At 58.2% G+C, this 419,403-nt stretch overlaps 11 protein-coding genes and 3 long non-coding RNA genes across 52 annotated transcripts; 6 read left to right on the forward strand and 8 right to left on the reverse strand.

Annotated features, from left to right (window-relative positions):
* Positions 1-3,555: 3,555 nt before the first annotated feature.
* Positions 3,556-15,391, forward strand: LOC125120590 (uncharacterized). Its single transcript, XR_007133346.1, has 3 exons — positions 3,556-3,940; positions 12,501-12,692; positions 14,198-15,391. It is a non-coding gene; the product is annotated as an uncharacterized LOC125120590 (long non-coding RNA).
* Positions 15,392-24,683: 9,292 nt separating this feature from the next.
* Positions 24,684-27,282, reverse strand: NRARP (NOTCH regulated ankyrin repeat protein). The gene has a single exon (XM_047769074.1). It carries the CDS (start codon positions 26,836-26,838, stop codon positions 26,494-26,496), a length of 345 nt encoding a protein of 114 aa, XP_047625030.1. The 5' UTR covers positions 26,839-27,282; the 3' UTR covers positions 24,684-26,493.
* A 4,660-nt stretch (positions 27,283-31,942) lies between these two features.
* On the reverse strand, positions 31,943-89,094 carry EXD3 (exonuclease 3'-5' domain containing 3). 8 transcript variants are annotated; one of them, XM_047769068.1, is made up of 23 exons: positions 88,944-89,094; positions 82,888-83,121; positions 79,425-79,489; positions 75,074-75,247; positions 74,713-74,880; positions 69,878-69,931; positions 68,940-69,079; positions 62,922-63,019; positions 59,322-59,395; positions 58,986-59,024; positions 57,430-57,596; positions 57,022-57,145; positions 56,542-56,752; positions 56,311-56,420; positions 55,762-55,924; positions 55,304-55,455; positions 54,672-54,827; positions 46,314-46,367; positions 45,987-46,118; positions 34,160-34,253; positions 33,740-33,819; positions 32,584-32,640; positions 31,943-32,312 (listed from the first exon to the last, which is right to left on the reverse strand). In XM_047769068.1, the coding sequence occupies exons 2-23, from the start codon at positions 83,099-83,101 to the stop codon at positions 31,959-31,961; spliced, it is 2,880 nt and encodes a 959-aa protein (XP_047625024.1). In that variant the 5' UTR covers positions 83,102-83,121; positions 88,944-89,094; the 3' UTR covers positions 31,943-31,958. The 8 variants fall into 8 exon arrangements, with proteins under 8 accessions (XP_047625024.1, XP_047625021.1, XP_047625023.1 ...); XM_047769065.1 differs by having other exon boundaries at positions 45,987-46,142; XM_047769067.1 differs by lacking the exon at positions 88,944-89,094 and adding an exon at positions 88,436-88,878 and having other exon boundaries at positions 45,987-46,142.
* A 137-nt stretch (positions 89,095-89,231) lies between these two features.
* On the forward strand, positions 89,232-98,915 carry NOXA1 (NADPH oxidase activator 1). Of its 6 annotated transcripts, none has more exons than XM_047769080.1 (14): positions 89,233-89,669; positions 92,121-92,203; positions 92,957-93,065; positions 94,112-94,246; positions 94,491-94,598; positions 95,319-95,378; positions 95,611-95,678; positions 96,083-96,182; positions 97,279-97,318; positions 97,517-97,602; positions 97,816-97,970; positions 98,114-98,228; positions 98,324-98,438; positions 98,531-98,680. In XM_047769080.1, exons 1-14 carry the CDS (start codon positions 89,493-89,495, stop codon positions 98,617-98,619), a joined length of 1,440 nt encoding a protein of 479 aa, XP_047625036.1. In that variant the 5' UTR covers positions 89,233-89,492; the 3' UTR covers positions 98,620-98,680. The 6 variants fall into 6 exon arrangements, with proteins under 6 accessions (XP_047625035.1, XP_047625036.1, XP_047625037.1 ...); XM_047769081.1 differs by having other exon boundaries at positions 97,544-97,602; XM_047769075.1 differs by having other exon boundaries at positions 97,816-98,228; positions 98,531-98,915.
* On the reverse strand, positions 98,913-102,207 carry ENTPD8 (ectonucleoside triphosphate diphosphohydrolase 8). The gene is made up of 9 exons (XM_047769083.1): positions 101,959-102,207; positions 101,760-101,877; positions 101,285-101,435; positions 101,008-101,167; positions 100,682-100,912; positions 100,298-100,561; positions 100,037-100,147; positions 99,653-99,787; positions 98,913-99,580 (listed from the first exon to the last, which is right to left on the reverse strand). The coding sequence occupies exons 1-9, from the start codon at positions 102,205-102,207 to the stop codon at positions 99,389-99,391; spliced, it is 1,611 nt and encodes a 536-aa protein (XP_047625039.1). The 3' UTR covers positions 98,913-99,388.
* A 26,471-nt stretch (positions 102,208-128,678) lies between these two features.
* NSMF (NMDA receptor synaptonuclear signaling and neuronal migration factor) lies at positions 128,679-137,352 on the reverse strand. 6 transcript variants are annotated; one of them, XM_047769084.1, is made up of 16 exons: positions 137,107-137,352; positions 136,633-136,694; positions 135,497-135,997; positions 134,279-134,354; positions 133,545-133,550; positions 133,162-133,230; positions 132,271-132,323; positions 131,937-132,026; positions 131,295-131,419; positions 130,916-130,999; positions 130,780-130,813; positions 130,616-130,686; positions 130,397-130,476; positions 130,208-130,310; positions 129,903-129,978; positions 128,679-129,796 (listed from the first exon to the last, which is right to left on the reverse strand). In XM_047769084.1, the coding sequence occupies exons 1-16, from the start codon at positions 137,175-137,177 to the stop codon at positions 129,699-129,701; spliced, it is 1,599 nt and encodes a 532-aa protein (XP_047625040.1). In that variant the 5' UTR covers positions 137,178-137,352; the 3' UTR covers positions 128,679-129,698. The 6 variants fall into 6 exon arrangements, with proteins under 6 accessions (XP_047625040.1, XP_047625045.1, XP_047625043.1 ...); XM_047769089.1 differs by having other exon boundaries at positions 135,851-135,997; positions 137,107-137,351; XM_047769087.1 differs by lacking the exon at positions 131,937-132,026.
* Positions 137,353-137,936: 584 nt separating this feature from the next.
* On the reverse strand, positions 137,937-197,537 carry PNPLA7 (patatin like phospholipase domain containing 7). Of its 9 annotated transcripts, XM_047769095.1 has the most exons (37): positions 197,490-197,537; positions 196,234-196,265; positions 194,776-194,850; positions 194,531-194,618; positions 194,089-194,168; positions 193,122-193,213; positions 192,802-192,942; positions 190,323-190,482; positions 188,981-189,061; positions 176,203-176,331; positions 175,526-175,606; positions 174,522-174,639; positions 173,807-173,950; positions 170,767-170,867; positions 170,537-170,683; positions 163,973-164,050; positions 163,106-163,311; positions 162,045-162,176; positions 161,462-161,585; positions 160,949-161,062; positions 157,846-157,915; positions 154,946-155,095; positions 151,289-151,352; positions 151,007-151,175; positions 149,450-149,632; positions 148,773-148,891; positions 142,957-143,113; positions 141,232-141,348; positions 141,080-141,149; positions 140,440-140,556; positions 140,119-140,301; positions 139,885-140,033; positions 139,445-139,597; positions 139,233-139,343; positions 138,777-138,861; positions 138,487-138,596; positions 137,937-138,372 (listed from the first exon to the last, which is right to left on the reverse strand). In XM_047769095.1, exons 2-37 carry the CDS (start codon positions 196,261-196,263, stop codon positions 138,259-138,261), a joined length of 4,242 nt encoding a protein of 1,413 aa, XP_047625051.1. In that variant the 5' UTR covers positions 196,264-196,265; positions 197,490-197,537; the 3' UTR covers positions 137,937-138,258. The 9 variants fall into 9 exon arrangements, with proteins under 9 accessions (XP_047625051.1, XP_047625054.1, XP_047625049.1 ...); XM_047769098.1 differs by lacking the exon at positions 140,119-140,301 and having other exon boundaries at positions 173,807-173,947; XM_047769093.1 differs by having other exon boundaries at positions 140,119-140,556; positions 173,807-173,947.
* Positions 197,538-197,792: 255 nt separating this feature from the next.
* On the forward strand, positions 197,793-198,486 carry MRPL41 (mitochondrial ribosomal protein L41). The gene has a single exon (XM_047769100.1). It carries the CDS (start codon positions 197,934-197,936, stop codon positions 198,339-198,341), a length of 408 nt encoding a protein of 135 aa, XP_047625056.1. The 5' UTR covers positions 197,793-197,933; the 3' UTR covers positions 198,342-198,486.
* A 1,803-nt stretch (positions 198,487-200,289) lies between these two features.
* DPH7 (diphthamide biosynthesis 7) lies at positions 200,290-218,031 on the reverse strand. 5 transcript variants are annotated; one of them, XR_007133347.1, is made up of 10 exons: positions 218,022-218,031; positions 217,189-217,322; positions 216,470-216,557; positions 215,208-215,299; positions 213,912-214,084; positions 209,702-209,771; positions 209,549-209,614; positions 209,188-209,360; positions 207,885-208,035; positions 200,806-200,848 (listed from the first exon to the last, which is right to left on the reverse strand). XR_007133347.1 is itself a non-coding variant. In XM_047769101.1 (9 exons), the coding sequence occupies exons 2-9, from the start codon at positions 217,194-217,196 to the stop codon at positions 200,394-200,396; spliced, it is 1,107 nt and encodes a 368-aa protein (XP_047625057.1). In that variant the 5' UTR covers positions 217,197-217,322; positions 218,022-218,031; the 3' UTR covers positions 200,290-200,393. The 5 variants fall into 5 exon arrangements, 2 of the variants coding, with proteins under 2 accessions (XP_047625057.1, XP_047625058.1); XR_007133348.1 differs by lacking the exon at positions 200,806-200,848 and adding an exon at positions 202,109-202,467; XR_007133349.1 differs by lacking the exon at positions 200,806-200,848 and adding an exon at positions 206,248-206,642.
* Positions 218,032-221,098: 3,067 nt separating this feature from the next.
* On the reverse strand, positions 221,099-230,368 carry ZMYND19 (zinc finger MYND-type containing 19). Of its 3 annotated transcripts, XM_047769103.1 has the most exons (7): positions 230,084-230,303; positions 229,367-229,489; positions 228,511-228,570; positions 227,192-227,298; positions 226,483-226,623; positions 221,873-222,053; positions 221,099-221,641 (listed from the first exon to the last, which is right to left on the reverse strand). In XM_047769103.1, exons 1-7 carry the CDS (start codon positions 230,132-230,134, stop codon positions 221,498-221,500), a joined length of 807 nt encoding a protein of 268 aa, XP_047625059.1. In that variant the 5' UTR covers positions 230,135-230,303; the 3' UTR covers positions 221,099-221,497. The 3 variants fall into 3 exon arrangements, with proteins under 3 accessions (XP_047625059.1, XP_047625062.1, XP_047625061.1); XM_047769106.1 differs by lacking the exon at positions 229,367-229,489 and having other exon boundaries at positions 230,084-230,368; XM_047769105.1 differs by lacking the exons at positions 229,367-229,489; positions 230,084-230,303 and adding an exon at positions 228,680-228,841.
* A 222-nt stretch (positions 230,369-230,590) lies between these two features.
* LOC125120602 (uncharacterized) lies at positions 230,591-236,463 on the forward strand. 2 transcript variants are annotated; one of them, XR_007133350.1, is made up of 3 exons: positions 230,591-230,795; positions 235,856-236,070; positions 236,198-236,463. It is a non-coding gene; the product is annotated as an uncharacterized LOC125120602 (long non-coding RNA). The 2 variants fall into 2 exon arrangements; XR_007133351.1 differs by lacking the exon at positions 230,591-230,795 and adding an exon at positions 235,602-235,707.
* Positions 236,464-237,643: 1,180 nt separating this feature from the next.
* ARRDC1 (arrestin domain containing 1) lies at positions 237,644-245,480 on the forward strand. Of its 4 annotated transcripts, XM_047769109.1 has the most exons (8): positions 237,644-237,802; positions 243,131-243,241; positions 243,637-243,687; positions 243,828-243,982; positions 244,170-244,352; positions 244,442-244,618; positions 244,691-245,114; positions 245,188-245,480. In XM_047769109.1, the coding sequence occupies exons 1-8, from the start codon at positions 237,685-237,687 to the stop codon at positions 245,250-245,252; spliced, it is 1,284 nt and encodes a 427-aa protein (XP_047625065.1). In that variant the 5' UTR covers positions 237,644-237,684; the 3' UTR covers positions 245,253-245,480. The 4 variants fall into 4 exon arrangements, with proteins under 4 accessions (XP_047625065.1, XP_047625064.1, XP_047625063.1 ...); XM_047769108.1 differs by having other exon boundaries at positions 244,691-245,480; XM_047769107.1 differs by lacking the exon at positions 237,644-237,802 and adding an exon at positions 238,003-239,968 and having other exon boundaries at positions 244,691-245,480.
* Positions 245,481-245,757: 277 nt separating this feature from the next.
* Positions 245,758-248,204, reverse strand: LOC125120604 (uncharacterized). The gene is made up of 2 exons (XR_007133352.1): positions 247,531-248,204; positions 245,758-246,650 (listed from the first exon to the last, which is right to left on the reverse strand). It is a non-coding gene; the product is annotated as an uncharacterized LOC125120604 (long non-coding RNA).
* Positions 248,205-248,740: 536 nt separating this feature from the next.
* On the forward strand, positions 248,741-395,012 carry EHMT1 (euchromatic histone lysine methyltransferase 1). Of its 4 annotated transcripts, none has more exons than XM_047769111.1 (27): positions 248,741-248,792; positions 311,473-311,533; positions 317,292-317,863; positions 321,985-322,165; positions 324,874-325,010; positions 325,177-325,347; positions 334,509-334,583; positions 336,268-336,388; positions 339,846-339,977; positions 341,872-342,017; positions 347,352-347,495; positions 348,538-348,764; positions 357,498-357,671; positions 358,622-358,704; positions 359,845-359,951; positions 368,985-369,107; positions 373,176-373,277; positions 374,848-374,952; positions 379,452-379,606; positions 380,520-380,687; positions 380,861-381,005; positions 381,422-381,499; positions 382,391-382,506; positions 384,135-384,221; positions 384,720-384,798; positions 393,584-393,759; positions 393,839-395,012. In XM_047769111.1, exons 1-27 carry the CDS (start codon positions 248,772-248,774, stop codon positions 394,014-394,016), a joined length of 3,864 nt encoding a protein of 1,287 aa, XP_047625067.1. In that variant the 5' UTR covers positions 248,741-248,771; the 3' UTR covers positions 394,017-395,012. The 4 variants fall into 4 exon arrangements, with proteins under 4 accessions (XP_047625067.1, XP_047625068.1, XP_047625070.1 ...); XM_047769112.1 differs by having other exon boundaries at positions 324,877-325,010; XM_047769113.1 differs by lacking the exon at positions 248,741-248,792 and adding an exon at positions 275,055-275,177.
* The last annotated feature ends 24,391 nt before the right edge of the window (positions 395,013-419,403 follow it).

The raw sequence follows: 419,403 nt of genomic DNA on the forward strand, positions 1-419,403 counted from the left end.
CACCTCCTGCTCCGCAGGCTCAGTTCTCTTGCTGGCCGCTAGAGGCTGGCTGAGTGCCAAGTTTGGGACCACCTCCTGTGCTGGGCTCCAGGTGGGGGGTTGGCAGGTGGCCTTGGTGCTGCTGCTCGGTGGGCATGCGGGTCAGCCTGGAGGAGGGCGCCGCCTGGGGGGTGGGGGGTGGCGCACAGCTACTGGGCAACAAGCCATCCCAAGGAGGAGCCGCCAGAGGTAAAGAGGCTGTGCCAGAGCTCCAGCCCCCGCCTCCCAGGACCTCAGAGATCTCCAGAGCCCCTGGCAGGGCCCTCCCCGAGGGACCCACACTGTCAGGGCCCCTGTCCGCCACCCCTTCTCTCCGTGGTGGTCCTCCGAAGACCTAGATGGGCCTGGATCTCCTGTACCTGGAGTGGCTCCAGGCAGAGAGGGAAGAAGCTGGCCCCCCAAGCCAGCACGAGGCCCCTGGCCTGGGACAGGAAGGGCGGGGAGAGCGCATGTCCTGCCCAGAAAGCGCGAATCCTCGCAGCCCGGGGGCTCCCTGGGGCCGGGTGGGAGGGCCAGTGTGCAAGGTGACTCTAAACCAGGAGCCGGAGGGCCAGTGTGCAAGGTGACTCTAAGCCAGGAGCCGGACACGCGGTGGGTTGTCGGTGAAACGCTGCCGCCTCTGAGCTTGCTCTTTGTTTCTATGTAACTGGGTCTCTACTGCCCCAGAGGCATTGAACCACTTGCAGCTGGAGGAGTTTACTAGGCAGACACCGCCTTGCCCAGCAAGCTCATAATCACCCGCTCCAAGGTTTTCCAAAACCGCCTTGGCCGCCAAGTTAAGTGGCTGTCACTGAGCTACGGAGTCGGCTCGTTCTCCTGGTGTCGGCAAGATTCCTGATCATTTGTTCCTTGGCCCTCACTCCCATCCTGGGAGCAAAGCTCTCCCTGCAGAGGCAAAGTCGGAACCTCTGAGGCCTCCTGGAAGTTCTCGCTTAGGGTGGACAGATGGGTTACTGGGCCTGACCAGTGCGAGGCTTCTGGGCAGGTCTGTAAGGAGGAGAGGAGAGTGCATAAACAGCAGGGTACGCGCTCCTGTGCTCTGCAGCCATCGGGACAACGGGTCACTCCAGCATCAAGGCCCCTCTCCAGGCTCCCACATGTGGAGCTGCGACAGGGGGCACAGGCTAAGCCCTGCATGATGCTACCTCCGGATCCCTTCACTGGCGGAGAGGCGCTGGCATCACTTAGCCAAGGCTCAGAGATCTTGTAGTTACACCGCAGGAAGTTCCCCAGACACAAGGGTATGTCGGCAAGTTTATAGATGGATGACTCAACGTGCATCGGCAGCTCCGAAGAACTTGGCGTTTTCCACCCCAGGGTTGGGTCAAATTGAAGCAAGGAATGCGTTTAGGTGAGCTGAGCTCCCTGACGCTATAAGATGGGCCTCGGAACAGTCCGGACCCCCAGGGACATTACTCACAGGGTGACCCAAAGGGCCGATGTCCCCCTTTCTCCGGGGACTGGGAACTAGGCACGAGGGCGTGGCCCTCCCGCGGAAGGGAGGGAGGAAACAGGGCGAGGTGCACAGGCCTGGTCCAGACGTCTTGGGAAAGCTGTCGGCCTCGGATGTCCTCCGCTTCAGGTCCCCGTGGGGGTTCTCTTCAGGTCACTGGACAGCGGGCAGGTCCACCTGGGGTTCGGGGCCTTCTTCAGGGGCGGCGCTGGACCCAGGAGTCCACCCGCTGGAGTGTTTGGGTGGCCCAGGGGCTAGTCAGCAGGACCTGCCGGGGCCCTTCCAGAGAGGCCGGAGGAGGTCCTTTTGGAGGCGCCTTTTGCGGTGGGTGCACAGACCCTCCGGGCTGCAGGTGATGTCTGGGGTCTCGGCCTTCCGGGAGCGCACTGCAAACGGCGTGCCCACCAGAGCCCGGTTCTGCTCACGAGAAGCAACGAGGCCTTTACAGGCCAGAAGCGTGGCTCCCCCTTTATCAGCTGTGGATCAAAGAGGCAGCAGCCCCGTGCACTGGGTGTCCTGTTCCAGGGAGAACAGCCTCGCGTCAGACCTGGGCGGAGGCATCCACTGCCGTGAGAAGCAAGAACATCTACCGAGAGTTTCAGAACTCTCGAGAGACACTTTCCCAAACCGCTCTGAGTTACACAGCTTCACGGGGAGGGAAAAGGGGGCCCTTCGTGTCTGCGGAACAAAACATTCAGCGATGGGTTTTCCAGTAGAGCTTCAGCAGCTCTCACCAGTTTGGCCTTACGATCTCAGAGGTGTCAAAAAGCTGTGCGCCAGAGTGTTTGTCAGTGTCCTTTCCGTGAATCTCTTTAACCATGAAACCCACGTACAAAAGCATCGGAGTCAGGCAACCCCTGTAACGACAGAAAGACTTGAAAGTGCCCGTTATTAAAAATCTGGTGAGGACTCATGATGTTGGGGTCGGAGAGGGCATCTGCTCGTCTCTGTGACCAGGAAACTGCCGGAGGGAGCTCAAGGGGCTTGAGGCTTCAGAGGCCGTTTTGCTCTTTTCTACGTTTGGAACGTGTTTTGTCCACTTTCGAAGTGGGGTCTCGCAAAGAGGCAATTTTAGACTCTTGTGCATGTTTGGAAGCTTCCAGGTACCCGTGGAAATACACACACCATTCATTTTGTTTAACTGTAGAGCCACGGCCTCCAGTTTACTCTCTAGAGAGCAAGTTTGGGGCGATGGAGAGTTCCTCGCGGTGGCCGTGATAATTCCGGACGACTCTGAGTTTGTTCCTCTCACTTAGTGAAAACACGAGCGTGTCGGGGTCCGTAGGTTTTAAACATGGACCTGCCGGAGTCCCCGAGGGAGGGCGTCCACAGAGCAGCCCTCAGGTCGGGATCTTTTCCCTAAGGCCTCCCGGAACCCCCCAAACTGCTAGAGTCCGAGCGCAGGTTCCAAAAGGGCCAGACCATGCTCCTGGACTCCAGTTAGCTCAGGTCCCCAAAAGAACCTCACCGTTGCGCCCCAGAAAACAACTGAGTGCCCCAAGGACGACGCCTTGAACCGGAAAGGACGAAACCTCTCCCTGAAAGAACAAAGCCTTTCCAGACCCGAGTAAGGTCTGAGAGCTCAAAACACAGGGAGGGCAGACGTCGGGCCCAAGAGGAGACTCACGGAAGGGATGAGCAGGAAGGGCTCCGCGTGGGCACCGAGCTCCGCTCCTGGGTCTCTTGTCACCTCGGGGTCACCGCCTCAGATCCCACTTCTGACACCATCCATGTCCAATTTGCTAAGTGATAGCCAGTTATGGTACCAGCAAAAGTGTTTATTCAGAAACAGCAGAGGAGGAGTTCCCGTCGTGGCGCAGTGGTTGCTGAATCCGACTAGGGACCATGAGGTTGCGGGTTCGATCCCTGGCCTTGCTCAGTGGGTTAAGGATCCAGCGTTGCCGTGAGCTGTGGTGTAGGTCGCAGAGGCGGCTCAGATCCCGCGTTGCTGTGGCTCTGGTGTAGGCCGGTGGCTGCAGCTCTGATTAGACCCCTAGCCTGGGAACCTCCACATGCCACACGCGAGTGGCCCTAGAAAAGGCAAAAAGACAAAAAAAAAAGAGAGAGAGAGAGAAAGCAGAGGAATTGTGGCTCCGCATGTGGGAACTAGGGCAGACAGAAGCCAAATTCAGAGAAGCAGGAGGGGGAACTTGCTTTTATAGGGAAAAGGGGGAGGCGGGCGGGGCTGTGGTAACTGAAGAGCCCATTGGAGGACCTGGGGTGCGAGTCCGAAATATGGAGGCTTCCATTGGCTGAGGCTGCAGTCTCTGATTGGCTGGGCGTCCTGGGGCGGAGGGACGTTTCCTTCCTTCCGCAGAGGTAAGTGGAGGCACCTTCCTGCCCAGGAGGTAGGCAGGGATCTCTTCCTGTTTGGGGTAATTGACTTGTGTGGCCGCTGTGAGAGCTCCCGAGAGGGGCGTCCGCGTTCCAGCTCTAGCTGAGGATTCGGTAACTAATTCCAAAACGTAAACTTCTTTTTGTGACTTTATTTTGTGTCTTTTACCTGTCCTGCTTTTTCCTTCTTTTTCTTTTTGTTGGCGGGGGTGTGGGGGGTGGAATTGGAGGTTCCCAGGCTAGGGGTCGCATGGGAGCTGCAGCTGCCAGCCTGCACCACAGCCACAGCAACACCAGATCCGAGCCGCATCTGCCACCTGCACCACAGCTCAGGGCATCGCTGGATCCTTAACCCACTGAGCAGAGCCAGGGATAAACCCACACCCTTCTGGACACTAGTCCGGTGCCTTACCCCTGAGCGAGCCACTGCGGGAGTTCCGGGGTCCTGCTTTTTCTGTTTCTTTTTTCTTAATTGTTGCTGCTTTTCTGTAGCAGTGCCCTCACCTGCTCGGTGTTCCATTTTTGTCTCCTTGATTGGTTGGCAGTTTTTGCAGGAACCCTCAACTCATCTTAAACCCTCACTTGGGTCGTTAAGGACTTTCCATCACCTTGAGCTCCTTGGGTTTGCCTTCTCCAGCCCAAGAGCTGTTCTTGTCAACGTGCCTTAAGTTCGTCCTTTGCATTCAGCACCGCATATCAGATATTATTAGAGTTCATTCGTATTGCGTTTCATGTTTTATTTTATTGACGTGTTTATGAATATGCGTTCCTTCTTTTTCGGAGACTCTATAATCTCAGGTTTCCAGGTTCCGATGCGCTTGTGGCGCTGTTGAGGACTCTCTGCTGCCTTCTGTGCATCCGTTTTCCCTGCGCCGACAACTTGCAGTCTTTGTAGCTGCAGTTATGTCTTTAGAAGCCACGATGGCCAGCAGGCTGTCATTACTCGTGAAGAGTCACTTGGCTGTTCTTGTGATTTTTTTAACCCGATTTTGTCAGATTCCTTGGAAAGCCTCTTAGGATTTGATCGGGATGGCGTTGACTCTGCACAGCAGGTTGGGGGATGATTCCCTTTTATTACCATGCATTTATTCGGGCCCGATTTCACGTCTTCAGTAGAGCTTTGTGATTCGCCGCAGACAGGTCCTGCTCGTTTCTGTTCGATTTATTCCCAGAAACTACGTTTTGGGTTGATACTGTAAAAAGCTACTATTGTATACTATAACACACACCAAGAAGGATATATAAAACAAAATATATATTTAACTTTTTTCTTTTTACCTTTATAGGCGCACAACGCTCAGCATTTCCAACCCGAACCCCCAGCACATCCCCCCACCCCCCTACCTGTCTCCTTTGGAAACCATCACTTTTTCAAAGTCCGTGAGTCAGAATCTCTTCTGCAGAGACGTCCCTTGTGTCCTTGTTTTAGCTTCCACCTGTGAGCAACAGCAGGTGGCATCGGGGTCTCGCTGTCTGACTGACCCTCACTCAGCGCGAGCATTTCTAGGTCCTTCCGTGTTGCTGCAAATGCCATTATTTCTTTGCTTTTCATGGCTGAATATGTATTTAAAGTTTTATCACAAAGCTGGCACCCATGTGCCCACCATCCAGGCTGGGAAACAGGACAGAGTCAGGGTGTGTGTGTGTGTGTGTGTGTGTGTGCACGTGCCTGTTTGGGGGAGCCCCCAGGGTGTGTGGAAGTTCCAGGACCAGGCATCAAACCTGCACCACAGCAGTGAGCCGGGGCAGCAACACCACTCGGTCCTTAACTGTGCCACAAAGTAACTCTTTAGTTTGTTTTTTATATGGTAGTTTTCCTGTTTATTAAAAAAAACCTGCTTCATTGAAATGTCGTTTTCATAATGGAAAAAAATAAAAATCATTTTGTATATATATAAAAAAAGACATACTGTTTTCATGCCACACAATTTACTCATTTAAGGAGGCAGTTTATTGATTTGCAGTAAATTTGCAGAATTGCACAGATTTCACAACTCAGTCTTAAAATGTTTCCGTCCCTCTAGACAGACCCATCCTGCTTATTTTCCATGAATTCCTGCTTCCAGACAACCCGCTAAGCTCTTTCTGGCTCTGTGAGTTTGTCTTTTTAAAAAAGCATTTCATACAAAGGGAATCTTTTGTAGCTTTGTGGGTCTGACTCCTTTCACTTAGCGCGGTTTGGGGGTTCACCCATGCCCTGGGAACTAGGGGCAGTTGAGTGCCTTTCTTTCTGCTGCTCAATAGCAGCCCATTAAATGGATCAAAGACGTTTTGTTCACTCACATTCACCACTTAATGGACACTCGCATTGGTTCCACTCTCTGGCTCTTAAGCATAAATGGAGCCAGGAATATGGGACCAAAATTTCTCCGTGTGGACACGTGTTTTTATTTATCTTGAATAAACACCGAGGAGTGGAATTGCTGAATCTACAGATTTTTGGTTTTGTTTAGTTTTTAAAGGAATTGCCAAATTGCTTTCCAAAGTGGCTGCACCATCCCCCCCCCCCCTTAAGCAGTCTATAGGGGACAGGTTCTCCATATGCTCGCCAAAACTTTTTACTCAGACTTTTGTATTACAGCTACTCCAGTGTGTGGGTTTTTTTGGTGGCCCTGCGGCATGTGGAAGTTCCCAGGCTAGGGGTCGAATCGGAGCTGCAGTTGCCGGCCTCCACCACAGCCACAGCCCCAACCACGTGGGATCCGACCCTCATCTGCAACCAACACCACAGCTCACGGCAACACCAGATCCTTAATCCACTGAGTGAGGCCAGGGAGCGGACCCGAGTCCTCATGGGTACTAGTTGGGCTCTTTACAACTGAGCCACAGCAGAAACTCCTGTCTTACTATTAGGTTGTACGAGGTCTTTATATAGTTGAGCTATAAGTCTTTCATCAGGCATGTGATGTGCAAATATTTTCGGCCAGCCTGCAGACTTTAATTTTCATAATTGAAACTGTCTTTGGAAATACAAAAGTTTTTTACTTTTATGAGGTCAAATTTATTAATTTTTGATGTTGTAGCTTTGATATTCTATCAAAGAATCCCATCCGAGAATTCTTGGCTTAATCCGGGGTCACAACGACCTTTCTATGTTTTGCTCTAAACGGCTTTGTGGTTTTAGCTCTTGCATTTAGGTCTATGAGCCATTTTTGTAGAATTTTCCCAGACGGTGTGAGATGAGGACCTAAAGGGATCGTCTCGACGTGGAGCCTCGGGTTCCCCGCGCCATCAGCTCGAGGCGCCTGACACCTGCCAGTCAGGCGGGCACCTCTGGAAAACAGAGACTAAGGGGTCCGTCACGAGAAATCAGCGTACAAGACAGTAGGGCTAACTAGACGAATTAAAAACCTTAGGGCAGGTGTTGGACGTGGCCAGCCGCACCCCTGGCGCGAGCAGCCCTAGGCAGAATTTCTCTTGTTCAGGGAAGCCTCAGCTGTGCTCTTAGGCCTTTCCATGGATTTTCCTTTACCTAAAGCCAAATGGGAGTTCCCTGGTGGTCTAGTGGTTAGGATTCAGCACCTTCACCACTGCAGCTCGGGTTCAGTCCCTGGTCTGGGAACTGAGATTGCACATCAAGTGCTGCACACGTGGCCAAAAAAAAAAAAAAAAAAAAGCGTTTCTGTTGTGGCTCAGCAGGTTACAGACCCGACATTGTCTCTGTGACAATTTGGGTTCCATCCTGGCTTCGTTCAGGGGGTTAAGGATCCAGTGTTGCTGGGAGCTGCAGTATAGGTGGCAGATGTGGCTTGGATCTGGCGTTGCCGTGGCTGTGGTGTAGGCCGGCAGCTGTAGCTCAACTAGGTTTTGATTGACTATAACTGGGAAGTTGAATACCAAAACTGCCCATCATAACATTTTTTAAAAAATTAACTGCTCATTGGAGTTCCTGTTGTGGTTCAGCAGTGATGAACCCAACTAGTATCCATGAGGTTGCGGGTTCGATCCCTGGTCTCGTTCAATGGGTTAAGGATCCGGTGCTGCCGTGAGCTGTGGTGTAGGTCGCAGACATGGCTTGGATCCTTTGTTGCTGTGGCTCTGGCGTAGGCCGGCAGCAACAGCTCTGACTCGACCCCTAGCCTGGGAACCTCCATATGCCTGGGGCACAGCCCTAAAAAGACAAAAGACAAAAAAAAAGTTGAATCACAGACTGAGAACTGCTTGTCAGTTGTTGAGGTCTTCAGTTTCTCTCAGCAACGTTTGTAGTTTTCAGGGTGCAAGTCTTGCACGTCTTTTTATCAGTGTGTTCCTGAGTATTTTATTCTTTTTGATGCCCTTGCAAGAGGAATTGCTTCGTTAATGTCATTTTAAGGTAGTTCATTGCTGGTGTGTAGAAATAAAGTTGATTTTGTACATTGAGCTTGGATCCTGTAACCCTGGGAAATTCATCTATTCGTCCTAGTGATTTTTTTTCTTTTCCTTTTGGCCACGCCACGGCGTGGAGAAGTTCCTGGGCTGTGGGTCGAACCCATGTCACAGCAGCAACCTGAGCTTCCACAGGGACAACAGCAGGTCCTTAACCCACTGTGCCACCAGGGAACTCCTAATGATTCTGTATGGATTCCTTAGGATACTTTTTTTGTCTTTTTATGGCCAAACCTGCAGCATATGGAACTTTCCAGGCTAGGGGTCGAATTGGAGCTGCAGCTGCTGGCCTAGGCCACAGCCACAGCAACGTGGGATCCAAGCCACATCTTCAACCTACACCACAGCCCACGGCAACGCCCGGTCCTTAACCTAATGAGTAAGGCCAGGGATCGAACCTGCATCCTCGTGGATACCAGTCGGGTTCGTAACCCACTGGGCCACAACGGGAACTCTTCCTTAGTATTTTCAACGCAGAGGATTGTGTTTCTGTGACTAAAGAAAGTTTCCCTTCTTCCTGTCCTGCCCAACTGTACTGGCTGGAACTTGTCCAGCAGCATGTTCTCGACCTTAGGAGCAGAGCCCTGAGTCTGACCGGTAAGCAAGATGCTGGCTGCGGGTGTTCTTGTAGACAGTCCCACCACGTTGAGAAAGTTTCTTTCTGTCCCTTAAGAGTTCAGAGTGTTTCTCATGAACGAGGGTTGGATTTGGCCGGGCGCTTTTCCCTCATACGTTGAGAAGATGGTATATGGTTTGTGGTCTTTGGTTAGTATGCTGTATTACAGCTGTTGATTTCCAGGTGTTAAACCAGCCTTGCTTTCCAGGGTGCAGTTCCCTTTGGTCATATGAACCACGAGGCTTCTTATGTGTTGCTTCCTTGGTTTGCTGATATTTTGTTGGGGGCTTTTGCATCTATATTTATGAAGGATATTGGTCTGAATTTTTTTTTTTTTTTTTTTTTTGCCCATGCCCACAGCACGTGGAAGTTCCCAGGCCAGGGATTGAACACATGCCGTAGCAAGGACCCAAGCTGCTGCAGTGGCAGTGCTGGCTGTGTAAACTGCGGGGCCACCAGGGGGACTCCCTGGTCTGAAGTTCTGTGCTCTTACAGTGTCTTTGTCTGGCCTTCATATCAGGATACTTGCACTGTTTTCCCATTCACGCCACAGCCACAAGCTTGGTGGCCTGAAACAACACAGTGTGTCATCGTACAGTTCCGTGGGTCAGGAGTCCAAACTGGGTCAAAGCAGCCTTCCCGAGGCTTTGAGGAGCTTTTGTTTCCTTGTCTTTTCCAGCTTCTAGGTGTGGCCTGTCTTCCCCGACTCATGATTCCCTTTCTCCACCTCAAAGCCGGCACCTCTGGATCTTCTGACCCTCCGCTGTCCTCAGAGCTGTCTTTGACCACAGCCAGGACCACGGCTCTTATTTATTTATTTTCTTTGTCTTTTTGCCTTTGCTTGGGCCGCTCCCGTGGCACATGGAGGTTCCCAGGCCAGGGGTCTAATTGGAGCTGTAGCCGCCAGCCTGCAGCACAGCCACAGCGATGTGGGATCCGAGCCGCATCTGCGACCTACACCACAGCTCACGGCAACGCCGGATCCTTAACCCACTCAGCAAGGCCAGGGACCGAACCCGCAACCTCACGGTTACTAGTCGGATTCATTAACCACTGCGCCACGACGGGAACGCTGGAGTGTCTCTTATTTTAAGGACCTGTTGGACTAGATTGGTTCCACCTGGACAATGCAAGCTACCCACCCCCCACGTCAAGGTCCGTACCTTTAATTACATCTGCAAAGTCCTACTGAGTTTGTTTCCGCAATTAGTGTCTTTCTAAGAATTTCTAGGAATTCATCCAGTTCATGTAAGTTGTCTAATTTATTGGCATAAAAGTTTTTTTTTATAGTAAACCCTTGTAATCTTTGTAGAAAAAAACCGCTTCAACTTGTGTCTATGCCTCACCTAGTGTATTCTTCTAGATGTGCTGGTGGACTCTAGCCTTTAAGAGTTGTCGAGCTGTTTTAGGACTCCTTGTAAACTGACACACGTGTAACTTCTGTATGTTTCTGCAGAAAAGGCTGTTGGAAGTTTCAGTCATGTAATTTGATTACACTGAAACTGCTGGGCACTTTTAAGGTTTTTTGACATCTTCTGCTCCATAAGTGTGGAATGTCTTTCCGCTTATGCAGGTCTGCTTTCGTTTCTTTCAGCAAACGAAAGGGTTTTAGGCTTTAATTTGTAATTTTTTTTTTTTCTTTAGGGCCCCACCACGGTATATGGAGGTTCCCAGGCTAGGGGTCAAATCGGAGCTGCAGCTGCTGGCCTACACCACAGCCACAGCTACACAGGTTTGAGCTGCATCTGTGACCAACGCCGGATCCTTAATCCACTGAGCAAGGCCAGGGATCGAACCCGCAACCTCATGGTTCCTAGTCGGAGTCGTTTCCGCTGCGCCAGGACGGGAACTCCCATGGTTTCAGTATATAATTTTAATGATAACTTTGATGACTGTGGAATTCGTGGTCGGTAGTTTTTTTCTTTACACTTAAAAACCCATCATCTCACTGCCCTCAGGTTTCCACGGTTTCTTACAAGGAGTCAGCTGTTAACCTTTTTTGGGTTTTTTTTGTGGCCCTGTACATCAGGGTTTTTTTTGTTTGTTTGTTTGTTTGTTTTGGTCTGTTTAGGGCCGAACCTGAGGTTTACGGAAGTTCCCAGGCGAGGGGTCAGACCGGAGCTGTCGCCACCAACCTACACCACAGCCGCAGCAACTCCGGATCAGAGCCACATCTGTGACCTGCACCACCGCTCACGGCAATGCCGGATCCTTAACCTACCGAGTGTGGCCAGGGATCGAACCTGTGTCTCATGGATGCTCATTGGGTTCGTTACAGCCGAGCCACGATGGGAACGCCCTGCAATCACTCGTTTTGTTCTCATTTTGCTGCAGAGTCTCTGTCTTTGCGTCAGGACTTTGTCTCACATGTGCTCAGATGTGCATCTTGACTTTCCTTCCTGTGTGGATTAAAGCTGTGCATCAGATTTGGGAGTTTTTGGGTGTTGTTTCTTCAAAAATGTTTTCTGCTTCCTTTTTCTCTGCCCTTCCCTTCTGGGGCTCCCACATTATACACAGTTTGATACCTTTGATAATATCCCACAGGTCTCTCAGGCTCTGTGGATTTGTCTTCATTAATTTTTCTTTACTTTCTTTAAAATGGATAGTTTCCATTCCAGGTGTACTGATGGTTTCTTCTGACCTTTACAAAAATAGACTTAAGGAAGAAGAGAAAAAGAAAAAATAAATAAATAAAAATAAATAAAAAATAAAAAAATAGACGTAAAGAGTTCCCGCTGCAGTGCAACAGGGTCAGTGGCATCTTTGCAGCCCTGGGATGCAGGTTTGATCCCCCGCCCAGCGAGGTGGGTTAGGGATCTGGCGTTGCTGCTGCGGCGTAGGTCACAATTGCGGCTCAGATCTGAGCTCTGACCCAGGAACTCCACATGCTGCAGGGCAGCCAAGGAAGAAAAAACAGAGACTTAAAATTGGGGGGCAGCCTTAGGTTCACAGCGAAATGAAGCTGAAGGTACAGAGGTTTCCCACATACTACCTGCCCCTGCACGTACACAGCCTCCGCCACCTGCAATGAGCCCACCAGACGGGGCCTTTGTTACAGCAGATGGACCTTCGCCGACGTGTCTTCCCGCTCAGCGTCCACAGCTTCCCTCAGTGCCCACTCTCGCTGCGGTATGTTCTGTGGGTGGGGTCATTTATGTGCTGCGTGTCTATCGTTACAGTATCACACAGACTATTCTCACTGCCCCCCAAATCCTCTGTGCTCATCTCTCTTTCTCACTCAACTCTCGAACCCCCCTGCCCTTTATTTTTTGGTCTTTTGTCTTTTGTCCTTTTAGGGCCGAACTCTCAGCATATGGAGGTTCCCAGGCTAGGGGTTGAATCAGAGCTGCAGCTGCCAGGCTACACCACAGCCACAGCAACACAGGATCCGAGCCATGTCTGTGACCTACGCCACAGCTCACAGCAACGCCTGATCCTTAACCCACTGAGAGAGGCCAGGGATCGAACCCGCAACCTCATGGTTCCTAGTCGGATTCGTTTCTGCTGCGTCACGATGGGAACTCCACCCCCCCACCCCCTTTTCTTTACTGTTGCCATGGTCTGGCCTACCTCAGAATGTTGCAGTGGGATTTTACACCAGGTCACATTTTCCGACTGGTCTCTCTCACGTCTTCATGTGTGTTTCAGTTTCCCGCATGTCTTTTCATGGCTTGACAGCTCATTTCTTTTCAGTGCTGAATAATATTCCACTGCCTGGCTGGACCACAGCTGTTCATCTGTCCACCTGCCGAAGGCCATCTCCGTTACTGCCGAGCTTTGGAATTTTGAGCAAAGCTGTGACAAACCCTTGCGTGGATGGGCTGTGGATATAAGTTTACAACTCTTTTGGGTAAATACAAAGGCACACGACTGCTGGATTATAAGGTAAGTTTATGTTTAGTTTCGTGAGAAACCACCAAACTGTCCTTCCAAGTGGCAGCACCACGGCATATGTCTGCCAGCAAAGTATGCGGGTTCCTGCTGCTCCACAGCCTCGCCAGCACTGGCTGTTTTCAGAGTTCCGGATTTGGGCCATTCTGTATGGTGTCGTGTTATTTTAGTTTGCATTTTCCTGATGACACATGATGTGGAGAATCTTTTCACATGCCTACTTGCCGTCTGTGCATCTTCCTTGCTGAGGTGTCTGGTGAGGGCTTTGGCTTTTTTTTTTTTAGGGCCACACCTGCAGCATGGGGAAATTCCCAGGCTGGGGGTCGAATTGGAGCTACAGCTGCCAACCTACACCACAGCCACAGTAACTCGGGATCTGAGCTGTGTCTGTGACCTACACCATAGCTCACAGCAAGGCCCCATCCTTAACCCACTGAGCAAGGCCAGGGATGGAACCTGCATCCTCATGGATATTGGTCGGATTCATTTCCACTGAGCCACGATGGGAAATTCAGTCTTTGGCTCATTTAAAAATCAGGTCATTTGTTCTCTTGGTGTTGCGTTTTAACAGATCTTTGTATGTTTTAGGTGACTGTTCTCTATCAGATATGTCTTTTGCCAATATTTTCTCCCAGTCTGTGGTTTTTCTTTTTATTCTCTTGACAGTTGTCTTTTAATTTTAAGGACGTCCAGCTTACCAATTCTTTCATGGGTCATGCCTTTGTTTTTTTATCTCAAAAGTCATTGCCCAACCCAAGGATAACTAGATTTCCTCCTGTGTTACCTTGCAGGAGTTTTATAGTTGTGCATTTTACGTTGAGGTCTGGTCCATCGTCAGTTAATTTTTATGAACAGTGTAAGGTTTTGCTCTAGATTAATTTTTGGCACGTGCATGTCCAGTTGTTCTAGGACCAGAATCTCATGGATTTTTCATTTCAATTTGTGTGCTTTTTAACTCAATTTTCCTTTTTTTTTTTTTTTTCCCCTTGTCTTTTTAGGGCCACACTTGCAGCATTTGGAAATTCCCAAGCCAGGGGTAGAATCAGAGCTGCAGCTGCCAGCCTACACCTCAGCCACAGCCACACAGATTGAGTCTCATCTGAGACCTACACTGTAGCTTATGGCAACGCTGGACCCTTAATCGCCGAGCGAGCCCAGGGATCGAACCCTCATCCTCATGGATACTCATTGGGTTCTCAACCCTCTGAGCCACAATGCGAACTCCCCATTGGATAATTTTTTATTTTATTCTTGTGGCTGCACCCGTGGCATGTGGAAGTTCCTGGGCCAAGGACTGAATCTGAACCGCACCTGCGACCTGTGGCGCAGCTGTGGCAACACCAGATCTTAGCCCACTGCACTGGGCTGGGGCCTGAAACCGCACCTCTGCAGAGACCTGAGCTGCTGCCGTCCGATTCTTGACCCTCCGCGCCCTGACGGGAGCTCCCATTGGGTTGTTTTTGTCTTCCAGTTCTTTATCACAAAACTATTATTTTCAGTCTTGAAAGCCTCAGAGCAGAAGCATCTTCTCGCTCTGAAGAGCTGAAGTCTGCACACAATGGATGGCGCGGACAGGAAGTTTTGAAGGTCTGAAGGGCAGGCATCAGCGCCGCCTCTGGAAGCATCTGTGGCTGAGATGAAGGCCTTCACGCAGCGTCTTCTTTAGAACGCCAGACTTGGGGGTCAGGGCTTTGCACACTGTTGGGGTGGCTGCATCTTCTCATGTGATACAAGCATCAGCCGAAGCTGAAATGACGGAAGTGGGACGCACGCCCTCTCTCCGTCTTTCCCGAGTGGCGCTCCCCCCACGGAGACCCGCCTGAGTACCAAACGCCTTACAGGTCTCTGCGTGCAACCGGGGATGGAGAGAGAAACAGCAGGCAGCTGCCCGTCTCTACGTGCGGTCCTCGGTGCTTGCAGGAGGGTCCGTGCAGCCCCCAGCGAGAAGCCCGCCGCCGCCAGATGCCAGCTGCAGCGGCAAGCCTGCCTACCACGCGTTGCCCTGGGTCTTGTCAGTGACGGGCAGCTTTTCTGCTACAAGGCGCTCCAGAGGAGAGGCAGGGAAGACTTGCCAGCACGAGGTGGCTGCCTGGGCGGCGGAGCTGGTGAGCTCCCCCCTCTTGCCTTTGCAGGTGATCGGGTGGCTAGAGAGCGCCTTAAATGTTTTTTTCTAGAAGGGATGGAATTTATGGACCCAGAAGAGTGTTGTCTGGCCGCTTTTCCCAGGAAGGTGCAAAATGCTTGGAATCTTTTTTGGAATGAACTTCAGAACCAGGGGCCCGTTCTGTGGCATATCCTTCACGGCCAGAAGCCATCATCCTGTGAAGATGTTTCGCAGGTTTTGAAGTGATCCAGCGTCACTCAGGACGAGTCTGATGACACATCTGGGCATCGAGCTGTAAAGAGTCATGGGACTAAAGCGTCTCCAAAGTGGTTTCAGGGACAAGAGTTTTGCATCACGGGGAAGCGTGTGTTGCTCTAGAAGATGTCGCAGCTGCGGAAACACTGCACGCACCTGTCCTGATGCCACTGTGTGCTGTGGCTTTTAGTAGCAAGCGGACATTCTGAATCCCAGGTTCATGGCAGGAAGCCACCGAGGGTCTTTTCTCACTGTTCTCTGCATTTGATGGCAACTGCATTACAGATACTTGTAAAAGCCCATTTTATCTTTCAAAGCTATTTTTTTTTTTCAGTCTTTTTAGGGCCACACCTGTGACATATGGGGGTTCCCAGGCCAGGGGTCCAATCAGAGCTGCAGCTGCCGACCTACACCATAGCCACAGCCACCCGGATACTTAACGTGCTGAGCAAAGCCAGGGATCAGACCCCATCCTCATGGGTACTAGTCGGATTCTTAACCTGCTGAGCCCCAGTGGGGCTCCCTGTGTAAGCCCTGAAGTCCTTGGAATCCTCCAACTTTGTTGTATATTTTCTTTTCTTTCTCTTTTTTTTTCTTTTTTCTTTTGCTTTTTAGGGCCTTATCAGCGGCATATGGAGATTCCCAGGCTAGGGGTCCCGCTGGCCTCCACCACAGCCGCAGCAACATCAGATCCGAGCCACGTCTGTGACCTGCAGCACAGCTCACAGTAACGCCGGGTCCTTAACCCACGGAGTGAGGCCAGGGATCAAACCCACAACCTCAAGGATCCTAGTCAGATTTGTTTCTGCTATGCTGTGCTAGGAACTCTGATTTTCAAGATCAATTTGTCTAGATTAGTTTTTGTTATTTGTTTTTCCAAGTGAATTTTAAAAATTATCTTGTCCATTTACACACACACACCTGCTGGAATTCTGACTGTGATTGTGTGGAATCTACAGGTGAATTTGGGCAGAACTGGCATCTGTAAAAACTTTTTTTTAAAATTGAAGTCTAGTTGATTTACAACGTTGTGCCAATTTCTGCTGTACAGCAAAGTGACTCAGTCATACGTATGGAAATGATTTTTTTTTTTTTTATTTTAGGGCTGCACTTGCAGCACATGGAGGTTCCCAGGCTAGAGGTCAAATCAGAGCTACAGCTGCCAGCCTACCCCACAGCCATGTCTGCGACCTGCACCACAGCTCACGGCAACGCTGGATCCTTAAACCACGGAGTGAGGCCAGCGATCAAACCCGCAACCTCCTGGTTTCTCGTTGGCTTTGTTTCTGCTTTGCCACGATAGGAACTCTTAATTCCATTTTCTTTTTTTATAACCATATTTTTTAAAGATTTAGTCCATTTCATGAACTTATGAGATTTAAAGTCAGTTATTTCCTTTTTTTTTTTTTTTGGCTGAAGTTCCTGGGCCAGAGATGAAACCTGTGCCACAGCCATGACAAAGTTGGATCCTTATCTGCTAGGCCACCAGAGAACTCCGAAGTCCATTATCTCTTAATCTTGGGATACAAACTATTTCTGTCACATACATAAGCCAATTTTTTTCCTGAGTAGTTTTTTTTAAATTGCAGTATAGTTCATTTACAATGTTTCACATATGCAGTGAAGCGATTCGGTTTTATATATATATATATAAAATACATTATATATAACAAACAAAATAATATAAAATAAATAAAATATCTGTTTATATATATAAATAAATAGATATTTTTCAGGTTCTTCCCTCTGTAGGTTATAAGATATTGACTATATTTCCCTTTGCTGTGCACTAGGTCCCCGTTTTTCTCTACTTTATATGTAAGCAGTGGGAATCTATTAAGCCCAAACTCCCAGTTTATCCCTCCCCCTTCCCCCTTTGGTGACCGTAAGTTTATTTTCTATGTCTGTGTGTCTATTTCTATTTTGTAAAGAAGTTCACTTGTATCCATTTTTTGTGTGTGTGTGTGTCTTTTTGCCATTTCTTGGGCTGCTCCTGCGGCATATGGAGGTTCTCAGGCTAGGGGTCTAATCGGAGCTGCGGCCGCCAAGACTACGCCAGAGCCACAGCAACTCAGGAGCCGAGCCGCGTCTGCGACCTACACCACAGCTCACGGCAACGTCGGATCCTTAACCCACTCAGCGAGGCCAGGGATCGAACCTGCAACCTCATGGTTCCTAGTCGGATTCGTTAACCACTGCGCCATGACGGGAACTCCATGTATCCATTTTTTTAAGATTCCATATATAAGTGGCATCATATGATATTTGTCTTTGTCTGACTGCACTTAGGATGCTCATCTCTAGGTCCATCCATGTTGCCACGAATGGCATTCCTTTCCTCCTTTTTTATGGCTGAGTAGTATTCCATCGTGTGTGTGTGTGTGTGTGTGTGTGTGTGTGTGTGTGTCTGTGTCTGTGTCTGTGTATATATGTACCACATCTTCTTTCTCCATTCATCCATTGATAGCATATATAAGTATGTTGCCAGGCTAGGAGTCGAATTAGAGCTGCAGCTCCTGGCCTACACTGCAGCTCACAGCAACGCCAGATCCTTAACCCCCTGAGCAAGGCCCAGGATTGAACCTTCGTCTTCATGGATACGAGTCAGATTCGTTTCTGCTGTGCCACGATGGAATGGACACTGTTGATGGACACTGAGCTGCTTCCGTGTCTTGGCTACTGTGAACAGTGCTGCTTCGAACACTGGGTGCAGGGATCTTTTTGAATTAGACTTTTCATCTTTTCTGCACATACACCCGGGATAAAGTTTCATTTCCTAATATTAATTTGATAAGATGATTTTCTGAGGACACTCTGGGCTCAGAGTCCCAGTCCTTAGGGCTCAGTGCCTAGGCGAAGGGAATGGAACCTTTTGGAAATACAGGGGGTGGCCGTGCTCCACGGGGCGCTCTGAGAGCCCCTGGGCTGCCGTCACCTTTAAGGATAATTCTGTCGACTAAAAATCTACCAAGGAAAACCATCCAAAACGACAGTTTTGTGTGATACAAGCCAGATGCTTCTCATGGGAGAAAAAACAAACACAGAAAAAAGAGAAAAGACCTACCCCCAACCCCCAATTTACTGCAACAACACGTGTGGGTCTGGCGCCAAGGCCAGAAGCCAGGACGTGCCGGCCACAGCGACCCTGCATAGACACTCCGTAGTCTGTGGTGACAGACATCGGGTTGGTGGCGACCTGGGGCCAGAGCAGGAGCGCTGCCTAGGAGGGGCCCAGGAGGACTTTTTGAGCTGATGGAAATGCTCTCTTTTGGTTTCGGAGCAGGTGACGTGAGCAGAAACAGCGTCCATCCTCATCACACTCTAAATGGCTGCATTTTGGAGGTCCCTGGTGGTATGACAGGTTAAGGATCAGGCAGTATCACTGCATTGGCTCTGGTCGCTGCCAAGGCACGGTTCAGCCCCTGGACTGGGCACTTCCACATGCCTCAGGGGCAGCCAAAAAAAAAGAAGCTACATTTTATTGTCAAATCTGCCACTTAGGGAGTTCCTGTCGTGGCTCAGCGTTAACAAGCCCAGCTAGTATCCATGAGGATGAGGGTTCGATCCCTGGCCATGCTCCTCTGTCCCCTGCCCGGCTCGCACCGCCGCGGGGAGCCAGGCGTCCGCAGGCGCCTCCTGGGCCCCCGAGCAAAAGCCCGGCTGTTTCCCCGGCGGCACAGGCGCCGCGCGGTTCGCCCAACCCGCCAGCCGCGTCTTCCGCGCCCAAGGGGCTGGGGCTCCGGCCCGGCTGCCTCGCGCGTCCCGGCTCCGCGCCGCCGGCCGCTGCGCCCCCTCGAGCGTCCCCATGGGCGCTGAGACGTGCCGTCGGGCTGGGAGCTGGGAGCCCCGCACACGCGGCCGCCTCCGCTCTTCATCCCGCCCAGTCCGCTGTCGGACAGTTTTCCTTCTGGGCAGGTGCTTCAGTACCAACCGCCAAAGGCAAGGAGGAGGGTCTTCCCCAGGCGGGCAGTCGAGGCAGGGCACAAATCATCGCCAGCGCGGCCGGGCCTGGGACAGTCTACCCCACCCCACCCCGCGACGGGCAGCTCTCCTTCCTCCGTGGCTCCATTTCAAGCGGTGCACATCCTTGAATAGAGACTACATTTCCCAGCCTCCCTCGCGGTGAGGCTGGTCACGTGGCTGGCGTCTAGCCAGCAGGCCCTGAGCCGATTTGGCCAAAGAGACTCGCAGGGAGAGGGGGCCCAGGCTGTCCTTTACTCCTTCCTCCTCTCTGTTGGCTGGAACGTAGACCTGATGGCTGGACCCGGGCTGCCATTTGAGCCACGTGAATGCAAGTTCCACCCAGCAGAACAGCCTGTGCTCTGATGCCACACACCAGCCCTGGACCACCCATTCTGGCGTCACTGATGAGAAAGGCATTGTCTTGTTTACATGGCTGCTGTTTTGAACACTTTCACATCTCTTTGGAAAGAGCGTGGGACAGTTTGGGCTTGGCTCCCCTAAGGGCTCTTGTCCTTGGGGTACCAACGAGTACGGGGGCCCACAGACTGCAGAGGCAGATTTTATCCACTGGGGCAACATGTACTGGGGTTAAACCTAGTCTCCAGGCTCCACCTCTGAGCCGGGCAAGGAGAGAGTTCTTTCCTTGCTCGTGCCCAGCACAGACGCTTCCTTTGGAATGGGGATGCGGTGGGGAGACGGCCAGAAGACTGCAGTCCCAATGCCAGCCACCTGGCCGTCAGACTCCACTGGCCGTCAGAGCCTTGCCCACCCCGGCCCCCTCTGCTGAGGCGCCAGGCCCCGTGGGGTGAGCTGGTAGCAGCCCACGACTGGTCCTGATGGTTCTGATGGAGGCGGTCTGCGGGTTTTTTGGCCTCATTCGTGGCATGCAGAAATTCCCAGGCCGGGGATCAAAGCCACACCATAGCTGCAACCCAAGCCTCAGGAGTGGCAGCACTGGGTCCTTAACCCCCCGTGCCACCAGGGAACTCCACTTGGTGGTGGTTTTTTTTGGGGGGGGGTCTGTGTCTTGAGGTGATACACATCCTGTGTCCTGCTGACCGCCCATTCTTTGTGGCCCTGGGCCCTGGCATTGTCCTCCCCTCTCCTTCTGACCAAAGGGGAGAACAGCTCACCCCTGCCATTTGCTTCATGAAGGACCGTGATGGGGTCGCTTCCCCAGGCCCCGGTTTGGGTTTCTTTCTGGGGACCGCAGAAGCCAGAAGCCACTATGGGGCTGTAAAACAAAGAATGTTGCCCACCACCCAGTTCTAGCAAGATCAAGTCATTAACCACTGCGGTCACTGACCTTCAGTGCGCCCTGAAAGGAATTCAGGGTGAAGCACAGCATGAGGGCCCTTGTGCTCTGGGAAGACAGGCCAAGCAGGGCCCTCAGAGAGGCAGCTCTCTCTCGGGAGGAATTCGGCCGAGGCCAGGCCCCTGCGTCTTCCCAAACACAGAAAAGCGAGAAAAGCGTGAACGGAGGTGCCCCTGCTCCAGAGGAGCAGGGACCTTCCGCGCACACGTGTGCCCGCCGCGGCACTGCCCGGCCCGGACGGCACGCAGGCCTGCCGCGCCCCGGCTTCCCAGCCAGCCCCAGGGCCACCGCAGGCTGTCTCCCGGCCGGCGTCCTCAGGAAGACCGCGGGTAGAACTCGGCTCTCGGCTCCTGTCGTGCATTTTAAAGTTTCCATCCAAAGGGCCGACAGACACGCTGGCGAAGCGACGGACCGCGGACCTCGATGACAGCGCTGCCCAAAGGGCCCCCAGGCCTGGCCCCAGCCCCTCCCTCAAGCCCCGCAAGCCAGGAGTGTCCCTGCAGCCACGACTGCCCAGGGCCTGGTGGGCGTTTCCTCCCGCCACCACCCCCGGCGAGGCCGGCCGATCCCGACCTACTCTCACCCTGGCCGGCTTTTCCCTCTGCGCCCCGGGCCCCTTCACTCTGTCCTGACGCAGTAAAGCCAGCCGCCCGGCTGCGGCCGAGCTCCTTGCTCAGCGCTGGCCTCGCTGCTCCAACCGAACCGCCGTCGGCTTCCCAGCCGTGGCCCCTGGCGCCCCCGCCCGGCGCACCTCGGCCAGCGCCCCATCCTGGTCTCCGCGGCCACCTCTTAGGAGACGGGGGTGGGCTCCGGGCAGCCGGGTATGGGCTCCAGGCCCGCGAGGGTGGCGCGCGCCCTCGCGACCGCTTCGGCCCGGCTGCCCCCAGCAGGCGAGAGCGCCGCCTGCCCGCAGCCCAGGGGCCGGGGTGGGAGCGGGGCGCCGCCTGGGACCCGGGGCCCCTGGACGCAGTGCCCGATGCGGCCACAGGGCGGCAGCACAGCCCGCGCCGCACGGCCCCGGGCCGGCGCCCCCACCCGGGTCGGAGCGCGGCCCTTCGAAATCTCCCCACCCCCTGCCGACGCTTCTGCTGTCCCCGCTCGAGAGAGTCCCGCTCCAGGCAGGAGCCGGCTCTCGGGGCCCCTTGTGCCTATCTATCCCTCGTCGCCCCCGGACGCCGCCGAGCGGCCCTCAGAGTCCCCGTGTACCGCTCGGGCCGCCTCCGCCCCTCCCGCGTCGCGCCGCGGCCCGAGGTCCCTAGACGCCGCCTCGGGGGGGAAAGGGGCCCGCCCGCACCCTCTCCGGCGTCCAACCACCCAGGCCGGGGCCTGCAGGAATGTCCCACCGCCTGCCTCGGCTCAGACCCCACCCGCGCGGGGCGCGCCGGAGCCCCGCGCGCAGCGGCGTCGGGTGGGCCCGGGGGTCGGGGGCCTCCAGAGCGAGCCGCCCTCCCCAGGCCGCGACCTCAGGACAAGGGGGACAGCTGGTCTGTACCCCTCACACCCGCTGCCCGGCGAGCGGGTGCGCGGGGCGGCGGCGGCGGGGCGGCTCCCGTGCGCCCACGGTGCTTTGCCGCTGCCGGCGAGTGGCCCCCCCCCTGGTTGGCAAGGCAAAACTCGGGCCTCCGTGAGCGCTCGCCTCCCCTGGGCCAGGCGCGCACTGCCCAGCCCCGGCCCCCATGGCCGAGCCCCCAGCCTCCGAGCCGGTTTCCCCCTGCGGGCGCCCCCGCCCGCCGGCCCCCGCCTCCCACCCCGTCCTCATTAGCATAGCAGCTGCTCGCCGAGCGGGGACCCGCGCGCAGGAAAGGGCAGAGGCCTCGTGAATGAATGGGGGCCGCGGCTTTGGAGCGGGCAAGAGAAGAAAGACCGACAGACGGACGCGCGGAGGGACGGCCCGACGTACAGCCAAGCAGAAGAATGCGCCAGGCGGAGGGGAGGGGCGGGCTGGTTGCGAGCCGGAGCCCAAGCCCGCAGAGGAGGGGCTGCGCTGCAGGCCTTGGAGGAGCGCTCCCCGGGGTTCCCAGACCTCCCACGGCCGCAGGCTCACGCTCTGGCCTCAGGCTTTGTTTCTAAATTGCCCCATTGCCAGGCCTCCTTTCCCGTCCTCAAGGCCCAGGGGACCACCGGTCGCCTTTCGGCCGGCTCCACGGCTTCGGGCGGCATCCGCCTCCCTGGGGTCAGGCTGCACCCTGTGCCGCACTGTGCCAAGCTGCAAGGCCTTCGAGGGACAGAGACCAGCGGCCCCTTCCCGCTCCTTCCTCCACCCGTGTCTTTGGCCCTTGGCCCTTAGTTCTGGCCTCCAGATCACCGCCTCCCTGCTCTGGGTAGCCCTGCCCTGGCTCCCACGCCTGCTGGCTTTGGACATGGCAATTTCTGGCAGGCCATTTTCCTGCATTTCCTGGTCTCTCTCTGGCATCCCTTCCAACAGTAGACACTTCCTGAGTCCGGCCGGGGTCAGGTCAGAGAGATGGACCAACTGACAGGAGCCGCCAGCCCTCCCAGCTGGGGAGGGGGCAACCCCGCCCTCGCCCACTTGGTGCGTCCCTTTCTCCGTGGGCTTCTCCATGGCCCAGCCCCTGACTGCAGGGCCACACGGCCCCGGGTCTCCACGGTGCCTCTGGCTGGGACCCCGAGCTGGCCTCTACACGCACAGCGGCAGATCCTGGCCACAGAGAGGCTTGAAGAGCTGGTCCCGTCCCTGAAGGCCTGCCTGAGGATGGGTGACAGAGACCCAGGTGACAGGTGCCAGGGCCACTTCCTGATGGCTGAGCACAGAGGCCCGGGAGCAGGAGCCTGCAGCCCCTGCCCAGGTGTTTACAGCTTTGACCCCCCCCCCCCCCATGGCAGAGCGCCCCCCACCGCCCCGGCCTTAGAGTGTGTGTCTGCGCTCAGGGCTCTGCCCAATGACAGGGAAATCAGTAGCGTGTCCTGCACGGCACCCGGCGTCCTTACCACCAGCCTCGGCCCAGGCTGACGGGGCCCTCTACGCACAGAACCCTGCTGAGGTGCCCCCACCTGCCCCACCGCTGACGCTGACAGGCTGAGGGGGCCTGGCTTCCCTTCTGTCCACGCTGGAGAGAAAACTCCCCGTGAGCAGCACAAAGTCTCAAGAAGTGTGTCCTATGGTGGCAGCCGCGTGTCCGGGAAGCACCCTGGTGTCCATGCCGCAGGCTGGCCGGCCTCTCCACCCTGGGAAACTTGAAGGGGCAGCGCCTGGCTGGGGCCCCCTCGCCCCAGGCTAAGGCCACACACAAGCCACCTGGGATTCTTGAGCTGGCCTCCTCCCTCTCCTCTGGCACAGGGCCCCACGTGGTGCCCAGGTCTGACTTCCTGCTCCAGATGCCCCAACGGACGTCCAAGTTCTTGGAGCAACGCTCCTTCGGGGCCAGGCCCCCCTGGAAGGCTCAGGGCGGACCTTCCCACTCAGCCTGAGCGAAGGGCGGACACAGCCTCCCCGGGGGCTCACTGGCATCAACTATTCCCCTCGCTCCTGTGTTGTCTAAGCACGGAGCCAGCCCCAGTCTAGTGGGCCACCTGGGGGTCAGTACATGCTGTTTAACCAACTGAAAATTCACTCAGAAGACCCTCCGGGCAGAACAGAGCTGGAGATGCAAAGGGTGTCTTCGGGACAAAAGGTAGCTGACACCCTCAGGCCTCTCACAGGGGGTGTGAAAGCTGTACGGGGGGGGGGGGAGTTACCTTGTAACTCTTAACTTCCTTTTGCTGGGCCCTCCCAGTCTATGGGTTGGGGGCAGCTGTCCCCCCACTGCCCCCAGGCCAGCCTCAGGGGTGGACCCAGAGTCCCCACACCACACTGGGGTCTGTGCTCTGGGGGAGGGGCTGCTGCGGGGTGTGCTGGCCTCCTCAGCCCCCCGGTGGAGAAAGGGCCTTTGACTCTTCCGAAGTGACCCACTATGTCCCCCCCAATTTGAAAGATACCCTTTCTGTGCAGCAGGTGGCCCAGCATTAACCCACAGTAGCGGGTGGGGGTGGAGAGACAAGAGGGGCCTGATTCCTCCTAAAACCCCTGGCTTCTCAGGCTGGCTTTGGAGGGGAGGGCGTGGGAAGAGCTTCAAGCAGAACTTTCCACGTGGAGGCCTCAGCTGCTGTGCGCGCGCAGGGGGGGAGGGGGGGGATCCTGGGCTCCCCTGAGCGCCCCACTCCCACGGCTGGGGAAGGCGGATGGGCCCAGGCCCTCCCAAGTCCCGTGGATGGCCAGCCCGGAGCCAGCTTCGCAGGCTCTGTCCTCAGGTGGAGACAACAAGCTCGGAGCAGCTGTCCCCAGCAAGCAGCCCGTCGCAGTCCGACCTCGCCCCAGCGCCATGCCCAAGAAGAACAAACAAACTTTTCGTTATATATAAAAAGATCAATGAAAAATTTATTCATAAATTTTTCACGCTGGGCTACAAGTCTCTATCGTACACTCAGGACGTGCTGCAGCCTTCATCCAGTTAGACGTGATCACACCAGGACCCATGCACGGCTTCCACGTAAGCCTAGGAAGTCTTAACGTTAATTAACATAATTAAAAAGGTATTTGCATCTAGAAAAAATATACAGAAAAACTCCTTTTGGAGTAATCTGTGCCTCAGTTTCAATGTCTGCTTGTTTCACTGACATTATCAATATATTCTTCTCACACAAGGTTTTATAAAAAGCCACAGATGACGGCCCAAATCTGACCAGCCACGCACAAAGGGCCTCCACCCACCTGTGTCCTCAAGTGCTCCCCATTTTTGCACGAAGGGTCAGCAGCACTTCTACCCTGGGGAAGCCTCATTTAAATTTGAATAATTCAGCCTCCCTTTTATTTCTCAGGATCAAAACAACAAGGGGTGTGGGGTTGCATAGAAAATTGGAACCTCGGAGACCAGGAAGGGCGCCTTTCGGGACAGAACGTGACGCAGAAGCCCCGCCTCCGTCCCAGGTCCTCGCGCGGCCCCTCCCGGCGGCCCCTCCCCCGTGGCAGGATTTTTGGATTCGAATCGGGTCCTTGAAGCTCCAGGAGGCTGAAGAGGGGCAAAGCGGCCCAACTCACTCGGCAATTAGCACAAGAGATTCACAGTCTTATAGGTATTTTATAAAAATATAAATATGGGTACAGTTGCCTTCACAACGCTGGATACAACGCCCTTTAAAATTGGGTTTATAACCAAGATTCAAAAAATACACCTAAAACTTGGCTTAAAATATGTTAATATTTTATATCCTGTCATAAATGTTATGACATTTAATCGTGGCAAATTCGTTTACTTTTTTTTAAAAAAAGTGTGCAACCGACTGTTAACTATAATAGGACTCACTAGAAAAGGTTCGATTTCCTCCTCCCCGCCCGTCACCGCCACACCCGAGCACCCGGCTCCCGCGGAAGCTCTGCAAACCGGCAGGCTTGGGGGATGGTGGCCTCTCACCGGAGATGGGGCGGGAGGCCCGGGGCTTCCAAAACTCACGCGGACTTGGGCGTGTGAGTGAGAGGGAGGGAGGGCGAGGGGCGAGGAGAGAGGTGCGGGAGAGAAGCCGGAGGGCGAGGGAAAGCACGGGAAACCGTCGGGCTGGGCGGTATTTTCAGTGCAACCAAGAAATGACAGACTCAAGTTTTTAGCTTTAAGACTAGGAAAAAAAAAAAAATGCATCTCCCCCCATAACCACATTGACCACGCACAGTATCTTCCAAACAAACAAACAAACAAACGAAAAAAACCAGGCGCACAAACTTCACCCACAAATACGCACACACGTGATAAATAGTTTGGAACCCCGGGAACAGCAGAGCGCCTCCTCCGTCGCGCGTCGGCCACGGGTCCTTCCACCTTCAGGAGAAAACGCTGCGAGCGGAGGATCCGGTGTCTCGGGATTCCGAACTTGCTGGTCGCGAGACTCAAATTTCAAAGGGGCTGAAGCCCGCGCCCCGCCCCCACCCGCACGGCGGCGGGCGGGGCCGTGGGAAGCGCTCCGACCGGTCCCGGGCGGCTGCGGGGGGCGCCGGCCCCGAAGCCGCGGGCGGGTGCTTTGCGGCGCCCCGTGGGCACCGAGGTGCGCGCCGGACTCGTGGTGGCCGCGGGCGCCGAGGGCAGGGCGCACACCGAGGTAGTTGGAGGGAAGGTACAGCAGGGAGGACATATGCGCGGGGCCTGAGTGCGGGTCGGGGGTCCAGGCCGGCATCACCGGCCGCTGCCCGAGTACTTGGCCTTGGTGATGAGATAGAGCACGATGTCCTGGTGGCCGCCGAACGCGGCGATGTGCAGCGCGCTCCAGCCGTCGCGGTTGGCCAGGCGGATGTCGGCGCCGAACTTGACCAGCAGCTTCACCAGCTCCAGGTTGCCGTCGATGACCGACTGGTGCAGCGCCGTCTGGCCCTCGGGACCGAACGAGTTCACGTTGAACTCGCAGTTGGTCATGTTCTGCAGCAGCGACTGCAGCTCCTGCGTGTTGCCCTTGCGCACGGCCTCCTGGAAGATACGCTGCGTCTGCGGCGCCGAGCAGGTGGACAGTTCGGCCTGGCTCATGCTGCCTCCGGGCGCGGGCCGCGGGCCGGGCCGGGGCTCAGTGTGGACGGCGGCTGCAGCTGCGGCGTGGGCCCCCGGCTGTCTCGGGGAGCGCCTCGGCGCATGGAGTGTGCGGCGCCCCCGGGCCCCGCACACCGCCCCTGGGCGCTCCAGGCGCTGGGGGCCGGGGGCCGCCGCGGCGGGACCCCCGCCACATCCAGCTGCGCCCGGCGGGCGGGCGACGAGGGCAGGCGCTGCGGTCGCGGGGCCGGTCGGGCCCGGGCGGCGGCGCCGCGCGCTCCCAGTCCCTGCTCCCTTCGGTTGCGGCTCCCACGCGCCTCCCCACGCGCCGCTGCACTCACCCACCCGCCGCGCCGGGGCGCCTTTTACCTCCTTTATATTTGCATAACAATAGAGCGCCCGTGACGCGCGCGCCGGCCGTTCGCCGATTGGGCGGGCCCGCGTGGGGGCGGTGCCGGGGGGGGGGGACGGGCCCGGGGGCGTGTCCAGCGGGGCGCGCCGCGCGGCAGGGGGCGCTGGTCGCCGGCCTCAGGCCGCGAGGAGCCAGGTGGCCCTGGGGGCGGAGGTCTGCGTCTCCGCCGTCATCCCGCCCACTCTCCCTCCGGCCACCTGGGGAAGTCCAAGCTCCCTGCGCGCGGACGGGCCAAGCCCCGCCCCGGGCCGAGCGCGACCCCGAGGAGACCCGATGTTGGCCTCCCCTGGGTGGGTCTTCGCGGGCTTCTCAGATCCGCGTGCCCGGGTAGAGACCTCAGGTCTCCCTCCGCGCTTCCGCAGCGCTGGCTGTGGACTCTCCGCATCCCCAGCACCCCGGGCCCTCTCCTGAGCAGAACCCGCCCAGCTCGGCCTGCAGGACACAGTTCTGCGAGGTCTCAACCCCACGAACTGCTCAGGCGTGCTGATCTCAGCCATGCGGGGCCCTCCCGCTCGAGAGGGCTCCCCTGGCCGCCTGGGTCACCCCGACTAGGGTTGAGTCCCTAAGTTGACCCGCACGAGGAGCCAGACCCCTGGGTTTCAGCCCTGCCCTGTGAAGAGCCTAGGTGAAGAAGCCCAGGGCTGGAGGCGGCTTGGCAGGAAGTTCCTCAGGTGGGGGCAGTGAGCAGGACCGCGGGGCCTGCCTCCCTCCCCTAGGCCACCCCTATCAGCACTCCAGGGGACAAGTAAGGCCTGGCCAGGTGAGCAGCCCCAGGTAAGGCGGCAGTGCTGCTCCAAAAGGGAACTCTGAAATGAGTCATTTCCAAACAGTAAACCCACTTTTTATGGACACTAACCCTGCCTCCAAATTTCCTCCTTCGGACGTTACAGTTTATAGCTCTGCTGCGGTTGCTGCAAATTAAGGAGGAGTGACTCTCCAAAGCAGTCGGCCTGGGGCAGTGGAGCCGCAGCTAGTGCTGGAATTCCTTCAAGGCCGCTGGGAGTTCCCGGGCAGGCCACCCTGTTAGGCCTTGTTGGGGGATGAGCTCCTGTGGGTGTCCGCCCTGTGTCCCCCCGCTTGACACCCACGTGGGTGCGCACCCTCCTTGCTTGGCCACCTGGGGGGCGGGTCACAGCCAAGCAGGGAAAACTGGGCAAGACCTGAGACCTGACCCTGGCTGCCTCCCCTGTCCTTCTGGTGGCCAGGGCTTTGCTTTGGTCATCTGAGGCCAGTGGTCCAGCTGCTCTGCTCAGACCTCCTCCCCCCGGAGGCTCCCCACAATGCGGGTGGGAGGCCCAGGGCAGAGCAGAGACGGAAGGAAGCCCCAGTCCGGCCCCTGTGCTTAGCCTGGCCATGGGCGTCGTGACCCAGGGGGTGCTGCTGCTCGCAGGAGCCCATCCTTTGCCCCGCTCATCCTGAGGGGATGTGTCCCTGGGCCCAGTTAGGGGGCCTAGGATCAGTAGCTGTTGAACTGTGACCCCCTTGAGGGTGGGGCCCTGAGCACCTCGAGCTCCCTGCCTCCCCAGCACCAGCCATGAGGCCTGGGCTGCGAGGGCGGCCGAGCCAAGGCTGTGCTGGGGCTCCGTGCACCCAGGTCACGTTCACCTCCGGACAGGGACCATTGGGGTGGGTAGGCGTGACCCTGCTGCTGGCCACCCACCCGCCACCCCACTGCTCCCGGGAACAGCATGGAGGAGGGGGCGCTCTGAGGACACGTCTGGGGGCAGGAGCACCTTCCCAGGCCATCCCCAGAGGGTAGTGGGTTCACGGACAGGCCCCAGGCCAGGTGGGCTGGGCCCCCTGGCCTGGAGAAGAGCATCTGGAGACCCTGCTGGGCCTGGGAGCAGAGCTTGGGAGAAAAGTCCCATTGACACCCGCGGCGGGCGTCAGGGCTGCAGACAAAGGGGCCCTGTGAGCTCAGTGTGGGAACGCGAGGCCGCCACCTCGGGCCATGAAATTGTCAGCTCGGTGCCCCCGGCAGGGATGGTGTGGCCGGGATGGCCACGGGAGCCTCGCCTGAGGTGGCTGCCTCTGCCCCACCCGGAGTTCGGAGTGTGGCTCAGACAGGTGGAGCTCCGGCCACCCCGGGACCCCCACGGGGGCTGATGGAAGGCCTGTGGCTCATGCTCCTCCACCACAGCCGAGGGTGATTTGCTCAGGGTCATGCTGGTCCACGGCCCATGTGCCAGGAGCGGCCCCATTCAGGGACAGAACAGGGAGGGGGCAGTGGGGCCCGTATGGGGCACCGGCTCCCAGTCAGTGCTTCCTAAGTGTTTGCCAAAGGACACATCCAAGAGGAGGGGGAGGGGGCCCACCAGGTGCCAGGCCCTGTCCTTGGAGAAGCCCCCTCCCATGTTTGTGTCACTCCTTGGTGATGCTGTCACTTCCACAAACAGGCAACGGCTCACTGGCTCCTCAGGAGACTCCCTCGACCTGGGACCTGGGGGGCAGACCGAACCCTGACTGCAAGGCTGGGCCCTGTCCCTCTCCCGGGAGCTGGCCGCCTGGGAAGGCCACGGTGGGATGGGGCCAGAGTTAGCCAGGGCTCCCCCGACCACGGATCCTCCTCCTTCAGAGGCTCAGAGCCATGGGCAGTGGGAACTGGACCCGGGCTGGGAAGGTCCAGGTGGGACAGCAGCAGGGGGAGGACAGCATGGAGGGGGCGCTGGCCAGAACCGGCCGAGGCCGCGGCCACCTTAAAACACTAGGCAGCGGAGGGAGGCTGAGCGGGCAGGCGGGCAGTGGGGGCGGGGCTTCCAGCTAATTCATTAAAATGTGTCGGGGAGCGTGGGAAAGAGGAGAGTGTTTCTTCCCAGCAGCCCAGACACCTGGTAGAAGGGCCGAGCGGATAGAGATCAAATAACAAACACTCAGCCCCGGGCCAGCGGCGGCCGAGCCCCGAGCGGAGGAAGGACAGCCGCCCGGGGCAGGAACTGCAGCAGACAATCGCTGTGGCAGCACAGCCTGGCACCGGCCGCGGCCCACCCCGTGGGCCTGGTGTCTGACCCCAGCCAGAGAGGGGCCTGAGGCCGCCCCCAGGAGAGGAGGGCGCCTTCCTCAGGGCCTGGGCCCCGGCGGCTGGCAGTGAGCACCTGGAACAGGCCCTGATCAGCTGCCCTCTCCTCTCCCGGAGGCCTGCACGGGGCGCGGGGCAGGAGGGCAGGCTGGGGCTGGGGCTGGCCCTGCTGGGCTGGGGGCGCCCAGAAGGCCGCGGTCTCTATCTCCCGCAGCCTGGGGTCCTGGCCTCTCCTTGGCTCCAGCCTCTGTCTGCCAAGGGCCGGCGGCCACGGCAGGGCTAGCCGGGCAGAGCGGTCTTCAGGATGCAGCTGGGCTGGGAAGCCGGTCGGCACCCCCGCTGCTTCCTCTTAACCCAACGGGGGAAGGAGTGTGGTGAGGCTGCCGCCCCAGGACAGGACGTGGGCCAGAGGTTCTGCTCCGGGAAGCAGCCCCCCAGCCACAGAGGGTCCCCTGTTCACCTTGGCACCCCTGCCTGACCCGCAGGCTCAGCAGTGACCTCGGGGCGGAGGGAGGCCAGAGGGGCAGAGCGGTCCTCACACATGGCCCTTGTCCCGGGCTGGCCTCTTTCCTCTGTGGAGCCACGCAGCTGGCCCCGGACTGCTGGGGTGCTGAGTGGGTCAGTGCCTGGCACGCAGTGGGGCTCAGAGGTCATGGCCATCCCTGGCATGGTCAGGAACACATGACGAGGCAGAGACAGGCATGGCACTCCCCATGCCCTCTGGGGCTGCAGACGCGCCCCTGCGGAGAGGCGGCCCCTCCCCAGCCCCCCAACCCCCAGGCTTCCGCCTGGCTTCTCAGCCAAATCTGAGCTGGTTTCCGCTCGGGGCAGGAAGGCCAGGAAAGGGATGTGAGCCAGGGTGGGTGCGCGTTCCTGGGGGCGAGCCAGGAGGAGGCAGGCAAGGGCAGGACGCTGTCTGGGCCCAGGCCCGCCGCTCTCGGGAGCCCTGACGTGGCGGTCCCCCCCCCCCGCCCCCACCACTCCACCTGGCAGCCCCCAGGGGCTCTCTGGGGCAGTGGCCGGGCTGAGCCTTGGCTTCCTGCAGAACAGCGGCTTCCTGCTGTTGTGACGAGAAAGCCTCAGAGCTCGAGTTCAGGTTTCTCTACCAAGGGGAGGCCACCCAGCCCTGACCCCGGGGGAGGGAGAGAGGCCGTGCGGGGTCACGTCCCGGCCGGCGAGGGGGCCAGAGCAGTGGACTCAGGGCTGCTGCCCCCCACCTGGCTAGGTCAGGGCCTGTTCTTCAGGAAGGGTCCCCAGGGCCCCTGGATCACTGGAGTTTGACGTCCCAGGAGGGTTCGGGCTGGGACCCTAGGGCCTGCTGGAGGGGGGGCAGGGACGAGCATGTCCTGCATGGCCTGGAGGCCTGGCCTTTGTCCTGAGAAGGCTGGGGAGCGGGCGGAGGCGGGGGGCCACCCAGCCTTGGGGGCCTGTTCCCCCCAGCCCAGCCCCCTGGCCCCACTGAGCTCTCGCAGATCTGGGGGGCCGCCCTGGGCCAGCCCTTGGCCTTCGCCCAGGCCACATCCCCCCGGCAGGCGTGGCCTTCCTGCCTCCTGTGTGCCTCATTGCTGAGCACCAGGCCTTCCCGGCTGAGGGTCCAGGGACAGAGGCGGGGCCGAGCGTGCGCAGGTGCGCGGGGTGAGCGGTACCCAGGGGAACGAGTCCACCGGCAGCACCTCTGCAGCTTTTCCACTTTTACTCTTGGCTGCCCGGGCCCTCAGCAGGGCTGGGGGCCTCAGGAGGGGCTGCCAGCCGGGCCCAGGGCTTGGCTCGGCTCGGGGATGCCAGGGGCCATTTGCAGGATTTCTCGGAAGTTGGTGGCGACTCGGCGCAGGTGGGAGCCCTCCCAGAAGACTTTGCCGCAGCCCGTGCAGCAGTAGAAATGCCGCAGCCCCGGCCGCCGCAGCACACCTGCTGGGACCCCTGAGAGCTGCAGCTGGGCGCCGCTGCCCAGTGTGGCCGGCACGTGGGTCTGTAGGTCTGCCTCCTCCAGCCAGCGGCAAGGGGGGTCATAGGTGCAGGGCCCTGGGGGCTCTTCTGGGGCTGAGCCTGGACAGGTGGAAGCAGCCACCCTGAGCCCCCAGCCCTCGGGCACGCGCCACCCCCCATTTCCCTAGCAGCCCCCCACCCCCGCCCCGCCCCGGCCTCGTCCTACCCAGGCAGCTCTGGTTCACAGGTCACCGTCCTTCTCTCTTCCTCGCCCTCCCCGGCCTCCCGCCCCAGGCACAGGGACCTCCCAAGAGTGGTCCTCTCTGCCTCCTCTTGGGGTGGGCCCAGGTGCCAGGTCCACGTGTCCGTGGCGGGTGGTCCCAGGACTCACCTGTCTCCAGCTCATCCTCGCTTTGGGCGGCATCCTCGCTTTGGGCAGCCTCCTCGCCTGTCAATCAAGGATGGCAGGGTCTATCGCAAGGACAGGCTGGCGGCCCCAGCACCCACAAGGCACCTCGAATCCGAGTGCCCAGCCTCACCCCCACCCTCAGCAGAGAGAGTAAAGGGCAGGGGGCCAAGGGTTTGGGTGCCAGCCCAGTCACCTCCCACGGGAACGTGCACCTTGGGACTGTTCTTGAGGCTCAAAGGTCCTTGGGAAACATGTTTTGGGCGCAGATCTGCCTGCCGATTAGGGCACTTGGGGGCCTGAGAACTGGCGGGCAGGGTGGGGCGGGGGCGGCCCGTCCGTGGCGATGAGCCGATAAGCCCACAGCCAAGGAGTGGGTTTCGCAACCAGCCTGCACCGGGGGGGAGGGGGGTGGGTGGGCAGGGCCCAAGGGACCCGTGGGAGCTCAGGGTGCCAGGACAGACCCTGGAAGGCAGCTTCCTCCTGACTCCATGAGAGGGCCCCGTCCCCACAGAGGGCACGGGGTGACGGCCAGGCCGGCAGCCGAGGGGGGGGTCAGTGCAGGACAGAAGCACTGGCCAGCAGGCGGGCGGGAGAAGTGTCCCCCAGGTCCCCTGTCCCTCGTGATCGCTCAGCAGACACTTCTTTTGCAGATGGCCCCAGATTAACTGCAGCCGGGACCTGAATGGACAAGGCCCCCAGCCCAGCCCTGCGGCCTCCCTGGAGCCCAGCGAGGGCGCGACCTCCATCTGGCCTCCCTGTCTCATCCCAGGCTGTCTGGCCCCGGTCCTTACCTGGCAGCCCCCAAGACAGCAGACCGCTCACCAGGGTGCTGCTCAGGCCGAGTGTGAGCCTCTGGGTTGGGTGCTGGGGGTTCAGAGAGGCCCTCCCCTCCCAGGCCTCAAGCTTGCCGTGGCCACGCCGTGGCGAGCCGAGGCTGCCCAGCGCCGGACGAAAGCTGGTCCGACAGTTCCCCCGCGGCGCGGCGGCCCCTGCTCTGGCCCCAAACCTCACAGGGAGGTGGGGGCACAGGAGCAGCAGCGAGAGGACGGGTCCTGGAGAAGCACCGGTCCCGCCCTCGCCCGGGGAAACCTGCCTTGGGGGCCGGGGGCTCGTCCTGCTTCCGCTCACCCAGACTCACCTTCCTCCGACGGCGCAGCGAGGGACCGTGATCACGCGCACAAGTGAACGCACGTGTGCTCTGTGTGTGCCTGGGCCCACCTGCGTGTGTGCGTGTGGGAACAAGTGTGTGTGGGAGTGCGTGTGCCTATGAGCATACACATGTGTTCTCGTGTCAGGTGGGTACACGTGTGTGCCTGTGCCCCCCTGTGTGGGGGAGGGGAGCCGGTGGCTAGGCAGAGCCCACTGGGGAGAAAGTGGGGGACGCTACCCCAGAGGGGCCCCGAGTCTCAGCACACACAGAGGAGCAGAGGCCCTGAACACTGCTTCCCCCGCCCCCCGCCGCCCGCGCCTCCCCAGCCACCCCGTGGGTGAGCCCTGGAGGACCCAGCAGCTGGGCCGCGGGCCACAGACACCGCACCTGAGCCGGGCACACTCTCACCTGTCCTGCCGGGGCCTTCGCGGTGCCCACTGAGCCTCACGAGCTGCTTCATCATGTCCTTGGAGACCTTCAGGTACTGGTCACAGTTACAGGCCTGGGGACAGAGGAGGTGCTGAGGCCGGGCGGGCCCTCTGTCCCCCTGCTCCTGGCCCTGTGCTCCTCACAGCTCTGGGTCTGCCCGGGAGGTGTCACAGAGGCCAGCGACACATTCCCTTTCTCTCCTGCAGGACTGCGGGACACACCGTTTCCTGGCAGCGCTCCCTGATTGCATGGGCTCCTGGTGGGCCCTGGGCGGCCTCTTCCAGCTCCTAAGACCGTACAGGACTCTGCCATCACCGAGGCTGTCCTCCCCAACCCCAGAGTCAAGCCTGGGCTCCCCCTGATGCTTGGCCTTGCTGGGGTACACAGGCTCAGCGTCAAAGGGTTAGGTTGGGCAGCCCCACAGCTGCTCTGACCCCTCAGCCCATCTTGGGGCCACATGAGTGTCTGTTTGTCACTGACACCTGGGGCTTGCCCCTGCCTCAGGGGCTGCATGGTCTGGCCCCTGCTGGGCACCAAGTGTGTGTGGGGTCTGGAGCAAAGCCACTCTTGCCTCCAAGAGTGCACCTGCACAGTGCACTGAGCCCTGTGCAGGTGCTCAGCTCAGTTCCACTGGCCTTCCTGTCCTTGGGGGTGGGTGGGGGGGTGGGCGCAGCTCTGGCAGACCATCCTGCCCTTGCAACCTGCGCCCCCAGGGGCCACTCTGACAGTCACTGCCTGGCAGGGTGATGGGTCTGGAAGTAGGATTCCCAAGGGAGGCTGAGCTGAGAGCAGGAGGGCCTCCCCGCCATTGCCATCTTGGCAGGGGAGTGAGCCGGTCCACAGAGGGGCAGGGGCTGCGATCTATGCGCAAGTGATGGCTCCTGACCCTCCTTGCCGGGGCTCTGTGAGCCCTGCCAGTGCCCTGGATGACAGGGCTCCTGGGGTGGGCTGTAGGCAGTGGCCACAGGCCCCTGGACCCACAGGGGGAGCTCTGCCCTGCCCCCACACGCCATGGTCTCACGGGCCTTTCATCAGTGAGCTGTTCTACCTGTGGCCTCGCCTCCAGCATCACAGCCCTAGGGGGTTGGGCAGGGGCTCAGGCAGGACGGCCTCTGCCGGCAGGCTGTGGCCGAGGCCTCCCCCCCCCCCCAGCAGACTCTAGGCTGGCCTCTGGCCCCGAGAGACCTCTGTGGGCTTTGCCCTCCTGGTTGCAGGTCCAGAGCTCCTGGGAAAGGCGTGCAAGCAGAACCCTGGCTGCAGGTCAGTCATCCAGGCCCAGCTGGGGAAGAAGCTGAGAATAGGCAGGCAGTCCAGCCACTGGCCACTGCCCAGGGCTGTCTGACAGAGGCCCCCGCTCTCCCCGTCCGGGTCACTGGAGGGGACACCGGCAGGTGTGGGAGGGACGGTGCAGCAGGAGGAGCCTGTGGCTGGTCGGCCAGCCTTCCTGGGACTGGGCGGGGCCGCCAGCTCATGCTGACTCACCTCGCAGACAAACGCCTGCTTGCTGTCCGCAAGGGCCTGGCCCCACCCTCGGGAACCACCGGTGCTAGTTTTCCCACGGCCGCTGCCCACTGTCGGGCCTTGCCGTCACCCCAATAGGGCCCTGGGAGGCCCTGCCCCCACCCCCACTCCTGGCCGGAAAAGCCGGTTCTGAGCCGTTGGCCCGCCCTCTGCCCTGAGGTCCCCTCTGTGGGAAGGCCCAGCACCCGGGCCTCCCTGCCCATCTCTTGTCCACCCCAGGGTCCAGCGACCCTTGCCTGACCACCTGCTGGGGGTGGTGCACCTGCCCTCGTGGGGCTTTGGCTGAGTGCGTGCCTGTCTTGGGCTTGCACTCAGCCAGAGCCCCTGGAGCTGCAGGGCTGCCTGGGGCTCCCTGGACACGAAGGGATGGGGCTTCCTGCTTCCCGTGTTGAAGAAGGGGCTTCTGAGGGGCTGTGTGGCTCACAGTCACACTTCTGGCTGCTGCGGACCCCACACCAGGGTCACCCAGCCTCCCCTGGCCCATGGGGTGTGTACAGGTGGTGTCTACACCACGCCCACTCCCTGCGTGGCACACAGACCCCAGCCTGGGGCGCCAGCCGATCTTGTGGGTCTTGCCCGGTCTCTGGGCTCCCATCTAGTCCAGGAGCCTGAGGGCGGGCGGGGCCAGCCTCCACCCCCAGAGCCTGGCTGCATGGGATGGGCCAGGTGAGTTGGGGGCAGGAGAGGCTGGGAAGTTTCCTGACTCCCCCGTCCCAGGGGTCCACCTGCACGGCTGGTTCCCACGGCGGCTTGGAGCCTACGCCCCCCCGCCCCTTGCTGCCTGCCAAGCCAGGGCATGACTAGGGACTGCCCCAGGCGGGGGCACGAGCCGAAGGTGTGAGCCAGGCTGCCTCCCTGGGGCTGGGCTGCCAGCAGGCACTGGGAGAATTCGGGTTCCTCCGGGACTGAGACTTGGGGAGGGGACAGCTGGAGGGCTGTGAGGGTCGGTTCCCAGGAGCAGGCCGGCTCTCAGCTCTGAGCGAGCAGTCCCAGCCACACCTGCCCAGGGGAGTGACTGCAGCCTGCAGAGCCATAGCAGCGCCAGAGGTAAGGTCACGGCGCCTGTCCTGAACCATGCATCCCCACGCGTCCTGGGTGCGCGCTGGCTGTGGTCCCTGCTGTCTGCTGGGCACGTGCCAGAGAGTGGAGGGCCGGTACACAGGTGTCAGGAGTGGGGAGAGCCAGGGCCACAGCGGGTGGCAGGAGGGCCGGGAGGTGGAAGGGTCCCTTGCGCGGAGCCCACCGCCCCTCCCAGAGCTGAGCGGCAGAGGGCCAACTGGCTCGGACCTGCCTGTAAACACCCTTGAGCCCCCCTAGCCCTGGGCCTCACAGAGTGGGGGGCCAAGGGAGAGGGGAGGGCGGGAGATGAGCGGCACCCGGGACCGCCAGGGCACAGGGCGTGAGAGAGCACCAGTGCTCCCAAGGGGGAAGGGCGGCAGGAAGTGGCCTTTCCAGGCTGGGAGCCTAGGGAAGGGCTGGCCTCTGAAGAGGACCTGGGCCGGGCTCCCCGGGTAGGCCGGCCACCACGGGACTCCTGAGCCCCCACCCCTGCCCGGCGGGCCCCCCACCCGGCGGGAGCCAGGCCCGATCTGAGGTGTGAGGTGCGGTCCGTCTGGTGGCCAGGCCCCGGGAACTCCAGTCTGGGACCTCCGACCCCACAGCCAGGAGGGCGGGGGCTGGAGCTGAGTGAGGAGCTGTGACAGACCCTGGGGTAACCGGCCATTTCTTGCTCATTTAGGGCAAATTTACAGCAAAGCACAAAAAAGCAGCAGAAAGTGGCCACTGAGCGAGAAGGGCGTTTCTAGCACCTTCCCGCACACCTACACACGGCTAGGCTTGCCCACACCCGTGTCACAAGAGCGGGGGACACGGTGGGTCTCAGCTTCAGGACACCAGTGTCACTGTTCCCAGCGCCCTGCAGCCCGTTTGGTCCCTGCCAAGTGCCACCCCCTGCTGTCCTCACTTGTCCTGAGACTGCTGGGTCCAGAGGCCTGCCTGGGCCGGCTGTGCACCAATGACCCCCAGAGCCACCCCAACAAATGGTGCTGGGTACAGGGCCAAAGGGCTGGTATGAAAGCGCCCCGGCCTGGGGGCGGGCCTGACACCTCGCCAGCGGCCGAAGGGGCGGAAGCAATTAGGCGCCCCCCGCCCCGGGTCTGCTCCACACCCTCTCTCCCACGCAGTCCTGTCCCGCAGCACTTCGAGGCGCCCCAGCCATCAGCCCAAAGACAAGGTGGCCGGGTCCACAAGGCACTGAGGGCCCGGCCCTAGGCTCAGGGGCGGGGGTTGGGGGGGGCCACCCACTGGGGGGGCTGGGGACGCTGTGGCTCCCCCCCCGCCAGCTGAGATCCCAGGCATCTGTGGAGCAGCAGCCCCAGCCAGGCAGCCAGGGGCACACGCAGGCAGAAGGGCCAGGCCCCAGGGATATGCGAGCTTGGGACCGTATCTGCATGGAAAGGATTTCAAACCTCACGGATTTCTTCTGACCCATGAAGGGAGCTTGAGCCCCCCCACCCGTGGCCTCTGCCTCCATGGCACTGTGGAGAGCGGGGCTGGCAGCCCTGCCCCCAGGCCCAGGAAGGTCAGTTCCCCCAGGTCCAGCCCCTCCCCCACCCGGCCGCTGCCTGGCCCCTTTGTGGGGCCGCGGGCAGAGGGGGACGGGCCTCCAGAGCTGCCGCACGCGGGGGTCAGTGGCCAGGGGTGCAGGGCCGGCAGGGCGTGGGGAACCCCGACAAGGCCGGGTCCAGGCGGGTGCGCCTCCTGAGCGCTCAGGCCCTTGGAGGGAAGAGCACCAGCATCAGCTGAGCGTGTCAGGGGCCTGAACACAGGGTGTGTGTGAGTGTGTCAGGTGAAGGCCACTCCCCGCCGCCCTGAGCAGCCTGCACTGGGCAGTCAGGCTGGGGGTGGGGGGGGAGTCCTGATGGAAAGAGCCCGCCTCTCCAAACAGGGGGAGGGGACAGTGGCTTTTGGGACAATGGGAGGAAAGCGGCGTTTCAGAGCCTCAGAGCAAGGAACAGCATGGTGTCCAGGACGCCTCATGGAGATACTGGGCCTGAAGGACGCCCCACCCGGCCAGGGACACGTGCGAGGGTCTGAGCCCCTCCCCCAGGCTCTCAGGGGCCTGCAGAAAGGACAGGAGGGTGGGCCCCCGGCCCAGGGGCCACTCCGCACCCTGGCCATGTTGCTCCCCTCAAGCCTTCACCCTCTCCCTCTTTCCACGTGCTGCAGCCCAGGACCACGCCCGGTGGGACAGTCGGGCTGACAGCCCCGCACCCGCTAAGGCTGTCAAGACAAGACCCCACATCCCGCCCGCCCATCCTCCCACCCTGTTTCCTGGACGCTGACATGGGACAGTCACAGCCCCCCACCCCCAGGGGGCCAGGGAGAACGTGGACCAAGACGTGGATTCTGATAAAGGCGGGATCCTGCTGTGAAGCCCACGTTTAGCAGGGCTCTGGCCTTGCACTGGCCGGGCTGTGAAGAGGAGCAGAGGCAATGAGAGGCCGGGAAGCCACCTCCTTGTCAGGGGGTGCTCTCTGCCCCCAAGCACAGCCGGCATGGCCGGGGCCCCTGGGTCTCTCCGCGAGGTGAGGTGGCTGGGGAGCCACACACTCTGGGTTCAATCAGAGAATCCGGGCTAGATGACATCCTCTGGGCTCACGCCCCAGCTGGTCCCCATCGCCCTCGGCCCCCTCGGCGCCTCCCCTCGGCGGCGGCAGCGGCGGCACAGGCCCCCCCCTTCCCCAACAACCCCCCTGGGGCAGCCAGCACATGGCCCCGTGGTCCGCAGGCACCCACAGGTGGCCACACCTCCACCGTCCCCGTCCCGTCCCGAGCAGCTCTCAGGAGGCGCCCCCTTCCCGGGGCTCCCGGGCACCCCCAGCTCAGCAGGCGCAGGCCGTTCCCAGACGGGGGAGGGGCGCGGGCCGTGAGAACCGCCGGCGGCGGGCGCGTGGGAAAGCGGGAGGAGGGGCGGCGCGGAGGGCGGGGCGCGCCTGGGAACGGCCCCCGCCCCCGCCGGCCTTTGAAAGGGCCACTCAGGGCGCCCGGCCCAGATTCAAAAGCAAACGGCTCCTGCCCGCCCGCCAGTCCCGCGCCGGGCGGGGCCGGGATGCCCAGGGCCGGTGGGCGGGGCGGGGGGGGGGGTTAGGGCGCCAGCCAGCGGGGTGGGGGGGGGAGGCTGGGAGAGTTGGGGAGGGGCTGACGCAGCGCAGGCCCAGGGGCAGCCCTCCCCGCAGACAAGTGGCGCTGGGGCCCTTAGACAGCAGGTGGCAGGCCCTGAACCCAAGCCCTCGTCAGTCAGGCCTGCACTGGAGGCGGGGGACAGTTCCTCCCGCCTCCCCTCGGCCCTCCAGAGGGCGGTGGTATTCCCGGGATTGGACTGGGGGCCTGGAGGACTTCCTAGAGGAAGTGACATCTATACCAGGGCTCGGCAGAGTTCCCGTTGTACCTCAGTGGTAACAAACCCGACTAGTATCCATGAGGACATGGGTTCAATCCCTGGCCTCGCTCAGTGGGTTAAGGATCTGGCGTTGCTGTGAGCTGTGGTGTAGGTCTCAGACACAGCTAGGACCCCGCATTGCTGTGGCTGTGGTGTAGGCCCGCGGCTGCAGCTCTGATTCGACCCCTGGCCTGGGAACCTCCATATGCTGAGGGTGCGGCCCTTAAAAAAAAAAAAAAAAAAGATATACTGGGGCTTGGCATGGGGTTCCTGCTGTGTTGCAATGGGATCCGTGGTATCTCTGCGGCACTAGGATGCAGGTTTGATCCCTGGCCTGGCACAGTGGGTTAAAAAGGATCTGGTGTTGCCACAGCTGCTGCGTGGGGCGCAACTGTGGCTCCAGTCTGATCCCTGGCCTGGGAACCCCATGAGCCTCAGGGTGGCCAAAAAGAAAAAAAGTAAATAAATGCACTGGGGCTTGGGACGCCGGGCCGAGAGAGTGGGCACCTGGGTGCTGCAGGAGCTGGGGTGTGATGCAGGCCCCGTGAAGTTGTGGAGGGCTGGTGGGGACAGCAGGCTGGCACAAGTGGGGGGTGGGTGTCCTGGCTACTTCCCTCCCCCGACACCTGTACCTCCTGGAGTGTGCTTGCCAAGGTGGGGGACGAAGCAGCAGCCCCAGCCTGAGCACAACCCCCCCTTCTCGGAGGGACCCCCACATCGCACCCTCTCCCACACAAGCCCCCACCTCTGGGGAGGAGAGCAGGGCTCCTTCTCCTGAGGCCCCTCCCTGTCCCTGGCTGGCCAGGGCACACCCACGCCCCAACTTGCCCAGGGTAAGGCCCCACCAGCCACCCTGCTCCCCTGTGGATGCCCCGTCTCCCCTGGGAGACGTCTGGGGGCTCTACTTGTCCCAAATGTACAGTGGTGGACTCTCCACCAGTGGCCCTGCCCCTAGGGTGGTGGGTGCACAGAGTAGGGCTGCCTAGAGGGACGGGGGGGAGGGCTGTCCCACACCCCAGCCAGGGACGGGGAGGTGGCGTGACACAGGCCAGCTCCTGCTGCCTGCCCACCCACAGGGCGCCTCACTGCACCTGCCATCGAGCCAAAGGTCACTGCCCTGTTAGGACAGGGATGGAGTAGACACGGCCCGGCAGACCCTGCTCTGTCACCCCGAGGACCCTCCCTGGACCCAATCCCCAGGGGCCCATGGCGTCCTCTACCTGCGGCTTCCTGCTCCTGAGGCTGGCCAAGCCTGTCCCGCCCCCTCCCTCCAGGCCTGACTGGACAGCGGGCCCTGGGCCTAGTCACCTCGCCTCAGACCCCAGCAGGAAGGGGCGCGGGGTGGGGCGGGCGCTTTCCTGGAGGGCTGCTCGGTCCCTGCAAGAGCAGCCGTGGGCAGCGGTCTTTAGGGGCACCAAAGTCTGAATTTCACACGATTCAGTCTGGGGGCTGTGTGTGCTGAACTGGGGTAGGGTGGGCGAGCCCCTCCCTGGCCGTGGGACCTCAGTGTCCTTCAGACCGACGGGGTGCCCGCCCCTGGCCACTGCGCAGGCCTGGTCGGCACCCTGTACCCCTCGCACCATGTTTCCTTAGAGCCCAGTGAGCGGGGTTTCGAGCTGGCCTCTGACGTGTCTGCCCTGTTCCGTGGCCGGGCCTCAGGGAGTGGGACGGTGACAGCAGCCAGCAGAGGCCCAGAGCAGAGGGCTGGAAGGCCTCAGACTTTGTGTTTTGGGCATCGGGCATCTTCTTGCTGCCCGAGGTGGCTGGTCCTGGGGCACCCTCCCCACAGACAGACACAACAGGAGGAAGGAGCCAGGCCCCGGGTGGACGCCTGGCCTGAGCTGGGCACTCACACACCTGAGCTCCCCGGACGCTGACCAGCAGGTCCCCTGGCCCAGGCGGCTCCCAGGGCCTTGTCACACATCTCCGGACATGGGGCCCCCGTGGCACGGTTAGAACCCCCCGTGGGCAGGCAGTGCTGGCTGACCGCCAGCCGGCCCTTGTCCAGGGCAGCCCTGCTTCAATGTGAAGGATGTGGGTGTGGCTGTCACGCCAGCCCAGGACCCTTCCTAGAGAAGCAGGGCTCCCCAGGCCAGTGGGTCTGCTGGGAACCACGGCTGAGCCCTGGACGAGGCCCAGGACTTTTCTAGGTGAGAAGGGGCAGGGAGGGAGCCTGCAGGCTGCGGGGAGGGCCCCATGAGGCGATCAGCTGGGTCCAGCCGGCTCTCGCCTCCGGGGACGAGGCTAAGCTGGCTGATGGGGCTGGCACCCCAGCTGGCACCCTGAGTCCAGGGGCACTCTGGGCCCCAGCCTCTGATGAAACCTGCCTGGTAGCACCGCCCCCCCCCGACCCTGGAGGCCTGTGACAGCACCACGGCCCCCATGCCGGCTGCTCCCTACCCATCCATCTCCGGAGCCCCCATGGCCGGGCCCCCTGCAGCCTCAGGAGTTGGCGGCCCGGGGTCTCTCCCCACAGCTTTTGTGCCTGTGTGACCCCGGGGGCACCGAGTGTGGGAACGGGGCTGGGGGCGGCAGAGCACAAAGGCCGGGGAGGGGCGGGGTCAGCAGCCGCCAAGCCTCTTCCTGTCCGTCCCTACGTCTGCGTTGGCCATCAGGGAAGAGGGGGGTCTCCATGGCAGGGGAAACGCTGGGCATGGGTACCCCAGCTGGTCCCTGGGTCTGAGATCTGTGCCCCCCCAACCGCGGGCCTCTGATGTGTGGGTGTGGACACTGAGGGTCAGCTGCCCCCGAGTCCCCCTCACACTCTCAGGCTCCGAGGACCCTCTGCTCGCACCATTCCCATGCCAGAGGTCGCCTGGGCGGCATCCTTGCCCTCTTCGGGCCTCTGTCTGGCCCTGGGGTCTCCCAGGCACCTGGGAGCTGACCCCCAGCCTCTAGCGCCGCAGGCCCCTCCTGCCCAGCACCTGCTCCTGGGGACCCTCGGCCAGCTCCGCTGAGCTCCCTGGGGCGGGGGGGTGGCTGTGCTCCTGCAGGGGCCTCCCCTCCCACCGCCCGCTTCCGGGGGCCCCCAGGACACCCCCCACGGAGGACCACAGCCCACTGCCCACACTGGCGGAGGAGCACCAGAGAGACAGTAAAATAGATGTTATGCCCGGGCATGTGTGGGTTCCCGCCTGAGCTTTTTTTGAAACCCCAGGGTCTTTGATAACATACTTTCCCATGGTGGCCGGCGATGGGAATGTCCGCTTGGCTGACGCTCCTGGTGGACAATCCAGGCCCAGGCCCGGTCGCCAGCATTGGGGTGGCCATGCCGCCCTCCATGGGAGACTCACCGCCCGCCCCCTGGGCCCCGGAGGCCGGCAGGACGGCACCTCCCTGCCGACAGAGGCCTCCGCCGCGTGGCCAGGCCCCCAGCCCTCCGTCTCAATGCGGCCTCGCACCCTGATGCGCCGTGCGGAAGGCCACCGGGCTGGCTCTGGGAACGCTTCGTGTGTCAAGTGGGTTTTCCCTCTGGGAACGGCACCAAAATAGCAGAAGGAAGGAAAAGAAAATGGAAACTCAGCCTGGCGGCGGGGGCTCTCCAGGGAGGTGACCAGTCCTAGCCCGGCAGGGGCAGCAGAGGCTCGAGCCAGCATCCCGGGCACTGGGGCCCTCTGGGGGCGCAGGACAGGACCCTGCCGGCGGAGCACAGCACGGAGACCCGCTCCGGGTTGGTCCCAAGCGTGCTGCTCTCTACTGGCCAGCGGCCAGCACCCTCTGATGTCCAGAAGGGCTTAGGACTCACCCCGGCCCTGGCTGTGGCCCGAGGAGCAGAGCAGGGGTCTGCAGCTGCAAGGATGGCCTGGCCCTGTGCCTCAGGCCATCACCTTGAGGCATCCATGCAGCTCCCTTTCTTGGCATCCACCTGGGGGAGGACCACTGGTACACCAAGCAGGCTGTGAGAACAGCAGCTGCTTTGGCATCAGACGGGCTGGGGGCGGGCCGTGTGCAGGCTAAGCTCCTGGGGTTGGGCCGGCAACGCCACAGCCGGGCGCCCTGAGAGCAGGTGGCAGGAACGTGGCCTGAGGCCCTCCTGGCCTGGCGTGCAGACGCCCCTGCGGTTCAGAGAGGGAGCCTCCCAACCTCGTGGTCACCAGGACCCAGGATGCCTCTGTGGTGACCGAGGCTGGTTCAAGTTCAGAAATCCTAGCTTCTCAGGGTCCCCCTTCTCTGCTCACCTGGCCCAGGCACGCCGGCCATTTGGGGCCCCTGTGCACATGCCATTGGCCCCCCAGGGAGGGCCCTGCTCTGGGCACACCCGCCCTCCTTCCCCTGGGGCGGAGCCCAGCTGGAGGCTGCTGGACGGCTGTGGCCTCAGAGGCTCCCTGGGCCCTGGGACCCCCTTCCTGACAAAGGCCCACTGGGCTCCCACCTGCCACCCCCACAGCGGCCAGCCCCTCTCGCCTGGGCAGGTGCAGGACGTGCTCCAGGGGGCCCGCCTCCCCACCCTGCAGTCAGAACACTCCACCAGGTCCCATCTGCCTTGGTGGGATGGACCCCAACACCTGCCCCCCGAGGCTGGTGTGCTTGCTGGCCCCCGTCAGGGTGCAGCTCTGACTCCCAGCCTGGCCCTCCCCTGGGCAGAGCACATGCAGGGCTGGGCAGTGAGGCCGTGGAGGCACTTCCCACAACGGGCAGTGGCCGCCCTCTGAGCCTGGCCCTCGTAGATCTGAAGGCTCCGGCTGCTCCCCAGCAAGTGGCTTTCTGGGGCGCCCATGGGGGTTTCCTCCCTGCCACCCAACTTCCTGTTTTCTCAGTAAGGTGCCGAGTAAGCTCATCACAAGGCCCCCTAGGCCCCGGAGGAGGTCCTGGGGTCTTTCCAGCACTTGCAGCCTTCAGCAGAGACACGGCTCCCGTCCTTCAGAGGCCAAGGGCAAGGGCAAGCGCCTCCCACAGCCCACTTGGACACCGTCTGCCCTGGAGGGAGGGCAGGAGGCGGAGGTTCTGCACAGACGCCACCCAGGCTGAGTGGCGGGGGTACGAGGACCTGTAGCAGGCGCTTCCCTCCCACTGGGCGGGGTGCCTCCCTGCCATCTTGGGGAAGGGCCGCGTGCACCCTGCGTGGGGAGTCGAGGCTGAGCTTCCACCGAACAGCTGGGCTTGGGGGGCTGCTCCCAGTGCAACCCGCAGGCCTGGACCCAGAATGGCCTATGCTCTGCACCTGGAGCCACCACAGCATGCCAGGACTGGCCCCTGCCCTCTCGGACCCCACAGCAGAGGGCAGCCAGGCCTCAGCCCTGCCACATCACCTCTCCTCGGCTGGACAGCTCGGGACACGGCACCTGGGCCAGCAGGGGAGGGGCAGGGTGGTGCCCCCGCACTGGCGCCAGGCCCCAGGCCCCTGGCGGATCCTAACCCTGGGCTCGGTGGCCCCAACCAGGGGTCTCCTCACCCAGACCGTTCCAGACAGCAGGGTGCCCAGCAGCCCTCTGCGGCTCTAGGCCTTGCTTTCGGAAGTCCAGCCAGAGGCAGCTTCAGTGGGTTCCCTGCCCTCCATCCAGGAACCCCATGGGAGGCCAGCCCTGGGCCAGGAGGAGACTCCCAAACCTGAACAAACAGCCCCCCTAAGCTGCCCACTTTGGCCATGCGGGCCTGACGCTCTGCCACCTCCTTCCCCAGAATGGACTGCCCCCACGCCCATACCAAGCTGTGACCGGGGACACCTGAGGCCGGGGGGCAGGAGGCAGAGATCAGACGGTGGCCACTGCTCCAATGAGCAGAAGTGCCAAGGCCATCCCGCTACCGCCAGGGCCTCGCTGGGCCTTGCCTGGCACAGAGGTGGCTCCCTGGCAGCCTAGGGCTCACACATTGGCCCGAGGCAGGCCTGGGGCACGCAGGACCCACCTGGCAGCGGCTGAAGATGTCGTCCTGGGTGACACGCACGTTGAAATGCCTGATCACGGCCTTCGCCTGCTGCTGGGCCTTGAGGGAGCAGTCTACTGCGAGGCAGCGCCCAGCCCCCAGCTGGGCCTGGAGCTGCGGACACGTGCAGCTGTTGAGCTGGGGGGCGGGGGGCACTCAGAGCCTGCCCAGCCCCCGCCCCAGCTCAGGGGTCCGGGCCGGGGCAGAAGCCCCCCCCCCCATTAGCCCCCCCCCCCCAGCAAGCAGACCCTGAAGGGGGGCACCTTGGGAAGATGAGGCTCAGATGCAAATGCCCTGTCGGGGGCTCACCTTGTGGTACGGTAACCCCGAGGTCAGGACAATCCGTCCCTCTTGCCTGGCAACCTGTGCCGGGGGGTCGGGGGGGGGAACCTGTAGTGAGGGCAGCGCCAGCTTCTGGGACCAGGGTTGCCGCCCCCTGCACCCCCAGAGCTGCCTCTGCTGAGCACCTGAGCAGCCACCACGTTCCCACAGCCTGAGTCCTGGGCACCGCCTTCTGCTACAGATTTGGTCTCAGAATCACGCAAACAAAATTAGATTCAAAAAGCCATCTCTAAAACCCTAAAGAAGATGGAGCAAATGAACTGCGAAGACAGAAGTGTGCCTATTTTTTTTTTAATTAATTAATTTATTTATTTATTTTTGTCTTTTTGCTACTTCTTTGGGCTGCTCCCGCGGCATATGGAGGTTCCCAGGCTAGGGGTCTAATCGGAGCTGTAGCCACCGGCCTACGCCAGAGCCACAGCAACGCGGGATCCGAGCCGCGTCTGCAACCTACACCACAGCTCACGGCAACGCCGGATCGTTAACCCACTGAGCAAGGGCAGGGACCGAACCCGCAACCCCATGGTTCCTAGTCGGATTCGTTCACCACTGCGCCACGACGGGAACTCCAGAAATGTGCCTATTGACACAAGAGCACAGTGGCTACGGCCCAAGATGACAAGCACCCTGCAGTCACACTACCGCGGGCGCTAAGACCAACACGGCTACCCCGAAACGTTCGTGTGGGAGCTGCGACGTAGCACAGATGGGGAAAGCTGGTGCGGCGAGTGTTAGAGCTCCCGGCGGGGAGAAGAGAGGTTTGGGTTAAAGTCAAGGAGGTCGCCCAGTAACCCTCGGTCTGCGTAGAAAGCTTCAAAGGTGTGTGATGTACACTCGATGTACATGACAGAGACTTAAGAGCATTTTACCACGCTGCCCGCTGCAAAGGCCCGGAGTCAGGACCCAGCCCTGCGGCCCCGGCGCCCTGCACCCAGGCTGGCTTCCAGATGGGTCTCACGCTCAGGGGAACCGGGAGACACCAGGAGAAACAGCGGATTCGAGGTCTGAGGCAGAGGGTGCGCACAGCGGAGACGGGACATCTCATTCGATCAGGAGGCCGGGAAGCCGCCGAGGTGTACGAGCATCCTGCCAAGCGGACTCAGAATCCGATGGGGGCCCCGCGTGCCACAGGGCACAGAGCGCACCTCGGAGCCAAGGGCCGGCTGTGGGACGTGATTAACGGGGTTCCTTCAGAGTCACTCCTGTCTCTTGGGAGCCTGGGAGGGAGGGGCCCCGTCCACACCACCAGCACGGAAGGGCCGAACGCGGGAAAGAAAGCGCGGCGGGGAGGCGCCACAGTGACTGGGCGATGATTTCCTGGATGCGGCGCCGAAAGCAAAGATAGCACCATTTAACAGAGATGCACCGATTTCATGAAGATTCAAAACTTTGGTGCGTCACAGGACACTCTCAAGAAGGTGAAAAGACAACTCACAGCATGTGGGTAAAAATACCTGCCAATCACGTGTCTGGTCAGGAATGAACAACCGGCAGGCATAAAGAACTCCTACAACTCAACAGCAGAAGCAGCAAACGATGCCATCAAGAAGTGGGCAAGGACTGAAAAGACACGTCTCCAAAGAAGACACGCAAGGGCCAGCGTGCTGGTGGGAAGATGCCCACCGTCGCGAGTCATCAGGGAAACAGGAGTCAAAGCACGGTAAGAAGCCCCTTCGCGTCCATGAGGATGGCGGACGTTTTATCTTTAAAAAGGAAAGTAAGAGTTGCTGAGGATGGAGGAAAAGTCGGGAAGCCCTGTGCCTGGTTCCTGGGAACGTCAACTGGCGGCGCAGCTGCTGCGGAAAACGGGACGGCAGTTCCTCAAACACTGAAGCACAGAATTACCATGTGATCCAGCCGGGCCGCTTCTGGCTCCAGACCCCGAAGAACTGAAAGCAGAACCTCGAGCAGAATCTCATCCGTCAAGGGACACAGGTGGAAAGAACCGAGCGTCCATCAGCAGACGATAAGGCCCGCGCACGCGCACACACGCCCACGTGTACGAGGGAATTCATTCAGCTTTAAAAGGAAGTAAATTCTGACACACGCGACAGCATGGATGGACTCCGAACACATTATGCTCGGTGAAATGAGCAGACACAAAAAGACACGTTATTAACTGACTCCCCTAATTTGAGTCCCGAGAGGGGTGGGCCTCAGAGAGACCGAAAGCAGAGGCGAGGCTCCCGGCGGCGGGCGAGGCGGGGGGAGGCCAGTGGAGAAGGGCTGTGGGTGCGCAGAGGTTTTGTGCGAGACGATAAAAAATTTCTGCAAAGAGGCCGCGGAGGCGGCTGCCTACACCGCGAATGGACTCAAAGGCACTCACCCGTACACTTAAATCCAGTTGCAAGACCGCCTGTGCGTGTGTGTATTTTCCCGCAACAAAAGCCGAAAGCAGTGACGCAAGTGGTCAGTCCGCTGCAGCAGCGAAGGCCTGAGTCAGTGTTACAGGAAAGAACAGAACCGAGGTGCTCCCCGGCGGCCTGGGGGCTAGGGATTTGGAGTGCTCAGCGCTGTGGCGGGGGCTCAGTCCCTGGCCTGGGAACTTGCTCCTGCTGCAGGTGCTGCCAAGAACAAACACATACCCAGCTGAAGTAAATATGAGCAGAGAAGCGAAGCAAAGGGCAGTCGGGAACCACACTGGGAGCGGCGAGGTCGGAAGGCCGAGGTCCCGAGAGCAATGGCAGTGGACCCTCGGCAGAGTCCTGCCCCACGGCATTTATTATAAGCCCAGCCACGCCCTTCTTCAGGAGCGAGGGGAACAGGCTGCTCGGGGAACAGTGACCCCCGTCAGCAGTCCCGGCAAAGGGCGTCCTCCAGGCACTCCCGTTGCGGCTTGGCGGCAACGAACCCGACAGGGTCCATGAGGACAAGGGTTCGATCCCTGGCCCCGCTCAGCGGGTGAAGGATCTGGCATCGCCTTGAGCTGCGGTGAAGGCCACAGACACAGCGTGGATCCCGCGTGGCTGTGGCTGTGGTGCAGGCCGGCAGCTGCAGTTCCGATCAGACCCCTGGCCTGGAAACCTGCATGTGCCGTGGGTGTGGCCCTAAAAAGACAAAAAAGGAGAGGTTCTTCTCTCTCTCTCTTTTATTATTATTATTTCTTGGCTGTGCCCAAGGCATGCAAAAGTTCCTGAGCCAGGGACTGCAACCGGAGCCACTGCAGTGACAACGCCAGACCCTTAGCCCACTAGGCACCAGGGAACTCCTCAAAGGAAGTTCTTTTAGTAAAAAAGAGCTTTTCTTGGAGTGCATGTGCATGTCCACACATCACAAACTCTAAAAGCCGCTGAATACATAAAATAATATGATGTCTAATTTTTAGAACTAAGAAAAACCACAATGTGTTAAAATCCTGGAAAATAGGAGTTTCCACTGTGGCACTGTGGGTTGATCTGGCATTGCCACAGCTGTGGCTTGGATTTAATGCCTGGCCCAGGAACTTGCATATGCTATGGGTGTGGCAAACAAACAAACAAAAAACAAACAAACCTGAAAAATAAGAGCAGGAAAGATGGAAAGGGGGTGAGAAAGCTAAACTGAGCTAAGATCCCGGGATTAATCTTAACTTTAAACATTACTAACTGAAACATACATGCTAAAATTTCTAGGTTACCCTCTAAAAGAACAGAATTTATAACCGTCAAACGAATAGAGGGAAAAATAGAAACAGGGGTGAAAAGACAAAAGACTCAAGAAACAGGGAAAAAAGAAAAGAGAAGGTAGGACGAAGAGCACAAATTAGAACAGCGCAACGAAATACACATCATGTCAGTAACGCACCATAAATGTAAATGGCCTAAACTAATACATTGAAAGGCAAAGACTGTCAGACTGGGTTTTTAAAAATCCAGCTAGAAGCAGTTTATAAAGAAATACACCTAATATACAAGAGCAAGGTTTAAAGCAAGAAGGTGAGACGATGATACACAAATACTAAGCAAAGAATGCTGGCGACGTGGCGTTAATATGAGCTCAAACAGACATGAAGGCAAAGAGCGTCCCTGTAGCTAAAGAGCTTCACCCCAAACTTTAAAGAGCTCCACTCAACAAGAAGATGTGAGAATCCTCAAAGTGGTATGCTTGCGCAACTAACGGCAACTTTAGAACATACAAAGCCAATATTCACATGACTACAAGGGGAACTGGATGAACCAACCCACTGTCACAGGAGACTTGAGCAGAGCTCTCTAGGTCTTTGATAAAAGCAGTCAGAAAATAACTAGAGGATCTGCGCGAACCTCAGGTGAGCTTGATCTACTGCGGGTGTGGGAACAAGAGGGAAGGCACGTGCTGCGGCGACCACGGGTTCTGCTGACGTCCCCACGGAGCAGGCATGAAAGGGTCATCCCTCCAGCCACAGAGCAGGTTGCACAGAGATGGAAGTCAGCAGTATACAGACTGTGCTCCTGGACTACAAGTCAGGTGGGTTAGAAACGGATTTTTAAAAGACTACTAAGGGAGTTCCCGTCGCGGCTCAGTAGGTAACAAACCCGACTAGGAACCATGAGGTTTCGGGGTCGATCCCCGGCCTCGCGCAGCGGGTTAAGGATCCAGGGTTGCCGTGAGCTGTGGTGTAGGTTGAAGACAAGGCTCAGATCTGGCGTTGCTGTGGCTGTGGTGGAGGCCGGCAGCTGTAGCTCTGATTGGACCCCTGGCCTGAGAACCTCCATGTGCCGCCGGTGTGGCCCTAAAAGATAAAAGACAAAATAAATACATAAATAAAAGATTACGAAAAGCCTCCTAAACCCCAAGCTTTCTGAAACTGAAGATCAGCCTTCTAAGGAACTCGAGTGAAATTAGTAATTACAGCAGATGCCCAAAAGTTATTAGAACTAAAAAGCAGTGAAAACACTACAGGTCAAAATGGATGGAACGCAGTGAAAACAGTGCTTCGGGAAAAAATTATTGTCTTGAATGTTTACATCATAAAATTTAAAAGGCTGGAAATTAAAGAGCTAAGGACTCCACTTGTAAATAACCCCACGCAAGCAAAAGGAAGGAAACTATAAAGATAAGAACAGAAATTAATGCAACAGAAAAGATCAACAAAGCCAAATCCCAGCTACTTGAAAAGATTTACCAATTGACGAACCTCTGCCAGGTCAAGGAAGGGGCGCGCCTGCGGGGGCCAAGCCTCGCGACGGAGACCTGGCAGCGCCGCGCACTGGAACACGGGGGGGAGCGGGCCCCCTCCAGAAAAAGACAGGAACTGCCGAAAGTGACTCAGGAAGATGCAGACCCCCAAGGAGTCCTGTCGCTATCAAATACAAAGAGTCAGAAACTCCTAGAAATCCCCACCCCCCAAAGGCCAGGCCGAGGAGGCCTTGCACGACGTCAGCCGGTGTTGGAGAAGATAATCCAAAGGTCACCCGCGGCTGCAGAACGGAGACAGGAGGGGGCCCCCGCCTGATTCACCAGGCGGAAGAGATGACGGCGGGAAGAGGAGTCCGACGGCAGATGGGGTCCGGCAGAGACAGCCAGCCGTGTGACACGCTGGCCTGGAGGGCAAGGTTGGCTCCAAATTTAGAGATCCTGGGAGTTCCCGTCGCGGCCCAGCAGTCACGAACCCAACGATCCATGAGGATTCGGGTTCAATCCCTGGCCTCGCTCAGTGGATTAAGGATCTGGCCAGGGATTGACTCCGAGCTGCAGCTGAGACCTAAGCTGGATCCTTTAACCCCCCTGTGCCAGGCTGGGAATCGAACCAGCACTTGCACAGGGACCCAGGCTGCTGCCGTTGGATTCTTAACCCACGGCGCCACAGCAGGAGCTCCTAGTGCCGCCTTTGTTTTTTTCTTTTTGCCATTTCTTGGGCCACTCTCGCAGCATATGGAGGTTCCCAGGCTAGGCGTCGAATCGGAGCTGTAGCCGCCGGCCTACGCCAGAGCCACAGCAACGCCAGATCCGAGCCGCGTCTGCAACCTACACCACAGCTCATGGCAATGCCAGGTCCTTAACCCACTGAGCAAGGCCAAGGATCGAACCCGCCACCTCATGTTCCCAGTCGGAATCGTTAACCACTGCGCCACGATGGGAACTCCGTGCCTTTCTTTTTTTTAAAAAGTTTGTAAGTGGATTAATGGGGCTCATCATGAAAGGTACAGAAAGTGAAACCCAAAGCATAGCCCTTTTAGACAAAACAGCTAGTTCGTCTACTCGGGAGTTTTACCGAGAAAACGTAATTAGGAAAACTCCACAGGAGAGAAAATAAAAGAAGCCAGAGGGACCCGATCACTCTCATTGCTGGAAATGTCTCCCAGAAAGGACCTGAAGGCTGTACCTGCCCTGGACCCATGGCAAGTGTTAAGAGGACACACCTGCCCAGTTGTCCACAACGCTGTCCTGAGCCCACCACCCCTGAAATTACAGAAAACACGCACAGGTGACAGTAGCCCCCCTCCCCAAAGGCAGGAGCTCTGACCAGAGGGCGCCGTGGAATCGGCGTGGGTAAAACCTGCCCGTAACCACGCAGGGGCTCGAGCTGCAGCTCCATCCCCAGGGATAAGCGCCTCAGGTTCCTCTTCCCACGCACCCCCACCCTCTCCGCCGGAGCGCCTGGGCCTGTGCCCTAAGCTCAGTCTGGGTGGGGCCGCCTCCACTTTCGCTGCCTCGACCCTGAGCTTCCCCAGCCTCTCCCGCTGCTGCAACATCTGAGGTGTCTGTTCCAGCAGCACCACCCTCCTGGCACCAAAATCTACTGGTTTCCTAATGTGGCCATAGCCGTTAAGGACAGACCCCAGCACAGCTCTGCAGGGTGGGAGCGTGGCTGCCCGGGCTCACACGGGACCCCAGGGCTGTGGCCGGGCTCGGGGGAGGGCTCCCTGGGTGCCCGCAAGTCCAGGGCCACGGGACAGTGTCCATCTCCTTGACCTGCGGCCTGTGCCTCCTCGCCTTCAAGCCACAATGCATGGGCTTTCGGTCCATGCGTCTGCTGTTTAGGGCTCAGGCGATGACACCGGGCCCACCCACGTCCCCCGAAATCCTCTCTCGCCTTGAGGTCCCATGATGAGTAAATTCCATCTGCAAAGCCCTTTGGCCACATAATGGAACGAGGGAGTGGGGGTGCAGCTTAGGGGGCCAGATGCTGCCCTCCGGGTGCTCTTGGGGCCAGTGGGAAGGTCCCTCCTCCCTGGATCCTGGGTCCCTCAACCACTGATGCCCGGTCCGGGGGCCTTGAGAAGCCCTCTGTTCTCAGCCCCTGTAGGACAGGGACAATGCTGGCAGGGGACAGTGGCCAGAGCCCGCCCTCAGCACAACCATGCCCTCTGTCCCTGGGATGGGACCAGGCCTCCAGAAGCGGTGGCCCTTGAGGGGCCAGGGCCGGGCAGGAGGGTGGGTCCTCCTGCCCCCCCCAACCCCCGCAGCCCCACAGGCCTCCTCCTCCCCCCACCCGCCCCGCCCCTGTCAGCCTCCTCGTTAGTGGGGGAGGGGGCTGCCCGGAGGGGCCGGCGAGTGTACAGGGCAGGGCCACCACCAAGGGACAGACCCCGCGGCTCTGCAGTCCCACGGCCCCAGCAGCTCAGTGACTCGGGGGCGGGGACTCCTTCCGGGAGAATGAGCTCAAATGCCTGACAGAAGCCACGTGGGAAAGTGCGGCGTTGCGATCCCGCCCACCCCCGCTTCACAGCAGGGCGAGTCACCCCAGACGAGAGTGGAAACAGCCCAAGTGTCCATCAGGGCAGGGGGACAGCCACGCCGTGGCCTGTCTGGCAGGGGCTTGTTTGCGCGGAGAGAGAAGCGAGGGACTGACGGACGCGACAGCGCAGGCGGCCTGGGAAACACGGGGCTGCGTGACCGCGGCCACGAGAAGGGGCAGCGCCACGAGGCAGAAGCCAGGCTGCCGGGCTGCGGGGGTGCTTGGGGAGCGACCCTGGCCTCGCGGGCCACGGGGGTCTCCTGAACTGCCCGTGGTGACGGCGGCGCAGCTCCACGAACGCCCAAGACCACTGCGCACACCCTTCAGCGGCAGACTTGGGTGGCGCTGAGTCGTATCTCAGTAAACCAGTTATGCAGCCATGCCTGAGCCCCAAGTCCTGAGAGCCCTGCTGGGGCTCCTTTGTGACCTTGTGGCTGGTGCCCCCGGGGGGGCCTCCCGAGGGCGGAGCAGGAGGCGCCTCCAGGGGCCAGGACCCCCGGTTGGCCTGTGTAAACGGCCTCAAGGGCTCCCGGCCTGCAGCCCACGGGCAGCCACGAGCACCTCCATGCCCCACCAGGCAGCCCTGCCCTCCGCCCCGGAGGGTCCACGCCACCGGGTGCTGTGCCAGCCACAGGCCCTGCCCCTGCTCCCCCCGGACACGCGGCCCCCTGCCCCGGGCTGCTCACCTCAGCAGCCCTGCGGTGGTCCTCGCCCGTGCCCAGCACCAGCACGTCAATGCCCAGACAGCGGAGCCTCCGTGCCAGCCCCTGCAGCATGCTGTCACACACCACGCGGAAGGCCCTGGCCTGGACCTCGGGGGCGGCCTCCTCGGCCTCAAGCATCTGCAACATAGCCCCACTCAGCAGCCCACGGCCCGCCTGCCACCTGGCCCCGTGCTCAGCTTGCCAGGAGCGGCCCACGCTCCACGCGGAAAAGGCAGACAAGCAGTCAACACGGTACAGGATCACCCGCGCTAGACCCTGAGCGGCCTGGACACATCTCCCGGGGCGCGGGTGTATGCTGGAGGGGCGAGGGTCTTGGGTGCACAGGGACATGGCCAGGTGCTGCCGGGGACCTTGGTGGGGGGCATGCCAGGCCTGGGGTCGGAGAGGGCTGGGGACCCTTCCTTCAGGAAGCTAGCCCATGGCTCTGTCTGGCCTCCGTCCCGGAGGGGCCGGCGTGGAGGGGACGAGGCCGCTGGGACTGCTCCCCACCCTCCGCCCAGGTCTCCCACCCTGTGAAGTCTCCGTTTTAAGGACAGGGAGTCCCCCCGCCCGCCGAGCATCCTGATGAAGGGCCCCCCGGGGGCTTCACCCACCTGCTGGGGATAGGCCGAGGCCTGCTGTGGGAGGGGCGGCCTCTCGCTGCGGCCCGGCCTCAGGCTCCGGCCCAGGTCCCCCGACAGGTGGAAGCGGGCAGGCTCTCTGCACAGTGCCCAGTACACCTCCAGCAGGCAGTAGGCGTCAGCAGCTGGGACGAGCAAGGGTTTGGTTGGCTTTTCCGTTTTCTGTTTTGGCCACCCCAGAGGCATCTGGAAGTTCTCGGGCCAGGAATTGAACCTGAGCTGGAGCTGCGACCTACACCACAACTGCAGCAACACCAGATCCTTAACCCACTGCGCTGGGGTGGGGATGGAACCCGTGCCTTCACAAACAAGCTGGATCATTAACCCGCTGCACCACAGCAGGAACTCCTGGGACGGGCAAGACTGGCTTCAGCTTCCAGTGCGGGGGGTGCGGGGGCACCGGGGGCGGGGGTGTGTGTGTGTGTGCTCACCTGCATAGACCAGCTGCTTCTCGCCCAGTGGGCGCCGGTCCCAGTTGGAGAGCTGCTGCGTCTTGTCCAGGGGCTTGCCCAGCACCTGCTGCACCAGGAGGCTGAGGCCCCGAGGCCCCGCGGCACCATCCACGCCTGGGGCTGGCGCGTCCACCACCCGTAGCTGCCAAGACAGCAGCTCCCGGGAGTGAGGGCCGTGCTGGGGACGGTTCTGTGTCCCCCACGATGCGCAGCACCAGGAACACGGGACACAGACGGCCAGGCAGGCCGCGTCAGGTGTCTCGGGGCCACGGTCACCTGCCCAACGGCCAGCTCTGGGGCTGACGTCTCAACCCCCAAGGTTGAGAGAGTGCTGAGAGTGCCTCTGAGGGGAGCCCAGGGCCCTGGGGAAGCCTGGGGATCCTGTGCTCTGGGGCCCTGGTGACCTGTGGCCAGGGAGCAGGGCCAGGGCCAGCTCGGAGAGCACAGAGAGGTCGTGAGCAAGTCCTGGCGCACAGACACCCCGCCAGCTGTGGTGAGATCTCCGCCCGGGCAGCCCCCAACGCTGACCTGCTTGTGCACCTGCAGCAGGTCCAGGCTGCCCCGAAGCTGCTTCTGGGCCTGGGCCAGGGCAGGGCAGGAGGCGCCCAGGCTCCGCAGGTCCCCTGCCATCCCGTAACCTGCAAGCAGGGCTGTCGCTGTGACGGGCACCCAAGGAGGGGGCCCTGGGTTCACCCAGGCACCCTCCCCTGCCGCAGGCAGGCAGGCAGGGCTGGGGCACAGGGCCCGGGCTGCACTCACCCAGCTTGGTAATGGAGGGGTCTGCGAGCAGCCGGGACACCAGCTGGGAGAAGGCCTGGGGCTCCTGCCCTCTGGCTGGACTCAAGAGCTGGGGCAGGTCTAGCAGGAACACGCGGCCCTCCACGGCCACCTGCATGAGCGACGCCTGGGGCCGGCCCCCAACGCCGAACGAGGGCCTCCACTCCAGGTCCACGCCGACCACCTGGCCAGGCTGCAGGCGGGCCGCTGTGAGTGTGCAGCACAGGGCCGGGCGGACAAGGCCACCTGCCTGGCCCCGAGGGCTGAAGTCCAGGGGACTGAGGGGAGGGGGCTTGGCTGGCCCGTGAGCACCCACACAGACGGGGGCCAGGCCACAGGCTGGTGGCTGATGCCCAGGCCTGAGGCCCGATGTCCTTAAGCCGGGGTGCCCCGTGCAGCTGAGCTCTGAGAGGCCTTGGCAAGCAGCCCACGGAGCCAGCCACCCCACGAGCCGGGACCCACCTGCAGGAGTTCTGCTTCATGTCTGGCCAGGTCCTCCCAGGAGGCCAGGAAGCGGATGTCCTCCCTGGCGATGGGCAGCTGGTAGCAGTCGTCCGTCCTGCCCTCTGAAGGCGCCTCGGCCGCGCTGGGGAGGAGCAGGGCTGCAGCACCCCCCCGCCAGCGCCTGACGACCCGCCCAGGACAGACTCCAGGGGGCAAGCGCTCAGGGCCCGAGTGAGGGCCGGGTCTTGGGGGTCTGCCCTCCTGCGGGAGTCTGTTCTGGAAGCAGGGCCTGCACCTCCCGCCCCCGCTGTTCCCTCACTTCTAATTCTGAGACCACAGGCACGTGGGACCCAGGGGTCACTTTCTGAGGGTGGGGCCCAAGGCTGTGTCCGGCTTGTGAGCATCCTGAGCCTGGGGGGCGCTCACCTCCCCTGGAGCCTGAGTCGGCTGAGCTCCGTGACCACCGTAGCTGGAAGCCGCTCCTCAGGCAGGGAGAGGTCCAGGGCACACTGGGCGACCACGGCCGCGTCGTCATGAGAGGCCAGCAGCTGGAGCAGCTGCTCCTGCAGCCACTCGTTCTGCCCCACCAGGCCCTGGGGGTGGGGATGGGGGTGGCTCTGCCGGCTCTGCCTCAAGGAGGTGGGCTCATCCTAGCAGCCCCCCGAGCCCGACCTCCCCTCTCACACTGGCCCCGACCTCCCCCCCAGACTGGCCCTGAGCCCTTCAGAAGGAGGAGGTTGTCCTCTGAAGACCAGCAGCTCCCATGACCGAGGCTCCATGGCGACCGGGCCAGCTGGGACCAAGATGCTGAGGGCCTCAATGTGGTCAGGGAGAAGGGTCGCCACCTGAGCCCCCAGCCTGCCCCAGCCACTGCCTCAGCCTGGGCCCGTCTCCTGGCCTCCTGCATCTCCCCTCCGTACCCCGCCCCCCGACCCCCTGCGCTGGGCAGAAGGGCAGGCGCAGCCCGCGGGGGGGCACCCAGTGCCGGAGCAAGAGGCCCAGCGGCTGCAGGGGACCCCGGAGCGGGTGGGGGCTGTCCGCGGGGTCACCGGTCACTGGAACTCGGATGGGAGGGGACGGACCCCACCCTCTTGAGAGGCTCCTGCTGGCCGGCAGGCGGGGCCACCTCCCCGCACGACTCTGTCCCCCGGCAGCCCAGGCCGTCTGCTTCCCGCAGGCGGCGGGTTCCCACGTGGACGACAATATGTGGAAACCCCTCCACATTCTGCAGGATGTCCGCTGCCCTTCCGGCTGGCTCGGCCTTGGCACCCAGGGGGGACCAGCCTTCCGGGCCCTGGCTGGGGGTCCGCGTTCCTCTCCGGTGACTCACCACCCCCTGCCCCGTCACTCCAGGGGCGGCTCAGCACTGCCCTCCACTGGATGCCACTAGGGACAGCAGACCCTGCACGTCTGCTCAGGAGAAGGCGACGCCAGCTCCACTGTCCACTGCAGAGCTGCTGTCCCGCTGCACCTGGGCCCAGAGAAGCCACCTTCCTCCCGGGCTGCTTCACCTGGGCTGGGGACAGCCCTGTGCCCACGATGCCCCAGGATCAGGGGACAGCTCTGTGCCCATGATGGCCCTGGGGTCAGGGGACAGCCCTGTGCCCGTGATGTCCCCCACCTCCAGCTCAGGCCTGGAACTGAAACTTGCAGCCCAGTGCTCTGTGCTCCTGCATCACCCAATGGGCAGATGCCTCTTTCGAGAGGCCAGTGGGCTGGCCGGGCCTGAGAAGAGTCTAGAATTCCCTCTCAGTGAACATGGGGCACCCCCAGCACCTGGGAGCTCCATCTATGGCGGGGCAGGTGAGGGAGGATCTCGGAGCCCCTGCCTCACGCAGAGGGGTCCTCGCCCACTGCCCTCCTTCCGCTCTGTCCTCCCACCCGCCTCGCCCGGCGTCCCTGCTGCAGGGGCTGACCCAGTGGGTGGTGGGCATCTGTGCCCCGGGGGCCCACCCAGGCCATGCAGGACCCTCTGAACTCACGTGCACATGCTCGACCCAGCTCTCCTGAGACAGGCTTCTCTGCAAAAGCGGACACAATGCAACCTTCCTTCCTTCCCTCCTTCCTTCCTTTTTTTTCTCTCTCTCTCTCTTCCTCTCTCTCTCTCTCTCTTTCTTTCTCCCTTTCTTTCTTAGGGCTGCACCCGTGGCATATGGAGATTCCCAGGCTAGGGGTCAAATTGGAGCTACAGACGCCAGCCTGCACCACAGCCACAGCCACCCAATGCAACCTTTCCTAGAGGTGACCCCAGGGGCATGACCTCGCTCGGAGGCCCCCCGCCGCTGGCCCTGGTTCGGGCTGGGACGGGGCACACGCACCTCTACCAGCCGCTTGTAGCACAGGTACCGCAGAGAGGCCAGGCGCTGCTGGGTGACCACGTGTGGGCACAGGGCTGAAAGAGAGGGCCGGGCTCCGGGGGAGCGGGGTCCAGTGGCTCTGCCTGTCCTCCCCTGGCGGCCCCAATTCCACCCAACCCAGAGCGGCCCTCCCGGCTGCCCCATCCAGCACCCCAGGGCCCTCAGCCCGCCCCCCCCCCACCTGGCCGGCCAGTCCTCCCTGCCTCCCTGCCTGGAGCAGGTGCCTCGTCACAGAGTTCTCGGGGGTGGCAGGAGCACACTAAGGCTCCTGGCAAGTGAGGCAGAGAAGCCAGGTGACGGTGACCAGAGCACTTCAGGTACGGACCGTGAAACAATCGTGAGCAGGACATTCAGAGAGAGACAAAGCCAGAAATATCTCCAGGCCACAGGAAGCCATACAAAGTGAAATAGCAGAAAAAGAGCTCAATTTTAACTTCTAGGGCTGGAAACACAGCAATCGAAATATAAGCGGTGGATGAATGTCATGGCATCTTGGATGCAGATGAAGAGAGAACTCGGAAAGTGAAAGGGGAGCTTGGATGACGCTGAAGAGAAGGGACGAAAAGCCCACAAGAAAGTGGAAGCACGCGGCCCAGGGCGCGGACGCAGCGCGGCTCAGTCTCGGGGGGGCGGGGCACAGTCTGAAAGACATCCTGACTGGACTTTTCTAGAACAGACTGAAGACACCCCACAGGTCCGCAAGCCCCATGCATCCCAAGCAAGATAAATAAGAAGACCTCTCTGACCAGCCGGCTCATGGCGGAGCTGCAAAACAGCAGACTAAGAGCCTAAAAGCAGCGGAGGAGAAAGGAGACGGCTGTCAAAGGTGAGACGTTAGACGCCCTCCCGGCAACACACACGGCAACCCAAGCAGCTCTGGGCTCTCGGTGGGTCACGGGAGCACGTCCGGAGAGCAGCTCTGGGCTCTCGGTGGGAGCTTTCCTCCTTAACTCCGCTGGTCACCCAGCTGGGACGGCGGGGAGCCCGCTCCTAGGTAGCCCCAGGGTAGAGGAGAAATTGCAGTACAGTTAAAAACATCTTGAGCTGAACAATAATAAAACTAAAAGCTGATAAAAACTGCAGAACATACTGAAAAAGAAAAAAGCCTCAAGATTTGCTCTAGTGGGCCGAGCAGGGTATGTGACAGACGGGGCTTTGGAAAAAACCAAAACAGGAGCTCCCGCTGTGGCACAGCATCTTGGGAGCACTGGGACTCAGGTTCGATCCCTGGCCAGGCACAGCGGGTTAGGGATCCTGTGTTGCCGCAGCCGCAGCTTAGTTCACGGCTTTGGCTCGGATCTGTTTCCTGGCCCAGGAGCTCTGCATGCCGCTGGGAGGCCAAAAAAACCCCCAAAGAAAACTAACAAACAAAAAAACCCAGGGAGTTCCCGTTGTGGCTCAGCAGAAATGAATCTGACTAGCATCCATGAGGACGCAGGTTCACTCCCTGGCCTCGCTCCGTGGGTTAAAGGATCTGGCGTGGCCATGAGCTGTGGTGCAGGCAGCCAGCTACAGTTCCTCATTTAACCCCTAGCCTGGGAACCTCCATGCGCCGCGGCTGCGGCCCTAGAAAGAAAAAGACAAAACAGGACAACGGAAGACATGTGCACTACGTCAAACTAGAAACCTCCGCACAGCAAGGGCGCAAGCAACAAAACGGAAGGGCAGCCTATCGAGTGGAGAAAATGTTTGCAAACCACATACTGGTAAGGAGTTAATATCCAAAACTATCTGGAACTCACAACGCGTAATAGCAACCCCCCCCCCAAATCAGCTGATTAAAAAATAGGCAGAGGAACTAAAGAGACATTTGCCCAAAGAAGACACACACGTGGCCAACACACACACGCAAAGATGGCCACCAGGAAACGCTCTTCAAAACCACAGTGACGGGAGGTCCCGCGTGGCCTCGTGATTAAGGACTCTGCATTGTCACTGCTGTGGCTCAGGTCTGATCCCTGGTCCTGGGACGCCCACAAAAGGCACGCTCCCTGCCCCGCCCCCCCCCCCAAAACCAGTGAGGCAACACTTCACGCCGGTCAGAAACAACAGCAAATAAGAAATGCTGCTGAAGATGTGGCGAAGAGGGAACCCGCACTCTGGCGGCGGGAAGGCAAATCGACACGGCCCCTGTGGAGAAGAGCACGGAGGTTCCTCGAAGAACTGAAAGCGGAACTACCACAGGAGCCAGGGAGTCCACGCCTGGGCATTTCCCTCAGAGGACCTGACGTCACTGTCTCAAAGCGACCTCTGCACCTCGGTTCAGCATCGCTCGCAGCAGCCAAGACACAAACCAACCCAAGTGTCCATGGAGACGCGAACGGACGGAGAAGCTGTGGGAGACACACGGGAACATGACTTGGCCACCAAAAGGCTCCTGCCGTGTTCAACAACACGGTGGCCCTTGGTGCTAAGTGACATGGGTCAGAGACACTGTGGTGTCACCGAGGTGTGGAATCTAAAAAGCAAACTTAAATCTCTCTCTCAAGCAGAGACTGGAGGTCGCTGGAGGCGGGTGTCGGAGGCACTGCCTTCTGGTGTTACGATAAACAAGTCTGGCGTCGTAGGAACGCACAACGCGCGGCTGCAGCTAAAATGCCTTCCGCGTGCATCTTAAACGCCCTCATCACAAGGCAAGCCGTGAGCGACACGTGAGCGACAGACACGCGCTAAACTCACTGTGGCGACCCTTTCACAACAGAAACACACAAGTGGCCACCCTGCACGCCCGAGGGGAATGCGACATTCCGCGTCACTTCCACCTCAGCAAGACCGCGGGCAGGGCCCGAGGAGCAGACGCTTGTTCTTTGAAAAGACTTCAACTCCCAGCGGGGGTGATTGAGAGAAACCAAGAGACAGCGGGCAAGGGCTCCGACAACTAACGCCCGGGGTGCTCACACTCGGACGGACGGCGGGGGTACGAGGGACAACTCAGGACAGGGCGTTTGGAACCCTGCGCGAAAAAGCCCACAGTCAGGTTTCCACAAGCACAGGCAAGTCCAAGGTCACAGGCGCCTTCCCACAATGTCTGGGGAAGAAACAGCCTTGCACCAGCACAGCTGTGGGAAGAAAGGGGGCCCTTCTCCGCTGCGTTTTCCTCCACAAAGCCAGAAACGCCTCAGAAAAGCGAGGTCTGAGTCCAACTTCAGCTGCGAACAGACGCAAAAATCCTGAAGTAGAAGGAAGCTGGCAGACCGCACCGGGCAGTGGGTCGGTGCCAACGCAACCTGGCGGAGGCGGGGCCAGAGCAGGGCGCAAGGCTCCTTTAGCAGGTACACTCAGCCCCCACGGCCACCACGTGAGCGGCAACTTTGATAGAGTCCACGTGCTCCTGAGCAGGCGCAGGGGGGCATTGCCATCCTCCAGCGGGGCCAACCCACAAAACCCCATCAGCTGGCTTCCCTCCCAGAGGAGGGAAAGACCCGGGTACCCACGGCCACCGCGGGGGAGGGGCCGGCCACGCCTCGAGGGGCTCGTGGACCCCGGTCCAGGACGAGCCACTCAGGGAAAGCGCGGCTCGGGCGCGGGGGGCCAGCAGGGGGTGGGGGGGGGCACACTCACCAGGGTCCAGGCCGAACCGCTCGCGCAGGCGCAGGACCTGCCGACTCAGCACCCTGGGGCTCAGCCTGTCCGGCCGCCAGGCTGCCTGTGGGTGCCGTCTGCGGAGAGAAAGACGCTTTCCTTTCGGTTGATACATTTCGAGATTTTCAGTTTCCTCAAACTCACCATGCACAGTTTTTTGTTTTTGTCTTTTTATGGCTGCACCTGCGACCTATGGGCGTTCCACCACGGCCACAGCAACACCAGATTCGAGCCGCATCGGGGACCTACGCCTCAGCTCAGCCTCAGCTCACAGCAAGGTCGGATCTTTAACCTGCTGAGTGAGGCCAGGGATCGAACCTGCATCCTCATGGATACTAATCAGCTCTTAACCCACGGAGCCACAACAAAACTCCCCCATGCACAGGTTTTTTTTTGTTTGTTTGTTTGTTTGTTTGTTTTTGTCTTTTTGCCATTTCTTGGGCTGCTCCCGAGGCATATGAAGGTTCCCAGGCTAGGGGTCCAATCGGAGCTGTAGCTGTCAGCCTATGCCAGAGCCACAGCAACGTGGGATCCGAGCCGCGTCTGCAACCTACACCACGGCTCACGGCAACGCCGGATCGTTAACCCACTGAGCAAGCTGAGCAAGGGCAGGGATCAAACCCTCAATCTCAGGGTTCCTAGTCGGATTCTTTAACCACTGCACCACGACGGGAACTCCCCCGATGCACAGTTTAAAAGCTGAGTTTTCCCTGCAAGGCTCCTAGAGGCGGTGCCACGTCTCCGCCACTCCCACCCCCGGCCCCAGTGGGCCCCCCCCCACCCAACGGCGGGTGTGCAGGTGGCTGACATCTGCGCCCCCCACCCCGTTGCCAAGAACTATGTGCTGTGGCCTCTGGATGATTCGGTTTGGGGCGTTCTGTCCCGACGTCTCACCGGAACGTTCCAGTTAAAAACACGCAGCTTTTACAATATCACGACCCCACAAAAGTGACTGGCGGCTTAGCCACGCCCCCTCTCCTCTTCGGGTGGGACCTTGACCTTTGCGGGCTCTACGCGTCCTCGGCCGCCCGTCCCACGCCCGGAGCCCACTTCACCCCCACGCGCAAGGCCAACGGCCCCTCCTCTGGCCCAGGGGGCTCCCGGGTGTGGGGAGTGGACCTGGGCCCCTCTGCCTCCCGAAGGGCTGAGTTCGCTTCCCTTAGCGCCAGCCCGTTCCGGCCCCTCCCGCGGCTCGGGGTCCCCGGCGGCAGCGGGCTCTGGCCCCGGGGTCCCAGGGCCGGGTCTGGAGTCAGTGCCTGCAGGTTTCTCCTCTTTCTCCCTGAATCCCCATCATCTGGATGTCAGACCTTCTTGACAGAATCTCTGATCTTTAAAGCTTTCCAATCCGATTTTCCTTGTTTGTTTTCTATGACTTTTGGGAAGACGTCTTCAAACTTGTCTTCGAAATCGCCTTTCCCGGGAGCCTCGCCCGCCCGCCATGTACTTCATTGACAAGGCTGTTGTGTATTCGGGAGACCAACCTTTGTACAGCTGTGGCATTTATTCCAGATGCAGAATCTCTCTAAAGGTCTCCATCCCAGCTTTGGGGTTTGTTTTAAGTGTTCTTCTGCTTCCTCTGAGCTCCAGACAAGCTGGCCAGGTCTCAGGGCCCTGGCTGTGTGCCCTGTTCAGGGGCTTTTTTTGTGGGGGGTTAGAAACTGGCAAACTGATGCTAACAGTCACATACAAACGCAAAGGGTTCACAATAACGAAACCATCTTGGAAAGGGAAGAACGGAGCTGGAGGTTTACCCCGACTCAGGGTTTATTATAAGGATCTGTAATCAAAACAGGGGCTCCTGGCTTTAGGACAGACCAACGGATCAGAGGAACAGACAAAAGCATGTAGGAACGACAAAAGCAACTTGGGGAGAAAGGACAGTCTTTTACAACAGATGCTGCTGGAACAATTAGACGTCAGATGCTAAAAAAAGAAAAAACAACCTAGTACTGCGTTTGACAGTTATCTAAAAAGGACAATAGGTCGGAGTGTAAAATCTAACATCATAAAACTTCCAGAGAGAAACCACAGGAGACGACGTCCGCGGCCTTGAGCCAGGCGGATTTCTTAGCTATGACACTAAAAGCATGATGTGGGCGCCCCCTCCATGGCTTAGCGGCTAACGGACCGGACTCGGATCCATGAGGACTGGGGGTCGATCCCTGGCCTCTCTCCGGGGGTTAATGATCCCGCACTGCCCCGAGCTGTGCTGTGAGTTGCAGACGCGCCTTGGATTCCCCCTTGCTGTGGCTGTGGTGTAGGTCAGCAGCGGTAGCTCCAATTAGACCCCTAGCCTGGGAACTTCCATAGGTGTGGCCTAAAAAGAAAAAAAAAAAAAAAGCTTGATGCAAAATTATTTTTTGCTTTTTAGGGTCGAACCCATGGTATATGGAGGTTCCCAGGCTAGGGATCTAATCAGAGCTGTAGCTGCCGGCCTACACCACAACCAGAGCAATACCAGACCCAAGCTGCGTCTGCAACCTACACCACAGCTCACGGCAACACTGGATCTTTAACCCACTGAGTGAGGCCAGGGATCGAACCTGCGTCCTCATGGATGCTAGTCAGATTCGTTAATGCTGAGCCACGATGGGAACTCCCCCCCCAAAATTTTAATTGATCAATCGGACTTCAACAATTTAAGGACTTTCGCTATTTGAAAAACAGCATTAAACGAATAAGAAGATGGGCCATCTTTGCCACGCACAGGGCGAAACGTCTGCACATAACACGTCTGATGAGGGACTTGAACACCAACTACATTTCCAGCCTCTCAGAAGTCAGCACTGTGAACACAGTCCCCCTGATGAAGCAACCTAAAAAGACGGAAGAGCCACCTCACCAAAGACACACAGACGGCAGAGGAACACGTGCAAACAGGCTTCACGTCATCAGCTGCTAGGGATCAAACCACAAGCGGACCCCGAGGTGCCCGGCGAGGATGCGGCAGCAGGGACGCCTGTTTGCTGCGGGAGGAAGCGGGACAATGCAGGCACGCTGGCACGCGCCGGGCAGCTCCCCAAAGCATGAAGAGACGTCTACCACGCGGCCGGGCGTCACGCCCCAGGGTATTTACCCAGGAGAAACGACGGCGCAGGTCCACGCGGAGACCAGGGCGAGTGTTCACAGCAGCCGTGAGTGTGACACGCAGAGACCGGAAACAGGAGTGGCCGTGGCCCACCCACCCACGGTGACACTGCTCGGCAGCAGAGAAGGAAACCGGGTGAACCAACCTCAAAGGAATTGTGCTGGGGAAGAAGCCACAGGACAGAGCCCCACTTCTACGATGCTCTAGAAAATGGAAAGAATCTGCAGTGACACAACGCAGGTCAGCGGTCCCTAGAGATGCCGGGGGGGGCGGGGGGGGCCATCAGGACATCGCCTGTGCTGATGGCGTCCTGGACACACATATTTCAAAAGTTACAAAACTTTACACTTCAAACACACTGTTCACTATATAGTAACAGTCTCTCTAATAAAATTTCAAATTGCTTGCTGTAGTTCTATTTAGTTTCAGTAACACTCTTTATCAGATGAAGAAAATTTCCTTTTAGTTACAGTTTGCTGAGAGTTTCTTTTTCTTTCTTTCTTTTTTTTTTTTTGCCTTTTCTAGGGCAACACCCGCGGCATATGGAGGTCCCCAGACTAGGGGTTGAATCGGAGCTGTAGCCGCCGGCCTGCACCACAGCCACAGCAACACCGGATCCGAGCCTCGTCTGCGACCTACACCACAGCTCACAGCAGCGCCGGATCCTTAACCCCCTGAGTGAGGCCCAGGGACTGAACCCACATCCTCACGGTTCCTGGTCAGGTTCATTTCTGCTGCGCGTGACGGGAATGCCTCTATAGTCTGGCCTTTGCTGGAATGTCCCATAGCTGGAATCTTAGCGTATGAGGGCTTTTCAGTTTGGCTTCTCTCACTCTGCAACATGCATCTTCATCCCCCCCGGTCTTTTCGTGGCTTGGTCCCTTTTAATTTTTTATTTATTTATTTTTAGCTTTGAGTAACACTCCAATTCCTGGACGGACTGCCGTGCATTCATTTCACCCACCCGCCCCAGCCGTCGTGACTCCAAGGGCTGGCAGTTATGACAAAGCCGCCATAAACATCCACAAGCAGGTTTTCGTGTGGACAGAGGTTCTCGATGCCTCTGGGGAAGCACCAAGGAGCATGGGGGTCTGATCACACGGTTTAGTTTCGTAAGGAAGCACCAAGCTGTCCTTCGAAGGGCTGCCCTGCCCTGCTTCCCCGCCCGCAGGGAGTGGGTTCCTGAGGCTCCACGTCGTCACCAGCATTTGGTGGCGTCGGGGCTCTGCATTTGGCTGTCCCAGCAGGCGGGCAGCGGGACGGCGTTGTTTCAACGTGCACTTTCCTGACAGCATGTGGCGCGGCGGCTCATGTGCTTGGCCGCCGTCCGGGTCTCTTCGGCTAAGTGTCTGTTCAGATCCTTGGGCTCATTTTATTTTTATTTTTTTATTTTTTGGGTCTTTTTTAGGGCCGTACCTGTGGCACATGGAGGTTCCCAGGCTAGGGGTCAAATCGGAGCTGTGGCCCCCGGCCTGCACCACAGCTCACAGCAACGCCGGATCCTTAACCCACTCAGCGAGGCCAGGGATCGAACCCGCACCCTCATGGTCACTAGGCAGATTTGGTAACCACTGAGCTACGACGAGAGCTGCTGGATTCAACTTATTTCAGAGACAGAGAATTATTCAGATTTCCTGTTTTTTCAGTTTGTAAACTGTGCTTTGCAAAAACTTGGTCTGTTACATCTGTGTTGTCAGACGTACCTGCATCAAACTCTAAACCACACTTATTACCGTTCCAGCGTCTGCGAGGCCTGCAGTCCTGTTCCCACTGGCATTCCCGGCGTGGGTGCCTTGCATTTGACCTCTTCCTTCCTTAGCACCGCCTCGTCACCTGTGCCCGAATCAGTCACGGCGTCGGGGGTCGCGGCCCTCTCCAGCACCAGCAGGCCTCTCCACTCATCGCACAGACCACAAAGGAGGGCGTCTCTGCCTGCCTTCGCGCCACTCCAGACTGGAGGGGTGTGACATCCAAGGCATTCTGCCCTCTCAGCATCAGGGTTTTCATCCCAGGCTGTGCCCCAGGGCGCCTTGCTCCTTTCCGTGGAGGATGGTGTCTGGAAGCCAAGGCCTGGTGCTGGGGTGCTCCCGCTGCAGGCGTCCTGGCTCCGAGCCCGTCAGCGTAGAGCGAGGACACTTGAGGTCACCATTAACTGAGGCCAGTCTCCCCAGCCAGAGCTGACCACAGGCCTCTCCCGCTCTCCACCGTGCGTCTCCCTGCTTCCTCACCGGCAGGCACCGAGCACTGGCGACTCGTGTGCATGGCCTGCCGCCACACACACTGTCTACTTCGTGGGATGTGACGTCACGGCAGCCCTTGGAGACAGAAGGAGCCCGTTTGAGGGATGTGGAAACTAACCCAGTGAGAGTGGCTCGCCTGCAGCTCCAGGGGGGGCCTGCACGCGGAGCCCAAGGCCCGATTCTCAAGCGAGCCGGTCCAGGCTGCTCGGTGCCGGGATACGGTGCCCAGCGCGGCAGCCGCCCGCGGAGAGATGGCCGAGGGAGCTTAGCAGCCTGCTCCCCGAGGGCCACCCTGGGTAGGCGGGAGGGAGCCCTTCTCCCTCCAGATGCCCACATGCGCACATGCACACACACGTGCACAGGCCGGGGCTCCCTGCTCGTGACTGCTGGGACGGACCCCGCACGGCAGGGGCTCCGCAGAGCTGCATTAGGCGAGGGGGGAACGAGGAAGCGGCCGGGGGGCAGGGCTGCGGCCCAGGACCGGGCAGGAAGGCGGCACTGGCACCTGACGTCTGCATCTCAGACGCGGCCACTCTCCCGCCCAGTGGCTGCCAGACCAGCCTCCTGGCCCCAGAAGCAGGCCCCTGCCGACGGGGGTGGGCCGCCCGCCTGGGCCAGAGCATGAGAGTGCCTGCTGCTCTGCCCCCACCCTGGGCCCCTGGGGCTCACCTGGCCACGACGTGGACGTCAAAGCCCGGCCGGCACCAGGAGTCCAGGAGGGACAGCAGCCTCCGCTGGAGGCCCGGGAAGCCGTCCACGTAGCGCTCCACGAGGCCCAGCTTGTCCTGGAGGAGCAGGGGCGTGCTCATCTGCGGGCAAAGGCACCCTCAGGCCGCAGCCCCACTGCAGCCCTCGACCCTGCAGCCAGGACCCCAGACTCACTTCCACCCCAGTGCCGGGAGTGGCCAGGGCGTCGGGGCCAAGGGGGCGAGTGCGAGTGTCTGAGGGCCTCCTGCAGCCCCACGCCCAGCTCATGGCCTGCACCCCTCACAGGCCTTGTCCCCGGGGACGCCGTGGTCACCCCCACCTCCATCGTGAAGGATGGGCGGTCCAGAGGCAGGAGGGTCCTGGAGGAGCCTTGCATGCCCTTGTCTTCACCAGCTGGGGGGCCAGGATGGAGACTAACCACCAGCAGTGGCCTGGCATGAGCTGACCTGAGCCTTCCAGGAGGCCCTGAGGGAGCCCCTGGCCGTGGTGCTGGGCACTGGGCCACACCGGCCATGCCCCTGCAGACCCAGGCCCGGAAAAAGCCCCCTCCCAGTGGCCCCTGCAGAGGATCCCTCCTCGCCCGCCCCCCTCCCCCATGTGGCCACAGAGGTCAGGCTGTCTGGAGCCTGGACTGGACAAGGGCAGGGCTCCAGGTGGGTGGTCCCCACGGGAACCCTTCCCGCCACTGGCGAGCAGGGGAGACAGTTTGGTGGGCTCCTTGGTGGCCACTTTCCCAGCCCGTTTCACCGAGGCCCCTCCCTGCCCCTCCCCACGTGGGAGGTGGTCACATGTGACCCGGCCCCCCAGGACTCTGGGGTGGGAACAGCCCTAAGCCTATTTCTGGAGACCTGGGTGTGGCCCCAGCCTGACCCCACAGCTGATGTGAGAAGGATGCTCACCTCTTCAACATCGAGATGGGGCTGCAGCCGCAGCTTCGTGCTCAGCACGACAGCCTGGAAACAGAGGCAGTAGGTTAGGCTGGGGCTGGGGGACACGCAGTGCCACGGTGGGGGGCCCTGCCCTCAGCATGGCCACCTGGTCACCTCCCAGTGGCTGCAGGCACAGTTTCAGCCCTGTGGGACCTGGAATTAGGAAGGGTCCCAGCCCCTCCATGGCCGGGGCTGAGCCAGGCTCCAGGTGCGCAGGGTGGGTAGAACGACCCCTGTGCCTCCTCCTCTGGGGGTTGTGGCCTCCAGGTGCCCAGGTGGTTGGGGCTGGGCTGCTGCTGAGTGGGTAGAGGATGGAGAGGGCAAGGGTCCTGCCACCTTCCCAGTCGGTGCTCTCGCCTGCCCTGTTCTTCCCTGAAGCATCCGCACCCAGCCAGGCAAGCGCCCAGCAAGACGTTCACCGGGCCCACCGGGCGGGGGGGGGGGGGCCTCTGTGCACCCCAGGTCTCAGGGAGCCTGCCCTGACAGGTGGGGCTCCTGGGGCCTCCGTGCATTTGCCACCGGACGCGCTGTGTGCTGGCAACACCACTAAGTCTGTGCGAGGGGGGCGGGCTGGCCCAGGTCCCACGCGGCCGACCGGGGTGGGCCGGGGGGCCGGGGGCTTGCAGAGAGCTGCCCCAGGATCCGAGGGGCAAGAGGCTCAGCACGCACCCACGCCCGGGCAGCCCGCCTGAGCCGCCTGCCCTGCCTGGGGGCGCGGATCCGCCCGGACTCAGCAGAAAAACGGTGCGGCCCTGAGCTCCCGCACGTAGCGCAGGCCGCGCTGCTATTAATAATTTCCATACATCGCGCTCCCATTACGAGCAAAAATAACTGGCCGCACAGCCTGCGCCCCGCCCCCCGCAGCCACAGAAAGGCCCAAAATAGCGGCCTGGGAACGGCTGCTCCGGCCGGAGGCCGGGATCGCGGGGCGGGGGCGCGGGGCTGGGGGCCTCTCCCTGTGCGGCGCTGACCCGGCGCCTCCGCGGCCTGGCGGGGGTCCAGGAGCTCAGCCTCGGCCAGGCCCCCCCCACCCCCCGGGGGTGGGGGTGGGGCTGGCAATGGAGGAGGTGGGTGGGCCAGGGGAGGGCGGGACCGGGGGAGGAGCCAGGGTTTGAGGAGAGGGTACAGGGCTTGGGGGAGGGGCCCAGGGCTGTGGGCGGGGTGCAGGTGCCACCGCATGGGGGCCTTCCCTGGGGGCTACTCCAGCCTCCCAGGATGGCTCTGACCTCTTCTCAGGAGATCCCTTGAGAGGTCCAGGGAGATGTGGGCCCTCACCCGGGAAGGCCGAGTGCACAAGCTGGTGGCCTCACACTGGGTGCTCAGAACCTGGGGTGGTCTGAACCCCACTACCAGTGTCCTCCACCTGCTGTACCCTCGCCTGCGGCCCAGGCTCTTGCCGGGCCAGTGTCTGTGCCCGGACTTGGCCGGGCCAGGCCAGGGCTGGAAAGGGGCTGCGGGAGGGACAGCTGGACCCTCCCACCCTCCAGACCAGGCCCAGGGCCCGTGACTCAGGAGGGGTGAGGGGGAAGTGGGGCGCAGAGGGGAGCCCCGCCTCTGTGACTCTGCTGGCTTATCAGCCTCCATCATCCTGGGATCCAGCTGCCCAATGGGCCACCCCTCCATCCAGGAATTCTGAATCCCAGAGCGAGGCCTCAGGCTGGAGTGGGTAGCCTGGGACAGTGGCCTATGCCACAGTTAGGGTGAGGCCAAGGGCAGGCTGGGTACTGCACTTGGAGCAGCAGGAGGAGCCCCTGGAGGCAGCCTGGAGGGTCCTCACCCCAGGGCCCCGGGCCTGCCTGGACCGCCTTCCTTCCAGGAGCCAGCAACGTCCGTCCGGGGAGCTACTGTGCCCACCTCAACCAGCTCACCCTCTGCCCTGCGGTCAGGGCCTGGCCAGAGGTGCCCACACAGTGGCGCTGCGTCCACTGCTGTGGAGAGTATGGGGGGCCAGTGTGGAGGGACGGGCAGCGCTTGGAGCTCGGCCCCACCCCTGGGTGAGCGGCTCCCCGAGGCTGCGCTCGCCGCTGGAGGCTGACCACGCTCCAGAGGTTTAGGTGCCCCTTCTGCCTGCCTCCTCCAGGGCAGGCCCGGCCGGAGCTCTCTGTGCACCCAGGGTGCCCTCTCCCGGCAGGCGGCCTTTGTGGATGCTGAGGGGTGTGGCCGGAGTGCCCAGGGCTGGAAGGCCAGGGACATCCTCGGGGACAGTCTGGGAAGTGTCCCCGTCCTGCACCGGCCGCCCAGGGGGTTTCTGTGCCCTGAGGCTGTGGCGGAGGCACAGGACAAGGAGGGGGCTATTTGGCCTCAGCCACAGGAGGGCGCCCAACTCCACTGGCACCTGGCATGGGGGCAGGGCATGGCTGGCAGCAGAGCCACCTCCTGCAGGAAGCCCCCAGGCCTGGCCTCTGTCTTAGTTCTATGGGGTCTGGCTTAGAATTGGTTTCTGGTCATTTCTCAGGCTGAGATTCTGCTGAGGTGACAAGAGGCCAGGCTGCCCACTGGTCACGTGGGGGGCCCAGCAGGTGTCAGAAGATCACCTACAGGTCTGGGACCCAGGCCGGGGGTGGGGAGCAGGGGCGGTGGGAGGAGGAGAGGGCCTGGACCCACAGAAGGTAACTGCCCAGGGCTGGGGCCACCTGGCACCTTGCCGGCCTCCCTGACCTCTGCCCTGGAGGAGGAGAGCCGGCCGTCCTGGGGCTGGTTGGCAGAGGTGGGCAGCGGGAATCTCCAACCAGACAGGCCCCCAGAGCTGCTGCTTTGGGGAACTAAGAAGACCAGAGGGGCTGGGACAAGCACGGCACAGAACCCCAGGGCTGCCCACTTGGCCAGCAAGTGACCAGGCCGCCAGGACAGGCTTGCCTCCCACCTTTGTAACTCAATGCGGGCCTGGAGCCAAGTCTCCCCCCACTTTTTTTTTTAAAGCAAAGCTATCTTTTACCTTGATAAGCTGTTTAAAAAATGTAAATAAAATAACTCAGTAGACAAAAGCAGGCATTCACCCCGCCGGGCCAGCCGCTGCCTCGACATGAAATATCGCAGCACATTAAGTCGTGAGTCCCGGCTAATCCGAGCGGACAGGCCTGAATGCGGCCCCTTCGGGCGGCGCGGCGGTGGGCACTGGAGCATGCACCGCCTGCCGGGCGGCCCCGCTCGGGGACAATGGCTTTTCTTCGCAGAAGGGGCCTGTGCGGGACAAGAGCCCCCTTTGTGTGGGATTCCTGCCTCCGAGCGCGAGGGAGGCGCATTCAGTGGCCCAGACACTCTTTGAAAGGCCGGGGTGTAACAGGAGACGCGGGGACGCTAGCCGGCCCTCTGCCTCCCCGCGCTCCGCGGCCACGGCGCCCATGCGCCCAGCCAGCCGCCCGCGCCACGTGAGCCAGCCCGGGGCCATTGTCCCTGCAACGCCATCTTGGCCCCCAGGCGTCCCCGGGAAGCGGGCCGTGGGGTGGGCCTGGGCGCGGCCGGGGTGCTGGCCACACCCCACGCCCACGAGCACACTGTCCCCGAGGCAGAGAGGGAGATGAACCCCAAGTCTCTGGACGCCTGGCCGCTGGCTCTGGGCCGGGCACAGGGACAGCTCCACCCCCCACGCGGTCAGGGCTGCATCTCAGGCGCCAGAGCCTCGGCTCCCACACCTGCAGCAACGGCCCAAGGAGCGACCCCCCAGGCCCCTGCAGGCCCCACCGCTCCCGACGGCCTTTCGAGGACAAGGCAGCCCTAGTGCTCCTCCTGTGGACACGGAGACCACAGCCTCAGGGCTCCCTCTTGCTCTCAGAACCTTCTGGACTTCAGTAAAAAACCAACCCTGTCACAGGGTAGCCTCAGCAAAGCCACTGAGCTTCCAAAGCCCCAAATTCTCACGCAGATACCTGCAGCCACTAAGCCCCACCTGTGCTGTCCTGGCCCAGCCCTTCCCACCAGGGGTCCAAGCGCCCTCTCCCTGGGCGGCCCCCCATACTGGCCGACCTCGACCCCTGCCAGCACAAGCCCCACGGCCGAGCTTCTGGAAACCGCCACTGTCCTGCTCAGGGCCAGTCGGGGGTGGGGGGCCAGAGCCGGTGGGAGGGGACAGAGGGGAGCCAGCAGGGCCCTCGGGAGTCAGACCTTCCCACTGACCTGACCCTGTCTGAGTGACCCAGAAAACAGGCGGGGTGGACACCACCCAGAGTGAAGCCCCCTGGCGCCGGGCAGGGCCCCAGAACAGGTCCAGGATGCTGTGGCACCCTAGATGCCGAACACGTGCCCCAACCCACCCGGCCTGGGAGCAGAGTGGCTGTAGGCCCTCACGAGGACCTGCAGAGAGGGTCTGTCCTCGAGGAGTAGCTGCTGGGCCATGCCAGCACTGGGCCGAGGGACCGCGAGGGTGAGCCTGGGCAGAAGGAGAGAGAAGCTGGCTTGGTGTCTAGCCTGGGCCCGAGGGGCGGCCCCTGTGGGCACAGAGATGGCTGTGAGCTCCTCCCACACTGGCTCCGCTGTCCCTGAGAGCGTTTCCAGGAAGGGGAGAGGAGGTGAGGCCACAGTGTCCCAGGAAGTGGCTCTGCCGTGGGGACGCCTGGGCCTGTCCATGGGTGACTGAGAGGCCGGTGGGCCCCGGGGAGGAAGGGCCCTGGGTGTGGCGCAGACCAGGTAGGGTGTGGGGGCGGATGCCAGGCACCAACCTGAGCCGCCCGGGTGGCTGGTCCCCGAAGCCTCCCCCGAGGCGGAGGGGGCGGAGGAAGCCCTCACACCCAGCCTGGCTCCTGCCCACCCGCTGACTCACGCGAGGGTCGCGCGTCCCGGGCCCAGAGCCCGGCGAGGGTCTCACTCACTTCTTTGACCCTGCCCTCCTGGCGGAGTCGGTGGACGTGAGCCAGCAGGGGGCTGCGGTCTGCGTCCTGCAGCTGGAAGATGCTGACCAGAGGCTCCACGAGAGCCGGGGGGCTCTCCACGAGGATCTTGACCGCACGCGCCTGCAGCTGCCTCAGCCCTGGGCCGCCCTGGGAGCCCAGACACAGCCTCAGGGGAGGCAGCAGCCTGAGGCCAGGCGGGCAAGCAGGGATTGGGCGGGGGCCCAGAAGGGGAGGCCAAGAGCCCCCCCCCCCCCCCCCCCGCCTCCCGCCTCCGCCGGGGCGCCCTCGGGCAGGCACAGGGCAGGGAGGGACGGGGCTTTGGAACAGGCCAAGGGCTCACCTGGGGCGGCCCCGGGTGCGGCCGTGCCTGCAGCCAGCGCTTCAGCTCGCGGGCCACCCAGGCCTCCAGGGAGGGGCCCCTCCCCCGCCAGCCCTGGCTGCCATCCAGCATGTCCAGGAGTCCAGCGAGCGGGTCAGCCAGCGCAGCGAACCCCCTCCAGGCTTCCTCCTGGAGCTGTGGAGACACAAGACCTCGTTGTCGCAAACACCTCCCTGCAGGCTGTCCCCACCTGCCCGGAGACGCCAAAGCGGAGCGTGTCCAGCACTGCTCTCGCCCAGCCGGTCCCTGGCACGGCGGCCGTCTAGGTCGACGGTCCCTCAAAGGTCCTGAGCCAGACCCCAGCAGTGCCCCTCTGCGCCCTGAGCACCTGTGCGATGCGTCAGCAGGGCCCAGCAAGTGACAGGAAATGGAAAACAGGGACGAAAAAGCCATAGTGAAAAATGCCTTTGGCCTGCTTTTCTACCTCATGTGCAGCAGAGGCTCTGGGAGTCAGAGCTGAGAGATGAAAAGCAAGCACAGGCGTGGTCCCGGCCACCCACGTCCGGGGACCGAAGTGTCTCGTGATGGACTTCAGAACAGCCGGGCGTCCTCTGCGTGACCCGCAGGCCCAGGCCCCGGTGCCACCGCCTGCCCTCCACGCTCCACCTGTTCTGGTTGTTCAGGTCAGTACAACGCCCGCGATCAAGCACCTGCTGGGGTCCAGCGAGGGCCGAGCTGCGGTGTCAGGCTGTGAGCTGGGGGGGCTGCCCCCACACCCAAGGCCCCCCTGGAAGGGGCTGTGCTCGCTGTGGCCTGAGACAGCTCCACCCAGACCCTGAGGACAGCCGTCGCCCTCCAGGATGGGTAGGCGAGGCCACAGCACATCGCAGGGTCTGGGGCCACCGTGGGGCCACGTCCTGCATCGCCACAGGAGGGGCGGTATCTCCCCCAGGACTCCCCCCGCCCCCCCGCCCCCGCTCAGGAAAAGGAAAGCCTTAGAGGACCCTGCCCCGGCCTCCAGCACAGCGGCTCTAGGTGCCGACAAGCCAGCGCCCCTGCTTGGAAGGCGGGCTCCGGGTAGCGCGTGTGTGGTTTCTCCACGGGCAGTGCCCACCCAGCCCTCGCCCCCCAGCCCCTTGCCACCAGCAGAGCAGAGGGTGTGCGGCCAGCCACGGGCTGGGGCAGGCGCTGGAGGAAGAGACCCCTCGGCTCTGGGCCAAGCATCCACTGACCAGTGGCTTCAAAAAGAGAGGCTTCTCCCAAGGAGCGGCCGCCCTTCCTGACCACAGGCAGCAGTGGGCGGCGGGGGCTGCAGGAAGGAGGGCCCAAGAGGAGCCCGAGACCCTTCCCAGCAGGATGGCCCCGGGAGCCCCAGGCCTGGTCCATGAGGAGGGGTGGAGCCGCAGGGCCAGCTCTTTCCTGGGGGGCGTCCAGCCTTCCTCCTCGGAGAGACCCTCCTGAGGTGACCAGCGAAGCCTGGTCAGGGCACAGGGAGGAAGTGGGCCCGTCCTTCTGAGTTCTGACTCGCTGGCTTGGCTGGGCCCAGGGCCCTGCCTCCTCCCTGGAAAAGCTCTGAAGAGCTGCTCAAGGGGCCTGCAGCTTTGGGGGCCCCCGGGAGCGGGCTGTGCACTGCTCTCTAGCCTAGCCTGGAAAGGCAGGGAGCCTTACCCTGGCGCAGCCAGTCCTCCCAGCCACTGATGCTGGACCGTCCCAGCCCTCAGCCCAAGGCGCTCAGGGCAGAGGGGCCGCGGTGGAAAGTGGCCACACCCAGAGCAACGTGGCCCTGCTCCTTCCCCGGGACCACGTGGAGGTGACATTCACTGGGCACTGCAGCCCTGGCTGTCAGCTGTGTCACCACTGAGGGCCCAGGTGGCTCCCTGATCTGCCCTGGCGCCTCCCCCCTGGGGAGCAGGGACCTGGAGCAGCTGCCGGGACCCCCCAGGATCCTGCTGACAAAGCCTGGGTCGCGGCCTCCCACCCACCTGGTGACGGAGACTCAGGGAGGCCACCCGCCCCATGGCCCTTCTCCCCTGGGGCTCTCACCTGGGGAGGCACCTCTCAGGCCTGGGGGCTGGGCGTCACCTGCGTCCTGCCTGTGAGCCCGCCCCCCCACGGGCGCCTCCGCTGTGCTCAGCCCACGGCCCTGAGAACCCACGTGGAGTGGTGGGTGGCAGGGCGGGGACAGGGGCCGTGGCCCCACCCCGGACGATGCCCTCCCCGGGACGAACCCAGAGCAAAATCCACTCGGTTTCCGTGTCATGCGAAAACCATCTGGGGAATTTGGCAAGACAACCGCAACGCAACGCCGACATGCCCTCGAGCACTTGGGCAAACTGGCAGCTCTGTTCCAAAGACCCGAGAAAGGAAACGGGGCAGAGCGGGCAAAAGAGGGGACCCAGGCTGCCTTGGGTGCCCACACCACATGGGCTGGAGCCCTCCAGGGGGGCCCCTGGGGAGGGTCCACGCTCAGCGAGACGGCACAGGATGCACGGGAGCAAGTCCCCATGAGGGCAGCCCAGCGGGGCAGCGTGGGCTCCAGGGGCGAAGGGTCAGCAGCAGAAACAGAAAAGGAAGGAGGCCCCAGCGTGGCCCAGCAGGAACCAATCTGACCAGTATCCACGAGGACGCAGGTTCGATCCCTGGCCTCGCCCAGTGCGTTAAGGATCCGGCGTGGCTGTGAGCTGGCGTGTGGGTGGCAGACGCGGCGCAGATCTGACATTGCTGTGGCTGCGGTGTAGGCTGGCAGCTGCAGTTCCCCTTTAACCCCTGGCCTGGGAACCTCCATATGCTGCAGGTGCGGCTCTAAAAAGACAAAAAAAAAAAAAAGAAAAAAAAGAAAAGAAATATGCCCCAAGTATGCAAGAAAAGCATTGTCACAACTAAGTGAAGATCAAGACACGGTGGCCCTGATGTGGCCATGGGGCCCCTCCTGTGGCTACTGATCCTGTGGCTACTGGGCCTCATGCACCAGCGTCCAGCCCGCCTGCTGCTCGACCCACTCGTGGGGACCCAGGACCAGGCTGAGAGCGAATGTGTGTCGCTCTAGGCAGGAACTTTGAGAGACAAACAAGCAGTGGACCCCGAACCACCCACGGAATTAGCCTGTGCTGAGCAAACACAGCACGCGGCCCGGCTCCTCCACAGCCCGAAGCGGCCAGTAAACAGGTATCAAGACACGTCCCTGCGTCTCTTTGGAAATGAAGACATTGGCCGAAGGCGACACAGTGCAAGTCAGAAAACAGCGCCGTTGGAGCCCACACACCAAAGCGGTGAGCACAGAGCCCAGGGAGGCTCAGCTTTAAACTCAGCGTCAGAAACAACCTGGCTACTTGGTGGTAGTCGGCGGCAACCGGGGCCGAGCCGGGGCCCCAGGAAGAGGGCAGGGCCGCGGCCAGTCTCAGTGTCTCGGGCGTGAAGAGCCTCCAGCCGAAAGTGCGCTGACACGGAGGAAGAAGGAAGGGAGCCTTGGAACCAGCACAACCCTTACGGAGCCCGAGTCACCCAGCGCCCCCCGCCGGCGGCGTCGCGCTGGGCCAAACCTCCAGGGACAGAGGGACGCAGGGACGCTCTCCAGCCCCACGTGGGAGGGCAGAGAACGCACAGCGCCCCCAGCCCACGAGCAGGCAAGCCGCTCCCACAGCCAAGGCCCCAACAAAGTGTCCTTCCTGTTTCTGAGTTTCAACCTCAAAGCCACAGGTACAAAACCAAAAAGTCAAGAAGGTTTGGCTTTTGCAACAACTCTGGATTTCTCCACCTGGTGGCTGGAGATGGCTGCAGAGAGGCGGCCAACCAACCAAGGCCATGAGGCTCGGTACAGGAGCCCGGGTGCATCCGGAGCCAGCTGGCTGCCTGTCCCGCACCCGAAGGCACCTGGAGCTGACCTGCTCGGACACCTGCCCAGCGAGCCTGGCCCCTTGGCGGGCTGCAGGAGGCGAGGCTGGCACCAGAGGACAGGCCTTGTCCCTCCAGCCACTCGTGGGCCCTGTGGCCTGTCCTTCCCAGCAGCCAGCGTGGCCTCAGCCTTCGGCTGCCTCGAGGGAGCAAAGTGCAGGTTGGGGGCTGCCGAGGGTCAGTACCCCTCCCGGGCTGCAAGCTGAAGCTGCCCTCCTGGCCCAGGCCACAGCGGGACATGGTCGGGGTGGGGGCAGCGGCTGCTCCTGCAAGACCCCTGAGTGGCCGTGCCCCCCACCCCCTGCCATCCTGCTGGGCTGTCCTGCCACCCTCTATGGGAGAGGAGGCAGTGGGCACGGCCTGCCAGGTGCCCTGTGCAGCCTGGAAGCTGGGGGACTGTATCTACCAGCATGTCCCTCGGACAGTGGGTGAGGCGGCCCGCTGAGGCTGGCAGCCAGGTGCCCAGAGCTGGCACACTCACCTGCCGCAGCTGCCGAGTGGACCACAGCCTCTGCAGGGCCTGCAGGAACAGGAGCGGGCCACAGCCTGAGGGGACAAGACAGAGGCCAGCAAAGGGCTGAGTGGCAGGCTGGGACCCCGGCCTGGGGCTCCCGTAGATGCCACCCAGTGGCCACAGCCTGGGAAGAGCCTAGGTCCCTGCCCCGGCCAGCATGGGGCCGAGTGAGCGCCCACCTCATGGCCGCACGCCCCGTTCTGCTGCAGGGGCCTCAGCCGTGGGGGCTTCGGTGAGCGGCCAGCCTGCCCCCATGCCTGGGGCTCGCCAGGGGGCAACAGGGTGGAGGGGAGACGGGGAGGCAGAGGCCGTGGCTGGGCTGGGACGTGGCACGAGGGAGAGGTGGCAGGCTCCCTGCGTGAGCCCCACCCGTGTGGCGCCCGGCCAGCACAGCCGGCTTGGCCCTGGTGTCCAGTGCCGCTCCCCTGCTCACACAGCGGCCTCCCCGTGGCCGAAATGTGAGTCTAGGGCCCCTGAGCTGCGGGTGGGAGCCCATCCTGGCGGGCAGTGCAGGGTGGCAGCCACGGGCCCTAGGGAAGGGGCAGTGGGGGCGCTCTGCCCGGGCCGCCCTGATATCCTGGCCTTGCTGGCGGGGTGGAGCGGGCAGTGTGTTTGGAGGTCACGGAGAGAAACTCAAGCTCGAGAGTCAAGCTCCCACGGCTGACCAGGCTCCAGCTCCCTGCCCGGCACCAGCCGTACACCTGCTGGCGGCTCGGGCTCCCACTGCATTGGGGCCGAGGACCAGGGAGCGGCCAGAGGGCCCGAGCAGGAGCACTGGGGTGACCTTGGCCCTCTGCCTGTCTCCTCTGTCCTCGAGCTTCCCCAGTGCCCCCGAGACACCGAGAGCTGTTAGGCGGCCTCCAGGGGCACCCCTCAGTTAGGTGGCCAGCAGGTGGAGGAGGGCCGCAGGGACAGGACGCGCCAGACAGACACACAGCATTTGGCCCCAGGCACCACTTAGCTAACCTAGTCACCCTCACTTTGGGAGAGATGAAGGTTCCAGAGGAAAGTTCAGCTGCCCAGGGAATGTCTAGAAAGACCCTTGCCACTTGCTATGGTGAAGCTAGCGGTGACAAATGGAATAAGTCAAACGGGGACTTTTCCTGGCGGAGTCGGGCGGCAATGAAGTCTCAGAAACTACGGCTGCAGCAGCCGGGCTGGGCAGTGGACAAAGCCACCTAGAGCCCCTTGCCACTCCGCCCTCCCTGTGTGACCCCGTGACCTGGAGGTGTGGGTGCCCAGGGTCTGGACCAGCCAAGGCGCCTAGAGCTGGTCTGTAATTCCACTTGGCACCAGCTGGGGGCAGCACCAGGCATGCTGATCATGGGCTGCCTGAGAGCCCAGGGGCTGGGGGAGCCAGGACCCCTGCAGTGGCCTGGTGTCCACCTGGGCCAGGCTCAGGAAGGGCTGTCCCGCAGCCACCACCCTCAGGCGGCTGCAGGCAGGTATGAGCAGAGCAGAGGGACCCAGCAGGCGTCAGCCTGAGAAAGGGTGGCAGCACAAGCCGCCACCCGGCTGCAGGTGGGAGCCCATCTTGGCGGGCGCCTCCCAAAGTCCACCAGGCTCCCTGCTGCCACCGTCTGACCCCTGGGGCCCTGGTCTTGGTTCCACAAGCGTCTGGTAGGGGCTGGAATGCGACGGCAGGCTCAGCGCCCAGAGGGGACACAGCGAGGACAGAGGTAAGGGTGCAGACCCCTCAGACCCCCCACCCCGGCACCGAAACCCTGTGGGTGGTGTAGGTCTGGCCACACTGGGCTGCCTGAGGGGGCTGCCCCCACTGGGAAGGGGGATGAGAAGGACTTGTTTCATCCAACAAACCACACGCTCCAGAGACAGACCCTCTGCCCCCAGCATAGGTGCCAAAGCATCAGGCCACATGGCCACTCAGGAGGGAAATGGTGGGAGGGCTCTGGCAAGGGAGGGGCTGTGTGCTGGGGGCTGTGTTGCTGGGGGGGCTGTGGCTGATCCTGGGGTCACAACAGGGTCGTGTCGAGGGCTGCAGACCCTGTCCAGTGGGGGGGGGGGGAAGGCAGGGTCTGGGGGCCTGGGGGGTCCTGAGCAGGAAAGGAGTCCATTCTGTGCAGCTGAAGGGAAGCAGGCGCCTGGGCGCTGGGCGTGGAGACTCTACTTGGACCAGGCCGTGTGCACTTGGCATGACCCCAGGATGCCAGGGCCTGGCAAGGAGGGGCACCTCACTCGCCCACTGGGGTTCCAGCCTGGGAGGAGCCCCTCCTTCTCCGGCCTTGGTCTCCTCTTCCTCGTCACTCATTTGTGACTTTGTGCGGCCCGGTGTCTGCCCAGCCCCAACACTGACAGAACACAGGAGACACTCAGGAAGTAAGCCCCCCGCCCACGGACACCACCTGCCAAGGGCTCCACCTTCCCAGAGGGGCAGTTGTGTCAGGAAAAGCCGTGGCACAAAGCCTCGGCCAGGAAGGCAGCCTGGTGAGTCAGGGTGGCCCAGACCCTAGGCCAACCCGCCAGAGGGGGTGCGGCTGGGGAGGGACAAGCCTGGGGCAGCCTGAGCAGAGGGCAGGCGGGGGCGGGGTGGCCGTGTGACAGTGGAGTCTGGCCTGCGGCCGCGCTTGATCTACACCCAGCAGGTGCAGGCCCGTCCTCCCAGGCAGCGCAAGCAGAGCTGCTCAGGGACGGTGCCCCTTTGTCAGCTCCCCGGGGGCCAAGATGACCCTCCAGGGGAGGCCCCGCTGTGCCCAGGCTCAGGCAGGGGCCCAGAGGAGGGGCAGACATGGAGGGTCTGACTCCCACACAGGGTGAGGTCCTGGGAGAGGGTCCTGAAGATGCCCTGTGTGCCCCCAGCCCCCTCGGGCACCACCTGTGACCCCCGGGTCCCCACACTTGCCCCTGATGCCTGGGCTTGGGGGGCTCTGAGATAGCACCTGGAGGCCATGGCTGTCCAGAACGGAAGAGGCTGGGACTCTGCTGACCCCATACCACGCCCACGGCCACCAAATTGAAGCCCCCTCCAGACTCCGGTACCAGGACAGGCCCCTAGTCTCCGGGCAGGACCCAGGCCAGTGCCCTGCACCACCCTCCTTGGGGCCCGAGGGCCACGCGGGCGCCAGGGCTCCCAAGCTCGAAGCGGCATCCGTGGGCCCTGGAGCTTCAGGCGCCTCCCAGTCCCCTCTCTCCTGGCAAGACAGGTAAAATGCCTGGTGTCCAGCCCAGAGCTCCCATCCACACCGAGGCCGCGCCACACGGCCCAGCCCCACACAGCCGCATCGCCCGGCACCTCCCGCCTTGTCCCTGCCCAGTGCACACATGTACTCCATGCAAAGACCCTCCACGCACGTGCCTGCACACACGTGCACATGCGTCCCACATGTGCATCCCTTGCTCAGCCTGCCTAGGGGGCAGCCACGCCAGCCCCAGGGCTTTGACGGGTGCAGATGCCACATGGGGACTAACTCACCACTGGCAGGGTCACCAGCAGGGTCATCAGCAGTGGCGTCTGCAGCAGCGGGGTCACCAGCGGTGGCGTCTGCAGCAGCGGGGTCACCAGCGGTGGCGTCTGCAGCAGCGGGGTCACCAGCGGTGGCGTCTGCAGCAGCGGGGTCACCAGAGGTGGCATCTCCAGCAGTGGTGTCTCCAGCAGCAGGGTCGCCGGCAGGTGCTCGGGGGTCCATCCTCAGGGAAGGGTGGTGGGCTGCTCAGGGACAGTGCAGAGGGACAGTTAGGCTGCAGGGTTCGCACAGATGGGCAGCCACGCAGGGCCCCTTCCGTGGTGGAGGGGGGTGGGGAACTCAGACGGCCTCGGCTTCCCCTGCTGGGCCCGGGGCTGCTGAGCCTGAGGGCAGAGGTGGCCCCACTGTGAGAACCCGGGAAACGCCCCCAGCTCGAAACAATCCAGGCTGGCAGCTAATGTTCCCAGTCCCGCAGGGCCAACAGGTTTCCTGCGAGCGTGTTCCCCACGAGACCCTTGACCTTTACGGAGATGCGCAGCCAGCCCTCCGTCAGTCTGGTTACACCAGGCCCAGGAAGGCCCGCGGCTCCGCGGCCCAAACCCTGAGTCCGAACCCAGGCCCGGAAGGCAGACCCCACGGCTGGCTCCTCCACGGCCCCGCGAGCTTCCAGCCGTTCTTCTGGGCGGTCACGCGCATGTTTCTCAAATCGGCCGGTACAGTTACCTCCCGGGTTCCCGGTCCTGCGGGTGACCAGTCAGCCTCGGGGTGAGTTCACTGGCACCGCAGAGGCGCCCCAGCCCGCAACCCACTGCCACGGTTCGTTCTGTAAATACGATGCCCAGCTGAGCGCTGGGAACGCTGCTTTCTTGCTTTTTATTCTTGCAGTTTGCTCCCGGCTTCGGCTCCAGCCACAGGGGGTGACCAGTGCCGGGCCGGCCCTCCTACTGCAAAGGACATTCACCAGACGACGTGTCTCAGGCCGCCGATTTCTGGACAAGAGGCAGCCAAACCGAGCTTCCTGGCTGGTGACACCTGCAGTGGGGCCCCACCTGTGGCTCCCAGCTAAGACGGCTGGGCTGGAGCCCAGGGAGCAGAACACCCCGCCGAGCAGAGGGGCTCTTCGGGACACGCCGAGTGCTGGTGAGCTTCGCAGGGGCCCAGGGCTCCCCAGGCGGCCGTCCCAGGGCCCAGCTCAACAGAGATGGCAGTGGTCATGCAGTGCTGGACACACAGACTCCAGCCTGGCCAACAGAGCAGCACCGAGCTGAGGCTCCAGAAAGTCTGTGCCTGAGGATCAAGACGAGGGAGGCTGCTGGGACCCCCTCTGCCAGAATCTAAACCCAAGGCCCAGGGAGATCCATGGGCACTGTAGGTTGAGCCCCCCAGAGATAAAGATAATCCCTTTAGCTGCTGAACTCAAGCCGCGCCCCTGGGCACTCAGCTAGAAATTTACTGGAACAAAAACATTCTTCAGAGGAAGGGTCTCCAGAGTGCATCATTCACGCTGCTCAAGGCACAACATAAAACTGGGAGCTCCCTGGGAGCTCAGCGGGTCAAGGATCCAGCATTGTCACTATTGTGCCTGGGAGTTGCAGCTGTGGCTCTGGTTCGATCCCTAGCCCAGGAACTTCTGCGTGTCTCAAGTGCAGCCAAAAGGGGAAAAAAAATCACAAGAGCTGCGAACAAAAGGAAAATATGACCTAAGATCAAAGGAACAAAATACAGAAAAGCAAATAGAAAGCAACTCCCAGGCAGCCGCAGAGGGCGCCCCCCCCCGCCCCGTGCTGTGGGGCAGGGCGCCGTCCTGCCGCCCTCCCCCCGACCCCATCAGGCCCCCATGGGTGCCCCCCTGGCCCGTCAGCCACCCAGGCCCTCATCGTCAGGCTGGGGGCTGGTTGTGTCCAGGACACGCTGCTGTGGCTTGGTGGCTCCTTTCCATGGTGGCCGTCCACGGTGTCGGTCGCCTGGGTCAGGGCGGGTCAGCCTAGGGCGGGGGGTGGGGGGAGGAGCAGGCGGGGAGGCGACCAAATGGCTCTTCTGTGAGAGTCTTTTCCTAACCCCGTCAGGGAGCGCTCACCATGCCAGGGTTCCTGCCTCCTCCCTTTGGGGCCCAGGGGCTGGGGTCTGGCCGCTCCTGGCCACCGAGGCTGTGGGGGCTGTGTGCTCAGCCAGCCCCAGGTCGGGGGGCAGAGCCAGCCCTTCCCTGGAACAGGCCGAGGCCCGGAAACTCAGCCCTGTCTGGTCTCAAGCTGGAATCCCAAACCCACAGCGTGCAGCAGCACCTGACCCAACACGCTTCTGAGAATGAAAACGGCTGGCAAGGCCCAAGTGCAAGTTCACCCACTGCACACTTTGGATTGACCTCATTTTAAAGTGAAAACAAAGCTGCTTGGAGTCCAACCCGTCTTTAGCTGAACTCGGGGTGCTGGTGTGCAGCGCAGGCCAAGGTGAAGCGGCCTCCGGGGGAGCGTCGCCTGGCAAAACTGGCTGCAGGAGGCGCCCAGGCTGGGCCTGGGCTCAGGGAGCAGGAGCGCTTCCATCGGCCACGGCTGCTCCACACGCCTCAGCGTCTACTTGGGAACACGTTTCGGCTCAGATTGAAGGAAGTTTTTCTTTTTTTTTCTTTTTTTCTTTTTTTTGTCTTTTTGCCTTTTCTAGGGCCGCTCCCGCAGCACATGGAGATTCCCAGGCTAGGGGTCGAATCGGAGCTGCAGCCACCAGCCTACACCAGAGCCACAGCAACGCAGGATCCGAGCCGCGTCTGCAACCTACACCACAGCGCACGGCAGCGCCGGATCCTTAACCCACTGAGCAAGGCCAGGGACCGAACCCACAGCCTCATGGTTCCTAGTCGGATTCGTTAACCACTGCGCCACGATGGGAACTCCTCGAAGGAAGTTTTTCTAAACACCCAAAGTATTGAATTTTGGCACTGGAAGAATCTTGGAGGTGACTGAGTCACTCCAACTTTCAGGGTGGCTACAAAACGCATCATCGAAACCTTAAGGATTTTTAATTTTCAAAAAATTTTCAGAATTTTAAAAATTTTTTATTGGGGTACAGTTGATTTACAACATTGTATTAACTTTATTCATTTATTTATTTGACTTTTTAGGGCCGCACCTCCGGCATATGGAGCTTCCCAGACTAGGGGTCGAATCGGAGCTGCAGCTGCTGACCCACACCACAGCCATAGCAACGCCAGATCCTTAAAGCCACTGAGCAAGGCCAGGGATTGAACCTGCATCCTCATGGATACTAGTTGGATTCTTAACTCACTAAGCCGCAGCGGGAATGCCCATTGTATTAGCTTTAGGTTAACAACAACGTGAATCAGTTATATGTAGAAGAACTTTTTAAATTAAACATTTTGTTCTGAGATAATTGCAGGAGTGCGTGTACCGGCAGATAATAAAGGGACATCCTGTACACCTGTTACCCCAACCACGACCAGGACACTGATGTGGACTCAGGCAAGGACCAGAATGTCCGTCCCAAGGAGCTCTCAGGTGCCCTTTCATAGCTGCCCCAAGTCATCAATCCGTCAGGGACCTGGCAGCATCGACTTGGTCTCCGTCCTGTCATTTGTTACCTCAAGACAGTTACACGCTGGAGACACACGGCTGGCCTTCGGGCTCTGCCCCGCGCGGCCCAGCCCCTCCAGGACGTGCAAGTGCTGAGTTCGCTGAGCGGCCCCCAGGCCGGGTCTGTCTGGGGCTGGTGGGAGCAGGGCCGCGTCAGTGATTCGCATCCAGCCCGGGGAAGAGGGGTGGTGCTCTTTCTTTACCGCGGAAGGGAAGAGTGGGTACAGGGACACGCGGTCCCACGACGGGATCTCGGCAGAGGGGGCGCAGAAGGGAGGCCCCAGGACGGGCCTGGCGCGGGGGGGACCGCAGGGAGGCCCCCGGAACACCTGACAGGTGTTTGGCTGCAGCCGCGGCGGGAAGGCCACCTGGAGCAGGATGAGGAGTCCAACGCGATGGGCAAAGAGTCGGAAAGTGCAGCAGGGGGCTGGGCCCAAAGAAATAAGAACAAAGAGATAAAACAAAGAGATAAAACAGCGGGGGCGAGCCCTCCTCGGACATCCGCTGGGCCTGAAGGGAGGGAGGCGCCACTACGCGCTGCGACGCGTGGAGGGAGCAGTAGACACACACCTTCGTGGTTCGTGACCCCCTTATGCGGGTCATCCAGAAGAGGCTGACCCACAGACGGGACCGACGGCTGCCGGGCTGGGAGGGGTGGCGGGGAGTGACTGCAGTGGGGGGTGAGTCAGTGGCCACGGCGGCGGCACAACACCTTACTGTAACAGTGCAAAGGGCACACTTTAGAAATGAACCAACCCTACGACGTATGAATCTCATCCCAGTTTCTAAAGAGCGCCTGGCAGAGGTAACGGAGACGCCGAGTCCTGACAACCTTCTCCAGGAGCCGGCCGCGAAGTAGAGCGAAGCCGTGTGCGCTGAGCTTGGGAGGTTTTAAGATGGGAGCACTCACAGCTCACGTGTCTGCGATGCCTTTACTCCCTAAAAAGGGGAAGTGATACTTGGAGGTTCTGGATAGATGGGGCCACAGCAACGCCAGATCCGAGCCGCGTCCGGGACCTACACCACAGCTCACGGCAACGCTGGATCCTTAACCCACTGAACAAGGGCAGGGACCGAACCCACAACCTCATGGTTCCTAGTCGGATTCGTTAACCACTGCGCCATGACAGGAACTCCGGAATTACTTTTTGAGTTTAACTTTTAAAACAGGAGACAAAGCAACAGTAGCATTACAGAGACCCTCCACAACATGGGTGGGCCTTGTCCAATCAGTTGAAGGCCTTAAAAGAAAAGACTGAGGTCCCCCGAGGAAGAAGGAATTCTGCCTCCCCCTCCAAGCTGCAGCGTCAGCTCTTCCCTGGGTCCAGCCTGTCGGCCCACCCTGCAAATTTTGGACTTGCCAGTCCCCACAACTGCTTGAGCCAATTCCTTAACATCAGTCACTCTCGGAAGAAACGTGACTAACACAGGTGCTAAGAAGGTGGCAGCAAATAAGATATAAGTAGGGGGGTCTGTGGGACAGGTTGAGGCACCTGTAGCCCCCTCCCCCTGCCGACTTCGAGAAGAGGCTCATCATGGTGCTGCCCCAGGGCCCTAGGGGCAGGCACGACCTCCCTCTGTCTGCAGCTCCATCAGGCTCGAGAGATGCTTCTCCTTTCTCTGTGGAGGAGCGGGGGCGGGGGGGGGGGGGGACCTCCTGGTGTTCGCGGTGTGAAACCGAATAAAGGGAACCCCATGCACACAGGAGCTCTCACACACTGCCACTCCTATGTCTGCAGACCAGAACGGGAAGACGCTACCTCTGCACTCCCAAAAGCGAGACGGCACTCCTCGGCTACCCAGGGCAAAGGAAGATCGTTCCCCAGCCCGGCAACAGCCCAGCCAATGAGAGGCGCGCGCACAGCCCCGGCGCCCCCGCCGCCCGGCCTCCATTTCCTCCAATGGGATCGCCTTCCGAGCAGCCCCGCCCAACGCCCTCCTTTTTCTCTAAGAAGCCACGAGCGGGACTCGCCTGTCGTTTCCGCTACGGCCCACGTGTCCTGCGCTGCAGTTCTCCGCTGTTCCTGAATACACCCATTTTGCGGATAAAATAACTGGCCGTTTTAAGGTCAACAAGGGACCTGTGCCCTGCCGGGAGGGCACACAGCAGCTCTGAGCTCGACCTCCAGGGACGAGCCCCGGCCACCCTCAGTGGGGCCCACCTGCCCCCAGCTGGGCCAGTCAGTCCTACGGGCTGAGAGAAAGATGGGGAGGGCGGGGTCTCCCCCGGGGCGGGACACGGCACCCTGACGGATGACCTCCGCCGCGAGCCTCAGCCTCCGACCTGGGGTCCTAGACAGGCTTTGCCCAGCGCGGGTGAGCGCTGACCCGCCCTTGGGTCCCTCCCGGCCGCGTCCGTGTCCAGAGCTGGCCGCGGGCGCGGGAGGCCCCAGACCGCCTGTGACCCGAGCCCCGGCCCAGGACGGGCTCCACGCCGCCCCGCCCCTCGCAGACTCGGCCCGCGCCCCGCGGACGCTCACCTGAGCCCGCGGGGTCCGCCCGGAACCTTGGCCCGGCCGCGGCAGCGGCGTCAGCAGCGGGCCGGATGGCTTTTCCCAGCGCACCGAGGCCGACGCGGCCGGGAAGCGCGAGAGCGAGGAACCTCAGGCGATAGTGCGGGGGTGGGGGAGCCTCGCTCGGGGGAGGAGCCAGGCCTCGAGTTGGGGCGGGGCGATGTGGGAGGGGCGGGGCGGGAGGCAATTGGGGCGGGGCTTGACCGGGGGCGTGGCTGTGGGTGGAGCCCGGCCACTGGTGGGGGGGCGGGGCTGACGGGGTGTGGCCGCTCTGCCGCCAGGGGGCGCCGTAGGCCGCAGAGGCTCGGCGCACCTGGCTCCAGGATCAGTTGCCGACCCTCCTGTCCGCCTCGGAGGGTCCCCGCAGCTCCACGCCGATCTCTGGCTCCCCGGGTCCCTGCCTCGCGGACCTCAGCCCCCAGCCACCCCACCAGACCCCTAACGGGACCCCACTGCCGCTCTCCGGCCGGGAAGCGCCGATTTCCGCCGTGCGGCCAGGCTGGTGTCCGCGCCGCCATGCTCTCGCTCGGGGACCTGGTGCGCGACTGGCACCGGGGCGCGCAGGCTGTGGCGCGCGGAGATTGGGGCTGCGCCCTGCGCCTCTTCTCGGGCATTCCAGAGCCGCCTGCCAGGATGAGCTTCAACGTGGGCTGCGTGCACCTGCTGGCGGGGGACCCAGAGGCTGCGCTGCAGGTGAGTCAGGGCGCCTGCCAGCCGTGCCCCCCCCAGGATTGGTAGCGGCGGCCCCACCTCTGGGAGACGCTGTTTCCCTCCCTTGGGTTTCAATGAGAGGTGAGATAAAGACCCAGCTGCAGGGGCGAGCCCAGCACCCACCCACCCCCACCGCCGCCTGCCGATGTTACCCCTCAATGAACACATAACGCAGGTGGGAGCTGTGTGGGCGGTGGACCCCACCTTGAGCTGAGGTCAGGGCCAGGATGGGGTTGCAGGGCTTCCACCCTGCCTCTACTATGTGGTGACCATGTGCCAGACTCTGCAGGGGTGGGGAAAGACCTCCCTGAACACTGGCTCCAGTGCTTACCTCCTCGGTGCTAGAGTGCTGGAAACAGGCTCCAGGCCGGACTGGGCTGGGAAGGGGCTTCCGCAGACACCTGCGGTGATGGCCAGGAGTCAAGGTGTGTCTGGTGGGTGCCCACACCCCAGATCTGAGTGCTCGCCTGACTCCCACGCACTCCCCAAAGCCAAGCGCACACAGGCGCTCACCTGCCTTGGCCGAGGGGGTGGTGCAGAGCCACTGCCTGCCCTTCAAGGGCTCCAGCTTCATCACAGTGGTGCGCTCCCACGGGTGCAGAACGAGAAGCCAGCAGCACCCTGCCCACTGCTCCGGTCCTGGGATCACCCCTCAGAAAGAACCAGGTTCCTACCTTGCTCGGACCACTGGTGACAGCCACCGAAGCCACGCGAGTGAGAAGAGAGTGAGACGTTACAGGCAGCTGTCAGGCAGCTGTCGTCATCAGTGTCTCAAGGCTGCGGCCCTGGGGGAAACTGGGTCACCTGTCCTGGGGATCTGCCCTGTCGTTTCTCACGTCTGTGTGCAAATCCACCATTGTCTCAGCAGTGATGGCAGAGCTGAAAGGTCTCCAGCCCTGGGGGGTCAGCGGGGAAGGCCCATCCGTCACCACTCACTCTAACGCAAGCTTTAGCCAGAGAGAGGGGAGAAGGTTCCCAGCAGAGTGGCTTCAATTCTCCTCCACCTCACAGGAGACGAGTTCCGTCTAAAGACAACACAGCCAAGTAGCAAAAGCATGGGCATGTTGGGTAGAAACACGGAGAATTTTAAAAAGCAGATGGAGGAGTTCCCATTGTGGCTCAGCAGTAACGAGCCTGACTGGCACCCATGAGGATGCGGGTTCGATCCCTGGCCTTGCTCAGTGGGTTAAGACTCCGGCGTTGCCGTGAGCTGTGGTGTAGGTCGCAGACGCAGCTCAGATCTGCTGTGGCTGTGGCTGTGGTGGAGGCCGGCAGCTGCAGCTCCGATTGGCCCCCTAGCCTGGGAACCTCCATATGCCACGGGTGCGGCCCTAAAAAAACAAAAATAAATAAAAAGCAGATGGAACAGCTACAATGAATGAAGCTGATTGTCTCTGAGGACCTCTGAGGAGGGTGGAGTGTGGCTGGGCTGCAGGGTGTTGGTAGGAACCCAGTGGGAGCTTGAGTTGGCTGCCTCGAGTGGCTCAACAAGCCCCCACTCGGCCAGATCTGATAGGGAAGGACCATGGCGCCCGTGTGTTCCTGCATTTAACTTTTTTTTTTTTTTGTCTTTTTGCTATTTCTTTGGGCCGCTCCCGCGGCATATGGAGGTTCTGAGGCTAGGGGTCCAATCGGAGCTGCAGCCGCCAGGACTATGCCAGAGCCACAGCAATGTGGGATCTGAGCCGCGTCTGTGACCTACACCACAGCTCATGGCAACGCCGGATCCTTAACCCACTGAGCAAGGGCAGGGATCGAACCCGCAACCTCATGGTTCCTAGTCGGATTGGTTAACCACTGCGCCATGACGGGAACTCCTCCTGCATTTAACTTGGCTGCGGTATGCTCTCCTCTGGCTTGCGTTTAACTGGTGGCTGCTGTCCTCCCTAGGAACAGACAGTGACATTTCTGGGTCTAAGTTTAAGGAAGATGGTACAGCAGAAAATGATCACGACGTTGTAAATCCACTACACGTCAATAAAACTTCAAAAACGAGACGAAAATTTTGAAAAAGAAAGAGCTGCGCTTTGCACACATATTAGGTCGTTTGTATTGCTGTTCTTTCTGATTCTAAAAGAGAAGAAGTGTGTCGTTTTGTATGAACTCCCAAAAATAGGATTTCAAAAAGGCAAGACTCTTGTGTAATCCCACCCCTCAGAGGGCGCTGTTATTCACGTGCTGGAGTGCTCTCACCGGAAACACGTTGGTTCTCGCAGTCACCTTACTGTGCCCTGAGCCCGTCGCAAGCCCCTCAAGAGCTCAGGCTGGCGCCCGGCTCAAGCTCAGGGGCCCCTGGTGGGTACGGGAGGCTTTCTCCTGCAGGTGGCTGTCTCTGGGGCTGACCCACTACTGGGCATCTGCCTGGACTGCGTCTGTGATGTAGGAGCGACAGGGTTGCAGACCTTGGCATTCCATGGGCATTTTTGTCCCTAGGCATTTGACCAAGCAGTGACCAGGGACGCCTGCCTGGCTGTCGGCTTCTTCCAGCGAGGGGTGGCCAACTTCCAGCTGGAGAGGTGAGCACAGAAGTGCGCCGTCCTTTCTCCGATGGCCCTTTGTCTCTGCGGAGTCCTTTCTGTGCCCCCGCCTCTTCTCTCTGCTTGGGTCACCCCCTCTCGCCGACCCCTCCCTGACCCTCCAGGGGAGCCTGGGGAAAGGATGCCACTGTCAGGTCCGAGCGGGATGCAGGGCAGAGCGCCAGGGCGGCTCGGCCTCTGTGCTGTGAGTCACAGCCCTTGTGCTGGCGTCCCCTCTTTGCTCCTCGCCACCTCTTTGCGGTGGCAGGGATGCTGCGACCGTGCCCGTTCTGCAGACATGGAAACCCAGGGCAGGCCCGGAGGAGGGTGTGTCCCAGGACACAGAGTGGTGGGTTCCTTCCAGGGGAGGAATCAGGGCTGCACGGCAGGCCCCCAGGCCAAGCCCACGGCGGGTCCCACTCGGGGCAGGCAGGCAGGCAGGCAGTGGGGGCGGCCTCCCTTCTCACGGACCCAGGAGCCTTCCTGGGAGATGGGGACTCCAGCGGGGGCCGGGGGGCTTCCAGCAGGGAGGCCCAGGGAGACACCCAGGGCTCTGTGCACACCGAGGCTTGGGAGAGGGTCTGGGCCGCAGGCGGGGGAGCCAGCCCCACGCCCTGCACAGCCCGCCTGGGTATTGACCCCATGTGCTGAGACCAGGGAGGACCCCCCCCAGCAGGTGGGGCTGGGATGAAGCTCTGCCCCTTTCTCTGTGGCCGCCGAGGGCCCCCATTCCAGGCTCCCTGCTGCCCGCAGGTTCCAGGAGGCCCTGTCTGACTTCCAGCTGGCCCTGGCACAGCTGAAGGACAACGCCGCCATCGACTACACCCAGCTGGGCCTGCGGTTCAAGCTGCAGGCCTGGGAGGTGAGTGCACCAGTGCAGGGAGCTGGCCACCAGGAGGCCACCTGGCCACCTGGGTGCCCTGTGTGGGCAGGCGGCCCCGGGGGTCCTTCCAGGCCTAGTTCTGCAGACTCTGTCCTCTGGGTCCCTTTGTCTTGTCACTGTCACAGGTGGGGCCACTTTGACTGAGACACTCCCTCTGGCCAGGGGTGCCCTGAAGCCCAGCTGGCGGGCCCGCCCAGGAGAGGGCCCGAGAGGGTCAGGGGTCAGCAAGAGGTGATGGGCGGCAGGGCGGGGGCAGGGCTTGGCCATGGGTCCTGGCGTCCCCGCCCTCAGCTCTGCCTTCCGGGACAGGGTTGGGCCTGGGGTGGGGCGGGCGCCTCTAGAGCCCCCCCCCCCCCCGCCACCCCCCTGCACTCCCGGAAGCACGCTGCCCTGGCGCTCCGGGAACCACCTGTGTCCCGATAGGCCAGCGGTGGGGAGTCCCGCTGGGGTGGCCCAGGGCACCAAGAGCCTGGGCAGGTGTGGGGTTGGCCGCATGGCTCTCAGGCCCGTGACGGCCGAGCTGGGAGTGTGGTGTCCCTGCAGACGTGATCCTGCCGGGGCCGTGGGGAGCGGCTCCCGGGAGCACTGGGTGACAGCGCAGCCTCCCGCCTGGGGGGAGGGGCAGGACAAAGAAAGGGCTCCTCGGGCAGCACCCAGATGCCGTGCCGGGAGCTGGCAGCCCAGGGAGGGCGGCTCGGACCACATGCAAAAGGAGCGGAGTGGCCGAGTGGAGGCAGGTGGCTGCTGCGCACAGCAGACGCCAGGGAGGCTCGTCAGCTCAGCTAGGGCTGGGGGTCTGGAGACAGGCCTGCGGGTGGAGCTGACCCGGGCGTGACTGCCCCCCCCCCCAGCCAGGCAGGCTGCTCGGAAGCGCCCTGGGCGGCTGTGTCTGGGAAGCACTGTGGCTGGACCGGGGGCAGGGCCAGGGTGGGACCCAGTGGTGGACTGGGAGGGGGGCTGGAGGAGTGGCATGAGCGGGGATGGGCTGGGTCCTGGCGCTGCCATCACCCCCCACCCACCCGCAGGTGCTGTTCAACGTGGCTGCAGTGCAGTGCCAGCTGGGGCTCTGGGTGGAGGCCACCCGCAGTCTAGAGGAAGCCATCTCCAAGGGGCCAGAGGGGGCCCGCGGTGACCTAGACGTTGCCCTGGGCCAAGTGCAGGTGAGGAGAGCCAGGCTCCCAGCCCACTCGGGGGGCCCGCCAGGCCCATGGCCTGCAGTTTGAGGCTCTCGTCAGGACAGCCCCCCAAGGCCAACTATGTGAGGTGAAAACTGCTGGCAGGAAATGATGTGTGTGCCCAGGTGTGAGGTGGGCTTCCCGTGGGCTAGGGCCCCTCTGTCATAGGCTCCAGCAGCCGCAGGCCTGGTCGGATGCTCAGGCCTGTGTTGTGCCAACCTTCCTCCAGGAACAAGCCCCCCTGCAGCCTCGGCAGGTCCCCAGGGGCGAGGTCTTCCGGCCGCGCCAGCGGCACCTGGAGCACCTGGAGCCTGTGGACTTTCTGGGCAAGGCCAAGGTAAAGGGAGGGGCGGGCGGCTAGGCCCGGGCTGAGCTCCCAGCAGGTGCCGGGCGTCCAGGCAGCCTTCACAGGACGCGCGGGGTCGTAACGGCCCTGGTGGGAGGAGGCGGGGCACGGCTGCTGGGTTGTCGCCCGTGTCTCCAGAGGGGCTGCCTAGATCTGGGTCTGGGAACTGAGGCAGGGCCCACCAGAAGCAGAGGACCCCCGGCAGAGCTATCTCCCCGCTGCTCTGCCTCAGAGAGCGGGACCCCTGGAGACCGCCTATGCCCCAGGGCGGGGGCGGCACCAGCAACATCGCAGGATAACGGGCACAGCGCAGCCAGAAGCAGAGGTGGAATGCGGGGAGCTGATGGCTTCGCGTGACAGAGGCACTCACTCCGGTTTCCAGCCGGTGGCCCTCGCCAGGCCTGACACCCCGGTCCCCCAAGGGCCAGGTGCCGTGTGTTGGAGGAGGGGCTCAGAGCGGCGCTACGCGTCACCTCAGAACCCTCTCACCACGGGAAGCGACTGTTCTAAGAAACGAGAATACTTTTCAGAGTTGCACTGAGAAGAAGTTAGACCGATCGGCAGGGCCGTCATCCTCCGCCAGGCCTATCTCCCCTCCTCCCCGCCCCGCCGTGGGGGTCCGGCAGCCCCTCACAGCAGCGGGGACACCTGGGGGTGGGGGGCGAGGGCTGGGCCCTCCTGACCCGGCCGGCCTCTGCTGTCCCTCACCAGGTGGTGGCCTCCGCTGTCCCTGATGACCAGCACGAGGGCGTCCGGCCTCAGCAGCCACAGGTAGGCCACAGCCTCCCAGCCACGCTGACATCGCCTCTGGCATTTGTAGGTCAGGGCTGTCCAGACCCTCACCTCCTAGGGGTATGCTGAACCCTCCCTGGGGGGTCCCCACCGTCCCCCTGTTCTAAATCGGGGGTGGGTACCATCCTGTGGGAGAGCCACGACCCTGTGGCCTTGCCTGGGGACGCCGTGCCCGCCGCCCCTGGTGCTCCTAAGGGATCTGCATCCTCAGGAGGCGGTCACTCTGTGCCCACAGGCTGGCAACGAACACGGTGACGCCAGGCCCCGGGCTGCCGCACGGTAGGAAGGGCCCCACATGAGGCCCACATGCCAGCCCCCAGAGCTGGAGCCCCCGTGCAGGCCCAGTTGTGGCAGCTCCGGCCAGGGGCCAGGCTGGTCCACTCCCCTTTCCAGACTGGCCAGGGCCCCACTGAAGGGGGGGGGCATCCATCTCTGGGCACCCCCCGTGCCCCCTTGTCCAGAGGCCCAGGGCACGCGCCATTCGAGCTCATCCTGGTTCCTGTCACCGAAGCTCCCTTGGGCCTGGACAGGCCCTGGAGGCCCTGGGGGAGGGGGCTGGGCAGGGGGCCGAGGAGCAGCCCCTCTGGCCCCACCAGACACAGCCGCACAGACTGGGGGCAGGGGCTCCTCCCCTCCAGCTCAGGGCCCACCTTTAAAGGGGTGCTCCCCTGGTGGCCCTGCAGAGCTGGCACCCCTTGCGGCCCCAGGAAGCCACCTGACGTGGAGATGGAGATGGGCTGCGGGCAGGCCGAGCACGGCAGGCTGCTCACCTCCGCCGAGCAGGTGAGGGAGCCTGGGCTGGGTGGGCGGGAGCCGAGGTGTTTGGGGGAGCCTTCCCCGCTCCCCAGGCTGAGCTGGGGACCAGCGACAGCCGGGCCCTGCGGGGGGTCTCAGGGCAGGGGGTCAGGCCCGGGACTTAGCCAGAGCCAGCCCCAGAGACTGGATGCCAGGGATCGGGGGGCACACTGATGCTCACGGACAGAGTCGGGGTCTGCTCCCCACCCCAGGCCCTGGAGGGCCCCGCAGCCCGGGTGTCTTAGCCGTGAGCCTACCGCCCCCAGGCCCCCCGGCTTCTTTCCTGGACACGGGACTCCCCGAGGCCCCAGGGGTGAGGCTGAGGAAGGGACACAGGCTTCTCCCGGGCAAGGGTGGCAGGAGGGCACCGTGCACGGGCAGGGAAGCTGGACGAGTCGTGCGTTCGCTTTATGGAGGCACCCAGCGCAACGGGGTGGTCGCCCCATGGCCTCTCTCACTGATGTGCAGCTACCTCGCTGCACAGACAGGTGCCCTTGAAAGCTGTGCCTCCCGCCACAGCTGTGCCTCAGGAGACCGCCAGCCACAGGCTCGCAGGCTGGGTTTTCGAGCCCTTGACCCCCTGACAGGAGGGCCACAGCTTCCTCCTTGCTTTAAACAGCAGGCAAATCTGATAAAAATCGAAACGCTTCATTCACAAACAGTCCGGCTTTCCGACCCCCCCAGAAGTCGGGATCTGAGTCAGCTGGTCCGTGTGGCCAGGAGCGGGCCCCCTGGCATGTCCTGCTGCCACTCCAGCTTGGGTCCCAACCCTGGGATGAAGTCTAGCCGGTCCCGGGCTTCAGTCCTCAGCCTCCCGGGGTCACGAGCACGCCCAGCTGGAGCGGCCACCTCACGGTGGGCTGGGGGAAGCCAGATCCCTGCCCATGGGTGCCAGTGGCCCGTCTAGTCTCCAGGCTGTACCGTCACCACTGGCTCTGCTGGGACACAGTGTCAGGCCCAGGAAAGCTACCTCCCCGCTCAGGGCCCCACCCCTGCCCCCTGAAGCCAGGACAACACAGCCCCGGCGCCACCCCCGGCCCCGGCCCCAGGTCCAGCAGAGCCCAGTCTGCCGCTTTCCTTGCAGCGTCCCCACGTGGAGCGGGTTGACCAGCAGGCTCCTCCAGGTGAGGCCATCCTGACCGGGAGAGGGGAGAGGGGAGGGCGGCAGGGGGGGCTTTGGGGAGGGAGCCCCGGGCAGCTACCTGTGGGGGGGCTGGGAGCAGCCTCTTTGTCCCCAAGGAGGAAGCTGGTGGCCTTGCGGCTTCCAGTGGGTGCACAGTTCCAGCAACCCCTCTCCTCCAAACGTTCCGCTTTGTGGGCAGCGCCCACCTGCTCACCGCCATCTGCAGGGCTGCTGGCAGCGGAGGGGCCAGACCCTGGATCGTCTGAGGATCCTGCAGGTGCTGGGGTAAGAGGCACCCCACTCCCCAGAGACGTGGGGGCTCCGAGGCCAGGCCCCATCCTCCCAGTGGCCTAAGGACCCCACTAAAGAAGCCTCACAGCCCACAGCCCCTCCCTCCTCAGTCCCTGCCCCCCTCCGCCCCCCGAAGGCCACCCTGGCTGCTTCTGGGCACGCGGATCTGGGGCCCTGGAGACCAACCGCCTTTCTACCCGGACTCAGGGAGCGGCTACAGGGCGGCCGGCAGCTCTGGTGACCGTCCTGGTGCAGTGCGCCTTCACCCTGGCCCTGAGGGCCCCAAGAGGAGCTGACCTGTCCAGCCTGCGGGCCCTGATAGGCCAGGCCCTCCCTCCCCAGGCCCAGTGTGGGCAGCTCAGGTGGGCTGGGAAGGGGGGCGGGTGCCTCTCGGCCCTGGCCTGGGAGAAGGCCCAGCACAGCGGAGGGCTTAGAGGTCAGAGGTCAGCAACCCCCCACCCCAGCCCCCGGCTAGCGCCACCCACTCTGAGGCATCTCCTTGCAGTTACCGAGATCCTAGTGACGGCAGCTGCTGGGTGCCCCTCACGGGGGAGGAGGCGCTGCAGACGGCCTGGCGGGAGGCGGCCACCGGCCCTGCGGGGCTGCGGCTCCAGTGCAGGGTGAGCCTCAGGGGCTGGGGCCCGGGCCCCGGGCGGGGACGGCTGGCCCCTCTCCCCAAGCCCAGCTTACCCCGAAGCCCTCACCCCTGCCGCAGGGAGTGGGCGGCCGGCCTGTGCTCTACCAGGTGGTGGCCCAGCACAGCTACTCCGCGCAGGGGCCTGCGGACCTGGCCCTGCAGCCAGGGGACACCGTGGACGTCCTGTGCCAAGGTATGACCTGTGCCAAGGTATCACCTGGTCGGGCCGCTGGGCACATGTGGCGTCTGTGAGCTGATGCAGGGGCTGCCCTGACTCCCCTGCAGTGGACCAGGCGTGGCTGGAGGGCCACTGTGACGGCCGCGTCGGCATCTTTCCCAAGTGCTTCGTGGTCCCAGCCGACCGGCGTGTGTGAGGAGTCAGCCCTAAGAAGCCCGTGGCTGGAAGCGTTTAATAAAAGCCCTCTGCCCTGCCAAGGAATGGTGTACCTTCTGGGCTCGGCCCCTGAGAGGGCCTGACTGAGGCTGGGGGAACGGGGCTGCTGCTCCATGAAAAGCCCACGTTGCCCGGACACGGGCTCTGGCAGCTCCTAGAGACCCCGGGGCCCACTGCCAGCCCCTCCTGGAGAACCAGGCGCCTTTTTCTTTTTTCCCCTGGCTGTGCCCGAGGCATGTGGAAGTTCCCAGGCCAGGGATCAAACCCAGGCCACAGCAGCGACCTGAGTCGCTGCAGGGACACCAGATCCTTAACCCGGTGTGCCTCCAGGGACCTCCAGCCAGGCCCCGTCTGTGCCAGCAATCACCCTCCCAGGCTCTACCTGGCCCTCCACGCCGTAAGTCTGCAGCCACAGTCCCGGGGGGCTGCGGGAGTCCAGCCGGGCAGTCCTTGTGCAGAGAGGCCCCTGCTGCCCTCGGAAACATGCTGGAGAGATGGACCCCGGGAGCTGGGATCGGAGGCCACGGACGAGCAAAGCCACAGCCAGGCGGCCACAGCACAGCCTCTATGGCCAGAGCGACCCCGAGGGCAGAATGTGGCCGTCTGCCTGCGGGGCTAGAGCCCACAGGACCAGCCCCTCGGAGTCCCCCCCTCCCCGGGGGGGGCTGGGCTCAGGAGGGGTCCAGGCCGGGACGGCTCCGCTGGGCCGCGGGAGCTGGGCCTCTGCCGTCCAGCGTCGGGGCAGCCGCTCAGTGCTGGAGCCAGCAGAGGTGCACCGCAGCAGCCCCGAGGACGGCTGCGAGGGTCAGCACCATGAAGACAACTCCGGCCGTCCAGACGCCGTAGCTCTCCGCCCGCCACGGGGCGGGCGCCTCGGCCGGGATCATGCTCGTCAGATTCAGCATGTAGCCCAGCGTCCAGCCGATGTCTGTGCCGCTGGCCTGTGGGCCACACGCAGGTCAGGACCACGGGAGCTGCCCCGGAGCCCGCCCCACCCTGGCGCCCGCAGCCACCTGCTTGCGAAACTCGATGCCGCCCCAGGTCTCCGCGCGGAAGCCGTAGCCCTCGAGCAGGAGCGTGAGGATGTACAGGCCCGAGGCGCAGTAGTCACGCAGCCGGGGGTCCTGTCCAGCGGTGCCCACGTCCACCTGGGGGCCGGGAGGCAGGGAGCTGGGTAAGGCCCCACCTCCTGAGCCCCTGGGGGCCAGTCCGCCGGGCGGCGGGGCCCAGGTCTCCCTCCTGGAGGAGGACGGCTGGGGTTGTCCTCCTTCCCGTGCCACCTCCCCCAGACCCCTGCCACACTGCCCAGGATGGGGTCCCACCGAGCCCTGGCCAGTGGAGCCTGCAGCCCCGGGAGCTGGGGCCCAGGTGGGGCAGGCGACCCGGGATCCACCCACCAGCTTCCAGGGCCTCTGGCAGAACTCCCAGATGCTGGCGTTTACAGCGGCCAGTGGCAGCCCCGACGTGAGGTTCAGGAAATGGAAGGTGTAGTAGAAGCTGGAGAAGGCCTGGGGGGGAGGGGGGGCTCTGGAGGCGGAGCCCAGGCTGGGGCAGGGGGGCCAGGGGAGCCCGTTACACACCCCCCCCCCCCCGCCAGCATCAGGCCCCTGGGGCTTTGGAAGGAGGCCGGGCTCCAGGCGCAGGTTAGGGAGGCTCACATAGAACCGGCCCCGCACAGGGGGCTGGTAGACCCCGTTGAAGGCGCAGTGTTCTCGGCCCTCGCAGCTGGAGAAGTTGAAGAGCTTTCGGATGGCCGAGATGCAGGCCCCGGGGTTCCCCGTCCCTTCCACGGTCACGTTCCGGGTGTGGTCTGGGGGCGCTGCCGTGGGCACACAGGGCGACTCATACAGAGAGGCCACGGCCACCGTGTCCTGGTAGCCGCTGTGGTAGCAAGGGTGGCGGACCAGGAGGGCCGGGCTGCCCTGCAGGGGGCGGGAGGCCGCTCTGAGCACAAGCCCGGGGCGCCGGCGCCCCTCCTCCTGCAGGGACGCCCACCTGCGCCAGCCCAGCCAGGGGAGCCGCCCTCCTGCAGGGACCCCCACCTGCACCAGCCCAGCCAGGAGCCTGTTGAGCATCTGCTCTCGCCCGAAGCAGAGGTAGCTGTGGGTGTAGACGCTGTGATCGAAGCCGTAGAGGCGGAACGTGGCCTGAGTGCTCTGGTCCCGTATGGGCCCTTCAGGCACGAAGGTGATCTGGGTGGAGGCCCCACCCATGTCCAGGGCACCCACCAGCGTCTCCTCCAGAGGCCGGATCCATTCTCCAGAGAAGGAGTACTGACCACAGACAGGGGGCACTGAGTCCTGGGACCAGCCACGCTGACCCGCGGCCCCCGCCCCCACCTCCCCCGCCCCGGGGCCGCCTGCGGCACCTTGACCAGCCTGCCCAGGACATAGTTGATGGTGATCCAGCCGAAGGCCCCTTCGTCCTGCCCAGTCAGGAGCTCGGCGCCCCAGAAGTCCACAGGGGAGCGGCCCAGGGCCCGGCTGACCGCTGCGAAGATGTCCTCTGCCAGAGAGCTGTTCTTCTGGCTGTGCGGAGAGGAGCAGCGGCCAGGGCTGGCCAGAAGCCCACCCTATGGCCCCCCGCCTGGGGCGGGGGGCCGCAGCTCTCACGCTGCACCCCAGGGACGTGTTCAGCCCCCTCACCTGAGCAGCCTCATGCCTGCCGTGGCCCCCAGGAACATGGGCGTCTCCTTATGCTGGGCCTTGGGGATCAGTGCCAGCGCCTCGTCCAGGCAGCCCTGCAGGCTCTCGCCAGCTTGTGCGGGGTCAGAGGTGTAGGAGGAGATTCCAGGACCTGAAACACAGTGCCCCAGGTCACGGCTCCAGGGCCCGAGGGCGGGCCAGGCTGAGGCATCTGGAGGCAGCTGTGCCGGATCCCGGGCCAGACAACTCCAGAGCCCTGGTCCGGCGCCCACGGGCCAGCTGGGCCCCCTGGGGCAACCTGCTGAACCTCTCTGAGCCCCTTTCCTTCAGGCTGACTTGCTGGGGGATGGAAAGGGTGCTCCTGCCTGGCTCCAGCCTGTGCAGCTTCCCAACCCTCCCTCCAGCGGGGCAGCTCAGCCAGACAGCGGTGGGCCGTGCCCGTACTCATCCGCTGTCCACAGAATAGCCCACTGACCTTTCGCCTGGCAGGCCAGAGCCTGGCTGACCACACCTGTGTCGTTCTCCTTGTTTGCTGGCCACCGATACACAAAGAGGGACGTGTGGGAGGACCCGGCGTCGAACACGATCCCAAACTAGAGGTGACACCGGGGTCAGGAGCGAGCGGGGGCCGGCTTGGCTCAGCCCAGCCTCCCCGCCCGGGGCCTGGGGCCCACCTTGGTGTGCGCGGGTAGGTGGACTCTGGCGGCCTCCACCAGGATCAGGATGAGCGTGGTGAGGCCGGAGACCGCTGCAGCCCACAGCAGGGCCGTGAAGACCCGATCCTTCCGGGTCTGCCCCATGGTGGGCAGGTCGTCACCTACGGGGGTGGCAGCACTGGGCACCCGTCCCCCGCCGCCGCAGCAGGGCCACTGCCCTCCCGGGGGCTCAGAGGATCCACCTCCGGGTCGGCCTTTAAAGAGCATGACGCCAAGAGAACCAGCTGCCCGTGTGTTCCCAGTGTCTGGGTGGCCTGGGGGGCCGGGCACCGGGACGCCCTGTGCGGCGACGCCCTGGCCTGTGGCGCACAGCACCGAGGAGGTCGGGAGAGCCCCCTTCTCCTCTCACCAGGGACCAGCGGAGCCCCCAGGTTCTCCGCGCAGCCCCCCGGACCCCTGCTCCCCTCCCATCCTCAACAGGAGACCCAGCTCCGCACTGAACTCGGGGGCCCAGGACCCACCTCTCCTACCTACCTGGTCCTCTCTGCAGCCCCCACCAGGCCTCCCCCAGGACCCTTTGCTCTCTTTGAGCCTGAGGTCGGGCCTGAAGCAGGAGGATGCCTGTGTCTGTGTTGCCAGGTGCCGGGTGAGGTCAGGGGCCCCAGCCACGCGTCTTCTCTGCTAAAGGACCTGAAGGCCGAGGCGTTCTGGACAGAGACAGTGGCTTCTGTTGCAAAGCCCAACCTCGGGCTTCTCTAATCTGATTTACAGACTCTTTAATTGGCCCGAGGGCGGTCCCTGTGGACCCAGGAAGGCGGTGTGCGTGGGGCCGTGGCACGCACGCAGCTCAGGGGCCGAGCGCTGTGCAGGGCCCCCTCCGGCCCCCATCACCCCCGAGGGGAGGCCCTGCTCACAAGGGCCCTGGAGCTGGTTCTCACCACGGCCCACAGAAAGTGGTCTGAGGTCTCCCAAGCGTGGCAATTCAGGGGCTCTGCATGGCGTGGGCCACCCTGCGTGGAAGCAGACGCCCCCAGAGTGCTTCCTCCAGCCGCGGGATGTAGGCTCTCGCCTGTGTCTGCCCCGGACCTGGCCGCCGTGGGGAGTGGAATGGGCGGTCCTGGTTATAGTCCCGTTTTGAGGAGGGAGGACTGAGGCTCTGAGAGGGGAGGTGACCTGCCTGAGCCACAGTCAGGCCAGGCCCAGATGGGACCCAGCCCGCGTCCCCAACCAGCACCCAGGCCACGGGCCTCCTTACAGACACAAGCAGGTTACAGCAGGGGAAGAGATCCCAGGACCCCACGTCCACCCGAGCCCCCAGCCTGAGCCCCCAGTGGGTAGGCAAAGAGGATGGGGAGACTCCCCCACAGTCAGAGCCCGCCCCCCGCCCCAGTGGGTCAGCCCCAGACCAGGACAGCCCCTCACCTGGGCTGGAGGACGAGCCGCAGCGCAGCAGCGAGGACGAAGCCTCTCAGGCTTCTGCCAGGTGCTGCCCCGCCTCCCCCAGCCCCGCTGGTCACCGCGCACCTGAGCCGGGTCTGCACCCGCCCAGGACGGCCCCCTGCTGCTCAGACTTTGGTCTCCCGCCCCGCCCTTCCCCAGAGCCCAGGCTGAGGGCAGGTCGAGTCAGGTGACTGCAAAGGCCCTGAGGTGGAGGACTTGACCAGAGCAAAGGCCAAGGGGCGGACCCGCCTGCGGACTCGGGCGAGGAGGAGGAGGAGGAGGAGGAGGCCCGCGCCAGCCTCTCTGCCAGCGGGTTGGTGGCTTTCAAGCGTGCGGTGAAATTGCCCCTTTCCGAACACACGCGGAGCGCCCCAGCCCAGCCTGGCACCCCCAGCCCTGCCCTGCCCTGCCCTTGCTAACGGTTTGTCTTTGGGAGGAGGGCGCAGAGGTGGATTCAGCCTGGCTTCTTGCACTCGGCTGGCCTGATGCCTCCCCTCGGCCTGCGTGCAGTCCAGGGGCTCTGAGGAGCTGAGGTTGCTTAAGCCCCGGCCCCTGCTGAAGGCGTTTGGGGGCCCGGCTCTCCGGCTGTGCAACGCGGCCGTGGTCGCTCCTGCACGTGGGCGGCGAGGCTCGGGCGCCGGCTGTCCAGAGGCTGCCCTTTCTCCCTGGCTCCTCTGTGCGGATGGCCACCTTGGGGGGGGCCCGCTTCTGGGCTCGGCTGTGTTTAGCTCATCCTCAGTCCTGGCTTGATCACGCAGCCACGCAGAAAGCCTTATATCGTGCAGTGTGAATCTGCCAGCTGCAATCTTCTTTTTCAGAATCGTTTTAGCCATTCTGGTTCCTGCGCCTTTCCGTATAAATTCTGTGGGACTTCGCGGCCCCCTCAAGGAGACTGAACTCACAGCCTCTGGCCCAGACGAAGAGCGACCAGACCCTTATCGCCGCCCCAGCGTCTCACTGTAACGCCCCTCCCTCACCTTGAGCGTCCAGCTCTTCCCTGCCCCCCACCCCCCAGGAAAGGTGTGTGGCCCCCTCCTCACCCCGCCCCCGTGGAGCCTTAACTTCCCGCCAACCGGGAAGGTATCGCTAGGACCCCTCTTTCTCCAACCAATCAGCAGGTCAGCGGGTGTACCCTGAGACCCCCCCTCTCCCCGGGCGAGGAAAACAGACAGGACCTCGCACCCAGGTCAGCTCCCCCCATCATCAGGAAGTCGTCCTGCTGCGCAAGCAGTGTCCCTTCTGTCTCTTGTCTCAAAAAGCTCTTCTTTCTCCTCACCTTGCTGTGCTGGAAAATTCTTTTTCTGACCCATGTGCACAGACATGGCAGAGTCTATAGTTAGCCCCTCTTTATGTACAAAACGCTTCTGAAATTTTTATTGGCATTATGTCAAAAACCTATGATCACTTTGGGGAGAAAGCCATGGACACAATATCGCTTGTCTCCATTTATTTAGGGGTTAGGTCTTCAACAGTTTTTTCCCTCTGTATTGTCTAGTGTTCAGAATACTGAGCCGGTGCCTGTCTATGAGATTTATACCCGAGCGTTTCATTTTTGCAGGGGCTACTGTCCACAGTCCTCATTAGATTCGGTTTTCAATGACGCGTTGGTGGAAAGCAGGTGCACAGGCCTTCGTGGTTGACCTCGACCCCACACCTTGCTGTGCACGCCGACTGGTCGCAGGAGCTTCTGGGGTGGACGGCCAGGGCCTGTAACAGGGACAGCTGCGTCTCTCAGCCCTCTTCCCTACCGAGCTCGCCGGCCCAGACCTCCAGCTGGGTGGGAGGGGGAGGGTGACGGCTGCACCCGGTCAGTAGGCGTTATGCGGGGGGTGGAGGTCCCTTCTAGCTCCCTTCTAACAGAGAGGTTCTCGTCACACACGAGGGCTGCGTTTTGTCACCCACTTGGTCTTCACCCACTAGTATGTCCAAGTGATTTTCCTCTTTGGGTGCTCGGTGTGGCGGCTCACCTCGAAGCGTTTTCTGGATACTGGACCAGCCCTACATCCTCAGGATAAACTTCCCTTGGGTGCAGTGCATGGTTTTCTTTATAAACTCCTGGAGTTTATCTGCTAACACAGTTGGGCCTCATCAGGGGACTTTGTGTTTGCAATTTTGCCCACCAACCACAAAAAAACCTTCTGTGATGTCCAGGTTGATAACTGCAGTGTTTTCTTGGACATGTGTGGACATGAGCAGAGCAGCGAAAAACCTGAGTGACTTGATATGTACGTTCTCAGCTGAGGTTGAACAAGGCCACGCAGCCTCTTGTTTCAGCTCCTGCTCTAGACAAGAGTCCTTTTCACGGTCTGTTCAGTGATGTCTTTTTGTAGCTTGTGCTCTCGGGAACCTGAGCCCGTATTCCCCCCGGGAGCACTGGCCGGCCCAGTGTGGGCTGACTTGGAGTTTGCAGCGACTCTATAGAACAGAACAGCCTCAAAGAATAAGAATAAATTATATCTGGGAGTTCCTGTTGTGTCTCAGCAGTAACGAATCCAACTAGTATCCACTAGGATGCAGGTTCAATCCCTGGCCTCACTCAGTGGGTTAAGGATCTGGCGTTGCCTTGAGCTACACTGTAGGTGGAAGGCCTGGCTCGGATCCCGAGCTGCTGTGGCTGGGGCGTAGGCCGGCAGCTGCAGCTCTGATTCAACCTCTAGCTTGGGAACTTCCATATGCCATGGGCTTGGCCCTTAAAAAAAGACAGCAACAACAACAAAAAAGAATAATTGCATCTGGAGCTCCCTGGAGGCTCAGGGGGTTAAGGATCTGGTGGTGTCACTGCAATGGCAAGGGTTAGATCCCTGGTCCAGGGAATTCTGCATGTTAAGGGTGTAGCCAAACAACAACAGCAGCAACGAATAATTGTACTTGTGGAGGATTTTTCTGTGTTCACAAGGGTTGGTTTTCTTGTAGGGCTGGTTTCAGCATTGGGAGAATGCTGGACTGGTAAAGGCCTTAGCAGTCGTCCTTCCGTTTTTAATTGCTGGAAGGGTTTCGCAGACTTTGTATTTCTCCTTTCCGTCTTCATTGCTTTGCCACACCGAAGGCACATGGAAGTTCCTGGGTTGAGGATCAGACCCCACCTCGGGAGCAGCCAGGGCCGCTACAGAGACAGTGCCAGATCCTTGACTCTCGGTGCTACCATGGGAACTCCCTGTATTTCTTCTTTAAATGTTGTGCGTAATTTGCCAGTGAAACCATCTGAGACTTTCTTTCTCAGAACCCATCTGACCGCAGGTTCAATTTCTTTACTGGTGATAGGGCTGATCGAGTTATCTAGTTCATACTGAGTATTGGTAGCTCATGGATTTTGGTCCATTTCGCTCAAGCTGCTGAGTTTGTGTGAACAGAATTGTTCCAAGCATTCCTTTCCCATCCTTTTGCGATGTCTGAAGTGACAGACCTCTGTCATTCGTGATATTGGCGATTTGTGTCCACTCTTTTTTTTTTTTTTGGCCAGTGTTGCTGGAGGTTTATCAATTTTATCGATCTTTCCAGAGTCAGCTTTTGTTTTCACATTCTTTTTCTAATGTTTTTTTTTTGGTTTCCAATTCTATTTCCTCTGCTTGATTTGGATTTATATTGCTCTTCCTTTTCTGATTTCTTAAGGTGGGAGCTTAGATTATTGATTTAAGATATCTCTGCTTTTCTTTTTCTTTTCTTTGTAGGGCCACACCTGCGGCACATGGAGGTTCCCAGGCTAGGAGGTGAGTTGGAGCTACAGCTGCCGGCCTCCACCACAGCCACAGCCATGCCAGATCCGAGCCATGTCTGCGACCTACACCACAGCTCACAGCAACGCCGGCTCCTTAACCCACTGAGCGAGGCCTGGGATGGAACCCGCAACATCATCGTTCCCGGTCGAATTCGTTTCCGCTGCGCCAGGATGGGAACTCCCCCTTTCAGCTTTCCTAATGTAAACATTTATGCTATAAACTTCCCTCTAGGCAGTGCCTTAGCTGCATCTCCCAGTTTTCTTATATGCTCTATTTTAATTTCACTCCGTTCAAAATAGTTTAATAATTTATACTAATAGATATAAATTTAAATACTACATGTTGAATGTTTCCCTTTGGCTTACTCTTTAATCCATTGGTTATTTAGGACTGTATTGCCTAATTCCCAAGTGACTAGAGGTTTTCCTGACATCTTTTTCTTACTGATTTCTACTCTGATTCTGTTCTCATCAGAGGACATGCTTTGTCTGTTTTTGATTATTTTGAATTTGCTAAGGTCTTTTCCGTCTTTAAAGTTTGCCGAGTCTGGTTGATTTACGACACTGCGATCATTTCTGCTGGGCGACAGCGGGCTCCATGTGGACACACCCGTTCCTTTCCGGATTCTTTTCCCACACAGGTTATCACAGAATGTTGGGTCGAGTTCCCTGTGCTCGGCAGCAGGTCCCCTTTGGCCAGTCAGTCCACGTACCTCCGTGTGCACAGGCCAGGCCCAGCTCCCCCGTCCACCCCTCCCCACCCCCGGCCCCTCTGGAACCATAGGTTTGTGTTCAAAGTCTGAGTCTGTTTCTGTTCTGCAAATACATTCATTTGTATACTTTTTTTTAGATTCTGCGTATAACTGGTATCATATGATGTTTGTCTTTCATGGTCTGACTAGCCTCACCTAGAGCGGTAATGTCTACGTCCATCCATGTTGCTGCGAACGGCATTACCTCATTATTTTAATGGCTGAGCAATATTCCATCGTATATACATACATACACCACATCTGGATCCGCTCCCCTGTTAGTGGACATTTACGTTGCTTCCATGTCCTGGCTATTGTCAATAGTGTTGCAATGAACAGTGGAGTGCAAGTATCTTTTTGAATCATGGTTTTCTCCAGATGGACGCCCAGGGGCGAGACTGCTGGATCATATAGTAGTTCTAGTCTTAGTTTTTTAAAAACCTCCAGACTGTTCTCCATAGTGGTTGCACCAATTTACATTCCCACCAACAGTGTGGGAGGGTTTCCTTTCCTCCGAACCCTCTCTAGCATTTATTGTTTGTAGACTTTTCTTTTCCTTTTTTGGCTGCTCCAAGGCATGTGGAGCTCCCCAGTCAGGGATCAGATCCCGATGCACTTGTGGCCTATGTCCCAGCTGTGGCAACGCCAGCTCCATTATTTCTCTGTGCTGGGCCAGGGATCAAATCTGCACCCTGGAGCTACAGAGATGCTGCTGATCCTGTTGCACCACAGCAGAAAGTCCTGTTTGTAGACTTTTGCTCTTTTTTCCCTTTTTAGGGCCATGTCTGTAGCATATGGAAATTCCCAGGCTAGGGGTGAAAATGGAGGCGCGGCTGTGCTGCAGCCACAGCAACACCACATGGGAGCCACATCTGCAGCCTATACAGCAGATCATGGCAATGCCAGATCCTTAACCCACTGAGCAAGGCCAGGGATTGAACCCACATCTTCATGGATACTAGTCGGGTTCTTAACCCACTGAGCCGCAATGGGAACTCCTTGTTTGTAGACTTTTTTTTTTGCTATTTCTTGGGCTGCTTCCACGGCATATGGAGGTTTCCAGGCTAGGGGTCTAATCGGAGCTGTAGCTGCCAGCCTACACCAGAGCCACAGCAACGCGGGATCCGAGCTGCGTCTGCAACCTACACCACAGCTCACGCAATGCCGGATCGTTAACCCACTGAGCAAGGGCAGGGACCGAACCCGCAACCTCATGGGTCCTAGTCGGCACAACCACTGCGGCACAACGGGAACTCCTGTAGACTTTTTCATGATGGCCATTCTGACCAGTGTGAAGTGGTGCCTCATAGTAGTTTTTTATTTGCATTTCTCTAATAATTAGGTGTTTAATGTCTTTTCTTGTGGGTTTTTTTTTTCAAATTTCATTCTTTTACATATCACCGTCCAGTTTCCCCCAGCACCACTTATTGAAGAGACTGTCTTTTCTCCATTGCATACTCTTGCCTCCTTTGTCACAGATTAGTTGACCGTAGGTGCATGGGTTTAATTCTGGACTTTCTATCCTGTTCCATTGATCTATATTTCTGTTTTTGTGCCAGTACCATATGGTTTTGATGACTGTAGCTTTGTGGTATAGTCTGAAGTCAGGGAGGCTGATTCCTCCGCTCCCTGACTCCATTTTTCTTTCTCAAGATTGCTTTGGCTATCTTTTGTGTTTCCATACAAGTTTTTAAATTTTTGGTTCTAGTTCTGTGAATTTGATAGGGATTGTATTGAATCTGTAGATTGCCTTGGGTAGTATAGTCATTTTGACAATATTGAGTCTTCCAATCCAAGAACATGCTATATCTTTCCATCTGTTTGCGTTATCTTCGATTTCTTTCAATAGAGTTTTATAGTTTTCAGAGTGCAAGTCTTTTGCCTCCTTAGGTAGGTTTATTCCTAAATAGTTTATTCCTTTTGATGTGATGATAAAAGGGATTGTTTCATAATTTCCCTTTCTGATGTTTTGTTGTTAGTGTACAGAAATGCAAGAGATTCCTGTGTATGAATTTCGCATCCTGCAACTTTACCAAAGTCATGGATGAGCTCTAGTAGTTTTCTGGTAGCATCTTCAGGATTTCCTATGTACAGTATCATGTCATCTGCAAACAGTGACCTTCTTACTTCTTCTTTTCCAATTTTTGTACCTTTTATTTCTTTCTCTTTTCTGATTGCCATGGCCGGGACCTCCAAAAAAAAACTCTGTTGAATAAAAGTGGTGAGGGAGCTCCCATTGTGGCTCAGTGACAATGAACCCAACTAGTATCCATGAAGATGCAGGTTTGATCCCTGGCCTCACTCAGTGGGTTAAGGATCCGGCATTGCCATGAGCTGTGGAGTAGTTTGCAGATGTGGCTTGGATCTGGCATTGCTGTGGCTGGCATTGTGGCTGTGACGTAGGCCAGTACTTGCAGCTCTGATTCCACCCCTGGCCTGGAAATGTGCCCCACCTGCATTCCTAAAAACAAAACCAAAACAAAACAAAAAGAGAGTGGGCATCCTTATCTTGTTCCTGATCTTAGCAGAAATTCTTTTTTTATTTTTTTTAGAGCCACACTCGAGGCATATGGAGGTTCCCAGGCTAGGGGCGAGTCAGAGCTGCAGCCACCAGCCTTATGCCAGAGCCACAGCAACTCAGGATCAGAGCCACATCTGCGACCTACACCACGGCTCAAGGCAAGGCCAGATCCTTAACCCACTGAATGAGGCCAGGGATTGAACTTGCGTCCTCATGGGTCATGTCCGTTGACCCATGACGGGAACTTCTTAGCAGAAATTCTTTCAGCTTTTCACCAATGAGAATGATGTTAGCTGTGGGTTTGTCATATATGGCCTTTATTATGTTGAGGTAGGTTCCCTCTCTGCCCACTTTCTGGAGGGTTTTTAATCAGAAATGGGTGTTGGATTTTGTCAAAAGCTTTTTCTGCATTTATTCAGATGATTACATTGTTTTTATTCTTTAGTTTGTTAAGGTGGTTTATCGCACTGACTTGTGGCCGCTGAGAAATCCTTGCATCCCTGGGATAAACGATCCCACTTGATCCTGTGTGTGACCCTTTGAATAATGTCGGATTCAGCTTGCTAGTATTTCATGGAGGGTTTTGCGTCTGTCTTCGTTGGTGATATTGGCCTGGAATTTTCTTTTTTTGTGGTATCTCTGGTTTTGGGTCAGGGTGATGAGGCCTCACAGAATGATTCTGAGAGTGTTCCTTCCGCTGCGACTTTGTGGAGTCGTTCACAAGAGTAGGTGCTCGCTCTTCTCTAAATGTTCGGTAAAACTCGCCTGGGAAGCCGTCTGGTGCTGGACTTTTGTTTGTTGGAAGTGTGCCTGGGAGGACCTGAGGCTGCCTGTTTGCTGACGGGTGGGGCTGTGCTCCCACCCAGTCCGTTGTTTGGCCGGGGCTGCGCACCGCTTGTGCCTACAGGCTGTTGTTGGGTGCGGCCCGCTTTCTCCAAAATGGCGGCGCCCGGGGTTGCTCCCGCGTTGATGAGTCCCCGGGGCCTCTGCCCCCAGTGTCCTTCCCCCACTGTGAGCCGCACCCACCGCTGCTTCCCAGACACTCTCCACGGCCTGCGAGTAGATCTGAGCCAAGTCCTCGTGGAGTCTCTGCTCTGCCCCGGGACCCAGGGCGCATTCGAGCCAGGGCGTGCCCTTCAAGAGTGGAAGCTCTGTCCCCCCGGTCCCGTAGAGCCCCTGCACACGCAAGGCCTGCTGGCCCGCCACACCAAATGCTCCGGGGCTCCTCCTCCCAAGGCCAGGCCCTCAGGCGTGGGGACCTGACGTGGGTGGGGCACTCTCACTCCTGTGGGGGCGCCCCTGTACTCGGTTTTTTCCAGTCTGCGGCTTGCCCCCCAGCACCTATGGCATTGCTGTTGTGGTGGAAGTGCCCCTCCTACCATCTTGTTGTGGCTTCTTTGTCTTTGGGTGTAGGCTATCTTTTTTGGTAGTTTCCAGTCAATTTTGTTGAGGGTTGTTCAACAGTTCGTTGCAATTTGGGTGTTTTTGTGAGAGGAGATGAGCTCAAGTCTTTTTACTCCACCATCTGGTCTGGGAATCCCCAAGGTTTGTGGGTTTTTTGGAATCAGGATATGCTTTATCTTGGTAAATGTTCCATGAGCGCTTGACAAGAATACACATTCTGCTGCCGTTGGGTGGAGAGTGCTGTAAATGCCATTGTGTCCAGCTGGTTCATCGTATTATTCACTCATTTTATTTTTCTTTTTATGGCAGCACCTGCGGCATATGGACGTTCCCAGGCTAGGGGTCAAATTGGAGCAGTAGCTGTGGGTCTACACCACGACCACGGCCACGGCCACTCGGGATCTGAGCCACAACTGTGACCTATGCCACAGCTTTGAGCAATGCCAGATTCGTTGTTTTTTGCTTTTTTTTTCTCTCTTTTGTATTTTGTCTTTTGTCTTTTTAGGGCCACACCCGCGGCACATGGAGGTTCCCAGGCTAGGGGCCAAGTTGGAGCTACAGCTGCCAGCCTACGCCACAGCCACAGCAATGTGGGATCCGAGCCGTGTCTGTGAGCTATACCAGTACAACTCTGGATCACAGCAACACCAGATCCTTAACCCACTGAGCAAGGCCAGCGATCGAACCCAAATCCTCATGGATACTAGTGGGGTTCGTTAACCACTGGGCCACAATGGGAGCTCTGAAACACCAGATCTTAACCCACTGAGCAAGGCAAGGGATTGAGCCCACATATGGAGACTATGTCAAGGCCCTTAACCCGCTAAGCCACAAAGGGAACTCCTCACTTATTTTATGACTTTGCTCATCTTTTTTCCCTTTCTGGCTGTACCGGTGGCAAGTGGAGGTTCCCAGGCCAGGGACCAAACCCGTGCCGCAGTTCCAACATGCGCCACTGCTGCTGCAGTGCTGGAGCCTTCACCTGTTGCACCACAACACAACTTCCCTTACTGGTCTTTTTTCTACTAGTTTTTCTATCACTGAGAGAGACGTTCTGCTCATGTCAGCTGCAATGGTGTTTCTGTCTATTTCTACTTTCAGTTGTGTCAATTTTTGCTTCAAAAAATTTTTGCTCTATTAAAGCTGTGTTTTTAGGTACGCACCTTTAGAATTGTAGGCCTTCTTAAAGACTTGTCCCTTTTATCAACAGCAATTCTCCTTCTTCTAAAGCTCCTTGTGGTGTAGCCAGTTAAGAGTCCAGCGTTGTCACTGCAGCAGCTTGGGTGGCTGCTGTGGCGTGGATTCGACCCCTGGCCTGGGAAATTCCACACGCCATGGGTGTGTTAAAAAAAAAAAAAAGTTAAGGTTTAGTTTGTGTGATAGTAACAAAACCACTCCATTTTGTCTTTTTTTTTTTATTAGTATTTGCATGGTTTATCATCTTCTATCTTTCTTCTTTAGTCTGCTTTATCATTATATTTGAAGTGGGTTTCTTGTAAACAGATTTAGATATTGTGATTTGTAATAAGAAACATATACTTTGTCTTCATCTGTGTCTGGCTCTCAGCTCCTAAAACCCTTGGACTTTCCTGGGCTATGAGAGAAATCCATTTACATCTAGTATAATTATGAAAAATTTGAATTTGGTAAGTCAATTGGTATTTGGTAATTCACTTCAAAATGGCAATTTGAGTTTAGGTCTAGCATTTTATTATTTTGGTGGTTTTTTTTTTCATCCTCTTTTTTCCCTTTCTTGTCTTTTTCTGGGATATTTGAACATTTTTTTAGTACACCATTTAAATGTTTCTTTTTTAATAATGATTTTTATTTTTTCCATTATAGGTGGTTTACAGTGTTCTGTCAATTTTCTACTGTACAGCAAGGTGACCCAGTCACACATGCATGTATGCATTCTTTTTTCTCACATTATCATGCTCCATCATAAGTGACTAGTTATAGTTTCCAGTGCTACCCAGCAGGATCTCATTGCTTATCCACTCCAAAGGTAATAGTTTGCATCTATTAACCCCAAATCCCCAGTCCATCCCACTCCCTCCCCCTCCCCCCTTGGCAACCACAAGTCTGTCCTCCAAATCCATGATTTTCTTTTCTGTGGGAAGATTCATTTGTGCCCTATATTAGATTCCAGATATAAGTGATATCATTTGGTATTTGTCTTTCTCTTTCTGACTTACTTCACTCAGTATGAGAGTCTCTAGTGCCATCCATGTTGCTGCAATTGGCATTATTTTGTCCTTTTTTATGGCTGAGTAGTATTCCTTTGTGTATATATACACCACATCTTCCTAATCCAATCATCTATCAATGGACATAAGGGTTGTTTCCATGCCTTGGCTATTGTGAATAGTGCTGCATTGAACGTGCGGGTGCATGTGGCTTTTTCAAGGAAAGTTTTGTCCAGATATACGCCCAGGAGTGGGATTGCTAGGTCCTATGTATAGTTTTCAGAGGAACCTCCATACTTTTTTCCAAAGTGGTTGTACCAGCTTACATTCCCACCAACAGTGTAGGAGGGTTCCCTTTTCTCCACACCCTCTCCAGCATTTGTTATTTGTGGACTTATTAATGATGGCCATTCTGACAGGTGTGAGGTGGCACCTCTCTGTAGTTTTGATTTACATTTCTCTAATATTCAGTGATATTGAGCATTTTTTCATGTGCTGGTTGGCCATCTGTGTATCTTCTTTGGAAAAAGGTCTATTCCGGTCTTTTGCCCATTTTTCCATTGGGTTGTTGGCTTTTTTGCTGTTGAGTTGTATCAGTTGTTTGTGTATTTTAAAGATGAAGCACTTGTCAGTTGCATTGTTTGACACTATTTTCTCCCATTCTGTAAGCTGTCTTTTTTTTTTTTTTTTTTTTTTTGTCTTTTTGCCATTTCTTGGGCTGCTCTCTCACAGCATATGGAGGTTCCCAGGCTAGGGGTCCAATCAGAGCTGTAGCCGTCGGCCTACACCACAGCCACAGCAACACGGGATCCGAGCCACGTCTGCAACCTACACCACAGCTCACGGCAACGCCGGCTCCTTCACCCACTGAGCAAGGGCAGGGATCAAACCCGAAACCTCATGGTTCCTAGTCAGATTGGTTAACCACTGCGCCATGACGGGAACTACTGTAACCTGTCTTTTTGTTTGTTTTTCATGGTTTCCTTTGCTACGCAAAAGCTGGTCAGTGTGATTAGGTCCCGTTGGTTTATTTTTGCTTTTATTTCTGATGCTTTGGGAGACTGACCTGAGAAAACATTTGTAAGGTTGATGTCAGAGAATGTTTTGCCTATGTTCTCTTCTAGGAGTTTGATGGTGTCTTGTCTTTCAGCCACTGTGAGTTTATTTTTGTGCATGGTGTGAGGGTGTGTTCTAGTTTCACTGATTTGCATGCAGCTGTCCAGGTTTCCCAGCAACACTTGCTGAAAAGACTGTCTTTTTCCCCGCTTTACTTTGTCGAAGATTAATTGACTATAGGTGTCTGGGTTTATTTCCGGGTTCTCTGTTCTGTTCCATTGTCTGTCTGTCTGTTTTGGAACCAGTACCACACTGTCTGGATGACTGTGGCTTTGTAATAGTGCCTGAAGTCTGGGAGAGAGATGCCTCCTGCTTGGCTTTTGCTCCTCGGGATTGCTTTGGCAATTCTGGGTCTTTTGTGGTTCCATATAAATTTTTGGATGGTTTGTTCTAGTTCTGTGAAACATGTCATGGGTAATTTGATAGGGATTGCACTGAATCTGTAGACTGCTTTGGGTAGTATGGCCATTTTAATGATATTAGTTCTTCCAACCCAGGAGCATGGAATATCTTTCCATTCCTTTGAATCCTCTTTAATTTCCTTGATTAATGTTTTATAGTTCCCAGCATATAAGTGTTTCACCTCCTTGGTCAGGTTTATTCCCAGGTATTTGATTTTTTGGGGGTGCAATTTTAGAAGGTACTGTACTTTTGCATTCCTTTTCTAATATTTCATTGTTAGTATACAGAAATGCAACCGATTTCTGAATGTTAACCTTGTATCCTGCTACTTTGCTAAATTTGTTGATCAGCTCGAGTAATTTTTGGGTTGAGTCCTTAGGGTTTTCTAGTATACCATTTAAAATTTTCTATTTTGACTTTGACTACATCTGTTTTGTATAACATCTTAGTGGTTTCTCGAGGGAATTCAAAATACAAACATGACTTTTCAGGGCCTGTTTATAATCTGTATTTAGCACTTCAGCTGGATGTAAAAAGCCCACACCTTCACGGCCTCTCCCCACCGCTTTCCCACCATAGCGTCTTACACATGACACTGGCTGATGCTGAAACTGCCCTAGACAATAGAGCAGCCTGTGCTTTCCTTGTCCAACGTATTTTTAACAGCCGGAGAGGACAGTCTACGGTGTTTACCGTTCCTGTTGTTCTTCCTTCGTCCTGGTGTTCCAGATGTCCTTTTGTGTCGTTGGACTTGTATCTGAAGAGGCTCCTTTCATGGTCCTTTTAGAGCAAGCCTGCTGTCTGCAAACGCTCTGCATTTTCCTTCGTCTTAGACTGTCTTTGTTTCACTGTCACCCTGAAGGCTACGTTGCTGCATATAGAATTCGGAGTAGGCATGACAGTTCTTTTGCTTCAACACTTGAGAATTGTTGTGCCCATTCCTTCTGGCCTCCATGAGATCTGCTGAGAAAGTCACTGTGTTACGGGCTAAGTGGTGACCCTAATTCTTATGATAAAGTCCCAACCCCACACCTCAGAGCGTGACTATGGAGACAGGACTTTCCTAGAGGTGGTCAAGGTGAGCTGAGGTTAATGGGCTGGGCCCCCATCCACGGGCTGGTTTTTGTAAGAGAAGATTAGGACACACATGCGCGCGCACGCACGCACGCACGCACGCACGCACGTGCACGCCCACGCAGAGGAAAGACCCTGTGAGGACAGGGGGAAGATGGCTGTCCACAGCCCAGGGACAGGCCTCGGGAGAAACCAACGCTGCTAGTGCTTTGATCTTGTAATTCCACCTCTAGGAGGAGAGACGAAATTTCTGTTCTTTGAGCTGCTGGGGCTATGGTGCTTTGTAGGCAGGCCTAGCAAACTCATCAATTGCCATGTGAAGTGAAGCTCATTTACAGGTAAGCAGACATTTCTCTCTTGCTGCTTTCAAGATTTTTGTTTGTCTTTAGTTTTTAGCAGCTTATGATGTGTCTGAGAGTGGATTTCTTTGGGTTTATCCTATTTGGAATTGGCTGGGTTTCTTCATCTGTACATACATATCTTTTGCTAAACACAGGGTCTTTTCAGTCTGCATTGCAAATATGTTTTCAGCATTGTACATTTTCCCTCTGCTTCTAGAACTCTAAAGACAAAATGTTAGCCCTTCTATTGTTCCCACAGGTTCCTGAGGCCCTGCTAGTTATTTTTCCAACCTTTTTCACTGTCCAGACTAGATAATATCTGTTGATCTATCTTCTCGTTCACTGATTCTTTCCTCTGTCATCTCAAGTCTGTCCAGTGAGGGTTTGTCTTACTTACTGTGTTTTTCAGTTCTAAGATGTCCATGTGTTTCTTCCATAGCTTCTGTTTCTTTGCTGGCACTTTCTATTTCTCTATATTTGGTTTAGGTTTTCACAACGGCTTTGCGACAATTAATTTAAAAACCCCTCATTTTAAATGGATTTGGGAGGTCTCACGCCTTACCACGCAACCTCAGCTGGAGACCCGGCAGGAAGACACGCACCTTTGCACGTCCAGCAGGAGGAAGGTTTTCTCCCTGTCTGGCAACGGACCAGCCAACGACAAGTCACTGCACTTTGAACTCCCAGCTTCCTACAATGGATTCTCGCCTCAAAATACCCCTTCCCAACTCCCCCTTCTCCTCTATAAAAGAAAGCTCTACTTTGTTCTCCAGACTTATCTGTGGCTCATACATTGCAATTCTTTGATGTTTCCAAAGAAACCCTTTTTGCTGGTAAAATAACTGGCTGTTTTATCATTTTTAGGTCAACATTACTTGGTGTCAGAAGTGGGATCTGGAGAAGACCCTTGGTAACAACCAGGCAGTGAGCAAAGAGGTCTGGACTTGCAGAGGCTATTGCGCTCAGCTTTCTTGCTGACCCTGGAGCTTGAGGGTAACTTTTCTCCGGATTCAAGCTTTACTCTTCTGTGTTTTGATGTCTCTAGGCTTTATTTGAGATCTGCCTTTTTAGAAGGCTTCATCCTCTCTTTAAAGGCTTTGCTGTTACTAAGAGTACTCGTTTGGCATTTTGGCCTGACTCTTGAAACCAGGCTGTTCCTACTGAAACTGAATTGCTAAGTTCCTTCGGAACCTCACTCTTGCTATTGGAACTGTGCCATTTAGGAAATTTTTTTCCTTTGCTTCAGAGCAAAACCTCTGAGAAGAGGGGTCCAGGCACCTATATGTTTTGTTGTTGCTCTTGTTGTCTGTTTGTTTATTTGTTTTGGCCACCCCTCAGCATATGGAGTTCCCAGGCCAGGGATCAGATCAGAACCACAGGTGCCACCTACACTGCGGCTGCGGCAAAGCCAGACCCTTGACCCAACATGCTGGGCCGGGGTCAAACCTGTGTCCCAGCGTTCCAGAGATGCCTCCGATCCCAACTTGCCACAGCAGGAATTCCCATCTAAATGCTTTGGGAGTGCACCCCCTGCTTCCTTCAGGGACCTATGACCTGAAGATAGGCACTTGCCATCTGCCTCTACAGAGATTGCATCATGAGCCACTGCAGCTGCTGACCCTCAATGCCCCCTGAAAGGAGCACAGGGTGAGAGCAGTGAGGCCCTCTGTGCTCTCGGGAAACCAGCAGGACAGGCCTTCGGTTAGGTATTTTCAGGAGACGATTTTATGAGCCCAATTCGTGCCTCTTCTTGTCTCCAGAAAAGCACTAAAATCCATGGTGACATTTGCTCCTCCTGACAGCAGTGACCTTCATGAGACCAGAGGCAACTTTCTGCAAACTGTGTGCTTGGTTGCTGGTACCTCCCCCTTTGCCCAAATCACACACCAATCACACACTTACTGACCTTCTCCTGCCTCTTGGGAGCAGTTTCTCAGAGCTCTCTGAAGTGCTGCCTCCCAGGCTACAGCCCTCATTTTGCCTCAAATAATACTTAACTCTCAACTTTTAGGTTGTGTGTTTTTTTTAAGTTGACAGACCCCAGGCAGTTTAACGTTTAAAACTGTAGTCTTCATTCATGCACCTTCCCAATAAATGAACCAGCTTGAGAAAAGTCAGGTAGAGCGCAGTTGGCCGTTATGGGTGAAATCTGAATTTCCCAAACTTATTATTCTCAAAGATGAATTGGAAAGCCCCAGGGCTCTACTATTTTCAAAACTAAAGGGATTCCTATTTTGATTGGTATTTTGAGGCTTCCAAACATTATCAGGATCTCTTAAATTGCCTCTTAGCCGAATGCAATTTTTAAATTAACTGAGGCAAACAACGGAAGAGAAGCTAAGTGGCCTCTGGGTCCTCTCCCCGCCCCCACCTCCTGAGTCCCTGTCTCCGGCCCCACCTGGGCCGCTGCCTCCTTTCCTTCTGCACCGCCTCCTCCTCCTCCTCCTCTGGGCCCCCACTTCCTCTTTCGGATTCTGATTCTCTCACTGAACTTCCCTTTCCCCTAAACCTCTCCCAACTCCCTCCTCCTCTGCACCTATCAGAACCTACCCCTTTAAAATGAAATCTTCTGAGGGCCAAACAAACCCCCCCCCCCCCCCCCCCCCCGTTTCTTGTGAGTCCCAGTTAGAGAGCGTCCTAACGTCAGCGAGGACCCCCGCAGGTTGGCCAAGGAATTTCACGTCATTATCCAACCCACCTGCTAGGCCTCTCAGGTCTGCGTCAGCCTGTGTGCTTGTTGATGGAGATCAAGCCGGACATCGGATGAGACGTGCCTGATGGGAACGTCCTGGAAGGGGTGTAGAAGAGCAACCTCCCACCTTTGGCGGGAGGCTGGTTCGCTGGCTAGAGAACTCCGCCAGGCAAGCAGCAGCCTTGCCTTAGCCTTCCAAGACAACACAGTTCCGGCCTGCGCCACTACTCCCACGAGCCTCCTGTGGCGCAGGCCTCAGGGCCCTTCGCGCTCCTTCCTGCAGCCCTCCTGCCTAACCCGTGAGCCGGCCCGGTGGCTGGGGATGGACGCTCGTGCAGGATGTCCCAGCGCTGAGTGCACTGCTAACCCCCGAGCCCCACAGCATCCAGTCCCACTGAGAGCGCCCACTCCACCACGGCTGATCTGCGCAGGGCACGCGTCACCACTCCAGCTGATGAGGCCAGCCAGTACCTTTCTGCCTTCACCTGGGGGGGTGACGATACACCTGGAAAGTAATGCCCCAGGTTTCGCAGAAAATCCCTTAACACAAATCCGGAAAGCTGACTTGGGGGACACAGAGGTCTTGCAGGCCTGACGTTGCTACAACATACACTCGGCCTTCCAACAACAAGGGACTAAACCGCACGGGTCCACTCACATGCACCTTTTCCAGTAAATGCCACGGCACGACTCGGCTGCACGGCTGAGAACCGCAGCACCGCAGGTGCCGAGGGCAGACTACGAACGTACCCGTGGACTTTCAGCTGCACAGGGCGGGTGCCTCGAGCCACCACTTTGTTCGGGGGCCAGTGACGCAGATGCTTTGCTGCTCTGCTCTCCTTCTCAAACCTCTTCGTAGGAAGACAGTAGCCACCTGTCAAAACTTTTGGTCTTAAAGGGACAGAAACTCTTTAAGAAAAAGGTGTTGATGCTCAAACTCCGCGTGGGCATTTCGGGCAAAAGCGATTTCAGAACAAGGACAACATGGGGGTCTGGGCAGCCTTCATGGCCTCTTGAACCCTCCCAAACCTAAAACCCCCCAGTTGGGAGGTTTTCTCTGGCTAGCTGGCTGCTGTCAAAGTCAAATGCCAAATTTCTCTCTCATGGCCCAACTCCTAATGTTCTGTTTAAAATGAGCGAAGCTGGAGTTCTCCTCATGGCACAGGGGAAAGGAATCCAACTAGTGTCCACGAAGGTGCAGGTTTGACCCCTGGCCTCGCTCAGTGGGTTGGGGATCCCACGTTGCCGTGAGCTGTGGTGTCGGTCTCAGACGTGGCTTGGGTTCCACGTTGCCATGGCTGAGGTGTAGGCTGGCAACTGCAGCTCTGATTCAACCCCTAGCCTGGGAACCTCCGTAATGCCGCGGGTGTGACCCTAAAAAGCAAAAAAAAATTTTGTAGTTAAAGAAAAAAATGAGCAAACCCAACCCCGTTGTTTGGAGAGATCAAGATGGCAACTCTCTGAGCCTCGAAGAAACCGTAGCAAGGCCCTGCCCTTGGCGTCCTCGCGACAGCTTCCCTCCCCTCTTGGCATGTGAGAAGGAAGGGGGACGGCCCCTGCCCTTGGCATCCTCGCAACAGCTTCCCTTTCCCTCTTTGTATGTGAGAAGGAAGGGGGCGCCCGTGGAGGAGTCGCCCCCAAACACAGGACCGTCCGCGAGCCATGGAGTGCTGCAGCCGACAGCTGGACCCTGAGGCCCGGGGACCCCCCTTGTCTCAGAGCCATCCCTGCCCCTGCCCTTCTGGTTAAGGCCACTGGGCCATAGTCAGGGGACCCTTCCAGCCAGCTTTGCGCTCCTGCAGCACAGCCCTCCCGAGGTCTCAGCACAGCCCGCACTTTTCGGTGAGTGGCCCGCCTCCTACAAGGTCCTGCCGCTGACAGGTCCTCGCCGAACTCTCCCGTGGTGACCGCCTCAGCCCTGCGCCTCTCCCCTCCGTCTCTGGGGAAGCCCCTCGCCACTGCCCGCCACGGCCAGACCAGCTCCTGCCTCCCGCCGTGGCTCACAGGACCCTCTGCCCCCACGGATCTGCCATGCTTTGCCGGCCCTGCCTACTGAGGGTGACAGTGCTGAACGCTGTGCTGGGGGAGCGGCTCCACCGCCTCTGGATGTCGCCACGTCCTGACTTTTGGCCACGTTGGCCCAACAGGCTGAATGGTGTGCTCTCGCTCAGGCCTGTACTTTAGCCAAGGGCAAAACTGGCACATTTACACCAATAGCCAGTGTGCCTGTCGGGGAGCCCGCGACCTTGGGATGCTGTGGAAACCGTGGTTTCCTTACCTGCGACGGGGGAAAGATTAAAAGTGGCTCTCACGTCCAAATCGAATAGACGCCATACTCCTGGCAGCCGCTCGGGCGGTAATTAAGACCCCGGGTTCCAGACCCGACTCCCGGAGGCCGACGAAAACCACCTCCCTGATGTCTGCCCCAAACGCTGCTCCCAAAGGCGCCAACGCCAGACTTCTGTGGCGGCCCAAAGAGCTGCCCACGACGACAGTCTGGAAAAATTGACTAGAAATGCGCAATAATTGGCCCCAGAAAAGCAAAGACAATACTGGAAACCCAGTAACTGCTGGTTCGATAAAAAAGGAGAGAATGCTAGTTTGGGCCATATAACAGTCTGGCCCCATTAGAAATTCTAAGACTCCCCGAGCTCCTGTCACGGCACGGGGTTAACAAACCCACCAGGACCCGTGAGGATGCAGGCTCGATCCCTGGCCTCACGCAGGGGGTTGAGGATCTGGCGTTGCCGTGAGCTGGGGTGTAGGTCGCAGACGTGGCTCAGACCTGGCGTTGCTGTGGCTGTGGTGCAGGCCGGCAGCTGTAGCTCCAGTTTGACCCCCAACCTGGGAACATCCATACGTCGCAGGTGCGGCCCTAAAAAAAAAGAAATTCTAAGACTCCCTCTTCTCTCCAGTGCACCTGCATTAAACCACAGGTCCACTGACAGAACGACAGCCTCCACGAACCAGCACTGGTGGAAATATTATTAATAAGGCCACAAAAAGCGTCCCCCTTGCCTACCCACTTGTCCAAAATACGATGCAGAGAAACCTCTCTGCTCTGCTCCCAGACATTTTTTTTATAGGCACACTATTTTATTAACTCTTAAATTTCAGAGTTTCTGTTGTGGTGCAGTGGAAACTAATCTGACTAGGGACCATGAGGTTGCCGGTTCAATCCCCACCCTTGCTCAGTGGGTTAAGGATCCAGCATTGCTGTGAGCTGTGGTGTAGGCCACAGACCCGGCTTGGATCCTGCATTGCTGTGGCTGTGGTGTAGGCTAGCAGCTACAGCTCCGATTAAACCCCTAGCCTGGGAATCTCCATATGCTGCAGGTGCAGCCCTAAAAAGACAAAAAGACAAAAAATAAATATAAATTTTAAAAAGAAAAAAAAAAAAAACCCTTAAATTTCACTATCAAACAATGCTGGCCATGCCTTGTTCAGACTCTTGACATCAAGACACACGGACAGAGTTTTAAGGGCACAGGGTTCAACGCAGCGTAACATGCTAACAGAAAACCTAAGAGGTGGCAAAACGACGCTTTTGCTCGCAAGTATGGGGACAAGCCCCGCGACGGGAGGACAGAGGGGCCCTTGGCTCCCAGACCCTCCGCACCGCCTCGCGAGCCCTGGAGGCCTGGAAGACAGCTTTCGCGAGGCCGCTGCCACCGTGGATCCGAGTCTGGGCTACCTTGCGCTGTACGTTTTCTCGCCGGACCAACGTGTCCCCTGTACACAGGCCGCCGCTTCTTCCGAGGCCAACCCTTTGTTAGAAAGGAGTATCCTTCCCTGAGGGCCCCCCTCAAACTTCCCCGTGACGGGGGGACCCATTGGATGGGTCCCCGACTTCAACGAGGCTCCCCTGTTGGGCAGGCTTTGCACTTTCCCGCCTCCCTGGCCCCAGGGTGCAGGCTCCGTCGAATGCACCACTGGCACCACCAACTCCCACCTGGCAGGATTTGCAGAGAAACTCCCACCTGGCAGGATTTGCAGAGACCCCCCCACCACCACCATGGTGGCCCAAAGCATCGCCACGTACCCTTCTCCCTCCCTCCCAGAGCCACTCCCTTGAGATGGGCCTCTTTTGACCCGCTCGGCCTGCGGCCTGCGGGCAAAGGGAGCTGTTCCTCCTTATCCTGAAGGCCTGAGAGCTTCTGCTGGAAATGGTCCCGCTCTGGGAGGGCCGTCTGCTCGCCGGGCGCTCCCGGGAGCCGAGGAGCTCAAGGATCACACCTGCCACCCAGAGACTTTGTCTTTTGGAGAAGACGCCTCCAGAAGGACTCCCTTCCACCCCACTGGCAAGACCCCACTCAGCCACTGCTAACCCACCCGTGCTGCCAACTGACACACCTGGCAAAGCCCCCACCGTCGACGGAGCTGCACACCGTCTGGTGACCTGGAAGCAGAGATGCCACGGAACTGAACGGATGACGCCTTTTAGGTTTCAAATTCACACACGTCTCTCCTTTCATCTGGACTACTACCTGACTCACCTCTTATCCAAATTCATGGTCTGAATTTGTAACTTGATTGCTATATTATTGATAAACATTTAGATCCAAATTAAAAAGTCTTTAACGGCACAACAGTATGAAAAACAGTATGGAGGTACCTCAGAAAACTAAGTATAGAAGTATCATATCATCCAACAATCCCACTCTTAGGCACATATCTGGACAAAAGTTGAATTCAAAATGATACATGCACCCCTGTGTTCACGGCAGCACTATTCGCAAAAGCCAAGACATGGAAACAACCTAAATGTCCATCAGCAGATGGATGGATGAAGAAGATGTACACACACACAATGGAATACTACTCAGCCATAAAAAGGAAAAAAATAATACCATTTGCAGCAACATGGATGGAACTAGAGACTCTCATACTAAGTGAAATCAGTCGGAAAGAGAAAGACAAGCACTATATGACACCAGTTATATCTGGAATCTAATATACGGCATAGATGAGCATTTCCACAGAAAAGAAACAAACTCAACTTGGAGAACAGACTTGCCGAAGGAGAGGGAGGGGGAGTGGGATGGACTGGGAGTCTGGAGTTGACAGATGCAAACTCCTGCCTTTGGAGTGGATGGGCAATGAGATCCTGCGTAGCCCAGGGACCTCTATCCAGTCCCTTAGCATGGAGCGTGATGGAGGAGCACGTGAGAAAAAGAATGCCTGTGACTGGGTCACTTTGTTGTACAGCAGAAATTGACAGAACATGGTAAATCGACTGCGATAGAAAAAACAAAAATCTTAAAAAAATACAAAGCCTTCCAAGTTTGTCTGTATCAGTTGCTGCTTCATGTTTATCCGTGCGGTGTGCCTTCCGGAAGTGCTGGATTCTTTCAGCTTTGAGGTGCTCTTGCCATCGCCGCTGTTCTAAGACAGGCCCTGAAGGGAAAGCCTGAGAGCGCCCCCCGCCCCCCGTTACTCGGATGTGACCCCCATAGGTCTCCCTGCGGCGCACACGCCTCTCCACTGGGGACACGTCCCCCAGGAAACGTCCTCCCTGGCATGGAGGGACGAAAAGGTTAATGAATCTGGAAAACAGCTATTGCTAAGCAATGCTTTCAGAGAAAAATCTTTTTTTTTTTGCTTTTTAGGGCCACACCCGAGGCATATGGAGGTTCCCAGGCTAGTGGTCGAATCAGAGCTGTAGCTACTGGCCTACACAACAGCCACAGCAACTTGCCATCTGAGCCGCATCTGCGACCTACACCACAGCTCATGGCAACGCCGGGTCCTTAACCCACCAAGCAAGGCCAGGGATCGAACCCACAACCTCATGGTTCCTACTCGGATTCGTTTCTGCTGCGCCACGCGTGATGGGAACTGCAGAGAGAAAAATCTTGATCTCAGGGGAGAAATGTGGGGAGATCCCTCATGCAGCAGGTCAAGGATCCAGTGTCATCACTGCAGTGGCTCAGGCCACTGCCGTGGTATGGGTTCCACCCCTGGCCCAGGAACTTTGGCACACCCCAGGCTTGGAGAGAAAATAAAAGCGGGTGGGGAATGTAAAAATTAATCAACAGAAATTTTATTTAAGAGGAGGCCAGAAGTGGGAGCTCTCCCCTGCTACTTTGTGGCCTCGGTTGCAGATCTAAGGGGAGGGGTACTGCCTACTGCCCAGCTGGAGGACATCTCGCTGCTCAGCAACAGCTCAGCCACTCGAAGCCCAGCTGCCTCCAGCGGACTCTGTTTAGAAAGGCCCCCACTCGCCGTTCCCCTCTGTAAGAGTTTCCTTTCTCCGCACTCATGTGTGGCTGGTACTAGGTTGCTTGTCCTGAATTCCAGCTCTTGCTGGTACATGACTGGCGGCTTTGTCATTTTAGATCACGTCAGCATTTTCACAAAGGCTCTTCCACGTGTTCGTCAGATCATCTCAACACCTGCCTTCTCTTCCTTGCTACCTGCTGGCCCGTTCCCCGCATGTCAGATTTTCATGGTTCTTCAGGTCTGGACTATTTTGTGTGCCATGCTGTGAGCTGGGATCTTGCCTCCATCCAGTGCAGAATGCTGAGGGCCTAACTGCACCCCCAGTGGTGGGTGTGCAAATGGGCTGGTCTGCTGCTCAGGGTGCCGGTGGGGTCCACACAGGCCTGGACACAGGGCCAGAGGTTCAAACACCCTCGCAGGCGGTTTTCCTGCACTTTCCAGATCCCTGCAGGGTCCCCCTTCCTGGCCCTGTCCGGGTGACGGCTGCGTGAGGTGGGACCAGTGGGGGGAGCCTCCCGCTGTGGCCCTGAGGGTCTCCTTCCTAATCCCGGTCTTTGGTGACCCTTCCCTAGGAAACGCAAGCGGGGCTCTTTCCGGGACACAGACCTCCTGAAAGATGTTGGCACGTGTTCCTTCCAGAAGCAGGGCTAACGGTGGAGCTGTGAGTTTCCCCCTAAGGGTGGTGGAAGGTTCTAGACTAGCGGAAGTGCCCCAAGTCTGTCCACCCCAGGATGAGGTCTGTCCCTCTAGGGCACATGTCCAGGGCAGGGGGTGGCTGTTTGGGGTCATGGGCTGAGCTGGGATGTGTAGGCCAGGGTGTGCACACGAGGCCTGGAGGGGGAGGCAGTGGTAGGGCAGCTCTGCCTTTGCTGTCCCCTGGAGGTGCGGTCTGGACGTCGGGCCTGGCCTTCCAGGTAGTTCTAGAGGTGTCTGTGCCACAGCGGGTGAGGGGCACACCTTGTCAGTTGAGACAGAGCATTCGGGCCTCTGGCAGACCCGGCCGTGCTTCTCCCTCGACGAGCCTCCTGCACGAGCTGCTTCCTGGGCGGCTGTCCGCAGCAGCTGGCCTCGCCCCGAATAACGGCAAGAACCTCCACGCAGAGGCCCAGGGGGCGGCGCTGGCTCCGTGTCCACCAACTATATCTTAAGAGCTATTGCCAGATGGATTTCCAAAAAGGCTACAGCAATCCGCGTGGCCTTCTCACACAGTCACCAGCACAGGGCACACCACGTCCTTTTACATTTTTGGTCAAGCCAACAGGGAGGAAGCGCCTCTCTCCCTGTGCTGGCTCTCCGTCAGCCGCCTCGTTTCCTCCTCTGCGAGTTCCGGTCTGACCTTTACTTCTCTCTCCTTGTCATCATTATAGAAAAACTCTTTGCTTGTTAAGGACCTCAATCCCCTCTCTCTCGCATCAGTCGCGAACCCCATTTTCCCAGCTCCCCCGGCTGCTGCCACCCGTGGCCTCCGCTGGGGAGGGTGTGCCGGAAAGGGCGCAGACCTGAGCTGCCTTGGTGCCCCTCTCACCACCTGCCTCCACCCGGTACTCTTCTGCATCTGTACCGGGTTGGTTTCGGGGTGCCTTCCGGGTTGGATGTCTTTTCTCCCTCACAGGCCACGACAGAAGGAAGCCTGTGACCAGACGCAAGGCCTGCCGCCTCCTGCGGGTGGACTCAGCCCTCCCCACTGTGGCCAACCATAGAGTGTGGGCAGAGCACACTTGCTGTAGCAGCCCCAGACCTGGGACTGCAAGGTCCCAATCAGGGGACGGGGTGAGGGGCAGGGGCACATGTCAAAGCTTCTGGCAGTCCTGGGGTCAGGACTGCAGGCGACACGGTACTCGCGCGCTCAAAGCACCAGGTAGGCGGGCGGGCGGGTCCCGCCGGCAAGCTCTCCTGGCCTGCGCAGGCCTTGACTGAGATAGAAATTCTGGCAGCTTCACCCTGACTCCGGACCTGGGGGCAGGGTGACACCGCCTGCCTCAGAACCTGAGAGTGTGCAGAGGGCTCCTGGGTCACGTGTGACCTTGCGAGGAATGATTTGGTGGGGAAAGTACGCAGGTACGCATTCGGCACTGAATCCAGCTCCCCGAAAGTTTATCTATTCGAGAGGCACAACCCCTCTATTCCTTGCCTCAGCCGCACGCGAGACCCTGGAGGCAGCTCGGGGCTGCAGGGCCGCGTGCCTTCCCTCAGCTGGCACGCTCACCCCACGAAGGGCTGCCAGTCACTAGGTCCCTGGAACCCCAAGCCTCCCAGCTGTCACACACACCATCCACTGGTAGCCCCCTGCCCTCCTCAGCCTTTGGTGGCCCTGGATGTACCCAGCTGGCACCTCCTGATCTGCCCACAGGCAATTGGACCGGGAGCCACCAGGGTGGTCAGGCCCGGCTGGACCCAACAGCAGCCTGGCCACCGGGGGAGGGAGGCACTGGGCACTTTTGGGGACGAGTGGGGCTCATGATGGCCAGTTGGTCCTGTGGTCACTTCCTGGCCTCCCCGCCGTGGCCACACTGCCGACCACATGCAGAGAATGGCCCGGGGGAATGGGCGGCCCCGCTCCGGGCCTGGGAGTGGGGCAGAGGCTGTAGGAGGCAGGGTGTCTGCTCTCATCTCCTGGCTCCACCAGGCCCTTCTGCAAGACCACATCCCCGCCCCCGCAGCAGGACCATCCCAAGGACCTGCTTTCCTCAGGCCCCTTCTGGGAGCCTCACAGCCCCATCCCCAGACCTCTCCCAGAGTGTCCCCTAGGTGGGAGAGGCCTGGCGGCCCCAGGCCCCCCCAGTCCAGGCCGCCACCACAGCAGCAACCTCAGACCAGCAGGCCCAGGAGGTAGCAGACGGCGCGGCGCCGAGAGAGGAGACCCACGCGGCAGCCGCAGCGGAGGGTCAGATTTAATGGTCACTCTAAGGGATGCCGTACGTGGTGCAGAGCCCGGCTCAAGCCCCGCCCCCTCGGCCAGGGGCACAGCCGGGTGTCTGGCACCAGGCTCTGCAAAGGGGGGCCAGCCCCCGAGCCCCAGCTATGTACAAGAGAGCCCCCCGCCAGGCCACAGCAAGGCTGTGAGCCCAGAGCCCACCAGCCGCCCAGCTCTCAGGCCCGGGCCCCCCACTGCAGTGTGCTGCAGGGTTCTCGCCACCGGGACCCAGCCCCAGCAGGCTCCCACCAAGACCCCAGGCTTTGCGCTGGGAGAGGCCGTCGGACCTCGGCCGCCAAAAGCTGAGCTGGACAGCTGTGGGGAGCCGGGCAGGCCCGGGAGGCTGGGGAGCAGGCAGGGCCTGACTCGACCCAGTGGCCCTCTGAGCAAAGGAAGGCTCGCCCCCACTCTGTGGCTGCCCAGGCACCGTGCTGAGCCGGTGCGCCTGAGGCCAGGGACGCAGGGGCGGCGAGAGCAGCGCAAGCACGGACGATCAGGGACTCGGCCAGCGACGGAGCCAGCCGGGCCGCCGGGCCGCCCTGGTGCTGGTGATCAGATACGGCAGGGCTGGGGAGCTGGGCACAGAGCTGAGCCGGGACATCTACGCCGTAACTAGTAACGCAGCCCTTGACTAGCTCCCTAGTAATGCTGCTTCCCTTGGAATTGTCTCGGGCGTGTAGGAAATTGCACTTATTTCTATGAACCTACAGAGGAGCCGCCCCCGTGCTGCAGCCTCCAGGCGAGGCCGAGGCCCGGCCAACTTCCACGGCCGTGGTGGCCGTGATGGATGAGGCTCCTCCCAGGCCCAGGGGCTGTGGCCTCTGTGACCCGGGCTGTGTTGAGGACCAGATCCCTGGGAGGGAACCTGAGCGGCGTCCGAGGGTGCCCTGAAGTGGCCGTGAAGACCAGGACCCACACGGAACTGGGCGCGCACGGCAGCCGAGCCCCGGTCGCCGGTCCAAGGCAGCGGCCCCGCCCTTCACAGAACGTCCTCAAAGTCCAGCAGCTTCGAGTGCTGGCGGCTCTTCCACAGGCGGTACAGCCGGAAGTCAAAGTAGGTTTCAATCATCTGCTTCCCTGAAGGCAGGAGGGGCGAGGCTGGGGCTCAGGCCACCCCCCGCCCCCCAACCCCCCGGCCCGGAACCCACCCCGCGGCCGAGGACCACCACGCCAGCGAGCTCACCTTGGGCCGACAGCTCCAGGGGGGACTCGAAGGTGACCCTGTAAGGGGTCATGAGGCTCCTGAGGTTCTGGAACAGCTGCAAAGAGGGGGTGGCTACGAGTTCAGGGCAGAGAAGAGAGAGACGAGGAGAACCGGGGTTGGGGAGCAGGCACCCTCCCCCCCAACTGCTTAGGCTCAGGCACGGGGAGGGTGATCGTCCGGGAGGATTAAAAGAGGGAAGGGAATCTGGAGAAAAACGGGGTTCCACCCGCTCTCTTCCCGGGTCTGGGGTCTCCAGCCGGGGATGGGGCGCGGGGGCCCCTCACCTTCTCCCCGTTAGGGTTCCCCAGAATGTAGCAGCCCATCACATGGACGACGTTCGGCTCTGGGTTTACTTTGCTCATCAAGCGGCTCAACCGCTTCCAGAAGCTGGTGGGGGAGAGGTGGTCACAGGGGGCCTCCTGCCCAGGCCCCCCAGCCCCCCAGCCCCCAGCCCGCGGGCGGCCCCTGCTCACTGGATCATGTCCTCCTCCTTCTCCACTTTGGCAAAGGTGGCCACCTTATTCTTGAGCAGGTACAGGTGTCCCGGGCCGCCCTGTAAGAGGCTGCGGTTGGCTGGATGGGGCCTTGCACCAGAGGCTCCAACCGCTGCTCCCCCGAGGTGCGCACATGCCAAGGGCCGGGGAGGCGCCATCCTCCAGCCCTGCTCCTGGGCCGGAGGGGCAGAGCCCTACCTGGCAGAAAATCAGCAGCTTCCAGATCTTGGCCCCCTTGTGGTAGACGTTCAGCTTCTTCTCTATCTCCTCTGGAGAGGAGAGGGTGTGAGCGCTGCCCCTCGGCCCCCACCGCCTGTCTGCAGCCCCGCCCCAGGATCCGCCCCCAGACTGGGGGCACGTACCCAGAATGTCCTCGAATGTTGCGTGCTCGTGGTCCTGGGACAGACAAAAGCCACTCCGTGTCAGAGCCCCCCCCCCCCCCGGCAGCCCGCCCGCGCCCCCCGCCCCGCGCCCCGCGGCAGGCTGGGCAGCACTCACGTAGAGGATGGGGATGATGGAAGGGTCGTCTCTGCGGATGATGGTGGGGAGGTACTCAGCTTTGGGCACTTTAGAGGAGATGAGCTGGGGACGACGTGGGGCTGCTCAGGGCCCCCGTCGCTCTGGAACCAAGGGCAGCAGGAGCCCCCAGGAGCAGCCGCCCACTGCTGGGCAGCCGGTGGTGAGGCCTCAGGGACCTAACCTGCCCCCACGGCTGAGGAGCCCATGGTGAAGCCCTGGGAGACCCTCCCCCCCTTGCTGGGCAGCCCGTGGTGAAGCCCAAGGAGAACCCCCCCCCCCCACTGCGGAGACCACCCCCCACTGCGGGTGAAGCCCCCGGGGACCTGCCCCCCTCCCTGTTTGGGCCTCTGGGCCTCACCATGACCTTGGGTGGCACAAAGCCCTCAGTGTCACAGGCTACAGCCTCCAGGCCCTTCTCGGTCTCCCAGTCCAGGTCCTCAAAGGCCTCGCCCAAGGTGCAGTGTGAGCTCTGCAGGTCACCACCTGTAGGACAGGAGGGGTCACCAAGGCTGAGGACCATCTGCAGTGCCTCCTGTCTGGCTGCAGCCCCCAGAGACGGGCGATGCACAGAGCCAACAAGCCATGTTCCGGTGGGTCCTCCCGGGGTGGGTGAGAGAGCCCAGCTGAAGTCTGCACCAGCCCCGCGAGACTGGCAGCTGCCACGAGCCAGTGCTGCCTGGGGAGGAAGGCTGGTGGGAGCCGGGGTGCAAGCTGTCCGCTCCAGCCAGGCGTGCCTGGCGCCTGGGCCAAGGGGGAGCTGGATTTTGCAGTCCCCTGCTCCTCAGGCCACCAGTGTGAGGGCGGCACATGGGCCAAGGGCAGCCGGCAAACTGCAGCCCTTACCCCTGCCCAGAAGATCAGAGGCACAGGAGTGCCCCCCTCAGATGGATCACCTGAGGCTCAGCAGAAGCGCAAAGCCTAGCTGCCCATGGTGGGTGGTGGGATCGCGGGGCTGGGGAGCCTCTGAGGGGAGGTGGGCCGGCCTGTGCCGGGCACCTACTGTCTCGGGAGTCGTGGGAAGTGTCGGCTTTCATGGGGGTGGGGTCGCTCCAGGACCGGCTGAAGCTCCGCTCGCGCCGCTCGGCGAACGCTGCAGTGAGAGCAGAACCTGTTAGGGGTCGGGGCGGGGGGCAGGGGGCTGCAGCCACCTGCGGTGGACAGGGACCAGTGGGGGCTGGCTGGGGGCGTGGGAGTGGGGCTGAGGCCTGAGGCAGGCAGGGCCGGCGTTGCAAGGGTCTTGGGGGGTTTGGGTGGGGGCCAAGAGCAGCACGCGAAGCCCCGCAGGCCAAGAGCAGCTTTGCCCGCCCACCGCCCACGCAGCTCCTGGGTCTTACTCTGGGCCTTCACCCGCCGGCTGCCGACCATGCGCAGGTGTTTGCGGAAGTTCCTGGGGGGTGGAAGTCGGGGGTCTGGTGAGGGCCCCGAGAGGTGGGCCGCAGCCCCGTGCCCCGCTCCGCCGCCCACCGCTCGCCGGCCTCGATGGCTGACACCGCCCCTCCTCACGGTGCCCCAGCTCTCCCACGGCAAATCCCACCCGAGCCTCTCCCGCCGAGCCCCCGCCAGAGCGGCCCTGGCTGCCAGGACAAAGGCCCCATAACCAAGCCGCCTCTTGCCACCCCCATCCCAGGACTGCCCCCTCGTGACCCTGGGCACTCAGGTACCCGGGCTCTGCTGCCCACACGTCCCTTCCCTTCTTGGGCCCAGGCACACCCAGAAGGCCCAGAGCCTCCCTGCCCTCAAGCGGTCCGCGGCTCCGGCTTCCCGCGCACAGTGGCTGGGCCAGCACAATCGGCCACACCACCCGAGGTGGGTTTGGGCCTGCACATGCCCTCCCCCGCCGCTGTGTCCCTGGGCCACCTCAGAGGCAAGCAGGTCTCCTTCACCCCGAATGCTGTGCCCTGCCAAGGCCCCACGTCCAGGATGGACAGACACGCTTCCCAGACCCATCTCAGAGGTGGCGCCTGGGGAGTGTAAGCTGGCTGTTGACCCCACCGCTCTGGGCTTCAAGGGCCAGCTGGCTGCAGTTCAGTGGTCCAGGCACCCCCAAAACACAGGCCTGGGGGCCCAGGCCACATGGCCTTTCCTGTCTGCCGCGTCCCCAGAGCAGGGCCCGGCCAGTGTCGCCACCGCCCTTCCCCCATGGGGTCTGCTGGGCTGGGTGGGCCCAGGCTAGACCAGCACAGACAAGAGACGGACCCTGGTGGCGAGTGGCTGGCAGGCCCTACCTCTGGATTACAGACGCGGAATCATTCTCCCGTTTCCGGCGCTTCCTCTCCGCGTAGCCCCTGAACACCCTGGGAAACCGCCACGAGTCAGAACTGCCCTGGGCCGCAGGCAGGAGGAGGGACGGAGAGGTGGGGACAGAGGCGCGAGCACAGGGCCCAGTGGGGCGTCCAGGGCGCCGGGCCAGGCAGAGGGTCCGGGCTGGCCTGGTCCTGTCCTTGGCCCAGCTCCCGGCAGGCCCTGCTGCGGCCTCTGCGCGCGCTGGGGCACAGCGCGCTCTCAGTCACGGCCCAGGTCCCCGGCCTGCCCCCACCTACTCCGGAGTGGGGAGGGTCCCCCGGGAACAACCGCGTACCCTCAGGCTCGAGGCCCACACGGTACTTACGAGATGCTGGGGTCGTGGCGGGAAGGGACAGCGTGAGAGAGAAGACAGAGTGAGCAGAGACCCTCGGCCCCCACGTCCCCTGCAGTTAGCGTCCTTCTTGTCACTGACTTGGAGGGTCCCTCACGGGCACCGCAGGCAAGGAGAGTGCTGCCTACGCTGCAGGCCAGCCCTCGAAAGGGCAGTGACACCGGGGTCACCATGGCCCACGGTGTAACCTGGTCAGGCCACAGGGGCCTGACTGCCCTGCCAGGCCTGGGCCCAGCCGCAAAGGTAGTGGCCCCAACAGCCCGCGGGTGGCGTTGTTCTCCTGGGGAGCGTGTGGGGGACGCTGCGGGCCAGAGTGCCGCCCTGCAGGGCGCCCCGACAGAACCAGGACGCGTGGAGAAAAGAGCACAGCCCCGGGGAAGCTGTGATCACTCGCCTGCACCCGCAACACGAGGAGAGGAGGCTGCCGTGCGGGAGGGCAGAGCTGGGCAGGGTGCAGCCCCCAGCCAGGTCCCCAGAGGACAGCATGGACGGACTGGAGGGGCCGTAGGGACAGGGCAGAGGCGGCAGTGGGAGTTGGCGGCCTGCCTTCAGACTGAGGCGTTCAGGCAGACCCTGCAGAGCGCGGGCACGTGCGGGGGTTGCTCTGCAGGTGGGCTCAGAGGACGGGAGAGGGGCCGGCAGCAGTTCCCAAGCACCAGGAAGAGGCCATCCCAGCCCGGGCCCCGCGCACGGCCGACGGGACTCACGCTTGCATAGTTGTGGTGGCTGTCTGGAAGCTGAAGAGGTTCTCCTTGGGGAACCAGGTGCGGATGGGGACGTCATCTGGAGGAAGCCAAGGAGCACTGACTAGGGCGGTTCGGGGGCTCCTGAGTCTGCACCCCCCGCCCCCCCCATCGGGGAGAGGGAATGCTTCCGCCACAGCCAGTGGAAGCAAAGCACCAGGGTTCCCCAGCCCCGTCCAGGTTGGGGAGGTGGCACAGGGCCACCAGGCTCGGGGGTCCGCTCAGCGGTTCAAGCCGCGCTGGGTCAGTGGCTTCGTGACCCCGTCTTCGCTCGGCTCTCACCCTGCTGCTCACAGCTGACGCGAATTCCTAGCACAGCCTGCCTCCGGGGTGCCCAGAGAGAGGACTGACCGGTCTCCCTTTAAGCAGGAGGGACAGGGCAGCTTCTCCCGGGGGCTTCTCTGCAGCTAGATGCTCTGGTGTCTACCTGGGCAGGCCTCCCTTCCCCAGACCCCTCCGGGAGGACGTGGTGGAGGCCTCCCCTTCCCAGGGTGGGCAGAGGTCGAGTTTACTCGCCCCTCTCACCATGACCCCTGCCCCAACTCCTGGCCCGTGTTCTTCAGGGGAGCATGAGGTCATGGAGGTGAACTGCCCGCCCCTAGGCCTGTGCCCTGATGCCCAGCTGGGGTTCTGGTTTGGAGGCTCAAGAGGCGTCCTGAGAGGACGTGGTGGCCCCGCTCGAGTTAGACTTCTGCTCTTCCGGAGATGACCTCAGCGCCAGGAGGCCTGGGGCTACCCCGGCAATGCGGGAGATGTCTTCCTGACACAGCAGGCCCCTGGGCTCCTCAGCCACCCGCGCCGCTCGACAGTCCTGGGGAGGCCCTGCCAGCTCCGTGCCCCCCTGTGAATGGGAGCCCACCTGGTGGGCCCCAGGGCAGGGCTGTTCCCGGGACCGCCGCAGGGAGTCTGGTCTTTCAACTCAGCCGTGGGTCTCGCCTGCTCCACCCTTAGGACCCTCCCAGCCCCCTCCTCAGGGAAGCACTCCTGGAACAACTTGGTGCTGGCAAGACTCCCGCCAGCCATGAGGCCGGCCACGGGGCATCGGGTGTGGCAGCAGGACTCCACCTGCAGGCCTCAGCCTGGTCACCCTGCACCTGCCCAAGCCTCACAGGGGTGGCTGCCGGTGAACCCCAGCGCCGGCATCCTGCCTGCGCCTGCCCGCGCCCTCCACGGGCCCCTCACCAGACACGCGGTCAACACTGTACATCCTTTCCAGCTTCTTGCGGCGGCTGGTGGCCTCAGGCAGAGGCGGCTGGTCCAGCCCAAAGGCCTGAGGGGAAGGACTGGGGGCCAGCTGGGCACATCCGGGACATTCCTTGGAGCCCTGGCGGCTGCCTGCCCAGCTCTGGCAGGGCCTGCTGACGTCCTCGTGGCTGCCGCCCGGGCTGGCACGCAGGGGCTGGCTATGGTGGTGGGGGTGCCGCTCCCGCTGCCGCCGCCCCTTCACCACGGCCAGCTCAATGGCCTCGGCCTCCGGGCCGGGCAGCAAGGTGGGCTCCCCGGAGATGGTGTACACACGGGGCTGGGGGCCCTCACCGGCCGGCTTCCCACGGACGGCCTCCTCCGGGAGGCTGCCCTCATAGCGGCCATTGGAGATGAGGGAGAGACGCCGCTTGTTCTGGGGGGCCGGCTGCATCTCCGGGGACCCGTCGTGGCCAGAGTACGCGTCAGCCAGCAGGTGGTCTGGGGGAGAGGCACCAGGTGAGCCTGCAGCCTGCCGGCCCTGCCCTCCCAGGTTCCTGGGCTCCGAAGGCAGGGAAGGAACGCCTAGCGGGGACCTGTTCCCTGGCCCCACGGACCAAAGCCCAGGCCCTGATGACCTCGGAAGAGGTGTGCACGAGCTGCACGCTCCCGGAGAGGCTCACACCTCGCTCCTGTCGGGGCCCCAAGCCCCTCTTGTCTGTGTGGGGGCGACAGGCTGTGCTACCTGTGGGTGACTGGGGTGGGGGCAGGAACAAACAGGCCACCTCCCAGCCTGCCACCGCGCCCGCGTGCCCAGTGCCAACTTCTCCCCTCCTCCCTGCCAGCTGGCCCCAGAAACAGTGGTGCCAGCCCTGGGGGTGCCAGGAGGCCTGTTGCCATGCCAACGGCCCAGGCTGGGTGGGTACCATGGTGATGAGTGACTCGGAGCTCCTCCTGGGGCTCTGGGCCAGGGAGGGCAGGGGATGCGAGGAAGCCAGCCCAGTGGGGCAGCAGCCGCCTGCTCCCACGGCAAGGTACACAGGGGCTGGGCCTGGCCGGAACAAGGAGGCAGCGTCCCCTCCTCTAGGCTGGGGGCTATGGACAGACCGTCCTGGAGCAGGCTCACGCGCCCCTACCTGCACCATTCCGGTTCTCCGGGTGACTCTGGGACAGGTACTCGCCGAACGCTCGGGCTGCTCTGCGAGGTGGACAGCGGCGAGCGCCGTCAGGGCACGCCACCCACCCTGGTTCCCCGCCCCCACCCAGGCAAAGGAGGGCTCAGGGGTCACCCACGGCAAGCACTCCCATCCCACCCCAGAACGCCCAGGGCTGGCAGGTCGCAGTTCCAGGGTCCCTTGGGTCCCCGTGCACATGGGCCGGACTTGCGGACGGGGCCCAGGTCTGCTTTCCGTCCAGCCCCTGCGGCTCAGTGTGTGTGTGCAGGGGAGGGGGGCGGGGGGGTCGTGAGGTCGAGCAGCTCGCCCACTACAGCCTGGGGGTGGGGGTGGCGGGAGCCGCACGGAGGTGGGGGCAGGGCGCCGGCAGCGAGGACGCCGCGGGGACTGGGGCGAGGGCAGCGCTGGCCCCGGCGATCCGCCCGCCGCACTCACCGCACTTTGGCCGCCACCGAGGACATGGCCTCGCTCCTCAGCGCCCTCCTTCGGGAGGCGACGGCGCCCATGGTCGAGGCGGCGGCGCATCCCCAGGCCTCAGAGCGCGCCTCGCGCCCGCCGCCTCCGTCGGGGGAGCCGCGCCGCGCCGGGGCTGGGGCTGGGGCTGGGGCTCGGACTCGGAACCCGCATGGCCGCTCCGGGCCCTCAGCGCGTCCCGCAGCACCGGACGGCGCGGCCAGGCCCGGGGGTGGCGCTCCGCCCACCGTGACGTCAGGGCCGGGGCGGGGCTCTGCCGGGCCGCCCACAGCAACGCCCCGGCGAGCGAGCGAGGCCGCGCCCACAGTGGCGTCAGCGCGGGAGGACCCCGAGGGGACCCGGCTGAAGCTCCGCCCACCAGGCCGGGCCGGGGCCTGGAGCCGGGGGGGGGGGGGGGGGGGGGGAAGGGCGGGGCCGACTGGCTCACCGCCCTGGGACTGCAGCCTCCGGTCCCCTGGCCACGCCCTGCAGGGATCCCAGACCCTGGAGTGGCCCGGCTGACAAGCCTCCTTTTCTGCACAAGGGGACCCCCGGCACTATTTCATGATCTGAGAAGTGAGGGGCACATCTCAGGGAAGAATCTTGTGTGTACGGAGCGGGAACATGCCCCAGAGGTCGGGAGGTTAGGGGACCCCAGCTCCATCCCAGCCCTTGGGTGCCCTGCCTGCTTGGCCTGGGGTCCTCACATGGCAATGCCATGCCCACTGCAGGCTTAGGGCTGTGGGGTGGCTGTCCCCCTACCCCCCCCCCCACGGTGATGCTGCCCTCTGCCACTGGGACCACGCATCCCGCACAATCAGATCTACCTTTATTGACAGGCTAAGCAGAGCATGGGGGCCATCAGAGGTGTCTCAGAGGCCTGAGGGGGGCGGCAGGGGCTGGCATGGCCCCCCAGGACCGATGTGTGTGCAGGGGATGCCAGGACCCAGGGCTCCACCGGGGGGGCTGGTGCAGAGAGGCCCCAGACACACCAGCTCAGGCCTGGGCTCCTAGCAGAGGAGAAGCTGGGCGGACTGGGGGGCGGGGGGGGCCTTGGGCTGCCCCGGGTCTCCCTGGCAGGACTGCAGGATCTGGGCCTTGGAGACCCACCGCGGGATGCTGGCTTCAGGGCCGTCAGAGCGGAGACCTCGACCCATCTTGGTCAGCAAGCCAGGGGGATGAGGAGTCCTGGGATGTCTGCGGGGGAGCCAGACTGGAGTGCCGATGCCGAGTCGAGATCTCGTCCTCCTGGAAGCAAACCACACACGGTCAAGGTCAAGCTGCGGGCAGGCCCACAGGGCGGCAGGGAGGGCCCCTTAGAGCCAGCTCAGCCCAGGGGCCCTGGGTGTCTGGGCAGCTCACCGAGGTGGAGCCCGGGTCGGCATCGGCAGGCGCACTTTGGAAGTCAGCGTACGCGTCCCTGGGGCCATCCAGCAGCTCCTCCTCGTACTCTGTCTGGTAGTCGGACTCGTCTGGGCAGAGGGGAGGGCCATGTAGGCACCTCTGGAAGGCAGGGACCAGGCCACAGGGCCATGGGTCCCCACGTGCAGCCACCCAGGTCCAGGGCAGCTTGTTGAGTGCCAAGGGTCAGGAGCGGGTGCTGCCACCAGCACCCTCAGCTATGTGGGCGTACGTCCCCGGGTCCAACTCACCGTCCACTGCGGCCACCTTGGCAGGCTCGATACGTGACACAATCTCGGCAAGGTCCGTGAAGGAGGCATTGGGGCAGGTGAGGACCTGGGGGCCGAGGGGGAGGAGACAGCTGACCAAGCCCCTGACTGCAGACCTCCCTTCTCTGTGACCCTGGGTGGTCCTAGCCCCACAGTGGGGACAGGGGCGTGGAGATGGGCAGGGGCCTGAGCAGCCCACCCAGAGCACCGTCTTCTCCTCCCACACGAGCACTTCAAGGGTAGGGAGCCAGAGTGGGGCAAAGAGAGGGGACACTGGGCAGAGGGCTGCTGCCTGTACCCTTGTCTTCTGGCACCTCTGCGGCTGGCGGGGGTCCCGCAGGCCTGAGCAGTTAAACGCTGTGCCAGGACCCTGCCCTCTTCGGGGCTGGGAGGCAGAGGACCGGCTGGGGGCGGGGAGGGCGCAGCCCAGGCACTCACATCACCGGCCTTCATCTTGCTCGTCCCCTGCCGGTCCTGCAGCATCTTCTCCAGCACACCACTCCGACCCCAGATGTCAAACACCGTCCGGCCGTGCTGGTACCCCACCTCCTGCACACACACCGGGGACCCGGTGACCCGGTGCCAGGCCTCCTTCCTGCGCGCTCAGCATGAGAGCCGGGAGGCCTGGGAGGGGTGGCCTGGCCACTCACGCAGATCTCGTCGAACTTGCCGAAGTCCAGGGTGCCGTAGCTGTCGATGGGGGGGCGCAGGTACTCGCAGTAGTCACTGTTCCTCACCATCTCCAGCTGCCGGACGCAGCACACGTAGGCCAGGCGCGTCTGGATCTCCGCCATGTTCAGCACCTGCCGCGTCACAGCCACTGACGCTGGGGCTCCGTCCCCGCGGGGCCCTGGCCTCCCTTAGGACACTGCCTCTGCGTCTCGCATCCCGGGCCCTCCCTCTCCCCCTCCCGGAGGGGCTATTTATCTCTGCTAGGCCTGTCCCCTGTCCCCAGAGCTGGTCCCAGGGCAGGGATGGTAAGCGAGTGACCCATCCCTGCTCACCCAGAGCCTGGCAGGTACTAACGCCTCCCTGCCCATCTCAGGACCACCGACGCCAGCGTAGGGAGAAGCGGCCGGGCCGCCCTCACCTTGACTTTTGTGGCCAAGGGATTCCAGCGCTTCCACAGCAGCCACCATCCAGAGAGCGCGTCCCCGTAGTTGGTGAGGTCCGTCTCATCCTGGCTGCCCACGTCGATGGCAATCACCACCTTTGCCCCCATTGACCTGGCCACATCCGCTGGGGAGGAGGTGGCCCTGGTCACTCAGAGAGGCAGGGGAAAGCACGGCTTGGGGGTGGGGGGCTCTCCCTTCCACTGTCACACCTGGGCTTGTGGAGGGGGGCAGCTGAGTGCACAGAGCTGTCCAACAGGTGACAGGTGTGCCCCAGGAGGGATCTTGCCTGCAGCAAACCCGACACCTGCAGGCTGTTAGTTCTGACTGTGGGCACAGACGGGACCTAATTGCTCCCGGCTCCTCTGCTTGGCCTTGTTCTGGGCACCGCTGAGCTGACAAACAGAGCCATATGCTGGGAGCAGGCAGTGCCGAGCGTGTGCCTGGCCGTGTGGGCGCCTGTGTCCCCCTTGGCACAGGAGAGCGTGGGGCTGCGGCAGGGCCAGGCAGCCCCTCCCCACCCACCACAGTACCTGGGAGGTTGTTGATGTAGCCCCCGTCCATCAGCAGGTGTCCGTCTTTGGGGTCGCAGAGAGGGGGCATGTAGCCCGACAGCGACATGCTGGCGCGCACGTACCTCCAGAGGGAGCCTGGTAGGGGTGGCGGGTGGGGGTCCGGGAGAGGAAGGGGGCTTTTCACTGCCCTGGACCCTCGGCTCGAAGCCTCGCCGACAGAGTCTGGGCCCCGCACGCCTGGCCTCCAGTGGAGGGCTCTGAGCCCGGGCAGATGGCACCCTTCCTGGACAGCCTTCCCCTCGGGCCTCCCCACATCCCCCTGCGCCTCGGCTCTGCCCGCCCCGCCCCCCGCTCACCTCCAACCAGACACATTTCAAGCGGCTCTCGAAAGACTGGCCTCCAAAAGGCCTTCGGCTGCTCTTCCGGTCCGGGCCCGGCCATGACCACAGTGTGCCCTCTGCCCCGTCCTGCCTCCACCTCTCCCCGTGCACCCTTTGGTCTTCACGGCGGTCATGTCTGTGCACATCTCCCCGAGCCTCTTGCCTCTTTCAGGGGACCCTGGGGCCTCCCTGGGCCTGGCCTGGAACCGGCCCCTTAATGCCCCTCCCTGGAGCTGCTGTGCCCCCGGGAGAGCCTGCACCCCGGCGGAGGCACCCACCGTCCGTGTGGACCCGCATGGCGGAGGCAGAGATGTCCGTGGTGATGGCGAAGGCGGGGAGCCACAGGTCCTGCGGGGAGACGGGGCTCGGAGGGGCCGCCGCCCATGCCGATGCCAGCCCCCACCCCTGCGGGCCTTCCCTGGGGGAGCACCTCGATCTGCCGGTCCTTGAAGACGCTGTAGATGCCGCTGTTGAAGCCGGCCCCGGAGAACACGGAGGTGACGGGATAGGTCAGGTCCAGCACGGTCTTTACCATCGATGTCATGCCCTGGGCGAGGGGGCACTTGTGAGGCCCCCACGCAGCCCCACCTGCAGGCACAGGCAGCAGGCGACCCTGCGGCCCCACCCAAGAGCCTCCATGCGAAGGGAGCGGGGCACACACACGTGCTTGCTGCGAACAGACAGCCTCCGGGAAGCAGCCTGGGTCCCATGGGAACGCTCGCTGACCCTCAGCAGGCCTGGCGGGGCGCAGACAGCACGGGGCCCATCCAGGACCAGGGCCGGCTGAGCGTCCGCTGCTGCCCGTCTGCTGCTGCCCCTCCCCGGCTTGCTCGGGCGGCCCTTCCCACGCATGGTGGTGGAGGCCGTCTAGCCCAGGCGAGCAGCGGCCCCGGCGAGGGCCCTCTCTGCCCAAGTCCCGTCATCTCCAGTGGGACGAGGACCCTTCTTTCCTCAGGGAGGACGGGGCCGGTTAGACCTGAGCACAGAACACGGGACCAAGGATGCCTGACCCCGAGGGATCCGGGATGGAGAGGGAGGGTTCGCCCCGCCTCTGCGCAGACGGAGGCTGGAAATGGGGGGCCCCTCTGGAGCCTCCCAATGAGACGCCACCCAGGACAGCCTGGGACACCGCCAGGTCCTCTGTGGTCCGCAAGCTTGGCACCACACCCGCCCCAGTCCCTCCACATGCGGGAGACACAGGCCTGGGCACAGCTCCATCCGCCCAGACCCACAGCATGGCTGCCCAGGCTCCCTGGCCTAGCACACACTCAGGATGAGGGGACCTGAGGCCCCAAGCCCCCTGCCCTTCCCACACCCACACCAGACCCGCAGGGCTGGGGAGGGAGCAGGGCCCAGATCCTCGCTGAAGCTGGAGCCCGGTCCCCTGGGGCCACTGCTCTGGGAGGCTGTCCCTGGTGACCAAGGCCAAGCAGGCCGTGGCCCCCGGAGTCTGGGGGAGCTGCCCTGACGGCTTCCGCACAGAGGAGCACCTCCCTTCCCCTCTGGAGGGGAACGCACACACTTCTGGCCCTATGGTTTCAGCCAGGGCTCCTCCTGCTCCACAAAAGCAAGCAGAGCCCTGAGAGGGGCAGACTGCAGCCCACCCCCTCCTGCTCCGGCGGCCCGTCTGCCCACGTGCATTCCCAGAGCCCTGATTGTCCCCCAGCGTCCATTCCTTCCAGGCCCAACTAACGCTGTGTGCTTCCCACTTTCTGGGTCCCTGACGCTCTGGCACTTGGGGGCTTACCCGACCCATCCCGAGCCCACACCGACCCCCTCTGTCTGACCTACACAGTAAGCCTAAAGCACCCAGGGACAGGGGGACAGTCCCTCTGCACCCAAACCCGTTGGGATTATTCGAACGGGCAGATCTGCAGCTGTGTGCCTGGCCCTGCCCACAGAAACCCCAGTAAGGGCCTGGCCTAGGGCTTCCTCCGAGACCCCGCGGGGCGGGCGTACCTCTGGGACTGGGGGGCCGTCTCCTCTGTCACTGCTGTGAGTGAAGACCAGGCACCGGCCAGAGCCAAGCCCCCAGCCCCATGGCCTTGCCTCCTTCGTGCCTCCCTCCACACCACGGGCCACACTCTCGGCCAGAGCCCTGCAGAGCCACGGGCCCCAGTGCCCTCCTGGCGCCCAAGCGCTGCAGGGACCCTACCTCAGCCCACTGCTTGGCCCGGATCCGCATCTGGCTGTAGTTCCGCTCCTCGGCGTACAGGGCGCCCATGAAGGCCCCGATGGACGTCCCTCCGACCATGTCCACGGGGATGCCGCTCTCCGCCAGGGCCCGAATGATGCCCACCTGGGCACAGCCTCTATGCCCACAGGAGCACAGCAGGAAGTGAGTGCCCCAGGCCTGCCAGGACCCCGCCCCTCAGTGCCCGAGTCCTGCCTAAGTCACAGAAAACGGGGCAAAGACGCCGACTCAGAGGGGGGCTGGGGATGCCCCCGAGGGCTGCCCGCCGTCAGCCTCTTCCAGCTGCCGGCTCGGAACGCACTCCGGTGGGAGGCGGAGCCAAGGCGGGCCCACTGGACGCGGCTGCTGGTGCAGGCTCCAGGGCACCCCTGGCCAGACAAGCCCACGGGAAAGCCAGCGCCGGGCCAGGACCATCCTTAGCATTTTTGTAAGCGATGCCCACCACACCGCAGAAACACTTGCAAGGAGAAGGGGCCAGGTGCCTGGTGCCGGGTGGAAGGACCGACGGCAGAAGTGGGCAGGGATGACCCCAAGAGGCAAAGGCTTGGCAGTTTCAGAACAAGGCTCGGGTTCAAGAAACATCTAAACTCTGAGCATAAATCCCAAGAAAGCCATTCCTACACTGCTGAAAACCCCAGACAGAGGACAACTTTCAACCAGCCTGAGAACAAAACGCATGCTCCTCCGAGGGGGCAGCAGCACACACACAGAGCTGACGGCCCCTGCCCTGCGCAGCTGCAGGGAGATCCCGGACACACCATCCAGCCCTCTGCAGTGTCTGCAGCCCCGAGAGTTAGAAGAGAAGAGCGTAAATCAAAGAGGATAAAATTACGAAACCACGAAAAGCAGAAATTAGTGAATCAGGAAACAACATACAATAGAGAGGGTCCCCAAAGCTAAAAGGACCAATTCAGTTGATACCTCCTGGTACGACTGATTCAGAAAAGTGACAAGAAGGGGAGGGGGAAGGCGAGAGAGACAAAGACAGAGCTGGGGCTTGGAGACAGGCTTTAATTACCAATATGAGGCTGAAAGGGGAACATCTGTACAGATGCTCCAGTTAAAAAGGTAAGAAGCTAGTGTGAACTTCAGGCCTTAGGTATGAAAACTCAGATAAAATGGATACATCCCTCGAGCAACATAACTTACCAAACTTGACGCTAGAAACAAAAAATCTGAATAGTACTATAAGCACCAAGATAACTGACACTTTAATTTCTACATCTTCACAAACTTCTATGTCCAAGTGGTCTTACCAGCACGAAGCATATAAGGGAGAATAACACGAACCACTTAAAACCTTCCAGAGCGAGGAAAAGAAGGAAGACTTCCCACCTCAGTTTTATTTTATTTTATTTTATTTTTTGTCTTTTTGCCATTTCTTGGGCCGCTCCTGCGGCATATGGAGGTTCCCAGGCTAGGGGTCCAATCGGAGCTATAGCCCCCGGCCTACGCCAGAGCCACAGCAACGCGGGATCTGAGCCGCGTCTGCAACCTACACCACAGCTCACGGCAGCGCCGGATCCTTAACCCACTGAGCAAGGGCAGGGACCGAACCCGCAACCTCATGGTTCCTAGTCGGATTCGTTAACCACTGCACCACGACGGGAACTCCCCACCTCAGTTTTAAAGGCAGCCAGCAAACCTACCTGCCCTCAAAGAAAGGACAGGCGTGGCCCACCTCACTCAGACGTAAGGGAGCTGGTGACCCAGAGACAGGGCCACACGCCACAGGCATGAGTCCACCCGAAGAGGGCCAAGGGAGCTGTTCCTTTAAAATCACTCAGTGTGAGGAAGCTCCCGTGTGGTACAGGGGGTTAAGGCTCCGGTGCTGCCGGAGCTGTGGCTGAGGTTGCAACTGCGGCGTGGCTTCTGTCCCTGGCCCTGGAACTTCCACATGCCATGGGTTCGGCCAATAACCAACAAAAAAATCCCTCAGTGTGATTCACCATGTTAGCAGAATAAAGGAGCAAGATTATATAATCCCAACAGACCCGTAAGAACCACCACCCGTCATAAAACCAAGAGTAGAAGGAAACTTCCTCGATCGGACACAGGGCATCTCCCAAGCCTAGAGCCATGGTTGCACTCAGGGATCAAACAGAAGGCTTTCCCCTGACCCTGAGAGCAAGACGAGGGGCCTGCTCTCACCACTGCCCCGAGCTTGGCGCTGGCAGAGCTGACCACTGCGACAGGGGAGAAGAAGAAGCAAAGGCACTTACCCAGTTTGGAAAGAAAGAGGGAGTCCTGCCTGTATTCTCAGAAGAGATGACTATATACAAACAGACACACACACACACATCTACCAAAAAACGCTACTGGCAGGAGAGAATCCCGCGAGGTGTGGGACAGGACACCGCTGGAGACACCACTGTGGGTTCTCCCGGGCGCAGCCGGTCAGGGTCTGTCGTCACTGCAGCCCTCAGGTCGCTGCTGTGGCTCGGCTTCAATCTCTGGCCCGGGAACTTCTGCGTGCTGCGGGCACAGCCCAAAACAAAAACAAATACCATGTGTGATTCCATATACTGGCAACAAACAATTTAAAATGAAATTTAAAAAACACAATTTATAAGAGCAAAAAATCCCATAAAATACTTGGCTGATTCTCAAACTTACATGGAAATGCAATCAGGACCTAGGGTGGCCGAAACACTTTCAAGAAAAACAACTTGAAGGAATCACAGAAAATTCTGTCTGATGAATCCCTGTGGTGCCCAAGAAAGGGAGCCAGGGTCAGGGTGCCATGAGGACAGAACACTGCCTCCGTGTAGCTCAGTCTGGGCGGGTGTTTGGGGTTTGACTCAGACGCCTTAGCAACTCCAGGGGAGGGGCAAGACCATGTGGCAGGAGGAGACTGGCACCTGTCACCTCAGGCCACACACAGGGCACAAGTGCAGGAGGTCGAGACCTCGGTGTCAGCCCTTCTAGAAGCAGGCGTGGACTAGGTGAGAGCTCTCTCAACACCGCAAGTAAAACCTGTTCATCGAAAAGTCCATTAGGAGAGCTCCCTGGTGGCCTAGCAGTTAAGGGCTTCCATTGTCGCTGCTATGGCTCGAGTTGGATCCCTGGCCCGGGAACTTCCACAAAAAGGAGCCATTAGGAAAACAAAATCACAAGTCAAAGACTGAGAGATAATATTAGTGATAAATATCTGGCAAAAGACTTGTATAAAGAACCCCTCTAACTAAACAGCAGAAGACAGGGCGCCCGTTAAAGGAGCAGGTGACACCTGACAGCGCTTCCCAAAGAAGACTCACAGCAGCCAGGAGGCACCTGGAGCCCTGGTCCGGGGAGGCAGACCAGCGTCACAACAGGGCACAGCCACACACCAGGGGCATGGCCACCATCTAAATGCCTGACAACACTGAGGGTGACAAAAACGTGGGCAGCCCAAACTCTCAAAACTGCTGGTAGGGTATAAAATGGCTCAACTTCCCCACGAACAGGCAATTCCACTGCTAGGTGTCAGCCCAGGAGAAAAGCACCTATGTCCACAAAAAGGATTTGCGCAGTAACGGCTACAGCTGTTTTGTACATGGTAACCAAACCCAAACGTCCATCCGCAGGAGGCTGACAAAGCGAGGAGCCCCCAGAAGCCCATTCAGTGATGCTGCTGGTGAGGCCAAGGGCACAGACTGCACACACACGGCGTTAGCAGGGCCAAGCCAGAAAAGACAAAACAAGCACTGGAATTCTCGGAAATCCAATGCTGCGCGGGTGTAACACAGGAAACACTAAGAGAAAAGCACTCAGACACTAAAAACATTTAGCAAAAAGGGCGAACGGGAAGAACATCTGCGAAAACTCACCCAGAAAGTCGACCCCAAACACAGACGGAAAGCATGGGGTCTGACCCAGAAGAGAGAGCTGGGGCCAAAGGGGGACATCGTACAACCCCCCAGGGTGGAAGGTGATCAATTTGGGAATTTGAAAGGGCCCACCGGGAGTCTGCCAGCCTGACGGTGGGGCAGGAATGACGCCGAGCCCATCATCAAGTGCTTGCAGAACAGCGATCTTCTACGAGATCCAGAAGGAACAGGCCTCATGAGCAAAATGCCACTGAGCGTCTCAACAGCAGACCTGGGAGCCAAGGCGCTCCCGTCGAGGCGCAGGGGTCAGCGAATCCAACTAGGAACCATGAGGTTGCAGGCTCCATCCCTGGCCTTGCTCCGTGGGTTAAGGATCCGGCGTTGCCACGAGCTGTGGTGTAGGTTGCAGACGAGGCTCGGATCCTGAGTTACTGTGGCTCTGGCGTAGGCTGGCAGCTACAGCTCCGATTCGACCCCTAGCCTGGGAACCTCCATATGCCGCGGGAGCGGCCCTAGAAAAGGCAAAAAGACAAAAAAATAAATAAATAAAATAACAAATAACTGGGAGCTAAAAAGACAACGGAAACGCAGCTTGAAACTCTCAGGGAAAACTACTTCCATCTCGAATCCCAAACCCAAACTGCCATTCAAGTGGGAGAGCAGAATGACGATTTCTTCTGCGAAGCGTGGTCTTAAAGTTCGACTTTCCCATGCATCGTCTCCCAAGGAAGTTTCTGGAGTAGGAACTCTACCGAAATCAGGAATATATCAAGACAGAGGAAGACATGGAGCCCAGAAATGAACAGAGGAGGGAAAGGTGCAGGGAGGTCCTAGGATCGCAGTGAAGGGGCCCTTCAAGGCCACCTCCCGTCCGCAGCTGCGGGGGGGCAGAGCCTGCGGGGCGCGGCAGGGAGCCCAGCTCTGCAGAGACGCGGGGAACCAGAGCCCCGGGGAGGAGGCTGTGCTGCCAGCAGCCTCTGGGGGGAACTAGTGAGCAGGTGGCACCTGCGGCAAAGATCACCCCAAGGAGGAACACTGTCCGCCCAGGCTGTCCTGACCACACAAACAGGGAGCCCCGGCTGTGAGCAGGGAGGGGCCACGGTGGGCTTCCGGCTGCGGAGGAGGGCAGATGGCAGAGGCAGACGCGGACTTGGACTTCTAGTGTGTGTATGGGAGCGGTTAGGAGCTCAACCATCTAAACCTGAAAACCTGAAAAAAATCAGACTGGAAACGCTATTTAGAAAGGAAATGAACAATGAGCTCCTGCTGCAGAGCACAGAGCATGACAGTCGGTGTCCTCCAACAACACACAACGGCGAAGAACATGGAGAGGACGGATGTTCAGCTGCATACTTTGCCGTACACCAGAAACTACCGCGACATCATGAATCAGCCACGCGTCAATAAAAAATTAAAAGGAGTTAAAAGTGTAAATGACACAGCTGGAGAAAAGTTGGAAGTGACTGTCTATGGGCTGCTGTCTACGGCATGGTGTCTACGGGACGGTGTCTGCAGGACGGTGACTACGGGGGCTGCTGCCACGCCCTGCCTCGCACAGCCTGATTCACCCGAGGGCCTTGGCGCCCTCCCCACACACTCCCTCGTCCCCTTCTGCCCCGGGTCAGGAGAAGGGCAGCCAGCGTCAGATTGACCATCCTGGGTAGAAGTTGTGGTTAAAAGTCCTTCAAGGAAACCCCCAGACCAGGGAACTAAAGACCGCTTTGCCAGGCGGTGAGCAGGGCAGATCACCGCGCTACGACCTGTCCTGAAATGAAAATGGAAAGAGACTCACCCAGAGCCCAGTGCAGAGACTGGCCAAGGGTAAGAATGGAGTTTCCAGAAGCAGAGACGCGGCCCAACAGAACAGGAATGGACGGGGCCCTCCTGAGAGAGCAGTGGCGGTGGCGGCGGCGGCCTAGCAGGGGGCCTCCCAGGATGGGCTCAGGGGCCCCAAGGGGCGAGACTCACCTTGCTCCCCCTCCCCCAAGCACCAAGGCGATGGCGTTGCCAGTCAGCACCCGTGCCAAGCGGGAGAAGTCCGAGTGCCGGTCTGGGGGCCTCTGGCAGACCCGCTCGTACAGCTCCACCTGAGAGAGAGGCATGCGGAGGCAAGAGCTCTCCAGGCACGGCCGGCGGGTCTCATCGACCTTGCCAGCACCTCGGAGCCCAGGCTCCCCTGGGAGGGCGGGTGGGTAAGCGGGCCAGTGGGTCACATACCCACGGGCCTGGCTGGAGCCCGCCAGCCCCCAGGAGGAGCACGCCGTGGACACCGGGGTGCAGGTGCTGCTAGAGGGATGCTGTCCCCCAAGCCTCAGGGCAGGCTAGGCTGGGGCGAGGGGCAGTCTTTGGGTGCCCACCGCAGCCGCCAGGCCTGAGGACCCCTAAGGAGGAGGCAGAAACCTGAGGCCTCAGATGAATGTGAGGCCCTCACCCATATTTCTGGGGTTCTGGCCCCCAGTGGCCCAGCTGAGCGGTGCCTGGACTGTCTGGGGCCGTGCCAGTGCCCTGTGGCCCGGGAATCCCAACCCTCAAGCTCAAGGAAACGCCCGCACAGCAGGCGGTGAGCACGCAGAGACCTGGGGCTCAGATGCAGCCAGAGGAAAACCCCCGCCAGCTGGGCAGCCCCGTGCGCACCCAGGCCTCACCAGCTTGGGCAGGCTCCTCCGGGAGAAGATGCGGCGGGGGCAGCAGAGGTGCAGGTGGCCGGAGCACCAGCTGCGCATGTTGAGCCAGTCCACGGTGCGGGCCGGCGCCGGCCCGTCCTCCCGGTGTAGCAGGACCAGCTGCTTCTGAGCGCGCACAGCAGAGCGCTCCAGCATCCGCTCCAGCTGAGGGAGAGCAGGGCATTAGGTGGCCCAGCAGAGCCCTGGGACTTGGGCAGGACAGAGCTGAACCCAGCGTGGGGCCGTCTACAGGCGGCCCCACGCTGGATGCCGCCTCGCCGGCCAGCCCAACAAAGCCTTGGCAGGTGGTGCCTGGTTCTGCAGCCCGGCCATGGTGTGCCCAGCTCTTCCCCTGGGCAGAGGTGGCGCAGGGCTGCTGGCTGTGTGCTCCCCTGACACAGCCTCATGGGCACCTCTGCACCCGTCTTTGGCCAACACTCTCCCGCATGCAGCATCACCCTTGCAGAACCAGACCCCCTCAGGGACGAGGAGTTTCCAGCTGTCCCAGGACCACGGGGCGGACGCGTGTGATGAGAGCAGAGGGAGGAGGTGGGGACAACACAGCTCCGCTTCGCCCCCGAGACGTCGGAAACACACGGCACTGACAGTGCGGGGGGGACGGGCCTCAGGCCTCGCCCGTAGCCTCGGGCCTCCGGGGAGGGCAGTCTGGCAGATCCTGTTCAGCCTGAAGGCACACAGGCTCGGCGACACGGCCGTGACGCCAGTGGGTGCCCCGAGGCACCCCTGCACATGCCTGTCATGAGGTAACTTCGCAGGCTGCTGGCTGAGGCCAGACCTGGGGGTCACTCACGAACAGGACACTGAACAGCTATAAAATGAGTGGGACAATATGGACAAAACTCAGAAGCATAAGCGGCGAGGAAAAGAGGAATTTCAAAATGATATGAACTAGGCCACTGTTGGAGTTCCTGTTGTGGCTCAGCGGTAGCGAACCCAACTGGTATCCATGAGGACGTGGGTTTGATCCCTGGCCTCCCTCAGTGGGTTAAGGACCCAGTGTGGCGTTGCCGTGAGCTGTGGTGTAGGTTGAAGACACGGCTCGGATTCTGCATTGCTGTGGCTGCGGTGTAGGCCGGCGGCTACACCTCCAATTCAACCCCTAGCCTGGGAACTTCCACATGCCAGGCGCGGCCCTAAAATGACAAACAAACAACCAACCTAGAACACTGTTTATGTAAAAGACAGAGCTGTAAAAACGTGAAACAGGGACAGAGGCTCTGACTTCATAAGAGGCCCCCTCAAATCTTGGCCACTCACTTCGGGGTCCCTGCCCTGCTCCTGCTAAAACAGCCAACAGAAGAAAATACAGGAGACTGTTTTTAAAGCTTGGAGAGCAGATATCTGGGTGTTTGCTCTTATTAGCCATCCCTTCCTGAGATCTGGAAATACTGCATTCAAAGGAAAAGAGAGAAACGGGGGGTCTGAGGAGAGACAGTCCCCACCCCAGGCAGGACTTGCCCAGCCTGCTGACCTGGGGTCCCGCCCGCTCAGCCCCCGTCACCCGCGAGGCCAGCTCACCTCACCCACTGTGGGCTCCTGCTCACCCAGGCCCACGATGAGGATGCAGTCGGCCTGCCGGATGCAGCGCTGGGTCCAGGGCGTGAGCGTGCTGTCCGCCTGGTAGAGCACGATGCGGTGGACGTCCTCCTGCTGCCCCAGCCAGCTGGACAGCCGGTACTCGTGGAGACTGGAAGGCAGAGACGGGGGCGTGGACACCGGGGGGCACATTTCAAGGCGGAGCTGGGACTTGCTGGGAGCAGGCAGCTCGGCCAGGCTGTTCCTCCAAGGAGGCCGGCGTACCTGTCCAGAGCAGCAGTGCCAAGGCGCTGTTTTATGTTGTCACTGGTCAGCAGCAGGATGGGGCCTGAAGACACAAGCAGCACACAGGGAAAACTGTGTGGCCGTCCACCTTGGAGGACAGGCGGGGGCCCTCCTTCTCCCAGAGGTCTGCCTTCTGGAAAGTGCCTGTGGCTGGAGGCGACATGCCCTCTGGCCCTGAAGGAGACCTTCTGGACAGGTGAATCTGCAGGTGTATCCGCCATCCCGGGATGGGGGCTGCTCTGAGCTCAGTCTCTTCCACACGGGAAGGGGTCAAAGCGCAGCAGCACCAAGACTGCATGTGCACTGGGGCAGGGAAGCGCAAGCTTGTAAAATGGAGAGTACATTTCTCAAACCCAACTCCGCCCAGCTGGCTGGACTCTACTCGAGTGTAACTGACCAGCAGCGTGACGCACGTCTTCTCGCATTCTGTCTCTGGGCTGCTCAGCGTGCCTCCTCCTAAGAGCCACTGTCCCCACAGACACAGTTCTCAGCCAGGAGGACCAGCACCGGGATACCGAGCGGGCCACCAGGGGCTGGGACAGAAGCTGAGCTGCGAGGCGCAACGTGTCGGAAAGCTGCCTTGCACTGTGGGGGACCCCTGAGGATGCGGAAGTCCTGCTGCCGCGGGAGGAGCCGGGCTGCTTCCTCGCAGCTTCCTTCTCACAGCCGCACTCACGGCTTCCGAGGGCTCGTGATGAGAAGGAGAGAGGCAGGAAACGGCGCACCTGCAGGACCTGCTTCCCAGAGGCACGCAGGACAAGGCGAGGGGCACAGGGCGGTACCAGTGCTGCTGGGCTGCCTGTGCACCTGTGTAGCTCTGACTCCAGTGGCAGAACCCTGATGGTGCAGGGAAGGGACCCCCTGGAGCGGGTGCCACACACCCGCCACAAGGAACACCAATGCTCCCCAGTCTCCACCAGAATACCGAGTGAGAGGCAATGCTTCCTGATGCACGCCACGGGCCAGCACCAGCCGGATGCTGGATGCCAAAGCCAGGGTGGGACCAAGACACCACTAGAGACTCAGATGAGTAACCCCGACGATAGAGAACCCTCAACAAAGGGGGGGGGGGGGGCGGCCCCAGCTCAGCAGGACAGGACAAGGGCTACAGGCCAGACCAAGAGGGATCTTCTACTGAAGGCAAGACCGACTCAACCTCTCAACATTGGTCAATGTAATAAATCACATCAACAGAACAAAGGGGGAGTGTGATCACCTGCCCGGAGCCCCGTCGTGGCTCAAGAGTACCGAGCACGACTCGGAGCCACGAGGACTCGGGTCTGATCCCTGGCCTCACTCAGCAGGTTAAGGATCCCGTGTTGCCCTGAGCTTGGTATAGGTCGCAGACATGGCTCGGACCCCGCATGGCTGTGCCTGTGGTGTAGGCTGGCAGCTGTAGCTCCCATTGGACCCCGAGCCTGGGAACCTCCATGGGCCACAGGGGCGGGCGGCCCTTAAGAAAAGAAAAAAGTATCCGCGATCATCTCAGCTGATGCAGAAAAAGCACTGACAAAATTCAGCATCTTTTCATGAAATAAATACTCAACAAACACGCTGGAGGCTAGACACGAAAAACGGAAGCTAACAGCCTAGGCCGAGCGCTCCCCTCAAGCAGGAACACGGCAGGAGGCCTGCTTTCACTTGATGCTGCTAAGACGAGACGTCAGGGCCACCCGAGGCCATCGGCGGATCAGTGCAGTCCCGTCCTGATCCCCGGCTTCCTGCAGGAGCAGGAATTCACGCAGACACACGCGCTCAGTCTGGGTGTGGCTGCGGTTATGGGGCCCAGGAGGGCGCATGGCTCTTCCTTTACGATTTTTGCAACTACCCGTGAGTCCATAATGATTTACAAATAAATATTTTTTAAAACGGAATAAATTTTTTCTGAGTCCACACACCTCCACTGTGCACTGGGCATCTCTTGCGTGTGCCCTGGTCAGTATGACTGGCATCAAAGGACAAGGAATGGAGTTTTCCACGTCTGGAACATGTGCCATAAAGCAAAGACCAAGCCTACAGGAAACCAATGCTCTCTGTAACTGAAATGTTCACTTGGGAGGATAACTTTATTTCTTTTTTGGCTTTTTAGGGCCACCCCTTGTAGCATAAATTCCCAGCAGGCTGGGGTCAAATTAGAGCTGTAGCGCCGGCCTACACCATAGCCACAGCAAGGCCAGATCTGAGCCACGTCTGCAACCTGCACTGCAGCTCACAGCATAACCCACTGAGCAAGGTCAGGGATCGAACCCTCATCCTCATGGATACTAGTCAGATTTCATCACCGCTGAGCCATGACGGACTCAGAATAACTTTCAAATATTAAATATTTATAGTAGCATCTTCAATTTTATAGATCATTTTTGGCACTTATCTAATGCCTATCATCAAGTGTCTATTCAGGTGGGGACATTTTCGTGATATTAAGATATGCACTCTTGCCACAATGTGCTGTTTCACGAGAGTAGTATGACATTCATTGCACCTATTATTTATATCTTTTTTTTTTTTTTTTTTGCTTTTTAGGGCCGCACCTGCGGCATATGGAGGTTCCCAGCCTAGGGGCTGAATTGGAGCTGCAGCTGCCAGCCTACAGCACAGCCACAGCAATGCAGGGTCTGAGCCAAGTCTTCAACCTACGCCACAGGTCACGGCAACGCCGGATCCCCAACCCACTAAGTGAGGCCAGGGATTGAACCCACAACCTCATGGATCCTAGTCGGATTCATTAACCCCTGAGCCATGAAGTGAACTCCCATATCTTTTTTTTTTGGGGGGGGGGTCTTTTGCCTTTTTAGGGCCGCACCCAAGGCATATGGTGGTTCCCAGGCTAGGGATCTAGTCAGAGCTATAGCTGCCAGCCTACACCACAGAGCCATGCGAGATACAAGCTGCTTCTGCAACCTGCACCACAGCTCACGGCAACGACAGATCCTTAACCTGCTGAGTGAGGCCGGGATGGAACCTGCAACCTCACGGTTCCTAGTTTGATTCATTTCCGCTGAGCCAAGATGGGAACTCCTATTTATATCATTTTAAAAACACCCCTGAAACCTTCCGAATAACCCTATCTCGGAAAATTAACTTCTTGCCTAGGGCTGTGGCCACTCGCAGTCCTGGAGAAGCGTATAGACTCAGTGTCACGGATGCGCGACACTGCGATGCGGGAGCTCCTAGGAGGGCTCGGGCATTTCTGTCCCTTGCTCTTGAGTCCCAAGGCTTTACAGCCATCGGGAAGTCGGAAACACTGCCTAAGCTGCCTGACCCCAAGCGAGGGTGCTTTCCATGTGGTCAGGCAGCTCCTCAGCCACTGCAGCGTTCCCCCCAGTAGTGGAGCAGCTGCCACGCTCCCCTAGGGGGCTCAGATCCCGAGATGGGCTGCCAGTGGTGGGGTTCGAGGTCTCTGCACCCCGGAGACCCCCCCGCTCAGCTTGGAGGACCAGCGTGGGGTGAGTCGCAGCGGCTCCCGTGAGAGAGTTTGCCCGTCGGGACTGGGAGGGACCCGTGTCACTGTGACATCCCTCCCAGCATCGCCCCCCTCCCTCCACCACCACCTGCTCTCCGGGGAGAACCCAGAGGATGAGAGGCAGGAGGAGGAGCCGTCCGGCTGGACCTCTGGCGGCCTGGGGCCGGGCTTACCGATGGCGCTGAGGGCGTGCTTGAGCTCCAGGGCGAAGGCGGTGAGGGGCACGTCCTCCGACGCGGGCATGACGGCCACCGTGGAGAGGTTGCTGGCGGGGTTCCCCGAGTCCCACTTGCTGCCCACAGCATGTAGTCCAAACTGGTGACCTGCACGGCACAGGGTCATGCGTTGGCCCAGGAGTCAGGCTGCTGCCAGAATGGTTCTGTTGTCCCTGGGTGTTTCTAGACACAAGCGGCCCGCAGTCTCCAGCACGAGAGCCCTGCCTTCCCCACTGAGATACAAACCACCACGGTGCCCTTGCACTTCAGGCACACCAGACTGGGCCCCCCGCACGGAGCACGGACGCCCGAGGAGGCCAGAGAAAGTGCAGGTGGAAAGGAGGGGCCTCCTGGAGGCCTCCCCACGCCTGCTCCAGGCACCGTAACTAGACAGAGAGGTTTAGAAGCACACGCCCTCCTACGGCCTCGTCTGCCTGGGACTCCAGGGCCCGGGCGAGGCGCACAATGACTGGGGAGGTCAGGGCGGGGTCCTGGGCGCCTGTCCCTGAGACCACAGGTCCCGCCGTCTCCAGATGCGAGGTCAGGAAGCCCCCCAGCTGCAGGGACTGAGGCAGCAGAGCGAGGGGCCATGAGCTCACGAGCCCTGTCAGAGCGTCCCCGGCCCAAATTTATTTCCAACAACAGTGTCACTTCTCGGCCAGTGGCATCTCCTGTCTTCATGGCGGTGGCTGAGGGGCAGCATCAACCCTCCTGCTGGCCACAGCTCAGCCAGACCCCATTTTCCGTGGCTCGCTTGCTCTGTAGCCTGCTCCACACTGCTCTCCTGGCCACCAGCCCAGCTCCTGCACAGGCCCCCCCGACCTGAGGTGCACAGCCAGGGGCCAGATGCAAGCACCGGCCGTGCGGAAAGGCCCCGCTCTGCCAAGAACGCCTCCATCTCTGACTCTGCTAGTCTCGTCCTGGCAAGTAGCAGTGGTTCCTGAGGGGTGGAGTGGGAGTCCCTGCAAGGCCTGACCCAGAAGCCAGAGTGGCAGAGAAAGGGGGCTGCTAAGAGCTAATCTGGGAAAGACCCACTGGCTGCGTACCAGGCAGCAGAGGGTCGCTTTCGCGGGTGTCCCTGCAGCCTCTCTGCAGGGAAGCCCCTTCCTCTCTGTCCTTCCCAGTGGCCTCTGACGTGAGCGCCTCCATCTGGGCAGGACCAAAAGTGGGTTCTGGTGCCAGCTCCTGATCCTGTTCTCTTGGCCGTGAAGAAAGGCACGCAGGAAGATCTGGCTCTGGCCGCCTAACCGTGGTCCCCAGTTATAAGGGGACCCAGGGAGCGCAGAGAAGAGGGCAGTCTGGCCAGGGACCTAACTCTACCAATGCGGCAAGGGCCGCAGTGCCACTGCCCTGTCCCGCCACAGCCAAGCAGGGTCCATCTCGCCCCTTCCCCACTGGGTGCTGCCTCCAGGGAGACGTTCTAAGACCCCAGCCCTAGGCAAAGACAAGTTCCTACGTGGAGCTGTAGGTACAGGGCAGTGGAGCCCCCACCTCTCCACGCCCTGCACTGGCAACAGAGGCAGCACCCCCACTAGAGAGGGCAAGGTGGAGGAAGGTGCTAAGTCGCCTGTGCAGTCCTCGTTCACCCGCAAGCAGCGCACATGCGACACTGGCCAGAACTGCACAGCGGAGGCTCTGAGAACAGATACCAGCCAGCTTCCCGATGGCTCTGGGCGGCACACAAGCAAAGCAGACCAGGGGCGCGGCAAAGGCCTCGAGCATTCAACGCAGCCCGGGAAAGAGGGCCAGGACCTGCTCTGTGAATAGAAGTGCGCTGGCGGCCTGCTGAGACAGTAGACTCACGTGGCACCAGAGTCCTCTCAGTCCGCAGGACACAAAGGGTACAACCCAAACCCCCAGGCGTACCAAGAGCCCGGAGAGTCTCTGCCTGGACAGGAAAATACCAACCAACTGGCAACAGGAAAGAGAACCTGGAAATTCTGGACAAGGCAATAAAGCTGTGCTCATACCCAGCTGGAAAAAGCAGTCACGAACAGTCTTGAAGCAAATATAGAAATGTTACAATTGAAATAAAAACTCTCTGGAGGGGCTTAGGAGCAGAATCAAGAAGACAGAGGAAAAGGCCAATAACCCTGAAGACGGATCCAAAAAACCTCTTCAATCTGAACATCAGAGGGACAAAAGAGGTTAAAAAATGGGTCGTGTCCCAGAGACTTTGCAGACACGAACAAGGGTTCAACATCTGCCTCTCTGGAATCCTGGGGAGGAGAGAGGGCACAGGACGCAAAGGGCATTTGAAGAAGTAAAGCCTGAAACCTTCCCAAATCCAGTAAAAGATAGAAATCTACAGGTTCAAGAAGACAAGTAAACCCCAAACAGAACAAACCCAAACAAATTCATGTCCAAACACTCCACATTCAAATTGCTAAACACTAAAGACAAAGGAAAATCCTGACTGCGGCCAGACAGAAGCGACGCATGACCTACTGGGGACAACTGGGGTTCGGGCTTTCTCGTCAGAAGCAATGGAGGTCAGGAGGAAGCGGCACAAAACGTTTACAGTCCTGAAAAAAAGGACTGTCAAGCCCAAACTGCACATCCCGCAGAAAGCATCCTTCAGGATGGAGCTGAAGCAGTCTCAGGTGAAGGGAGACCACAGAGTCCACAGCCAGCAGACCTGCTCGGAAAGGACTCACGTCAACGGGACGTCGTCAGGCAGGAGAGAAGCGGTGTCGGGCGGGGCCCAGAACACCAGGCTGAGGGAAGCACTTGAAACGCTTTCTGCGTTAGAACGCAGCAGTTCTAACACTGCTCTTCAAGGCAGACCCAGGGCTCCGGGCAGGGCAGGGAGGCTTGGGGCGGTGGGCGGGGCTCCCAGGCGCCCCCTGGGCGCGCACCTGTGGCACTTCCTTGCTGGAGGCTGCCCAGGATCTTCTCGCCCAAGAGATGAATCAGCCGGGTCACAACCTGAGGGCAGAGAGAGAACAGAGACCTCACTCACACGTTTTAAACAAGAAGCCAAGAACCTTGGGCCCTCGATTTCAAAACTGACACGGCCGTAAGCCACTCCGGGCCCTGGGCGGTGGTGAGGCCGCTGCCTGGTCGCAGGCAAGCGTGGAAGCCAGGCGGCCTGCAACAGTGGTCCTGGCCCGGCCTCTCCTCTCACCTCCAGGCAGGAAACGCAGGTCAACACCGGGAAAGCCACAACCACCTGCAGGCAGGGCCGCTGGGGGGTGTGCGGGAGGGGCTTCCGCAGAGCCAAGGGTGATCACAAGCTGCGGAGCACCCGGCCGGGCTGCACGCTGCTGGTGTTACGTGAGATCCAGGAAGCATTGCGCTCTACATATAACAGTGCCATTTTAAGTAAACTATTTTTTTTTTTTTTGGTCTTTTTAGGGCCACACCTGCGACACATGGAGGTTCCCAGGCTAGGGGTCCAATTGGAGCTACAGCTGCCGGCCTACACCCCAGACAGAGCAACGCCGGATCCTTGACCCACCAAGCAAGGCCAGGGATTGAATCTGTGTCCTCATGGTTCCTAGTCGTGTTCACTTCCGCTGAACCCCCCAAGTATTTAAGATTGGAACACGGAAATAGCTGTAATTTACTTTTACATGCTTTTGTATAAGAACAGAGTTAAAAGTTTGTAACTGCCGAAGTGTGCGGGCAGCAGAGGATGTACGTACAGGAAGCCTGCTTCTGTGCCCTTGCATGCAGCACAGGGTCCTTCTGATAAAAGAGAAGCTACTGTCAGTTCAGGAGACCCTAAAGTATCCAGGCAAACAAGGCGAAGGCGTAACAAGGCAATTTGGATGCCAAGCCCTCTGCCTCCCCACATCACCCTCTGGCCTACTTCCTGGCCATTTGCAGCCGAGAGCTTGGGGGCTGATTCTGGAAAGAGATGGCTCCGAGACCTTATGCTACAGTAGCCAGCGGCCCAGCTCCTGCCGGCCAGCCTCCAACTGCAAGCTAACTCAGAGACCCTCTCTTACCCCTGGAACGCCAGGGCCAGAGACCCAGGGATGCAAGAGAAACTGTCCAAATTTTAGGATGTGAGCCAAAACACAGTCAAACACAGTGATCGAAAGAGGAGCTAAAAAGGAGTCTGGTTTATAGACAACTACTCTAGCATCAAACTATTAACTGGGGCTAATCTAACAAACCACATTTTATTACAGAAAATTTCAAACATACAGTAGAGAGAAGTACAGTGGACCCATCAGCCAGCTCCAACTGCCGACTTCACACACACTCCCCCAACTCTGCAGATAACCCCACACACAGCATTCTCGCCATTCATATTTGAGTTTGTAGCTCTAAAAGATAAAAGCCTTTAAAAACGCAACAATGATATCATTATCACACTTACCAACTCACAACAGTTCTAAGCGAAAGCTAATTTCAAAAGTGACGCTTTCTGCGTCAAGTGAAAAAGGCTGCCACCAAGCCAGTGGCCCCAGGCGAAGGCTTCGCCCTCAGACCTCAGGGAGACGCACGTCCCACAGGCGCCATCTCCGTCCAAGAGAACCGCGCTGTCCGAGACCGTCGCGGCGGTTCCCCCGAGGAGCCTGCTGGGCTCGCCAGCTGTGTGCGGCCCGGCCAAGGCCCCAGGGCTTTCCCAGGGAAGGCGCGCCCACCCCGGGGGAAACACCTGGCACCTGGGAAGACGTGGCTGTGGGCACAGCAGGGCCTGCACGCTGCTCAGGGCTGCGGCTTTGCCCACTGCCTCACTCTTGATGACGCTACTGGCCTAACTGGGAGGCTGGCTGGTTCCATTTTCACCTGAGACTCTGCCTACATCCCTTCCAAATCCCCCCTTAGTTTCCTCGGAGTTTTCTAGTAAAAGGATATATGCTATCTACAGATAGAATATTTACTCCTTTTCCAAATACACATCTGTTGTCTCATCTTTCTACCTTTCCGGGGTAGCTGACAAGGAGGCTGGCTTACTCTGGACTTGACTTGGTGGTGGTCAAGAAGCAGTCTTTGTTATTCTGAGATGATGTCCGTTCACTCTCTTGTATCTACCTATCTATGGACCCATCGATTGATCAATCTATCTATCTTCTGCCACGACATGCGGAAGTCCCCAGGCTGGGGGTCAAACCCGAGGCACAGCAGGGAAAATGCCTGATATTAACCTGCTGCACCACAAGGACACTTCCTGATGGGCCCCAATCACACACAGAGTTATTATAGCTGATCTGCTAACATTTAGAGTTGGGTTTTTTTTTGGTCTTTTTAGGGCCACACCCATGGCATGTGGAAGTTCCCAGGCTAGGAGGTGAACTGGAGCTGGAGCTGTGGGCCTGCACCACAGCCACAGCAATGCCAGATCTGAGCCGCATCTGCGACCTACACCACAGCTCACGGCAACACGGGATCCTCAACCCCCTGAGTGAGGCCAGGGATGGAACCTGCGTCCTCATGGATGCAAGTCAGATTCGCTAGTGCTGAGCCACAATGAGCACTCCTAGAGGATTTTTATAGCTATGATACTAAGAGAAATGATTGGAGACCTTCTTTTCTGTGATTTTTATCAAGTTTTGGTATTCAAGAAAATAAAGTTAACTTCATGAACAAACTGGGGGCCATTCCACTTGTTCACACACAGGCTCAAGAGGCTGGGTCAGGCCTGAGCCTTCACAGCCTTCGGCCACTACTGCGACCTCGTCCAGGCAGCCCTGCTTCCTTCCCAGACCTCTGAGCGGCAGCCCCTCCATTTCCTTGGCTCCATTCTCATTACTTGGAAGTAGGGAGGTAAACACCAGAAAACCAGAAGCCTGGCTGGCTCGGCACTGCAGTCTCGCACTGGGAGAAAGCAGCTGCCCGGGAGCGCAGATGGGGAGGCATGGGGCTGGGCCTGCGTCCCCAGGCTGGCCCACACCCACTGGTCCTTCCAAGCCTGGAGCCTGCCTGCTCCAGGCTGCCTCTGGCTGAGCCCCACTCTGGCTCTGGCCCTCCCAGCGCGGACACCCCGCCCCCTGACGCGGCCCTCACCTGGGGGTACCTGCGCTTGATGGACGTCAGGGCCCCTGCAGGAAGCTTGGCCAGCTCTGAGTCTCGAACCGCATGCACCGTGGTCGCCCTGGCCTGGTGGGTGAGCGCCTCCACCTGGGGACAGGAGCCGGTGCTGGGGCCACACACTGACCCACCGACCTGCAGGCCCGGCCACAGAGCCCTGCAGCCCTTCCAGAGCAGATGGGGAACAGGAAGGGGGCTCAGCCGGCGCCCCGGTGCTGGTGACGGAAGTGTCAGTAGGAGCCGTGGGCCTGCTGCCAGTACTCCAAACAGGCCAGGCCCTCATCCTACCTACCAGCACGTCCAGGGCCTCAGAGGGACCACCTTCCAAAGGGCCCCTCCCCGCGCCTCCACCAGGCCAGCACTCTTCCTGGAAGGAGACTTCTGGGAGGAGATCTTTGGGCTACTCTCCTCCATGTGCTGCAGCCCAGGCCCGGGCCACCCCGGAAAGGCAGTCCCCTCCTCCCCCCAACCCAGGAGGGGCCGGCCTACCACGCCGACGAGGTCTCCGCGGCCGTACTCCCCCGCCAGGCGCTTCTTGCCGTCGTCCTTCCGGATGACGGCGCGCAGGCGGCCGCTGAGCACGATGTAAGTGCAGTCGGACGTGTCCCCCTGCCTGCGGGACAGAGGCCGCTGGGAGCAGTCGGGGCACCCGCCAGAAGCCCGAGGCCACCGTGGTGGCAAAAAAAAAAAAAAAAAAAATCCAGTCTTCTCACTAAACTTTCTTATTTGGGAAAACAGTTACATTCCATTAAAAATATGGATACTAATATGCGAAGGGTTTATTGGGATTTTTAAATAAATGACTTTAACTTTTCTTAGTTTTCATTTTTAATACCAGGAAAATTGGTAGCTATAACCCAGGTCTGAAGGGGTGAGCGTGCATCTCTGAATTCAGCCCCACGTGGTCAGGACGTGGAACTGCGGACGCCCACCTGAGAGCACGCAGCACGTCAACGCCGCGGCTGCGTGTGGACCGCACGGGAAGGGGCCCCGAGGAAAGAGGGCATGTCTGGTGTGTGCGTGCACCGTTTCCACGCCCGGGCAGCACAGACGGGCGCCCCGCGGGCCTCACCTGTATATGGCGCGCCCAGCCTCCACCTCCATCCAGTCCAAGGCAAAGTCGATCTGCCGCACGAAGGAGGACACCCGCTTCACCACCGAGTGCGCCACGCTCAGGACCACGGCCGGCTGCCTCCGCATGATGCTGTGGGCACCCCAGAGTCAGCCCCGGCCCCCCGCGTCCCACGGCCAGTCCCGCTGGCTCCACCTCTTCGCTCCAGGCCACAGCCCCCCCAACTTCACTTTCAGGCGACACCCACTTAGCAGGCGGCATGGACACCACCAAGGGCCAGGACAGCACAGCGCCTGGTCAGCTGTCCACTGCATCGTGGCCAGGTTCGCCGGCGGCCAGCGGCCAGCGGCTGTGGGAGAGCTTGGGCGCTCCCCCCACGACGTCCTGTGGTGCACAGACCACGCCTAAGGCCCCAAGCCTGGCAGCGAGTCAAGCCCCGGCCCCCACCATGTGTCACGAGGACCAGAGCGGGGGGCGAGGGGGGGCAGGAGGGCTGAGAAGGAGGGTGTGTCCGAGAGGTCGGCGGCAGGGCTCGGGGGCCTGGAGCCTGGAGAAGCACGGGGGGAGGTTCAGGGGGGCTTGGGCAGGAACACCCGTGTTCCCGTTTGCTGAGTGTGAACAGGGCTGGGGGTGAGGGGGAAGCAGGGCGCCCCACTATACTCTGGAGGGTTCTGGAAGGCAGAGCAGGGGGAGTGTCAGCTCACGGGCTGCGGTCTGGCTGGGCTGGGCCGCGGAGAGAACAGAACAACGGGCTGAAGACGTTGCCCGTCGCCGCGCCGAGCACATCGGGAGCAGGAGCGCCCTGGGGAAGGTGCTCACTAAAGGTGGGCTGCGGATGGCGGGCGGCGGGAACCCGCTGCCCCAGGCGCCCCGACTCCGGGAAGCTCGCCGGGAGACATGCATTTGTGCAGAAGGTCCCTCCAGGTATCAGCCGGGAGCTGCCCCTCAAGGCTTTGCCCGGTGAGCACATGTACAAGGCAGGCCCACGGGTGGCCGTGGAGACACGCGTCACAGACAAGCTCAGAGGCCTCGCGGGAGCCCAGGCGCGGGGAGGGACTCACTCGTAGAAGTGCGCCTTGGAGATGGAGAGGAAGCTGCAGTCCCGGTTGGCCCTGATGGTGAAGATGAGGGGCTCGCCCGTGAGCACGGCCAGCTGGCCCACCATCTCGCCGGGGCGTGTGACAAACAGGCACGTGTCCTCCTCGCTGTCGATCTTCCGCTGGTACACGTGCAGCAGCCCCGAGACCACGAAGAGGATGCTCACGTCCTGACAAAGCGAGGGACGCTGGCCCCAGCCCCGCGAGGTCCAGGGCCCGGCGCCAGCGCAGCGGCCGCACGCCTCCCCTGCACCCGTTCGGCTCCGAGACGGGCCCTTCCCACGGGGCCGAGCCATTGCAGGGCGACAGCGACCCCGCCTCGGGGAGAGGGCGCCACGCACCAAGCGTCCCACTCGAATGTGCAGCAAGGGCAGGGGCAGCCCTGAAGGTTCTCCCCCAGCGGGGGAGCCCCGCCCACGCTGCTGCCCCACTCGTGTCCCACAGATGTGCCTGTGAAGCCCGTCCGATGCCCACCCCACAGCAGGGCCTTCCCATACCTGCGCCCCCTACCCCAGCCTGACCACCTCTCCCTGGTCTGAAAAGGGCCCGTGGGGCAGCAACAAAAATGGCTGCTGTGTTTCTCAGGGCTCTGGGCTGCCCCGGGGCCGAGGCTCAGACCCGGGTCTGGGCAGCTGGGGGGCGGCCGAGGCCAGTTTTGCTCCAGCTGCTGCCTCGGTGCTGCAGAAGGCTCTGCAGGGCTTCCCACGCAGCCCAGACTGGCCAGTGCCTGAGAGTCGGCCACACCTTTCCCAGCCACGGAAAGAGGAAGTTAAGGGGGGGAGAGAGCGGCTATGGGGGGGTCTCAGCGGGAGATCTCAGCCCCTCACACACCTGGTCTCCCTGCCTCGACACCACCGTGCCCCCCGGGACGTGCAGAAGTGTCACCCGGTTATCCAACAGCGACGGGTCCTGGGAAGGGAAAGACAGGATCAAGACAAGGAGCCTGGAGACAAAGCGGAGGCCGTGCGGCCCCTGTGAGCCGATGGCCACAGCCACAGGGCACAGCCCTCAGACGACGGCCACGAGGACAGGCCTGGAGGACGCCACCAGCATCAAACCAGTGACACGGGCACCGGACGACAAACATCAGCAGACACAGCAGAGTCAGAAATGCATACTGACATTTTCCCGAATTTACGCAGCAGAGAGAGGATTTCATTTCGGTGAGAAAGGCGATTTACTTAATGAATGGTGCTGGCCTAACTGGCAACGATCCTGGGCAGGGCGCCCTTTCCCTACCAGCCCCCCCGGCCGGAAGGGCCTCCCGCACTGGGCGGAAGCACACCCAGGGGCTCGTGGGAGAGGGCCCTGGAAAGCAGGTGCCCAAGGGCGTGAAAAATCCAGTGTGTTTAAGGCCACGGTTCACAGTGAGAGCAGAACAGAGCCACCAGGACAACTCCCTGGTCACCACTGGAAGATGACGGACCCAGTTGTGAGTTCCAAGGGCACACAAACCCAAGCCTGGGCACGGGGCACAAACCCAAGCCTGGGCACGGGGCTGCCAGCCTCCCACAGCAAAGCCTGACGTTTTGTGCCTCCTGACCAAGAGCAAGACCTGTGCCCTGGCCCCAAACTGGGGGAGGGGAGGAGGGCAGCGTCCACCCAGCTGCCAGACCACAGGGGCCTCTGGGTCAAGGGCAGACGGGCTTTGGAGAGAGCCTGGAGCATCCGTCACCAAGCGGGCTGGACCCCAACCGTTTACAACCATTAAGAGACAACCTCAAGTCTGAGCTGGCCAACTGTCCAAGAGAGGAAAGGAGTAGGTGTTATTTTAAAAAGCAGCCGGTGCCCTTTAGAGAGAAACACTGACAGCTTTGCTGAAGACATAAGATGGAGAGAGTCGCTGCACGGTGGGGCCCGGCCTGGGGGCACAGATGAACCAAGACGGGCCCAGCTCATCAACACCCGCTCCATGGCGGGTCCTCACCTTCGTTCCATTTTCCATCTGTTTTGCTTGAGTTTTTCCACAATGAAAGTATTTTAGAAGAGAGACTGGAGAAGCAAAGCACCAACAGCAACGTGCAGACTCTTTCGAACCCTGATTGGTATGCCAGGGACAGGAAACTCGAGACGATTCACGAACTTTCCGTTTCCAGTCCTGGGAAGGCACCACTCACCCTAACAAGGAAAACGCTGAAAAACCTGGAAAGTCGACGGCTCCAACTGGACCCAGGAGAGAAGGGCAGTCCCCACCCCTCCCCCGCTGGAGAGGTCGGGGTCCAGGGGGTCACGGCCGCCGGAGCAGAGCCTGCAAAGGGAGCCTGCACAGGACCAGGGCAGGAGAGCTGCTGGAGGCACAGGGGAACGAGTCAGAGATGAAAACTCCAGGGACCCGTCAGCGCCCTGAGTTACCCCTCCTAGAACCGCAGCCAGGCTCCCACAGCAAATAACGACGACGACGAGTCCCCTGGCACCTCCGGAAGGGGAGGAGAGCAGAACCACCCGAACCTCAGGGACCCTAGGGAACAGGAGCCAACAGGCCGGGGGAGAGAAACGCAACCCAGCACGCTCTCAGCAACCTGTGCTGCCAAAGGTCAGGAGGCAAACTGAGAAGCGCCCAGGGGGACAGGCCCACGAACAAGAGACCTCGCCCTAGGAGCACAGAAGGCGTGCCCGCCCCCAACACCTCAGCGCCTCTTCACTGACGGCCTGTTTACCGCAGCTCCTCCACCAGCACCCGACGTCCGGCTATCGAGAAAAAACTATAGGGCGAAAAAAAAGCAGTTTGAAGAGACGGAAGAAGCACCCGAATCAGACGTGGCAAGGACGTAGGAGTTATCTGGCAGGAATTTACGATACCTGGGGTTACCATGCTAAGGCTCTAATGGGTAACGCAGACGGCAGGCAAACACAGATGCGCACGTACGCAGAGACGGAACTTGTCAGAAAGAACAAAAGGAAACACTGGAGACCCAAGTCGCTCTGACGGAGATGAAGGGTGTCCTCAAGGAGCTTGAGCGAGCCTGGCTCAGCCTAGAGGAGAGTCTCCGAGCTTGAAGAAATGACGGTAGGAACCTCCACACTGAAAAGCACACAGGTAAAAACGGAACAGAATTCCCAGGGACTGCGCGGCAGCCACACGAGGTGCAGAGTGTGGGAAGGAGGCCTGCAAGGGAAGGGGGCCTGAAAGGAAAGGAGCTAGGCACGGAAGACGACTCGCGGCAACAGCAGCCGAAACCAGGTCAGACAAAACCGCAGGAAGCTCAGAGAGCCCCGGCGGGATACACACCAAAGGCCGCACGTAGGCAGATCACACCCAAATTACCGAAGATCCAAGATGAAAAACCCTGAAGGAAGCCGCGGGTACCACTTTATCTACAGGGGAAGCAAGATAAAAAGGACCTCAGACTTCCCAGGAGCCATGCAGGCCGAAGAGGGCGGTAAAGTGTTGAGAGAAGCCCCATCGAGCTAGAATTATGTACCCTGTGAAATTATTCGTCAGCAGTGAAGGGGAAACAGAGACTTTCTTAGACACACAAACATTGAGGGAACATGTTGGCAGGAGAGCTGCCTTCCAGAAAGGCTGGACGTTGCCTGGAGAGAGGGAGAAGGGTGCGGGTCAGAAACGCCGCCCGTCCGCCTAAAGCAGGAAAGCGTGCCCGGGGGGAGGCGGGGGGGGAGCCAGGAACGTAAAACAAAACCTGCGCTGTTCTCTCCTCCCTCACCCGACGGGTGAGCTTGTTCAAGCAGGCGCAGCGACGACGCCTCGGAGTATGTGAGCTCACACGCGAGCGCGACAAAGGACAGCCAGGGTACAGAGAGGACGGGGGAGGACCTGGGGTCAGGCTGTTCCCACAAGGCAGGTGACCTGTCCGCAAGGCAGCGTGGTGCCAAGAGGGAAACGCTCTCTTCCGCTACATGCCGAACACTCCCGACCCCTCCAGCTCGCCAGCTCCCCCGTGTCCCGGGCTCCATTCCGACACTACCTGGAGTTGGCCTCTGGGCCCACGCGTTAGGAGCGCGGCCCCGGGGATGTCCCCAGCGTCAGACGCCCGTCGCAAGGACAGCGTCCCCAGGTCACCCACCCTTCCGCCCAACCTGGCCACAGATCAGGCGGTCTCACAACCCTAATTTGCCAGAAGGGCTCATGTAACTCAAGAAAACCTAAGTTTACTGGTTTATGACATAGTTGACCCTTGAAGAACATGGGCTTGAACAGCCTGGGTGCCTCACATGTGCATTTTCTTCCAATAAATGCACAGAGAACTACCCGATCTGCAGCTGGTTGGAGACCATGACTACGTAGCTGACCGTGAAAACACACCGAGAGTTTCAACTGCCTCTGCCTGGAGGATGAGCACCCCAGCCCCACACTGTCTAAGGGCCAACGGCGTAATAAAGGGTGGGGTAAGCTCACAGATGAACAGCCAGAAGAAGGGGTACATGGTGAGGTCTGGAAAGATCCTGAGCACAGGAGCTTCTGTCCCTGTGAATGCGGGTACCCCCCCCAACGATGTGAATTCTACAACTCCGACTGGACCCCTAGCCTGGGAACCTCCATGTGCCGCAGGTATGGCACTAAAAAGACAAAAAAAAAAAAAAAGTCAACAAATAACAAATGTTGGAGGGGGTGTAGAGAAAAGGGAACCTTTCTACTCTGTTGGTGGGACTATAAATTGGTACAACCTGCCTGGAAAACAGCATGGAGGTTCCTCAGAAAACTATATATAGAACTACCATACGACCCAGCAATCCCACTCTTGGGCATACATCCAGATAAAACTTTCCTTGAAAAAGACACATGCACCCGCATGTTCATTGCAGCTCTATTCACAACAGCCAAGACAAGGAAACAACACATATGTCCACCGACAGACGACTGGATTAGGAAGATGTGGTATATATACACAATGGAATACTACGCAGCCATAAAAAAGAACAAAATAATGCCACCTGCAGCAACATGGATGAAACTAGAGACCCTCATACTAAGTGAAGTCAGTCAGAAAGAGAAAGACAAATACCATATGATATCACTTATATCTGGAATCTAACATACAGCACAAACAGATCTTTCCACAGAAAAGAAACGCGTGGACGTGGAGAAGAGACTTGTGGTTGCCGAGGGGGAGGGGGAGGGAGTGGGATGAACTGGGAGTCTGGGGTTAACAGATGCAAACTCTTGCATTTGGAGTGGATGAGCAATGAGATCCCGCTGTAGAGCACAGAGAACTAGACCTAGTCACTTGCGGTGGAACACGATGGGGGATAATGGGAGAAAAAGAATGTCTGTGTATGTGTGACTGGGTCACTTTGCTGCACAACAGAAATGGACAGAACACTGTAACCAGGTGTAATGGAAAAAATAAAAATCATTATAAAAATTCAAAAATAATTTAAAAATAAAAGAATCCGACTGCAGCAGCTGGGGTTGCTGCAGACGCACAGGTGTGATTCCCCAGCTGGGAGCAGTGGGTTAAGGGATCCAGTATGCCACAGCTGCAGCACAGATTCAATCCCTGTCTGGGAACTTCCATATGTCATGGGTGCAGCTGAAAAAAGAAAAAAGAAAAAAATTAAATCAACAATTAATGACCTTCAAAACTAGAAAGTACCAGGCCCAGAAGAATTCACTGGTAGATTCTACTAAATATTCAAGGAATAAATTATACCAATTCTCAATCTCAATCTCTTTCACTAGAGAGAAGCAGAGTGAATACCATTTAACTTATTTTATGAGGCCAGCATTTCCCTAACACAGAAACCAAAGACATTCCAAGATAAGAAAACTACAGGTGGAGTTCCCATCCTGGCAGTTTCCTAGCAGAAACGAATCCTACTAGGAACCATAAGGTTGCAGGTTCAATCCCTGGCCTTGCTCAGTGGGTTAAGGATCTGGTGCTGCTGTGAGCTGTGGTGTAGGTCGCAGACACGGCATGGATCCTGCATTGCTGTAGCTGTGGCGTAGGCCAGCAGCTATAGCACCGATTGGACCCCTAGCCTGGGAACCTCCACATGCTGCAGGTGTGGCTCTAAAAAGCAAAAGTAATAATAATAATAATAAAATAAAAAATAAAAATAAATAAGTACAAATAATAATTTGAAAAAAATAACTACAGGCCAACATCTCTCATGAATGCAAAAATTCCCAACACTTAACAAATTGAATCTAACAACATGTAAAAAGAACTATACATAATAACCAAGTTGGAGTTATCCCAGATATGCAAGTCTGGTGCAACATTCAAAAATCAATTCATGGGAGTTCCCACTGTGGCGCAGGTTAGTGGGTTAGTGATCCGGCTTGCCTCTGTGGAAGCACCGGTTCGATCCCCTGCCCAGCACAGAGGGTTAAGGATCCAGCATTGCTGCAGTTATAGCATAGGTTGTAGCTTCAGCTTGGATTTGATCCTTGGCCTGGGAACTTCCATACGGTGTCGGGGGGTGGGCAGAAGCAAAAAAGGGAAGAAACCCATGCCCGGTTTTATCAAAATGAAACTGCAGGGATCCAAGGACAGAGAGACCATCTTTAAAGCAACAAGACAACAGAGTTCCCACTGTGGCACAGGGATCAGTGGGTCAGGGACCTAGCGTTGCCATGAGCTATGGTGTAGGTCGCAGATGCAGCTTGGATCCTTATTGCTGTGGCCATGGTGTAGGCTGGGAGCTGTAGCTTCAATTCAACCCTAGTCTAGGAATTTCCATATGCCGAGGGAGTGGCCCTAAAAAAAAAGCAAAAAAAAAAAAATTAAAGCAACAAAACATTGCTCCTTTTCAAAGGAGGAAGGGCCAGCACACCCTTCCCCGCAATGACCCTGGGAGCTGGAGGCAGTGTGCTGGCTCCAACATGCAGCTTGGCACGTAAGCCCTCCTTCAGGAGGAGGGCAGGGCACTGCCTGAGAACCAGCACACGGCAGCATCAGGCCCAGTGCAGGAGGAGATTCAGGCACCCCCAGCTTTGGCCTGAGGGTGACCTAGTCGAGATGCTATGCCGTGTCATGCGTGTAGATGGCAAAAACTTGATGAAAACCCCCTTTCTGCCTGGAGGGCCAAGAAGGGAGACCCCCGTGAGCTGGGGCATGTGGAAAGCAAGCCTCTGTTTCCTGCTCTCTGTGGGCCCTGGGAGGGCAGCCCCAGGTGCCGAGCGCCACGGCCCTGTGCGCTCCCCAGATCAGCAGGAGAAACAGGACGGAGGACCCAGACAGACCAGGTTTATGACAATGACAAAGCAGAGCAGTGGGAAAGGCCGGCACCTGGAGTAAGGCAGGACACCAGGGACCCCCTGGGGCGCGGGAGGCAGTCTGCAGAGCCTCCAGGATCAAGATGCCATCCTGGCAGGCACCGTGGCCACCCCTCCCTGTGGACATGCTGCCTGAAGGAAGAGGGCCTCTGGGGACAGGCCGAGGTCTCCGGCCACCCCACGCCAGCCAGAGAGAAGGTAGGAGAGCCACTCACATCCAGCCTCATCAGGGTGAGCAGGTCCTTCTTGGCAGCGCCGAGGATGGCGTCGGTCTTCCTGCTGGGGATGGTGTCCTCTGAGTCGCTCTCCGGCAAGTGGAAGACCGCAGGAGGGGTCTCTGCCAGGACCACGCTCTTCTTGGACTTGAGAAGAAGGCAGGCAGTGTGATCGGAGGGGTGCGGCTGGGGAGGGTGTAGGAGGCCCAGCCAGCAAGGACACCACCTACCTTGCTGGCCAGGGCACTCCCGGGGCGCTCCTCTGAAGGTTGGGAGACCCTGGTGCAGTCACGTGCTGTCCTCTGGTCTGAGGTGGCACCTGCTGTGGCTCCTACACACAGGGAGGGGGACTCAGGACACAGTGCTGGCTCCTCAGGCCCACTGGGCCCTGGGCACCCACCAAGGGCAGGCCTGGCTAAGCACGGCCGGAGCCTGAACACAGACCTGGCGGGTGAGACTAGAGACAGACCAGCTTCAGGCACCCACAGAAAGCTGCTGTCGGAGTTCCCGTCATGGCTCAGTGGTGAACGAATCCGACTAGGAACCATGAGGCTGCGGGTTCGATCCTTGGCCTTGCTCAGTGGGTTAAGGATCTGGCGTTGCCGTGAGCTGTGGTGTGGGTCGCAGACGCGGTTCGGATCCTGTGTTGCTGTGGCTCTGGCGTAGGCTGGCGGCTACAGCTCCGATTCAACCCCTAGCCTGGGAACCTCCATATGCTGCGGGAGCAGCCTAAGAAGTGGCAAAAAAAAAGACAGCTGCTGTCACTGCTGCACGGAAGTGCCAAGGGTGGGAACGTCTAGTTCCAGGTGAAAGTGGAGAGGAGCAGGGTGGGAGTGGACCACAGCCTGAGCCCCGCCACCGAGGAGGCCGGGGCAGGGGAGGGGACCTGGAGGCAGGAGTCAGGACTGGGGGCTGCCTGTGTTGAGAGCAACTTTGCCCCAACACCACCCTTCGTGGCAAAAGAAAAGAGGGGTTATTACCAAGAACTATGAAGACCAGTCTCCACTAATTTTTTAGAGGTTACGTTTCTAGGAAAATACTTAAATATGCATAGCTATTTTCTTATCGGATTAGACTTTGAAATGTTTAAAACAACACAGCAGTTAAAAATAACTGTTTTAGGCCCTCTTGAGAAACTATGTTTTCATGGTATTTCTTGTTATATACATTAATTAAGAGGTGTGTATTTCTATATCACAGTCTATAAAACGTAAAGTATTGAGTATAATTGGCCAGTTCATTGCATTTGTTCCACGTTGGCAGAATCCACGGACGTGGAAGGGCTGGCTGACTGTGCCAACGCCCTTCACATGAGGGACCTGAGTGTCTCTGGACTGTGGTGCCCGCTGGGGCTCTGGAACCAATCCCCGTGGAGGCTGAGGGATGGCCGAGTGTACCTCTGGCTTCTGCCAGAATCATGTCTTATCAGAGCGTATTATCTACTCAGGCCAGAGGAAAGGTGATCCAGCCTCTATAAATGCTACCTGGGTATATTCATGGAATTGGATAATTCATATTTAAATTCTGTTATATTAGATTGCTATTATTTTGAGTTATCTATCGTTTAGGCTTACTTTAGTTGAAAAAATTCACTATATATATACTTTTTGCCTTTTCTAGGGCCACTTTCATGGCACATGGAGGTTCCCAGGCTAGGGGTCCAATTGGAGCTGTAGCTGCCGGCCTACGCCGGAGCCACAGCAATGCGGGATCCGAGCTACGTCTGCAACATACACCACAGCTCACGGCAACGCCAGATCCTTAACCTGCTGAGCGAGGCCAGGGATCGAACCCGCAACCTCATGGTTCCCAGTGGGATTCGTTAACCACTGCGCCACGATGGGAACTCCACTACACACATTTTTAACATGGTGGGTCAACTGGACAGCCACGTAGAAGAAATATATCCTGACCCTACTCCCTTCAGACGAAAGACTCGATTCTGGATGAATGGGTGTGAAGGGTAAAATGTTAGACTCGGAGGCAGATTTCCTAAACAGGACCCAAAACGAATTAACCACAAAAGAAAAAATTTGATCAGTTGGACTCCATTAAATTAAAAAATTTCTTTTCATCAAAAGACACCATTAAGAGCATGAAAAGTGAGCAGAAAACATTTTTAAGACATACATCCAGAGTTCCCGTTGTGGCGCAGTGGTTAACGAATCCCACTGGGAACCATGAGGTTGTGGGTTCGATCCCTGCCCTTGCTCAGTGGGTTAAGGATCCGGCATTGCCGAGAGCTGTGGTGTGGGTTTCAGACACAGCTCGGATCCCGCGTTGCTGTGGCTCTGGCGTAGGCCGGCAGCTACAGCTCCGATTGGACCCCTAGCCTGGGAATCTCCATATGCCGTGGGAGCGGCCCAAGAAAAGGAAAAAAAAAAAAAAAGGCATACATCCAACAAAGGGCTCACACAGGGAATATCTAAAGAACTCCTATTAGTCAAAGAGAAAATGAAAGACAACCTAAGAGAAAAAACGGGCAAAAGACAGCGCAGCCCCGCCCCAGTGGGGCTGGAAGAGTCTTAGGTTCCTGAGTGTGGAGGGTCGGGTAAGAGCCTGACTGCAGGCCTGGCCGCAGGGCACAGAGGGGCCAGACGACACAGGTAGCAAACTGGCCACGGGAGGAAGGCTTCCCGTGAGGGTGCGGCCTGTCAGCCACGCGGCTGTCAGCGGTAAGGCGGGTAGGGGATCTCTGTTGGAGCTCGCAAAGAACTACTGCAAATCACAAGACAATTCAGGAACCCCAGTGGAAACAGGCGGAGAGCATAAACAGATGCTTCTTAAGGAGGGAAACCAGACAGCTGGCGAATACACCGAGAAATGGCAGAACTTGCCGGCAACCCGCAAAACGCAAGACAAGACACGTTTTCTAGGGACACAGCAGCAAATGGGGATGGCGATGAGGAGGGGCCAGGCCTGGGGGCGGGGCGCCGACAACGCCCTGCCTGACACGCTGAGGCCACAGCAAAGGTCCCTGTGGTGCGGGGCCTCTGGGAGAGGGCAGGGAGCACTGCTGACCAAAGGGCAGAGGGACTCTCAGCAGAAGACAAAGCAGACAGCAGAGGGGGCAGGGCTGGACACCTCCTGGGCACGAGAGCCTGGGGGCCGGCTGGGGGACAGAGGGGCCGGCGTTCGTGTGCCGGCACGGCTCAGGGCAGAAGGGCTGCAGGGCGGACGCTGCAGCAGGACAGGAGGGCAGCAGTGTGCAGAGGGGCACCGAGAGCCAGAGCGCAGAGCAGGCTGGTCTGGGGGCACCGGGGGCTCTACCTGGTGGAGCCAAAGGGGCCCTGTCACCTTCCTGGGCCTTGCCTCGCTCATCCAGGGTGTCTTTGTGGACAGAAGGCAGAGGGGAGGAATGGCTCCTCTTCAGCACAGGCCCAGAGGCCATGGCACGGCTGCCACCACGATCTGCTGGGAGGCCCGGTGTGAGGCCAGGCACCGTCCACAGAGGCACTCAAACCACACGCCTGGCGGCGGCATGGCCTCTGCGGGCCCCGCGCACCTGCCCCTTCAGGCCACACCCTCGTCACCTGCACCTGCCCAGGCGAGTGCCAAGCGAGGCCCTGCTCTGCCCTCCGCAAGATCCCCCAGCTGAGCACCCCGCAGGCACACTCCTGGCCAGGCTGCGGCTGTGAGCACTCGGGGAAGGGCAGGCTGTGGCTGCGCTCGCTCCACCTGCTCCTCCAGTGAGTGGATCCGGAAAACCTTCCGGAAAACACCCTGAGCAACAGGCTTAGTTGAACTGCAGGAATTTTGTGAGCCGCTTGTTACAAACATCCGTTCATGTGGCTGCAGTCACCTTGGAGGTGACGTCTGGCGGAGAAGCCTCAATGAACAATTCTTTCCCCCAAATCCAGGCACCCCCCTCCCCCGAGAGCTCAGGGCAGCGCAGTCAGAGGGAGAAGCTGGGGCTCTGCCCCACTTGGCTTCTCTCTGGCTGGGGAGGCAACGGGTGACCCAAGGGGAGGGCAGGGGGCAGTACCTGGGTCGCCGGGCTCCAGGGGCCGCAGGGGCCGCTCCTCAGCGCTGCAGCACGGCTGTCTCCTGGCCTTCCCGGCAGCCACGCTGGCTACGGACACGAGGGGGATGGCCTGGCTCTCCTGAGACGGGGGCGGGGGAGACGTGGGGTGGCCCCAGGAGCACTCCAGGGCCATTCCCCTGGGGCGCCAGCATGAAACCCGAGAGCAGGAGCCATGTTGCGGGGACTGAGAGGAGCCACTGATTCACTAGGATGCCAGCGCACAGAAAGGAGAGGGTTTAGGGCAGTAAGGCCCAGCTGGCTTTGATCCTGGCAACTCTACCGCATCTAAATAACAGTCAAAACCGCCAGAAACCTCACTCCTCGTCACGAAGATAAAAAGGAATGTAGACAGCGAAAGCACATGCCCTAACACATCATCAGAACCGGGAGAACATCCACGTGCACGGCAGACCCCTGGCAGCGAACGTGTGCTCGGCCGCGAGGCGCCTGCGGGCCCGTGCGAGTCCGCGGAAGACGCGGCCTGCAGCAGCCCCGGCTCCCGGGCCCGGGACGTGACGTGGGCTTCCCCCCAGAGTCTATGGGGCGAAGGGGTTCCTCCCGTCTCACAGCCCCACGGCCCTGACAGAGGGAGGGTCAAGGAGCGCCCGCAGGAAGGAGCCCGGGGCGCAGGAGGGCACAGCCTTCGCTGGCTGCCAACCAGCCCAGCGTGGAGGGGCAGGTGTGCTCCTGGAGCAGGAGGGTCAGAGAAGCTGAATCCAGGCCCACCTCCAGACCCACCCAGGAAGGGGCAGCAGAGGCCGGCCAATGGGAAGGCCCGACTCTGGCTTCGGAGGAGGAGGCCCCGCACCAGAGACCTAGCGGGTGGAAAGGCTCTCAGGACTTGGCCCAGGAGACCGCGCCCTGGCGTGTCCGCTGGCAACAGCCTTTGGGTAGAAAACACACCGCCAGTGCCTCTCAGATTCCCGGGGCTGAGGACCCGCGGTGAAGGCGCCGAACGCACTCACCGGGTTGAAGAGCTCCGTGGTCAGGCCCAGGTAGTTGTGCAGAGCCAGAAAGGTGACCCTCTGCAGCCGCACCATGATGATCTGGAGAGAGACAGGCCAGCTGAGCCCGCCTGGGCCTCGCAGGCAGGGAAGCCCCGGCAGAGACGACTCGCCGCGGTCACCCGGGCTGTTGGCCCCGGGCACAAGGAAACTCCACGCTATTTGCGCAAGTTCTCTGTAAATCTAAAATTGCTTCAGCGTTCCCGATGTGGTACATCAGATTAAGGATCCAGCACTGTCCCTGCAGTGGCTGGAGCCCCGCTGCTGAGGCATGGATTCGATCCCTGGTCTGGGAACTTCCATACGCCACAGTTGAAGCCAAAAAACAAGCTGAAATAAAATAACTTCAAATCAAGAATTTTATTAATAAGAAAAGAGTTCTTTGGGGTGTGACGGGAAATCTGAAGACGCCTTTGAGTTTATCAATATGAATTTTTACTTCAAAATATGTTTAACAAAATATTTTAGAAACCACCTTACTTCTTCCTACACCCACCCAGCACCCACGCCACCCACACTCAGTCCTACCAGTGAGGCGGACCCCGCTGCTGCGGCATCCTCATGGTGAGACACTCGCGGTGCTGGGCTGCCCCTGCTGAGACAGCCACAGAAGCACAGCTGCCTGGAAAAGCACTGACCTGCACCACTCTCACCAGGGTTTCAGGACATTTCTCGAACACTCCTTGAAAAGCCACAGCTGGGAGCCGGAGGACGGTGGATGGGACGGCAGCACGGGCTGACACCGTTTTGTAAGGTGCCGTGTGGCCCTGTAACGACACCCCTGGTCACTCTGCTCTGGCCGGTCCTGAAGGCTTGGAGCCCAGCTCTGCAAGTCCCCACTCTGGCCTTAAGGATCAAAGCTCTCAGGACCCTACTCCCTTGGGCCTCCTGCAAGGCCACCTGGAGCTAGGACCCCCAGCCAACACCCTGCTGAGCACTGCCTACCACCAGCAGGCCTCATGAGGCCAAGGACGGAGCAGGCACCATGTGGTTGCTCTCTTCTGGGAACTGGCCGGTGCTCGAGGCATCTCCCCCCAGGTAGTGACCTGGGTCCTTCCTCGTTTGCAGCTCTGAGTCCTGCCACTACCTCCCCTCCCATTGCCAGTTCCAGGCCAAAGTTTTCACAGCTCTGCCCGCCTCCCCCTTTTCCCTATAAAAGCAAGTTCCCCCTCCTGCTTCTCTGAATTTGGCTTCTGTCTGCCCTAGTTCCCACATGCGGAGCCACAATTCCTCTGCTTTCTCTCTCTCTCTTTTTTTTTTGTCTTTTTGCCTTTTCTAGGGCCACTCGCGTGTGGCATGTGGAGGTTCCCAGGCTAGGGGTCTAATCAGAGCTGCAGCCACCGGCCTACACCAGAGCCACAGCAACGCGGGATCTGAGCCGCCTCTGCGACCTACACCACAGCTCACGGCAACGCTGGATCCTTAACCCACTGAGCAAGGCCAGGGATCGAACCCGCAACCTCATGGTCCCTAGTCGGATTCAGCAACCACTGCGCCACGACGGGAACTCCTCCTCTGCTGTTTCTGAATAAACACTTTTGCTGGTACCATAACTGGCTATCACTTAGCAAATTGGACATGGATGGTGTCAGAAGTGGGATCTGAGGCGGTGACCCCGAGGTGACAAGAGACCCAGGAGCGGAGCTCGGTGCCCACGCGGAGCCCTTCCTGCTCATCCCTTCCGTGAGTCTCCTCTTGGGCCCGACGTCTGCCCTCCCTGTGTTTTGAGCTCTCAGACCTTACTCGGGTCTGGAAAGGCTTTGTTCTTTCAGGGAGAGGTTTCGTCCTTTCCGGTTCAAGGCGTCGTCCTTGGGGCACTCAGTTGTTTTCTGGGGCGCCACGGTGAGGTTCTTTTGGGGACCTGAGCTAACTGGAGTCCAGGAGCATGGTCTGGCCCTTTTGGAACCTGCGCTCGGACTCTAGCAGTTTGGGGGGTTCCGGGAGGCCTTAGGGAAAAGATCCCGACCTGAGGGCTGCTCTGTGGACGCCCTCCCTCGGGGACTCCGGCAGGTCCATGTTTAAAACCTACGGACCCCGACACGCTCGTTTTTTCACTAAGTGAGAGGAACAAACTCAGAGTCGTCCGGAATTATCACGGCCACCGCGAGGAACTCTCCATCGCCCCAAACTTGCTCTCTAGAGAGTAAACTGGAGGCCGTGGCTCTACAGTTAAACAAAATGAATGGTGTGTGTATTTCCACGGGTACCTGGAAGCTTCCAAACACACACAAGAGTCTAAAATTGCCTCTTTGCGAGACCCCACTTCGAAAGTGGACAAAACACGTTCCAAACGTAGAAAAGAGCAAAACGGCCTCTGAAGCCTCAAGCCCCTTGAGCTCCCTCCGGCAGTTTCCTGGTCACAGAGACGAGCAGATGCCCTCTCCGACTCCAACATCATGAGTCCTCACCAGATTTTTAATAACGGGCACTTTCAAGTCTTTCTGTCGTTACAGGGGTTGCCTGACTCCGATGCTTTTGTACGTGGGTTTCATGGTTAAAGAGATTCACGGAAAGGACACTGACAAACACTCTGGCGCACAGCTTTTTGACACCTCTGAGATCGTAAGGCCAAACTGGTGAGAGCTGCTGAAGCTCTACTGGAAAACCCATCGCTGAATGTTTTGTTCCGCAGACACGAAGGGCCCCCTTTTCCCTCCCCGTGAAGCTGTGTAACTCAGAGCGGTTTGGGAAAGTGTCTCTCGAGAGTTCTGAAACTCTCGGTAGATGTTCTTGCTTCTCACGGCAGTGGATGCCTCCGCCCAGGTCTGACGCGAGGCTGTTCTCCCTGGAACAGGACACCCAGTGCACGGGGCTGCTGCCTCTTTGATCCACAGCTGATAAAGGGGGAGCCACGCTTCTGGCCTGTAAAGGCCTCGTTGCTTCTCGTGAGCAGAACCGGGCTCTGGTGGGCACGCCGTTTGCAGTGCGCTCCCGGAAGGCCGAGACCCCAGACATCACCTGCAGCCCGGAGGGTCTGTGCACCCACCGCAAAAGGCGCCTCCAAAAGGACCTCCTCCGGCCTCTCTGGAAGGGCCCCGGCAGGTCCTGCTGACTAGCCCCTGGGCCACCCAAACACTCCAGCGGGTGGACTCCTGGGTCCAGCGCCGCCCCTGAAGAAGGCCCCGAACCCCAGGTGGACCTGCCCGCTGTCCAGTGACCTGAAGAGAACCCCCACGGGGACCTGAAGCGGAGGACATCCGAGGCCGACAGCTTTCCCAAGACGTCTGGACCAGGCCTGTGCACCTCGCCCTGTTTCCTCCCTCCCTTCCGCGGGAGGGCCACGCCCTCGTGCCTAGTTCCCAGTCCCCGGAGAAAGGGGGACATCGGCCCTTTGGGTCACCCTGTGAGTAATGTCCCTGGGGGTCGAGGTGCTGCCACACAAACCCACACGTACCAAGGACGCTGCAGAACGGCATGGAATAGGATGCCACTTATGAGCTAGTCATGAAAAATTGCACCACATTTTGTAGAATACCAGAGAAAATTCAGAAAGGAGAAGCTGAACAGCTTAGGCTCCCCTGAGACCTAGCGAGCCGGGCGCTTACTACCTCCCTGGGCTGACAGCTAGCATGCTATGCACTGCCTTGGGCTTTCAGGTACATCTGAAATACTTCATGACGAATCTGGAAAAGGTAAAACCACAGGGGGAGGAATTGGAGGAAGATGCCCAAAAGGTACCAACTCCCAGAGCTCCCACCGTGGCACAGTGAGTTAAGACTCGGACTGCAGCACCCTGGGTCACCGTGGCAGAACAGGTTGCAGCTGAGGCTTTCGTTCCATCCTGGCCTGAGAACTTCCCTATGCTGTTGGTGTGGCCATAAAATAATAATTTAAAAAAAAAAAAAAGGTCCCAACTTGCAGTTCTAATTTAAGTGAAAGCTGGGGATGTGCCATACAGCACAGTGACTACAGCTCACACGGAAAGATCTACAAGCAAGCTGCTGAGAGCGGCTCCTCTAAGAGGTCTGTCACAAGGAGAATTTTCTTTCCCTTTTTTACTGTACCTACATGAGACGATGAATGTTAAATCAACCTATTATGGTAATAATTTCGCAACAAATATAGTCAAACCACCATGCCGTATCCCTTAACTTTCATAGTGATGTGTGCTAATTATGTCTCAATAAAACTGGAAAATAAATAAAAGAAGAATCAAAGTTGTATCAGTGCCAAAAGAATCCACTGTTACTTCCGCTGGAAAAACTAGCAACAAGGCCTACCTCCCGTTAAAAGCGGTAGTTGGAAGGCAAGCCTCTTATCTTTGTTCCCTGGAATGCACAGGAGCATCTCTGACTTGTTGAAAAGACACAGCCCCCTTTTGAAGACCAAAGCCGACCGCAGATGGCACATTCACAGCATTCCGAAAGCTGATGGAAACTAAAGGGCTGAGTGGCCACTAACAAAAAACAAAGAAAAAAGGGGCTGTCCAGTGAAAGCAGGAAGGTTCTCCCGAGGGCAGAGCCAAGAAAACACTGCTCCTGGGAGGGCCAGATCCCCTCCAGTGCCCTGCAGCTGCCCCAGTGCTCTCCCGAGGATGCCGAGGCGGACGGGTCCAGCACCAGGACAGCCAGCATGGCAGAGGGAGGTGTGTGCCCTCTTGCAGCTGGGCAGGACAGGGTCCACCTGGATAGGGGCCCCCAGACTCCTCTCTGGACTCTGGCCAAGCCTGCCACGCAGCACTCTGCCCTAGAGAACCAGAGAAAAGCCCTACAGACACTGACCCGTGCCCCCCAGCCCACCACCTTTCTGCAGGGAACCCCAGGGGAAAAGCCCTGAGCACATGGGCTCACAGCCAGCTTCAAGTAGCTCACGCTACCTTTCTTTCTATAATTAACCCATACAACCTCGGCTCAAGTGGAGGTGGAGAACACGCCTGGCAGCCCAGACCACCTTCTGCCTCCTCCTGAGCCCTAGCCAACCTACCCTGAGCAGGTAACACGAGCCTGCCTCTGTCATGGGGTGGGCAAACCACAGCTGGGGCCAAGTCCCACCACCACCTGATTTTGTAAATGAAGCTTTTCTGGCAGACACCCACAGGCTCACTTGGGCTAGGCTGGCTCAGCTGAGCGGCTGCCCTAGAGGCCAACGGCTTGGCCCTCTTCAGGGGGCTGCTGACCCCTGCACTGTCATCACCGCTCAGCCTCACTGGTGCCTGAGCCTCTGCAACGGCCCGGCCTCTGGCCCCACGGCAGGTCTCACGGCTCATCTGCACTGGCTGGGTGGCCAGGTCAGATGTGGGCTTCGCTCTCACGTAAGTGGACTGGTTGGAACAGGAGAGGCCCAGATCTGAAAGACGGAGCAAAGAAACAGAGACAAGGAGCTCAGAGGAGCCACAGGTGACAAAGGGAGCAAAGAGAATTTCGTCTTACTTCATCTATGAAAAAAATATCAAGAGGAAGAAAAGCTCTTGAAATCAAAAACCTGATGACAGGAGAAGAGGGAGCCTCCTGCGCTGCTGGCGGGCGTGCAAATCCGTGCAGCCGCCACGGAGAACAGCATGGAGGTTCCTTAGCAGACAAAATACAGAGCTACCACATGAGCCAGCAACCCCACCCCCGGGTGCACATCTGAAGAGAACTCCAATTTGAGAAGACCCTGCACCCGTATGTTCACTGCAGCACGACTCACAACAACCAAGACAGGCCAGCGGCCTCAGTGTCCCCCCACGGAGGGACGGACAAAGCGGATGTGGTACCCGTACACAGTGCGATATGACTCAGCCGTGAGAAGAGTGAAATAACGCCATTTGCTCATGAGTGACCCGAGCGATTATCACACCAAGTGAAGTCAGTCCAAGACAAACAACCTATGCTATCGCTTAGACACGACAGCTAAAATATGACACGAGTGAACTTTTTCACACGACAGAAGCAGACCTACAGACAGAGAACAGACTGGTGGTTGCCAGGGGGAAAAGGGCTGGGGGACGATAAATTAGGGTTGGGTTAACAACACACACTACCATATAGAAAAGAAGAAACAGGACCTACTGCGTAATCCCCTCTACAGTCAGTACCCTGTGATGGACCGAAACGGAAAAGAACGGGGGGGGGGGGGTGTAGTCCAGTCACTGTGCTGTCTGTCCCCCGCCCATCAACCATACCGCAACAAAAGCAACATGACGACGGAAATTAAAACTCAGTGGAAGGTTTGGAAAATAAAGTTGAAGCGATCTGAAGGATAAAATAGGGGGTTTTCGCAGACGTATTTGGGGCTCACTGCCCTCCTGGGACAGCGGGACACGGGGGCAGGGCTCGGCGGCCGCCGCCTCTGGCTGGAGCTGCCCCTGCCTGGTTGGTGTCCTGTCGCCGGAGGCGCTCCCGTGCGCGACCCCCAGCAACGGGCTGGCCTCCAGCTGGACGAGTCGTACCAGTGCAGCACCCCCCCACCCCACCCCGAGGCTGTCTCCTTGCAGCCGAGCCCAGCCTCCCCCTGGGTCTGCCTTCTGCAGCCTGAGCTTCAGCTCCCAGCCCCAACCCGTCGGTCCGCCCGCCCGGCCCTCCTCCTGCCTCCTGGCGGGAGGAGCATCTCAGGCTGGGAAGGGCAGGGTGGGGGCGGCTGACCCGTAGCTGCCACCCTCCTCCCAGGCCCCAAGGCTCCGCCTCCTTCCTGCCTCACAGATCCTGCCCGAGGGCAAAGGCCTGACCCGATTCCGTCCCCCTTTTTCCTCTTCTCCTTGTGCTACCCAGCCTCATGGGGGGTTAGTGTCCTTTTGGAAGTCTGAGGCCTTCAGCAGGCGTTTTGTGAAGAGACCCACTGGTATTTTTAATGTTTTGTGGGAGGTGGTGAGCTCCATCCTACTCCTCTGACGTCCTGATCCCCTCCTACACGTTAATTTTAGCCAATAATCATCCACTGGTTTCTAGTTAATCTAGAAGGATGTCAGGAATGGTGTGACTTGGCTCCCAAATCAAAATGATGGGGTCTGATGTGGCAAGGCTGAGACCGTGTTTCCAGTGCAACCTCGCAGAGCAGGAATCAGCACTGGTCAGCCCCCCCCCCCCCCCCGCAGCTGGCTCAGGCTCTCTGCCCCCCCCGCTGGAGGTCACTGTACTCCTGAGTGTTTTTCCATAAACATGAGCAAAGAGGGTTTAGCCAGGTAGACAGGCAGCCTTGATGTGTCTCCCTGCCAGCAACCCAATCTGAACCCAGCTTCTTTTGGAGCTGGCAGGCTTTAGATCACTGTATCCGATCCATGGCTGAAATTCTGGAAGGGGAAACATGCAGTCTCTGTGCGTCTCTGGTATCTATGTGTGTGTCGTAGCTGTGGTCCTGTTGAAGTTAATTTGGAGAAGAGCTCTGTGCAATTACTTACAGGATACTAAGTACTCACACAAGTACATTAAATTAATGCCTGGTATTAGCTTAAGCTTGTTGGTTTGATTAATACAGACGTCTTTAGAGCCATCCATATGAAGTATAATACTTCTGTCATACCTAGATTTACTTGAGGCTATATAAAACCTTATTACATTACAAGTTCGCCAACAACGAAAGTGACTGGGAGTGAAAAACTTAAGGAAAGTCAGTGTAAATCAGAGAAGTGCTTTTAGGTAAACTCTGCGGGAATAATGACGGTTTAGGAATGTCAACGTGGGGATGCTCTCTCCAGATATTTGGTAAACAGGACATTTTGGAGTTGTGCTCAACTAAGTTGGGTGATAAAAGTTTGCTGAATAGCTGGGTCATTCCCAAAGAAGACCCTGAAACCTTAATTCCCTTTACAGAGAAACTGAAGGTGCTTGGAAGTGGGCCGCGGCAAGGCTTGGATTTGGTCTCTCTGTTAAAAGAGAACAAGGTTTTCTCAAAATGCTGGGGTTTTTTGTTTTATTTATTTACTGTTTTTGTCTTTTGTCCTTTTAGGACTGCACCCGAGGCATATGGAGTTCCCAAGCTAGGGGTCAAATTGGAGCTGTAGCCGCCAGACACAGCAACCAGATCCGAGCTGCGTCTGAGAACTACTCTGCAGCTCACTGCAACGCCAGATCCTTTACCCACTGAGGGAGGCCAGGGATCGAACCTGCGTCCTCATGGGTACTAGTCAGATTCGTTTCTGCGGAGCCCCGGCAGGAACTTTGAAATCAATCCAACTGCTGTGTTTGTGGTCAATTACCTGCATCTGGTACGTGTGATTTATCTTGGTGGGTTTCTCCCATCCAAGGCTCCTTTTCATTGGCTCTTGGCTTAGCCTGCTGGAATAAATTTCCAGATGGCCTGGGGATATACTGGGCTGCAAAAAATGAAGTTTTTGACTTGATTCTCACTTACGAGATTACTCATATTACAAGCTATATATTTTTACGCCCTGTTTTACAAAACTGTTTCTTGCATCTCCAAGCGGTCTGACTGAGCCTCTGATAAAGCGAGACTGGTGTTGTACGACGTCAGTGACCACAACAGTGCAAATCCAGACACAGGAAGCAGCGAGAGGGAGGATTCTTGGGCCACAGCAGAGTAGCAAGAAAGGAGGTCCCGAGACCTCTGGCTGCTGTCACTAAGGCCTGGCCCAGGACTAGCACACCGAGTGGCCTGTCAGCGAAACCTCTCCCAGACCCGGGAATGAGCACTCCCAGCAGCGTGGAACAAAACGGTTATGAAATGCCGCCCAAGCCGTGGTCGGGTTTCTGAACATGAAGGGGACTTGCTGACTACAAACTGCCATTTCCACCTACCTCCACGAGGACTACATCAGGAGCCCTGCAGCTGCTGACCTTCAACCCCCGGAAAGAAGTTCAGGGTGGAGCGCAGGAACGAGACACCGTGCGCTCTGAAAAACGGGCAGGATAGCCCTTCAGATAGTTCGGTATTTTCAGGTAGGGATTTTTATGAGCCCAAATTCTCCCATCTTCTCGTACCTAGAAAAGCACTAAAATCATTAACAGTGACATTTGTCTCAGCCATTAAGGAAAAGACTATTGGTGTTCCTGTTACGGTGCAGCTGAAATGAATCCAACCAGGAACCATGAGGTTGCGGCTTCAATCCCTGGCCTCGCTCAGTGGGTTAAGGATCCGGGGTTGCAGAGAGCTGCAGTGTAGGTCGCAGTCACAGTTCAGATCTGGTTGCTGTGGCTGTGGCGTAGGCCGGTGGCGACAGCTCCGATTCGTCCCCTAGCCTGGGAACCTCCATATGCCCTGGAGGTGGCCCTAAAAAAACAAACAAACGAACAAACAAAAAAAACAACAACAACAAAAAAAGAAAAAGACTATTGAAAGTCACAGTGGAGTAGGAAGTTCCCCTGTGACCCAGCAGGTTAAGGATCTGGCATTGGTGCAGCTGTGGCACAGGTCACAACTGCAGTGTTGGTTTGATCCCTAGCCCGGGAACTTCCACACACCATGGGTGCAGCCAAAATAAGAGAAAAAAAAAGTCACAATGGAATAGCTGTTCAGACATCCAAGGTAATATTAGACAACATGGGTATAATTTCAGACAACTGCTGAGTCTTATAAGCTATGTCAGACTTGATGCCACCAGTTGTTCTCAAAACAGCATCAGCGAAGGACAAATATATACATGACCACGGCAGTGGTTCCACTCCTTTGGACAGGGTGGCCCGCGCTGACTCTGGACTATAATAAAAACTGCTACCAGGCCTAACCTAGGTCTCACCCTGCTGGGTGCCTTGTCACAATCCTCCTTCCGCTGACCTAGTCTCTTCCAGAAGCCAACGGCTCCATCTTCGGACGATGCTCCAACAAGGTTCCCAACCCATTTACCAGAAACTCCACTTTTCCTGAGCCCTTTACACTAAGCTTCTCAAGATTTTTACTCGAACCACTTCTAAATGACCAAAGTGGCTTTTATCCCAATCTATCAGCACACAGAACGCTCGATGGATCAATAATCCTAGGTAGAGCCAACACATCATCCCTATTCATCACGAAGCAGCTACAGAAGATGAGACCTTCGCCCAAATGCCAAAGACGTGGCACTGCTGATCTGTCGGGGGAAATACGGAAGCTGGTTTTTAAGCAAAGCCACTTTATGTTAACCTCAGACTGACTAATGAGTGGCCTTGAATCTCAGCCAAACAGAACCATCATGTTTCAGCCCTTATTTGCATGTTGACAACTGAAAGAGGACAGCAGGAAGCCAGGTCCCTTTTAACCAGAGCCCAAGCCACCACCCGAGGGCGACGAGCTCTCCTGCTCACTGCTCCCCTTAGCAGTGTAGGCAATAAATCTCTTCTAACCTACTTCTAAAAAAAAAGAAATAGGAGCTCCCATCGTGGCTCAGTATCCATGAGGATGCAGGTTTGAATCCTGGCCTCGCCCAGTGGGTTAAGGATCGGGCATTGCCATGAGTTGTGACGTAAGTTGCAGACGCAGCTCTGATCCGTGTTGCTATGGCCGTGGCATAAGCTGGCAGCTACAGCTCTGATTTGACCCCTCGCCTGGGAATCTCCATATACCACTGGTGTGGCCCTAAAAAGACCAAAAACAAATAAATAAAATAAAAAAAGAAAGAAAGAAAGAGAGTATAGAATAAAAACAATCCTGGATCTGCAACATCTCAAAATGCTATAAATTAGGAGGTCAGGATTAACATATACACGCCACTATATACAAAACAGACAACCAACAAGGACTTACTGCACAGCACAGGGAACTATGCTCAGTATCTTGCAATAACCTGAAAGGGAAATTAATATGAAAAATAACACATATATGTGTGTGTACATAACGGAATCACTGTGCTATACACATGAAACTAATACAAAATTGTAAATCAACTATACTTCAAAAGAAGAAAAAAGCAAACCAAAAAACCTCTCTATCTCCCTTGCAACCTTCTCAAGAAGTAGATAGAGGCTTTGCTCCACAAAACCAGCAAGGAGACCAGAAGAGGAGGCAAGAGCACTGCCCAGGAGGAAGGAGGAGGCTCCAGGGGGACTGGACTGCATGGCCTGGAAGGTCAGACGGGGCAGAGGTCAGGGCCCAGGGGCCTCTCCTTGACTCACAGAATCCTGGGCCAGGGCAGAAGTGCATGCAATGTGCAGAAAACTAACCAACTGAAAAGTGAGGCAACTATTAGCTCCAGGGAAAACAGAAAGGAATTTCACCCCAGGCCCCACAGGCTTGGCTGTCGACAGTGTCTGCAAAGGCGGCACAAAAGGAAGGAAAGGCGGGGCAAGTAGGGCATTTTCTGCGGCAGGAAGTTGGCATGAATCTAAGAAGAATTACAAAATGGCAGGAGTAGCAGGTTGTGCAAAGGAACCTGAAGGAGCTGAGAGTGGCCCTTCTGGGGAGGGGGCACTGGGACAGACAACAGCCGTTCGCAAAACATCAACTATATTTTAAGAACTTGCCCACGTTGCTTTGATAGGAATAGATAAAAATTCCTAAAAACAACAAACACAAATGTTTGGGGAGGCAAAAGTGAGGTCCTTCCAAAAGACCATTTAACTGAAAATAGAATTTTTTTTCTCCCAGACATCATGCCCATTCTCTTCTCCCCGCCCCCTCCCCCCAGGAAGCAGGACCCCTCCCCAGGGAGGGGCACTGACGCTACATCAGGAGGAGGTGACTGCACCAGGCCCTGCTCACAGCACACAACCCACGAAGCGGCCCCAGATGGTGCTCAACCCAAAGTCACATGATGTGAGGACCAGCCACGGAGCAAGCAACAAGTGGAGAGCCTCCACGGCCGTTGCATCAAAGCCGTTATTTGCTTACGGAGGGTGCAGAGCTGCACAAACCCCTCATTTACCCACGTGTGGATGGACAGCCTGCCTAGACCTCCTGGCCTCTCAGGCCCGCGGCACAGAGCCCCACAGAGCACCCCCTACACGTCCAGGTACCCTCTCCCAGCACAAGGCTCAGGCTGCACTGGGCCAGCCTTGCTCGGAGGAGGTGCGGTCCTTCTCAGCCTGGCCAAGTGTCTCAGGACGACGTGCCAGGTCCTGGGGACAAAGATGTTGGGGTCCCGTGAGTGCCTCCACCCCAGGCCCCCAAACAGCTCAAAGTACGTGTGTGCCTGGCTGACAGAGCAGGATTAGCACACTGGACAGCCCCAAAATCTCTGTTTAGAGCCTGTCACCCCTTTGCCATGCGAGATCGGAGGAAGCCCACAGAGGTCCCTCCATGCTAAGAGTCACCTAGGTCCCTAGGCTCCTGGCCCTGCAGAGATGCATCCTTGCCGAGGTCCTGCTTAACTGGTCTAGAGACACCTCTCCACAGTGTTGGGAGAAATCAAGGCCCATGGTGGCTCAATATATAGCTAAGGGAGTTCCCGTCATGGCGCAGTGGTTCACGAATCAGACTAGGAACCATGAGGTTGTAGGTTCGATCCCTGGCCTTGCTCAGTAGGTTAAGGATCTGGCGTTGCCGTGAGCTGTGTTGTGGGTCGCAGATGTGGCTCGGATCCCACATTGCTGTGGCTGTGGCGTAGGCCAGCGGCGACAGCTCCGATTAGACCCCTGGCCTGGGAACCTCCATATCCCGCAGGAAGCAGCCCTAGAAAAGGCAAAAAAGGACAACAACAACAACAACAACAACAACAAAATACACACACACACAGACACACACACACACACACACAGAGCTGAGAAGAAAAGCACAGGAATAATCTCCACGGATAAGATTAAAACCAAATACAGCTCTCAAGTGACACAGGTATGTGCATTTATCAAAACTCAGCTCCAGACATGTGAAAGTAGATTCCGCTTAGAATAAAAAGAAAATCAGGCAAGTAGTCGATTCCAGTTAACAGGGAGAGAACGAGGCAAGCTGAACAGCCTTCTGCAGCTGGCGATGGGCGCAGACACTGATGTTACGGTCCTGTCTACTTTTGAACGTGTTTGACACATTCCGTGATGCGAAGTCGGAAAGCCGCAAGCCAACACGAGACGCTACGTTCCACCTCTTGGACCAGCACAGGTCAGAGAGGAGGTGCCTCACTCATTGGTGAGGTGAGGCAGCAGCAGCCTTCTCGCAGGCCCGGTGGACCAGCCTCGATGTGGGCTTGCGACGTGCAACCCCTGAACCCAGCAAGTCTCCTAAGGATTTGCCCCAAACTAAAGTCTTCAAACACAGGAAATGATGTCCACGCAAGCCCAGGCCCTGCGAGGATGCACCCCAAGAGCTCAGGGACCACTGAGGGCTCCACATCAGCGCACAAACCCAGGAGAAGGTTCCTCCTGGGCGGGGGCCGCAGGGTCTGCAGGGGGGATGAAGTGCTTTCACATGTGACATTTACACCTCGGGAGCCGGGAACAGGCGCACACGCCACCCTGTCCACAGCGTAACCAGCTGAGGGACGGCCCACACCCAGGCCAGCTCCCAGCTCTCCTCAGATGCCCGGGCACTCCGCGAGCTGTGGGGAGGGCCGCCTGACCTAGACCTGGACCCCTCGTCCCCGGAGGGCCCTGCTGTCCAGGCGAGTGGGGGCAGAATGGGGTGGGGCGGGGCACTCACAGTGATGACGTCCAGGATGCTGAGGAGACTGTGGACACTGTCTCCGGCCAGGACCTCTTTGACCACCAGCTCGGTGCCGTCCTGCACTCGGGAAAGGGAGCGGAGTCACCCACGGCGGGAGGCCAGGCTGGGCCCAGGCCACCGGGCAGACAACCTGCGCCGCCTGGTCATGAGGGCGGGGGCCCCGGCCCAGCCGACTTGCGCTTATGAGAACAGGAGCGAGGATGACCGAGGAAGCCAGAGCCGCCGGCGAGGCCTTTCAGCCCCAAAGCGCGTCACCACCAGGACGGTTTGCCTAAGGGAGTCTGTTGGCCTCACTGAGGCCAAGGCCGCGAGGCCCAAGTGCAGTTATTCTGGGTATAAATAACTGCACTTTGACATTTTCCCCACGGGATTAAAAGAGAAAGGAAACCACGTGGTGCCAATGATTCAGTAGCAGACTCATCTCCGAGGGCCCCGGGGAGAGCCCTCTGCACTCGCTCCAACCGGGCGCTGCTCACCGTCCCTGAGCCCCTCCCTCTGCCCGAGGGCTGGAGGACACTGAGCCTGCCTGGAGGAGCCTGGACGAAGGCCATTTCCTTTCCAACTAACCCCCCAGCTCCAGCCGCAGACAGAGCCCCTGCACACGTGAGCACTGTACCCTGAAACACTGCGGGCCAGAAGCCTGAACAAAGGACACGCAGGAGCCATCCTGGGGCCACTATGAGGCGGGGGTGGGGGTGGCCTCGCGTAGCCCAGGGTTCCCTGCGTGTCTACGGTGGGAAGGCTGGGTCACCACCAGGCAAATCAGCCAACCAGGCCTCAGCAGCGACTCGAATCGCAATTCAAGGATGTAATTTAACAGACATAGGAAGCAGATTAGCTTCCGGCTGAATTAATAACTTCGTTCTTTTCTTAGCGTTAAAATTGTTTATAATCTGAACCCTGAAAATAAGGCAAGGGTGCGACTGAGCATGGCCCTTCAACGCCCAACCACTGAGGGCTTCTAAGGAAGTGGGAGGGACATGGCAAAATACTTCCGATGGAGGAGTTCCCTGCTGGTGCGGCGGCTCAGGTTGCTGCTGTGGTGCAGGGGTGATCCTGGCCTGGGAACTTCTGCATGTCACAGGCACAGCCAAAAACCAAAACCGCACAACCAAATGCTCACGATGTGCCCGGGGAAATGCAGAAGTGCGCCCGTACGCAGTGCGTGCGCATCAAGGGCAGCGGTGCCAAGGGGCAGGTCAAAGTCTGTCTCCAAATTATGCGCTAACTTTTCCACGGAAAACTTAGGACACATTAAAGATGGCAGAGCTCCCAGTGCGCGCCCCCACGGCCACCCCGCCCGGCGCCAGGCTCTCACCGCATCCTGGATGCAGACTTCCAGCCGCCCGTCCTGCACCACGTAGATGCTGGTGTCCGGCTCCCCTGGCCGGAAGACATGCTCCCCTTCCAGAAGCTGCACGAAGACCATGTGCTTGCAGAGTTCCAGAAACAGCGGCTTCTCAAAGTGCCCCAGGACCCTACCAGAAACAGTGCGTGTGGGTGGGACACCTTCGGGAAGGGGGAGGAGGGACACAGGCCACCATCCCTGCTGGCCAGGCCACAGAGCTAGCTTTCAAGGGCTGCAGACCCCGGCAGCAAGAGCACCTGGAATCAGAAGCTTAAACTTCAGGCGTTCCCATCAGCTCGGAAAACTCTCGAGCCCTGACTATGGATGTGAATGAGAGGCGTAACCAGCGGCAGGGAGTGGGGAGCTGGAGGAGGAAATGGGCTTCCCGCGAGGGAGGACCGAACTTTCTATTTTCCACCGAGCTACACGCTCCCCATGCTCGCCCTGGGTCCTCCGGGAGACGAAAACACTGACAGGCGGACACACCGAGCAAAGAACCAGAGGGAAGTCTCTGCTCGCCACCATGAGGGCGGACCGGCCAAAGGAGAGGCTCTGCCAACCGGCGGACGGAACGTGCACACACTGAGACCTGGGGAGTCATTCTGGCTTAAACGTGAGTTAACTCGAACTGTACGCTGGCTGGAACAGTCTGTTTGTGGCCTATGAGGCATACGTCCTACACCTGCTTTAGTGGTTTTGTTTTTGTTTGTTTGTTTCTTAGGGCCGCACCCGGGCGTATGGAAGTTCCCAGGCTAGGGGTCAAAGCAGAGCTACAGCTGCCGGCCTGCACCACAGCCAGGGCAACGCCGGATTCCAGACCCACTGAGCGAGGCCAGGGATTGAACCCGCATCCTCATGGATACTATTCGGGTTTGTTTCCGCTGCACCACAACAGGAACTCCCTGCTTTAGTTCTTAAAGAAAAGGGTGCACTGACCAGAAGTAAGCAACGTCCACGCTGGAGTTCCTGCTGCGGCCCACGAGGGTCAGCGGCGTCTCTGCAGCGCCAGGCTGCAGGTTCGATTCCTGGCCCAGCACAGTGGGTTAAAAGATACTCCATGGCTGCAGGTGCAGCACAGGCGCAACCGCAGCTGGCTCTGATCCCTGGCCTGGACTCCTGGGGGGTGCCGTGCGGCGGCCGAAACAGCGGGAGAGTAACGGTGTCCCTGTTGGAAATGAAGATGAAGTGCCCTCTTCCTGGGGCACCAATGCTGGCGCTCCTTTCAGGATAGGTCTTCAGGATAAGTTCCCGTCGTGGCTCAGTGGGTTAAGAACCCAGCTGATACCCAGGAGGACGCGGATCCCATCCCTGGACTTGCTCAATGGATCAAGGGTCCAGCATTACCGTGAGCTGCGGTGTAGGTCACAGACGTGGCTTGGATCTGGCGTTGCTCTGGCTGTGGCTGCAGCTCCGATTCAACCCCTAGCCTGGGAACCTCCATATGCTGCGAGTGCGGCCCTAAATAAATAAACAAAAGACTCTCTTCCCAGGTGCCAAAGCCATACTGGCTCACCGTGCATGTGCTGATCTGCTTTTATACAAATCTTGAAAGAATGTATCCCTGCTTATCTGATGTTCTTTGTCCTAAGAAGATATAAAACTGGGAGTTCCCTGGTGGGTCAGTGGGTTAAGAATCCAGGGTTGTCACTGCTGTGGCTCTGGTCACTGCTGTGGCACAGGTTCAATCCCTGGCCTGAGAACTTCATGCTGCAGGCTTGGCCAAAAAAAAAATTAAATAAATAAATAAGAGTTCCTGTTGTGGCTCAGCAGGTTAAGAACGTGACTCCCTCAGTGGGTTAAGGATCTGGCATTGCCACAAGCTGTGGCACAGGCCACAGATATGGCTAAGATCCAGCGTTACCGTGTCTGTGGTGTAGGCCGGAAGCTGTAGCTCCAATTCGATTCCTGACCTGGTTACTTCCATATGCCACAGATGCAGCAGTAAAAAGAAAATAAAAATAGGGAGTTCCCTTCGTGGTTAAGGCACCCAACTAGCATCCATGAGGATGCAGGTTTGATCCCTGGCCTTGCTCAGCGGGTTAAGGATCCAGTGTTGCCGTGAGCTGGGGTGTAGGTTGCAGACACGGCTCGGATTCCACATTGCTATGGCTGTGGCTGTGGCTGGCAGCCGTAGTTCTGATTTGACTCCCTAGCCTGGAAACTTCCGTATCCCTTGGGTGTGATCCTGAAAAAAAAAGCCTTTGCTGAAAATGAAAATCTTGCTTCTCTGGAGCAGTTCCTCAGAGCTTTCTGAAGCGCTGTCTTCCAGGCTACAGTCCTTGTCTTGGCTCAAGTCAAACTCTTTTTCATCCCTGTTATACACCGTTTCTCGGTTATTTTCATTGACGGACCCATTCACAGCCACAGGGAAAGGACACCTCGGGCCAGGCTGAGGCTGGTGCCCAGGAGCACAGCCCACAGCAGGCCTCCCCAGGCCCCCGTCTCTTACCGAACGTTTTTCAGCATGTAAAGAACTTCTGAGGGCAGGTGGGAATTCTTCACATCAAACTCCGTGAGGTCGGCCTCCAGCAGGGAGGGCGGCGGCTCCTTTGGCTGCAGGGTTGGGTATTCCTTCTTGAAACGCAGAATCCTACAAAGCAGAGGTGCACGCACGTGGAGCAGCAGCCCATGGCGGTTCACAAGCAGCTGGTGTGAGCACTGTGAACCCACAGCGGGGAAGCCACGGCCAGTGTGACGGCCAGAGGCTCCTTGGTGCCCACTGCAGAGGGTAGCTGGGAACCGATGGGTCTGATAAGCCACTCCTGATACCTCCTGGCCAAAGACAGCACCTTGGTCCTCTTCCTCACCCGCTGCCGGGGGGCGGCCGTGTTCCCCACGAGGGTATTGGGGAGTGTGGTCACCTGCAGAGGGAAAGGGGGAGGCCTAGTCTGGACCCTGTGACCAGCCGGCTCCAGCTCTCAGCCTCTGAGTCAGTCCCAGCCCTCAGGCCTGACACCGGCCGGCATTGTGGTCCAGTCCTCCCGCCCGGCTGCCTGGGAAACAGGGAGCCATCTTTGGGTGCTGCCCTCGCCAGCCGGCTGTGGCCTCACACAGCCCTGGATCTGCGCCCCGTGTCCCCTGTGCCTGGAAGGCCAACACTCCACCTGGCACATGCCGTGACCCGAGCGCCTGCACCAGCCCCCCCATCTGCAGAGCTCTCTGCCCCTCCCCACAGTCCAAGCCCACTGGTGCGCCGAACAGCGGTGCTGAGGCCTGCAGAGGGCCTGGCTCCCACGCTGGGGAGCGGCGGCCCCCAGCAGCCGCTGCCCCTTGCTGGCCCTCAGCTCCGCACGGTGCCGGCAGCGCTTGTTGGTATGTGGTCCCCACGCCTCCTCCTTCCCTCCCACGAGTCCTGGCACCCCAGGACCCCCTCCTGACCTCTGCCCGGGTCCAGCCCCTCTGTGCACAGTCCCTGGCGAGCCTCTCGCAAGGGAGCACTTTTGAGAGCGGCACCAGCCCCAGCACTAAGCAGACCCCCCTGCCCCCGTCCCACGCACCCCAGGGGTACTCCAGGGAGGGGGCTTCTGTCCTGGTGCAGCTCACATCTGCCTCGTGGGGTGACCGGGCCTCCCTCTCAGACGCTTCAGCCCCGCTGCTCCCTCCCCAGACCAGCCTCGAGCCCCGCTCGGTCCCCGGGCCCAGGCCGGTGGGAGCCACGGCCTCTGCGAGACGAGGGCAGCACCCACGACAGGGCCCTGCGCGAAGGGGCGCCGTGGCGGCGCTGCGGCGCGAGTACCTTCCTCATGATCTTCCTGCCGTAGAACATCACCTTGTCCCGCTTCCGGAACCTGTACTGCGGGGCGGGCTGCGCGTGTCCTGCGAGAGGAGCCCAGGGGCTGCCTAAGCACCCGTGTGCACACCGAGTGCGTCCTGTCCCCTCTGCGTCTCTCAGCGTTGCGTGACACCGCGTGCCAGAGCTGGCACAGACCCACCCAGAGGAAGGGGCATTTCATCTCTTCTTGGAAACTAGCGCCGAGAACGCTGGGACAGACTCAAAGTCCATGGATCTGACGCGCTCGGCCTCAGCCTGGACAGGCCAGCAGTTTCCAAGCAATGGCGTCAAGGGCTCGAGAGCCGCTCCCGGGAGCGCAGCTCAGAACACAGGGCGAGGCTCCCACACCTCCCCACCCTTCCGAGCCCTCCTCCCCCCGCCCTAGAGCCAGGGTCTGGATGCTCACCAAGTTGCCTGACCTTTCTGTACACAAAGAAGGTGGTGATGCCAGCGAGGGCCAGGGCCAGAAGAACTCCAAAGGCAACCCCCACCAGCTGGGTGAGGTCACAGAGAATGCCCATCAGCAAGGCCACCACGAGGCCCGTCCCGACCCCCACCAAAGGCCACAACGGAGGACCTGGGGCAGCCACGGCTGCCACAGGCCACGGATCCCAGGACCCCCCCATCACCCGGAGCCCTGGAGATGGTTACCATGGTGGACTGGGAATGCTGCTCCATCAGCTGCAGACCCCAAGCCCAGAGGGTGGCCCCCAGATAATAGCCGGCCTGCAGAAGAAGCCCGTAGTCAGGAAGGGCCAGGATGGGCACAGCCCTGGCTTCCCAGGGAGCAAGAACAGATCTGTGGTCAGGGAGGAAGTCCCCCAGAAAGATCTTCCAGGATGCCGAGGTCCCCCGAGACATCTGCTCAGGAGCCAGGCCACCCACGGGAGTGCTGCACAGGGCCAGCAGCTGTGCTGTGTCGGCAACAAGTGCTCCGGACATCGCTAATGCATCCGGATCCCAAACCCTGGGCTCTGCTGCTCCTCAGGACGCAAGTCCAGAGGAGCAAGCCTGGCTGCCCTGGGTGGGGAAAGGCCACCTCTCAGGGCCCTCTTGTCACCAACAGGACCATGTGCTACTGGCCCCAGGGCAGAGAGAAGCCCACATTCCAGCAGTGCTGAGAAGCCCTAAGGAGCCAAGTGGATTTTGAGGACATTAAACACAGCTCACAGCAGAGAAGGGCTCCCAGGGAAGGAATTCACAGGGCCTTCCGAAGTCCAGACCCCAGGGCGAGAGGAAGGAAGGGAGGAGAGAAAAGCGGAGTGGGATGGTGAGTGGGCAGAGGGCTGGGGCAGCTCACACGAGGATGCTGGCTGACCCCCTGGAAGAGGAAAAAACTAGCCAAACAAGGAGCCCCGCTCCATTCCTCCTGGTGCCCACACACCTCCTTCCAAGCAGCCAGGCAATAGGACAGGGTGAGGGGAAGGGTCTACACAAGCGCCAAGGATCCAAACAGCCTGACCCACCCTTCGGAGCCAGGATCACACGCAGCATTGATGCCAGAAATCCCAGGGACCTCAGTGCACTCAGAAAAGCCTTTCAAATCAGAATGTTGCACCAGGCCAAGTCAGGAAGTGACCCAGAAAACTCCTGGCCCAGACTGTGTGCTTGGCTATCAAGGCCACATCCACAGGCGGCAGATGCCCACCTGCCCTCACCTGAGTGTGCCACTGTGAGCTCAACCACCCCCTGGGGGGCAGCCAGGGCTGTCCAGGGGAAGGGTCACAGGCGTGCCCCCGGACCTATTTATACAGCCTCTCATGGCTGGGCACCTCAGACTTTCTGGCTTTTTACTGTTGTTTTAATGCATCTAATTTTCTGGTTTAGGAATAAAGGCCTTTGTGATGTGGCCGAGATGTTCCTAAGTCGAAGCAAAGGGGCTTCCCAAGGGGACCCAGGACTGACCAGCATGAGCAAGCGGTGGTAAGAGGAGGGCGGCCCCAGGGGAAGCAAGGGGCGGAGGGGCCCCAGGGCCCCTCCCACATTCAGGGGGCGCCAAGAAGTTGCCCTGGGACACGTGCTAAAAGGACACTTTCTCCTCATCCAGGAGTGGCCACAAGGGGGAACTGTGAGGCCCGATTTCCTCACGGGGATCCTGGGGTTCTGTACCTCTGGGCCGGCGTCCTCCTCCTGCTCCATGGCTAAAAGCAAAATAAACAGGCAAAGTGAAAAGAAGAGAGACGGGTCGAGGTGGGGGGAGCCGTAGCTCACACTCGAGAGTAAAGCAGTGCCTCCAGCCCCTCCCCGCGTTCCTGTCCACGTTGAATCATATTTCCATTGAGAGGAAAATCCAGACAAAAACAGTGTTCTCTTCTGTCAAGAAGCAACGGCAGCCACTTCTCCCTCTGTAAACAGCCGTCGTGTGGCTGGCCAGGAACCAAGAACGGCAGCCAAGCCCTGGCCTCCTCTCCCAGCCAGTCAAGGGCAAATGTGGGCAGCTGGGCAAAGGGCAGCCAGGAGTTCTGGTGCCACGCAGAGGAGACTGCGGCTGGGGAGGGGCGTGTGGCCACACCGCGGGCTGTGAGCCAGATGGTCCCTGGGGCCTGTGCCCCAGGATTTCCCATTCAGTGTGGCTGAGCCCTGGAGATGGGTGCGCGGGCCCCAGGTGCAGTGAACTTGGGGACCAGCCCTGCACGCCTGGCCTCTGTGCCGCGGGGGGAGGAGCCATGTCTGAGGCCTTCACCCTCTGGCTCCAGGCACCCTCAGCAGGGCCACGACCAGAGAGAAGCGGCTTGTCTCTTCCAAAATCCCACCCAGAGGGTCCGGGAGCCTGTGCTCACTGATCAAAGGTCCTGGGTCCTCCCTGTCCCCGTGGGGAACTTCCTTCTCGGATGTCTCGGGGACCAGCAGTGCCTTGACCTCAGCTCTGCTGACCAGGCCTGTCTCCCCACGCCGGCCCCCCAGGCTGGCAGGGGACAGAGCTCACGGCCCCAGCACCGGGCTACACCCGAGAAGGGCCCTTCCTTGCTCCACCTGCACCGGGTCAGAGGAAGGCGACCAAGCGGGAGAACCGGGGGGCCGGCGGCTGCGGGGTCGGGAGCATCAAGGCTGGGGAGCGGCGGTTGGGAGGGGTTATGGACGGAGGGTTGGAGAGGAGTTAAGAGGTGTCAGGTTGGGGGTGCCCGGGGGGGAAGGCGTCGGGGTTCAGGAGCGTCGAGTTGGGGCCGTCGGGTAGAGGCCGTCGGGGTTGGGAGCGTCGGGTTGAGGAGCGTCGGGGTTGGGGGTGCCCGGTTGGGGCCGTCGGGGCCAAGCGGCCCTGAGGGGCTGGGTACGCGCCAGCGAGGTCTGGGGGAGCGGATGGCTATCCTTCCTCACAGAACGGGACCCCCAGGCCCGCCACCTCAGGGCGCTCGGAGGCGACTCACCGGGACCGCGCGTTCCCGACGCCCGCGCTCCCGTCCCTCCGCCCCTCCGCCCCGCCCACGATTCCCGTCACTCCCGTCACTCCCCCCGAAACCCTGCCCTCGACGTCAGCGCCCGGGACAGCCGCCTCCCGACAACCAGTACTTCGCCTCGAAGCTCCGCCCCCGACGGCCGCGCTCCCGACGCCCCACCCTGACGCGGGATCGCCCCGCGCATTGGCGGGATCCTCGCCGGGCACGCCCCCTCGCAGGGCTGAGGCTGCACATTGGACACGGCTTAGCCAATCCGAGTTGCTCTTGCTGCGGGGCGGCCCGGGTAGTGCCGGAAGCTGCCGCGGGCGCCGGAAGCGGAGTGTGGCGACTGCGGGGCCCTGGTAGGTGGAGCGGGCGGTGGCCGCGTGGGTGTGCGCTAGTCCCGGAGAGCGTTTGCGTTGTGCGGGCCTCGGCATGGGCCTCTTGAGTGGGGCGGCTCGCGCTCTGGTGCGGGGCGCCGACCGGATGAGCAAGTGGACCAGCAAGCGGGGCCCGCGCACCTTCTGCAAGGGCCGTGGCGCCAAGGGCACCGGCTTCCACGGCCGCGACGGGAAGTTCGTGCAGATCAAGGAAATGATCCCAGAGCTGGTGGTTCCCGAGCTGGCCGGCTTCAAGCTCAAGCCCTACGTAAACTACCGCGCCCCAGAAGGCACAGACACTCCCCTGACGGCCAAGCAGCTCTTTCTAGAAACCGCGGCGCCGGCCATCGAGAAGGACTTTAAGGCCGGGACTTTCGACCCTGAGCACCTGGAAAAGTATGGCTTTGAGCCCACGCAGGAAGGCAAGCTCTTCCAACTTTACCCCAAGAACTTCCCGCGCTAGGAGCGGACGAACAGCGGCGGCAGGGTGTGCCTGGGACTGAGCACTTGGACCGGACCGACCCCCTTTGTTGACCCTAGCCTCGGGGTGGCGGGTCGGGAGGCCTGTCCCTCGTGCCATTTCTATTAAAGACTTTAGCTGTTCTGAACTGTTTGTTTTGGGTACCTGGTAATTGCAAAAAGGGGGCATTCAACGTAACAGTTTAGGTTGCATTGACCCAGGCGAAGTTCCTTACCCAACTAAAGGTTCTGGAAAGTAGGCAATAAACCTACTTAGAAGTTCACTTCTGGCTCAGCAGCGTTGTCCCTACTGTGGCTTTGGTTTATAGCTGTGGCACAGGTGCCATGCCACATGGTGCTTGGCCCAAAAAAAAAAAAAAAAAGAAAACCCGTGGCTTAGCTTGCAGGAGGAAGAGAATTCACAAGGCAGATGAAGACACCAGGCAGCACTGGTTAATTTAGCTCCCAGATCCTTTGCCCCAGGGAACAATCCATGAGCATATTTATGAGTTCCAAAGAAACTAATTTGGGGAAATCAGGTGAAACCATCCCCCTTGGGGCAAAGCTAAAGACGTAGTTTGTGACAAAACTAGGCTTCCCATAGTATCCTATAGTCTTTTCTCCTTGTTTGCTTGTTTCAGTGCATGATCCTTCAGATTCTAATTCTCATATTTAATTGACCCTTAAGTTAAATATTCTAAAATCGGAGTTCCTGTCATGGTGCTGTGGATACAAATCCGACTAGGAACCATGAGGTTGCGGGTTCGATCCCTGACCTCGCTCAGTGAGTTGTGCAGGTTGAAGATCTGGCTTGGATCCCCGCATTGCTGTGGCTGTGGTGTAGGCTAGCAGCTGCAGCTCCAATTAGACCCCTAGCCTGGGAACCTCCAAATACCATGGGTGCGGCCCTATAAAGACAAAAGACAAAAAAATAAATAAATATCCTAAATAAACTCCAGAAGAAAGTTAACACATTTGGACCTGTACTGGCACATAGTGTTATATCAAAAGAAAATACAGCTGAGCCAAGGAGGAGTTCCCTTGTGGCTTGGTGGGTTAAGGATCTGGTGTTGACACTGCTATGGCTGGGGTTTGACCCCTGGCCTCAGGACAGCCAAAAATAAAAATGTAATAAAGTCAAGGAAAGGGGTTGGTGGTTTCTGACTCGGGACACCCGTGTGCCCTGTCTGTGGGCACTGCGGCGCTGACAAAGGCCAAAACGGCCTGTACTTCACCCTCCACTCCTCCAGAGACGGGAAGAAACTCATCCGCGGGCGTCAGGTCCGTCACAAACAGTTAAGTTCCTGGAGTTAGACTGCGTCCGGGTTCGAAAGCTGCTTGGTTTACTGGAGCCTCAGTGAGGAAATGTGACTAACACACCACGTGACTTAGAACATTCCCAGCTTAGGGTGCACTAAAGCAACTCGGCATATACACACCTGAGTTCCCGCTGTGGCACTAGAAACCATGAGGTTTCGGGTTCAATCCCTAGCCTCCCTCAGTGGGTTAAGGATCCGGCGTTGCCATGAGCTGTGGTGTAGGTCACAGACGTGGCTCGGATCTGGCCTTGCTGTGGCTCTACGGCTCCAACTAGACCCCTAGCCTGGGATCCTCCATATGCCATGGTGTGGCCCCAAAAAAGACAAATGACAAAAAAACAAAAAAACAAGTACACACTTCATTTGCTTGTCTGCACAGGAGGCTATACAAGCATTTAAGTAAGTGTGATGAAATGAACGTCAAAAACATAAGAAACCGTTAGGTTAGAGCAGGGAACCATGCCCGCCCCCCCAGCAGCACCGAAGCCCAGAGCAAAGACTCTCTGCAGCCACAGAAGAACCGTTTTGAAGGGCCCTAGCAGGTAAGATGTACTTAAGAGAGGCCAACAGCTTTTTTGACTGGCCACACGGTAGACGCCACGAGAACCCTGCACGCAGCAAGCATCTCAGTGAGACGGTCTGGGGATACTTTATTCTCAGGAGAGGTGAAGCTGTGCTCTTGGCTTTGTTTGTGGAAATGGTCTTTTGATCTCAAACCAAGCAACTTCTTCCCAAGCTCAACTGTTCTCCCACTGCCAGAAGCAGAGAAGGTGGTCATAGAAGGAGCAAGTGGCTAGCAGGCTGATGTCAGAACCAGCTGCCTCTGGGCAGTGGTCACAGCCACAGGCCTTGATCTGCGAGGGGAGCGGCCGGCCGCCGTTCTTCGCCACAGCTGTGAGCGGCTGGAGAGGAGCCCTCAGCTTGTCTCCACTCCGGAGCTTGGTGCCACCCTCTCCGTCACTGGCCACTAAATGATCCAAAGAGGGTGCTGGCGGCTGGCCCTCAGCCTTCAGGGTACAGACCGGATCTGCTGTTCCGGCTCCTGGGTCCCTGCAGGGAAGGGACCCTTCGCTGAATGACGGCGGGGTCTGTGGGAGACGGTGGAAGTGGAGCCAGGCCCAGTCGACCCCATACAGCAGCGAGTTGGGCAGGGTGTGGGACAGAGAGACTGCACAGGCCTCCCGCTTCTCCTCTGGAGCGAGACAGGAGGACAGGAGAAACAGAACGAGAAACAGAACGTTATCCCAGGGTTCATCCCATCACCCTCAGCCAGTGGGCCCGGCCCACCCGCAGAACGGGAATCGGCCAAGAGCAAATACTTGTCACACACAGGGCTGTTGAGACGGGGACAGGACAGGGAAGCACAGGCCTTCATCCTGCAGTGAGCACGCAGTGTACCCGAGAGGAGGCAGCCCGCCCCGCAGAGCTCCTCGCCAAGGACTCGCAAAGCCAAGAACAAAGGAGTCGGCAGGGAGGCTGGATGGAAGGGGGACGTGTGAAGCACGCTCGTGCGAAGCACGGCGGTGGAGAGCCTGCCGCGTGCGAGGACCTGCAGACGGGTGGACGTGGCTGAGGAGTTGCCAGCTGGAAGGCCCAAGGGCCGGCACTCGGTCTGCAGCCAGCCTGGAGGCTGCGACACTGGACGGGGCCACGCGGCCTCCCAAGTGCGGGGATCGCAAGCCACTCTGAATCCCGCCAGGAATGGTGACAAGGCAAGGCTGACGGCAGGTGGGATCAAGAGACCAGCCAAGACGACGACCGCGGTGCTGGAGACCCACGAGCCGCTGCTCCCAAAGCAGGCGTGGCCCGAGCAGAGGCGGCTCCGGGGAGGAGCTGGACGCAGACACACACGCTGGCCACGCCGAGGAAGGAAGCTCCCCGAAGACTGCCCATGCCCCTCAGTGTGACCGCCATGCCCCCAATGTGACCGCCTGTGCCCCTCAGTGCGACCGCTGGGACTGTGAGGGTCCACCACTGGCAGCACCGGCTCAGGCCCAGGCCCCCCGTGGACACAGCAGCCTCAATGCTGCCCAGCACCTGACACGGCTGGCGCAGCAGGGCTGCTGTTCAGGCGCATGTGGAGCATGAACCGAACCTGCAGGCAGCAAGTGACAGGAAGCTCCACGCAGTGGAGACAGGTAGGAACAGTACAAGCAGCACTGTGACCACAGCAATAACAGGTACTAACACCCTCCAAACGTAAGTGCTTTGCCTAGGGGTTCCCGTCATAGCGCAGCGGTTAACAGATCCGACTAGGAACCATGAGGGTGCGGGTTCGGTCCCTGCCCTTGCTCAGTGGGTTAACGATCCAGCGTTGCCGTGAGCTGTAGTGTAGGCTGCAGACGCGGCTCGGATCCCGCGTGGCTGTGGTTCTGGCGTAGGCTGGTGGCTACAGCTCCAATTCGACCCCTAGCCTGAGAACCTCCCTATGCCGCAGGAGCGGCCCAAGAAATGGCAAAAAGACCAAAAAAAAAAAAAAAAATCAAGATGACTTCTTTACACATCTTTAGGCAAATCAATTTCAAAATGTTATGAAATGAACGACCGCCTAGGAAAATAGGGTTCACCAAAACTGACCCCAGCAGAGACATGATGCCTAACCAAACCAATTTCCAAGGGAAAATGTAGAGAAAGTTAACAAGAAACCATCACTCAAAAATCCATCAGGCCTGAGTGCCACTGTGGTGCCGCAGGATCGGCTGGGCCCGCATGAAGCTTCCATCCCCGGCCGGGACGCGGACAGCGGGTGAAAGGATCCCACATCGCTGCTGCAGCAACTGTAGGTCACGACTAGTCTGATCAATGATGAAACTGACAGAAACAATTTTTTAAAATTTGTAAGATAGCACAATATGAAATGACCATCCCCCCAAAACAGAAGCTTTCAAATACTCAGACAATATCCAGTTAGAAGATACAGTGAAAGAGAAAACTCCACTTACAATAGCAACACAAAAGCTAAATTACTTAGGAATAAAGCTAACAAGCAATGTACTTAGACACAGAGGAGTGAGAGCCGGAAGCCTCTCAAAGATACAAAGCAGATGGGGGCAAATGGAAAGCCATCCCCTTTCTTGAATAAAATGACCCCAGATGGTAAATAAGCCAGCTGGTAATTTGTATCTAATGCAATCCCTAGTTTAAAAAAAAAAGGAGTTCCCGTCCTGGCGCAGTGGTTAACGAATCCGACTTAACGAATCCGACTAGGAACCATGAGGGCGGGTTCAGTCCTTGCCCTTGTTCAGTGGGTTAAGGATCCAGCGTTGCCGTGGGCTGTGGTGTAGGTTGCAGACACGGCTCGGACCCAGCGTGGCTGTGGCTCTGGAGTAGGCTGGCAGCGACAGTTCCGATTGGACCCCTAGCCTGGGAACCTCCATGTGCTGCGGAAGCGGCCCAAGAAATGGCAAAAAGACAAAAAAAAAAACAAAAACAAACAGTTTTCCTGGGACAAGCAAAGCAGACACCCAAGTTCAAATACTGGAATAGTCAGCAAGTCTTTGAAAAGAGGTGGCCGTTACACATGCACCAGAGTTTCCACCATCAAAGAAGCTGCTGCCAACACATGAAGACAGAGCCCCTGGGAGGACAGCCCAAGTCCACCTGAAAAGTGCATACGCCCGAGACGCGGCATCTCGGTTCACTAGGGCGGATGCGGAGAGACTTGTCCATAAGCTGGTGTTGAGATCGTGGCACACGCCACACGGAGGAACACGGGTCCAACTAAAAGGTGAAACCGTACAGGTCCTAGGAGAGGATGCTGGTGAACTCCTCTATGCTCTGGATGTGGGAGGGAGAAGGCTGCATTTTTTCTTTTTTTTAACTTTTGCATTTCTTTTTAGTGCCACACCGCCAGCACACAGAAGTTCCCAGGTTAGGGCTTCAACGGAGGCTGCAGCTGCTGGCCTGCACCACAGCCACAGCAACACCAGATCCAAGCCGCATCTGCAAGCTATGCTGCAGGCCGCAGCAATGCCAGATCCTTAACTCGCTGAGCCACAATGGGAGGTCCAGGGAAAAGCTTTTTATTTTTTTTTTTTTTGCCTTTTGTCTTTTTAGGGCTGCACCCACGGCATATGGAGGTTCCCAGGCTAGGGGTCCAATCGGAACTACAGCCGCCCGCCTACACCACCGCCACAGCAACTCGGGATCCGAGCCGTGTCTGCGACCTACACCACAGCTCATGGCAGCACCGGATCCTTAACCCACTGAGCGAGGCCGGGGATCGAACCTGCAACTTCATAGTTCCTAGTCAGATTTGTTTCCGTTGCGCCATAACAGGAACTCTGGGAAAGGCTTTTTAAATCCAAAATCTAGACTTGGAATTTCACTGTGGCAGAGTGGGTTAAGGATCCAGCACAGGTCACAGCTGAAGCTCAGATGTGATCCCTGGCTGGGGAACTTCCATATGCCACAGGAGCAGCCAAAAAAAAATAATAATAATAAAAAAAAAATCTCAACTTCATGAAAAAAAAATCTTTAACTTTGATTACATTTTAAAAAAACTTTTGCATGGGGTAAAAAAACACTATAGGCAAAAAAAAAAAAAAATCAAGACAACAAACAGAAAAAAAAATATTTCCAACGTAAACCTGAGATAAAGCGCTAATGTCACTAATACAAAAGAATTCTTTAAACCAAGGGAGACAAAGACTGAGCAGAAGCCAGAGAGAAAAACAGGCAAAAGACAGACAAAGGTAATTCACAAAAAATAAAATATAAAACCAGCCCTTCAACAATTAGAGACATGCAAATTCAAACTGCTTTGAGAGGTCACTTCACACTTATCAGATGCAAAACTCCCAAAGCTGGGAGACAAACTTGGCCAGGCTGCAGGAAGCAGGCATTCTCACAGGTGTCTGCGAGATAACAATATTAGACACGTGCTGGTCCTTCGACCCTGCAATCCCGCCTCTAGGCAGTGACCCTGAAGATACACCACCAACGAAACAAAATATACATGAAGCATTGTTTGTAACGATAAAATACTGGAGGAGGGAGTCCCCTTGTGGTGTAGTGGGTTAAGGATCTGGCGTTGTCACTGCTGTGACTCTAGTTACAGCCGTGGCATGGGTTCAGTCCCTGGCCCAGGAACTTCCACATGCTGTGGGCGTGGTCAAATAAATAAAAATTTTAAAAATATTGAAAGTAATCTATACACACACAGAAAATTGGAAGAGAGAAACTATAGTATACCCACAAAACGGAGTGATGTATAACTTAAAAACAAACAAACAAGGAAGCTCTAAAAACCAGTATGGAGCAATTTCCAGGATGTATTTTAAAAGTGAAATAAACACAATATGAAAGAGTATATATAGAAAGAACTATGGATATACAGAGAAACACACATGCCTATATCTGCAAAAAGATACACAACTGTAACAAAACCCTAAAGAAATGGGTTTTCTGCAGGAGGTGAGTGGGAACTAGGGAAGAAAGGGCCGATATTCTTCTGAGCACTTTTTAACATAATTTTAATTTCTAGAACATCGTTCATGTTTTTACACATAAAGAAAGAAAAACGAGGAGTTCCCATCATGGCTCAGCAGTTAACGAACCTCAGATCTATGAGGATGTGGGTTTGATCCCTGGCTTCGCACAGTGGGTTAAGGATCTGGCATTGCCGTAGCTGTGGTGTAGACCAGCAGCTGCAGCTCTGATTCGACCCCTAGCCTGGGAACCTCCATATGCTGTGGGTGTGGCCCTAAAAAAAAAAGAGAGAAGAAAAAAGAAAAACTTAATCAACGAGGATGAAGAAAAACATCCTTTTAAGAAAAGAGAGACAGGAGTTGCTGCTGTGGCACCACGGGATAGGCAGCGTCTTCGGAGCCCTGGGACACGGCCCGAGGCCCAGCACAGTGAGTTAAGGATCTAGTGCTGCCGCAGCTGCCAAAGGTCGCAACTATGGCTCGGATCAGATCCCTGCCCCGGATTTCCATGCGCCCCAGGGCAGCCAAAAACGAAAAGAGAGAAAGAGAGAAAAATGATCCTAATTGTACTTCAAATACAGTTACCACGCAGAAAAAAAGCCCCTGCCAAGTTACTTCTGAACATAGGACTTTGACTAAATCAAATCGATGTAGCCAAGGGAACTGCGGGAGCAATTCCGCATCACTGAAACCTGCAGGGCTGCTGCTGGTTTGAACCAGCGGTGATCAGTGAGGGTGAACGGGTCCTGGGAGCCGGGGAGGAGCCCAGAACGCGGGCGGTAAGAGAACCCTGGGGCTGGAATGACTCGGGGGCGGGGGGGGGGGGGGTCACTCTGGCCTCGGGTTCTAAATGCACACACACACACAGCACGGGGCACACACGTATACAAACATAACGCACACAAACGTGCACGTTCACAGAGACGTGGATACACACATGTGTTAGCCCGCATGCACACACAGACTCCACGCACACAGAGACACGTGTGAACACAGCCACACCCTGCAGATCCCACAGGTTCGCTTCTGGGCACTGCGACAGTGGAATACTGCAGTACAACAAATCACACCAATTGTCTGGTTTCCCAACGGACTGAAAAGTTATACTCACACCAAACGGTAGCATACAGTAAGTGTGCTACAGCATCGTGTTTTTAAGAAGTGTATTTAAAAAAGACTTTATTGCTAAAGCATGATAAGCATCATCAGCCTTCAGCAAGGAGGTGGAGGGTTTTGAAGTATTTTGAGAATTACTAAAATGGGACAAGAGATATGTGAGCCAACAGATGTGCTCGACACGGGCTCACCACGAATCTCCCATTTGCAGAAATGCCGTGTCCGTAACACACCACAGGGCGAGGTGAGCTGCGCACACGGCACCCGCCGCTACAGGCACACCTGGTAACCAGGTCTTGGACTCTGAACACCACTCAGCACTACGGGGATCCAGGCCTTCCTGGAGATGCCGCTGGTCCCAGGCGTGGAGACACGAAGTGAACCTGCAGCACGCCAGGCAGAGGGCAAGGCAGCGCAGCGGGCCCGCCCCGTCCACGGACACTGAGGACGGAAAACCGCGACTCTCAGTTGTACCGGGGATGACAACACAGAAAATCCAAACCAAAACAGAACAAAAACCCTGCGATTCTCAGTGGGTTGGACCTGCGGGTTCAGAACCCTGGGATACGGAGGGCTAACTGCACCCAGAACCCAGGAGGACACACGGGGGGGACACCACGCCACCACAGACAGCGTCAAGGGCGCCCATGGAAACTGGGACAGGGAGCCCCTACAGCGAGCTGTGGTTCTGCACCCATGGCTCCACAGCAGCTGCAGACTGAAAACAGCCAGAGGCAAATCCCAGAAAGCAAACTGTGAGTATGCCGCCTCCACAACTACTTCCAGAGTATGGACTGGGTGTCTACCACTGACGGCAGAGCGTGGGCTTCGCAGCACGGTCATCAACACTCGAAAGATGACTAAAGCGTCGAGGGGTGAGCTTAGTTTACGTGCAAAGACCACATCGTTTCACGCCAGGGACCTGGTACCTGCAGGGAGTCCTGGCACCCACCCCTGCAGGTACCCAGGCATGTGGGGAGTAAATACATAAAAACAGACAGACATGGGCGTTCCTGTCCTGGCACAGCGGAAACAAACCTGACTAGGAACCAGGAGGTTGCAGGTTCGATCCCTGCCCTTGCTCAGTGGGTTAAGGATCTGGCATTGCCATGAGCTGTGGCGTAGGGCGCAGACGTGGCTCAGATCCTGAGTTACTGTGGCTGTGGTGTAGGCCGGCAGCTACAGCCCCAATTAGACCCCTAGCCTGGGATCCTCCATATGCCACAGGTGTGGCCCTAAAAGGACAAAAAAAAAAGGAAAAAAGAAACTGACAGACACGAGGAAAAAGAAAGCTCTTCCTTACAAAAGAATGGTAATAAAAAATGAAGAATCTAATAGTTAGAAAATCACAATTTTGCAATTACAATAATAATTTACTCAGGCAAGAATCATCAATGGATTCAGGGAAACTCTGGTGAGAAACATAGGTTCAAAGACTCCGCCCACAGACCCTGAGTGACGACAAAGGGGAAACAGGGCCTTCACAGGGAAGAAACCCACGGGAGACAACCTCAACCATTAGGTCACATCGCCATTAGCAGTAAAGGGACAAAGCAGCACCATGTGCCTCCTGAGCCCACAGAGGAGGGCAGAATGTCACTGCTGTGGTCCTGGCCACAGCACACAGCACAGGCGAACACACTCCAGATGCAAAGCTGTGAGCAGACTGAAAGCAACGAGCACCTGCGAGTGGCCCTCCTGGTACCAGATGAGACGGGCTGCAGAGAGGCACCGAAGGAAGGTAGCAGAGGGACCCCTGTGCCGGTCACGGGTCAGCGCGTCAGGAGAGCGCCCGTGTGAGCCTCCCACACCTCCGGCCGCAGCTGCGAGACCTCTGCCACAAAAACAGACAGAAATCAGGGAGCAGACAGACACCATTCAACAAGAGCAGAGACGACTTTCGGGGAGGAACAGCCAGACAGAAGACGGCTAAGCAGGGCCCTCTGCCCAGGACGCTGGAACACACATTCCGCTCAGAGGCAGCGGGGGGCCTCCCGGACAGACCACAGGCCAGGCCACAAACGCGTTCCGATAAACCTAAAAGGAACCCACGATGGAAGAAAATTAGAAGTCAGCCACAGAGAGAAATTTAGGATGCTTGCATAAACATGGAAATCAAACCCACGCTCATAGACAACGCCTGCGTCAGGAAGAAATCACCAGGGCGGCTGGACGAAAGCGCCTCGCGCAGGCTCAGGGGACGCTCAGAGGAGAACGCCCTACCCTCGACGCCCACGGGACAGAGAAGGCTGCAGACCCTTCCCCGGGAACCGGGACGGCGCTGACCCAGGGACAAGAGTCGGCGCCGAGACGGAGGCCTGAGGGCCCGTGAGGAAGCCCCTGAGAGCCACCGCAGGAGGAGACTGGCCTTGCAGCCACGACGGGAAGGCCGTGCGGCCTACAGCCCTCTCCTTGCACCGAGGAGAGGCCGGGAGATCTGGGGGGGACGCGGGGGAAGAGCGGGCACCGGGGGTTTAAGAAAACACGCCCCGGTCCTGACAGTGAGCGTTACCGGCTAGAGAAAGATGCAAGGTTCGCCTGCGATCCCGAGGGCTCCCGCAGTGCCAGCCTGTGCAGGGGGCTGCCCCTGCTCAGGCAGGGCTGGCCTCTGCCCAGATGGCGGGCCGAGGGAGGAGGGCACCGCGTCTGGGATGTGAGACCACAGAGACGGCGCTGTCGGCGAGGAGGCAGCCTTGGCCGAAGGTGGGGCAGGGACGGCTGTGCAAGCGCCCGGCACCGACGCTCCCGAGGAGCGGGGCCAACAGGGCCAGGAAACGGCGGCGTGCAGCAGGAAGCCACACAGCTGAGGTGCCAGGGTGGCGCCACGGGTCGAGAGGGCGTGCTTGACACTGAGATTCTGCAATTGGCAGCGTTAGGAGTCACGGCGAGGCCTGGGGGTGACCCTGGGAAGAAGAGCTCAGCGGAGCGAGGGGCAGGAAGCTGGGGGCCCCCGCCCCAGGCCCGGCCGCCGCGGGTCCCCACTCACCTATTGCCTTTTGGCAGTTGAGGATCTTAAAGCCACTGTGCATACACGCAGCCAGGAGCAGGTGGTGGTGGAAAGGGTGCCACTTGAGCCTCCACACCCCGCCCTGCACGGGCACGTCTGTGAACGGCTCCTTCATGCTCCGAGTGTCCCAAAGTAGAACGTGCTCGTCATAGCTGAAAGCCATCGGTCACAGGGAGAGCGTGCGACAAGGCCCGGAGCACGGAGCACCGCCCACCAGGACGCGACCCCTTCCCGAACCCCGGCCCCTGCGCTCTGGCTTGAGGCTTGGCCCAGCCGAAGAGCACACAGGTCAGCCGGCACAAGGAGAGGAAGGGACAGGTGCAGACCCCAGGGGACTCACCTCCCCGTGGCCAGGATGTTCTCCCGATGGGGGCTACTCTGGATGCTGCACACGCCCATGGAGTGTCTGCAGGCAGAGGGCAAGGCCTGAGCAGGGCCCCTCTGCCAGTGGAAGCCCGCGGAGGGGGCGAGCGCCGGCCCCTTGAGGATTTACCTCCTGCTCGTGAACACGGGGGTGCTGGGCAGCCTGGTGTCCCAGCCTCTCAGAAGGCCATCGTCCCCACCTGCGTGCAGACAGCGAGGCTCACTGCCAGCCGAAGGCACCGACGAGGAAGGGGCCGTCCCTCAGGGACGGGATTCGTGTCTGGGAGATGCTCCCGCGTGCTTCTGCCTCGCCGCGAGCTGCCGCCACGCAGAACCCCAAAGACAACCCCCCAGAAAGAGTCGCCCCTCAGACACCGGCAGAGAAGAAGGGAAAGACTGAGGCTACGCCCGCAGGAAAAATGCGGACGGGGAAGCTACGGGCAGAATGATCGGGTCACAGGTGACTCACCCTTCAGGCTCCTGACTGCCAGGAGTAAGGACTGCTGCGTCAAAGAGCTCTGAACAAGGAGCTCCCATGTGGCTCAGCAGCTTAAGAACCAACTAGGATCCATGAGGACGCAGGCTCGATCCCTGGCCTCCCTCCGTGGGTTAAGGATCCAGTGTTGTCGTGAGCTGTGGTGAATCTGAAGGTGCAGCTTGGATCCCATGTTGCTGTGGCTGTGGTACAGGCCAAGAGCTGCAACTCTGATTCGACCCCTAGCCTGGAAACTTCCATATGCTGCAGGTGCGGCCTTAAAGAGAAACATTTTAAATTAAAAAGAAAAAAAGAGTTCTGAACAAGACCTGCATGCAGGAGGCATCGGACAGGGAGGGTTTTTTAAAGTTCTGGGAAGCTACGGAACACCTCCAAGTGTCTTAAAGGGAAATACCGTCTGTTTTCTCTCTAGGGCTGCACCTGCAGCACACGGCAGGTCCCGGGCCAGGGCTCTTATGAGCTGCAGCTGCCGGCTGACAGCACAGCCACAGCAACGCGGGATCTGAGCCTCGTCTGCAACCTACACCACAGCTCACAACAATGCCGGATCCTTCATCTACGGAGCAAGGCCAGGGATTGAATCTGCATCCTCATGGATACTAGTCAGGTTCATTACTGCTGAGTCACAATGGGAACTCCTAGGATCACATAGTTAATGCTTATCGCCCCCTGAGAGAGGCTCCTTTCTGGATTACTTGCTGTCACACCCTTGAACAGTCTCGGGGAAGGACAGATATGTAATCTTCTGAGCTTTCACTTGCGGGTTAGTTCCACCTTGAGGCTTAGCAAATTCATACCAAGGGCATAGGAGGGCAGTAATTTAACAGTTGGAGACTAATGCACTCAACGCATGTCTATTGAGCACCTACTATGTGCCAAGCACTGTTCCAGAGGGTTGGGAGCCTGGGAGAGTAAGACAGACGGAAGTCTCTGCTTCCACTGAGCTTCCATCACGAGGGAGGGGAACAGCGACCACGGAGTGTAATGTGTACTGGTAAGCGTGACACCCACAGCAGGTGACACGTGCTCGGGAAAGAAAAAGGGTAGAGCAAGCTGAGGGGGTCCGGGGTGACGTGGGCAGGTGCAGGCTGTCCTGTTTCAGAGCCCAGTGTGTCTAAAGAGCTGTGAGTAGCCAGCATGGCCAGAATGACAGGCACGCGCAGCAGAAGAGAAGGTTGTGAGAGCAGGAGGAACAGCCAGGGTGCGGGGCCTTGCAGGCCACAGGGAGGGCTTTGGCTTTGGCTCAGAGTGGAGTGGAGCTGTTGTAGAGCACTGAACAGAAGAATGACGCTTTCTGACATGTTTTAAAATATAAGAGGGAGTTCCCGTCGTGGCCCAGCGGAAACGAATCTGACTAGTATCCATGAGGACGCAGGTTCGATCCCTGGCCTCGCTCAGTGGGTTAAGGATCCGGCATTGCTGTGGCTGTGGTGTAGGCTGGCAGCTAGAGCTCGGATTCAACCTTCAGTCTGGGAACCTCCATATGCCACAGATGCGGCCCTAAAAAGACAAAAAAAAAAAAAAAAAAGGACAACGATGACCAAGGGTAAGAGGAGCCCTGTTGCGAAGGTGCGGGTACAGACTGCGGGGCGAGGGCAAGGGCTGGTGTGTCACGCAGCTGAGTGAGGAGAAGGGCTCGGGCAGGCGGGAAGGCTGTCTTGTGCGAAGGGTAAGCGGAGGCTCTCCTGGCGGAGCACACGTGGGGTGGAAAAGAAAGAGGAGAAACCCATGTGTCAAAAAACCTATAACCCGGTTTTCTTTACAAAGAATGGCAGCTCACATTTGAGGCTCAGCCACAGGCTCAGGGCCCGGATGGGCCGATTCTGCGGCCCCCGTGGTCGCAGGTCGCAGCTGTTGCTGCCACAGGGATCTGCGGCGCGCCGCTGAGCGCCTGGGGATGGCTGTGCGGGTGGATGGACGGGTGGGTGGGTGGCTGGCGGACAGTGGTGTGCTCAGGCCTGTGCATTTTGTTTTGGCTTTTGCTCCTTTTGGCTCCTCTGTAGGCCTCGCTCTGCAGCCTTTCCTGCCTTCCTTCAAGCACCATGACCACGTCTTGGGGTTGCTTTCATTTTCTTTCTTTGATTTTAGGGCTGCATTTGAGGCATATGGAAACTCCCAGGCTAGGGGTGCAGCCCTAAAAAGACAAAAGGCACCTGTGATCGTCACGAGGATGAGCACAGGGCGCCGTGAGAATGAGCGTGGAGGACGGAAGCTGCCAGTTTGTTTGTGTCTTTCCTTCCTTCTTCCTTTCTTTCTTTTTCTTACAGCCACACATGTGACACACGGAGGTCCCCAGGCTAGGGGCTGAATTGGAGCTGTAGCTGCCGGCCTACACCACAGCCACAGCCACACCAGACTGGGCCACATCTGAGACCACAGCTCACGGCAATGCCAGATCCTTGAGCCACGGAGCGGGGCCAGGGATTGAACCTGCGTCCTGATGGGTACTATGTCAGGTTCTTTACCCACTGAGCCACAGTGGAACTCCCTGCACAGCATCTCAAAAGACGAGGGTTTAGCTGAGCTCTGCCAGAAAAGCAGAATTAAAAAAAATTAAACTGAGGCATTCCTACCATGGCTCAGGAGTAATGAACCCAACTAGTGTCCTTGAGGACTCCCCTGGCCTCACTCAGTGGGTTAAGGACCCGGTGTTGCCACGAACTGTGTAGGTCGCAGATGCGACTCAGATCCTGCATTGCTGTGGCTGTGGCGTAGGCCGGCAGGTGCAGCACTGATTTGACCTCTGGCCTGGGAACGTCCATAGGCTGCATGTGCGGCCCTAAAAAGCAAACAAACAAACAAACAAAAATTAGCCTGAGATTGGAGAGCACGTGGACTGGAAAGGGTTGCAAACAAACGCAGGCTGTCGCTCCGTGACAAGCGGAGAGCGAGCAAGGGGGCCGATGTGGGCCACCAAACCCTGTCCTGGGGTCAGGACACGAAGGGAGGTGCAAGGCTAGGGGCTAAGGGTCAGCTGGAGACCCTCAGAGTGAGCCTGGGAGCAGCCGGGCAGGAGCTCTGGGCAAAGGCAGTCCTTTCTGGAAGCGAGGCAGCCACTGAGGCCAGGAAAGCGACAGCGCAGCGTGAGAAGAGGATCCAGACAGAGGCCAGAGGACAGCGAACGCTTTGGTGCCAGGGAAGGGGGAGCGACCGGGAAGAAGCAGCCTGTCTAGGCGCGGGCCAGACAACCAGGGACAAGGACAAGCTGGGAGGGCGGGGCCGGGCTCCGCGGGAGGGGCCCTGACAGCACCTCCGGACAGGCCAGCGGAACAGCCCTGCCCAGAGCTGGCGGTGGCAGCAGCACGCTGCCAGCAACTGGATGCAGGAGACCAGGGCCCGGCTCTCCCCTCTGGCACCGCAAACCCAGTGGCTCCTCTTTGGTCTCCTCCCCAAGCCACGGGCCCTCCCACCATGACTTCTCTTTGCCTGGAAAAGGGGTGACCGCGCCCCCCTCACTCCAAGAGCCCCCCTCACCTACACACCCCTCACTCCCACGGCCCCCCACTCCCAGGGCACCAGGCAGAGCAGGGGTATCTGACTGGATTTCTGCACTGAGTGCCAGGGTCCAACACCCAGGGCACCAAAGGTGGGGCGCTCACAGGAGCTGCTCCAGCACCGGGGGTGGTGTCACCTGAAACCTCACAAGGCCTGCAGCAGAAACCTGTGCTCCGCTCTCTGAGAAACAGCCAAGTGATGAATGCCGACCTCAGCCTTCGCCCCAGAAAACACAGCGTCCACTCAGGGCCTTCCAGACCCAATGTGTCCAGAATCAGCCCCTGACTCAGACCTCGCCTGCCCACCCCCCGGCCAGTCCTCAGAGAGGGGACAGCCCGCCAGTGCTCACCTGAATACACGGTCTCCGTCTGCCAGTAATTGAAAGCGGCAATCCAGGCCTCAAAGTGATGGGCCTGCCACGTGGCCACATGCTGCAGTCCTGGCCCAGCCTCGCTCACCTGCAAGAGGTGCAGCCGTCCGCTGGAGTCGCTGCTGATGATTTTCAAGGGCTGGTCACTGGCCCTGGACACAGGGAACCAATGGAGAGATCGGGCCGGAATTGATTCACTGACGCAGACTCGCTATCTCTTCCAGTTCTCAGGTAACACTTCACGCCCCCAGACACGTCATAGAGGGGCTTCCACGGACCTGACGTGCGTGCGCACAAACCTCTCAAGAGGCCTGCCTGGGCAGAGAGCTAAGCTACCATGAGCTTGTCACAGTGCGCCAGGATCAGCATCTCCCGACGAAAACACTACTGCATTTTCTTTCTTTCTTTTTTTTTTTGTCTTTTTGCTATTTCTTGGGCCGCTCCCGCGGCATATGGAGGTTCCCAGGCTAGGGGTTGAATCGGAGCTGTAGCCACCGGCCTACACCAGAGCCACAGCAACGCGGGATCCGAGCCGCGTCTGCAGCCTACACCACAGCTCACGGCAACGCCAGATCCTTAACCCACTGAGCAAGGCCAGGGACCGAACCCGCAACCTCATGGTTCCTAGTCGGATTTGTTAACCACTGCGGCACGATGGGAACTCCTGCATTTTTTCTTTCTCTCTCTCTCTCTTTCTTTCTTTTGCTCATGTTTGGCACCCCCGTGGCATATGGAGCTCCCAGGCCAGGGATCAGATTGGAACCACAGTTTCAGCCTTCGCTGCAGCTGTGGCAATGCCGGTTCCCTAACCCACTTCGTCCCAGCGGCTCCCATGACGCAGGGGATCCTGTTGCGCCACAGCAAGGGCTCCCCCACTTTCTTTCTAGAAGGGGACTGGCAGCGATACTCCCAGGCCACACAAGGCGGCTTTCATTCTCTCCTGCATGAAAACAGGAAGGGGGAGTTCCTGTCGCGGCTCAATGGTTAATGAATCCGATTAGGAACCATGACGTTGCAGGTTCGATCCCTGGCCTCGCTCAGTGGGTTAAGGATCTGGCGTTGCCATGAGCTGTGGTGTCGGTTTTAGATGCGGCTCCGATCCCACATTGCTGTGGCTCTGGCGTAGGCTGGTGGCTTCAGCTCTGATGGGACCCCTGGTCTGGGAACCTCCATATGCTGCGGGAGTGGCCCTAGAAAAGGCAAAAAGACAACGAACAAACAAACAAATGAGAAACAGGAAGGGACCCTCAGAGGAAAGACCAATGCCAGCCTCACCTTCCAGCTTTCCCAGTGGACCAGTCCAAGGACAGGGCCAGACACTGCTTCTCCAGGGCAAAGCGGGAGAACGGCTGGAGGAGGAAAGTGTTCTGCCAGAGAGAAAGGAACACAATCCCAGGGACTCAGCCCCGGGACGCCGCGGAGACGGTTCCTCCGGTTCAGCTTTGCCGTCGTTCTCTCATCTGTTCAGCAAAGCGCGTGCTCACTCACAGCCGGACCAGAGGACGCTGCAGCACCGCGCCCTGCCCCCAGGAGCGCCCACACCCGAAGGACTTCCCACATGTGTGACCTCAGGGGGAGCAGGTCTGTGCTTCCTGGAGCCCTGGCTGTCCACGCGCTCCCAGAGCCCATCCCGGCGCCTGCACAGGCTCGAGGAAGGCCTGGTGCAGGCGCCCCAGCGCCCCGGGCCTCCAGAGTCGCTGGCATGTTCTTTCTCCAGGAACAGAGACAACTCCCGTTTGAAAACCACAGCCAGCCACTGTTCGCCTTTCCGAGATCCATGTCAGTTTCACCATCTCAGCAACCTAGACAGTGCTGAACGCTAGCAACAGGCTCCTCTCTTGGCTTTCCCTGCTCCGTCTCGAACCCTGGTTCTGGGCCCATGGGCCTCAGCTATGTCTTGCCTCAGTCCTAACACACGGCTGCTGCTCTCCGCTGGCCTGAAGCAAGGCCCTTTCCCACATGAGCTCTCAGCTGCCGTGAACCCAAGGCCCAGCAGGAACGCTGCTCCAACCCCCTCGCAGCACATGCAAGAGTGTGTGTCCCCACCAGGGCCAGGGCACCCGCTCCGTGCCTCCTGTTCCCTCCCTCAGCCGACACTGAGATGGGTCCTCTTGCAAAGGCACGGCACAGGGTCACTGCCAGGTGTTTGGGAAGACACACACAGGAATTGTGTGCTGTCCTAGTTATCGACAAGAAATAGCACTGTCAGCCAGGAAGTCCACTGCTCTTCCTAGCCCCAGCAGCATCAACGCAACAGTGCAGCTCTGGGCTTTCCCTACAGGACTTTCAGGTCCACTGAAGGTAAATGACTGGCCTGTCACTTCAGTCCTTCTGCTGGTGACACATAAGGTCTCTTCCTCTTGGAGTTAGATGCAAAACCCATCCAACTTAAAATAGACCGTGTGCTACCTTAGGGGATAAAGTTCACCAACGAGCAGAACTATCCTGGAAAAATGCTTCTATCAACACACCCTCCCTCCCAAACCCTCTGTCCAGGTTCCTACCACCCTCCACATGGCCTGGCTCTAGTCACTGACCTCGGATTGCACCAAGCGGAGAAGTTCTATGGACCCGCCAGCATCTGCCACGCCCAAGAGGGCGTGGCCAGCCACCTGACTGTGACACCTGAGGAGAGAACATAGGAGCCAGGAAGAGCACAGGATGTGCCCAGAACACAGCAGAGCACGATGCACCCCAGGAGCTTGTTGTCTAGGTTTCAGCTCCAAAACCGGGTTGGGGCCTACAATTTTGTTGCAACAGATTCCCCAGTTTATTGGAGTTCCCGTCGTGGCTCAGTGGTTAACGAATCCGACTAGGAACCATGAGGTTGCAGGTTTGATCCCTGGTCTCGATCAGTGGGTTAAGGATCCGGCGTTGCCGTGAGCTGTGGCGTAGGCCAGCAGCTACAGCTCCGATTGGACCCCTAGCCTGGGAACCTCCATATGCTGTGGGAACGGCCCAAGAAATGGTAAAAAAAAAAAAAAAGATTCCTCAATTTATGAAGCAGAAAACTAGCATCACTTCACAGAAGGACAGAAACTCCAGGGCTCAGAAACTGAAAATGGAAACAAGCCCCCAAGCCTGGAGCATCCTCCAGGCATCACCAAGTGGGCAGGACAAGACAACAAGGAAACAAACCCAAAGTTCAGGCTTCCCCTCTCTTGTCGGATGCTGCCAGGCATCAGGCTCCCAACTCAACCAACACACAGGTACCCACGACGATTCCAAAGAAGGGGAACGGTTATCAAAGCTGTACCATTTCATGTCCAGGATGGCATCAGTATCTCTTCTCTGGACCTCAACCAGCGGGCAAGCAGAGCTGTCCTCATTGAAGCTATACAGGTAGAGACGACCTAAACGGATCTGAGGCTCGTCAACATCCAGTCCGCTCTACAAAAAAATGCACATGTGTTCACTGATTCCCTTCACAGCCACCGAGGAACCCAAGGGATGGGAAAAGTGACTGAGACAAAGGAGAGGTTTGCCCAGGCGCCAGAACTCTGCCTGGAAGCAGCACCCCTGATATTCTGAGCTGGAGAAGTCTCTTCTCTTGGATGTGATGAATGAATAGGTGGGTAAGGGTCCTCTAAACGGCAAAAGGGGAGCTATGGTTAGGGTCCCCACAGGACCCGGTTTGCCTGGGACAGTCCTGCCTTAGGCCTGTGGCTCCAGTGACAACTTTCACTCTTAAAAGTGTCCTGGTTTGGGTCCGCATAGATACCCTCAAGAGATGAGGTATAGCTCCTCCAAAACCCCATTTTTCTCTTTCCTTTGGCCATTATCCATGAGCTTAAGCCACGCCTGCAGAGACGACATCCTGCGTTCAGGATGCAGTTTCTAATCTACGTTTTGGCCGCTAGGCCAACGTCGCATCTGCTTTTCCTTTTCAGGAAGACCTTCGCTTTTCAGCCTCCCCCTGCTGAGGATCAGGGAGGTCTCTCAACGCTTGTGGTCAGTTCTGCCTCTCAGGAACCTTTTCTTGCCTTTCTTAAGGGACGACTTCCATCCTGGGGCCTCAGCTGCTCGGGAAATGCCACCTGGCGGTGGCAGGCCTGCACGCCCCCGGCGCAAACCGCGCACCTTGCTCACCGGGTCAGCAGGCTGGTCGTTCGGCTTCTGCAGCTGGTAGGTGCCGCACACTAGCAAGTGCCTGCAGCCTTCCAGCGGGCACCACTCCACCGAGTCCGCGGTGTACTCTGTGTCCACCGCCTGCAACAGCCGGACGCGACTGCTGGCCGCCCAGCACTCGGACGAGGAGGACGTCGCAGCGACAGGGGTGGCGGACACTGGGAGGAGGCCTGAAGAAGCCAGCTTGAAAACGGGGTGGTAAGCCCGGCAAGGCGGACAGCACAGCCAAGGGTTGCGGGGCACGTTCCACTTCCGCCGTCTCCCCACTACTCCTTCCGGGGCGGGACTTCCGGTCCCCCGTTGCGGCTCCGCAAGAGGCCGGGCTCCCGCGCCCCCTGTCGGCGGACCTTAGAGGGCCCCACGTGCCCCGGCGCGCTGCCTGCCCTGGTGGCCAGACACCAGGCCTTGGAAGGGACAGCCAGTGTCCTGCACGGAGGCACGGGAGAGCTGGGCTCTGAAGGGGGAGCAGAGGAGGAAAGCAGAGCATGGGAGTAGGGTGTGCAAAGGCCCTGACATTCAGGGAGCCGTTCAAGGTCTGACCCAAAGGCCTGCGCCAGGGCTGCCCTCCCTGTCACCCCAGGGAGCTCCCCTAGTGCTGCACCGGTGGACGCGGAGCTGCCAGCCAGGACAGCAGAGAAAGGAGATGGGGCCGCCCAGAGGGCCGCAGGCAGGAGTGGCAGGTATGAGGATGAGCAGAGGGCATGGGGAAGAGCCAAGGTCTGGACCCCAGGGGCCGGATGTAAGGCAGGGGAGCCAGCACAGCCACAATCTGATTGGAAACTGAGGATGTGCTGACACCAATCAAAAAAAAAAAAAAAAAAATTTCCGTGACTCCACAGAACAAGTTTGGAGCAGGTAAGTGCTGGATATTGCTATGGACTGAATAGCATCCCCCTAAAAGCTGTTAAAGTCCTATCCAATGATACGTAGAAAGTGTCCTTTGGAAACAGGGTCCTTGCGTAGGTAACCCATTTCAGATGAGGCCATTAGGGTGGCCCTAATCCAATATGACTGACGTCCTCATGAAGGAGACTGTTAGGGACAGACGCCCACAGATGGAAGACAATGCCAGGGCATCTGCAAGGTAGTGACCCCCTGTGACTGCCAGAAACTAGGAGCCTGTAACACACCCCTAGAGCCCTTGGAAGGCGCATGGTCCTAGGGACTTCTGGCTCTCAGAATCAAGACCACACAGCGGCTTCTGTTTTAAGGTAGTTTGTGATACTTTGTCATGGCAGCTCCAGGAAATGGGACTGGAATCCACACGGATCCCTGGGTAATCAGCCTGTGGTTTTGAAGAGGTTTCCACAGCTGGCAATACAGATTTGAGTCAGCAGGTCAGATGCAGCTGAAGCAAGGAAGCAGAAAAGGTTGATCGGGGAGCAAGAAGCCGTCCTGGATTTGGTCCGGTACCAGTGAAGTCAAGCATCCCCAACCAGCACATTCCAAACAGGTGGGAAACAAACTCCATGTTTCAGCCATATGAATGGATGCTGAGCTTCCAAACATTTTGAGATGTGTGGCTATAAAGATCAAGAGGTGGAGGCCATCAGAAGAGAAACCAGGGGCTGGATATCAGATAAAGGACAAAGAAAACAAATGGGAATTGAATGTGTGGACCTCGGGGCACCTTCCGAGTGCATCCACTCCAGTTGCTGCAGCGGCAGCAATGGAGGGAAACCCCAGGACCCCATGGCCACCATCCCTGCTCCAGCACGGGATGCAATACCATCAGGCAAGGGACAGCCACCAGCTACAGCACCAGTCCTGTGGCCCCAAGTAAAGGCTCTTCCAAATGTGCCACAAGCCATGGGAGAAAGTGACCAGGGGTCAGAACCCAGTGTGTTGTCCACTAGGTCAGCTGAAACCCTCCCACTTCCCTTTCAATGCAATTTTCCAATGACCAGCTGGCCACAAGACAATGCTGGCCAGAAGATGCAGACAGGCCAGAGTGTCGACCTGGCTACTCCCCAAAGGACACAGGCAAGATACAACCTGTGATCTGGGGCCTCCTCATCCCAGGAGCCTATGAAGGCAGGCTCCCATGCCTGGAAGCTCACCCAAACGGACACAGGTCCCCTCACCCCAACATCCCTGCCCAGAGCTGGCCTCAGGATGCAGGAGTTGGCCTGGCTCTGGGAACATCCCAAGGGCTCAGGGCCGCTGCCGCCCGTAGGGCTCTCGGGATCCCACATATCTTCCTGACAGTTCTGAGCCCCCATTACTGCCCCACCTGGGCCCGGAGGCACCTAGCGCAGACCTCACCTGTGCAGAAAAGGCCCTGCCCAGGAAGACACACAGCTGACTCGCACAGACAGCAGCAAGGTCTTCTCAGCAAAAACACATGTGGGGCATGTGGAGTTTCTTCAACTACAGAAAACCCTCCCTCGGGGTTGGGACTGAGGCTCCCCTCCAGCTCCTGGCATGTTGCTGTCACCTGTTTCGCCAGCCTGTTCCCCAGGAGGACTCCAAGCTCTGCAGAAACTACCAAAAGCTCAGCTTATGGACCATAGGCTACCAAGGGGGCTGGCCTCAGCCAGGGGAAGAAAGAACACACAGGGGATTCTGAAGATGGCAGAAGAGCTGCAAAAGGGGAAGTGTGGCAGGGGACTGCGGGACCCACGTGGTGCTTGGGATGGCCCAAGATGGATGACCACAGCTGGCATGCCCAGCCTTCACTCTCCCTGCAAACCTGTAAGTTCCAGGCCATACAGCCTGGCTCATAGCCCCCAAGATGGCCATGCAAGGTGTACAAGATGCTGCCCAGTGCTCAGTGTTCTGTGGCTTCCAGAAAGGAGAGGGAGGCCTGGCCTGGGGGCCACGGCCCAGGCCAGGAAACAGGAAAGCTGTTGGCAGAGGCCCCACCTTGAGCCCCCACGCACGCGCTTCTTGAGTCAAAGCGAGAGGGCACCAGTGGTGGCTGAGAAGAGTGCCGACCTCGGCAGCCACCCCCAGGCCTGGCCACAGCACAGGCTCCAGCCACACCCATGCCCACGGGCGACCGGGGAGGAGGCGAGCAGAGAAGGGCGCAGTCAGGGTCCCGGGTGTCCCACCCTTTACTTTGCCTTGTGCCAGGTCCCAGGCAGGCCGCCCTCCTCGGCCCGGCTAACCCGGAGAATTTTGAGTGTTACAGCAAATGACACTATTTGTAATTGCTAACCCTGCCACGGCCTCCCCCCAGAAAAACTGTACATGAGTTTACAAACATATTAACATATAAATAATGAGAACTGTCCCTGCGGAGCCTCCCAGCGGTCTCTGCTCCAGCTCCAGGCGAGCGCGGGGGCGGGGCGGGGGCGGGGCCAGTGGCGCGGGGGCGGGGCTGGGCGGCTCCTCCAGTAGCTCTGGTCCAGCCATCAGCCTGTCCACACCTCCCCGCGGAGATCCAGACACCGCGGCATCTCGGGCCTGAGGCGGCTCTGCTGCCCGGTCATCGGTCATCGCTCCGGCTCGAGCTCGTGCTGGAAGGGGCGCTTCTTCTCCCGACAGTGCTTCTTGTGCGCGGGCCAGTCCTTCTGCTGGCACTGGGAGCCACAGTAGCGCGCCACCTGGCAGCGCCCACAGATGTTGAACTCCCGGAGCTGAAAGGACACACAGGTCACGCTGGGGAGTCGGCTGTGGGGCATAGACTACGCGAGGAGCCGGCAACCCCTGCAACTGGGGCGGAAGGGCCTGGGCCCCGGTTAGGCGGCGACAAAGGGACAGCCACCACAGCGGGGAAGCTGCAAAAGGGCGGCTCTGGGAGAGGCCTGGGGTCTGTAGGGACCAGACCCCGGGCAGGGCTGGGGCGGCCGGAGCCAGCTGCGGCGCACCTGCTTCTCAATCACCGTGCAGGGAGGGTAATGGCACTCGTAGTAGGTACAGGACGTCTCCTCCTCTTCCACCACGTCCCCGTTGGCATTGTAGTACCGGGTCACGTTCAGGACAGGGAACTGCTCCTCTATGGGGTCCGTGGGAAGCTGCTGAATCGCGAGCCAGTATAGGCTTTGCTCCCTTAAAGAGAGAGGCAGACGCGTCAGTACTCTCTGGCCAGAAAGAGTTGAGGCACGGAGGTGACGAGGACTGACTCCAGGGATGGACAAGAGGCTTGCTCATCTCAGGATGCCTCCCCCACGTTCTGATTGGCAGCCCGACCTTCCTCTGGCCCACCCTGACGCCGGGGCTTGCTTCTCTGTGACCTCAACCGCAAAAAGGTACAGGGCAGGGCTGTGTCTGCTGGTCAATCACCCCCACCCCTCGGACAGCCAGGCACACAACAGGTATGTAGATCATGCGGTCCCAGCCCCAGGCCCAGCCAAGCCTGCGCCCCCTGCGCAAGGCCAGGCAGCCTCTCTCCCTGCTGGTGGCCGCAAGAGCACTGGCCTCTGCGCCTGGCTGAGCCGCCTCCTTCGGTGCCGCGTGCGGCTCTACATCCTTCTAACCGTGCGCCTTGCTGGAGGAGCTCGAAGCTCGCAACCGAAAAACTCTGCCTGATGCTCGAACTGAGGTGCCTGCGCAGGCCTCGCAACAGGTACAGGAGAAGGGGGCAAACCCCAGGGAGGGAGCAGCTGGCCTTCCAAGGAAGCAGCACCTGCACCGTGATGGCCAAGGACCGGGTGAACCATCCCCTGCCCACCCTCCCTGGTGGCCAAGCCTGGAGGGACCTGGTTGCAAAGGAAGGGTCGCCCTCTTCGAACATCGCATACAAAAATGAACTCAAAATAGACTGAGGACCTAACAAAGACTCCAACTATAAAACACTCAGAGAAACATCGGACAAAGCTTCATGGCGTCGGCTTTGGCAATGATCTTGGCTACGACACCAAAGGCACAGCAAGGAAAGAAAAAGCAGACACAAGGAGTCCCTGAAAAATCCACAAGTTCTGTGTATCAAAAGGCAATCAAAGGAGTTCCCTTCATGGCTCAGTGGGTAACGAACCCAACTAGGATCCACGAGGATGCAGGTTTGGTCCCTGGCCTCACTCTGTGGGTTAAGGATCCAGCGTTGCTGTGAGCTGTGGTGCAGGCTGCAGACACGGCTTGGATCTGGCGTTGCTGTGGCTGTGGTGTAGGGAACTTTCATATGCCGCAGGTGCAGCCCTTTAAAAAAAAAAAAAAAAAAAAGGCAATCAATAGGCTGAAAAGGCGACCTACACAATGTGGGGGGGGGGGAATCATCTGCACATCATCTAGCTGATGAGAGACTCAAGTCTAGAATATATAAAGAACTCTACAACTCAATTAAAACCTAAAAGTTTCCTGGTGGCACCGTGGATCCGGTGTTGTCACTGCTGTGGCACAGGTTCTATCCCTGGCCCCGAAACTTGTGCATGCTGCAGGTGTGGCAAATAAATAAATAAATAAGTAAAAATGAGTAGGAATTCCCGCATAGTGCACCAGGATTGGAGCATCTCTGCAGCACTAGGACACAGGTTCAATCCCTGGCCCGGCACAGTGGGTTGCCAGAGTTGCAGCTCAGACCTGATCCTGGCCTAGGAGCTCCATATGCTGCGCAAGCGGCCAAAAAAGAAAAAAATGCTCAGCATCACTGATCATCAGTCAAATGCAGGTCAAAACTATGAGGCGTTCCCCGGTGGCACAGGGACTGAGGATCTGCCATCATCACTGCTGTGGCTCAGGTCACTGCTGTGGCGTAGGTTTGATCCCTGGCCTCGAAACTTCCACGTGCCACCGCATAACCAAAACACAGTAAAAAAAACCTCCCCAATGAGACTACCCGACACTCAGGAGGTAGCTACTAGCAACTGAACAGAAAGCAAGTGTTGGCGAGGATGTGGAGACACTGGAGCCTCTGCACTGCTGGAGGGAAGTGAAACAGTGCAGATGCCTGGGAAAGCAGCACGGGGGCTCCTCCAAACACTAAACACACAGCCACCACACGACTCAGCAATTCCACTTCGGGGCACACACTGAGAGAAGCAAAAGCAGGGACTCGGAAGAGCTGTTCACACAACTGTGTTCGCAGGCGCATTGTTCCCAACAGCCAGGTGGTAGAGGCCACCAAGGGCCCGTGGGTGGATGACAGACAAACCCAACGTGCTACTCGTCCACTGACGCAAGACTGTTCAGCCTGAGACGGAAAGGAGATTCTGACACATGCTACGCCGTGGGTGAGCCTGGAGCACATGGAGGCAGGGTGGAACAAGCCCGTCACTCAAGGACAAACGCCACACAAACCCACTCAGACGAGGTCCCAAGACTGGCCAATGCATAGACCAGCGGGTGTCAGGGCTGGCCAAGGGGTGGGGACTTCGTGTTTACTGGGGACAGAGCTTCAGTCTGGGGAACGAGGGATTTCTGGAGGTGGAGAGTGATGGCTGCACAGCAACGTGGGTGTGCTTAATGCTACGGACTTAAAACGGTTCAAAAGAAAATATTACATGTATTTTCCCACAATAAAAACATCTCTTTAAAGAAAAGGATGAGTCAGGATGTGGGAGAATGACAACTTTCTGAGCTCTTCAATCAAGTTCTGCACGACAGGCGCGTCTCAGTCCCAGCCAGCTCCTAGAGGCATCGGGGGAAGCTGCGCCCCGGCAGGGCAGCCGTCAGGGCCCCCCTGAAGCGACACTGGGGAAGCAGGGCCGAAGCTACGGGCCTAGGAGGGGCTGAGGTGCTGAACCCCACCTCACAGATGGGACGCTGATGAGAGCTGCCACAGAGGCCACTGGATGAGAGATGGAAGGACACGCCAGGCCAAGGGGAGCTCAGGGCACACTCGCCTGCGGCCAGCTCTGCCCCGACAGATGTGCTGAGGAGCTGAACCCCAGCTTGCAAACAAAAGGTAACCCCACCCCTGAGCACTCAGCTCCTGGGACAACCAGCAGGCAGGAGCCTCGGGATGGCCCTGGGCTGCCCGTGAGTGGCCTGGAAGGAGGATGGGACAGCTGGGGTGGAACCTCTGCCTGACGGGTCCCCTCGTCTCACAACACACGGAGCTCAGATGCACGAACGCAACCCTCGGCCACGGGTCATGGGGAGACCTGCCCGAGATGACAGGCTCCACAGCCCAGAGAGCCCAGGAAGAGGCAGACCCATTGCTGGAGGAAGGGTAGGCAGTGCCCCTCCCGTGTCTGCAGTGGGAACCTCACGGACTCAGAGAGGGTCCTGTGCGAGTGCCAGGTGACCCGGGGGATCCAGAGCGGAGCTGCCTGCTGAGCCGCCCTCATTCTGTTGATGAAAGAACCCTCCTGCCCCCAGCATGGAAGCAGAAAGGAGACTCAAAACGATCCAACTGGAGTTGATCCCAGCTTGTCCTCGGCTGAGGAGAGCGGGCACGTGGCTCTGGCAGCTGCTCCTGAGACCTGCAGGAGGCGCCAGGGCTTTCTACATCCCGCGGGGAACCCGCATGCTCCTGCTGTGCTTCAGCCAAATGAGACTCAAGTTTCTGTCTCTTGCAGACAGAGGCTAGGCTAACACCATCCCCCAGAGGATGGGAGTCCTGACTCACCTGTAAAAAAGGGCCAGCCTTGCTCAAGAACAGCATGAGGGGGCCTTGGGGCCGTGCTCTAGGAAACACGGGCCTGGAGGCCTGGAGAGGCCTCCTGCCCCCCTCGCAGAGTCACGGACGGCCCTCCAGGCCTGCAGCAGCCTTCTATGGCCTGTGGCCTTCTTAGTCTTGGGGACTATTCTCTACTGCCAAGCCCAGTTAGCCGGCTCATTCTGCCATTTCCACCTGCACTGCATGGGGCTCTGCCAGACACTAACCCGAACCATTGCCAAGGTTCCACCCTGTCTCCAGCTGTTGTGAAGCTCCTGAGAGACACCGGACACCCCCCGCCCCCCGACTTCTGTCTGCAGGGGAGATGAGCACCGGCACAGCCGAAGGTAGTAAGAGCTGCCCAGGGCCGAGGACATGCAGGGGCCCCTAAAGGATGCACATGTGGCCAGGGACACCCGGCTCGTTTTGGCTCCTGTCCGGCTAGTCCTCCAGCTCTTCCCGAAGGCTCCACGAAGCTCAGAGGGACTGTTCCTGGGAACTGTCCTGGGAGCACCTTACGGGCCCAAGTGGGGTACCTGAAGGACAGCACTGCCCCAGGACCCAGGAAAAGCAGAGGCCCAGTAGCCAAGCCCTAAGCCACTGACTAGGCGAGCTGTTCGCTAAAGAGCATGTCAAAGACCCGTCTGTGTGCAGAGGCCCCTGTGATAAGACGCCTGCCATGCCTCGGGGAGTCCTGCTCACCTACCAGGATCCAGCCCACACCAACCTTCCCCTGCCAGGGTCAATTCAGAAGACCACCCCAAAAAGGTCACTGTCAAACGGCACCCTCCCCCCGGGAAGAAAAGGAGGACTCCCCTCGTGGGGAAAATAACCAAGGTCCCCAAACCCACTAGCGCCTTGGAGCAGAGAGCAGACACGGACCCCTCTTGCGGGGCCTCCTTCAGGGGAAGGCCCCCATCACCAAGCCCCAAGATGACCCACCTTTGCTTGCTGGAGGTCTCTTCAGCTTTGGGCCGCCAGCCCCATGGCACCAGCTGCAGGTTGTCCAGGCGATTGTCCACAGTGACAGCGTTGAGATGCACCACCTGGAACCCGGGAGCAATGCCCCCCCTGTGCCGCTCCCTAGGAAACAGACAGCTCTCCACACGGGCCCCCTGACCCCCAGCACCTCGGCCAGGTGCTCTCAACAGGCCCCTGGTCACGCTGACGGGGGCGCATCAGGGGCCAGGCTGCTGAGAGGCCCAAAGAGGACAGACCGCATTGATAGCTTGGCTCCTGGACTTAGGAGCCAGGCTGCAGGAGCCAATGGTGGAAGCCCCAGTCGTCTCATACACAGCCTAGAGGACACCCCCTCTATCTCAGAACTGCACTGCTCACCCCACAGAGAAAAAGGCCCTTCCCCACACCCCCAGCAGGCTCGGCAAGAGCCGGGCGGAGGGACCAGATCCCCCTCCCCCGGAGAAGGCCGTGTCCAGAGAGAGTGCAGAGTGCATGTGGTGTAGACTCAGGCTCCCGGCAGAGCTGTGAGAGGTAAAGCAGTCACCCCTCCGGCTTAGTGGCAATGACTCAGGGCAAACGGGACACTTGGGGAAGGCGCCACCCGTCAATGAGGGCGGGCTCTGCTGAGCTCAGGGCTCACGCAAACTCGAAGGAGGAAGCAGGCGTCTGAAAACACCCAGAAAACACCCACCACAGCAGCTCATGAAGGAGCCTCCCCGAGCCCCTGCCTCGGTTTTTGTCAAAGGCGTATGCGAATATCTTAGCACCATTTCCGTCTGCGTCCACTTCCATCCGGGCCTGAGAAGAGACAGAAAACCATCTGCTAAAACACCTCTGATTCTCAGGGAGTTCCCGCTGTGGCACAGTGGGTTAAGAACCTGACTGCAATGGCTCAGGTCGTCACAGAAGTGTGGGTTTAACTCCCTGGTCTGGCGCAGTGGTTTAAAGGGTCTGGTGGAGTTCCTGTCATGGCTCAGTGGTTAACGAATCCGACTAGGAACCATGAGGTTGCAGGTTCAATCCCTGGCCTTGCTCAGTGGGTTAAGGATCTGGCGTTGCCGTGAGCTGTGGTGTAGGTCTCAGACGCAGCTTGGATCCCGCGTTGCTGTGGCTCTGGTGTAGGCCGGTGGCTACAGCTCCGATTCGACCCCTAGCCTGGGAACCTCCATATGCTACAGGAGTGGCCCTAGAAAAAGCAAAAAAACAAAAACAAAATAAAAATAAAGAGTCTGGCATCACCACAGCTGGGGCTCGGATTCAGTCCCTGGCCCAGGAATGTCCATATGCCATGGGTGCAGGTGTTAAAAACAACAACAAAAACACCTCCAATTCTCAACAACATTCCAAATTCCTCTTAGAAAAATGAATGAAACAAGCCAGAGAGACCAATGGCCATCTATTCCCAGAACCCTGGGGGCCTGTGGAGGCTCCCATAGACGGGTGGTACTGAGGCAAGACCTGTTCACAAACCACTCTGCAAAGTATCGAGGACACAGAGAAATAAACTTCCCTGTCCTTAAAAAAGCCCCAATGCAGTAAGAAAAGAGAAGCCCTCCACCAGGTGAGCATGCCAGTGTGAAGGGCTGAGAAAAGCGTGTGGGGTTGGGCCGCAGACTCCTGGAGGGAGGACAGCTTCACCAGGCAAGGAGCAGAGGAAGGCAGGGGGAGCTTAGCTTGGGGGGCACCAGGCGGGGTGAGGGCCAAGGCCAGAGAGCGGGTGGGAGGCAATGGGACAGAAGTGGCACTTATCCCACTGAACTCAATCACAGACAGGACACCGCAGACAGGCTCTCTGGAAGAGCCTGCAAGCAGGTGCACGTGGGGGAAGACCAGCTCACTGAGGGGCTCCAACGGCCAGTGACGGCCAGGTCCCGTCCAGACCTGGGCTCTAGAGGGTGCACTGGCCAACCTGAGATGCTCGCGTGCAAGGTCTTGCCTTGTAAACCCAGCCCTCATGAGCTTCCCCAGGCATGACCGAGGGTATGCCAGCAAAGCGACAGCCGTCCTTACCTCAAAGGAGTAGCCCTCCACCAGCGGGATGTCCTGCTCGTCTATCAGTGTGTACTTGGTCTGGAAATTAATGTTTGAGGACATTACATTTGAGGAGCCCAAGGTACTAGAAATAAGTGGGAACAGCCCCTTCAAACGGAGAGAGGTCAGCGGGCCTGGGGCAGTTTACCCTGAAAAGCAGGCAGAGAGGCCCAAAGCCGGTCACTGCCCACTCAAGACTGTGCAGCGGAAAGGGATCAGGCTTCACTTTCACCTGCTCAAGACCAACCATGAGAAATGCCCCAGAGGAGTTCTCGTTGTGGCTCAGCAGTAAGGAACCCAACTAGTATCCATGAGGACACCATTTCAATCCCTGGCCTCGATCAGTGGGTTAAGAATCTGGCGGTGCTGTGAGCTGTGGTGCAGGTCGCAGACGCCACTCAGATCTGGGTGGTGGTGGCTGTGATATACCGCTGGCAGCTGGAGTTCCCATTCAACCCCTGGTTTGGGAACTTCCATATACTGAAGTGTGACCCTGAAAAAGCAAAAAAAAAAAAAAAAAAGATGGTGATTTCACTGGAGTAGAGGGAGAAGCCCAGGACTGAGGCAGACTATCCCCAAGATTTCAGTTAACATTTACTGATAGAGGCAGGTGGTCCGCATACAGGTGCTCACAGAATTGTCCCTCGTCTTTGTCCAAAACGTCTGCTCCAAATTAAAGTTTCAGAGGACGCAATCTGTCATCACGTTAGAAGGGATCTCAGAGCTGATGAGGAACCCACTCTAGTTAGAAAGTCACTCTCCCTTGCAGGAAGAGCAAGAACCAGTCTCACTCTCACTTGGAAAGTTTTTTTTCTAGGATATGAATCGGTTTTACCTTCATCTGACTGCCTCTGCTCCTCTCTCCCACCAGAAGCTTCCGCCGCTGGTGATGGGAACAGGGTTCCCATCCAGGGTAAGGTCCGTGGCTGGTGCAGCTGCACGGCCGGCGGGCCGGCTCCTGAAAACAGCCAAGCCTCAATGCCCACAGGTGCTGGGAAGCTCCAGCCTCGAACACGTGGAGAGCGGGGCCAGGTAAGCGAGAGAAGCAGAGGGAGGTCCTGCTTTGGCGAGGCCCACTGAGGCTCAGCCAGCCCGGGCCGCCGCTGGTAACACAAACCCTGCGCAAAGCTTACTACGGACCGGCAGGCACCAGCGGCGCGCACACGCGGGTCTCGGCGAGGAGCGAGCGCGCCGCCTCGGAAGGGCCTGCGCGCCTCGGGGCCGCAGGAGCAGCCTCCAGCCCCCACCTCCCCCCGGCCACGGCGCACGGTCGGGACCCCAGGCGGCGGCCAGAGGAAGGCTACCGGTGAGGGGGCGAGGCCATCAGCCTATCTCCCGTACAACCGCCCGGCCCTGTGCCCCCTCCTCCCAGCCTCGCAACCCCGACCCCGACTCCCAGCCCCGGCAACCCCCGAGCCTCGCACCCCGAGCCCTATCCTCAAACCCGGCCTGGCCCCTCACCCCCAGCGTCGGCCTGGTCCCCAGCCCACTCCCCTGGCCCAGCCCCCCCACGCCCCCAGCCCGACTCTGGCCGCAGCCCCGCGCCGCTCACCTTCCCGGCCACCCGGCCGAGCCGCACGATACCCAATTTGAAGTCGGTCATGGCCGGGCCTGCGCTCGGCCGGCGGCGCCGCTCCCTCGGGAGGCGCCGGGGCCGGGGCGGGGCCGCAGCGCGCCGGGCGGGCCAGGCAGACGACTCCGGGTCGGAATCGGGGCCAGGCAGGCGGGCGGGCGGGACGAGGCTGGGCCGGACTCGGGCCGCCGCCGCCTGGCGCCCGCCGGACCTGCCACGCGCCGCCGCCGCCGCCGCTGCCGCGCGCACCACCGCGAGCGGGGCCAGAGGCGGGGCGCGGCGCGGACACACCCCCGCCCGCCGCTGCCTGGCCAATCGTGGGGCGCGCACTGCACCGGCCGGCGCGCGCCGCCATGCCGCGGCCAATGACAAGAGGGCGAATGCGCCGGCGCGCTGAAGAGCAGGGCGAGCGCGGGGGAGGGGCGCGGCCGGGGGCGGTGCCTGCGCGGCCGCCCCGCGCGACGTCAGTTTCGCGGGAAGCTTTGTGCGGGAGGCGGCGCTACCGGCTCCCGGCTCCAATCTCCCGTCTGCTACCTAGCCCCTGCCCCGCGCCCGGCCCCTACACCTCGTGGAGAGCGGCCTGGCTCCGCATCTCGGGCCGTCCAGGCCCTGCAGGTCAGGGCCCCTGCGGGACTGACTGCGGCTCCCGGTAGACGGCTCCCAGCCCGCGGACAGCAGGCAGGAGGCCAAGGTGGGGACGGGGCCCCGGAGCCCGGGGTTGCTGTAGGGTACTGGCTGGGGGGCGGGGGGCAGAGCAGATAGGAGCGAGCCCACCGAACGCTGCTGGATGGCGGGCACCAGCCCGCGCTCCTCCTCCCTGGCCATCCACCTCCTCATAGGGACCCGCGTCAGGACTCCATAGCTCATCATCCGGTTACACTAGCCTTCCCAGGGCCTCGAGCTAGAGCGCTTACAGCCTGGGCCAGTTCCTTCCTAAACCGGAACTCTAAGGCCTGACGACTTTGGGGGGCTCTGCCTGTCTCCTGGCAACCAGTCCAGCTTGCTCTCACTCCCAGCCCCCAATGAAACCATTCTACACCAGGGCACCAAACAAATTAAAAACCCCTGCTCGGGTTCTAGCGAGGGAGGCAGAAAAGGCCCATGGCTAGTGAGTTATATGCCACGTTAGGAAGCGATCAGTGCTGTGAGAAACAAGAGCATTAGGGAGCTGGGGTCCTGGGGAAGGAGGTGGGCAGAGCAGGCCTCTTTGACAAGTAATTTGAACAAACTGGGTTGAGGAGGGGCGAGTTGTGTGCAATATAGGGCAAGCATTCCTAGCAGCAGGAAGGGCCAGTGTCCAGGGAGCACATTTGGAGCGTCTGAGCCGTGGAGCTGGCCATTGTGACCAGACTGGAGTGCATGAGAGCAATAGGGGACAAGGCCAGAGAGGTGGGGACTGGAAAGGGGTCATGTCAGCTCCCGTGAGGACTTGGACTTCTACGCTCAGGAAAGAGTCCGTGGAGGATTGGAACAGAGGAAAAGCTCTTCAGTGACTCACACTGGCGGATGGAGACAATGGGGAAAGAACGGAAGCAGGGAGCCTGTTGAGGAAGTTCATGCAAATACCAGTCCAAGAACTGACGGTGTTTGGACGCCTGTGGTGACAGTGGTGTGTGGCAGTCAGGGCAGCCCTGGTTATGCCGCAGTAACAAACGACTCTAAATTCTCAGTGGCTTAGCAAAATACAAATGTATTCTCACTCATGCTACATGTTAGGGTTATAAAGGCAGTTAAATAACGACTAGAGTTCAGGGAGGTGTCCAGCCAGGGTAGAAATTGGGCATTCATGAGCACATTTGTTGTACATAAAGCCGCATAACTGGATGAGCTCACCATGGGAGAAAATGCAGAGAGAGAAGAAGAGAGGTACAAGCTTGAGCCCTGGGTACTCTCATATGAAGGGGGAAGGAAGGCTGGAAAGAGAAGGAGTCAGTAAAGAGAACGAGGGTGTCTGGTGGAGGGAAGCCAGTGAGCGAGAAGCCAAGGGAAGTGTGAACAGACACGAGGGGTCAGCCTTGTCAATGCTGCCGATAGGTCCTGGACGGCCAGTGCTGGGGATCAGTCAATACATCGTGCAGCACCAGGGCACTGGGGACCTTGAGAAGTAAGTGGAGGGGCAATAACTCCAACAAAATGGGCTAGTTGGGGGTCTAAGGGAAGGATTAAAGACCTTGTAACTGGAGTTCCTGAAGTGGCGAAGGATCCGACTAGGAACCATGAGGTTGCAGGTTCCATCCCTGGCCTCGCTCAGTGGGTTAAGGATCCAGCGGCAACAGCTCTGATTAGACCCCTAGCCTGGGAACCTCCATGTGCCATGGGTGCGGCCCTTAAAAAAAAAAAAAAAAAAGACCTTGCAATCGAGAGCTCTTCTATAACGTTTCTGGTGAAAACAGAGCAGGAAAAAAATGAGCCAAAGCAAGAAAGAAAAAGCAAGTCAAGAGAGATGGTTGGTTTCACTTGATCTTACCCAAAGGCCGAGAAGCCAGAGAGATGGTTGGTTTCATGGTGGGAAAGGAAATAGCACGTTGCCTGCCGGTGGGAACAAGCCCAACCAAAGGAGAACCATCGAGATGATCGCCTGAGTGGGGAGCGTGGGGGCTCAGCAGGAGTGACTGGAGTGCGGGTGGTTAGCTCGCCTGCATTTGGAGGGGAGTGGATGTGGATGCGGGACTCTGGGGCATTCTCTTCTTTAAGTTCCTGGGCCAGGGATGGAACCTGCACCAAAGCTGTGACCCCAGGCTGCTGCGGTGACAATGCCAGCTCCTTAACCTGCTGTGCCACAAAGGAACTCCTGGGGAGTTCTCTCTCTCTCTCTTTTTTTTTTTTTTGTCTTTTTGTCTTTTTAGGGCCACACACAGAACATAAGGAGGTTCCCAGGGTAGGGGTCTAATCGGAGCTACAGCTGCCGGCCTACACCACAGCCACAGCAACAATGCCGGATCCTTAACCCACTGAGCGAGGCCAGGGATCAAACCCACAACCTCATGGTTCCCAGTCGGATTTGTTTCCACTGCGCCACAACGGGAACTCCAGGGGAGTTCTCTTCTGCTGAGAACTTTCTTCCTCCTCAAGTCAGCAGGAAATGAGGCCGTCAGCTAAAAGTGAGAGGGGGCAGATGGTGGTGGTCCCAGGAGAGCGGCTCCGAGGACAGGGGAGCTGGGAAAAGACGGGATGAGAGCATCGAAGGGAGGCGGTCCCAGGTCTTGCCCGGGGCTTTTGAGTTGGGTGAGGAAAGGAGAGAGGGGACAGATCCGCGGGTTGGAGGTCCCCTCACAGTCCAAAGGGTTGTTGACAGAGGGAGTGGCGAGGAGAGGAGGGATTGAGAGCCCTGCGGACCTGACACCACGCGGGGCGCAGGTGCTGGTGGTGATCGTGCCATCTGCTGACGTGTGACAAAACCACCCCAAAACTCACGGCTTAAGGCAGCATTGACTTACTTTGCGCGGTTCTGCGACTGACCAGGGACCTTCCCTTCCACACGGTGTCAGCTCCCTTCACTGGGGCTCAGCTAGGAGTTCGCCTGGAGCTTCTCACTTCTCGTCTTGGTCTGCTGTCGCTGGCGGCCTAGGCATGGAGCTCCGTTCTAGGGGACAGGTGGGCCTCTGCTTGAATCCCGCCTCGGGCAAGCCTGGAGTTCGTGCAGGAGGCCTGGGCGTAAGAGCCTAAGTCCCGGAAAGTGCAAGTCGTTGATGGGCTGCCAGTGGGACAGGCTGCCTCCTTGTCTGTCCTCTGGCCCCCCATGATTTGGGCTCTTCCCACATGAAGACTCCAGCACCACCACCTCACCAGGGCTCTAGGCTTGGAATCCAGCAGCTAGCAACACTCCGTGGGGAAGCACAGGGTAAGCGAATAGACACACTGTGCAAGAGGGGGACGGGGGTTGCCCTTGCAGCCGCAGGCATCCGTCACCACGGTCCTCTAATCCCCCCCCCAACCCCCGGCAAGTGGTGCCCTAACCCACCGTTTGGGCTATTCTCAGCTGCTCCCGCTGCCTCCTGGCCCCATGTGCTCAGTCACCTTCCCTTTTCCATAGCAGACTGGCCATGTTGGAGCAGCTTTCTCAGCCTGCTCGCCTGTACAAAGTTGGGGCCTGACACCTCTTTTATTTTGAACTTTGTTCTTTTTTGTTTAAGCAGATACAACCGCTTAAAGCTTTGTGGATTTTCTGTGTATCAAATTATAACTCACTTAATTAGATAAAAGCTACCCTGCAGATATCTTGCAGCGGCCCCTCTCTCCTGTGGGGGATGAGCCTGGTGTTGCGGGACAATGACCTCAAGACACTTGGAAAACTTTCTGCATGGCCGACAGCGTCTGTGAGGGTTCCCTCCCCTGGAAACCCTTCAGAGGTCTTAACAAGGGGTCATATCCCTCGCCTTCGGATTTTTTTTTTTTTTTTTTTTGTGTGGCTGCACATGTGGCACATGGAAGTTCCTGGGCCATGGGAGTTCCCATCGTGCTCAGCAGTTACGAAACCTGACTAGGATCCATGAGGACATGTGTTCGATCCCCAGCCTCGCTCAGTGGGTTAAGGATCTGGCGTTGCCATGAACTGTGGTATAGGTCACAGACGAGGTTCGGATCCCGCCTTGCTGTGTCTGTGGTGTAGCAGCTTAGCTCCCATTCGAACCCTAGCCTGGGAACCTCCATATGCCTCAGGTGCAGCCCTAAAAAGACAAAAGGAGTTCCCGGGCCAGAGATTGAACTGGGGCCACTGCGGTAACCAGAGCCACCACAGGGAACTCCCTCATGGTGTCACTTCTTCCCTTGAGAACTTTTGCTGCCTGGAAAGCCTGGGATTGAGAAATAGTTTTTACTTTCCAACTGCAAGACTTAGCTTGAAATGTTCCTTCCAGCTTCTGCTGGAACATGGACTATTACTGCTTTGGTTCATTTCTCTTTATTTCACTATGGCGTCAACAACGGAAAGAAGCTGGTTGGCCCTTGAAGCTTTCCGCCTGGGAAATGAGATGATTCGATCCATTTTCTGTCTTCCACGTTACCACAGGCAATGGTCGGGCCACTTTCCTGCCAATACTCGACCTGGCTCACTGTTCTCCAGCCTTCCCCAGCGGTGTCCCCACTGCCCTGCCGGAGTCCTCCTGCTGCCCGATTCCAGAGTCAGTGCAGGTTTTAGAATCTCGTTACGGCAGTGTCTCGCTTCTAAGTGTCAGGGTCTGTTCCAGGCATCTGCTGGTGCATAAAAAATGACCCGGACCTTATTAGCTTAAAACAACTGTGGGAGTTCCTGGCGTGACTCAGCAGTTACCGAACCTGACTAGCATCCAGGGGGATGAAGGTTCGATCCCTGGCCTCGCTCAGTGGGTTAAGGATCTGGCGTTGCCACGTGCTGTGGTGTAGGTTGCAGATGCAGCTCGGATCCCTCGTTGCTGTGACTGTGGCATAGGCTGGTGGCTACAGCTCCAATTGACCCCTAGCCTGGGAACCTCCATATACTGTGGGTGCAGCCCTAAGAAGACAGAAGAGACCAAAAAGAAAAACCCCAACCCCCCAAAAAACCCCAAACCAATTGTGGATTTTCTCATGAATCCATGATCTAGACTGGGCTCAGCTGGTACCTTCTCCTGCTGTTGGCTGCTGTGGTAAGTTGTCTCAAATTGTCGCCATAGATTCCTTTCCTCCATTGGTCGTAGGACTGTTTTGACGCGTTTACTGAGGTTCTGGGACTTCTGGGCCCAGGCCTGAGGACTGGAAGCTTCACCTCCCTCCCTCTTGGCGGCCTGCCCACAGGTAACAGCTCACTACCTGGAGACCCTCATGCTGTGCAGAACCCCAAGCCACACTTGCTGAGAGGGCTAATGGAAGGGACACACGACCAGCCCCCAGCCAGCCCAGCCACTCCACTCGAGCTGTCATACAACAGCAAAAGGATGTCTTAGATGCTCTGTCCCAGTCAGATCCCACGCAGAGAACAGCCCCCGGCTGAGTGCAGCCTCGTTTTCAGAGTAAGTAGTAAACTGGGGTGCCTTGTTACACAGCAGCAGAAGCTGAAATGGCCAGGGCCTCTACGGCTGCAGTCGTCAGGGTGTGCGACCGAGGAGGCAGCTCTGAGAAGGTCTCGCTCGTGTCCAGGCTCACCCTCTGTGATCTCGCCAGCGGAGCAACCCGGACCCTCAGGGAGTGAGAACAGAGGCCGCCAGCCCTCCTTAGAGCCTGCAGCTGGTGTGGCATCTCTCTCTGGCAGCTCAGGCAAGTCAAGGGGCCGGGTCGGATCCAACGGGAGGCCGTGGGGCCCGCCGGCTGAATGCGGTTGTTGGGGGGCAGCATTCCTGCAGATGTAGGAGGGGCTGCCAAATCCGCTGGGAAGCAGGGTCCTCGGAGGACAGGAGTCATGAGAATAAGCACTCTCCTTTTTGCTTGGTCTTTTTTGGGCCGCGCCAGCGCCCGTGGGGAAGTCCCCAGGCTAGGGATCAAATCAGAGCTACAGCTGCCGGCCTACACCACAGCCACAGCAACATGGGATCTGAGCCAAGTCTTCCATCTACACCACAGCTCAGAGCCACGCCAGATCCTTAACCACTGAGCGAGGTCAGGAAGCAAACCTCATCCTCCTGGATACGGGTCAGGTTTTTACCTCCCTGAGCACAAGGGGGAGTCCCCCAAATCTTCAGTCTGTTGTCTCCCCCAAACCCATCTCTAGAAGTGCCAGTTCACTTGGGTGCCCAGTGGGCACTTCAGACTCTGCTGGTCATGACTTTCTCCCACTGCCAAAACAACTTGTATCCTGGCTGGTCGTCTCCGTCAAAAAAAAAAAAAAAAAAAAAAGCCACGCTTTTCACCCAGCTGTTCTGGAAAACTGGTCACCTTGACACCCTCCTTCAAGCAATCCCATATTTAACCCACCAGTGGGCGCCGGCACCCTTCTCTAATCCTAGCTAGACTCTCCAGGGTGCCAGCGAATCGGCGCCTGGGTGTCGCGCCCCATCCTTCACCTCTCTCTCCCGCTGCTGCGGGCCAAGAGCCCCCAGCCCGGGGCACAAACCCAGCCTAGCGCTGTCTCTCAGCACCGAGACGCGGGACGGGGGAGACCCTCCCGGGGCGGAGTCTGGGAGGGGGCGTCGGCCCCGCGCGTCCGCTCGGCAGGTGAAGCCGCCGCGGTCGCTGGGGCAGCAGGGGGCGCAGGTGTGCCAGGTTCCCGCGAGCCCCGCGGGCGCTCCACCCGGGCGGCCGGGGCGGGGCGCGGGGGACGGACCGAGGCGGGGCTGGAGGGGGCGTTGCGGGACCAGGGGGAGCAGGCGCGCGGCGGGGTGCGCGTGGTGGCGGGGTGGTGCGGGGGGGCGAGGAGAGGCGGGAACGGGCCAGGGCGGGGTCGGGGCACCGACCGAGGCCGGGCGGGCAGGAGCCGGCTCGGGGCGCTGGCTGGGGAGGGCTGGGAGCTGGCCCGGAAGCGGGGGCCGGGGCCCCGGCGGGGACCGAGGTGGGGGGGTGGGGGCGGTCGGGGAGCGGGGGCCGGGCCGGGGCGGGGCGGGGCGGGGGCGGGGCTCGGAGCGCGGCGGCGGCGGCGGCGGCGGTGGCGGGGCGGGGGCGTCAGTGTGCGGCTGCCCGGCCTGGGCCGCGGCATGGGGCGGGTACAGCTTTTCGAGGTCTGCCTGAGCCACGGCCGCGTCGTCTACAGCCCTGGGGAGCCGCTGGCGGGGGCCGTGCGCGTGCGCCTGGCGGCGCCGCTGCCCTTCCGAGGTGGGCGCGGGGTCCGGGGAGGGCCGCACCTGCGGGGCGGGGCGGAGCTCCCGAGCGGCTTCGGTGCTCCGGAGCGGCTTCGGGGGCGCGGGGCCTGGGACCCGCGAGGCCTGGGGACCGCCGACCACCCCCTCCGCCCGGGGCACGGGTCCTGCCGGCGGGAGGGCTGCGGGGCGGCGGGGCGGGCCGCTGACCGCTGGGGTGGGAGGCCAGCGGCGGCCGGGGCGGAGCAGGGAGGCCCGGGTGGCCCAGTCCTTCCGCATCTGCCCTTCCTGTCCTCTCTGCCTACAGGCGGCCAGAGTCGAGGCGGCGGCTTTGAGCCGGTGCACCTCGGCGAAGGCCACTCTGATCTGGACCCAGGACGCCCCCAACCGTCTCTGTAGGGTCTCCGGTCCTCTGCGGCCCTCACCTGCTGGGTGGTCCTCATCTGAAGCCTGGCCCTCCTGGGCTTGCTTTCCCACATACCCAGGGTCCTGGCTCAGGGCCTCCTTCCTGACAGCCCCGCCGAGTGTGCAGATCCCCAGGGGCACTGGCTCACACCCAGTCTAAGGCTAGTTCTAGCGGGCTGGGAGGGTCTTGCTCATCCCAGGGAGCCCAGGCCCCTGGCCCAGCAGGCATCTGGGAGCTGAACCTGAGCCCTCCTGGCCAGTCACTCTCTGCTGGCGCAGACATCTGGGGCTTTGAGACTGGGGATCCGGTTGCTGCGGTGGCACTTGCTAAGGTGCAGGTCTCCTCTGCTGAGATGTGTTTGGGAATTCACACCTTGGCCGGGAGAGGTAGAGTGCGGTGCACAAAGCCACGGCCCAGGGCCTCTCTCCAGAACTCCGGCTCCGGCTGTGAGGCTGTGTGGTGTGTCTGTCCCGGGGTGCCGCTCTGTCTTGGGGGTGCTTGGCTATAACCGCAGCTGCTGGGCCTCCCTCTGGCCTTGGCCCCAGGCCCCTGTGTGGCTGAGGACTGAGAGCCACTGTCCTTCTCTCTGGGCAGCTGCTGCCTCCATCCTGGATGGGTTGGACCCCAGACTTTCTCACTCTTTGAGGCACCAGGGGTCTAGGAAGAAGCTGGTTGTAGGATGCCTCTTGTCAGGCGAGCAGCTGTGTGGCGCCTCCTCCCGTGACTGGTGGCCTCTCTCCTGCTCTCCATTTAGAGTTCGGGGTCTGGGTGGGGTAGGTGTGGTTGTGGGAGCGGCACAGTGGGGACAGTGCAGCTTTTCTCTGGGGCACGAGCCAGAGGTAAGAGGTGCATGTGGCTAGTAGGCTTCTGGCTTCGGGGCTGGTGCCATGCAGCCCACGGGACAGAGGACAGACGGACACCCTCTGGTAGCTGGGGCCCAGGGCAGACAGGCCATTGCTGACCGTGGTGAAGGAGTGACATGAGCTGTGCATGACTAGCTTCGGCTGAGCAGAGCCCTCTAGGCTCCCTGTGGTGGGTGGAATGTGGCTGGATGGACAGCTGGGGTGCAGGATCGAAGGAGCCCCTTCTGATAATCCTGACTATAAAAGTACCCGCTGAGCCCTGGGTAGGGGAGGAACAGGTCAGGTCACGGGCCAGCCTGGGAGTTGCTCAGAGCGGGTACCAAGCAGCTTGCCCTCCAGGGGCAGAGGGGGTATGGCTGCCTGGGCTGCTGGAGGGCTCCAGGCCTGCCTGGGGTGGGAAAGGAAAGCCGGGGTTCTTTGTCTTTCACTCGGAAGATACTTGTTGGGCTCCTGCTACCAGCCAGTGATGCAACAGGGAGGCCCCCCAGGAGGACACAGAGGATGGGGGCACAGGCCTCTAAACGCTTGACTGAGTGATGACCTGCACTCAGCCTTGAGGATGCTGGCAGCTGTGGGAGCTGATGTGGAAGAAAGCCAGGGAAGGAGCCGTTTTCCTGGAGCCCAGGTCTCGACCAGCCTGTAGTTGGCGCTCAGGCGGGGCTGCCCTGTGTTCTGCTCCCGAGGTGGGCGACAAGGGAGGGTGAGGCCCAAACTGCAGCCCCAGCAGCCCCAGCTCTGCCAGCTCCCTGAACTCTGGCCATGGGCTGGGGACCAACGCAGGGGTCCTCCGAGCAGGCCTGGGAGGTGGGCGTGGTCACGCCTGTCGTGTTACAGATTTGGAGAAAGGACAGAGGGAAGTGGTTCGCAGGCCAGAGCTGTAGAGAAGAGATGTGTTCCAAGGCCGGGCGTCCAGGTTCGCGGGGGCAGGGGGTGGGGTGGGTGGGAGAGACCTTTGGGACCAGAACAGAAAGAGGAGCAAGCAGAGGTCTTCCTGGCTGGGTTGCAGGTGGTGCATAGGGGGAGGGCTGCTGGACAGGTGAGTGTGTTGGCTCAAGAGGAAAGTTCCAGAAGTCACTGTGATGCAGAATCCCTGTGATGATTTTGGAGAACCAGAGCAGCCTCAGGCTGCCCAAGACTGATTGGTGCCTGCCTTTTGTCATGCGTCCAAGCACTGTTAGAACTGAACACTTCAGGGGTTCCCGCTGTGGCTCAGGGGGTTAAGAATCTGACTGGTGGTGCAGAGGTGCGGGTGTGATCCCCAGCCTGATGCAGTGGGTTAAAGGATCCGGCATTGCCATAGCTGTGGTGTAGGTCACAGCTGAAGCTCAGATCCAATCCCTGGCCCAGGAACTTGCGCTTCCCTGTGCCACAGGGGACCATAAAAAAGCCCAAACACGTCAAACGTAGAGGGCACCATGGGGTGCCGTCCCTTTGCCAGAACACACCTGGCCCTGCCTCACCTCCAGAAGCAGCCACCCCGCACAGAGTAGGAGGGACAGGCCTGCTGTGTGTCCAGCCCCTGAGCCTCCACTGTTCTCCTTTGCAGGGGAGAGTAGACAGGGCGGTTTGACCCCAAGGCAGTGATTGGAGGCTGCTCACCCAGGCAGGGTCCCCACGTGGCCTCAGCCTGCCGGCAGCTTGTTGAGAAGCTCGCAGAGTTCAGGCCCATCTGGAATGACCAAGGGTCGACTTGTTTTTTTGGGGTCAGGTGCTCCTGCGGCTTCTTCACCTTAATCCTGGGGCCACGTCCAGGCCGAGCGGGTGACTGTTTTCGCTGCCCTGCTGTGGGACACGGGGGCTCTGCCTAGATGGTTTGCGGTTAGGGGCGGTGTTGCTGGAGGATCCTGAGGAAATAGGGGGAGATTCTGAGAACTGCTGGACCTCCTGGCGTGTGTGTAGAATTGCCTGGTTTTTCTCCGGGGCCTTCGTTGGTCTGCGCTTGGATCGCTGTGGAGGGAGTGTCTGTTTTTCTACCTCCTCTGTGACACTTGTCAAAATAGTTAATAGTTGCTAAGTTATCTGCGTTTCCCCAAATCCTAGTGAGGTGACACATTTCTTCTTTTATCTGCTGCTACGTGAAGGTCACAAGTAACAAATCACCCCTAGTATTCCACGGTGATCTGGTGTTGTCACTGCTGTGGCTCGAGTCATGGCTGCGGTGTGGTTTCAGTCCCTGGCTTGGAAACGTGTGTGTGTCTCAGGTGCAACCAAAAACAGGAAAAAAAAAAAAACCCAAAACCAAAAAACCCTAACCTAAGTGGTTTTATCATAGCTTGTGGTGTCGTGCGCTAGGAATTTGGACAGAGGGGGTTCCCGTTGTGGCTCAGCAGTAACGAACCCGACTAGTATCCATGAGGATGAGGGTTTGATCCCTGGCCTCCCTCAGTGGATTAAGGATCAATGCCATGAGCTCCTGTGTAGGTTGAAGACGCTGCTTGGATCCCGTGTTGCTGTGGCTGTGGTGTAGGCCAGTGGCTGCAGCTCCAATCTGACCCTTAGCCTGGGAACCGCCATGTACCACAGGTGTGGCCCTTAAACAACTAAAAAAAAAAATGGGGGCAGAGGTGGGTGATTCTTGAGCTCCAGGTGCCATCCACTGGGGTCCCTCAACAGTGCACAGCTGGCACCGGACCAGTCCGGGGACCACTGTGCCCCTCCAGCATCCTCTGTCCCTAGCACTCCCAGGGCAGCCCAACCCCAGGGGAGGTGGGCAGCCCTCTCCACGGGAGGTGTTGAAAGCAGGGTGGTGTCTGGCATCCACCAGCATGTCTTCTATTCGCTCTGTAGTCAGGCTTCCCCTCCTCTGCCTGTTCCCCATGTTTCTTTTGGGCTGTCTTAGTCTGTAGGAGCGCCTCAGTGTCCCAGACGTCCAGGGTGGGAACAGTTCCAGGTCTGGCTCTAGGAGGGGGCGACTGATGGAAGGTGGATTAGAAATGAGGGCTGAGGCCCAGGTGGTGAGGCTGGGCTGGCCTGGAGGCTGAGGGCCGGTCACGGGCAGTGCTGATGGGCTGGAGGACGAGCCGCAGGTGCATGGCGGGTGAGCAGCAGGAGGCCGTGTTGGCAAGGTGGGGCCAGCTGGGGGGATGGTGGACATAGTCTGTGTGGCTGACCCCTGGCCCTGGGCATTTGAGACCTCAGGTCTTCCTGCCTGGTGGGTCTGTCAGGAGGGCGTCAGATTCTGAGTCACTTTCCCTTCACCTGTCCGTCAAGTTGGGGAAGGCAGAGGAGCTGGGCAGACAGGCTAAAGCCTTTGGCCTTGACTCAGCCCTGCAGGGAGGGGAAGGATGGACAGAGCTGCAGGGCCCCCCGTTGCTGAGCTCCCGTCCCCCACCCTGCTTGTGTCTCCAGTTGTAGCGTCCTCTCTGGTGAGCAGCTGCAGCTGAGCCTGGTCCAGCCATGGCCTTCTGACCATCATGGACTCTGGGCACAGGTCTCTTGGACTGACCAGGATGCCCCTGGGCTGCCACAGTTCCTGCTTTGCGTGCTTCCTCTGGGGAGTGGGGCGTCTGCATGCAGGAATCAGCTCTCCTGGGCAGTACTGGCCCAGGAAGCCCAGGGTGTCCCCACCCTCCGGTGCCAGACTGCTAGGTTCCCTACCTGCCCAGGCTGGTCTGACCACATTCCTGCAGAGTGCGCTGGTGGCCGCTAGCTTCCTGGAGCAGGAAGGAGTGCCTCTCAGCCTGACTGACTTACCTGACACCTGCAGAGCGGTTGGGGTTGGAGGTCAGCTGCCCCACAGCCTCTGCTCATCAGCGCTGCTTTCCCAAGCATCCCCTGTAGGGAGCCGACTTTTCACCGGTCCGGTAGGGTTGGGGGTTGCCTAGCGGCCATCTGGGTGATCACCGGGGCCTTCCTGTTCTGGACCACAGGCCAAGTGGAACTTCGCGCCTCCCGCCTGGGCTCCCGAGGAGCACCCCGAGATGTGGGATAGGCAGGAGGTGTCCCGCCTTCCCAGGGCCTCGCTGGTGCCACTGCCTGGTCCCCAGTGCTGCCAGTCCTGCCTGAATCTCTGTGCTGTGGCCCAGGAGGGCCCAGGCCAGCAACTGGCTGGGGCTCACGCGATTCCTTCTTGCAGCCATCCGGGTGACCTGTACAGGGTCCTGCAGGGTCTCCAACAAGGCCAACGACGCGGCGTGGGTGGCGGAGGAGGGCTACTTCAACAGCGCTCTGTCCCTGGCCGACAAGGGTGAGTCTGGGAACCTCCTTATCCCACCTGGTGATCTGCTGCGGCAGCTCTTGCTCGGGATGGGGTCTGTCTGTCTGCCCTGCCTCTCCATCTGCCTCTGGGCCCCCGTGCTGGCTCGCCCTCTGCTAGGACTGTGCACTCTGATGCTGCCTGAGAAGGGCTGGGTGCTGAAGAGGGCCCAGCTGCTCCTGGATTTGGATGGGTTCTTGCCCCCCATCCTTTGCCCAGGCCACAGCCCTGTGCTGCCAAGGTGCTGGAGACAGAGGCTGGGAGACCCGGCAGCCAGCAGCAGTGTGAGCTGGTCTGCTGTGGGCCTGCTTCCTTGCTGGGCCCTGCGATGTCACCAAGAGGCTCCTGAGGCCCCGTCTTCCCCATCCTCCTTTCTGTCTCTGCAGGGAGCCTGCCTGCTGGAGAGCACAGCTTTCCCTTCCAGTTCCTGCTTCCTGGTGAGAGCCCAGCCTGACCAGACCTGGCCTGGTGGCGACAGCTGGCAGTGGAGCGGGGGGGGCGGGGGGGGGGGGGGGGGATGTGGAGTGGGAGGTGAGGCAGGGGGCAGTCGGGTGCCAGTCCTTTGCTCTCTCTCCAGCCACAGCGCCCACGTCCTTTGAGGGCCCTTTTGGGAAGATTGTGCACCAGGTACGGGCCACCATTGACACGCCACGTTTTTCCAAGGATCACCAGTGCAGCCGCGTGTTCTATATCTTGAGCCCCCTAAACCTGAACAGCATCCCAGACATCGAGGTGAGCCTGGAGCGTGGCCTCCTGGGGGCCCCACCCTTGCTGATGCCCTGTCCCCAGCAGAGGTGAGGCACCTAGGGTCTGGAAGAGCAGTGGCCCCTCTGTTCTGAGCCGACTGGGCCATGTTCAGGGGCCCCAGGGATTCAGCCTGACCACACCTGACAACCCTGCTCTCCGCCCTCCTCCCCAGCAACCCAATGTGGCCTCCACCACCAGGAAGTTCTCCTACAAGCTGGTGAAGACAGGCAGCGTGGTCCTCACGGCCAGCACCGATCTCCGAGGCTACGTGGTGGGGCAGGTGCTGCGGCTGCAGGCTGACATCGAGAACCAGTCAGGCAAGGACACCAGCCCTGTGGTGGCCAGTCTGCTGCAGGTCAGAGTCACTGCCAGGCCGTGTCCCCGTGGGACAGAGGAGGGCTAGGTGGCTGGCGTGCCCAGGCTCACCGGCTGGCCCCTCCCCAGAAAGTGTCCTATAAGGCCAAGCGCTGGATTTATGACGTGCGGACCATCGCAGAGGTGGAGGGTGCCAGCGTCAAGGCCTGGAGGCGGGCTCAGTGGCAAGAGCAGATCCTAGTGCCCGCCCTGCCCCAGTCGGCCCTGCCGGGCTGCAGCCTCATCCATGTGGACTACTACCTGCAGGTGCCAGGGGTGCAGGGGTGCCGTGGGGGGAGGGTCCAGCGGCCTGGCTCCTCACTCCCGCAACCTCCCCAGGTCTCCCTGAAGACTCCGGAAGCCATTGTGACCCTGCCAGTCTTCATTGGCAATATCGCTGTGAACCAAGTTCCACTGAGCCCCCGGCCAGGCCCAGGGCCACCTCCGGTAGTGCCCTCTGCGCCACCCCAGGAGGAGGCAGAGGCTGTGGCCAGTGGACCCCACTTCTTCTCGGACCCTGTCTCTCTCTCCACCAAGAGCCACTCGCAGCAGCAGCAGCCGCCTGCAGCCTTCGGCTCTGTGCCTGGCGCCCCTGAACCCCATCCTCCGGATGGCAGCCCCGCCCCCCACCCTCTGCCCCCTCCCTTGTGTATCTCCACAGGTGCCACCGTCCCCTACTTTGCAGAGGGTTCTGGAGGGCCGGTGCCCACCACCAGTACCTTGATCCTACCCCCGGAGTACAGCTCGTGGGGCTACCCGTATGGTGAGTGGGGGCCTGGGGCCTGGCGGGGAGGGGGCGCCACGGGCCCCTTGCAGACCCGCCTCTCTCCCTGCAGAGGCCCCACCATCCTATGAGCAGAGCTGCGGCAGTGTGGACCCCTGCCTGACCCCCAGGAGCTGACCGCATGTCGCCTTCTCTGGACGGGCTGACCTCTGTCCTGGGACCTGGCTCCCAGGGCCTTGTGCCTTCACTCCCGGCCTGGCCCGGCCTCCTCAGGACCCGCCGCTGCCCGGCCGTTCCCCGCGGCCTCTGCCTCTGGCCCAGCCTCCGCGGCTACCCTGCAGTCGGGCTCTCCCCGGGGGTTGGGGGCCTAGAGAGGCGCGGTGTAAATAAAGCGCATCATCTGTAGAGCTGGGCACTGCGGCGAGTCGGGCGACCTCCTCCGCCGGACGTGGGCTTGTGGCGGGCGCGCAGCCCCGGGAGGTGGGCTGGGGGCCCTCCTTGGCCCCGCCCTCCCCGCAGGACACGCCCCGTCCCTTGGCCCCGCCCCCGTCCGGCGCGCCCCGCGCTTCCGCTCTAGGTCCCTCCTCCTTCCGGGTGCGCAGCGGGAGGGCGAGCAGGGGCAGCTCTGGCAACTGTGGCTGGCGCTCAGCTTCCAGCTTCTGCTGCAGGATGTGCTTTCGGAGTCGAGATGTGCTTGACTGGAGCCTCAGCGTTAACTCCAAGTGGCCTTGTGAAAGCGGAGCAGACAGCCCTGTTCCGTTTACTTTATTAGCGCACACCGGAGGGGTTGCGACCCGGCACCCACCGCTCCAAGCAATAAAGTTTAGGCCTCGTGCGCCAGAGGAAGTCCTGTCGGGGGTGAGGGGGCGGGCTTCCCCAGGTCCCTTATCCTTGCCTTGACGTCTCATGCCCCTGCCGACATCACTGCCATGTCCAGCTCGGGGATGCTGCTTCTCTCCCAGCCAAGGGTGAACAACACGAGCCCGCTCCCGTGGTCTACATTTCAAAGGACTGCCGTCTGGGACTCTAAAAACCCAGGGGCAAACGAAAAATCAAGGTTTGAGAAAGCACCGTTTCCTAAAGGGGTATCTTGCAGACGCTACAGAGGGCCGGTAAACACCCTGTGTGCCAGGATCCTGGGATGTGCTTTGGGAAACTGCCGGTGGTATTGAGGCTTTTGAGGTCTGCCATGTGGCGAAGGGGTGACCTTGGCTAGGGGTGTCAATTACCTTAGTCTATTGTAGTAAGCTCGTGGGACCCTGCGGGGACAGGTAGAGCACCTCCCCTGCCAACCCCCCATAACATGGTAGAAGCTTTTTTCTTGTGCCTTTAACAGTCTAGACGTGGAAGTTTTGGGCTTGGTAGCACATCTGTCATTCTCAAGTCGAGGTTTCCACTCCTGGGTCCAGGATGTCTGTTCCAGTTTTCACCATCACGCATCTTACCGGGCTTGTAGCTCCAAGTTCTGGTGGCATAGGGTGGAGGTAATCTGCCACCACTTTTGCACAGTGTCGCACTGGCCACTTTTCTCAGCTGGAAATGTGCAGGCAGCCATGTACTCTCAAATGTCACAGTCTATGGGACAAGGAGAGGGTGAGAACTGGAGAAGAGCACACAGCATGCCACAAGCAGGATAATCTGTGAAACATCTGCTGGAAACTGCAGCCTCATAGCTGAGAGTCTTTTGAGTATCCTCTCTGCCTCCTGACAGTTGTGTGGCCTTGAAGGCACTCCCCTGTTTTGGTTTGCTCACTTGCAGAACATGGATAAAAACAATGTCTGCCTCTCAGGACTCACCTGGTGGTCACAGTCAACACATCTAACACATCCTCTGCCCAGAACGGCACCCAACGTCGGTGGTCAGAAACATGAGGGTAGGGCTGGTGGGGCTCATGGTGCAAAGTGGGAGTAAAACCTGCTTCTGACACATTCATTTACATTTGCTATTCACTTAGTAAAGGATTTTCCTCCACATCTTAACTCATTTATTCATTCAACAGATATTTTGTCTCTTGCATGCCAAACATTGTTCTAGGTACTAGGATGTACAAAGCACAAATCCCTGACTTTTTGGACTTCCATTCTAGTGGGGCAGACAATATGGCAATGGAATGCTATGGAGCAAAATAAAGTAAGTTTTGCCGTGCAGTACTGTCTTTAAGTAGGGGCAAGGGGACACTTCCTGAAGCGGTGGTATTTAAGACTCAAGGGTTGTCAAGAAGTTAGCTACATATACACCTGAACTACAAGTGTTTTAGAGAAGGGGCAGACTAGGGCCGAAAGCAGGAATGCAAATGGAGAGGAGGGTGCCAGAGAGGTAGGAGTGGGAGAAGGCAGGTTGGGTGCAGGCCACAGGACAAATGCTCTTGAGCTCCCCATCCTGAGGCTCCCGGCCTGCAAGGAGCTGACTTGGGCGGATGCCCTCGAAACTTGGGAAGGCTTCCTTTGTACTCACCATCGTCCATCACCTCTTCTGCACCTGTGTGTGCTGTCAATGTTTGACTTAGTTGAATTTTCCTGGAGTCTCACCTCCCATGAGATGGAGCCCTCACAGGAGCGAGGCCCAGATTAGCCTTTGACTCAGGGCCTCCTCAGTTTCTGCTGTGAAGACTGGCCAGAGAACCCTGCTTTCAATCTGTTTCTTTCCTCCACTCCTACAGGATGGGAGAGACAGGTTTGGCTGTGGGGGTGTGGGTCGCCCAAGCCAGTTTATGTGGTGCTGTCCAATGAAGGCTGCTTGATTTGCAGGAACGGTCTTGCGTGTGCCTAACTGGGGGGCTTGCAGGTAGGCTGCGGTGATTGGGAGGCCGCCCAGGTGGCGCACACTTCCTCACTGGAGCGCACCCCCAGAGCCAGGCATCTTCCCCTACCAAAGCATGCCCCCATGGGGACTAGCCTCGCCACTGGGACACTTCTCACGCGGGACACTGCCCCCAGGCAGGGCACACCCTCCTAGAGGGACACCTTCCCGTATCAGAGCACCCTCCCCCACACTCCGGACATGCCCCCTGGAGGAGCACCGCGGCGCTGGGGCATTTACACTAACTGAGGCAGCACCCCTAATGGAGGCAGCCCTTCCCACTGGGACATCCCCTCTCCCCGGCTTAGGCAACTTTTTCAGACAGGACGTCCCCCCCCGCCCCGCCCCAGCCATCTCCCCACCCACGCCAAGCACTCCCCAAAACCGGAGCACTCCCACCCCCGAGCTGATTCTTTCCAACCGGATACTGCCACAACTGGGGCACCCCTCCCAGCCCCACACAATCCCCACCCCGGCACCGCCCTAGGACGCAAGTCGGGGTCCGCCTCCTGCGAAGGCCGACGGAGTCGACGTGTGTCCGGGGTTAGAGGTCAGGCGGCCTCCCGCACCCCGGCCAGCCCGCCAGAGGGTCTATGCAAAGAGAGAGGAGCCTGTGCTCGCGGGACGACAAGGGGGCGACGACGTGCAGCGCCGCGACGCCTCCGGAAGGCCGCTGCGCCGGGCCCCGCCCCTGTCGCCCCTGCCGCCCGCCGCCGCGCTCCGGTTCCGGCCCGCGCAGGCCCGCGCCGCGGACGCCGCTCTCGGGCGCAGCGCGCAGGCGCGGGCGGGGGCGCAGGCGCAGACGCGCGCGGCCGGCCCCGCCTCGCCCTGGGCCGCGAGGCGCGGGCGGGGCGATGGCGCGCGGGAGGGGCGGGGCCACGCTGCGGGCCCGGGCCATGGCCGCCGCCGATGCCGAGGTGAGGAGCGGGCCGGCGGCGGGCGCGGGCGCGGGCACGGGCGCGGGGCGGGCGCGGGCCGGCGGGCCGGGCGGGCCGGGCGCGCGGGCGGGGGCGCGAGCGGGCGGGGGGCGGGCGGGCCGGCGCCTCCCCGCCGCCGCGCCTCAGGCCGAGGCCGGGCCGCGGCGGCCGGGCGTCCGGGCCGCGCTGCGCGGGGCGCGCTTTGTGCGGGCGGGCGAGGCGGGGGCGCGGGCGGGGAGAGCCGCCGCCCGCCGCCGCCGCTCGCGCCCGCGCCCCCGCCCGCGGGCCCGGCCGGGAGCCCGGCGCGAGGGGCGGAGGACAAAAGGGAAAGTGGGGCGAGCCGGCCAAGTTGGCGGCGCGAGCCGAGGCGAGGCTGTGCGCTCCCGGCGCCGCTCCTGCGCCCCGCTGACCTTTCACTTTGTTCCGAATAGGATGGCTCGGTCTTTAAGGAAAAGTTGGCTGGTCCGGCGCGCTTCTCCCCGGACAATGCTGCCGGCCCGGGGGCTGTCAGGAGCAGGAATGCACGACTTCAGTTTATTTCTGGGCAAACTGCTCAAACGGGCTTTGGATGTAAAAAGTTCCATCCCTTTGTTACTGTTCCGGGCCTCCCCCTTGCTGGTTCTCAAGGAGTTTTTCCCTGGCAGCAGAGAAATCAAACTTGTGAGATGGACCACTAGCTTCCCGCAGCGGGGACAGCAGGGACGAGCAAGCAGGAGGCGGTGTGTCCGTGGAAATGCCGAAGCAGTGCGCTCTTAGGGCCGACATAAGGGACCGCTTTGGAAGAAAGTGATGACCTAGCAGTTTTTCGGTGAAATTACTCCATGTGTAGTAATAACTGCGGGGACTTTTAACGATCAGAAAGCAAAGGTGTGTAATAAAGGCCCTGGTACAATACGCTGGTGCGTAGACTTAGCATGCCTTTATCCAGGAAATGTGCAGGCTTTTAAAATTTACTTTTCCCTCGCATTTTGGGGGGCTGTTATAAGTAAACTGAGAAGGTGCGGGGAAGTGCTTAAATTCATTGCAGGGAGTATTTATTAGCACCTGCAGCATTCCAGGAATGTATTAGGTTCAACAGAATAAACAAGGTGAATTAGATAACCCCGAGTCACGTGTAGGAGAGAAGATGAGTGGTGATTGTGATACCGTTTATTGAGCATCTTATGTGTCGCAGGCACTGCCAGGTCTTCGGCCAAGTCCTCTCATTTAGCTTTCTCTGCTCTGTGCCGCAGGTCCGGGAAACAAGACGTGGAAGAGATGGAATGACTTGGCCTGTCCAGTTACAGGGTTAGCAGTTGTTTGGTGTCTGGCACACAGGAGGTTTTCGATGAATACCAATGAGCAAATCACGCCAACATCTCTGATTCCACAGGCAGCCCTTTTTTTTTTTTTTTTTTTCGGCCGAACCCATGGCATGTGGAAGTTCCCGGGCTAGGGATCGAACCCCAGCCACAGCAGCGACAGTGCCGGATCCTTCACCTGCTGAGCCACTAGGGAACTCCACACAGGCAGCCTTGAATAGAGGGCACTGACACAGCCTGTGCTTACTCAGCTCTTACCTGTGTCCAGCCCTGCCAGAGTGTGCCTGATTTCACTCGTTAAAGCCTGACAGCTTTTAGGTGGGTGCTGTTAGGGTCCCATTTGCACAGGAGCAGACAGGTGCAGTGAGGCCCAGGGTTACAGAGTTCGTGGTGGAGAAGGTGGATGCAGGTGGTCTGGCCCCAGAGCCTGTTGTGCTGTATCTGTGGCGGTTGCTTTAAATTAATGGAAGCTCTGGGCTTAGATTTGTGATTCTGAGTGTTTACTATGGACGTGAGGGGCCTCCTGGACGGTGGGTAGGCCTGGGGTCATCAGTTCCCCCTAAACTGGGAAAGTGGTTCCTGGGTCGGGGCTCACTAATTGCCACATGGTTCAACCATGTTCCTTGTGTTCATGTTCCTAAATTCCGTGGGATTTATCTAACTGCGTATTTATTCTTTCTTCTATTCCTTGACCTAGAAAGACGGTCACCACGTTTACACTAAAAAGAACGGCTGAGGGAGTGAAATACATCCCCCATTTCGTGGTGTAGTAAGTGCGGGCTCCTGGGATTTAAAGTTTGTTCAGGGTCACCTAATGGCTTTTGAGCCAGGAAGAGACTACCTTTCGGCAAGAAGGCCTTCTTGGGCCATTGTTTACTCTTCTAGCAGGGTGGCTACTATGTATCTCTTTCTTTAACCTTAATTTTTGTTTCTTCAAATAATACATGCCCTGCGCATAGTTTAGGATGTCAGTGGCGCCAAGAGACCCTGAGAACGCTGCCGTCCTCTCCTGCCTTTCCAGAGAGGCGGCAGCACTTGACACTCTGTAGAATTTACCTCATGTCTCTCCGTGACATGCTTGAGTTGTCCTGTCTTTGTTCACCGATTTTAGGGGTTATCTGCCAGCTTCCACTAATGGTAGATGACGGTACCAAGTCCCTCGTCCCCTGTCATGTAGGTAGCTCCCCGTTTTGGTTGAATCCATTTCAGCACTGCTGCCAGTCTGTTCAGGTCGTCACTGCGCTTTGCTGAGCTGAGCGCTTACCCCTGATCCTATTTCTTCTCTTGTGCAGCCTTTTTTACTTACCTGGAGTTAATGTTCACTTATTTTTCACAGCCGCTTAAAGATGTGGCATTGCGGCTGCAGCAGCTTGGGTCGCTGCTGTGACGCAGGTTCCATCCCTGGCCCTGGAGTTAGCATAGGCTGCAGGCACTGACCCCCCCCCCCCAATTGCCTGTGTTTCCTTTGCCTGTTCTCTTTGAACCTCAGAATTATGTTGCGGAGACTTTCATCCTGTAGGATCTTTTCCCCACTCAGCCCTGGCAGCGTATCTGTCCGTTCCGAGGTGCTCCTCAGGCACCCTACCCCAGACAGGCTTCCTGGGCCCAGGTCGGGGTCGGTCTGTGCACACGTCATCCTGGGAGCTCTCCCGTCCTGCCTTCTGTGGCTCCCCTCTGGGTGTTCCCTCCTCCTAGTGGTGGATCACGTTTCCAGTGGCTTCCCAGTAGTTTGCTGGGAGGCAAACTTTGGAGACTTGCACGTCTGAAAATGTTTTTATTCTACCACTGCACTTAAAGAGTAAATTTGGCGGGAGTTGCTGTCGTGGGGCAGCGGTAACGAATCCGACTGGGAACCTGAGGCTGTGGGTTCGATCCCTGGCCTTGCTCAGTGGGTTAAGGATCCGATCTGGTGTTGCTATGAGCTGTGGTGTAGGTTGCGGACGTGGCTCGGGTCTGGCGTTGCCCTGGCTGTGGTGGAGGCCGGCAGCTGTAGCAATGATTAGACCCCTAGCCTGGGAACCTCCACATGCCGCCGGTGCAGCCTTAAAAAGACAAAAGACAAAAAAAAAATAAGTTTGGCTGGGCTTGGCACTCCAGGTTTGTTTGGAAGTAACTCTGAAGTTATAGGTCCAGTGTTTTCTGGTTTGCGTTGTTGCTGTCAAGAAGTCCAGCTTGACCCATGTTCCTTAATAAACGCTCTTCCACCTTTAGACTTTGAGGAACCTTGCATCCTCGATTTTCCCAGTTTGCGTGATAGGCCTTTGTGGCAGCCTTCCTTTGTTTATCACGCAGGGAACCCAGTAGCCCGGAAATCTGGGGATTGCTGTCCTGTTTCTAGGGAATTTCTGTGTTATGTGTTTGAGATAGTTCTTTAGTCTTTCCTCTGTGTTCTCCTTTCCCAGTTCCTCTTGTTGAATGTTGGACCCTCTTCTTAATATTCTGATTTTTAAAATCTTTTCTCCTTTTCCTATCTTGAGCTTTTTGTTCCACTTTTTGGAAGTATTTTTGATAGTTCTCTAATTCTTTACTGAGTTTTTAACTTCCTTCCCATTTTCATGTTCTTTACTGTTCTGGGTTCTTTTTTTACTGCCTCCTGTTCTTGTTTTATATATGCAATATCTTTGCTTATCTATTAATTTCAATTAAATTTTAAAAATTAAACAGTTAAGAGAGCTACCTCTCGGTTCCGTGGGTTAAAGGCCCGGCATTGTCATTTCTGTGGCTTGGGTGGCTGCTGTGGTGCTGGTTTGATCCCTGGCCCTGGAACTTTCACATGCCAAGGGCAAGGCCAAAAACAAACAAACGAATGAAAAACAGAAAATTACAGTTAAAATTTTAGAAATTAAAGAACTTTTGTTTCCTGCCCTTTTTTTGTGCCTTCTGCTTTCCTCTTTGCTCTTGTACCTCTTGGTCTCCTTCCTTCGTGCTGCAAACCCTTCTTCCAAAGTCTAGTGATCCTCAGCTGCTTATTCATCTCATGAATCAAGTACTGAAAGTGCAAGGCTGAGGGCGTGGGGGGAATTTACTCACTGCCCTTGCTGGAGGGTGACGGCTGAGGTTGCTTAGGGGGCTCTCCTCCAGATGTTGCTGTCCCCTGGTTTGGGTTCCTTGGAGAAGGGTCCCTCAGCTCTGCCGTGTTGGTCTGAGCTGCGCGTTGGAGCTGGGCTGAAGGGTCGGGGGAGGGTTGGGTCTTCCCAGGGTTCAGGAGGTAGTCTTGGCCTCATCTCCCTGTTTTCAGTCCTGGCACCCCCTCCTGTCTTTCTTTGTGCTGCTCTGCTCAAGCGTGGTATGTTTGGGTGTCTGGTGGCTGTGGAAGAGTCCTTGCCTGCGCGTGCAGGAGGGCCAGGGGCCAGAGTATCCAGCGTCCCTTGCTTGGAGTGTGGGCCGCAGCCCTTTCTAGCTCCAGGCCTCTGCCCCATCGTCTGAGCCTTTCCGTGGCCCTGTGGGTCAGGCAGCCTGCTTCTCAGCAGCGAGCGCCTTTCAGGGTGTCCCTCCCTCCGCTCTGTGGGGTGACGCAGTCTTCTTTCCACGCATGTTTTGTGTGGGGTTTTGGATGTGTCCTAGCTGGAGTGTGTGTTTCTCTTTCCTGCTCTTGTCTTTGGTTGATCTTTGATAAGAGAAGGGGGTGGAAGGTCTGCTCTGCCATCCAGAAATGAGAGGCATTTACGCTACATCTCGGGAAGCGAATTTTCACCCACACTGAAAGCACAGCCATCCTCTGGATGCGGCTGCCCGTTTGGGGATCTTACTACTTAGCCTGTGGTTCTGGAGTCCTAACAGAGGCAATAAATGTACCTCAGCCCTGATGCCTGGAAGGGTAGCTTAGCTGTTGGGCCCATGAGTGGCCAGAGCCCCTGCAGCCCCTGCTTCCTGCTTCTGCTTCCGGTCACATCACAAAACAGTTTGGTACATTTGAGCATGTTGAGTTTGACTTTGAAAGTAATGCAGCTGATGGGAAGCCTATTTTGGGCTCTTCTCTTTGGGACCGGTCTGTCCTTCGCCGTGTCCCCGACGGCCATGTCGGGTAGATGACGTTGTCTCATGGCAAAGTGGGCAGGTGGTTTCAGCTCGTGGTGCCCCTCTGCCAGTCACTCAGGGCCGTGTTCCTGGAGACCAGGTATGTCGGCCTCCGCAGGTGTGATAGGAAAAGCTTCAGTTCTAAAACAGACGTCCTCCCAAGTACGGGTCCGCTTGTATTTAACTTCTGGTATTTTCATTTATTTAAGAAAAACCCAACTTTAGTAGGTTTTGGATTTAAAAAAACGAAAGTTGAAGCGATCTTCTAACTCTTCAAAGGTGGCATTTCCTCACTCTCAGTGGCATCCCTGTCACTTGATGTTTTGCTTTGGAAAAGGTTTTGGACTGCTTTCTGCAGCCCGCTTTTAGTGGGTTTGTAAGTTCTGATCAAAGTATGTTTAAAGTACTCTTGCATTTATTGAGCACCTTGTGTTTACGAAGTGCTATTCCAGGTCTTGGGTAAGAGTGTGAGTTTATAAGATTGGTCTCTGATGTCACAAAATCTGAGCGTGTTAGAGAGCAAATATTACCCAGCAGGAAATGAGATGGAATCAGTTAAAGGTAAACAAGAAGAAGCCTGTACTCTCGCACCGATAGCTGCCAGCGGCCGTGTTCGGAAAGGGTCCCGGAGGAGGAGGAGTTGGTCCAGGTGGTAAAGCTGGTGAGACCTGAAGCGGAAGGGCAAGGTACAGCCGTGCATGTCCAAAAAATCGGGCACGTGAGCAGAATTGAAAAGCGAGACCCAGACCCCTAAGAACGCCAGCTCGTTGTCGGGTTAGTTTCTGCCCCGCCCGCCCGCGTGTGCGCGCTCGTGCTCAGAGCGGCTCTGTCCGCGTGCGGGCGCTGCGCGTGCGTCTGTGTCTTTCCCCCGTTTTGCCAGCCACGCGGTGTTTGTTTGCTAGATGTTCCAGCTTCCTGGCTTGTGAGTTGGGCGAGTCTGTCCCCTCTGGTACGCGGTAGAGTTACTCGGTCCGAAGGGGCGAAGGTCAGCCAGGGCCCTGTCACCGTGGTGGCGAGTTGGTGGTCTCTCGGGGCCCTCAGGCGAGCCTTAGGCCTGGGTTGATCTTTTAAGAAGGTGGCTGGAGGGTGGCAGTGAGGAGGCTGGTGCCCTGCGGCTTGGCGGGGGCGTGAGAGGCGGCCGAGTGGGTTGAGCCACGTGTCTCGACTTAGTTTGAGTGGAAGAGCCCGTTACCTGGCTCCGAATCCAGACGGGATGAGGTGAACTGGGGCGTCTGCCTCCTGTGTCCCCAGCCACTCGGCTCTGTCGTGGGCAGGCTGCCGGCGTCGTAGTGACTGAACATATACTGTCAAATTCATAGGCAGATATTTTAGAATTCTCGTTTTTTGTTTTTGTCTTTTTTGCCATTTCTTGGGCCGCTCCCGTGGCACATGAGGTTCCCAGGCTAGGAGCTGAATGGGAGCTACAACCACTGGCCTACACCACGGCCACAGCAACGTGGGACCCGAGCCGCGTCTTCGACCTACCCCACAGCTCGGGGCAGCGCTGGATCCTTAACCTGCTGAGTGAGGCCAGGGTCGGTTTCGTTAACCGCTGAGCCACCAAAGGGACCTCCTTTCATGGAACTTTTTCAAACCTACTCAGGTGGTAGAACGAGTCCCATGTGCTTGTCCCCTGGTGTCAACGTTTGTCTCCTCTCGGCCACTCTCCAGTCCATCCTCAATTATTTCGATGCAGTTCTTTTCCTTTTTTTCCTTTTTTTTTAGATGACACCATAGCCAGGGGCCCCGTTTGAGGCCCAGCTGCGACCGATGACAGAGCTGTAGCAACACCCGGCCCTCAGCCACTGTGCTGGGCCGGGGATGGAACCCACACCCCAGGGGCAGAGCTGGATCTCTGACCTGCTGCAGCACCGCGGGAACTTCTCGAAGCCGTTTTTAGATACGTTTCACTTACTGTAATTATCTCAGTCAGTAAATATTCACTCACTGTCTAGATTTCTTATTTCAAATTAGGAACAAAATATGACGTGTAGCACTCTCTCTGTCTCTCTCTCTCTTTTTTTTACATTTTTGTAAAAAGCTCTGTGGCTTGTGGAGCTCCTGGGCCAGGGATCAGGTCTGAGCCATAGTTGCTGCCTTTGTCACAACGCCGGATCCTTTAACCCACTGTGCTGGGCCTGCGTCTTGGTGCTGCAGAATTGCTGCTGATTCCGTTGTGCCACAGTGGGAACTCGCTGTGTCTTTATTCTTTTTCTGACAGCGAAGTTTTGAGGAGGATGGTTCATTTGCCCCGAAGTTCCCCTTAACCTTGACTTTGCTGATTACATTCTCATGATGTCGTTTAACATGTGGCCTCGTCCTCTCTCCTTCCTGCCACTGGTGTTTGAGATCTGGAGCTGCTTCCCAGTGTGACAGCCCCCAGTCATATGCGGTTCTTTAGAGCTGAGATGTGCTGTGAGTGCTAAGTGCATGCGGGGTTTGCAGACTTGGTGTGAACGGGAGAGTGTAAAGCGTCACACTCGACGTGAAGAAGCTTGTTTGCGTCTTGAAATCGTGTCTTGGTTATGTTGGCTTAAGTGAGATGTATTAAAAGTAACTTGTGTTTACAGTTCCTTTTTTAAATGTGATTACTAGAGAAGTTCCTGTTGTGGCTCAGTGGTAACGAACCTGACCGGTATCCATGAGGATGTGGCCTCACTCAGGGGGTTAAGGATCCGGTGTTGCCGTGAGCTGTGGTGAAGGTCGCAGACGCGGCTCAGATCCTGCATGGCCGTGGCTGTGGTGCAGGTCGGTGGCTACGGCTCCGATTCGACCCCTAGCCTGGGAACCTCCACATGCCATGGGTTGCGGCCTTAAAAAGCAAAAAAAAAAAAAGAAAGAACGTTAAAAATTATATATGTGGTTCACATTATCTTTTCATTAGACAGCCCTGGGCTAGAGGCTCCATCAGATGTAGGTTTGTCTTTTAAAAAAACTTGAGCAAGCATATGAGGTACCTGGAATTGAGTTTTTTCAGCCGTAAGTCTGACGTCTTGCTTTGTGGTGTTAGCAGTCACACTCGTCGCTCAGAATTACCGACTCGTAGGGGTTGCAGAGCGGCGTCTCTCCACGCTTCGAGCAAAACTGCTCCGTTACCACGAAGCGCATCACACGTGGAAAGGGAGGGCTGGGTCTACCTGATACTCCACAGACCGCGTTGGACCCCGTTGCCTCCTAGCAGGCCCCAGCCCCCGAAAGGCCAGAACATCCCCTGTCCGGTGTGCTTGGCGAATTGTTGGCTACGCTGGCTGTTCGGATGCTTTCTCTCCCGGAGTCTAGGTCCTCCCTCCCCACCAGACTCCAAGGCTAGACTTAGGCTTGGAGAGTCTTGGTTGCTTCCTCATTGTTGCCATTGGCCAGTGTTCTGTGAACTTGAACGCTAGGCTGAGACCACATGGCAGTCATGTGGGCACTGAAGGGTCAGGTGTCCCCGCCTCTGACTCAGTCGGCCCTGTCTTCCTTCTCTTGTAGCGAGGGTGTGCTGGAATCTGTCACGCTGCTTCTGGAGGGTCTGTCGCCGTCTCTTAACCAGGTTCAACAGAATCTCTATGAATGTAGGAAACACACGCACACATGTGCACCGTGTCATGTATGTCCCTAGTCCCCGGGTCAAGCAGGGGACGTCCCCAGAACCACAGAAGCCCCGGTGCCCCTCCTGGTCTGCCCTGGACTTGCCCAGCCGTCTCTGCCATCCTGACTTGCGATACTTGGGTCAGTTCTGCCTGACTCCGAACTTTATGCACAGGACCCATGAGAGTGCCCTCCTGTCCACCTCTCCGGACCAGCCTTGTCTCTCTGAGAGTCCCCGGTGTCGTGGTCACTCTCACTACCGCCGACTCTCCCATCGCTTCTGCATCGTACTGCCCGTGGACCTTGGGGTCGTTTCACAGAGGATGGTATATGAGCATTCTTTTTTCTGTCTTTGTAGGGCTGCGCTTGTGGCATGTGGACGTGCCCAGACGAGGGGGTCGAATGGGAGCTGCAGCTGCCGGCCTCCACCACAGCTGCAGTGACCTACAGCACAGCTCAGGGCAGCGCGGGGTCCTTAACCTGCTGAGCAAGGCCAGGGGTCGAACCCGCATCTTCGTGGATGTTCGTTGGCTTCCCTTCCGCTGCGCCACACGGGAACTCCGATACGAATGTTCTTATGTGTGTCTCTTGGTGACGCTGGTGCGGGTTTCTGCTGGTGTGTGCCGAGGCGTGGGAGGGTTCGGTGTGGAGTGTGCCCGTGTGTGCAAAGTTCAGGTGCGAGGAAGCGCCCGGCGCCCTCAGTCTTTGCTAGCGCTTGGGGTGGCCGTCGTCTTTGCGTTGAGGTTTAACTTGCCTTTGCCTGTTGACTGCTGATGCTGAGCAGCAGTGTGCTTTTTGGTGATTTTGTTCAGACGCTTTGGGTTATGCCCTGGAAACTTTCGTGGCGTTTTTTTCTGGGCAGGGAGGGCTGGACTTTATTCCTCCGCGTGGGCGAGTAATTGGCTCCATCGTAGGAACACACAGTATTTCGCTCGTCCATTTGTCGGTCGCTTCCCCTTTTTTGGCTGTGATGACGGCTGCGGTGCACCTTCGCCAGCAGGGATTTGTGTGGACTGTCTTCGTCCCTCTCGGGTGTGTACCTGGGGGTGGAATTGCTGGGCGCATGGGCCCGTGGCGGCTGTGAGCATGGTGAGCGCCTGCTGTTTCCCTGGCAGCCGCAGCACTGCACGTTCCTGTCGACAGCGTGTGAGCGTTCCGGCCTCTCCGCTTTCTTGCCAGCGCTTGTTAACGGGGTCTTTGATTATTGCCATTCTGTTGGATGAGGTGTCTTGTGCTTTTTTTTTTTCTTTTTTTTCTTTTTTTATCTTTTTGCCATTTCTTGGGCCAGTCCTGCGGCATATGGAGGTTCCCAGGCTAGGGGTCGAATCGGAGCTGCAGCCGCCAAGACTACTCCAGAGCCACAGCAACACGGGATCCGAGCCGCATCTGCGACCTACACCACAGCTCAGGGCAACGCCGGATCCTTAACCCACTGAGCAAGGCCAGGGATCGAACCTGCAACCTCATGGTTCCTAGTCGGAATCGTTAACCACTGAGCCATGACGGGAACTCCGACTTGTGCTTTTGACTTGCATTTTCCCTAATGACTAGTGATGTGGAGCATTTTTTGTGCTTATTGGCCGTTTGTTTATCTTCCTTACAGAAATGTCTGAAGAAATCCTTTGCCCACTTCGATTGGAATATCTTTTTTTGGGTGAATTGTGAGCTTTTTGTACATCGAAGATTGTAGGTACAAATCCCTTACATGCATGCCTAGGAAATGTTTTTGCCATTCTGTAGGCTTTGGGCAAAAGCCTTTGATAGTAGCCTTTGAAGTGCAATTATTTTTAATTTTGATGAAGTCCAATTTATCTGTTTTCTTCTTTTGTGCTTTTGGTGTCATACCTGAGAGTCCATCGCCAAATCCACTGTTAGGAAGTTGCCCTTGTATTTTCTTCTGAGTATTATAGTTTAACTCTTATATTTTAGTCCATTTTGACTTAAATTTTGTATATGGTACCAGTTGGGGTCCAGTTGTATTCTCTTGCAGTGGGGGAATCCGCTGGTGGAAAAGGCTCTTCCCCCGCTGGATTGTCAGGACACCTTTGTTAGAAATCCGTTGACCAGGAGTTCCTGTCGTGGCACAGTGGTTAACGAATCCCACTGGGAACCATGAGGCTGTGGGTTCGGTCCCTGCCCTTGCTCAGTGGGTTAAGGATCTGGCGTTGCCGTGAGCTGTGGTGTAGATCGCAGACGTGGCTCGGATCCCGCGTTGCTGTGGCTCTGGCGTAGGCCGGTGGCTGCAGCTCCGATTCGACCCCTAGCCTGGGAACCTCCATATGCCGAGGGAGCGGCCCAAGAAAAGGCAAAAAAAAAAAAAAATCCGTTGCCATGAACATTGGGGCTCATTTTGGAACTCAGTTCTAGCACATCGGCTGTGTCTGTTCTTAGGCCAGTTCCACACTGTCTGAATACTGTTACCTGGAAGGGTGGGTCCTCCCTTGTCCTCGTTCTTCTGGGTCCCTTGCAACCCCACATGCGTTTTAGCATTAGCTTGTCCCTAGCCGCAGAGAGCCTTCCAGGATTTCGAGAGGGATTGCCTTGATGCTGTGGTTCAATTTGGGGAGTGTTAGCAGTGTAATGAAAATTGCCTTCCAGGCTCTTTAACTTCTTTCAGATTTTTTTTCTCCCCTCAGTTTAGCTAAAGCTTTGTCAGTTTTATATCTTCCAAGAATCAACTTTGGGTTTTGTTGATAGTGTCTTTCTGTTTTTTATTCCTGCTCTACCTTTGGGTTTAGTTTGCTCTTTTTGGAGTCTGTGTGTGTGTGTGTGTGTGTGTGTGTGTACAACAAGAGGTGTAAGGCATCAGGATTCATTCTCTCCTCTACGGATGTCCACTCGAACCAGCAGCATTTGCTAGAAAGGTCGGAGTTCCCGTTGTGGCTCAGTGGTCACAAACCTGACCGGTGTCCATGAGGACGCAGGTTTGATCCCTGCCTCGCTCCGTGGGTGAAGGACCCGGCGTTGCCGTGAGCTGTGGTGCAGGTCACAGATGCAGCGCGGAGCCCTCGTTGCGGTGGTGCAGGCCGGCAGCTGCAGCTCTCATTGGACCCCAGCCGGGGAAGTTCCGTATGCCGCAGGTGCGCCCCTAAAAAGAAAGAAAGAGGAGGGCTGTTAGAAAGACACCCTTCACCCTCCGCACTTCAGCGTCCCTCTCGCTGTGAGTGAGAAGCAGCCTCTGCGCGAGGCTCCGAGAGGCTTTTCCCCGCAGGTCGGCACTGGAGGGTTGAGTCTGGCGATGCTTTCCTCAGGGTCCACCTGCGCAGGCTCTTTTCGCCATGTGACGGGGTGAAGTGGCAGCCCACACGCTGGTGGCGTCGTGGTTGCTGGCCACAGAAGTTAGCCCGGGTGTCATGTTGCGATCGTGGGCTGTGGGCCAGGCGGCTCTGTTGGCTGGCCAGCCTCCCCGCTGACCGTGGGCACATCACGCAGCTCCTGTAGGCTTCTCCCTGCTGCAGGGGACAGTCGTCCCTTCCTCGTGGGCTTGTGGGGGCAGCACGAGCCAGGGGCCTGGTCCACAGGTACGTTCGCGGTCCTGCCTTCCTCTCTCTGCGCTCTCCTGGCACAGCCCTCGTCCTTTGGTCGGGCTGGCAGGTGGCGTTGGCTGGGCAGGGAGGGAGGGGTGAGGAGGGAGTGTTCAGCTTGTCCCTCCCTGCTGATCCCCGTTTAAGGGGTGGGGGTCGGTGCGGCGGCTGTGGGGCAGCGTAGAAGTGCCTCCACGTCCCCCGTCTGGAGCACCATGGGTAATTGGAGTTCTTGTCCGGAATAAGGCTTGTGTGGCTGGGCGGAGTGTTTTTGGCCCCTGCAAGGGTCCACTTCTTCACGTGGGCACACTTTTACCTTTTAAAGGGACCCAGCAGCGCACTGGTTGCGATACTGTCAGTGATTTGTGATCGTGTGTGTGATGTGAGTTCCGCACACTCCGAAGAGATGAAGGTGGGGTTTTTCACTCCATCCTAACACCTGCCCTGTCGGATGGGGTTTCTCTCCCGATTTCTCCGTTCCGCAGAGGAGGAGAAGGAAGGGAGGACGTGTCTCGCCAGGGGGTTAGCCAGGCAGCCTCAAGTTCGGACCAAGAAGAGCAACAGGTAAAACCTCTTTGACCCTCAGAGAAGCAGTTAGATGCCAGCTCCGACCCGTAAACTGAGCTGCAAACCAGGACGGGAGGGGAGGCAGGTGCCCTGGTGTGGGCTGCTGGCCCGCGGGCGCTGGGCGCCTCAGTCTCCGCTGCACGGCGGGGTCCTGGGCCGTGCGAGATGGGCAGCAGGGCCCCGTCGCCCTCCCGAGCGGCTCTTTTCTCGCCACGTTCTGCCGTGTCCGCCGCAGACCGTTGCCAATCCTGCAGAGCAGCACCTGGTACTTAGAGTGGTCGAGATACAGGTTTGCCCCTCGTCTGTGTCCCCTGCGTTTCCCGTTTCTTTTTTTTTTTTTTTGGGTCTTTTTGCTATTTCTTTGGGGCGCTCCCGCGGCATATGGAGGTCCCCAGGCTAGGGGTTGAATCAGAGCTGTAGCCACCAGCCTACACCAGAGCCACAGCAACGCGGGATCCGAGCCACATCTGCAACCTACACCCCAGCTCACGGCAACGCCAGATCCTTAACCCACTGAGCAAGGGCAGGGACCGAACCCGCAACCTCATGGTTCCTAGTCGGATTTGTTAACCACTGCGCCACAATGGGAACTCCCCGTTTCCCGTTTCTGTGGCTTTAGATTGTTTGACTTTTGCCTGGACAGCTTACGTGTGTCAAGGAAGTAGGTGAGCTCTCATCTGTCGCTGCCCCGTCTCTCTCGCTCCCTCTGGCAGAGAGGTTTCTGCTGGGAGCCTGCCGCTGTAGGAGCGGGGAAGGAGCCCAGCCGTGTCTTTGAGACGGCGTTGGGCTCTCTCGTGTGCCTGGCCTTTCGTGTCTGTGTGCATGGGTGCCCATGGGTGGGTGCAGATGCCAGAAACCCCTTTGAGGGTGGTGCTCGCCCTTGTGGCCCTTCTGCTCCTTTGTTCCTTCTGTGCTGCCATGTGGACCCACTACTCCCTGGTCTCCGGTCCAGACTTCTCTCTTCCGGCTGGGCAGGCCTTTCTTTTGGTATCAGAGGCCATTCTGCAGGTGGAGCTGGGATTGGGGCAGCCTCCCTCCTGGTTTAGAGCTCTGGTCCGTGCGGCACTACCTGGTGGACTGGCACCTTCGGTGGCACAGCACAGCCGGGGCCAGGGGGCCAGGCAGCGGGCATCGTGTGACTGTCATGCGGTCCAGAGATGCTGGCGGGGGTGGGAGGCCTCAGGCAGTCTGAGGGCCGAGCGGGGACTGTGCTGGGGGGTGCTGTCTGGGCAGGGAATTAGGGTACTCGCGGGCTTGGCGGCCAGGACTGAGGCTGCCTCCAGGAAGTGGTGGGAAGGCTCCCTTTCCCCGAGCGTGCTGGAGGCCGGTGGATCCCAGGCGAGTGACCCCTGTGCCCTGGTGCTGGAGAGCCAGCAGGGCACAGGGGTCGGGGAAGAGCTCCCTGGCTCTCTCCCACTGTGCAGGGCGAAGCGTCCAGGGTGGTGGCACAAGGGAGGACAGGTTGGCTGGGCGTGGTTAACAAGGCTGCCCGGCTCGCCTTGTTTCGTCGGCCGAAATTGTAGCTGCAGGATGTTGCTTTCCTAGGGTGCGAAAATACTCTGGGACAGTATGTCATGCACGGCAGGAACACCTTGACTGCTGTAGTTTAGGAGTTGCCTTGTACTGATTTGTTTTAATTTATGCGCATTAGTGAGCGCAAACTCTTGCGCATGGCGCGATGGAGTTCAAGGTTAAGATCGGGAACTTTAATTAATTGATTTTGGCCACACCTGTGGCAGGTGGCTGTTCCCAGGCCCGGGACTGAACCTGAGCCACAGCAGCGACCGGAGACATCACAGAGGGTGCCTCAGGATGGCAGGGGGAAGAATCAGCCCTCCACCCTGGTTCTGGAAAATGCAGAGAACCTGAGTGCCCAGGACGAAGCCCGAGGCTCTGTGAAGGGCCGGAGAGGAGAGGCTGCTGCCGGCTGGGGAGGAAAGCCCCGAAGGGCAGCCCGCCGGGAAGCGTAGCAGGCTCTGCTTCGAGATTTTGAGAGTCAAGCAAGGTGGTGTGTGTGTGTCAATAAACCTTGTGGGTTGTGAGCAGGTGGACAGTTTTGAGTATTATTTTTTTTTGGGCCCTCCCCCCCCCCACGGCATGTGGAGTTCCCAGGCCAGGGTTCAGATCCAAGCTGCAGTTGTGACTTGACACCACCAGATCCTTGACCCCTGTGCTGGGCTGGGGATCGAACCTGGGACCCAGCGCTGCAGAGATGCTGCTGATCCTGTTGCACCACAGCAGGAGCTCCGAGGTTGGATGTCTTGAGACCACGTGTCTCAGCCTGCTGTGGGTGTTTCTCTCCTCCTCCTTCCCTTCCTGACCTTCTTTTCTTTCTGCTGTTCCGGCTGCACCTGCAGCATGTGGAAGTTCCTGGGCCAGGGATTGAGCCTGGGCCACGGCAGTGACGATGCTGGATCCCTAACTCGCTGAGCCACACGAGAACTCTGTATGGATGTTTCTCTTATCCTGGTCCTCCTAGGGTGTGGGGTCACACGGGGCAAGGGCCTAGCAGAGCAAGCTGGTCCAGCACTTAGAAGCCAAGCTGGGGATCCTTGTCCTTCTCCCGAGGGCACTGGGAGAGCGTGGCGAGCTCAGGGTGCACAGCAGGAGGGTCTCGGGCTGCTGCGTAGGGACTGGGTGGTAGAGCGACAGCAGTGGGGGGGCGGCCCTCCAGAGGACGGGGCGTTTTCCTTCCCTGTGGTGGCCGATGGGATGTGACGGATGAGGCGCCAAGGATGGTTCCTAGAACCAGGCCTGGGCCAGGCGCCGGTTCTGCTCACACGACAGTGGATGGCGGTTCCCTTTGTTGAGACAGGCACAGACACGCTCAGGTCAGCTCCAGGCGTGGTCTGTTACAGAGACGGCAAGCTCTTCTGCAAAGGTCGGATGGTAAATATTTTAAGCTTTTTGCATCAGGCAGCAGAATCGAGGATACTTCCATAATTTTTATTGCAAAAGCGGAAATGCAATAATTGGCTCCTTTTTCCCCTGCCTTGGTCATACAGGTCTACTCCTCAGAAGAATGGAAGGTTTGGAGGAAGGGTTGACTGAATTTGGCTTAGGGTTGGTTCCTTGTCATCAGAATGTATTCCGTCCATGTCCATCTCCCATCGCCTGCTCCCCCTTGCAAAGGGCCGCGCCTGCGGCATGTGGAAGTTTCCCGGCCAGGGATGGAGTTGGAGCTACAGCTCTTGGCCTACACCACAGCCCCAGCGACGTGGGATCCGAGCCACATCTGCGACCTACACCCCAGCTCACGGCAGCGCAGGCCAGGGATCAAAGCTGCACCCTCATGGATACTGGTTGGATTTGTTTCCACTGCGCCGTGGCGGGAGCTCCCCGGTACTGATCTTCGATGCAGGTTTCCGTGTCTCATCTTTGGAAAAGCCTTCACACGGATAGGTGTGGTCAGATTCTGACCTCGGTCCAGGAGCATGTGATGTGTGCTGTTGTGGAGGTGTAATTCACACACCACAGACGTCCCATTTTTGTAGTCATAATTTTTAAATTTGTGTGTTCTTATTTTTAGAACTTTTTTCAGTTTTTTTATTTTTCTTTTTTTGGCCGCCCCGTGGCATATAGAATTCTTGGGCCAGAGATCAAATCACCAAACTGCAGCTGTGGCAACACCGGATCCTTAACTACTGTGCCAGGCTGGGGATCGAACACCCATCCCTGCCCTCGAGAGGTGCTGCCCTTCCCATTGCACCACAGCAGGAACGCCTGTGTTTTTAGTATTTAGTTAGTTAGTCTTTTTAGGGCCACACTGGAGACATATGGATGTTCCCAGGCTGGGGTCGAATCGGCAGGGATCCGAGCTGCATCTGCAGACCTGTCACAGCAATGCCAGATCCTTGACCCACTGAGCGAGGCCGGGGGTTGAACCCGAGTCCTCATGGATACCAGTTGGGTTGGTTACCGCTGAGCCACGACGGGAACTCCCTGATTTTTGTCTCTTGATTTTGTATCCTGCAGCCTTGCTAAAGTTCATTAGCTCTGATAGTTTTTCTTTTTTGTGGGTTTCTTTGAATTTTCTGTATACTAGATCATGTTGTCTGGGAATAGAGATAATTTTACCTCTTCCTTTCAAATCCAAATGCCTGTTACTTCTTTCTTTTTTTTTTTGGCTACGCCTGTGGCATATAAAAATTTCCTTTTACCCCTAGCCTGGGAACATCCACATGTTGCACGGTGTGGCCCTAAAAAGACCCCCCCCCCAAAAAAAAGCCAATTGGGAGTTCCCGTAGTGGCTTAGCGCAAACAAATCTGACTAGGAGCCATAAGGTTGTGGGTTCGATCCCTGGCCTTGCTCAGTGGGTTAAGGATCTGGTGTTGCCGTGGGCTGTGGTGTAGGTCACAGACACGGCTCGGATCTGGCGTGGCTGTGGCCGGCAGCTGTAGCTCCGATTTGACCCCCAGCCGGGGAACCTCCATATACCACGGGTGTGGCCCTAAAAAAAACCCTTCCAGGCTAAGGATCAAACCCATGTGCAGCAGGGACCTGGGCTGCTGCAGTGACAGCACCAGTCCTTTAACCTGCTGCACCACAGTGGGAATTACTGGATGCATGTTCTTTTTCTTGCCTAATTGCTATAACTTGAAGCTAAGTGTTGAATGGAAGGAGTGAGAGTGGCCGACGTCTCACTCCTGGTTGTAGGGAAGCATTTAGTCTTTCACTGTTAAAGGGTGATATTAGCCTTGGCTTTTCCTCGATGCCCTTTATCAGTTTGAGAAAGTTCCCTTCTTTTCCTAGTTTGTTGAATGTTTTTGTCAGAAAGGGACATTGGTTTTTGTAAGGTGCTTTTTCTGCATCTTTTGAGGTGGTGGTATGGTTTTTTCGTTTGTTTTCTTAATATGGTACAGTGCATGGTTTCGTTTATTGCCCCACCCCTGTGTTTCTGCAGTAAATCCATTTCGTCATGGTGGGTCTTGCTGCCTTTGGTTTGCTAATATTTTATTTTATTTTATTTCAAGACATTTTTTTTTTTTTTGCTTTTTACGGCTGCACCCACGGCATATGGAGGTTCCCAGGCTAGGGGTCAAATTGGAGCTGTAGCCACCAGCCTATGCCACAGTCACAGCAACGAGGGATCCGAGCTGCATCTGCAACCTACACCACAGCGCGTGGCAACGCCAGATCCTTAACCCTCTGAGCGAGGCCAGGGATCGAACCTTCATCCCCCTGGATGCTAGTCAGGTTCGGTAACTGCTGAGTCACGCCAGGAACTCCCACAGTTGTTTTAAGGTAATAAGGTCCGGGTCATTTTTTATGCACCAGCAGATGCCTGGAACAGACCCTGACACTTAGAAGCGAGACACTGCCGTAACGAGATTCTAAAACCTGCACTGACTCTGGAATCGGGCAGCAGGAGGACTCCGGCAGGGCAGTGGGGACACCGCTGGGGAAGGCTGGAGAACAGTGAGCCAGGTCGAGTATTGGCAGGAAAGTGGCCCGACCATTGCCTGTGGTAACGTGGAAGACAGAAAATGGATCGAATCATCTCATTTCCCAGGCGGAAAGCTTCAAGGGCCAACCGGCTTCTTTCCGTTGTTGACGCCATAGTGAAATAAAGAGAAATGAACCAAAGCAGTAATGGTCCATGTTCCACAGCTTAATGGCAACGCCAGATCCTTAACCCACTGAGGGAGGCCAGGGATCGAACCCACAACCTCATGGTTCCTAGTGGGATTTGTTTCCGCTGCGCCATAGTGGGAACTCCTGGTCTGCTGGTATTTTGCTGATGATTTTTGCAGCACCTGAGGGATATTGCATTGGACTGTAGTTTTCTTTTTTGTGTGCTCTCTCTATGTGATTGGTGTTATGCTGGCTTTGTGGAAAGTGTATTCTTTTCTACTTTTGTGAAGGGTTTGTCTTACTTGTTCTTTCAATGTTTGGCAGAATTCACCTGTGAAACTGTTTGGCTCTGGGCTTTTCTTTGTTGAAATTTTTTTTTTCCTCAGCCGCACCAGTGCCATATGGAGGTTCCCCAGGCTAAGGATTGAATCTGAGCTGCAGCTGTGACCTATGCCACGGGCACAGTAATGCCAGATACTTAACCCACTGCACTGGACTGGAGATCGAACCTGCGTCTCTGCAGGGACAAGCTGGATCATTAACCCACTGTGCCACAGCAGGAACTCCTGTTGAACGTTTTTGGATCATTTAATCGCTTCACTTTTTATAAGTGTTTAGGTTTTCTAATTATTCTTGAGTCATTGTTGGTATTTTGTGTCCTCAGCATTTGTTAATTTCTCCTAGGCTGTCTCTCTTTTGGCCTGCAGTTGATTATAGTACTTCCCTGTAATCTGAAGTTCCCGTTGTGGCTCATTGGAAATGGATCTGACTAGCATCCATGAGGACACAGGTTCTATCCCTGGCCTTGCTCAGTGGGTTAAGGATCTTGGCATTGCCGTGAGCTGCGATGTAGGTCACAGATGCCGCTTGGATCTGGTGTTGCTGTGGTGTAGGCCGGCAGTTACAGCTCTGATTCGACCCCTAACCTGGGAACCTCCATATGCCTCGGGTTTGGCCCTAAAAAGCAAAAAAAAAAAAGTATTTCCTTATAATCCTTTTTAGTTTGAGGGGTGGTAGTAATATTCCCTCTTTCACTGGTTTTAGTAATCTCATGCTTCTCTTTTTCTCGGTCAGTTTAGCCAAAGATTTGTGAGTTACGAGAAGTTGCAAAGAAGTAACTTTTGATTTTGTTGATTCCTTATTGTTTTTCTGTTCACTATTTCATTTCTTTCTTTTCCCCTCTTTATTTCCTTCCTTCTGCTTGCTTTGGGCTTGGTTTCCTCTTTTTCTGTGGAGGAAGCTTAGATCTTGGCTTGAGTTCTTTTCTGACACAGGAGTTTAAAGCTATACCGTTTTCCTCAGAGCGCTTCTTTCCTGTGTTGCAGGCTGAAGTATATTCCCTCAAAAGTGCACTGAAGTCCTGACTCCTCAGTACTTCCGGGTGTGGCTGTGTCTGGACATTGGGTCAGTGCAGATGAGTTCAGATGAGGTTGCGCTTGGGCGGAGGGGCCCTCATTCAGTACACGTGGTGGTGGCACCAGAGAGAGAAGAATGCCTTGTGAGCGCCGGCCCGTCCAGAGGGACGACGATGAGAGGACTCGGGGACGGGGCCACCTGCCTGGCGTGAGTGTCTGGGAGCCGAGGAACACCAAGGAACGGTGGCCAGCAAACGCTGCAGAGGCAGGAGGATGGCGCCCCTGGAGCCGCCAGAGAGAGCATGGCACCCTGACTCTGGACGTCTGGCCTCCCGACTGAGACAGTGAATTTCTTTCCTTTGTTTGTCTTTTTAGGGCTTCACCTGTGGCACGTGGAGGTTCCCAGGCCAGGGGTCCAATTGGAGCTACAGCTGCCGGCCTACACCACAGCCTCAGCAGTGTCAGATCTGAGCCACGTCTGCGACCTGCACCGCAGCTCACGGCAATGCCGCATCCTTAACCCCCCGAGGGGGGCCAGGGATCAAACCTGCGTCCTCGCGGGTGTTAGTCACTTTCGTTTCTGCTGAGCCACGATGGGGGCTCGAGACAAGGGATTTCTGACAGTTCTTTTTCTTTTTCGGCTGCCCCTCAGCGTGTGGAGTTCCTGGGCCTGGGGTCGAACTTGCGTCGTGGTGTTGCAGAGGCGCTGCCCGTCCTGTGGCCCCACAGCAGGCCCTCCTAGAGCCTTCCATGTAGCAGGAGGGACTTCCTTAATGTTTCCTGGAGGATGGGTTTGCCGGCGACAGACTCGCTTGTCGGTCTGGGGGTGCCGTGGTTCTCTTCCGTGGAGGAAGGCGCCGCAGTGCGTGCGGGCTTCTGGGCTGGCCGTCTTTTCCTTTGATGCTCGAAGCGTGTCGTTTCACCGCGTCCTGGCTTCGCGGTTTCCCGTGAGAAGGCGGTGGTTGCCCTCACGGAGGAGCCGGGGTGCGCGCGTTCCTTCTGTCTGGCTGCATCCAGGAGCCTCTTCTTGGCTTTAGGGTTTGAATGGACGAGTCTGAGCGGGGATCTCTTCCGTATCTAACTGGGAGCTTGTCGAGCTTCTTGGAACGTCCTGACTTCTGAATGCTGCTGTCCTTCGAGCTGTGAATCTTGCGACGAGAACCTTGTCTGCAGTGTTGACGCGTAGCCCTCACCAGCGCCTCTGTGCCCGATGAACACTCCGCTTTGCCGTCTTAGTCAGTGGCGCAGAGATCCGTGGCTGAAGAGCCTGGCACTGGGCCTTCTCGTCTTTCTTGGGCGTGATGAGTGTGTGCTGGTGACAGCCTGGGGATGAGGTGCCCCTCGGGGCAGGCGCCTTTGCCTGGCGCTGCCGAGCTCTGCCTCGTCGCGTGACAGCAGCAGGACCCCATGTGGACCCGTGAGCCTGGCTGTGTGCTGCTGTGTGTGTGGATTTTTGGGACTTGAGCCTCACATGCTTTTTATGTTATTTACAGACACGAGCCCGTGCTTGGCTCTGAGGCTTTCAGAAACAGGAGCGTGGCTGTGGTTTGCTGGCCTCTGGCGGAGACCTGCTTTCTGTGCTTTCAGAGTGCCCTGTCTTTTGTCAGAACCCTTGTTTTGTGTTTTGAGGACTGGTTTCTGTGTGTGTTTGTTTCTTCATCGTTATGTCCAAGGCTGGACTGTAAACGCGCTAAAAGTAGGGCTTTAGGGACGTTTTAGGGTGATCTCTGTGGTGTAACTTACTGTAGAGGAGGAGCCAGAGCTGGCGTGAGGATTGTGTGTGTGTGTGTGTGTGTGTGTGTGTGTGTGTGTGAAGATGACCTAGGTTAGTAATCGGCTGGCTCTCAGGTGTGGACGGGAACCATTTATGCAGTGGGTCGTTTCTTCATCCGTTCGTTTTCGGAACGTGTTCAGCGCCTTCTGTGTGTCAGCTTCTGCACTGGGAGCCGGAATAGAATAAACGTGGTGCCCTGTCCTTCTGGAGGTGCCTGCGTTCTGGTTTTGAGGGGGACACCCAGCTGTTTATAGAGAGGATGCGAGGAAGCAGCACCCGGGCGGCGCTCGGCCATGCTGGGGGTTAAAGGGCGGCTCTGGGCACCCACTCCGGCTCAGACGGAGGCCACGGCGTCTTCGGCTTGGGCTCCCAGGTGGAACCTTAGCGAAGGCTTGGCTTCTGCACCTGCACAGGAGTGGAGAGGGGCCGCCACCTGCCTCCAGCAAGCTGGCCACAGCCCTGTGTGGTCTTTGAACCCTCGAAGTGTGTGTGCCGTGCGAAGTGCACACGGGCTTCCAGAGTGACTGCGACATGTTGTGTGTTTCTTGGGTCCTGATCTTGTTTATATTGGTTACGTGTCGAAATAGTGACATTTTGGATGTGTACTGGGCTAAATAGAATTTATTAAAATTATTTGATTCCCATTTCTACTTTTTTTTTTTTTGGCTGCGCTGGTGGTATGTGGAAGTTCCCAGGCCAGGGATCGAACCTGAGCCACAGCAGCAGCCTGAGCCGCTGCAGTGACAGTGTTGGATCCTTAACCTGCTGCGACACAAGGGAACCCTGTTTCTACATTTTTAATGTGGCTGCTGGAAGCGTACAGTTGTACTTGTGGCTCATCCTGTGTTTCTCTTGGACTGTGTTTCCCTGGCCTGGAGAGCGTTTTGAGTTTGCACTGACTTTGGACCATGTAGGCAGAAGTCCTGACGTCCAGAGGAGAGGATGGCGGGAGACCCTAGGAAGGGGGCTGAAAAAAGAGTCAGAGTCTGAGTGGAAGGGGGCGGGGAGGAGGAAGGGGCAGGGGGAGCTTGGTGGCTGCCTGGCCTCAGAGCTTGCAGCTCGTGTGGGTCAGAGCTGCTGGGAACCAGTGACGTGGGGCGCTGTTCTCTTGTCCCACCGGGTGGGTGTGCTGGCAGCCAGGCTGAGGGGCCTGGGCTTTGGTCCAGCATGGCTCACGTGGAGGGGTTGGAATGCTAAGTGTCTTCGCTCTTTTTCTGCTGGGATGCCCTTCATTCTGGCTTTGACAGTGTGTGCACGTGTCTCTTTACCCTCCTGTGAATTTTTGTTTGTTTTTGTTTTTTAGGGCTGCACCCGTGGCATACGGAGGTTCCCAGGCTAGGGGTCAAATCGGAGCTACAGCTGCCGGCCTGCACCACTGCCATAGCAACACGGGATCCAAGCCATGTCTGTGACCTACAGCAGCTCACGGCCGCCCCGGATCCTTAACCCACTGAGTGAGGTCAGGGGTCGAGCCCACCACCCCATGGTTCCTAGTCGGATTTGTTTCCGCCGTGCCACGAAGGGAAGTCCCCTCCTGTGAATTAAATCCCGGCTCCTCAGGCTTCATTCCTCTGCCTTTGCTCTTTCCAGGACCTGCCAAGCCCTCCGAGCCCTCCGAGCCGGGCACCTTGAGCTAGGTTTGCCAGATCTGTTGGTCAGTTCTCAGCCCTCTCTTTACGAGCCCTCTCCGCAGCACTCGACGTTGGAGTCAGGAAGGAAGGCGCGGCCTCTTACCTGCCTGTGGCTTGCGGATCACCTTTCTCTGCTGCCAGCCTGGCTGTCAAGCCTTCCGCTGGGTCTCACTTGCAGGAGCCTCCTGCTGAGCCTGGTGCCCTGGTCCCGTGTCCTCACCCTGCGCCGTCTCTGCCAGCCTCGCTGTTGCCTGCCTCCAGGGTGGGGCACGTGCGTACTGACTGTTGGAGAGCTGGTGGGCCCCTCCAGCCAGCGTGAACACCAGCTCTCACGGGACCGCTGGGTGCCACGCGGGAAGCCAGCCCTCAGGAGCGCCTCCTTCTCTACCTGACTGCTTCTGCTGTTGGCTGGAGGCCGTGTCCAAGGTTGTTAGCAGAAATGTGGCACAGAAATTGGCGTGCAGATACTTCTGCGGTAGTAGTTTGACAGCAGGACCTGACGCTTTTTGTTGTTGTTAGTGTTTAAACCCTCACGACCTGAGCTGATGAATCTGTTGATTGAAAACAGGTGTGCTTTTCTCACAGTGACGCGTTTTCCTTATTCTGACAACAAGAAAGGCACTTCCAGTTGTGAATATAAACTTGAGGAACGAGAAGCTAAACGTTCTGTTGTGTGTCAGAGGAGTAATGCTACAGGGTTTTTTCAACTTGGTGTTCTGAAGAATGTCAAACCTTTGCAAAATGCCGCAGGACGTTTAGTGGGTGCTTTTGGGCCCCTTCCCGGGGCTCATCTCTTTGCTTCATCGCGCCTCTCTCTCTGTGACCTGCTTTTGTTTTCTGTGGACCATTGGAGTGGACGCTGCAGGTGTCGTGGCCTAAGGCTTCCAGCGTGTCTCTCCTGAGAACAAGGAGCTTCTCCCTTGGCCGCAGCGCGGTGGCTGAGTTCAGGAAATGTAGCAGGTTGTAACGTGCTAGGTGCCCACGCGGCGGCGGCGGCTTTGACCCGAGTGCTGCACAGGCCATGTGTTGGACTTTTTCTTACATCAGGTCGCAGGTCAGTTTGTCTTGGTCTTGTTGCTGCCTCTCTTCCCTTGCTTAGTTAAGGTGGTGTCTGCTGGTTCTTCCCTTCTGTATAAATCAGTCCTCATTTATTAGCTGACAGTTGTCTTTAAAAGGCACCTTCTGGAGTTGCCTGGTGGCTCCGCGGGTTAAGCTTGGGTCACTGCTGTGGTACGGGTTCAGTCCCTGGCCTGGGAATGTCTGTGTGCCGTGGGTGCAGCGGGTGCAGCCGCAAGAAAAAAAGAGCCTTCTTCCACCCAGTACCCTCACTTTTTTGTTATCACTACGGAGTGCTTTTAAATGTTAAAATCGGTTTTTGTCACTTTTCTTTTTGATGTTCAAATTATCCCAGATCTGGCTGTTTGAGCCCTTAAATCCAGATTCTGTGTCTTTTTCTTTTTTTTTAAATGTGCTCCCGTTAGTCTTGGAGTGACTTCTTGCTTTACGGGATAACACAGTTATGAGACTGTTTTGTACAATTGTCAGCAAATAAATATGAAAACCTAGGTGAGGCGGAGACTTTCCTAGGAAAGTGTGATTTACCAGATGTACTCTAGAAAGATAGTGCATTAGCCATCTCTTGCTGTGTAACAGGTGCCCTCAAATTTGGCAGCTTAAAACAACACACATTTTTTATCTCACGGTCCTGTGGTCAGCACCCCAGGCTGGGCCCTCTGGGTCAGGGTCTCTTAGACGAGGCTGCAGACAGGGTGTCTGCAGGGCACCGTGGTCTCAGAATTCAGTGGGGGCAGGATCTGCGTCCAAGCTCGCGGTCTCTCCCTCTCTCTCTCTCTCTTCTTTTTTTTTTTTTTTGCTTTTTAAGGCTGCACCTGCAGCATATGGAAATTTCCTAGGCTAGGGGTCGAATTGGAGCTGTGGCTGCTGGCCTCCCCCACAGCCACAGCAACATGGGACCTGAGCTGCGACCTGCGCCGCAGCTCACGGAGGTGCCAGATCCGTAACCCACTGAGCGAGGCCAGGAATCAAACTTGCGTCGTCCCGGATGCTAGTCGGGTTCTGAACCCAGCGAGCCACGACAGGAGCGCCTCAGGCTTGCAGTCTCTTGGATCTGGCGCCCCGTCCTCCCTCCCCTGTCCGTCTGTCTGTCTCGTTCTCAGTGGGAAAGCCTGGAGGCCTCCCGTGAAGGTCGTAACACAGTTAGACCGCTTACGTCTCCACTCACCTTGAACATCTTGAGGCTGGGATTAAGCAGGATGGTCAGTCAAGAGGCCTGTTAGAGACAGAAACTTCGAAAGCAGGTGGTGAAACTGCTTGGAGACAGCTCTGCCTGGACAGCCTGGGGGAGTCAGTGCTGAGGGGCAGTGAGGTCTTCCACGCAGGGAACGGCGGTAAAAGGGACGCGTTTCAGCAGCCAGACAGTAACCTGCTCGCAGCAGCACAAAAGATAGAGCGTTCTAGAATGAGTTCAATCATGGGCAAAATTTATATGAGGACTGGTGTGCAACACTCCAGAAGCAAGAGGCCTGAGCCGTGGAGACACTTCTTGTTCTTGGACATTGTGAAGGTGTTAGTTCTCCTAAATCTTGATATAAAAACCTCCCTTTATCCTGGTAGAGGTGCCAGCAAGGGGTCATGTTAGCCAGCTCTGCCCTTTCCTGGCATCTCTTGCCCTCCATCCATCAGAAGATTCTGTTGGCCGCACCCTCAGAACAACACGCCTCTCGCCACCGCCTGTCACGGCCCCGCTGGGCTCCAGGACGCACTGCTGTGGGTCGTAGCAGACATTACGTTGGAGCTGTCCGGGATCTTGAGTGTAGCCTGGGCGGACTGAAGGGAGCTGGTCCACCTGTGAATACAGGTGAATAAAAGTGAGGGGAGCTGAATAGGACCGAAGGGTCGCTTGGTCACGCTGCTGCTTTTCGGTTTAGCGAAATGGTACCACTGGGGAAGCTGGACGTTTGCCAGTTGGATGGGGTCCTCCGAAATGCACCGGAACCCGCGCGAGTCCTGAACCGCCGGATCCTTAATTGCCAGGCTGCCGGGAAGCTCTGGTACGTCCTAGTGGGTGGGAGATTGGGCCTTGTGGGTTTGACTTGTATTTCTCTGATGACTGATAATGTTCAGTAGCTTTCCATGTGCTCATTGGTCGTTTGTGTTTGTTGGAGAAGTTTCTGTTCAGATCCTTTTCCCATTTTATTTATTTTCATTTTTATTTTTTGTCTTTTGTCTTTTAGGGCTGTACCCTCGGCATATGGAGGTTCCCAGGCTAGGGGTCTCATTGGAGCTGTAGCCGCCAGCCTACACCTCAGCCACAGCAGCACAGGATCCGAACCACGTCTGCGACCTACACCACAGCTCATGGCAATGCTGGATCCTTAACCCACTGAGTGAAGTCAGGGATCGAACCTGCAGCCTCATGGTTCCCAGTCGGATTGGTTTTGTGCGTGCCACAATGGGAACTCCCCTTTCCCATTTTAAAATTGGGTTGTCTTTATTATTGACTTGTATGTGCCATATATATGTGTGCATGTGTGTGTGTGTGTGCACACACACACACACACACACACACACGCACACACGCACACACACGCGCGCACACACGCACACATATGTTAGGGATGCGAGTTCCTTGTAGAGACACGACTTGCACATGTTTTTCCCCTTCTTTGGGTTGTGTTCTTACTTCCTTGATGATGTCCTTTGAAGTGCAAACTTTTTTTTTTTTCTTTTTTGGCTGCCCTGTAGCACATGGTGTTCCCAGGCTGGGGATCAGGCCTGAGCTGCAGTTGCCACCTAAACCTCAGCCACAGCAATGCTGGATCCTTAACCCGCTCTGCTGTGCTTGGCTGGGGATCGAACCTGCGTATCAGGGCTTCGAAGACGCTGCTGATTCCATTGCTCTACAGCGGGAACTCCCGAACATTTTTATTTATTTCTTTATTTATTTTTTGTCCTTTTTGTCTGTTTAGGGCCACACCCATGGCATATGGATGTTCCCAGGCTAGGGGTCCAGGCAGAGCCACAGCCATGCAGGATCTGATCTGTGTCTGCGACCTATCCCACAGCTCATGGCAACGCCAGATCCTTAACCCGCTGAGCAAGGCCAGGGATTGAACTTGCGTCCTCATGGATACTAGTCTGGTTTGTTAACCGCTGAGCCATGACGGGAACCGTGATTATTGTTGTTATGTTTTTGCTTTTTAGGGCCATGCCTGCGGCATATGGATGTTCCCAGGCTAGGGGTCGAATTAGAGCTATAGCTGTTGGCCTATGCCATGGCCACAGCAATGCCAGACCCAAGCCTTGTGTGCGACCTACACCACAGCTCAAGGCAACGCCGGATCCGTAACCCACTGAGCAAGGCCAGGCATCGAACCCCGATCCTCATGGAAACTAGTCAGGTTTGTAACCCACTGAGCCACAGCAGAAACCCCCAAGTATTTTTATTTTTGCTGAAGTCCAGTTTATCTATATTTCTTCTGTTGCTTGTGCTTTTGGTATCATGTCTATGAAACTGCTTAGTCCTAGGTCACGAATATTTATGTCCATGTTTTCTTCTAAGACTTTTACAGTTGCAGCTTTTATGTTTAGATTTTTGATCCGTTTTACGTTAATTTTTGCACATGGTGTCAGGTGGGCTCAGCTTTGTTCTTTCGCATGTGGCTGTCAGTTGCCACAACGTTTTTTGAAAAGACTGGTCTTTGCCCATTGAATGGTCTTGGTGTCTGTTGAAGATCAGTTGACCGTGGATGATAATGGCTTTATTCCTGGACTCAATTCTGTCTCTTGATCAGATGTCTACCTTTACGCACACACCACGCTGTCTTCATTATTGTAGCTTTGTAGGAAGTTTTGAAATGGGGAAATGCGACTTCTCCAACTGTGTTCTTCTTTTCAAGAATGTTCTGGGTTTCTCTTGTGGCACAGCAAATTAAGCATCTGGCATTGTCACTGCAGTGGCCTGGGGCCCAGTCCCTGGCCTGGGACCTTCCACATGCGGCAGATGCAGCCAAGAAAAAAAAATGGCTTTAACGCTTCTGAGTCTCTTAAGTTTCCATGTGAATTGTAGGGTCCACCTGTCAGTTTTTTCAAAGAAGCCATTTGGGATTTTGATTGGGATTGTGCTGGGTTTTCTTTAAACGCAGTCACCCCGAGTGGAGACACCCACCCACACACACCCACACCCACACACACACACAATCCATGTCAGTGAAAACGAGCGGCCGTTTGTTGGCATCTGCGTTGAGTTGCACACCAACAGGCACAGTAGGCACTGGGTTCCACTGGGCTGGGCTGGATCGCAGCCTCTGAGCAGAGGGAGGCAGGGCAGGCCTGGAGACTGGGGTAAGGCCATGCCTGCACGTGGCCAGGGCATCTTACTGGAGAGACAGACCTGGGGGTGTCTCTGTGGTTGGCAGGTGTCAGGGACAGGCAGGCGGCACTGAGCCAGCAGGCTGGGTGGCGGGTGCCTCGGAGCTGGGTGGTGACTCTGAAGGTAGGAGCCAGCGGAGGCAGGGGCCGAGGAGGGTGTCAGGGACCCTGGGTGGGAGGGAAACGCAGCAGGAAGGAGCCTGGCAGTTGCCTTCGAGCGTGGCGCTGGCGCCCGATAGAGGAGGCTGGTCAGAAGGCCAAAAACGGTTGTTCCCCGTGGCCCCCGGAATCTTAGGACTGGGGCTTCACCCAAAGAGCCAGGGGTGCTGTGCCTGTTCGCTGCTCGTTCAGGAGCCTTGACTAATGAGCTGTGAGTTCACAGTGAGTGTCACCTAGGAAGACGCTGGCAATGCTTTTTAAAGTAATGATGAATTGAAAAATCGCAGAGCTGAGAAATAGAGACACGCTTAAATACTTGCCGGTACATCTGCTTGATGGGTGTTCTCCCCCCGCTGGTGTGGCGAGTGTGAGGGCGGTTTACGGGACGGTCACCGATAGGGATCGCAGCTGTGTGCCGCGGGTATGTGTGTGCACCAGGTGCGTGCGTGCAGCGGGTACGTGGGAAGAGAAGCTGGTAGGAAGTGGGACCTCCTGAGCTAAGGTGGTGCGTTTGCTTTCAGAGTTTCCCTTCACTGTTGTCTTCCTGATAAACCAAAACGCCAGCTCTGTGCTGACCTGTAGGAAGGAACTTGGGCGGACCTTTGCTTCCCTTGGCCTGGGCTTGGGTCAGAGGACAGGCTGGATCACACCTGCAGCAGGGTTGTGGCAGAGTCCCTGCTGGACCTGTCTGCTCCCGTATCCTGCCTCCTGCCTGTCATCAGCAGGTGCCTACCTGGGGCCAGCCCAGTGGGGTTCCTTGGGGCTGTGTGTTGGGGGGGAGAGCAGACGGGAGGCCTGGGGAGTGCGTCAGTCGGGGGCAGCGCTGTGCCGACGGCAGTGGGAGTCGGACCTGGCCTCTCTGGGCGCGTGCAGGTGCTCACCTCTGTCGGGACTGTGAGCTGAGCTTTGGCCCAGGGAGCAGGGAGCCGGCGGGAGAGATGGAAAGCTAGGGGACAAAACTGGCTTGGTGACCGTGAGAAGGAAGGTCAGATTCACAGTCCTTTTTTTTTTTTTTTTTTCCAGGGCTGCATATGGAGGTTCCCAGGCTGGGGGTCAAATCGGAGTTATAGCTGCTGGCTTACACCATAGCCACAGCAACGCCAGATCCGAGCCACATCTGTGACCTGCACCACAGCTCATGGCAATGCCGGATCCTTAACCCACTGAGCGAGGAGGCCAGGGATCGAACCTGCATCCTAATGGATACCAGTCAGATTTGTTTCCGCCGAGCCACAGTGGGAACTCCCAGGATCAGTTTTAAAGGTGGAACACTTAGTTTTTAATGTTCTTTATCAGAGCGATTTACTGAGCTTTAAAAATTATCCTTGGGCATTGAATTTTAACAAATACTTTTTATACGTCTTTATAAAACCTCTTAGTGTAAGTGTTTCTAAAGTTAAGTCGAACCTGCTCACCTGAGATACAGCCGGTAATGCCTGCTAATGTTGAATCTTGTGTGCTGTGCGGAGCTCCTGTAGTGGCTCAGCCATTAACAAACCCTCCTGGTGGCCGTGAGGATACCGGCTTGATCCCGGGCCTTGCTCAGGGGGTTGAGGCTCCAGCGTTGCCTTGAGCTGTGGTATAGGCCGGACCCCAGCCTGGGAGCCTCCGTGTGTCGAGAATGCGGCCCTAAAAGAAAAAAGAAATTATGTGTTGTTGAATTCAATTTGCTGATGTTTTGTCTAGAGACTTTCATCTGTATTTGTAATAGGAATTCTCACACATTTTATGGTCTCTTTCCTTCTCATTTCTTTGGGTTTGTTTTATTGTTCACTCGTGCCTGTAGCCCCCTGATTTTGGAGCTTTTTTTCCCCACGGAGCTGCCGCCTGCAGGTTCTGTCTAGATGGTTACGCTGGGTGTGCAGAGGCGGAGGCAGGGGAGTGGGGTGGTTGGACTCGGCTCACTGCCAGGACGCTCGTTTTGTTGTGATCGGTGTGCTCGTGGGTCCTGCTTACATGACTAAAAGCGATTGTGCGAGGGAGAGGACGGGCCAGGGGACAGTGCCTGTCAGGCACCGAGCGGACTGGGCAGCGCGCTTGGCGCATTTGAGGTCCGAAGGGAGAAGGAGGAACAGAGAGCGACCGAGCAAGAGAAGGCGCGTGGAGCAGAGTAACTTTCCACCACCTCCCTTTCTGCTCTTGATCTTAAAAAGGCCTCGGTGCATTTTCTTGTAATTCCTTCCAGAAAGATTTGTACGCGCGTGCCAGCCTCTCTGTTCGGACGGGGATCTCGCAGACACCCGTTTGGTAGCTAACCTTTGTCTCGTCACCATGCTTTTCCCACAGTAGCACATAGCTTATTGGTATACTTCCCGGGAACTTTCTGGTAGTCATCCCTTTTTAGGGATATAACAATTCCTCTGACTAGTTGGATATTTAGATCGTCTGATGTAGGAAGGAAGCTGAGTGAATCTTCTTGTTATGTATGATTTGAAGAGCTTTCGTAAGTGTATCTTAGCGTATCCTAAGAAGTAGAATTGCTCTGCCAAGGGTTTTTTAATTTTGTAAATATTGCCAAGTTGCCTCAAAGAGGTTTCCTTAATTTTATTACACTAGCAGTAATGAGAACTGCCTGTTTGTCTGTACTCTCCTGTAGTAAGAAAGACTTGACCATTTTTTTGCCAGTCTGATAGATGGACAATGATACTTTTGTTGCTTCAAATGCATTTTCTTAATGAGGAGTGAACAGTTATCATTTATTTTTATTGGCATGCCATGCCTTTTCGATTCTGTGCTTGGTGTGAGCTGCAGGCCCCATTGTCAATGACAGCTCAGTTATGTGCATCTGAACTTGTAGTCTGGCACCTGGCCTGCGCCTGACCCAGAGGAATCTGGGCACCTAAAGCGAACACCTCACTCGTTTTTCTGGCCCGCTGACCATGGTCTTGACTGACCCCATGCCAGGCCCTCACCAGATCCGGCCACGACGCCAGGAAGCTGGGCTGACCGAAGAGTACTTACGTGAAAGAGGAGTAGCGCTTATTTCATTCCACCTTAAAAACAGGAAATTGCATTTGTTTTTACTCTGCAGTTTTGCATGGAAATACTCTCTTTTTGAGGTATTGCCTCCTTTAAAGAAAGGACTTCAAATATTATTTTGGATCAAGAGCTGCAGCTCGGACCGGACTGGAGGCTGGCACGCCGTGAAAGGGCCTCTTGAAAGGGAGGTTCGGGGGTGGGTGGAGACGTCTGTGGGGAGGTGGCTGTGCAGGTGGCCTGGAGTTCCTGCCCACCGCTTGCGCGTTGAGACCCCACCCCAAGCGGATGGGCTTGGTGAGCTGTAGGCTGGCTTCTCCGAGTCACGAGGGCTCTTGGCTCTCTCCACAGGCTGATCTCTGGGGCGGGTCCCTTATGACAGGCTGCTGAAACAGCTCTTGTGCCCCGCGGCCACTGGACCTCGGGTTCCTTTCCTAGGGTTTTATTGGTTAGGGTTTTTTTGTTTGTTTGCTTTTTAGGGCAGCACCTGCAGCATATGGAGGTTCCCAGGCCAGGGGTCGAATCAGAGCTGCAGCTGCCGGCCGATACCACAGCCACAGGAACGCGGGATCCGAGCCGCGTCTGCGACCCACACCACAGCTCACGGCCACGCCGGATCCTTAACCCACGGAGCGAGGCCAGGGATCGAACCCGCTCAGCCCAGACAGGATCTCCGTGAAAGTGATGTTTGATCCAAAACTCAAAGGAGGAGAGGGCATGGGTCCCGAGAGCGCGAGAGAGGTGTGGTGCTCAGGCCCCAGGTGGGAGCTGCCTTCCCCGGGGGGAGTTCTGGGTGCTCCTGGAGAGGAAGAGGCCTCCAGGCTTTGCTGCTGCTGACGCGGCGCCGCACGCGGACTTGGGTCCCCTGGCTGTCGTAGGGTCAGGCACCAGGGAGACCAGCCAAGGAGCTGTGAAGAGCCAGAGCCGGGTGAAGGGAGGCCTCCCTGTGCGCGCTGCCCGAGAGGCTGGGAGAGGGGAGTCTCACCCAGCACTGCCCCCTGCTGCCTCCCCCGCGTCTGCTGCTCTGCAGACCTCTGTCTGCCCCGCCCCCCGCCCTCCCCCCACCTCCCTTCTCTCCCCCACCCCCCCCCCACGCTGGCCCTCCCTCTCCCCCCACCTCCCCTCTTCCCACATCCTTCTGCACCACATCCCCCTCCCCTCTGCCCCCACCGCTTCCTTCTCCCTGCTTCCCCCCCTTTCTCTTCTCCTCCCTCTCCCCCTCCTCCCCTCTTTCCATCAAGGCCCCTGGGTCCTCCCGGGTGTGGAAAGTAACATGATGTCTTTTCTGTCAAAGGAAATCTTGGTGACTCCAGTTTGTACCCGCTCCTGGCCCTCCCCGCCACCCAGTCCTGGGCTCTGAGCCCTGCCCGGTGCTGGCGACCACCTGCAGGCTCTCACTCCTGCGTGGACGTGGACCTGCTCTCCTTAGGCGGAAACCTCACACCGCGTGGCCTCTCCCCCGTCCTGAGGCCCCCGGCCAGCCCGGGTGGGCCTGCAGGGCAGGTGGGCCTGCAGGGCAGGCCTGTCCCCTCGGCCCAGGGCCCAGTACAGGACGGCCGGCCTCCCATCTTTGCATTTGCTGCTTTCTTCCACGGGCTTCTCTCTGAGGCGCGTTCTTGGCGACAGGCCTGCAGCTGGGACAGCTGCTCTTCTGCGTTGTCCTTAGCGGCGGCTCGCCATTGCGCAGACCCCGTGCTGCTGCGCGAGGCTGAGGGCAGCCGCGTCCAGTGAGCCCAGTCGGTCTGGGTCACTTGTGTCTCCCGCTTTCATCAGGCGCTCCTGTGGGGCCCAGCCGTGTTTGCTGCAGCCCCTGGGTCCTGTGTGGAGTTTGAATGGTGGATTCGTGAGGGTTTCCTGTCTGTGGTTCTTACTGTAATTGTGTTTTGTACAGAGGGGCTCAAGTTTTTATTACGTTTGGGGGAAAAATAGAGGGAAACATGCCAGTTGTTAACTTGGATATTCTGAATTACGGGATTGGGATGGACAGTGATTTTTGTCATACTTTTGGGGATATAGGTTTTTTAAAAATACTAAGCGTATATTAGTTTTATAGTAAAAATTTAGTGGAAACCCTCCTGTGGACTTTGATTCGTGAGATTAATGAATGAGCATTAAAATCCTGAAGGGAGGACGACCCAGAATTTAGCTGATGTTCTATCAAAACGAAGAGTTGCCTTCTGCCCTTCTCATCAGATGCAGGCGGTCCCCCTGCCGTGCCCGGCGCTCCTCTTCCATCCCCTCCCTTGCCCTCCTCTTACCTGCTCCTCGGCACCAGCTGCCCTCGGGAGAGCCCCTTCAGCACTTCCTGCAGAGCCGACTCCGCAGCAGAGGGTCCCTGAGGCCCTTCCAGGGCTCTGAGGTCAGGCTGTCGTCATTTGCCTTGTACAGCACAGGTCACCGCGTGGCTGGTGTGTGACAGTGCCGCGTGCCGCGTGTAGCTGTGAGGGTCAGCTTGTTAGGCCACACAAGATATTTACAGGAGTTCCCATTGTGGCGCAATGGAAATGAATCCAACTAGGAACCATGAGGTTGCGGGTTCGATCCCTGGCCCCGCTCAGCGGGTTAAGGATCCGGCCTTGCCCTGTGCTGTGGTGTCGGTCACAGATGCGGCTTGGACCTGGTGTTGCTGTGGCTCTGGCGTAGGCCCGCGGCAACAGCTCCGATTAGACCCCTAGCCCCGGAACCTCTATGTGCTGTGGGTGTGGCCCTAAAAAGACAAAAAAAAAAAAAAAGATCTACAAACATGTAAGCAGCACCGCTTATCTCTACTTTTTTGTTTTGAAAAGTGGTTGTTTTTCATAAATACATTTTATGTTAACATGGTTTATTGTTATTTTTAAAGAAAGTGATGATTCTAAGATTGTCTCAGTTTTAATTTCTCACTGGTAAGTAACAGCTCTAACCCGTAGGAACAAAAACTCTCTGGGCTGCTCATTGCTTTGCAAGGTGTAACAGGGTGCTGGGATGAGAGATTTGAGAGCTGCTCCCCTATTGTGTGCTGAAGGACTTGGTAGTGCGGTAGTGAACCAAAATCCCACAAAAGTCCTGTTGCTCATAGGGCTTTCATTCTGATAGGGAATAAGTTCCACATTTTTCAATAAAAGGTAAAAAAAAAAATTCCACATTTTGGTGTTACATGCCTCAAAATATTCACCTCTTTTGGTTTTACTGTCATTAGCATGCTCATCTTTTTGTCACAATGGGGGTTTTGAATGAAATTCAGCTATGAAGGTGTTTTTCCAATGTTATTCCAATCCTATTACAGAAAGTTTTTTTTTTTTTTTTTTTTTGGTGACGCTCCTGGCTTGTGGGAGTTCCTGGGCCAGGGATCTAACCTATGCCATTGCACCGACCTGAGCCGCTGCAGTGGCGACACTGGATCCCTAAGCCTCTGTGCCACAGGGGAACTCCCTCAGAAGGACTTTTTAAAAAATCTCCAAGAAGGTTAAGAATGTGATCTTCCAAAAACCTTTCTGCTCGGAGGTAAGAAAGTTTATCAAACTATTGCCACGGTTTTCTGCACGTAGCCTGCACTTGTGCTTTTCACCACCAGATGGCGCGCCCGCTGCGATGAGCCTACCCCAAGCTCAGGGGCTGCCCTGGTACCTGGCCGCCTCTTTGCCCCTCCAAGACATCTGCTTTGCTGGTGCTGGGCAAAGGCACACTTTCCGCTCAGGCCCGAGGCTGGGGGTGACTCCCAGAGGTGTCAGCGCTCTCCGCCCGGCAGATCCCGCGTGGTCCGTGGTGACAGCAGCGGTGGTGTGCCTCTGGGGTTGGCGGTCTCTGCCCCTTTCTGCTGCTTTCCTGTCTGTGGCCCTTCAGACAGGGGTGATGCCCTCCAGATCTGAAAAAAGCAAAGGTTTTGCCTTTTTCTTGGTGTGTCTGCTCCGTCCAGGCTTACTCACCTCCCCCAGTCTTCAGGGCTGCAGCTGGTGGGTGTTGACCTGGGGGCCTGGGGGGTTGGGGGGGTTATTCCTGGGTCCTTCCCTCAGGCCAGAGCTTGGACCTCCTGCCTTCTGTCACAGCGGGGGTCTCATCGTCGTAGGTGAGGGCCTCTGTCACAGTGTGTGTGGGGGGTCTCATCACAGCTGGGGTCCTCTGTCACAGTGGGGGGGGTCTCATCATAGCTGGGGGTCCTCTGTCACAGTGGGGGGGTCTCATCACAGCTGGGGGTCCTCTGTCACAGTGGGGGGGGTCTCATCACAGCTGGGGGTCCTCTGTCACAGTGGGGGGGGTCTCATCATAGCTGGGGGTCCTCTGTCACAGTGGGGGGGGTCTCATCACAGCTGGGGGTCCTCTGTCACAGTGGGGGGGTCTCATCATAGCTGGGGGTCCTCTGTCACAGTGGGGGGGGGTCTCATCATAGCTGGGGGTCCTCTGTCACAGTGGGGGGGGGTCTCATCACAGCTGGGGTCCTCTGTCACAGCGGGGGGGGTCTCATCACAGCTGGGGTCCTCTGTCACAGCGGGGGGGGGTCTCATCATAGCTGGGGGTCCTCTGTCACAGTGGGGGGGGGTCTCATCACAGCTGGGGTCCTCTGTCACAGTGGGGGGGGTCTCATCACAGCTGGGGGTCCTCTGTCACAGCGGGGGGGGGTCTCATCACAGCTGGGGTCCTCTGTCACAGCGGGGGGGGGGTCTCATCATAGCTGGGGGTCCTCTGTCACAGTGGGGGGGGGGTCTCATCACAGCTGGGGTCCTCTGTCACAGTGGGGGGGGGTCTCATCACAGCTGGGGTCCTCTGTCACAGTGGGGGGGTCTCATCACAGCTGGGGGTCCTCTGTCACAGATGGCCAGTGTTCTTCAATATATGAGAAACTTTATTCGTACATCACAGGAGCGTTCAGCCCCCCCCCTCAGGTTAGTAAATGCTGAAAGCATGTACAGCTGTGAGGATTGTAAACCCCACGGTGGCACTGCCTGCCTGAGGGAACAGCTGTGCAGGTGGGGACACCCTGTCCCCTGCCCCACAGCCAGTCTGCACATCCTCTGTGGTCACTGCTTTGTTCTCAGGAGCCCCAGGTTGGCGCCGTTGATTCAGGGCAGACACACCCTGGGTCCTGGGATGGAGCCTGCAGCCCAACCAGCCCCCCGCGCTGCGCTAACCTGGCCCCACACTCCTCGAGGTGTAGTTAGAAGCAGTGGGGGACAGAGAGGAGGGGGCGCCTGGTGGGGAGAGGGTGTAAACACCAGGCCCTTGCTTCTCGGTCCTGGAGTGGAGAGGTGTGGGCCTGGCAGCAGTGGCTTCGCCTGCGTGACAATGGCAGAGCTGCCAGGAGCCTGCACCCGTGACCCGTGTAAACCCCAGGGTTTCCTGAGCGCCAGTCTCCTCAGAGAGCTGTGTTTTCAGAAGCGACGTCTAGGCGCCAGAGGCACCTCAGCAGGATGAGAGTCTTGCCCGTCATCTCTCGCAACCTCAGGATGCTAGTAATTAAAGCCCGCGGAGAACCTCCAGGCTCGCTCTCCTTTCCAGCGCTCCTCGCTGGCGCCCACGCAGTGGCTCTGCCTGGCAGGGGTGCAGGAACGCTCCCCGGGTCCCAGCTCTGCCCAGCCAGGGCTTGTATCTGTTTGCTCCCGGAGAGCCAGCGCAGCTCAGCCTTGGCGCTGCCCGGCCCTTTCCTGGGAGTCCCAGCCTGGGGACTGACGGGCCGGGCCCGCCCTTCAAGCATCCCTTTCGGCGAGGTCTTCAAACAAGGGCCGATGCCGGTGCCGGGGGTGCTGGGGCCGGGGCCATGCTGTGTGTGGGGGTTGCGCCCTTCCCAGTGCGGAGGCAGGCAGGTGCGGGGTCCCTTTGGTTTGCGAAGAGCTGGCTCTTGCGGGGAGCAAGCTGGGGAGGGTCCCCTCCCCGGGATGCTGAGGACCTTGGCACCGAAGGATGTTTGACAGGCCGGCTTGCACCCCGACAGTCTTGGGCCAGTTGGGGGTTGGCAGACTTGTTCTGTGAAGGTCTAGCTGTCTCCGCTGCACATGCTTTGTTATCTTTGAAACTTAAATGTACAAAACCCACTTGTAGTTTGTGGGAAGCGCAAAAACGGGCTTGGGCTTGATCTGGCCCGTGGGCAGGCTTGCTGACCTCGGCCTACCCCGCCGACGCCCCCTGTGCTGCCACAGTGCGAGCGCGGGGCCGTGGACAGTGCGGGCGGGGGTGTTGCAGAGGCGCCTGGCGAGGCCACCGTCGAGGGAGGTGGTTTTAACCGCAGGGTAGGCGTCGACTGGAGGGGCGGCACTGGAGTGGGAAGATGAGCTCGGGCTCCTCCTGCGGGCGCCCTCAGGGAGGATGTGGCTTGGAAAAGCTTCGGAGCAGCCGAATCTTGAGAACCCGTTGAGCCAACAGGGGAACTCCACTGGTTTAATTCTTCTGCTCGTTTATTTCCTGGCTGTGTTTTCTTTTGGGTTAGTTTGTAGTCGTTATGTATCTCTTCTAGATTTAAGAATAACATCAAGGGCGTAATACTTGGCCACATACATTGCATATAATTTTTAAAGTTTATTTGTTTAGCCACATAAAATGTTTAAAATATTTTGGTAGGTAAACCCATAAAGCTTTTACTTTTTTTTTTTTAAATCTTTTTTTTTTAGGGCTTCACTCATGGCATGTGGAGGTTCTCAGGCTAGGGGTCCAACTGGAGCTGGAGCTGCTGGTCTACACCACAGCCACAGCAACGCAGGATCTGAACCGAGTCTGTGACCTACACCACAGCTCATGGCAACACCAGATCCTTAACCCACGGAGCAAGGCCAGGGATCGAACCTGCAACCTCATGGTTCCTGGTTTGATTTGTTGACCACTGAGCCACGGTGGGAACTCCAAGCTTTTACTTTTTGATTCCTGATCTTAGTGTTATGCTTAAGAGTCAAGAGTTCCTCATTTCAGAGTTATCAAGTATTTCTTCCTGGTGCTTTTATCATTTTATTTTATTTCATTTTTTGTCTTTTTAGGGCCGCACCCACAGCGTATGAAAGTTCCCAGTTCGAGGTCCAATTGGAGCTACAGCTGCCGGCCTGCGCCACAGCCACAGCCACAGCCACAGCCACCCCGGATCCGAGCCGCATGCGTGACCTACCCTGCGGTTCATGGCGACTCTGATCCCTAACCTGCTGAGCGAGGCCAGGGATCGAACCCGCATCCTCGTGGATGCTCGTCGGGTTCGTCACTGCTGAGCCATGACGGGAACTTCTGATGTTATTGTTTTGTATTTAATTGCTTCCTACAGTGACTTCTACTCATGAGGACCTTTCCCCATGGTTAGGCCTTGTCTCCGTGACCATTTTACTATTCTTGTTTTGTACTGATTGGAAATGCCTTTCCGGTCTGTACTACATTCTTATGTTTACATGCGTCTGTTTCTAGGCTCTCCTAGATTTATTTAATGAAAAACCTTAAGAATTTTCATGGGCAACAGTAGATTTTTTCCCACAGAATCACGGCATAACCGAGCAACATAATTATCTCTTCTGCCGGATGTTTATTTTCTTTTTCTTGTTTTTCTTATTTTTTTTTCTGCCACACCTGCAGCATGCAGAAGTTCCTGGGCCAGCGACCCGGGCCACCGGGGAGCTCCCCTACGAAATGTCTCAAAGTCTGAACCTGTGGGCTTTGCGCCTCACCTGTCACAGCCGCCGGGCGGATCAGCAGGAGCACGCCTGGGCGTCCCCGAAGCAGTGGCCCTTTAGGGAGGGAGGAGGCTGCTCTGCCGGCCCTGCTGCCCTCACGAGGGTCCTCGTCCTGGGGTTTCTTAGCAGCCCCCGTGGGAGATGGGGGAGACGTGGGGAGACGTCGCCAGTTTCCAGAGAAGCCTCCGTGTGCCGGGCATGCGAAACCCTGTCTTCTCAGTCGGAAACATGCTGGTTTCGTGGGTTTGCCACGTGTGTGTAATCCGCACCTCTTTGTGCAGGAATCAGGTGGGACTCCTGAGAACTGTGTTCAGCCTGAAGCTCTAGGGTTGTGTTGGAGGTTTGTCCTGTAAGTGCACGGTCTTTCTGAGGAGTCAGAATTGGCTTCTTAAAATGTTAAGAAGCCTGCCTTGCGTCCCAGCCTAGGAGAGAGGTTGGCCCCGTGTGGGGGACGCAGTCTGCTTCCCCATGGGGCCCCGACAGCCACGTCCGACGTCGGCTGCATCCCTGGGGCCACTCACAGGGCCTTTGCTCTAGAGACCTCTGCGCTTCAGCCTCCGGAAAGTTTGCACTCGCAGTCTGGGACCTAGGAGTGACCTCACAGGGTGATAGCAGTTTTATACTGCAGAAAGCTGTTGAAATGGCAACAAAATTTTTTTCTTTGAAGTAGTCTGGGGCTTGGGATTTGTTAAGTATATAATATTAAAAATCATAAAAATGTAAAGATTTCAAGTGAACTTTTTCTTTTTTTTTGTCTTTTTGTCTTTTGTTGTTGTTGCTATTTCTTGGGCCGCTCCCGCGGCATATGGAGGTTCCCAGGCTAGGGGTCTAATCGGAGCTGTAGCCACCGGCCTACGCCAGAGCCACAGCAACGCGGGATCCGAGCCGCGTCTGTGACCTACACCACAGCTCACGGCAACGCCGGATCATTAACCCACTGAGCAAGGGCAGGGACCGAACCTGCAACCTCATAGTTCCTAGTCAGATTCGTTAACAGCTGCGCCACGACGGGAACTCCTCAAGTGAACTTTTTTTAAAGTATTAACCTTTTTGTGTTTTGTGAGGAAATACGGTTTCTTGTTTTTAATGGGAAGCTTATGCTGTCGAGGAGTTCGTGGTCTTTTTCTCGCTCTTTTTCGTAAACGAATTTTATTGCATTTATAGATGTGTAGCGATTATCACAACCCAAATTTACAGCGTTGCCAGCCCAAACCCCCAGCCCAGCGCCCTCCCTCCCAACCTGTCTCCTTCAGAAACCATTACGTTTTTCCAAGCCTGTGAGTCTGTTTCTCTTCTGCAAAGGCGTTCATGGTGTCCTTGTTGTAGAGGCCACCTGTGAGTGAGAGCATGGGATGTTGGTGTCTCACTGCCTGACTGACTCCACTTGGCACGAGAATTTCCAGGTCCATCCATGTTGCTGCAGATGCCATTCTTTCTTTCCTTTTAAGGGCTCAGTAAATTTCCGTTGTGTGTATGGACCCCATCTTCTTTTTTTTTTTTTGTCTTTTCTGGGGCTAAACACACAGCATATGGAGGTTCCCAGGCCAGGGGTCGAATTGGAGCTGTAGCCACCGGCCTTTGCCAAGCCACAGCAACGCCAGATCCGAGCCGAGTCTGCGACCGACACCACAGCTTATGGCAACACCGGATCCTTAACCCACTGAGCATGGCCAGGGATCGAACCCGCAACCTCATGGATCCTAGTCGGGTTCTTTATCCACTGCGCCACGACGGGAACCCCAGGGACCACATCTTCTGGATGCACCCCTCTGTCGATGGGCATTTAGGTTGTTTCCATGTCTTGGCTGTTGTACATGGTGCTGCAGTGAACGTTTGGGTGTGTGTATCTTGTTGAGTCATGGTTTTCTCTGGTAGATGCCCAGGAGTGGGGTTGCTGGATCAGATGGTCATCCCACTTCATCATGATGGACAATCCTTTGAACGTGTTGTTGGATTTGGTTTGCTAGTACTTTGTTGAGGATTTTTGCATCTATGTTCATCAGTGATATTGGCCCGTAATTTTCTTTCTTTTTTTTTTTTGCCTTTTCTTGGGCCGCTACCGCAGCATATGGAGGTTCCCAGGCTAGGGGTCGAATTGGAGCTGTAGCCACCAGCCTACGCCAGAGCCACAGCAACGTGGGATCCGAGCCGCGTCTGCAACCTACACCACAGCTCATGGCAGCGCCGGATCCTTAACCCACTGAGCGAGGCCAGGGGTCGAACCCGCACCCTCATGGTTCCTAGTCGGATTCGTTCACCACTGCGCCACGATGGGAACTCCCTGTAATTTTCTTTCTTTCTTTTTTTTTTTTTTTGTGGTGTCTTTATCAGGTTTTGGTATCAGCAGTTTTTTGGAATCGTTTCAGAGGCTAGGTGTTAGCTCTTCTCTAAATGTTTGATAGAATTCGCCTGTGAAGCCATCTGGTCCTGGACTTTTGTTTCTTGGAAGTTTTTTAATCACAGTTTCAATTTCAGTTCTTGTGATTGATCCTTTCATTTTTTTCTATTTCGTCTTGGTTCCGTCTTCGGACGTTGTCCTCTTCTAAGAATTTGTCCATTTCTTCTAGGTTGTCCGTTTTATTGGCAAGTGGTTGCTTGTAAGAGTCTCCTGCCGTCCTCTGTATTCCTGTGAGGTCACTGTAACGTCTCCTTTTCCAGTCCTCGTGTTACTGATTTGAGTCTCTCTCTTCTTTCCTTGATGAGTCTGGCCAAGGGTTTATCAATTTTGTTCATCTTTTCAAAGAACCAGCCTTTACGTTCCTTGGTCTTTTCTATGGTTTTCTTCATTTCTACTCTGATTTTTGTGATTTCTTTCCTTCTCCTAACTAGGCCTTGTCTGGTCTTCTCTCTCTAGTTGCTTTAGATGTAAAGTTAGGCTTTTCTGTTTGAGCTTTTTCTTGTTACCGGGGCGGCCTTGCATTGCTGTAAGCTGCTTCTCTTGGAGCGGCGTTGGCTGCGTCCCAGGGTTTCGGATGTTGTGTCTTTGTTGTCGTTTGCTTCGAGGCATTCTTTGATTTCTTCTTTGATTTCTTCAGTGGTCCGTAGGTTGTTTAGTGGCATGCTGCTAAGTGACCAGTGTTTGTGTTCTTTGCAGTTTTTCCTTGGTGTGACCTCCAGTCACACCGCGTTTTGGTCCGAAAAGATCCTTGGTGTGATTTCAATTTTGTTAAACTTGCCACGGCTTGATTTGTGGCCCAGAGGGGTCAGTCCTGGAGGATGCTCTGTGTGCACTCGAGAAGGACGTGGGTCCTTCTGTTTCGGGTGGAATCTTCTCTAAATGTCTGTTAGGTCCGTCTGGCCTGATGCGTCATTCAGGGCCTGTGTTTCCTTGCTGCTTTTCTGTCTGGATGGCCTGTCCATCGCTGAAAGCGGGATGTTAAAGTCCCCGCTGTTCCTGTAGCGTCAGTTTCTCCTTTCAAGGTGGTTGGCAGTTGCCTCTTACATTGAGGTGACCCCTCTGTTGGGTGCGTTGTGTTTACAGGTGTCATGCCCTCTTCCTGGATCGATCCTTTGATCCTCAGGTCACATCCTTCTTTGTCTCCTATGGTACTCTTTGTTTTAAGGTCTATTTTGTCTGATAGGGGTATTGCTCCTCCAGCTTTGATTCCCGTTTGCACGGCGTATTTTGTGCTACCCTCTCACTTTCAATTTGAGTGTGTCCCTAGAAGTGAAGTGGGTCTCCAGGAGACAGCATATATGTGGGTCTTGTGTTGGTATCCCTTCAGCCTGTGTGTTTGGTTGGGGCATTTAGTCCATTTACATTTAAGGCAATTATTGATATGTCTGAGCTCGTTGCCACTTTATTAACTGTTTTGGATTTGTTTTTGGTGGTCTTTTTTCTTCCTTTCTTCTCTTGTGATTGGATGACTGTCTTTAGTGTTGTGTTTGGGTTGTTTGTTCTTATTTGTGTGTGTACCTACCGTAGATTTTTGGTTTGCGGTCACCATGAAGTTTTGATACCGGAGTCTGTATATATACACACACGAGACTGTCTCACGTTGCTGGTCTCTTAATGGCAAGTGCATCTCCAGTGTCCCGCATTTGCACCCTCCTCTCCTCGTGCTTCCGGTGTTGGTGGCCTGTTTGTGTGCGGGTGATTTCCTACCTTTACGATGTGTACGCCTTTACCGGTGAGCTTCGTCATTTGTGACTTTCTTGTTTCTCCTTGTGGCCTCTTCCTTTCCACCTGGAGAAGTTCCTTTAGTATTTGTTGTAAAGCTGGTTTAGTGGTGCTGAATTCTCTTAGCTTTCGCTTGTCTGTAAAGCTTCGATTTCTCCTTCAAATCTGACTGTGAGCCTTGCCGGGTAGAGTCATCTTGGTTGGAGGTTTCTTCCTTCCATCACGTTAAGCATATCATGCCACTCCCTTCTGGCCGGCAGAGTTTCTGCTGAAGAATCAGCCAGTGACCCGATCGGGGTTCCTTGGTGTGTCCTTTGTTTCTTCTCCCTAGCTGGTTTCAGTATTTTCTCTTTGTCTTTAACTCTGGTCAGTTGGATTCATGTGCGTGCTGGGGTGTTCCTCCTTGGGTTTCTTCTATGTGGTATTCACTGTGCTTCCTCAGTTTGAGGGAGCGATTCCGTTCCCGTGCTAGGGAAGTTTTTGGCTGTTATCTCTGCCCCCCTCAGTCTTCTCCTTCTGACACCCCTGTGATGCGGATGCTGGTGCATTTAAGGCTGTCCCAGGGTTCCCTGAGACCGTCTCCATTTCTTTTCAGTCTTTTTTGTCTCTTCTGTTCCACATCAGTGATTTCCACTAGTCTGTCCTCCACCTCGCTCATTCGTTCTTCTGCCTCCTGTGTTCTGCTGTTGGTCCCTTCTAGTGATTTTTTTTAAATGTCAGTTATTGTATTTTGTATCTCTGCTTGCTTAATCTTTAAATCTTCTATCTCTTTGTTGAGTATTTCTTGTAATTTATCAATCTCTGCCTCCAGTATATTCCAAGATCTTGAGTTACCTTTACTATCATTGTCTAAAGTCCTTTTCATGGAGGCTGATAATCTCCACATCACTTGGCTGATTTTTCTGGGTTTTTTCCTTGTTCCCCTTGTCTGAGTCATAGTTCTCTGCCTTTTCCTTTTGTGTAGATTTTTTTGCATGGTCTCCTTTTCGCAGACAATAGAGTTGTAGCCTCTCTTACTTCTGATGTCCACCCCCGCTTGTGGCTGAAGTTGGTGTGGGGGCTTGCCGCAGGCTTCCTGATGGGAAGGACTGGTGCCTGCCCACTGGTAGGTGGGGCTGACTCTTATCCCTCTGGTGGGTGGGGCCTTGTCTCTGGGTGAGATGAAAGGTGGCTGTGTGCCTGGGGAGGGTCTTTAGGCGGACTGTTTACTGATGGGTGGGGCTGTGATCCCACCTGGATTTTTGTTTGGCCTGGGGCTTCTCAGCCCTGACGGGTGGGTCAGGTTTTTCTACCTCTAGAGGAGCACAGGCTGATGAGTACTCCCAAGAGCTTTGCCTCCAATGCCAGTCCCCCACAACGTGCCACAGTCGCTCCCCCGTTTTCCCAGGAGATCCTCCAGGAACTGCAGTCGGGTCTGACCCAGATTCCTGTGGAGCCTCTGCTTTGCCCTGGGACCCAGAGCACGTGAAGCCTGTGTGTGGCTTTCACGAATGGGGTCTTCCGTTTCCCCTAGTCCCACGGAGCTCCTGCACCCAAGCCCCACTGGCCTTCAATGCCAAATGCCCTGGGGGCTCAGGGCCTACTGGGTGCTGAGCACTGCCCGCCTTGAGGCCTTGCTTCCTTTCTCAGGCATCCTGGTGCCACCCCTGGTGCCACAGGTTGTGGGCGGGTCCTCAGACCCCTGGCTGGTGTGGATGGTGGTTCATAGCCCCCCCCCCGCATGGTGACCCCTCCCCCTGGTGCCGTGAAGTTCACGACCCCAAGTGAAGGCTGCACTTGCCCCCAGCTTCCCTGCTGCATGCGTTCTCAGTGTTTTCGCAGAAGACATTTTTCTTTTGTTTCCTTGTTCTTCACTGAAACTAGATAGTTATTATTCGACATATATTGACATATATAAGTCTCTACCCGCCTCGCCCTGGTTTTGGAATGCCTGTGCTTTTTGCACTAATAGGCTTTTTAAAAAAGTAATAGCTGCTGTTGTTGTAGAGGGCAGGTGGGCCCAGGGGCAGAGGGTCTGCTTGCTGTTCACTGGGGAAGACGTGACACGTGGACTGGCCAAGGTGCAGGCGCTGACTCCAGGCCGGACTTGCCTTCGAACAGTTAGATTTGTGGGGCGACGGACAGGGAGGCGTGTGCTTGGCATGTGGCACCTTTTCCAAGCGGCTTGAACAGTACTGACAGCTGCTGGCCCTCGGCTCTGGTGTGTCATCCACAGCGGCAGGCCCCTCACAGGTCCCTCCTTGCTCAGGAGGACAGCGAGGCCACGAGAAGCTAGCCGGAGCTGGACGGCAGGGCTGAGGCCGCACCTCACCACGGCGCCAGCCGTGCGGCAGGGCCCAGGTCCCCGCGTGCCTGGCGTGGCGCTTGTGGGGGTGGAGGGTGCACCGTTGCTTTTGAGCAGTGTTTCTGGTCGGGGCAGCTGTCTTCTTGTTTTAGATCCTGGTTTCCATTAGGATTTTACCAGGGGTTACGTGCCCACCGCTCAGGAGCAGACAGCTTAGGATCCCGCCACCACGGTCGCGGTTCCGCCCACGGCCCCGCCTTCTTTCTGTCCTTCGCCTCTTGCTCTTCTGTTGTTGCCCAGGAGTCTAAGGCAGACCAGCCTGTCGGGACGTCTTCCCCGCTCCACTCCCACTGTGTTTGGAAAGGTGTGGACACTTCACGGTGCCTGAGTATCATCTAGCCGTTTTCAGCCTCCCCCTGGTTTTGTCACACTGTCATCTCGCGGTTGGTAGGATCCGATTAGGAGATCTCAACATGGTCCTCACTCAGCACAGTCCTTATGTTCAGTGGCCCCGCTGTCCCTACTGTGTGCCCCTCTGCCAGTGAGGCCTTCTGCTCGCTAGTGGAGCCGTGGCTTTTCGGTGCAGGGAAGGGGCGGGAGCAGGCGTCTGCTGGCTTCAAGCCTGCAGCTGAGGGTTGAGAGGCGCCTCATCTTGCTGCCTCGTGTCCGTGGAAGCACCTGAGTACCCAGGCCCCTCACCTGTCGGCTGCGCAGCCGTGTGGCGCCTGCCCGCGCACCCCCACCCCAGGCACTGCCGTTCCAGGCGGGGGCTCTGCACGGAAGGCTCGTGTCACCTTGGCAGGGCCAGAAACAGAGTGCGGTGAGGTCCTGCCGAGTTCCTCAGGGACCGGTGCCTGCCCGTGGGGGGAGCAGCCCGAGAGCCTCGGGCGTCGGGCGGCCCCACTCCCTGGTCTCTGCCCTCGGAACAGAGCTCTGCTTCGGCTGGGTGCTCCGGGGCGCACAGGAGCCTGCGGCGTCGTGGCGAGCTTTTGTTTTCCTCCGGGACCTGACAGGGTGCAGATGGCGGGGTTTGATCTGTAGAGGCTTCGGGTGCCGGGGGCTGTGGGCCGGGCCGTGGCCAGGCGTCCCCGTGCCTCCCCTCGGGCTTCCTCGGTGCCCGGTGCCTCTCTGGTCCGGAGGCGGAGGTCCGAGGGGAGGCCTCGGGGTGTGGCCCAGGCCAGGCCGTGCTGGCTCTGATCCTGGAGGGGCCTCGCGCCCGCGCGGTCTGGGGACGCCAGGAAAGAGCCGCCTCGCTTTCCGTCGCCCACGGGCCAGAAACTGAGGGGGGATTTCTCGTCCGAGAGTCTGGGGTCTCAGCCGGGAGATTTGGCGCTGGGGCGGGAGACCTGAGGGCCCTTGCCGCACGTGCTCGGCGGCCCCTGGCGTCTCTGAGAGCCTGGGCTCCTTGCGGGGCCCCTGCTGGGCGGGGCTGTGCAGACGCCGGGCCCTGACCTTGGCCTCCAGGAAGCCCACTCCGAGCACAGTCTCAGGTCCAGGCCCAGGGAGTGGCCAGGCACACAGAGCCACCGCAGGGGAATGTGTGCATCAGCTCCTTAGAGGGCGTGGGGGAGGGGGCCCGTTGGTCTGGTGGCCGCACGTCCATGAGGTTACAGTAGCTGAGAGAGTTCCAGGTCAAGGGAGCAGCAGGGATGTGGTGCCTTGATTTTATTCTTTGCAGAGAGGCCAATTAAGGGTTAAGTAGCAGATGGAGGGAGAGTCTGTTCGATAGTTCGCAGTCCCTCAAATGTCACTTATGGGGCCACTTTGGATATTAATTGTGTTTTCCAAATTTAGGAACTAACTCTCCTTTTTCTGCCAAGCAGAAAAACAAAAAGACAAAAGAGGGAAAAGGAAATCTGTGAGATTGTTGAAAGGATTCATTCTTTTTCTCTCCACCCCTTTGGATAATTAGCTAGTGAAATTGGTGTGTGGAAAATAGATTAAAATTGGGGGTGGGCGGGGAGCTCATCTCCGAAGTTTCTCGGACTGAAGATGCGTGTCGTCTCTGAGAACCCGTTTGGTACTTGCAGCCCTGAAATGGCGTCCCTGTGGTTCTCAGGGAGGAGAGGCCAGCGCCAGTCCAGGCCTTGTGCCAAGAGGAGCAAACAGCAGGTTGGAGTTGGGCATCTCGCGTTTGGGGTAGGACCAAAACCTCCTCACCGGTAGGGGAGAGGAGGCCCTCTCCCTGTGCCCTGGGCTGGGTGCTGTGCTGTCTCCAGGGCGCAGGCTGGGGATTGAACCCGAGCCACCACAGAGACAAGCTGGATCCTTAACTGCTATGCTACACCACGGCGGGAGCTCCCTTTTCTTTTAAGATGCAGGAGGAGAGGAATTTTGTTTGTCTTTTCAGACGTTGCTGTGGAAGCTATAGATTTGGGACATTGGACTGGGAGAGGCAGGAACGTGCTCAGTTTTGAAGTCACTGTTCTCCCTGTGTTGTGGACAATAGAGGCCCCTCTGCAGCCTTGGCCTTGCGAGGGAGTAGCGGGTGTGGGTCCCCAGAATCCTGCAGGCCGCGCGTGATGCGGCCCCGGTGGGTTGGGGGCTGGGACCTGCTGGCTGAGGCCTGCCCGAGCCTGGGGTGGAAGTGCTCAGGCCCTGCCCCCCTCTGGATTCCCAGGTGGTGCGTGGGGTCTTGGCTCTCAGACCAGAGGCCAGAGGAGAGACGGGATTAAGATGGTGGAGCAGAAGTACTGGAGCTCATCTCTCACGAAAACCACAAAATTACAACCAATTCTTGAACAACCAATCAGCCGCATAGACTAGAAACCACCAAAAAAGATACTCTACACAAAAAGACAAAGAAGCAGCCACATCGGGACAGTAGGAGGGGCGCTTTCATGCTATCAGCAACCCCACACCCACTGGGTGGGTGACCCACCAACTGGAAAATGACCACATAGAGAGGCTCTCCGACAGGAGTGAGAGTTCCCAACCCACGTGATGATTCAAGGCGAATTCCGTCCAACCTTTAGAGGAGAGTTAACATCTATCCTTCTGACACGATTCCCAAAAAAACTGCAGAGGAAGGGACACTCCCAGACGCGTTCTATGAGGCCACCATCACCCTGATACCAAGACCAGACAGAGATACCACACACACACAAAAAGAAAATTCCAGGCCGATATCACTGATGAACATAGATGCAGAAATCCTCAACGAAGTGCTAGCAAACCGAGCCCAACAGCACGTTCAAAGGATTGTCCGCTGCGATCAAGTGGGATTTATGCAAGGAGTCGTCAACATCCGCAACTCCGTCCCTGGCATCCACCCCGTGAACAAGCGGAAGAAGAACCGCACGAGCCTCTCCTAGACGCGGAAAAAGCTTTGGACAAAATCCAGCACCCATTTCTGATTCAAAAAAACCCTCCAGAAAGTGGGCATAGCGGGAACCTACCTCAACATAATAAAGGCCACATGGGACAAACCCACAGCTCCCATCATTCTCAATGGTGAAAAGCCGAAAGAGTTCCCGCTGAGATCAGGAACAAGTCAAGGATGTGCTCTTTCGCCACTGCTCTTCAGCGTTGTTTCTGAAGTCCTAGCCACGGCAATCAGAGCAGAGAAAGGAACATAAGGAATCCTAATCAGGAAGGAGGAAGTAAAACTATCCCTGTTTGCAGACGACATGATGCTACACCTAGAAAACCCTAAAGACGCTCCCAGAAAACTGTTCGAGCTCATCCGTGAACTTGGCAAGGTTGCAGGATACAAAATCAATACACAGAAATCGACTGCATTTCTATGTACTAACAACGAAAGATTAGAAAGAGAAATTAGGGGAACAGTCCCATTTACCATTGAAACAAAAAGAATAAAATACTTAGGAATAAACCCACCTAAAGAAACAAAAGAGAAGTTCATGGCGCAGTGGTTAACGAATCCGACGAGGAACCATGAGGTTGCGGGTTCGATCCCTGGCCTTGCTCCGTGGATTAAGGATCCGGCATTGCTGTGAGCTGTGGCGTAGGCCGGCAGCTGCAGCTCTGATTTGACCCCTATCCTGGGAACCTCCATATGCCGTGGGTGTGGCCAAAACAAAGAAGAGGAAAGAAAGCCCCTTCAATGGATGGTGCTGGGAAAACTGGACAGCTCCCTGTAAATAATCTAACCCTAACAGCATACACAAAAACAAACTAAAAATGGATTAAGGACCCCATATAAGACTGTAGACTCTGAAGCCCGTTTGCGCTGAACAGAGGCCGAGCGCTCTCTGACAAGCCCAGCAACATCTTCTCGGGTCCACCTCCTGGAGGAATGCCCGTAAAACAACAACAAGCACATGGGAGCCAGGGAGACTGAAAGTTTCTGCACAGCAGAGGAAACTGAACAAAACGAAAGCCAACACACAGAATGGGCAATAGCTGCAAAGGAAGTGACTGACAAGGGATTAATCTCCAAAATGTATAAACACCTCCTGCAGCTCAATACCAAAAAAAAAAAAAAAAAAACCCTGTCAAAAAATGGGCAGAAGCTCTAAACAGACAGTTCTCCAAAGAGATATACAGATGGCCAAAAAAACCACATGAAAAGATGTTCAGCAATCACTCATTATTAGAGAAATGTAAATCAAAACTTCTCTGAGCTTCCACCTTCCACCAGCCAGAATGGCCACCATCAAAAGGTCTACAAACAGTAAATTCTGGAGAGGGTGTGGAGGAAAGGGAACCCTGCTACACTGTTGGTGGGAATGGAAATTGGTGCAACCACTGTGGCAAACAGTATGGAGATTCCTCAAAACAAAACAAAAAAATAGAATGACCATTTGGGAGTTCCCGTCGTGGCGCAGTGGTTAACGAATCCGACTAGGAACCATGAGGTTGCGGGTTCGATCCCTGGCCTTGCTCAGTGAGTTAAGGATCCGGCGTTGCCGTGAGCTGTGGTGTAGGTTGCAGACGTGGCTCGGATCCCGCGTTGCTGTGGCTCTGGTGTAGGCCGGTGGCTACGGCTCTGATTAGACCCCTAGCCTGGGAATCTCCATATGCTGCGGAAACGGCCCTAGAAAAGGCAAAAAGACAAAAAAAAAAAAAAAAGAATGACCATTTGATCCAGCAATCCCACTCCTGGGCATCTACCAGAGAAAACCACGACTCAACAAGATACACATACCCAAATGTTCATTGCAGCACTAAATACAATAGCCAAGACATGGAAACAACCTAAATGTCCATCGACAGAGGGGTGGATCAAGAAGATGTGGTCCATATACACAATGGAATATTACTCAGCCATTAAAAGGAAGGCAGTAATGGCATTTGCAGCAACATGGATGGACCTGGAAATTATCATGCTAAGTGAAGTTAGCCAGACAGACGCCGATGTCATATGCTATCATTTATGTGTGGATTCTAAAGAAGGCCTACAGTGGAGTTCCCATGTGGCTTAGCGGTAATGAGTCCAACTACTATCCACAAGGGTGCAGGCTTGATCCCTGGCCTCACTCAGTGGGTTAAGGATCTGGCGTTGCCTTGAGCCGTGGTGTAGGTTGCAGACCTGGCTTGGATCCTGCCTTGCTGTGGCTGTGGTGGAGGCCGGCAGCTGCAGCTCTGATTCGACTCCTAGCCTGGGAAGTTCCATATGCTGCAGGTGTGGCCCTAAGAAGCAAGGAAAAATATAAGAAATAAAAATTTAAAAAGGATACAGTGAATTTACTTGCCCAACAGACATTTACTCACAGACCTTGAAGACCTTAGTTACCAAAGGGGGTGGCTTCGGGGGGAGGGCGGACTTGGGGTCTGGGATGGAAATCTTCTAAAACTAGGTGTTTGATGATGGTTGTACAACTGCAGATATATTAAAACTCATGGACTCAAAACAAAAAGTCGAATCAGAGGCCAGTCTTGTCCTCTCTCTGGACCCCTGGGTGGTGCAGGGGCTCTCGTCTCAGAACCAGAGGCCACTTCTGTTCAGATCTGTCACAGTGTCGCGGTTCCTTCTTCCTTTCATTTTCGTTTTCATTTTTCCCTTTCTTTAATTTTTAAATTGATGAGGTTATTTCAGTCATCTATGGGCTTGTCTTTTTGATGCAGATTATTCTGGATACATCTAGCCTTTACACATCCTTGACTTTTTTTTTTTTTTTTTGGTCTTTTTGCCATTTCTTGGGCCGCTCCTGCGGCACATGGAGGTTCCCAGGCTAGGGGTCGAATCGGAGCCGTAGCCACTGGCCTACGCCAGAGCCACAGCAACGCGGGATCCGGGCCGCGTCTGCAACCTACACCCCAGCTCACGGCAACGCCAGATCCCCAACCCACTGGGCAAGGGCAGGGACCGAACCCGCAACCTCATGGTTCCTAGTCGGATTCGTTCACCACTGCGCCACGACGGGAACTCCCACTCATCCTTGACTTGGAGGAGTCTTCTGGGTGTGAGGTCAGAGTTCCTGTGATCTTTCCCCCGTGAGCCATGGTTAACTCTTTCTAGAAAGGAAAGACGTCGGCCGTGGGGTAGGAACCAGGGGGCCGAGCCCTGGGACCTGGCTCGGGCGCCGCTGTGGCGGGAGCGCGCGGCCGTGCGCGCGGCTGACGCTGCGCCCGCGTGGGGAGGCCCCGCCTCTCAGGCCGAGGCCCGCGGAGCCAGCCTGTCAGGTCCAGCCCTTGAGCTTCTCCGGAGAGGTCGCGAAGACGCCCCATGCGGTCCTCAGGGTAATAGCTCCGCGGCACGGCTGTCTTCCGTGCCTGTGGGGACGACGCCCGGGATAGCGGACCCCAGCGCCCCGGGTGAGATGCTGCGGCGGCTCCTCCCGTGGGTGTTACTCCGCGCACCTGCTGTGTGAGCGCCCGGCAACCGCTGGTAGACAGTGTCAGGTCTCGTAGGAGGGTCTTCAGCTGGCAAAGCAGCACGTTCAGCTTTTTACTCTGTGGCCCCTGGGGGCGGTTTTTCCGAGTACACTTGGTCTGTGTTTGACTGAGTCTGCGGGTGTGGGCCCCTCGATGCGGAGGATCGGGTGTGCACACGCCTGCCCTCCTCCCGGCGTCTGGAACCAAACGCAGGGACGCCGAGGTCGACCGCGTTACTGCAGGGGTGCTTGGCGCGCGTTCAGCTTGAGTCCAGGGACCACGTTGGGTGGGAAGCAGCGTGGCCTGTGCTGGTAGCCAGGCCCTCGCCGGCCGAGCGATGTCCCCGTGGGCTGCCTTTGTTTACCGCAGATTGTGGCCTTGAAGCTGCAGACGATTGCCACGTGTTTGTCTTCTTACCAGCGGAAGGGTGTGCTAGACCCGGCCAGGCTGTGAAACCTGTAAATGAGCTTTGCTTTTAGCCCTTAAGAAAGCCTCTGGGGCACCCAGCTCCTACACAGGAGAGGCAACCCCGTCACCGCCCACGGTCCTGCGTGGCTGGATGGAGTCATCTGTGAGGCAGCGGGAATGATCGCAGCCACACGCCAGCGCTCACCTGAAGGCCCTTGAAAACACTCCTTTCGGGGCCTTCGCATCTGGGTGTTTCTCTCCTCCATGTCCCCTTTTTGATAAAAAGCGAAACCAAAAACTGTGCATCTTTTCTTGGGAAATGCTATCATGTTGTGCCGTCAGACTTGGCTGCCTGACTCGTTTTAGCTGCTTCTCATTCCCGTGGAGTAGAGGGGCGTTGCTGTGCAAGTGCGCTGTTTGGGACTTGAGACAGGTGTGCGTGGGTGGCACAGGTCCCCCTGTGACCAGGCTAGACGCGGGAGGCAGGCCAGGCTTCTTGGAAGAGCGGCCTCGGGGCCTGATGAGTCAGAGTGGCCACAGCAACACGAGGGCCGGGTGACTGGACCTTGACTGGTGCGTGCAGACGGAAATGAAGCGCTGGGCCGCGTAGGAGCCGAGAGCCGAGTTCTCCCGCGGTCTTCCTGAGGACGCCAGCCGGGAGACAGCCTGCGGTGGCCCTGGGGCTGGCTGGGAAGCTGGGGCGCGGCAGGCCTGCGTGCCGTCCGGGCCGGGCAGTGCCACGGCGGGCACACGTGTGCGCGGAAGGTCCCTGAGGAGCAGGGGCACCTCCGTTCACGCTTTTCTCGCTTTTCTGTGTTTGGGAAGACGCAGGGGCCTGGCCTCGCCCGAATTCCTCCCGAGAGAGAGCTGCCTCTCTGAGGGCCCTGCTTGGCTCAAGCCGAGGTGCTCTTCCTGTTCTTGGTCCCGGATCCCTTTAGGCTGCACTGGAGTCAGGATGGCAGGGCTGGGACTCAGTCCTGGTCAACTGGCTGTTGGGCACCAGTCTTTGTTTTACACAAGGATTAATTTTTAATGTTTAACATTAGTTTATTAGTGTGTGATTCAAAATCTTTTTCTTTTTAGTATGATTTCCCAGGGCAGAGACTTGCCTTTGGAAAACGTGGCGTTGCCGTTTCAGAATGAAAGGGACCTCTGATGACCCTCCCGGACCCAGCGTGGGGCTGCCCGACTCAGCAAATAAATTCAGGGGACTGGTTCCAGTGGAGGTGCAGGGAATCACATTTATGCTGAAAAAGGAGTTGTCATTTCTTCGAACTTCAGATGTAGCTGGACGCCCGTGTCTTGGCCAGCTTGCAGTGCCAGTTGCCCTGCTGGCTGGACGTGCGCTTGGCCTTGCAACTCCGGCATAGCCTCGGTCAGATCTGCCTTATCTCCTGGGATGCGTTTTTCCCGTTACGATTTTATGTATATGGAAACTTGCCAACTTGCATTTGAGGAAAAAACGTCCCAAACTGCAGCGTTTCCTTTTATCTGCAGCCACAGCACTGCCTTAGCCAGGCCGTTAAAGCGGACGTCCAGAAGGGCGGGGGGCCAGCCCGGCGCAGGGGGACGAGCGTGTGCACAGGTGGCCCCGTCTGTTGCCCTTCCTGACAGACGTGCCCCCTTGCTGCTGTCCTCCGTCCAGCGCGTCTCAGCCACGGCCCTGCTCTCACTGGCAGTTTACTGTAGGCCGGGAAGAAGCCGCGCGAGGCCCTGGGCAGGCTGCTGAGCAGCCCTTACCCTGAGCACTTCTGGCGTTGCAGGTCCCAGCTCCAGTTTTACTGTCGAAACCAGCAGGTCCCTGTCGGTGAGGACGCGATGGGTCAGGACCAGGTGGCTGAGCTCAGCCTGCGGAGTTGGAGGGCCTGACCCCCTCCCCGGAGGCCCAGAGGGCACCTGGGTCTCCAACCCCCTCTGCCGAGTCTCCGCTGCAGAGTCAGCTTTCCTGAGGTTTCAATTCTGCTGGAGGCGCGTGGCCACGAGGCGGGGGGCTGTGCCCAGTGTATTTAGGGAGAGTCGAGTGGCATGATGGTAAAGCTCCTGTTTGTAAGAATCGAGGGGTGTCCTTGGGGACAGCCCCCACCCCGCAAGGCCCGCACCCCTTCAGTCTCCTTGCTGCTCTCACCCCGCGACGGTCTTCATTCAGAGCTTGTGTGTGGAAGGCTCTCTGACCGAAGAAGCCCCGGACCCCTGCAGCCCTGGGCTCCGCGAGGGCTCCCCTTTCCGGGTCGGACTTGGCGGTTAGATGTGAAGGCTGCTTCTGAGCGCCCTGGAGTGGGGGCGTGTTGGAGGATGGAGAGGGAAAAACCTTGGAAGGAGCTGTGCTTCCCTGGAGCAGCAGAGTGGGCGTGCTGTGCTCCCACCGTCGTAGCAGCGCCGCCCTCGCCCTTCCCAGTGGGAGCCGTGGATTCCAAGCGGTGCGCGAGTGCGCGGCATTTGAACAACGGAAAGTCTGATGCTCACGGATGAGGCCCGTGGTCTGGGCTCCCTGCGCTCCCCGCGCTCCCGTGGCGGCGCTTGGCTGCGCGAGTCCCCGGGAGGAGGCAGAGGAGGTGCTGGCCCCCCAGCTAGAGACACTTGCATGTGGGTCTTGGGCCGGGGGCGGGCAGCCTTGCGGCCGTGGCGGCGACGGCCCTGGTTTGGGCTGGGGCTGTGGCGCTCGATGCGGGCTGAGCCTGTGTGGCCCTGCAGAAGGAGAAGCGGGACGTGAGGCTGCCCCTGCTCCTCCTCCTCCTCCTCCGGTCTTCCCGAGGCTAGGGGTTGGCACTGTCCGCAGGGCAGATGTTTCCCGGGCCGGGGGTGTCGGGGTCCCAGGGCATGGGAGCATGACGTTCTGGGCTGGCCGTGGGGTGTGGGTGGGGTGGCCAGGGTGAGTTGCAGGCAGCTGGGGTGGGGGCTGTGCCTTCGGGGAAGTCAGGTGAGCCAGCCCTGACTGGTGACACGGCTCCCGAGAACCTAGATGACTGTATGGGACGTTCTTTTAAGACAGAGACCAGGCTTTGGGGAGATGGTTTAACCACTGGTAGACTCTGCCAGTGTTAGCTGTCTTGTCTGTGCATCAGTAACAAAACGGCCTTTGGGTTCTGAGCCGGCGGCTGTACTGACGTGTTAGGAACTTGAATTGCTGGGCGGTTATTCGCATGCGTTAAAGTCTTGCTCCTGTACAACCAGATAGAGTCCCCCGAATGGAAAGATCTGGGCTTGAAGTAAGATAATTAACTCAAAGCTTTGCGTTTCCTGGTCATTTTGTTTTGCTTTGATCAAGGCGAAAGGATCCTGCCGGGATAGACGAGGTTGAGCTCAGTAGGGAGCGTGTCTCTGCTTCGAGCTTTGAGAACCCTCTGTGCTGCTCCTCTCCACTCAGGCGAAGCCGGTCGCTGGCAGCGCCTGTGTTTTAACGGCACACCAAGTGTTAGCTTTGTGAGACGGAGCCTTGTGCAAAAAACGTCAGACCTAGAGAGCGTTCCTTTTCTTTGGTGCTTGTTTTTCTGCTCCTCTGATCAGCTAACTTGTCCTTTATTGGGGGACTGTTAGCATCCCAGACTCCACCGCCTGTGAAGGCACTTAGTTAGCAGTCCTGTAGGCACTGTGTGGAGTGGCCCTGGCGCTCCGTCCTCTGTCCCTCTGCCAGGTGTCAGTCACGAAGTCAGGGATGGGGCACAGGGCAGAGGCCCCCTCAGTGTCCTGTCCCCCCCATGCCTGCCAGCCCTCTGCCGTCCCCGTGCTCCCCGCCCCTTCCTCTTCTGCCCTGGGCCATCGACCGTGGTCACTTAGAGAAACCAGCAGGGGGGCCTCGTGTTCTGCATGAGAGACAAAGTGAGGCAGGGTGTTGCTGTTCTGTTTCTGGAGCTCGTGCTTGTCCAGGATGTGGCATGTTGGTGTTTGTCGGCGGATTCCCGAATGTGCTGGAGTAGAGGCAGAACAAAACAGGGGGTCATTCTGACGTGACCTGAAAGTGTGTTAGGTAATAGCCTCAAACCAGACTTTTCTGGGGGGGAGAGTCATGGAACTTGACTTTGTGGGTCAGGCGTCGCTCCTGGGAGTCCCTCAGATGCTCAGCGTGGACTTTGTCCATCATTCTTCCGATGCCCCGGGTGGGGGGTGGGGGGCTCAGCCCAGCCCCACGCTGCCTCTCCAGGGGCTCCGTGTCGCCTTGGGGCCGCTGGCCGTGGTGCTGACGGCCAGGTTACCCCGGGGTGCTGTCCGAGTGCTGGCGGGAGGAGCTCAGTCACTCGGGCTAGCGCTCGGGGTGTGTCTTGATTGCTGCTAAGGTGCCCACAGCATTGCATTTGCACCATCTGCAGGTGTTGCTTCTGTGAGGGAAGTGAGTTTTGAGCTCTTGATCTCTGGGAGGTCTAGGGTGCGGGTGGGCTGAATGGTGTAGGCTGCTGGCGAGTGGGAGGCAGCGGTGATGGGCTGAGGTGAGGCCCGGCTGTGCGGGCCAAGGGCGGCTCTGGACCGAATGTGGGACCAGACACCCTGGACCCACCCACCCTGGTGGGGACAGTTGTGTCGTCACTGCTGAGAGGAGTGACCAGGACTGGGTCCTAGGAGGTGACCTGTTAGTCAGGGGAGTCAGAGGGCAGGCGGGTCAGCTGGGTGAGTGAAGCGGGCCAGGGTAGGAAGGGCATCTGGACCGTGAGGGTTGGTGCCCACACACAGAGAAAGTGGGGTCTGAGCTGTGCCAGGGGCCAGCCCTGGGGGGCGCCAGCAGCCTCGCCTGGGCCCTCACTTTCAGGCCTTTCGCAACCCCTACTTTCCAGATGTTGATAGTTGGTTACAAGTGGGAAGGGTGCGTGTCGGCCCCTGGGCAGCCGTCCTGCTGGTCGCCCTCGGTGGTGACGCAGACCTCCCAGGGGCAGCTCTCTGCGCGCCCTGCCCATTGTCCTCACGCTCTCGGCGGGACTCCCAGCTGGTGCCGGAGCCGCTGCAGGGCGCCCTGCAGTCCTGGGCTCCTGGCGGCACAGGTGTGCACAGCGGTCTGTGGAGCCCTTCGTGCACGACAGTTCGTGGTCCCCGCGCACCCTGGGCGACGGCTCCATCCTCATAGTCGCTCCTGGAACAAGTGGTGCCTGCCCTAGAGCTGCAGCAGCCAGGCGACCCTGGCAAAGCACCAGCGGACAGAGGAGCTGGACAGAGCCCAGGTCCTCTGACTCCAGGCCTGCGGCCCCGTGTGGACCTCCCTTTTGTGGGAGGCTGTGGGTTTGTGCCGCTGCCTCTTTGTTCCCTGCAGGGCACTCCTGTCATAGCTCATGTTCTGTCCTCCCTGCACCGCAGCTCATGCGGCATGATTCTGGTCTTAAGGCTTCCCCTGCATTTTCTTTTTCTTTTTTAGAGCCTCTCCCACAGCATATGGAGGTTCCCAGGCTAGGGGTCTAATCATTGCTACAGCTGCCGGCCTACCCCACAGCCATGCAGGATCTGAGCCTCGTCTGCGACCTTCACCACAGCTCACGGCAACGCCGGATCCTTAACCCCCTGAGTGAGGCCAAGGATCGAACCTGCATCCTTATGGTTACTAGTCAGGTTCATTTCTGCTCAGCCACAGTGGGAACTCTCTTAGTGTTTTCTTTTTAAACACACTTTAATTTGAATAATTTCAGGGAGTTCTCTTTGGCTCAGCAGAAACGAACCCACTAGTATCCATAAGAATGCGGGTTCCATCCCTGGCCCCCGCTCAGTGGGTTAAGGATGCGGCATTGCCGTGAGCTGTGGTGTAGGTCGCAGACGTGGCTTGGGTCCTGTGTTGCCGTGGCTGTGGTGTAGACCGGCAGCTGCAGCTCTGATTCAGCTCCTAGCCTGGGGACCTCCATGTGCTGCAGGTGTGGCCGTTAAGGAAAAAAAAAAGGAATTTCAGACATACAGAAAGGTTGCAGGATTAGTACAGTGGCTCCCAGACACTTGTTCTGTTCTTCAGTTTGCACACGTGCACCCCCAGGCACACAGGTGCACCTCATCTCCTCTGCACCCACAGGTGAGTTCAGACCCTCTACCACTTTGCTCTTATTTGCCGCAGACAAGGCCTCGCGCATAACCGTGAAATCACGACGGACATCAGGGCACGTGCCGCTGCGGCGGGCCTGGTCGGCGCTGCACGCAGTCGTCGCGGTAATTAAGTGTGGACGTGGCACTGGTGCATCCAGTTGGCAGGGTGTGGACGGGTTGCCCGTCTCTCCTCCTCCTGGCTGGCCGCTTCTTGATCTTTCTTTACTCGGAGCACAGATGAACTGCTTTCTGGGAGCCCTGGTGGCAGGAAGGCCACAGAAGCAGGTTCCACAGTGCGTCCCATCAGATCTGCTGCTTTGTCCGTGGCTGCCACGTGGGAAAGGCAGCGCCTCCAGCTTTCTCCACTGTGAGGCTGCTGCTTTGCCCTTTGTGCTCGAGAAGAATCTGGTGGCAGGATACTTTGAGATGATGTCAAGATCCCATTTCCCACGGGAAACTTTCCCCCGCGAGTTTTCATGGTGGTTTTTAACTGCCAGCCCTCTTTCGGCCTTTGGTAGTTGGCATTCTAGGGTATGGAGGAGTTTCCTGTTAGATTTGGTATCTGTTCACGTACTTAATACTGGTGTTTTATTCAGTGGGTGGCATCGATTCCTGTCGCTGGTCATTTTGATGCCTGAAGTGTCCCAGACTTGGGGTGGCGTCCCTCGGGCTGCTCTGTGTTCTTTTGACGCTTCTTTCTCAGGCACAACGCGATGCTCTAGCTCCTCTCGTGCTTCCTGCCGCTTGGCTTCCGTCGTGTCCCCAGGGCTCTGTCTTGCCGGGGAGGTGGCACAGAGGGGGCAGGATGTGGGGCTGGCTGCCGCTGAGGGGCCCTTGCTCAGGGCTTCCGCTGCCGGGGCGGCGGCTCCCAGAGGTTCCCGAGTCCCAGGCTCATCCTGCTCTTTGTTTAGGCTCTTCTCGCAGAGCAGAGACTGAGGTCACCTGCCCGCCTTCGCTGCCGGGATCGTCACAGCCTCCGGCTGCTGGGGAGCTGGCGGGGTCTGGAGTCCGGGCCAGCAGCTCTCTTTGGCCCTGCTGTGGCCAGGGCCACGTGTTCTGTCGGTGACCCTTTCTTGGTGTCGATGCCGTGCGTCCTTGGCCCTTTGAGAAGGTGATGAAAGCCCTGTTCCCTCTTGCTAGGTACACGAAGGTTCACCTCACAGAGCATCTGAAGTCAGGAGGTTTCTGTCCTTCCTGCGCTGCTGTGGACCTCGGGCTCTGGGCCTGTGGACTGCTGGACGTGGCCCTGGCAGCGCCCAGGAGGAGTCAGAGTGACAGCGGCCGGGTTCTTTAGTCGCACGGCAGAGGCCGACTGTGCCCCTGGAGTTCCTGGCACCCCGAAGCAGGGAAGAAGTGGGGGGAGGCTTGCCCCGCACCCCCTGGCCTTTCCTTCCTCAGTCTCCTTTGTCCTGCCTCGTGCCTGGCCCTGCTGCCACGCAGCTGCAGTGGAGGACAGCACAGGCCCTGCGCTTGGAACCTGAGTGAGTGTGTGTGCTGTGGGACAGACAGGCTGGACCAGGGGGCGGCAGGGCAGGGTCTGGGCAAAGCTGTCTGATGAGGTGGAGCGTGGTGCCAGGGACCAGCAGGGTCCAGGGCTGCAGGAGGGGTGAGGAGGGTGGCCTCAGGGCTGCCCTGCAAGGAGGTGCTCCCTTCCTTCTGGGAGGAAGGCCCTGTGGCCTCTAGAGTTTCCTCTTGTGCCTGGCACCAGGTGCCAGCTTCCTGCCACAGAGTGGCTGAGAGGGCTTGTAGAGGGGTGGCAGGCTGCGGGCTTTCCCTGGAGGGGCTGAGGAGCAGGGGTCCAGCCAGTGCAAACAGACAGAGGGCGTTAAAGCACGGCCCTCCCAGGGTCTGAGCACAGAGAGAAGCCTTGGGAGGCGTTGGAGGGAGACCCCCTGGCCAGCTCCCCTGTTTATAACAGCACAGCCCCCCCCCCCCATCTCTGAAGTTACTGTGTTTCTTCTCTGTCCACTGGGGCAGGGCTCAGAGAACTTTTCTGAAAAGGACCACGCACCACGTGTGGCTTTGAGCACAAAGGTCTCTGTCCCGACCTGCGTGTTGTTAGCAGGCCTCTGGTGGTTAGTGCCCCGTGGCCTGGGCTCTGCTCGCCGAGGTCTCCCCTTGGGCTGGCAGGTGCCTGGGGGAACAGCAGGCGCTTGGTGATGGCAGCCGCTCTTCACCCATGTGGCCACGGGGACGACCAAGCTCTTTGGCTCCTAGAACGAGGTTCCACGTGCGCCAGCTAGGGGTGGGTGTCCCCCCAGGTGCCGTTGGCCATGGTCTGGGGGCCGGGGGTGGGTGGTGCCAGCAAGACCCTGTCCCCACGCGCCTCTCCGGTTCCTGAAAGAACCGGGGACCCCAGGGTCTTCCAGTTATACTTGAAAACCACTGAGTTTCAAACCACTGGTGGGGCCAGGCCTGGAGCCCGGGAAGGTGGGAGGGTGGCTGTGTCTGCCATCTGCGGGAGGGGGCCGAGCTGGCTCGCACCCTTTCCTGCCTGCCGCCTGGGGTGGTGGAGGCAGCTCTGCTGGGGAAGGCTTCTGGTGGCCGGCGGGCGTGGGGGTGGCCTGGTGGCAGGGTGGGCGCTGCTCCTGGAAGCCACACGTGGCCCTCAGCGAGACTAGCAGTGGGCTCCCGGCTCGGAGAAGAGCTTGTGGCGACTTTGGGAGAAAACGCTGCAGAGGTTCCAGCAGTGTTGTGGGAGTCAGGCCCTTGGAGGCCGCCCCGCTGAGCGGGAGCCCAGAGCGTCTGCATGAGCTCCTGGCCGTGGCGGGCGCCCGCGCTGCCGCCGCTGCTCCGTTGTGTGGGCGGGGGGGGGGGGGGGGTGCGGCCACACCTGCAAACCGCCCCTACGTTTGTTCTCTAACCAGACTGACCCTCCCGAAGGGAGGAGTTTGTCTTAAAATCGTTGCAAGAGACCTCGTGTACCTCACACCTGTTTAGTCGGCTCACGTTGAGTGCTTCACTTTTTAATTGAATTTTACGGGTTTATCCATTTCTCTGATTTTTTGATACGTTGTTGAACATTTGAAATACCTAGATGAATTACCGTCATCAGCAGGAGGCACTTTGAGATAAATGGTAGCATTTCTATAGCAAAGCAGTTGCCATGTCTAGTTCTGTAAGCAATGCATGGATGCGTTTTTGTTATTTTAAAAACTGTCCCCCACATAGAGATAAAGAAAAAGTTTCCTGGGATAAAGAAAAAGTTCCCGGACTGCTGGTCCTGTGGGAAAGGGTGTAGGTTTTTTGTTTTTTTGTGTGTGTGTCTTTTTGCCGTTTCTTGGGCTGCTCCCGCGGCATATGGAGGTTCCCAGGCTAGGGGTCCAATCGGAGCTGTAGCTGCCGGCCTACGCCAGAGCCACAGCAACACGGGATCCGAGCCGCGTCTGCGACCCACACCACAGCTCACGGCAACGCCGGATCGTTAACCCCCTGAGCGAGGCCAGGGGCTGAACCTGCAACCTCATGGTTCCTAGTCGGATTCTAACCCCCGCGCCACTCCAGGCTGTGTTTAGGCTTTGTCCTGGTTTCACATGCCTTGTCCTTCCGGTCCTTGATGGTGGCTCTTTACGTGTGGTTTGGATTCGCATCCGAAGCCCCTTGGGGGGCTTCCTGTTGGGCCCAGGCTGACAGTTGTTTCTCTTTGGCAGGCGGTCCCGGCAAAGGGGGAGACCAAGCAGGACTGCCCGAGAGCCGAGCTGCTGAGAGAAGGTAAGGGGCCTTGGGCACCGGACGCCTGGCAGAGGTGCCTCCTGGTCTGCGGGCCGGCCGGGCAGTCGCAGTGAGCGAGCAGCACACTCACCGCCCCCCCTCCCCCCGGCCTGGCTCCATGCTGGGTCCAGAAGGGCGAGTGGTGACTGCCTGCCTTGCAGAGAGGGTGGCGCCCAGTTCCCTGGCAGCGCGGCTGACCCAGGAGTGGCCAGCTCACCCGAGAGCCAGACCCACGGGTGTGTGGTACTTGGCCCGAGGCTGACCTGAGGCCTGGAAGTCACAGCAGGTGGCCAGGAGGGAAGGGCGGCTGGCTAAGGTGTCTGCCGGGGGGACCTGGGGGTGACAGGCTGCCTGCTGATGTGCCAGTGGGGGACACTGGGCTCTGGGACGGACTGTGACAGGCCACCCGGGTGCTGAGCAGGCACTTGGGCAGCAGTGCCCTGGCCCAACCCGTGAGGCTGCCGCCAGGAGCTGCCAGCACTGGTCTCCCCGCAGCCGTGTCTGCTCGGGGACTGGGTGTCCTGGGCTGCTTGTGTGAACAGCAGGGCTGAGCTGTTCAGAGCCCTGCCCGTGCCTGTGGTGGGGTGCAGCCCCCACTGACTTGGGATGGGGGGGCCTTCCCGCCACAGTGGTCGTGGCCCTTGTGGCAGGATCGCTGCCCTGGGCCCTTGGGCGTCCCAGCTGTCCTGGTGGCACACTGCCCCGGTGTCTGCCCTGGCTCTCGAAACGCAGCCGACCCCTTAGAGGACAGACAGTGGCTTGTGGGCGGTGGAGGCCGTGGCTGGAGAGGTTGCTGTGTGCGCGTCAGCGGGAGAGCACAGACTTTGGGCCGTCCTTCTAGGCACAGCACGCCGGCAGAGGCTTGGATGTCCCCGTCCCCCCCGGTGGCGGGGATGCCTGCCTGGTGATCACCTTGTGTCCCCCAGGCTGGCGGTGCCCTTTGCGTCCTTTAAGCTGTAGCATGGCCTCCTTGGCAGGAAGTGCTGTGCCCCCACCTACTGCTCTGACGCCTTGTCACGTCTCCGTGGCCGTCCTCTTTTGTGACCACTGCGTGCATGCTGCTGGTGGCTGTGGGCGAAGGCCGTGTGGGCACGTGGCTCGGGGCCTGGGGCAGGGCAGCCTGGCCTTGAGAGAAGGGGCCCAGCGGCCCAGGCCGCAGGGCAGGCCTATCTTTCCTGCATGTGGGTCACTTAGTGCGTCACCGAAGTGCCCGGATTCCAGGAGCTGGGTGGGTTGGGGGGCCTTGCTGCCCAGGGCTGTTTCCAACACCACCCCCAGGTCTGGAGCCTGCTCTCCTGGGGACAGTGCCAGGCCTGCCCTCTGTCCCTGTGGCACTTTTCCAGGCCACTAGGCCTGTTCCTGGGGCGTGGAAGACGGTGGCCCTGCCCCGCCTCCTGCCCCTACCCTGAGCCTTGGGGTGCCTTGTCCTGCCCACCCTGTCACCCCCTGCCCCGGGCCCTTTTTTCTGAGCGTGCCTTGCTAGGAGGGTGCCATGCCAGGTGCCGGCTCCTCCACGTGCACCACCCCTGAGCCAGGGCCTCGACTCCCCCTTTGGAGGAGCTTCCAGACTGGTTCCTGCGCAGCTGCCCCTCATCTAGTCCTTGGCGGTGAGGATGGCTTCTGACAGGACCGGGGGTTGCAGCCATCCTAGCGGGTGCGAAGTGGTATCTCATCGTGGCTTTTTTTTTTTTTTTTTTTTGCTTTTTAGGGCCGCGCCCAAGGCCCAAGGAGGTTCCCAGGCTAGAGGTTGAATAGGAGCTGTAGCTGCCAGTCTGTACCACAGCCACAGCAACACGGGATCTGGGCCGTGTCTGTGACCTACACCAGAGCTCATGGCGATGCCGGATCCTTAACCCACTGAGCGAGGCCAGGGATCAAACCCTCATCCTCATGGATACTGGTCAGGTTCATTTAACCGCTGAGCCACGATGGGAACTCCTGTCAGGTTTTTAAAAAATACAGATACGCATCCCTTATCCGATCTGTGACTTGCCGATATCATCTTCCGACCCGTGCGTTGTCTTCAGTTTCTTTTCTTTCCCTTTTCGTTCTTTGTCTCTTCTCTTGACTTTCTTGAATGTGTCCTTTGAAGCACAAAGTCCAGTCCAGTTTCTCTGTTTTTCTTCGGCTGCTTGCGCTTTTGTCATAACATCTAAGAAACCATTGTTTGAGAGAGGTTCACAAAGCTCTGTTTCCGCCTGCGCCTTCTTCTTACGGGTGTGTCTCGGGTCCACCTTGAGTGATTCTCTACGTGGCGCGGGCCGGCGCCCAGCTTCCTTCTTTGCAAGTGGAGACCATTTGTCCCAGTGCCGTTGGTGGAGGAGACTGTTCTGGCCTTTGGTGAGGGTCAGGGCTGGTTCTGAGCTGTGGATTCTCCTGCTGCCCAGGAGCCTCTCCTTACGCTGGCACCTGTGCCCTCGCTTACTGCCGGTTTGTGTACGTTTTGGCGCAGGCGCCAGCTTCACGTTTCCTTCTCAGGATCGTTTGGCCTCCTCTGGGTCGCTGGAATCTCCATGTGCGTTTCAGGGCTAGCTTGTCAGCGCCTGTGGAGAGGCCCTCGGGGTCTCGATGTGGGTTCTGCCGACTCAGGGTCACGCTGGGCTGTGACCGCTCGGCGGCGGGTGTCTCCCGTCCGTGGACACGGCTGTCTTTCTGTTGGTGTAGGTCTTCTCTGGCGTCTCCGGCCATGCTTTGGGGTTTTCCGGGCACAAGTCTTATGCTTTTATGGTCCACTTTTGGTGCTTTTTCAAATGAAATTTTATTTACTTATTTTTAGGGCTGGCCTGCAGCCTATGGAGGTCCCCAGGCTAGGGGTCCAATTGGAGCTGCAGCCGGCAGCCCACACCACAGCCACAGCAATGCCAGATCCAAGCCGTGTCTGTGACCTGCGCCACAGCTCATGGCAATGCCGAACCTTAACCCGCCGGACGAGGCCAGGTGTCGAACCCGCAACCTCTTGGAGACGTTTCTGTGTTGGATCTGTTTCCACTGTGCCACAGTGGGAACGTTAGCTTTTTAACAAAATGTTTTAAGAGAGAAGATAAATTCTTTTCTATTTTCGGAAGTGTTTATCCTCGCTGGTGCTCTTAATCCCGTTTTTTCGGTGGGCGAGTTGCTGTGTGGTCGTTTCCTGACGGTCTGAAGAGCCTCGTCTGCATTGTCGGACAGGCGTTTGTGCTGGTGTTCTCAGCCCTGTGTGTCTGAGAGTGTCCCGTTGAAGGGCGGGTTGCCTGGAGTTCCCGGGCACGGGAACTCGGCTGTTGCTGGCCGGCCTGGTGTGTCCTGGGCGCCTCGGTTGTTCCTAGCACTTCTTCCTCTGTGTGGGGGGCATCTTCTCTGACTGCCTTCAGGTTTTGATCAGATTTTCAGCGATTTGGCTGCGTTGTCTCTGGTCTGGCTCGTACTTATCTTGAGTGGCCTTCATTAAGCGTCTTGGTTCATTGGTTGTAACGTTTTCGTCCCACTTGGAAAATCTTGGGCGGAAACCTTTTTTTGGCTGTTCCTTCTTCCAAAGCACATTTTTCACTTCCTTCTGGTCTGGGCACTGAGCCTGAGGGGCCAGGCTGCTCCGGAGGCCGGGGGCTCTCAGGCCCTCCCCTCTGCGCCTTACTCTCAGATGCTGCTGGCGGGCTCTCCGCCCTGGGGGTCTTGTCAGGAGGCTGTTGTCTTCAGTGCTGCTGGTCGGGGGGTGTGGGTGTGGCGCCGTGTCTCTGGCTCTGTCTAGGGTCTCTCTTTTCCTCTAGACACGTCGCGGCTGCACTGACGGTTCTGACGTTCCTCTCTGCTGTGTCTCCTGCCTCTGCCACGTCTGCTTTGTGAACTTGTATTAGCGCGGAGTTGACTAGTTTCAGGTGTGCAGTAATCTGGGCGTTTAATTAATTGACTGGCTTTCTCTTCATTCTGGGTTCTCCTGCTCTTCTTTTTTTTAGGGCCGCACCGGCAGCATATGGAGGTTCCCAGGTGGGGGGTCAAATCGGAGCTGCAGCTGCCGGCCCACAGCCACAGCCACAGCCACGCCAGATCCAGGCCGCATCTGTGACCTACACCACAGCTCACAGCAACGCCGGATCCTTAACCCACTGAGCAAGGCCAGGGATCAAACCCGTGTCCTCAGGGATGCTAGTTGGGTTCGTTACTGCTACGTCACGGTTGGAACGCTTCTGCTTTTCTTCTGTCTCATGGTTTTTGGTTCGGTTTTTAAAATACTGTTGTTGGTGGATTGAATATGGCGTTGGATTTGCTTATCTTCTTTTTCTCCTGAGTTTTTCCAAGGTCCTCGATTAATGAGCTTGCAGGCAAGTTTGGCTTCTCTTGGCCTGTGTGTGAGCCTTCTGAGCACTGCAGTGGCGCACGGTTCATCAGAGGTCGAGGTGGGGGTGTTAGGAAGGGGCCTGACTCGGGCGCAGGTGCCTTTGGGCCCCGGTTAGAGGGCTGCCCTCAGGTCCCTGCCAGAGCCGCGCCCGGAACTCTGTGCCCTCCCGGGCGGCTCTCGGTCGCTCTCCCGCCTCTCGGCTCGGGCTTTTCCGACTCGGAACAGGCCGTAGTCCTCCATCGGTTTCATCTTGTTTAAATTTTCCTTAGCTATGCCTTGTGTATTTCCGTGCACAGGTCTGGCACCCTTGAGTATTTCGGCTGTTCTTCTGCTGTAGTAAGGAGCGTTTATGTTTTACTTTCCAGTCGTGTGTTGCCACCGTGGAGGTTTGCAGTGTATCTTTTGTACTCGTGTATTCACATGCAGGTATAAGGACCGAAGCAGAGACCCCAGGTTGCCCCGCGGTAACGTCTGGAAAACAGTGGCACGACGTCAGCCGGGGTGTTGAGCCTGCCCTTCTCCCCACCGCCCTGGGCTTTCCCATGGTCCTCGCGCTCTTATCACACGCGAGGTTTGCGGGTCTCCCCCTGCAAAGGGGAGCGCGCCCCTCCTGTGCCCTTTCGTACCCGCTGCCCCTGCCCCCACACGCAGTCCCGGCAGCGCGGCCTGCTCTCTCGGTCTCCGCGTGGTCACCTCAGAGACCGTGTCCGCGGCAGACTCAGCCGCCGTGGCACCGGCCTGCTTTTCTCGCAGCATAACCGCCAGGGCCTCGTGCACCTCGCTTCGCAGCCCTGCCGAGCGGGGGTCTGGGTGCGGCGGGCCCCCCGCCTCGTGCTCCATTTACTCGCTGAGGGACCCCTGGGTTGATCCTGGTTCTCAGCTGCTACGGCACGGCTGCTGCGGGCACTTGCGTTCGTTTTTGTTTGGGCGTAACTTTTCGTTTCTCTGGGGTGGATAACCTGAGGGCATTTGCTGTCCTGGGCCAAGTGTGCCTTTACCGTCGGGGAAACGGCCGAAACTGTTTGTTTTCCAAGACAAACGCACCGTCGACTGTTCACAGCAACCACACGCGAAGGACCCGGCGACCCTCTTTTTGCTCATAACCGTGTCCGCGGAGGGCAGTGGCCCTGTATCCCAGCGCGGATTTGCTACTGTTCCTTTTGGAGAAGCGTTTCATTTTGGCGAAGTACGGTTTATCCGTTTTCCTCTGGGCGGGCGGTAAGGCCAAGATGCTGCTGCTTATCGCTAGGATTTTTTCCTGAGGGTTTCGTGGTTTTTCGTTTTACTTTTCTTTTCCGTCTTGGTGGGAGGCGAGCTGTCTGCACCCAGATGTCCGCCCTGCAGGAAAGTGGCTTCCAGCCGGCCAGTGTCGGTGCCCGCAGCTCGGTGGCTCGCGCAAGGGGGTCGCAGGCGTGGCGGCACTGATGCCTTCTTCTCTGTCCGCAGGGTCACCCATGGCTGCCGACGAAGGCGCAGCAGACAAGCAGGGCGGGGAGGCCCCCGAGGCTTCGGACGGGGAGGCCAACGGGGCCTGCGACCAGAGCGACGGCGGCAGCCCGCCGGCTGCGGCGAAGCACACTCAGGAAGGCACGAGGGTCGGCCCGCAGGAAGGCGCCGGCCCGGTGGCCCGGATCGCGGAAAATGGCCTTGCAGACAGAGACGCAGAGCCGGCGAAGCAGAACCACGTCCGGGCCGACGGCTTCGCACAGACGCCGGGCATCGGCAGCAACGGCTACTTCCTGGGCAAGGCCCCCGTGTCCGAGCCGCCGCGCGTCGCCAGCGCCCTGGCCGCCTCCCTCCCCGGCCACGCCGCCAAAACCCTCCCCAGCGGGGCGGCCCGGGGCCGGACTCCTGGCGCTTTGCCTCCGCCGCCGCCACCGCCGCTGCCGCCGCCACCGCCGCCGGCCAAGCCCGGGGAGGTGAGCAGAGACACAGAGGACAAGAAGCCCCCGGCCCCGGGCGCCGACGTCAAGGTCCACCGGGCTCGGAAGACCATGCCGAAGTCCATCCTGGGCCTGGTAACCGTCCCCGTCGGGCTTGGGCCGCCTCCTTGTCTGTCTTCTCCTTTGTTTTGCTCAGCGGGCGGCCCGGAAGGGGTGGGCCTGGGGGTCTGCCCGGCGCCCTGGTCCGCCTGCTCTCTGGGCTGCTGCGCCAGGAGCCCGTGGCCCTCCCCGTACCTGCTCCTCCGCCCGCCGTGTCGCACAGGGCGACACTGAAGACGCCCCGCCCGTGCCCAGGCCCGCGGGCAGCGTCCCGTGCCCCAGGGTCTGTCCTGCGCCCCTCCTTCGGGGCCGATCTGGCAGGCGCGGGTTCCAGGTTGGCCGTCAGAGCCCTGGCGTTTCTCATACCCGAGCGGCTCGTGCGGATGTCTGCGCCATGCCTGTGTCCACCTGCAGTCCCGCTGGGCAGAGACCCCAGGGGCCCCTCGTCTCGGCCCGAGATGGGGTCTTCCTGCAGCTCTCGGAGAAGGCCCTGCACGGCTGCCCGTCCCGGAGCCCCTTGGGGGCCTGGCCTCTGCCTCCCCAGCGGCCCCCTCACCGCGGGTCCTCGCCTGCCCCTTGGCGCTCAGCCCTGCGGGCCACTCCATGCGGGGCTGTTGCCGTTTTGACAGTTGGTTTTTCGGGCTGTGTCTCTGACTAGTGTTCCTGGTTACATGTGTGTCTTGTCCTTCGGAAGGCGTCGGTTAGAATCTGCCCACGGTCCCAGTGAAACTCCCATCTCCTCAGGTGGGAGCTCTGTGTGGACGTGGCCGCCGTGTTCGGGGTGGGTTTCCCGGAGGGGTCCCCCGGGCCTGTGCTCAGCTTCGCCTCCTGCACGGGAGCGCCGTGCGAGTGCTAGGAGCTGGATGCTGCCAGGGGCCCGTGGCCTCCTCAGTCTCTGCTGCTCCTGGACGGCCTGGGAGTGCTGCGGGGCCGAGGTCGGGCCTGACGTGCCTCTGCCCTCTGCCGGGTGCAGTGTCCCGGACCTGCCCGAACTGAAACGCTTCCGAATGGTTACGGAGTCCCGGGAAGCCACACCGTTAGTGCAGAGACCCTGCCTCTCTGCCGGGCCCCCGGGTCCCGCTTCCTGCAGCCAGGGCACCCTGCGGGCGGACGCCCACCTGGCTCCGCGAGGCGCCCTCGGGTCCCGCAGCCCACGCTGCCCCTTCCCGCACCTCTGAGGGTGTGTGTGCACGTGTTCTCCAACACGGGGCTATGGAGGGGAGGCCTCTTCCCTTACGCCACACCTTGGACCCCTGACCCCTGACCCCTCCAAGTCAGGCCTGCGGGGCCCTTCTTTGCGTGTGGACAGGCTTCGGGTGTGGACCCGCTGGCCCGTCGGAGGCCATTGGGGGTTTTCAGGTTTGGGCTCGGATGTTCGTGTGACCCTGGACGTTTGTGTACACGCTTCGGGTTGGACCTAAGTTTGGATTCTCTGGGTAGAAGGTCCAGGAGCACAGTCGCAGGCTCACATGGCCCCCAGCCCGCACGCCCCCGATGCTGCCTTTTACGCCCCCCGCGGTGGACAAGCAGCCGAGGCCCCTGCGGCCTCCAGGGGGTGTTTGGCGTGGCTGCCGCCCCTGCCACGGCTGTGCTGTCCCGGCCGGCGTGGCTTTAGTTTGGACGACCCTGGCGGCGGAGGCTGTTTCATGCGGTGATTTGCCGCCTGGCTGTCCTGTTTGGTAAACCGTTTTTCATAACTTTGGCCACTTTACAGTTAGGTGTGTTGTGAGCTTTGCGAGTTTGGGTTCGGACCCTCGTCAGGTGCTGGTTTGCAGGCGTTTCCCCTGGTCTGTAGCTGGTTCTCATCCTCTCGGGAGGGTCTGTCTTAGAGCAGAAGTGCTTCCTTTGGATGAAGTCCGACTTGTAAACTGTTTTCCCTTTTAGGACCGTGCTTTGGAGGAGTTCCCCGCCGGCGCATTAGGTTAAGGATCTCGTGTTGTCCCTGCAGGGCTCTGGTCGCTGCCATGGCCTGGGCTCGATCCCTGGCCCAGGAGTGTTCACATACCTCAGGAGTAGCCAGAAGAAAAGGGCAGTCCCTGCTGTGGGGCCGTGGGCCAAGAATCTGACTGCAGCGGCTCTGGTCGCTGTGGAGGCGAGGGTTCGACTCCTGACTTGGCCCAGCGGGTTAAAGGACCTGGTGTTGCCACAGCTGTGGTGTGGGTTTGATCCCTGGCCTGGGAACTTACATATGTCATGGCCGTTTAAGGAAAAAGAAAGAGTATGTGCCTTTGGTGTCCTGCCCAAGAACGCTTAGATCCTGAAGGTTTTCTCTGGTTTTTAAAGTTTTTTTGGAGTTCCTGTGGCGGTACAGCAGAGTTGAATCCAGCTAGTATCCCTGAGGATGTGGGTTTGATCCCTGTTCTCGCTCAGTGGGTCGGGGGTCTGGCGTTGCCATGAGCTGTGGTGTAGGTCACAGGCATGGCTTGGCTCCCACGTGGCTGTGGCTGTGGCGTCAGCGGGCAGCTCTAGCTCTTACTTGGCCCCTAGCCTGGGAACCTCCACGTGCCACAGGTGCGGTCCTAAAAAGCAAAAAAAAAAAAAAAGAAAGAAAGTTTTTTAATTTTATGAGAACTTTAAATATATGATTGGGAGTTCCCATTGTGGCTCAGCGGTAATGAACCCAACTAGGATCCAGGAGGTTGCGGGTTTGATCCCTGGCCTCGCTCAGTGGGTTAAGGATCCGGTGTTGCCGTGAGCTGTGGTGCAGGTCGGCAGATGCGGCTCCGCTTCCACCCTTAGCCTGGGAACTTGCATGTGCCGCGGGCGTGGCCCTAAAAGGACAAAACAAAGCAGAAAACAAATACGTGGTTGGTTGTGAATGAATTCTGCGTCAGCTGCGAGGCAGAAGTCCACCTTCTTCTTTTACCCGCCACGTTTTGCCCCGTTGTTAGGGATGTTAAAATGCGTGTCAGAAGTTTACATTGTTTATTTATCTCCCTGGAATTAAACTTTCATTCCATCCCCACCTCTAGGCTATTACTTTAATATGTTTTTACTGTTGTTGTTTTTTTTTAATTAAAAAAAATTCTTTTTTGTCTTTTTGTCTTTTCTAGGGCTGCTCCCACGACATGTGGAGGTTCCCAGGCCAGGGGTCTCATCGGAGCTGTAGCCGCCGGCCTCCACCAGAGCCACAGCCATGCGGGATCCGAGCCGCATCTGCGACCTGCACACCACAGCTCACGGCAACGCCGGGTCCCCAGCCCACTGAGCAAGGCCAGGAATCGAACCCACAGCCTCATGGTTCTTAGTCAGATTCGTTAACCACCAAGCCACGACGGGAACTCCTACGGGAATTTTTTAATGTTAAGTCTAATTCATGTTTTTTGTTGCTGTACTTCTGTTGTAACATCCAAGGATTCATCCCCAGACTCCGTGTCACGAAGCTTCCCTCCTGTTTTCCTCTCAGAGTTGCGTAATTTTAGGTCTGATCGTTTTGAGTTGATCTCTGCCCGCGTGGAGGGGACATTCCCTGGCAGGCGGCTGTCCGGTGTGCGCGGCCCCGCGCGCTGAAGGGTGCTTGTTCTCTGCTCGGCGCCCCTGCTGGGTGCACACTAAGACTTGGTTGGACTGAGAAGAGCCTGGCCGAGGCTGTGGGTGACCGAGGGAAGCGAGCAGAGTGGGAGGGGGCGTGCTGTTGGGGTGAGGCCTGGGCTCTGACCTCAGCATCCGGGGCTCTCACGGTCTCGGGGGGCGAAGGCTGGAGGCCTTTCGGAAGTGGTGGAACTGAGCCAGAGGCAGCCTTCAAAGCCTACTGCGATGGCCTGTGGGGTGAAAGCCAGCGGGGGTGTGGCAGGCTGGGGCCGGGGTCGACCGGAAAGCACCTGCCCGGAGGTTCACGCGCCCGTTCTAGGTGCATTGAAACCCGGTCATTTCTTACCGCCTAGACTGAGGGTTGGCAAGCTTTCTGTCAAGGAGCAGGTAGGAGCTCTTTCCCTTCTGGGAGCCGCTGCCGCCCTTTAAAAATGCAGACTTGGGGTCTCCTGATGCGGGTGACAGCGCCGTGGTGCCCGTCTCTGTGGGGACGGTGGGTTTCTGGGCTCCCCCCATCTCTTCTTTCTCCCGGTCTCTCCCCGCCTCGGTGGAGGGGCTCCTGGGGGGGCACGCTGTCGCAGCGCCACCTGCCTGGTGTCACGGTCGGTGTTGTCTTTGTTTTGAAGCACGCAGCCAGCAAGGACCCCAGGGAAGGCCGGGACCCCCGCGACCACGAGGAGCCGAAAGAGGAGATGAGCAGAGGTGCCTCTGACTTTGGGCGACAGCAGCTTTTACCCCCCTTCCCGCCCCTGCACCAATCGCTACCTCAAAACCAGTGCTACGTGGCCACCTCGAAGTCACAGACAGGTAAAGCAGGGCCCGGCCGCTGCCCTGCCCTTGGGGGTTCCTGGCCTGCGCCTTGCTGGACGGGCGGCGCCTGACCGTCGGTGCACTTGGCCTGGGCAGGCGGCCAGCTCCCCGCCCCTCGCCCAGCCCCCCCACAAAGCCTTCTTCTCTTGTTCTCCATCCTGAGATGAAGCTTCTTTCCATTGCTGGAATCTTCCTGCTGGTCTGACTGCTGGAGACCCGCTTGAGAGGTCTCCTGGCTGATGAGTTTCTCGCTGCTGAGGGCGCCGCAGCGGAGGTCGCGCTGAACCAGCCACTTCCCGGCGAGCAGCCCCCCACTGTCCTGAGTGCACGTCTCCTCTCCGTGGTCACCTGGGGAAGTGGGGCCCACGGGGAGACACGTTCCTCCAGACCCCCCCGGTGGAGGAGGCCCTTTCTCTGTGGCTCTTGCACATCGGGCGAGGGCTCACACACGAGGGGGTGGCCTGTGCAGGGTGTGCCGGGGGCCACGCACCTGCAGGCTGCGCCTGGATGGGGGCCTGTCTGGTATCATGGGTCACGTCTTCCGGACCTCGAAGCCGCTTCTTGCTCATAGGTGACCCCAGACCCCCCTGAGAGCGGCTGGGATTCTGCAGGGAATTCCTGCGGCCCTCGTTGGTCTGCATGCACAGCTCTGTGTTCCCTCCCTCCAACAAGTCACATTTTATTTCTGAAAGGTGGACCCAAGTTGCAGACTTCGGGCCCTTTGCCTCCAAGCTCGTCAGTGTCGTTTCCCAGAGCAGCGGAGTCTTAGGGAGTTCCCTCTGCTGCGTGGCCTGTCAGCACCCTTTGCTGCTCAGAGAGGGCTTGTGGGCAGCTTCCTGCAGCCCTTGGTGGTGTGAGTGATCTGGGCCGTCCCACACGGGCAGGCCTGTTTCCCTGGGTCCCGTGCCCGTCCTGGCCCGTCTGCAAGGGGCGTGTGTGCAGACCGCCTCTCCCAGGGGTGGGTGTGGTGACTGTTCGTCCAGCGCAGACAGGTCCTCTGGTCCCCCCGGTGGCTGCTGCCCCACTCAGCTCCTGGGGTTTCTGCCACAGGAAGCACCGCAGCCTCCTGGCCTGGCATCTGCCTGGTTTTTGTTAAGTCTTGCCTGGCGCCTCATGCCCTGCTTCTCTGGCTCCACTCCATCACTGTCCTGGACAGCTCGTCCCAGGTTGGCCCTTCAGGGTGGCTCCGGAGCCCTGTGATGTGACCCCGGCGCCCCATGGGGACTCTTCGGCTCAGCTCTGCTTCCTGGGGCCCGGTGCTCAGGACCCAGGATCAGCCCATCACCCCCTGGCCCTGACTTGGGCTCTTTCGACTCAGTGGTGTTTGTCTCCAAGACCGAAAGCCAGCTGGGGTTGCAGATCCTGGGGCCTCACGCCCGGGTGCGTGGCATTGCCAGGATGTCAGAAGCCTTAGCTGCGTGATTGGCTCCCTGTTGGGTGGGAGGCTTCAGAACAGGCGTGCGCGGCGTGGGTAGCGGGTCCCCGCATCTGGAGGCGAGGAGTGGGGCGTCGGCAGACGGCAGCTCAGGCCCCTGCAGCGTTTGGTCGGCTTGGCCTGTGGCGGCTCCGCAGAGTGAGCGGGGAGCCCACGGGGCCAGGTCCCCGGGTTGGGGGCGGAGGCGTGGGGCTGCGGCCTCTGTGCCCTCCCCCCGCTGCCTCCCTGCCCATGCGTCATTACCTCTGGTTGGCGCTTGCGGGTCCTATCTTGTGAGAAGTTGGGTCACAGTGGCAAGGGTGCCGCCCAAGCAGGAAGGTGGCAGAGTTGCTGGGGGCTCGCAGCCCGTGTCACTCGCTCCAGTGATTGCCCGGGAGGCTCCTGCTGGCTCGCCTGCCCTGTCCAGCGCGTGGGTGTCCCTGCGACCACACTGTGGCCCACGTGGCAGTTGTTCCCTCTCTCGCCCCCTGCTGTGGCAGGTGCTCCGACGTGCCTGCGAGGGGCCACTGGCTTGACTCTGGTGCCCACAGCCCACCCAACTCTCCGTCCTTTCTCTGCACTTGGTAGAACAAACGCCTGAGGTCTCTTATCAGCCACTGAGTGCTGCTCCTCCCTGTTGAAGCAGTGGGTATCAGCTGCTTTTTTTCAATCCTGGAACTTTTTAAAAGAATTAAGTACCACAGAGACCCTCTTCGTGTGAAAGCAGTCGACCTGGAACTGCTTCGCTTGGACCGGAGTCGGGGCCCCCGAGCCCCGCTCGGCCTCCCTGCCGCTGCCGCCCCCAGGGAACCTGGCCCCAGGTGCCCCTTCTCCCCCGGGAACCCTGGCCTCGTACTCCCTGGCCCCCAGGTGCTCGGGTGGTCCTTTGGGCCGTAGCTTTGAGGCCCCCTCCCCGGGTCCGAGGGGTGCCCAGGAAGGAAGGGCCCAGGTGCTCCGGGGTGTCTGGGGGAGGCCCTTCCTTCTGGGCTCGGGGGCGGCCTGCTCCTGCCGGGCTGCGAGCCCCCGGCTGGCTCTGGCCGCTTTCGAGGGCGGGGCTCACAGTCGCCCCCGTGTGGCTGGGTGGTTCCTCGTGAGGGTCTGCCGTGTGCTCAGCTCTCCCTGCCCAGCTGACGGCCCCTGAGCAGTGCCTGTCGCTGTTGTGGGCGCTGATGATTTTGGTGCTTAGAGTTTGTGAACTGTCGCCTCCCTTAAAAAACAGTTGAGTGGCGTTTCCTTTCCTTTCTTGTCCCCTTTTGACTTTTTTGTTTAGCTTGCTTGCCTTTTGTTTCAGCAGCCGCAGTATCGCGGAAGAAGAAACGAAGAATGGGCACCTACAGTCTGGTTCCCAAGAAAAAGGCCAAAGTGTTAAAGCAGAGGACGGTTATTGAGATGTTCCAGAGCATGGCTCACTCCAGCGCCGGCCGCCAGGTGAGGGGCGCCGCCGGGCGAGGGCCCCCTGCTCCTGCGCAGCCTGGCCCCAGCGCTCTCCTCCGCTCTGCCCGGCGGGCAGAGGCCCCAGCGCTGGGCTCCCGGGCTGCCGCCCAGTCGCCTCCCAGCCCCGGGGCCCCGCTCACGTGGGGCTTCTCCGTTCCAGGGCGAGAAGGACCCAGGCGACGGCTCCCTCCATGTGAACGGGGAGAGCTTGGACCTCGACTCCGAGGACGACGACTCGGAGGAGCTGGACGAGGACGAGGACCAGGGAGCCCAGCAGGAGGACAGCAGGACCTCGAAGGAGAGCGCGCTGGAGCCTGACCGCGCCCAGAAGGTGGGCACGAGCCCATGGCGGGCCTCCGTCCGGAGGGCGAGCCTTCTGGGCCTTGATCCAGCCCCTGCGTACTTCTGGCTGGGATTCTTAGGTGTTGTTTCTCTTGGATTTTGATGTAAAAAGCGTCCTTGTGTCCCTCCTTTCATTTTAAAGAGGGAGGTACTGTTTCCGGAGCGTCTGTGCTGCGCATGGCAGCGCACGAGTGCCCCCTTCGCGCCGCCGCTCCTCACCGGGAGTCAGGAGCGGCCTCGGTCCCTTTCCTCGGTCAGGAAAATGGGCACAGCTGTCTGTGCCCGTGTCAGAGCCGCGGTCTGACATCAGACCTGCCCGATGCCTAATCCCGGCCTCGTTCCAGTGATGTTTTCCTTTGGCGCACCACAGTGGCTTTCGGCAGGACGTGACGTCGGAGGTCCGTGTGGTGTTTGCCTTACGTGGCAGGCGCTTGAAGTGTCTCGCTGTGGTCACCGGGGCCCCTTCCTACTCGGGTATGCGCATGTTACCTTTTGTCGGGAGGATCTCGCATGCTGATGATTGTTTTCTGGCTTATGCCACACGTTTTAATGTGAAGGCTTATTTATGTTTTTTCCTTTCTAGGGCCTCACCCGTGGCACATGGGAGTTCCCAGGCCAGGGGTCGAATTGGAACTGTAGCTGCCGGCCCACACCACAGCCATAGCCACAGCCGCACCAGATCTGAGCCTCGTCTGCGGCCTGCACCACAGTGGGTTTATTCCCGCTGAGCCACGATGGGAACTCCAAGGTTAAAATATTTTTTACATGCAAATGTGAATAGTTCTCCCCACACGTGATCACTGATTATAAAAAGATGACATACCACATGGGTTAAGTGCCTTTTTTAATGGGAAAAGCAAACAAACTGTCTAATTATATTTCTCCCCAGGCCACAAACCGAGTAGTAACTGAGTCTCTAGCCAACATATTCAAAGCTGAGAGGATGAAAGAGCCAGTCACGGAAGCCCTGCTGCATACAGTCTGCTTGGTGCTGTCGCTTCTCCCTGCCCAGGGAGCTGGGGGCGCCTCAGGGCTTGAGCCAAGTAGCCGTTGCCAGCTCACGAATAAAGACGAAGTGTCGTTTCCCTGTGTCAGAAGAATTTTGCAAGGTGTTTTATTTATAGTGCCACCGTTTAAAAGTCGCTGAGCTGGAGGTCCTGTCATGGTCTAGTGGTAATAACCTGACCAGTATCCGTGAGGACATGGGTTCGATCCCTGGCCTTGCTCAGTGGGTTAAGGATCTGGTGTTGCCGTGAGCCGTGGTGCAGGTTGCAGACGTGGCTCGGATCTGGTGTTCCTGAGACTGTGGTGTAGACCAGCAGCTGTAGGTCTGATTTGACCCCGAGCCTGGGAACTCCATATGCAGCAGGTGTGGCCCTGAAAAGACAGGGGGAAAAAAAAAAGTTACTAAAGCCGACTGGACAACAAACCAGGCAAAAATTGCTTTGCTTTAAAAAAGAGGGGAAGTCCAAAATGCCACTTTCTTTCTTTCTTTTTTTTTTTTTAAATTTTGCTTTTTAGGGCCACATCTGCAGCATATGGACGTTTCCAGGCTGAGGGTCAGATTGGAGCTGTAGCTGCTGGCCTACACCACAGTCATAGCAATGTGGGATCCAAACAACACCGCAGCTTGTGATAATACTGGATCCTCAACCCACTGAGCGAGGCCAGGGATCGAACTGGTGTCCTCATGGACATTGGTCGGGTTCCTTACCACTGAGCCCCAAACAAGAGCTCCTGAACTGCTACTTTCTCTAGAGAACCCACAGTTCCGTGTTTTTCAGAGCAGAGAGAGATTCTGGCCTAGGCTCACGCGAGACCACGTTTCGGGATGAGCCTCAGGGTTGTGAGCCACACTGAAACTGCAGCTGCAGCGGGGGCAGGATTCTGCCAGCACAGGTGCTTTGCTGCTGCGTTTGCTTCGAGCGCAGAGCGCTGCGGCCGCGCCAGGCCCCGCTTCCCCCCCAGCTGGTTCTCTGTGGACCGGGCCTCCCCGTCTTCAGTAGCGTCACTTGGACATGGAAGGTCTGTCTCCAGAGGCGTCTTCCTCTTGATCACGTTGGCGACAGCCCTGCGTGTGTCACCGAGCAAAGCTTTGACGCCGAAGTAGTTTGCTGCCAGAACGAGGCCGCGAATGTCCCTTGGTCAGCGGTCGGAAATCCGTGACCCGGAGCAGGGGTGCCGTCTGTCCCATTTCCCTCGTCCCTTCCCCTCTCGCGGTGGCTGCAGTGCTGGATGACCTCTCTAGCGTCGCTGCGCTGACCTTTGCTAAAGGGACTGGAGCAGCGTCGCCACCGTCCTCTCGTTCCTGACAGTCCGAGTTGTTGGGCACGTTCCGCCTCCGCTTTGGTCGTCCCTCGGCGGGGACTCTGCAGCTTCTCGGGAGGCCTGGTGTTAGGTCTCCAGAAGGCGGCAGGCGGAGCTGACGAGAGCGGGGCTGCGAGCAGAGAGAGAAGGGCGGGGACAGGCCACGCTTCTCTTGCGGGTTGGCTTGCGCTCGTCAGAGAAGCGTGTCATCCTGCGCAGCACATGGGTGTGAAAGCCTTGGGCCCTGCAGTGACAGGCACCACAGCGTCAGCAGGCAGCTGCTAGTCGCCAGCTCCCTGGGGGCCCGGCCGGCCCAGGCGCTCAGCCCAGGTGTGGCCCCACGGCGGAGCAGGCGTCTGGAGCTGCTGGCCGGGCCGGTGGTCACGGGCACTGGCGCGTCCCAGCGGGCCAGGCATGTCCTCGCCACTGACTCCGCCCTTGTCCGCCCGGGACCTGCTCTGGGGGCACTGCGGGTGGCCCCTGGGAGCCAGGCATTGTCTGCAGGGTTCCTGGCTCAGGCACAGCCCCGAGCAGAGCAGGAGCTGCCATTCGGACCTGCTCTCCTGCTCTCTGGTTGGGACGGGGCGGGTCAGATGTGGTGGCTGGGACCCGGGCAGACGCGGCCTTCACCGTTCCGTGTCGTCGGACTTGTTGGAGAAGGCGCCCGACCGTCCTCAAGGTGGGCGTTCTGTCTGGTGAGTTACCCTGAAGCCTAGGGCGGGCACGGCCGGGTTAGCTTGTTGAAATAGTGGCTTGTTGGAATACGTCATTTTGTTGTTCAGCTTTTTGTCCTTTGCATCCGCTCTGTGCTGGGTGGGTGCAGCCTTTGACGTGAAAGCGTTTTCTTTCAGCTTCTGGAGTTTGGGGAGTGTCTTTTCTTAGTGTTGCTTAAATTTCAAATTCAAGTTTAGCCAGTTACAGCGGTTCTTCCTTTTTAGCAGGTTTGGGGGGGAATTTTAATTGCTGCCCCTGGTTCTTAGGGGTATTGTTCAAAAATGCCTGGGGGGGAAAATGCTAACACTAGAGATTTAAAGGAGTTTTTCCCTGCTGGTTTCTTGGAGCTTATTTTCCGGTCGGTCGGTGCACAGGGCTGTGTGGTGTTAGGAAGGCTTTTGTGTGGCTCGGATGGTGGAGCGGGGGTCGCTCAACTTCCTTTTTGGTGGTGTGCTCTTGGGACATCCAGGGACCCAACTGCGGCCCCTGGCTGCGTCCTCTTCAGTCTCGGGAGGGGACGGGGAGGGGCTCTGATGAGCCCAGCGCCTTGGAAGGAAGCCTGGCAGTTGGTGGTGGCCGCTCGGGATGGAGCCTGCCGGTGGTTGTGCCCGGTCACAGGTCACAGGTCATCGGGACCTTGGTGCTTCCGCAGGAGCTGGTCTGGAAGTGGAGCCGAGGCGGCAGCAGTGGCGAGTGGGCGCGGCGGGCCGCTCGAGGGTGTGCCCCGAGTGCCTGCGGGCTAGTGGGAACCGTGGCGCCAACCCCTCTCGGGCCTCGGTGCACGATGGGGCGGTGCCAGGCCAGCAAGCCCGCCTCGCGCAGGAGCCCGCGGGCAGCCGCTCGCTCCGCCCCGCAGCCGCCGAGGGGAGTCTTCAAGTGATCTATTTCAAAACATCACGTGTTATCTTGCGTCCCTCCCGTGTAGGGAGGTGTGAAGGCCAACGGCATCCTGACTCTGCAGCGGGGGTTCACAGGTGATTTTAAGAGAGCTGTGCTCCCCGCCTCCTGCAGTGGGGACCTGACTCCGGGGGACCTGGGTGCCAGGCCCCGTGTGCTGTCCTCCAGCCCCCTGTGGCTGCTGTGACATCTTGCACGGGTCACTTTCGGTGAAGGCGCCTGCAGGAGGGTGCTCTCTGCCGTGGGAGGCAGCCCCCGAGTCCAGCCTCCCGCTTATGGTGACTGCGGGGGACGGTGTTCCCTCGCCCCTAGGGCTGCGCTGTCCCCACGTGGCGTTTGGCTGAAGTTGCACGTGCGGCCGAGCAGCTTCTCACACGTTGGCTCCCACCAGTGCCTGTTACCCCGGGCACCCCAGGCGTCTTCACAGGGCAGCCCAGGCGGCTGTGTGTGAACAGGTGCGTTTGCCTGCGAGTCAGAACTGGCGACCCCAGGCTCTTCCTGTCCACTGCTGGGTCTGTGTCCCTTTTGCTACGCAGACCTTCTCCTCGGGGGTTTTGAAGAAATTGAGGGAAGCCACCATCTGGCGGGTTATTGGTTTCATTCTTTGTATATGAACCTTTGACGCCTGTAGAACCGTGATGAAATGTGGTAGATGGATTCAAAGTGGGTGAATGTTACGGTGTATAAATTACACCTCAGTAAAGCTTTTTTTTTTTGCTGTGACATGCCGCGGATTAATGTGGGTTCTCAGTTCCCAGAGCAGGGCTTGAACCCGGGCTGCAGCGACGAAAGTACCAAGTCCCGCAAGGTGCTTAGCCGCGTCGGAGTCAATTCTGTCTGTCGGTAACTGACATTCCTTTCCCTGATGATTTAAAATGCCGCCTTTACCGTCAACCATGTGGCTTTTGAATGTGAGTCTATCGCTGGATTCTCTGTTTTGATTGAATCTAGACACTAACACTGAGTAAGTCTAGATATTGATACAGAGAAAAAATGAAAATGGATGTCAGGCCGAAAGAATCAGGAAACAAAAGTGGAATCCAGATGCAAATGTGGGAAACCAAATAAGACGGCAGGGACAGTGATAACGGTGGCCAGCAATGGGCTGACTGTGTGAGCTCTTCGCCAGACTGGAGAACGATGGGAGGGGCTCTGGGGCCCAACTCTTTTTTTTTTTCTTTTCTTCAGGGCTGCACGCACAGCATATGGCAGTTCCCAGGCTAGGGGTCAAGTCGGAGCTGCAGCTGCCGGCCTCCACCACAGCTCATGGCAAGGCCAGGGATCAAACCTGTGTGCTCGTGGGTCCTAGTTGGGTTCATTACGGGTGAGCCACAATGGGAACGCCCCCGAGGCCAAACTTGCATAAAAGTCTCACTCAGTGTTCGCCACGACTGAGCGTGAAGTCACAGTGATGGGGTGGGGGGAGAGGGGGGAGAGGGGGCTCCCCGCAGGGGCGGCGCGGCGGGTGGGGAGGCTGGAGAAGGCCCAGCTGCAGGCCTGTGGACGTGGGGACAGGCGCAGCCACGGGGATCAGGGAAGGGGCTTGAGGTGGCGGCTCCCCTGCTCTTGTTCTTTGTCCCTATTCTGAGTGTGGCTTGTTTTCACTTGGTCTTATGTTTGTGGGATTGGTTTATGCTGGCGGCCATCTTCGCCGCACTGAGCAGGTGCGAAGCCGGGTGGGGGGTCTGGCAGGTGCGAAGCCGGGCAGGGGTCTGAGGCCCCCTCCCCCCCCCGCCCCAGGATTGGGGAGTAACTTGCCTTTTCACTCGCACTGGGGAGTCTAGCTGGGGTTCGGTCCAGTTTCTAGAGCAGGGCACGTTCATGGGCCGCCCACGTCACTGAGCGCCTCTGCCGTCCTTGGTCGTTTCTGGGAGAGGAGAGGAGTCCTGAGGCTGGAGCGTCGGGTGGGAGCAGGCCCTCCGCCCTTGGGGCGAGCACGCGGGCCCGGGTGGGAGGTGTCCCGTGTGGGTGCCGCGCGTCCCGTGTGAGCGGCAGGGCCCAGCAGCTCTGCTGCCTTGTGATCCTGGGACTCTGGGTGCTTTTACCTCCCGATTTGCGTGCCCCGATTTCCGAGAAGGCTGGCTCCCTTTTCGTATGTTTATTTGCCGTTTGCGAAGTACCCTCTGAGCGTCCAGGGTCTCTCTGCGCTGCCTTGTCCTTTAAGAGGCTTTTTGTCGGAAGGGAGCTCCTGTGTGCACGCTGGCAGCGCGCTGCCCTCTCTGGCGGCTCCCTCCTCTTTGCCGTTGGCCTCCTTGTGTCCCCACTCGGTGGACGGGGCAGGTGGGTGGCAGCCAGCTCTCTGGTCCCAGCCGAGGCCCTGGCCGGGCCTGCTGCCTGGGGTCTGTGGGCCGCCCCACGTGGCCTCCTTACAGGCCTGCCGTCCTGGCTCCTGCTGGGCTCAGACGCCGGCTGGCTGCTGCCATCCCTCCTCAGGCCCCTTGGCCTGTCATCTACAGCGCGTTCCTCGAAGCTGCGTGTCTGCAGTCAGTCCCCAAGGAGAGTGACCTTTCCTCCTCCCGTGGCAGTTGCTTTAAAGGCGCTTCAGACGGCGTTAATCTGCCTCTTTCAATTGGTAGTTTCATTGCTCAGTATTTTTAAAATAAAAAACAACTCAATGAAGTTTAAAGATAACATTTAAATAAAGCTGACTAGAGATGTCAGCATCCTACAGAGAGGCTGTATTTAATAGGGAACATTTTAAGGTAGTGCTAATAGCAGTTCGAAGGAGGGCGAGCCATGCTTTCTCCCCTCGCCTGAGCGCAGGCCTGGACCACTGTTGCTGTGATGCTGGAGGTGAAAAGCGGAAGGAAACAGTGATATTTAAGAGGACGTGGGAGGAGTTCCCATCATGGCGCAGTGGAGACGAATCCGACTAGGAGTCATGTGGTTGCAGGTTTGATCCCTGGCCTTGCTCAGTGGGTTAACGATCCGGCGTTGCCCTGAGCTGTGGTGTAGGTCGCAGACGCAGCTCAGATCCCGTGCGGCTGTGGCTGTGGCTGTGGTGTAGGCCGGCAGCAACAGCTCCGATTCAACCCCTAGCCTGGGAACCTCCATATGCCAAGGGTGCAGCCCTAAAAAGACAAAAGACAAAAAAAAAAAAAAAAAAAGGACGTGGGAGAGGAGTTAGTTCCCCGAGAAGAGTTTCCATCTACAAATCCAGGAAAAACAGCTGAGCAGCTGCTGTAGCTGTGAGCTGAGCTCAGTGAGAAGCGGCGACGTGAGAGCAGTAAGCGCCTGAGGGGCTTGGTGATGCCCTCATGGGCAATGTCGGTGGGTACCTTGTGCAGCCAACAGCCGCCCGGCACCCGCTGGGGCTTCTCCACCCGAGGGGGCCGGTGTTCCTTCAGCAGGTGTTTCGTTGTGGGTCTTTAAAGAGAGCACCTTGGACAACAAAGCCACGATGACCACACCTGCGAATGGGCCTGCTTCCTTAATGCCCCAGAGCACTTGGCAGCAGATGGAGCAGAAACGTCTGTTAGCTCTAGGACCTGGCTGCGAGAGGTCGGGGATGACCCAGTGTTTGTCTGAGTGAGAAGGTCCGTTGTCGGGGCTTCCTTTCTCCACGCTGTCCGTGAATTCAGCAGTTCCGGCGCCGGCGGGGGGCGGGGGGGGGGGGTTGGAAGTACGAATGCGGGGCCGTGATGAAAGTGACACATTTGTGCACGAGCCCAGAGCACACCTGTCTGTCCCTGACGGCACCGGTTTTATGCGAGTTGGGTTTTCGGTTTGTGGGCAGAGGCCGTGGAACGTCTCGGGAGCGTGAACCCCTTCCGGAGCCGGGGGGGGGGGCCGCCGGCTGACCGCCCTGAGCGCCCTGGGCCCCCCTCTGCGTCCTGTACTTGAACAGCACGCGTTGGAGGGTAGCTTAGTTGTACGTCGGTGAGGCTGTGCTTCAAAGGTGTGGAGATTCAACACAAAACAGTGAACTGTGGGAGACGGTGTCGAAAGCCATTTTTCCATGTCAGCTGAAGGCCTTCTAGGGTCAGACACAGACCTAGAAGCCACGAAGGGAGAGGGGGAGAGGTGTGGCTTGTTCAGCTAAAACCTCAAGCTTCCTGTGAAAAGAAACGCCAGAGGCAAAGCCTGCGGAACTTGATGGGAAAATACGCATGTGCCATATTTCACGGCCCAGCGATTCCTGTCCTGTGTGTGGAGTTTGTGCAGTTGGTAACAAAGCCGGGACCCACTGACAGTGTGGGCCGAAGATGTGGCCCCAGGGGCCACCGCGGGAGGTGTGGAGGGGCTCAGCTCCTCCGTGCGGGGGGGCCAAGGACCCTGGGACCACACGGCCTCCCAGAGAGCAGCCTGACGGCTGGGAGCCGAGTTGGGCCCCTGACCTGGGCTTGTCTGGAGCGTGACCTTCCTGTGAAGTGCAGGTGTGCTCATGGATACAGCAAATGGGGGGACACCGAGTCGCCCCTCAAGCCAGGCCCAAGGGCTGGGGGCACTTAGGTTCTCGTGTAACCTGTGCAGGTCGTTGCGTGAGGAAAGAGTCCCACACCGTACTTCGAACTAGGCAAGAGTAGCTGTCACAGAAGCATTTATTTGAGTAGCAGGCCCGCGCGGGCCCAGCGTCGGCCCCAAGGGCGCGAGCTGCAGGAGTGTGAGGGCTCGGGGCGGGTGGGGGGTTTGCATCTTGCATGACTTCGTGGTCTCGAAAACCTTTCTACCCTGCGTGCTTTGGTGCTTTTCCGGTTTTTTTTTTGGGGGGGGGGCTCTTTAGGGCCTCAGCCGCTGCATATGGAGGTTCCCAGGCTAGGGGTCAGATTGGCGCGGCAGCTGTCAGCCTACCCCACAGTCACAGCAATGCCAGATCCGAGCTTTGTTTGCAACCTACACCACAGCTCTTGGCAGCTTGGGATCTGAGCCTCATCTGTGACTCCTTAACCCACTGAGTGAGGCCAGGGATTGAACCTGCGTCCTCGTGGGGAGCAGTGGGGCTCATCGCCACTGAGCCACGACGGGAACTCCCGCTTTGGTGCTGCTTTTTAATTGAGTTCTCTCACACGGAGGGCGCGTCACTCGAGATGGCCTTTGGCACCCGGCGGATGACCGCGTGCAGGCCGGGGCCACTTACTGGCGGGAGCGCAGGGCTGCGTGGACACCCAGCCCGGGCACCCTGTCTGGGCCGGGGCTCCTGGGGTGGGGAGTGGCCAGCCTCTCGGGTCCAGCCACTTGCCACGGAGGGTCTCACCTGTCTCTGTTTTGTTTCCGGCTCCCCCGCGCCGCCAGGTGGACGGGGAGTCAGAAGAGGAGCAGGAGTCGGCCGGCACCGGGGAGGAGGAGGATGGAGACGAGTCCGACCTGGTGAGCCCATGGCGGGGGTGCCCTGCGCAGGGGAGCGTGGCTGGGGCGGGCCGACAGGGGCGGCAGCCAGGGGGCACCGGGAAGGAGTGGGGCTGGCTGGCCCCTGAAGGCAAGGGCCATCCCCTGTTGGGGGTGGGCAGCCTCGTGGTGACCTCGTAGGGGTGGGGTTGGAGAGCGGCGCTGTAGGAGGGTGGGGGTCCCTGCCCGGGGTTAGTGCTGTCTGTCCACCCTCACGGGGATGAGGAGAGGGCGTGGAGGGGGCTCTTGGGTCTGGTGATACACTCATTTCTTTGGGACAGTGGGTGGGAGGGGCGGAGAGCAGGGTTTTGCTATAACGGGGTCCCGGGAGCAAGGAGCGGGAGCACAGCACGGGGCGCCTGGCATCTGGAGGGGATGCCGGGTGACGTCACCTGGACCCCTCCCTGCAGGCAGGCGAGGTGCCCAGCCGAGGGCCCAGGCTCAGGGCTGTCAGCAGGAAGGCCAGTGGGCTGCCCCTGGTGTGTCAGTTTCTCTCTTGAACACATTCTTTTTAATTTTCTTTCCATCCACAGTAAGCGGGACCTGTGAGGCCCTTGCATCAGACTAGTTAGAAGGGCTAGTGGTTCGAACTCTGTCTGTTCGTAACTTGTGGCCGTTAGTTACCCTTCCCATTCTGGATTTTAGAAGCAGATACTAAAAGAAATCCTGAAGTGTCATAAATTACTTCCAATCTCCTTCCTTGTTCTCGGTGTCATTGCTGATTTGGATGTAGATTCTGAAGCAGGTTGAGGCTTTAACGATTGGGTGCCTGTTTTTTTGTTTGTTTGTTTGTTTCTTATTGTCTTTTTGCCATTTCTTGGGCTGCTTCCACAGTATATGGAGGTTCCCAGGCTAGGGGTCGAATCGGAGCTGTAGCCACCGGCCTACGCCAGAGCCACAGCAACGCAGGATCCGAGCCGCGTCTGCAACCTACACCACAGCTCAGGGCAACGCTGGATCCTTAACCCACTGAGCGAGGCCAGGGGTCGAACCCGCAACCTCATGGTTCCTAGTCAGATTCGTTAACCACTGAGCTGCGCCGGGAACTCCACGGGTGCCTGTGATTAAAGTGGATTCTGGAGTTCCCGTCATGGTGCAGCAGAGACGAATCTGACTAGGAACCACGAGGTTGTGGGTTCGATCCCTCGCCTCGCTCAGTGGGTTAATGATCCGGTGTTGCTGTGAGCTGTGGTGTAGGCCACAGACGCGTCTCGGATCTGGCGTTGCTGTGGCTGCAGTGTAGGCCGGCAGCTGCAACTCTGATTCAACCCCTAGCCTGCGAACTTCCATGTGCTGCGGGTGTGGCCCTTAAAAAGCAAAAATAAATAAGTAAATAAGTAAATAAATAAATAAATAGTGGATTCTCTTACTGAGCTCATTTGTTTAGTTCCTGGGTAGAAGTTTTTCATCCCTTCTTTTTTGTCCCAAACTCAAGTAAGATTCATTTTAATTTTCCTGGCCTTTTTTTTTTTTTTTTTCCTGTTAAAGTGACTGAGCTTAGAGTGATGTTTAGGGAAAAGCATCAGCGTCTGTAAGACCTAGAAAAATGTCTGGACGTGTAATTAATCTTCTGGTTGAAGGATCAAGATACAGCAGGAAAACAGCTTCTGGGACTTTCACTCAGGGTCCCTGCTTTGCTCTTTCTGTTCCTGCCCTTGGTTCTCAGAGCTCTGAATCCAGCATCAAGAAGAAGTTTCTCAAGAGGAAAGGGAAGCCTGACAGCCCCTGGATCAAGCCGGCGAGGAAGAGGAGGCGGAGAAGTAAGAAGAAGCCCTCCTCCACGCTAGGTAAACGCAGGCGCCCACGCTGCACACCGGGGGGGGGGGGGGGGGGGGGGGGCGGAGGGGACGCGCCCAAGGCTCTGGCTGGGGCTCCGCCTAGGGTTTCGTTTGAATGGAGACACCACCGTTTAAAAAGGAAAGACCATCGGAGGAGTTCCCATCGTGGCGCAGTGGTTAACGAATCCGACTAGGAACCATGAGGTTGCGGGTTCGGTCCCTGCCCTTGCTCAGTGGGTTAACGATCCGGTGTTGCCGTGAGCTGTGGTGTAGGTTGTAGACGCGGCTCGGATCCTGCGTTGCTGTGGCTTTGGCGTAGGCCGGTGGCTGCAGCTCTGATTCGACCCCTAGCCTGGGAACCTCCATATGCCGCGGGAGCGGCCCAAGAAATAGAAACAACAACAACAACAACAAAAGACAAAAAGACAAAAAAAAATGATTAAAAAGGAAAGACCATCGGAAATGACCGTCAGAGCTGTCGGGTCCCCTAGGGTGGGTGGTCTCCGCCCAGCAGACCTCCCGCGATGCTGCGGTCGTCCTCGCGGCCACGGTTCCCTGTGCGCCCAGCAGTCGAGTCCTGCCCTCAGTGTCCTGTGTGCATGGGGCCCACGCGGTGGCTCTCAGCCCTTTGGTCCGACTCCTTGGTCTGGAGGTGGTTTGGCCAGAGGGCGGGCAGGAAGGGGGCGACCCTCAGACGTGGTGGGCGGGGTCGGCCCCCGCAGCTCTGCTGGGCAGAGGGCGATGCCTGCGTCACCCAGGTGGCCCTGGGTGAGTCTCACCACCCGTGCGACAGGAGGCCTCCACCACACTCACTGTGTGCCAGGTCCTGCCGCCGCCCCGTGCAGACCCTCCCTCTGCCCCTGGCCGGCCCACCCGCCGCCCAGGCACCTCTGCCTGCATGGCCTCCATGGGCGCTTCCTCCCTCAGGCCGCCCTGTGGGTCCCTCTCGGAGACGCTGCGTTTGCAGGTGGTGGGAAGCGTTCCCAGGTCTGGCCTCCCCTGCTGGACGCTCGTGCTTCTGCCAGTTCTGGGCTTTTGCACGTAAAACGGCGGCTACTGCTTGTGTACAAGCCTTTGCTGGGCAGACGCTCTCGTTCACTTGGAGAGATACTTAGCAGCGGAAGGGCTGAGTCTGCTCCATGTCTGACTTTCAGGGAGCTGCCAGGCTGGTCTCCGAAGCGCTTGTCCTGGCTGCGCTGGCAGCCCCTGTGCTCTCACCAGCACTGCTGTGCTCGGCCTCCCGTTTCCCCGCTGCTGGTGGGCGCGCTGGAGCCTCGTTGCAGCTGCCCGTTGTAGTCACCCAGCGAGTGAGGAGGGGCCCCCTTGGCAGTTGCGTTTCTCCTTTTGTGGCTTGTTTCTATCTTTTGCTCCCTTCGAAATCAGAGGAGCCGCCTTCTGGTGCGTCAGCACTTCCATCAGTATTCGAGGCACATCTTTCGTCAGGTGCATGTTTTCCAAGTATATGCACCTAGTACAAGTTTTAAAGATATTTGATGAAATCTAATTAGTGGATTATTGTCTTTGAACACTTTCATGCTTTTTGTGGTCCCAGAAATCCTAGCCTTAGCTAACCCAGGACACAGAGATTTTGTCCCGTGTCTCCTTCCTGAAGTGTTAGAGTTGCAGCCCTTGTGTGCGGGTCTCTGATCTGTTTTGGGGGGGTGGGGGGCAGCTCCCGTTTTGCATGTGGATGCCCCGTTGTTCCAGCACGTTGCTGGCGTTGGGCGTTCTTTCTGCATTCCACCCTGTGAACCTGTGCTGACAGTCACCCTGTGGCTGTTCCTGGGTTTCCCGGGGCTGCGTCGTTGATGGGCCGCCCTCTGTGCCAGCACCGCAAGGCTGCAGGGCCTCGTTCCCCTTTCCGTTATTTCCACCTTCCTCTAGATTCCCCGGTAGAGGAGCTGGTTTGCTAAGCAGGAGAGGCAGAGCTGTCCCCGGAAGTGCAGAGGGCCACGGGAGGCCTGTGTGTGCCAGCGTCAGCTGCGTCCGGTGGCCCGTGGGGTCTGTTGACCCACCCCGCACGCGCGCGCCTCCTGTGACCCTCCTCTCCTTCGCTCAGGTTTCCTTGTTGCTCTGATCTGGATTGTCAGCCAAGGTCAGGACGCCTGCTGTGGGTCTCCTGTTGGCCGCTGGGAGGCGTTGTAGATCCAAGGCCAAGAGTTACTGGGGGCAGAGGCTCCGTCTTTGCCGTCTTGGGCACAGTGTCTGGATCCACGCCTAAATGTCCATCCCGGGCGCGTTTGTGTCTCATTTCCTCCGCGAAGTGTTTACAGCTGCACTAGGGCTACTCCCATTCTGCAGTTGGTGGTCCGTGTCGCTGGTGGGGGCTTCTCCGTGTCCGGGTGTGGGTGCCGACGCCAGCGTGAATTCACCTCTGGACCCCGTGCCTCTGGATTCAGCCCCTCCTTTCGGAGCATTGAAGTGGTGCCCATGACTGCTGCTCAGAAGCTTGGCTGTGGACTGAGGGCGTCTACGCTTGGCTGGGTTGTTGCCCCGTGTGCACGTTTTCACAGGCACCGCACACACCTGGGCAGTCCGGGTGCGTGGACAGGCCTCTCGTCGGCACGCGCCTCTCGTCGGCACGCTCAGATTGTGTGGCCCTCCCGGGTGCCGCGCCTCCCTGGCGGGGACTGCCTGCAGCCCGCGTCCCTCTCTGTGGGTCCTGAAGCCCGGGTGTCTGAGGTTGGGCTGGTTTCCCCACAGCCCTGCACGTCTGCGACGTCTTGAGCTCGAGCTCTGAGCAACAGCTGCTCTTTCAAACCTGCAATTCAGGTTTTCCTGTTTTATTTCTTTTTTATTTTAATTCTTTTTTTTTTTTTAAGATTTTTATTTTTTTCTATTACAGGGTTGTTTTTTTTTTGTTTTTTTTTTCCTGATTTTTGGGCCACGTCTGCGCCATATGGAGGTTCCCAGGCCAGGGGTCTAATTGGAGCTGTAGCTGCCGGCCTCCACCACAGCGCACAGCAACGCCGGATCCTTAACCGGCTCAGCGAGGCCAGGGATCGAACCCGCAACCTCGTGGTTCCTGGTCGGCTTCGTTTCTGCTGTGCCACGACGGGGCCTCCTCTGTCGCGGCTGGTTTACAATGTTGTGTCATTTTCTGCCGTCCGCCCGGCGAGTGACCCGGTCGCACAGAGCTGCATGTCCTCCTGTTTGGTTTCTGAGTCGTGCTCACGGAACGGTGCTTCTGCTGGGGCCTCTGACGGCGACACCGCTGTTACCTCGTGCGGACGCCGCGGAGAGCGTTGTTTTTACCCGTCGGCACCTTTGCTTCGCTCGGTCCAGTGCCCCCTCCCGGGACCGCTATGGGGGGTGGGGGCTGGCAGGATGGGGTGCCAGGGAGACGGCAGCCAGGCAGCGGGCCTGGTGGCAGTGGAGTCCTTCGTTGTCTGAGTGGCTTCCTGAGCGTCCCTCACGACGGCGAGGCCCCGGGTGCCGTGCTTGACGTGTGTGCCTTTGACCTCAGGTTCCGAAGCCTGCGCGTCACCCTCAGGAAGTGCAGAGCCGATGGCGCCGGGGGACGGCTCGGGCTACATGGAGGTGTCCCTGGACTCCCTGGATCTGCGTGTCAAAGGGACGCTGCCATTGGAGACGGAAGGTGACGGCCGAGCGTGGTGCTGCTCCCCCGTGTGCGTGGCTCCCCAGCGGGAAGTGGGGGCACTTGGGTCAGGTGACCCAAGAGGTGCCAAGCCGACGCAGGCCAGTGTGCTCGAGCGAGGCGGGCCTGGGGGGGGCAGCCGACGTCCCGCCACGCTCCGTCATCCCGAAGTCAGAGGCGTCCTCGTAGGGTCCTCGGAGCAGGCGGCCTGGCGGGGTCAGACGCCGTTGCGAATAACATGGCTTTCCGCTGTCTCTGGGTCGATGATGTTCTGTTGAAATGTGGCTTCCAGGCAGCGGCCAGCGGGTGGTGCTGCTCCGAGAGGTCGCTCCTGGGCCTTGAGGTCGCAGCAGCGCAGCTCCGGGCCCGTGGCTGAGCGAGGCGCACGGGGACCAGGCAGCGCTCCGTGCGCGCACCCTGTGCTCCCTCCACTCGGGTGCTCCCCTGGCGCAGACCTTTGTCGTGAAAAGTCATCCAGAGCCGTTTGAGGCTCTTGGAAAGTCTGTTTAGATGCAACGTGGAGAAAACGTACAAGCCCGGTCCCTCCCACCCTGTGGCTTTTGCTGACTGCTGTCGGGGTCCAGCTGCTCGTTCCTCAAAGGACATGACCAGCTTGCAGGGTTTGAACACGGGAGGGATCTGATTCACCTGTTTAACTGAGGAAGGCGGTTCTTTAGCTGAAGACGCTGAGCGCGGGCTTGTCGCGGTTCTTCTGCGGTCTCCGCCTCCCCCTTTCTTTCTCGTGTCTCACGTCTCCAGACCTCTTTTAGACGCATCTCAGGAGTAGTACGAGTTCCCCCTTCACCCAGGGGGCCGGAGGTGGGGCCAGTGCGGGGGTGGGGGGGGCACTCCTGCTGCCCCGAGTCGCTGTCTCAGCTGAGCTGGCGGGTGAGCGACGCGGCCTCTACCTCCGTCCCTTTCTGGTAAAAGTCCGGGCCAAGCTGGCGAGAGTGGCCTGGAGGAGGGCGGAGACGCGGCCGGGCCGCCTGCATGTGCATCGGGTGGCTTCCCAGAGTTCCTCCTCCCGGTCGGTGGCCCCGAGGGCAGATCCACTGGGCCTGCCCAGCCGCATGCTGGTCTGGAGAGACGGCGGTGCTCCTCGCCCCCCGGTGCCCCCGCTTTGGGTGTATCCAGGGCTAGAGTTTCAGAAGTGGTCTGCTGAGCGGCCGCTGCAGACCTGCGCCTGGCTTCACACCTGTGGTGCTCATGCGTCTGGCCCCGTGTTCCCCGCTTGCTCTCAGAGCAGGCCACTCGGAGGGTCACCCCGACCTCGGGGAGCCCTTGACGCGCGGCCGGAGCGTGTCCTGGCTCAGAGGCCTTGGGCCCTCCGCAGGGGAGGGGGCGGCCGGGGCCTGGCCTGCCAGCCTCCTTCCCGGGCTGTTGCTCAGGCAGGGACACGGCGCGCGCCTGCCTCTGGGAGCGCAGTTGGTTGGTCGGGGGGCCTTTGGGCCGCAGGTCGCCTCCTTCCCAGCTGCTCTGCGCCTCGTCCTCCCCGCAGGCCAGGCGAGGAGGGTGCTGTGCTGAGCCCGCGGAGGAGTTCGCCTCGTCCTGGTTTTCTCCTCGGTTTGCCCACGTCTCCCCCTTCCGGCCTAGTAAACGGGCTCTTCGTGCTGTTGTGGGAGAGGATGTTCTAGATGTGAAATAAACGAGCTGCCTCCGGGCCCTTCCCAGTTGAACCAGGTGTTTGCTTTGTGGCTGTACTTCTGAAGCCAAGTGAGGAAGACAGGTGTTTCTTCCGTGTGGGAAGCAGAGGACCTGAGAGCAGCTGGTGCCAGCGGCCTGGCCCCTGAGCCTTCTCCTTCCCCGGGGGCGCACGGTGGGCCCTCCCCCAGGCTGGGCCGCAGGGCCGGGTCCACGCTGTGCGGTGACACGCCCGCCTTCTGTGTGACTGCAGGGCTGGCCAACGGTCCCGACGTGGGGGAGACGGACGGCCTCCAGGAGGTGCCCCTTTGCAGCTGCCGGATGGAAACCCCGAAAAGCCGAGAGATCACCACTCTGGCCAACAACCAGTGCATGGCCACAGAGAGCGTGGATCACCAAGTAAGCGGTTTGCCCTCTTAGCGCCGGGGCCCCGCCGCCCACGCGCACAGTCACGCCCCTGGCGACAGAGCCAGCGCAGCTGGGGGCTCTGCAGGGAGACGGTGCGATCGTGGGCGAGGGCGAGGGGGCTGCGGGCTTCTCTGCCTGGCTCTGGGCGCGGACGTGGACAGCTCGAGAGGCAGAGCTGACTGAGGTGCTGGTGGCCTTGGCACGCGTTCTGTCACTGGCAGCGTCTCCACAGACCCCTCTACCTTCTTCAGAAGAACTTTTCGCGAAGAAGCGGCAGGTAACCTCTGACCCTGCCTTGCAGCAGCAGTGGTGGCGGCGGCGCTGCCAGCTCTCCAGTCCCTCCCTCTCCCCGGGCCCTCTTGGCTCTGAGCTGCATTTTAGGCAAACCCCATTTGCCACTGAACATCCCAGCGGTGCCGTCTGAGGCACAAGAGAAGGTTGCCTCGCGTCGCCAGACCACAGCAATTTCCCGTCTCTCCTGAGGCTTGGCTTCCCCCGCGGAGGCCGGCTGGGCTCCGAGCCGCGAGCCCGGCCCGTCTGCCCTCTGGGCGCCGCCCGCTGCAGGCCTGGGCTCGGCCCCCCTGAGCCCCTGCGAGTGGGGCTGGAGCTGTCCAGGCACTGGAGCTGTGACGTCGTGCTGGCCGTGCCACCAGGGGCTCAGCCCCCTGCTCACGGCGCGGGTCCCCGCCGTCCTGCCCTTGGTCCCCGTGTGCTCGGAAGTTGCGCAGGGGCGGTTTTGCAGCTCTCCTGTACCTCCCACACTTTGTCTCTGGGGTCTTTGCGACTGGGGGGGCTGTGGCCGCGTGTCCCCCAAAACGGGCTTCCTCTGGGTGGGGTGGGTGAGCCCCTCCCCCGCGCTCTCAGGTGAGAGGGGCTGCCTGGCGCCTTCCAGCCCCTTCCTAAGCTCATCTCCTCCGGCTTCAGGGTATTAGGCCTCCAAACTTGGTGGTAAGAGGAAGATTAGACCCAGAAAACAGCACAAGACACATCTGGCCTAACAGGTGCGTTGGGGCAGGCACTTGGAACCCCGCACCAAGGCCAAGAAAGGAGCCGCCATCCTGGCCCATGTCCTCGCCTCGAGCCTGTGTTTTCAAACCACTTCGTTGTCTGTACACGTGTCTCCAGACGCCCTGCTCATCTGCCTTCTTGTCTTTCCGTCCATCGGTGGCCGGCCGGCCTCTGTGGCCCTGGGTCCGAGTCGGCGCCTCCCTCTGCGCCTCATGCAGAGGCGGCCCCGCGACGAGGCAGGCGCTCCTGCACGTCGCTCATCGGAGGTTTCTGAGTGACCGTCTGCTGAGGAGCCAGGCGGTTTCCGCTGCCGTTTCCTGGCTCGGCAGAAGGTCTCAGACAAGGACGGCCCAAGCGCCAGCCTTTCTCTTCATTTCCGGTCTTTCAGGGGATGAGTCACGCCCTGTGTCATCTTCTGGGGTTGACCGTTGGTTTCTCTTCGGACCCATTATGAAGGCGTGTAGTTAAGTGGGGTTGATGAGGTCGCCCTCTCTCTGACCGTTAGAGGCTCAGACGGCAGCCCTCTGCCCCCTGGCCTGCAGGACCCTCTTCCTGCCGGGCCCTGGGGCTGCCGCGCAAGGTCGGGACTAACCTTCGAGTGAAGCTGCTCGAGTCACGTGCCGCGATGTTTTGTGCATTTACACGATCTGTGCAACTCAGGGAATGAGCGATGTCCGTGGAGTCACAAAAATCATTCAAAGTGCAGGACACCTTGCCGTCTAGAGTTAGGTCCCTACAGCTGGCGGACAGTGGATTGAGGGTTTATGTTATTGCAGCAGATCTTTTAAGAAACTCCCATTGTAGAGCTTTGCTTAGTGTCCAAGAAGAATGCCCACAGGAGTCTGCTCTGAATGCAGAGCAGGCATGAGACCCGCTGTCTTACTAAACTAGACGTTAACGTTTTGTAAACAGTTAAAACCAGGACATTTCCATTGAACATTTAAAAAGTAATTTTTTTTTCATTAAAATACGCGCCTCATATGATAGGTTTATTGCTATTTTTAAATACATTAATATTTTAAAAATTACCTCTTGGAGGTCCCGTTAAGGCGCAACGGAAACGAACCCGACTGGTATCCGTGAAGACGCGGGTTCGATCCCTGGCCTCACTCAGTGGGTCAGGGATCCAGTGTTGCTGTGAGCTGTGGTGTAGGTCGCAGACATGGCTGGGACCCCACATTGCTGTGGCTGTGCCGTAGGCCGGCAGCTGTAGCTTCGACCCCTTGCCTGGGAACGTCCATGTGTTGCAGGTGCAGCCCTAAAAAGGCAAAAAACAAAAGAAAAACCCACAAAAAACTCTTAACTTCTAACATGGTGAATGTGAACAGATGTACCCCCCCCTTGGACAAAAGCCTTTTGGGACTCCGTAGTGAGAGGTCACTGAAACCAGAGATTTTTTAGGAAGCTCCAGTCTCAACTTCTCTTTGCTTCATTTCTCTTGTCAGGTCCTGTCCTCTTTCAAGCCCCCTTTGCCCTGGTGTCTTTGTGCCCTCGACTGGAAGGGCATCCTGGCAGGCTGGGTTTGAGAGTCCTGGTGGCTGGCCACGCTGGCCCCGGGTCCAGGCGGGGCCTTTCCCGGGTACCTGCTCTCTGCAGACCCAGGGAGGACCTCTGGGTGTCCGGGTGCCCTCTGTGCTGGGATCCATGAGACTCCGCCTCGGGCGCCCTCCTCCTGGTCCTCCCTCCGTGTCTCCAGGGTCTCGGGCTGACAGACCTACTCCCCCCATTGGCCTCTTGGGCCGTTGGTTTTGTCGTCACTGTTGGCTGAGGGTTTTTGGTTTTGCTGTGTCGCTGCTCTCTCAGTTTTTTATGGTATTCCAGGGAATTCCTTAAAAAATTGTTTTGATGGAGTTCATTCAGATCAGGCTGCCATGAAAATTTATTACTACCTTTCATTCCATGTTATTCTCAATCACTCCCCTGTGTTATTTTTGAAACATGCAAAGACGCTGTTTTATTTATTCACTCACTCATTTTCATTTTTGGCCACACCTGTGGCGTGTGGAAGTCCGGGGGCCAGAGATCAAACCCGTGCCACAGCTGCAGCCTGAGGCACAGCAGTGACGACACTGGATCCTTAGCGCCACCAGGAAACTCCCAGCAAGTTCTCAAGCTGTTGCCGTTTTCCCAGAAGTATTTTTCACCTGCTGATGCTCAGGCTGCCTCATCTTCAGCTGGTAGCTGCCCCCAGAACCAGTTCCTTTGTCCCTCTGTCTCTTTGCCATTCAGCTTTACTGCAGGTCGCCTTTCGGGGGGGGGTGTCTGAGCCCTGACAGACGCACACGATCGTGGGCCCAGCACACTGGGGGCCCTGATTTCTGCGCATCTGCGTCTCTCTTGCTGGGGGTGGGGCGCCCACGCTCTAGCGTAGTCCTGGCGTCTCCCCCCCGCCTCCGCCTCCCAGCTCGGCCCGCTCTCCGGGGACGCGTCTTCTTGGTGGGGGGACTCTCCCGGGAGCCCGTGGGGCCTGCCGGCTCTGTCTTTCAGGTGTTTGGATGGTCCCCGTTTAGCTGGTCCTCAGCCCAGTGGGTTTCAGTCTGTGATCTCAGTAGTGCCAAGAGTTCCCCACCGGCTCTAACTGTGCCTTCGGTTTCTGCCTCTCAGGTGGGGATTTTCATGGTTCCGGTTTCTTCCACCGCTGGCTTCATTACTTAGGTCTTTTTGTAACGTTCCAGCCGTTGCTCAGGGTTGTGGAGCCTGCCTTCCCCAGTGCTCTAGCACTTGGCGTGGAAGGAAGAGACGCTTACAGAGACGTGGGTCCAAACCCCCTCCCGCCTCTGTCATTGGCTTCAGTGCTGCATCCGCTGTTTTGTAAGCAGCCGTCTTTACACACGTACAGTCGTCTTAGTTTCCCTTCCGCCACCCTCCCCGTGCCCGGGGCCTGCCCAGCACACGCCTGCTAATGACTTCTCTTCGCCTTCGTCTGGAAGGCATTTCATGGTGCTGGTGGGCGGCCGTGCTGCGTCCTCTGTCTCCTCTGGGGGTGCGTCTGCTGGTCCCTTGGGGCCCGTCTCTGCTCCTGGCGTCCGTCCTGCGGCGCGGCCTGGCTTCGGGGCTCTGCTCTGGCTCCCCGTCCGTCTGGCGCCCGGCGCGTTCCCTTCTCCGTCTTGTCCTCGACCCCGTCCGCGTCCTCTGGGCCCTGTCGTCTCTCTGCTGGCGCTTCCATCCGGCTTTCTTCCTTGGCTCCCAGTGTGAGGTTGCTTCGTCCTTCAGGGCAGGACTTCTGGGCACCCCTGCTGGTGGCGACCCCGCCTGGCTGCGGCGCAAGCTCCTCGCCAGCCCCCTGAGCCCGCCCTCTGCCCTGCGGCCTCCCCTTGGATGGGCCGTCCGAGGTTTCTTGCTGTGGGGAGCTCCCCGCCCCGCCCTCCTCGCACAGTGTCCCCAGCAGCCCAGGAAGGGTCACAGCCGAGCTGGCCCCCGTCCCTTCCCTGTGCAGCCTCTCGTCTTGCCCGGCGCTGCCGCCTGTTCTCTCTGTGTGCGGCACCGACCGCAGCCCTAGGGCCGCAGGGCCTTCAGCCGCGCGGGCCTCCCTCCCACGGGGTGCGTGGCCGTCGTGGCTCCTGGGGAGCCGGAGGTCCGGGGCCAGAGGTCCGGGGCCGCAGGTCACACGCGGCTTCCTCTCCTGTCCCTTCTCGTGGGTCCCTGGCAGGGCGGCCTCAGCTCTGCCCTTCCTCGTGTCCTTCCCCTCCGCGTCTCTCCTGCTCCCTCTCCCCGAGGCTGGACGTCGCGCTTTGCTTGTGCAAAGGCCGTCTTCCAGCACTTCTGAGGCAGCTCGCGTTTCTTCCACCTTCTTTCTGATCCTGAGAACTTCTGTTCCCCGCGCGCCCCTTGCCTCACCGCCTCCTGATCCAGCCTCTGGGCTGCCACGGGGTGTCAGCGCAGCGTCTCCTCCAGGCCGCGCACCCCCGGGCTCTGTGGCGTTCTCTGGAGTGTGTGCTCTATCCGGGAGAAGTGGTGACTCTGGACGTGGGGGTGACAGTGGTGGTGGGGGCGTCGCCCATGTCAGGAGGTGCCTGGGAGACAGCAGGGCTGCCGGGACGGGTCCCAGGTCCGTTTTGCACTGGCCGCCCCGAGCATCGCTGGCCCTTTTGTCCTTCCGCCCAGCCCGGCTGGGTCGCCCACCTTGTGTCCTGGGTCCCTTCAATGTCTAGACCGCGCAGCCCGCCCAGGACGTTCTCCTGATGTGGCCCTGTGGCCACCTGTGGCCCGCCTCCCCGCCTTTGATTCCTTCCTTGCCCCCCCCCCCCTCCCCCCCGCCGCTGGGCATGGCTGCTGGGAGCCGACCGCTCCGGCTTACCTGCTCTTGTCTGGTTGCAGCTGGGCAGGTGCACAAACAGCGTGGTCAAGCACGAGCTGATGCGCCCGTCCAGCAAGGCCCCGCTCCTGGTGCTGTGTGAAGACCACCGGGGCCGGATGGTGAAGCACCAGTGTTGCCCTGGCTGCGGCTACTTCTGCACAGCGGTAAGTGCCGGGCCAGCCTGGCAGCTGCATGAGGCCTCGGGCAGGCATGGTCCTGCAGCTGCTGACCTGGGCCTGCCCTGCGTATGCCCCCACGCGCCGCCTGCCTCCAGCCTGTGAACCCGAGGCCTCAGCTCCCCTCTGCCGCCCGTGTGTCTGAACACAGCGGCCCCTCCTGTCCACGTCCCCAGGGTCTCCTTCGCCCGTGGCCTCGTCCGCCAGGGTAACTGCTGCCGCCTTGAAGCCGCTGCTCCCGCGGGCCCTTCGCGTGCCCGGGCCAGGAGCCCCCCCCAGGGCTTCCTCCCTGTGCCGCCCCTGCCCCGTCCTGATCATCCCGTCCTGCTGCTGCTGGAACAATGGGAGCCGCTCCTCTGCCGGGACCTGGCTCCCGGGAAGAGCTGGGCGTGGCGGCCCTCCCCTCTCGAGGTTTCCTTTCTGTCTCGGTGCCAGGGGTCACCCGAAGGGCTCGGTGCTGACCGTCCGGCTCTGGTCTGTCCTCCGTGGGCCCTTCCTTGGCTCTGGTCTCACACGCTGCCTGTGGCCCTGGTCGGAGCAGCCTGAGGGTGAGGCCTTGGCCTCCGCGGGGTGGGGGGCGTCCTCTCCTTCCGAAAGGACGTGTGCGCAGGCGCCTGGGCTGGGCGCCTCCCCTCCACGGCCAAGGGCCGGGAGCCCCCGGGCTTGGCCTCCTGTCCCCGTGTGACGCTCCCTCCCGGCCCTGCTTGCTCATCCGTGTGTTAGCCCAACCAAAGGATGGTTTCTGGAGTTCTTGTCATGGCTCAGCAGTAAGGAACCCGGCTAGGAACCACGAGGACCTGGGTTTGATCCCTGGCTTTGCTCAGTGGGATAAGGCTCCCGTGTTGACGTGAGCCGTGGTGCAGGTCGCAGTCGCAGCGCAGACCCTGCATTGCCGTGGCTGTCGGATAGGCTGGTGGCTGCAGCTGCCATTCACCTCCTAGCCTGGGAACTTCATATGCCATGGGTATGGCCCTAAAACACACACACACAAAATACCGGAAAAAAGGATTTCTCACCTTCCCGCTTTTAGGGTAATTTTATGGAATGTCAGCCTGAGAGCAGCATCTCTCACCGTTTCCACAAAGACTGTGCCTCTCGTGTCAACAATGCCAGCTACTGTCCCCACTGTGGGGAGGAGACCTCCAAGGCCAAAGAGGTGACCATCGCAAAAGCAGACACGACCTCTACCGTGACGCTGGCCCCCGGGCAGGAGAAGAGCTCCACGGCGGAGGGCAGGGCCGACACCACCACAGGCAGGTATGGCCTCCAGCCGAGCCGTCCAAGGGCCCCTGGAAAGTTCTGTCCTTAACTGTTACCGACAACACCAGTTTTCTGGAAGTCTCCCAGCTGCCTCGCTGGCCGAGATCCCTGACCCATGAGGAGGTCGGAGGTTCGCCCGCCGTCTGCCGCTGAGGTCGCCCCCTGCGTGCGGGTGCATCCTACCGTGATTTGCCCGTGTCCAGGCCGTCCTGATTGATGTGGTGTCACAGGGTCCCTGTCCCGTGCAGTGGTCCCATGGGGGCTATTAGGATGCACCTGACACATCTGTATTGACGTCCTGCGTGTGTTTACCTGTGTGTCGATCCCTGCACACTGCTGCCTGCATGGACCTGTCCTCACCCGTCTCCACTCTGTTCACCTGTCCTCACCTGTCACCACTCTCTTCACCTGTCCTCACCTGTCTCCACTGTGTGGACCTGTCCTCACCTGTCTCCACTGTGTGGACCTGTCCTCACCTGTCTCCACTCTCTTCACCTGTCGTCACCTGTCTCCACTCTCTTCACCTGTCCTCCCCCGTCTCCACTCTGTTCACCTGTCCTCACCCGTCTCTACCTGTTCACCAGTCCTCACCTGTCTCCACTCTGTTCACCTGTCGTCACCTGTCTCCACTCTGTTCACCTGTCCTCACCTGTCTCCACTCTCTTCACCTGTCCTCACCTGTCTCCACTCTCTTCACCTGTCCTCACCTGTCTCCACTCTGTTCACCTGTCCTCACCTGTCTCCACTCTCTTCACCTGTCTTCACCTGTCTCTACCTGTTTGCCTGTCCTCACCCGTTTCCACTCTGTTCACCTGTCCTCACCTGTCTCCACTCTCTTCACCTGTCCTCACCTGTCTCCACTGTGTGGACCTGTCCTCACCTGTCTCCACTCTCTTCACCTGTCCTCACCTGTCACCACTCTCTTCACCTGTCCTCACCTGTCTCCACTCTGTTCACCTGTCCTCACCTGTCTCCACTCTCTTTACCTGTCCTCACCTGTCTCCACTCTCTTCACCTGTCCTCACCGTTTCCACTCTCTTCACCTGTCCTCACCTGTCTCCACTCTCTTCACCTGTCCTCACCTGTCTCCACTGTGTGGACCTGTCCTCACCTGTCTCCACTGTGTGGACCTGTCCTCACCTGTCACCACTCTCTTCACCTGTCCTCACCTGTCTCCACTCTGTTCACCTGTCCTCACCTGTCTCCACTCTGTTCACCTGTCCTCACCTGTCTCCACTGTGTGGACCTGTCCTCACCCGTCTCCACTCTGTTCACCTGTCCTCACCTGTCTCCACTGTGTGGACCTGTCCTCACCTGTCTCTACTCTCTTCACCTGTCCTCACCTGTCTCCACTCTGTTCACCTGTCCTCACCTGTCTCCACTCTGTTCACCTGTCCTCAACTGTCTCTACTCTCTTCACCTGTCTTCACCTGTCTCCACTGTGTGGACCTGTCCTCACCTGTCTCTACTCTCTTCACCTGTCCTCACCTGTCTCTACTCTCTTCACCTGTCTTTACCTGTCTCTACCTGTTTACCTGTCCTCACCCGTCTCCACTCTGTTCACCTGTCCTCACCCGTCTCCACTGTGTGGACCTGTCCTCACCTGTTTCCACTCTGTTCACCTGTCCTCACCTATCTCCACTCTGTTCACCTGTCCTCACCTGTCTCCACTCTGTTCACCTGTCCTCACCCGTCTCCACTCTGTTCGCCTGTCCTCACCTGTCTCCACTCTCTTCACCTGTCCTCACCCGTCTCCACTCTGTTCGCCTGTCCTCACCTGTCTCCACTCTCTTCACCTGTCCTCACCCGTCTCCACTCTCTTCAACTGTCCTCACCTGTCTCCACTCTGTTCACCTGTCCTCACCTGTCTCCACTCTCTTCACCTGTCCTCACCTGTCTCCACTCTGTTCACCTGTCCTCACCTGTCTCCACTCTCTTCACCTGTCCTCACCTGTCTCCACTCTGTTCACCTGTCCTCACCTGTCTCCACTCTCTTCACCTGTCTTCACCTGTCTCTACCTGTTTGCCTGTCCTCACCCGTTTCCACTCTGTTCACTTGTCCTCACCTGTCTCCACTCTCTTCACCTGTCCTCACCTGTCTCCACTGTGTGGACCTGTCCTCACCTGTCTCCACTGTGTGGACCTGTCCTCACCTGTCACCACTCTCTTCACCTGTCCTCACCTGTCTCCACTCTGTTCACCTGTCCTCACCTGTCTCCACTCTCTTTACCTGTCCTCACCTGTCTCCACTCTCTTCACCTGTCCTCACCTGTCTCTACCTGTTCACCAGTCCTCACCTGTCTCCACTCTCTTCACCTGTCTACTCTCTTCACCTGTCTTCACCTGTTTGCCTGTCCTCACCTGTCTCTACTCTCTTCACCTGTCTTCACCTGTCTCTACCTGTTTGCCTGTCCTCACCCGTTTCCACTCTGTTCACCTGTCCTCACCTGTCTCCACTCTCTTCACCTGTCCTCACCTGTCTCCACTGTGTGGACCTGTCCTCACCTGTCTCCACTGTGTGGACCTGTCCTCACCTGTCACCACTCTCTTCACCTGTCCTCACCTGTCTCCACTCTGTTCATCTGTCCTCACCTGTCTCCACTCTCTTTACCTGTCCTCACCTGTCTCCACTCTCTTCACCTGTCCTCACCTGTCTCCACTCTCTTCGCCTGTCCTCACCTGTCTCCACTGTGTGGACCTGTCCTCACCTGTCTCCACTGTGTGGACCTGTCCTCACCTGTCTCCACTGTGTGGACCTGTCCTCACCTGTCACCACTCTCTTCACCTGTCCTCACCTGTCTCCACTCTGTTCACCTGTCCTCACCTGTCTCCACTCTGTTCACCTGTCCTCACCTGTCTCCACTGTGTGGACCTGTCCTCACCTGTCTCTACTCTCTTCACCTGTCCTCACCTGTCTCCACTCTGTTCACCTGTCCTCACCTGTCTCCACTCTGTTCACCTGTCCTCAACTGTCTCTACTCTCTTCACCTGTCTTCACCTGTCTCCACTGTGTGGACCTGTCCTCACCTGTCTCTACTCTCTTCACCTGTCCTCACCTGTCTCTACTCTCTTCACCTGTCTTTACCTGTCTCTACCTGTTTACCTGTCCTCACCCGTCTCCACTCTGTTCGCCTGTCCTCACCCGTCTCCACTGTGTGGACGTGTCCTCACCTGTTTCCACTCTGTTCACCTGTCCTCACCTATCTCCACTCTGTTCACCTGTCCTCACCTGTCTCCACTCTGTTCACCTGTCCTCACCCGTCTCCACTCTGTTCGCCTGTCCTCACCTGTCTCCACTCTCTTCACCTGTCCTCACCCGTCTCCACTCTCTTCACCTGTCCTCACCTGTCTCCACTCTGTTCACCTGTCCTCACCTGTCTCCACTCTCTTCACCTGTCCTCACCTGTCTCTACCTGTTCACCAGTCCTCATCTGTCTCCACTCTCTTCACCTGTCCTCACGTGTCTCCACTCTGTTCACCTGTCCTCACCTGTCTCCACTCTTTTCACCTGTCTTCACCTGTCTCTACCTGTTTGCCTGTCCTCACCCGTTTCCACTCTGTTCACCTGTCCTCACCTGTCTCCACTCTCTTCACCTGTCCTCACCTGTCTCCACTGTGTGGACCTGTCCTCACCTGTCTCCACTGTGTGGACCTGTCCTCACCTGTCACCACTCTCTTCACCTGTCCTCACCTGTCTCCACTCTGTTCACCTGTCCTCACCTGTCTCCACTCTCTTTACCTGTCCTCACCTGTCTCCACTCTCTTCACCTGTCCTCACCTGTCTCTACCTGTTCACCAGTCCTCACCTGTCTCCACTCTCTTCACCTGTCTCTACTCTCTTCACCTGTCTTCACCTGTTTGCCTGTCCTCACCTGTCTCTACTCTCTTCACCTGTCTTCACCTGTCTCTACCTGTTTGCCTGTCCTCACCCGTTTCCACTCTGTTCACCTGTCCTCACATGTCTCCACTCTGTTCACCTGTCCTCACCTGTCTCCACTGTGTGGACCTGTCCTCACCTGTCTCCACTGTGTGGACCTGTCCTCACCTGTCACCACTCTCTTCACCTGTCCTCACCTGTCTCCACTCTGTTCGCCTGTCCTCACCTGTCTCCACTCTGTTCACCTGTCCTCACCTGTCTCCACTCTCTTCACCTGTCCTCACCTGTCTCCACTCTGTTCGCCTGTCCTCACCTGTCTCCACTCTGTTCACCTGTCCTCACCTGTCTCCACTCTCTTCACCTGTCCTCACCTGTCTCCACTCTGTTCACCTGTCCTCACTTGTCTCCACTCTGTTCACCTGTCCTCACCTGTCTCCACTCTCTTCACCTGTCCTCACCTATCTCTACTCTCTTCACCTGTCTTTACCTGTCTCTACCTGTTTACCTGTCCTCACCCGTCTCCACTCTGTTCACCTGTCCTCACCCGTCTCCACTCTCTTCACATGTCTTCACCTGTCTCTACCTGTTTGCCTGTCCTCACCCGTTTCCACTCTGTTCACCTGTCCTTACTTGTCTCCACTCTCTTCACCTGTCCTCACCTGTCTCCACTGTGTGGACCTGTCCTCACCCGTCTCCACTCTCTTTACCTGTCCTCACCTGTCTCCACTCTCTTCACCTGTCCTCACCTATCTCCACTCTCTTCACCTGTCCTCACCGTCTCCACTCTCTTCGCCTGTCCTCACCTGTCTCCACTGTGTGGACCTGTCCTCACCTGTCTCCACTGTGTGGACCTGTCCTCACCCGTCTCCACTCTGTTCACCTGTCCTCACCTGTCTCCACTCTGTTCACCTGTCCTCACCTGTCTCCACTCTGTTCACCTGTCCTCACCTGTCTCCACTCTGTTCACCTGTCCTCACCTGTCTCCACTGTGTGGACCTGTCCTCACCCGTCTCCACTCTGTTCACCTGTCCTCACCTGTCTCCACTGTGTGGACCTGTCCTCACCTGTCTCTACTCTCTTCACCTGTCCTCACCTGTCTCCACTCTGTTCACCTGTCCTCACCTGTCTCCACTCTGTTCACCTGTCCTCAACTGTCTCTACTCTCTTCACCTGTCTTCACCTATCTCCACTGTGTGGACCTGTCCTCACCTGTCTCTACTCTCTTCACCTGTCCTCACCTGTCTCTACTCTCTTCACCTGTCTTTACCTGTCTCTACCTGTTTACCTGTCCTCACCCGTCTCCACTCTGTTCACCTGTCCTCATCTGTCTCCACTCTCTTCACCTGTCCTCACCTGTTTCCACTCTGTTCACCTGTCCTCACCTATCTCCACTGTGTGGACCTGTCCTCACCTGTCTCCACTCTCTTCACCTGTCCTCACCCGTCTCCACTCTCTTCACCTGTCCTCACCTATCTCCACTCTGTTCACCTGTCCTCACCTGTCTCCACTCTCTTCACCTGTCCTCACCTGTCTCCACTCTGTTCACCTGTCCTCACCTGTCTCCACTCTCTTCACCTGTCCTCACCTGTCTCCACTCTGTTCACCTGTCCTCACCTGTCTCCACTCTCTTCACCTGTCTTCACCTGTCTCTACCTGTTTGCCTGTCCTCACCCGTTTCCACTCTGTTCACCTGTCCTCACCTGTCTCCACTCTCTTCACCTGTCCTCACCTGTCTCCACTGTGTGGACCTGTCCTCACCTGTCTCCACTCTCTTCACCTGTCCTCACCTATCACCACTCTCTTCACCTGTCCTCACCTGTCTCCACTCTGTTCACCTGTCCTCACCTGTCTCCACTCTCTTTACCTGTCCTCACCTGTCTCCACTCTCTTCACCTGTCCTCACCGTTTCCACTCTCTTCACCTGTCCTCACCTGTCTCCACTCTCTTTGCCTGTCCTCACCTGTCTCCACTGTGTGGACCTGTCCTCACCTGTCTCCACTGTGTGGACCTGTCCTCACCTGTCACCACTCTCTTCACCTGTCCTCACCTGTCTCCACTCTGTTCACCTGTCCTCACCTGTCTCCACTCTCTTTACCTGTCCTCACCTGTCTCCACTCTCTTCACCTGTCCTCACCTGTCTCCACTCTGTTCACCTGTCCTCACCTGTCTCCACTCTGTTCACCTGTCCTCACCTGTCTCCACTCTGTTCACCTGTCCTCACCTGTCTCCACTCTGTTCACCTGTCCTCACCTGTCTCCACTCTCTTCACCTGTCCTCACCCGTCTCCACTCTGTTCACCTGTCCTCACCTGTCTCCACTCTGTTCACCTGTCCTCACCTGTCTCCACTCTCTTAACCTGTCCTCACCTGTCTCCACTCTGTTCGCCTGTCCTCACCCGTCTCCACTCTGTTCACCTGTCCTCACCTGTCTCCACTCTCTTCACCTGTCCTCACCCGTCTCCACTCTGTTCGCCTGTCCTCACCTGTCTCCACTCTCTTCACCTGTCCTCACCTGTCTCCACTCTGTTCACCTGTCCTCACCTGTCCCCACTCTGTTCACCTGTCCTCACCTGTCTCCACTCTGTTCACCTGTCCTCACCTGTCTCCACTCTCTTCACCTGTCCTCACCTATCTCTACTCTCTTCACCTGTCTTTACCTGTCTCTACCTGTTTACCTGTCCTCACCCGTCTCCACTCTGTTCACCTGTCCTCACCCGTCTCCACTCTCTTCACCTGTCTTCACCTGTCTCTACCTGTTTGCCTGTCCTCACCCGTTTCCACTCTGTTCACCTGTCCTTACCTGTCTCCACTCTCTTCACCTGTCCTCACCTGTCTCCACTGTGTGGACCTGTCCTCACCCGTCTCCACTCTCTTTACCTGTCCTCACCTGTCTCCACTCTCTTCACCTGTCCTCACCTGTCTCCACTCTCTTCACCTGTCCTCACCGTCTCCACTCTCTTCGCCTGTCCTCACCTGTCTCCACTGTGTGGACCTGTCCTCACCTGTCTCCACTGTGTGGACCTGTCCTCACCCGTCTCCACTCTGTTCACCTGTCCTCACCTGTCTCCACTCTGTTCACCTGTCCTCACCTGTCTCCACTCTGTTCACCTGTCCTCACCTGTCTCCACTGTGTGGACCTGTCCTCACCCGTCTCTACTCTGTTCACCTGTCCTCACATGTCTCCACTCTGTTCACCTGTCCTCACCTGTCTCCACTGTGTGGACCTGTCCTCACCTGTCTCTACTCTCTTCACCTGTCCTCACCTGTCTCCACTCTGTTCACCTGTCCTCACCCGTCTCCACTCTCTTCACCTGTCCTCACCTGTCTCCACTCTGTTCACCTGTCCTCACCCGTCTCCACTCTCTTCACCTGTCCTCACCCGTCTCCACTCTGTTCACCTGTCCTCACCTGTCTGTACCTGTTTTTCAGTCCTCACCTGTCTCCACTCTCTTCACCTGTCCTCACCTGTCTCCACTGTGTGGACCTGTCCTCACCTGTCTCTACCTGTTCACCAGTCCTCACCTGTCTCCACTCTCTTCACCTGTCTCTACTCTCTTCACCTGTCTTCACCTGTTTGCCTGTCCTCACCTGTCTCTACTCTCTTCACCTGTCCTCACCTGTCTCCACTCTCTTCGCCTGTCCTCACCCGTTTCCACTCTGTTCACCTGTCCTCACCTGTCTCCACTCTTCACCTGTCCTCACCTGTCTCCACTGTGTGGACCTGTCCTCACCTGTCTCTACCTGTTCACCAGTCCTCACCTGTCTCTACTCTCTTCACCTGTCCTCACCTGTCTCTACTCTCTTCACCTGTCTTCACCTGTCTTTACCTGTTCACCAGTCCTCACCCGTCTCCACTCTGTTCACCTGTCTTTACCTGTCTCTACCTGTTCACCTGTCCTCACCCGTCTCCACTCTGTTCACTTGTCCTCAGCCGTCTCTACCTGTGTACCTGTCTTATCCATGTGTACCTGTGTGTACCTCTCCCTGTCCGTCTCTACCTCTGAGTACCTGTCTCTGCCCATCTCCACCTGGGAGTATCCGTGTGTGCTGTGGAACACGAGCGTTAGCTGCCATAGCTTTTGCCCTTGCTGCGTTATGTTTGGAGGCCCCAGCTGGGTACAGAAAAGGCGCCCTGAAAGAGAAGATTTATGTTGGACACATACGGTTTTTGCGCTAAAAGAATTGAGTAGAAGTAGCTGAAGAATGAGTAGAGCTAAACAGATGATCAGATGAGAAGAGGTGTCAGAAGCCCTGCTCCCTCCCTGCCGGCAGTGTCCGGATAGAAACCAGGGCGACGGTGAGCCTCCCGCAACAGCAGCGGGACCCGCCCGCTCCCTAGGAGAACCAGCCAGTACCACGCGCGGGGAAGGGCAGTGTAAGGCTTCCCTGACGGCCGCTTGAGAGGCTCGAGGTGTGGACATGCACATTTGAATGTTGGAATGGTGTTGATTCTTCCGCATTCTGTATTAATCATATTAATCTACAAATTGAATGTTTAAAGTCCTCTAAAATTCCAAGGGGACATCCTTGAATTGAGGAGGGCAGTGGACTTTATAGATTCAACCTGAAGTTCATTTGCTAAAGCAAATTTGAACCTTTGGCCAAAAGTCCTGGAAGAGCTGCCCTCACTTCTGAATGTCCCTTTTCTCTGGGAATTTGCTTCTAAATCTGGACCCTTCCATCCAGGGGCTGAGCAGAGAGGATGGGAATCTGAGGTCCTTTTCATTCTTGGAAGACTGGCACGGTTGGAGGGGCCGAGTAAACCGCAGTCCACGTTTCCATTGGTTTCCATGAGAAGGGGGGGTCTTCTCTGTCTCTGAAACTTGGACCTCCATTTCGTTCCTCCTCCCGCAGCACGGCTGGACCCCTGCTCTCAGAGGATGACAAGCCACAGAGCACAGCCCCGCGGGTGCCTGAGGGCTTCGACCCCACGGGGCCGGTGGGGCTGGGGAAGCCGGCCCCCGGCCTCTCGCAGGGGCCCGGGAAGGAGACCTTGGAGAGCGCGCTCATCGCCCTGGACTCGGAGAAGTAAGGCCTGGCCCCGGCCCCGCACGTGCCCTGGCCCTCTGCGCGTCCGGTGCTGGCCAGGGCCACCCCGTCCTAGCGTCTGCACCCCAGCACGGTCGCGGGCGCTCCCAGGAGGTCCCTGAAACCCTTTCCAGGGCTCTCCTCAGCATTGCTCGGTGGGACCATTCATGTGTCGGCACGTGGTTTTCTGAAACCGTTAGACCAAGAGCAGAGGGGCTCTTGGAAGTGACAGCGAGCACAGGCTGGGGGGCTCTTGCACACCTTCTCCTGGACGCTGTGGCCTGTGGCCCTGACCTCAGGGCATTAGAGCAGGTGCTGCCTGTGGTTCATCTGTGAAATGAGAGGGGACCAAGTGGCCCCTCGGAGTACCTGGGGCTTCTGAAGACCACGGCCTGCTCTTGGCTGTGCAGGAGGGCCCCACGACCATGCAGGTGTCCCCTGGTCACGGGCTCCAAGGTTGGCTCAGGCTGGGTGTGCGTCTCCCTCCCTTGGAAATTCTGGTTGTTGGGATAGGTTCCCAGGTCCCCGAGGCTTGATCTGTGTTGGGACAGGTTCCTGAGTCCCCCCCAGGCTTTGTGTCTGTCCGCCTCCAGCCTCGCTTCCGCCCTGTTCTCACGGCAACTGCCCGGCCCCTGCCCCACTCACCAGGTCCAGACTCTGCTGAGGAGAGGGTGGGCGGAGTGGTGGGACCCGCTGCCCCCCTCGCACCCCCTCCCCTCCTGCTGCAGGGAAATGGCTGTCCCTTGTGCCCGCACAAAGTGCAGAGGCCCCGGGAGCCGTCCTTCTCGTGGGCGAAGGAGAGAGGCTCTTTTTGTTGTTTTTGTGGTGACGTGCCTTGGGCCTGGTGGTCGTGGCGTCCTCGACCTTGAGGACTCGGCAGGTGCCCCGTGTGTGCGCGCGTGCGTGCCGGGGAAGCCTGTGCTCACGGCCATCCCGTGCTCTCTCCGCAGGCCCAAGAAGCTCCGCTTCCACCCGAAGCAGCTGTACTTCTCGGCCCGTCAAGGGGAGCTGCAGAAGGTGCTGCTCATGCTGGGTAGGTCGCGGGGGGCAGCGGCCGGCCCCCACCCGCGCTGCCCAGTGGCCGTCCGCCTGGGCGTGTGTGTGGTTTTCGTGGAGCGAGGAGTGTTCTCTGGGAGTTTCCCACGTTTGGACAGACCGAGTCTGTGGTCACCAACCCAAGAAGAGACGTAGATGCCGTCGAACCGGCGAGGCGGGACTGGGCCTGTTGCGGTGACGTGGAAGTAGCAGCTGTGCGGCAGGGTCGACGGTGCTCATGTCCCGTTTGTGCTTGTGTTCTGGGGCGCGTACCTGCCGTCACAGGCTTCCAGCACCCGGAGATGTGCTGAGCAGGAGACATGAGCTGATTTGGAGCTCGCGGCTGCAGGCTTGGTCTCTCTGGCTGGGAAGAGATGGTTTCACACCCCTTCCTTAGGGAGCTCCCGTTGTGGCTCAGCAGTAACAAACCTGGCGAATAGCTGTGCGGACGCGGATTCGATCCTTGGCCTCGCCCGGCGGGTTAAGGATCCGGCGTTCCTGTGGCTGTGGTGCAGGCCAGCAGCTGTAGCCCCGATGTGACCCCTAGCCTGGGAGCGTCCACGTGCTGTGCGTGTGGCCCTAAGAAGCAAAAATAAATACATAAATAAATATTTAAAGATAAAGAGTAAAATCCCTTTATTTAGATTTCCCGCGAGCACAGCGGGTTAAGGATCCCGTGTTGTCGCTGCAGAGGCTCGGGTCGCTGCTGAGGCATGGGTTTGATCCCTGGCCCGGGATTTTCACATGCACGAGTGTGGCCAAAACGAAAAAACGAAATCCCTTTACTCGACAGTAAATAAGGAAAGGATCTTAACGGTTTGCTCTGAAAAACGAGAAAGGAAAGGTCTTATCCTGCACCGAGCGGAGTGGCGCCTTTCATCATTTTCCTCACAGACCTGCGGCGCCGAGCTTGCCTCGCTGCTCCGTGGGCCGCCCCGCGCCGACGTCCCCTCCAGGCCGGCCCTGCGCCCAGCACGCTGCAGTCCCTCAGGGCCCGGCGGTCCTGCTCCCCACGGGGCGCCGTCCTCAGGCCCGGGGCGCGGGGACAGGCGAGGGGGGCCTCGGCGGCCCGCCCCCGCAGACGGCTGCTGGTCCCCGCGGCTGCACCCCGGGTAACGCACCCCCTTGTCTTCCGCAGTTGACGGCATCGACCCCAACTTCAAGATGGAGCACCAGAACAAGCGCTCCCCCCTGCACGCCGCGGCGGAGGCCGGCCACGTGGACATCTGCCACATGCTGATCCAGGTCGGGTGTGGCCTCCTTGGAGCCAGCAGCGCCAGGCGCCCGGCCCTGCCCACGCGGCGCCGGCGGCCCAGCAGACGGGGGCTCGGGGGCAGCCGGCGCCGCCTCTCCTGCCACTTGCCGCCGCCCTGGCGCCGGGCCTGCTGCTCCTCGCTCTTTCGCGACTTGCTATTTGTCTTGGCTTTTCCGCGCCGCTGCCTGGCCGTGGGGAGGGGTCCTGGCGGGCCCGGGCGCCTCGTTTTGGGTCCAGTTCCTTATCTTGGCTCCTTCTGGAAGGCCCCTGTCACCCAGGGTCTGAAGGGCACTGTGGGTCCGGGCGGCACCTGCCCAGGCCCGGGTCTCTCCTGGAGCCCCTCTTGGCCCGACTGGCTCCCCGTCTTGGTCTTGCGAGCCCAGCTTCGGGGCAGCGCTCTCAGCGAGACCCTCGGCTCCTCTCGGGTCTTGAACTCCCGTCTCCTCTCACCCCCGGGGGCGCCTTCCCTGAGGCCTCTGCGTCTCCCCGGGACTCTGGAGGGTCCCTTGGCGCCGTGAGGCCTCACGCTGCTCGGCTGGTTTGCGGTTTTCCGCGTCTCTCGGGGCCTTTGAGGGCAGGGCTGAACTGCTGGTGGTTCCCGGGTGGGGCGGCTCTCGGGGGTGGCTCTGGCGTCTGGAGAGGACGGCGTGGCGGTGCCCGGTGGGCCTCTGAGGGACGTTGCCGCTCCTGCTTTGGAGTCGCAGCTGCCCCGTCGTGTCCTCACTGGCCCGCGGTCTTGCCTTCACCCCCCTCTTCGCCCTGCAGACGGACGGACGGACAGTGGCCGTACCGAAGATCGAGCCTGCTGCCGGGGGCGCTTTCCGAGGCCCTGCCCACGGGTGTAGGTCCTCCCAGCTTCGCCTCATGCTGCCGGCTCTGTGCGGACGCATCTCTTTGTTTTACTGTATTTTATTTAAGAAATGATTTTCCTCTATGGCCGCACCTGCAGCATCTGGAAGTTCCCAGGCTAGGGGTCCAATCGGAGCTGCAGCTGCTGGCCTGCACCACAGCTCACAGCAGTGCTGGATCCTTAACCCACTGAGTGAGGCCAGGGATCGAACCTGCATCCTCATGGATGCTAATCGGGTTCTTTTTTTAAAAAAAAAAAATTTGTGATTTTTATTTTTTCCATTACACCTGGTTACAGTGTTCTGTCCATTTCTGTTGTGCAGCAGAGTGACCCAGTCACACATACACAGACATTCTTTTTCTCCCATTATCCCCCATCGTGTTCCACCGCAAGTGACTAGGTCTAGTTCTCTGTGCTCTACAGCGGGATCTCATTGCTCATCCACTCCAAATGCAAGAGTTTGCATCTGTTAACCCCAGACTCCCAGTTCATCCCACTCCCTCCCCCTCCCCCTCGGCAACCACAAGTCTCTTCTTCACGTCCACACGTTTCTTTTCTGTGGAAAGATCTGTTTGTGCTGTATGTTAGATTCCAGATATAAGTGATATCATATGGTATTTGTCTTTCTCTTTCTGACTGACTTCACTTAGTATGAGGGTCTCTAGTTTCATCCATGTTGCTGCAGGTGGCATTATTTTGTTCTTTTTTATGGCTGCGTAGTATTCCATTGTGTATATATACCACATCTTCCTAATCCAGTCGTCTGTCGGTGGACATATGTGTTGTTTCCTTGTCTTGGCTGTTGTGAATAGAGCTGCAATGAACATGCGGGTGCATGTATCTTTTTCAAGGAAAGTTTTGTCCAGATATATGCCCAGGAGTGGGATTGCTGGGTCCTGTGGTGGTTCTATGTATAGTTTTCAGAGGAACCTCCATACTGTTTTCCAAAGTGGTTGTACCAGCTTACACTCCCACCAACAGAGTAGAAAGGTTCCCTTTTCTCCACACCCACTGCAGCATTTGTTATTTGGGGACTTAATAATGATGGCCATTCTGACTGGCGTGAGGTGGTATCTTGTGGTAGTTTTGATTTGCATTTCTCTAATAATCAGGGATGTTGAGCATTGTTTCATGTGCTCATTGGCCATCTGTATATCTTCTTTGGAGAATGTGTATTCAGGTCTTTTGCCCATTTTTCCATTGGGTTGTTGGTGGTTTTGCTGTTGAGTTGTATCAGTTTGTATATTTTAGAGATGAAGCCCTTGTCAGTTGCATTGTTTGAAACTATGTTTTTCCATTCCATAGGTTGTCTTTTTGTTTCCTTTTTGGTTACCTTCGCTGTGCAAAAGCTTGTCAGTTTGATTAGGTCCCACTGGTTTATTTTTGCTTTTATTTCTGATGCTTTGGGAGACTGACCTGAGAAAACATTTGTAAGGTTGATGTCAGAGAGAATGTTTTGCCTATGTTCTCTTCTAGGAGTTTGATGGTGTCTTGTCTTTCAGCCACTGTGAGTTTATTTTTGTGCATGGTGTGAGGGTGTGTTCTAGTTTCATTGATTTACGTGCAGCTGTCCAGGTTTCCCAGCAACACTTGCTGAAAAGACTGTCCTTTTCCCGCTTTACTTTGTCGAAGATTAATTGACTATAGGTGTCTGGGTTTATTTCCAGGTTCTCTGTTCTGTTCCATTGTCTGTCTGTCTGTTTTGGAACCAGTACCGCACTGTCTGGATGACTGTGGCTTTGTAATAGTGCCTGAAGTCTGGGAGAGAGATGCCTCCTGCTTGGCTTTTGCTCCTCGGGATTGCTTTGGCAATTCTGGGTCTTTTGTGGTTCCATATAAATTTTTGGATGGTTTGTTCTAGTTCTGTGAAACATGTCATGGGTAATTTGATAGGGATTGCACTGAATCTGTAGACTGCTTTGGGTAGTATGGCCATTTTGACAATATAAGTTTTTCCAACCCAGCATAGAATACCTTTCCATTCCTGTGAATCCTCTTTAATTTCCTTGATTAATGTTTTATAGTTCCCAGCATATAAGTGTTTCACCTCCTTGGTCAGGTTTATTCCTAGGTATTTAATTTTGGGGGGTGCGATTTTAAAAGGTATTGTATTTTTGTATTCCTTTTATAATATGTCTTTTTTTTTTTTTGTCTTTTTGCCATTTCTAGGGCCGCTCCCGCGGCATGTGGAGGTTCCCAGGCTAGGGGTCGAATCAGAGCTGTAGCCTCCGGCCTACACGGGATCCGAGCTGTGTCTGCAACCTACACCACAGCTCACGGCAACGCCGGATCCTTAACCCACTGAGCAAGGGCAGGGACCGAACCCGCAACCTCATGGTTCCTAGTCGGATTTGTTAACCACTGCGCCACAACGGGAACTCCATATAATATGTCATTTTTAGTATACAGAAATGCAACTGATATCTGAATATCTTGTATCCTGCTACTCTGCTGAATTCATTGATCAGTTCCGATAGTTTTTGGGTTGAGTCCTTAGGGTTTTCTATACATAGTATTGTGTCATCTGCACACAGTGACAGTTTTACCTCTTCTCTTCCGACTTGGATGCCTTTTATTTCTTGTGTTTGTCTGATTGCTGTGGCCAGGACTTCCCGCACTGTGTTGAAGAGCAGTGGTGAGAGTGGGCATCCTTGTCTTGTTCCAGATTTGAGTGGGAAGGCTTTCAGCTTTTCTCCACTGAGTATTGTATTTGCTGTGGGTTTGTCGTCAATGGCTTTGATTCTGTTCAGGAATGTTCCCTCTGTACCCACTTCGGTGAGAGTTTTTATCATGAAGGGATGTTGGACTTTGCATCTGTTGAGCTGACCATGTGGTTTTGACTGTTCCTTTGTTACTGTGGTGTATGATGTTGATTGATTGGCATGTGTTGAACCGTCCTTGTGAACCGGGGATGAATCCCACTTGGTGGTGGTGTCTGATCTTTTTATATGTTGTTGGATTCTGTTGGCTGAAGTTTTGTTGAGAATTTTATGTCTGTATTCATCAAAAATATTGGCCTATAGTTTTCTTTTTTGGTGGTATCTGTCTGGTTTTGGTATTAGGGTGATGGTGGCTTCATAGAATGTCTTTGACAGTGTTCCTTCTTCTTCAGCTTTTTGGAAAAGTGTAAGGAGGGTGGGTGTAAGTTCCTCTTGGTGTGTTTGGTAGAATTCGCCTGTGAAGCCATCTGGTCCTGGACTTTTGTTTGTAGGGAGTGTTTTTATTACATATTCAATTTCATTTCTAGTGATTGGTCTGTTCTGTTGATCTGTTTCTTCTTGATGCAGTTTCAGTGGGCTGTAAGTCTCTAGAAGGTTGTCCATTTCTCCTGGGTTGTCAGATTTGTTGGCGTATTATTGTTCATCGTATTCTCTTAGGGTTTTTTGTATTTTTGTAGTATCCTTTGAGCTTTGTCCTTTTTCATTTTTTATTTTGTTTATTTGGGTTTTTCTCTCCTCTTCTTGGTGAGTCTGGCCAGAGGTTTGTCAATTTTGTTTACCTTTTCAGAGAACCAGCTCTTGGTTTTATTGATTTTTTTTTTCTACTGTTTTTTGAGTCTCTATTTTATTGATTTCCTCTCTGATCTTTATGATTTCCTTCCTTCTGACTTTAGGTCTTGTTTGTTTTGTTTTGTTTTTTTTCTAATTCGTTTAGGTGGTGGGTTAAGTTGTCGATTGAAGATTTTTCTTTTTTGAGGAAGGCCTATGTTGCCGTGAATTTCCCTCTGAACACTGCGTTTGCGGCATCCCGTAGATCTTGAGTGGATGTGTCTTCACTGTCATTTGTCTCGAGGTATTTTTTAATTTCCTTTTTGATTTCCTCACTGATCCGTTGGTTTTTTAGCAGCATGTTGTTTTGTCTCCATGTGGTTAGTTTTTTCTCATTTCTTTCCCTGTGGTTGATTTCTAGTTTCATGCCATCGTGGTCCGAGAAGGTACTTGAAATGATTTCTGTACTCTTAAATTTGTTGAGCGTAGCTTTGTGCCCCGGTATGTGGTCAGTCCTTGAGAGTGTTCCATGTGCACTCAAGAAGAATGACTATTCTGTTTTTGGATGTAATGTCCTGACAATATCAGCGAAGTCTGACTTTTCTCTTGGGTGGTTCAGGGCCTCTGTCGCCCCGTTGGTTTCTGTCGGAGGCCCGTCCGTGGATGTGAGTGGGGTGTTAGCGCCTCCTCGTGTGACCCTCTTCCCATCACTTTCTCCTCTCACGTCTGTTGGTGTCTGCGGTATGCGTCCGCGTGCTCCTCCAGATGCGTCCGCGTGCTCCTCCAGTCGGGTTCTTGACCCCTGGGCCACAGTTGGAACTCCTGGGTGCATCTCTTCAAACAGTGTGTCAGCAGACGTTCAGCAGGCCTGGCAGCCTTGGTAGTTTATTAGAAGCTTTAGGTTATACTTACTGTGACTGCTCACATTTTTCATTTATTTGTCATTCCTTGAGTTGTAGTTTTGATTCTCAGGCTCTTAAATCAAGTATTTCTTTCTCTCCTTTGCCCCTTTCTTTGGGTTGACATTTGTTTCATTTATTTTTTTCCTTATTTTATTGGAAGTCCAGTGCTTTCCTTTCTTACCCAGCGGTTGCTCTGGTTCTGTCTTTCTCAGTCTTGACACGGCCTGAGGAGGGAGGAGGGGGCGGGAGGAGGGAGAATGAAGACAGGAGCGGGCGGAGGAGGGAGAGGGCAGAGGGAGGAGGGAGCAGGAGGAGGGAGGACAGCGGGCGGAGGGGGGGGGAGAGGGCAGAGGGAGGAGGGGGCGGGAGGAGGGAGAATGAAGGCAGGAGCGGGAGGAGGGAGGGCAGGGGGCGGAGGGAGCGGGAGGAGGGAGGGGGAGCCGCAGGGTGTTGCCGGGGGCCTGGAGCTCCGGCGGAGGCAGCAGGACTGCAGGGGATCTGGGGAGAGGCCCTCCAGCGGCCACGAGGGTCTAGAGTCGGGGGCGGGGGGGGGGGGGGCTTCTTGGCGGACGGCCCGCCTGGCCTGGGCTCGGGGTGCAGTCGGTTTCCGTCTCCCGCTTTTTATTAGGAACGGCTTTTTCCGCCCCTCACGGTTGCATTTCCTTCTCTGTGGCGGGAACAGCCGCCTTCTCCTGACTGCTGCTTCCATTTGAGACGGCGGCTCCTCGCACCTTTGACAGGGCCCATCCCTCCCCCCCCAGCTTTTCGTACGTGAGAACGTGTGTGAGTGTGTGAATGTGTGTGAGTGTGTGAGTGTGAGAGCGCGAGAGAGCGCGTGCCTCAGTAACACGGAAGCATCCTGGTGAGCACATGATGACAGAGGAAGCCAAGCTGAGCTGCTTGCTCCCCAGAGACACCGTGTCCCCTTTCCTTGGTGACAGCACGCCAGGCTTCTGTGACATCACCTGTGTTTCTCTGCGCTCAGCTCAGCTCTGTCCACCCCTAACCCTCACGCCAGTTGAGTCACCCGGCGTGCGTTTCAGTGAAAGAGCAGAGGCTCAGGGCTACGGCCTGGGGCCCGGTCCCGAGGCAGGGCCGTGTTCCTGCACCGCCCGTGGGCTGTGCCTGTGAGGACCGGCCTGGGGCCGAGCTCGGGGGGTCTGCCTTCGGTGTGGAGAGTGAAATGTATCTTCCGTATTTTGGGAAACCCAGCGCTTCCCCGTCGCCATTCGGCCCGGGCCTGGAGCGGTGCCCACCTGGCAGCCCTTCAGGTTAGCTGGTGGTGGCTTCGGCGTCTCGGGGCAAACTCCCTCAGCTCGGGGGCTGTGCTTCTGTCCCTGTTTCTTTTCCCAAAACCCGAGCAGGAAAAACGGCCCGGGCTTCCTCTGCTTTGCCCTGGAGCCGGGGTGTTGTTCCTGGAGGCTCTGACTCTGTGCCCTCCCCCGGCCCCGGGGAGCCTTGCGAAGGGCAGTTGGGGTGTCTCTCCGCCCCGGGCGGTTGTCCTTCCGAGGTCTCACTGGAGACGGCTTGGCCAGGTGGCTGCCGCGGGACGGTCATTGAGTTCAAGTGACAGAGTGAAATTGGACTCAGAAGGACCTGCTCTGGGGCGCCCAGCTGATTTCCCGTGCTGGTGGCACACCGTCGTGGTGGGTGGACTGGGTGGCACACATGAGAACCCCTGGGTCTCCGCAGGCCCCAGCCTTTGGACGGGGGGCGTATGCGGTCTTAACGCCCCACCACGGGGTCACTTGTGGCAGCTTCCCCTCCTAGGCCTGAGGCTTGTCCCCACTGATGGTCACTGCTCTGGCTCCTGTCCTCACCTCCATCTCTTTCTTGGGCCTCCATCTGCCCCCCAGCTCTGCCGCCATTGTGCCCTCGGCCCTGCCGTTGCGTCCCTGGGTCCTGCCTGCTTCACTTTTAAATGCTGAGCAGGCCGTGAGCCCACGAGGCATCTTCTAATAGAAGAAGGTGCGTTTTCTAGCAGTGACCAGGCCCAGAGTGAGGGACAGACTGGCAGCTGCAGCACTGACCCCAGGGCCCGTGGCCTTGGGCTGTGGGGTGAGGTGTCCCCCACCCCAGGGGAAAGCCCTGGGTCGCGCCCGCCTCCTCCCGCCCCCGTCGCAGAGCCCTTTTGGGTCGTCTTGGCTGTCCGCCCTCCAGGCGACGGTCCCCCGCTGGGCTGACCGCTGGTGTGGCCTGGGGCCGGCGTGTCCCGTGAGGGGCTCCGCGCTGGCTCGATTTGGGATGCACGCGGGCTTCGCACTTCCTGAGCCTCCGTCTGCCGACCCTGACCCTGTGCAGCACTGGCCCGAGGCTCTGCTCTGGCTCCTCAGGCGGACTGGCCCTCTCGGATGCGGGCCCTGCCCTCCTGGCTGTCCCCCGGGGGGCCTGTGGCCCAGGCGCTCACACCCGCTTTTGCTGCCCCCCACCTCTGTGCTCTGGTGGGTTTGGGGGGTCAGGGTGGAGCCTTGCCAAGGGCACGTGCCCAGCTCACGGGCAGCACCTGGCCTTCCCCTGGCAGAGGGCGCCCTTGCCCTGTGCAGCCTGGCCTGAGTGTGGCCGGCTCCACACCGGCCTTCGGCCTTATCAGTGCCATGTGGACCCCACCTTGCACTGCGTGTGACGTTCCAGACTCAGCTGTTACCTTAGCTGCTGTGGAATCCTGGCTCCGCTTTGCCCTGAGCGTGGGCCATCTGACCTGTGCCCCCAGCCCATTTCCTACCTCAACTCCCCTGCCCTCTGACCGCAGCTCTGCGGCCATGCGGGCGGCCGAGTCTCCTTCCAGCTCCCTGGACCATCTCGGCCCCCCTGGTTTTCCATGTGTACCATCTGTGTCTGTTTTAAAGTTTCTTATAAATTGGGTTACTGTTGGTTTTTATTGCTAGTACTAGAGACAGTGCTGTTTTTAGCTTGTAAATAGGAGCCCTTCGTGCGTCGCTGAGAAGTTTCTCCTCAATATGGAAAAGGTTCAGCTCCCAGATGCTTTGCTCCTGGCGCACAGCCCGCTTTGAAGCTGGGCTTCTTAAATTAAGTTCAGACACGATTCATCCATGTGTACCTGCTGGTTCGTAAATTTTTAACACACACTTGTGTTTTGTTTTGTTTTTTTCTTCTTTCTTTTTAGGGCCGCACCCATAGCACATGGAGGTTCCCAGGCGAGGGGTCCAATCGGAGCTACAGCTGCCGGCCTGCACCAGAGCCATGGCAACGTGGGGTCTGAGCCGCCTCTGCGACCTACACCACAGCTCACGGCAACGCTGGATCCTTAACCCCCTGAGCGAGGCCAGGGATCGAACCCGCATCCTCATGGATCCTAGTCGGGTTCGTTAACCGCTGCGCCATGACGGGAACTCCTTTAACCCACACTTGTGAAAGATTAGGACTCGCTCTAGAATATACACTGCAAGTGAGTTTTTGTTCAGTTTATTTTGGCAGGTGTTAGGCGAGCCAGAGAAAGGACCGGTGAGGCCACTGGGGTGTGGTCACTCTGGGCCAGGTCGCCGCCTGTGCGGCCAGCCTCGCCCAGGCCCCGGCCCCTCCCTCCCCTGCTTATTGCTAAAGGGTTGTCCCTGGTGTGCGACGAGTGGTTTCTACCACACTGCCTGGAGCCGACGTGCTCCTGTGGTGAGCAGACAACCGTGCCTCCGAATCCAGGTTCGGGAGCCCAGGCACGGTCGATAGAGACTTAACCGGGGCCCCAGATCTCTCGTTCCCACGGGTCTGAGCCTGGGGTCGCTGCCTCGCCGGCCGCGCTCACATCTGAGCCGTCCCCTGTTTCTCCAGGCGGGCGCCAACATCGACACCTGCTCAGAGGACCAGAGGACCCCGCTGATGGAGGCGGCGGAGAACAACCACCTGGACGCGGTGAAATACCTCATCAAGGCCGGCGCGCTCGTGGACCCAAAGGTACTTCCTGCCTAGAGGCGCTCCCGCGCTTCCCTGTCGCGGCGGCTGCAGGAGCTGGGGCCGCCGGACATCCCAGCAGGGAGTTCACCTCGCCTGGTTCCCAGTTTCCTCAGGAGCACTGGGTCCTCTGTGCCCAGCTGGAGACAAGCATCTGACAAGGCGCCTGCGTGCAGAGGGGCCCGGGTGCCTCTGTCCTGATCACGTAGGTGGGCGGGGAAAGCGGAGGCCCCCAGACTGGAGAGGGAGTGAGCTCTGCTCACGGGTGGCCTGATCGTGCCGTAGAAAATCCTGAAGGACCGCCAAGAAACTTGCTAGAACGAATAAATTTATCCAGGAAAGTTGCAAGGTACAAAATCAGTGCAGAAGTATCAGTTGTATTTCTTCTTCTCGTTTGTCTTTTTGGGGCTGCACCTGCAGCAAATGGAAGTTCCCAGGCTGGGCGTTGAATACGAGCTCCAGCTGCTGGTCTGCACTGTAGCCACAGCAACGCCAGATCTGAGCTGTGCCTGCGACCCACACCACAGCCCATGGCAATGCCGAGCCCCTGACCCACTGACCCAGGCTTGGGATCGAACCCATGTCTACATGGATGCCAGTTGGGTTCATTACTGTGAGCCACAAGGGGAGCTCCTCAGTTGTGTTTCTACACACTTGCTGTGAACTGTGCCAAAGAGGAAGTTAAGTTGCAGTTACAGTACCATCAGAAGAAGAAATACTCAGGAATAAACTTAACGAAAGGAGGCAAAAGATGTGTACACTAAAATGTTGCTGAAAGCAGTTAAAGACAGAACGTCCCCTTGGCTCGTGGACTGGAAGCGGACAGTAAATCCGTCCTGAGGCACCTGCCGGGGTTGGTTCCCGTTACCAGACCCACAGATGCTCAAGTCCCTTGTAGAAAATGTGCACTGCGGTCGTGGGCTCTGCATCTGTGGATGCCAGGGGCTGCCGGCCTTATTAAAATGCCACTGCTGCCCAGAGCAGACTGCAGAGTCAGTGCAATTTCTGTCCCAATCCCAGTCCATTGGTTACAGCGTAGAGAAAACCATCCCGCAATTCATAGGGAGTCTCAGAGGACGCTGAAGAGCAGCACAGTCTTGCAAAAGAGCAAAGCTGGGAGCTCCTGCTCTGGCGCAGCAGGGTCGGCAGGGGTTAAGGATCTGGCGGTGTCAGAGCTGTGCTGTGGGTTGCAGCTACGGCCTGGATCTGATCCCTGGCCTGGGCTCCACATGCCACAGGGCAGCCAAAAAAGAAAACAAAACCAAAGCTGGGGCCCCACTTCTGACTTCCTGGCAGAGTTTTCAGTAGTCAAGTCGGTGAGGTGCCCGCATGGAGCTAAACCACATACAGGACAGGAAAAAGCAGGGCGGCCGGAAATAAACCCTCGGAGATGGGACCTCGTGATGGGTGTCCTGGGGCCACAGTCACCCAGTGGGAGGAGCGGTGTCCACACCCAGGAGACTGAGGCTGGGCCCCGGCAGGTAGTGTGCTCAACGTTAACTCAAAGGGGCCCAAGACTTGGGAAACCTCCGCTAAAGCCATGCGGCTCTGCGAGGAGAACAGGAGAATACTCAGGACGTCAGATCTGACACCAGAAGCACAGAGCACAAGAGAAAGCACAGAGAACCTGAGCTCGCCCAGATTAAAACCTTTTGTCCGTCAAAGGACACTGCTCAAGAGAGTGAGGAGCTGACCCCAGCGGGGGAGGGCCCGTGGGGGCTGTGGGTCTGGTGGGGCCCCTGTCCCGGACAGCCCGCCCCTCCCGCTGGACAGCGAGCTCCGACGGGCTGGCTTTGGGTGGGTGGTTCTCCGTGGGGGACAGCGCAGGAGCAGGTGTTCAGTGCCGCTGGTCACCAGGGAAATGCAGCCACAGCCGCAGCGAGACACCTCACACCCCTCAGGACAGCTGTTACCTAAAAATCGGAAAACACGTCTTAGTGCAGATGAGTTTGCACACATTGCTGGAGGAAATGTAGACCGATGCAGTTACGGTGGAAGGCAGTTTGGTGGTTTCCCGAAGAGGTAATTACTGCGTGATCCAGCAGTTCCAGTCCAGGGCGTGCACCAGAGGACCAGGAAGCCAGTACCGGACAGCTGCGTGCACACCCGGGTTGTGGCAGCTGCCGGTAACTAGAAGGTGGAGGCAGCCCCGGTGTCCATCGATGGGCAGTGGGCGGGGCAGGCGTGGTCTGTCCGTCCAGGGGGGGGTGTCAATCGGCCTCACTCCGGGGCGGGGGGGGCGGGGGGGGAGGCTGCGGCATGGGCAGGGTCGGGAGCGTGGTGCTGCATGAGCAGGGCACACACAGAAGGGTGGGCGTTGCATGACCCCACTTATGTGAGGGCCCAGAACAGGCCAGCCTGGGTCGATTTGAGGTCACCAGGGCTTGGGGGAGGGGGGTGCCACTGCCGAATGGTTACCGGGTTTCTGAGAAGAGACGGTGATGGGTCGTGGCGTGGGTGAAATGAACACCGCTGAGTCACAGTCAGAGATGGTTATGCTGGCAGGTTTTGTCATATGTATAAATATATATGCACACAATAACAAAGAAAATATAAGTCTCACAGCCTTTCGCATTTTGCGGGTTTTCGTTTGTTTTTTTGTTTGCTTTACAGGGCCGTTCCTGTGGCATATGGAAGTTCCCAGGCCGGGGGTCCAATTGGAGCTACAGCTGCCGGCCTTCACCACAGCCACAGCAGTGCCAGATCTGAGCTGCGTCTGTGACCTACACCACAACTCACGGCAAAGCCGGATCCTTAACTCACTGAGCGAGGCCAGGGATTGAACCCACATCCTCAAGGATGCTAGTCAGATTTGTTACTGCTGAGCCATAACGGGAACTCCTAGCCTTTCATGTTAATACACATTTTTTCCAAATGAAAAGTGATTCTGGAGTTCCCGTTGTGGCTCAGTGGTTAATGATCCCCAGTGGTATCCGTGAGGACTCAGGTTCGATATCTGGCCTCTCTCAGTGGGTTAAGCATCTGGCGTTGCCATGAGCCATGGTGTAGGTCGAAGATGCGGCTCGGATCCAGCACTGCTGTGGCTGTGGCGTAGGCCGGCGGCTGCAGCTCCCATTCGACCCCTAGCCTGGGAACCTCCATATGCCGCAGGTGCGGCCCTAAAAAGACCAAAAAAAAGTGATCTCCTGTTCATACTATTTTCTCAACTTCTTTTTCTCATCCGATTAAATTCTCACTGTTCTTCGTTGTTGTTCAGTACTATTCTATAACATTATTTCAAGTGGCTGTGTCCTGTTTCATATGATTTGTGTCGTTTTTAGTCTGATTTGCTTACTCTCTAACACTTATGTTATTTTCAATGTTTATTATACACAGTGCTTCAGCAGATGTGCTTATAGCCAAGTCCCTGCACATGTTTGATTTCTTAGGACAGATTTCTGCTGCGGAATTTGCTGGGGCCATGGTGTCTATGACCGCCTTTAAGGCTTTGGCCCTTCTTTCTGGCATGTGTGGGAGTGTCCGAACCCTCACTCCTTCCCCGCTCAAGTGCCAGCTGTCACCCACTTCAAATATATTGACAATGTGATGTGCAAAATGATTGTTTTTTACTCTTTCAGTCTGCTTCTCCCAAAGTGAATATTTTTCTCATGTACAGTTTATTTACACATGTGAATATTTTTCAAGCTAGTATTTAGTCCCTTGTTTGGGGTGGTTTTTAAGGTCTGGAAGCCTTTGGTTTTTCTGTAAATATCTATAGGTAATGTTGAACTCAATATGAATTGCTGCGGGTACATGGTCTGTTATCTGTAGACAATTTAAAAGCGTAAAACCATTTATGGCTCCGGTCGCAGGTAGCAAAAGTTTTGAGAGGCCTCAGTGGAGTGACTGTTATATTTTGGCCGTGATCACCCCTGGGCCTTGACACTGGGAGGAGGCATTTGTTTCTTTCTGAGGTGGTTTCGTCCACGTGGTGTATTTAGTGTCTGAAGGGCGGAGCTTGCTGGCCAGTCAGGAGGTGCCCACAGCCACGGGGAGGGACCCGGAGGCCGTCGGCTGCTGTGGCAGAGGCAGGCTGTGATTCCAGGGACCTAAGTGGCATTCGTGTTGCAGGACGCGGAAGGCTCCACCTGTTTGCACCTGGCTGCCAAGAAAGGCCACTACGATGTGGTTCAGTATCTGCTCTCCAGTGGACAAATGGACGTCAACTGCCAGGTAGCCGCTTGCTCCCCCGACTCGGGACGCCCGGCCTCCAAGGCTCCCACTGCAGGTCCTGGAAGGCGTGGCCTCGTCCTGCCACCTCCTTCCTGGCCTGCCCTCTGGCTGCTCTGCAGACTCTGTGCTGCTGCCCAGCTGGCGGCTGGTCCGGAGGTGTTCTGGTGGCCTGTGGCTTGTGTTCAGATGCCACCACTAGAGCAGGGTCCCCGCCCTCCTATGTGCCATGCAGCCCCCTGAGCAGCTTCTGTGTTTGTCTGCTGAGCGAGCGAGAGACTGGGGAGCTGCCTCCAACTCTCCAGGGACCCCTCCGGCTCCCCACATGACTCCAAGCTCTGGGGTGACCTCTCTCATCACCAGGTCCCCACTGCTGCTTGACCCAGCTCTCGAGTGCCCACCACCCTGACGGACCCTCCCGGGTAGACCCTGTGGTGTGGTCTGGGGCCCCCTCCGCTCTGATGGGGACCCAGCCAGACCTTCTGCCCCCATGTCATTTTTTAACCTCCCACTCGGTCAGGTTGTGCGAGTTTCTCACCCCAACCGAGCTGGCTCCACAAGGTGGCCGTGTGTTGTCCTGCCGTGTCCCAGTGCCCACAGTGGGCTTGTGGGGACTGTCTCGCTTCGCTATGGAGGCCGAGTGTGTCCCCAGGGAAACGCAGCGATTGGGACACACGGGAGGTCCTGGGAGTGTGCGGAGGGGCTGAGTCTCTGGCTGCTGGAGTGGGGACTGGAGCATAGTACTCGTTTCCCAAGATCTGCCTCCCGGTTTCAGTAAAACCACCCAGGACTCTGAGCAAGGAGACAGGGTGGAGTGGCAGAAAGCCAGCCTGTCGGAGCCACAGTCCAGCCAGCAGGTGGGGTCAGCCTGGGTGGGTTCTGCTCCCTGCCCCTAAAGAAGGGGCTGGAGGAGTTCCCATTGTGGCTCGGTGGGTTAAGAGCCCGACACAGTGTCTGTGAGGGTGGGGGTTCAATCCCTGGCCTCGCTCAGTGGGTTAAGGATCTGGCATTGCCATGAGCCACGGTGTAGGTCGCAGATGCAGCTTGGATCCAGCGCTGCTGTGGCTCTGGTGGAGGCCGGCAGCTGTAGCTCTGATTCGACCCCTAGCCTGGGAACCTCCATGTGCTGTAGGTGTGGCCCTGAAAGGACAAAGATCAAAGGCAGGGGCCAAAGGGGCTGGAACTTTCCATATCTCCATTTGTCTCTGGGCCTCATGTCCGTCTGTCCACCGGTCTCTGGTTCTGCTTTGTGCTTGAGGTCTGTCCCTGGGGGGGGCACCATCCCGACAGTGCCTCCCGCCAGCCGGGCGTGGACTCTGTGGCTCGGGTCTGCCCTGCGGCATCCTGGCCCTTCCCGTAGGTGACTGTCAGGTGGGCTCAGGTGTCTGAGTGCCTCAGCAGGCTCGGGAGGGCCGGTCTGGCTCTGCCTCCACTCGCCGAGGGGCCTGCGCTCCTCTTCGACGAAGTGGGGGCCCTGGGCCCCTCCCCTGGGCCGCCGCGCGGGGCATCGCGTTCCCCACGGCAGGCGTCCCGAGGGCTGTGACGCGTCTTTGTTCCTTTATTTCGAAATCAGGATGATGGCGGCTGGACGCCCATGATCTGGGCCACGGAGTACAAGCACGTGGACCTCGTGAAGCTGCTGCTGTCCAAGGGGTCCGACATCAACATCCGGGACAACGTGAGTCCCCCCCGCCCCCGGAGCAGGCCGAGCGGGACCTTCGGGCTGGCTGCGGCTCTGCCCTCGCCTCCAGCTGCCACCACGCGTCGCCCTGATGCAGTTTCCCGTGGTCGTTTTGCGTTGCCTCTTGCTGGGTGGGAACTGAGGGGAGAGGTGCCTGCGCCCTGCCTCTTGGGCGGCTCTGTGTTTTCAGAGGCGAATCTTGACGGTGATTGCATCACTGAGACCGTGTTTGTGAAGGGGCCTGAGGGTCCCCGGCACAGCCCACACCTGGGCCAAGGCCAGAGGACTCGCCAGTCCCCTGGGACTAGCCCTCGGCCTGGGTCTCAGCCAGGACCTGGCAAGTCTGGTGAACTTGAGGGGTCTCTCGGGAGGTCCTCAGGGACCCAGAGGAAGAGGGAGGGGGTGCAGGAGCTCCTGTGCTGCCCCCAGGCAGAGGGAGGGGCTTCCAGGACACAGACAGGCTCTGGCGCGTGGAGCCCTGTCCACCTTTATAGGCTTGCTGCAGGCGAGGCGCCTCTCCCCAGACGGCTACACAGACAACAGGAGGGGCCTGGGCGCCTGGCCCCTCGGGCTTCTGAGCCCTGCCGGCCCCTTTGAAGGCGGGAGGCCCGTGGCTGGCGGCTCCTCGCGATGCTCAGCGCCAGGACCGTGCCCACCAGAGTCCAGGGGCGTCGCTGCCGCTCACGGGGCTGGGCACTGGGGCTCCTGGAGGGCGAGGCCACGGCCGGTGGCGCAGTCACGCTCTGCCGCACTCCTGGAGGAACGGGGTGGTTTAGAGCAGTGCCTGCCCAGGGCCTTGGCGGGAGGAGACCACGCGTGGGAGGGCAGCGCACGGCCTCCGGCATCCAGCGGCACCGGCTCGGATGTTGGAGGTTGAGACGCGTGTTTGCTGTCTACGTGATGAAGCAGCTTTGTTGTTTATGCTCACGGCCTCGCAGGTACAACTGGCAGACTGTGCCGATTAAAGCGCACAGTTAGGTAAACTTTAACCCAGCCACCGCCACACAGCCAGGATGGGCTGACTTCACTGACTTTCAGGTTTCCTCCTGCCCCTCCTAAGCAGCCCGCCTCAACCGGGCGCAACCAGACACCCTGCAGCTGGACGTCGCCAGCCCCTAGTGGGGTTCAAGCCGGCAAGCTGGCTCTCTGTCCGCGAGGGCATCTCTGAGCCCCGGGGTCAGCCTCCCTCACTTTCTGTCACGCGGCTTGTGCCCGTGGACCACAGCTGGCTTCTTTGGTGCCGGAGCCGCCGCCGCGCCATGTCCCTGGCGTGGGAGGCTTTGGCTCCTGCCGGTTCTCCCAGCCCTGAGGGGCCGGGCCTTCCTTCGGTGAAGGACCCACCCGGGCCTCTTGCCAGGTGTTGCTGGCCTGTGGAGGGCGGAGGGGCGTGTGTTCGCAGGTGATGTCTGGGCAGCCCGACCGCCGTCTCGTGGGCCTCATGTCACCGAAGCCCAGCTTATCCGTGGTTCCCTGCGCAGCTCGTGCTTTGTTGCCTTAGTTCAGGGATCATTGCCAAAGCCACGGTCCCCAAGACGGCCTGGTGTCTGCCGCGGTTCTGAGGTTCGGGCTCCTGTCCGAGGCCCACGGTGGGGGCCGGGCTCCCCAGGTGTGCGGAGCTCCCGGTGGCTCTGGACCCAGAGCTGCCTCTTTTCCGGGTGGGTGTCGCCCCCGCCACGCTCGGGGCCAAGGGTGGCCCAGGCTCCCGGCTGGGACGGCCCCGCTCCTGCTGTGTCCCATCAGCGCAGCCCTGTGACCGGCGGGAGACCCGGTGCGGCCGCTGCCGGCCCCTCGCCAGCCGTGCACGGCTCCTCTCGCTCGGGTCACCCGCTGCCGCACGTTCGCGTCAACAGCAGGGCCTTTGAAAAGGCCTGCTGTCCCCGCCGTTGCTCTTGGTCACCTGCTCAGGGCTGCCTGTCCGCAGCCACTTCCTTTGGTGCCAGGGACGCCCGAGGACGTCTCCCGCTGGGCGGGGCGCTCGTGACAGAGCCCTTCAGCCACTGAACGCCTGCGACTTCCTCGCTCTCCTTCCGTCTCTTGTTCCCCAGCTGCCCCCTCGGCCTATGGACGTTCCCAGGCCAGGGATCGAGTCTGAGCCGGAGCCGCGACCTGTGTGCTGCGGCAGCACCAGGTCCTTAACCCCCTGTGCCACAGCGGAACTCCTCCTCCACGCGCGAACGATGTCGTGCCGGGTGTGGCATTCTCGCAGACGGTTTCACGTGTCTGTGCCTTAAACACACGCACCGTGTTCCCGGTGAGTCTTGGTGGCCCGTCTGTTTCTCTCTCTGTCCCCCCGGCACCAGGGCACCACGCTTTGACTCTGTGCTACCTGGTGCTGGGTGTGGGGCCTTCAGAGCCCCTGGGGCCCGAGGGTTTGGGTTTTCATCCAATGGGAACCTCCCGGACGGCCCGCTTCTGCGTGTACCAGGAGGTGTGAGGCTGCTCGTGCTCGCTGCAGCGTCCTTCTCTCGAGACGGTTGTTTTACCCTGGACTTCTGCGTGGCTGCTTTCCTGCTCTGTCCTTAAGCGCCCCATCTCCGTCGCAGTGGCTGTCCCACTGTGACGTCCATCCAGCTCCACCTCGGGCATCGGGTTTCTTAGTCTTTCCTGAAACACGTCTCTTCTGAACGGTTCTTCCAGCTGCTTTGATGCCCCGTATTCTGGTCTGACCCGTGTCGCTTCGGGGCTTGGTTGGTTGGTTGGTTTGGCTCCTTGCCATGTGCCCTGTTTCCTGTGTCTGCACGTCTGGAACCTCACGTTGCACACGCGGTGTTCTGGATTTACCTTGTTGGGGATTTCTGCATTCCTGGAACCGTCTTGAGCCTTGCCCTGGGGTGCAGCGGTGCTAGGAGATGGTCTGACGGTTTGGGGTTTTGCTGTCCAGGTTTGTTAGGTTTTCTAAGCAGGCCCCAGCCTGAGGCGGGCCGTCCCTTCGGGGAGGGCCAGCCCTGGGCCCTGTATGCCTAGCCTCAGGCTGTGTCCTCCTGGAGGTTGGGGGTTGGGGCAGACAGCCCTCCAGAGGCCTCGTTCCTGGCCCCGCACTCTGCCCTGCAGCCCGGCCTCCTCCTGGTCTGCAGCTCTCGGGACAGCAAGCAAGTGGCCACAGGCCCCTGCTCCTCTCCCGAGGCTATAGCCGGTCCTTGTTTGATGTCCAGTTCCTGCAAACTGTCACTTCACATGTTTCGACTATTTTGTCCTGCTCTTTGGTTCTTTCCAGTGGGAGGGCAAAGCCAGCACGGTCCCTCTTGCCCTGTCTTTGCTCGAGGCCCCATCAGACTCGCAGGCCTGTCGTACTGTAGTGGGGGCGCCTGGAGAGGCTGGGAGACGGCACAGCCTCCGACTGGGAAGTCTCACAACCTAATTCTGGTGATAAAGTCACAGGTCACTGTGATGAAGGAAGGGGCTGCGTCTCGTGCAGGAGCTCACAGGTCGCAGGTGGTGGAAACTGGAAGACAGAGAGCTCCTGAGACTTAGGTCCAGGGCTGGGCCCAGACGAGCCATGCTTTTCAGGAGACACGGGCTGACGGCGGGAAAGCAGAGAGGGTGTTGAGGTGACACAGGCCACCCAGCACCTGCCTCGCCTCCATCTTTCCTGAGGCTCGTTGAGCTGGCGGCGTGGGGTGGCAGCTCAGGGATGTGCTGGGCCCCTGGGCCCTCAGAGGGGGTCCTGAGGCCGGCTGAGCAGGGGGTGTGGCGCCGGACGCCCTGGTGGGCTGGGTCCTGGTGGCTCCTGAGCTGCTGGCTGCATGGGCCCTGCAGACAGAACAGGAGGCAGCCCCACCTCTGAGGCTAATTCAGCAAAGCAAAACTGCCAGCGCGTTGGCTGGTTATGCTCCCTGAAGGAGGGAAGTGGGGCCTGTCCCTGGGGAGGGGTGGGTGTGGCTGTCCTTGTCACTGCTGTCCCCAGTGTGGCCGGGTGCTGTTTCACCTTGGCTGGCCATCTGGCCAGGCCGGACGCTGTCCTGTTTAAGTTGTTTTGTATTTTCCGATCCTTTGCATGTTTATTTCTTCAAAATTGTAGTTGGTGATAAATCATATTTTACACGACACAAATGTTTGTCTATCTTTAATCAAAATGTTTTTTCAGATCTTATATGAGTGTTACCCTGTACTGTGACTGTAACTCTATAGTAAACTGAATCTAATTTTAAAATAGGGAAGTTCCTGTTGTGGCTCAGCAGTAGGGAACCCGATTAGCATCCATGAGGGTGCGAGTTCGATCCCTGGCCTTGCTCAGTGGGTTGGGGATCCGGCGTTGCCCCGAGCTGTGGTGTAGGTTGCAGACGCGGCTCGGATCCCGCGTTGCTGTGGCTGTGGGGCAGGCTGGCAGCTGCAGCTCCGATTGGACCCCCGGCCTGGGAACTTCCCTGCGCTGCAGGTGCGGCCCTAAAAAGACAGAAGAAGAAAGAAAACCGTTCCGTGTGCAGGTGGCGACGTTCTCCCCTGTCTCTGACACGCCTGGTCTCTATCGCGCCCTCACCCGCGTGTCTCCTGAGCAGGAGGAGAACATCTGCCTGCACTGGGCCGCCTTCTCGGGCTGCGTGGATATCGCCGAGATCCTGCTGGCTGCTCGGTGCGACCTCCACGCGGTGAACATCCACGGAGACTCGCCCCTCCACATCGCCGCCAGGGAGGACCGCTACGCCTGTGTCGTGTGAGTGGCCGTGGGCGTGGAAACCCCACGCACGTTCCGAACGTGGAGGGGGAGTTCCTGTCGCGGATCAGCGGAGACGAATCTGACCAGCATCCGTGAGGATGCGGGTTCCATCCCTGGGCTCGCTTGGTGGGTTAAGGATCTGGTGTTGCCGTGAGCTGCGGTGTCGGTCACCCCGTGTTGTGGCTCTGGCGTAGGCCGGTGGCTCCAATCCGATCCCTAGCCTGGACCCTCTCCATGCCACAGATGCGGCCCTAAAAAGCAAAAGAAAAATTGAATGTAGAGAGGAGCCCATTCCTAACCCGACCCCTTCTGCTGGGGCGGGGCCGCCTGCGTGGACCCAGAGGAGCCAGGCCCACGGCGGGGGGCAGGGGGCGGGGGGCGGCAACAAGAGGGGCTGGCAGCAGTTCGGACGCGCCCAGAACCCCGGCCGTGAGCCCCTCCCGTGGAAGCTCAGGGAGGTGCGGCCCCGTTCTCGTCATGGGTGGGGGCGTGCTGGGGACGGGACCTCCGGTGACCGCGCCTCACTGGGAGACAGACCCTGGTGGTGCAGGGTGGCAGGGACCCCAGCCCCAGTGTCTGGGCCCGCCTTGGGTCAGGCCCCGCGATCGCCTGCCCGGCGCTGAGCAAGCGCACGGCTGGCCGGTGTGGCTGCCCTCTCATCCTGAGGGTGCCTTGAACAGAAAAGCCAAGGAAAACGGAACACGTGGCCCTCCTGCCCAGGAGACACGGCCGTGGCGGCGAACATGTGACGCAGCCTGTCCCTGTCCTTGGGCCGTGGGAGCCTCGGCCCCTCTTGGCTCAGCTCCATGGCGGGTGGTGGTGCCTCCCTGCCCGCACCGTGGCCACTGCGTGAACCCCATCCTGGGGTCCTTCGTCGAGGCCTGAGTGTCCCTGGGCCTGTCCTCTCCAGCCTCTTCCTGTCCCGGGACTCTGACGTCACCCTGAAGAACAAGGAGGGGGAGACGCCCCTGCAGTGCGCCAGCCTCAACTCGCAGGTGTGGAGCGCCCTGCAGGTGAGCCAGGCGCTGCGCGACGCAGCCCCCGACAGGCCCGCCCCGGTGGAGAGGACGATGAGCAGGTGCGGAGCGCCGCGTGCAGGGCCGGCCCGGCAGGGGCTCTGGGGGCCGGCGCCGAAGCCGCTCCGAGCCGTAGGGCCTCGGCCCCCCCCCACCCCCCCGCCGCCGCCGGGCCGGGGTGAGGGCAGCGGTGGCGCAGGGCGCCAGGAGAGCTGACGCCCGTTTTCCGGGGCAGAGACATCGCCCGGGGCTACGAGCGAGCCCCCATCCCGTGCGTCAACGCCGTGGACGACGAGCCGTGCCCCAGCAACTACAAGTACGTGGCGCAGAACTGCGTGACGTCGCCCATGGCCATCGACAGGAACATCACCCACCTGCAGGTCAGCGCGGCCGGGGCTCGCGGCCGGGGCTCGGGAGGCGGCCGGGGCCCTTCCAGAACACGGGCCCAGGGCTTGGGTCGCGGCCACGGCCCCGGGGCCGGCTGCGCTGTGGGGAGGGTCCCCGATCTGCCCGGGTTGCAGTCCCAGGTTCCTCGGGGGCGGCCAGTGGCTCCACCCCGCCATTCCCGCCGGCTCCCTGCTCTGCAGGGCAGTGCCCGCCCCGCCCCACGGTCTTGCCCGCGAGTACCCGGGGCCTCTGCCCGAGCCATCTCTCCTGCCCCCACCCTCTTTCCTGAGAGCCCCCCCACCCACGTCCTTGGGAGTTGGGGGGGGACAGCTGGGGCGGCTCTGGTTAGGACTTTGGGAGTTGTCACTGGGGCCACCCCCCCCCGTGACCCCGTGTGCCCTCCCCACAGTACTGCGTCTGTGTGGACGACTGCTCCTCCAGCAACTGCATGTGCGGCCAGCTCAGCATGCGCTGCTGGTATGACAAGGTGAGCCTGCCCGCCCCGCCGGGCTCTACGCCTGGGACCGGCCAGGGCCAGCTTTGGAGGAGCTGCGGGTGAGCCGGGCGTGGAAGCCCGCTGGGGAGGGGTGACAGAGGGCAAGGGCCTGGGGACGGGGCCAGAAGTTCCTGACCAGAGAGCAGAGGAGGCTGTCCCTGAGTCTGGTCTGGACGCAGCAGAGGAGCTGAGAAGGCCTCCCAAGGCCAGTCTCTGAGACGGGAGCCCTGCACAGCTTTGGTTTGGGTGCTCAGATGTCATCACTGGGGCAGGAACCCCTGTCCTGGGTGGAGAGAAGACAGGCTGCAGGTAGTTCTTTCCAGGGTCAACGTTCAGGTGTCCTGGGAGGGGGGGCTGGCAGGGTTCACGTCTCCTGTGGCATCTTGTGAAGCGGGGCCGTGCTGAGTGGGGCAAGTTCTGACTGTTGAGAGCAGCCTCTGAAGCTGCCAGGGTCTCAGACTCGGCCTGTACAGCGTGGGCTTCCCCCGACGGCTTTGCTGTGTCCGGGGGTCCGGACAGAAGAGCAGGTGGCTGTTCCCACCAGAGCCAGGGGGCGTGGCCAGGTGGTCCAGGCTGGAAGCGGAGGGGCCCATGAGCGGGCGGCCTCGGTGAGGCTGAGAGGGTGTGAGGGGCAGGGAGGGGCAGAGGGTGGACAGAGACTGGCTACAGTCGGGGGCCGAGGGAGCTGCGTGGACTCCTGGGGGGCGGGGGGCGTCCTGTGGCCTTGGAAGCGTGAGACCTGGCTTGCTCTCATCCCCGGTATGGCCTAAACCAGCCACTGCGGTTGCCACCAGCGTGGTCGTTTGCAGAAGTGTCTTGGTCGCCGTCTACTGGGCGGTGCACTGAGCATGGGCAGGGCCCTCACTGTGCCTCTGTCCCCAGGACGGCCGCCTCCTGCCCGAGTTCAACATGGCAGAGCCGCCCTTGCTCTTCGAGTGCAACCACGCCTGCTCCTGCTGGCGGAACTGCCGGAACCGCGTCGTGCAGAACGGCCTCAGGTGAGGGGCGGGGTTCTGTCCCCAAAGAGGCTCACTGGGGGGGGGGGTCTGTCTCTGTTGCTGTGTCTTTGCACGTGTCCGTATGTCTGCGTCGGTGTTTCTTTGTGTGTGCCTGTATGTCTGCGTGTGTCTCTGTGTCTCTGTGTGTGTGCCTGTATGTCTGCGTGTGTCTCTGTGTGTGTCTGTGTCTGCGTGTGTCTCTGTGTGTGTGCCTGTATGTCTGCGTGTGTCTCTGTGTGTGTGCCTGTATGTCTGCGTGTGTCTCTGTGTGTGTCTGTGTCTGCGTGTGTCTCTGTGTGTGTGCCTGTATGTCTGCGTGTGTCTCTGTGTGTGTGTCGGTGTCTGTGTGTGTCTCTGTCTGCAAGTCACACGCGGGGCTCTCTGGATGCTCTAAGATGACCTCAGGAGCAGAAGCTCTGCTTCCAGCCACTCAGGTTTGGGTTTAGGATGGGCGTGCGGAAGGCAGGAAACAGGCCTGCTGAGAGCTGCCCGTGTGCAGGCGGCCGCTGCAGGGTCAGCATGAGGCTGGCCCTTTTCTGGTGCCCACGTGGTCCCACATCTTTGTGTTCGGAGTCGCGCAGGGGTGCTGTGGTGGCTCCGCCATCCTGTCCCTTGGGCGCTTGGTCCTCCGACCGCCAAGCCAGAGCCTGGGGTCTGGTTGTGGTCCTTTGCCTCCGTGAACAGGCTTGAGGATTGGAAAATAGAACGTTATGAGGGAGAACTTCCACTGGACACGAATTTAGCTGAACACTAATTGCATAGCATTTTGGCAGCCATTAGCGTCAGCAATCTTCAATCTTTTCTTTCTTTTCTTTTCTTTTCTTTTCTTTTCTTTTTTTGTCTTTTTAGGGCCACACCTGCGGCATCTGGAAGTTCCCCGGCTAGGGGTTGAATTGGAGTTGTAGCTGCCGGCCTGCGCCATGGCCACAGCAACCAGAGATGTGGGCCACGTCTTGTGACCTGCACCACAGCTCACAGCAATGCCGGATCCTTAACCCACTGAGCGAGGCCAGGGATCAAACCCGCATCCTCATAGATACTAGTTGGATTCCTAATCTGCTGAGCCATGATGGGAGCTCCCCAGCTCGGTGCTCTTCCAGCACGCACTCTGTCCTGGTCTGTAGCAGGAGATCCTTTGGGTGAGGACAGGTGTGCCCGTCTCTCCCAAGGGCCTCTGCACACCCAACGCAGGCGGATGCCTGGCTCTCGGGGCCTGGGAGGCCCCCAGTGGCCAGGTCTGCCCTGTGGTTGGGTGCCCACCTGTCTGTCGCTTGCGCCTCGGGTTCTCATCGCAGCCCCGTGGCTGGGCTCAGTCTTGTCCCTGTGTTAGAGAGGAGCAGCCCGCGAGGCGAGAGGCCCAGGGGCCGCGTTCTAGACGCCGGCTCTCAGGCCGGCTTCTGAGATCCCCTGGACCGGAGGGCCTGAAAGATGCTGTGAGCCCTGCCTTGGCGCGGGGGATGGGGCGGGGTGGCGGTGCTGTGGGCGTCACCGCCCCGTTGCATGCGGAATTGTCAGGCATCTCCAGGCACAGAAGCCGTCGTTTCTGTCCCGTTCACTCCTGCCACTGGCGAGCCGGTGTGCGAGCTGGCCATGGGGGCCCTGGCCAGAGCGGCTGACCTGTTTTCCAGGACGAGGCTGCAGCTCTACCGGACACAGAACATGGGCTGGGGCGTGCGGTCCCTGCAGGACATCCCCCTGGGCACCTTCGTCTGCGAGTAAGTGACCCCGGCCACCGCCACCGCCAGGAGGGAGGGTGCCCTGCGGTGTGGGGCCCCCAGACCCCTCAGGGCGGCTGCCCAGATCCAGCTCTGCGGCTCCCCCGCCCACTTGGGCTTTTCTCCCTGCACTTTGGCACTGGCGCCTGGTCACTTGAGGAGGTCGGCAGCGGAGGTCCCCGGTAGTGCAGCAGGTTAATGGTCCGGCATTGTCAGCGCCGGGGCTGGGGCCGCTGCTGGGGCTCGGGTCGGATCCCCAGCCCCAGAACTCCGGCACATGCCGCAGGCACAGCCGAGAAAGATGCGTCCGCGCTTCGGCATGGTCAGGGCGGGTGGTTTTGGATTCCTGGTGAGATGGGGGGGCTTCTGTGTCATCATCTTCAGGAATTCCGAGTAAGTCCCAGCTCAGTCACAGACAGAACTCGCCAGTGTCCAGGGACGGTGGGGGGCCCTTGTCTGAGTCCAGGCCGCCACGCAGCCTGCCCGTTCTCGTCACAGGTACGTCGGGGAGCTCATCTCTGACTCCGAGGCTGACGTGCGGGAGGAGGATTCCTACCTGTTTGATCTGGACAACAAGGTACGTGTCTTGAGGGGTCGGGCGGAGAGCGGAAGGGGCGGGACGGGAGGCGGCCCTGGGCTGGTGAGGGGGTGGGCCGGCCGGCACTGGCCTTGCCGGCAGCCCAGAGGGCGCCTGCAGTTGGGGCCCCGAGCCCGGAGGTCCTGAGCTCCCCCCGCGAACCTCACGTGGGAGTCGCGGCCTGGGACACGTCGCTGCGGCCCGCCCCGCACCCTCTCTGTGTGGGTTAGGCCGCTGGAGGGCCCGGGGTCTCCGGGGCAGGTGGGGCTCACGCCTTCCGTCCGCGTCCCTGGCCTCCGCCGCTCCTGGGCCCTGGTTTCCAGGGCGGGTTCGGAGGCCGCCACACGCTCGGCTCCTTCGTGCTCCCTCCGCCTGGTTCCCAGGGCTGCTCCTTGTTCCTATCTTGTGAAGAACTTCCTAAAACTTCCAGGCACTGCTCGTGGGAGGGAAACGAAGGTGGAGGTGGGGCCGAGGGACCCTGTCCCCGGGAGCAGCCTTGAGACCCGCTCCCCCCTCCGTCTCGGGGCCAGGCGCTCACCTCCCCCCAGCGCCCGGCTCGGTGTCCCCCGGGCTCTGCCCCGCAGCCCCTCGGAGGGAGGGGGGCGCATTTGGGAGACACCTGTTTCCCCGAAGAGGAGCTTGTGCCCTGGGGGCCCGCAGCCGGGGGCCCCTCCACCCCGGGCTCGGGCTCGGAGCCGGGCCTTCCCTGCCGGTGTCGCCCCCTGCGCGCCCGGGCGCATGCGCAGCTGTGCCCCGCGCGGGCTCCTGCGCCATCTGCCAAGCAGTTGGCCTGCGACTGGTTTGCAGCAGCTCTTCCGCGTTCTGGGTAAATGCTCTTTAGCGACGGGTGCGTCTTGCAGGTGTCTTGCTCCCAGTCTTTCTCTATATGCTTGTGAGCTAATAGCATCCCAAGTAGCTTCTTTAAAACCCGGGTCATAAACATGTACAGCTGTATCGTCTCACAGAAGGTATCCTTTGCTTTCTTGCTGAAGGAGTCAAGCTTATTTTTTCCCCATGCCGACACCTGCTTCACAGAGCACCATTTGTTGAAAAGATTGTCGAGTTCCCCCTGTGGTGCAGTGGGCTAAAGACCCGGTGTTGCTGCAGCTGTGGCGCAGGTCACGGCTGTGGCTCAGATTCGATCCCTGGCCCGGGAACTTCCATGTGCCCTGGGTGCCGCCGAGAAAAGACAAGACTGTCCTCCCTCCCCCCTCAGCAGTGCCGACTTCATCGTCCGTCAGGTGTCCAGAGAGCCTGGGCTTCCCCCCGTGCCCACTGTCCCAGGCAGGCTGCAGGGTGTTAGTGAGCCCAGCACGTGTTCTCTTACCTGGGGGGGGGGGGGGGGCGGGGGGAGGTCTTGGGCGTGTCTGCTCTGCTTGGTCTCTTGAAGTTTATGTATGTAAGCTTTGAAATGAGCTTGACAACTACCATGAAACTCTAGTGGGGATTCAGTGAGCATAGTATTGGGCCTGTGAGTTAGATCAGGGTCAGGGCGGAGATCCGGGACCAGCGGAGGTGGTTAGGGTCTGGCATCGACCCGCGGACCTGCTTGGGATCAGACATGGAGTGTGAACTGGGTTGGATCGCTGAGGTCCCCACCAGCTTCCGAGTTCATGAACGTGGTATATACCCTTTCTCCTGTTTGTCATCTTTAATTAGTGCCAGTAATGTTTCCCCCGTGGTGTGACTTGTGTCTTTTGTTGTTGTTTGTCTTTTTAGGGCTGCACCGAGGCATATGGAAGATCCCAGGCTAGGGGTTGAATTGGAGCTGCAGCTGCTGGCCTGCACCACAGCTCATGGCAACGCCAGATTCTTAACCCCCTGAGACTGAACCTGCATCCTCATGCATCCTAGTTGGGTTTATTAACCGCTGAGCCACGAAGGGAACTCTTATATTTTGTTGTCTTTTGTGTATAACAGATCTTGGTATATTTTTATTTTGGGGTCACTTCATCGCTGTTGACTCACATCCAGTAAACTTTTAAGTGTCTGGTTTTGTTTTTGACACACAGCTGCCCGTATGATCACCAGCACCAGGAGGCATGGAGCCTTGATGCTGACCCCACAGCCGCTGTGCCCGCCACGGCCACCCCTCCCCAGTGAGCCCTGGGCGCCTGTGCACCCGCAGGGGAGTTTCTCTGTCTGGCACTGTGACCCACAGGCCTGCTGGCCGGCTGCTCCTTCCTGCTGGGAGCAGCAGCCACAAAAGCCGTGCTGAGCCACGTGCGTGTCTCCAGTCTTGGGCGCTCTAAGTACCTGCTGTGCAGGTGAGACGTGGCCTCTGTGATGCAGAGTGTGCTTCTCTTGGGTAAACCTCTGGGTGGCGTTGCTGCCGTCCCCCCGTGTGCACTTAATAACCTTGGCAGAAACAGCTGCCAGCCTCGGACGAGGGCTCTCACCCGGGTGCTGATGCCCCGATGGCCGAGTGGCCTCCTTGCCCCTTCTTTTGTGAAGAAATCGCCAAAATCGACGGCCCGTGGTCCCGCTGGGCCACCTGTTGACTTGAGTGGCTCGAGCTCTCGGAGCCCGAGTGGTGTCCCCGTCAGGGGCCTCATGTTTCCTCAGCCTCTCCTTCCTCTTGTGTTCCTGACGTGCCTTTCCTAGAGCAGGGCCCTCTGGACTGCGCGGTGCTGTGTGTGTCGTCTTTGTCTGCTGCAAGGCTGCGCTGCTTTTCTCCTCTCTCTACAGAGTGTATATTTTAGCAGAATTCCATTCAGTCTGTGATCTGTTTTGAGCTCACTTTTGCGTGTGGTTTAAGATAAGGCTTGAGGTTCACTGTTTTGGTTTTTCCAATTCATGTATTTGGGGGGTTTTTTTGGTAAGAATACTTAGGTTCTGGTCTCTTAGTGAATTTCAATCACGCAAAGCAGTTTTATTAGCTGTGGTTACCATGTTATCCATTAGATCCTCAGATATTTTTCATTTTATAAATTCACCATCCCTCTGTCCCACCCCCTGAAAACCACTACTCGACTCCATTTCTGTGAGAGTTTGCCCCCCAAAAAAAAAAAGGAACGAAAAAAACCCACATACAGTATTCGTCTGTCTCTGGCTAATTCCGCTCAGCTGATCCCCTGGGTGATCGTCCTGGCGGGATCTCCTTTGTCGGTGGACAGCGCTGTGCCCCTCTCTGCTGAACCGCAACGTGACCCAGTCCTACGCACATACACGCTGCCGTGCTCACGCTCTCCTCCGTCATGTCCTGTCTCCGCAGATCGCATGGGGTGCCCAAGCTGTACACAGGACCTCGTTGCTCCTCCATTGTAAATGCAACAGTTTGCATCTACGGACCCCAGGCCCCCCGCCACCCCACCCTCCCCCGGCAACCACAAGTCTGTTCCCCATGTCTGTGAGTCTCTTTCTGTCTTGTAGACAGTTTCACTTGTGCCATATTTTAGATTCCACATAAAAGCGATATCATGTGGCTTTTCTTTCTCTTTCTGAAGTACCTCACTTTGTATGAGAATCTCTAGGTCCATCCATGTTGCTGCAAATGGCATTGTTTTGTTCTTTTTTATGGCCAAGTAATATTCCATTGTGTACCTGCACCACGTCTTCTTCGTCCATCATCTGTTGCTGGACTTTTAGGTTGTCTCCATGTCTTGGCTGTTGTGAGTAGTGCTGCTGTGACCATAGGGGTGCATGTGCCTTTTTTCTTTTTTCTTTTTTCTTAGGGCTGCACCTGCAGCATTTGGAAATTCCCAACCTAGGGGTTGAATTGGAGCTGCAGCTGCTGGCCTATGCCACAGCCATGGCAATGCCAGACCCAAGCCGCATCGGTGACCTACACTGTAACTTGTGGCAATGCCAGGATCTAAACCCACTGAAGTGGGGCCAGGGATTGAACCCACATCCTTACGGATGCTAGTTGGGTTCGTTACCGATGAGCCATGATGGGAACTCTGCATGTGTCTTTTTGAATTTTAGTTTTGTCCAGATACACGCCTAGGAGTGGGATCACCGGATCCTACGGTAACTCTCTTCTTAGTGTTTTGAGGAGCCTCCACACTGTTCTCCACAGTGGCTGCGCTAATTTCCATTCCCACCAACAGCGCGGGAGGGCTGCCTTTTCCCCACTTTTTCCTCTCCAGCGTTTGCTATTTGTCCACTTGTTAACGATGGCCATCCTGACCTGTGTGGGGTACTACCTCATGTAGTTTTGATTCGCATTTCTCTAATAATCAGGGATGCTGAGCATTTTTTCGTGTGCCTGCTGGCCATCCATGTCTTTTTGGGAGAAATGTCTGTTTAGGTCTTTTGCCCGTTTTTCTTGTGTTTTGTCTTTTTTAGGGCTGCGCTCGTGGCATATGGAGGTTCGCAGGCTAGGGGTCGAATCGGAGCTGTAGCTGCCGGCCTACCCCACAGCCACAGCCACGCCAGATCCGAGCCGCGTCTACGACCTCCCCCACAGCTCACGGCCACGCCGGATCTTAACCCCCCGAGCGAGGCCAGGGATCCAACCCGCAACCTCAGGGTTCCTAGTCGGATTCGTTTCCACCGCGCCACGACAGGAGCCCCCACTTTTCAGTTAGGTTGTTCGGCGGGTCTTTTCACATAAGACCTGTTGGCGGTCTGTGTGTCTCCTTTGGGAAAAACGTCTATTCGATGCCCCTGCGCATTTAAAAACCTTTACTGTAGTTGATTACATTGTCGTGTCAGTTTCTGCTGCACAGCGAAGCGGCTCGGTCACGCGTCTGTACGGGCGCTCTTGCTCGTGGTAGCTGTCACCGTGGTCCATCCCAAGGGATCAGACGCAGTTCCCCGGGCTGGTGGGCGGGGCCTCATTCTTGTGTTTTGCTGCTGAGTTGGATGAGTACTTTGCATATTTGGGGTGTTAATCCCTCATCAGATACGCAGTTTGCCTGTGTGTTCATTTTCGTTCTGTGAGTGGTTTTCTTTGCCCTGCAGGAGCCTTGGAGCTTGATGAAGTCCTACTTTATGTTTGTTTTTGGTGTCAAATCCAGAAAATCATGCGAGACCAATATCAAATGGCTTCACCCCTCTGTTTCCTTTTGGAAGGGTTGTGGTTCAGGTCTTCTGTTCAAGTCTTCAGTCCGTTTTGCTTTTCGTTCTGGTGTAGGACGGGGTCAGTGCTCGCTTGTGCGCATGTGAAAGTAGCGTCTCTTCCGCACCTTTGAAAGGAGGTCTTCCTGGACTGGGTTTGCTCTTTTGACCTGTTTGCTGACCCAGAACCTGCATCGCTGTGTCCTGATTGTCGGCATCCCTCGGGACACGGCAGGTTCAGCCCCAGACACGGCGATGAAGCAAATAGCGCGACGAGGCGCGTCACGTGTTTTTCTGGTCCCGGTGCATCTGGTCATGTGGACACTAGACTCCTGGCTATTATTTGTAAGAGCGCTTTCTTGGGAAACAATACAGATGCCCTAATTAAAAACAGAAATAGTTTATTGCTGAGATGCTAGCCGTCACCCGCGCCTCCAGCAGGTAGCACTGCTGGAGGCGACCACAGATCCCATAACCAGTATGGTAGTGTTTGAAGTACTGAGAGTTATCAGAAAGCAACAGACAGGAAGCTGCAGGTGTTTCTGGGAGATGGTGCCCATGGATCTGCTTGCTGCCGGGTCACTGTGCGCCTTCACGGTCTGCAGAGCTCAGTGAAGCCAGGCGCCCCGGTCCTGGATCCAGAGCAAGTCTGGAAACCAGGCAGCAGTGCGTCAGCCCGCTGTTTCCAAAACCGTGTTGGCCACTCTGTGCCCTTTGCGTCCCCGTGCAGATCTTAGAGCCAGAGCGTCAGCACAGGAAGAGGCTGCAGGCTTCTGGGGAGGTCGCCTCCTAGCTCGGCTCAGTTTCGGGGTGTTGGTGTGTGGGCAGCTGGTGCCCAGGCCCCCGGGCTTGCTGGCTCCCAGGGTGTGGATCCCACGCACCCTAGCCTTTCCTCCCACGCCTTTCCTGTGCTTTTGCTTCTGTAAACAGTCCTGCTTGTGTACCTTCTGACCATTTGTTGCTAGGATATGGAAATAGTTGTTTTTTGTATATTGACCTTGCTCGGTCCACTTATTAATTCTAGCAGCTTTTCTTTTCTTTTTTTTTTTTTTTTTTTTTCCCAAATGGCGGCACCCTCGGCATATGGAGGTTTCCGGGCCAGGGATCGAATCCCAGCCTTAGCTGTGGCAATGCCAGATCCTTTAACCCACTGCCCCGAGCCAGGGATCGAATCTGGCCTCTGCAGTGACCCGAGCTGTGGCAGTCAAATTCTTAACCTGCCACACCATAGCAGGAACGGCTCTAGAAGGTTTTTGACGATTCTCTAAGGTCTTTTGTGTGCGTGCCTGTGCTGTGTGAGTAAAGCCGGGGCTCTGCGTGTCCTGTCTGCGCCGTGCTGCCCGCCCGGCCGGGGCTCTGTCCCTGGGAGGGTGCCCTTGCCGGGGGGACTGCCTGCGTCGCATTCCTCCTCCCACCCCTGGGTGCGACCTGGGCCGCGGGCGTTTTGCAGGAACTTCTGGGGGCTCCCCCGTGTTGTTGTGGGCTCTGCTGGGTGGGTGCTGCCCCATCGTGGGGACGCCCTGCCGTCTTCTCATCTGTAATGGGCGACGTGCTCGGGGCCGTTCTCAGGTGTTGGCGGTTCGTGCAGCTGCCGTGAAAGCTCTGGTGGCCGCGTCTTCATTCCCTGGGCTGCGTGGTGGTGACGCGCAGCTCCGTGGGAGGCCTTGTGGACAGGCCTGAGTGGACGTGGCCGTGTCATCAGCAGACGGTCCCCTCCCTCTGGGCCACCGTGTCATGGGCAGAGGACGCTTGAGGAACCCAGGCTCCCGTGGGGCGTGGTGCTCAGAGCTCTGTCCTTGGTCCACCAGGAGTTGCAGGGATCCACGCGGGGTTGTGCTCAGTGTCTTCTGTAGTCACGTGGCGAATAATCTGACTTCAGGGGCCGTCGTTGTCAACTGTCATCCCACGTCCCACTGGCTGAGGTGTCTTGCTGCCTGTGGCGAGCCTGCACTCGTCCACGTGGCCCCCATGCGTCTCCAGTGGCTTTGACGTCTGGCCCTGAGGAACCTGGGCACTGTGGGTCTGTTTTCCCTGCTTATTTTCTCTTTTTTATTGCTTTTTAGGGCCGCACCCGCGGCACATGGAGGTTCCCAGGCTAGGGGTCCAATCGGAGCTATAGCCGCCGGCCTTCACCACACCCACAGCCACACCAGATCTGAGCTGCGTCTGCGACTACACCACAGCTCATGGCAATGCCAGATCCTTAAGCCACTGTGCGAGGCCAGGGATCAAACCCGCAACCTCATGGTTTCTTGTCAGGTTCATTTCCACTGTGCCACGGTGGGAACTGCTCCCTGCCTATTTTCATTCTGCTTCCCTTGCCTCTTGGTCCTGATTCGTTTTCGTTTGGGTTCTAAACCCCGCACTTGCGAACCTGCTTGAGGAGAGGCATCTGGGCTCAGGGTCCCTCCTCTGAGATCACCGAGGCCCTTGGCAGCAGTGAGGGTGGTTCAGGGCTGGGCTGTAGCCTCTGGCCTCTGATCCAGCCTCGCCTGGGGTTCAGCCCTCAGGGCACCGCCCGCAGTCAGGAGGTCAGGCCCGTCCTCGCCCCCGTGGGCAGCTCGGGGGGACTGCCCTGAGCTGGACCCCCCTGGAGTCTTCCCAGAGCCGCCGCGCCTTCACACAGACATTTTTTTTTTTGGTTTGCGTTTCTTCTTAAAAGTCTGGTGGCGCTTTCCCGCCGTCCTCCGCAGCCCCGTCAGCTGTTGGGCTGCTGACGCTGGCCCTGCACGCTCTTTGCCCTGATTCTCACCAGCATCTTTGACCCGTGGGGCATGGGGAAGGGGAGGGGGTGTCCCTGGTGCCCCAGCCGCTCAGGCGGAGGAACCTCCTGGGCTGGCCCTGGGCCTCCTCCGATGAGCCTCCAGGGACCGGCTTCCATGCACCTGCGCACCTGTCGGGAGGGACTGTGCGCCCCGCCGCTCTGGGCCGGTGCTGCTGGCGGGGCTGCAGAGTCCAAGCCTGGCTCGCTCTCACCAGCTTCTAAGACCTGGGGTCGCTCTGGAGCAGCTCCTGGGCCTCTGGGCACCACCCTCCAGGGACCTCCCTTCTCTGCTCCTGTGGCTTTGGCGGCTGCCTCTGACCCTTGGCCCTTCAGTCTGCCCTCAGCCCCCACCCACGGGCTGTGCCCCAGGAGGTCCCAGCGACCTGCGTGCCCTAGCTCTGAGCCCTCCCGGGCCGGGCGTGCCGCTCCCTTCTTCCCCCGCCGCGGCTCCCGCCCGTCCCAGCTCAGACCTTTGTATCCCCAGGTCAGGGGCTGATGAAGTCTCATTGCCCCGTCGGGGTCTGGGCCTGGGGTGGGTGCCCCGTGTCCTCGCTGTGTGGTTCCTCGGACTTCAGACCCCCTTGGGCTCTGGATCTTTCCAGAGAAAATTTTCCTTTCCAAGGGCGAGTGGTCAGACCGGGCCCTTTCTCGCCGACAGCAGCTCAGCACCCCTGCTGCCGGCCTGGTGGTGTCGGGCCGGGGCGGGGGGGGGGGGGGGGGCCTGGACGCCGGGTCTGCCATTTGCTCTGCCCCCTCCTGCGCCCCAGGGCAGCTTCCCCCGCTCTGTCCTTTTGTCCACCTGCTCCTCTGCCCAGCGCCCCTGCTGGGACTTGGTTCCTCCCGTCCCTCTCCAGGTCCGCATCTCCTCTGCGGCCGCGGCCGCCGCCTCGGCGCCGGCCTCTGCCCGACGGGCCGGTCAGCCCCAGGAGGACGGCTGCGGCCCCTCGGCTGCGGCCGCCCGGGGGCGCGGGGAGGGGTGCGGCCGGCGGCCCACAAGCGCTCGGCGTGTCTCCGCAGGACGGAGAGCTCTACTGCATCGACGCCCGCTTCTACGGGAACGTCAGCCGCTTCATAAACCACCACTGCGAGCCCAACCTGGTGCCGGTGCGCGTCTTCATGTCGCACCAGGACCTGCGCTTCCCCAGGATCGCCTTCTTCAGCACGCGCCTCATCGAGGCCGGCGAGCAGCTGGGGTAGGTGGGGCCGCCCGCGCCCGGCCCGCGGGGCCCGGCAGGTGCGCAGGGCCCGGCGCCAGCTCTGCTGTCTCCGCAGGTTCGACTACGGGGAGCGCTTCTGGGACATCAAGGGCAAGCTGTTCAGCTGCCGCTGCGGCTCCCCCAAGTGCCGGCACTCCAGCTCCGCCCTGGCGCAGCGGCAGGCCAGCGCCGCGCAGGGCGCCCCCGAGGACCGGCTGCCCGACACCAGCTCCGCCGCCGCCGACCCGCTATGAGAGCTGCGGCCGCGGGCGCCGGCGCGATGCCGCACCCGCCGCGGTTCAGGGAGAGGGAGAAGCGCGCGTCGAGGTCCCGGCCGGCGCCCGAGGGGCCGAGCCGCGCCCGAGCACTCGGCGGCCCGCGCCGGGGCGCCCGGCGTCCGCGAGGGTGGTTTTGTGGTTTCCGCGTCTCGCTTCCCCTCTGCTCTCCGTGTTCCTGCCCCACCCCGGGCTCCTTGGCGACGCCCGGTCGACCCAGACGCCGCCGCGCGGCCGCACCGAAGCCACCGCACCTGCCAGCTGCTCCGCTGGACCGGCCCGGCCGCAGACACCGTCCCCTCCGCCGCCCGAGAGGTCGGGCGGGCCCGGGCCGCCCCTGAGCGCGGAGAAAATGGGGCTTTGCTTTTTAAAGACGTCCTCCCTCTGGTCTGTGTGTCAGACTCCTAGCGTTTCTTTTCAAGGAAGCCGTCTGGTGGCAGGAGGCCCGCGAGGACCTGCCCTCGCCCCGCCAGGGCCGCGCGGCGAGGCTGGCACCTTCTCTGATTCCCAAGCCACATGGTATGATGATGACTAAACTGATTTATTTTCTACCATTATTGAACATTAGGACAAACAAAAAATAAAAAACACAAAACACAGACAACGGTGCTGATTCTGGTGTGGTTTCTACTCACCATGTGAAAATAAACTATCAACTGTATAAAGAGAACAAAGTGATTTTAGAATAAAATGCAGGAAAACCTTTTTTAAAGACGTTAGTCTTGTAGTGTGAATAAACTTGCCGTCGCCTTTGGTGTGGTGGCCTGCCCGGTCCTACCCTCTGGCATATACTTTTTTAAAGACTGTAACTAGTGCAGTAACAGTGGGGTGCGACTCTTCTAGAACATTCATAATGCAGTCACGTTTATTTTTTCTGTTAAAATGTTTTTTGACAGTTCTAAGAGCAGTCTTTTGGCTCAGACCATTTCTTGTTCTGTTTTCAATGAAATCAATAAAAAAAAGAAGTACTTTAAATGAGGTTTTATTATGGTATCCTGTTTCAGCTGGTTTCTGCAAAACGCCTGCACGTCCCGTGGGCCGAGGCGCTGGTGGGTTTCCTGTGGCCCCGGGACCAGTGGCAGGCCCGGCCCCGGGCTCGAGGCTGAGCGAGTGGACCCGACCCCCCCCCCCCCCGCCCCGCGACCCCCGAGGAGAGGGGTGGCCTGCTCTCCCCTCCCCAGGCGTCAGCAGAACCTGTGTGAGCCGTGCACGCAGGCACATCTGTGCACCCAGCGCCCTGGAGGCCGGGGGTGGGGGGTGGGAATGAGGTGTTTGGACACCGTGAGGCTGGAGCCTTCGCACCTCTGGGGTCCCCATCCCTGGGCTCCCCAGGGAGCCTCTGAACCCAAGAAACAGCGTGAAGGCTCTTTTTCTACACGGAGATCGTTCAGTTAGACATCTTCAGACCTTTATCCAGAGCCTGCACTTTGCAGACAGCCCAACAGGGCACCTTCCCTGTGGTCCTCGGGCCAAGGGCTGTGTGGGGCCTGGGGGACTCAGGGGCGGGCCTCTCTTCCCCGGGGACGCAGGCCGGGTCCGCACGGCTCACTGCCTTTCTCTTCTGGGGGCGCCAGGACCACGAGAGGGCCTGTGCTGGCGGGGAGGGGCCGCCTGGAGCTGGGGAGCGTTTCCCTGAGACCGGCCAGCCCTGTGCGTCCCTCCCCCAGCCCTGCCCTCGGGCTGGAGCCCCGGCGACTGGTGACCACGGCCTGCATTTTGGTGCCCTGCCTGTCCTGTGCTGGGCCGGTGCTGGGGGTCCAAACGGCTGTCTGTGGACTCAAGACTCAGCCTGGCTGCAGGTCTTTGGGGTGTTGGGGAGGCCTGCGTGGTGAGGCCAAGGGTGCTGGGGGCCGTGCGGTGACCCTGGGTACCAGCCTGACGCTCCTCAACCGGTCCCACCTGGTTGGAGGGACACCGACCGCAGACACAGAGAGGCTCTGGGGGGGCTGGGCGAGGGCAGGTTGGGGAGGCGCCCCGGGGGCTGCAGGTACCTCTGTCGAAGCCAGACCTGTCACGCCCAGAGCCCACACCGCGCGGCCCTGGCGCTCCTGCTGCGTCTGGACCTTCCCTGCAGGATTTCCCGCTGCTGCTCAGACCACAGTCGCCAGCGTCATCTCCCTCCTGGGCAGTGACCCTCAGGGCAGGGGCCAGATGGCTTATTTTGGAATCTGTCTCCAAAGCCCCATCCCCAAAACGTGTGCCGGCTTTGCCTCCACGAAGCGGGGGCGTTTCCCCAGGTCCGGCACGCGGCGCCGTCAGGCGTCTGATCGCCGGGGGAAGGCTGACCCGGAGTGTGCACTTCGCGCCCGGTGGGTTTTTACTGGGGAACTCGACCGTCTCTTAGCTACTGCGGAGGGGCCTTCGCTCCCCGTGAGCGGTCTTTGCCTCGGGTCTTGCCGGTTGTGTTTTCCCGGTTGACTTGCGCAGGCGCTGGATGGTGTGGCCTTACACCCACGCCGACCGGCAGTTGGTGTGGTGCATCTACCGTGTAACTTCTGATTTTGTACTGTATGGAGAAAGACCGCCACCTCCACCAGCACCTTGTCTCCTCCTCTGTTTGCCAGTTTGTCTCCTGGATCCAGGTCAGATGTACATGGTGTATGGTGTGAAATAATAAGATTCCTTTATGACTTTTTTTTGCGGAATAACTTAGCTACAGTGAGATGCATGGCTCTTTTGCCAACCAGCTTACAAGTGAGTTTTGAGAAATGCCTTCGCCTTTGTGGCCCACCCCTCATGAAGACACCTGTCACCGAGAGGGACGTCTCTGTCCTTTCCAGCTGGCCGCTGCCTCGAGGAGGCTCCCTGTTGTAACCACACGGAAGGAAGTGGACCACGCGGGGTGCCCCCCGCCCAGCTTCTGCTCCGCTCTCCTGGCCGCAGATGCGAAAGCACCAGCTCGCGGAGCCCTCTGCTTGCTGAGGAGTGTCCCCTGGAGGGATACACTGCGGCTGCGACCGCCCCTGTGCACGACCGGCTGCCCTCAGCGGAGAGCCGGGGCTGGCACTGCAGGGAACAGCCAGGCGCCGAGGCCGCGCCCACGCGAGCTTGGGTCCTCCCGGTCCTGTCTGTCCTGGCAGCCGTGGCGGCATCTTGCTGCGGCTCTGATGTCGCCCCGGGGGGCCGATGACGCGGAGGACCTTGGGTGCTTTGGTGCTTTTCCTGGACTGTCTGTGTCACTGAGGGCAAAGTCCCTGGTCTCCTCCAGAATGTAAATGTTTTCTCTCATCTGAAATTTGTGTTCGTTTTCTTAGGAAAAGTTTTGAAGTTTTGACCACAGTTTCGCCTTTTAGTTTTTCTTCTCTGCCGACGCCCTCTCCGTCCTCAGGTACCTTTGCCTCCCTCCCCAAGCTTGAGAAGATACTCCCTTGTTTTCTTGTGAGGCATTCTAGTTTGAGGTTTTATGTTTTGGCCTGTGGCCCGTCCGAGAGCCATGTTCGTCAGCAGTGCGAGGAATGCACGCGTCCGCCTCTGGCCGTGAGCACGGGCCCGCTCTGGCCCTTGGTGTGACAGCGCCTGGGCTCTTGTGGCCGTTCCGCGCCGCGTCATGTGTGGGAGGCCTGTCCGTGCTGCACCACGTGTCCGTCCTTTTATGGCCAGGTCATCCTCCGACGCGTGGACGGATCGCGTCCAGCTCACCCACGCACCAGGATGGTGGGTTAGCCCCACGTTGGGGCTCTTGGGAGTGATGCCGCTGGGCGTGTCCACGTCTGCGTGTTTGTGTGGATGTGTGTTCCTTCCCCTTGGATGGAAACCTAGGGTGGGACGTGCAGGGCCTCGTGGGGAGGGCTTCCAGGCTGCTAGCCAGAAGCCGCCGCCGCCCGCAGAGGCCACACCCTCGTCCTCCCCAACGCTTGCCGTCGGGCGTTTTTGTCCCGGCTGTCCTGGTGGGGGTGAAGCGGTGTCTCTCGTTGGTTTGGGTTCGCACTTGCCTGAGGACTGGCGACGTCAAGCATTTCTAAATGTGTTCGTCATCGACCATTTTTACATCTTCTTCAGGGAAACGTGTATTCGTGCCCCTTGCCCGCTTTGCCATCGAGTTCCCTCTCTATTGTTGAGCTGTAAGGGGTTTTTTTTAGTGTATTCCAGATAGGGATCCCTTCGTCAGAGAGGTGACTTGCAAACATTTTCTCCCGTTCTGTAGGTTGTCTTTTCACTTTTCTTTGGAAGGTGTCTTTTGAAGCACAGAAGATTTTCATTTTGATGCCGTGCCGTTTTAGCCGTTTTTCTCTTTTGCTACTCGTTCCTTTGGGGCTGTATTTAAGAAACTGTTGCAGAGTCTAAGATCACAGGGATTTGTACATCGATTTCCCTGATTTCTAGAGTTTTCTAGTGTTAGCTCTTACTGTTTATGTCTTCTCTACTGTTTAGGTCTCTCCGATACATTTTGAGCTAACTTTTGCACATGGTGTGAGTTAGCGGTCCGACTACATTCTTGTGCAGGTGGAAGGCTGAAAAGAGGCTGTCTTTTCCCCACGGGTGGTCCTGGCACTCTGGGGAAAGAACAGTTGGCCATAGCTACTGGGTTAATTCCTCGACTCGGACTTCCATCCCGTGTCTTCTATCTGTATGTCTCTTCTTTTGCGCTGTCATGCCGATTTGATGGCTGCTTTTGCTGTAAACTTTGGAATGGAGGCGTGCGAGTGCTCTAACTTCTCAAAGATTGTTTTGGCTGTTCCAGGACCTTTGAGTTTTCATATGAACTTTAGGATCGGTTTATCCATTTCTACACAGAAGCCAGCTGTGATTCTGACAGGGATTGAGTTTAATCTGGCCAATTATCCTTTTTTTTATTTTTGCTGGCCAATGGTGTGTGGAAGTTCCTGGGCCAGGGATCAAACCTGCGCCAGAGCAGCGAATTGGGCCACTACAGTGATAACGCCAGATCTTTAGCCCACTGTGCCACGAGGGAACTCCAGTCCTTTTTAAAATAGACTTTTGTAAATAATACTTTTAGATTGGCAGAACTAAGAAGATACTACAACTTCCAAATACCTGTACCCAGCACCCTCCCCGGTTGACATCTTACTAGCCTGTGGGGGCAGATTTGTCATAATGAGTTAATGTGGACACAGTGTCATCAATGGAAGCCCTTCCTCAGATGGTACCTGAAATCCTCTTCCGTTTCCAGGATTCCTTCCCCGGTAGCCCGCTGCATGTGGCCACCAGGTCTCTGTAAGCTCCCTCAGTTGTGGGAATCTTGCTTGCTTTTTGACCGTCTGGACAGGGCAGAGCACTGCTCAGGTGCTCGGTAGGAGCTGGATGCTTTTCTCGTGACAAGACTGCAGTGATGCGCCATTGGGAGGAAGACCTGGAGGCAGGTGCCCTTTCAGCACGTCGCACAAGCCCCCTGTCGGAGTGACGTGTGACTGGGTGCCGGCCTCGGTCACCTCGCTGGGTCCTCCTCAGGCTTCCATCAAGCCGTTCTTCCCCTGTTCCGTCCTGTTCTCCTGGGAGGCGGGCTCTTGGTGCAGCTGCGGAGTTGGGGTTACACTCCCCTCCTCCGGGTGGAGCACCTGCGGGAGTGATCTGGAGTGATTCCGCACTTGAGGTTTTTCTCTCCCGCCCCGGGGATTCTGGTGTAGCTCCGTCATTTATATCGATATAGACTCACGGGTACTTGCTGAATGTTTTAAGTATGTCCATCTTTATCTGCTCAAATTGTTGCAGCTGTGGCCGGAAGGAGCTCTTCAGGTGGCTGCCGTGGGCTGTGGGGCATGGGCGTGCGGGCGTTTTCCAAGCACTGCTTTCCTTTCTGGCACACGGTGAGACACTCCAGGATTGTTCTGTAGACTTTCTGCTGCAGTCCTAGAATCAGCCGATCCTCCAAGAGGCCCTGGTTCCTTTCACTGGAAAAGGGTTTTAGAAACCAACATCTGGGTGCTGGTGTGCTTGTTGCTACTGGGGTGTCTTTTCTAAAAGACCCTCTCGGTTGCTGGAAAAGAAATACGTGTGTGTGTACACGTGTCTGTGTTTCTGCACCTGCCCACCCAGGTCTCCCTAGGGGTCTCCCCGTGTCATTCCTAACCACCTGGTCACCCGGCCCCTCCCCACCAGCCACTCCTCCTCAGCGTTTGGTCGTATCGGCTCTTTCTCCGGTTGTCCTCGTGGCGTTAGCGGGTGGTTTTAGTTTACACTCTCTGGTAAGTGATGTTGAACATCTTTGCAATTGTGTATCTTCTTTGATGACGTGTTCTGTTCAGATCTTTTGCCGTTTAATTGGGTTGTTTTCTTATTACATTTTAAGAATTCTTTATGTATGTTTGAATATAAGTACCTTATTAGTTACGTGGTTTGCAAGTATTTTTCCTAGTCTGTAACTTATCTTTTGATTCTCTTAACAGTATCTTCTGCACAGAAGAAGTTTTTACTTTTTTTTTTTTGTCTCTACCTTTTCTAGGGTCACTCCTGTGGCACATGGAGGTTCCCAGGCCAGGGGTCGAATTGGAGCTGTAGCCACAGGCCTACACCAGAGCCACAGCAACACGGGATCCGAGCCTCGTCTGCGACCTACACCACAGCTCACGGCAACACCAGATCCTTAACCCACTGAGCGAGGCCGGGGATCGAACCCGCAACCTCATGGTTCCAGTCGGATTCCTTAACCACTGAGCCACGACGGGAACTCCAAGTTTTTACTTTTTTAAAGTCTGATTGATCCATTTTTTTTCTTTCTTAAATTGTGTATTTGGTGTTTTATGAAAAAAACAAAAAAAACAAAAACTAATTACAAACCCAGGGCCGCATAGATTTTCTCCTGTTTCTTCCGGAAGTTTCATAGCAGAATTACATTTTATATTTAGGCCTATAATCCAGTTCGAGTTAATTTTTGTGAAGAGTGTAAGGTCTGCGTCTAGACTGCTTTGTGTGTGTGCCTGTGGACAGCAATTGCTCCAGCATCGTTTGTGAGGAGACTCTCCTTTCTACGCTGAGTTACTTTTGCTCCCTTGTCAGGGTTCGGTTGGCTGTCTTGTGTGTGTCTGCTTCTGGGCTCTCCATTCGGTTACCTCCATCCGTGGGTCTGGTGCCAGAGCGTCCTCCCTGCTGCAGCTTCTGTGTAAGCCCTGCAGTTGGATGCGTTGGTCTTGTGACTTTGCTCCTCCTCTTGGGTGCCGTGTCAGCTGTTCTAGGGCTTCTGCTTCTCCTTGTAAACTCTAGCATTAGTTTATCGCTATCCACACACTCACTTGCTGGAATTTGGGTTGCAGTTGTATTGAATCTATAGATCAAGCCAAGAAGAATTGACCTCTTAACTATGTTGCATCTTCAATCCGTGAACATAGACTCTCTCTCCATTTATCTATATCTTTGAATTTTTCTTCAGTTTTATAGGGGTTTTTTTTGTTTGTTTTTGCAATAGATTCTTGGCATATTTTTAAGGTTTAATACCTATTTTGGGAGTTTCTGGTGGCTCAGTAGTTAAGGATCTGGTGTCGTCACTGCTGTGGCTTGGGTCACTGCTATGGCATGGATTCTATCTCTAGCCCAGAAACTTCCATGTGCCCTGGGTTTGGCTAAAAAAAGATTTATGCCTATTTAATTTTCTTTTGTTTTTCTTTTTCTAAATAGCCACACGCATAGCACGTGGAGGTTCCCAGGCGAAGGATTGAGTCTGAGCTTCAGCTTCGACAACACCAGATCCTTTAACCCATTATGCTGGGCTGGGGATCAAACCTGAGCCTCCACAACCACCTGCACAGCTGCCCTCGGATTCTTAACTCACTGCACACAGTGGGAGCTCTTCTCCTCTTCTATCTATCATAGCTTTAAAAAAAAAATGGTGATAGCGTTCGACTTTGCAATATACATTTGTAACTCGCTAAGTCCACCAACTAACACCGTACCTCGCCCCAGACCGTGCAGGTCCTCGTGGCAGAGGGTTCCCGCTGCGTCTTCCCGCTCATTACAACACCCATGTCACTGGTTTCAGGAACCCACGAGCTGCAGTCACCCAGGGCACTGGGATCTTCCTGTTCTTTATTTGAAAAACCTGTGTCCGCTATGAATAAGCAAAGGAAGTTTTTTACTTTCCCTGCATTTATTCCTTCTCTGACTCTCTCTATTCTGAAGATCCGAGTTGCTGATTAGTACCCTCCCTTCTCTCTGAAGAATTTCTTTGAGCATTTGTTGGAGGAAGATCTGCTGGTGATGAATTCTCTCTGCTTCTATTTGTATGAGAATCTTAATTTCTCCTTCACTTTTGAGCAGTAGTTTCACTGACTATAGAATTCTTGGGTCATGGGTTTTTTTCTTTCAACGTTTTAAGTATGTCGTTCCATTCTCTTCATACTCGCACGGTTTCAGAGAAGTTGGACGTGACTCTTACCTCAGCTCCTCTGGAGGTGACGTGTTCGCCCCACTGTCTTTGCCATTCGCAGACTTTCTGTCCGTTTTCATTTTTCTGCAGTTTGAATACGCCTAGACGCTGTTGGTATTTACCCTGCTGTGCTCTCCGCGCTGGCCTGGGGTCTGCCGCTCATTGTGGAAGATTCTCGGTCGTCGTCACTTCGGAGTTTCTCCTGCCTCGTTTTCTGACTCCTCCTTCCAGTCCAGTTCTGCACGCGTTACACCCTTTAAAATCGTCCCGCAATTCCTGGCGTTTTCTTCCTTCTTTCGTTCTCTTTCCTCTTTGCATTTCGGTTTGGGAAGCGCCACTGCCACACTTACGCGTTCTCATTCTGTTCTTGGCCGTGTCCAGTCTCCTGACAAGCCCGTCCAAAGGCACTCTTTGCTCTGTCGCAGTGCTTCATTTCAGAATTATTTCTGGGAGTTCCCGTCACGGCGCAGTGGTCAACGAATCCAACGAGGAACCATGAGGTTGCGGGTTCAATCCCTGCCCTTGCTCAGTGGGTTGACGATCCGGCGTTGCCGTGAGCTGTGGTGTAGGTTGCAGACGTGGCTCGGATCCTGCGTTGCTGCGGCTCTGGCGTAGTCTTGGCGGCTGCAGCTCCGATTCGACCCCCAGCCTGGGAACCTCCATATGCCGAGAAAGCGGCCCTGGAAAAGGCAAAAAGACAAAAAACAAACCAAAACAAAAAAACCCAGAATGATTTCTGGCACTTCCTCTGACTCTTTCTTAGTATTTACATCCCTCTCCTTACATCACACATCTGCGGTTCATGCTGTCTGCTTTCTCCACTAGACCTCGTGGCACGTTAGCAAGTTCCCCGACTGACACTTCCGGGGCGTGTGTCACATCTGAGCTTGCTACTAACGCTTGCTCCGTCTCTTCTGCCTGTGCTTTTTCTTCTGGCTTCGTGGCCCTTCTAACTTCGTTGAAGGCCAGACGTGATGTGTGGGTGATAGGAATTGAGGCCGACAGGCCTTCACCTGGGGGTTTGCAGGGGTTCAGCTGTGTTCCATGGTGACTGTAGCCGTAGGTACCGGAGGCCTCGGTTTTCCTCCTGGGTCCTTGGGTTCACCCCCCTCTGGTTTTTGGACTTTTCCCCAAACTCCTCCTTGAATAGAGCCTAGGAGTTCCTGTTGTGGCACAGTGGAAATGGACTCGACCAGTATCCATGAGGACGCAGGTTCAACCCCTGGCCCTGCTCAGTGGGTTAAGGATCCTGCATTGCCACAGCTGTGGTGTAGGCTGGAAACGCACTCGGATCCTGTGTCGCCGTAGCGGTGGTGGAGGCCGGCAGCCGCAGCTCCGAATCAACCCCTCGTCTGCGAATGTCCATGTGCCACGGGTGCGGCCTTAAAAGGAAAAAGAGTCTATGCCTTCTCGCTGTGACCCACTGTTACGGTGCTGGAGCCCTGCTGATGCCGTGGCCGGACACGGAGAAGCATCCTGTGACACTGTGATAAACGCCCGTGGGCCGTGCCCTTCACCAGGACTTGCCAGCTTTTGCTCCCGCTTAGGTAATGCAGGAGCCTGGCGGCGCCGAGGCTGCGTGGTCCCCTTGCCCAGGCAGGGGACGTCCTGGTAGCCTTCCCCCCACCGCGGGCGTGGCAGTGAAGGGCACTCGGCCTGTTTCACGGTGGTCGCCCTGCCCGCCCCCGGCCAGACATGTGAGGGTCTCTCTCGCCCTTGACCTTGGCGGTGAGAAGCCAGAGGCACCCGGAGAGGTTGACTCGCCAACGGGGCGGGGCCGGGGGCGGGGCCGCGGGAGTCCCTCCTCCTCCTGCCCGCGCCCACCCGTCGCGGCCTCCAGCAGCGGGTCCGAGTTCCCCGGGTCCCTGCCCGGTGCTGCGTCTGCCCGGGTCGCGGTCTGCCTCAGCCGTGTCAGTTCGCTCGCGGGCTCAAGGAAGGCGCTGCTTTTCAGCGACTTTAGCTTCTCTCTTACTGTAACGATGGCAGTAACCCCAGGGTTAGGGTTAGGGTTAGGGTTACTTTCAGACCTGAAACCAGGTCTGAACGTACAGAATGAGAGGAGAGGAATCTGACATTCACAGACATTTCTAATTTCTCCTTCTCTTCATTCCTTTTTGTGGACCCAGATTTCCAACTACTATCCTTTTCTTTAGCCCAAAAGAACTTAAAAAAAAATTACCTTAACTTTTCCTGGCAGTAAATTATTTCATCCTTTGTTCAAAAGTATCTTTGTTCTACCTTAATTTTAAAGGTTATTTCAGTGGGTCTAAAATTCTACATTTAAAGTTTATTTTCCATTTTCAGCACTTTAAACACGCAGTCCCATCGCCCTCTCTTTTGAGATTCATTATGTTACCTCGTTTTAGTTTTGTTTTCCTTTAACTTTTTGAATGTTTTATATATATATATATATATATATATATATATACACACACACACATATATACATATACACACACACATATACGCCTATATATATGAAGTGGCTATTTTTATTTTTTATTTTCTTTGTAGGGCCACACTTGTGGCATATGGAAGTTCCCGGGCTAGGGGCTGAATCAGAACTGCAGCTGCCAGAGCAGCGCCAGATCCTTAACCCACTGAGTGAGGCCAGGGATCAGACCCAGATCCTCACAGACACTATGCAGGTTCTTAACCCGTTGAGCCACAACAGGAACCCCAGAATAATGCTATTTCTATTTTTATTTTATTTTTTTGTCTTTTTGCTGTTTCTTGGGCCGCACTCCTGGCATGTGGAGGTTCCCAGGCTAGAGGTTGAATCGGAGCTGTAGCCACCGGCCTACGCCAGAGCCACAGCAACGCGGGATCCGAGCCGCGTCTGCGACCTATACCACAGTTCACAGCAATGCCAGATCCTTAACCCACTGAGCAAGGCCATGGATTGAACCCGCAACCTCATGGTTCCTAGTCGGATTCGTTAACCACTGAGCCACGACGGGAACTCCGAATGGCTATTTTTAATCTTTGTATGTTAATTCTGTCATATCCGGTTTTGTTTCTGTGACGGATCCTTTTCCTAGTTATGTCACGTTTCTACACCCCTTTTCACGTCTGATAATTTTTAATTGGATGCTGGACAGTGTGAATCCTGTGTTGAGTGTCTACATTTCTTGTCTTTCTCTAGAGAGTTTGAGTTTTGTTCTGGGAAATAGTTACTTGACTTTTAGATTTCAGATCAACGTGATGATCCCAAGTATATTTTTTTTTTAAGTTTTCGAGAAAGGTCTAGAATAGCTTTTACTCTGGGACAAGTTTGGCTCTACCCTCATGATGTCACCTTTCGGGCCGCTGCTGAATTGCTGGAGTGTTTAGAAAGGCTTTTATCATCTACTCGTTACACTCCCCAGGCCCACCGGATGTGGCGTTTGTTCAGGTCACAGTTGCTCAGCATCCCTCTGTAGCGTTCTTATTTGTGTGTGTACCTACCGTAGATTTTTGGTTTGCGGTCACCATGAAGTTTTGATACCGGAGTCTGTATATATACACACACGAGACTGTCTCACGTTGCTGGTCTCTTAATGGCAAGTGCATCTCCAGTGTCCCGCATTTGCACCCTCCTCTCCTCGTGCTTCCGGTGTTGGTGGCCTGTTTGTGTGCGGGTGATTTCCTACCTTTACGATGTGTACGCCTTTACCGGTGAGCTTTGTCATTTGTGACTTTCTTGTTTCTCCTTGTGGCCTCTTCCTTTCCACCTGGAGAAGTTCCTTTAGTATTTGTTGTAAAGCTGGTTTAGTGGTGCTGAATTCTCTTAGCTTTCGCTTGTCTGTAAAGCTTCGATTTCTCCTTCAAATCTGACTGTGAGCCTTGCCGGGTAGAGTCATCTTGGTTGGAGGTTTCTTCCTTCCATCACGTTAAGCATATCATGCCACTCCCTTCTGGCCGGCAGAGTTTCTGCTGAAGAATCAGCCAGTGACCCGATCGGGGTTCCCTGGTGTGTCCTTTGTTTCTTCTCCCTAGCTGGTTTCAGTATTTTCTCTTTGTCTTTAACTCTGGTCAGTTGGATTCATGTGCGTGCTGGGGTGTTCCTTCTTGGGTTTCTTCTATGTGGTATTCACTGTGCTTCCTCAGTTTGAGGGAGCGATTCCGTTCCCGTGCTAGGGAAGTTTTTGGCTGTTATCTCTGCCCCCCTCAGTCTTCTCCTTCTGACACCCCTGTGATGCGGATGCTGGTGCATTTAAGGCTGTCCCAGGGTTCCCTGAGACCGTCTCCATTTCTTTTCAGTCTTTTTTGTCTCTTCTGTTCCACATCAGTGATTTCCACTAGTCTGTCCTCCACCTCGCTCATTCGTTCTTCTGCCTCCTGTGTTCTGCTGTTGGTCCCTTCTAGTGATTTTTTTTTAACGTCAGTTATTGTATTTTGTATCTCTGCTTGCTTAATCTTTAAATCTTCTATCTCTTTGTTGTTGAGTATTTCTTGTAATTTATCAATCTCTGCCTCCAGTATATTCCAAGATCTTGAGTTACCTTTACTATCATTGTCTAAAGTCCTTTTCATGGAGGCTGATAATCTCCACATCACTTGGCTGATTTTTCTGGGTTTTTTCCTTGTTCCCTTATCTGAGTCATAGTTCTCTGCCTTTTCCTTTTGTGTAGATTTTTTTGCATGGTCTCCTTTTCGCAGACAATAGAGTTGTAGCCTCTCTTGCTTCTGATGTCCACCCCCGCTTGTGGCTGAAGTTAGTGTGGGGGCTTGCCGCAGGCTTCCTGATGGGAAGGACTGGTGCCTGCCCACTGGTAGGTGGGGCTGACTCTTATCCCTCTGGTGGGTGGGGCCTTGTCTCTGGGTGAGATGAAAGGTGGCTGTGTGCCTGGGGAGGGTCTTTAGGCGGACTGTTTACTGATGGGTGGGGCTGCGTTCCCACTGGTTTGTTGTTTGGCCTGGGGCTTCTCCGTGCTGAGGGGTGGGCCAGATTTTTCCAAGAAGGCCACCTCCAGAGGAGCACAGGCTGATGAGTACTCCCAAGAGCTTTGCCTCCAATGTCCTTCCCCCACAACAATTCACAGTCACCCCCTCTTTCCCAGGAGATCCTCCAGGAACTGCAGTTGGGTCTGACCCAGATTCCTGTGGAGCCTCTGCTTTGCCCTGGGACCCAGTGCACGTGAGAGCTTGTGTGCACCTTTCGAGCATGGGGTCTCTGTTTGTTCCAGTCCCATGGAGCTCCTGCGCACAAGCCCTGCTGCCCCTCAGTGCCCGATGCTCGGGGGGCTCCTCCTCCGGACACCAGATCCCAGGCATGGGGACCTGACGTGGGTTGGAAACTCTCACTGCTGTTGGAGAGCCTCTCCACGTGGTTATTTTCCAGTCTGTGGGTCCCCCACCCAGTGGGTGTGGGGTTGCTGATAGCATGAAAGCGCCCCTCCTACCATCTCAGTGTGGCTTCTTCTTTGTCTGTTCATTTAGGATATCTTTTTTGATAGTTTCCAGTCTATTTTGTTTATGGTTGTTTGGCAGTTGGTTGTAATTGTGTTGTTTTCACGAGAGGTGAGCTCTCTTTTGATTTTTGAGTGCTTTTTTGCTTCTGCAAGAATCTCAGATTCTCCTGTAATCAGGTTAGGTAGACTTCTCCTTTAAGTGGCCCACGGCTGTGCAATGTTGTCAGCGAGGCTTCCCCAGGTGACTCCACGCTGTAGCTGAATGGGGCTTCCAGGCTTGGTGTCCCGCTGGGATTTCCTAAGCTTTGAGATGAGAAACGTTCTGGCTCTCTTGGTAATTTTGCTTTGAATTTGCACTAGTTTATCTACAGTTTCTTGAAAGGGGTGTATGGACTACACAATTCGATTATTGTCCGTTTTCATGTTGAGGGGCTGTTCTTTTATTCCTTTCTATTCTTCCTCATCATTTTGCTTCCACTTCCAGATTAGCTTGTTACAGATTTCTTTCCATCTATCTTTTTAAAGATCCCATTTCTCTGTGGGAAAATGTCCAAAAACAAATGGATCCCCAGATCTGAAACACAGGCAGAAGCTGGTGCTGGAGCTGAGGCTGGGAGCTACCAGGACAGAACAGTGGTTTTCAGCCGGGGTGGCTTTGCCCCCAGGGGACAGATTTGGTGTCACAACTGAGGGTGACCCTTGGGTTTAGCAGCACCTGTCAGGGGAGCTACAAATCCCACAGTGCACAGGGGATTTTCCTGCCTCCAGGTACCTGTGGTCCGAGGGTGACCACGTTGTGCTGGGGAAACTAACTGAAACAGGGGGCGAGGGCAGTGGGAGTGTCCAGTGCGGCCATAGGCACCCAGAAGTCCTAGCAGGGCAGTGAATGGCTGGCATCTGAGGGCAACCCAAGCCGTCCAGGCCCCAGGAGGGCAGGTGGGACCGCTGAGGGACCTGAGGGCCAGTGGGGTTGGCCTTGAAGGAGCAACGTGGCCAGAGAGGCAGGCAGGGCCGGTAGCTGTGAGAAGCTGCAGCAGGGACTCAGGAGGGCTGTGATGTGGTCAAGGCTCCTTTTTGATCAGACCTCTCTGGATGCAGAGAAGGGGCAGGTGTCAGGCCAGGACAAGGCCCTTGCATCCACGAGGTGGGAGTCAGCACTGGCTGAACAGCTCCGACGGTGGCCATGGTGGTGAAGAGATGGACAGGGCCCAGAGAGATTCGTTGAAAAAAATTCTATACAGTAAAAAACATTAAAGTACAGTTGATTTACAGTGTCCTGCCAGTTTCTGCTCTACAGCAAAGTGATCGAGTCATACATACGCAGGTCTGTTACGTCTATGCGTATTCCCTTTCTTATCTTATCTTCCATCAGGGTCTATCCCAGGAGACTGGGTCGAGTTCCCTGTGCTGCTTGGCGGGACCTCATGGCTCGTCCATTCTAAATGCCGACCCCAAACCCCCGTCCATCCCACTCCCTCCCCCTCCCCCTTGACAACCACAAGTCTGTTCTCCACGTCTATGGGTCTGTTTCTGTTGAGGTTCATTTGTGCCATAAAAAATTTACATTTTTAATTTAATTTTTTTACTGAGGTAAAAGTCACATAGTGTAAAACTTACTGATTTATTCATTTTAAAGTGTGCACATCAGTGGCTTTAATACAGTCACAGTGTTGTCCAACCATCATCATTATCCAGTTGCAGGAAATTTTATCACCCCCCCCCCCCCCACAAAAGATAGAACCTATTACCAGTCACTCCTCACTCTCCCCTCCTCCACCGGCAACCACCAGTCTCTGTGGATTTCCCGAGTCCGGCGACATTTCACAAAACAGAATCATGTCTTAGGTGGCCTTTTAGGTCTGGCTTCTTTCACTTAGCATGACGCTTTCAAAGCTCATCCAAGATACAGATGGGATTAAATGTACCAGGAATTTACTAGATTTTATTAGATGATAATGGGTAGATATTATCATTATTAGAAATAAATTGGGGAGTTCCCATCATGGCACAGCAGAAACGAATCCAACCAGGAACCGTGAGGTTGCTGGTTTGACCCCTGGCCTCTGTCAGTGGGTTAAAGATCTGGTGTTGCTGTGAGCTGTGGTGTGGGTTGCAGACGTGGCTCAGATCTGGTGTTGCTGTGGTTCTGGTGAAGGCCAGCAGCTGTAGCTCCGATTAGACTCCTAACCTGGGAACCTTCATGTGCCATGGGTATGGCCCTAAAAAGCAAAATAAATAAATAAATAAATAATAAAATAATAAATTGGGACAGAGTGCGGAAAGGCTGGGAGAGCTGTCAGACTGTGATGCGGCTCTAACTTCTAGTAACAGGAAAGTGACGGACGGCTGGTGGGACCATTCTATTCTGCAAGCATCCAAGGCCAGCGTGAAAAGCCACTGTGGGGTCCCAGACGCCTGGCACAGAAGCAGGATTGGGCTCCGCACAGCCGCAGGTCCTTTGCCAGTTGTGCTTCCTGTCACAGCCGCCACGTCTGTTTAAAATCATAAGAGCGTCCTGTGTGGGTTTTTTTTTTTAAAGAAAGGCTGAAAATTAATTAGCTAATCATCTATCTGAGGAAGCAAATAAACGTAAGACAGAGGAGGAGAGAAGAAATACAAAGAGCAGAGATTAATGAAGCAGAAAACAAACATAAGACGGAGAAAATGAGTGAAGCCAAAAATTGGTTCTTTGACGAGATTAATAAAATGGGAGGATTGAGAGAGAGAGAGAATGCAAAAGGAATACAGCCACAGGCACACAATGAATTAAAGAGCTTCCACAACTTTAGGCCAAAACACTTATAGAAAAATGCAGCTGAGGAGCACTGACCCCAGAGGAAGTCAAAAACCTGAATAGTCTTAGAACTCTTAAACAGAGTCTGTAATTAAGATCACAAAGAAAACATCAGATCCAGCCAGTGAGCTCAACTGGATCTTCAAAATACAGCTCAGCTCAAAATTTCCGAACCGAACCGTGGCTGAGCTCACGTAAGGCCAGCGTAACCCTGAGGCCAGATCTGCTAAGAACCGTGCAAGAGAAGAAAACCACAGGGCTTTGCCGCCCAGAGACGTACCTGCAGCAGCTTATCATCCGTAAACCAATTCTCAGCAGCCTATAGCAGTGATAACCCGTTGATCTTCCTCGGGAGTGAGATGTTGGTTTGACCCCAGGCTATCCGTCTGTGTAGAGCCATAGAAGAAAAATTACCCGATTATCTCAGTGGAGAAAACCCTGCGATGGAAAGTCCTCATCTGCTCATGATGACGAGGGATAACCACAATAAAAACTTCCTTGACTTTGGCGAGCAGGGATTTCTTAACCTGATAGAGGGCCTCTGGTTCTTCAAGGACGTTGCCTCGTAAGGTGAAAGGTTGAAAGTATTTGGTTGAAGGTGACGAACAGGGCAGGGCGCCACGGCCCCTTCCTGGACTTCCCTGTACCTGCTCGCACAGGAAGGTGAGACACAGAAAAGATACGAGAACTGGGAAAGAAGACACAGGCATCTTTCCAACGTTATCTATGTAGAAAACAAAGAAATGTAACTACGTTTTTGAGATTTACCGGAAGACAGCAATGCTGCTGTGTACAAAGAGCTGCGCTTCTAAATGTGAGCAGCAGAAACGGAAACTACATAAAATCCTTCACGAGGGTATGAAAGCCTAGGACCAAGTCTCCCACAGTTGTTCAGGACCTTTATGGAGAATTATGAAACTTTCTTTGAATAAATGACATGTATTTGCTCATGGACTAAAAGGCTCGGTATCACGAAGGTGTAATGTGCCCCCAGTTGATGTATTGATCCCATGCAACTCTATGTGTTTGTGTAGCCCAGTAAGTTGATTCTAAAAGTTATACAAACAGCCAAGAATAGCAAAGAGTCTCCTAAAGGAGATCAGGTAGAAATATTACCTTATTGTAAATGTTTAGAAATTAACACAGTATAGTAGTGGCGCGGAGATGGACAAATGGATCAGGTGAGCAGAATTGTGAGCTTAAAATCAGACCATATGGTTACAAAATTTTGACACATAACAGAGCTGACTTTGCACTAGGGAAAGGATACCTTTCAAAAATGATGTTCTGGCAATTTTATAAAGAAAAGAAAAGTGGACTCCTGCCTCACCTCATACAGAAAAATTAGTTGCATGTGATTTAAATGCCAAAAAAAATGCACATTTTAGAAGAGGAGATGGGAGGATGAGTATATTCTCAACATTCTGTCAGATTATGCAACAGACTCTATCTTCACAATAACAAGAAATAATTTTCGTTCTTTGCTTCCTTCTTTCCTCCCTCCCTCCCTTCCTTCCCTTCTTTTTGTCTTTTTAGGGTCACACCCACAGCATATAGAGGTTCCCAGGCTAGGGGTTGAATTGGAGCTGCAGCTGCTGGCCTGCACCACAGCCACAGCCACACAGGATCCAAGCCGCATCTGCAACTTAGGCTGCAGCAACGCCGGATCCTTTAACCCACTGAGCGAGGCCAGGGATCGAACCCTCATGGATACTAGTTGGGTTTGTAACCCATTGAGCCACAAGAGAACTCCAACAAGGAAGAATTTCCTGTGATCCCCAAAGCACAAAACCTCAAGGAAAAGTTGCGTGCGCGGGGACACTTTGCAATGAAGAACTGCTGCACATCACGAGTGGGAGAGCTCGCAACACGTGTCCGACAAAGATTCCTACCCAGAACAGACAAGCGCTCCTGCAAGTGAGTGAGAAGCCAGTGTCCAGCTGGAACGTGGAGGTAAGATTTGAACAGGCGCTCGGGCCAAGGCGAGGACGTCGACGGGTGACAAGTGAGAAGTCGCTCGGCCTCCCTCGCAGGCAGGGACGTGCAGACCAAACGCCGTAGTGAGGTATTTTGGATACTCGTCAGATTGGCAAGAGTATCCATCCCACCATTGTGTCAGGAGAACAAAGCCTCTGGGGCCTGTGACCTGCCGGGGGTGTGACGGGTCCACTGGGCACCAAGCCAGCAGCATTGGTGTCGCCTGTGGCCCAGGTACCGGGAGAACTGAGTGGGCTGTTCATCGGAGGACTGTGTGAAGTAGCAGAAAACGCCAGGTAGCACACGTCTGCATCAAAGTCGAATGGACAATCGCACAAAAGACTGATGCATGTGCTGCCAACAGAGGTTCACGTGTGTGCGATGAGGGGACCGTGTTGAGGGGAAAGCAGGTTGCAGGGGAGTCTCTCCAGCTCACGCCTGTTGTGTGACGTCAAAAGCATGGGAAACTGCCGACGTCGTGCAGCGCTGAGCAGAGTCCTGAGCCCAGGGTCATCAGCGGGTAGGGCTCTGGGGGCGGGAACGGGCGCGGGGGGGTTCGCAGGATCTGCTGGGTCTGTCGCCCGAGATGGTCGGTGGTGGTGGTATTCCTCACGCCGCATGCATGGTTTTCAATATGCAGGTACCCGTTGTTTGATTTTCACAAGCAGATGCAAAGGTGGGGGTGTCAGAAGCAGAGGGGCGGTGGCAGGCCGGAGAGGCAGATGGGGTCTTGGTTCAGAAAGGGTTTGAACACTGAGGGGACGGAGGTGAGAGGTTCAGGGCTCCGTGCCCTCCATGAGCCACTCCTGGCCTCATGTTCTACTTAACCTTCTTATGTTAAGATTTAAACTCTAACTACGTGTGAAAACAAGCAGTCCTCCGGTCTCCCTCTCTGGCTGCCCATGTAGGAACCCAGCACAGAGGAGCAGAGGTGGGACTTAGATGGGGAGGCACGTCCCACTTACAATGGCATCAAAACCAGTGAAAAAGAGAATGTCTAGGAGTAAATGCGACCTGGGTGGAAGAGCATATGCTGAAACTCCGAGATGTTAATGAAAGAAGTTGAGAAAGCCACGGACGGAAAGACACCCTCCTAGACGTCCTGTTCACGGGTGAGAGGAGTTCACACTGTCAGACTTCCACTCCCCAAAGCCGTCTATAGATTCAGCGTAATCCCCATGGAAAATTCCAGGGGCATTTTTCATAGAAGTAGAAAAACAATCCTAACACTCACGTGGAACCACGAGGCCTTCAAATCGCCGAAGCAACCCTGAGGGAGAAGAAAGCTGGAGGCCTCACGTCCTGGTTTCAAGCCATCTTGCAAAGCTGCAGTAGCCAAAACGGAAGGCGCTGGCGGAAAAGCAGAATCGAGAGCCCAGAGGTAAACCACGTGCATGTGGTCCGCTGATGTCTGACAAGGGCAGTGAGAACAGTCAGTGGGAGAAGAGCCTCTCCAGCAAGTGGTTTGCGAAAGAATGAAGACGGGTCCCTCTCTACACCACCCCAAAACATTAACTCAAAATGAGTTAAAGACAAACAGAAGAGCAGAAACCCTAAAACTCCTAGAAGAAAACACAGGGAGAAGTTCCTTGACATTGGCCTTGGCAAAGATATTTGGGCTATGACACCAACAGCACAAGCAACAGAAGCAAAAATCAACAAGAAGGACGAGATCAAACTCAAAAGCTTCTGCACAGCAAGGAAACCATCCACAAAATGAAAAGGCGGGGTCTGCACAGTCAGAGAAACATTTGTAAACCACCTGTCTGCTTAGGGGCTGATATCTCAATGGGCAAGGAACCCATACGACTCGGTAGCAAAAAAACAAAACAACCCCCCCCCCAAATAATCCAGTATCAAAGCGGGCAGAGGACCTGAACATTTTTCCGAAAAAGATGCACACATAGCCACCAAGTATGACAAGGTGCTCACCCTCATTGATCTTCAGAGGAATGCAGATCCAAACCACCACGAAAGGGTGCGTTTGTCGGGTGGCAATTGTCAGAAAGACGCATGGCACGGTGGTGCTGAGGGGGCGGGGGAAGGGGACTGTAAGGGGGTACAGCGTCCATGGGCAGCATGTGGGGGTTCCTCGGGAAGGTGAAAACAGGACCGCCATAAGCTGCCACAGTTTCACTCCTGGGTATTTATCTGAAGGATATGAAGTCAGGATCTCAAATCGGTAAGGCACCCCAACCCTGTTCACTGCACCATCACTCACGGCGGCCGCGTCGCGGTGTCAACCTAAGTGTCCACTGGGGGACAAAGAGGCAGAGAAGGTGTGAGACACACACACAATGACACGTGTGAAATATATCCAGCCACAAAAAAGAAGGCAGGCCCGCCGTTCCAGACAGCGTGGGGGCCCCGTGCTGAGGAGGCGCACAGACAAGGGCCGTGTGTTCTCTTTGATGTCGTGTCTAAAGAAGCCCGTCCCCGCAGCAGGGTGGCTGTCGGGGGCTGAGGCGTGGGGGAGACGGGAGAGGCCGGTCGAAGGCACAGCCCTGCAGTTATGAGACAAGCGAGTTTGCGAGCATAGATCTTAAGCCTTCTCCCCCCACCCCCCTAAGAGGTAAGTGTACCGGGAGCTGGGTGATGGGGGTGTGGCCGTCCCGTGGCCACCACGTCACAGTTTGTGCACATGTCACATCATCACACGGTCTGCGTCGATAGCGTCTCAGTAAAGCGGAGGGGAAGCGGGGAGGAGCGCCCTCGGGAGGTGCCAGCGGGCAAGGTGGGCAGAGCCCCCCATCCACCGGGATTGGGCCGGCCCAAGCTTTGAGGACTGTGCCGTCTGGTTCACCGTCATCGCCAGGCCTGCGGCGGGACCAGCTTGAGCCCCCCGAGGACTTCCTGGGGGACAGTGGGTGACACCCGTCAGCCTGGCATGTGACGTTCTGCATTGGCCTCGTGGGGCATCCTGGGGGTTTGAAGTGGCAGGGATGGAGTGAGGGGCCAGGGAGCCTGGCCAGGAAGGGAGGGTTGGCGCAGGAGACCCTGAGGTCATGGGTGGGGAGCAGGCGAACTGGAGGCCCAGAGAGACAAGAGTAGCGTCACGGGGCGGGGCGGGGGGGGGCGAGGTCAGCCTCCAGTGCCAACTCCCGCCGCTCAGTCTCAGCCCCTGTGTCCCACCACAGCTTTCCAGTGAATTCTTTCCTGCCCCCTGGCGAACCTTCAAACCTGCCCCTCTCCTGGAACCCGCGGCCCCTCCTCACGCTCCGCTGTGACATTGTTTCAAGAGACAGGCCTCCCTCTCCCCTTAAGTGACCCCCCGGCCGCCTGCCTGCAGCGGATGGTCTCACGCCCTGCGCCCTCTTGCCCAGGCCAGGCAGCGTGCCCTTCTGCTTGCATCAGCGACTTTTCTGTCCCGAGCCATTCTATCCAGCGTATGAAGTCCAATAACTCCCCCATCCTAGAAACCACACAAAACCCCTCAGTGCGGTGTCTCTGCTCCTGCTGCAGGAAAACCCAGCAACCCGTGTGCCTCCGCCGCATGCACTCCCTCGGGGGCTCCCCATGCGCCATCCTCTGTAACCCACTCTGCTCAGACTGTTTCCCGCGCCTCTGTGGAAATGGCCTTTGTCCAGATAACGGGCCGAGGGCGGAGTGCTGGCCCTCACCCCTCTGCATCTCCTGGCAGAGGACTGTGACTTCTCTGGACACGTGCTCCTCCGTGGCCCTGAATCGCTGCCCCCCCACCCCGACCCCCCGCTGCCGCTTCTGCTTTCCTTTCATCTACTCGGTTCTTGCTGAGTGCCCCCGGGGCCTGTTCTGTCTACACTTACCTCCTCAGTGATGATGCCTTGATTCAGGCAGGGGCTGGCAGGGTGGCACGTTCGAAGGGACGGTCTACCACGAGCTGGCAGGGTGCAGTGAAGCCTCTGGGGAGAGGGGACTGGCTTTGGCACCACTCTTGGGCCTGCAGGAGCAGGGGTGGGAGCAGTAACCGGAACCCGGAGAGAGACAAAGGGTGGTCAGGGTGTCTGGAGGAGCGGGACCCCGGCAGCGGCTCACAGGCCACCCCGGCAGGTCAGCCGGGGGCAGTGGCGAAGAAGGAGACTGCGGGTACTCTCCTTCCTGCACTGGCACTCGCCGTTGGCCAAGCAGAACCCAAAGCCAGAGGTCAAGGGAATGAGCTGTGTGGTCCTGAGGCCCGGCAGGACCTGGCAGGCCCTGCTGGGGACAGGCCACTCCTGTGCTCCCCGCCTCTTGTTTGTAGAAAAGCTTTAGCCTCCTAGGCTTCCCTAGTAGCAAAGAGAAACTTTATTCAGAGAAGTGAGAAAGAGCAGACACGCAGGAAACTGTCGAGCGGGTCAAACGGCAGTGTCCAGGACCTTTAGTTCCTGCCTCGAGGGCTGTGGACAACATCCCGAGCTGCGCCCTTGAGTCGTTTTGCAGATACTCAAACCGCCGACACACAGAGGCAGCTCGCTGCGCGCTCACCACCAGCAGGTAGACCCCAGACAGGCTGGAACCAGAAGGCTGGTGACAGTGATTCCCAAAATAGCACTGGGTTGCCTCCACACCGGGATGTGCGGAGCTGCTCGTACACCGGCCACCCCTCGCTTTGCCATCGGCCCCCTCCCTGAAAGCCCTCCGGGAGTTTGGGCCTCTCGAGGGTGCACTGCCCCCTCTCCTTGTGGTCCCCGTGTTCGATGCCTTTGCCGTGGATGCTGTGCTTTTCTTCATTACAACTCTGTGTCACCAGATGGGCTTCACTGTGTGTGGCCACACGGACCCAAGTTAGGTTTGGTCACATCCTCAGGTCAATGCATGGCACAGAGCACGGTGGGGAGGGTGGGAGAGCTGGGCCTGAAATAGGCGCGTGGCTTCCGGATTCATGGCTCCAGCCCCGACCTTTCCTCTGGGCTCCCCTCGGGATCTCCAGCTGCCTGCTCTCCATCTCCATTCCTTTTTCTTTTTTTCTTTTGTCTTTTTGTCTTTTTAGGGCCACACCCGTGGCATATGGAAGTTCCCAGGCCAGGGGTTGAATTGGAGCTGTAGCTGCCAGCCTGCACCACAGCCAGAGCAAACTCAAGATCTGAGCCACATCTGCGACCTACACCACGGCTCATGGCCACGCCAGGTCCTGAACCCACTGAGCAGGGCCAGGGATCGAACCTGCGTCCTCATGGATGTCAGTCAGGCTTGTTACCTGCTGAGCTGTGACCGGAACCCTCCATCTCCATTTCTAAGTTAGAGAGAATCCTGTGAGCAGCAGGCTCTTCCCTGGCTCGTGTCTCAGTGTACTGTCAGTCAGGTTGTTTGGGTAAGAAACAAAGCCTGCATTTTTCTTTCTTTCACGTCTCACGGTGGACACGCCAGCTCTATAGCAGAGCCACCGTGCGTTGTGTCCCTTGTCCAAGTCCTATCACCTCTCAGGCTTCTGTTAAAATCTCCTACCTGGCTGCCTGTTTCTCGCTGTGACAGGCCTACCGGCAGCCTCCCTGCAGCCTTCCCCCCACTTCCACGCTAAGAGAACCCTGATTTTGTTTGGCCCCACTGGTTGCCCACCTCAGTGGGCGATGGCCATCCTAGTCCTCTTTGCCACGCACCCACTTCCCCAGCCTCTTGAAGCCAGAAGTCGTACATGGCCCAGGTCTTCTGCCTCACGGAGTTTAAAGAGAAATTTGCCGGGGAGCCTGTGAAAAACTTTTCCTTTGTTATAAAGTGATATTATATGCTCATCTTTTAAAATGGATGGCCTTTTTATACCTTCCTATCTGAGATGGTGGTGTAAAGACATGATGCCTTGGGCCATGGCAGCTACCTTGGGCCATGAGGCAGCAAGCATGAGGACAGAAAATATGTGGTGACCACAGGTGGGAAGAGGAATGGAAAGAGTCTGTGTTCCTGAAACAGCACACTTTGTGACTTAGGTGAGGTTAAAACCTATTTTCTGGTCACTGACACTTGAGAATCAGGTTCCTCACCTCTGAAAACATCCTAGGTGATGCGCCCGAGGTACCCTTGCCAAGTCTGTTCCCCACTCAGCAACCAGAGGGATCCTTTTAGACTGGGAGTCAGGTGACCCCTCTGCTCAGAACTCTCCTCTGACGTCCCATCACACCAAGAACAGAAGCCAGAGCCCAGGCCTGCATGGCCCCGAGACTGTCAGCCCGGGGCCTCTGCTCTTGGTGTCCTATCTCAGTCTCCAACACGCAGAGCCACGTGGGGATCATTCCCGGGAAAAGTGGCTTCCCTGCCTGGGCGGCAGACCTGTGTCCTGTGGCTCTGTCTCCTCGTCCTGCTCTCACCGCTGCCCGGTGCTGCGCTCCGTACTGATGTTTCTCCATGTGCTGTGAAGGGTACCCTTGCCTCAATTCCTCTGTCGCTGATTTGTGGAAGGCTTCTTACCTTCCTGTTGTGAGGGCCAGATGAGATATTGTTTGGGAATCTTGCACAAAGTAAACATTTGCAGTTCGTTGTGCAAGAATGTCTGCCTCATGAAGGCAGAGCTGGGAGCCTAGGGCTTAGTAGAGACGCTGGCTGGCTGGCCGGCCGGCTGGAAATAGCACATGACAAGCTCTCTGTAAATATTCATTTATTGGAGGAATGGTGAAATGCAGGAATCTCTGAATTGAGGATTTGGAGCTCATTCAGTGTGTTGATGGGAAGGTCTAGGATGTGACCGAGGGCGGAGGGGCCCCAGGACAGGGCTGTGCATCCTGAAAACCCGACACCAGGAAGTTGAAAGTATCCTTTATACTGAGGTCGAAGACCCCAAAAGGATGGCCTGAGAGGGCCCGGAGCCAACATTTTCTTGGACGAGGCCAGTGGTCCGCGGCGAGGGGGTGGGGGAGTTGGCGACATGGCCGCTGGGAGGCGTGAGGTGTGGAAAGAAATGTGGGCACCTGGGGCCTAACCCTCCCAGCTTTGGGTTAC

Source organism: Phacochoerus africanus, chromosome 2 (genome assembly GCF_016906955.1).
Source record: "Phacochoerus africanus isolate WHEZ1 chromosome 2, ROS_Pafr_v1, whole genome shotgun sequence".
Taxonomy (NCBI): Eukaryota; Metazoa; Chordata; class Mammalia; order Artiodactyla; family Suidae; genus Phacochoerus; species Phacochoerus africanus.

Excerpts from the sequence above, each read along its gene's own strand:
- NRARP (XM_047769074.1), bottom strand. The coding sequence starts at position 26,838 with ATGAGCCAGGCCGAACTGTCCACCTGCTCGGCGCCGCAGACGCAGCGT.
- EXD3 (XM_047769065.1), bottom strand. The coding sequence starts at position 83,101 with ATGGACCCCCGAGCACCTGCCGGCGACCCTGCTGCTGGAGACACCACT. Across the intron at positions 69,080-69,877 it reads CCCATCTCGATGTTGAAGAG|ATGAGCACGCCCCTGCTCCT; the intron begins GTGAGCATCCTT and ends CTTTGCCCGCAG. Across the intron at positions 57,146-57,429 it reads CGACTCAGGCTCCAGGGGAG|CGCGGCCGAGGCGCCTTCAG; the intron begins GTGAGCGCCCCC and ends GCTCCTCCCCAG.
- NOXA1 (XM_047769075.1), top strand. The coding sequence starts at position 89,493 with ATGCTCTCGCTCGGGGACCTGGTGCGCGACTGGCACCGGGGCGCGCAG. Across the intron at positions 97,603-97,815 it reads AGGATCCTGCAGGTGCTGGG|GGAGCGGCTACAGGGCGGCC; the intron begins GTAAGAGGCACC and ends ACCCGGACTCAG. Across the intron at positions 98,439-98,530 it reads CGTGGACGTCCTGTGCCAAG|TGGACCAGGCGTGGCTGGAG; the intron begins GTATGACCTGTG and ends ACTCCCCTGCAG.
- ENTPD8 (XM_047769083.1), bottom strand. The coding sequence starts at position 102,207 with ATGCTCTTTAAAGGCCGACCCGGAGGTGGATCCTCTGAGCCCCCGGGA. Across the intron at positions 101,168-101,284 it reads GCAGGCATGAGGCTGCTCAG|CCAGAAGAACAGCTCTCTGG; the intron begins GTGAGGGGGCTG and ends CTCTCCGCACAG. Across the intron at positions 100,913-101,007 it reads TCCTGGGCAGGCTGGTCAAG|TACTCCTTCTCTGGAGAATG; the intron begins GTGCCGCAGGCG and ends GTCTGTGGTCAG.
- NSMF (XM_047769084.1), bottom strand. The coding sequence starts at position 137,177 with ATGGGCGCCGTCGCCTCCCGAAGGAGGGCGCTGAGGAGCGAGGCCATG. Across the intron at positions 136,695-137,106 it reads TCGGTGGCGGCCAAAGTGCG|AGCAGCCCGAGCGTTCGGCG; the intron begins GTGAGTGCGGCG and ends TCCACCTCGCAG. Across the intron at positions 131,000-131,294 it reads TTGTGCCACCCAAGGTCATG|CTCATCTCCTCTAAAGTGCC; the intron begins GTGAGGCCCAGA and ends CGTCGTCCCCAG.
- PNPLA7 (XM_047769090.1), bottom strand. The coding sequence starts at position 196,263 with ATGGAGCAGGAGGAGGACGCCGGCCCAGAG. Across the intron at positions 163,312-163,972 it reads TGTCGAGGCAGGGAGACCAG|GACGTGAGCATCCTCTTCGT; the intron begins GTGTGTGAGGGG and ends TCGCTTTGTCAG. Across the intron at positions 161,063-161,461 it reads GCGGAGACCTCGTCGGCGTG|GTGGAGGCGCTCACCCACCA; the intron begins GTAGGCCGGCCC and ends TCCTGTCCCCAG.
- MRPL41 (XM_047769100.1), top strand. The coding sequence starts at position 197,934 with ATGGGCCTCTTGAGTGGGGCGGCTCGCGCTCTGGTGCGGGGCGCCGAC.
- DPH7 (XM_047769101.1), bottom strand. Across the intron at positions 215,282-216,469 it reads TCCGCTTGGTGCAATCCGAG|CCGTTCTCCCGCTTTGCCCT; the intron begins GTCAGTGACTAG and ends TTCCTCCTCCAG. Across the intron at positions 209,615-209,701 it reads CCCGTGTTCACGAGCAGGAG|ACACTCCATGGGCGTGTGCA; the intron begins GTAAATCCTCAA and ends CTCTGCCTGCAG.
- ZMYND19 (XM_047769103.1), bottom strand. The coding sequence starts at position 230,134 with ATGACCGACTTCAAATTGGGTATCGTGCGGCTCGGCCGGGTGGCCGGG. Across the intron at positions 227,299-228,510 it reads TGGAGGGCTACTCCTTTGAG|GCCCGGATGGAAGTGGACGC; the intron begins GTAAGGACGGCT and ends GTCTCTTCTCAG. Across the intron at positions 222,054-226,482 it reads GAGACCTCCAGCAAGCAAAG|GGAGCAAAGCCTATACTGGC; the intron begins GTGGGTCATCTT and ends TCTCTCTTTAAG.
- ARRDC1 (XM_047769107.1), top strand. The coding sequence starts at position 239,815 with ATGGGCTGGGGACCAACGCAGGGGTCCTCCGAGCAGGCCTGGGAGGTG. Across the intron at positions 243,688-243,827 it reads CTTCCAGTTCCTGCTTCCTG|CCACAGCGCCCACGTCCTTT; the intron begins GTGAGAGCCCAG and ends CTCTCTCTCCAG. Across the intron at positions 244,619-244,690 it reads ATGTGGACTACTACCTGCAG|GTCTCCCTGAAGACTCCGGA; the intron begins GTGCCAGGGGTG and ends CAACCTCCCCAG.
- EHMT1 (XM_047769111.1), top strand. The coding sequence starts at position 248,772 with ATGGCCGCCGCCGATGCCGAG. Across the intron at positions 248,793-311,472 it reads TGGCCGCCGCCGATGCCGAG|GCGGTCCCGGCAAAGGGGGA; the intron begins GTGAGGAGCGGG and ends TCTCTTTGGCAG. Across the intron at positions 334,584-336,267 it reads ATGGAGACGAGTCCGACCTG|AGCTCTGAATCCAGCATCAA; the intron begins GTGAGCCCATGG and ends CTTGGTTCTCAG.